The sequence below is a fragment of the Cheilinus undulatus genome, linkage group 5 (genome assembly GCF_018320785.1).
Source record: "Cheilinus undulatus linkage group 5, ASM1832078v1, whole genome shotgun sequence".
Classification (NCBI taxonomy): domain Eukaryota; kingdom Metazoa; phylum Chordata; class Actinopteri; order Labriformes; family Labridae; genus Cheilinus; species Cheilinus undulatus.
In genome coordinates this window covers 25,138,938-25,667,788 of record NC_054869.1, presented here as the reverse complement: position 1 = coordinate 25,667,788, position 528,851 = coordinate 25,138,938, and the positions used below count along the sequence as shown (strand labels likewise).

The window sequence follows — 528,851 nt, the reverse complement described above, 5'->3', positions numbered from 1 at the left end:
TATGAGAACAGCACAGCAGCCTTCAGGAGGACCACACTCTTCTCCACAAGTGGCTCACAGGCATGAATTAAAATTTTTCACCATAGAAAATAAGATTTAATTTTTACAAAATTCCTTTCTATTTGATAGGCCTTAGCCTACATTCTGAAAAGAAAGTAAGAAGCTGTACAATGTATGGAGCGTCAGTCCCAAAGTATAACAAGCTTTATGCAACCCATTTGGAACTTGTGGTTTATTCAACTTATTTTAACTAGTTTATTTTGATTTCTTTGTAAAACCTTTTATCCAGTAGCCTAAGTGAACCCCACAGACTTCCTCTTTTTCCCTGGAGATGGATGTTTTAAGACTGATGTTCACGCTTTTGTCACTAATTCAGACATCCAGCTAATTTGCCCTGCTGGAACTCAGTGTCCCGCCTCCCCAGGGAGACTTAAATCAGCGTTTCTGTGACAGGACTTGTGAGTGGCAGAAACGCCCCCAATCAGCACCTAATAATAACCCCACTCAGCAGAGGTCAGCTTCTCCTCCTCCTTCTTCTGCTCCTCAGGCTCAGTAGGGGCCCTGCAGGAAGAGTTCACTCCGCTTATATAAACATGAAATACAAGAAGAGAGATTTTAATGTTGTTTTTAGGGTCTTTGTAACAAATAAGTTGACCTGTGAAAAAAATAGAAGAAATCGGTTTGAAAGATAGAATAAACAGGTGGCATGTTTATGCAATCAAAGAACAGATTTTAAAAATAACTAATTACTATTTATGTTTTTTAAACCACCATCCATGAAGAGTAGCCATATAAAGACAAAGGGTACATTTTTGACAAGATAATTTACAAAGCTAAAATGTTTCTTGGATTTGTTTCCTCATATAAACTCACAGAGCACATGTTTTGTGTTTTGAATTACACAATAACATGCATGAGATGTATATCACAATAGTGGCATTTAAACAACAGCAATGAAAACAGTAAATTGTTTCAGGTCAGGATGCTGATTTCAGTCTGCAGCAGTTTATATTTTAGGAAACATTCTCATATCACTATTAATTTTTTTTAGGACTTTTGGTGCATTTGAAGAAAATAACCTAAACATTAACTGCGGTTAATAAGAAGTAAAATCACTTACAACTGTACATTTCCTGATGAAACAGAGCATGTGTAAACAGAACCCTAGTTTTCTCCCAAAGTATAGTGCAAGTTGAAACCGAATTTTCAGTTGCTACATTGAGAGAAATTGAGATGTTTTTATTTTATTTCAGGGCTGACCATGCCTTTTTCCTTTTGAATATGTTGAAATACGTTTCAATTGACATTATTTTGCCTACATCATCCAAATACAAAAAGCAGTTTAAAAAAATGATTAAATTGTGTTTTACATCCACGTGAGGATTCACAGCCCCAAACAGAAAAGCTGCTTTTTCAGCTCAAATCAACACTAAACTAATATGTCAACAATGCTAACATGCTGATACTTAGTGGGTTTATAATATATCTTCGGTTTCTTTTTTTTTTTTTTTTGGTTAAAAACAGATTTATTGAATTTTCTACATTAAAGCAATAATGCATCTTAGTTTAGCTTGTTTTCTTGCTAACATTTTCTTTTTAGAACAAATCACTGCACAGCTGAGACTGAAGTTATCAGTTGATCATATAAAAAGTTAAATCATATTCTAAAGTTGGCTCTAGAAGGAAATAGGGTTAGGGTTAGGGTTAAAATTGAGCAGTTTAGTCTGGTTTATTTTTTAAACAGAATTACACAGCAAACATCTGTTCCAACCTGTCTTTCCAATATACAGTATTATGGTATAGTTTACTGATGTTAAAGTGGTGATATGGTAGAAAATCTGCAACATTACTTAAAAAATGTTTTAAGAAACGATTTGACTGCATCAAAGGTTAAAACCTGACATTTTAATATACTGTATTCCATATGAATTAAGGAAATTTAATGCTCTGGTAACATTACATAGTTGTTAATTAACATCTGTTTTGTATTTGCTATTAAATGCACACAGGACCTGAGCATAAAAAAAAACCTCTCTTTTCTTTGCAGAGCATCAGAGTGAAAAAAGACATCAGGCCTTATGTAAATGCCACTTCATCCTGCAATATAAACTTTTATTCCAGTTTGTGTTTTACTCTTTATCAACGAACAACATGAATAAATTTATTATGCGTTGTGATGTAGGCGTTCACTCACCGCCTCCCACTCCCACAAATCTACTCGGCCGGTACAAACTGCAGAGCCACTCTAGTCACCTTGAAATTTCCTCTGCTATTTTCCAATTAAAAGCTTAATAGCCCTGGAGACGGGCTTCATGTGGGGAAGTTTACCATGCTCTTATTCTCTGTAAGCCACGCAGCCTCCGATCCCATTATTTGCTTGAATAAACCTTTTTTACGGTCAGAAATGGGCCCCGGCTTTGTCCGGTGTTATGTTTCAATGCCCTCTATTAGTCCAGCAGAAGGGACATATCAGCGTCCTCGACATAGTTCCCAAAGGGCTTTTATACATGCAGAGAGCTAATCATCTAAGTTATGTACGATTGTGTAAGTGGTGCCAAAGGCTGAGTGTTTTGCATAAATTAAGCCTTATGGTGTGAGGAGCTGCACAGAAACAGGGAGCAGAAATGTAAACTAGCATTCAAGCTTATAGAAAGATCATCTTTTAATATTGTATCATTACCTAAAAGTTGATGTGTTTTAAGCATTTATGCCTGCAAAGATCAGAGTTTTGACTGGAGGGTCACAATTGATGGAAGCAGTATGACTTAGACCTAAGAGTGAGAAAGTATTTGTGCTTCTAGTTGCACATTACATTTCTTTTGTGACTTTTTACAAATATCTCAAAATATAGTGATGTTGCATTTAGTGTTTTCTTCATCAATAAATATTTTAATTCTTTATGCAGGGAATTCAACTGCTTCACTTACTGTTAATAGCTAGTATGTCATATTTCCCATACAGTCATATTTGTATAATGCAGATCTGTATGTATTAATGGTTGCTAATGGCATCCTTTATGGTCAAATGGCTTGTAAAAAGGACGGGCCTTCTATTATCAAAGCCTAAAGTGGTGCTAGTAGAAACAACACTAATGCAAATTTTAGTCAGAGGTTGCCTTATAAGGTAGGTTTTGCAACTACAAATGAAATTGTATTTTTTCCTATGCAGGGACTTGTTAAAGGACAGTCTTGGATGGACAATCCAAAGGTTGACAGTTGGGTTAGAACTTAGAACATAAAAGCTGATAAATCTTTTAGGCATTAAAGATATGGGTTTGAACTAAAACATAATTTAGTGCATAAACATGATCAGACTTCTGAGTAGATTTTTGTTTAGCCTAATCTATTGGGTATTCCTGAAAGCTTAAAATGTGTCATGAATGGCCCTTCTCACTGTTTTATTCTTTAAATGTTATCAGTAGAGTGAATGATTTAAGTGTAGACTTGGGATCAAAAGCTTCCACTTATTTTAGGTATTTTTGATGCAACTACAATATTAAACATCCTGCATGCATACTGTATTATGTTATTATGTCTATTCAAATGCCATGTTACAGCCTGTGCCTTAGTTTGTCCTTTTCTTGAAACATTTTTATAACAATGTTGCTTCTATGTACTGATAAAATGACAGTCTTTCCTCGTTTCAGTGACATCATCATAAGATAAACATCTCTGAAGAATAGGACAATTTACAAAAGCACATTTGTTTCAGTTGTGTAATAGGATGTCTCCAGTCGTCTTGCACACTGACACAAGTGCTCGCTACGCATTTTCTATCAGCAGTCTCTCAGAGAAACATGAGGGATTTTCTGATCCTCTCTGGTAGATGGTTTTTGCCCCTCGTGGACATTTTTTGCAGCGTGCAAGCGCGTTGACGTGAGTGACATCGTTTGGTTACTCGTCTCCATAGGCGCGTGTCAGCTTGATGCGTATTTGTGCTGTCAGCCGGAGGTAAGGTGGATCCTCCTCGACAAGCCCACTCCTCTTCTTCTCATCTTTTCATGCGCGAGGCAGAGCAGCTCCATCCTGCTCCATCTCCAGGACAACATCACACCCGCCCCGCAGATGCCCTCGCGCGCCCGGGAAAACGCGCCGCGTCTGTCACAATGAACGGCTACGGGTCACCTTACCTGTACATGGGGGCTCCGGTGTCCCAGCCCCGGGCGCCGCTACAGAGGACCCCGAAGTGCGCGCGCTGCCGGAACCACGGCGTGCTGTCGTGGCTCAAAGGTCACAAGCGCTACTGCCGCTTCAAGGACTGCACGTGCGAGAAGTGCATCCTCATCATCGAACGGCAGCGCGTCATGGCGGCGCAGGTGGCGCTCCGCAGGCAACAGGCCAACGAGAGCCTGGAGAGCCTCATCCCGGAGTCTCTTAGAGTGCTGCCCGGCATAGGCATGCCTGGAGCCGGGGAGGGGAACCAGGGAGCCCCGGCGAGGACGGAGGAGCTGGAGCTGAGGTGGAGCGGCGCGGAGCCGGGGCAGGGCGGAGTACAAACATGCACAGGTAAGTGGAGAGCATGATGAAAAGTTATTTTACACTTGAGTTATAACTTTGACGTAACGGCATGACGATGAAAAAAAATCTAGGGATTTATTTCATTATAAAATAAACGCTCCAACACAGCCTAGCCTATTTCACAAGCTACCACACAATTATTCTTATATAGTTTTTTTTCTTTTCTTTTTTTTCCTTTTTCTTTTTTTTCTTGCTATAATGCAATTTAATCTAAAATGTTTTGATCCCCCCCAAATTGCCCTGAAAATGTAATCTTCATGTTTGTAAAATGATGTTTTACAGTATTTAGAAGCCATTCAAATGATGCATTTTTACAAGTAGGATTTCATATTCACATCAGTAATTGAAGAATGCAACATTTGATGACACTTTTGGTTCTTAATTAATTTTTTTAATGCATGAAATATTTAAAATATTTCATGTACCATTTATGAAAAATCACAAGAAAATATTTTTACAGCAGCAAAGAAAACTGTGAAGAAATAGCTTATAAGCAATTTTAAAAAGTAAAAAATATTGTTGATGTGTTGTTTATGAGGCTGTGTAAAGCAAAAACTACTGATATGTGATAGAAAGTAAATCCCAATATTTAAATAAATATGGCATTTCATTTTTTAAGTGTGATCTCTAATCTGTTTATTTTGTTTTTAGTATAACTTATGAAAACTATACATTTGTTCTGGTATTATTCAAGCCTATGTTTCATTTTTCAGTGGAAGGGAAATTTACACCAGATTTTCATAATTTAAAGCTAAATATCATCCCGATCCTTGTACGGTTATTTTTTCAACATATAAGCCCAACATGATCAAGAAAATAACTTATTTTGAAAGATATCTGAAACTTCCGTCAATGTAAATATGTAAAACCGTTTTTCGACCAAGTTGTCTTTTATGGCCCAACACTTAAACTGATGCAGTATTAGAAATAAAATAAACCATGTCTCCTTTGACTTCAGTTTATAAACTAGCTAAAGAAACCAGACAATTTTGGTTGCATAACAAAATCGTCAGCTCTTCCGGCCTCTACTTCAGTTCGTTTCTGAGTCTTTAGCATTCAGACACAAGCAGCACCGCTCAGCCTCACGTGCAGCTGAGAGCGTGAAAGGTTCACAGTCATCAGCACGCGGACTTCACGATCGAATGTAATCGCCATATTTTTCTGTAGGAGGTCAACTTGGGATGAAAAGTTACTGAGCAACGAGCGATCTGTTTACAAAATGTGGTCAACAGTCATCGACGGCAGATCCCTCACTGACACACAGGCTCAAACACAGTCAGCACTTTGTGTTAACAGCTCTGCAGAGAAGAGAATCAAAAAAATCAACATCCATCTTTGTGTTGGAGACAAGCTGACAAGAGATTAATTGCGTGTTGCTTTTCCTCTTGAGATATCGAGAAAGGGAGAGGATAAGTGTGTCTAACAGATTTGTGATGTGCTTTTCTTGCAGCTGAATGTTTGTTTTGGTGTTTCATGTTCAGACTTGTCTCTGTGGTTTTGCAGATCCTGCAGAGGACCCTCCTGATGACGTTTCAGGAGGTGAAAACGGAGGCAGCAGCTCTAGTGACAAGGAGCAGGACCCTCTCAGTTCACCTGAAGGCTCCAAACCAAACTCCTGCTACACCCCTGAGCCCCCAGAGCCCACCTCACAGTCAGAGGAGAGAAGCTATAACCTCACCAAACCTGGAAGCACAGAGAAAGAGGCAAAAAGCGAGAGTCCTCAGAAATTTCCCGTCAGCCCCTCGGAGCAGAGCGTGGTCATAGAGGGCCTCGCGGGCTCCATCAACCTGCCCTTCAGCCTCCGAGCGAACCGGCCTCCTCTGGAGGTCCTGAAGAAGATCTTCCCCGCACACAAGCCCCCCGTGCTGGAGCTCATCCTCAGAGGATGCGGGGGGGACCTGGTGGGGGCCATCGAGGTGCTTCTGTCCAGCCGGAATCCTGATGGGAGCGCGCACTCACACACAGACCCGCACTCAGACGCGCTCGTGCTGCCTTCAAACGGACACCTGTTCGAGCACGCGCTGGGCTCCTACCACCCAGTGTCGTCTTCCGCTAAGTGGTCCGTGGGCTCTGCTTTTAGGGTCCCCGAGTCCCTCCGATTCACATCCGACTCGGCCTCTAGTCCTTTAGGTGTCCCACTGCAGCACCCGTCCTTCCCTCAGCCCACGCGCTACCCGCTCATGCTGCGTAACTCCCTCACGCGCAGCCAGGCCAGCCCGTTCGTTCATAACGACGTGACCCTGTGGAGCACCATGGCGCTGCAGCAACAGTACCAGCTCCGCTCCGCCGCGCACTACGTGTCTCCTTTCTCCCCTGCAGGCCCTGCATCAGGCCCGGCATCAGGCCCCACAGGCTCTGTCTTCCGCAGCTCCCCCCTCCTCCCCTCCAGAACCTCCGAGGAGCCGCGGATCGGCATCCAGGAGGAGAGCTGCACGCTGGGACCCAAACCGGGTCTCTACTCACCCGAGGAGGAGTACGAGGAGCGCTCTGATTCTTCAGACTCCCGCATCCTCAACTCCTCCTCCTCCTAGACCCTCACAGACTTCTGCAGGGGACACCAAAAATGTCTAACTGTGAAAGGACCTCCGGTGTGTGCATTTTTCTGTCGGTGTCTTGTTTGAAATATGTCTATCAATCACCCTCTGATCAGCTGACGGTAGTCCTCCTAACGTCAAGCTGTCAAGATGTCACGTGACTCTTAACCAAAACGGATGAATGCCGAGGACTCGCTTTGTTTTGAAAACCTGTCATCTGTCTGCATGTTAAAGTACTGTGAACACTGTGATCATCAATGCATGAGCGTATGCCAAATAAATCCCAAAGTTTCCCAAAACAACCAGACTGATGTCCTTACTCTAGCCGAGCCTGATATCAGCTTTCATTAGATTTAATAATAGTAGATCCTCATGCCTCAAACATAGCAGCGCTTTAGTTTGTTTCAAACTAAGAATCCAATATTAAAAAAAGACTTACTATGTAAAAGATGTATCCAGCACATGCATGTCAACGCAGCTCATGTTTACATTCAGACTTTACCATAGAGACCTGAAAATGTTAATTGCACAAATTATACAAATGATTGTGTATAAATCCAAATAAATGTAGAAAATAACAGTTTTTTTTTAAAACTTTTGATCTATAAGTCAGCATAAAGATACTCACTGCTGCTGTAGTTGTTCACATTAGTCATGATTAGCATGCTGTAACATTCACAGAGTTGGAGAGCCTGCATTAAAATATATCGGTAGTAGCTATTATCAGTATATTGGACTGAGAGTGCCCAAGGTAAATATGTACAGAACTGTTACCTCAATATTTTAATATTTGTATTGATAATTGTTTTAATATGAATCTGCATTTTACAGCTGTAGATGTCTCAGGTTATGGCTGGGATAATAGAAGGTATTGTTCTGTTATCTGATCCAATCCTGACATGTATTTGATTGTTTCATGTTTTCTAGTTTGTCTGGCTGCTTATTGTCTGTCTGTAACTTTGTGCTGCAGCTTATTTTGGCCAGAAAGCTTGTGAGGTTTTCAGTGAGGTTTTCCTGGTTAAATGAAGTATTATTGATATATGAATAAATCTAATAATAATAATAATTAATAATCTAAAAAAATAAATATTTTTGTAAATATATCCTATGTCAGTGTGTAATGGACCATTCGATCATCATGTTTTCAGTGTTGCTCATGAGAATCACAGATCCTCAAGAAGTTCAGTCTTAGTAGCCCAGAAAACAATTTTCGAACCTTTGTAAAAAAAATAATGTAAATGTTAATGCACTTTGGATTTTGAAGTATTTCTTGTCAATTCAAAAATATCAAGAGGTAGATTTTTGCTGTTAAAAAAAACAAACAAACACAATTTCCTTTAATTGTTTCACCATGTAAGACTGCTCGTAAGACAGCCAATGCTTTTGGACAAATGAAGTGAAGCTTTAAGTACAAAAAGCTACTGTGACATAAATGACATCAGGCCTATTGACTAAATAAACATTCTACCACTGATGTTTTGAGATTAGTCACAGAAAATCCCCTGTTACATCGAATTAGTACAACAGCAGGGCTCAAAAATGTCTTAACTCCTTACACCACACATGTATGAATGTCCACTCTGTTCTGATTATCTCCTCAGATCTGATATTATAAATATTTTTATGTTTTTCGTTTTTGATCTGCTAAAGAATGGGACATTACACAACAAAGTCACGATTCAACCAACAGCTGTAAAACATGGCAAGCACAGTTAGCTTTTAAAAAATTTATTGTGAAAAGTTAATGCCACAAAGAAACAAATCAAACCATCATGTTCAGTCAGAGCTGCATCTTTCATTGAATATAGCTCAGCTTTGAGTCACAATTTAACTTATGATACATGATTTATCTCATTAATGTCTCTCATTCTTATTGTTTTTAAAAGTGTATGATTTAACTATTGAACGTGGTAGAAGTTTCTCAAATAATTTACTTAAGTGGCATTATGGCAGTGATGATTCATGTATTCAAATTGTAAAAAAAACACAAAGAATAAGCTAGCTGTCAAAAGGACTTTCATTGCAAAATCAACAGAACTCATAATGCAACATAGTAAACATCACCCCAGTCATCCATCAAAGTAAAATGCTTTTATCAGATTTTAATAGATGAATGGCCGTTTGCAACACTTTCAAATTGAAACAGATTTTGCTTGATGTCTGTAACCCTTAATCAATACAGTTGCATTTGTCAATCAGTATATATACATTAATTTTGTTTAATTTATACTGCTTTATTGACCCAAATCTGCAACAATAAAGTAGCCAAATAAATGTACAGAAAATAGTGCAATGTTTCTTTCAGAAAGGCGGTATATCAGAAATGCACTGGTGAAATAAAAGTGGATCAGAATATTTTCAGATTGATGGTCACTTTACTTTTTATAATGTCCACAACAAGAAGACAGACATTTGCTGGCTGTCATGGAGGATTTTGAAAATTGAATCCAACAAGAGTTTATTAATGTATATAATAATAACAATTATAATTTATGTATTCATTTATTGTGGTTGTTTTTATGGTTCTCTAAGGGGGTTTAATGTCTTTACCAAATTGCAAACAAAAACAGATTATTTAACCCTTCATAATTTCTCTCAGTATGTCCTTATCAGTGACCCAAGGCACTAAATCTCCATCCTTCTTGCAGTTTACAGTATATGCTGCCATCTAGTGGTGAAATTTATGTACACGGTTTATTTTTAAGGCCAGATCTTCATTCATCATGGCAAGAGATCTGATTAAATAAATATTTACATAAACAAATCAAAGCCATAGAATAAAGCATAAAATATTTTGTTTTATGATTAAGGATGGTCAAACAGGGTGAAGTTAAACTTTCTTGAGTACAATAATCTGGCATTTTTTCACCTCTGCATTACAAACATTTTATTTTATGTTATCCTCAACTCTAGTTTTCTGTAGGCTAATAAATGTCTTTATATGACTGTATGTGCATAGTTCTACTTTTTTGTATCTATTATATATTTCTTTCCTATTGTTCATAAATATTGGATCCTCAGGACAGAGTTGTCCCACTCACTAGCTCTGTTCTGCCACCCAGTGGATTGTACAATGTATTGCTACTTTAAGATGTCGGGCCCTGACAGTAGTACTTACTCAGTATAGCTATAGTTCACACTCATTTTCATCTTACATTCATTGCACTTACAAGGTTGATTCCTAAAGATTTATTTTTTGGGCTTTTTGCACCTTTATTGATAGAGGAGGACAGTGGATAGAGTCGTAAACAGGGATCAGAGAGCAGGGAGAGACATGTGGGAAAGGGCCACAGGCCGGACTCAAACCCAGCATGCCCGCGTACATCGGGGATGCCTTACACCACTAGGCCATCTGTGACCCACAAGGTTGATTTCTTTGTAAGATCAAAATATATTAAATCAAAAGGAAACAGTTTTGTCCCTGAAGTTTTCTTGAATGAATATTACATTTTGTTCATTTTCTTAACACAACCCTAAAAATGTGAGGCTCTTTTTACTACTCCTTCAGGTCCCAGTCCCAGTCCCAAAATATGACCAGGCCTGTGACCCTTTTGTTGGATCAATTCAGAACTACTAGACATTGTTATTTTAAAAGGGGTACATGTATACTAAAATATATTAGATCTATTTTTCCAAATAAAAAACTGACTGGCTTGAATTCTAAACTTCTGGCGGTGGTACACCCTGAACCCCCTATGGACCTGCAGAAGTAAACATAAATAAACAAAATTAACTCCTTAAGGGCTTCTAAAAGGAGCCAAACTAATATTAAATAAGAGCATGAAAAGCCTATTCACAAAATGCAATTGTGCGTGTTCATACGAGCACGGTGCAAGGACACCATAATGTCCTGGGAAGACCTGGATGGAGGGGAAACGAGACCCATCATTTCCAGGGAAGACCAGGCATGAATGACCTTCCGGCGCATCAGACACCATCATGTACCGGAAGGCCAGACATGAGTGTGTGAGAGACCCTCCTTTGCTGGAGACATCATTATATTCAGGGAAGACCAAGCAGGAGGGGGTGGGAGACCCTCCAGCGCTGGAGACACAAACATGTCTACTGAAGACCAGACTGGAGAGAATGTGATACCCATTTTCCAGGTAAGGCAAGAAGAGGGTATGAGAGACCCTCAAGTGCGGGAGAAACAATCGCATCCCGGGAAAACAGGCAGGAGGGGCTGAGGGACCCTCCAGTACATTATACAACATCATATCCAGTTTCCTCAGAGACTATTCATCGGATAAGGAGGAGGAGAGGCAGGGCAGGAACAGCCGGCTGATGGGGATGATGGGAGATGTGGTCCAGGTGGTGTGGGGTCTAAAAATGTTCAGCCAGCAGCTTGCAGAGACGCTTGGAGACTGAGTCCTTCACTGCATTGCAGAGTCAGATGGTACATCTACCCAAACACAAAGAGACGTCACAAAGAGAGGGGAAAACATCACAGCAGGACTGAGTGGTGTTAGAAATAAAGACTGATCTATACATAGATCATAGATTGATAGATTACTAATCATGATCTGATGATAATAATGATACACATGCACAGAGAAAAGTCATAGGCCAAAGGATTACTAAATTTACTTCTCTATTGACTTAAAGGCTGATTTTCTTATTTTATATATATATATATATATATATATATATACAGTGCTTAACAAATTTAAATATATTTATTACTGTTATCCATGAATTTTCAAATTTACTGATTTACAAAAAAACAGAAAAAATAGAAAAGTACATTAATATTTCTTGATCAATATGTCAAATTATAGTTATTTACTTGCATTCCTGAACAGAAAAATGAGTTTTAGTGGTTGAATGTTATGTTTGACTAATTTCTGACTTCTCAGAGAAGCCCAGTTAGCCGGCTCAAATTTGGGTATAAAAAGGTGAATTCAGTTTGAAATTCCTCATTCCTGTTGAAAAAGGTAAAACGTTGTGAGCTCACTGAAAATGAAAGAGTCCACATTAAAGCACTTCATGATGCTGGATGGTCTTTGAGACAAACAGGGAAAGACATAAAGTGTTCTCACAGTGTGGTCAAGTATGCTTTGGAGTCAATGCTGAGACTGGTACTTACAAAATGCGCAAAGGAAGAGGCAGGAAACCAAAGTTGACTGAAGCAGATGTCAGACACCTCAAAATCTGAAGTACTAGAGACAAAAGGAAGACCACTGCTGATCTTCAGGCAGAGATGAATGCTTCTAGATCAGAGTCTGAGAAAGTCTCCAGAATGACCATAAGCAGACAACTGATGGAACAAGGCTTAAAGGGAAGAATAGCTGCTAAGAAGCCATTATTGAGGCCTGCAAACATCCAGAAATGCCTCAGATTTGCCAGGGAGCACAAACACTGGACTGTTGATGACTGGAAGAAGGTACTCTGGACGGACGAGTCCAAGTTTGAACTCTTCGCTCAGCATCGTCGTGTTTATGTCCGCAGAAAAGCTGGAGAACGTTTTGATGCCAGATGCATTGCACCCACAGTGAAACATGGTGGAGATTCCGTTATGGTATGGGGTTCCATTTGTGGATACGGCGTGGGCAAATGAGTGAAAATTGACAGTATCATGAACAAGAACGTCTACCACAACATCTTGGTGCATCATGGAATCCCTTCTGGACTGAATCTGATTGGTCGTGGGTTCATATACCAACAAGACAATGACCCCCAAGCATACTTCAAAGCTGTGCAGAGACTATTTGACCAAGAAAAAGGACTCTGGAGTACTGGAACTGATGGACTGGCCAAGTCAAAGTCTGGATTTGAATCCTATTTAACAAATTTGGGATTTAGTAGATTCAAAGATTGATGGCACAAAAGTTTCATCTAAAGCAAGTCTGTGGGAACAGCTAGAAACTATTTGGAAGTCAATAACAAAAGAGACTGTGGAAAAGTACATAAAAACAATGCCAGCAAGAATGCAAGCTGTTATCAAGGCCAAAGGAGGCCATACAAAATATGAAGTTTTTTGGTTATTATGTGTGAAAAAGGGATTTTTTTAGTTGTTTCAGTTTGTTATTTGCCAAATAAATAACAATAACATTTTTAGTTTTAAACAAGTTTTTGAAAGATTTCGAAAATATTTATGTTTTCTCGCTTTTATGACAGGTGATCTAATAAATTTGTTAAGCACTGTATATATACATATATATTTATATATCAGGTTTATCCAGACTTGAAAGTAATTTAAACCTCATGCATCTATGACTGAAGTCTTATTTTAACATTGCTAGGCCTAATGTACATTAGTAAAACACTCAAAGCATTGAGCAATTTTTTTTCCTCTGGGTACTTGTGCTTAAGGATCAGAGTACTTCCTCCAGAGCTGAAGAAACTGTCCTGTTTGTTTCACATTAAGAAGGAGAGGTCGAGGTGTCAGAGTTCTTCAGACAGAGACAAATGTCGTCCGCCTGGTTTAGTATTTGAACTGCATGTGTTGTCGCTCCATCAGAGGCTAATTAACATAACAGGATCCCCAGTGATCCCACTCAGCTCTTCTGTCTATACACAGCTCAGGTTACCTTTTACAGCCGCCACAGCGGGACACTTCCAACAAGATGCTGCTGTTTCAATCAGACCCAAAAGTAAACTGGACAACGTGTGAGAAAGTGTCGTAATGTGACAGTTTCTTTCTCCAGACTGCACTCATTAAAATGGCAAACATCTGATCAGGTAAAGCTTTTGTAGTTCCCACACACAACAAATTAAATAATCCTTTATGTAGGCACTATGATATTTTAGAATATCTTTGTTTATGATGGTTTATTGGTTAAAGGCCCATAAAATAAATGAAATTTGGTTCATTAAAATGAATATTTATAAAACAATTTCAACAAAACACTTCAAACTTTCAAAATGTTACCATGATAAGTATATTAAATGCTGTAGAGTTGGTCTAATGCTCTTACATGCATAAACCAAAATAGGAAGCTCTGAGTAGCATTTTTTTAAAGGGACATTTTAATTTTCTTTTTATTCTTGCATCATAATGTCTAAAGTAATGTATATGCAAACCTCTTCCTAGTTGAAAAATCTTAAAATTTATTCAAGCTTCTTGAGTGAGCCCCAAAAAGTGCTTAGATATCCCCTTGCATTACTTGGCAAAGCCAAACACAATTAATAGATTCAAAAACCTCTCAATGACCCATTTAACAACAGCTTTAATCTACCTGGTGATCCATTAAATGACCAAAGGAGCCAACGCATACATGAAGAAACTCTTAAGGTACTTAAAACATGCCTGGAATCCTTTTAAGAATTTCTTACATCTCCTCCAAAAGATCTCCAGGACCTTGAGGAAACCACTGGATTTCCTTCTGTAATACCTGGGAATCCTTAATGATACCTGATCTCCATTTACAAACCATGGATGTTTATTTGATATCCTTTAAAGACCCTCCAAAGAAGAGACTACAGCCCCCATGGGCCCTTTCAAAGACCCTTGAAGTATCCAGTTAACCAAGTCCCCAAATGGCCCTGAAAAGCCTGAAATAGGACTGGGAGATTTTTCAAGGATTTGCAGACTAACACAATTTTTACACCCTGAAAAAAGCCTTCAATATAGTCAAGCATCAATATCAAGCTCTCTTCTGTTTTTAATTGCATTGCCTTCTCTGAATTTCTTCTGTAATTGACTCAGCATCATTGTAAATGAGGGTTGCCCTGAGTATACATAAAGGTTGACTGATTGAGGATCCCTTGATTTACATCATTAAATAACCTGCCCTGGGGCATCTTAAAGGTCTCTACACACTTGGGGCCTTAAACTGAAACCGCCTAAACATTTCCCTTAAAACTCCTTTCAGACCTTGAGACACCTGTAACACCACCTGAAAAATTTCAAGGATGACTGGCATTTATTCAAGGGTCCCCAGATGACTGTAAAAACTGTCATTTCAAGCACCTCTGCACCCTAACAATTAAACAAAGCTCAATCCTGATTTTGCTGGATTTATACGGCCTACTGGTGGATTTCTCAAGGATTTCATGATGTCTACACATTCTAATCACATAGTTAAAACTTAAATCTTCAAAATAATCCCTGCACAAATACCCAAAGCCATTTAATAATACCTGGAATCAGTAGATATAAGACACTACAAACTCATGGTGGGTTTCTCAAGGACTTCAAGACCCCAACATAGAGCCCTACAACCATGTATGTTATTCATTCAAGGAAATTAAAACCTATTCATTGACGTCCGGGACCACCTTGAACACTCTTTAGCCTCTTCTAGATACACAAGACCCACATATATCCCACTGGAAGTCTTTAAAGGATGCTTGGATGCTCCTCAAAGATTCCTGGAAGCACATCCAGGACCTCTGCCCCCCCCCCCCGCTCGGCCATAATGACTCCGCGGACACAGACAACACATTTCACCTGGAGGGTCCAGGTCTGAACGGATCATCCCGTCCCACCGTCCAGCCTGCTCCCCACATCAAAGCATTCCTGACTGGGAAACGGCAGCCCGGGGTGGCCGCTCGTAACCTCCGTAATAAATTAAGACGAAGTGGCAAATAAAGCTGCACCTGCATGCCTGACGTCTTCACCTCCAACACATGGAGGAGCCGTTAGGAGGCACCGTCCTCATCTGGAGAAAAGAGGACAGAAAACAAGGAGGAACGGTGTGAGGCGATCAAAGTTTAAGCCTACATTTATGTTTTCATCTCTTAAAATCCTTATATTTTATATTCTAGACTTAAGATAGCCTATCAATAAGTGAAATCCCCAACGCAGTTTTATCTAAATGCAAATTAACAATACAATGTGAGAAAACGGGATGACGCAGTTTATTTAAGCTAGTTTGGATGGCATATAGCCTAGCTTTTACATAAGTTTAAACTCTTTTACATTAAGGCGTTCAAATAGAAAAAATTTAGCCCGCTTTTAAGTGGATTTGGGGTACATTACCGTTATTAATATTAATATTATTCATCTTAGAGACATTTGGAAGCAACAGACGCATCCCTTTAAGATATTATAGGGCTAGCCAAAACAAGTAGGCTAATACCCTAAAAAAACCGTAACTTGAGTGGCTATGCTAGCCTATTTTTCATCCATACAAAATAAAGCCATTTTACAGAATATTACATTCATTTCCTTTCCCTTAAAATCATATATGAGAGGAAACTTTTTTGTTCAAATAAAAGGTTTGCAACATACTTCAATACAAAAGGCCTGCTATGCTATGACGTGGGTTGTTTTAAAAATTGCACCCGTTTAAAATTAATAATAATAAGCTAACATTACTAAAATTGAGTGATCTATGTGTCTAGGTAACAAAGACTAAACTGCATTGCCAAAGAATATAGATGCCGTCCCGTTTTAGTATATGAAACAAATTTCAAGCCGGACAACAGAACAGCACTGGATGAAACACTGAAACGACCTTGGCAGAGATTAATATCGCCCTCTTAACGCCGCTTTGTTCAACACTTTCACCTCTCAAAGCTTAATAGATAACTGAACAAAGGGTTAAAACAAATAGTCTATTTAAAGCTACAGCATGTGGACAGCAGTGTTGTCCTTTTGTCAGTTCCCATGGACGTCTGTCTGAACTCTACCTAGTCGTCTCCTTTTCTGTCAGGCTAACTTTCACTCAACGAGCTGCAAACACAGAGCCAAACATAGAAAGCTGTCCACATTCCTCTTTCTAATTCAGGTAGTCTGTCTTTCACACCAAGCAGGGAACCTGCGTTATGATCCTTTTTCAATATCGAATTTTAGCCTATCTGACTGTTATTCTAAATAGAGAATTATAAATGATAAGAACTAAGAGGGACATTGAGAAAAAAATGTCATCCACTTGTTAAGCTTATTCAATTTCATGGGTTTATGTGAGAGATTAGAATATACTTTGTCTGTGTTTTTGAGGGGATTTTATTTTATTTTATTTTTCAGTTTAGATTTAATTGTTGTTTCCTTCAATAACAGAAACATTATTAACACTTTTAACTCATTTTAACTTTTTTTGCTCCAAGTAAAACAAAAGAGGGTGATACAACTATACTTGAACACACAGGTCTGTGTCATACACATTGCACTGAAGGTATCAACCCATCATCCTGCAGATTTACAAAGATAAGATAATTAAAGTTTATGAAAACAATGTAAAGACCAAAAAGAGAGGAAAGTTTCCAGGAACATGTACATCATGATGATAATATAATAATGGGAACATAAATTAATAAATGATAAATTCTTAAAAAAAGATAGGGGATTTTAATTTTAAAGTTCCAAGAAATGTAAGAGTATATGTTTACATTTGTTTAATCTTGGATTGTTACAAGGAAGTTGTATTTCATATATGTCCTTGAGCTAGGTCTCACTTGGTTGTTTTTTGTGTTTTGCACATGCTGACATAATGTTTTTTCAAGTGTGATTGTTGTGAAAACATTGTAATCATCCTTCCAAACTGCAACAACCTGCTGGACACATTTGTCACACCTGTTAAACTATTCAGTGACTGGACAGGACTGTTACACTGTGATCTAGACATATCCTTGATATAGAGCACTTTATGAACATAATCAGTGGCTATAATAACTTTAAAATATATGGCACTCACAGGAACTGCTAAGATTACTAATGCCACATATTTTGCAAAAGATTGACACTACTCAGGTTTCTGCTCTGAAATGCAGCAGTTTTAAATCTATGGTAGGTTTATTTTTAAAGTCTAAATCTATTAAATAAGAGAGGGAAATTTAAACTTTGGATGGTAAAATGTTGGGACTAAATACCTACCAAATTGGAAAAAGAGTTACATTCCATTAGAAAGCAAATAATATCAATAGGCCAAATAAAGAGTAAGAGTAAGGATGTTAAAGCTTTGCCTTCAATTAAATATTCTAGTAAACCTAAATGACCATTTAAGATACCCTAACAATGAACCATGACAGTCTATTAGTGATACAATTTAATAATTTTAATTTTGCTTTTTGTGCTCCTTGTATTAATTATTTTGATATTAAAGTTGCATGCAAATTATCAGCGTATGCATAGGCTAGTTTAAAAGATGATTTTTCCCTCAGTTTTGAACATAAAAATCGATTGTTACTCCCATCCTTAAGAATACAATATGTTAGTTATAGCTGAATGGAAGTATGTTGTTTAGGCTACTCGGTGTAACCCTGTGGCAAAATAACAAACTCTAAAAAATAATTAAATGAAGACGTTTCTAAGAAAAGTCTCATTTCTATTGCGTTTTTGAGAGAATCCCATCCGCCCAAATAACTGCTTGTAATCCCATTGGTCGGTGCGAGTTTGGAAGCGGCCAATCAGAGAGCAGACAGCGCAAACTGAGGCAGTTCATAGGAGTGGCGCTCAGCGTGTCTGCTCCAGATGGAACCTGGATCAGTGCGGAGTGTGACACCCATTCATAACTTTGATAAACACAAGTCTACGTGCCTGCTCTGGAGTTTTTACTCTTTTTTTGTGTGAATCATCAAAGAACGTAACGACGTGCTCAACATTTACCAACACTATCTTTGGACAAAGTCCGGGCAACACCGCTGGAACAACTCTGCAGGTAAGAGAAAGTCTTCTCTGTATTTACAAATACATCCTTGAAATTACCAATAGCTTTTACACCAATTCAACCAGAGGCATCATTTGTGGAACACAGACAGTGATATGGTTTATACAGTTAATGCAATGATAAGATAAATCGTTTTGACTATTTGTAGGGTCCCTTCTCATGCTCATGTGGGGCTTTCAGTTATAGATCTTCATATTTCCCCAACTAGGGCCAGATTTGTAGCTTGGTCTAGGCCTTAGACTTGTAAACTTTTGATGCTTAAAAAGTAAACGTGTTACAGTGGGCTATGAGTCATGTGATAACACGTTTTCCCTCTGTGCATCCATATAAAATTATTTTCCTCTTGTTTGATGTTGGCTATTTCATCACCATTCTGAAAAGGCCTAAAGAAATAAATGGTAGTTCTGACCTCTTGTGTTTAGTTTTTTTTTGTGTGTGTGGTTATATTCCCATTTGTGTGAATAAATTCATATAAACCAAAAGAAATATGCCTATACCTCTACCATCGCAAAAGAAGTCAAACTTTAATAGAGAAACGCAACTCATTTATTCCTGATTTATATTTATTTTTCAGAGGATTGATTTTTCAGGCCATTTGCATTTAAATTGTTTGCCATATTGTGAGGTGAAAACTTTGAAGCCTAAATAGTACATTGGAGGGATGCTGCAGCAGCTCCCACAGGTCTGTGGACTGTATTTCTACCTCTTCGTGGTTAATTGTTTATCATTTCCCCACAGACATAAACCAGGTGTAGCCTACCTATAGATAGCCAGAGGAACTGGGCAGCCATGTCAGACATCGCCGGGTGTGAGTTCGAAATCGACGTAGAGAGTTTGGAGACGGAGAGCGACGACCCGGCCGACTCCGCCAGCAGGCCCGGCTCTGTGCCGCTCGGCGCTGCCGCCTCGGAGGACGACGGAGACAGCGGTAAAGGCGACGAGAAGCCGGGCCCCAGCGGCCTATGTGGAGGGGACCAGAGGAAGCTGAGCCGGACGCCAAAGTGCGCACGCTGCAGAAACCACGGCGTGGTGTCCTGTCTGAAAGGACACAAGCGCTTCTGCCGCTGGAGGGACTGCCAGTGCGCCAACTGCCTGCTGGTGGTGGAGAGACAGCGCGTGATGGCTGCACAGGTGGCCCTGAGGAGGCAACAAGCCACGGAGGTGAGACAGAGCTGTATGTGTGATGAATGTGCCTGTACATGTATCTATTCGCTGCTTCTAGTTCATCAAATGTGTTCATTAACCTTTACACAGAGTCACATATAGCGAATGCCTCCACAAATTAATGTTCATTTGAAACAAATGATAAATAAATCAGACCTAAAAGTTAAAAGGGCAAGCTCAGTTAGTGCTGCCTATACAAATGCAGAAAACACACATCTCTTCTGCTGTCAGAGTGGTAATACCATGTTAGACATGTGAAAATGTGTTATAAACATGAAGCAAGTTCATGGTGAAATTAGTTTCATGCTGAATTACACTGAATTATATCTTCATCAATATCAAAAGGCTCATTCTTCAAAGTTTCACTTTAGCATTTTGAATTTTGCTCTTTCATCCAAAGCACATAACATGTTATTGGGAAAAAAAAACTAGTCCTTTTAGGTTGTTTAATAAATGTGTATCTACTAAAACCATGTAGTTGCAGCCTCTCAGTCAGTTAAGTTTAAGTTTATCAAATAAATTGTATTATTATTATTATCATTGTTATTTTTCCACATTTTATTTGATTCACTGTACAATAGATAAAAAGATTGTAGACACATGGTGGGAAAATTATACACAGATTAAGCCAATGCAACAAACTTTCAAACATCCTGAAATCACACATTTAAAGCCTGTTTAAAAAGATGAGTCTTGAGCAGGGATTTGGATGTGGATAATTCAGTGCAGTCTTGACTATGTTTTGGGAGTGACTTGGTGCTTTTAACAACATCACAGGGGGACAGAAGTAGCATAAAAAAAAAAACAACTGTAACAGTGACAGTGGCCTTTGTAACACAGTAGTTTGGGAAAATCATGTTAAACAAATGTTAAATACTAGTTTATGCTTTGTGTAATTTGTATAAAAAGAAGGGGAAAAACTTCTTAAAGAGGCTGAGCCCGTGTTGCAGCTTCTTCATGTCAAGTTCTGTATGAAACATGTGGCATGACTCCTGAAGTAAACAACCCTTATAAAAGTGGTTATATTATAATTTTCTTCTTGTTGTTTAAATACCTTGAAGTCACTGTTGATTTTCAACACTATTAGGCATTTAAAAAAATACAGCCTTCTTTTTTTGACCAAGCTAGAGCACACAGGTTTGGCAGCAGAGTTTGGTTTTGATGTGAAGACGGGGCCTGCGTGTACATGGCAGACTGGATAAAGCGTCAGGGATAAGTAGTTATTGTATTATTAAGCATGTACCGCTGTATTGTTTATCATTAGCGTTCTCAATTCAACATTTCGAAATATTTCATAATTATAAAAATATTTATAAAGTGTTTATTAAAGAACTTTAAAACAAACATTGTGCTTGTTTAATAATCTCAAAGAAAAAGCTATTCATATTCGATGTCTGTGTGAGAGTGTGTGTGTGTGTGTGTGTGTGTGTGTTTTGACTGCGGTGACATTCAAATATGTGAAAGTGTCTGCGGTGAAATAATGAACCGCGTCAGCTGTGCTATTTTAAAGATGATACCAGATGGATGTTTTGTATGTGTGTGTGCATGATTGTGTGTGTGATCCTTGGGAGAACTGAAGCATTTCTTTGATTTAATTTTTTAAGTAGAAAAATCAGTCACTTAAACTTCATTTTCAGAGCAGTGATCCTGCTTGAACAAACTGATGGGATATTTGGTAACCCATATTTAAAGTAGGCTATTATAAAGACATAGGATTAGACAATTCAAACAGTGATTTGACTTAAGCCATGACAAATCAGCCTGTTTCAAAGGGTAATAAATTATCTTTAAAGCATAACTTCTGTATTTTTTTTTCTTTTTTAATTCCTCAGGATAAGAAAGGAATTCCTGGAAAACAAATTCCATCAGAGAGGAGAACGATATATCAGCGACACATTCGACCGTCCACCATGCTCGCCAAAAGCATCCTGGAAGGTAACACGGCAACAGACCTAATACAAAAAACATGTTTTATTTCTACGTTTCTTATCTTTTCCCTCTTTCTTTTGACTCATTCTCTGAGTCTTTCTAACTCTGATCAACTCTGCTGCTCTTGTAGCTTTATTTGGAACTTCATTTTTCATTAACAAACCCAAAAAAGTGTCAAAGAGTTTTTAACAGCTGTAAGAAGAGTTTTAATGCATTTTCAGGCATGCAATAACTTCAGGAATGATTATTTCTAACACAGTTATAGATTATAAATGTTTTTTGATTGCTGAGCATGTTTTAAATTTAGTTTAAGATCTCTCTTTTTTATGCATTTTTGTCAGTGTATTTGTACATTCTCTGTGCATGCTTGACATCAGCTTATGATTTAATCATAAACACATTAATTGAAACAGAGGTTTTTCTACCAACAGGATATCGTCCGGTGCAGTCTGATCCATTCTTAGCAGCTAACCCATCTCTACCGCCACCTTTGAGTGACCGCATGAGAAAGAGGAGGGCTTTTGCCGACAAGGAGCTTGAAACCATCATGCTGGAGAGGGAATACAAAGAGAGAGAGCTGCTAGAGAACAGCCAGGCACCCACAACTTCACTACTCTTCCCAAACAACATGGTCCACCACGCCGCAGAATACAACTCATATAAAACGGCGTACTCGCCTGCTGCTCAGGCTGAGCCACAGCCCAAAGAGCTTTGCAACTTCCTGAATCCAGCCTGCCTGGATCTGTCTATGCAGTACCCTGCTAGCTCTACCAACGTCGAACTCATTGCCTCCAACGTCAGTGTGGCCACCACCTACCGCCACTACCCACTTCAGCCACATCGAGGAGGCTTCATGATGTGGCCCCGTGGTGCAGCTAACCTGGGTGATGCCCTCCTCTACCAGCAGTGTCTGTTCAACGCTACAGCAGTTCAGAACATGAAGCCGGGTGCAGTGTGGGAGCCAAAAGCAATGCCTGCAGAGAGTCAGCTGCCAGAGCAGGAGGCAGCTCTTGCTGCTAAACTAGAGGGATCCCGGGCAGCTGCTCAGCAGGAGTCTTCGGACCCTCGAGGGGCTGATCCTAAACCTCCTGTAGTCACTCAGGGGGGTCAGAGAGAGTGCTCAGCCTTCTCTCCACCTAAGAGAAGCTTTGGACAATCCTTCCCCAACAACTCTCATTCCCACAACTCCAGCCAAGTCCTGAACAAGCTGAGCAAGGACAGCGCTAAGCTCTCCATGAAACTCAACTCCTTTCACTCCCTCATCCAGCATTCGCTGAGTGAAAAAAACATGAGTGGCGCTGGGCAGGAGCTGAGGGCACCATACTGCAAAGAGCTTTTAGAGGAGGCCGCGCGAAAGTTCAGAGAAGGCTCTACGAAAGACATTCAGGCAATCAAAATGAGCGACAGGTATGCCAAAGACTTTCTGTCCAAGCCCGTGGGTACCAAGATGGCATCCAGCGAGTCTTTGTCTTTCTCTGTCGAGGCCATACTGAAGAGACCTGCACCTGCAATGAATCGAGCATTCCATTAACTTCCACTAACACCTTGCACTAAAATTTTTCAGTTTCAGTGCATCCCAACATCCCAACACACCAGCACTGCATTAGAAATTAGACCAGCTAGAAGCCTGTTTGTAATATTTATGTACAGTATATTATATTTCACATGTGCATGTTTGATAACTTTATTTTGTAGAGTATTTAAACATTATCCCAATGTTTTCCTCATGTCAATAAACTTTAAAAGACTGAACTCTTTCCATAAAACATCTTGCGTTTCATTTTATGCTCACATTATGACACATTTAACTGTGAGCAGGTTTTTGTTTAGGTCAGAAGTTAGTCTGCACCCTCCAATAAATCGGCGTGGTTTTTACGTTCACATATAGCAAAACAGTTCCCACCCAGCAGGAATTATAGAACATATGGAAAACATGCAAATACAAGCAGTTAGACACAGTATTGAACTGTAGATTAATTTCACAATTTCACTAACTTTATACATGCAAACTACATCAATCAATTCTGACTTTAATCAGACTGAGTAATACATCATACAGTAGCTCTTTGATTAAAAGCAGTTTAAAACAGTAAAAGGTTTTACTTCTGTTTTACAAGCTAACAATACTGTGACCCAGTCTTAAAACTTGTCTCATCTTATTTTTAGCATTGAGTATAAAATCCTAGATAATCGTGTGGCTGAGTGACTTCTTAACAAGTTGTACAACCTTGAATTATGTTAGATCACATCATATCCATTTGACATTAAATATGGTCATACAACTTTAACAATTCTTCAATAAAACATTTATTTGGCTGAAAATGGACAACAAATAACATTTCCAGTATAAAAGCACATCACTGTCATTAAAGGAACCGCTTCTGTGTTTATGACTTAGTGTTCTCACTTAAGCACAAATCACACAAATAAAACACATAAATGGAGTGTGGATGTGGGTTAACAGTATTCTCTGAAGACCTGAAACATGATATTAGCTCATAAATCTGTGCGCTGCATCATCTCATCTGTTCAACATGAATTTCTACGCTCATTCCTTTTTAGTTACGGGCTCTCAATGTTTGTGTGTGTGAGCGAGAACATGCTGAAAGACAGCTCAAAACATAGGTTTCACATGAGCAGCAGAACACTGATCCATGTTATAATGAACAAGACAAGAGTCTGAAAAGAAAAAAAAAGATCGCTAATCTGTCTGGCACATTCACTTTTCATCGGCAGATTCCTGCAGCCAAACCACCAGGTTTTAGATGTGCGAGGGTTTTAAGTGTTTCAGTTGTTGCTCTGGTTGGATTTAGGCTGATGATGAAGTTTGGTGTGATCAGAGAGAGCTGGTATCATTTAAGACATACACAAGAAAGAATATGAGCAATTTTACCACACTAAAAAACACAAACACATACTGTCAAAAATTAATAAAACTTTTTATCTGAAGTTTTTAAGAGAATATTTTAACACTGGTAAAAGCTGTAACTCTTTTGCTTGCATCAAAGTATGCGCTCAGTTTTGATTTGAAAGTGTGGGCTTATAGACGATTTGTAGTTGTGAGAAACTGCTGGGCAATAGGAACAGGCTCCATTACAGGGAATTATGCCATTTTTACTCCATTTATGTAAAGAGCTCTGGGATTTCAGGTGTTGACTGTCTGTACCAGCAGATGCAACAAGACTGCAATTGCAGCAATGTGCTATGGCAGCAGATCAAAGAACGTTCCCTAAAAATGCTTTTTTGCTTTTTAGCTGACACTACGGGGAAAACCCTACCTCCAGCTTATCTCTGTCCATGGAAACTTACCTTAAAGTATGTCACATAACCAGCACAGTGGGCATCCATTCACTATAAGGCAGCTTTCCATGAGGGCTGATTGTTGGTATAAATTTTCTTATAAAATGCAGGATTTTACCTCACAGCAGCAGGCAGCATTGAAAACAAAGTCAGTAGCATGTTGTATTATTTTAAATGAAACCATAAATAGCCCAGTTTTCAGCTAAAAATGGTTCAGCAGGTTTAGAAAAACATCTTAGTTTGGGGGGCTATAAAGTTCTGTTGTTTTAAAATGTAATTAAGTTGATGTATTTTCCTACAACTTGATGGAAAGGATAATCACCTTCAGTCTCCAACAATTGCATGGTTTCTTACAGCAACAAGTGTTTCATAGCAATGGTTAATACAAAAAGCGCTCTTTAAAAAAGACATACTTTTTATACTGCTGGCAGAAACTCTGAGTTTGCTGTGGCAAAATGCGCATACTTTCAGTGGATGCACTTTGATTGAGTTAAGTTGCCCACAGGGATTTTGTTGCAGCCAGTACAGGCTGTTCTTGGCAGCAAGCTGAGTTGATGTAGTTGAGTGACTGTAATCGTTTTTGTACTTAGAAGCTACTGAGATCCTCAAATATACCAGATAAATAGTAGAATTACCTATAAATCATTGCATCAAGAAAGGTTTAGCCAATAACCTGCATAAAACCATGTGATTTTTGCAGTTTGTTTTTCGATTAGATTAAGAATTTCCATCTGTTTCCCCATTTGTACTTTTGAAGTATGAAATCTTGCAATACAGCCAATTCAGCCAGAGCGCAATAAAGACATTGTGTTTATCTCTGACTTGACAGTGTGCTTGTGTGTATGCGTGTATTTGTGTGTGTTGGCTGCTCTGACAGCAGTTGGCAGCTGAGCAGAGGGTGACAATGTTTGTCTGCACTAACTGTCACTGATAAGTATCTGCTGAAGTCCTTACTACTGTCTCATTCCCAAAGTGTGAGATTTAACATGTCAGCAGAGTGAACCGGGTTTGTTGACTCGACCCCCCTCCTACCCCCTCCACCGTCCCTCTTATCAGCAGTTGTAGTTCACACAGTAGCATTTTGTTTGGGGTACGCAGGTGTCGTTTGCCATTTAGAGACTTCAATGACTTTCCTTCATGCTGTGATGTCGGGAGAAGAAAAACACACAAGCAAACAAACGGTCTAGGAATTTTGTCTTTAGCGTCTCTTGTTTCAAGGCTCAAAGAGAAAACAGAACAGAGGACTCGTGTTTGTTGCTTACACAGACTTATGCAGTCGTTTCAAGGTCCACAAAGCTCAACCTGACTTCATTTAAAGCATACTGTCAGTTATTTTCGTACATGTTTAATTTGTTTCCTGCAAATCCAAAAATCAACATCTAAACTTTAACTTTCATTTACGCAGAAAAATAAGTGCAGATATGCAGAGTGATTACAGCAGTAGCAATACAGACAAGAATATGCTACAAAACCAAAAGACCACGTGATACACTGACACTTATGGCTGTGTCTATAACTTATATTATTTTGACACAGGTGCTATATTTAAACAGTGCATTCTGGAAGTGTTCAGACCCCCTTCACTTTTTTTCAATTGTCTTATTTTGCAGCCTGATGCTACAATTAAAAAATGCATTTTGTTTATCTGCTGAAGATACCATTTAATATCTTTGGGTTAGATGTTGATTCCAACAAACCTATAGTCATGACTGATTACTTAACTAATCTTGGGGGCTGACAATCTGTGAATGAATGCATTAACAAGACTGGCAGCCAAACTAAAGGCTCTGCTGTAACCTATCGCACAATTAGCCCAGGAAACAGAAAAATGCTACCTTATTGTTTATTTGCTCTTGTTTTATTTCAGGCCAAGTTTTACTGTTTGTCTAATTTGGGTTGCATTATGAGATTCAAGAATTTGATTATGTAGAGGAGCTCAAATGAGTTTCGGCCATTAAATCCTTAAATACGTACTTAGAAGAATATTTATATAAGTGCTGTCAATTGATTAAAAAAATTAATCAAGTTAATCACATTACTTCTTAAGTTTTAGTAATTTTTAGATTTTTAAATGCTCTTATTATCAAGTGTTTGTTTTCATTATTTTAACTTTATGTACAGCACTTTAAAATCGTTTTTTACTAAAAAATGTACTATTATTATTATTATTATCTGTAAATTAACATTTAAAATTCTATTTACTTGCATTTTTGTTTGAGATGAATTAGTACAAGTGTGGTGTTTAAATGAAGAAATATTAAACAAACTAGAGTTTTTAAACTTATCTGTGGTTTGTTATTCAGAGTGTCTTAATTCACTGAGCAATAATATTTATAGAAAGAGCACAGAAGACAAAAACATCAGGTACAAAATAACTTCTGCTGTAAAGTGAATGATCAGGTGTGCTGTTACCCTGAGGTAGCTGTTGTTACTGACTGATGTCCAGTGATCTTTCGTCAGTGTAATAAACGTAGCTCAGGCCAGCTGCTCCACTTTAGTTGCCTTTTTAGCTGTCATACAGTTCACAGATTCTTGTGACAGTGGTTCTCCGGTACGGGTCATCTGAGGCGACCCGGATGATGTCTTGAAGCCCCTTGTCGTCAATGATGCTGATGGTCTGCAGTCTCTGGCGACCCATTACCGATTGCATCAGCTAAAATGTTGTCGTTCTGGGGACAAATCCAGGTCTGCTGGACTGCGATGGTGTAGCTTGGCGTTATGGCTTAGTCCCGTGTTGTTGTTAGCGACTTTGCTAACATTAGCAAAGATGCGTTATGCCCGGAGATGGCACTTCAGACTCGTTGTGCTTCGGTGTAAAGACAGTTCATCACTGCAGTATGTACACACGACTTTTGTTTCATCCAGACTTCCATTAGGCAGCTTTTTAAAACAAAAAAATTCCATGAAGCAGACTTGGGTCTGTCTCTTCACTCATCACTGCTGGCTGCGTTTGACCTGCCTTTAACCTTTTCACCCCAGGGATGTAAACGTCTGCGCAGGTGGACTACGGGAGGAAGTTGTGGTCAAACTTAGTCATATGATTAAATTGCGTTACTTTTCTTTAAACATGCTAAGCTTTCCGGATTAATCACAAGCGTTAACACGTTCATGTTAACAGGCCTAACATATATATATATTCATGCATTCATTCAGAGATTATCAGCCTCTGAAATTAGTTAAGTAATCAATAAAGGGTTTTCACTGGCGTCGACTTCCAACCCAAAGAAAATTGAATGGTGTCATCAGCAAACAGGTTCATTTCGTAGTATGGATTTCCTCCATGATACACAACAGCTCCATTCTTCTCCTGTCCTCCTGCCCATATAGCATCTTCCTGCCCTGCCAGTGACTATGTGGTTGGTTTATTGCTTTATCACCACCCGAGCCACATCAACCTGTAACACACACACACACACACACACACTCACCCCCTCGCAGACACACTCATGAACCCTCCTCCAGGTGTTGAAGCAAGCCATCCATTCCACTGTTTCCATTGTCACGCCAGTTACTCTGAGCCCATCTGATACGCCACAGTCCTTTTGCACATTAAGAATCTATTAAGCACCACAAACTCAAACACACATCTAACAGTGGGTTATTTTGACTCTAGAAATAAATGGCACATGTTCTATTTTGCATCAGCGGTCAGCGGGCGTGAAGGACAGGGTAGGATCCCTATTCATTTTCCCTCACGTTGTTTCTCTCGGCCTCTACCAGCAGCAGCATGGTGAGGTACATCGGTCTGTTCATGCATTCCTTCCCAGCACCTTGTAATCCAATAAGAAATGTGTAGCACTTCAGCTTTTGACATGTAGCACCCACTTAATTACCGTGTTGTTAGGGCTGACAGGCCTGGGGGCCAATGGGGGCAAAAGGCTTGTGGTTCATGAATGAGCAGGAGGTAAATGGAATGATACAATTCAACACACAGCGGAGCCTTTATGGGTTAAAATATCTCTCTGGCTGACTTTGACTTTATTAGCTGTATTGATTGTTGCTCCTTAAACAGCTTAAAAGCAGTCTGAAACGCTGCTGCTGATAGTAAGGTCTCACATAAAACCATCATCATGTTTTGCACTGGCTGCAACCTAACAGCAGTCATTAGCAATCATTGTCTGTCATCATCATCTGATAAACACAAAGTTCTTAACGCTAGAGTATAACTCTATAAGAGCAGCTTCTCTCTGGCTCATTCAGTAGCATGATCAAAACACAAATTATTTTTCTTGTGAGTTCATGTAATGAACAACGCCACATTGAAGGTATGTAAAGAATAAAATGTCATGTTTTTTTCAGGTCTGTCCCTAAACAGAATAAATATTTTTAAGTGTTTTTTTTCTCAAGGAGAAAAAAGGATCATTTTTTAAATATTTCAAAAATTGCGATTGACTGGCGACCAGTCCAGGGTGTACCCCGCCTCTCGCCCAATGACAGCTGGGATAGGCTCCAGCCCACCCCCGACCCAGAACGGAATAAGGGGTATAGAACATGGATGGATGGAAACATTTCAAGTAATCGAGAATACTAAAATTTTGATTGGTTTTCACATTTCATGGATTTGTTGCTCTGGTTGAAATATTCGATCTGTTGGAGATTTTTAGCCGCAGTTTTATGCTTATCTTGTTGATCTGCCATGAGATTTTAATATTTAATGATGGCAAGCTTTTATTCTTCATGTGGAAGTGTACACAACATCCTTTTGATCATTTCTGATGTTGTAAGAATACTCCATTGAGATTTTGATGTCCTCTGTATATTTCATGTGTGTTCAGTGGCACAATTGACCTATGGATAAGCCACGCCGCCTCCACTCACTCGGACAAACAATGAAAATTCACTGACAGATGCTATTGCAGTTGTCACAGTAGGAGACATTTCACTGGAGGCCATTGATGATTTTTGGAGACAGAAAGATCACATATCATCTAGAAGTCAACAAAAGGGTCTAAACTACGCACTGGAGGGATATATTAACCATTTCATTGTCGAGAAGGTCGATAAAAAGCTTCAGTTACAAGCCCAAATTTACAGGTCTCAGTGCAAACGTGATAAACCACATCTCATTGCCATCACAATCTCAGACCACAAGATAGGGTTCAGCATCAAAGTGCTGAACCCTATCTTGTGGTTTCTGGCTCAGAATATGAGAAAAATATAACAGCCTTTTTACCATCTTTACCAAGAGTGTCTCTCCGTTAGTTTGATGATACAGTATTTACATTGAATCATTAAGCATAACGTTTGCCAACCTCTGTTATCTCTGCTATTACAGATAAGTTAACGAAGCTAAGCTCCAGAAGTTAACGTTAGTTTAACCAAAGCCCCTTTGGACAATAGCTAACAATGATGTACAATCACCAGAGAACAAAAACTAGAACAAAAAATGCCAATGAACTCCCAACAAACAACGTGACACAACGAACACCGCAGCTAGGTGCTAACGTTAGGCTAACTTTAGCTAATATTAGAGATGTTAAAGATAACTTCATATTTCTTTCCAGCAAAGTGACAATATCCTGCCTCAAATACGATGTTGGCTTACCTTAGAACAGATGTTGTTCATTTTATCCACGTTGAGTTGATGTTGTGGTCTACCGCAAAAGTTTTATCCAAGTAAGACACTTTTCTCGGTTGAGGTGTGGCTTAGGAAAGGGTAAAAAATATACTCCGTTGCCCAGACTCTCAGGATACCTTGTGTTGGAGTCGCATGTACTCATGAACACCGTTTGACCATTTTTAAATTAAAAAAAAAAAAAAAAAAAACAACAACTCATAAAACTGGATGAAAACTGACTTTCTCCTATTCATTTCAATGGGCATCCAGGCAGCCGATGTCCGAGTGTATTGGAGTGGTATACGCACTGTGATTGGCTCATCGTGTTTGAGGGAGGGACCGAGCCATAGGTCAATTAAAGAGGGAAGCAAGGCTCTAACAGCTTTGGATTTTTTTATTACCTTTTATTTTTATTTCATTTTCATTTTTTTGTTCCCAATTTCAGTTTAGTTTTTATTAGTTTTTTACTGCTATTATTTTAGTGGAGTTTTTTAAGCAAAAATGCTTGGTTTTAGTTTTATTAGTTTTAGTTTTTTTGGATACTTGTCAGGACCGAGACCCAAAAGCGCCTAAAAAATTAAACCTCATACAATGACCAATCAAATCAGTCCATACTCTTCTCAGGCTTGGGTGTTCATGTCAGCCAGAGTAATGCTGTCAAAGACTAAAAATTAGAGATTTTGTTTCTAATTTTATTTAGTTTTGGAAGCAAAAAAACAAAACAAAACAAAAAAACCCAAAAACATTTTTAGTTAGTTTTTGTTTTGTTGTAAAGCTTAGTTTTTGTATCTAGTTTATTTTTACTAAAGGTATTTTTTACATTTTAGTTTAAGTTAACTATAATTACCTCAAAGGGGAAGTTCAAAGGGCCAGCTGGGTTTCGGTCATTAACTAAAATCCACCTCCCAAAACACAGTGATGAACAGCCATGACACTTTTGGAACCTCTGCACACAATGTAAATGATTAATAGACCAACACACCACATATCCCCTTGTTAGATGCCATACTAATGGTTATTTTCTTTGAGGTAATCTGTAGCTTTTACTCCTGTCCTCTGTGGCACTTCATGGCCTCCATATACTGACTCTAGGGATGGTACTGTTCAGCCTACACAATCAGACTCTGATCATCTGCACCTGTGGGGAGTCTACTTAAGCCAAGGCAGAACTTCTCCCTATTCTCTCTCAGCCTGCAGCCACACCAGCCATGTTCTTCAGCTGCCATCAAAATTTACATTATTACAACTAAGTTTCGTAATAAATCACCTTTGTTAAACTTTGATCGGTTTCTGCTCCATTGTGTTGCTTCCCTAGAGCCAGGGTTGTAACACCCTTTAACAGCACGCTTTGTGCTGTCAAAGTAGGGCCCCATATTCTTCAGAATTGCCCTCTTCAGAGTGTCCATATACAATCCAAAAGATATGGCTACAGGACAGTGCTTTTAGGATGTTGCAATTGTGGTGTATAAGAAGCAAAGTTTACAGTATACACTTGAAGCTAATTTATTTGCTGACTAATTGATTATTTAACCACACATTGCCACATAGATTAAGACCTATTTGTAGTTTACTTTAGCTGGTTACTTAATACTTTGTATTGGTTAAACATATGAAATCACAATCCCTGCTTTACAGGGCCGTGCTTCCTCCTGAGAGATGAGAACAGTATACAGGCACCTGTGTTCTTGTTTTTGTTGTTGCAGGAGCCTGAGGTGTCACCCAGTGCTTCTGCTCACAGTGGGAAGAGAACAGCATCAGAGCTTCACAAAGTGACATTTGTTTCAACAACTAAACGGTCAATCTGTGCCTCAAAATAAACAGTGAAACTGTCAGGGCCATAAAACAATTAAGCCTCTATATTTGTCTTTGATTCAGACTTTGGGTTTCAGAGGGTCTACATCATTTGCAGGATATAGAATAGAATACACTGTTTTTTATTGACATACAAATGCATATAGTGAATATTGCAGTTGTATAATAAAGGGCTTTGAACATATGCATAAAAAATAAGAATAAGACATTTGAACTTCACCAGATTGTACTATAGTTGCCTATGGTTCCCTTGGTGCTGTGCTCTTAATCATAGTGTTCAGTATGATAATTATTTAAGGCAGAAACTCTGCTTGGTTGGCACTCTGATCAATCTTTATCTCTTTCCTAAGAGTATGAGTCAGCAGTTATTATAGGCAGCATGAGATGGATGAAACACTGGAAGCTACTTATAGGAGTGTCTTGTCTTCTCTGGAACAATTTTGAAACATTCAAGCAAGGATCAAGGAGAAAGGCAAATTTGGTCAGTTCAAATCCAGATGATAGCCACATTTGCAAGTTTATGCAAATAGTTGTAAATCTTTGAACAGCCTGAGTTTGGAAAGGTGATCCTTAAGAGAAGAAGAAGACAACAACAACACTCTTTTTTGTGGTTTGAGCCTTAAGTTTTTCATCAGATTTAGATTTTGCTCAAAGTTATTTAGTGTCTTTCCAAAGGGGATTTTCTACAATATATTTGACTTTCCCGTTTTGCAAATCTATCTTTATTTGAGACAAACACAAACATCTCCTTCACCTGCCTAGCTTCTGCAGGGAATTTGCCAGTCTAAACACTCATGTAAATGCTATGGAAAAGTGCTTTGTGTTGCATTGTCGCCCAAAGAAAATATCATGATCCCCTGCCATGGGCTGTCACTACGGGCTGTGCACACTGATTACAAATGTTATTTCTGTCGGGTTTGTTGTCTTTGCTGCTTTCTACAGGCCCTCTGTTTTAAGCCACAGCAGTTTTGTAACTACAGTCCGAATGAATGGATGGAAAAAGAGATCAGTTGCGGCTGTTGCTTCACCGGTGCCCACTGCATGTAGAGGTAGGCACAGATGGTGCAGCTGTAGTTCGACTAACACAGAGATAAATGAGCACCACACCTGGCTTATACTAACAAGAATAAACACCATGATTGCCAAGGTTAACACTTAAAAGCTCTGATTTGCATGAGGCTATTAGAGTGTATTCAAACGTACACTCCTCATATACAGCTTCCCCCCGGGCAAACAGTGGTACTATGTTTAAAAAGAGATGTTCATTTCTCTTTTTATACTGGAAAAAATACACTAACAAGTATTCCTTTTAAAATCTCATTTCTAAGTTCTATTTTTTAGTAATAATCTGTATTTTTACAGTACCGTTCACCTTTTTTCACACAGTTGAAGGTGTTTCTGCTTCCAGGAATTTCTTTCATATTAGAAAAGTGCTGTGATGGAGGAAACAAAACTGGAAAGTCTGTTTACAAGTCACAGAGCTTAAAAGTGAAAGATCAGCAGACAAACAGAGAGGTCAAATTACACTGAGGCCACTAAAGTCTTATCACAGTGTGTTGGACGTTTCTTAAAAGTACTCACAAATTAAAAAGAAGTTTAAAGGCTCTCCAAAAAAAAAGCGTGCTCCTGTTATTGTGTCCTCACTTGGATCTTCACTTTGCAGAGTATGACTTTAGTAAAAAGTTCACATTTTGATTTACTGAAGAAGGAAAGTTTTTCCATGATAACCAAATTTCTCTCTAATCTCTTATTAGGCAAGCTTGATATCTAGATATCACAACAAAATTTGGCTACTTCTCAGTCCGGTATGTTAAACACAAATGGGAAGATAACTCTCTAAAGACTTTAAACAAGTAGCTGCCACCTCAGTTTAGATGTAGGGTTAATTTTAAGTCATTTATAGTTCTTTTTTTTTTTTTTTGTGAAAGAAAACTTATTAGAATGTGTTTAGATGTTTTGAAATTTGTGTGGAAGGTATTGATTACATCTTACGTCTGCACCATTGACACAATTTAGTTTGCCTACAGTGCAGATAAAATTGACCTGTTTTTGTGTTTTCGAGTTTAACAATAATTTATTTTACAAATTTTAATGAAAGAGAAATGTGCAGTGTCTTTTGCGATTTGACTCCGTCATGATGACTTTATGTACTTGAAAGGGTAAGTGAGACAAACAGCAGAAATAGGACATCTCCTATGGAGTCTATAGTCTAGTGGTGGTGGTGCTGATGAGGGATGCAGGATCAGATGAAGAGTAGACTTCTGAGAAGCTGGAACTTAGGACTTGCCTTGCATCACCAATTGATTACTTTAACCTGTATCATATGTTTAGGTTTTATCATCTTTTCTATTTGTCTTTTTATATCTGCTTTTGTCTCCACCTTTTACTTTACCAAAAAGAATAAGAAATGAAGGTTGTGCAAATGTGATCAGTTAAAGAATATATTTTTTTCCTTAATTTCAATTAGATAAAGTGAAAGCTATGCTGTTAAGTATTTTACTTCTTCAGTTTGAAGAATTGTAATGACTCCATTTCAGTGTTAATTTTGTTGACTAAAACTATGACTAAAAATGTTTGGCTACAGCCTTTTTTTCCATGACAAAAACTAGACTAGGACTAACAAAAGTAGATCTGTGATGACTAAAACTGACAAAAACTAAGTTTAGTTTTTGTCAAGATGAGTAAAACTAGACTGAAATGTAATGTAGTTTTCGTCGGACAATTAAAATCCATAGTATTTCTCCACTGTGGGTAAATCTATCAAAAACAATGCATCTGTTTCTCTTCTGCCTCTCAGCTGTAGAAAGCAGGGACCCCAGGTTTGGCAGGGTGCATAGGACACACTACCATGATTTGGTACCAAATTTAGGCAAGAAAATAAATGCTTGGACTAAAAGTAATCATCATCGCCTAAAACTAGACTAAAAATTAAAAGGGTAGAAATGACTAAAATGTGACTAAAACTAAGATGCATTTCATTTAAAGACTTAAACTAAGACTAAAATTAAAAATAGCTGCCAAAATTAACACTGCTCTATTTCCTGTTTCTTTGATTCCCATAGGTTTTTATTTGGAGCATCTCCGTAGCCTGCACTCGTCACCATGCACACAGAGGACTCCCATCACGTCCAGCAGACAGCTGTCTCTGCAGTTAGTGTTTCCACTGTGAAAGATGGATTCAATAATGTGTCCTCAAACCAGCAGTCAGACTCCAGACTGGAACTTCCTGTGTCGGCATGGGTAGAGTGGGACACTTTTACTGGTCCATCAAAAGCGGCTCATCTGGAGGAACTGATGGTGCTCATGTGTGGACGGAGGCTGGACACCAGCAGTGTGGTGCAGGTGGTGTGATCCTTTTAAAATCACAGTTTTTCCCTGTCAGTGAGTTTAGATAAACCTAAAACATCCCAGATTTATGAATCTGGTTCAGAGTGTGATGAACACACTGGAACAACACTTTGGAAGCAGAGTCCAAAATTTAAGAAACAGCTTGGCCCCACTGAATCTGTCCAAGCTGAGGGAGATGGACTGCTGCTCACCTCTGCTTCTTACTTTTCATTCTAAATTGAAAAGTCTTTTAAATAATAACTGGACTCTGTATTGTTTAAAAGCAGAGATGTTTAAAAGTGGAGACACTCCCCTCTAGATCGTGTCACAAACTACTCAGAAAGAGTTATGGGATTCCTTGCAGTGCCAATGTATGCATGTAGCGAAAGACCTGATTCATTGTTTAGTGAATACAGTGTATAGAGTACAGTTTTTATTAACAAGACTTCTCAGTTCATTGTTCATTTTTTAGTCATATCAGAAACTATCTTCTGTATATTTGAATAATGGTTATAATTGCAGTTTTCAGAAACCAACTTGAACGTTCAGTGAGTCACTCATACTTGTGAACTCAAAAAGAGTTTAGACCTGTAATCACTGGCTCATTCTGCTCCACAGCGTAACTGTTTTCAGCTGTAGTCCATGGACTTCTTGGAGAAGAAAGTACTCAAAGCCAGTGAAATTACTTAACAGTAGAGCCAGAAGTGACCATATTCAGACAACAAAGTGGATAGACATAGTTATAACCCTGGCTTGACTGACAGGGGGGTGCAGTAGAGAATAGTCCATCATAAGGTAGCCCTGCCCTAAAGCATACTTATTTGTATCAACTCTAAATGGGCCCATTATTTACAAAATAAACATCATGCTTTATTAGGGAATACCTGGCACTAGAGCTCAAGACCATGAGACACATTAGGAAAATGCTTGATGAGAAAATAGGTCAACTGAGAAGACACTTTTGTAACTAGTTGAGTCGCCTCCTGCTGGTAATCAGAGAAAATGCATGTTCATAACATTCCTCTGCGTACTTTAGTTTTTCAGACCTGATGGATATTTGCATTTGCTTTTATACAGCCTGTTTCGTCCTGCTGACTGTTTGGTTCACCTTCATTACTCTCTCAGTGTTGTTTCTCTAAAATCTACTTTGCAAGTTTCAAACAGACACAGTTAAAGACTACCTGATAAACAATGTGCAGCATTTAGCAGCTATAGAGTCAGATTTCTGGTTTAAGATGTGGTGAAGTCCAAAATCAAAACTAATACTGAGAAGACATTAGTTGGACACAGATACATCTGCAGTATCATAAATGCTTCTCTGTCTTAGTGAATGTAGACACCCTAGACAAAATCAAACAATGGGGAACATCACGGAGATGTATGAACATCCAGATATTTATCACAGTAAGACATTATTTACATACAGTGATTGCCACCAAAGTAAATTATGTCCTTCACTGATTCCTTATTGTTATGTTTTATTCTCTCCTTCCACATAAAACTTAAGCAAAGCTGATATATGACATCAACATTTTTATTACATCCATGTTAGCTTGCAAGCAGTCTTTTCTACTGCAGTTCCCACCTTCCTGCATATTCTCACTCATTAGTGCCACCTGCAGGTCAGCAAGGTAGGTATTTTCATTACCAGGGATGAACACAACCAGGGACAGGGACTTACGCAAACATTTTTATTTTTTCTCAAGGAGCACTTAACATGGACAGTTGTAAAAGTAGAAACTTTGCTACACTCAACCTCAACAGGTTTGCTGTTTCAGTAAGCATATTGTATATCTGATACATGTCATTTCCTCCTAAAATAACAAAAAGCTTAAAAAAAGACTGTGCTGGTCCTCTGCTGTTTTGTAGTTGTGCTCACTGTGGGTTTAAATTAAAACAACAAAAAGCAGTTCTCAGTCAAAACCCAGTTGTGGCCATGTAGTTTTATCCATTTAATTACATCTTTATTAATATATAATTAATATTAGTACATGTTGACCAGCAGCTTTCTCCGTTTTTCCAGGTCATAGTCATAATATTACTGACAACCTTTTAATGTATGCCAGGAGAAACCTGCTGACCCCTGCAGGAGCAGGGTGAGACTTTAACCTTGGAGTTGGTCTGAACAAACCTGTTACCACTGTGACACTTTGGCCTTGTTTAGTCAACACAGCCTGTGCTATTCTCTCTGTTTTCACATCAACACATTTTGTTTCCTGGACAATACAGTGTGAAGAAACTGGTTTCCATTTCTTATCTGCCCACCGTGTTTGAAGAGGCTGTTTACGCTGTAGCTCAGCAGAGAGTATAGTGCTGCTATGCTTAACAGGTCTTAGCACATTCATCTTCTTGTCATTTTCTTGTTGTGCTTTTTGCTTGCCTTACACCTGAAGAAGATAAAATCTGTTTTTCCAAAACTTTGTATAAAGATTACAGGGTAGGGATAGTTTTTGTTTCTTTGTGATGACCTTTAGGAGTATAATTGTGCTTACAATTCTGAAAAATCACAATTCATATACATCTATTTTTGATAGAGAATTGATAATGACCTTTAAGTTAATAGACAAATGATTGAACAACAATCAGAAACATTTTATGGATGAAAGAGACGTGTCTCTCTCTTCTTTATACATGAACACACAGACCAGCTGTAATTCTCATTGTAAAGTTAATTTGAAATGTAAATGTGCGCCAGGCTGGAGCCTCCTGTAGCCTACAGCACTAGAACAAAGAGCAATGGCAAAGGTTTTAAAGAGTCCATCAGTATACACCTTTTTTTTTTTTGGAAATACATTTTTTTTGTTTTGGCTTGTGACTCCCGACAGGCCACAGGCACGTAGCTCTTCATCAAACACATGAAACTGAAATTTCTGATAAAGAAAGAAATTAATGAAAATGGAGGAGCAATTGTGAAGCGAGCTTGCTGTGGACTATTTGTGACTTAACTTGAAAATGATTTGCTATGACACAGGAATTCTTGTGATACCTGTCCTTGAATTTGTCCCAGTAAAAGAAACAGAGCAACACCAACTGTGGGTCATAAATGAAATCCAAAGCCTGCAGATGAAAATGAAACTCCGACTCCACCTTTTTAAAAGGATTTCTTTTTCTTTCAGTTCATGAAAATGCTTTATGGGGATCCACTGTCACACATGGGGATATCACCTCTGAAGTACAGTTTGGACACTTGACTCATCCAACAGGCCTCAATCACCTGTAAGTTTATCTGTAAGAAACACAGACAAGCTGCCTTTGATCAGAGACATCACAAAGCTGTCGTCTATCAGGGGAGAGGGTGTAACTTACTCCATAAACTGTAAAATCCCGCTTGGCGCATACAGTTGGCTGTAATACCCTTACTGTACACCAGGGTTGGAAATTATCTTTTTCATCTACCTGTAATTGTGGCTGGTAGATTCAGAAATTTTCAGCCACTCACATTTTTGCCAGCCACCATATTTTAATGAGCAGTATGAGATTCAAATTATAGTCTTTTTAATAAAGGGAAATGTTCCAACTATTTAAGAAAATACCAGGGCAGGTTTGACCATTGCAGCCAGGTCATAAAAATTCAGATTAACCAGGAATTAAGCCTCAACTAAGAGGCAGTTTGTTGTCACGAGCTCATATTAGGAAACTACGGTAATCACAGTCATTAATGTTATGCTGGAAAGTGTAGGGGGGTTGAAATGCATGCGGCATTCTCCTTCATTACGAGTGCCAGACTTGTGATTACTCAATATTTTGTACAGAATATCTGCAGTCGTATGCCAAAATTGAGGCCTTCTTTAACTATCTTAGCCTTAAGATGAGCAGAACATCGGTTTAAAGATCAGGTAGACCAGCTGCAGCGCTACTCATATAATACTGAGTCAAATCATGGTGGCACACAGCTGACGGTAAACATTTAACAGCAACTCTTACACAGGGATGAGGAGTCAAGGCTCTTTAGTGATTAGTTCTACTTGGTTCTGGTCATAAAGCTGGAAAATCAACCAGAAAACTAGGACTCAGTGTATGCTGTTTACTTTAAATCAGTCTTTTATGTTACTTTTATTTACCTGCCCTGGTGGCCAGTGGATTGAGGTAATTCACCAGACACTGGTGAAAAATTTCCACATTTGTCAGGTGCTAATTTCCCATCTTGCTTTACCCTACCAGTAGATGGCTATGAAGTTTCTAATAGCTCATAAATATTTACTCTGATTCTATATGAACACTGCATTATAAATGTTGAAATTTAAGGAACATGGTTTTTTTCTCAGGATGTTAATCTGCTACTCTAAAGATACAATACTTGAGATGGGGGTTTTGACCCCATCTAAAAAAGGTGATCCCTTCTAAGCACAGTCATTAATGATTTAAAATCCATCCATCCATCCAGTTTTTTTCAAATAACGTTCTAACATGGCTGCCCATATAATAATTGTAATAGTCAGTAGGTAATCATTCCTTGAGTGTTTTTTAGACACAGCTTTGCTATGCTAAGGACCCACACATATTGGATCAGTTTCTGGCAAGCACCCTCTCTAGTGAAATCTCTGAAAGGCCACATCTTGATGGCAAATAATAAAAGCATGAATAAAGCTTCCTCATACAGTTCCTTGTGTTTATCATCAATAATTCAGATATCAACTTAATTCATTCAATGCATATTAGTAAAGAGTCTTTTTGTCATTTTTGTTTCAACTTTGATCCCGTTTCAGAAAACATATTTTCAAAATTTCAGTTATTCATTATTAATAACATAAATCTTTTTTCTTTCCTCCAGTTGAAAGTTTTCTACAGAAAAGGGCACATAGTTTTGATTTACTGTGATTAATAACATAAAAAGACACCTTTATTGCCAAAAACTGGGATTAGTTGATCTTTATTTTTTACATGCCTTTCAAGCTTTTATGTGGCACCCCACTTTGAAAAACACTGTCTTAATGGACAGAAATGGATTATGCTTTCTCAAACATTTACTTATGGCATTTTTAAAGAGCTACCTAGGATAATTACAGGTAATCTTGTTTGAGGGTCTTAAATTATGTTAAGCTTCTCCAGTCATGATATTCAGCTGCCTGCTGTACAGAATTCATCTTTTTAGTTAATTCTCGGATTATTTATCCAATAGCATAAGAAAATATAAATATTTTTGCATTTACATGTGAATAAATGCATCTTGTTTGCATGTTTTCATGTAAGTTGTTGGTTCAAATTCAATATTCCTGATCTGCAAAATTAATTTCAACTTAAAGTGTTAGGTAAATGCAGTGATATATAAAGAGTCTAAAATGAATGATAATAAATGTACTAAATTTACATTTTAATAAAACTAATATACTTAAATAACAGCTACTAGAAATATGTGCTTGAATACTAAAGTAAGTGGAAGACATCCTTTATTTATTCCTTAGGTGAATGCATTAATTCATATTCTTAGCAGGCATTTAATATGAGGGTTTGATCTGTTAAAGATATTAGACAGCTGCTTTAGTGTTTGTGCTGTGAAACTGAAAAGTATCATTTAATATTTCATTTCACTTCTTCTGTGGAATAGATTCAAGCAAAACATCTTTAAAAAAGTCACCTTGCACACTCTCTGCTGCCTGTTTCATACTTAACCTCCCATCATCTGACCGCTGTTTTAAAGAGTCACCACTGCAGAATATTAACACTGAAACAGGATCTCTAGTTTCCTGTCCAGCACAGCCTTTAATGGGGGTCTGATGTTGCATTGGATAGGATTTACACTGCAGAACTCATTATTAAGAACCAATGAGGCTTGAAATGTTCTCACCTGTAGGAAAAAGGTTCAAACCAGAGTCATTTTCCTACAATGCAAGAGACTAAAACTTCTTTTCCGTTGGATCGAAAACTTATATAACCTCTATGTAAAGGAACAACTAATACGAAAAACCTTACACCGGAAAAAAATGACATACAAGCATTGTTGCCCCAAAATACACCTCTGTATCAAACGTGGCTAGGGGTCAGGGTAAACATCAGGTTTATATTTGCTCTCTAAAATACCATATAGTGTACATTTGTGCATCAGAGTGCTCAGTTAACTGCTCCACCTGTATGAAATTTATCAAGAGGGTCTTTGGAAGACAGCAGGAGGTCTTTTAACATGTGCTACTCAGCTGCTCGCCTTATAGCCCGGCTCTGGTTTTCAGAGGAAAACCTGCACGCGTTTCAATAAAGATTTACACCCCTGCTCCAAGACAAAAGAAATTCCCCTTCAAGCCACATCTCCTACGGGGTGATTATTGTTCCTATTCAGGGGGGCGTATCGTATTCAATGAAGTAACAGTATATATATCTGTAATACTAATGATTCCTGTGGTTTGCATGTGGAACAACTTCCCGAAGTCCTAAACTTCTCAGGTAGCCTTTCTCTGAAACCTGCTGCTGTGGCGGAGCACGGCTCTGTTTTGCATGTCCTCCATCATAAGTAATGTGTGTAAAGAATGACCCGAGTGGTCGGACAAACCTCTGCAGGAAAAATATCCACTTCCTCTGGGCCTGAGAGGGAGCCGCCAACAGCTGAAGTCTCCTCGGCCCTCATGTGAACATACGGTTTCACTCCTTTGACTTGTGGAGTGGAAAGGAAACAAAAATGCTAAAAGTAAACACTGTCAGAATTTCCAGGTGACTGCATGTTGATACATTTAATCTCTCATCGTCATTTAGATTGGTTTGGAAAGCTCCTGAATATGAATGAAGACAAGCCTCGAAAAGTGTAGCAACAAAAATTACATTTATATGCAGATACATAAGTCTAGACGTCTTCAAGGTTTATTAATCTTTAACATGACTGTTCTGACTTCTGATGTGGGTCAATAATCACTTTATTAGGTGTTTGAGTGCAGAAAAGTAAACTAATTGATTCTTTTGGCACACACACAGTGAGGTCAGGATAAGTAGTTGTTTGTGCCAAATGCATGATTTACTTTTTGTAAAAGAAACTTTATTAGAGTGTAGGGCTGCACATTAAATTACAGGTCCAACATTACCACTCATTGACACAACTGTAGCATGAGCTAGCAGGCAGCTGGAAAATGGAGAATGCTTTAACACAAGAGAGATGTCTCGTCACAAATGCAGGCTGCTGAACCTGCTGCTGGAGGAGAAACATGTTGCAAACATAAAGAAAAGCAGTTAGACATAGACACTGTATGTTATAAGCTAATATGCACTCTAAACTAGTTGTTTATCATACTCCAGCAACAATATTGCATAATTTCTCCATAATCAGACAGTCCTTGGCATGGTGCCTTCCTAAAGACTTTAAACTGCAGACGTGCTGCAGTCAGCACATCAGTGGGTGAAGTCATGGCTACTTCATCCACTCCTTATATGAGGTCTATTACAGTTATCTCTATAATGGAGGAGACTCCTGCTGCAGCAATGTTTGGTCGTTGTATTTGTATAAGAAGTCTATTATTAAACATGGCTAAGGGAATTAGGGTTGGAGATTTTCTACTTGAATTACTCGAGTACGTTAACTTATACTGTAGGCTGATTTTATACCTTTATTTGTATGCACCTGTTACATTTATTCAGTCTTCCATGTTTCCATGCTACCGGAGACCAGAAATGTTTCATAAAATCACACATAACATGGCTCCATTGGACCAATTTCAGGAGTAGGAGCTCTTATTTCCACTTTCACATTTTTCTCACCAGGTGAGCTGAGCTCAGCTCTACAGCCTCGACCCGCCTCTGCTGCTCTCTCACAACAGCTGCAGGTTTCATACATGCACATTTGATCAGCAAAATCCCCATCAGTGATGTAAAGACTCACAGTGTGGAACCACAAAGATTTACCTGGATTAGGAATGAGCCTTAATGGTATTAATGTAAGTCTACAGTAGCTCGGGCTGTTTGCTGTGTGTGCCTTTGACAGAAGAGTGTACACATGTAGATTAGTTAGATTTGTTTTCTTTAAAAAGACAAAATACGCCCCTTTATTCTAGTGAATTATATCTAATCTTCTCATGTTCTTTATCCAAGTACAGAAAAGAATACAATACAACTGACAGCAGTGATATGTAGATTTATTGGTCCATTTTACTCAAATTTCAAAGCCACCCCATAAAATTAACTGTAATTTTCATATCTGTTTGTTCTAGTTATAGTAAAGCTCACTGCTTTTCACAAATAAATAATTCAAAACTCTTTTACATTCCCTGGCCAGAAAGGAGCAGGAAGAAGAACAATCTTAAAAATCATACTTGCATTTTAAACTTGTATGTGTCTGTTGATACATTGTTATCAAGCTTCATGACTGCATTTGGTTTGCATTACAAATGTTTCTTTTCATTTCTCATGTTTCCCATTAAGATTTTTATAGTTTTATATAGTTTATATTGTACCTTCTTTTACCCCTTCCTACACCATAGAATGTTGCTCAATGTTGTCTGCAGTCAGTTAGAAATAGATTAGATGACTTTAAAGTTAAATGTTTGGTATGTTCAACTTATTGTTTGATTTCCCTGAGCTTAATAGATCCATTGATTACCTTCTGCATGTCTCCCAGTCTGTAAATGCATTTGAATTCTTCTGTTTGTTCATGTACAAAATGTCTTTTTGAACATCATAAAAATGAATATTTAATATTTTTTACCTCAGTTACAGTTTTAAAACAGTTCTTTCACCTGTATTAAACAGGACAGTTATTTCTTCTAGCACACAAGAAAATTGAGCTCTTCTTACAACTACAGGGCTGTAACAATATCAGAATTTTAAACTTTTATATGATAGAAAAAAATGACCAATAAAAATGTCAGTGTGTACTGACATGTCTATAGTCCATGGTTTGTATTAAGCAGTTCGGTATGGAGTCCACTCCATCAACAGGTGCAGCTTGGTAGTGGCTACGTCATGTGTTTTGTCCCTCTGATTGGCCTGCAAAGATGTGACAGACAGAACGTTCATCCAATCACCATCCGAGTTTTTTTCAAATGCTCTGCCCTTTCCCAATCGCTTTCTATGAGTGGTTTTCCAGATGGATGGCATGCCAGGTTACCTTTCTCTAACAAAACATCACAACAAAATGGTGCAATTTTGATCTCAATTTACAGATTCTACATAGAGATGTTCCCCGAGCAGAATGGAGTATGAAGTAAACTTGCAGTCTTTAGCTGTATTGACCAATCAGGCTTTGGCATATGCAGAGGAAATATTGTGTGTTGACAACAATAAACTTGCAGATCTTAGTCCGCCCTGATGAGAAACCAGCTAACTAATGATATTCTTATGATTTGTCTCTGTTAACAAATATCTGCATCAATGTAAGTGCAGCTGTCAATCCATTTTTATCAAACATTTTAACTTGAGCCACAAATCTTCTTCACACTGTGTATGAAGTTAGTCAGAAATTCCTCACTACCTGAAACACATCAGAAAAAAATCCAACTGACCTAAATTAAACAAAATGTGGCATTTTAATGCTACATTATTTTGTGTGCAGCCTACTGTGGAGACTGATCAGTTGAACGCACTACTCTGGGGGAAACAGGTGACTGCCTTTACCATGTAGACAAACACGCTATATTGAATAGATGAGTAGATATATCTAATAATGATGAATGCTTAACAATTCTTAGATTTGTACTTAGACATCATGTTGGACTTAGCCTACAATTTCTGATGTATGAAATCCTTCTTAGTTTCTGTCTTTTGAAATAGAGGCTGTTGTTTTTTTAAATTTCAGTATTTTTGATACTTTTGCTCATAATCCCTCTGAGACCAACATCATTGTTAAAGACAAGAGGACACAAGGGTTATTTCAAGTTAAATAACTTTTGAACCATAAATCATAGCCACTTTATTTCATCTTGTAGTCCGCTGTTCTGCCTTTCTAACGACACTGTCAATGCCTTTGTAGCCCTTATGGAGGCTTTTCTTGCAAGCCTGGAGCTTGGGTGATTTTCTGGAGTCTTTAAAGATCAAATTGACACCAGTAACTCCGATATTGAACATCTTTTTATCCATTTGTAATCCATTTTTGATTCTTTTTTGCTGGTAATGCTATCCACCATATTGTTTTATCACATGGGCTGTGACAGGCAATGGCAGGCTGTTCCGTTGTTGCGTCATGCTTTGCTGTGCTTTACCCTCAGATAATGCAGGAGACGGCCTGAATAGCTCAGAATGGAGAAAAAGAGAGAAAGAGAGCCTGTGATGTGTCCCTCTGTGCCACTGCAGACAGGAACTGCTTTAAATAATGACTCAAAAACAGCCAATTCAAAAAAGGCTCAAGGACTTTTTTTGGAAATATGTGAATATTTTGAAGAACTTTTGTCACAGAATGATTTCTTCACTTTTAGTTCCCTTGTGCAGAAAGTCTTACTCTCCATCATTTACTTTGTGTAATACATACAAATCTTTGAGTTTGAATTTCCGATGTTTTTTTCTTTTGTCTTTAGAGTTCCATAAATTTTCACTTGAGTGTCATTATTGCAGTAGACATATTCTTAAAGTCCATGTTGTCCTGAAAAGAGCCTGAAAAGACAAAAAGTCCAACCAAGAGAGACACAATGGTTGAAATAGCTCAGAGGGTTGATGTAACAGAGAATCAGAAAAAAACATGTTTGATCAAACAGTGTCAAAGTGTTGAAACTTTTTACTCCTCTATTTCCACTTCTGTTTTAAGTGGTTGCTGCACAATCTTTAGAGGTCGTTGCGATGTGAATAAGGGTTGTGGACTGTACAGATCCAGAGCCACCTGAGCCATGTCCAGCCTGTCCTCAGGATTGATGGGAAAGCCAGATAGCCTTTGCTGTGTTTTACTGTGGGCTGCTCTTTTGTTTTGTCCCTGGAAAAAAACCCTCACATTCACGAAACACACGTTTGAGCAGCCTGGCTGTACAGGAAAGGGAGCTATATAGGCTATAGCATGACACGTGTAAGCAGATCTTGCTGCATTTGAAGTTTTAAAAGCTTCTGCCTGAAAGATTTAGTATAAAGAGTAGGGGGAGGACTGTATACGACACCCTTCCAGGACCCCTTATAAATTGGAATCAATTTTTCAAAGGAAATCATAAAACTAGCTCCTTTCCCCCCTCTTGCCATGCCATGCTGATGGCTCCATTTAAAGTGGGCCTATCCACATTCTTTTACCATTACTGCTAAGTATCCACCCTTAGCATTACCTTCAGCTACAGAGGGTTTCAGCTGAGGTTATAGATTTTAATGGTCCAATTTGAGCCATTTTTACATTACATCAGGATATGTTGTGGTATTGTTTGGAAAAAGTCAAAGACTAATACTGGACCGGGGAGAATGACAAAGCCAGCCACTTCCTACAAATTGACTGGGCTGATGAGAATAGCAAAGTGTGTGTAACGGCTCCTAAATGGTCCCATATGTTTGAAGAGGATGCTCGAGCGTTTCTGGTCCCGTCACGCTTCACTTGGGGAGGTTGTAACAAAAGTGAGGACTCTCCGGAGGTTCAAGTGACGCCAAAAGGACGGAAAGGCTCCCGTTCACTCTTCATCCCGGCCATCACTGCTTTCATCAAGATCCACATAGTTCATCCAGTAACAGCCTTATAACCTTTATCGCTTCAGTTTATTGTTTCGCTCATTCCTGGTTGAGAAAATGTCACAGGCTGTGTAAAATCTGAGTTGAAAGAGTTGAAAGGGAGGTTTAAGGAAAAAGGAGGGTCCTTAATGTAATACACTTTTAGTTGGCTGTTTTTTCTCTCAATTTTTTTTTTCAGTGTATAAAACACTTTAAGTCACTGCAGTGCATGCTCTGTTCAGTTTCTTCAACTGTCTCTGTGAGGAAGTGAGATAGCTTGCTAATTAGCTTATGAACTTACATTTCAAAGGGAGGAAGCAAGGTGAAAAATCAAATGCTCATCATAAAATCACAGAAAAAAATTGTATTGGATAACTTGTTGTAACTGATGGCCTTGATGTTGCAGCTTTGTGTCTATACAGACCTATGAATAGAGTGTCAGTGGCCTTTATCAATTTGTAAGTTGAATCAGGGCTAAACCATTGCCTGTTTTGATTATCATCTCCCAAGTTTTCCTTTGCCCTTTCTTCTTTCTCGAATTATAGGCTGGCAAAACTTTCTATATTATGTTTCATTAAGCCCTGCAATGAACTGACAACCAGTCCAGAGTATACCCTGCCTCTTGCCCAATGACAAGTGGGATAGGCTTTGGCCCTGTGCGACCCTGAATGGGATAAGTGGTGCTGAAGATGAAAGGATGGATGGTTTGCATAATATCCAAGTGCAACTTCTTTCCTGACATGATTTCAGGAATTATGAATTGGCCTTTGTCTTTTTATTTATTGCATTAGTACTGTAAAAAACCCCTTTTTAATTCTTCTCTTGTAGGACTGTTATAGGGTGTGCAGTCTAAGTATGAGGTGCATCTTATAGTAACTTGAGGGGAAAAAGGTTCCCTCATGCTCTCCCAGTCTCCTCTGTGCTCCTGCTCCTCCTTTCTTTCCCCACAGGGATGTAGCAGTTAAATGAGGCAGACGATGAGTTTCACCTCCTGTGAAGTGTGTTAGTGAGATGACTTGATAGTGCAATGGCAGGGTGGTCTCTAGAGGGCCGAGTCCTTGTAAAGACGAGGACCTCCCCATTTGTACGCCGCCCTCTTTGGATCTGCAGAGGCCCAGCTCTTTTAGCATGATGACCCGCCCAGCTGGAGCTACTGTGTTAACATTTAGTCCCATGGAAAGTCAAGTGAGAGATTATATTCACTTATACAGCACTGTCCTAGCTTAGAAGCTCAGGTCACTTGAGATTTGGGAACTAACAACAGTAGATTTCAAGATTCTTTGATAGTGATGTTGCATACAAGCAGATATATCATCAATCCAGATGTTAGATGCTGCAGATATCTAAAAAGAAATATTAAAACAGCACCATGTGCCAAGAAATAAAATCAAAGCCTTTGATTTGATAGATAATTGTCAATCTAATCAAAGAACTTTTTCTTAAGTAAGGATTTTAATAGTTTTTCCCTTGAAAGGAAAGCACTGAACAACATTTTACTGACAGAGGTGGGATTTTAGTCTGTATGTGTGTTTTTTACAGTGTGAATAACAAAATATATATACATATATAGGGAAGTCAGACATCTTACACAAAGTATCTGATGTACTCATACATCCCACAGCTGTGATATGGGCCCTCAGCTCTCAGATATTACTCCTTCTCTCCCTCCTTGTGTTTCAGGCTCACATACTTTCCAGTTTGACACCTGAAGGTGCTCAGCAGGGTGTCCTGACAAACCAATGTGAGCTAATGGTAACCAGACTGTCTTGTCTTTCTCATCCTTCAGCCTTTATCTTTAAAGTATTGAACCACTTTAACCTTTTACCTCTACTTTAATGTGCTCTATATAAGTTAGTTTTGCTTCTCAGACTTTATCCATGGTTGAAAGTTCAGTGCTAATAAATAGGAAATTTTTAGAGGATTGCAGCCATCCATTGAATTTCCACTCTCAGCTTCTGTCTTCAGGACACAGATAAATAGTTTCTTGTGCAAAGAAAAACCGTTTGAAGAAATGTAGTGCTGTCAAACAAATAATAAAAAAAGTCATGAATGCAGAATGCAGAGATGCTGTTTAGGCTCTTGACTTAAAGATTTATCATTTACATTAGCACTTCGTTTTCAAACCAGTATGGTCTGAAACCACTTGCCGTTTTCACACTAGATGTGATTGTTTTGTACCATGCCTGAGCTGGAATGCTCCTCCCTTCTCTCTCTCCTTTTGGTCTACTTTTTAAATTTAATTCTTTACCTGATCACACTTGCGTAGGCACATGGTCAGATACAGTAGGTGGTGGAATATGTATAGTTGTTTTACAAATCTGCCAAGAAGAAGAAAGTAGACAAGGCAACCACTTGGGTTGACATTTTTAAATACAATGGAGTTCATCCTGCGGGCTATTGTCATTTTTATTACTTTCGAGACACCAACAACAGCCGTTTTCTTACTTCCACATCTATTGTGCAGTTCTGAGGCTGTGTTGAAACAATGTTTTCAAGAATGGAGACATTTGGAATCGTCTCTGTAACTCATCTTGCTGAGCAGGACCTTGTTTTTTGCATGGTTGTGTTCACATCTCCTGTGTACCATGCCTAAGTCCGCATGAATCATGCCCTCACACTACACCGCGTTCCACATTATTATGCAAATGATATTTTTCTCTGATTTTCCTAAATATTAATGCAAATGACAGTCAGAATATTTTTCAAGTCATCAGCCATTAGAGCATAATTCAAATGTTTTTGAACAAACTTCATAATGACAAAAATTATTTTTAAAAAAATAAAAACCTCAAAATGCACTGTTCCACATTATTAAGCACAACAGCTATTTAAAACATTTTATAGGTTGTAAAGAACTGAAAATGGTCATTTGTAGAAATTGCAGCATCAGGGGGTCATATTTACTGAAATCAAAGCTATTTCAATCAAAAACATCTTAACAGGACAAGTTCCATGTTAACATAGGAGCCCTTCTTTGATATCACCTTCACTATTCTTGCATCCATTGAACTTGTGAGTTTTTGAAGAGTTTCTGCTTGAATTTTTTTTGCAGGATGTCAGGATATCCTCCCAGAGCTGCTGTTTTGATGTGAACTGCCTCCCACCCTCATAGATCTTTAGCTTGAGGATGCTCCAAAGGTTCTCAGTAGGGTTGAGGTCAGGGGAGGATGGGGGCCACACCATGAGTTTCTCTCCTTTTATGCCCATAGCAGCCAATGACACAGAGGGATTCTTTGCATGAGATGGTGTATTGTCATGCATGAAGAAAATTTTGCTACAGAAGGCATGATTCTCTTTTTGTACCATGGAAGAAAGTGGTCAGTCAGAAACTCTATATACTTTGCCGAGGTCATTTTCACACCTTCAGGGACCCTAAAGGGGCCTATCAGCTCTCTCCTCATGACTCTGGCCCAAACATGACTCCGCCCCCTCCTTGTTGACGTCCTGGCCTCATTGGGACATGGTGGCCATCCACCAACCATCCACTATTCCTCCATCTGGACCATCCAGGGTTGCACGGCACTCATCAGTCAACAAGACTGTTTGAAAATGAGTCTTCATGTATTTCTGGCCCACTGCAACCATTTCTGCTTGTGAGCACTGGTTAGGGGGGGCCTGAATAGTAGGTTTATACATGACTGCAAGCCTCTGGAGGATCCTACACCTTGAGGTTGGTGGGACTCCAGAGGCACCAGCAGCTTCAAATACTTGTTTGCTGCTTTGTAATGGCATTTTAACATCTGCTCTCTTAATCTGATGTATTTGTCTGTAAGAAACCTTCCTCATTATGTCTTTATCTGCACAAACCTGTCTGTGCTCTGAATCAGCCACAAATTTCTTCACAGTACAATGATCATGCTTAATTTTTCCTGAAATATCAAATATTTTCATTCCTTGTCCAAGGCATTACACTATTTGACAGTTTTCAGCAGCAGAGATCCTTTTTCTTTCCTGTATTGCTGAAACCTGTTGCCTGCTTAATAATGTGGAACATGTGGAAAAGTGCATTTTGAGGTTTTTATTTTTAAAAAAATAGTAGTTATCATTCTGAAGTTTGTTCAAAAACATTTGAATTATACTCTGGCTGTTGATGACTTGAAAAATATTACGACTGTCATTGGCATTGATATTTAGAAAATCAGAGAAAAACTTCGTTTGCATAATAATGTGGAACGCAGTGTACCTATTCAAGCTGACATGGTACGCTTTTGTGCATACTGATCAAATGAAACTGGACTTTGGGGTAAAGTGTACTTGGATCCTTCCCTGTTCCCCTAATGTGAAAACAGCATTTGGCAGGAGGCAGATTTGAAGTGCCTGTTCTGTAAAATTCAGGTTTAAACATATTCATATGAACAAGTATGCTGGCGGGCATGTACAAAATGACCCACTGATATGACGTCAAGTCATTGACAAAAAGTGCAAATAAGATAGAGAAATGAAGATTTAGAAGAACCAGGAGTGCAAATCAAGCAGCCATGCGTGTTTTTCTGGTGAGGGCATTCCCAGCTCTTGTGTACAACATTTCTCTGCTCTACTGTGCATTTTTGCTGGCTGAGAGAAAACTATACATGCGCACAAAATCATAGTGGGTGTGTGATTGTCTTTCTTGTTCCTAAAATTGAGAAAACTTGTCTCAAAACTTTCCGTATTTACTGTCAGGATAATTTCTCACTCAAAATTTGTATAGCATTACTAAACATATACAGACCAGTAAGGCAAAAATTCTCATAGCTGCCGCATCTCAAGTTTACTCAGGAACATAAGTTGTGCCATCTTAAGTTGACAGAAACAAATGCTTAAATGCTGCCACACCTATTTTAGGACAAATTATTAAAATGTGAACCAACATGTATCTAAAGAAATGAGAAAATAAACCATCTAAATCTAAACTTTAAATCTGATACAACTAACTGAGTGAAACTATAAGATGTAAGTAACAGTGTCCCTGTGTAACCCTTTTGCCTAGTAGTTTTCTTTCACCCACCATCCTCTGCCTCAGTGTGGTGTTGTGTATCACTCACCCCATGAGTCAGTGTGTGTTTGAGTGTTTTTTGTATGTGTTAGCTCTCCTGGTGGGCAGGGACTCTTGGCTCTGTTGGAGAAGTGATCGTCCTCCTCTCACAGACATAAACCTTCCTGCTGCTCTGATGTTACTCTGCAGCTCCTTCATGCTGCGTTCATGAGCTGCTGAGTAAACATGGCTGAGCAGACACAGGCTGGCCTGACAGGTCACTGAATCACTCACAGCATGCTTGGAAAGTGGCTGCATATCACTGGAACTTTGACTTCCTTTTGGGGAGGTTAAGAAAGGTAAAGAAATATAATGTATCATCCTTTACTCTTTGAACTGTTTTTATAAGCACCAAACATGTAAAGGGATTTAATGAGCCAAGATTTGATGAAGTAAGCATTTAGGAGTTTTAAATGCATAAAATGCATTAATTAAAAGAAAAACTATAAATCTAAAAAGACTAAGAATATAAATAAAGATATCATACTGGAGCAAATCATCTCAAACTTAAAGTGCAAATGATCACCCAGGCTAATGACTGGACTACCAAAAATAAAGGTCTCCTTTGTGTTAAAGCCTGCAGATTTAAACTAGTTTTATCTCATCTGTTACATTGCTGTTTGCCTTCGACTGGCTTAAATATTTTTTTCTTTGTTTTGCTTTCTATCAGACTGTGCGTTGTGGTGTGGTGGATGCCAGACATTTATTGATGTTATCAGAATTCATTGCTAAACTAGCATTGGCTAGTTTTGCACTCCTCTGGACAGTGGAGGAGCTAATAGGGAGCCAAGGGAGTGCACATTACAGTCACATTCTCTGGATTTTCCTGGCAAACCAGCACATAAAATCAGTCTGTAGGCTTTTATGAGCAACAGAGAAAGATGAGCAGTAAAAAATTCTAGATTTACAATATGTTGGAGTACCTTAGATACAAAGCAAAGAGCAGTGTGGTTTGCTTCATATTGCTTCTTTAAGTTGCATAAGCTTTATTCGCTTATGCACAACACTCACTCCTGCCAGATCCCTGGGGAAGTTTCTGTGAAATGTGAGAAACCAGCAGGAAATATTCAGGGAAATTTAACACCAGTGACTGAAAGGAGGTGATGGTGTTGATATCCTGTGACTTTTGTCTGTCCATAGACAATATAGAGAATGACCATGCAATCTCCATTAAAGTAATGAAACTGCTCTATTAGGTGTCTGTTAGTCAGTATGAAATGAGTGAATATAGGGAGTTGTCCGCTTAATTCTATAAATTTGCGGAAATAACTCGCTCCACTTGCACATCAAATTGCATGTAGGCTATCCAAGTGCCCAAAAGACGCAAGAGAGGATGGGCTTCCTTTGTCCACATCCAGCATTTTAGTCATTTGTCCATATACATGGCTGACTTTGACTACTTGCTGCTTTGTATCTTCTGTGTCTGGGTCCATCTCATGCCTGACGGGTGTACGCTAGGCAATCCAACCTCTTCACTCACTTTTCTGCAAGTGAACTCCCTTTTATTGATGTGATGTATTTCACATACAACACAGGATGGAGGAGGATCTCCATGCTGATTGGCCTTCATGACTGAAAATGATTTGCTTGAGTTCAGATTTTTCAACTCTCCCGAATGCAGTGAAAATGTGCCTCATTCGTGCAAATTACTTGCTCCATTAACGCCGCACATTCATGGTGTTGGCGCCCCACATTTGTGGCGTTCCCACCGCCTGAGTCAAACTCAGATCTACTTGTGTCTTCAGTATTGACTTTATGTGTGATTTTCTTGCACAAATAATTTTTACAATGTGTCTGGTGTGAACACAGAATTATGGTCGGTATTCCTGCATTCAACTGGAGATTTGCATAGATGGAGTGCATGGATGAAAATAACTATGCAGAGTATTTATTTATATGCAGAGTGTTTCTGAACTCTGGTATTGCTTCCTAAACTTACACACTCAAATGATACAGTCATATTAATCGGTGCAATACAGGAATCTGTACAATATGAATTGGTGCAATATAGGGGTAGATCCATTTGGACTCAGTGCAATACAAGGGTATGTGCAATACAGATAAAGTCTGGCTCATCTAATGTGTTGTTGTTGTTTGTTTGTACTAACATGATCCTGTAGTCACAGTTTTTGTCCTTGTTCATGGTTGTGTCCTGTGTGTAAATAGTATGTGTGTATGTTTTATTTCTTACATCAACCTGCCAGGGGGTCTGCAGATGGAAATTAGCCTTGGGCTACAATCTGGCATATTTACATTTTTTAAAATGTTCATTAATATGTATTGTTCCCCTCTTTAATAAATAAATAAATAAAGAAGAAGAAAGTCATTGTTTACACATTTCTAGCTAGGTGCTCAAAATGGTGACAGAGTGTACTGATGATTTCTTGGTTGAAATTTCCTTAAACAAAAGTTCAAAAACATATTTCAAAACCTGTTGTGTATTGTTAGGAGAGAAAGAGGAAGAACTGCGTGACTGTTTGGCTCAGTAGATAGACTGGGTTGTCTACAAATCTTTAGGCAGTGGGATTCATTGTTTGCCATGCCTTCATGTGTATGGTGTACTTGGAGAACATTCTGACTCCTAACTTTCTCTGCTAGACTTGAGTTACTTTGAGTTGCTGCAAACATTAGATCCTTATAGGAGGTTGGTGATTTACATTGCAATCTCTGCATCAGTGCATGGATTAGTATTGGGGGGGGGGTTGTGACATGACATGCAGTACAAAGTGCTTTCAATAGAAATAACTGCTATTTAACTGCAGCCAGTCCATTAACAAGTGTATAGATTGTTTTTCAATCATAAAGATGACAGCAAAGGTTTTGTTTGAAATAATCTCCATGTCTTGAGAGGAGATCTAGGACTGAAGTTAAACAGATCCAGATGAAGGCCATAGATTTCAGTCCTTGATAAGCTGAGCCAAGTGTATGATTGACAGTGGTCAGGAATGGAAATAGAGTGCTGAGTAGATCAGCTGTCCGCTAGTTCAGGGGGAAAACAGCCCTTTTACAGTGGAAATATTCAGAAAGCAAAGTCAGAAGTGAAACTCTCTTCCTAAATTAGAAAATAAATAAGTAAGACTGGTAAATATTCTAAATAAATCGTGCAACAAGATGAGCAGTGGAGAAAAGCAGACCAGAGGTGACCAAACAGATACATTTCCATCTGACACATGTGTCCTGCACCCCTGCATAAAAGAAAGGTGTAAGTCAATGTGCATGACCTTGCATAAACACTTGCCATAAAAGTTAACACAGAGGATTTGAAGTGCTCCAACTCCTTGATGTGGGCTCGCTGATGACCTGCCCAGATCTGCTCCTTTTGGCAGAGGCCAGCTGCTCCTACGACTCCTTCAAATCATCGGCTGCAGAGAGGAGAGTATGACGCAGCTATTTCCGTGCAAGCAGGTTACAATAGGAACAGGAATGCTTGCAAGACCATAAAAGAGAGAACGGGATCTGGAATCTAGATTGGAACATATAAAGCAGCACATTAATCTCTGCTGGAGGTTTTCCTTTTGTGTGCTGATGTCTTTTTTCTGCACTAAAGGCCAGCAATGACCTCTTCATCTGTCCAACTCCAGGTTTAACAAGCTACCTTGACCCTCGGCCTCCTCTCATTGGCTCTCTGTCTAAATAATCATCCAGGCCAGCTTAAAGAAGCACTTACTTTCTGCAGGTACAAAAGTATCAGCAGCACAATATACGACGAATTAAAAGTTTTTCTGTGGAAAAAACTTTGACTAGTATATATAACCCCACGTAAACGTTCCCAGATGTCATCTTAAGTTCAGTGGTGTAATTGATCAGAAATACTAGGTCAAATTGGTCTGGTTGAAGCAGGGAGGGCGAGGATGAGAATCCCTAAAGGATGATGGGATGATGCGATCTACTGAACTAATCTTGTTCTCGGATACACAAGCCCTGAAACTCTGAATAAATCAGAAAAAGACTCCCCTCTTCCCCTTTCATTAAACTCCCTTTTCCCCCATTCTATCTTTTCATTTCCACATGTGCCCAATATATCACTTAGACGATATCACCTTCTCCCTTTGTTTATCATCTCCTTGGATAACCATGTGGAATCCCCATCTCATCCCCTCTGCCTTGTCTCCAGGTTTTCCAAACGTATTTTACAAGCCACCAGTTACTGAGCCTAATGGTTTGCAGCAGCAGAGCTGGTAGCGCACATGATATCTTGAATGTAACAATCAAAGAGGCATGCAAGATTTTGGTATTTCCGCTGGCTTACAGATGTGCTGTGGCTTCCAGCTCCAGAAGCTGTAACCTAAATTGAAGACATGGAGAGAGAGTGGGAAAAAGTACTTCAAAAAATGAACATCTTATTGCCATGTGTCACAATCTTAGATAAACATAAGACAATGAGAGATTGTAGTTTCTGTTTAATCTCAGTTGCCTCAGCTGGTTGCTATTTGGTGATGAACAAAAATACATCAGTTACAAGATACTGCTGAGGTATGAATAAACAAGACAGCAGAATAAATAATAATTGTTGGCACAAAGGCTGTTACAGGGATTTTTGTGGCCTTGATTGGGACTTGCCCCCCCAACCACCCTGAAAAAAACAGTTCTAAAAAATAAAAGTACTATGAGATGACCTATAAAGATTTTTTTAACCTGAATCTGCAGCCAATTCCAGTTGTATGGACTGTTCCAGTGCCCGCTTGTCTTTTAGCTTGGCTTTCCCAACTATATTCTGTTTCAGACTCATTGCCCTGTTGACATATTCTCCATCTTAAGAATATATTTTAGTTGTATCAAAGAAAAAGCAAAAAAAGCAAAACAAAACAAAAACTGAATGCAGTCTGCTTAATTATCCAGGACACAGGTTGCGGATCATACTTATGTTCAGTATTTATCAGCTAAGGACCTGGCTTATTGGGGAACTGGGCAAGTACTGGACAATTAAAGACCAATGCTCAAACAGTTAGCCATCACTGTTAGTTCTCTGATTTTGTTTGGTAGTAGAAAGTGCTTATTAAATAATTTATCATAGAGAGGATACAAGAAGCCCAAAGACAGTCTCTAAAGGACTTTCTGATTGTCTCTATTGTACCTGGCTTACATATGTCTTTAATCTTCCACATACTGCATCCTCTGTGCTGATGTCTTTCATATGTTTCTGCAGAATCTGAACAATTCAAGAAGTGGCACACGGTTTTCATTATTGTCTACACATCACAGCCAAATGAAAAAATTAATCTTAAGCCAAATTGTGCCATCATACAGTATATATTTTTAGAAAACTACACCTGGATGCACATAAAATAGAGGTTTAAAGTCTCTAATGTCTTTATCCTGATTCAGGCTGATATTTGGGAGGGAAGAAAGGAAATATATTCACAGATTTATCTAGTCCAGTCAGTGAGACGAAAACCAGACCCTTTGCTTGCAACTAAAACATGCATTGCCCTGCAGATACTTTGAATTTGTCACCAATGACACCTTCCTCTGGGTTGATTCATTCTGGCATGGCCTTTTGAACCACTGAAGGAGAACTCATAAGATCTAAAGCAGGGGTTCTCAACTGGTCAAGCCTCAGGACCCGCTAGAATCTTCAATGACAAAAAGAAAGAAAACAAACAAACAAACAAAAAACCCAAATGATTATTTAATGAATAATATTGCAATTTTGATCTTGGATGGAACAAAATATACAAGTGAAAAAAGAGACAGGACATAACCATTTTACACCCCATTTCTCTGTGATTTTATGTCATTATTTTGCCCGTTTCCAGAGATCTTGAGAAATTACCTCATTATCATGAGAAAAACAGAAAAAGAGATAATGAATTGAAATGTTGAGAAAATTTAATTTATTATTTTTTATTTAATTATACTGTACAATTATCATGATTAAAAAAAGTATAAAATTAATTGTATGGATGTATGTCCACAAAAGACTGCAGTACTTCATCAACCTTCAGACACCATTTTTTCCCCAAACGTACATTCGTGACCCACTGAAAACAGCTCCGTGTACCACTTTTGGGCCACAGTCCACTGGTTAAGAATAGGGATGGGGATTGAAACCTGGGTCCATAAGGACCCGGTTCTGTGTTTTTGAAATATGTGAAAATCAAGAACGTTTCAGCTTATTGATACTGCTATCGAGTCTCACAGGCTCTGTGACGTAACGTCATTTTAAGATATAACTGTTGTAAAAACATACATCAGTTCTTTCAAGGGGAAAATAAACTTGAAGCACATCAATATTGTGCATCACCAGGATGTACCTTTAACTGTCAGCTTGAGGAAAAAAGACGCTGCCTGTGGCATGTGTGCAATCATATCCTCCTGCGCTGAGAGTAACAGGCTCTCATATCCCTCTCTTTTGCTGCTTCAGGACCATTTTCTTCTTCAGCTGCTCAGATAAATGCTGAAAAGGGCTCCAAAACTTTGAGCAAGTCCTGTTTGTTGAAGTAGTAATCCAGTGTAGAAATCTGCGGTGGAATCGGCAGAATAAAAGTTAATTAGCAAACTTTACCAGCTAAAGACAGAAAATATGCAATCAGGTAACCTCAGTAAATTAGACGACTGTATACTATATGTTATGATGTGTTCAAATGTCACATAAAAATGGGAAAATTTAGTTTTTGATGAGAAACCTTAATAAATACAGTTGTGAATATCAGAAGAATGTGTTTATATTTGTGGGATATAAAATACATGTTACAGACTTAATCCTTTTTTTTTTACTCAAGCACTACAAAGCTAAGAATTCTCGAGTGTAAGTATTTGTCTCCATTTTCTTTTTCCACCGAACTATAGAAAAGTATCGATAGTGGTATCGATATTTACTCGGATCAATAAGGAGTATCGATAAGGGTATCAATATCAATAAAAATTAATGATCCCCATCCCTAGTTGAGAAACAATGATCTGAATACACACCAGTGGTCAAAGCATAATTGTTAGTGAGGTTTTTATCATGAAACTAGAATGGCCATCTGAGCCACGCCTAAGCAGCGCCACTGAGGAATTACGCTCCCATTGATTACTATGGTGTTCAAAAATTCGAAGTCCGAGAAAAACCGAACGGGTGCGCGGATCATCACCAAAATCTACTTGATTCTTCCCTGTCACTATCCCAATATTCCTTGAAAGTTTGGTGATGATCCGTCCTTTCCGTTCTGGAGTTATCTTGTACAAATACAAACAAACAAACGAATGAACAAAGATACGGAACCCTTCACATAACCCCCTGCCGATTTCATCAGCGTGGGTAATGAAATCGCAGCAGTGTGAGCAGGAGTAGGATTTATGACCTGAAGGCTCGTTTATGCTCTGCACATGGTCAAGGTGAAGGTCAACTTTATTTATAGAGCGCTTTCAAAACAGAGTTTGTACCAAAGTGCTGTACAGGAAAATTTAAACAGAGTATATTTCCTCTGATTGACCGATATTCCAGAGGCTGGCCGGCGTCAGGACTCAATGTTTTGTGCCCGCCCCCTCCAATGTGGCTTATGTTGTTATGCTAGTAGTTGTAAACTTTGAATGAACCGGTCCGACTGAGTAAAATATGGCAAATTTTGATATACGTCCGTATGTGGTAGACCCGGAGTCTGATCCTGATAGTTTGGAGAGAGAGGGGGAAGAAAACCAGCAGCAGTGAAGGATAGAGCAGGACGTATCTGTTTGGTAAGTGTTTAATTACTGTGTTACTAAATGGCTAAATGGCTAAAAAGCCTTGTGGAGGCGGTCTGTTACGCTTTGCCGGCAGCATGGATGAACCACGAACCAGTCAGGAGATCCTATTGCGATGACCTCATCAGTTTGCTCCATCGAAATTTTGTCTCAGGTAAATCTCGGAGAGATTTTCAACGAACCGTTTTCATCAGTTTACAGTCTAATTCCAAGGTTACTGCCGCATACGTTTATCTTGCAGTTGAAAATTTGCATACGTGGAGTATGGACACCCAACATTGTGACTTTATATTTATGTTTTGAAAATCGGAAAAGTATAATACCCCCTCTTTGAAATGTTTCTTGTTTACTGTGTTTGCTTCTCTGGGTTAAACTGCAGGCTGCATTGCTCAACACTGCCCTGTGATTGGCGGCGGTATTGCAACATTTGATCCGTATCCGTAAGCTTCCTTTAGGGGTGCCTTTGCAAAATCCACTTGCTCACTGAACAATATTCTGCCTCTTACACTGCTGCTTAATTAGAAAATCCACAATTTAAAATAAATATCAATTTTGAAATCATCTTATTGCTTTGATTTATCTCTCTTGCTAAATAAATCTTCTTTTGCAACCTACATTCTTGTCAGTGGAAACAGTTTACTCTGTAGTCTTCATAAAATGAGCAGAACTACCTGGAATAACAAACTGAGCTGAACATATAAAAAGATAAACACTGGATCAACACAGCACATCAGAATTGAAGTTTAACACAGTTGAGTAATATGCAGTGTTTACTGTGTTAGCTCCTCGATGAATCTTTGCCTCAGGCTGCTGAAAGTTAAAAAAAACACAGATATTGGTGACTGAGAGACTTGTGGATTTAATGATACAAATCATGTTGATGTTTATTTGTTCAAGCTTTCATAAACAGTGTATGTAAATAGAAGGCTTATATTTAGTGAAATGAGTGCACAATATTCAGAAATACATAAATAGTTGTGGTTGACTGATTAATGGCCTGTTAATTATCAGGGCCAATATCTGGCATTTGGCCAACTGTGATAAACTAATGAGGCATAACCATTCACCTCACAGGAACCTGACATTTCTTACAAGTGGAACAGCCACTGACCTATTTCTAAGACAGTTTCTAATATAGCCTGAAAACATTTGTGTTACAGTTCCTGAAAATCTTTAAAGGAAAGTTGTGTTTTGTTACAAACTGGGTCTTATTTTTTTCGTTGTGACCATCACAAGTTTCTGTTGTGATAACATGTTTAGGGTCATGGTGACTTCATACAGAGTTTCCATGAGGGCAACAAAACACCAGCAGTTAGACAACATAAAACAGGTCACAAACAAACCCAAAGTTTGAGCAGACTATAATTTCTGCTCTTACCTTGTTTGAAGGTACAGCTAAAAACTGTTTTTCATGTTAATTTATTTCACTTAAACTACAGTAAGTTCTACTACTAAACCTACCAGTATATTAAGACCTAGTGAATAAAACAGTTTTAACACAAAGCATAGGCCAACAAACCAAAAATATGCTCATAAAAATGGTATGATACATCATTCTGTTCAAACCATGTCAGAGGAAGTCATCTAACCTTTGTCACGCAGCTGGACAACGATCCAAGCAGAGAGATCCATGCAGTAAAGAATCATCAGCTGCGTCAGTAAATCATGGGGCTCAAAGCAGAGCTGGATCAGAGTTTGGCCCTGATCTCAGATGCTCTGTGGAAACCTGAGGGTCAGTTTGACTCTCCGCCAGCCTCTGACAGATAAATAGGCTTTGTGCTTCCAACATCTCGACATAAAGAGATCTCTCACTGCTCTATGAATCTTTAATGCTCTCCTCAAAACTCTAAGTATGTTACATTCTGCCGGGTGGAAAACAGGTTTAATGTGCATTACAAACCTTCCTGAAAGTAAAATTATGAAGGACTAAGGGTGTGAACACATTTGGCATGATGTTTCATACTGGACCTGAGCACGGATGCTCCCCGCTCTTCTCTCGGTCTGATTTCACATGACAAGCATTTTTCCATGCCAGAACTCATTATCATATGTGTGCAGTCTGATACAGTTGGTGCTGGCTTGCATGTAGTTGGTTGCAACTCCACTGAGAAGAAAAAAGTAGTCACCATGACAACTCTTCCATCATCAACATCAGGGTGACATTTGTTTGACATTTGACACGCTTTGATCAAATAAACCCAACTTTGGGGTCAAGGGTACTGTGATCCAAGCTCAGCTCCCTAGTATGAAACCGGCCTAAAATGGCAATGACAGGAAGGTGTAGAAAAGCTTAATTCATACTAACTTGCAATAAATTTTCACCCTGATAGAAATATGAGCTTCTAGGAATTTTAGCTAATTCCAGAATTTAAGGAAACAAAATAGTAATTTGATACCGGATGAAATACAACAGTAAATTATTTTAAATTTAAAAAAAAAAAAAAAATGTAGTTGCCGTCCTATATAAAACTAGAAAAGCACTCGGAGAGCACAGACCTCCACCATTAGCCCTATCTCCTAATAGTACAGAATCCTTTAGAAAATTCCTAAAACCAGACATTGATCCAGATCACTCCCAAAGATTTCATCAAAATCCGTCCATAACTATGTTGCTAACAAACAAACAAACAAACCCTCCCAATCACATAACCTCCTTGGTGGAGGTAATAATTTAGAATAGACTCTGTCTCAGCTAAGCCTGTGCTGGTGAACTTTAGTGTTACTTTTAGTGTTTACTTTTTTTTGCTTCAAATTCCAGTAACATAGCAATTTTCAATGAGGGGTCATTTTGCTGAAGGCAACAGACTCAGCAGTTGATGTGGAAAATGTGTCGTAAACAACATACCTTGCAGTCCCCTAAATTCTTGCTTGCAGATTGTGGAGCTGACGGTGATTTAAAGTCAAGCCAGGTCTTTTTGGGTGGAGTGGATCTTCCTTGGTCTGCTGAGTAAATATGAACTGCCCCTGGGTCACTGGTGTCTGCAACACCAAGCTCTCTGACAGCTAGTTTAGTAACCCTCTGGCTAGGTGCTTCATTAGATTAGACTTCTTATTCCTGGCAGTGGACCCCGTTTTCCATCCTCTGCTAAAACTGCAACTCACTACTTTATTCTTTCATAACACCAAGTGTCCCTCGAGGAAGGGAAAATAGAGCTGGTGCTACCAAGACAGAATGCTCACACCTGAATTATCGTTAAGCTGTGTGTGGGTTTACTGCATTTGCCATTATTACTCCTTAGATGCTGCCGTCTTTACTGTCACATACAGTAATGCATGCTAATTCCTTTTTTAATGACTGAGACTAACTTTGACACACTTTCAAACTTTGGATGCAAAAACATCCTGGCAAATCATGGCATTTTGAATTGGAACAGAAAGCTGCCACTGTCATCCTTTTGTTGACATATGAAACAGGCTCTGTGGGATCTGTTTAAGAGATGATTCAAAATAAGACCATACCAGCACCACAGGAGGTAAAGAGAGAGTACAAGAAGAAAGAAAGGAGGTCACACACAGTGTCTAGAAAAACTATAGATGTGTGTTAATAGAAGCAGGAAATGCATATTAATTTTAATACTTCACACCCAAATACTTCTGTACTCTCCCAGCAGCTTGTGTTTCTCCACACTCAGAAGACAAAAAGCCAAGCGCTTCTCAAGTTTCTGACCCCAGCGGACCCTTTATGTAAGAGACCAGCTTCTCTCCTTCTCTCCAGGGAGTCAGGTTTAGCTTTGATTGGTTAATACCTCAGCATACCTCTCTGATGGAAAGACTTTCAATTTTTGACTTCATTTGAATAAAGTATTAAACCAGCTCTCTTCTCACAGGAGTGACGCTGGCAGCGTTTGTGCACTTTTTGTTTTTGTTCCCTACAATTGTTTGTATTTTGGGGTAAAACAGAAGCGATGCAGAAACGACCTGTGGAGACTTTCCATGAATTCGACTTTTAGACTTGTTCTGATGGGATAGACAGTTCTTGTTACTGTGGAAAGTTAGACAAGGTTATGTTGATATTTGAAAAACAGCATGTGTCACATTAGATGAAACCAAGATGCTGATTGGTTGTATTGGAGCAGGATGTTTAGGGTTTGTGTTGTGACCTTTATTTCCATATCACTTACCTGTAAGGGTAGAAAAAGGGAAGTTATTCTTAAAAATATTAAGTCTTTACACATTTTTTTAAACTAGAAGAACACCTCTTACTTTTGTTGGTAATCAGGACATGAGAGAGAGTGGGGAAATCCTGCACAAAATCCAGTAACACTTGCAGTGCCATTATATCATGCACAGTAAATGTTTGCACGTTTGTTTGGTCTGCATAGACGATGGATGGCAGCAGCAGTCTGGATCACTCAGACACCATCTCACTCTCTCCTACTCTCCATCACACAGATATCTGGGCAGTTGTGCAGTAAAAAGGTGTAGAGACTACTGTGTTTGGTCAAAACAACAGCATGGTAAATTATCGATCCCAGCAAAGGGTTCTCATGTTACTTTTCCCTTTCAGCAGCCGAGACTGTATTGAGGCAATGCCAAGCAAGCTGAAGCCTCTTGTTTTCAGCAAAGGATGCTCTAGCTTAAGTAATTGTAACAGCAGTGGTGTAGTTTCATTAGTTCCACAAATTAGGAATGTCTTAGCTGTAACAGTGAAAGTGCTGTGAGCTTTTTCAGATGTCTGTTTCTTGAAAGTTTCAGTCTAACGATCCAGACTGAAAAGGAGCTGAACAAGAGGTGTTGTTTTAAGATTTTCCAAGGGCCTGATCCAGTGATAGCCTCATTTAGAATTAAAATATAAACAGGATCTAACACATTAAGATGACACTGTTATGATCCTGTGTGTCAAATGACAGACAGTGAGAGGGTTCAACACAGCCTCTGGTATATGGGAATAACAGCAGAGCATTTTTAAAGGGTCAAATCTTTTCTGTTCCCTGCTCTCCAAGTTGTTTCCCTGCTGTCATTCATTTTTATTGGTCAATAAAGCGCTGCTCACTACAGAAAACAATTTTATAATTCTGAGCTTTTCCCCTCTTCACAAATGTTTCACACAGAAAGACTCAGAGACCCCAGGGCTGCTGGAACAAGAGAGGAAGACAGGACAAAAGAGACAGGTTTTTAAAGTCAGTTTTTAAATATAGACTGAATAAAATAAGAATCCATATTGATAGAAGGTAGCTTTCCGACTTTGCCTGCTGTAACACTTCAGTCCATGTTGAAATAACTCCCGTTGACGTCCACTTTGTCTGGGAGCTGAATCAAAGAGATGTTGACAGTCCTCATATAACTTAATCCTGAACAGACGGGAATAAAAGAGGTCTGTGCTTTAAGCAAAACAGTGACCCAAACCTGGTCAAGTGTAAGTGAGAAGGCCATGTCTACCCCAGGTGCAACAGAGGCGTTAAATGATGTGAGGAAATAAGCAATAACCAGGGAGCTTGTGTGTGTGTGTGAGTTTGTGTGTAGTCTTTCAATAGTGGTGTCAGGGTTGACAAGTGTCCCGTGGTGGCAGCAACCAGCTGGAAACACAGTGGCGCTCCAACTCTTAGAACAGCACAGTAATATCAGTTTCGTGCAATGGATAAAAATTAATCAGCAAAAGTTTTTCTCTTATTATATATTATTTCAGAACATATTTGGGTGCTGGCTGCAGTGATTCTTCCCAACAAAACTATGTGTGCAAAAAAGAGTTTGTTGTGCAGTTGATAATCCCCCTGTCAGAATGCATCCACCACAAAAGTAAATGTGATGTGAATTTATTTTGGACAATTTCAATAAAATTATAATTAATTATATATGGTAGATAAAGATTAGAGGGATTTGCTTGGCATAGTATTGTAAAATTAAATTTTATATTCATCCATGCTAATGCTATTGTTTCATTCAGTGCCGAAACTTTTGATACATTTAACAATATATCTTTTAAATCTTTATTTCTATGGTTTTACAAGATTTCTTTCATGCAGAGAAAGATTTGAAAGAGCACAGTTAACTCTGAGATTGGTGTTATCTTATATAACAAAAAGAGACATCTTATGTAAAGTAGAATAAGTTTTGAACTATAAATCATTGCCACATAACTGTTGTTTCCCTCTGGAGGCCCTTGGCTGTGCCATTCAAATAACATTATCCATTCCTCTTTAGCTCTGAAAGAGGCTTTTTTTGTGAGCCTCGAACTTGGGTGATTTTCCAGGGCATTTAAAGATCAAGTCCACACAAGTAAGTCAAACACTGAACATCTTTTTTTCTCATCTATTTTTTTAATCCATTTTTTGGTGACCTGCCGCTAGCTTTAGCCACCATGTTTCCTACAATGCAGTGTGACATGCTGTTACAACCAATGGCAGGCTGTTCCATCGTCATGTCATGCTTTGCTTAACTGCACATGCTGCTGCAGCTCATACAGATGGGGCAGGCTCAGGGCAGACGCAGTACAGGTGTCATTATGTTGAAGAGGAGCGCTGCTATAATCCCAAGTTTTATTTTTTTTTATGTAAAACTTTACTATATTTCTTAGTTTGACTTGGAATGCACAATATTTGGGGTTTACACAATATAGGGATATTTATAAATTAAATTTAGCTGATATCAATACCAATATATAAATGTAGTTTAGACCTAACATTTTAGTATATAGCATCAACACAGAATTTTCCCTCCAGTACTGGATTAATAAATGAAAAACACTTTTACTTTGAAAAAGTGGAGAAAAAAGTTGGAAGAATTAATGCATGCCATAAATCTTAACAGTAACTTGAGAAGAAACATCGTTGTCATCGAGCTCCTACTCAGGCAGTGAGCATGTTCCCTTGAGAACATGATACAAGTCATAACTTGTTAAAAACACAGAAACACATTGTGTCTGCTCTCATACCCCAGAGATTTTTAAATGATGTTTGATGCTCCCTTTGTTTTCATATACTCACACATTTAATCTCAGTTTGAATGTGGCCACTCCAAACTCATCGGGGAGTGTGTTCCTGCATGCTGAGTAGTGATCTTAGAGCTGGAGTCTCAAAGGCAGCTGTGAAACTGTGCTTCCTGGATCCTCTCTAGATGGAAAAATGAAAACCTCAGGCTCTCTCTTTGATCTGAAAAGCTGCTCTCTGTATTAACAGTAAAATACTCACATTTGTAATGACTGGCTAAGCTCCCCAAAAAGGGGGATGTGAGACTGGAACATGAGCCCCAATTCTGCAAAAATACATTATTATGCTTTTATGAGCCAGTATAATTTAATGACTTCCTAAGTGGTGAAACGATTGAATCAGATTAACTCAGTCTGAAGACACCTTTTATGACCGTTGATGTCATCATGTATAAACTAGTTCTGCAAATTGACAAAGGTTTTTACATTAGAGGTAAAACATGAGATTTTGTTAGATCCAGTCATAGCATGTAAAGAATCTCTGAGTGGTTCCAGTGAGGTTCAGAGGAAATAACATCAGCATTACCCTTACACAGAAATGTCATCTGAACTGACTCCTAAAACCTAAAAATGCTGGTATCTTTATTGCTACAGATAACCATTACACTGAAATTACAGGTTCTGAGGTACTGTATATATATATACAAATTTTTTGATAGCTTAATGATTTTAAAATGATTAAATCTGTCATTTTTATGATTAGTGGTCTTGAGTTGATACCAAGCTTTTAAAAGTTAAAAAAGTGACAAATATTTCTCAAGAAAAGTGGCAATGAGACAAATGAGTCCATGACAAACTGCATGCTTGCATAAATACTTTGGCCTGTATTTGTACAACGCAGATATTGTGAAGCAGTTTTTCTGTGATTTTTCATAATAAAAAAGAGAAAAAAAAAAACAATAAATTGTCCAATATAGTGTCTTAGGAATTCTGTTTTTAGTTATTGCGGAATCAAATCAGATATTATTATTTTGTGAAAGGGTAATTGGATGGGTAAAATGCAAACTCCAGCTGTACTTCAGTCAAAACTATCCTATTCCTGCTGTTTGCCTCACCACCCCTTCAAGCACATAAAGTCATGGAGTCTAATCGCCAAAGACTTTGCACATTTCTCTTTTATTAAATGTGTGAATAACTTATTGTTAAACTTGTATTAAGTCTCTCCTGATTGAAATAGTGCTCTCTGTCTACAGAAACCTATATCTGCTGTGGCTGAAATGTTAAAACAATAAAGTTGTGTCTTCATTTATGAGCAAAAATAATAAAATCTAAAATAAATTTAGTTTAAAAAGCCTTCAAAGAGATTAGGGCTGACTGATATATTGTTTGTCAATATGCGGTAGTCACACTGCAAGACATTTGACTTTAGTAACTTGAGCTGCAGCACACCGTGCTGCCATTTCTATGTTTTTGGATGAAAACCAAAACCTCAAATTTATCTTATTTTCTTGACTAATCTACGTCAAACAGTTCCTGAAATCACAAACATTAGTCAGAGAACTGAGCACTGTGATGGCACAGCCTGTGTGTCACCAGCATGTGAGTTCAGGCTACAGGTGATGCTTCTTCTGTCGCAGATACACCTGCATGACTCTCGAGGCAGACGCTCAGTTACACAAGATTGATCTTTAGCAAGAGTATTCCCACAGTCAGTAACACTTTGTTGTGGTGCGTGTTAATACACAGACGTGCCAGTTGTTTACTTTTGGGATCCAAGTGTTTGCTGCGGTGTGATGGTCAACAGCTTGAAGAAACACTTAGCTCCCTGTGAAAGTTACACTCAGGAGCCTGGTCAGGTTGGCTAAACAAAACTTTGGTTGTCAATAGAAATGACTGATGACATTAAGTAACACTTTCTTTTTTTTTTTAAATGGAGAAAGAAGTCTCTCTGTCCTCCTGTCTTCTTTTCCTCCTTTGTGTTTGTGTGTCAGGGGGCTGCACAGTGAATGATATATTCAATCCAAAACTTAATTTAAGATCTGCACTACTATATTTGGAAAAGAAAGTTGGTTTAAAGTTTTTTGAACTGAAAGACATGCATATTTATTGCGATAACTTGTCATAATTTATAGTGATTACATAGATCTATGCAATGGGCACAGAGACAAACACAAAAAACTCTTTAAAGTTTCAGAAGGTGAGATCAGTTGACTGAACCATGGTATTTATAGACACATAAACATTTTGGCAGTAATATAAAAAAGGGAAAGTGAACTCTCAGCCCCCTGCAGATGGAAAACGCACAGGAAGCAATTAAAAGCTTTAGGTCGTCCATCGCAAAAATGCTTCCCACTCTGCCACCCCTGACACTTGTGTAGCAGGAGGACGCCTGCTAAACAGATAAAGCTTCTCTTTCTCCGGCTTCTGTTACACAGAGAACCCCTCCCCACCCAAACATACCCCACCCTCCTTAACGGCGGCTGTTTATTTGCTTACACAGCTTTCCAATGGCCCATTCAACCTAAAAGGTCAGTAAACAACACCTGTCTCAGTCAACACTAATAACAACAAAGTCTGCTGCTTTAAGAACAATTATTTTAGCTACTACACCGGCTACTACTTCTTCTTTCTGCATTCACACACACACAGCCTGTCTGCTTTGGTGCAGTATTTATGGTGAGATGAGGAGGGTAGACACATGGGAACCTGACACCACATTTACTGCCAATTGCAAGGGAATGATGAAGTGGCCCATTTGGTTCAGATACACTGTTTGTCCTCGGCAGGCTTTGTTCTGCAGGTCGGAAGATCCATCATTTGCAGCAGTCAGCAGGACATCTGTACACCTTCCCTTAATGCAGCAAATATGAAGATATTTTACTGCTCTGAGCACCTGTTACTGTACAAAATCACATCCTATTGTATTCATTTTACTCTGCATTGATTTGTTAGAGTTATGCTCTCTTTTGGATATATTTTCAGTCTGCTTTAGTTATCAAATCCAGCCTTCACTGATAAGATGGAAAGATGGATATAACCTTGATGCAATAACAAGTAACACAGATTAAGTACAAATACATAATGACTATTTTGTCATAGCTAAATCCTGTTGTAAGATGTTTGGAAATGTCCCTAAGTATGTAGTCATACACATAAATCTCAATACTTTAATTATTTTTATAGATGTGCAACTTTTTGTGTTTATTTGTAGGTTTTAACTTATTCTACAAGAAAAGAGTTCTATCGGAGGATGACATGAAATTAAACATCTTTTGGATTAAGATTAATCCCATTTGACAGCCATTTTCCTTTTGACAGTTTTTGTTGTTGTTTGATAGACATGATAAAGCCAAAATGTTACAAAAGGAACAGCCATTTAGGAGCCAAAACACTGGCCCTTGTTGCTAAACTGAGCCAAATGATCTGGATCCCCTAAAAGAGCTTAATTCTTAGATGTAAACAACCATGCTTTTTGCTTAGTGGCAGACTACAACAGGTCACATCAGTTGTTGAGCAGTCTTTATTGATTGGACCCCTCTTCATACTATCTGAGCTGTCAGATATCAAATTATCTTCAGTCCATACTAGGGATGGGAATTGATTAGACTTTATCGATATTGATGCCGTTTTCAGTTCTTCTTATCGGTTCGATTCTTGATCAATTCCCTTATCGATTCCTTTCTGTGGATTTTTTTTTTTTTTTTGATTGCTAAAAATGGCAAACATCATTGGATATGTCTCAGTTAAAACAAACTGCTCTCTGGATCTTTAATCTGTGAACTTGGAATTAGAATACAGTACTACTGCTCCTTTTCTTGAAAGATAAAACCTTAAAATATATATATAAAACTAGTCTCTGGATCCTAGATCCTTGGAGATATCAAAATAGATTGAACTCTTGTGTAAAATTAACAGTTCTTGGGCAAAAAGATGCAGGTAGACATTGCACTGTTTGCCAGACGTTTCACATTGATGTGTGTGCGTCATTTTTGGAGAAATAAAGCAACACTTTTTACCGCTTTAGTCTGTTTGTGACAGTTCACTAGAAATGGGTGGTAATACGGTAATACTGTATCCTGGGGTACTAAAAATAGCCATGCTGTTGCTTTGATTACCATCATGAAGATGGGGCTGTGTGATGAGCACACATTAGTAACCAATATGTGTATTTTTTCACCCACAGCACCACTGCCTGTGTATGACACTTTAAAAGTGATGACTGAAATCCTGTTAATGATCAACAGTCAAACTGTTGGACGTGCACCACTGACTCTGAAATGATAATAAAGTCCAATCTCTATCTGTTTAAAAGCACACTGAACATTACTTCACATTCCCAGATTCTATGATATTAGATCAGGATAATCACTTCTCATCCTACCTCTGGGAGGAGGGAAGGGGAGGAAGGAAAAAGAGCGACGCAGAGACTTCTGTGTCATTGAAAGAGAAAAAAGAGAAACTTCCTTTGATCCCCTGCCCTGATTTAACCTGTTTTACTTAAATAATTCACTTCTCCTGCTCCTGTAAACTTCTCCTTATAAACCTGTTTTATTCTACACTCGAAGCATTTTGATAAAGAGTTAGATGAAGCGCTGCAGAGGCTCCAATTCGTTCTGCGTATACATGCACGCCGACAAGTGCTTGTTTAATGTGTTTTTAAACACCTTGCGGAGATACTGTATAGTCCTGTAAATTATTGTCTATGTCCTCAACTTCTCTGTTCTTGTTTGCTGACTGCCAGATGCAAGGCCTGTATTTTATGGCATGCGTGAGTGAGCATTGGATAAGGGAATGGTTAAGATAAAATGTAAATGATGTTGATGGATCAAGCCAATTGGAACCGGTTCTCAATGGGAACTGGTTCTTGGTTCCCATCCCTAGTCCATACTGAGTTGGGTCAACACAAAGCATTAAGGACTACTACTTGATATCCAAATGCAAGAAAAGGTTGTTTAACCAGGTTGATGGGTGGTGTAAATAGGGTCTAAATGCATATTGCAGAAAAGATCAACAAACAGTATGATGCCCACTATACCTTTAACAACTAGAAAAGCACTCAGAGAGCACATGCCTCCGCCATTAACCCTATCTTCCAATAGTGAAGAATCCTTTAAAAAAATTCCTGGATCCAGACGGTGATCCGGATCAGTCCCAAAATCTAACCAATTCTTCCATATGCCATTTTTGACATTTCCTGAAAATTTCATGAAAATCCATCCATATCTTTTTGAGTTATGTTGCTAACAAACAAACAAAATAACAAACCAACCCTGGCTATCACATAACCTCCTTGGCAGAGGTAATCACAACATTAAAGTGACCTTAACAAATACTACTTTAAATTGTTAACAGATATGTTATTAGCCTTGTGTGATTGATGGTCTGCCTCGAGCATCATGCTGGTGTATCTGTGACAGCAGCAGCATCACCTGCAGCCAGGGACACACAGGCTGTGCCTGCACAGGGCTCAGTTTTCTGACTAATGTTGTGACTTCAGGCAGACTTTGATGTAAATTTGTCAAGAAAATTAGAAAACTCATGGTGTTGGTTTTCATCCAGCATCACAGAATTGGCAGCAAGACAGGACTGACATCCTGCAAAGTCTAAATGTACTCTGCAGAAAGGCCTTCTTTACACTAAGTGATACATTTAACTTTTAAATAGCAGGATAACATTTTTTGTTGAAATATGCATGTTTGGAAAAGATCAGCAAACAGTATGATGCCCACTATACCTTTAAAAAATTACAACATTAAAGTGTCCTTCTATTTAACAGCAAAACTTAAAATTATTAGCATAAATGTTTCTTAAATGGCTTATTTACAGGTAACTATCACCTATGTTTTAAATATGTTCAGTGTAAAAATGAGTCAAATGTTAAACAGTGGTGTTGTTATGCTCTCCTTTTATGTTCGAAATATTGCCCCAAAGAAAATTGTTAGTATCCAGGTTTGCGTTCTAAATTACTTGCTTTTCTACAGCAGAACGTTGCATTGTCCACTAACCAGTGAGTAAAATGACGTCTAAATCAACTGGACTCAGCGCATGCAGTTGTTTAAACTTGTGCCTGCTCCTGGTTTTTACTGCCAGACAGATTTTGGCTCTCATCTTCCCTCTGCTGAGGCCTACAATCCGCACCAAATGTTTCACATTACCCGGTGTGAAAACCCTCCTATTCCTCAGATTCCTTTTTACAAGTCCATACATCCGTGGAAACTTGATATTTCATATTTCATTCTGGTTTGTGGATGTCATTGCAAGTGGACGCCGGTTCACATGCAACCGCCTGACCGCTGCCTTTGATCAGCCTGACCACGACTAATTGTGGACGGAGAACAAATGAAAGAAATATCGGGAGATTTCATGGGAATTGCCACCATGGCCTGAGCTGCCCGGCGCTGCTATTAGCAGTTAAAATAGCCATAGAGCATTTTGAGAATTAGCCTGTTTCCTCTTATGGTTACACAAAGATAATGTTAAAGGAACTACAGCTCAGGAAAAAAAACCCTTCCTGCTGTGATGTTTGTGGCTCAGAGGAACGCTGGGGTTTGAAGTTTCAGCCAAACTCCTGCTTCACATATAAACAGCACATGGAAACATAACATTTACACTGCAGTCCTTTAAAAAAAAAAGCCTTTAACAGAGTGAGCATCAAGCTGAAGTGACCTATTTCAATACCTCCTCTTTGAGACTGTAATAAATTGCATCTAGAAACATAATCCTGCAACCACAAAATCCCCATATGTACTTAAAAGGTATTCACGATAGAGGGCTGAATTGCTCTGGCAAACAAAATTCATTCCACGGACCAAATATCAAGGGGGAGAGATGTTTAAAAAAGAGAGAAATTTAAAGCAGCATAAATGTTCCAAATGTTTAATAGTGGCCAGAGAGTCCCGTGGGGCTCGTTCGGTATCGCTCTTTGTTCCTCATACAGGATGTAACTTTGCAAGCTGGTTTTCATTCAACCTCAAGCCCAAGGAAAAAAAAATCCCAGCAGCTTGCTCCCTCTGAAGAGAGTTAGCTCATATGTGCATGCAACAAACGCATCATTCTTTTTTAGCTCAAGACAAAACAATTTCCTCCCGCTGTTTTGGTGCACAAACATGTCAGAGAGTGGAGGTATGTATCTAAGCAAGGCGGCTGATTTTCCGGTGAGGAGGGCAGGTTAGGCATGGTCCCAGCAGCAGGTGACTGGAATGAGGTCATGATGTGGTCATGGGAGGGGGGACAGCAGGCCTCTGTGTGTGCGTTGAAACCTCTGAACAACTGCTGTGAGAGAGGTGAAACACATCAGAGGCCGAGCAGCGGCGTGTGTTTTTCCCCCCTCGGCTCAAGGTGTCGTTTCACACCGCCGAGCTCCTTCTGCTGTGGAATCCTCCGAGTGACAGCAGCCGATTGATTTGCTGATCCATGAAAGAGATAGAGCACCACAACGAGCCCCAGGAGATAACAGAGGAGAGGACCACAGTACACACAACACGCGGAAAGACTCACAACCACCTGTGTTACATTTAGACTGCTTTATCTCACATCATGCCTTTGTTCTAAATGCTTTAGCAGAGCAGCCTGCCTCCTTAATTCAGTGATGCTTTCCTGACTGAGTGATCCATCTTCCTTAAACTATGTCATAACACTACATCCCCAATCATACCTGTAAGAATTTGCATATTAAACTTGGTCTACATATTGTAAAAACTGAAAAAAAGCATTGACCATGCACTTAAAAAAATATTGTTAGAAAGTTACAGCCTCTTTTGCACCTGTTCCCCGGCCCCACTGTGTTGGTGCTGCTAAGAAACAAGACAAAGCAAGAAAAAAGAGTGCAGATAAAAATAAGACCAGATGTAAATAATAAAACATAAACGAAATATTTTTTTTTTTTTACGTTTTTTTTTCTCTGGAGTGAGGTGGTTATGTCTGTGTGCCCCATATACAGAGGCTGTTGTCCTTGAAGTGGGCAGCCAAGGTTTAAATCTATCCTGTGGCTCCTTCATTTAGGAAAAACTTTGCTTCCCACTCTCTCTACTCATTCCAACTTTATTTACTGTCCTATCTGAATAAAGGTACAAGCCCCCCCAAAAACCTACAAAAAAATAAGGTGCAATTAAAAAGACTATAATGAACTGTTTATTTTTAGTAGTGACTCAAGCCATAAGAACATGAGAAAGTTTTCTTGAATTTTACAAGAGAAGGTTTAAATATAATGAATAAAATTAAACCTTTAGTAATAATACCAGACATAAGATGATTTAATTTTTGATATTCATAATAATTTTTGTTCTTTCAGAGGAAAAATGTTTAGAATCAAACAAAATTACAGTTTTTGTGGCAGGAGTAAGAAAACAGAAAAGCTGAGATATTTTTTTCAATATGTCAAGTTGAAATTTTGATTGAAAGGTTGAAATGCCAAGAAAATAATCAGTTTTTTGGTTTTCAACTGTTACTCCTGTGATATTTCTTTGCACTAGAACTAAACTAGAAACTTAAAACCTAAAACTAGAAACTCAGACTATTTAAGACACATTTTCTTTGCCTTGTGATGCCGAACTGGACAAAAATACCTTTTTTTCTGTCTAGTCCTCTCAGACTACTTCTCTCTGTTACAAAGTCCTGTCAGCCATTCGATATCTTTTTAAAGCAGTTGTTTTTTTAACCTTCTGAGATCTTTAAAGCAAATTCTCCTTAATTTTTAAAAATCAAATTCCCAAAAAAGTTACGAATACATTCCCCAAAATTCTATAAAAATGACACAAAATCCCCCACCCAAATTAATTCCCTAAAACTGTGAATAGAATAAGATTCAACCAGTCAAACTTTAGATACATTCAAAATAACTTAACTATTGACTCTGCAAAATTATACCTAAATGCAATGATAATGCCGCATATGACCTACTGTGTAACAACCTGGGCACTGGCATGCAAGTCTACCCTAAAGCCTATAGAAATTGCATATAAGCAGGCCTTAAAAGTTTAATACAAAAAGCCCAACTCACACCATCATTGTAACACCCTAGAGAAATATGAATTTTTGAGCTGGGAAAATGTAATAACATATGCAGATGCCACCTTAGTCTTCAAAATTCTGCATGGTCTAGCCCCACCACCGCTAAAAGAATTTATAAAGATAAACACAAAAGTGTCTTTGGGCAGTCAGTTTTTTCTTATCGAGTAACTCAATCTTGGAATCGGATACAAAGTAACATACGTGACTTATCAACACTTACTTCTTTTGCTAAGCATTTAAAAATGTGGTTATTGGAGAATCAAAGCTGCAGTCACAATGAATGAATGGATTTACTCTAGTGACCTTATATGCTTACATAAATGTATGTATGCAATTTTTGTGATATAATGCGTACATGATTAAACCTATGTATGCTAACCAGTGCAATAACACCTGCACACACACATCTGTGTGTGCAAAATAAGTGCAATAGGGCAACATGCAATGTACAACAGCACTTTAAAACTCTAGCACTCAAGCACTTTAGCACATAAAGCACTTTAGCACATAAAGCACTTTAGCACATAAAGCACTTTAGCACACAGGCACTTTAACTTAACAATCCAAATCCCCAAGGTTTACTTTTTTTTTTTTTTTATCTGTCATGAGTTAATTGTCTGTCTAGGTTGTTTATTGTACTTTTCATTCTTATTTGCCATCTTTTATTCTCTACCTTTTGTTGCTATTTTACCTCTGTTTTATTGATTGTACATTGTTAACATCAACCTGCCCAGGGTCAAAGGACGGAAATTAGCCACTGGCTACAATTCTACATATTTACATGCAATTGTTTAATAATATGTAATGACCCTGATATTTCAAATAAAATAAATACAAATACAAATACAAAATTTCCATAAAATACATTTAAGCCACATCTCTAAGAAACCCCCCTCCCCAATGTCCCACTTCAATTCCCAAGCATGTTCAGATAAATTCCCCAAGTAGCTTTTGTTGAAATTTCAACAAAAATACCCCAAAACATACCATTAAAAGTCTATATTTCCTTAAAATTCTTAAACATTTTAAAGGACATTCCCCCCAAAACTCCCCAAATTCCAATTAAACCAATATTTCCCAATTTTCCTTGAAAATACCTGAAAAATAACAGCAAACTCCCTAGAATATCCAAATTGCCTGAAAATGTTTTGACAAATTTCCCAAATTTCCATACAAATACCTTGAAATTTCAAAGCAAATCCCTCCAAACATTCAATTTTAATTCCACAAAGATTTAAAGGGCTGTCCAGATACTCCCTATAAAATTCAGAAACATTTACACAAATTTCCCAAATTTCAACAAAAATACCTTAAAATGTCTTATGAAATTCCCCCCAAAATCCCCAAAAATTCCCTTTAATTTCCAAGAAAATTCTTTTAAACAAATCAATCAATTTAAGCAATTATCACAATCCACAAAACCCCAAACAAATTCCCTTTAAAAGAAAACTTAAAAGGATGCCCCCCACCCCGAATTCCCAAGAAAATTAAAGAAATTATAAATACATTACCCAAATTTTCATGAAAATGCCCCTTAAAAAATTCAAAGGAAATTCCCCAAACATCCAAGCAAATTTCTGAACTTCCCATGAAAATGCCAATAAATGTCAATGCAAATTTTCCCAAGACTTCCAATAACTCCAAATTATACGTTGCTGCATTGCCATTATATTCTACTTTGTGCAGAAGTATCAGTCTGTTCATTCACATTTCTTTAGATGGGACACATTTTCCAAGACATGCTTTTTTATTGAATTCATGGTGTATTGATTATCAGTATTGATTATCAAGCAGGTGCAGGGCAGTGAGGGAGAATGGGAAGTTATTAACCTTTGAAAATTAAAGAGTGGACCAAAAATGCAACATTTTCTCCATTAGGTGCTAATTCTAAGTAGTCACAAAGTCTGTTATAAAACTGACTGCAAGATTTAAAACTCCAAAGCAGACTGGACTTTTGATCCCTTCCTGACATTGCATGTGTATCTCTGGTCACTTGTTCAGAGTTTGTCTCTTTTGCCCACAGACACGTTTTACACCAAACAGCAGCAGCAGCAGTGGCAGGCCGTGCCATTCAGAGACTTTGCTGGGTATCTAGACAGCTTGGCATGTTTTGGCAAGTTTTCTGCAACATATTGTCCTCAGAGAGGTATCAACTTTCACTCTTTTCCTTCCCTTTCTTTTTTGCTTTATGGTTAGAGTGACAAAGACAATAACTCTCCTGAAATACCTGTTCTATTATCAGACACAGGCATCCAGTCAAAGGGGCTGAATCTCAGTTTGGCTCAAACTGAGTATTAAACCAAATACATTTCCCATTTAAAATGTAAAAAATAAAGGAGTATTATTTTCAGGATGTTCCGTTTAAGGCTTCAAAATGCATCCTGTTATCTGATATGATTCATAGTGTGTTGGGAAAGACGAGAGAGTGAGTGTGAAATCTCTGCTGCTTGGCGTTCTTGGCCTTCACATCTGACAAGATGAATGAGCTTGATGAGTTCTTCAGTTTCCATCCCAGCCTCCTCGCGTTTGGCCTTCACGCTTTCTTTCTCTCCCTCAATGCTGAACAGCTTTCCTCTAATGGGAGTCATGAGAAATGCTGCCATCAAGGAATGACTTTGTTAGGATGTTATGAGATGATGTGAAGTAAGAGAAGGGAAGAAAAGGCGAGAAACACTGGTAATGGGTCATAAATTACACTTTTTATGGAACAATGCGATTTGATCTGGGTGTCAGCCTCTCCGAAGCGATACGAGCCTGCAGAGCCAGCAGGTTTCTTCAGGCTGTTTGTGCTCCAGATGATGGTAAAAGGAGGACAGTTAGGCCAAAACAATTAGCCTCTGTAGACCAATATGTTGCACTGTGCCAAAGCCCTGCAGAAATGTTCAACTCAGATGTTCACCCTGAACAAATGTCAAACCAGATTGACTCATTTGTGGATAGAGTTCAAATGTTTCTGCATCTCTGTCTGAGAAGAGCTTGGCTTCTATAAAATTTGTCTCTCATGTGTCCTAATACCGAACAATGAGACAATCTTCTGCAAACCTTAAGAGAGAGAACAAGTCGATCAAAATGAGAAACTGTAAAACAAGGGCAGTAGCACTTCGGGCGCATTCACACTTGGGACACTTGCTTGGTACCATGCTGAAGCACATTTAAGCACCACATGACTCAGCACCATACCACACCACACCATACAAAATGATACAATATAAATTGATATTTGGCTCAACATGATAATGTACACCTTAATGCCCCCCCAATCTCACAGGTCTGTGCTGATGCTGCTCCAAGCCCACCTGTGCCTGAGCATGGAGATGTCATTAAGCTGTAATGTGACATAGGCAGTTCACAAGAGACACATTCTCACAGAATCAGCACTGTGAAGAAATACAGGAAAAACGTGAAAACAACTTTACTTACTTTTTGGCTTATTTTGAACTGTTTTTGTCTAATATGGCTCTATAAAAATCCACCATTGTTTAAAGTCATCATCAGGAAGTTGAACCATTTATACCTCACATCCACGCTGTCCATCCGTGCTTGTGCATGTGCGTGAGCAGTCATACCTTGCCAAAGTTCACTTTTTTCATCTGTGCCAAAGTGTACAGTGCCTGAGCATAGTATAGCACACTCATACTGGTCAAACAAAGTAGACTTTGGGGTTCAAGCATGCTAAGGCACAGTACAGATTTCCTTATGTGAGTGTGTCCTGTGATTAAATGTTTGTTTCCTCTAAAATAAAAAGAATAATATTTAGGAAAAATATGAAATTCACACCTTGCAAAGCGGATGGATTTGACAGACTGTGTTTGTCATCAGGCAGATTCATCTTGCAAAGCCCCAATCTAAAACTACTGTGCCAGGTCAGTTAGCGTCATTTCACTTTCAAGGGGTGAGGTATACTACACCCAGAAGTGGAGGCACTTATTGTCCTATCTACATGCCAGTCCCTGCATGTACTGCCCTTCTCCCAAATGGGAATATAATTGGAATATGAAGGTGTGCAAATGTGCAAGAAAAGCAACCTGATTATTGGCATAAAGACTAGAAAATGTCCTACAAACTGGCTAAATAAACTGCCTCTGGTGAACTGAAACCCTGAGGAAAAAGCTCCAACTCCCTTAGAAATGAAAGATTCTGGCTATGGAAGATGGAAAGATTGGGCAGATGTTACAGTGTGAACATCTGCAACAACTGGACGCAACATAGATCAAAGAAGACCAAACCTAAAATCTGTAACAAGAGAGTATTTATATAGCCATTGATATACTTTTGTTATGTCTCAAACATAACCACATCCTTGTCTGATGGTTATGTTTGTGAACCTTGAGACTTTAGAGTTTATACTGACCATCTTTACTCCAAGGATTTTGCTAGCATTTTGTGTGACAAACATGCTAACAAGCTATCCATGTAACCTGATATGTTGTAGGTTACAGTAGGAGAAATAATTTGTGTCCATATTAAGTCATCTTTATGTTCATTTTTCATAATGTTTTGACATGATTGTATTCAAACCCGCTGTGAGGAGAGTATCGTGTCCCCCTAAAGTGAAGAACAAAACATTAGTCAGCTCAAGAAGAGTCTCAGCAAGTGCAGCCATCGCATACCACATTTTAACAAGTATCTCACCACACTCATGCTGTAACCAAGTCAAACCATATGGACAGTAGAGGGACGGGTCTGAGAAAGAGAGGGGGGTCAAGTATCAGGATGGAGTCATAAGTCATTTTGAAAACAGCTCAGAGAACAACAACATGTGGACAGATACCAACCTGAAGGTAGAAAACAAAAAAGCAGACAGCGGTTAACAGAGAGATAGATGTTTTTGACTCTCTTTACACAGCTCAGAAAAGATGAAGCAAATTCTACAGAATAAGACCACAAAGTGCTTCAAAATAATAAAAATAAGATAATAATAATAATAATAATAATAATAATAATAAAAACAGCAAAAAATCATTATTAAAATGATTGACACAGAAGAACTGTAAAAGTACAGATTACTGTTTGGGGTGTTCAATAGCCAAAATAAATGGAGCTTGTTTTTAAAAGCATCTGATGATGCTGCTGGGTGTAATTACAGTGGAGAAACGTCCACTTTGTGCCACAACCCCAAATTCAAAAGCATGATAACATTTAGTTTTCAAATGTATGAAAGGACAAGAATGAGAGAAAAATCTTTACACAAAATTAGTTTGATTAGAAGATTTTTTTGTTGACTTTGTCATGACTGTTTGTTGAGCTTCTAGGTTGTTTCCACTGATTGAAATGCTTGTTTTTTTTATTGCTGCACCTTTTTATCAAACAAATACTGAAATTTCATTCCATCTCTTTTACAAACTTTGATATCTTTTATACTATGGCTTTAAAGAGTTTTATGTAGATTTAGAGTGCTTCTCTTCTGGTTATGCAAACTTCCTTTCTCCCCTGTACAAAAATTTTTCATTAAAAAACACAACAACAACAAAAAATCAAAATCCTGCAACAGGCTCATTTTCTGCATTAATATCATATAGAGAGCTTTATCAAAGATCAGTTGACTAACCTACACTGTAAAACTGAAAAGTTAAAACTGCTCGAATTTTTTGTGTAAACCAATAACCGAAAATTCAATATAATGGAAATGCATTTTATGATAATCGAACATTTATGTTGGGTTAACTTGACTTTTTAAAATTAAACTGCAATGTAGGAACTTTCCTACACTTACAAACGATATTTAAATTCAACTCATAAAAATGTGTTGAAGTTTTTTTTGTAGAGATGCCTGCTCTTCATCCACTGCAACTTTCCCTTGTTTCTATCACTGTCTTAAATCTTGAATATCTGTGCTTCTCAAGGAAGGCCTACTTAAAGGACCACAAGTGACAATAAAGTGCACACTGGACCAGGAAGTCCTCTTCCATCATCTTGAGTATACCATCTATTGAATGGTATTCTTACTGTCCACAGGCGGTACTAGTCTAACCGAGTCAGTAACTTCACCCATGGTGCAGAAGTAGCTAATGTCCCAAGGGATTCTGGGAGAACTATGCAGATCAAGGGATGATTGTCAAACAGTTTGAGTACAATGACAAAAAATAATAAGAATGATTTAGTACTTTTCACTTAAAACTAAAAATGACTTCAATCAACTCAGAAAAAAGTGCTGATAAAGCTATTTTGAAATTTTAAGTTAACACATCTAAAACTAGAAAAGCACTCAGAGAGTGCAGACCTCCACCATCAGCCCTATCTCCCAATAGTGAAGAATCCTTTAAAAACATTCCTGGATCCAGACGGTGATCCAGATGACTCCCAAAATCTAATTCGCTGATTACTCCCTCCCCACTGGGGTGGAGACATAATGAGGTAAAGCATTGACTCGCTACGTGTGAACTGTTGTGGCGGAAGCACTCATGGTCTCACTGGATGACTGAAAGTCATGGCAGAGGATGAATATTCCTCCATTCCTCCCAGCATTGTGAGTATTCTTGCTACAATTTGCTGTCTTTCTCTCTGTTACGCTGCGACTCGTCTCCTTGACCGGGCGTGCGTCTTTCAAACTCTATAAACTCCAAAACTTTGAATAAGTTACTCAGTCTGCCATCGCCTGGTGTAAAGTGGTAACAGCGCAGACCTCTGCCATTAGCCCTATCTCCTAATAGTACAGAATCCTTAAAAAAAATTCCTGGATCCAGACGGTGATCCGGATCAGTCCCAAAATCTAATCAGTTCTTCCTTATGCAATTTCTGACATTTCCTGAAAATTTCATGAAAATCTGTCCATGACTTTTTGACTTATGTTGCTAACAAACGAACAAACTAACTAACGAACAAACGAACAAACCCACCTGATCACATAACCTCCTTGGCGGAGGTAAAAATTTAACAACCATCAACTGTCTGGTCTTACAGTGTACTATTCCTTCCTTTTAACTTGAACCGCAGAAAACTTAATTGACATTTTGTTTTCCAACATCTTTGAAATTCAGTTACATCAGGGCTGTCCAATTTGGGGCCTGCGGGCCAACTTTGGCCCACGAGCTATTATTTTAGGCCTGCTGCCCATGTTCGAATTTTTTTTTTTTTTAATTATTATTTTCCCACCGCCAGCAGTCTAAATGTTTCTTTCAATAATTATTTATTGTTGTACTTCCTCTCCTGACCACAAATTAACATTGTGTTACATCGGGGGTAGGATGGCGCTGTTGAGCTCCCATCAGCTCAGATCTGGAAGCCCATGACCAGAGAGTGAGTCAGTGAGAAGATGCTGGGGTCATGGCAGACATGGAGCGTGTGAGGCAGTGGCACACTGATAAGAGAAAGTTTAAAAATAGTTGGGAACATGAGTACTTTTTTACTGAAATTGATTTCAAGGTGGTATGCCCAATTAGTATTTGTGCCACATGGATGTTAAGTAATTTCATGCTGTGAAACACAGTAAAGAATAGTGTTATTCATTTTCAAAATTACTTTATATACCTTATATGAGTTATTATTTTGCGCAGTTATGCTATAGGCACATTTAATTTCATGCACTGCAACATGAATGTTTAGTTTTGGCCCGCGACCCTCCACCCCGATTCATTTTTGGCCCTTCACTGAAAAGAATTTGAGCAGCCGCGTTCTATATCAATAAATGCTTACTCAATAAATAAACAGATAAAGAGGATTTTTGTGCCTAAAGGAGTGAAGACAGAAGCAAATCTTAAAACTTGAACGTTTTATGATTTATGGTGCATTTATCATAAGTTACACTGATCATTGTTAAACATTTTCTATGAGTAAACAAAACTAATATAGCAGTAACGAAAATTAAATAAAATTTATTTGAAGGTCTTATAAAATAGTTTTCACTTGACTTTAGAAATAAAATTCTTCAGTTAATTTTCCCAGCCTTAAATTCAAGCAAATTTTACCCATGAAATTTTAGACCATGTGGGATCGATCACAGCATGTCATTGCTTGTTTGTGCAGGTGTAAGTTTTGAACTTTCTTAAGCATTAACATTACCCTATTATTGCTGCTGATCACAGACTGATTAGCTTTAGGCTAATTCACCAGACAACAATCAGAGTTTATATTATACCATGATTTATTCTGAAAATGTCTTGTCTACTGAGAGTTGCATAACAAGGCATAATAAAAGGTATAATATCTTTGCTTCACAGGTTGTTTTTTCCATCCAGACTTTCCCAATTGCAGCATGCACAGATTTTTTTTTTTTATCATTATTTATACATGGGAGAAGCTTTTCTTAAGCAACTTTTTGTGGTGATAAATATACAGCCATGGAACGAAAATACTGGCACCCTTGGAATTTTTCCAGAAAATACAGCCTTTCTCCCGGAAATTGTTACAATTACAAATGTTTTTGTTATACATTTGTTTATTGCCTTTATGTGCATTGGAACAACACAAAAAAGCAGAAGAAAAAAGTCAAAACTGATATAATTTTACACAAAACTCAAAAAATGGGCCGGACAAAATTATTGGCACCCTCAACTTAATATTTGGTTGCACACCCTTGGGAAAAAAAATAACTGAAACCAATCACTCCCTATAACCATCAATAAGCTTCTTACACCCCTCAACTGGACTACTCTACTTTTGCAAACTGCTCCAGGTCTCTCAGATTTGAAGGGTGCCCTCTTGCAACAGCAATGCACATAAGGGAAATAAACATGTGGATACCAAAACATTTGTAATGGCAACAATTTCTGGGAGAAATGGTGTATTTTCTGGAAGAATTCCAAGGGTGCCAATACTTTCGTCCATGACTGTATTTTAGTTGTGTTTTAAAATAATAGCTACATAAGAACAACAAGCAGATGATGTCAGCTCTAATACAATTCAGATAGATCATGTTGAATGGAAAGTGTAGATGGTTAATATATATATAGACAGTATTTCTTAAACCTTTTTCCAATATATAGATCATTTCTAAAAAAAAAAAGAATCACATGAATCTGGACGAAGTAAGAATGGAGAATAATCTTTACAGTTACATGCATCATTTCATATGTTAAAGGAACACCATCTGACTTTTATCTTCTAAAAGTTGCGTTAACTTCACTGTGACCCTTCCTCATGTAATGTAAAAAAATTGCTCTCATGTTGCTTATAAAGAATTGTATTTGTGTGACAACCAGCGGGTTTGTGAAAAATTGCTCATCTGCTGACAGTCTCCAGTTAAAAGTATCTGTGGCAGAGAATAAAGAATGGCCTTGCTTTAAAATTGAGCAAACATTCCTCCAACAGAGACACGCTAAACCTTTTAGTTCTACACAGCGTGAGCACGTAACGCTTCGCCACCTGGCTCTGCTTGATTTTTCTTTTTTTATATGGGAATTTCAGACTAATTCAGGCAGGAATGTCAGATGTGTTCTCAAGATGATGCACCTGATACTAAAAAGCACTTCACAAGAGCTCCAGTACAAGACTGATGGCTCCCCAGGGAGGGCTGCTCCTCTTTCCATCCAGATACAATCCTATTCCTTTCTTTTTTTTTTCCACCCAGAGAGACGCCTGCTGGTGAGCACTTGACAGCCTCATATCATGTCATTTAAGTTTCAAAGATATTCCTCAAAACTGGAGACATCATCCGGGAGGATCCTGCATTATCTGCACACATGTATGTGCTCTTTTTTTGGTGCAAACTTTTCTTTTTCAGACCCTGAAGATGATGAGCAGACCTGAGCTCAGTGGGAGAGCGGGAGAGAATAAGGGGGGTCTGGAGGGGAGGAGGAGTTTTTGGCAGCAACTTCAGAGAGGACGGGACACCTCAGGATCAGATCGATTAGGGATTGCGTGCCCGTGTCCAGGTTTATGGTGGCTTTTCACTGGAACATAACCTCTTTGTTGGACAGAGGGGTGAGGCAGGTGTTTTCTTCCCCTTTCACCTCCTCTCATTCCTTCATCACAAGGTCGTGTAACTCAATGAGGCCCTGAGATAGACACATACACAGCAGAGGATGAGCGCAGGGCCTTAGAGCGTCATCTCTTTGAGCTTTCAACCAGAGGAAATAGAACATTGGACTTTGATCCAGGAGGGTGGAGGATTTTCTAACAAATAATGGATGCTTGTAGGATGTACAACATATGCTAACAAGGCCAAAACAACTATTAATTTTTAAAAATGTTTTAAATGTGCAACTAAACTAAGTGAAGGATTATTTGAACTCACTGATTTTACTCCTTTTGACTGCCAAATCCTTTAAATTGACTGCAGCATGTTCAGTTACCATGAAATCTGGTGTATAACCCCCACTTAAATACCTTTTTTTTTCACCCCAACTTACCTTGTATTGCCTGTTGCAACTTCAGCTTCACTGCTCAGAATATGCTGGGATACATACAACACAGATTTCAAAAGCAGAGTGCTGCTCATCTACCAGGGCAACTTAGGTTCCAGATTTTATGGTGCATGCTAATACAGAAATACAGGTTAGTTTGTGTCAACTCACCTATGGAATTGCATTTTTTAACAGATTTAGCAGTAACAGCAGGGATCAGAGGTGTCCTTGGCTACCTCTGAAATGTGACTGACCAAAAATCCTTAAATGATTGGCAGATTGCCTTGTCAGATGTGAGGTAGTGTTAAAAGTAACTCTTCGGCTGTGTTGCAAACTGAAATTTTCTTTGCACTGCATTGTAACAAAGTGCCTTTTGTTAGAAATTTGCATTTTTTGCGTGAGAGCAACTTTTTTGATCCTTAGGGAATAAAATAAAAATGGGCCAGAGCGATAAATCAAAGTTATTGTCTCTCTGGTTAAGGATGATTTAAAAATGAAAATACTAGACGTTAGTAGTTTGCTTTTATTTAAGTCTGATGGGTGTGAATGGTAATAACCTGGATTGAGCTTTTGACCGAAGATTTTTTTTGAAAAGTTTAGTGTTTTTTAGCAAAGTTTTCCTGAATCTTTAAAACTTTACTTTTCTCTTAGACGTTCACCACTGTTCCCCGCGACCCCCCCCCCCCCCCACACACACACTCACTCACACTCACACTCAGCAATGAGAGAGAAATGCGCTTAAAAGGGCACTTATGGTTTTGCCCTTAAAGCATTCCGTTAAGGAACAATACATTTATACACAGGGAAGAAAACATGTTTTAAATTCCTTAATACAGTTAAAGTTGTCTTTCTTTGTGAGGATAGAAAATGGTTAAATGATTACTAATTATTCAAATATGTGTGGGTAACTGGCAAACTTAATGCCACCCCCACATAAGTAAATGCTTTAGTGGTCCCTCCAGAATCAAAAAAGTCTGGGTCCATCCCTTTAAATTTTTATAAACATCATTTTTTAAAGAGGGTTTAACTGTTTTCCCTTAAAAGACAAATCACTGTCCCCTATAAAATAACAGCAGCAGAGTTTGACATCTAAAACACAAATGAGTGGCTTAAATATGATTTTCTGTATAGTGCACAAACAGCACTTCCATTAAGCAGTGTGAATGAGAGAAAGATGGCACACATTTTGAACACACATGTTCAGAGATGATGAGTGTGTGGAGCGGGCTCTGCTGCCCACTGTGTGACTGATAGTTTGGTATTTCTTCATGTGAAAGACGTACACTTTATTGATGTGCTGAGCCTGTTTGACTCTCTTCTAGGAGGGGTGTGATGGGAGTGACTGTGCCATGTGTAAGACTGCTCACACTTCACTTTCCCTATGACCACCCAAATGGAGTTGAAAGGAAACTTTTTGTACCATTTTTACATGACCAACTCTCTCTGCAGTGTGGTAGTGAAGGGCAGTGAGGATAAAAGTTAGTTAGTTGGATTCAATCTTTGGCTTTTTCCAGTGTAGCCTTATGTGTAATATGTTTCAATCAAGAGTAGAGAAAAGTACGATATATTAACTGTCATTAAAAAACTACCAAACTTTGTGAAAGTAAGAAGTAAAAAAGGGCTTTGCGGACTGTAGTTGAAACTATTTTTAAGCTTTAAGTGATAGATGTGAAATAAGTTGTCATGCCAGAAAATGCTTTTTTTAATAATCTTCCACCCACACACATAAATTAACTGTTATTCTCCCCCCTTTTAAACTAAAATATTTTTTTGCAAACTTACTGGTGTATTAATACTTTGTGTTTAAGTTATTATATTAATGGGAAATCTTCTCTTAGCACAAAAATGACCAGAAGACTAAACAGATGAACAGACTGTGAGTGTTGCCCATTTTATCTTTACATAAAGGCTCAACTGTATTTATGTTTGGATGATTCAAAGTTGAAGGCAGCAGCTTTTATTATATGTGTGTTTTGTGTTCATGTGTTTGTGTTTCTCCAGTATACCAGTCATTAAAGAAAAACTGACTAGAGCTAAAGAATGGTCAGGTTCATTAAGAGGCAGACTGACAGACGTTTATACAGTTGATTTTTTGCATGGGAGATCAGTGCAGGAGAAGATAAGCTCCTCTTTGTTCTCTTCAAGAATTTGCATAAATGCAGTTGTCAATTTTCTCCTCTGACAGTTTGACGTTTTGAAGATCTTATGACTCCCTTTTTGTTAACTCAAATGTAAACCAACTGGTTGCAGTTTATAAAGTGGTACAAAGAAATATAAGAAAATAGAGAGGGCCATCATTTAATCCTCAGTTAATTGATAACCTAGACATTCCATTAAGCATTATACAGCATCATGACTCTTGTTTAATAAGATATAGTTCCATTAAAAGTAAGGCAGATAATAGTGCAGGATATATTTAAAAGACTCACTACTGCTACCGTTACACCATGAAAAACAAAAGAACACTCAAAAAAGGTTATTAAAAAGTATAAGTTAGGGGTTGGATACAAAAAAATGCTTTTCTTAATTACTTACAAGTTGATAAAATTCAGGATAAACAAATGAAACCATACACATTCACTGCCTAGTCCAAGCTGAATTGCTGTAAAAGTTTACAGGCTATAAATAATGTGTCCGTAAAGACGTGTTGTTTGCATTAAGATGGATAGAGAAATGTCTCACTGAGCATGATCAAAGTTTGGTCCAAAACACCTGAGATAACTGTTCATCATCGGTGGCACCACAGAAACCAAAAAGACATCTTTGCACTACTCTTATTACTGATATGTAGCTTTTTTGTGTCTTTTAAAGAATTGTTTAATGATGACATCTTTGTTTTGGGTGTCATGCCACAAAAGTTGCATCCACAGATAATCTCTCTTTGTGAACTTGACGACCTAAACAAAAAAGTGAAAACTTTAGTCATCTGTGTGCTATTGTGCTCCGCACTACGGGCATGCAGGTATTTTGGATTGTACATGATAAACGATCACCATAAACCACCACCAAAGCAGATATGACTGAGGTGACAAGAACAAATGGTTGACTGTGGCAGAGCAGATAACAGGTCCAAAACAAACGCTCTGTCTGAGATAGAGGAGATAGCAGCGATGCGGCCATCTTTAGTGGGAGACAAAGCGCTTTATTTTACATGCTTACATGATGATGACAACATTTTGATGGACCACTGTGATTCTTATCTAACTCACAAACTACACAAATGCCGTCACCCTATCAGTTATAGCATGAACGATAAACTGGACCGTTGATTTGAAGTTGGTCAGGGTCTCAGCTTTGATCACGACCTCACAAAGATGGCCTCTGAGATCTCAGAAGAACAGCACCAACACCTGTGTCCATGATGTTTGACTTTGCTTCAGTGACTTTCTGTCGACACCGGTGCTGATAGACTGAAGAAAATGACCAACAAAGCTGAGGGAGAAAAACATACAGAGATGACACAGTTCATGTTTATAAAACATAACTTTATAGTGAGCTGAAAGATGAGTATGATATTTTTTAAACTGATAATATATCAAGGATGTAAAAGTTTTTTTAAAAGATAGAATTTTTGGGATAATTTTTCTAAATTAAAGGCACTTTAAAGTAAAACCAGAAATTAATCTCTAAACCCAGCTGACAAACTATGTGTGACTGAATTTTGGATTTAGACCATTAGAATTCGTGTCCCCACTTTCAGGCTCTTTTTTATGCTCAGTGACGCACAAGAGCAGCAAATAGATTGCTAATGCTACATCGATATTAAAAACACTGAGCACTTTATCTTAATACAGTCGTTTGCCTATTTCTGTGCCTTTTGTTTGAAATCAGTGGTAAAATGACATGTTTTGTCTGGTGTGAGGTGAATTAGCCCAACCTACCAGCCATGGTGGTGGACAGACTTTAGAAATAACTTAATAGAGTGATTTGTTGCTGAAAATAACATAAATTGAACTCCAAACTTCTACCTCTTCTGCTCTGAAACAGAGACAAACAGATGTGCTCTGAGGCCACTGGTGCAGGCTATTTGCTGGAGTGGTTGTCTTGGTGTCACTTAAACCCAGCAGAGCAGGGACTAACATCCCTACCTAATGAAATTGAGTGATAACTGATATCTCGCTTTTCTTTGGTCCTGCATGATCAGAAGTGGGCTGGGGCTTTGTCTCTCTCAAAGCAGCGGCTTGGAGAAAAAAAAAAAACACATTTTTTTTAGATTATAAAGTTGCAAATTTACAGGAAACCAAACTCAGAATTTTTTAAGTTAATTCTGCCATAAATTAATTGGAAAATAAAATAAAATTGAGATTAAAAAGCCGTAAATTTATATTTAAAAAATCTCAGATTCTAAACAGAGGAAGCTGTTTGCCTTGTACAAGTCCAGCATCTGAGATCTTTATCAAATTCCGCTTTTCATATAACCTTGCAAAGGAGATGGATTCGCCCGTTTCCATGTTTCTCACTGGCAAATCCATCTTGCAAAGCTCCCATCTGACAGAGACTTGAGCAGTTACTTGGAACTACAGGAGAAGCATTAAGCTGGTCAAATCCTATCTCTTAGATTGATCTCTACATGTTAATGCTTTTCTGCTTTGGCTCCTTATAAAATCTAGAACATAATTTAAAATTCTTCTTCTCACTTACAAAGCTCTTAATGGTCAGGCACCAACCTATGACAAGAGCTCATAGTGCTGTATTATCCCTCTAGAAATTTTACAATGAAAGATATGTAGATTTGAATGAATCTTAAAAATCAACATTAAAAACTAAAAAAAAATCATTCAGATCTATTTTGCTGTGAAAATCTTATATATAAATTTTAGAAAAATAGTCTGTACACGGGGATGAAGCAAAATTCGTAAAGGTAAAAATTATTCTTATTCTGAATAAAAGTCTGTCTTGCGGTAGTTGGGAAAGTTAAGTTATTAAGAGGTACTTTGTAAACATGTTTATGAAATAGTACTGTTAGGCGATAAGTTGATCTGACAAAGTTCTTTTCAAAACTAGACTTTAAACATTCATATTTCTTATGTAAAAAGGAGTTGTTTTAGAATGGTGGTGTATGTGAGCTCAAGGGCTTTCGCAGCCAGCCTCAAGTGGACACTCAAGGAACTGCAGTTTTTTGCACTTGTGCACTGGTTTCATTTTCCAATGGCAGATTAGTGGAATAGTGGAAACAGGAAAAAAAAAAGTGAAAAAGCTTATGCTAACCCTGGCATTAAAATCATTGAAATTTTGAGCATGAAATTTAGGATTAGCTGAAATTAAGATTTAAAAGGAACCCTGCATGATTAGACAAGTTCATCTTGTTGGATAGATATTTTTATCTCTCATATATTGAACTAAAAAATTCACTAGGTATCTGCATTTTGAGTAAATTTGAGCTTGTGAACTCACCAGGAGGCTGCCATGTTTTGGTCCACCCTGGCGGTGTGATTTTGCCGCTTGCAGCTGTTAACAGCTTTCATACCAGACACGAGTTTGCTGTGTGTTGGTTTTGTCTCCCTGCTGTCAAAGCTCTGTCATTCCTCCTACGTTTTACCTCAATACAACCCCCTGCAAGTGACTGGATTCAGTGTTAGTGGAAGCATGCCGGGAGCTTTTCAAAATTAAAGCACTATGCACAGGGGAGTTTCTCTAAAGAAATGCTAGAGTGGACTTTTACTTTGAAAGCGCGAACCGGGAGTGCTTTCGTACCAGGTTTAGTTTTACCTGAACTGTGTGGAAACAGAAAGCTTCATAAAGAGTAGACGTTTTGGGGACAACTTTATTAAATGGACGCATTTTAGCTTGAGGCTTTCATCTGGTTCATCAAGAAAAAGATTTCAAACATTCTACCGATGTAGATGTAAATATTTGCTACAAGAAGGTAAATGTGGCTCTGTATTTAGCATTTTCCTGTCTAGATGGACAGATAACTGCTCATGGTGCAAAAAAAAAAAAAAAAGAAGAGACCTCAAATTTTAAAATTCTCCATGTGTGAGACGTGCAGCCTCTGTGAGATGCAGACCTAACACTGGCTGCAAGTCTGAAACAGTTTACTGCAGAGGAATGGCGAGAAGCGCTGCAGAACTGTGATGTCACACCGCCAGCGTGGACCAAAACATGACGGCCTCCTGGTGAGTTTATTAACTCAAATTACTCAAAATGCAGATATCTAGTGAGTTTTTTAGTTCAATATACATACATGAGATACAAAAACCTATTCAACAAGATGAACTTGTCTGATCATACAGGGTTCCTTTAAGGGGAAAAAAGGGTCCTGTAAAGACTTTATTGATACAAAACCTTAGATTCTTTGAGAAGTCATTAAAACTATTATTTTCTTTGTGTATGTGAAAGCTTTTTTTTTTCCTACTGAAATGACGACTTCAAAACTGCAACAGCCACAACAAAACGATGACTGAGAGCTTAGGGAGCATCTTGGGAGCATTTATCATCAGAGTGCTACAGCTGCTAAGACACTTTAAATACTCTAGAGTTTATGTACCCTCATTCACCAGAGTACTTCCCTCCCCAGGGGGTCATTACTGAGCTCCTGACTTAATATTCACACTTAACATCACCAATAAAGAAGAGTCCAGGGCCAATAAACCATACAGCTGATTCTTAACTGTGTCCAAACAGAGGAAGCTGCTGACTGACTGGAATCAGAGGAGGTTAATCCAGGATTCACAGGCTGCATTTTTCCAGATACACCCTCTCCATATACTTCAGTTTATAGTGGATTAATGTGTAAGAAGATAAAGATTTGAAAGGGAAGGGGTAGATGTGTTTTTGCCCTCAAGAAACATTTTCTACAACCCCTCACAAAGGTTCAGCCTTTCAACATGTATCACTTTAGCTTGATTTGCATCGCTTTTAAAACAACACCTGATCATATTTGCCTTCTGGCTTCATGAGCGTGACTGATTGCTGTTGTCTCTGGCTGTTGTTATGTTACATCTGACAGTCAGTTGGCTAAAGCAACTGCCAAAATGTAATCTCTCTGCATGGCCCACGTCTGAGAATACTCAGCACAAAAGTCCAAATATTCTGCATAATTTAGGCATCACTTAACATCTGTATTGGTTTTATCATTACTAAACTCAGCCCATCATATCTTTTTAATAACATTACAGTGTATCACACATTTTCTCTCCCCTGATCAAATTCTTGGCTTATTCCTGACTTCTTGTTGCCAAAATATTTCTTGTACTTTTTATTCTTCCTTTATTGTTTAAATAATATATACACTTGTTTGTTCATTAAATAAAATCCACCAGGCGCATGCCTCATTTATATTTATACAACAGTGTTTTTATAAAGGTTACAGTTTCTTTCATCAGATTCTCCTATTTGGCATCAAACACAGAGGCCGAGGAGGCTGCTGCCTCTGTGTTTTATGTAAATATGTATTTAAGCTTTCCAGGAATATGTGTGATGGTTTCTCTGCTGCACTGAAAAACAGTTACAGCAGAATTAAAGCTTCATAGTCACGGCACATGCAGTAGTACACTGTAGATAAGTGAAAGGGAATAGTAGACACAAAATCAGATGACAAGGTAGTTCTTGTACTTTAAAGAGGTATGAGTTTTTTTGTTAATTTGGAAAATCTACAATATTTATGAAAAGAAAACTTCAGGAAACTGTTTTCACTGTAAATAGAGCGACTTCATGCAAATGAAAGAGACAAATACAGAGGCACCCTTCAAATCTGAGAGACCTGGAGGAGTTTGCAAAAGAAGAGTGGTCCAAAATTCCAGCTGAGAGGTGTAAGAAGCTTGTTGATGGGAAGCGACTGGTTTTAGTTATTTTTTCCCAAGGGTGTGCAAATATTAATTTGAGAGTGCCAACAGTTTTGTCTGGCCCATTTTTTGAGTTTTGTGTAAAATTATGTCAATTTTGGCTTTTTTCTTCTGCTTCTTTGTGTTGTTCCAATGCATATTAAGGAAATAAACATGTGTATAAAAAACATTTGTATATAAAAACATTTGAAATTGCAACAATTTCTGGGAGAAATGCTGTATTTAATGGAAAAATTCCCGGGGTGCCAATACTTTCGTCCATGACGTGGTAACTATGTTTTCAATCCACTGAAGAAACCATTCAGATTTCTGAATTGGGCCCCTTCAAAGGAAAATATGGTTATCTGAGGTTTTTTAACCAAACAATCTGCGTCAGTTCACTGGCACAGTATCCACGACTGTCAGAGAAAACACAGCACATATCCATGTAATTTCTAGTTGTCCACAGATCCACAGTCAAGGCCTGACTGACTCCTTTTTGTGCAGTGTAAAAGCTAATGTGTGATCTTATGGCTTTGTGCTTGATTGCCCTGTAGCAAAATGTTGAGCGGGCTGGCACATGCTCAAAAATAAGATACACTTTATCAAAGAGGGAAATATTTTTAAAACTTGTCTGAAGGACCTCGCCCCATAAAGCAACAAGAAATAAAACAGCTCAAGTGTTCCCATTCAGTATGGATGTTGACATGACAGCTTATTCTATTGGCAGGTTAGTGAAAGGGCCTGCTTCGTGCTTCTCTGACACTTTTCATTATCACCTGCACAAAAGCAAGAGTGAAAGACGAGAGGAGGAGGAGGAGGGCTGAGCCTGACAGTATCCCCATGCTCATTCATCATAGCTTGAGGTATCTGCATCATGCATTAGAGTCAATAAAAGCTGCTGAAACTGGAGCTGATTTCTTGCTAAATTCCACCATTAGTCACAGGCCCATATTTCAGGATTAGCCAATCCTAAAAGGGGTAATTGTTGCACCAGGAAGAAAGGGGGGGGGGGGACTTTTGAGGCTGTTTGAGCCAAGTGAGCTCAACTTTTTAAGAGTGTTTGTTTAGGTTTGATTGCTTTAAAAAGTGGTGTCATTCTTGGGGCTGAGATTGTGTCCCCTTTGAGGTTTGGAGAGCACAAAGGCGGGGTATCACAGAAAGGTTACTGTATGTTTAAGAAAGTCTAATGGTTACCTTCTATAGTCAATTGTTGCACTTACACTTTTGCTCTCTTTTTTTCTCCCAGTAGCGCTTAATGTGGCATGATCACGTTTCTCTGTCGAGGTGAGCTGTTCAGGACAATGCGACGCCGCAGAGCCTCACAAGATCCCTGCTGATATTTGATAGAAGCCTTAATCGTTATTTTGGGGCAAAGCAGGACAATGGCGCCTGCAGGAGCTTGCCCCTTTTTTCTCCATTAAAACTAAATATGTGTCATGCATGTTATGTTGCCTGCAATTGAGGGAAATTTTCAGCACTGAGCCATTATTTGCAACTCAATCCTGTTTGATTTCTCCCTCTGCAGTGAAAGGAAAGCGTTCCTGTTGAGCTCTGTGAAACGGGGAAACCATAACATTTGGTCAGCTTCTCTCGTGTGGTTTCAGGGGAAACCAAAATATCCCATTCAGAACAGGCTTCCACAGGCTCACGGTGCACGCTGAACTCCTGCTGAACTGCTTGTTAATGATTATAACCCTGATATATGCTGGTATATACGGTAAATGAGGGCACACTTAGGAAACCACAGGGGCCTTGTTATGCTTTTGCTATTTTCTTACAGCTTAAGGAGGTCCACCTGTTCCCTGTTAAGTCACACCATGTTACAGTTAACTCGAAATATTTTAAAGGAACATGAAGAAACAACAAAATTAGGGCTGTCAGCAGGTCTGCTACCAACACTTTGATCAACAGTTTCTTTAAAGAGAAGAATAAACGTTTACCTCCTCCTTCAAATTAAAGATATTTAAGACAACAGATTCCAAAGGCTGATGTCACGTAAAAAATTTCAACACATTTAATAGGTTTTGATTTATGCATGTGCAGATCTGCTCCACAGAAGCTCCAATAAGAGACTGAACATGAAAACACTTCTCAGTGCTTTGACTGTGTGTCTGATATGAGGGGGTTCAGTACTAGCTATGTTGTTGCAGTAAAGAGAAAACCTTTCAACACTGCTGAAAGGAGAAAATATGAAAACTAAGAACACCGCGGTCACGCTCACTTAGAGTTGTATTGAGCATCTGGTGAGAACTTCCCTGCTCCACAGCCTGTGTTTGCTCGTTATGATAACAGAAAAACTCAAGTTTTCAATTCTTAAACTTAACTCTCTGAAACATCTCTGCAGTTTTCTTCCTAAAAAAGGCAAGAAAATTTATCAAGTTTGGAATTGGACATGGAGATCTAATGTATAGCAGGACTCTTCTGTTTTCCAGGCAAAAGAGCAATATTTAAAACAAATTAATTTACTTCAGTAAACCCAAGATTTCCACAGCTGTCAACAGCCGACAAATCACTTAATGGGCTCTCCCAGTTCATTGATCTGCTTGGCTCTACTTGTTTTGTCTCTGTACGGCAGTCCAGCGTGGCAGGGGTTTGTTCTTCCACCACAACTGAGCTCCTAGTCTGAGGGCGCGTCTAGAGCTGATGATGCTGCATTTTGAGCTGATAACAATAAACTAACATAAAATTTAGTAAACGTTGTTTGACATTTTAGATTCAAAAGTGTATCAACCTAAAATGAAGATTAGAAATGTTTCTTTGCAACATAATTGTAAAATAAATCTCCTTACTGTGGCAAAAATCAGTCATTATATAATTCATTATTTAATTTTTGTTTAGTTTAGCTGTTGGTTTTTGGTTCTGAAATTTCTCATTTGACTGTTTATAGCTGTAACAATTCTGTTGTGACTTTGTTGTTAAGTAACAGATCAAATCCACACAGATAAAAATTTTCAGCCAGATGTACTTAAAAAAAAGCCAGGCATCTTTTTGTATATTTTTTAAATGTAGATTAACCAGATTATCATTGTATAAAGCACTATTTTTTTTCGAGAACAAAAACCTGAAGTAACCTTAATTTATATTTTTGAGTAAATTGAACAACACACACCCTCAAGCAACCCCAACTTTTTAGATCAACTTAGCTTTACTATGTAGGTCAGCCAAATGACTTCCCTCAAATGATTTTTGCTCCCCTCACAATGTAGGAGTGATTTGAAGTTTATTCTATTGCACTCAGTGGGAAATACGCTTAAATGCACTTGTTACATGTTCTTGATCTGATTTCATAGGTGAGGTTATTAAGTTAACTTTGAGTGGTTAGTTTCATAATTATTACAAAGAGTCAAAGTTATTGTCAGGAAGTTCTCTTCACTCATGGTGCAGAAGTGTTAAACATCAATAACAACAACAATCCATCAGAAACATGAACAAAGGAATCCCAGCAGTGATCTCTGTACAACAGTTAACATCTAAACTCACCTGATTAAATTCAAAAACATCTAAACACTCTGCCCTGTTGCATCATGGGAAAATTCTGCCTACATATCCCCAGATTTGAATTCCACCAATCCTATCCACCATGTCCACAGTTAGCAGTTCAGCTCTTCCTGATTGTTTGAATAGCTCTTTATCACTTTTTAAAAATGCCCACAATGCACCACAGGGGACATTGATTCATAGGTAATGTAGTATTCTGTGTTTTTATATAGAAAATGGAACTGAGTAAAGATAACAAGATCAGATTTGTTATGTAGATGAATTTAGGAAGATTGGCTTACATTATGTAAACTATTCTTGTTCAGGAAAAAAAAGCAGTGTCTTGGGTCTTTAAATAAAATAAATTAACTTCAAAAATGATGAATTTATTAAAAGCTAGTAACCTAGATTGCTACTGTTGGATATCACAGATTAAATTAAGTTAATTTACTTTTGCTCAGATTTAATTTTTCTCAGTTCAATATGAGCTTTATAGAAGCTGTTTCTTTTGTTAATAATTAGTTACAAACTGAGGATTATTATTGTTTATTAAAAAAAAAAAAGAAATAATAATGAAAGTATTGTCAGAAAGGGCAAATTTCCATTGAGTTGAAATATCCAAACTTTACTTTTCACCAGTTGTTATTGATAGTAAATAAATCTTTCTGATGACACTTTATAAAATGACCCTTGATATCTCTGTAAATCATCAAATATGCATTAAAGAGATATTGTTCATCTCACTGTAAGGTGGCAGATTGGTCATGGCAAAATGCCTCTAATCAACCTTTGATTTCTTTCTTTTTTTTACTATTTATTTTATTACTATATTTTTCAAATATTTATTTTTCAAAATTATTGCCTTTATTCAGGAAACTGATTGTTTGAACTCTGAACCTGAAGGGGCTACAGGACAGTTTTGAACCCAGACCACCCTCTGCTATGGCCTCAGTACATGGGGCGCACCGACAAAACCACAGGGCTACAACTTCAAATATAAATGTGTTTTTGACAGGCCTGTGCATTGGATTAAACCTACTTTTGTTAATACAGTATATGAAATTATTTAGATTAAACATGAATCTTAATATATTTGTTCAGGGAAGCAGATGATACACAGGCGAAGTTCGATTTTACATCTTCATATCAGGGTTTTGTTTCTCATTCTAACTGGATACACACGGGGTTTAAATTTTCTTTGGTCTGCAGGAAAAAAACAAACACACAGACCAGACTGAAGATCTCTATTGTGAGTATCATACACTTTTATTTAAGCTGACTGTTTTAAGAAACAATGTTGACTCCATTTTGCATAAGGAGGCCTTGTAAATCTTTTTCTTAACAGGTGGTGATAATATCTAATTACAAGGTCTATAAATGATTCTAAAATGCTGCTGCATTGACACATTTTTGTCATTATTGAATAAAACTGAATTGATCACTTCTTCTGTGGTGCTTAACTTTCGCCAGGCTGCTGTTTTTGCACTGACAGTGTTCATCAGCAGGTTTCCACTCCCTCCCCACTGCTGTGATTGCAGAGTGACTTTCTCCTGAAGTTTTTTTTTTTGCTCTGGCTCTAAGCCAGCGCTGTCTTCATTTCCCTGATGGACTCTTGCAGCAATTTGCCCGAACAAACTTCTCCCAGCTGTACAGTACACTTCTGGAAAACGCATCACGGTGGCAATTTCAGGCATGTTCGGCTTTTCAAACAGATATTTAGAGATGTTCCTTCCTGTAACTTGTGTTATATGAGTCGGAATAAAAATAGAATCAAAGGGACTTCATGTTGGTATAACTCTTAGAGACCGTGTTTGTTTCAGGTGTCAGCATTTTCTTTTCATACAAGTGACACTGAGCTTAGCAGAAACCTGTCAGGAGATGAATAGCAGTGTAATGGAGGATTTGAATGTATTACAAATGACACCATCATAAATAACTTTTCCATAAGGTGGAACAGACACTTCTGCTTTTGAAGCTTTCTTTTTTTTTTTTTTTTTTTTTTAATCTTTGGTTGTGTTGAACTCTTAGTACTTGTTAAGTTTGCGCTCAACATTCCTCCATTGACCTGATAATAAGGTTGAAGAAGCTGCAAGGAGCTGGTCAGAGCTGTTGGTCAGGGTGTTACATCTGCTCTCTTTCACATCAAATAACCAATTTAAACATAAATACTGAATAAGCACCATTGACTGTACCCAGTGAAAGAAGCCATGTTTGAGAGGAATGTATGCACTGTGTATTTTAAGTTTAAAGTTTGCTGTACATCAGCTTAGCTCAGCTGCTAGAGCAGGTGCCCACATGAAGAGGTTGTAGTCCTCGACACACTGGTTGCTAACCTTGCAAAGCAGATGGATACACCCATTTCCTTGTTTTTCACTGGCGAATCCATCTTGCAAAGCTCCCATCTGAACCGTTTTGGCCCGGTTAGAAAGTAACAGGACGCTTTCCCAGAGGGATGTGTGAAACAAATCCATCTGGCATGTCAGGTTAACTGGTTGCTTGATTGAATCCTAATCCTGGTGGTGTTGGGTGCATGTCCTCCCCAAATCTCTCTCTGTCAATATTCGCTGTCTCTCTTCAGCTGTCCTAGCAAAATAAGATCAAAAAGACCCAGTAACAGGGGGGAACCCTAACTCAGTGGATAACTTCACACATGTTGCAAATGTGTCTCACATCAAAAACAACAGTCCACTGGAAAATGACCAAAAGAACCACAGCAAAGGTTACTGAACCACAAGCAATATCCAAACTCAACTTAACACTCTACAGAGTTGAATTAACACTGGTGAAACAAAACACTGACAGATAACTCCAACACTGAAGACCATTTCACTCAGACTGGAGTTTAAATTGCAGCTGATCAGTTGATCACCAGAGCTTGAAGAGAGAATGAATGGAAGATGGCAGAGATATGAAGGAGTGGTGAATAATGAATGAGTAGAAACGGTCTTGTTGAACTTCAACTGAACTCCATCCACTATTTGGAGATGAAATTTGTTTTCTTGGACATTAAAACAACTGCATCATCAGTTGTATAATGCAATGAAATAAATGTTCAAAGACTTACCTTTGATTCATTAGACTATTTGCAGTGTTTAGACTGTCAAATAAGCTAAGCATTTCTTTTCAGTCTGTTAATTATGCTTTAATCAAGAACACTCATCATACATTCGACCATTTTATTGCACAATGGGAAGGCTCTGTTCAAAAGATGCTCTCCAGGTTAGACAAGCAGCATGCTTTGACTTTTCAGGCTGTTAGATATTTCTCACATTGCAGAAGTTTTTGTGTTGAATAAAGTTAGTAAAATCATCTTGTTTACTGAATAAGGATGACTTTTGTTCTCCTTTTGTTGGGTTTAGCTGCTACCTGTGTGAAGAAGCGCGATTCGTCACTCCAGAGAACGCATTTCTGCTGCTATAGAATCCAGTGGCGGCGTGCTTTACACCACTGCAGCCGACGCTTTGCATTGAACTTGGCGATATATGGTTGGATGCAGCTGCTCGGCCATGGAAACCCCTTCCATGAAGCTCTTTATGCACTGTTCTTGAGCTAATCTGAAATTTCACCACTGGACTTGTTGCACAGGTGGCATCCTATCACAGCACCACGCTGGAATTCACTGAGCTCCTAAGAGCGACCCATTCTTTCACGAATGTTTGTAGAAACAGTCTGCATGCTTAGGTGCTTAATTTTATACACCTGTGGCCATGGAAGTGATTGAAACACCTGATTTCAATGATTTGGATGGGTAAGTGAATACTTTTGGCAATATAGTGTACCAACCATTAAACCAGCTGCCAAATCAACACACAAAATATAATCAGTGTGTAGTGGATTAAAGGTAATGATCAGTATCATAATGGGCAGCAAAACAATGTGATTGGGGCATCCCTAATGTTATGCATGTTAAACAGTATTTTTTCTATGGTTTTTAAATGTAAAATACATATTGAAGTAAAAGGAAGAGTACTTCTCTGAAAAAAGAAACACAAGGACGACATCTCCAGTAAGTGCACCAAGTCATTGTAGACCAGAGCAATTCTTTACATGCCTGATGTGTAAATAAGGATTTAACAATAACACAGATACTTGCAGAAACAGCTTTTCTCCGCAGTCAGTCAGTCATTTAAAGCTGAATGTATCAGCGCATACTTTGACAGGTTACACAGAAAAAGAAGTTTGGATATGAACCAATCAGTGAACATTTCTGGCTCCTGTGAATGTTCTTCCCTCTTAATGCCACAACAAAACCTGACTCTGACAAATATGACAGCTCGATCTGTAAGTGGACTACAACAAGTCATCACAGGATTCCTTCTCAGGGTGAAAAAGTTACACACACATCTGCTCTGAGAGAGAGAGCCATCAAAGTGCAGCCGGAGAATAGAGGGGGGATTTGTATTGTGAAAGGCCTGAGAGGAGAGAGGTGGGGCACTTTGACAGGCTCTTTGTTAGACGGGGAATCACTTATTAATTGCATTACAGGGCGGTTGCCATCACTGTCAATAGGCCTCGGTCTGCAGTTCCAGGTGAAATACCACAGGCTTGAATTTAACAACTAAATACTTATCTCTGGTATTGTTCCCTTAAAGTGAGCGCTGAGTCCCCAGAGAAAAGATGAAGGCTGACAGAGGCTGATCCCGTTTGTCAAAAACACGTCTGTCGTTACCTCAGTAATGGGGATAAGCCTGCTAACCTGTCACATAGCACCAGGTTGACAAAACATACATCATCTACTTAAACCCAATAAGAATAGTGTGCATTACAGCAAGTGATAACCTGTGTAATGCTAATTCACAGTGTAATCTAAGTATAGGTTAAAGAGTCATGAAAAGATCATTTAATGATCCACATGGAACATTCTGCTTTCACTACATAGAAAATACACAAATATAAAACAGATACAAATGAAATGCTGTCTTAAATCATGACAATGAGCAAATTCTGCATCCTGGCAACAAATAGTACAATTAGCTGAATAATGGATAAATCACAATGCTATCAGGTATACTCTATTTGAATGGTAATTTTCCTGTTAAATTCCACATTATTGCCTAATATACTGGTACAAACGTGTTTTTAATTCTCTAAATGTCCTACAAGCTCATTACTTTCCTTAAATATATTTGAAGGGACATATGGGTGGCTTTTATTTTGTAAGAAGGCTGCCAGGGCTGGAGCCAAATTGCTTATAGCTGAAACTTAGGAGGGTCCAAACATATGAAGTACCGTGCCATCTTGAATATGAATGTAGATTTCAAATGCCAACAAATCAAAGCAAACATCTGGGTAAAAATGACACAGTTTCACAAAACATCCCTGAGAGCCTACATTATTCTCAACCAATGGCCTTGTGGTTAGGTTGTGCCCCATGGCCCAGGTTCAAGTCTGGCCTGTGACCCTTTAGCCACATGTCAAAGACAGAAAAACAAAAGCAAATAAGCCCAAATTAAATAATAATAATAATAATAATAATAATAATAATAATAATAATAATAATAATAAGAAGAAGAAGAAGAAGAAGAAGAAGAAGAATAAATCAGGGTTTAAGCTCTGCAAGCCATGCCATGGCTCTGCCTACCTATGCTGCCTTTAGAAAAAGATGTAAGCAAAGACTGGCTGACTAATGATATAATCAGAAGCAGGTGTGTAATCATGTGACACATGATGTCATCAGTTTTTACAGCGCTTGTACGTCTTCTTCAGTAAAAAAAATTCACAGACATCCTTTGCTACATGTAAACAGCATACGCTCATTAAACAAGCCCAAGTCCAGACAGAGCTGACGGACTATTCAACACACAGACAGACAAAGAGACCAGAGTTTGCTTTGGGGTCAAAATCCATGTGAAAATATTACACACAATACCGCAATATATCATTCTGTCAAGAAGGTCCAACAGAGGATGCCACATGCTTTGCCACAAGAGGAAAAAGTCTGTGGTTCTGTTAAAAGGCTTTTCTCTTTGTCTGTTCTACAAAACTGCTCGTATGATTTTTATATCATAAGTTTACAACAAAGCAGACAAGTAATTGAGATCATAAATATTTAGTTTTTTGTACTTTTTTACTTTACTTGGTGACCATCTTTAAGAATGTGTAGTTTAATGTTGGCTGACAGAAATAATGTGTATTTTCCTGCTGAGAATAGAGGCCTGTTTCAGCAGCTAATCCTTGTTTTTTTTTCTGAGCTACCTCAGTTTCAGAGCACTTCTCCCCTGCCTTTAGGCTGCAAAGGCTGACTTATAGCCTCCCTAGTGAGTATACATACAGTCTGTTTTAAATAGCTCCATGAGCTTAATATTTCCCTTTACTCAAGAAAAATATGGAAACAATGTGAATGAATCCATTAGCGACATTAGAGGCAGTTTTGGACCTGGAAATTGTGCACTGATAAAACAACAAAGCATATTGGTTTTTCTTTCACCAATTCTGATATCGTGAGTCCTTTTTCTTCTTGGCACATTTGGCCACATTAGCTGCTAAAGTTTTAAGTTTTTAATCTAGCTTATCAGCACGGCATCTTCTTCTTTCATGGTCTACTTTTTCTGTCTGTGATGATCTAGAGTTTCTTTGTGTGGAGGGATTAATTGTTTTCAAGGAACAAAAGTTATCAGGGGACCAAATAAGTTTGTGTTTCCAGTCAGATGGATGCAGAGGGACCTCCCAGACTAAGCGTACTGATTGGCTGATGGATGCAGAGCGTTACTGCTGGGAGATACAGAAAGGGGTTTGAAGGGTAACACTACTCAAACAATGAGTGCTTGTGCTCACTCTATGACTGCAGCCTGTATGATCTATTTACTGTCAGTGAGCTGAAATTCAGCCAGTTTTGCTCTGTGACTCAAAAATTGGACCAGAAACAGTGTCAATCCACACTGCCAAGGCACACTTATGAAAAATAGGAAAATGTGGGGGATAAGACTAAATGTCTTGGCAGGTCGACAAAAAATCCAGCCGACTAGTTGATCTTTGGCCTCTGACATGTTAATTCCAACCAGCACAGGTCAAAGAGCAGAAAAAACATTTTGACCTCATAAGTGTTTGTATTTTAACTGCACGGAAGCAGCTTTCTGTTAGGAATGTAAAACCGTCTGTTCAAAGGTTCATATCAAATTTATCATTAATTCAGTATGCTGGGGCATTTTGGTGAGTTTAAATGATATTCAAATGACTTTTCCATAGATGAGCACAGTCCATTGTTGGATTGTCAGACATGATTTTATGAGTGGAAACAAATAATTAGTCCCAGCATGCCACACATACCAAAGCGTAGCATCCTTGAGCTTCTTGTATCTTTTTTCTGCATCAGTTCAGACATAGTACAAGCCAAAACACATTCACACGTTTCATCCTTTAACTCTGGATATTCACCAACATTCCTTTACAAATACAGGTAGACACATTGTTCTCTTCTTTACATCTTAACACCTTTAACCTCTCTCCTGTGCATGTGGTAGAGATGAAGTGGTCTTAACAGGTCACAGATGCTCACCATGCGCTGATGGTGGGCAGGCAGGTATTCATGGCTGACTTCATTCCCCCCTCTGAGCTGCAGAGATTCACTGTGACAAGTTTAAAACACATGCCGGCGTTTGATTTTCAGCCGAGCGTCTGCTACAAACTGAAAGGGGTGGAAACACATTTGGTTAAAAGAAGCCAAATGAACTACTTGGCCTGTTTCGTCTGTTTCATCCAGTTCTTAACAGCGTTGAAGGAAGACACAACTCAATTACACATGTCATCGACAGATATGGTTCAGTCTGAGCTACTTTGTTATTAGTTGGTTTATGCAATTTACTTAACAGTCAAACTGTTCTGGGATGGACTCAGCTCAAATTATAGCTTATATAAAAACAAAGAAGGTTTGTGTTAAGGACAATTATTATCCTCAGAGCTGTTAAGGCAACACTATTGTGTGCAGAGATATTCCACATAATATCAAGAACACTTCAAATAAAAATCAAACTAAATTTGAAATTGATTAATATTTTATATGAAAAAATTTATAGTGGAGAATTGGCTCCAATTATTATACACCTTACATTGTAATCATTTCAATAAATAAAAACATTGACCCAAACCCAAATCCTTTTTGTAATAATAATAATAATAGTAGTAGTAATAATAATAAAAGTAATAAGAATAAGAATATAAAGAATGATAATAATAGATGATTATGATAATAATGATGATGATCATGACTATAAGAATAATAATAAGAAGAAAAATGTTAATAATAGATGAAGATAGTAATCATGATGATGATAATAATAATGAGTTAAAAAATAATGACAGCAAAAAATTATGATAATAATTATTATAATAATAATGTCAAAAATTAAAATAATGGATGATGATAATAACAATGATAATCATAGTTATAATCATCATCAGAAAAATATTAACAAAAATGATAAAAGTATATAAAAACAATAATTAGAAAAATAACAACAACAAATAACAACAATAATAATTATTATAATTATAATAATAATAATATCAAGAATTTGAATAACGGATGATGATAATGACAATGATAATCATAATTATAATCATCATCAGAATAATATTAACAAAAAATTATATTAAAACAATAATAAGAAAAATAACAATAAATAAATAGTAATATAATCATCATCATCATCATCATTTAATCACTGAAATATTTTTATAAAAAACAAAATTAGCCCCCAAAGTAGGCAACTTTTTCTGAAAAATTTTAATATCATGCACAGAAGATTATTGTTTTTTTTTCAGTGATGCTCCAGAGAGCACAGTGCAGAGTTGTTTTTTGTTTAGAACTGAGTGTTGATGATCACTGCAGCAGATATTTCCTGAATTTATCCTGCTGTTCATACATTAGATAATTCCAGCTTCTCAGAGAAAGTTCAGGGGGAAAATGTTAAAGTTTGTGTAACAATTTTGGCTGTTTGCATGCACACATGTTGTTCTACCTGAAGACTTTCTGAGATTTTTGTGGATGTGTGAAGGCACCATTAGAGTACATTTTGTCTATCTTGCACCTTTATAGTGTAAGTTCCCCAAACAGATAATATTGTGAAAGGCAGTCAGGTGGGCGAAGATGTAAAAATATCATGAAATATGTAACAGTATAGGGATTCTAACTCCAGCTTGATGCCAACAATATGATAGCAAACAGCTGCCAACCAAGAAACACAAGCTTAGTCTTAGATTTAGTCAACTCAGCAGTACAACTAATGCTTAAGGGCACCCTGACTCTTCAGCATTTGGGCCGAATGTGAAAAAGTGCAACGTTGTTATGTTTCCTGGATTGCATTTAACAACCCTGAAACAAAGATTCATTAACCTTAACTCAAACCTTGCTGAATGGCGGGCCATGTTGTCCTTTCCTTTGGGACATCAGCTCTTTCATTGCTTCTATGTGTGTTCTGCACAGCAGATCTTCTTGTATGTGAATTAGTTTTGAGGATTGATTCTGCACTGAGATTTAACTACATTGCTTCAGATATTTTTCAGACTGCTGACCAGTAGCCTACATACAGAATGTCATGTGCTGACAATAAACATGGGTGCTTATTTGTAATCTGTCAGAAGCTATTATCATGTCGGGTTATTCCTGATCATCATCAGACTTTAGCTCTGGTCGGTCTGGGCCACCAGATGTCAGGCAGGTCGTAATATTAAACAGCATGCTTTAACAATGAATGGCAGAACACCTGCAACAAAAGCAACTACAAAGAGACTTCCTCTGACAGCATTTCCTCTCCGCTCAGCCTCCTTCATGACCCCAGCACCATCTTGGAAAAAGATCTCAGCAACGTTGTTCTGGACCAGACACCAGTCCCTGGAGAGAGCTCAAAAGCAGCTCTCACAAATTGAGCAGCAGCAGGCAGAAATTGAGGGAGGAGTGATGGAGGAGGGCATAGTGCACCTGCCCGTAAATCTTCCACGAGTTTTCCTTTCACAAGAGGCACTTGAAGAGAAATGATAAACACTGGTCAAGATGTTTAGGAAATCCTCTTCTTGGAAAAAACAACAGCTGGAGGTCAAAGTGGACAAACAGAACCAAATGAATGTGGATTTCTCCTCTTGTATTATTCCTCTAAAGAAAACATCATTGGAACATTTTTGACCTGAGAATGTGAATAAAAAACATGTCATACCTTATCCTTGCCTGAAAAATTGATAAACAGCATTACTTTTACAAATGTAGCTAATAATTACTGACAGACAGTAAAGTGAAATATTTAAAAGAGTATATGGATAAACATCAGTCAGCATAAAGTCTCCATCTGTGTTCTCTGTATTTGTGTCAGTGACATGATGTGCATATTTTTGTGTCTGAAACTTTTATTTCCTTCTGAAAAAGATTAATCAATTCATGGCATATATCAAATTGTTCTTTGAAACCTACTACTTGAATAATACAATTAATTTCATATTTTGGCATCTCAAATCTCAAAAATGCCAGGTGGCGTGACCATTCGAGAAAATGAACAAATTATTGACACTATTAAAAATAACATTGTTTTTGTGAGAATTTCAAATTTGAACGCTTTGGCATGATTTTATGGTTAAAATCTTTGAAATAAACAAATGTTATTAAAATGTATTATTTAAACTTAGTAAGGTCATCCTAAAAAATGTGTCCCAGAATATGCAGGTTCTTAAATGTTTAGGCGGTGCAATCACGGGACTTTTATTTTAAAATGAAGCAATAAAAACAGATTTTAGTATAATTTATCATTCATTTGACTCCAGTTGACCCTCATGGTCAAGTGAAATGGTTTGTAGATCTCTAACAAAGATAAAACCACTTCTTTTCAGTCACAGTCAGGAGGGTACACTTTCCATGTGAGGTGGTACAACCAATATAAAACTGCTGAAAATGTAGATATCATTAAACTCGTGCTTTTATTTTACAAATATATATTTGTATCCACTTTCTAACAATAGAAAAAGTAACACCATGTGTCTAAGCCTTTTTTTAACTTGATTAATTACAGCTTTGCTTAAGTGAGAGAGTATGCTTTCCATGTCAGGTGATACATCCAAGGTAAAACAAAGTTTATTGTACCGTAATTTTATTTTCTATTTTCAAGATATATGTGTCCACTTTCTAACTAGAACAAAAATAACAGCACGTGTCAGGGTATTTACCTGTTTAATTGAAGTTATTTGTTATATGTCATTGACCATTCACAGATTTCCTGTTTTTAATGCTGCAGTGTTGTAACATGGTTTTTGAGCTGCATGTAATTAATTAGAGTTAATGATCCCTTAGTTGTGGTTACTTATTTTATTTGTAGGTAAAAGGCTGCTAATACTTTCCTAAAACAAGTTAGCAATAAAGTAGGTCTTTAGCAAGTCATCTTGTTTTGCACTATAAAAAAACTTGTGATGGAGGGAGCTAGCCACTTGTGTTTCCCTGTTAGCTTTTATTCCAGCAAAACTTATTTTTACGAAGAACAATTACCTGCCAGCCATGAGAAAAAAGTTCGTAGTAGGCCAAAAAGCACATTTAGAATAATTTAATCTTTGAGAACATACATGAGCACACATGTTCGAGTGCTATCTGGTTGTTAGCCTACCAAGCTAGCTAGCGAACGTCTTCTGTAAGCTGCGACCAAATAACAATTCCCTCCTTTTGTTTTGTGACTTTTCCTTGAAAATAGAAATTACATATATTAGAATGATGTTCAAGTGACTAAATATCTGGCTGTTAAAGAAACATTCAAAAAAGTTTGATGATTTTTTTTGACTAACATTTGGTAGTTGGCTGTTTGTAGTTAGCATAAATGGTTTTTAATGGGGTTTAATCAAAGTACAGAGGAATTCAGAGAAAAATAAAGCAAAGAAAAGCATAAAAATGGACTTGTAAAACAGAAGTTCTTAAGACAAAATGTGAAACATAAACAGATTTATAGTGGAAAAATGGTGTGTGTGAGTGTGTGTATGGGGCGGGGTTACAGAAAAGGCAAAAAAGAAGAAGAGCTAAAAGCTATTAAAAATGGCAATATTTAGAAGAGGCTTAAAATAAATGTAGCCTCATTGTTTACTTATACTGTTCTACTCTGTTTAAACAACTCTCCATCATTTGACTCATCAAATACAGCACACCACATGTAGAATGTATTATTCAAATAGTAGTCTGAAGTAGCCTTACTCAGAATAAAGCAAACAGGTTGCACCACTAAATATGGTTCATATAAAATTAAACACAAATTTTAGTTTGCACATGCACAACCCATTGCATTGACATTAATTTAGATTTCAGTGTCTGCGCGCAATGCATGACTGTAAAAGCAAGAGAGGAAAAAAATGATTCATTAGTCCCCCATAATATTTCTGAATATCGTCTACCTCCCGTTTGTTGAAGATAGAGGACTTTGTTCCAGTAGTTTGCTGTTCATGGCGAAAGAAAGGGACTCTTAAAACTCAAGGAAAGTAAACAATAGAAGTTAAAGTTGTGCCGCAATGACATTTTTCATGATAATGTTCTTAAAGGTTTCTTATTTGTGTTTAAGTTATGCTACAATTGATTATATGTTAAACCTGGTAACTCATTTATAAAAAAGATATTCTGTTTTTACTAAAGGGATTTAATGTGATGTTTTTTCATGAATGGATGTGTACTATTATATTATGCATGCCTTTTTGATACTATGCTGTTATTTTGCCAAAATGAAAATGTGATCTGCACTTTAAAATTAGATGTCTGTGATATTTGAGGTGTTTATATTGCTATGGAAAATTCATTTGCATTTTAAAATGTACACTTGTTTAAAAAATCATGGTTATAATTTTTAGATCTAAGTAAAGAGCCTGTTGTAGTCTACCAGTATTTGTTCATCGCTTCTGAAGATGTCAAATTATGTTAAATCAATTCAGTAGTAATTTTTTTTTACTAACTGCTCTGCTGAGAGGCATTTAAAATGTTAAAATAACAGAATACACAGTAGTTGCTCATTAAAATGACAAAGATTTCACACAGTATTATCTCTTTTTGCAGACATCCTGTTGGGGCGTCTTGAGTTATTTGAATTCATTTTTGTGTCCATTTCTAAAGATAAAGAAAGCACAGGGGGATTCATCAAAGAAAAGAAGGAAAAACGATGAGTTCAAGAGACCTTCTTTGCATTTGTTAAAGAGAGTTCCATTGTTCAGCACATCCATTTAAAAACCTGTACACTTTGAATAAAATGTCACGCCACTGATTCACCGAAGCCTTTTACGGAGGGTTTCAAGGTGAATGGAAGCCACAACCACTATAGTCCTTTCACTGCCAAATGACTGCGGCCGAGCCTTTCCTGGCTCGCTGCATCTGATGGGGGACAGTGGCTTTGACCGCAGAGTTAATTATGTTTGTTTATTTGAGTAAAATTTACATCCAGGAACCCTGCACACATCCTTTATGGAGACATGTAAGAAAGGACAGGATTGTTGAGGAGGGGAAGTTAAGATCAAAGTTAAAATGCATGGCTTTGTTTATTATTATGTGAGGTATTCAAATGATGAGCTGACAGGCTGCAGTGCTTTGAATGTCTTATAAGGTCATCCAAGTGTCATCAGCTACTGATAGATGGATGGATAGATAGACCGGTAGATGACAAAGTATGATAATTCTTTGAATTATTCTCCTGCCATACTTTTAATATAAAATTCAATTTGATTTAGCAATAAAATTTGTTTAAATTTCCTTGTGTGATTTTTAAGGATCTCAAACACCAGATTGAAAAATAAACATGGGTTAAGGAAAGGCAACAGTGAAATGTTAAAATATTGCCCAAAATTTTCCAAATAGGCAGTAGTTCAAATATTTATTTTAATTGGATAGGAAGCACTGGTGTGTACAAATGAGTAAGAAAGAGGACAGAATTAGGGATGCGGGGTATTGGATGTTCTGGTGAAATTTGATATACCGATATTTACAGATTCATTTTAGCCAATACTGATATCGATACTGATATTTAAATATGTTTAACATAACTAAAAATTCTGTCCTTTGAACACAATTTAAAGTTTGAGGATGAAAAAAGAAACAAACTTTTTTCTTAAAACACACTTATTGATTTTTTAAAAATTTATTAGTATCTATGGCCAAATATTACAGTCGATATATGCTGATATTCACGGCCAAAATATTGGGTGTAAATATTGGCAGAGATATCTGCCGTTGACCATATTTGCCTTTTTTAGCTAATCCGATACCGATGTCAGGCTGATAAAATCATGCATACCTAGACAGAATAATACTTTTTTCTTTGTCATGTTTGTACACACAGATCACAATAACAGTCTACTTTTTTAATAATGAAAACAAAACAAAGCAAACTGACATTTAGTTATTTGAAATATGTGTTACCTTGTCTGATATTTTGGATTTTAAAGAACCAGGTTGTACAAAAACTTGCAGAACATTTTTTAATGTGACACATTTCAGTCTTTAAACCCATTCCAGTTATGATATTTATGTAACTCTATTTGGATAAGTAACACCTGATGTAAAGACAAATTATGAACTGGACTGAAAACAGGCCAGAAATAATTATAACTATGTCATTTTTGAACAAACAAATTATGTTGTAGAAACAGCTTTATCTTTTCATGATGAAAACAAAACAAAGTTTCTGATATCAGAGGAATGCAAATGGAGCCTGACTAAACCTGTGTGAGATTTGCATGCTTTGCCTTTGAAACTCTGCACTGCTATCATCAGACTCACAAAGTTAGTGTATGTAAATGAGCACTAACACTCAATCACTCTGCATTTGGCATGTTTGTTTAGAGCTCAGATGTGTGTGGTAATTCATTACCTGTCTGCCAGGTGTTTCTGTGCTACTTCACAGAGCTGCAGAGGCCTGCTCACTGAAGCATCAGCTGGCCACTGCTGCCATCTAGTGTTCACTATAAGGAGCTCAAGGATTATTTAGAAGGTTTTGCCCTCTGAGTTTCATAAATGCTGTTCCTCCACAGACAACACATCCACGCTGTTGTATCCTTTTCCTTTATGTAGCTTCATTTTAACTCCTGAATGGTATCTGGTTTAATTGACAAAGCATAGCTATTTTTTATATGCTCGCTATTTCATATAAAGTAACATTACCTAACTTTAACACTACACGATGCCCTGAAACATAGTATGAATCACATACTATATATGTGAACTATTAAATATAAGGCTCTCCTGCATGAGTTTAAGACTTTGCTGACAGAAAGTTTCCTCTAAATATATACAGAAATCTTCAAAGCTATTTATATTTAATCTTTTTCTTCATTTTAGACAATTTCCTGATTACATCTTACTAATTGGATGGTTTGTTTACAGGATATAAATTACTTCTTCCTTTTATTTTGTCATAGACTATGAAATCCTGTAAAATAAAAACCTAGACCTGATAATAGTCCTGTATTCAGACTTTTTGTTGGGAAAATTTGCCGAGTATTTTAACCTATTAAAATCAACACATCAAAAAAAAAAAAAAGAAAAAAAAAATGCTTATAATGCTCCTGAAGGGTCACACCCAGAGTATTACTGGATGCTACTAATTCTACCTGTATATTTATGTATCATCAATACAAGCAGGGCCTAACATTATCTTTTTGGTTCATTAGCCACTGTGGCAAGTAGTTTTTGAAAGTTACTAGTCACTCTAAATTTTCACTAGCCACATTTTTTTTTTTATTGGAAATAAAGTTACATATGACTAAGATTTCTTATGACATGCTAAAAGATACTTGGAGCAGATCTGCAATCCTTTGAAATGTAAATGAAGACTGTACTTCCAACTTTGAACTATTTTTCCTCATCCACTCTGAAGGAAACACAAATTGACCAACAATGTTTGTGGTCTATTATGCAACACATGTAGCACTTTGCCTTTATTTTAAGGAGAAATCTACCCCCTTTATGTGCAAAACAACCTCACTGCAAGAAGTTTCAATAAGCATCTACTACTGTAACAGTGTTCACATACACAGGTGCTGACAGATGAGCCCAGTTAGAATGAAACACAGACTGTGTCACTGATAAACTCTGCCTGCCAATATGGCTAATGGGAGTCTGCCACAGCTGAAATCCACCTGCATTTTACTGGTTGGCAGATGCCAAACCCTGTAGACAAGTGCACAATTTATGGAACTAATGTGTTTTTGAATATACTTGTAAAAAGATCACTAAGTGGTTGTTAGAATTGCTCTCTAAAAGTGATACTAGTGCAGTAGAAACATGGAGTAGGCTATGGCTACACAGGCATTCTCCACTAAAGTATTTACCCCCTCAGAAAATTTAAGAGTCATCTATTTAATATGTATGTTACAAAGTGAAATGGCTACAACCTAAGGGGAAACTCCTTTTCTATGTCAACAAACAAAATGAGACTAGTTTATTGTTAGAAACAGGAAGACTGTTGAGCTATTTTAACCAATAAAACCTCCTTTATAACTGCAGCGGAGCTAAAACATATAATGTAACATGAATCACAAGAATGTTACTTTAATTTCGACACGACAGAGGCCTCTAACACCATTAAATTATTAGAAAAGTATCGTTTCGTTTTCAGCTATGGCCACTCAACTACAAAGTTACAGTAGAGCAGCGAACACGCCCAAGAAACATCATAAGATGATTGGCAAGTAACACAGCCAATCACTGAGAAGGTAGGTGGGATATCCGGTGACATTGACAAATCAGTAATGGCGACACAGGAGAAAGTTTAATATGTCAGCAAAACAACACCAAGGGGGAGTGAACTTATGGACAGCAGTCATATTTTGAAGAAACAATATTTTTACCTGGTTGTGTGCGGTTACAGTACAGCCTAAAGGTAAACTGACCAACAGTGTTTTGTTTGGATAAATAAAGACATATTTTTACTCGGTGTAGCGCTAACTGTCCAAACTTTCTGACGTGGACTCGGTTCGCTAGCAGATTTTGTAACCAAATCCAGTGCCTCCTGGACCAGCTAGCTGGCTAGTAGCTATGCTAACGAACGTAAGCTAACTGTTAGCGGAGTTCCTCAACGGTCGAGAAATGCATGCAGTCTTAAACGTCCCAATTGTTTGTTCCTTTGGGGTCTATGCATCTTATTATCACATTTAAGTTTATATATGCCCATTTACAGTGTCTTCAAGGTCATGTCAGTCTGACTTTCTCTTAAACTTTGATTATGTCTGCACATCCGTGATGGCCACCAGTTTTGGGGGAAGCCATGATCCAATCAGAGTTAGTTCTACGGAGTGACAGGAATCAAGCTAGCGTTACTGTAACTGGACGGGAACAGTGTCTATACAACAATACATCGATAACGCCAGACGTATAATATATATTTTGCACGTTTTATCAACTGTTTTTTTAAGTTAATTTCTTAAAACATCTGTAGAAACAGACACCGTATATGGAATGCATTTTGACGGCCGTCATAAATACATTATTGTCTGTACTACTGGTAAACACGAGTCATTCCTTAGTTGTTTAATGTTAAACTGATGAGTATTTTGTAGGTAAAACAAATAGCATCAGCTGTATATGGGAACCAGTCCCAAACCTGGATTCAGTTGACGCTATTCATCAAAAGAAAGGGTTTTAACCGACAGTCAGGAAGAATAAGTTACTCTTGAATTGTATACAATTCACATTTGTTGTTAAAATTAAATAATGCAGACTTGTTTACCTGATTTACTGCGTACTGCCTTCTTGTTTTGCATATTTCCCCTAAACAAGACATTTTCAAAATTTACACTGAAATGATACAGGTTCTGTGAGTATGTTTGCTTCACAATATCTCTTCAATGACAGAACATTACATCTACCTTTGTGTAAATATGTTGATAATCAACATGATTTAATGCATTTTGTATAAAAAATGTAACTAAAGAATATGCATACAATACGGAAAATAAATCAAAATGTATTATGTTTAATTGTGATTTTATAGCTTCATTGTTGATTTGGTTTTTAAAAATTGTCCCTCTTTTTTCTGGAAGCTGTCTGGAGTCCTTCCAGCAGTTTAGTAGATGTCCACCCCCTCAGACCCTGCAGGAGGTATGTCCCATCCTGGCCCTTCTCCTGGGGCAGGCCTGTCCCCAGGGCCCATCTTGGGCCCCAGCCCTGGACCGGACCCCTCACCAGGCTCTGTCCATAGTATGATGGGACCAAGTCCTGGACCTGGAACCCCCAATGCACATCACAGCATGCAGGGCCAGGGGCAAAGTGATTATTCTCAGGACGCGATGTATCCTATGCACAAGGTACTATGTTCTTGATGTTACTTAATGTTTTTTGATAGAAAATCTGCACAAGGGCAATGCTGTAAGAGCTGTTTTATAACTCTTTGATTTTGTCGATAGTATTAGTTGTTAGATTTTATTTTTAGAATCAAGAGGCTTGTGATAAGAGCATAAAAATCTCTCCGTACGATTCATTAACTCATTGGCTTGTTGCAAATACCTTCCATCGGTGCATATACTGTGTGATACACTACAACAAAAACCCTAATTATTACAGTTACTGCCACTTTTAAATCATTTGACCATAATATTTTTAACACACATTTTGTGATCATCTGTGAAGAGTTATTGTAATAGCATATCATAGTCATTTGCCTGTTGACTGCATGGATAAATTGATAAAATAAAATACTATTTAAGAAAAAACATCTAAGATTTTACACTCAGTGTGCCTGTGAAATCCAACCAATCACTTTTGCCAGAGTTTGACCTACTCTAAGTAGGGATAGAGTTCTGTTTTGTGTATATTTGTGTGTGTGTGTGTGTGTGTGTGTGTGTGTGTATGCATGTGTTTTTTTAATAAATTGAAAATACCTCACTAACACAATCAGTTAATCACAATATTATATCTTTTCCATTACTTTGGCAGACGATGGAAGGTATGAATGACAAAACCATGGCAGATGCAATGCACTTTGGTCACATGAAAGGTGTGGGGATGAGATCTCTACATAGTGGAATGGGGCCTCCACAGAGCCCCATGGACCAGCACAGCCAAGGTATCATGCCAGTTTGTTCTTGAACCTGAGAGCTTCCTATACTTTATTGTATAGTACAACAGACTTAATTTTATAGAAAATTATTGAAATCAGAAACCTTCTCAGTATGGAAAGGCAGTGACTCCCTTCCTTGTTGATTTTTTCCGCTTGGAAATAACTTCTTCTAAAATTCTTACTACTACAAATAAAATTTCTCCCCTAATGTTCTTTTAGTTTGATGCTTCTGTTTTATGAAGTGAAATAATCAAGGGACATATGAAAACAAATAAAAAAGCTTTAGCTGGCTACATAGATTGTCATTTTATGGACATACATTTTCCTATTTTATGTATGCTACCCCTAAGATTTGATTCACAACAGTTTAGGTAAGCTCTGATATCCAGGTTGAGAAACACTGCCTCAAAAACACTTTTTTGAATTGAGTGAATATATAAAAAAAACCTTCCTGTCTCTTGTAGGATACATGTCCCCCCATCCTTCCCCTATGAGTGTTCATGAGCACAGTTCCAGTCCCATGTCAGGAGGTGGAGGTGGTGGGGGACCCACACCACCCCACATGCCCTCCTCCCAGTCAGGCCCTATTATGTCCATGGATCCGCAGGGTGGCATGCCCAACATGAGCCAGCAAGGCCGAGGGCATTCTGCTTTCAGTCCAGTCCAGCTTCAGCAGCTCAGGGCTCAGATCCTGGCCTACAAGATCCTAGGGCGGGGCCAGCCTCTGCCTGAAAACCTTCAACTGGCTGTTCAAGGCAAGAGGAGTCTGCCCACAATGCAACAGCAGCAACATCAGCATCAGCAACAGCAGCAGCAGCAGCAGCAACAGACACCTGGTGCCAGCCCTTATAACAGGCCTCCAGGTAAGAAGACACAACTGTACAGTGATATTGAGGAGCTGAGTATTTGAAGTTATGTGCCGTAATTTTTGAGATAAAGCAGAATAAGGATTGTATTTTTGTTGAACCTCTTGATCTAACGCAACTGATCTGAACTCCCTTGGCACTTGAATATGAGCGCTGTGTCCTCCATAAAGTGTGAGCCAGGCCACCTGTAGCCACAGATGCTTCATATCTCACTGCTGCCAGGAATTTGACCTGAGAGTGTCCACATCTGTAATGCCACCTGGCAGTTGATATAAACAGGCATGGACAGCGTGTCAGCTTGCATTGTGACGATGAATGTAATTAGATTTTGAATTTGAATTCTTTCAGAAATGTCAAATCAATTTGGCATGGTAATAGTATCTAACTTATAATGATACATATTCATACCTTTAAGTACCCCATACATGAGATATGAAATCTGTATAACATCTGCATAATTACTTAGACTAGTATTATGTAACAGTGCACATAAATAGTATTAGAGAAATTACTGCACACCAACTAAAAACAAACAGACAAAAAATCTGAGTAGAGATTTCTCAGATCATTGGGTATGAAGACCATTGATTGAATGTGTTTAAGGGATAAAGTTAAGGCTAAGACTGTGTGATTAACTGATATGGAAGTCTGTTTTGTCCAGACATGTTTCTGCATCCTTAATTTAATCATCTCCCAGGTGGAAAAATGGGAACTTTGTTAAAATCATTTCAGTGTTGCAGTTTTCTTAAAAGTTGACCGGTGGTAGAGCAGTCTATGGGTCAGTCGCAACTATAACCTGACATGCCAGATGGATTTGTTTTACGTATCCATCTGGAAAACCTTCGGTATACAGCATTGGGAGAGGGCAGAGCCTTTGAAAACAAAACCTTGGAGAGTGATTGGATGAACGTTCGGTTGGTCACATCTTTACGGGCCAATCAGAGCAACAAAACACGTGACGTCGTAGCCGCTACCGAGGTGTGTGTGCGAGGAATAAACTCCATATAGAACTGCATAACATGAACCATGGTGACTGTAGACATATCAGTACATGACTTTTGTCATTTTTTTAAAAGAAAACAACTCACTGCTGCTCTTTGTTCTTCTTTTAATGAAGAAATGTTGTCAAGTTCTGATAAAACTGGCGCTTTAGCAGCATTCATGCTAATGTCTTCCTCCATAATGGCAGCCTCTTGTTGCTGCTTGCTTATGTCAGGACTCCGCCATGCCCGAAAGTACTGCTCCTCGTCGCTGATTGGTCCTGTCACTTTCTAACCGGGCCCTAACGGTTCAGACGGGAGCTTTGCAAGATGGATTCTCCAGTGAAAAACAAGGAAACAGGCGTATCCATCTGCTTTGCAAGGTTCCTTATCTTAGCCCTTCCCCTTGGTTTTGCACGTTCACGTCAGGTGAAGAGATGTCTCAGTTCTCTTTTGAATCGAGGGCTATTGCTAAGGGCCAAGAGCTACATAGCCCTTGAAACAAAGATTTTTCAGGACCACACTTGAAACCAAGGGGTATGATAAATTTCTCACCATGCACTGAATTCACTTGCAAAATGGCACAATAGACTATGAAAGAGGTGCATAAATATAAATATTTTCTTCATTGATTGTCGAAAAAAAAAAAAAACAGTTGTGTTTTTCTCATATATTCAATCTTTAGCAACTGGAGGTGGGAATTTATTGTATTTTTGGTATGCACATGTGTAAATGAGGGCTACCAGCTGTTTAAATATATAGTATGAACGAGATGGTTGAAGCTTTATTTTCACCTCTGATGGCATGCTGTTTATTGACAATGTGTGGCATCTTGTTTCTTAAGGGAAGGTTTTCACCTCTACCCCTACCACTCCGTTTTGAGGGGCAAGGCATAGATAAAGGGGAAGGGTGTAGATGAAGGGGATGGGTTAAGGGGTAGAAATGGGATTTGCCCTAAACTGCGGTAAGAAAACAAAGCAGACAGCAAAATGACTTAAAAACCACAAGTAATGTACGATCACCTTCACAGATCGGCTTCATCAGTTTTGTTTTGTTAACAAAACAGGCTCAGAGAATTTTGTATCAAGATGTACAAATTCAGCCCATAACTGTTTCTAATATGATTTTCTTCTGTTTTGAAAGGTATGCCAATGGCACCCATAGGTGGTCCTCAGTCAAGTCCCTGCCCTACACCAGCCATGCAAGGACACAGTCAGAGCACAGGACCCAAGCCATGGCCTGATGGTAAGTCAGCACTAAAGAGGGATTGTGTGGCAGAGCTGCAGACTAAAAAGTCTAGTGTGAGGAAGATTTAGCAGATTTCTTGTTGGAAAATGAATAAAACATCCATAATGTATTTTGATATTTAATAAATCAATTGATATTAAGAATTGTATTGTATTTGATAGAAATAGTTGTTTGCAGTTTTTTTTCTGTATATATTTAAAAAATATCCTTTGATTGATAGAACCTAAAAGAATAGAGGTGGTTAAATTGTTAAACTGTAGAATCTAGTTTATTAACTTCTAAAATGTTCACAAAGTTGCCTCTTAATTTCCATTTCTTTTTAAATATTAAAATATAAAAAAAATTATAAGTGTAAAATGTATTCTTAAAGCATGCACCTTACAGTAGAAATGGTGCATGATTAAATGCAAAGAATATAGAAAGAAACAATTCCAAAAATTTTTGAATCAATATACAGTGCCGTGAAAAAGTATTTGCCCCCTTTCTGATTCCTGAGTTTTTTGCGTATTTATCACAGTTAAATGTTTTGGATCATCAAACCAATTTTTATATTTTATGAAGACAACCCACGTAAATAGAAAGTGCAGTGTTTGAATGATTATTTAATTTTTTAAGGGGGGAAAAAATCCAAACCTATCTGACCCTGTGTGAAAAAGTAATTGCCCCCCTAGACCTAATAACTGGTTGTGCCACCCTTGGCAGCAATAACTGAAATCAAGCGTTTGTGATAACTGGTGATGAGTCATTCGCATTGCTGTGTAGGAATTCTGACCCCCTCTTCTTCACTTGTTTTAACTCAGCCATATTGGAGGGTTTTCTAGCATGAACTGCCGTTTAGGGTCACACCACAGCATCTCAATTGGATTTAAGTCTGGACCCTTACTGGGCCACTCCAAAACCTTAATTTTGTTGTTTTTGAGCCATTCAGAGGTGGATTTGCTGGTGTATTTCGGGTCGTTATCCTGCTTCATAACCCAAGAGTGCTTGAGCTTGAGGGCATGATCGATGGCTGGACTTTCACCTTCAGGATTTTCTGGTAAACAGCAGATTGTTCCATCAATCACAGCAAGTCATCCAGGTCCTGAAGCAGCAAAGCAGCAAAGCAGCCCCATTACATCACACTGCAGCCACCATGTTTGACTGTTGGCATGATGTTCTTTTTATCAAATGCTTTGTTATTTTTACACCAGATGTAACGGGCCGCACACCTTACAAAAAGCTCAACTTTTGTCTCGTCAGTCCAGAGAATATTTCTCAAAAAAGTCTTGGGGATCATCAAGATGTTTGTTGGCAAATGGGAGATGAGCCTTTGTGTTCTTTTTTTTGTCAGCAGTGGTTTTGGCCTTGGAACTCTCCCATGGATGCCATTTTTGCCCAGTGTCTTTCTTATGGTTGAGTCATGACTTCTGATCTTAACTGAGGCTAGTGAGGCCTGCAGGTCTTCAGATGTTGTTCTAGGTTCCTTTTGTGACCTCCTGAATGAGTCGTTGTTGCAATCTTGGAGTAATTTTGGCTGGTCAAACACTCCTGGGAAGGTTCACCACTGTTCCCAGTTTTCTCCATTTGTGGATAATGGCTCTGACTGGGGTTTGCTGGAGTCCCAAAGCCTTGGAAATGGCTTTGTAACCTTTTCAAGACTGGTAGATTTCAATCACTATGTTTTTTCATTTGTTCTTGAATTTCTTTGGTTTGTGGCATGATGCGTTTCTTTCTGAGATCTTGTAGCGTACTTCATTTTGTCTGACAGTTTCTATTTAAGTGATTTCTTGATTCAACAAACCTGGCAGTAATCAGGCCTGGGTGAGGCCAGTGAAATTGAACTCAGCTTTCCAAGAACTGTGGTTAATCACAGTTAACTCTTGATTTAACAAGGGGGAGCAATAATTTTTTCACATATGGCCAGATAGGTTTGGATTTTTCCTCCCTTAAAAAATTAAATAATCATTCAGACACTGCATTTTCTATTTACTTCGGTTGTCTTTGTGAAATATAAAAATTGGTTTGATGATCTGAAGCATTTAAGTGTGATAAATATACAAAAAACTCATGAATCAGAAAGAGGGCAAATACTTTTTCATGGCACTGTAAGCTTGCCAAAAAACTGGATTTTTATAAAGGATTTAAGTGAATAAGTTAGGGTAAGAAAGTTTTTAAAACCACTGAACACACTGGTTTGTTGCTAAAATCCATTTCCCTTGTCCAGAGAGGGACAGGAGCTTATGGGGGGGTTGCTAGCTACGGTGCAGCTAACAATTGCTCAGCTTGTTTTGTGTTATCCCCAGATGTAGTTTTCTGTTACGACAAATGTATCTGTCATTTGAAACCAAACATAAAAACATAAAACATGTTTTACCACCAGTTCATTATAGTAACATGTAGAAGGTCTTCTACATGTCTGAAAGAGGAGTGTAAATGAAACACCTGTCAACCTCACTGATGCCACTGAATCCAACACTCCTTTACATGCACTTGAAGTCTAAAGTCACAGTGGGCTTCAGTAGTTGAAATTTACATTACACAATCTCATTCAACACATCATTTTTAAGACTAACCAAGCTGTTTGATGTGTAGTCTTACATCCGGGGATCTTTGAAAGGAGACCAAAGTGAATTCCCTTAAGCTACACAAGATTAGTGAAGAAAGATGCTGCAATCAGAGGTTGAGATAAAATATGTAGAGCCCGACCGATATGGGATTTTTGGGGCCGATGCTGATAACGATATTGGGGGCTAAAAAAGCCAATATTCGATATATCGGCCAATAACCGATATTTTGGCCAATATATGAAATAAGAACATTGATATACACAGGATATATACTGTACATAAACACAAATATGGACATGTGAATACCCAGTTGCATTTATCTTTTTTTATTTCACAAAGATGCAACTTAGCCGTTAAAACGCTGTATAATAGTCTTATACTGTGGCTGTGGACCATATTAGACAGGAAAATGATAAATGGAGAGCCATATTTACATCGCTGTGGCAAATATGCACATAGAATATGTTTACAGTGTGTTTCTTGATAACCCTGAGGAAGGCCACAAGCTTAAATGTGGCTGTTTTATAAAGTTGTTCTCTAAAGATCTACTATTAGTGAAACTTTCTGTCTCCACACTGGTAGAATATGTCACAGGAAAGATAAACACTGTATGAATGCTTTTCTGGTTTGTGCTTTTCAAAGTAAAAGCCCGGTTTAGCTTTTCTGTAGAGAAACTCTGTTCACCTGTACAGAATGCTTTTATTTTGACACACTTCCTCTGTACACTAAATGAAGTCGCTTTGAGAACAGGGCTTTGAGAGCAGGGAGATGCGGCTGACAGGCAGAAAACTCGTGCCCTGTGTGAAAGCCGCACCGGCAGGAACTGGAGCTAACATGCGCGGCACATGCAAGCAGCAAAACACGATCCCAGTCTGAAACGGGCGTTAGTCCTTACTCTGCACGAGGACAGAGCTGCCTGTGAGTGCTAAGGGACGGAGAGGGGCCCATGGCAGCAGAGCTGCTCAGTGAGAATAGCAACAATGTTACATGCTTTTACTTCAAAGTCTCCAAAACTCTCCAGTAACACCAGAAAAAGTCGCTATATTTGTCACTAGTTGCTTTTTTGAAAAAGAGTCGCCAGAGGGGTCTGAAAACTCGCTAAATATAGCGACAAAGTCACTAAGTTGACAACACTGAGTGAGGGAAAGCTGCTACTGAACTCTGCGTCTGAGGGGGGAGGGGACAGGCACTCGGGCTGAATTCAGCATGGAGACACAACACAGAGTGACAGGAGCAGAGACAATCCCTGCAAAAAAACAGTTAATATATCGGCTACATTTTGGCGGATGTTGATTAATCTGTGAAACGCTATAATTGGCCCAATTAATCGGCCCACCGATAAATTGATCGGGCTCTAAAAATATGTTAGAACAGCTCAGGCTTTGAAAATGCCCAAATAACTTTCTGCTCTGAATACTGACCCAATCACAAAGACATGATTTGCATATGATGCTGATCACCTGGACAGGTCCTTGTTGATGATAAAAGAGAGGCATGATTGATGAAGTCAAAAAACAAAGAAAATGCCTGATGTAAATATCTAAAAATCTACACAGTAAGTTAATGGAATTTTGAGCAAAAATAGTCTTTTATAAATATTATTATGAAATTGATTCCCAATAGGATAAAAGCTTAAAGTCTATTATTCCCAAAGTCTCAATTTTCTTGTACTTTGAACAGTTTTGTTTATCTTTAGGGCATAAATTTACTCTTTGGTTTACAAGCTTTTGAAGTTATATTTAAATGTTGCCCATGTCTAACCTGCAGACCTGCAAGCTTTGTCTAAGAAAATCACATAAATTATTTTCAATATAGGATTAAACATTATATTTTCATTATAATAGATACAAAAATATAGGCAATCATATATTTCTGCCACACTACTTTTGGTATCAGATTCAAGAAGTATTTCCTCCATTGCTGGGAGGTACAGCCATAAGTGCGTAGAACATCAGTGTGAAAGCAGTTTTGTGAATTTGACCCAATAACAAACAGAGCCCTTTGTCTCCAGGTCAGGGTGGTGAAAATCAAGCCAACATTCAGAAGCACCTCACCTCTGTTGCCAGTGGACGCCCATCCCCTGCTCCTCCTCAGGCCTCTGCTGTCCCACCTGCACCCATGCCAGGCAGTTCAGTGACCCCCCAGCCTCCTGGGCAGCAGGTGTCCCCCATGCTTCAGATACAGCAGAAACAGAACCGCTTTACACCAATCCAGAAGCCCCAGGGCTTGGACCCTGTGGGGATCCTGCAGGAGAGGGAGTACAGGTATTTATCTGTGTAACCTATTTTAACACTTTGTATCCATTATAAATACTGCTTGGGAACACTTTCTGATCAATAATCATAAATAATCATGCCTAAACAGGCTCTCTTGGCAACTTCAAATGAATCTAAAGTATTAAACCTGCCTTTGAATGACATACAGTCATGGACGAAAGTATTGGCACCCCTAGAATTTTTCCAGAAAATACACCATTTCTCCCAGAAGTGTTGCTATTACAAATGTTTTTGGTATACATGTTTATTTCATGTATGTGCATTGGAACAACACAAAAAAACATAGGAAAAAAGCCCTAATCAAGAAGTTTATAACCCATGGGACTGTGGTTAATCTCCCTGGATGTGGACGGAAGAGAAAAATTGCCAAAAGAATGCAACACAGGATAGTTGGAATGGTGGATGAACATCCTCAGTCAACTTCCACACAAATTCAGGCTGTCTTGCAGACTCAGGGTGCAAAAGTGTCAGCTCGGACCATACATTGTCATCTGAATGAGATGAAGCACTATGGCAGGAGACCGAGGAGACCCCCCACTGCTGACAAAGAGACATAAAAAAGCCAGACTAGAGTTTGCAAAAATGTACCTGAGTAAGCCTCAATCCTTCTGGGAGAACATTTTGTGGCCAGATGAGACTAAGGTAGAGCTTTTTGGAAAAGCACATTATTCTACTGTTTACAGAAAATGGAATGAGGCCTACAAAGAAAAGAACATAGTACCCACAGTCAAACATGGTGGAGGTTCAAAGACGTTTTGGGGTTGTTTTGTTGCCTCTGGCACTGGGTGCCTTGACTGTGTGCAAGGAATCATGAAATCTGGAGACTATCTAAAAATTTCCAGCAGGAAAATGACCTGAAACGTTGCTCAAAAAGCACAAAGAAATGGTTGGAGACAAAGTGCTAGAAAGATCTGAAGTGGCCAGCAGTGAGTCCAGATCTAAATCCCATTGAACATCTATGAAGAGATCTCAAAATTGCTGTTGCAAGAAGGCCCCCTTCAAATCTGAGTAACCTGGAGCGGTTCGCAAAAGAAGAGTGGTCCAAAATTCCAGTTGAGAGGTGTAAGAAGCTTGTTGATGGTTATAGGAGGCAATTGGTTTCATTTTTTCCCAAGGGTGTGCAACCAAATAGTAAGTTGAGAGTACCAACAATTTTGTCTGTCCCTTTTTTTAAGTTTTGTGTACAATTATGTCAATTTTGACTTTTTTTTTCTTCAGCTTTTTTGTGTTGTTCCAACGTACATAAAGGAAATAAACGTGTGTATACCAAAAACATTTGTAATTGCAACAATTACTTGTTGCAAAACCTAGTGGAATGATTTTAGTGTGATGCGTCAGTGCTTAAACTGTTTCAGCACATTTAACAACTGATACTGATATAACAGTGATCATTTTGGTCACTGTAATTAAGATGTGAAAGTTTTATATTGTTACATCTAGAGTTAGATACATCAGACTTATATAGAATTATAATAAAACCCATATTCAGAGTTCCCTAAAACTGGGAAGACTATCTGCTTTATAACCAAGATGGTCATTGGTAAAAGTTCTGTGTCCACAATCACAACCTGCCATGATTGTCTGTGATCTGAGCCTACCGGTTTCAACATTTTGTGAACATAGAGACCACTAATTGTGTTGGCCCTCAGGCTTGTTTATTTCTGCATGAGAATTTGAGCCTCATGCGTTGTTGATCTCTTCCTTGTACTCACAGATGACCCTTTACAAGAAAAGCTCTGAGGCAAGAGAGCTGCCCACCCTTCACCTATCAAGCTCAATAAGAAGAGTACAAAATAGTTACCATTTAAATATGTAAAGACAAATACGTTTGGCCGAGAGTTAGGCCTTACAGGCTGTTAGTGTGTCTCACCATGTATTCGTTTTCCCTTTAATAGTGTAAATGTTTAACTCACTCACGTTTGGCTCACTATCCTTATGTTCCCTAGACTGCAGGCTCGGATTGCCCATCGAATCCAGGAACTGGAGAGTTTGCCAGGATCTCTGCCTCCTGACTTGAGGACTAAAGCCACAGTGGAGCTCAAGGCACTGCGTCTGCTAAATTTCCAGCGTCAGGTAAACAGCAGGGTTATGTTTAATGTCACTGAGCTGAACAAGTTTTGTCTTTAAACTAAATTTTAATTCCTTGGGATACAAAATGACTCAAAAAGTTGTTTGAAACTGGAACTCTTTATTTTCTATGAAATGAAAAAGAAAATACTGTATGGTACCCCACTCTCTGTTATTTTTACAATAACAGAGATGTGGTAGTTCGCCTCCTAACTTCAAATTGCTAAAAAATCTTAATACTAAATAAGTTATTGCATATTATTAAACACAATAATTTATTCCTCTTTGATTGCAGTTTTTGATCCCTGCCTCAGCAATATCCCTACATTTGTATGTTAATAGTTTTGAGATTTAAACAAAATAAACCATATTTCATAGGCTACCTTCTTAGTTTATCATTAACTTTTCAGCAAACTGAAAATCTAGAGACTAGCATTCAGTTTGTAAGAATCAAATACCTGGCAATAAGATCTGATGTCAAAATTATTGTATTTGTAGTTGAGACAGGATGTGGTGGCGTGTATGAGGAGAGACACAACCCTGGAGACAGCCCTCAACTCAAAGGCTTACAGGCGCAGCAAGCGGCAGACATTGAGGGAAGCCCGTATGACCGAGAAGCTGGAGAAACAGCAGAAGCTTGAGCAGGAGAAGAAGCGCAGACAGAAACATCAGGTGAGGCACAAACGAGTTTGCAAGATAGAAATCTCAATCATCCACCCTTCTTTCATTTTTTAATGTAGAAATGAACATTGTAGGTTATATGTTGAATTGGATTTTGGAGTCTTCCCTCACTGGCAATTAGAAGTAATGCAGGTTTAAGGGTTCTCAGCTCTTGCTTCACTTTCAAACCTGCAGGCTTGTCAACTTAGACATACAGTCTTTGTATGAACCAGTACACTAGCAGCACTTGTTTCAAACATGTAATATGCTGGCTTTTGCATCAGTTTTTGTCAAACTCTAGTAGTGAATCTGGTGCTGTTATGATACAAACACAAGCTGAACTGATGTTTTATTCAAGCTTCAGTTAACAAAGTGAAACTGAAGAGACAGTAAAAACTAGAAAACAGACATCAGTTGTCTGTTGACAGTGGGTATCCACAATCAAACTATACAATGTCAGAAAGCTGAAGATTTCAGAGCTGCAGCATCAAATGCTCAGTCCTTGCTAAAATGAATCAGTTTAAAGTGGAGTCTGACAACATAGTGCTTTGTATTTCTTACTTGTTTTCCTAGCTGTCAAAATAGTGTTTTACCTCAACTAGTTTTCTGACTTGTTTTTCAGGAATATCTCAACAGCATCCTTCAGCATGCAAAAGACTTCAAAGAGTACCACCGCTCAGTGTCAGGTAAAATACAGAAACTCACCAGAGCTATTGCCGCCTGGCACACCAACACTGAGCGAGAACAGAAGAAGGAGACTGAGAGGATCGAGAAGGAAAGGATGAGGAGACTGATGGTGAGGACCTTGAAGTCAACATGTAATGTTTATTTAACCTTTTTAAAGGATTATTTTGCAGTCAGAATACTCAAGTTTTTTTACCGTGTCCCCAGTAATAAGTTTGATCTTTTACACAATCAAATACAACTTAGAGAAAACAAGCTAAATATGGCTAGCTGTTAGCCTCATTCTTCATCCACAACTCCTTTTCAGTTCAATTGTGGTATGTTTTACAAGACATGTTGTTAAAACATTTCTGACAGTCCATCCGTTGGTCAGCTTGTGCATTGTTACTTTGTGACATTCCACAGAGTGTGTGCTTGGCTGTCCTCATAGTCCTCCCCACACAGTGCGATTTCTGGGAAAGATAATTCTAAACAAACGACAGGAAAATCTGTCTAGATAATCTGAAGAACCATTTGATAGTCTGACCTTTACTGAATTTTGTAATATCCAGTTGATGTATTTGTCAGTAGACTTGAAAGCAATATAGATGTAAGGAGAAAAGAGAAAAAGGAGCTGCACTCAGTTCTTAGTGGCAGTTTCCACTGGGTATTTTATGGAGTTTAGTGTGTTTAATATCCTTTTCAACTTACAGTATTTGAACGTTTGCACTGACACATACAGCTACTCTGAGTAATTTCTTGACAACATTACAACTTTAGGATTGCAGTTAGAGGTTCTGGCAACAGCCTTGACTGTACTCGTTATTTGGGAATATATTCCAAGTATGTTCTATGATTCGATACTTTATATTGATGTTGTAGCACCAAGAGCTGCCTTTACGATATAGTGTAAAGGCAGTGACCCACTGACTTTGAGATATTAACAAGCTAGGGATCTGGTTGGCCTTATTTTTTGAGGCAGTTGCCCTCCAAGCTGACAGCCCAGATTTGAAATAGACTAATGGCTTCTTTTTGGCTTGTCTTTCCCCTCTCTCCCCCGTTTCTTACGCTGTCCAATGTCCTGTCAAATACAGGCATAAGGAATTTTAAAAGGCAATTTAAATGTTGATTTTATCCTAAAGTCACTTCAACCATTAAGCTCCTATCACAATTCTCCACTCAGGCAGAAGATGAGGAAGGCTACCGTAAACTGATTGACCAAAAGAAAGACAAGCGTCTGGCCTACTTGCTGCAGCAGACAGATGAATATGTGGCCAACCTTACAGCCCTGGTTTATGAACACAAAGCTGCCCAGGCAGCCAAGGAGAAGAAGCGGAGGAAGAAGAAAAAGAAGGTAGGACATGAAATTCAAGTGGCTCCTCATAGGATGTGCTTTAAGATCAATGAATTTCACCCTTTTATTCCAGTGGTTTCTGAAAAGCAAAGTTTGTCTCCAAGGTCAAAGGGATTTTTTTTTTTCTATTTTTCCTTGTGAGTGAAATAAAGAGAAAAATGCCAGAAAAGCACTGTTATTAGTCCTTCCCTCAATGCTGTCTGCCTTCTTTCGTCCCGTGTTTAGCATCCAGTTTCGGAACCTTTTTACCTCATAATTCTGAGATGTTTATTAAACTGGTCAAAAATGAACAGTTTTCTAACCGCCAAAATGTTTGCTCAGAAACAATAAAAGAAACAACCAGAAAAGCATTCGGAGAGCGCAGACCTCCGCCATTAGCCCCATCTCCCAATAGTACAGAATCCTTTAAAAAAATTCCTGGATTCAGACGGTGATCCGGATAACTCCCAAAATCTAATCAGTTCTTCCTTATGCCATTTCTGACATTTCCTGAAAATTTCATCAAAATCCGTCCATAACTTTTTGAGTTATGTTGTTAACAAACAAACTAACTAACAAACCAACAAACCAACAAACCCTGCCAATCACATAACCTCCTAGGCGGAGGTGAAAATAACAAAAACAACATTGGCAAAAATATGATAACAAGAGGTGTGCATTCTTAAATAAACTCAAACCAGCCCTGATGTGAAGAACAAACCACAATGACACGAGTCATACCTCATAAAACTATTATATATAATCTCACAGTTCATTATTTCATTCAATTCAAGCATTTTCTGAAATGAAAATGTGGTTATTGTGGAGCTTCACAGAACCTCCTCCATGTGATTTTATGCTCCATATGGATTTAAATCCCAGTGACAGGATGGGCACTCCTCTTCACCTAATTTCCCACCTCATTCAGAGATGCAGAACTAATCAGTAATCCAACACCTGTGGAGTCTTCACAGAGATCCCTGACACTTACATCAGCTAGTTGAAAAGCCTCCTCCCATGATGCCAAGTTAAGCACATGATCATGATTCTGGAAAAAGCACCTTGTTAAAAGAATAGTCTCAGTAGCAGCATAAAGGAAAAAGGTACCTCACATAAGCCCTAATGATCTTGTTTAACAGATCTGACATTGTCAGTTTTAGGGGAAATGATCAGAAACAACTGAAATCAGTATGGCGGCACCACTTCTAATAGACACGGTTGTTGTCTTTACTTAAGAAATGCCTAATTAACAGTTGTATGTGACTGTGTTGAAAAATTGCTTATTAGGATCGTGTGTGTGTTTGATGTCTAGAAGGTGGATGGAGATGGAGAAGGCACCAGTGCGATTGGACCTGATGGAGAGGTGAGTTTCTGATGTTATTGTTTCCTTTTTGTTGTTAAATTTGGCCAGTTTATGAAGAAAAGCAGGGCTTCCCAAAATTTGTTTACTGAGTGAGTGAAAAATAAAGTGACACCTTGGCTCTATTGTGTAACGAAACTTACAGACTGGCTGTTAACCTTTTATATTTAAAAGATCCTGAATCAAATCTTGAAAGTGGGGCTAGCAAATTAAACTGGTATTGAAACAATACACAAACTTTGGCTTTTTCAGTCAGTCTAGATAGATGTACATACAGTATTTATCACTGCTCAAAAAGCTGTAACAGTTTGTGAGCATGGATGTTTTAAATCACTGACAAGTGAAGTTTCACCACTAATGTGTCTAAGGTATGATTTTCCACATTTTCTGTTGCTCTTTTAATGTAGTAGGTCCTAAAAAGTGTCCTTGGAGGGCTTTAAGATTGTTTATAGTCACATGAGACACCAGTGCAGCAGAATCAGGGGCTTTCAAACTAAAGTCAGGAGAGGCATCAATGCTCAATGTTTTATTCTTTGCTTTAATCGCCAAAATAAACATAACATTCTTTGAAGATCTGTAAAATTAATGAGCTGCTCAGAGTAAGGAATGATATGGACTTGTTGTAAACTTCAGCTATTCATGTTCATACTAACATCGTAGAGTCAGTTTGAAAATTATAAAATCAAAACCAAATGTGCTGTGTTGGAACGATTGTTGTATTTAGACTTTCTATGTTCAACCAAACTCAAGTGAAAATGGATTTTCAGTCCATCAAAATTTGATAGTTTTTGAGCCTTAGAAAGAAAGACCTGAAACTAATAGTCATTTCCTGATGTCTATGACAAACACATAACTTGAAAATAAATCAAGTAATTGCTGTAAACATGCTACTACTGTTGTGGTTTGGTTCAGACATAACTATATGTAACTGACTTTGTTCTACCGAGAGTTTTTCGTTACTTTGAATAGATTATTCAATTTTTTTCTAGTTTTTTAAGTATTCAAAAATAAATTGGACATGTCAGAATAATTTTTTGGGGAAAAAATTTTCAAGAAATTCAGTTGAACTTATAAACTTCTTTTAATTGTTTGTATTTGTGTCATTATGTCAGTTGAACTGATTAAAATCAGGTAAAGAGGAGCTCATTGTGATGCTGCTACAGAGAAATGCGCACAAAATCTGAAGCCTAATTTATCTTAATTGATCTTTAGAGTGGGTTCTACACTCCTAAGTACTTTTTGTTTGTTTCTGGTGCCTTCATAACATTTTTAACAAATGGGCACTACCGTACATCAACATCCCAGAGCCAAATTAGGGATAGTCAGTAGTAGCTTTTAGACCATTTAACAGCTAATTATAAACAAGTGTACTTCAGGCTTTTGTGAAGTGTAAATATTGCACTTCGGCAGGTGGCCTGGAACATGACTGCATAATGGATTTTTAAATTTTAGTTGGTAACTTCTGAGTTTTTATATTGGAAACTGTCAGCTAACCCAGCCCTAAATTGCTGTAGAAGGTGATGTTCACAACTTGTTCCTGTGACCCCCAGGTGGCCAAAATTAGTGACATCTCTTGTTTGAACATTTTAAATGATGGGTCTCAGGCTTCAATTGCTCTCCCATTTGAATCTATTTAACTACTCGGGGAATTATATTGTGTGGGTAGTTATTTCTCTGCTGTTATGAGACCAAACCTGTACTTTACCCCAGTCTAAATGTGCTCCAGCAGAGTGTTAAAAACATTTATAGAATTAGACAGCAATTATCCTGTGACCCACAGACTGTGAGCTGGGTGACAGTATATCCAAAGCTTATCAAACCTCTTTAAAGCAATTTATCAGAAACTTGTAGGAAGTCTAGTGTATAAACTGACATTTCACTGTCCCTTTAATTATTCGTCATAAAAGTGTAAGTGAACCCCCAGCTCAGAGCTAACTCCGTAATTCAAAAATGCTCAGAAAGTGAGCACTTCAATACTGAGAGGAGGGAGGGAAAAGGACGGGGTTTTCCAGATGAGGTGAGAGTGACAGTGACGTCCCCTTGTCAGAGAGAGACACAGACAGAGTCCCACAGCCCTTCTGCCTCACAGCGATCTTTTGAGGTGGAGGATTTTCCCCCTCCAGAGTTCCCTGACTCCATAGTGTGGTGATGGACCGTGGTGGTTCTGAGCACCTGAGGACCTGTTCAGTCCATTTGCTCAAGCAGCGGTGTTACTATAGCCGGAGCTCTCAGAGCTGAAATAGTGCAGGTGCAGGGGAGGATTAACCTGGCACGCCAGATGGATTTGTTTCACACATCCATCTAAGAAAGCTTCAATAGGAAACGTTTGAGAAAAAGTAGAGGCTTTGAAAAATCCTCGGAGTAGATTGGGTGAACGTTCTGTCTGCCACATCTCTACGGGCCAATCAGAGCAACAAAACACGTGACATAGCTGCTAGAAAGCTGTGCGTGCGCAGCTACTGAGGAATAATGCGAAACATGGCGCCTATAGACATGTAAGTACTCGACTTTTGTCATTTTTGAAAAGAACTTTGTTAAAATCATTTCAGTGTTGCAGTTTTCTTAAAAGTTGACCGGTGGTAGAGCAGTCTATGGGTCAGTCGCAACTATAACCTGACATGCCAGATGGATTTGTTTTACGTATCCATCTGGAAAACCTTCGGTATACAGCATTGGGAGAGGGCAGAGCCTTTGAAAACAAAACCTTGGAGAGTGATTGGATGAACGTTCGGTCGGTCACATCTTTACGGGCCAATCAGAGCAACAAAACACGTGACGTCGTAGCCGCTACCGAGGTGTGTGTGCGAGGAATAAACTCCATATAGAACTGCATAACATGAACCATGGTGACTGTAGACATATCAATACATGACTTTTGTCATTTTTTTAAAAGAAAACAGCTCACTGTTGTTCTTTGTTCTTCTTTTAACGAAGAAATGTTGTCAAGTTCTGATAAAACTGGCACTTTAGCAGCATCCACGCTAATCTCTTCCTCCATAACTGCACCAGCTCTTGCTGCTGCTTGTTTATGTCACGACTCTGCTGATCCTGAAAGTACTGCCCCTTGTAGCTGATTGGTCCTGTCACTTTCTAACCGGGCCCAAACGGTTCAGATGGGAGCTTTGCAAGATGGATTTGCCGGTGAAAAACAAGGAAACGGGCGTATCCATCTGCTTTGCAAGGTTTGGGGAGGATGGGAGTGGTCTCTGAATGAGAAAGTCAGTTAGGGGTGGTAACCTTTAACGGTTATATAGAGTTTGTGATGTAGAAACCTACCGATGGTAGGATTCTAAGTCACATAAGCCCCACCTTTTCAGAAAAGATTTTTCAAAGCAGATGTCTGTTTGAGCTAATTAAAAGCCATAAAATCCAGATTTTTATCAGTTTGGTGCAAATTTCAGCTATAACACCAACATTGATGTGTTTTTATCAGTCAGATACCTCAGTGTACAGATGAAAAAAAAATTTAGTGCTCACTACTGCTTTAAAAGTTAAATCAATCTCTTATCAGTTTTTATCAACAGAATATCAATAGATTTGACCATAAAATAAAATATTTGCATACATTAGCTGTAGTTGCAGTTACAAAATCAATTAATCTTCCTTTGATTATTAACATGAAAAACATAGGTGTTTTTGTTTTGACAGAGAAAAATCAAATACAAAGCTATTCATTCATTTTATAGTTATTACATAGATTTTCTTATTTCTAAGACCAGAGCTAGTCTGATGTAAATTAGAGCTAGTGTGTGAAGGTGAAAAGGAAACATTTATGATGAAATATGCAAAGTAGAGATTCAGGGTTTTGTTTAATTGATTAGTTGACTTGTCAATTGAGATACACCAGTTGTGAAAATCAGTGCTGATACTGTTGTTAAAAATAACAATTTTGCTAATTGCTGATACTGATGTGTATAAGCCTGTCGACCATATGCAGCCATCGTCAACAAAGAAATCAGCAGCTTCTAATGCTCATTTAAATTTGAGGGGATGTTGGAGTTACGTATTCTTGTTTTGGAAAGAGTAATACAATAGGTTCTTAAATTATAGATTTTTACATTGTTTTTACACAGCCTAAGTTGTCATAGCACAAATGTTTCAATATTAAAAGGAGGTTAAATTAAAAATGCATTTATCTAAACCATACCAACAAGAGTTCAGTTTAATCTGTCTGCATGTTTTTCCTAATGTTGTGTTTTGACCTGCAGCCCATGGATGAGAGCAGCCAAATGAGTGAGCTTCCAGTCAAAGTGATCCAGACAGAGACTGGGAAAGTCCTGCAGGGAACGGATGCTCCTAAATCCAGCCAGCTTGAGGCTTGGCTTGAGATGAACCCTGGGTGAGGAGGCTGCTGTCTGCATAAACTATCATCAAACTCTTAGATCCCTTAGTGGTTTAGATTTTTTTTTTTTTTTTTTTTTTTTTTTTTTTACTTACTTACTAAAGTATTGAAAGGTTATATATCCTTAGTTTGTTGCTGTCATAGTTTTTCCACACTGATTAAGGGGGTAAGAAAGACTTTTAAAAGATAAACCCAGAAGTACTGTTTATTTTCAATTCCAAGAGGGAAAACAAGACTGCAGTGCTTAATTTGCCTTCACTTATGCAAACACACCAGCATTTGGACAACTTCATTCGATTAAGAGTAAAAAAAAAAAAAAAAAAAAAAACAAGTCCAAGGAAGATAAAGTCAGCTTGAATACCTTCTGTGCATAACCAAAGCTGAAGCTGCTCTCACATTCTGCTTTCATGCTGAACAAAATTGCACAATTTTTATTCACTTAAACATTGTTGCATCATTTTTTGATTTGGAGGCATATTGTGAACTCTTTAATACTTTATGGCTCTGTCCTTTTCATTCATTGTAAAACTATTTAGAAGCAAAGATTCAAAAACAACATACAAGCAAACATTTTTCATTCTCTATCATTCTCTACAGTGAAAAGAACACAGGGAATTATTTTAGATCAAAGGTTCTTTTGAGTCCACAATGTAGTAGCGATGAAATGGTTACCAGTATTAATGATCACCCTGATAAAATTCCCCTGCAGTTATCATATTATTGATTTATTAATTACCACAAAACCACAAGTGATAACTGCACTATCATGGTAGGCTGTGTCCACTCTGGTGCTACTAGGTTTGTTTATTGAGTTGATAGAGGAAATAAATGTCCACAGATTGACCAGCAATGTAAAGAAACATTTTATTAAGGAGGGGGTGTTCCTGTGTCCCTCTTCTGCTCTCCTACCTGTACCACTCACTGTGACTGTTCGAGTACAGAGACACTGACAGACAAGTAGGTCTAAGAAGCACTTTAATAGTGGGCCAATCAATTCATAAGCTCAGAACACATCGAATCAAAACCTTAGACTGTTGGCTTGACAAAAAACCCCCAAAAAAACCACACACAATAAAAAAACAAAAAAACAATGATTGTGGGAGTAGTATGCACTCACTGGCTTTAGCTGCTCCTCCACGACTTAGAAAGTGGATGAAAAGCATTCTTGAACTTTGAGGCAGCTCCTGTTAGTTAAGAATTATCTGGTGCTGAAATCCTCATTGAAATCACTAGGGCTGTAGTCAACCAAAGAAGGACTTGGTCGACCAAATTTGCACCCAGGCATCAACCAATCGATTGGTCTTTCAGGTAAAAAACAAAAATTAGTTAATTAATTAATTAAAAAAATAAATTTAAAAAAATTACCTTGTTGGGGACCAGTTTAATCCATTCAGGTTCCTCAATGCACCTGCTTGGTGCTCTAAATGATCCTTAAGTTAACATAACAAGCCTTTGGAAGCATTAATACATTTTTTAGGCTCGTCACACCGGACTGAAAAAATAGTTAATTGAGAGACGATCAGAACACGCCTGCCTTTGATCTCCGTGATCCCCGCATGGTTACTCTTTAAACTCATACAGCCTACAAAAAAACCTATGATCACTGTTTTTTATTCATTTATACTGGTAAATATTAACAGGATCACTTGATCCATAAAAAGATTATAAGAAGAGATGATACTACGCAGCCTATTTGCCGACAGGTGAAATAAACTGACCTCGGGAGTTGTCTCATACCACTTCTGTTAAAAACAGATTGTCCTTGTCTTTCCACAAAACAGCAGAGAAGTATTAGTAGTGGTATTGATAAGGACTCAGATTGATAAGGAGCTTTGGATTGAAAATATGACTCGCATATTTGGTTTTCTTTGGTCACTTTGGTACTCTTTTGTCCTGTCAAAAGTAATTAATAGATACTATGTTGTTTAAAGCATCTGGTATTAAAGCAGTATCAAACATTTAGACAACCTTAATAAAAAAAGTACTTTTGTTAATGCACATTTGATAAGCTTTGCATGTTTACCTTTATTATTTATACAGACAAAACATATATAGTTCTTGTGCTGCTAATTTGATTTGTAGTGTTTTTAATATCAAACTTGATGAAATGATGAATCAGAATTTTTTGTAGATTTTCAGTAAATTGTAACAATACTGTGATAGTATTGGTAGCTGTGATACTTTTAGTGATTTTTATTGTAATATGAAATTTTACATTAAAAAAACGAAATACAAATGTCTTCAAGATAAAGCACATATTTGAAATATTTTCATCAGCTGATTACAAATGTGTAAACATGGAGGAAAACATAGCAGAAATGAAGTTTATTCATGCTTAAACTGCAGAATACTTTAATGTTAATACAGTTCTTGTGATAAAGCAGAGTATCTAAGCAATTAATAGAAATGGACTCCCTTGCAGGATTTTCATTATCACAGGGGTTCAAATCCTTGCCTGTATTGGTGCCTACTGTTTGGATTTCTGCTGAGGTTCTGTAACTGTGCTTTGTTTTTGCTTTGTTTCTCTGTTTTTAATAACCAGGTATGAGGTTGCCCCACGGTCAGACAGTGAAGAGAGTGGCTCAGAGTACGAGGAAGAGGTCAGTGACTTTCTCACTAATAAACTCTGACGCAGGAGGCTTTTCTGTCCTGCAATTCTTCAAATAATGCAAATGTTATTAAATATGATTTTGGCCACATCTCAGCCTCACTCATCTAAAAAATGCACCCACAGGAACATTAAAATCCACCAGGGGGCTGTAGCTGTATTTACTTCTGTACAGCTGCGTCTGAAAATTTCATTTACTTTCCATCAGAGCCATTGATGTGACCTCTTGGTACTTTTATTACTTAAATCCTGCTCTGAGTCATGTTTTATCAACTTTGTCTTAAAGGAGGAAGAGGACGTTCCAAAGGCAGAGTCAGAGGAAAAGAAGTTAATCGATCCCAACGGAGACGAAGGGACTGTGATGGCTGCCAAGCACATCATCGAGTATTATGTTCCTCCTCACTATCACTGTTTCCCAGAGATTAAGTTGACAAGGCTTGAAGTTGTCTTGTCCTGGAATTGCATCACTTAGAAGCAAAGATAAAATTGTTGTTTAAGCCTACTGGAAATGTAGTGTTTTTGCTACAGAACTTAATATTATTTAACTTGTGTAGAAAGAAATACATATTTAAACTTAAAAACCTTTTTTGCTTGGAACAATATCAAAGATTTTCCCTTCAGGGCTTTCAGATGGAGGTTATTCCTAGACACTGAGATTAAAGAAGAAAATACTAATAAATCCAGATCCCAATTCTATCCATATAGACTCATGGTGAGCGACTCCAGGTATACTCCAGCTGTGCTCTGGCTGTGCTCCTGGCTCTGACTAAGCCTTGAAACTGATCAATACAACATAAAGAGTTTAGTCATTAATACTGAAGTTTGGGTTTTTTTGGTCTTCTTCTGTACCACGTGCAGGTCAGCCAAGCAGGATGTGGATGATGAGTACAGCGTTCCTACTGGACAGACAAGCTCCCAGTCTTACTATGGTGTAGCCCATGCTGTCATCGAACGGGTGGAGAAGCAGTCATCACTGCTGGTCAATGGCACGCTCAAACACTACCAGGTACACACATGCACATCTGAATTCCTCTTATTTTCTAGATATTGTGGCAACTGTTGATAATGTTTTCATTTTTTTGCTCTCTTCTGAGCAGGTCTTTTTGTTGTGTTAGATTATATGTCATTCTTGTCTTCAATATGTTTCTTTTTTTTTTTTTTTTTTTAACTGAGTGTTTTTTGTTTGCCCAACAGAATTTTGATAAAAGGAAGCAGCAAAATTGAATGATATTCACATCCTTTTCTTTTTCAAAATAATGAGTCATGAATGCAGAAAAGCACAAACCTTCTGTCAGATATTAGATGATTGCTTCTCCTCAAACTAATCAGCAGAAAAGGTCTTTTTAACACTGCATCTGATGACAGTTATTAAAAAAGAAAAAAATAACCCATTGTGATAAAAAAATGCTAAAATAAAAAGAAACATATTTGTGCCCAAACATTAATTTGTTGGTATTTAGCTACAAAAGCACAAAAAGGAATAAAAATAGAGATTTTTATGTTTAACAGTCATTTACAGCGTACAGCCAACAATTTTGTAATGAAATTTGGATATATTTGTGCTCATGCTTTATTGTGGAGCAGCTTACAAACACCAACAAGTTTGTACATATTTACTCCAGTAAATTCTTCAGTGTTGATCAGGTATACCTTTAAATCACATAAATTAGGTTGACATATGCATCATTAGCATAAGAAAGGGATTTGTTCATAAGGAATTTATTGCAGAATGCAGAACAGTGTTCTTCATTGTAGACTGAACATTTCCTATTTTATGGCCACCATAGTTGTTAAAGTTGAGTTTGTCAGCTGGAGTAGTTCTTTCATAAATCTTAACCTTTTGTTGCTATTGTTCTTAAAGGTTGTTGCCTAGGTTTTTTTTAATCATTCATTATGTAATGTCTGTGGAAAGTTTGTTTTTGTTTGTTCTATTTAGAGCTGAAACGATTCCTTGAATTATTCGGGTGATTCGATTAAAAAATTCTTCAAGGCAAATTATCTGCCTCGAAGCTTCGCTTAAATCAGTCCTGTATCCATTTATGCCCATGCCGTAAGCCTGGACATAGTGGCATGTGTTGCACGCTGTGTTTCGCACGGACGGCTATTTATGTGGCACAATGCACTTGTTTTCGCTGTTACTATAACGTAACATGCATAATTTGAGGCGTGAAAATCACGAGGGAAGAGAAGTTGATGCAGTGATGTTTACAGGCACGTGTCCTGTGTCACGCAGCCAGTGCCCGTGGCTTCATGGAAAATATGGCACTATGCTTGCACCGGTGGACCTACCCAGATCTCAGAGTTTACGTGCTGCCTGCATGACTCGCTGGTGTGAGACAGTGCTCAGTTTGTGTCTGAAGACTTTAGGGAATTTCATGAACTTCTCTGATTGACCCGACAGTTTTACAGAAAACCTTCAGGCGTCATGATTCAAGTCCTGTTTTGGTGCTTTCCCTCTCTCTCGTGCACGTTATTAATTTAATCATGAATTATTTAAACTCAACGCACTGATGTCTTGATTACAGCATATTTTTAAAAAATTTCAGCATCCTGAATAATTTGATAAGACATATTGATAATGAAGGATTACCGTCTGGATCCAGGAATTTTTAAAGGATTTTTTACTATTGGGAGACAGGGCTAATGGCAGAGGTCTGCGCTCTCCAAGTGCTTTTCTAGTTCTTATTAGAACACTCGATAAATCGCCAGAAGAATTGATAGAGTACTTGATTACAAGATAGATCGATTACTGCAGCCCTAGTTCTATTGCTGTTTAACTTTCCAGGTGTGACTGTACCTCTTTTGTACCTCTCTTGGACTTCAACACACTTGAAGCTGGGCTGGTGAAACAGAAACAAGAACACTGTCGTCATTGTGCATCATCTTACATTACATCATGACTAAATATTCCAGTGCAGAAGGAAAGAGCTTCTGCTCCAGGTTTGCCCAATGGCCGAACTTTGGCTAATAATATCTGCTGCTTGGCAACAGAACGCTCAGTCATTTCAAGTTTAAAGGCAGCTATCTGCTTGTAGCAATACTGCCTCATTATTTTTCTGTGCGATGCTATGGTTGTATCTCTCTAAGTGGTGATGGCAGTGAAAGATGGTATAGTACTAAAGATAGGGGACTTCCAACTGGATGTTACTGACATTTTTTACTCTAACAACCAGGCTGAGATTGTGTGCTTCTCTGATTTATGGTGTGCCAGGCTATAAATGAGATAAAGTGGCAGCACCCAGAGGAAACCGCAGAGATATATGCTTTACAATAATTGGATCAGTTGTCTGTCATAAGAACAACAGTCTCTGTAAAAATAAACTGGATTATGCTTGAGAATAGCTTGAAGGCTTCACATGTATACATTACTATTTCAGTTTGTTATGAATTATTAATTCAAACCTCTAACCGGTCTGTATTCACTGAAATTGCCTCTGCTGTGAGGCAAAACATGCAGTTGGTAATTGGTGAAATTTTCCCTTTCTGCTTCCTGTGCCCACATACCCTTTCCTGTTTCTCTGTACTGTCATAAGATGATTGTTTCCTCCAGCCAAAGACAACTAACACAGCTGATATTTGCTGCTACACTTAAATCCCACAAGTTGAAATGAAATCAAAGGACCTTTGGAGACTCAATTGGAATTGTATTCAGTTTCCTCTTTATAATGAAAGTAAAAGGTTTCTATCATTACCTCCCCTACCTGGGAGAAGAAACACATTTAAAGTCAGTTTGTGAAGTTATTTCTGATGGCATATGTGCCCCCCAATTTATTTTCTTGCTGGTACTTAGTCTTTATGAATTATATACTTTACTGAATAACCAGTTATCCCCCTAGCATAAGAAGGACAGAAAAAAAAGGGCGCAGGACAAACTTTGCTGAAAAATTATTCAGAAAAATCAGGGATTGACATTCAGTTCAATTTGCAACTCTTACAGATGTGACAGTACTGAACCTGTTGGAGGCAACTTATGAAATGTTGATGCTTTAACCTTACAATAATCACTGATGGACTACCAGTATCATAGAAAAACAATGTGAAATAAGGAATTATGTGTTAATGCTTTTAAATGTCCAGCAGAATGTGCAGTCACTTGGCCTGGAATCTTTAAAGTTTGAACTTTATATTTTATTATTGTGTTGTACATACAGTTACAGGTGCATCTCAAAAAATTAGAATATCATGAAAAGTTCAGTATTTTTTGTCACTCTTTTCTGAAAGTGAAACCCATATATTGTATAGACTTGTTACACATAGAGTGAAACATTTCAAGCCTTTATTTCTTGAAATGTTGATGATTTTGGCTTACAGATAAGAAAAAAACAAAATTCAGTGTCTCAAAAAATTAGAATGTTACATAAGATCAATTTAAAAAGGATGTTTTAAACAGAAATGTCAGGCTTATGAAAAGTATGTTGATTTCTATGCACTCAATACTCGGTTGGGCCTCTTTTTGCATGAATTACTGCATCAATGCAGCGTGGCATGGAGGCGATTAGCCTGTGGCACTGCTCAGGTGCGGAAACTTTACACTGGACTTCAAGCAGCGTGGATTCTGTGCCTCTCCACTCTTCTAGGTGCTTGAAGTCCAGAGTGAAGTTTCCACAGTTAGTGATGATTTGGGCTGCCATGGCATCTGCTGGTGTTGGTCCACTGTGTTTTCTGAAGTCCACAGTCAACGCAGCCATCTACCAGGACATTTTAGAGCACTTCATGATTCCTTCTGCTGACAAGCTTTATGGAGATGCTGATTTCATTTTCCAGCAGGACTTGGCACCTGCCCACACTGCCAAAGGTACCAAAAGCTGGTTCAATGACCATGGTGTTACTGTGCTTGATTGGCCAGCAAACTGGCTTGACCTGAACCCACAGAGAATCTATGAGGTATTGTCAAGATGAAGATGAGAGACACCAGACCCAACAACCTTTTCAGAAGCCTGACATTTCTGTTTAAAACATCCTTTTTAAATTGATCTTATGTAATGTTCTAATTTTTTGAGATACTGAATTTTGGGTTTTCTTATCTGTAAGTCATAATCATCAACATTTCAAGAAAAAAAGGCCTAAAATATTTCACTCTATGTGTAACAAGTCTATGTAATATATGGGTTTCACTTTCAGAAAAGAGTGACAAAAAAATATTGAACTTTTTCATGGTATTCTAATTTTTTGAGATGCACAAGTATGTGCCCTGCCCACATGGGCTTACATGACACCAAGAATTTAAACAAACCAGGATCAGAGTGCATAGTTGTTCTTTCATTATCATAGAGCAGAAAAGGAGGATGGAGACAAAGATGGATTAATTAAATAAATAAACTATCTTCTCTTCTTTTCCAGGCTTTTTAGACAAAATTAGAAAACATCAAATTTAAACAGATGGTCCAGTTTTTGCTTAATAGGCAACTGCAGAGTTTCAGGATTTTGACAAGCCATTTCATGAAGCAATATTTCTCTTAGATCATCATAGTTGGTAACCTGACCTGCCAGCTAGATTTGTTTCACACAGCCATCTGGAAAACCTTCAAAACTAAGCATTTGGGAAAGGGAAGAGGATTTGAAAAAAACTCAGAGTGTAGTTGGATGAGCGTTCTGTCTGTCACATCTTTACGGGCCAATCAGAGCAACAAAACACGTGACGTTGCCGTGACCGAGCTGCAGGTGTGCAGCTACCGAGGAAAAACGTGAACCATGGCAACTATAGACAAGTCAGTACATGACTTTTGTCTTTTTTGAAAAGAAAACAACTCATTGCTGTTCTTTGTTCATCTCTTAACAAAGAAATGTCCTCAAGTTCTGATAAAACTGGTGCTTTAGCAGCATCCACGCTAATCTCTTCCGCCATAATTGCAGCAGCTTCTTGTTGCTGCTTGCTTACGTCACAACTCTGCTGTGCCTGAAAGTACTGCCCCTCGTCGCTGATTGGTCCGGTCACTTTCTAACCGGGCCCAAATGGTTTAGACGGGAGCTTTGCAAGATGGATTCTCCAGTGAGAAACATGGAAACGGGCGTATCCATCTGCTTTGCAAGGTTACATAGTTGGTACAGTGCAAAAGAAAATGGAACTCACTTTCTACTTCTGCTAGATATCACACAACTCACAGAGTCTGTTTTCTCTGGGAATCAACCAATCTCAATGGCTAAAGGAAGAATACGAGTCATGAATCTCGGCCAGTGGGTTGGCTATAATGTAGAGCAGGTGCCCATATACAGAGGCTGAAGTCCTCAGTGCACTGGTCATGGGATTGGTCCCATTGACAGCGCTGTTTGGTGCATATTTTTCCCTACTCTCTCTCTCTCTCTCTCTCCGTAATTCCTGTCTCTCTTCAGATGTCCTATCACATGAAAGGTAAAAAGCCCCAAAATAATATTTATTTAAAAGAAAAATCAATAATCAAGTAATCTTAATCGATAGTTTTATTAGTGATTGTAACATCAGAAGGGTTGGTACCACAAGCCAGCAGGTTGCTAGAAAGGAATATCCTTCCTGCATGCTTTCTTTACTTTGATTTTTTTGATGGAAACAATAAATGTGTGTCTACGTCCAACTATCACTTCACATTTAGTTAGAAGGTGATTACTGTGGCTTGAACCACAGTGAGGTGTCCAAGTTTTTTTGTTTTTTTTACATCCACTTGTTTTGCTGCTTCTTCATTTGTACAAAACAGAGCCCGGGTACTTGTAGTTGACAGTGGTAATTCCACTGAAAGTGAGCATTTTCATCAGCAAAAACAAATAAAAATAATTTAAAAAAACATCGAACAGATGTTATTTGAAAGAATAATATGAGCATCTGGAGCTGAAGATTAGAAGGCTCAGTTTTATGAATTTCTGACAACAAACAGTTCCCACAACTCTGGCAAAACTTTCATGAATTTACTTTGAAACTGATAGAAATCACTTGAAAAGTTGTTAGGTATAAGGCTATCATTATGTGATAGTAAACTGAATATCTCTTGGCAGATAAAATAAGCTATTTGACAATGTCTTACTGATATGTTTCATTATTTTCTGACGTATCAAAAATTATTTAGGGAAATGATTTGCAGTTTAATCAGTGACCGCCATTATTTATCTCGCAATTTTGTCTTACAACCACAGCCAGAAATGACAGGATATATTTAGCGAGAAAGACAATGTGAACATGAGCAGCTCATGTGGGATTTAGTTACATATTTTAAATATTAGTCACTTGAGCCCTCAGGAGAGTTTTTTCTTCTTTAAGTATTTAGATTGCCTTGCCTGGCCCTTACAAAAGCAACATTTTGCTTCTGAAATTTTTGATTCATTATTGACATAAACTAAGATGCAGTGTGTCATTTTTAAGGGCTGATTGATATTGTTTTTTCAGGGCAGATTTTATTACTTATTATAAGTAGTGCATGAAACAGATTACCAACATTTGAAATGGATTTGTGTTTTATATGATGAACAAAATGCAATTAATGTGACAAAGGAAAACAGCATCTTAAAAAATGAAGTAAAATGAACAATTAAGTACTAGCTCTGTCAACATGAGAAACAGCACAGAGCAACACAGTTGCAGCAGGAAACAGGGAGTGATGCTCTACACTCCCTTTGTCAGTGTAACCCAGGCCTTGGGGATGCTTGGCTGTTAGTTGTGTGGCACCAGTCAGACAGATAGGTAGATAGTTTTGTGGGCAAAGACATTAGGTGAGACTGTAAAAAGTGATTAATTGATTTTATCAATTAACAGCAAAATACAATGTCCATACCAATAATTGTCTAAATGCCAGATCTTGGCCTTAATAATCTTCCAGGCTGATAATCGGTCTACCCTAAGTAATTTTACTTAATAATTTCCTACACCACCTGCCAAAGGGCCCTCCGTTTTCATCTAGGAGTAGTTGTTTTCTGTCTTTTATGTCCTCCAGGAGAATAACTAATGGATTGTAAATGTGAAGAAACACTGACTCTCTATAAAAGCTATTTCTGCAAACATTTTCTAAGGCATGTTTTTATGTTTCTATGTTATCCAGATCCAGGGGTTGGAGTGGATGGTGTCCTTGTACAACAACAACCTAAATGGAATCCTGGCTGATGAAATGGGCCTTGGCAAAACAATCCAAACTATCGCCCTTATCACCTATCTGATGGAGTACAAGAGGGTCAACGGCCCCTTCCTCATCATTGTTCCTCTCTCGTCAGTAATCCTCTGCTTGCATCTATCATGGCTCTTATCACACTGTGTTATGAAATCCTGAAATATTTTTAGAAAGGGAGCTGTGAACACAGAGCTCAGAGTCCCTATTGGATATTATTTTAGATTGAAAAACACTCACCTTATTAGTCTAAGTCACAATATGGAGCAGTAATAGAGACCAGAGGAGTCCGAGTCCCATCCTTGATTGAGACAGTGATGCTAGTGGCGAGCAATTTAAATCAAATTATATTCAAGTGTCATGGGTGAGAAACTCATCTGCCTGCAGGAAGTGATGAGTCAGAATTGACTGCAAAAACTGACCATCCCTAAACAGCGGTGAGCTATTACTCAGATAATACCTCAGCAAGGCTATATTTAAGCATTGGATATGCACACTTGGAAACCCCTTTTTTATGTAAGTTCCCAAAAAGTTTTCTAAAGGTCAGTCATTAATCTTGGAGCAATTTTCTAGCATAAAAATGTCGTAGTTCTTTGTATGATTGCATAAAATTTCTAATTGTCCATTCATTGGCCCTTTTAACCTAAAAAAGGACAATGGTTGGGTTTTGAATTTGCAAGTCTGTCATATACAGCAGGAAGTGAGCTGCTTAAAGAGGACAAATGCTAACAGACCGTTAAGAGTCGCACTGGCACTAGCCAGCCATTATTCTAGATGGACACATCTAGCTTAGTATATTTCTGTGCAAAGTGTGAGTGATTACTTGTCTGTAGGAGAATGGTGGTAGAATAAATATCTCTAAATGTTAATCTTTTTATGTAATATAATCTCTTTTAAAAAATGTAATTTTACAGTAATAGAATAGCTTTTTATGTGATGAAGTTGTATGTGTTTCCATTGTAAGTACACAAAAATATACTCTTGTAGTCAAGGATTGGCACCTAAATCATTCATTCAGCTTAAGAAAACAAAACAACAGGATGGTTTTCCTACCCTTAATCCCTTTATGTTCTTCAAACAAAAACATCTCTGACCTTGCTTGAAGAAACTTTAGTTGTTTGAAATCCACTCCCTCCAAAAACATCAAAAGTGGAAAATGCCCCTGGGCCCTTTTCAACCCCTTTAAATATAGCAGATGGAATCACCCTCACTGCTCAAAATTTTACCTGCTTTAATTTAAATTGCAGAGATAGCTGTGTGATGTAATGCTTAAAGTCACATTTCACACAACCCATTTCTGGATATTTGATCATTTATGCCCAAAATCAGTTTAACATTTTTTCTATTTATGAGGGGTGCACTGTTTTTTGTAGTCAGACCAAGCATAGTTAATGGCCTGAATCAGAGTTCTCAGCCACTGTCCACTGATCTGAAGCCTCATCATGTAACACTAGGAGTGGTGTGTTGGGAAATCTGAGTTAATGGGCAGCTAGATTGATTCTGATGGGAGCTGAGTTTTTAACAAAGCTCTTTGTAAGAAAGCCCCTGTAGCTGCAACCAGTTTAACTCATTGGAAAGCTATCACACTGACATTAAAATGGATTCTTTTCTTCTTATTTAAATTAAAAAAAAAAAAATTCCCCTAACTTTTATGCTGGACTTGCCCAGCAGATCTCTCTGTGTCATGGTACTTTAAGCATCTATTGCTTCTTCATGTGTCAGCTAATTTTGTCAGCAAGTTTTTTTTAAATTCAAGCTACTTTCTTCCATGTTATTCCAGTGTGTTATGATAGTCACTTTCTTTATTTCCAGGACTTTGTCTAACTGGGTCTATGAACTTGACAAGTGGGCACCCTCTGTGGTGAAAATAGCTTACAAGGTAGGAACAATCTTGCTTTCTGTGTCTGTTCTGATTTCATTTAGCTCACTTGTAACAGCAGGTTGTTTTTTTTCCATTTTCTCCTTCCACATGAAAGGGTACCCCTGCTTTGCGCCGGGGGCTGGTACCTCAACTTCGCAGTGGGAAGTTCAATGTCTTGCTGACCACCTATGAATACATCATCAAAGACAAGCACATACTGGCCAAGGTAAGAGAGATTAAAGCAATTTACTCATTTTGTAATCCACATTTTCTCTCTTCCTCTTTGTACCCATATATTTCTTTTTTTTTTTTTTTTTTTTTTTTTTCTTTTCAGATAGAAGCCTTGACCCATAACAAAAAAATTCTATAATAAAGGGCTTGGGTCCTATTTAATTGTCATATAAAAAAAATTAAAATCTAAATTAAAGACCTTTTATTTTTTTTCATTTCAAGAAATAGATCATCACACCTTTTATATGTATAAACTATATAAAATTCTCTAGAGTTAAGAGTTTTTCAGGGTCGCTTAAATTTCTAAAGTATTTGTTAGTGCATTGCAGAATGTTTTTTCTGTTGTTGTAATTTTAATAAAAAATTATCCATTAGAATATGTTCAAAATAACTTTACTGAATTAAGTGCGTAAACATTATGTAGTTAAAGGTAACAGAAATGGCTACTTTTGAATATGCTTTGGGTAAGCATGGTCAGATTCAGTAGCAGCAGTGAAAATTTATTGAATCCTGCTAAGATTTCATGGCATGGCTGAATGTTTTTAAGCAAGAGAGATCTTTTAAGTTTCTAAGGACCAAACATTTGATGTATTAAGTTGGTCTGCGATTTTATTTTGTGTTTTTGCTGTTACACCTTTGACATTAGAAGTTGTAACTCCTGCCCCTTTGCTGGACTAAAAAGTATTTTATACTATAGATTTTGGGTTTATTTAACTTGACACGCCAGTTGGATTTGTTTCACACATCCATCTGGGAAAGCTTCAATAGGAAACATTTGAGAAAAGGCAGAGGATTTGAAAAAAACTTGGAGTGTGATTGGGTTAACGTTCTGTCTGTCACATCTCTACGGGCCAATCAGAGCAACAAAACATGACGTAGCCGCTATCAGGCTGTGCGTATGCAGCTACTGAGGAATAACGCAAAACATGGCGACTGTAGACATGTATGTACTCGACTTTTGTCGTTTTTAAAAGAAAACAACTCACTGCTGTTCTTTGTTCTTCTTTTAACAAAGAAATGTCAAGTTCTGATAAAACTGGTGCTTTAGCAGCATCCACGCTAATCTCTTCCTCCATAACTGCACCAGCTCTTGCTACTGTTTGTTTATGTCATGACTCTGCTGCGCCCGAAAGTACTGCCCCTCATCACTGATTGGTCCTGTCACTTTCTAACCGGGCCCAAACGGTTCAGATGGGAGCTTTGCAAGATGGATTTGCCGGTGAAAAACAAGGAAACGGGCGTATCCATCTGCTTTGCAAGGTTAGGGTTTTGTGTCTTCACTGGTAAATAGGGATATGATGACATCTCGTCCCACGAGCTCTTGCGAAATCTAAACGTCACAAGATTTCTCGTAGAGGTGAAAACCATCTCATGAAATAAATATTGCTCAGACACCAGGGGCATCAGCTCTCCTGACAGAAAACAATACCAAACTGGAAACAATAAAAGTTCACAAAGATGCCCAGGGCACTTTAAAAATGTTGTTGTGACAGCTAATGAAGAAATGGAGCTGACCCGTGATCCATTCCGATCATTGCTCACCCCCACCCCCTCCTCTGCGTGCGCTACTTGGGGCCGAACACGATCCGCAAATGCATAATGAGTTCATCATAACGGTGCAAAATGATTAAATGATGCTGCTGGAAAAATGTGCAGTCTCCATGAGGGGAATACAATGTTTATTTAGGTTGTGTATGCATGCAGACTTGCTCATCATGTCGCTATTTGTGGCTTAGTAACTTTGATTTAGTTGCTGCTTCGTCATGTCTACTTCTTGTCTCACTGTCTGTCAGTCACAAATCCATCAGCTGTCGGCTGTGTGTAACATCAATCAGAAGCTTCACGTGTGTAGCGCAGTGGTTCGTCGTATACTGCAGCGGTAAACTTAGCAAAATAAACTTTGTTTGAGTGCCATAGAGTCCACTGTTAGCTCCAAAAACCAAGGTTATAGCCACAGTTAAACAGTTCCTGTTTGTTGTCTGACAGCAGACAGAGAAGAGACACACACTCACTCACCAACCCACACACATTAACACATGCGCTCATCTGTCCGTCCTGTTCAACGCTGTCAAAACTCATGTTAGAAAAAAGACCCCAAAATGACAAAATAATCTATTTCTCTGAATTAATGTCCAAAAAAAGCAAACATCTTCTTGACAGAAAGAAGTATTTTGAGTGTTTTAAATATGGATGTACTTAAAGAGGATGAGAAATATATCTAAATTTTACTGATGCAGCTCTTTATGTTTCTGTCTTTTGTAAGCAGTTTTTAAAGTACTTTCGAAATCATCTGAATGCTTTAATTATTATTATTCTAAATGTGGCAATGAATGCGTAGTTTAGTAAATTAAAGATGTGGTGGACTAATAAAATGAAAGGTTTGATTTGAAGAGCATTAAAAAGTACAGTTTGAGTCAGAGTTAGACAAGACAAACTGTGCGTAAGCATTGATAGCCTATTCAGTACAAGAGGAGTTGGTTTAAAGCTTTCTGAATAGACCTGAATGCTTTGCAGTAGGCTGTTTTCATGGCAGGGTATGATGTATTCCCGGGGCAATAGGAGGCAGCTTTACAAATTCCACCCAATAATATGTGCTAAGCCAAAATGGAATCTAAACTGTGCTACACTGCATTTATTCATCTGTTCTTTTGTTTGTTTCAATTGTTGATTGTGTTAACATTTTATCAGAATGGCATCCAAACGTGCTAAAATTATCTTTTCAGAAAGGGGTTAATAGCACTTCTGGACATCATTGCTGTGTGCCGCAACGTACATCAGCTAAATTTAACTCATTATTGATAGTCAGCTTGACAGTCTGCCATCATACGCTGTTCTCTTCTGTGTTGAATCTCCCGACCGGAAGTTTGTGAGCCGTCTTATGCCAAATGCAGAAGCGATGAGTCCATGTGTATACCTCAGTGAACGTTCCTCGCCCATTTATAGAAACCTCTGCCTTGATTTACTAAAATTTGAAAAAAAAAAAAAAAAAGTCACAACTTTACCATCATGCAAGTGCCAGATATTGAAAATCTTTTTTCTGTCAGTTCTGTGGTGAGCTGTAAATGATATACGGTTGATTGAATTTTAGGAGACCTGGCAAAATGAATGCACACCCTAGGACAGGTCTGCACAGTCTAGTGTTTGTTGGTCTCTTAGTATGTGTTAGTGTTACTAAGTGTCTTGTATTTGCCTTGAATTTTATACATCCGTTCATCCATTTTCTATACTGCTTGTCCCATGCGGGGTCGCAGGGGACTGGAGCTAATCCCAGCTGTCATTGAGCGAGAGGCAGGGTACACCCTGGACTGGTTGCTAGTCAATCGCAGGACTGGCATATAGAGACAAACAACCAGGCACTCTCACACACACTTACAGCCAATTTAGAATCACCAGTTAACCCAACAAGCACGCCCTTGGTAGTGGGAGGAAGCTGGAGTACCTGGAGAGAACCCACGCATGCTTGAGGAGAACATGCAAACTCCACATAGAAAGGCCCTGACCAGGGAGTGAACCACAAACCTTCTTTCTGTGAGGCAACAGCGCTAATCCCTGCCGCTTTGCAGTCTGCCTTGAATTTTAAATGAAGTATATTTATGCAAAAGCTCAGTGCATAGACAAAACTTGAGCCTCAGTTTTCTCCCTCTTTAGTCAGAGGCCGTCTTTGCTTGTCTCTGCTTCAGTGTCAGTTTCAAGAGGAGATCAGATTTTATGTGTTAAATGGATCCAACTGATACACCTGACAGCAGGGTCACCTGTTTGTTTTAACAAAATAATAAATGTCTGCTGCACAATTGCTTCTAATTCTAATAGAATTGGGCTATTAAAAAAGCTGTAATCCTGTGTTTGTATGGTGGTGAAAAGGTTAAGGTTTGCAGCATGAATGCATCCAGCACCTCGTTTTTGGTTTACTAATGTGTTTTACTGTGCTGTTAAAAAGTAAGCTTTATCAGTTTTGTCCAAGCTGCAGAGTCTATTGAACGTTCAGCAGGCTGAAAAATTCATGAAGCAGTAGTTGTGCTATTTTATTGACGAAGGGGTTAATGTTAATTGGTTCACATATTTAAAAAAAAGGCATGCACAAACAGGTGTTATCAGAATGTGAAAGAAGAGAGGGAATAAAAACCTCTTGTTTGTATGCAGAAGTGTTACTTACCCTGAAGGTACTCACAGTAGGAAAATTTAATGGTCTAAACTGCAGCCACTCCTGAGCTCTGTTGTGATCAATATTTTAAACTCAAAGCTGAGCATGGTTCTCTCTATGTTTTTCCTCTACTTCAGTGGAGGAGAAAAGTTTTTAAAGGTTTTCTTATATTTTTTCGCAGATTCGCTGGAAATACATGATCGTGGATGAAGGCCACCGCATGAAGAACCACCACTGTAAGCTGACCCAGGTGTTGAACACCCACTACGTAGCTCCTCGCCGCCTCCTCCTCACTGGTACTCCACTGCAGAACAAACTGCCTGAGTTGTGGGCTCTGCTCAACTTCCTGCTGCCCACCATCTTCAAGAGCTGCAGCACCTTTGAGCAGTGGTTCAACGCTCCATTTGCCATGACAGGAGAGAGGGTAAACATTACGGTCTGGTTATAAACTCTGCTTTCCAGTTTAGAAGTGGACAGGAATCGTACATTTGGTTGAAACAGTACAGTATCGACATCCTTATTTACAAGCAGTGTTGGGCAAGTTACTGAAAAATAGTAACTAGTTACAGTTACTACTTACTGCTTGCAAAAAGTTAGTAACTGAGTTACTGCTTTGTAAAAGTAACTAGTTACTTTGAAAAGTAACTAAGACATTACTTTTTTGCTTTAATCCTTATTATTGTACACATCACATTGATTTGTGTTGTGGCGGTGTGAAAAAACTCTGTCATACAACATTGTAGTCATTTTCATTATGTTGAAAAGTGGTGAAACAATAGAACACAGTAGAAATGTTTCTCAACTTTAGACACTGTTAAAACATTTTTGCACTGTTTAAGGCAGGCCACACACTAGACGATTTTTTTTATCTGAAACGATTTTAAAACTGTGGGAGACCACAGACTTCAGGACAATTTCCAAAGATTTTTCATTTTTAATCCTGTGAACGAACACACTACCAGACTGTCAGATCACTGGAGACCACACACTTGCCAACCTGCCTACGACCTCTCATGATCACGTGAGTTCCGAAAAAACAACATGGATGTCTGTTGGTACCATCTTGCTGTCTCTCCACAACAGAGTGCCCTGGCATGCGTTACAGGTGCAGCAAAATAATAAAACATGGGAAGGACTTGAGATGAAATCCTGGCTGGAATTACGTTAAAGTCGTGGACTCTACAGCTTATATCAGAATTGTGTCTTAATTAGGATACCTTGGTATCACGCTGACGCACTGTGCAGCTAGCAGTGATTTAAAATCAAGCCATGGTTGTGTACATGAAGTGGCTCCCCCTTGGTCAGCTGGGCTAACGTGAGCTGCACCTGGGTTAGCTGTGTTTGTAGCGTCCGGCTCTCTGGAAACTCGTTTAGCTGAAGCGTGTTGTTAAACTCGTCACTTCGTGAGGTTGGAATAACTGTTCTTGGTGGTGGACAAGTTTACTTCCCTGTTCTTTTTCGTCATTTATACTGAGGAGGGAAAAGTAATGCCGGTGTTTCCAAGACAGAGCTCACGCTTGGGTGCTTCAGTGCCTCTGTTTGTTTGTGTGTTTCTGCAAAGGCTATTTTCTGTCACAGGATGCTGATTTGCTTATGGTCCTGTCACGTCGTCCGCCGAACCGGATATTTTCTAACCTTCATCAATGAGTTGTCAGCTGTACCCCCCATAACAAACAAACAGTGCAAAAAAAAAGTAGCCTTTGGCGAGTAGGACTCAGTCAATATAACTGTTGGTGTGGAATACATACTGTACATGCATGTTATTTATACATACACATTCTCGCTGTGGTCGTCTCTGTTCTGTGGTACATATCATCTGGTTGCCTTGTTTAGGTCGACCTAAATGAGGAGGAGACAATCCTGATTATCAGACGTTTGCACAAGGTGCTTCGGCCCTTCCTCCTGCGCAGACTGAAGAAAGAGGTGGAGTCTCAGCTGCCAGAGAAGGTGAGCTTTAAGCTTCGTGTTTTTGGTCTGGTTTGGTGAAGAACAATTGTAGTTGATGCATTATGGTACAAAATGCAAAAATAATACACTGAAATTTTTGTAGTGTTTTGATTAAAGTGTATTCTAAGTTAACACTGTATGCAGGATGATTATGAGCTACAATTACAATGATATTGAGCAGACGAGCTACAGAACCATAATCTCTTACCATGATAGTTCCAGTAAAGCTAATCTAAAAACAATCATGTTTATCCCTGCTAAAGTTCAGTACATTATTAAATTAAAACTGTGTTGGCATTCCTTATTACAACCTTGAAATAAACCCCACAATGTTTATCTTGCATTTACTGAAAGTTGTAATGGTAAAACTGCTGAAACTGTCTTTTTCCAGCCTAAATATTAATTAAAAAACACTGATGAGACCAGTGTGACAGAGCTGTGAACCTACATGAAAATCAGTGTGTTTAGTTTTATAGTATATTTATTATTATTTCAACGTGCCATACACCAAAAGAGGTGTCCAGCCCTCACAGCCTCACTAGTTACTGAAATTCAAAACAAATAAGGTCAAACAAGCAATGACAAGAGCAACTCATCACAGTACATATCAAACAGAAACAGATCAAATGTTAACATAATGTTTTTCATTGGGTTTAAGACCTTTGACTTCTTTTTAGACGTTAGACAATGTGAATCAGCTTCTGATAAGAGTTTATTTCTCACTGTGTCCCTGGGCCCTGCCAGAGCACTAATAATGTTTATAGTTTGATTGTTTTCAACTGAACTCCTTGGTCTAACTGCAGTCTTATTTTGTAAAGCTGAAACTGAAATTAAAGCAGCTTTGATAAGTGTATCGATTCAACAAAGTGCTGAAGCTGAAATTAATGAAATTAGGTTCAAAAAACATCAGCTCTCTGTTCTCCCAAAGCATCTCGGGGCTATGGTGATCAGTGACTCATCTTGTTGTGATGTATCCCGAAAGCATTGTAATTGTAGATGTTTTACAGCGAGCACAATAGTAGGATACTTAAAAAATCATGAGAAATACAGGAAAAGAGGGAGATTTATTTTTTTAATTATTGTTCCTACATTTTGAACCATATCACTGGTTTTGCTTTTAAGCATCTTTAGATTTAAAATGAAGGAAAAGGTTTATTGAATACAGAAGAACATAAACAGATTTTTTTCAACAGTTGATCTGCCAGTAACTGTTGGATGTTTTGTTTTTTTTGAATGCTTTCATTGTCACCTGTATGCATGAATATTGCAAAATAATTATACAAAATCCTTGTGGTACTTGAGCATTTTAAAATTCCTGAAAAACATAAATTGTTATATTTGTTGCATCTTAGATATTTGTTTCATTAACCAAAATTGAGTTTTATTTGTCCCTCCACTGTGACTTTAAATTCCCAGGGCTGCAGGGAGCAGTGCACGTCAGTGCTTTTGGCAATAAAAGTCAACTGAAATCTGCTGCTATGACTTTACAGCTGTTAAATTGTATTTCCAAGCACTTAATATGTTAAATCAGGTGTTTTCTCTGGGCTTTTCTCTTGCTCTTTAAATTATTATTTTGCTCTATCTTTAGCAGTCGAACCAATCATAATCAGGGATCTCTTGAGGGCTTCTTTGGAAAATGTTGTGAAATTTAAAAGCATTTGTTGGACACACTCAGATTTTTGAAACATATGTTAGAAACATGACATTTATGAGTATAATGATTTGAAAAGATGGGACCTTTCTGTAATTCTTCTTTTTTCATAGAATATTTTTAAGGTGACATCATTATATGCTTCTCTTTCAATTGCTTTTTGTTTTCCTGCCCCTAAACTTTTTCTTTAGTATGAAAAATGTGGTGACATTCTCATGACAGCTCTTAAAGGATTTCCATTGAAATGACAGTGCTGTCTCCCTAATGCATTAATTTTGTTTTCTTTCACTCAGGTGGAGTATGTCATTAAATGTGACATGTCTGCCATCCAGAAGGTTCTGTACCGCCACATGCAGAAGGGCATTCTTCTCACTGATGGCTCAGAGAAAGACAAGAAGGTAAAGACACTGAGACTCCTGTGGCTCCACTGACAGGCTGTGCTATGTTTGATCATCATGTCATGCTGAGAAAAAAAAGTTGTTAGACTAGATACAACAGTGATATTCACAGATTCCTGCTGTTTGAAACTGGGAGATCTCTGAGTTTTGCTAATGAACAGATATGTATTTCCAAAGATGTAATTGAAATTTTTATCGAACTTCAGAAGCTGAATCTATACCTTTGCCTATGCAATCTGTGGATCCAAACTGCAAAAGTTTCCAAACAAATTTGAATACAGGACTTAAAGTCTTTTTAAGTTCAATCTTGCAATACCTGACTAGAGAAAGTAATGAAATCAGACTCTGATGTTTCCAGTGCACATAAAAAGATAAAAGCAATATTTTTTGTAACATCCTTCAAATAAAATCATCAGAAGTTATAGAGATCACTTGTGATGGCACAGATAATCATTTTCTAAATCTGTCCCTTGGAGCAGTAGAGCAGGTCTCAGGTCATTAATTAGCTGTCCACCTCTATCTGTACTTGTTTGGTTCACTTTAACTGCTCTCTTCATGCTGTTTTGGTTACAGCAGGCAGCTGCTTGAATGCAAAAGGCTCTAAAACCATTTAACAGTACCTGCTTAGCACCATACTGCACCCATACACCACATATTTCTGTCAGGAGACTTAAAGCAGAACTACACTAGCAAATGCTGAACTTAAATGACTGACTCTAGGGATAATGTATGTTACTGTTTAGATTTGTAAATGAGTTAACTAGTTTGTCTTTATCTTCTTAAAAAGAAAATGCATGCTATAATAAATCTGTTTTTTGTTTTTTGTTTTTTTTTTTTAGTTTACACGCACACCAAGAAAAGAGTCATTGTTATAATCTTGCATTTAAGTTCTCACATGATTGCCCAAACTGTTCTCAGGGGAAAGGTGGAGCAAAGACCCTGATGAACACCATCATGCAGCTGAAGAAAATCTGCAACCACCCATACATGTTCCAGCACATTGAAGTGAGTGCAGCTAACATCACTGATGCTTACTTTTAAAGTGTCTTGATTACGGATTCTTAAATATGAGACTTAATTCATGCTTAAATCAGATGTAACAATCAGATTTTTATTGATATTAATTACTTAAATGCAGATTTTGTGTTTTTAAACACTTACTATGTCCTTTAAAGTTCTCATACAACATCAGATGGTGATCAGTTTATACCCTTTTAAATATGTTTGCTTCAAAGTAACTTTTGGGCTCATATCTCCTTTTGGTTTGATGTCCCTTGGATAAAGTCAGTGAACTGTTTTGATTTCAGAAGAAACTGATTAGCAGTCTGTCTAGAGAAACGCAAAGTTCATGTCTTTGACTTTGAAAGACAGTTTAGAGAATTGTTCTTGACGTTTATCCCCCGAACAGCCTCCTTGAAATGCAGGAGAAAGTTTGGCAGTCACTTCCTTTTTAAATCAGTTGATGTTCTCTGTCACAGGAATCTTTTGCTGAGCACTTGGGCTATCCGAATGGCATCATCAGTGGGTAAGCTCGACTAACAGGTCACATACATCTTTACACACCCAGCTTCAGTTCCACACATTTTTATAATTCAAGCTAAAAAGTGACTTGATTTTATTGTGTGAATTTATCACTCAGTTCATATTATAGGCTGTATCTTTCAAAATGCCTTTAAATAATGAAAGATAAACACAGCTTCTGAAGAACCGTAAGTTCCAGAACAAGAGGGGGCCATGTGATTTGAACAGAAAAAGTCTTTCTAATGAGTATTTTTAGTTTTTCAAGTGTTGTGAAAATCCCGTATTCAAGAGCTTGTTTGCAGAAGATTTACTTTCCTCTCATATCTATTAATTAGATTGTCTTCTCTTAAGATATAAGACAGTCTGAAACAACAGTGGATAATGTAATTACCATAATTCCTCTGACTTTGTTAAAAGCTCATTAAAACAGAGAAATAATTTAAAAACCCGACACCCCAAAGATAATCACTCTTTTCCAGAAAGATATACAGATGTGCAAACTCAGCCCCCTGTGATACCTGAAGAGGTCTATCTTTGATAAAGGCCCATTATCCTCCACAAATACATGCCATTGACATCAACTAGAAAACCCGCCTTCTAAAATATGACAATGAAACTTCACTTTCTTTTCAGTAGCCATACAGATAGAAACTGTTTTAAAGCAGTTATAAACTCTGTGGGCTTCTTAAAAATCTGCTAGTTTCAGATGTTGTAGCAATTCACATTAAACTTCGTATTTCCATTGAAATGGGAGATTTACCCCAGTATCTCTTCAAGTGAAATAGATTTTATTCCTCATCTAATAACGTGTTTACATGTGGAGTTTCCTGTGCTTTCACAATGCTGAAAAGCAATGAAATGTACAAGTACACCATTATTACGCTGCTGTTGAATCAATGCAAACCAACAAAGGCATAGTGATAAAGAAGTCATCATAGCTTTACCAGGTGGGTCATACTGGATCAAATGTATCATTTCAAACAGTTAGCAGGTGCCAAATTTAAATAATTACTTTACAAATTGTTTAATGGCCTAATTCTATTAGAACTCAGCTATTTCATGGTGAGCTTTGTTTGCTGGTGTTAGCATTCATTTTAAAGCACTGCTGTGCCAAAGTCCAGCCTTGCAGCATTGCTGTAAACTTTTATTATTATTAATTACTTTTTAGGTAATTAAGGCTTATTTGTTATGTTTGTCTGTTTCCTTCACCAAGACATGATCTGTATCGAGCCTCTGGAAAGTTTGAGCTCCTGGACCGCATCCTGCCAAAACTTCAGGCTACAAATCACAGAGTCCTCCTTTTCTGCCAAATGACCTCTCTTATGACAATCATGGAGGACTACTTCAGCTTCCGCAACTTCCAGTACTTGCGTCTTGATGGTGAGCTTGCACCGCCAACTGTGTTTGAAATTGACATTATCAACAAATCTTCATGTGCAATGATGTTACATGTATTTAAATCTTAATACCTCAGAGATAAAGTAAATTATTAATGATTATTATTGGGTTTTCTTTGTTTCTCAAGGTATTGGCTACACTTCCATCCTCTAGTTATTACCTCTGCCTAGGAGGTTATGTGATTGGCAGGGTTTGTTTGTTAGTTAGTTTGTTAGCAACATAACTCAAAAAGTTATGGACAAATTTTGATGAAACTTTAAAGAAATGTCAGAAATGGCATAAGGAAGAACTGATTAGATTTTGGGACTGATCCGGATGAACATCTGGATCCAGGAATTTTTAAAAGGATTCTGTACTATTTGGAGATAGGGCTAATGGCGGTGGTTTACGTTCTCTGATTGCTTTTCTAGTTTGATTATCAAAATCTTTTATTTTATAGCTGATTCTGCTCTGACACCAGGGTTAACATTATACTGATTTTCTTAAATAAAGGAAATATATTATTGGTGTTGGCAGGGGCAAGAGCATGAGATGAACATTTTTGAACAGCCCATGCAAGTTTATCATTCTTCCTTCAGTGTCTATTTGCTGCTCTGAAAAGTATAACTTCCCTCAACACATTAACATAACACCTTTTGTGTATAGGGTCTGGCAGAGAAAAACTAAAAAAAAATTAAAAGAGAAGAAATACATTAGTTAAATAGTCTTCTGCAACAAGACTGATGATAAAAATCCTACATGGAGTGGGGTGTTGATCACTTGATCCTTTGGTGAATGTGGTGTAATCCAAAATATCATTGTCATGTTTATAATTTAAGCAGGGTCAGACATTAGAAAAAGACAATAGTTCTGGAAAACTGGAGATACCTGAGTAGATGTTAAAATTGATCTTTGGGGACAATGGCTTAGCTCCTTTGGTAGAGTACATGCTACAGTCTTTGACCCCTGGTTGCGGGGTCAAATTTTGATCCTGGCACTGTTTGGTGCATGTCGTCACCCACTCTCTCACCCCAAATTTTCTGACTTTCTACAGCTGTCCTATCAAATAAAGACTAAAAGACCAAAAAAAAATCTTAGAATAAATCAACACTTAAGCCTGGGTACCACTGACATAGTAAGCATATGGAATCACTTTCTGTTTTCCTGCTGCTACTGTGTTGCTCTGTGCTGTTCCTCATGCTGATAGAGATTAGGGGTGGGAGAAGAATTTGATACAGCATAGATATATCATATCATATCTTTTGGCAAGTATTAATTTTTTAAGAATTAATTGCTAATATAAACTGAAGTCTTTGATTCTGGATAAATAGCATCAGCTGCTTTTCTGTCCACCTGATGATGCTGTTGCACCCTTTGTCCAGTGAGGTCAGCAGAGGTGATGGTCATACAGCAGTAGAAAGTTAGTACAACCGATATGGCACCACCAGGGAAAGGACATTAGGAATGCAACCAGGGCACTGACAACATGGACATGACATATGAGGTTTGCAAAAGTTTAAAATCACAATAATATGGAATCGTGGAATAAGTAATGCAGTATCGTATTGTGGGGCCAGTAGTGATTCCCACCCCCAATAGACATGGAGCCAAACTGTACATTTTTTGATTGTGCAGTTTCACCTTTGCCAAATTAAGTACATTTTGTAAAACATAATAAATACACATCTGTTCCTAAAGTGGTTATTGGTTTCATGAACTATGAATAAGTGGTATCAGTATCAGCCCTGAAGAACCAGTATCTGTCGACCCCTACTTTGGATCAGTAGACCAAAACAAATTTCAAGCTAACTTTATCAAAGCTATCCTCTAAGACATTATCAAAGTTAACTTCACTGTCTCAAAATGACCCTGCTTGTTGTTACAGGAACAACTAAGTCTGAAGACAGAGCAGCTTTGCTGAAGAAATTTAATGAGGAAGGATCTCAGATTTTCATCTTCCTGCTCAGTACCAGAGCCGGTGGGCTCGGTCTCAACCTGCAGGCAGCTGACACTGTCATCATCTTTGACAGTGACTGGAATCCTCACCAGGTACATCTGTCTTTTATTTGTATTATTATAACATGCAAAGATGATACTTGTCTGTGTGATGTAAGTGCATGACCATAGTGTGTTGATCATATTAATAGTTTTTGGTCAGAGCCACTGATAGAGTAATCTTGAGGCAGTCTGATTTATTGAAGGGATATTTACTAAGAATGTGTCCCTTTTTGGCTACGTAACACTTGAGTAATATTGTTCTTTACGAACCGAAGCTTGCAGAGAAAGTACCTCTGAAATCTGTAGTACAAAACATATAAATGAAGGTAGATAAAAAAATGATACCTCTTAGTCCTCAGACTGCCCACTGTGACATAGAAAATTACAAACAACTAGGTGCAAAATCTGCTGCTACACTTGGGGGATCACACAGTAGAAGTGAGAAACTTAAATCAAATCAGAACTTTGAGGTATGGAGTGGGGGAGAGACTGAGTCACAACTTAAAAGATGGCATTTGATCTCACCTAATCAGAAGTCTTTTCTTAACACAAAACACTTTGCAAACCTGTTCTGACAAGTTTGGAAAGTACTTAAATGTTTGTCATTTCACTCAAGGATCTATTACTTTTTAGATTTGTGCAGCATCTATCAACAACGCTCAGTGCCATAAAGTCATTAGAGGTGTAAAATGCAAATGAGATACAGAAAACAGAAATACAATGGGCCACAGTGTTTTGGTAAATCATCATCATATCATATCATCAGTAATCCTCATATATTGTGTCACATGCTGATTATTTTAAAATGTGTTATTTATTTTTTTTGTTTGGCATTATTTGTGTCTTTTTTGTGTTTGCCTTTTTTAATGCATAATCAGTACTTTAAACAGATACCTGTAACCCTCAGAAATAGCACGTTAACAACAAGGGATAAGAACAGCATTAAATATTCTGTTATTGATGCAGCTAAAGTGACTTTGTATATTATTTTGCTTACTCCAGGACCTTCAGGCTCAGGATCGGGCTCATCGCATTGGCCAGCAGAACGAGGTGCGTGTGCTCCGTCTCTGCACTGTCAACAGCGTGGAGGAGAAAATCTTGGCAGCTGCCAAGTACAAACTGAACGTGGATCAGAAGGTCATCCAGGCAGGCATGTTCGACCAGAAGTCCTCCAGCCATGAGCGTCGTGCCTTCCTGCAGGCCATTTTAGAGCATGAGGAGCAGAATGAGGTATTAGCAGTGTTTATGCTTAATTAAACAATTTCACTTGATAAATATAAAAGTCCATAAATAGCTTTTGTTCCTCTGGATGAACTAAGTATGCTGATTTTGATTAAATTGCGAGGAGGCAGCTCTTTGGATATGATCAGAGAGCACTTGTAATATTACAATGTTTTTGAAGGAAATGTCAGATATTTTTGTTGGTATTTAATAAAATTTGTATACTTACTGATTTGTTTTGAATGCAAAATTACTGGTTCTTTTATGATAAAACATTAAAAATTCTGACTGATGTTTTTAGAAGTCTTTTGATGTGTTTGCTAATGTTACTGTAGGAAGAAGATGAAGTCCCAGATGATGAGACCCTGAACCAGATGATTGCCCGCAACGAAGATGAATTTGAGCTTTTCATGGTAAGAAATTACACATTTGGGAGATCAAATAGACTTCTACATTACTGATCAAAACTCGTCAGATATTCATGTACCATAAGGCAAAGGCTACAGATGATCCTCTTACTTTTTCTTAAGATGTGTCAAATATCAATTCTTTGGAAGCTGGCAGGCTTGGCAACAACTCTCCCACACAGAGACTTCTTTCCATAGCTATTGAGGCAGTTACCATGGATACATGACTCAGAGACATCACGTCATTCACAGCTTAACACTTAACATACTTACACCATACATACTCTGTGCTTGAAAAGGGTTTTCTTGATTTGTCATGCTCATATTGGCTAGTTCCATGGTCACCAGTTGCAAGACATCAAATAATCATTGCCAAAGATTTAATTTACAACATGTGAGAAGTTTCTAAAGATTTTTGCCTGAAGGGGCAATTAATATTAAAGCATCTGAAGCTGGATGTTTAGTCATGCTTTAATTCAGGATTTTCTTTCCCTACATTCAGTCAAGAGGATGATGACAGTTGAAGAGATGACTTAATGATTTAACATGCAGATTTTTAATACTTAGTTGGTTCCTTAAACTCAGATTTGATCATTTCTTTCTCAAACAGTAAACTCAGATAACTTGTTGCTACACAAACATCCTATAATTTTGCTTCAGCCTGTGTATCTGCACTCATTCTGTGTATTTGTGAAATGTTGCAGCAAGATATCTCCTCTTCTTTTAAATCCTTTTGCACAATAATATTACATTAAATTCTACTGGGTTAAGATGACAAAAGATGTCAAAGAAAAGATGAGTTATTGTGGAAACTACAGGGACCTTTAGTTAAATTGCTATATCCCTGAAAATAAAAGGACTTGAGTTGTATGGTGATAGTTATCTTGATAAAAATGAGACAACAGTCACCAGGATGGTGACTCCATTTAAAAGGGTGTGTGTGACAGAAATAGTGGCTCTTTTTAACAAAGGGAATAAAGGATGTAAACACAAATCTGTGGACTCGAATATAGATATAATAATAAATGTAGGAAATAATAAATGACAAACATTTTCAGTCTTATTATTGTATGTTTTTTTCACTTTGGAACTGTTGTTAACCCCTCATGCCTAGTGTAACTTTAAATGTGTCCTTTCTTTGTGATTTAACATAAAGAAATCCATAATCTTACCCCAATCTACTGTTTCATGTTCCCTTCCTGATTTTCTCCATATTAGCGTATGGATATGGACCGCCGTCGAGAGCACGCAAGGAACCCAAAGCGAAAGCCTCGTCTCATGGAGGAGGATGAGTTGCCCTCTTGGATCATTAAAGATGATGCAGAGGTGGAAAGGCTCACATATGAAGAGGAGGAGGAGAAGATGTTTGGGAGAGGATCACGCTGCCGTCGGGATGTGGACTACAGTGATGCGTTAACTGAAAAACAGTGGCTACGGGTAAACCATAGAGTGATTTATTTTCCAGCTTTATAGCCCCTAAAAACTACCTATGCAGCAAGCTGCACCGTGATGCCAGTGTAGTTCAATACAGCCTTTGTTGGAGACATTATTTGCCCCATAAATGAAGTTTCAGTGTCAAAAGAATTAGAGGAAAATGAACCACTCAGGCATCAATCCAGAATATTCTGTTTCTGAGGAATAAAGGAGCATTTAGAGCATAATTAGTGTAGAGTGGTTTCTGTAGTTTCAAAAATGTATTTTCTTCATGCGCCGCTCTCTTCACTCTCCTTTGCAGTTAATTACAGCAATCTTGGGTAATTTACCATCTGATTTGATTCACACAAACTCATTGACTGTAATTAAAGATATAAAACTTTTCCTGTACTAAAGGGGAACACAAAACTTTGTTTAGTCATTTAGTCTGCTAATGTAGTCTTTTTCACGGTATAATCTTGCATTGTTTGAGACCATCATTAACCTGGAGTATAATTCATTTTTTTTTGTGTATGTTAATTTCCACACTCAGAAATTAGAAAGGAAGTTTTTTTAGCCCTCCAAAGAACAAGTAACACTCAAGAAACTTGATCATTTTTGATTCTGTCTTTCAGTATTGATACTTTCCAGACTCCTTACATATCCATAGACACTTTTTTATGTAATTTTTAACACAGCTGGCCACTATGATATAGTGCAAATGTTTTTCAAATTGGAGTTAATCAGTCAACAACAGCTCCACAACTGTGACTAGATTTAATGCCAGAGTTGATGTGACACTGATGCTATTGGCAGCCAAGTCACCCACAATGAACACACTGTGACACACAGGAGAGACATGTCGCCCTGGTAGATCCGTTTTATTGACCCGGGCTCAGGTGTTACCATGAAACAAGAATAGAACAACGCTTTAGGACCAAGGTGACTCAAGGTTCGACGTGTTAGCTATAGATTGGAGAGGCTCTAGTTAAAGTAGATAATTATAATAGAGAGCCAAAATTAAAAGAAGGTCAAGGATAATATCTATAGATGGTTTGAAGCCTAAGCTACAGGACTTGCTGCTGGTGTTTAATCTCTGTTTTCCATGAAAAACAGACGAAAAAAGATTTCTTAAAAATCACCCACATTGTGATTCAACTTTTTCTTTTCTTTTTTTCTTAAATTAATTTTTTTATTTTTTGACTCCAGGCCATTGAAGATGGAAATCTAGAGGAGATGGAGGAGGAGATCCGTCTGAAAAAGCGCAAACGCAAAAGGCGTCAGGACAAGGACTCATCGAGCAGAGACGATGGGAGCTCAAAGGCCAAGAAGAGACGAGGACGTCCACCAGCTGAGAAGCTGTCCCCTAACCCCCCAAAACTCACCAAGCAAATGAACACAATCATTGACACGGTCATCAACTACAGAGATGGGTAAGGAAAAGCCAGGGCCACCTGCAATTTCATCCACACCTGATATACTCTTTAGAGATATAATTAAGGGTTTTTTTTCCTTCTCTTCATTGATGTCAACACTGCTCTGGTCAAGGATGAGGAAAAAACATGTTTTCTATTAATCCAGTGCATAGTGCTGTAATTCACCAGATTATATTCCCACCTATTCAACCAGGACCTGGCAATTGGCCTTACACCTACACCACACCCTCTTTACATGTGTTTTAGGGCTGTCAGCAGTTGTGCATTAATCTCGATTAAAAGTACAGAAATATTTCTTCAGCATGATTAATCACAGGCTTATTGTCCCTTTCAGCACATTTTGGCGAAGTCACTGCAACGTCTCTCTGCAGCCACATAGATGTAAACTAAGTACATCACTGCTTCACTGCTTTTTAATGTCTCATTTCAATTAAAAAAAACCTCACAGACAGCTCAGAGGGCAAGTCTAAAGTCATCTGCTATCAAATATTTGCGTTTTACTGTTTCCTTATTTCCTTTTCAGTCCGTACGGTAATTTTATGTGGTTAAATTTATATCAGCTTCAATGTACCTAAAGTTCCTTATTTTCTTTCAAAGTAACAGCAGGTCTGTATCTAAACAGAAAGTCAATTACCCTTTGATTAAGACAGTGAAAGGATCCAAAATGAAACGAAAGCAGTTTAAATGCTAAACAATGGCATTTAAAAGTGTGACATACAGGTGAAGTTAATTGCAATTATTCCAGAAATTCTGAGATTAATCACAATTAAAGATTTTAATTTGACAGCCCTCATTTTATTGAATGATAAAATTCTTTTATATACAATGCACTGGCCATTAAGTTTGATGAGTCACCTACTTCCTCCTCCCATGTTAATATTTGCTACTTGGCAAGGTACTGAGGAACAGCCCCTGTCAGACTTCCAAAGTCTCAAGTTGTTTCACTACAGACACATAACCTTGCCAGGTCCTGACTGGAAAAACTACACATTTACAGACTACCCTCAGCGGTGGCAATCTTATAACATAAAGGACAGAACATATTTCTGTCATCCAGGACAAAGTGCTATAATCCTTCAGATTATATTTCCTGGTAGTTAGACCTGTGTCTGCTGCACGAGGTCTGTTGAAACAGGTTACATTTATTTAAAACACTATTTTATAAGATTCCATATAGCTGAGGGTACTGTATGTTATTCTGTTTATTTTTTGCCTTGTTTTTAAAAGAGGCACAGAAAATTTCATTGTACAATGTGCAATGATAGTTGAGGTATTCTATAAAGCCCACTTCAGAAACATGGTAATTCAAAGTGGTTTATATCAGACAGAGTGAGAATGAAGCAAAAAGTCAAATAGGTGCTATCATGGGTTTGTGCAGTAAGGGAAAAGTGTATCCCAGTGGCTCAGATGCACATCAGTGAGTATAAAAGAAGAATTTTGGAAACTTTAGTAAAGTTGGCACACTTTGTACCAGAAGCAAAATCTACTTAGGCTGCCTAGTCTTCACTCTCATTAGGGCCTGTTCTGTTCTTCTTTTTTTGATCAGCTTAAAAACATTTTTGAGGGTTATGGTAGTTAATGTGCATGTCAGGTTGTGCTCTTATTGTCCAGCTGACATCTTGTTTCAAAAAGAAATAGTGTTAGAACATCCTCTCTTTCTTAAAGTTTAACAGCCTCTGGAGTAAGTTGTCGGTGTATTTTTGTGTGTGGTTGATTCTGTTGTGTCTGCTTTTTTTCTCTTTTACCTATGTGCAAAATCCTGAGTACATGTGTGAGTGTTTGTCTCTGTAATATGCACCGTGCATGAAGGAATGTGCTTTTGTGTTCCCGCTTTTAAACTATGCACTGAATCAATACTTTGTTGGAGATTTTCCAGGAAACTGCAACCTGCCTATCTCAAGTCAAAATCTTTCCCCTACCAGTTGATGGTTGTTCATCCTTGAGAATCTCAATCAAAGCACTTGCTCTTCTCCTCTCACTTAAATTGACTGAGACAGAATCCTGAATTTCTACTCAAAAGGATTCATAACTTTCCCCATAAAAGAAGCTTGACTTCAAAACTCCATAGAGTCAGACATGAATCAAGCATCCACTTTCCTCAGAAGCCAGTGTAAGGTGTTAAGCACAGACCTGATCCCTTTGATGATCAAGCACAGATGCATTGATGTTGAAGCTATTTAAAATATTTTTTTCTATCTTACCACCAGAAGCTTTCAAGAATTTGAATGCTTGTTTGAAGCTTTTGTGATATTTGGTTTCATTCCTGTGGTTTTTACCAAAGTCAACAGTTTAGTCTACTTCCAGAGGTCCTAACAACCAAAATGCTGTACTTGCATTTTTTGCATTTTCATCACACTTAAGTCAAATCCTATTTTGAACATACAAACAACCTCCGTAGGTCTAAGCTCACGGCATGGGCATGGTAGTTTAAAATTTTATTAGTAAAATCCTGAAATTTATTTTTCTTTTATGAAAACAGAAGATATGTAAGAATAAGAATCATCTTTCAACTGCTAATCTGTATCATTTTCTTTTCTGATGGATGATATATATATATATATATATATATATATATATATATATATATATATATATATATATATATATACGTGTATATATGTATATATGTGTATATATGTATATATGTATATATGTATGTATATATGTATATATGTATATATATATGTATATGTATATATATATATGTATATATGTATATATATATGTATATGTGTATATATATATATACATATATATATGTATATATATGTATATATGGCTGATTAATGGCTGGTTATGTCTGGTACATTCATTTCTCTATGATGTAACTTAACTGAGTGCAGGGAAATCTAAATGGTTGACATCAGCAAGCCTCTCTCTAAATTATGTCCATCATAAACTTCATGAACTGAATAAGCTGATGATGATTAAGTCTGAAAATGCAGCAGTGAGACTTCTATGTTTGGAGATGTAAAGTTCTGATAAAGTCTTTGTGACTTTTGAAACAGATAGTTTTAAAAAAGAGGAAGCAAAGGAAGCAATGCATATTTGCAGCAATTAGTATCACTGACATGAGTGTTAAACTCTTTACAAGATTACTTTAAAAACTTGTTTTTTCCTTTGCTTTTTTAGTCTTAACCTTTTTTTAACCCTGGGGAATTTAATTAGGTGGAAAATACACTTGAAGTCAGTTCTGCAGTATTCCTCTCTATGTTTATACCTGTTGGAGGAAGGAACAATCAAGGGCACTGTGATTTTTTGTCTCTTTTTTTGCCTGTGTGTAGAACTGTCAACTGCATACTGGCTTTAAAGAACCTTGGGGATCGATGTAGCATTGAACATGCTTACTTAACAAATAAAGTCAGAAAAGACTGTTTCTCTACTTCTTGTACCTGAAGTGACCCTTGATTAGCAGAAAGCTTTTTCAAAGTACACTGTCAGTAAAAACTGAACACTTGTATTATTAACTAATAGCTCATGTCACAGCTCAGCTCTGACCCAGTGTATTTCATTCAACATCCTTTCCGTAAAAACTTCTACACCGCCCCTTTTTTCACTCATGTTGCTCCAAAGCAATTCTTTCCAAGTACTTTTTTTTTTTTGTTTACCTTATTCACACAGCAACACTGACAGCACGGTATTATTCATAATAATAACAACAGATACCAAGACATGTTTAAAACACGCAATTTATGCAACCAAGGAGGAAAAACTCAAGTTACTGGTTGAGTATCATTTTTTTATGTTAATGTTTTATTTATTAATCTAAGTGCTGAGGTTTTATTGGTCCCATTTGAAATATGATTACCTCACAGGGCACATTGCTTTTTTTTTTTTTTTAAGATTTATTTTTGGGCCTTTTCATGCCTTTATTTGATAGAGGAAGGACAGTGGATAGACTTGGAAATGGGGAAGAGAATGGGGAGAGACATGGGGTAAAGGGCCACAGGCCGGATTTGAACCTGGGCCGCCTGCGTACATGGGTAGCACCTTAAACCACTTGACCATCTGTGCTCCCCGGCACGTTGCTCTTTTTTAAAGAATCCTATGTCAATAGTGCAAAAGTTCTTTTTGTTATAATTGTAGCATCGCAAATATTTTTAGAATATGATGAAATTATGTTATTTCACACTTCTTTTAGATTTTTTGAGGCAGTTATTCATTATTTGTTCATTTCTTTTTGCTAAATTGGCTGAGAATTAGATGTGGAAACTTTCAACTTAGATTGTTATGTGGTGGATTTTTCTTTTTTGATGTATGTAAGTTACATTTTAAAAACATTACATTTGCAAATCTAATAAGCAAAGTTTAAGGGCTAGCAGTTTAGCATGTCAACTTTCATTTTTAAGTACTTTGATAATTTGCTCATCGTAATGTTTGAGAGCACCAGTTTTAACAGTGATATGAAATTACTTTTGTTACAGGTCAGGAAGACAACTAAGTGAAGTCTTTGTGCAGTTACCATCCAGGAAGGAGCTCCCAGAATATTATGAACTCATCAGAAAACCTGTGGACTTCAAAAAGATCAAGGTGTGTTATCAGTTCTGGCCCAGGAATTAATGAGAAGGATGGATAAGATGATAAAAAAAATGCCTCCTATTAAAATGTAATTCTTGGACAATCTTCAGCATGCTTTTTGTTAGGGAGGCCCTTTTCCAAATTTTTAATTTCTGATACAAATCCATCGCATAGGCTGTGGGTTTTTGCAGATTTGATGCTGATCTGATATCACTGTTAAATGTAAAGCCTGTATCCCTCACTATGCACATGAGACTAGGATAAATTTATGTATCACCATGTTTTTTGGACTTTGTAACAAAAAGAACTCATAAATATACATAAACTGACTAAACTATTTAAAAGCAGTTTTCCCCACTTGTAGTATCATTACCCTGAGCCACAGTGAAGCCTCGTTGACTATAAATCACAAAGTATATCTAAAGCAAACTAGGCTGTGCACTCCTTTGTTGTCAATGGCTTTTTTATACTTCTAGCTGTTACAGCCTCCATAAAACTAAATAGCCAAGACTCAAAACACAAGAGACCAGAAACAACAGAAACATTGAAGATGCCAAACCAAGTTGAAGTTTATTGAAAATATCCAATCATTAGTGATGAAAATTTTCAGTTAAAATACACAAAAATACAAAAAAACACCAAACCCTGAAAGAACCAGCAGTCATTCAGTGTACGTTAGGATTTGACTGTCATCTGATATCAGTGCATCTCTATTTGTAGTCTTCGTACACTGTTCTTACATGTGATTAATGAAAAATCTTCTGTTACTCCAGCTCTCAAATGTTAGTGTCTGTTTTTTATTATTGAAATTGATATTTATTTTCAATAAAATTTTAGTAAAGTTGAAAGCACTTTCAAACACATTAATTGGCCTTCTGAAAAAAAATGTAACACTAGCTTTCATTATTTCTGACGTTTGAATTGATTTTTATGATCTATCAGTTAATCCATTAATTACAAAAATGAGAATCTATTAAAAAATAATCTAAATCAACGCAGTATATGGATCAGTCAATTTAAGGTTTATAAAAATCGATCTTAAGAAACATTCCTTACTGACCTAGTGTCTTTTATGTCTGATAACCCAGTTTCAGTCTAGGAAAGCACATTAACGTAGAGAGATTAGGTTCAGTTATGGAATCATGATAGAACATTTCGGAGCTTTAATTTTTTTCTAGGTAAAGGTGCACAGGCCAGATGAGTGTGACACAGTCTGTTTCTACATGCTGCTGTTTTTCTGTCAACAGGAGCGTGTGAGGAACCACAAATACAGGAATGTTGGAGACCTGGAAAAGGACGTGATGCTTCTTTGCCACAACGCGCAGACCTTCAACCTGGAGGGATCCCAGGTCTGAAACTGCTCCATGTGAAATTCAAGTCTCACATCATCTCATTTGTATTTTTTTGTGACACTCCTGGTGATGTTTAACCTTCAAGTAACCAGCTTTGATTGAATTCATGGAATAATGCCCAACATCCCAATGTTTTGTTTTTTTCCATTTATATTAAGTTGTGCCTTTTTTATTAATACAACTGTGAATTTTAATTTATTTTCATTTTGGACATTGTTTAGAGAGAACAAAACAAGTGTCACATCTGACCCGTGGAATTTAGGCTGGTGGAGTTAAACCATGCTTCAAAGACTAATCCATAGTTATGTGTCTGACCTTATACTGCAGATCAGTGTATGTAACCACTATTGCATCATTCATTGGTGGATTTCTGTTTTTAAGCCTTCTGTTTAGCTGCAGAAACAGCTCATCAATTATGGGTAATTTAGCCCTATTTTACCTTGAAGTGGATAAAATGAAGATCCTGCTGCATTTAATAAAGTTTGATCATAGTAACACAAACCACAAACACATTGGAAAATTCTTGTGAAGATTTCATCTATCATACTATTCTGCAGCAGCTGAAATCGTCCCCTTCTAGTTGTAATAAAGAATTTAGGCTTGCACATGTCTGTGAAGGTCTCACTTGTGAAAGCATGCAACTAAATCTTCTTTGTATGAACAGTTCATTTTTGAACTGCCAGTTTTTACTGGTTTTTCTCTTATTATGAACAAAGGAAAGTGAGTAGAAAAGGCTAATTGTTTATCAAACACCTAATCACAAGGTTCCTCACATGCTAATTTATTGACTTGATGCACATGGTTCACTCTCCCTGCTTTATTCATTTGGATTATTTTGGGGAGTTTGCCTTTGTCCTCAGCTAAATCTTCAGTGTTTGATGATTATACTAATAACTGAAAAGGCACATCCCAGATTCTCTGTACATAGTCTTGTTATTACTGTTTAAGGAAGAACTCTGAATTTCACTCTGTGTGAAACCCCCCCTACCCAACAGATTTACTCTTTTACGATTCCTTTCTCCATTAAGGCTTAATCCTTTCTCTATTATTAACCTTGCCCACATACTCAGTTTGCATCTCTTTCATACCCCCTCCTCTGTGTGTGTTGTTCAGGAAATTTGAAGAACTGTTGATCGCCTTTGTTTCCCCCCCAGATATATGAGGACTCCATCGTCCTTCAATCTGTATTCAAGAGTGCCAGGCAGAAGATCGCCAAGGACGAAGAGAGTGAAGACGACAGCGATGAGGAGGATGATGACGAGGATGAGTCTGAGTCAGAAGGTACAGCTCACCACCTCCAGGACATGCATACAAATACACAACAAACATGCACCCACTGATTCAGTTGAATTTTAAACACTTTCTATGTTGAGATGCATGGCAGAGTGTAGCCTTGAATTAATATATAATTCATAAGACAGCAAAAAAAAAACATAAAAAATGCATGTGGGGTTCACTCAGGGTCATCATCTTAACCTATTTTGATCCCTTTGGAGCTTTCAGCTTGTTTCAAACCAGAGGAATACTCTTACAAGACTGAGATAAAAGCACTGGGGAGTGTTGTCAACTTGAAAAAGCCAAAGAGAATTTATGAAAAGGGTAAAAAGTTCAATTAAGTGATTGGTAAAATTTTGTCTAATTTTGGGAACATATAGAGATTGTTTTTTTTTTTTTTTTCAGATTTTGCTAAATTATACAAAACATCCTAATCTTGGTGTTTGAATTATCTTCTGAAACTGAAATTTATTTTTTATGATTTATTTCCTTCCATCTCTCCTTTCAATATCCATACCTCTCAGAGCATGAGCCTATCCCAGCTGACATTGAGCAATACGCAGGGTACACCCTGGCCTGGTTGCCAGTCAATCACAGGACATTATTTTTTTATTTTGTTAATTTAACATTTCAAATGCAAGTTGCTGTTTCTAAAAAAAAAAAAAAAAAAAAAATCATTTTTAAAACAAGATTTACAAAGCCAGTGATAATCAGTTTGAAGTGTAATGACATTAAAGCGCAGATTTTTTTCTATCTTTATGTTTCCCACAAATAAAATCATCAGTGCAAACAATATGGTAACCAGTTACATAAGATTTGTGTAGTAGAAGATTAAATCACTTCTTCGTCTCTTCTTTCTTCTTTCAGCCAAGTCAGTGTGGGTTAAGATCAAGCTGAGTAAGGAGGGACGCAGCAGTGACAAAGGGAAGAGGAGGCAGAGCCGAGGGAAAGCCAAGCCGGTGGTCAGCGATGATGACAGCGACGATGACCAGGATGACAATGTAGGTCATTTCACTTCACCGGATCATCAGCATATCATTCAACCAAAATAACTTTACTCAGGAAAAGAAACTCTCTTCTTTCTGTGTGTTTTAAACCCAGCGGGTCAGATTATGAATATGGAGGAAACAAATTAAGAAGAAAAATACCTAAGCAAGTTGTAAAATAATATAATTTAAAAAATGTCAACACTGTTGCTTACTGTGTAACTAATTCTATCCTCATCTTCATATATCAGTTCTGGTCCTCTAGATCCAAAGTGAAGCCGATTTTCCTCCAGGTGTCTCATCTACAGCTGTTTCACACTTTAGACAACAGGCATAGGCTGTTAATTGCTGAGTCATCATAACATCTAGGGTGACCAATAGTTATGCTTTCTACTGTAGTGCTGTGCATACTAGAGCTTATTGCATTTGTTGAATACTGTTTTAACTTATGAAGTTTGTTTGGAACATAAGAAAAAGATCCAGGGAAATAAATCCCAAACCTGATTATTCTGTGTAAGAGTGACTACAGGTAGCTTGTGTTTTTGCCTCTTTGTTTATCTAAACGTTTGCACCTTCTGAAACAACTCCATCTCAAAGACTCCCAACGTCATTTTAATGAGGGCTGCTATAAGTAGACATTACATCACCACTTATTAAGCCAATAATGTCTTCTGTTTATCAGTTATTCCACACAACTGTTTTTCTAGGCTTTAAAATGTCCAATTCTAATGTGAATTTGAAAGATGTAGAGGAGTTTTGTCTAATTAGCAATCATATGAAGAAGAGATAAATTGCATTGACTTTGTTAGACTATTCAGTTATAGTATATTGAATTTCTGGGCCTTAACTCTTTTAAAGTTAGAAATGTGGCCCATGTCTATCTTTGTCCCTTCCCACCTTCTACTTTCAAAAAGCACAATATGTCAACTACAGGTACAAGCTATCAAATAAGCTTTTTATTGAGCTTGAAAACTTCTAATCTCTAAATCAAAGGGAATGAACTTCATTACATGGAGCTTCTTGGGAATGATACAGCCCAAACTATAGCAACACTTTACATGTAGCATTAACATACATATGATTTGAACACAGTGTGATCTAAACATGAAGATAAGTTCAAATGGCTTAAATTACACAGAGAACATCAAAGCAGTCAAATTACCAAATTAATAAAGAAATTGGTTTGCCATTCATCAAATATTCTTTCATGTAGCCATTTCTCAGTCATTACTGTATTTTATTTTCCCCATTTACTGGGCTTTTTAAGAGACTTCTAAAGACGGTCCAACATCATCTCATTTTCTGCCTCCGCACAATGTAACCAGCTTTTTTAAAGCTGTGGTAGCAACCTCCATTGTCCGTATGTTTTAAAATCACCTCCTACTATTCTTTTCATCTTGTGAATGGCAGAGGAATAATACAAGGGTTCATACATTACCATGAATTAAGGGTGACATCCTCTGAAGGCTTACATCTCTGTCCTGATAAGTGGTAAAAAAAAAAGACTGTAAAGCTTCTTGAATCAGATAGTTTATTACATGCACACCATCTTCACAGCTGGATGAAGTTGGAGAGCTGAGAAAGATGTGGGCAATCTCATATTGTACATTATTCAGAGATATAATGTTCTCACTTTTTTCTTTATAAACTGGATAAAAAATGGCCATGTTTTGAGGAAGAGACTGTTGAAAAATATGTGTTATTCTCAACATGACACTTTACTCATCGCTGTAAATGCTGATTTTTCACCTGGTAAACTAGGACCTTTAGGATCTTTTTTTGTGTGAAATTATGTGTGGTTATCTGATAGATTTCTTATAACTGAGAAAAGACTGCTTTTTTGTCAATGAAAAAGAGAATAACAATTTGAAAGTCAGTAACCACACTTTATTCTGATACAGCTATAGAAATAGCAATAAAATGTTTCAAATAAGAATTTAAAAGTAGGTTAGATCGTTGGTAACAATGGGTCATTCTTTTCTTGTCCTGTTCTGTGTGAACAATAAAAGTAACCATTCCTTGTAACATATTTATGTATAGCTGACAGAATATTGTACATTTTTGTGCTGAGCCTCTAGTGATGCTTAAGACATTGCATCTTTATTACCTCCGCTAAGGAGGTTATGTGATCAGGTGGGTTTGTTCTTTTGTTAGTTTGTTAGCAGCATAACTCAAAAAGTCATGGACGGATTTTCATTAAATTTTCAGGAAATGTCAGAAATGGCATAAGAAAGAACTGTTTAGATTTTGGGAGTGATGCGGATCACCGTCTGGATCCAGGAATTTTTTAAAGGATTCTGTACTATTGGGAGATAGGGCTAATGGCGGAGGTCTGTGCCGTTACCACTTTACACCAGGAGATGGCGGACGTGAGTAACATCAATCCCAGCAGCATTTTTGGGTGTGTTTCTATTCAAAGTTTTGGAGTTTATAGAGTTTGAAAGATGCACGCCTGGTCAAGGAGACGAGTTGGAGCATAACAGAGAAAGACAGCAAATTGTAACGAGAATACTCACAATGCTGGGAGGAATAGAGGAATATTCACCCTCTGCCATGACTTCCAGTCGTCCAGTGAGACCATGGGTGAGACCGTCAGTGCATCTGTTGGCGTCGGCAGGCAATGCTTCTGCCATGACGGTCTACCCATAGCAAAGCCAATGCTTTGCCTCACTGTGTTTCCACCCCACCGGGTAAGGAGTAATCAGCGAATGCTGTGGTGGGGGGCACATGGGGATGGATCCAGGAATTTTTTTAAAGGATTCTTTACTATTGGGAGATAGGGCTAATGGCAGCGGTCTGCGCTCTCCGAGTGCTTTTCTAGTTTAATTTACTCTGAAATTTTCAACGTTTCATTACCTCAAGTCAGCTTTTAGATGCCTGCTCTTTGAAAGAGTACTGGCCTTTGTCACACAGTCCTGTAGTAGATTTCCTTTTTTCTGTGATGGGATGTTATATGCTGTGTTCAACAAATGCTGTGTGTTCCATATAAGACACTGAACCTCCTGAGAATATATTGATTTGCAAGTTCTTCAGTTAAAAAATTGATTCTGAATGGGTGCTTCATTTCAAGTACTGCATGTGTGAGTATAAGGCCAACAAATGACATGTAATAAAACACAGAGAGGGCACCAGACTGGCTCAGTGAGTTGGCTAGGTGCCCGTACACAGAGGCTGTGATCCTCAACAAGATGAATTCTCGATCCCTGTGCTGTTTGGTGCATATCTTCCCCTGCTCTCTTTCCCTGTGTTTACTGTTTCTCTTCAGCTGTCGTATTCAAATAAAGGCAAAAGCCCCAAAAATAATCTCAATAAATGATTATAACTAAAACAGAGAGTGAGAGATAAATACAGTGCAATGCCTCCATTATAAAGAAAAATGTTATCCTCTCTCAACTTGGTAGTTAAAATTTCTAATATAATGCTATTTACAAAACATAAGACCTTGTGTATTCAACAAAAACAGCTGATATAAAGATCATTGGGATTGAAAATGCACTTACTTATGTAGCTTGAATGACCCAATGATTTTTTGTTCTAACAAGAACTAAACATAATTGTTATGCACTGGTTGTGCTCTGGCCTTGTACAGATACAAATATGCAATGGCTCTCTGTAGGCTTCCTCATAAAATGAAACAATTCAGGAAACATTTAGTTTGTATCGTAGCTGTAGGTTGTCTAACAACCCTAATGCAGACCACCATCTACTCAGCAACAATAATCTGCAACCAGAGACAAAGCTGAGGAACCCAGGAAGCTTTAATAAATTTCCATTTCACTCAAATTTTGTCCTACATGGGTTGCTCCAAGAAACATCTTCTGAAGCACTTAAAGCAACTATTTTCATGTGTCAGAGTTGCTACTTGGCATCTCGGTAGCCCTGGTCTACCTCTACCATGTGGTTACATTTGGAGGTTATTGCAGTCTTTGTTAGTAAGCATGCTGCCTGGAAGCTCCTGTGAGGGGTTTATTTGGTCATGAAACAGCCTGAAATGAATGTTGATGCCTTTTCATAACCTACTAAGAAAATCGGATGTTGTCAAAAAAGTTTTTCTTAATGTGTGAAATGGCTACTAGACACAGCGATTTACACCAGGGTACTTAAAATGCATTTTTTTCCTGTTTCACACAGCAGAGGTTGTCCAGAAGTGATACATTTCACTCCAGTGACAAACCTTTGAGGTATATACTTCCACAGGGTAAACAATTCCCAGACAGTGAAAGCAAAGAACCTGTTCAAAAAGAAGTGTTAGTGTTTCACATCCAGTATATATTCAGCTTATCCTTGAGTCAGAGTGGAGATTTGTTTAAATTTTGAAGAAAATACCTTACAGCATTCCTGAGAATCCCATTAAGAGAATGGCCTGGATGGATGTACATACTGTCATTATGTAGCTACAGATGGAGGAACAACCTCTGGCCCTGGCATCTTTTGGCATAAAACCATTATTACAGGAAAAAACTGTCAAAAAAATATGAGGCACAGCTTTGTCCAGAAGTGTTACCAAAACTGACACAGAGAATTCCTAGCTTTCAACAAATATGACGTACTTCCAGAGGCTACATGTTGAACTAGAATCTTGTGTGAAATACACAGTGGTTTCTCCAATGAAAGTTTAACTTGCCATTACTTTGACCTCTTTCCGGAGACATAAATTCTGAAATTGGTATGGGCAGTGTTTCAGCCTTCAGCTTTTTAACATTTAATCTTTGACTTAAGGTTGATTTCCTAATCGTAATAATTTGTCTCAGTGGTATCTTAACAACAAGACCCTTCAAATGCAGCTTCAGACAGCATTTTAAAGCTGGGCTGATACTGCTAGCTTTATTCCACATTGAACAGAAAAGAGTAGCTGAAGTTTGAGCTTTAACTGAAGTGAAGGATCAGAGTTTTATTCATGCCAGCAGTGATCCTGATTCGTAAGGTGCTTGAGGTTAATATAAACAGCTCAGCCAAAATCAGACCTTCACCTGGGCAAGGCTACAAGCCAGGTTACTCTGTGAATACAAATATAGTGAGTGATTTGGTCTGCTGTCAGTCAGTCTTTGTGGTAATGTAACCTGCCTCTGTGCTGTTTGCTCAAGAAAAGTCCTTCTGTTGCTCTTCATATCTCCCTCTGCCTGTAATTCAGTTCTCCCCCCTGAATTTGAAAACATGAGTCTTTAAGCCCAGTTCTTGTACCCCCCACCTCCAGAAAATGGATGAGGAAAGGGCCCTGGACCCCCTTAGACACCTTTCATCTAAAGAACTCTCTCTATTTCAGATTAATAATCTTATGCTAACCTCACGCCTCCTCTTGTTGGTGTTTTCTAAGGAAAATAAACCTTCATCACACATCCCTCTCTCCTGTGTTTGCCTTTAAATCTCTTCGTCTCATCATGCACTTAATCTCTCTCTCTCTTTCTCTCTTTCTCCCTGCAGGATCAGTCAGACAAGAGCGATGACGAGTGAGGATGTGAGGATATAGTTTATAGCACTTCTGAACAAAAGGATATCTTCCATCACTGTCTCTTCAGGTTATATTCTGTATTTTTCATTTGTCCTCTGTGTGTCAGTCAGTGTTGTGTTTTGTTGCACCTTCACCTACCAGCTTGGAAATGTATTACTAATAATCAATAAGCTACAGCAATATATCAATCAGCTTATATTCCCGTTTTTAAGACAATTTTGTAGTATATTTTTTAACTCTGTGCTTTAAAGATTTTAATTGTGTATGGAAAAACAGAAGAAAAAAAAAGATTTGGTTTGGTCATAAGCGCTTTTGCTCTATTTGTACTTGCTTGCTTGCACTTATGAAAAATTACATATACATAGCCAGATTTTTAGAAACAAATATATAAATATAAATAGCCAAGGACATCTCAGTTAATTTTAAGAGACACTGATGATAAAAGAAATGATGGCAATCAATCAAGACGTTCATTTCTGGAGCAGCTGTTTGATCTTGTGTAGTACCAAATGCTGGACTATAGAAGAATTGTTTGCTAAAGCCCGCCCTACCCAGTAACTGTTCTGTTAGTATAGCAGCTGTTACAAAACCTGTCACATCTCAGATTTCCCCATGTCAATTTAAAAAAGAAGAAGAGCAGAAAGTGTAAGAAATGAAATATAATTGTGTGTAATCTGCTTCAATGTGTGGTCATATGGGCCGAGTTTAAAGTGCTTTACAAGTTAAATCAACCTTTAATATCAACGTAAACTTCTCAGGCTGGAGATATGCCTGCTGTTTCACCTTATGTTCACATTATGCATCTGAATGAGTGAAATTGAAAATATACGTGCCAACATCTAACACGCGTTACTGGAGGAAACCATTAGAGGGCAACCCAGAGAGCTTTGACCATATTCAAGTACCTGATTTGTGGTATGTAAACTACAAACATGGAGACACTCAAGGAGGTTACTATAATGTTACTTCTGAGATTAGAAGGACCAAAATATTAACATGAATTATCAGTAACATCAGATCAGCTCAGACTGATGATCTGGGGTCAGAATGCATTTCATGCAGCCGGTTCTACATTAAAATCCACCACATGTTTTTACTGCATTTCGTGTCAATGTTGCATTTATTTTTGAGAAGTTGATGCGTTAAACCAACACAGGGGACATGTGGCAGCTGTGATGCGTTTGTGCAAGCAAATGTGAATGCCTGTCAGCATTCGCTGAAACTCTCAGCATTTTGTCTACTCAAAAAGAGATCTGCAGAAGTTAGCATACCTTCTAAAAGATAGATCTTATACAGCTAAGGAACCTAATAGCATCTTTGGGGTTACACTATGTTGCAGGGATCTTGTTAAGCCTTTACAAAGCTGATTGAGAAAGTGGAACATTAAACTATTTAGTTTAGAACCTGGTCATAGATGATGACAGCAGCTCTGTCCTGATCGACCGTTAATAATTGAGAAATATACAAAATTGGAAGTCATTTCCTGCATTTCTAAACATTTTTCATTTACATTGTTAAAGTTGAAAACTGTTGTTTGTAAATATGAAAATCTGTTAGATAAAATATGTTTTAATATAAACCCAGTAACAGTCCAGATCTTACATTCAGGTTTAACATGCTGAAGACAGTAAACCTGTCTGATATTGTGGTGTTCAGGATTCCTTTTGACACATTAAGCACAAAATGAAACATCTCCCTGAGTGCTAACGACTGTAACAATTGAGGATGCTACTTTTTGGACACACAACTTTATCTTTTGACTATTACCTGCTGGATTTATGACATATGTAGACATTAGATGTATATATCAGACAACTTTTGCAAAATTTAGGGAGGGCTTAGGATAAATCAGCTGAAAACTGCCTTTTTTAAACAGTATGCTAAACTGAGGTTGATTTATAACCTTGCTACAAGGATTCCAATGACCCAAGTTAATCAGCAGTAAATCTTTCTACATTTTTCTTAAAAACTAGAGGGGAAAATACAAAGTAGGCTTAAAAGACACAGCAAACAAACTATTGGGGGGCGTGGCTTTGCAAACAGTCAAAAATGAGACAACACAATTTTGATAGAATTAACTATTTCTAAACTCAGTATGTTTTATAGCCAGCACAACAAAACGTGAGTTTTGCCCAAAGACATGGTTTTCATGCTGAGGGCTTTTCTTTTTTTCTTCTTCTTTTTTTTTTTTTTTTAAGAGTTTTTATTGGAAAAAAATGTAACCTTGCATTACGTAGGCGGCACATCATTTAGATAAGTCCCTGTGTTTCATGTGTCTTTCTTGTTCTGCTCTCCAGTTGTTGTTTATCAGAGCAAAAGCTCTGGACTTTGTTTTAATGATTTTCTTCTCTCAGAATGAAGTGTTTGGGTTATACAGATTGACAGGCTGACCTTCAGGAGAATCACTCTCTTTTAGGTTTCAGATTAATGGGGAAACAACTTGTCTTGTTAAAACAAACCAACTTCTTCAGTAGCAGTAAATGTAGCTTTTTAAAGCATCTGAAAGCATGTTGTACCGAGCAACATGAATGTAAAGAACAAATGTTCTTGAATGCTGTTGATGTTACAGACTAGTACAGATGGTAAACAATAACAAAAAAACAACAGTATTATGGGATTACAATCCTTGATTTGAATATAACAGTATATTTTAAACTTTGTATTGATTTAAACATTTGGATTGAGGTGTTTGTGTTTCTATATTAGCCCTCATTTTATTGATTTGAATGTTGTTCGTAGCATGAACTCTTGGCAATATACTGTGTACATGCTGATATATCATTTTTGTTTGTGTAACGTGCTTGCCGACTCTCCATAAGTGTGACTTAATCTTTGCTTTCTTTGCACAGTGTCTTTGTGGTTGTATTTCATAGCCAAGGGCAAATAAAATCTCACAGATTTTCAACACATAAATGTCTCTTCTATTATTTGCTCTTTGAAACATACCTATCGTCTGCTGCCATCTGTTTGTTATGTGCTTACATAAGTTTACAGATGTATCTCAAGGATGAATGCAAAAGTTGAGTTTAGAAACAGGAGGTCTAAAGTTCCAAACAAGTCCTTGTCATGGCAGATTGTATAAACCTCTTGCACTTCAAGGTTCTGCTCTTAAAACAGAATAGGCATCTGACCTCTGATGCAGCTGTTTATTTCATTTCTGTCATTTTTCAATGGTAGGCTTTATGTTAGTGTCCTTTATTTCTGCAAATGTCCTTGAAACATCTTAAATCAAGTCCAGTTGCAACACAAAAAAAAAACGACTCCTGGTATCTATCGCCCTATTTTCTTCATGTCTGTATAAACATTTGTTCATTATTACTACATTCTTTACAAATTTTTTTAGCCATCAACCAGAAGAGCATAGCTTCTGTACTAGTAATCTGGCAGGTCTACATCTAAAAGGGTTCACCTTTAACGGCATCTCTTACTAATACATTCATTATTCAAAAATACAGGCTAACAATTTAAGTTGCAACAAATGTGAAACAGACAAATTACTGTAAATTAAATGCTTTTATAATTGCTAGAAATCCAGAATCAAGATTGTAACTAAGTGTTACGACCTTTTTACAATCTAGAGGTAACTAAAAGGAGTAACATAAGTTTTAAAATTAAACAAATATAACCAACAAAAACTCCCAAACTAGAATTGCAAGAATTTCAAAGATTTATTTACAATGAAATTAGGTACTAACAAAATCAAACATTAGCTGATCAAGTTGTGGCCAAAGGAAAAAGTCTGCTAACAAAGAATTGACTAAGGAAGACCTCAAATGGAAGTACTGACTTTAGGGAATTCAAAGGCCAAATTAACAAACAAAAACCCCAAATCTAACTACAAAAGAACAAACCTTAACTATCTTTACCAAAATTAAAATACAATTCTAAACTCCCTGACTAAGCACAAAACAGGAGAAAACCAAAATCTAACAAAAATGGCAGAGATTCCCCTACCCTTCCTTTGTCTTAAACTAAAATGGTTTTACCTTTCTCAGATACACCAAGAGAAGCAAGGTTACAACATACAGGCACACACATCATCATGGCTCAGGAGTGGAGTGAGAGAGACTGACGCTTTGGCTTGGGTGTCCTTTGTAACATCTCAGATGAGCCAGATCAGCCTCAGCTGCACCACACTCCTGAGGTGTGGCAGAATGGAGTGGGGGATGTGTGGCAGACCTGCAACACAATCAGGGTGAGAGAAGGCCCCAACAATAACAGGAGATTCATCCAAACAACAGACTGCCTTATCAGAGGCCTTTTTCTGTAGTTCTCCTCAGGTCCAGTGTTACTCTTTAGGATGTATCTCAATCATCAAAAAAAGCAAGCATCTCCATCTGAAGTGTTGGTGAGTACTACAGCCTAACAGAACTGCTAGCATGACTGCAAAAGATTTTCAAGCCTTTCCTTTTTTTTGTGACCCAAGGCCATTGAGTTTTAACTCCCCACAATCTGTGTGTTTACCGTACATCTCACTATAAACTGATTCCCGAGGAAGAGGCTGGAACAGAGACATGAGAAAGAAGGAATCAAACAAGTCATTTTATCAGGGACTCTTCATGTTGTTTCTCTCTTTTAGGCAAACTTTGTGTGGAAAAATAGATCAGAAACTTGCTCTACTTCCTGATTTTCCTTGAACACTTTACCACAACTTCCAACAGCAAATCAGTTTTTAAAGAGCTGCAGAGTCCCATTTCTCTACTACATAAGCTGGAAATTTTCTCCTACCCAAAACATGGCATTATCATGTCCAATTTTAAGATTTTAAAATTGGTCCAAAATTTTAAAAATAAAATTGAATTTGATCAATATCATTAATTTTTCAGTGTCAAAGTCAAACATATATGACCCTTTGATACTGAGTTATTTTAAGACCTGTTGCAGTGTTTAGGACTAGAGTCTATTCAAAGCACAGGTAACATTACAGGAGCTTTTTCAACTTTAAAATCTGTAATCCCAAATTGGGATATATAGTTTGCTTGAGTATCTCATAAATTTTGCTCTTGCAGACTAAATGACGCCCTTCCAACTCAAGATAAGATAGATATATTTTTCCACTGCACAATTACTATAAAAATGCTGATGGAACAAACTTCTAAGTGCCTATAATTCTTTGAAAAATGACCAATACTTCCAGGGACTTTAGGGCCAGGGGAGGTGGAGGAGGGGTTCTTTGTAACATTAATTAGCAACTTATCAGGCTTATTTCTCCAATTATGCTGTTGAAAGCTAGATAGGCTGACACTAGGGACAAATTAAAGGCAGGGTTCACCTGTGCTTCTGTTCAAATGAACCTGATTTGAAGTGTGCCTCTTACCCAGTTGACAGTGAAGATTCAGACTAATCACAGAAAGAGTACTTTTAACAGGAAAGCATACATTTTTTCAAGATATATGTACAGTTTAATTATTTTTAAAGTAGCAACATGACATCACAACCAGTGCTAAAATGTTAACTAAGGTCAAGGTAACCCTCAGAACTCTTCAGAAGCACAGCATAAGAAACTGGTTTAACAAGAATTAAGACTATCACTTGTAAAATCTCAGTTTTAAAAATACAGACCCCACACATGATGACAATGACAGGTTTTACAGTTTTGTTCTTCGTGTGTGGCGAAAAGTTGGCCAACACAGCAGACTACACACTAGAGCATGGTACACACTACAAGATAATCATGCTGATTTTGGATCAGATTGACTTCTGATCAAAGTCAGCAAAACCCCCGTATTAGATGGCTCCAAAGATTATCCGACCAGAGTTCACTGTGGTGTTAAGATTGCTCGGAAGATGCTCTGAGTTGTTCTAAATATCTGTTTAATTAGACAGCATGTTAACTGGTGACCTTCACACAACTGTTTGTAGATGTTGTCATAGCAGCTGATGAAAAGGAGTCTTTGGGATTTCCTCTTCTACCCTGTGTTTAGTTTTTTGAATTATTATAATTATAATTTGAAAATATATTTTTCAGCTAGTAATTGAAGAATAAACTTAACTAATACAGAACAGTCACAAGTGCACTTTTCTACAAGTCACCAGTTTACATGGTCACTTTTTGAACTTTAACACTGATCTTATTTTCTTTTTCTCCTTTAATTTTACAGGCTAAACATTGACTTCTATTGTTTTCTGTATTCTATGTGGACTTGGTTTATCAGTTTTTCTTTAAAACTTTCTGCCAGTGCAGATCTTTGTTTTAGCTTGGATTAGGTCTTATTATCCCTGCAGAAGCCCAAAGACCCACACAGCTGATCAGAGGATCACTGCGCAGAGGTGGAAGGAGACAAAATGCCAAAAGCTGACACAGAGGGGTTTTTCTGGGGAAAAATGAAGTGCTTTGTACGTTTGGACACAGCATACAGGCGAGCCAACATATTTTATTGCCCAATTTTTATGTAAAACTCGGTGAACGTGGGTAAAACCTTCCAATCTACAGCCATTATGCCGCAGATCTTTCTGAGCTCGTAATAACCACAGGATCAATTTCACACAAATCACTGGAGGCTATAGCCACTACTATAACAAAGTACCTCATACAACCCAACTTCAAAAATCCCGACATATCCCTTTAACTTAAAAATCCAAAACAGCTTTTTAAGCTCTATTTCTCTGAGTTAAAAGAACTAATTTTCAGTTTGTAAGCAGTACTAAACCCCTTTGAGAATTTTTGAAATTGCTCTCAAATTAACAATCATTCCTTAACTTGCATTTCCCAGAATACCATTGGGCATTAAACACTTTTGCACCATGAGTGAAGGTATTGACTCAGTCACAGAACTCCTGCATGTGGAGAGCAACCACCATACACTACTGGGAAAAGTAAGAAAGCAGTAGAGAGACCTTGGAGTTGGAAATAGTTGATGAGTCAGAAATTTCAGGCCTTGTTTACACAGCAACGTTTTGCTTTGTTTTCCGTTTTCGTTTCCAAAAAGTTTCATGCTTACACGACAACGTTTCGAAAACAATCTCCATCTATACGAGAACACAGGAAACAGAAAAACGCCGTAGTAAGGTGATTTACTGCACACTAAAATGGTCTCTTCAACAAGGACAGTGTTTTTCATGTGTTTTTGAGAATATGTAACATTTTTGTCGTACACATCTGCATGAGAGTAAGTCATCACTAAATCCTCCTCCTCATCACCATCATAGTGTGGCAGCAAAATTTTACGGCACATATAAACACAAAAATGCATTGCAAGACCTGTCTTATTTTAATGAAATCCTGTTAAGACTGTTTGATTTTCCAGGGACAAATTTCTCTCCTAAAGCCTTTGATTTCTCGTGGATTTTCTCAGAAAGTGCAGCGCTTCCTGCTTTTAGCGCAGCAAATGAATGATAGCCTTTTCAGAACAATATTTCTACTTCCCCTTTTTCAATTTTATCTGCTTCTTGGAAGTAATTAACTACCTTTTTCACCTTAACAGGAAGCTTTAATCCTGTGTCCTCCATCAGCTGCGCATTATATGTAGCCGGCGGAGGAGGAGACAGCTGAGTCTACGGGCTGAACTTAGTTATTAAAACTTAAAGAAAAAGATAAAGTCTAAATCATTTCCGAGAAGCAGATATATAGGAAAATAGAAATATCATTCTGAAAAAAAAGGCTCCAGCTGCACTCATGTGTACCGCTGCACTTTATGAGAAAATCCACGAGAAATAAGGCTGTAGGAGCTGAATTTGTCTGTGGGGAATTAATTATTCTCAGTGGGTATCTACGTTATAACAAGACTGATCTAGCAAAGCATTTTTGTGTTAATATTAGCCGTGCAATTTCTCTGCCCCACTACGATGATGATGACGATGATGATTATCATGATGATTGATAAAAAAGGTAAAAGTAATCATTTCTAAAATTAATAGCATGACTTTATCTAAAGAAACTGGCACTTATAGCCCTCTAAACGAGAATAATGTGTCCCCTTTTCTAAATCCAGCTGGCTGTGACTTGACTAGCTGAATCACAGTAAACTACAACAGACTCGAGCTTCAGAGTGCTGCGACACTTATGCTTGACAGCTGACTGCGTAGTGTGCATGTACGTTTTCAGAAAGTGTTGTTTTCCCTGTTTACACAGAGACAGAGACTGGGGCCTTTTGAACATCTTCCACTCTGGAGCCCGTTTCCAAATTGTTCCATTTTCAGGTGCCAAAACACCATTCTCATGTAAACGGACAGCCAAAACGCTACAAAAGTCTTGCGTTTTTACCTGAAAACATTGTCCTGTAAACAGGACATGTGTGGGAATTTGAAAATGAAGAAACAAAAAGATACACAAAGAAAAGGAAAAAGAATAGTCTCTGAAGTAACAGAAGCCAAGTAATGATGATTGAGAAGCCCTTTGTTTTTGATATAACAACGCAAACACTAATGGACGGTATCGTCAAAGACCCACACGAGGTTGGGAAGTTTATCGAATATAAGCTTGGTAAAGTAAAGTCTGTTCGAATTACCAGAGGAGAACTTATCATTATTGAATGCCATTCAAAACTAACTTTGCAAAGCAGATGGATACGCCCATTTCCTTGTTTTTCACTGGCGAATCCATCTTGTTAAGCTCCCATCTGAACCGTTTGGGCCCGGTTAGAAAGGGACAGGACCAATCAGCGACGAGGGGCAGTATTTTCAGGCACAGCAGAGTGGTGATGTAAACAAGCAGCAACAAGAGGCCTGTGCAATTATGGCAGAAGAGCTTAGCGTGGATGCTGCTAAAGCGCCAGTTTTATCAGAACTTGGCAACATTTCTTTGTTAAAAGAAGAAGAAAGAACAGCAGTCCAGTACTTACATGTCTATAGTCGCCATGTTTTGCGTTGTTCCTCGGTAGCTGCACACGCACAGCTCGATAGCTGCTACGTACTGTGTTTTGTTGCTCTGATGGCCCGTAGAGATGTGACAGACAGAACGTTCATCCAATCACACTCCGAATTTTTTTTTCAAAGCCGCTGCCTTTTCTCAAATGTTTCCTATTGAAGCTTTCCCAAATAAATGTGTGAAACAAATCCATCTGGCATGTCAAGTTAATTCAAAACAGCAAAGAGACAGAGCATTGAGGATCAAAACATTTAAAGACGGCTTCAGCTGTGTTATTTGTTTTCCCTTAGAAGACAAGGAAGGAAGAAAGGAGTTGTAGGTGGAGTGCCACTGTCAGTGGATGCAGACTCTCTTCTTGATGTCAAAGGAGTGTGTGAGTCCCGGAGATAGAGTCTTCCTAGACAATGTATGCTACAGAGTTAGACAGTTTGAGACAGCTGTTTCTGCTGTCAAGAATATGGACATGTTGCGGCAGTATGCAGAGGAGTTAGAAGATGTGTGAAGTGTGGGGAGAACAGTTGTTATGATACATGTGATATTGACAGCAAAGAAGTAAAGTGTTTGCACTGCAATGGAAATCATTTTGTAGGATCTGCAAAATGTCCCAACAGAATCAGGGAAGCAAGACTGCTGAGGCAGTGAAGAGTATTGAAGTAGCTGAAGAAGGGCCTGTGCAGGAGAAGTAGCAGGAGCAGCAAAGACAGAGAGGAACAGACAACATATGTGTGGATAAAAAACATTTCCTGGCATTCATTTCAATGGTCATTAATGGACATACGAGGAAAATCTGAGAGAATTAAAATGGTGTTGGAGGCAGCAACTCAAGAGCAAAATTTAAAGGTCAAGTTAAATTGCCAACCTTAAAATTTTGTCGAGTTTTTGCCTTAAATTTTGAGTTCTCCCAACTTTTTTATTGTTTCTTCCTTTTTTTTTTTTTTTTTTTTGCAGTGTATGGCTGTGTTTGTTGTGCTTCCTTCCTCAGTCAGCTTGCTTCCTGATTGGCTATTGCCCAAATCAATGTTTTAATCCACAGAGAACAGAGAAATAAATACAGCATTGCTCACAAAACAATAATGATGATTATTCTTCAGGTCCTTCAGGTCTAATGATTTTGACCAAATGTTTAAGTAAAGCACACTTTGAGGATGTAGTATGTACAAATGAAATAACAACTTGCCCTTCACTTTGTCCTGATGAGCTTTTAGCAGCTTTATCTTATGAATGATTTCCACACAGCTGTATAAACCAGTGCAGTGATGTGTTCACTGCCAGGCTCCTACTGTATTTCCTGGCTTCTGTGCTGTATTATGCCGTTGAGACACTGGAGGGCACAAGTCTGGCTGTCTTACTGTACAGCTGGCCCTGACGCTCCACAGCACATCAAAACAGCTTTCCTTTTAGTATTCCTGCCATTTTAAACAGAGCCTCACTAAGCCAATTCTCCCTGACGAATGACCATCCATCCCCCTTTCTTTATCTCCCCCTTTGAAGTGCCGAGCTGTTGGTTTAGACTTGAGCCCAGGAAGAGAGGAGCAAAGTGGAAGTTAATCCTTGTCTGAGTGCCAGCGATGTCAGCTGGAAAAAGTCAGGTGCCAGTGCGATTTCTGCCATTCCTCTGTAGCTTTTGTCCCAAATCATCGCATTAAACCAGCAGATGCAGGTCCTTCCAATCGAGAACGCTCTCAGGGAATTTTCCTTCCTGATGAATCCTGAATGGTGATCTGAAAAGGCCAGGTGCCCTTTATTATTAGAGAGTCAAGTTTTATGTGCCTTTCAGGGCGGGAAACAGGCGCTATCATCACTAACGCTTGCACAACTTAAAAGGAAGAGCGGGAAAAGGCTTTGTCTCCCTGCGGATTCCGGGGTTCACTATCAGTTTAACGCATGATCGAGGAAAAGGCTCATTTTTCTTTGGAGAGCGCGGTCCTGTGAGCTGACAGGCTGCATCAAACATACCAGCACGATGAGAGGTTTCAAGGACAAAAGGACTTCTTTCATGATCAGTAATTAGGTCTGTTTTTTAAGACTGAACCAGTCATTTCAAAATGCCATAAAAATTAGGTTACATTAAAACAAATCAGGGGACATCTTGTGGCATATTGAGGCTTTGTTGCCAAAGCTACAGTCCAATCATCAAGGTGAAATAATGTCAGACCAGAGGTCGAATGTTTTAATAATGAATCTATCTCTACTTATATAATGCTATTTATATAATGCTATTTATTATGCATCAGTTTTGACGTCCAACAAGCCAAACTAAATCAAGGTGTGCCCATTTTCCTTAATAACCAGCATGTTTCTCTGCTGTTTTCCATATGAAGGGTTTTCTTTAATTAGTTGACTGATTGGAAATCAAAAGTCAAGGAACAGTACAATATTTTGTATCAATGTGACGACCCAAAAGTATCAAACTTTCACATTTATGAAGCTCAGATCAGAAACTATGTGGCATTGCTTTCAAATTAAGTAGAATGAATAAAACTCTTCTCAGTTGTTTGAAAAGTTACTTTTCCTTTAAGGCTGAAGTTTAATTGGGATGATGTTATTCTCAGGACTGTCTTTAACCTTTTTTTGTTTGATCTTTGGATGCCTCTTCTTAATTGATCTCTTCTATTTTTTATGTATCCTTTTTGCCTGTTATCCCTCCGGGTTTCATGTGGGTCTAGTCCAAGTTAGAGGTCTTGTTTTTTTCCTTCACTTTCTGATGTTTTCCAAGATTAAAACCATAAAATATATGATAGCATTCAGTTCCTTTTGATTAAACACTGCTTATGTTTTATATCAACACACAGATAATCTGTTTATTTTTACAAATTATTTTGTCAGTCAAACTTATCATTCAAGCTTAAAATCTACATATGCTGTTGAATGAAATATCTGTAGTGTGCCGGTAGTCAAGTGGTTAAGGCACATGCCAAATACACAGGCGACCTGGGTTCAAATCTGGCCCGTGGCACTATTTCTTGCATGTCTCTGCCTGCTCTCTCCCCTGTTTCCGACCCTATCAAATAAAGGCAAAAAGGCCAAAAATAAATCTAAAAAAAAATATCCCTCTGTCAATTTTTAGTCAGATGTCAGGAAGTTATCATCTACAATAAATCTGTTGGTTTGATTAATCCTTTTATGTTTTTGTTTGTGTTAGAAAAAGAAACTGATGGCAAAAACACAAAATTGGAGTCGTTACCATCTTCATAAGAAGAAGTCAATTACTTATTGTTTCCTTTGTTGTTTGTTTCCAGCTCTTTCTGTGTTACTTTTCTGTTATGTCTAGTTTTAATGAGTTTGAATTACCTTATATTTCTCCTCTTGATGTATTTTTTTTATAAAAACCATTTGTAGTCATCTACTACTCCCACAACTGTGCTTTTATTTCCCTTTTTTATGTGCTGTTGTGTGTCTAACTCTAAATTTGCAGAAATCTGATATCTAGTTACAGCAGATTTGACCTTTCTGACACAGAACATGAATTTAAAGGTTCAGTGTATAATATTTAAGAGGATTTATGGGAAAAAAAATGGTTAAAATGGAACATAAAATTTATAAGCGTGTTTGAATTAGTGTTGGATTACCTGATATTATCATTTTACTTTTATTACCTTATAATAAGCTTTGAACACTGTCATGGTTACCACCAGAGGTGAGCACTGCTAGCTCAAACTGTTAGATGTCACTAATAATCCCTGTTTAACACCTTTTGTGCAGTTGGAGCTCAGTGGGGTTGAGGTCAGGGCTCTGTGCAGGCCAGTCAAGTTCTTCCGCACTGAATTCATCATACCATGATTTTATACACCTGTGGCAGCAGGTCTGAAATGCTTAATAGGTGTGGCCAAATACTTTTGTCCTTATGGTGTATCTTCATAGGCCCATATTTTTTACTTGTTTTTTGTCTTTTTAAAGCTCTCTCCTCAGTTACTCTTCCTCCTCTTTCCCTCATTAATCGTCCCAGTCTTTGTCCAGAAGCTCGCAGTCTGCAGCGAGGTGAGATGAAAGAGCTTGAGATGTCATGCCAGAGCAGGCAGGTTTCCTTCCTGTGCAGGCTAACTAAATATGTCACTCATAATTAGATGATGAGTTCACGGGAACAGAGGGTGGCATGTCTCCTGAGGTGTGTCGTCTTTTTTGGCACATAACATCACACCTGAAGTGATATCATGCAGCAGCATGGATCTGCTCTCCTCTTGACCGGTTCCTAATTAGGTGGAATAGATATCCTTGCTTTAATATGTTCTCTTTAATGCTTTTTAACTGATAAAGTATAAATCATTACTGAATGGTTAATGGTCTATAGTTATGAGGACATTTGTCTGCTGAATTTTAACACCATGAGTAATGGAGGGTAATAATCCTGACTGCTTAAAGTTGATGATTTGACTCATCATTCATGAAAAACCAGGGTTGACACTTAAATCTCTGTGCCTCTATATTGAACTGCTTCTTTGTGCACAGGAGCAACAGCAAATTGTGGTTTAATCTTTACAAAAAGAGTCTCAAATTGACCCTTTTATCCATGTTCAGGAGGTATTAAGTATCCACAGAGGGCCTCTCCTCTCCAAAAACGGCTCCAGGGGCAGACAAAATCTCTCCCTGGGTTAAATGATAGATTAAAAAGTTGATGATGGAACTCAAAATATAAAAAGGAGTTTCTGGAAATGTTTAATGACAAGTCAATGGCCACTTATTAGAAAACTTTTAAAGATGACCTTAACAGGAGACTCAAATTTAACATACAAAGAAAATGTCAGACCCATCCTGTCTTCAGTGTGCAACAGTTCAAACACACTCAGAAGAAACTGAAATGAATTTTGCCATTACCACTAGCAGAAAGGTTACTTTGCTCATCTATTTCTCAGGACAGGTGCATCAGAGGGCAAGGTATCCAGCAAACATTTCAGGACAAACACCCGCACACTGTCCAACTTGCAAAGAAAAGGAGTATTTATTTGCAACGCTTCGGTACTAGACCTTCATCAGGCAAACAGTTTGTTCAAAAGGGCAGGACTTATTAAATAGGAGGTGGCCTCACACCTGCAGCCACCTTCTCAGCCCTATCTCCCAATAGTACAGAATCCTTAAAAAAATTCCTGGATCCAGACAGTGATCCGGATCAGTCCCAAAATCTAATCAGTTTTTCCTTATGCCATTTCTGACATTTCCTGAAAATTTCATGAAAATCCATCCACAACTTTTTGAGCTATGTTGCTAACAAACGAACAAACAAACAAACCCCCTCAATCACATAACTTACTTGGTGGAGGTAATAAACTACGACCCCATCATCCCCTTTCAAAAGGACATTTTCTCTCACCTTGAGGATGCCAAAAAAAGAGAATGGATTTCCGAATCTGAATTTAAGTTTGTATATTGCAAAAATCCTAGGCTATACGACGTGTGATTTATACTTATCCTACGATACATAAATCACTTACTGACCCCCCAGATCATCCAATAGTGGCACAGACAGACTCCCTCTGGTCTCCCTTGTCTAAGTTTGTTGATTTTTCTCATTAAGCCCTATGTTCAAACGCTACCAGCCTACATAAAAGATTCTACTGACTTTATTGAGAAAATCTCTAACTTGAGTGATTTGCCAGATAATGTCCTATTAACTCTCGACATTGCATGCCTCTATACTAACATACCACATCAGGGTGGCCTAGAGGCTCTAGAATTCTACTTACAAAACCGTGATAGGACATCCAATCCAAATTTGTCATGAAATACAACTATTTTAGTTTTGTATAAGATTTCTATTTGCAAATTTCAGGCACAAGCGTGGAGGCCATTTGTGCACATAACTATGCATTATTTGTTGGTCTCATTGAAGAAAAATTTATCTTCAACCCACAAAGAAATACACATTTATCTAAAATCATTAAATGATACTGTTACATAAGATATTTTTGTTTTTATAGTGGCAGTACTGAAGAACTAACTAAATTTGTCTCTCTGCATTTGGATGAGATGATATACCTGCTCCATGATCCCTGATCGAGGTAAGCTTTCTTTAAAGCACTTCTCCTTGCTCATATTAAATAAGTTAGGAGATGTGTCACACGCTGCTGTAGGAAACACATTGGTAAGAAACACTGGTTTAGTTGCTGTTTTGTCAGCTGTAGTCGCTGATGCTGCCTAAACCTGTTTGAACATGGGTCCTTCTCCGAGTAGCCAGCATCACACAGCAGGTGGGCCGTGTGATTCTTGGGTAAAGCGCCACAAAAAAGTGCATGGACTAAAATGTAAATAAGTTGAAAAACACAGCTTTAATGCTCCCCTTGTCATGTTGTCTGCCTACCAGTGCACATATGCACAGCATGCAAAGATGCTGAGCCATTGTGCAGCTATTTGGGGAAAAACACCCTTTTCCAAGCAAATTGGCCTTATTGCATTAAGCATTTAATGATGAGGTTGGTAACAGCATGGCATAAATAAAGATCAGCCTGCTGTCTGTGAGAACTGACAGAAGTGTGCTGCAGTTTTTATGACGCTCAAACTTTCCCTCTCTGTATGACTTTAAAATAAATGATGATAAATGATGTGTAAATACTGTCAGTAAATATGACTTTGACATTCCTATCTAAGCCATTACCAGGAGTTAAATCAGTCTGAGCCTCCCAGCTGCTTTTCGTTTATCCATGTTTGGCACCATTACACATGACAAGGATGTGGTTGTTTTCTTGGGGTTTCCTTCATTCAGAGAGGAAACTTTATCAGGGTGGTGTTTAAGTAAGCATGTCAATATTGCCTTCAATTAAATGAACTGTCTGTTATTCTGAATATTTAACATGGATTGTCAGAATGCGGGCGAGATTTGACACATCTGTTGCGGGTATGGGTAGGAGTGGATGGCATGCTCTATGGGAGCGGCCCTACATGGTCGGAAATCCAGCTGGGGTGGGGTGAAGGAAGAGTACTGTTCAGGGCTCTAGTCTAAGATAAACATCAGCGATTACTGTGAATGTGACATGAAAAACCTTTGTTTGCATCTGAAGTAAAACAAGACACATACCATGACTTTATAATGAGTGACAGCATCAGCCTGCTACAGCATCAGTCTAGTGCTACAACAGCTCCTCATGCTGGTTTCCTTGCAGAAGCATCAGTCCTGTGGGATGAAGGGAAGCAGCAGAAGACTGATGTGGTTTTGCATATGATGGTAAAGGAGAGGAAGGAAAGTTTTAGGTTCCTTTAAAGAGAGGAAATCCTATGCTGAAAGGAATTTCACAAATGTGGAAAAGCAGCAGGAAACAACACACTGCCAAACTAAAAGAGTGTCCCAATAAAACAAACAAAAAGGACAACAAATATTCATCAAGGTTTATGAATCTTTCAAAAAGACAATTCTACTCATTTAAAGCATGTGAAATCTATTCAGCAAAACACAAACAAACAAACGAACAAACAAACAGACAAAAAAAACACAGCCTAACAGTCGATTGCATTTGATGAAGTAAGGCTAGACTTTCAAAGAATTATTCCAAGAAATCAACCTTACAATATTTGGAGCATTAAGTACAAGTGGGTGAGAGAAAGCAAAGCTCTTGACCTTATTCACCTCTCTCACATGTATCAGCACACTTTGCCTTAGCTCATGAAAATCAATAAATCACTGAATTAGTACCAGCTCACATTAAAGAATTTAACCTCATTGCTTGTGAAATGGTTCATTCAGTTTCACTGTTTTGAATGATCTGCAGCTAAATTATATAAAAGAAGAATTACTGGGTGAAGAGAGCAATTCCGCAAGGATTTTTTTTTTTAAATAAAGCAAAAAAACACACCAAAGCAGTGGGTACCAGTGTTTGTTGTTTACCACTAGGAGACAAAATTAAGAGGTTTTTGTCTCTGAAAAAACATTGATCTGTCTTTTTACTGGCACAAGCCCCTTTTTAATCTCATTTTAAGGCAATTGACATCCATCAGTTTGGTGCAATTATGTCACCTTCTGTTGCAGAGTTTTGGCTCTGACAATAGATGGAACTACATTCTCCCCCAGAAAGAATAATGATAATGATCAAACTACGATAATGATAATGAAAATAAACATTACCTACTGTTCTTCATCCTCCTCTACCCTCCCTATTTACTACTATTGGCTGCAACTACCTATGCCAACCTAATCCCTCAACCTGACATGACAGATAGATTAGTAAACATTGCTCTGTTTTCACAGGTAGTCAGTAAGCCAGTAAACACTGACTACCTGCACAAGAGAGGACAGAGCAGGATCTACTTCCTGAAGAGGCTGGATTCCTCTGCCTGTGGTAGCCAGCGTCCTGCTCTACGCTATGGTGTTCTGGGGAGGCAGAATCAGAAAGAGGGACATTCTGAGGCTGGACAAGCTGATCAGGCATGCCAGCCCTGTGGTTGGAATGGAGCAGGACGAAAACTGCTGGCTATGATGGACAATAGCACCACCCTCTGCACACTGCCATCACCGCCTGGAGCATGTTAGGCAGCAGGCTGCTCCCACTGAGCTGCTCCACAGACAAACTGAGGAGATCCTTTCTCCCTAGAGCCATCAGACTTTATAACACCACACTAGGGAGGACATTAATACTGTGTAATTACATATTACTAATAGTCATAACTAAGAGTACCACATGCCATCCACTGTGCCTTAGTAACGTCTGATCTGAATCTAATCTAGACTGTTTCATATATCCATTGCATGTGACATGTCTCACATCCATCTAGGAAACCACCCAAGTGTGTATGGGAAGGGCAGAACGTTTGAAAATTAGTCTTGGAGGATGATTGGATGAACCTCGTCTCTGTCTCATTCATTATAGGCCAATTACAGTGGCGAATATCATGATGCGATGGGCAAAGGCAAAAAAAGTCAACAAATGTAGTTAAATGTGGTTTAAAAGTGGCAAAAAGGAGTAGAAAAAATCTGCAGAAAACTGGTGAAAAGAGGCTAAAAAGTAGCAAGAATAAATAATTCCAATATCAAAACCAAGCAATAGTTTGATACACTTTTCAGGTCCAAAATGAGGTACCTGCTAGCACCAATGTTACTGATGCTACTCATCCAACACACATGCACTGACATAATCAGTAAATTGCAACTGTGAAGGGCACATTCTCTAGGTTTTTCAGGTGCCCTGCCAATTCTGTGGGCAGCCCTGACTCTACCTACTGAGACACATTAACCCAGCTACTGCCTTGTTCTCCTCAAATGGCCCTGATTGGTCTGTTCATTCTCAGACTGGGCACAATTGTTTCAGATTGGAGCTTCATTTCTGCCTGATGACAGACATGGATTCTGGCCAATCCATCTGCTTTGTAATACCACACCTTTTATTATATCCTGTGAAAACTTTCTCATTTACTCTTACTGTACCTTTTTCCTGTGTCCTCTCACCTATGTTCAGCAACAGCTTTAGTGCAACTCCCTTCATCTCTACTTCCCTCAGCTTGTTTCTCATCACCAGAATTTCCCCTCTGTGGAATCAAGTATGAATAACCAAAGCATTATCTTATCTTGCCTCCCTTTGTGCCTCCACTGCAGAGTAACATGCTCCACAGCCTCATCTTCCTGACATCCCTCACACGAACCAGTCTCATGCTTCCCTACCAAATCTAATGTTGTTTTATTTAATAAACAGTGCCCTAAACTTTAACTTTACATCCCTATTTCTTCTTTCCTGCTTCTAACGCCTACCACATACAGTCTTCTCTTGAGATGTAATTTCCACCCATTTTAGTTCTACCAGCGCTGCAACCATCTACACTGTATTAACCCTTAACCCATCACATGTTCCTCTATTTATACCCATCCCTTTTTCTGGAATGCAACACCAAATCCTGTCACTCCTTACTCTGTTTTTTTTTTTCTTAGCTCAGTCTATATAAACTTCCACAAAGTCACTGTACTCTTTTGTTATGGGTTGCTAAAAGCACTCTGCAAGGCCGCTTTTCTTCTAAACTCAAGTAACAAATCTGCCTTTGGACACATGGGCCTCCATGGAGCTGTGGCCGGATAACAATTATTGGGCTCATTTGTAGTCCTTCCACTGACAAACCCTTTGCAGTTTTATTCCCTGCCTTGTCAGAAAGATCCCCTGTTACACATCCCGATGTTCCAGCAACCTTGTAATGCTTATCTTGTTGGATAATAACTTATCCAACCTTATGTCCTTGCAAATTCACACAGAGGTTTTCCATTAGTTGTATCTGTTGAGCTTGAGGGGCATTTCTTCCATCTCTGCTGTACTTCAGGTATTAGTGTTGATTTAAATCCTCCTTTTTTTTCCTCAGGGTGTGCTGATATGGCCTGTGCATGTTAAATGTAAGTCAAACACAACACCTTATATTTTAACTTCTGCAACCCTTTCCAGGTCTGTCCCATACTTTATTAACTTAACTTCTTCCTTCGGGTGCAGATGGCAGTGGCCCGGGTTAGAGTCTTGCCTATGGCCTGTCAGTATTCACTATTTTACACACACATTCATACATAGACCTAATACTGATAAGAAAAACCAAAATGAACTTCATGTTCTTTGAATTACTTCACACATCTCGTGAGCAACCACAGTCTCAGTCATGTTTTTCACATGACTACCTGTCAATGACTGTGTTCTTGTTAAAACATCAGCTGATAGCACTCTGAGTTAGTGTTGAAAGGAAACCTTAAGCTGTGAAATCAAATGTTTTTTTTTACAGATATGATGAAACAAAACCTCCTAAGAAGAAAAATGAAATAAAAGTTCAAAGACCAAAATGACATCAGGCATCTGCTGACAATCATGTGAAATATTACATAAATGCCAACTTTGTGATGAAAACACAGTAGCAGACAGAAACCGAGTTTAACATTACAGAATTCAAAGAACATTTCTTACTGGTTCTACACCAAAGTTTTAGAATTATTGGACGACAGCTGTAAAAATCAGCAGCAGTGTCAGCATTAAAAATCTGTTTTCTTTTTGACACATCTTCATTAAGCTTTAGCAGTCCATTAAAACTAACATCATCTGAATACTGTCCACTTGCTTTGCAATATCAAATGTGCCTATTAGAAACAGAAACTAAAGTGTATGTTGTAAAGCCATACAGATGTTCAGCCAGCAAATAATGATTTTAACTCCTAAACTGTATTACAGATTAACTCTATCTCTACTCAATTTCAATAGTCTTTAAACCATTGACACTTGAATTACTTTCTTTAAACCTTATTAAATTGATTGACTAGTAAGCTTTGCTAAGTTTTCAGGGGCAAACTGTAGTAGGGATGTTCTGATACCATTTTTTTCCCTCCCGATACGATACCAATACCAAGTTGTTGGGTATTGGCCGATACCGAGTACTGATCCGATATCAGCATGAACCTTCTGGACTGACTGTTCAGACTAGCAAATTATTTTACACCTATATTTGACTCAACATGGCTCAACAAATCGAATCATAATGTAAATCATCTCTATGACCCTAAAGTTGTTTTTCTACTGATTATTGAGTTTTACTGCTAAACATTAAAATAATAATACAGGGGGCTGCATCACAGGCTCTCTCTATCTCTTATGCTCTACTCAGGCACCATGACGTGATTACTGAACAGCCTGCAACTGGCTGACGGACCCAAACAAATATGGCGGTTAGCATTTGAGTGAGCATTCGGGCTAGCGATAATAAATGATAGTAATTCAATTAAAGTGGATAAAAAGACATTCAATATCAGGTTACTGGTGTGGATTTAATCATTAAAGTCCCCAAAAGTCACACAAGTTCCAGGCTTGCTGAAAATGCTGCTGCAAGGGATTCAAAAGCATCAATAGTGTCAATGGGATGACACAATGGCTAGCTTCAGGAGGAAAAACAAGTAAGAGGCAGTGATGTATGGTTCAAAAGTTATTTAGCTTTTGATAAACTGTGTCACTTTTTGTCGTGTATGACAGCGCCGGTCTGGAAGGCATTTTAACGATCACATTCAGAGAAAAACTGTCACGCAGCCACCACTCTTTTCTGCTGCAGTGTATCCTCTGGTTCTTCTATGCTGCTCTGAAAACAGTAGCCCATGCATGACGTGCTTTTCCGGCAGTGAAGAAGAACTGATTTCCAGTTTATAGCGCTAACATTTAGCATGGCTAAACAAAGCAAAATATCAAGCTAAACCAAATGGTATCGGAATGGTGCATAAACTTGTGTACTCGCCAATACCAATTCCTGCATTTTAAGCAGTATTGCTTATTATTATTTCCTGATACTGGTATCAGAATCGGAACAACCCTAAACTGTAGCTACACACCCCTCCAAAAGTACTGGAACAGTGAGGCCAATTCCTTTATTTTTTGCTGTAGGCTAAAAACATTTAGATTTGACATTAAAACATGAATATGAGACAAAAGATCAATATTTCGGCTTTTATTTCCTGGTATTTACATCTGGATCTGATGCACAACTTTAAGGATAGCACTCTTTGTCTGAACTCACCTATTTTTCAAGTGAGCAAAATTATTGGACCATGTGACCGACAGGTGTGTTTTGTTGCCCAGGTGAGCTATACATTGATCGCTCACACAATGGATAGTGTTGAATCTCTACACTCAGTTTCAGATTTGGGTTTTGCCCGTGCAGACCACATAACTTGTTAGAGGTGTAACCAACATGAAAACCAGAGAGCTGTCTATGGGTGAAAAACAAGCAACTGTGAAGCTGAGGGAAGATGGAAAATCAATCAAAGCCATTGCACAAACATTGGCCATAGCTCATACAGCCATTTGGACAGTCCTGAAGAAGAAAGAACCACTGGTGTATGCAGACATGAACTCAGAAGTCTACAGAAACATTTTGTCTGCTAATTTAAAGAAAGATGCAACCAAACTGATTGGGAGGTCCTTCATCATGCTGCGAGATAATGACCCAAAACACAATCCCAACACAACAAAAGAGTTCATCAGGGGCAAGAAGTGGAAGGTTTTAGACTTGACAAGTCAATCTCCAGTCTTAAACCCTATAGAGCATGCATTTTACCTGCTAAAGAGGAAACTGAAGGGAGGAAACACCCCAAAACAAACAACAACTAAAAGAGGCTGCAGTGAAAGCCTGGAAAAGCATCACAAAAGAAGAAGGCAAAAGTTTATTGATGTCAGTGAGTCACAGACTTGATGCTGTTACTGCAAGAAAAGGATTTGCAACTAAATATTACATCTTATTCACTTTAATCTGTTTTAAGTCTATCTGCTCCAATACTTTTGCTCACCTAAAAGTTTGGTGTTCCAATACAAATAATACTATTATATAACATAAATATAATACTGTCTCCTAAGTTGTGTATCAGATCCAGATGTAAATACCTGGAAATGAAAGCGGAAATGTTGATCTCTTGTCTCATATTCATCTTTTGATGTCAAAGCCAAATGTTTTCAGTCAACAACAAAATATAAAAGGAATTGGTCTCACTGTTCCAATACTTTTATAGGGGAGTGTACATTGTCTAATTACAATAAGTCACTTTCAAAGATTAAACATGACAGTAAATTCAGCCATCTAGCCCTTTACATAGGTTTACTATATACATTTTATTGTGTAATGTTAGAAACTGTGATGTCAATGATAATGCTTTATCGTCAATGAGTTAAGTATTTTTCCAAAACTATACTGATGCTTTATTGATCATTCATCAATCATTTATCAAACTTGTGTAAAAACCAGCGCAGATTTGGGTGTAGAAATCATTTCACGACAAGCTGCATGTGTGATTTATGAAACATGTGTATCTGACCCACAATAGCGTACAAATAACATAAAAAGGCAATACACACTTGTTCCCTTTATCATGGTTTCAGTCTCCAGGTCAGAGAAGTGAAGGAAAATTAAATATTTGTTTTTCTTTTAGCCTGAAAACTTGCATAAGAGGGAATCAGAAGCACCATGCATGGAAGGAAGTCACTACTGTAGTTAACAGTGTTGTTGAAACATCTGAACTCCAGCTGATAGAAGTATATTTAATTTATAAGCTTACATCCTTGATATATGACCTGCTCTCTCTGTAGATTATAGTACAATCAGTATTCTGGGTATTAAAAAAAGGATGCAAGTTATGGGGAGGAGGCCATCCTAAAACTTCCTAGACTGAGAGGAGAAAGTCTGTGATACAGTGCAGTGATATTCCTGTTTACGGCAGAGATAAACAGCTCTCTTCTTACTGTTCATGAGACTTAAGAGATCTAGGAAAGCCTGAAATATCCGGTAGCTGATAAAAAAAAAAAATCAAGCATTTATTTACTTAATATCAATAATCTGAATAGCTCTCATTCCAAACATATCAATTGTAATTCTTATATTTTAGAGCACATGATGAGGTCCTGTCTCTTTCAGCCCCCACCTGTTCGTCCATGGACAGCCTGAGGCAAAGTGGACTGGAGTGAATATTTGAATCTCCAGTCATGCTGACTGATTATGAGCCAATAAAAATATATGCTTTGTGTCCTTTATTGTCAGCTCTTAACAGCACTCCTCAGGTTTACAGCTAAATTATTTGGAGTAAATCGCTTTGCTTCTATTGAATCCTTAACTCAAGCACAGCAGTCTAAAATATTTCCAGTGTAGAAGTTTTATCTTTTTATTTTCAGCTGAAATCTCCCACGATATTGTGATATTACGGTGCAGAACTAAAATGATTACTGAATGCACCTGTACATTTTATTTTTTAAAATCAATTGATAAGCAAATGTTTGTTCATCAAATATAACAAACAAGGTGGAAATCAGCTGAAAGCTAGCACTGCTCAATGTAATTTAAAAAGCAATTTTGAGGTGTGGTGGGATGTTAAATAAATATTTGAAGCCATATCTAATCTAACACCACCAATTTCATGCTGCACAGCGAGTCCACACTGAGTTGAAAACCTGCACACACAAGCTCAGATTTCAGTGTATTTTACATTCATATCCAGGTTGATAAATGCAGATCTGTGTGTGGAAATGACCATGCTCCCAAATTTCTGCCTTACCCATGTTTGATAAATGAGGTCATCTGTCAGGATGGATGGATCTTGTGTGTTTTTTCAAGGAGTGAATTAACCAGATTCATCTTTACTGCTTTTTATCTCTGCATTACCAAAACATCAAATCTTAGCAGCTATTACAAACAAAAATACATCAGACTCAATGTACAAGGTTAAGGTGTGTGAGGGCTTTAAAAAAAAATTAAATCAGATTATGCACCTGAAAATGTACCTAAAAATAACGGACTTTGTGTGCAAAGACACACTAATGTCAGAGGTCATTCAAGGTTAAGTTTTCTTTCTTTTCTTTAAGTCTCAATAAACTACCACTTTTATCACATAAAGGGAAAGTTATTCAGATAGACTGTTTCACATATCCATTGCATGGATATCTTACATTCATCTGGGAAAGCCCCAATAGAAAGTGTTTGGGAAGGGCAGGACTTTCAAAAATTTCTCAGAAGGTGATTGGACGAACGTTCTGTCTGTCACATTCATCACCGGCCAATCAGAGCAACAAAACGTGATGTAGCAGCATGCATGCATGTGCAGCTCTGCAGCAAACCTACCGGTAGACATCTCTGTCAGAGATGCATATTACAAATGAAGAAGAAATGTGGTCCAGTTGTGATAAAACTGCTGCTATACTCCACCGATCCCTGCCTGCAGAAACCGCCTCATTCTCCTCCAATGACACTGATTGGTCCAAACAGCGTCTGGTTCGACACAAACATTGCAGCTGACTGCTTTGCAATATGGATTTACCTGACAACAGACATGGAGTCTGGCCAATCCATTGGCTTTACAAGGTAACTGGATTTCAACATGTGGTTAAAGTAGGCCTGCAGCAGAAAGTTTTTTTCCAGTGAAGCAGCATTTAGAGTTTGTGATTTATTCAGCAAAGTTTGTAAAAACACATTCTAAATTCCTTATCAAAGATCTCACAGCTGCTTGCAAAATACAATCCTACTGAAGAATACTCTCCCCAATAACAAGGTGCTCTACTTTCCTCCCTGGTTTATTTATACAGACCAAAATTGCAGTTCAAAAGTCCATTCCTTTCTTTGCAGCAGCAGACAAGTCGATAAAGCAAAGTTGAAAAAGTATACTTTGTACCTCACATTTTAGCACAAAAGCAGCACAGTATGCTTGCACAGAATAAGAATATCAGAAGGAGTCTGAGTCATTTCCCAGAGCTGTATAAAGAGAGACAAAGCCTCCTCTTACACTATAAATGTAGTCAAAAGAAACATCAATAATTTTCCCAGGGTGGAAAATTGATGTAGATAAATGCATTCATGTTCAAAAGATTTGTACCAGCTTGAACGTACACACATTTAAAAAGTGTGCTGCACAAAGCGAGAAAACAAATTATTTCTCTGTTCCCTGATGTGGAAGATTTGTACAATGAAAGTGGTTGTGTGAACAATAATGTAGAAAGTGTAGCTGTAACCTCAGGCACTGTTTGGCCTGTTCAGTGATTGCAACAATTAAAGTGGTGGCTGTTGAGCACTAGTATGCAAGCTTATATGAAAGCTAATATGCATCACGAGAAGAGCAGATCTCAGCATCTTCAAATTTCTGCTTAATTAGAGTTGTTGAATAAAACCTCTGCTGTAGGGCATTTACACTTTTTGCACCATGTTGATTTAAAGACCCTGTAGAGTGAAATCCAAAGTTTTTGTCTTAACACACTAGATATGTTGGAATATGGTTGCTGTAAACATGTGAAAACACTGAGATCTACATGTGACTAAATTCTGGATTTGGACTGTTAAAAGTTTTTCACCTCTTCTCGGCTTGGTTTCATCTGGGCAGGGGCAATATATGGGCTCATGATGTCATGAGCTGATGTCACTGCCTTTATTGAAAGAAAACAGTCAGTTAAATGCTATTTTTTGTTCATTGTGAGGTAAATTTGCCAAATCTATCAGCCACAGTGGTCCATGGATCATTTAAAGCATCATAACAGAGATTTGAGCCAGAAAATAAACTTTGTCCCTTCTCTGGCACAGAGCCAGGCCGCTGCACTCCGCTTATAAGGTCAACATTCAGATTGTAGCATTCTTTAAATCTGAGAGGACTGTACACTATATTGCCAAAAGTATTCTCTCACCCATCCAAACAATTGAAATCAGGTGTTCCAATCACTTACATTGCCACAGGTGTATAAAATCAAGCACCTAGGCATGCAGACGGTTTCTACAAACATTTGTGAAAGAATGACTCACTCTCAGGAGCTCACTGAATTCCAGCGTGGTACTGTGATAGGATGCCACCTGAGCAACAAGTCCAGTGGTGAAATTTCCTCACTCCTAAATATTCCACAGTCAGCTGTCAGTGGTATTATAACAAAGTGGAAATGATTGGGAATTACAGCAACTCAGCCATGAAGTGGTAGGCCACATAAAATGACGGAGCAGGGTCAGTGGATGCTGAGGCGCAAACTGGCTTTTGTATTCTCTTGGGTTATATTTGTCGAACATTAAAATTTGTGTGATGATCTGAAATATTTAAGTGTGATAAATATGCAGAAAATAGTGGGTTAATTCCACTTGGTGTTTCTATGGTTTAAGACATTGATTTTTTTATTGAGGTAAAAGGAGAGAAGACTCCGGCCTCCTGAAGAGACATCACTTGCATGTGGGTAAGTGGTGACTCCTATATTTGCAGAGCGGACTCTGAATGTTTAATTTATTCTGACCCTGAATTACTCACCCTAAACTAAATCAAGACTCTGTTCTTAATTTTCCCAGATCACCAGTCATGTAAGGGCCACTGACGCCTGAGTAGCTTCCTGAATAATCAACAATCTGGAAGTCAGTCAAGGTCAGATATTTTGTTTTGCAAACATGGTGGATGACGGGACAAACACTAAGAAATCTTGAAGGAAACATGCGTGCATGCATGCCTTTGAAGGAATAAAAGTCTACTTTATGACATACTAGGACCCATAAAGCTGGATCATGTTGCAGCATTAAAAACAAATTTAGTTTAACCATTTCAAGATGGGACTAAAATATCTCATCACTGTTAGACCAAACAGTAAAAATGTGTTAAAGAATCTGTTTTGTTAACTTGGAAATTCAAAATAGCTATTTAAGTTCGACTTTTAGTTTTAAGTCATATTTACTTTGTGTTGCAGAGCTGCAGCAGCTCTGCAGCTATTGTGATTAAATTTGGTTGACGGTGCTTTTCTCAACCATTTTCCAATTTTTACTCCAGGGGATGAACAAATCTGTTTTTTCTTGCTTGAGGATTTTTAACTTTTGTTGGATAACTTTGGTTTTGGTCTGGGACTGCAACTCAACCACATGTCCTTGAAAACCAGCAATTCCGTTCTACACCAAACTATTTCTATGAGAATCTTGTATGATATACATTATATTGCCAAAAGTATTCATTCACTCACCCATCCAAATAATTGAAATCAGGTGTTCCAATCACTTCCATGGCCACAGGTGTATAAAATTAAGCACCTAGGCATGCAGACTGTTTCTACAAACATTTGTGAAAGAATGGGTCGCTCTCAGGAGCTCAGTGAATTCCAGCGTGGTACTGTGATAGGATGCCACCTGAGCAAAAAGTCCAGTGGTGAAATTTCCTCACTCCTAAATATTCCACAGTCAACTGTTGGTGGTATTATAACAAAGTGGAAGTGATTGGGAACGACAGCAACTCAGCCATGAAGTGGTAGGCCACATAAAATGACGGAGCAGAGTCAATGGATGCTGAGGCGCATAGTGCGCAGAGGTCGCCAACTTTCTGAAGAGTCAATCACTACAGACATCCAAACTTCATGTGGCCTTCAGATCAGCTCAAGAACAGTGCGTAGAGAGCTTCATGAATGGGTTTCCATGGCCGAGCAGCTGCATCCAAGCCATACATCACCAAGTGCAATGCAAAGCGTTGGATACAGTGGTGTAAAGCGCGTCACCACTGGACTCTAGAGCAGTGGAGACGCGTTCTCTGGAGTGACAAATCGTGCTTCTCCATCTGGCAATCTGATGGGTGAGTCTGGGTTTGGCGGTTGCCAGGAGAACGGTACTTGTCTGACTGCATTTGCCAAGTGTAAAGTTTGGTGGAGGGGGGATTATGGTGTGGGGTTGTTTTTCAGGAGCTGGGCTTGGCCCCTCAGTTCCAGTGAAAGGACCTCTGAATGCTCCAGCATACCAAGAGATTTTGGACAATTCTATACTCCCAACTTTGTGGGAACAGTTTGGGAATGGCCCCTTCCTGTTCCAACATGACTGTGCACCAGTGCACAAAGCAAGGTCCATAAAGACATGGATGAGGGAGTTTGGTGTGGATGAACTTGACTGGCCTGCACAGAGTCCTGACCTCAACCCGGTAGGACACCTTTGGGATGAATTAGAGCGGAGACTGAGAGCCAGGCCTTCTCGTCCAGCATCAGTATGTGACTTCAAAAATGTGTGTCAGGAAGAATGGTCAAAAATTCCCATAAACACACTCCTAAACCTTGTAGAAAGCCTTCCCAAAAGAGTTGAAGCTGTTATAGTTGCAAAGGGTGGACCAACGTCATATTAGACCCTATGGATTAAGACTGGGATGCCACTTAAGTTCATATGCGAGTAAAGGCATGTGAGCGAACACTTTTGTTAATATAGTGTATGTCTCCTGATTTGGTGTGGCTTCAGCTCATTCAACAGATTACACCCACACCATCCTGGAACAGATTTTACGGTCACATTTTTCATGGTTTTGAAGCTTAAGTTCATAAACTTAGAGATGTTTTAGTTGACTGAAATTTGATTTAGGGGTTCATAACACAGTGACCTGTCATACAACAAACCTAAATACAGATTCATTTTCACTTTCCAAGTGAAAATTTAATCTTCTGGGATGAACAGAAATGCATAGTTACTGTTAGCTTAATAAACAAATAAATAAACTATTATTTTAAGAATTTGATCAATTCTAGTATGATGTTTGAATTTCTTACATCTTTCTGAGTTGTGTTGAGTTAGTATCTGCAGTATCTTTACATGTACCTTCTCTTTCAGAGATGCATATCACAAAGCTGCTAATCTTAACAACGGGTATTTCGCACTGATTTGATCTGCACATGATAATTTAAATGCAAACCAAGGTTACAAATCCAATTTACACCACAGCGTGTCAGTTTATCTGTTATCAACCTTTTTTCTTTAATCCCAGAAATGTTTTCCCTCCACATAGAGTCCTATAGACCCATGCATCAATCACCTCACAACTTATACTCTGTTTTCAACATTTCATCACCACAAGCAAAAAGTCTGTATTTGTCCATAGAGGACACATGTTAAGATACCTTTAGAGGGCACATGACAAAGCTTAGGCTACCTGATTAGTAGGATGTAAACTACAAACATGGTTACTCTATGGTAAGGTTATTATAATATTAACTCTGAGATGAAAACACATCATAAACAGTAACATCAGATCAGCTCAGACTGATGAGTGATCATTAGTTTTTTCAGCAACAGACTTAACAGGCATGTTTTGGGGGCCTCTGAGGACAATATAAACTTGTCTTAAAAAGGTAAAATATGTCCACTTTGGGTAACTGAATGCTCCATGGCACAAAGGATGCCATACCTCTTACAGTCCACATCCTAGTCATCCTAGTCCAAAGAATTAATACTTAGACCAAATAGGGGGCTGTGGCTCTGCTATAATCGTGGTCTGTAGTGTGCAGTGTGTCAGGTAAAAAATGCTGTACTTTTGTTACCAAGTTATCTTGGTACATAGTTTGTCCTTGTGAAAACACATCTGTGCTGGGGCTGATCACCAAAGGTGATGAGTCTGCCAACAGCGAGGATGTGAGGAGGCTGACAGAGTGGTGCACAAACAATAATCTGACTCATAGCATCAAACAAACAAAAGAACTCAGATCAATTTCAGGAAGAACAGGAGGTCCAATTCCCATTGTGTATCAATGAAGAAAGGCTGGAGAGAGTGCACACACATCTAAGAAGACGTTGCATGGATGACAGATACCACAGCGTGGTTGAAGAGGGCACAACAGCAACTACTCTCTAAATCAGTGGTTCTCGAATGGTGTGCCGTGGCACACTGGTGTGCCTTGAGACAAGTCTAGGTGTGCCTTTAAAAATTCGTCTGACTTTACATAAGTACTACAACTATGCAACAACTAAAGAGACTATAACCAGTGTCCTTACTGCATGCAAGCGTTACATGTTGCATTGCATCATATAGCATTGCATGCTCACTGTCCATCTGTTAAATATGCAAATGTAAATTTACATCTAAAAATATGACATCTCATGCTTTTACTTAGAAAATCGGAGGTATGGTGCCTCTAACAGCTGTGAGCCACATAGTTTTGTCTCCATGTTAGCACAAATCAGACAATAAAAATTCATAAATGGGTATGGAGAATAACCATGCAACACACTCCTCTTTATAAAACAAGCTAACAAGTTTCGGGAGTGAGAAAAGTGGAAGAAAATTAAGAATATCCTCTGGTGGGGCACTCCTGTTGTCTTGTCATCCCTTGTGCAACCTCTTCCCTTGTTACTTGTCCATCTTAATAGGAGCGACAGAGAGAAAAATAGGAACAGGGTGACTGGGGATAAACCTGGGGAGCTGCAGTGCATCACTTTGTCAGGATGCTACAAAAGGAAACTCTGTAATCAAACTGATGTAGCTGGCACTTGCTCACATTGCATGCAGTTGGGACTGGGACATGTTGCTACTTGCTAAAGAAGCTATTTTGCAAGGACATTAATATGATGTGCCTCGAGACGTCAGCTTGCTTTTTGGTGTGCCTTGGGCAAAAAAAAGTTTGAAAACCATTGCTCTAAATAAACCTGTCACAACAGCTGTTTATATTATATTTAGAAATTGAGACTGCTACTGGAGGGCACCTGAATTTCATTGAATGCTTTTGTACAAATTAGTTTACATTTTGTAAGCCCCCCTCCCAGTTTAAGATTAATGTCACCCTACTTTCTATTCACAGTTGTTCTTAAGTTTGATCTTTGCTGTGTTCTGAAAAAAATATTCAAAAAGCCACTTCAGAGTGTTGAGTCAAAAATTGACAGGCTTTAAAAAATAATTGAAATTTCAGTCTTCTTTAAGATGGGTTGGTTTGCTTTAAAGGTCAGAAAGGTGGATCCGTTTTCATATCATTCTGTTTAATTCATAAAAAAAACACAAAAACAAACAGAAAAAATGCCTTCCAGAAACTTTCATTTGTATATTTTTGGAGCAAAACGAACTGTGTGAGAGAAGGCTTTTTTATTAAGTCTTCAGCTATACTCTCTATTGTGTGTGCATTGTTTGCATTCTTTACTGCTTGACATCCTCCACAGCGACTTCTGTATTCTTACTTTTCCTTCTTCAGCTGAACATTTAAATCAACACCAACTGACCAGCTTCACCCTGACTACAAATCCTCTTTTCTGTCTTGAACTTTGATAGCCTTCCAATTAAGTGGACTTTGTCCAGGAGGAGATCAATTGATCTGGATCTCTTGTGTCCAGGAACTGATGAAAGCTTAAGCTGGGGCTGAAAGGTCCTCTGCTGGTTTTTAAAGGTCTGTGGAGCAAATCATGTCACCTGCCACTGTGGGATGTCACCAAGTAGAGGCTTTATAGGGTTTGAAAGACCACATAGACCTGAAAATGAAATGCTCAAACAGGCTGGAATTCTGTCCTAGGAATTTCAAACTGCAGTAATGAAAAAAATCCTGTGGGATCTGTTCCTGTCCCTGAGCACAGTCTAACAGGAAGAAGCATTTCAATGGTAGTCCTGGATTTTACAACATAAATTATCATATCATGCTAAAACCTTCTTGCTGCAATAATGAATTAGTTTCCAACAATCACTAACTGTAGGTAATGAATTGACCCGTGATGACATTTCAACCTTTGGATTCATAACACACACAGCTGCATTATTAAATCAGACAGTTAATCAGTCATGGTGTATTTTTGCTTGACATTTAATTGAGGCATTTAACAAAACTCAAGGACAGCCTAAGACATCTGAGCTGGAGGTCATCCTCATTAAACACCCAGACACCCATTCTTAATATGAATGGTAGAGATAAACTGAGGCTGTGTCAAAAAATGAAAACCCTCCAGTTCATCTAAATTTCGAAACACAACTACAGAACTGATCTGCATCAGACTGGTGTTCTGTTTAAGGTATTATTTTTCTGTCAGACTTATCTAAACTGTAATTTTTCAGATGAGGTGCTTTGTGATCCAATTTTTATTTGAAATTAGAGAAACAAAAAATATGCTAGAAAACAGTCTACTGATATAGAGCTGGTGCAATTTCATATGTTCGCAGATTCATCTTATATTAAATGAAATATTTCATTACTTTTTTTGTTTTAATCTTGATTATTATGGCTTACAGCTCACAAAAATAATAATCCACTATCTCAAAATATTAGAATGTCACAAAACATCAGTCCATATAAAAAGGCTTTATACAGAAATGCTGACTTACTCAAAAATCATACTCATTTATCCACTCAGTACTTGGTTGGGGCTTGTTTCACACTAATTACTGCATCTATGCTACATGGTATTGAGCCAATCAGTCTGTGGCACTGCTGAGGAGTTATGAAGCCCAGCTTGCTCTGATAGCTGCCTTTAGCTCATCTCTTTTGTTGAGTCTGGTGTCTCATCTTCCACTTGATATTTCCCCAGAGAGTCTCTATGGCAGGCCTATTTCATTAGTAGCCCGGTGGCCACACGCGGCCCAGAACTAACCCCTGAGTGGCCCAGCCTGTGGTCATGCCAGAGATGCAGAGGGCGACCTGTTGACAAGTTTATATAGATTCCCACAGTATGTCAGACTGTGAATGCAACACTCCGCGTAGCCTAACAACAGTTTATCTACAATGTACTGTGTTGATTTGAAGCGTGGCTAGCGATGATGACAGAAGTAGCCCTCAGGTTATGTTCAAATACAGCTATGTTGTTGTGTTTTTATGCACTTGTTGATGTGCTTTTGTCATGTTGCCAAATTTAAAATGTAGACTGTGACTAAAAAGTGCATAGTTTTCATCGAATTGGTCTGTATTGGTTTCGAAATTTCACATTACCAGCTGCTTACTGGGTGCCGAACACATTCGGCACGGCTACATTTCTTGATTTAAAAATTTGGTCCAGCTAAATTTGTAATTGAATAGCCCTGCCCTCTGCTCCTTGCACTACCAGTCTCAGACTTACGTCACGTGCACCTTACGTGTGCCTAGTTGGAACATTCTTTGTACCATTTCCAGCTTCAGTTATCTGAGAATCTCTTAAATGTAGAAGCAACATAGGATTTTTTTTTACTAAAATATCTCTACGTGAATCGATATTGAATAAAATCGAATCGAGAATCGAATCAAACCAGGGCCTTGAGAATCAGAATCGAATCGATGCAGGAAATCAGTGGCAATACCCAGCCCTATCTGAGAGACCTTAATTTCCAATTGAAATTCAAAATTTACTTTAATCAAAACAGGACTTTGGATCACTGAGCAACAGTCCAGTTCTTTTTCTCTTTAGCCCAGGTGAGACGCTGATGATGCTGTCTGTGGTTCAGGATTGGCTTGACACTAAGAACACACTTGTAGTCCAATTCCTGGACGCGTATGTGCGGTGGTTCTCAATACACTGACTCCAGCCTCTGTCCATTCCTTGTGAAGCTCTCCTTAGTTCTTGAATCTGCTTTGTTTGACAATCCTCTGAAGGTTATGTTCATCCTTGTTACTTGTGCACCTTTTTGTTTTTACCACATTTTCCCCTTCCAGTCAACTTCCCAATGCTTTGATACAACACTCTAAGAGCCTGCCCTTTCAGCAATGACCTTCTGTGGCTTACCCTCCTAATGGAGGGTGTCCATGCTTACCCTCTGGACATTTATTTCAAATCAGCAGTCTTTGCCATGATTGCAGTTGTGTAACAAAAACCAAGAATAACCTAGATGAATCCAGGCAACACAGGAACCCAGCTCCATAAAAAAGAGACCTAAGGACCAGAAATGTAAAAACATAAAAGATCATTTAGAAGTGATGGAACAGAATAAAAGTTAAAACTGTAAGAACAAATAAAAACATATTAAGATGGGTAGCCAATACTAGATCAGAGTACAACAATTAAAAGGTAGAAACTGTAAGGTAATAATAATAGTAAATAAAACTCAATTAAGAAAACTAAAAGCACAATAAGAATCAAATCAAAGCATACAATACAGAACAGAATGGACATAAAAGGTTTAAGATAAAGTTAGAAAACCAGGGAATATTAGAGGCAGAAAAATTAAAAGAGAAAAAAATGGCCAAAGATGGAGGAGATGGTAAAGACAAAAGACGACATCACATAAATGAAAGTTTGTAAAAACAAGTCTTAGGAAGTGATTTAAAGGAGGTGATTGAATCTGCATGCCTTAACTCCTCAGGCAGGTTGTTTTAAAGTAGAGGGGCCCTGATGGAAAAGGCCCTGTCACCTTTAGCCTTAAGTCCCAACTTTGGAACTTTGGAAGGATCTAAGGCTGTGGCCTGCCTCATAAGGGGTTAAAAGTTCTGTTAAGTAGCTCAGAGCCAAGCCCTTCAGTGCTTTAAAAATGATAAGTAAAATCTTTAATGTCAGTTCTAAAACTTACAGGGAGCCAGTGTAAGAATGTTAAAATGAGGGTGATGTGATGCTGTCTGTTAAAACCAGTTAGAAGTCTAGCTGCTGCGTTCTGGACTAGCTGTAATCGAGAGAGGGATTTTTGAGTGATGCCAGAGAGTAGAGAGTTACAGTAAACAGGTCTGTAGAAAATGAGGGCATGTATGACTTTTTCCAAGTCTGACTGGTGAGTATTGTTTTTATTTTTGGGATGATCAACATAGACACATACTAACAGACTGTTCACTGACAACCAGAATCTCCTCCCAGATCTCAGATTTTATTCAATCAAATCGGCTTTAGCATAAACAAGCTAAATATGGCAATCTGCTGGCTGACTTTGGTTGGAGGGTGAAGATCTGACCCAAGATCAGCACAATTATATTGTAATATGCCAGGCTTTAGGTGTGAACTAAAAAACACGCTCTTTAACTTTTTAGAGCAAGCTTCAACATAGTGCTTGTGTCCCACCAGTAAGAAACTTAACCTGACACACCAGATGGATGTGTTTTCACACATCCATCTGGAGAACCTTGCATTGACAATGTTTGGGAAAGGGCAGAGACTTTGAAAAACACTCAGGGGATGATTGGATCAATGTTCTGTCCGTCACATCTTTACAGTTCAGTCAGTGCAACAAAACATGTGACATAGTGCTACCAAGGTGTAAACTCCATAGAGAACTGCATAACGCGAACCATGGCGACTGCAGACTTTTGTCATTTTTGAAAAGAAAACAACTCAGTGCTGTTCTTTGTTCTTTTTTTAACCAAGAAATGTTGTCAAGTACCGACAAAACTGACGCTAAAGAGGCAGCCACGCTAATCTCTTCCGCCATAATTGCACCAGCCTCTTGTCGCTGCTTGCATACGTCACGATTCTGCTGTGCCCAGCAGTATTGCCTCTTGATGCTGGTTGGTCCTGTCCCTTTCTTACGCGGCCCAAACTTACTTTGCATTGTGTTTGATTCTCTGGTTCTGTAGATCTGAGCTTCATCTTATTTTTTAGGTTGTGCTTAGGCTAGATGCTGATGCTCACACAATACAAAGTAGCACTTGAGTACTGAACTTGACACTAAGTACAGGCCAACAAAAAGTTATACAATGAAATAAAAATAGAAAATTGTTGGCGGAATCAGTCACAACAAAGGAAGATCACAAAACTAGAGCTTTATCTCTGCAGATTACAAACGTTTGTGGTGGCTTCAAGGCAATCCGACAATAGGATTTCACGACTCTCTCTGGATGAAGGTGTTGGATAGAAAGATGGACACTTTTCCCGCCTGGCTGCTAATCAGCTGCAGTTGTCATCACCAGGGACAAGGACTTTATTGCAGCTTACAATAACAAGCTTTTCTTGTCTTTTATCATTGCACCTTAAACAACCTCAGACTGCTGTTAGCAGCACATTGTTGCTGATGTGCTCTCTCACAGCTTTTGGCTGTGTGTTTTTATTAGATGCAGCAAGATGCTTCTCTATCTCAGTAAACTATCTGAGGTAATTATTCTGAGGATTAAGTTTGTCCTGTCCTAGTCAGAGGGGTGATTGTGTGGATGATTTGTTATAAAATGAGTTAACTCTCTGTAGTAATAAAATATTACTGCAATATAATGCAGACATAAAAAGGTGGAAATAACAACGAGCTTGAAAATCAGTGTTAGACTTTACACTAACTTGCTGGTTTTGACATTTTACAGTAACAGTGTTCATACAATTTTCTGAAGTGTGAAGAGGCTGCATATGGGTTCTTAATTGGATTTAAATGAGGAAAAAACTAAGATGGCAGGAAATTCAGAATTCAAAACTCTAGAAAGATAGGATACATTCAGTTCTTTCAGTTAATGCCAGGGAAGGGGAAAATGGGACCCAATTGTGGACCCGGGTTTCTTAAAGTTACCCAACAAGGATAACCACTAAAATCATGAATGATTAATAGGGAGAGGGGGAAAACCAAAACAAAAGCTCCTTTCTTATAAACTGATAAAAAGGGTGAAGTGAACCACTGCTGCCTTGCAGCTGACTAGAAACTGAACTCAAAGGAGACTGGGATTACTATATTCTTAAAGAACTGAAATGGCAACCAGGCTGATGTTATTAAACAAACTAAAAGGCTGGGTAATGGCTTCCAGCTTAACCAAATGCACTTTTTTCAATGACTGGAAATTTTGAAAAACACACAAACAAAGGAAGATCCCTTAAACGCTAAAAAACACTCTTGTGTTTATAGTTTTCACTAGAGAACCCCAGAAGACCCAAAGAAATGCTCTCCTTATCTCTGATGGTGAGATAATGAGTCAGCACAGAGTGCTGCAGCCCAGGTGCTTATATCAGTTTGCCACACCTGGCCCTCATCAGCGGCAATCAGCCCTCACACACCTGACACTGCACTGATTGGCTCACACTCAGTGAGAGGCCATGCTGAATTCCCTCATAGTTAAGGGCACTTGTAGTTCATAAAGCTCATAACGGTTCCATTTAAGGCTCAATGTCAGCTTGTTTGAGGGTTTCAGCAAGACAAACAGCAGAGGCAAGGCAAGGCAAGTTTGTTGATAGAGCACGTACACAGAGAAATTCTGTGATTCACAGGAAGCCAGTGCAGAGAGTTGAGGACCGGTGTGTTACTTTCTTGGTGTTGGTGAAGACTCTGGCTACTGCTGTTTGATGGATTTTTGAGTCAGACCTGTGAAGTTGTAATCTAGCCTGCTAAATATAAAAGCATGAACAAGTTTCTCTGTGTCATCATAGGCTAGAAATCCTTTTATTCTTGCTATATTCTTAAGATGGTAAAATGCAGATTTTAAGTTTGTTTGGCTGTTAAAGTGTAGGTTTTGGGCTTGATTTGTACATTTTGATATCATAAAGTCAAGGAAAGCACTGACTTTTAACCCCTCTTTCTTAAGACAGATAGACCCTGACTTAAAAGTATGTTTTGAACCAATTCAGTGCCAGAAAGGCTCATCCACCACTCCAGTCTGTCTAGCAGTATGCCATAGTCAAACGGTCAAAAGAAGCCCTGAGATCAACTAAAACTGTGACTTCTGACCTGGATGGATGTCATTTAAAGGGGACATATTATGCAAAAATCACTTTTTCAGGCTTCTCTAAGAAAAATATGTGCCCCTGGCCTGTCCACAATCCTGGGCTTAACAGAGAAGTTTTTAGACATATAAAAATCCTATACTGGAGTGTTTTTTCAGCTACAGATTTCACAGGCATGTTTTGGGACCTCTGGGAGCACTATAAACTTGTCTTAAAAGGCTAAAATATGTCCCCTTTAACATCTCAAAATATGCAGTCTCAGTCTCAGTTCTGTGGTGTGGATGAAAACTAGACTGAAAGGTGCTGAAATGACTGTTTTGGCACTAGAAAGTGTGCAAAGCGGTGAGTTTGATAAAGGCCTTTAGGTGTTTATCACATTTAGATTTGACCTCTTTGAAGTGACTGACAGATGGTGAGAGAAGGGGACATGATGAAGCAGTGACTGAATCAAAGTTACAAAGTCACAGATACCAGCACTATGAGTCGTGCGCATACACGCACTCACGGAGCCAGCACAGGTTTCTAGCAGCAGCATTTAATCATTTCACACCGTTATGATGAACTTATTATGCATTTGCGGATTATGTACGGCCTCGAGTAGCACATGCGGAGGAGAGGGTGGGGATGGAGTGGTGATCATGGATCAGCTCCATTTCTTCATTAGCTGTCAAACCAACAATTTCAAAGTGTCCAGGCATCTTTGTGATCTTTTATAATTTCCAGTTAGGTATTGTTTTCTATCAGGAGAGCTGCTGCTCCTGGTGTCTGGGCAATATTGATCTCGTGAGATGATTTTCACCTTGATGAGGTACCTCGTGATGTTTTGATCTCGTCACACCCCTATATATAAGTAATTAGAAGATTTGAAACTGAAGTGCATGTAAGCCCTTTTTACCTTTAAATGTTATGGATGAAACAATCTATCAAGGTTTTGGTTCAGAGAGTAAACAAAAACTTATTATATACTCACATGGGTTCAATTTATGTTTTCAAGTCTGTAACTACTCTCTGTAGCAACTTCTCTCTCACATGTCTGGAAAAGTTTCCTGTAAAACTTTCTTTTCAAAGTCATTTGTTTCACAGTCCCTGAAATAGTATTTCCACAGAAACATGTTTAACTTTTAATGCTTGGAGTTGTTCCCAGGAGAAATGTATTCAAATAAAACTCACATTAAGACACAAGCACACAAAGAGATGTTAAACACTGGTAAAGAGTTCTTTGTCTTTGTCCTTGAAACAGGACAAAAAGGGCCCAAAGCTGTAGAAAAAAATATTTGGAATAGAAGTTTTATTTCAATTTGAGATAGAGACTTTATGATTGCATGGATACATGCAGTTTGTGGATGCACAGAGCTCTGACAGCAATGCTAACGTGATCTCTCACCAGACCTCACAGAGAGAGCTGGTGTGAGATGAAGAGCAGAAAAAGGCTTTTCAAGTCCTCTGAACATCCCCCCGTTCAACCATGATGTGCTCAGGAGGAATTCATCGTCTGAAAGAGCAGTAGGATTTAAAACCATTGCAGAAGCAGGTGGCTGGATTGTCAGACGAGAGACGATGGCAGCCTGTTGGCTCAGCAGTTTAGCCCTCTGATAACAATTTCCCTGCAGCTGCACCATCTGGGATTAGACTAAATGAAGTTGAGTTTTTTTGTCTTTTTATAGAAACTTAACAGTGCCGCTACAGAAGTTCAGGTCACATAAGACACCACATGCCAATGTCAGACCGCAATCACAAAGTGAGTGCATGCTGTGACAGAGATTTTGGGGCTGGGATTAAATGAGTAAAGCTTTGGGTGCCAATGCCATCACAACAAGATCATCTTTTTCTATGCCTCTCATTTCTTCTTGTTTCATGCCTACATTACCTACAACCCAATACAATGGTGGACCATTTGGGTGAAAATTCAGGGGATATCATTGCTAGTAAAAGTACATGATTTTGATGCTGCTGAGGGTGAGTACAGCTCATGAGTAGCTGTAAAGGTTTGATAAGCTCATGCCCTTCCAACTCTACATCCCTAAATTTGTAGTGCGTTTCAGATCTCAATCTTTGAACTCCAAAAACACTAACTCAGGCATTGCGATTAGTGATCCTTGCTTCAACTTACCCCTCCCTGAAACAACATTAATTCTTACTTAGTTAAAAAAAAACTACCTCCCTGGAGATCTGACTAGTCTTGATCTCTATTACAGGTTGACCCTTTCCTTAACACTTGAATTCTAAAAGTGTTTCAAGCTGAAAAGAAACAACTACACTTGCTGTCAAATAACACTGGGTACAAATGGAGGATGCAGAGGGATTGCACAGCATTCCTTTGTTCATCTTATATCTTCATGTTCCATCTCCATGGTCCCCTCCTTATGACCTCTACCATCTTGGGTTGGAGGGATTAATCATTGACAAGGGATACCTGGAAAGATGTTATGGTAGTGTTTCCAGTCCGATAGACACAGGCAGTCCTCAGTGACAAAGAGCACAGTTTGGCCACTGGACTGATATGGGAGAGGTAGGAAGATAAAGTGAGAGAGGGAGATGCAGTGGAGTGATGGGAGTTGTGAGGAGACACACAACTTGAACAATGAGTGCAGCCTGATGCCTATCCATTTACTGGACCATCGATACACTGCTGAACAGGCCTGGGAGTGACTGATTATAATGAATTAGAATTTTAGGGTTGTTAGGAAAAAAAGAGTGCATTAATATAATAATTGTGACTGTACATATTTCAACTTAATGCACCAGACAAAACTGTGAAAGTACATTTTTGTTAGATAAAATGTTCTTCTTGACCCTACAATTTGATAACAGTGCAGAGCTTTGATGGGGGTATTCTAACAATCCAGCAACATAAAGCGTTGAAAATATTTCAAATCATTGGGAAAAATATGAAAAATAAATCAGCAAAACATACTGCTGATTTCATCAATAATTGTTTGTAAAGTGAGGCCTCTTATATTGTTTTGCTCTCCTCAGACTAATTTGGAGCAAGCTGGGAATACCTGACACTCCAAACTAACTTGCGAATAAGTAGGACAACCTAAGAGGAAGTATTAGGTAGGCCTATCTCAACTCACACACACTGTGTGTGTGTGTGTGTGTGTGCTGCCAATGAGGCAAGTAAAATTTAACAAAGTTTCATAAATTAACCTAAATTTATTCCTGACAAACTTGAAATGGTATTTTTACCATCACAAGCAATCCAGACGTTCTGTTTCACTAGTAATGTTTTGAAAGGATCTGGCCTAAATCAGGTGTTATGAGATTGCTTTGGAGAGTTTTGACTAGTTAGTTGAGAAATGAACCATGAAAAGCTTGTGTGGTGAGCCTAGTTAGTCTTTATGAGAAATAAAATTAAATGCATTTAAATGCAGTCAGATTATAATACTTGGACATTATTTTAGAATAAATGAAAATCTACATTTCATTGAGATGCTGGGAGGTGATTGAGAAACATTCTGGCAGAGGATAAAGTGTTATTTTAGCTGGACAGCAAACTCCTGCTTTTGTTCAGATGATAAAGGTGAATCAAATCTGTAGAGGCTGAACTTTGAAATGAACTGTAAAAAAGGTGACCTTCCCTTCAACTCCCCATCTATCTCCGGTTGAAAATGACCTCCGTCAACATAAGAGCTCTTTCAGCAGAAATCTCACTGCTCCTCTTAGCAACTAATGTAAAAACAAGTGTACATGGAGGCCTGGTTAAAAATGAACTGAGTCACCATGAGAGCCTGGCTCTTTCAGCAGAAATCTCATTGTTCCTCTTGTGCAAAAAAGAGCAAACTAAGCCCACCTGAAAAACTGAAGTAATAATTTTCTACCATGGGCAAAAAGCTGGCACAGGGTTAAGAAGTGGTCAGTGATTCACAAATTGTATTGAAATGAGTCCATTTAAAAAAAATTAAAGCCTTTGGACTACGTCATCTCTCTGTTTTTATGTCTTTGAGAAGTTGAGGCAAAACAAAGCTAAATACCATATATAATATACAGATAATTCACATAAACCCAAGGAGACTGACAGCTGAAGAAAGGCCATCATACATCACCCCCAGTGACTCTATTTCATATAAAATCTGTCTTTGCATTTATTCTGACCACAATTCTCTCAGAAGGAGAAGAGAAGAAGTTATTAGGGAACAGAGGACTTTTCTCTGATCTCAATCCTTGAATAGAGAAGGGCTGTAGAAATAGAGTCAGTTACAGCACATTGTAACTTGAAACAGAAAAAAGTAGAGAGCATTGATTCACAAATAAAGACCTAGGGGGTCAAAACAAATTAAAGAGTGATGGAGCAGAAATGCGCTCTACTGTGAGAGTAAGTGTGGGTCAGAAAGTAAGTTTTGAGAAACTTTTTTGAGAAATCAAATGATTTCAATAACCTTTCAGACTGAAAAAGTACAAAAGAGTAAATAAAAATGAACTTTTCCTCTCCAAAGTTTGAAAAGATTTTTTAAATTCCTGTAATTGTTGTCCTTGTTGGAATTCACATTAAAAAAAAAAAAAGTCTCTCTTTCAGAAAGGCAGCTCTCTAGGGGAACAGAATGGTCCGATAGCTTTGTATACCTTATCTCAAAACCAGTAGAGTGATGACAGGTCTGTGACAGTATTTAACTGGTCTACCTCTCTCCACTAATAAGAACTAAGCACTGAACCTGGGGGGACGGAGCCTTCTCCATAGCTAACCCCTCCCTCTGGAACTCACTCCCTAAACATATCCAATGTAATGTATTTTATTATTATTGTACAGTGTCCTTGAGTTTTTGAAAAGTGCTTTATAAATAAAATGTACTATTATTTATCATTATTATTATTACCAGGAGCTAGTTCCAGGAGCTATGAGTGGTTTTCCAGATGGATGTGTAAAATACCAATTATCACTTATAAAAGGAAGACTCTTCCAGGCGAGCCAAACATAACATCCAGTCTGATGGCTAAAAAGTCCCATTCTGGTCTCATCAGACTTAAGAACTTTCTTCCACTTGACCATGGAGTCTCCCACATGCCTTTTGGTGAATGCTAATCCAGTTTTAATCTGAGTTTTCTTCAACAGTGGCTTTCTCTTTGCCACTCTCCCATAAAGCTTTGACTGGTGAAGAACCCAGGCAACAGATGCTGTATGCAGAGTCTCCCATCTCAGCTGCTACAGCTTGAAACTCCATCAGAGTAGTCATAGGTGTCTTGGTGGCCCCTGCCACTAGTCTCCTTCTTGCACGGTCACTCAGTTTGTGAGAATGGCCTGATCCAGGCAGAGTTACACATGTGCCGTATTCCTTCCATTTTTGGTGATGGATTTAACTGAACTCCTGATGTTCAGTACACTGGACATTTTTTGTATCAATCCTCAAACATACTTTTCAGTAACCTTTTCTCTGAGTTGTTTGGAGTGTGCTTTTGTCTTCATGGTGTAATGGTAGCCAGGAATACTGATAACCAGTGACTTGACCTTCCAGACACAGACACAGTCACTTTAAGGGGGGTAAAATATGCACTTACTTTTCATTACATTTTTAGTGTTAAATTGAACTCATACTGCAAAGCCATGTGTGCTTCTCACACCTGCTGCCAAAGCTGAAAGAAGGCCACAAATTCACTCTTTAGAAATGAGATAGACATCATTCACCCTGATAAAAGTTACTAAAGGATCAACTGTGAAACTACAATTTAAGGTTGAAGAGTTGCATAATGTTGCTTCATGTCCATGACTATTACTTGCCATAATTAAGAGGAGACATGCAGTGGTATGTTAAAGGGGACAGAGTTAGTGCTGAAAAAAGAGGCGGTGGGCATTGTCTAGGATGCATAGTGCTTTATCCAAGGCCCCTGCCACTGTCACCAGGGAATTAATCTTTGTTCCCAATACATCAATCTGTCGATGCATCAAATGAAATAGTGTTTCCCCCCCAGCCCTTAATTTACCTTTTCATTAAGTTTTATGAAAAAAGGGCACATAATTTTTCAGTTAACTGCCTGGACAGTAACTATGGGCGCTTTCACATTAGGCCCAGTTGTTTTGAACCGCGCAGTGGTGTGGGGCAGATACAGCATTTTTTGAGGTGAAAGGAAACTTTTATTGCCTTTGCCTTCTCTCACTGACTCCAACTTGTGTTCATCTGTAAGGTGAGTCACAACAGACCATTTATTGACTGGATTCTGATAATTTTTGCCATTTATTGCGGAAAAATGTGAATAAATTGCCACGCTGTGGGAAGAAGTTTAGTTAACGATGACGTCATATTGCTGAAACTATGCTCCGTCCCGTATCCAGGTGCGATTGCATTCAAATCTAATCCAAACCATTCCAGGGTCCACTTGAATCACGCCGAGACTACCTCCCCAAGTGGGAGGTGTCTCTGTGGTCACTGCTCAGTAAGAAGGTAGATATGAGGTATGCCAAGGTCATGCTTTATCAAAACACCAATCTTTGCAATGAGTCACCAGGCAAAGGCAGGTGTATGTAGTGAATATGCTGTTACTGTGCATGCACTTGATTTAGCACTGAACTTCAAAAGGAAAAGTTATTTCAGGTGAAACTAGTCCTGTCTGAAAGCCTGTGATGTTTTTGATGTTTTTTCTGTCATATTTCACCCTAATTAAAGTCTTTCGCTGTGGCTAAATTGCCATACTTTTTTTATCAGAGTGACACAGAGGAACAATTTTTGTAAAAAAGAGTTATCAAAGAAGCTGCAAAATGGGCTCCTGAATGGCACACAGGAGATGAACTGCCTGTGAAAAGGAGACAGAAGCTCATTCTGCAGCCTGCCCACACATACCCTCTTGACCAAATATTCAGCAGGCATGTAGGGAAACCATCTATCGGCATTCCAGCAATCCTCTGGGGTATGCAGAAAAAAGAGACTCATGCAGATCATATAAGGACAGTGAAAGAACACTTTCTAAAGGCTGAAAAAAATCAAATAGGTTGACTTGAATACCCTGTAAAGTGAAAATGAATCTGTATATATGTTTGTTGTATGACAGGCCACTGTGTTATGAACCCCAAAATCAAATTTCAGTCAAATAAAAAATCTCTAAGTTTATAAAATCAAGCTTCAAAATAATGAAAAATGAGGCAGTAAAATCTGCTCCAGGATGGTGTGGGTGTGTTGAACTTAGAATCAGAGTGCAGCTGTCTGGCTCTGTGCCAGAGAAGGGACAAAGTCAGTTTCCTGGCTCTAATCCCTGTGATGATACTTTTAATGATCCAGGCCACTGTAGCTGATAGATTTGGCAAATTTACCTCACAATGAACAAAAAACAGCATTTAACTGACTTTTAACTTTAAATGATATCAGTGACATCAGCTAACAACAGACTGTACAGAGATGAACTGCTCTGTGGTTTTATATTGTAGCGTTAGAGGGGCGGGTTATACCCCACTGTGGGCTCATGACATCACGAACCCACATATTGGCCCCCGCCCAAATGAAACCCAGCCTGGAAAGAGGTGAAAACCTTTTTGACAGTCTTAATCCAGAATTCAGGTACATATAGATCTCTGTGTTTTCACATGTTTGAAAAACAATCCAGGTAAACATTAGCTGAAAACAAGCAGTAAACAGTATTTTATCTTTTTTTTTAAATAAATTAACTTAATGTTAAACACAAAATATCATGACTATTCAGACAGTGAATCCAAAAAATGTTAATTTTGACATTATGGGTTTTTTAAATTTAGGACTTCTTAAATTTATTCTCTTATGTACTCGTTGTCACACGGGCCTGTCATACATTGGCTTGACCTAAAGATATCTGTTGGCTTTTTCCTGAGACAAAGACATCAACTCCTTTCAAGAAACTAACACCCTTCCACCAACCAATCAACCAACTGACAAACCAACTAGCCAACCAACCAACTGACCCAGCCAACCAACCAACCAATCAAATGCAGACAACCCATCCATCCAACCAATCAATCCACCGACCTACCCAACCAACCAGCCAACCAACCCATCAGCTGACCCAACCAACCAACCGAATGACCCAATCAACAAACCAACCATCCAACCCACAAACTAACCAACTGACCAATCCACATCCAACAAACAAAATGCAGATAAACCAACCAACCAACCAACCAACCAACCAACCAAAACAATGAACTCCTCTCAAGAAACCAACATACCAGCCAGCAACCAATCCACCAACTGACCAACAAACCAACCAATCAACAAAACAATCCAACTGACCAAACAACCAACCAAATGACCAACCCAGCCAACCAACCAGCCAATCAACCAGCCAACCCACCAACTAACCAACCAACCGAATTCAGCAAACAAGCATCCAACCAACAAAATAAAGTAAACTGAACAACCAAGAAAAACAAATTAACAATAAAATATGGAAAACTGGGGAGCAGGTGGCCTAGTGGTTAAAGGCGCTCCCCACATACGAGGGCGGCTTGGGTTCGAATCTGGCCTGAGGCCCTTAGCCGCATGTCTCTCCCCCAGTCTTGACCCTGTTTCTGACTCTATCCACTGTCCTCCTCTATCTAATAAAGGCACAAAAATGCCCAAAAAATAAATCTGAAAAAAAAAAAATAAATAAATAAATACAGAAAACTAACCAACAAACAAACAATTAAATAATGAAAACCAGCCAGCTAACCAAATCTAACCAACCAAGCCAACAGCCAAATAAATAAATAAATAAATAAATAAATAAATAAAACAACCAACCACCCAACTTACTAAGGACCAACCAACCAACAAACAAACCAAATTAACCAACAAAATACAGACAACCAACCAGCCAACTAAATCATTTGAACCAACCAGCGAACAAAATACAGACAGCCAACCAACCAACCAACCAACCAACCAACCAACCCATCAACTAACTAACCAACTGACCAACCATCAGCCAACCAACCAACCCAAAATATGACCAACCAACCAGTCAGCCAGTCGGCCAATATAACAAAAGCAGACAAAAATTTGATCTAGTGTGTAAAATATAGTAAATAATGCTGCAATGTCTGACAGAAGAGAGACTTTAAGTTACCAGACTTTTGGATTGACACTATCTCAACACATAGGAAACATCTCATAGTTTGACCCATCCATCACCCATGTCAGCCATCACAAATTGACTCTTTTACCATGCATACTTGAAGATTAAATGAGACTCAAGGAGCATTTGCACCTACCTTTAAGGTTTTATTTTCAGCCTGGAAAAGTCAAACCAAGTCAGCTCCCCCACATATTTATTGATGTTGAGATAAAGTGACCTCTGGCCTTCAGGTGTCTACCGAATAAAGTGAGTAAATCCTGACATCAGACCAAAGTGGTGGAAAACAGACCAGAAAGTTAACATTGTTATTCATAATCTAATGTTGCTTAGCCTAGAGTGAAATCCTCATTGTAAATCTAATACTTATTCTGGTGTTAATATTTTCATACGCTTGGAAGGGAAGCGCATTATCTTTCAAATTTTAATAATTATTTGAGGTTCATAATAAAAGTCCTCAAATGACTCGCATTGAATGCAAAGCACAGCATAGAGGCCTCTGAGCCAATTTAAATGCATGGATTCAATTCTACATTTAATTATGCATGCCATATCGTACAATAATGTATCCTGAGTGTGCAGAAGGAGCAGATGCCTTTGAACTTTTTCACCTAGTGCCCCTTCTCTAAATTGAGGAGGTATTTCCAAAGGGGGTTCAATGCTTAGTGATCTGAACTGAATTCTCTTGACTCCTACTGTCAGTATTCATGTGGAAATGTATGATGGAGGTGTCATTAATGTTTTAAAGAAAAAAGTAAGTTGAAGCTAAAATATATCAGTATTATAGCTGTCAAGGAAATGTCTTAGTAAGCACTGTAGGGAGGTGGCTCTCTCTCAGAATATGCAAGTCCTCATCATACAAAAAAGTATGTGATTTTATAAAGAGTACAGATTTTTTTCCCTGAGAAATGAAGCCTTTTTGGTGAACTACAAGTCACTTAAGGAAAACTCTGTTATAGACTGCATAATTTAAAGCTTTAAAGGGCACACAGATCATAACATCCAACACGATGAATACATTTTCAAGAATTTCTCAGATTTTGGATATAAAGGAAAAAAGAGGAGTTAAAAACTTTAGATATGCAGGAACGAAACAGTGCCAAGACAGCCCCAGACATGACATCACAACTGTGTAGTCACATGAAAGAGGGAGGTCGAGTAGATCAAGTGGACGGAGAATGAGTGCAAAATTAAATGCATGGTAACTAAATGAAATATGAAACACATTCAGTAATTTTTCAGCACCTTTACAATTGAAGTTTCTGGGACTCTAAGAAGCCTTTAAATTAGCCCAGCATGATAACATATTAACCTGACTGGGACAATTTTTTTACACATATGTCATGCTAAGCAACTCACATGCTACCATTGTTGTTTACACTGCAATGCACTTTGGTATAGTGGCGCCAAAGGTTTCCTTATAATAAGACAGTGCAGTTATGGTGTTCCATAATCTAAGCATAAAAACATTTTTGCATTTAAATAAACATCATGAAACATCAGTATGCATATTGTGCTGCATTGTTATAAACCAACCAAAGTCTACTCATGATCATACGTCATGCCATTCACAGCATGTGTCTCTATACAGCCTAGTTTATATCGGCAACATGCACATATAGCCTAACAGCCATCTGTCTGTATTTAAAAAGCCATGTTTCTCATAAATGGCATGGTGTGTGCTGTATTTCTGCACTCACCAACTGAATGCATGCAGTATATTGATGTTTCACCACATGAATCTCTGTGTCAATCCCACATATCTTCAGCCTAACAGTAATTCTGTTGAAAAGAGACTCCAGTCTGACCATTTAAAGATCAGGATGTACGTTGTATTTGCATGAAGGTCTTGATATAGTGTATGAATAATGTCACAACATGCTGTGAATAACATGATCTGGAGCTATGACCTTCAAACATTCATGTTTTTTAAGGCATTTGAAAGTGAACAGGGCTCTCTTTATTTGCAAATGAATTGGGGAGAGTAGGCTTCTAAGTGATTATTGGAGACTTGCTTGTAGATGCATTAACCTGCAGGTGTCAACAGATGTGCTTCGAACTATACAATTAAAATCAGGAAGGTGACATCACTTATACCAGGTATTAGCTTCCCTCTCACCTGCCCCCCTCTCTGATTATGTTTACATCAATCTGCAATGTTAGGAACCTCTTCATCGTTGTCTTTTTTTCACAAACACTCCAATTGGGTTCACATTAAAGAGGATTAAGAAATAAGATGAGCGACAGAGTAAGGTAAGAGGAACAAAGACACAAAATATATCACTCCCTAGAGTGTATTACAATGAAAAACGACAATGGCAGCCTACATGTTATACTATATTTTCAAACCTCTTCAAAATGTTGAAATCTTGTGTATTTTCTACAACACACATCTAAATGACACTGGTGTTGATCCAGTGTCAGTGTTGAAAAGGTAGAGGTTAAAATGAACGTGGCAAAATATATTAAAATCCTGGAAGATCATTTTATTCAGTCCACAAGAGAACTACTGCTTGGGAGAAGATTTATTTTCCAGCAAGACAAAGACTCGAAGCAAAAGGCAAATGTTCTGAAGTGGTCGAGTCAAAGCCCAGACCTCAGTCCAAAAGAGACTTTGTGGCTGGACTTGAAAAAGGCTTTTCATGACTGAAACCAGTGCAACCTGGGTTGCTTGAGCAGTTATGCAAAGAAAAAGAATTGCAGTGTCCAGATGGGCAAGCCTGTTTGAGACATGTTTACACAAACTGTCAAAAAGCTTAATTATATTGACCATGATTGATGTATGAAATAAATGGGCACAATATCCAAGGGTGGTGAATACCTTTTATAGGCACTGTAAGTAAAGAAACATTTTAAAGTAGCAAAACGTATTCCAAATCAAGGAAACGGTTGATATGAATGGCTACACTTCTCCAAATGCAGTTGCATGAGCAAACTTTATACCTGTATAAAAGGCCACTTACTGTTTAAGGTGGGATATTTAGGTTACCCCAAACTGACCATTCAAAAACAGCATTAATTATTATAATGTTCTTAATCATTGTTAATAGTGGGTGGGGTTGGTTTGAATGCTTTCGTCTAAGATCACTTTGAAAGTTGTCACTATGTCTCACTGCTGCTGATCTCAGTCTCCATCTCCTAGCAAGCATTGAGCACATTCAGATTTTCAAGCAACATTTTTTCTTCGATATACATCCCATTCTCCTCTCATCTCAGTCTCAGCGATCTTTTTTTTTTTTTTTTAATTTCAGTTCTCATATTATTTTTCTGCCAGCTCTCATAACATGGATTTGATGGACAACTGCTGTATGTAGACAGAGGCAAAGGGTCAGGGTCAACCTGAAAACAGAAATCTCACTGATAGTATATCACTGCAGGCAGAAGAATGCAGAGTACACAATAAACAGCTGCTGTCATACAAATCCTGTTTGTTTGCATCTACAGTATGGAGTATAGTGACAAAGTCCTTTATTGGTTTCACTCTCACTTGGATGAGTGTCATATCTATTCAAGGACTTTATATGTAATGTGTGAAAAATCTGTCAAACAACATAGAAATATAGGTGTAATTTTTTTCCCTCATAATGTTAAGATCAAGATAATTGACCCATTCTGGCTTCTAGGTGAATATGGCAAAGTTTGGAACAACTGTATAACAACTATTTTTATACAAATTGATAAATAAAAATGATAAACTAATTGTGTGAGTGATTATTTTCCTGCATTCTCTTCAGAAAGCACCATGGATTGAGCATCAGTTACACCCACCATCTGCTCCACCTCAAAGTCCAATTCACAACACATACAGGCTTATGAAATCACAGCACAAACACACACATAAAGGTGTCTTGCTTCATGTTTGCTCTTGTTTTGTATTTGATTGTGAAGATCAACCATCCATATCTCTTCTCTATGCTGCACAGGCTGGTGCTCCAATCCTGTTGGAGAATATTTTGTTACACATATAGATGAGAAGTAGGGAGCGGAGGGGACACTTCTTATCAGTTCATTATGAGTCCAGGCCAGATAGATGTGATTTCAGTCGGCCTGTACCTCAAATTCCTCCCTGGATTAAGCTAGGAAGGCCATCTTATACAGATAAGAAATAATCACCACCATGGGTAATGAATCTATAATCTTTATGTGGAGAGATTGTGTCCTTATGTGCCAGTGTAGAACCACAGACAGGTAATACGTTATGCATCAGAATATTATTTACTAACTTTATTTACATTTAATGTATGTTTAAGTCATCCAGAGATGACATTTTTCTTTCATCATTAAAGGTTTGCACTTAGCTTCTCTTATTAAGACTCCAGCAAGGTTCAAGCCTAATCTCAAAAGTTGTTTTTTACTTAACGTAATTGCTTGTGGCTGTTAGCATGTATGCTTGTGAATAATTCATGTTTTGCAGTGGAGGCTAATATGGATAGAGAGGGGCCAATCTCCTTCTAGATGACTGCTGGCTCACTGAGATAGGCACACAGCACAGGGTCACTGCTTGCTCTGCAATGCATATAGGGAAGCATGCTAACATTTGAGAGTATCTTCAATAATGTGACAATGTCTTTTCTTTATTGCATCTGTACCTCTGGGATTTTTAAGTTGTAGACCCCAACCTTAAAGTCCACTGATATGAACCATAGGCCAAATCTCTGTCATGAAAAACATCTCGAGTTTAGAAAATTAAATTTCAAAATCATGAGTGATGAGGCAGTAATATCTGCTCTAGGATTGTGTGGGTAAGAAATATGATCCTCTCAGATTAAAAAAATGCTACAACCTGAATGGCTAAATGGCCGCACTTGCCTGATAATTTTAAGGATAGGGGATGTATGCACCGCTTGCGTGCCTGGATTTGCCCACTGCAGCGCAATGGTACAATACGCATCTGAAATTATACAAAGTAACCAATTACAGCTCTGCCTGCTTGGCACAGTCTGCCTCCTGTAAACACAATGAGTAGCTGATAGATATGTCAAACACTCAGCACTTCCGTTGCCCTTATGTGTGAGTGTGCCTGGTTGGTCTGTGTTTGATCCTGTGACTGATAGAGAATAACTGATGAGAGACTAAGGCCCTGTCCACCCAGAGACAAATTCAGGAGTGTACGTTTTTTTGTCGGACCAGTGTTTCATCCACACTGAAACGGCATTTTGGGAGGCTCTAAATGCAACTTTTTGAAACTGGATCCCAGAGTGAACAAATCTGTAAACACCTATCGTTTCATCTCCATGTGAACAGCCCATCACATCTTTTTTGGAATGATTACTTCATACATAGCATAGCCCACGTAAGTCGCATGCTCGGGTCAAGTGAAAACAACAATGGCAGATTATAGGGTTGTGCTCGTACTGCAGAAGCTATACTGAGCTTATTATGGCGTTTATGCTTGTAAGCTTTATAAGCATGCGCCGTAGTCTTCTTCTCTCTTTTTGGTGCATATCCATGGCAGCGTTACAGCGCCACTTACAAGCTTGGCATATATATTACAGCGTAGTATATATGCTAACTAAATGACCCTGTGTTTACGGAAAATGTTTTTAACACAAAACAGAAATACTATATATAATTTTTCTTCTCTGTATGGACAAGGCCTTGAAATCAGAAGCAGTAGAAAACAAATCTTGTGTAAGTTCTCCTTATTAGAAGAAGGATTTGTGCTAATTGTAGTGTTTTGTAATATTATCACGAGGCAGCGACTGTCACACTTTCCCCCTTAAGGTCCTTTTTGGCCAATGGATATATTTAAAAACATTAAACATAGAAAACATATTTTTTGGTCATCACCTCTTTTTCTCCGAATGACAAATTTAGAGAGGAATTAAGAGTATTTCATATTTCTGTATTGCAATGGCAGTAGAATGAAAATCAGTGGTTAAAATGATTACGAATGGGGCCAAAAAGAGCTCGTGGAGGAAAATTTTGTCACCACAGTGGGGATGCTGAAATTCAACAGTTCATTAAAAAATCAACATTTTTGTCAGACATCCTTATCCAAGCATAATTGCCAAAATGAGAGCAAAAAATAAATTGAAAAGCCTTAGAAGGGTTATAGGGGGCCTGAGGGTTAAAGTCCCTGTAAAATAATTTTTAAAAGTCTGTGTTTTAGGTTTGTTGTATGTCAGGCCACTGTGTTATGAAGCACCAGACCAAATTTCAGTCATGAAAAGCATTTCTAAGTTAATAAAATTAAGCTTCAACAATATGCAAAATGAAGTAGTAAATCTGCGCTAGGATGGTGTGGGTTGGTTGAATGAGCTGAAGGAAGCCGCACCCACTCGCGAGAAATACAACCCTCTCTGATTTTTAAAAAATGCTTCTCATTGTAGCGTCAGGCTGGTAAGGTAATTCCCCATCATGTCATGGGCTCAAACACTTTCCCTGTTTAAATGAGACCAAGCTAGGAAAGAGGTGAACAACTTCTAAGCGTCTAAATAAAAAAATTCAGCCACACATAGATCTCAGAGTGTTCATATGTTTACAGCAACCTTATTCCAACATATCTAATGTGTTAAGACACAAAGTTTGGTTTTCACTTTACAGGGACTTTAATATAATACATTAGATGTACGCCACTGCCAACTAACTTCTCATATACATGTATACTAGGTCCCATATCTTGAAACATCACTTCTTGTGTTGATATCATGTATCCTTACGCCTTATATTGCATGAAATAGTGCCCTTACATTATAATACACTAATGTGGGAATATTAGTGTAATATTTTTCATTGTCAATGAAGTGACAGGATCTCAGCTCACAAAGTTTGTTCCATTTGAAGTTAAAGCGCTCAGACAATAACAAATACATATTCTCAATGTAGTAGCCTTGTTTTCTTAATTACTTACAATAAAGGGGGCGGGACTTCTTATCTCATTGTAATGAAATAATATCCTCCACTACAGTGCTTGGGAGTAATTTAACTTAATTTAATTTGTGCCATTAAAAGGACATACACTTGAACCCAGTTTGTATAGCCTACCTGACCTTGGTTGATTCAGATGCTCTCATTGTGATCATGATGAATGTCTGTATTAGTTTCTTTAGTTCAAAGGACTCCTCAGGATTTAAGTGAGGCATTCACGCATTCAGGCACATGGGGAGGAAATGTTTGCCACAAGGACATCCCAAACAACTAGATGAGAAAAAGGATGAGGAAACAATTCAGCAATTACATTCATGGTTATTACAAATACCTTGATAAATGGATAAGACATCAAGCTGAAGTATTCCCTGTAATTGGTTGCATGAATTATAGAAGATTGTATTCTTTTCAAGTTCAGTCTATTCGAAGGTGTCTCTAAATGTTGAAAATCTGATGAACTCTGTATTTTCAGATTTAATATTTCTTATAATGGCTACGCCGACGATGCACAGATTTACCTTCCTGTGAGACAACTTATCTGTAGACTGTTTCAGTGATGTTAAGTGTTTGTAAGCACTCTGATTCGCCCTCTCAAAATCAGAAATATTTTTGTTTCCCCCTTACTTCATCAGTCCCACAGACAGTGGCCTGGGTTTCTTGCTGTAAACTTTGAAAATCTTTGAAGCTGTTTCATGAAAAGAAGAAGCCATATCACCCCCACGATCCAAAAACACTGCAGTCTTCTCTGGGCCAAAGCTCATTTAAAATGGACTGAAGCGAAATGGAAAACTGTTCTGTGGTCAGATGAATCACTGTTAAAATTTTTTTGGAAAACACTGACGCCGTGCCACATATCTGTTAAGGCACTATCAATGCTAAAAAGTATATAGAGCAACATATGTTCCCGTCCAGATGTTTCTTTCAGGGAAAGCCTTGCATAATTGAGCAAGACAATGCTAAACCACATACCGCATCCATTGCAGCAGACTGACTTCACAGTGGGGGTGTCCTGGTGCTGAACTGACCTGCCTGCAGTCCAGACCTTTCTCCAATAGAGAACATTTGCTTCATAATAGAAAAAAATCAGGCAAAGAAGACCCAGGACTATTGAACAGCTAGAATCCTACATCAGACAAGAGTGGGACAGCATTCCTCTCCCAGAACTCCAGCAACTGGTCTCTTCACTTCCCAGACGTTTACAGACTGTTGTAAAAGAAAAGGAGATGATACACAATGAAAAACATGGCCCTGTCCCTACCTTTTTGAGATGTGTTGCTGCTATTAAATTCAAACTGAGCTAGTAATTTCTATAAAATGGTAAAATGTCTCAATTTCAACATTTGATGTGTTGTTAATCTTCTATTAAGAATAAAATATGGGTTTATGAGATCATTACCTTCTGTTTTTAACATTTGAGACAGTGGCCCAACTTTTTATAACTGTAGTCATAAATGGTTAAACAGTTGATAATTTCTTGTCTTGTTTTTCACAGGGGCGTAGTAGATATAACTGCAGCTTAAAAAAAAACATTTTATCTTAGCTTGGGTTTCTAACAATTTCGCTGTAAATATATGACAACTTTTTGTGCATTGGTGCCCCACCGCATACAACAGATGCCTCTTTTAGGCCCCCGTCCACACGGAAATGAATTCAGGTGTATACGCAAAAGTTTTATGTCGGATTGGCGTTTCATCCACACGGAAACAGCGTTTCGGGTGACTGTAAACGATACTTTTTGAAAATGGGTCCCAGAGTGCATAAATCCGTAAACGACTACCTTTTCATCTCCGGGTGGACGGCTATCCGCATCTTTCTTGAAACGATTATGTCACACATAGCATATCTCCCTTAAGGCGCCTCTGTGTGTCCAACCAAAACATTAATGGCTGACTACAGGGTTGTGTTCGTGCTGCAGAAGCTACTGAACTTGTTATGGCTTTTACAGCAAAATCTGATACTCCTTTACCATCACCCCGAAACGCATAAACCATATGTTCTTAAATCCAACGCAAAGATAAACAAGAAGGACAACTAGAAGAAAGTTTGTGCCAGTTTTCTGTGATGTTCTTCTTCTCCTTTGGTGCATTTCTGTGGCAGCGTTACAGCGCCAAGTACAGGCTTGTCATTTGCACTACAGCGTTTTCAGTCGTTTCAGTGGTTCCTGAAATGACTCCGTCTTTGTGGAAAACTTTTTCAAAACAAAACGGCAATATATCGTTTTCATCTCTGTGTGGACGGAGCCTTACTATTACCACCCCTGCCCTTCAAATGTTAGCCACTGGTCCAGACAGGATAATAAAAGATCTTGACATTAAATCTGCAACAAAGTAATAAGGCATGAGAACTATATTGACGCTAACCACTCATTAAGATGTTAGAAAATCATGGCTTTCTTGTGAAATGTTGTATCTCCCACTCTACAAATATTTAAAATAAACTCCCTTTCTGTACCCAAAACAGTCCAGAAAACAGCACTTCAACATCCAACTTCCATTTTGTCCTCAACATTAGTTTGCTTCCTCTTTCAGAGAAAATTTAGAACAGTTTTAAGGTTCTCCAGACTAAAATATTGATTTGAACTCTGGTATGGCCTTTGCAGGAGGCCTCACAAGTGGAAAATGTTAAATGCTGTGCTTTCAGGGTGGCACAGCCCCTTTTCAAAAGTCTGTTGCAGGCTGAATACATAGTAAATTCACAAACATCATCCAAAATTGGCTAAAAGAGAGCACATGACACTAAAATCCACAGCACTATGGCAGGAGTAAGAGAGCTGGTTGTACACCTATCTCCTAAGAATTCAGTGGTGGATAACAGCTGATCATTATTTAATCAAAATGGATTTGTCAGTAGTAAGCCGCTCCAGGCAGGGATTAGTCTGAAATGACAAGATGTGCACTTGTGTCAGGGCTCCCAAAAGGAAATGTTCTTGGGGTTAGAATGAAAATTCAAGTGTAAAAATTCAAGCATTAAAAAATTTAAAGGCATTTTCATTTTGTTATAGGTGTTTTCTCATACAAATGGTTCTTAGGCCCCATCCACCCAGAGACAAAGTCAGGAGTATATCATATTGTATATTCATATCAGTGTTTTATCCACACTGAACTTATACTGATTTTTCACAATGACACCAGTCAAATGTTATCTTCCATTACACACAGGCCTGAGTGCTTTCACTTGCAAGGAGAACTGAAGGCTGGCCGTGTTAATGCTGTTAACAGTAGATTACACAATTTCACACATTTTTAAACAAAACTGTTTTCAAATATGATGGTGCTCTGTACGTATGGTGCCCTATATTTAGACTCACTGGTTAATCTGAATTTGAATTTCCTGCAAGAATCCCTACAGCAATACCTGAGAAGGAAATTAGTTACCAAGGAACCATACCTCCCAACCCTATCATGATTTTTCCTTCTATTTTTAGAACATCTTCTGTTTTGTTAATTCTCAAGGGAAGCTCCCATAATTTTCATTCATATGTTTGTCAAAAGCTGCTAGATCATCTATGAGTCACAGTACACATAGAGTATCCACAACTAATGTACATAGAATACCAACCCCCATCTCTGTGACCTGAAACTGAATGGACAGGTGTGTGCATTGTTGTGCTCTGTGTGAGCAGGGAAATAAGAGGTGCGTGATGAAGCATATAAAACACCAGTGTCAGGAAAGGACCGTGCTCTTGCTTATCACTAGCCATACTTCATTCTTGGTCTCTGTTCTGCATTATCATTTACTAATAAAATATTCAGCACCTTTATGTCTTGGTTACAGCACACTCATGTGTTTAAACACCTCTGACATAACATGGTATTGTGGAGAAAGACAGGTTAAGTTTGCTTAGGTTTTCTGTGGATGTATGATGGAAGCCTCAATGATGAATAAAACAGGAGTCTTTTAAACCACTTACTGCTCATATACAAAGATAATTACACAGGGACCCCCCTTATTGGAAATAGATTGCCTTCCTTGTCTGTGGGTACCATTTTTGGAATGTCTGCACCTTCAGATGCTAGGTTTGCAAACAAATGTCTTTCTCTTTATCAGTGAGCTTCTCTGGCCATAATCATGGCTCTACTGGAAAAAATTCTGTCACGTTGTCCTTACTTTCTCTCTGGTCCATCCTTTTGCTCTCTATCCCTGCTTTATTCTCCTCCACCATCCTCATCTTGCTCTCTGTCCTTTCTTTTTCTTCTTCTTCTTTTTTTTTTTTTTAAAGTTAATTCCTTAAGATTTACAATGTCTAGATAGAATTATATGACAGGCTTCTGTAAGTGACCGTCAAATATTGTATTGAACATGTTTCAAGTTATTTTTATTGCCTTGGGTTAAGGCTTTACTTTGGATAATTTCTTCCTTGCAATTATTGTTTATTAGGATTATTGTTGACCTGGGCGACTCAATCTGCAGTAATCTCATGTTGGCACCTTTACCCTGGCTTTGTCAATCTACCTCGCCCAGGTATTTTTATGACCTGCGTTACGGCATGCTTTACGGCAAACGATCTATTGTCCCCGCAGCATGGCGAGCACGAGAGACGAGATATGGCCTGACAAACGCTAAAAGAGAATAAGGAGAACATGACCCCTCTTCGTTGCTTGACTTGAGAGAGAGAGGGAGAGCGATAACGGCATGTTGAGCTTCACACTCTGTCATGTATTTAGCTAAAATGACTCCTCGCTTCTAAATGTTGTTATCCTGGTAAGCCAGATGGATTTGTTTCCCACATCCATCTGGAAAACCACTCAAACACAGCGTTTGGGACAGGGCATAGCCTTTGAAACAAAACTCGGGGGATGATTGGATGAACATTGTCTGTCACATCTTTACGGGCCAATCAGAGCAACAAAACATATGACGTAGCCGCCAGCGAGCTGTGCCCCTACTGAAGGGGTAAATTTCATTCGCTGCATAACATGAATCATGGCGACTGTAGACATGTCAGTACACAACTTTTGTCGTTTTTGAAAAGAAAACAACTCGTTGTTGGCGTGTGTTGAAAAAGTTTCTGTATTTTCCTTTTGCACGTATTTATTTGTTGCATAGACTGTTCATTGACTAATTGAAATGCAATGATGGGTCGTGAAGAAGTGTTTTCACATGTAGCTTGTTCACCTTCAGTGAATTTGTGGTGCTTCCATTACTTCAGTAAAAACCCATCAAGCATCAGTTGAGACTTTCTGCTTTTCATCACAAGTTGGTCCGCTTTGCATTTACACCTCAAATGAACCGCACCAGGATTCCTTTGGAAGCGAACTGAGATCCCCTGTTTTGAAGTGGACCAGAGTCCACTTGTTTGGTCCGCACCAGAGTTCGTGTGAGCTCTCACACATATCCAAACGAACTGGCTATCCAGGAAAACTGACCAAAGTTTGTTTAAAGCGAAGCAAACAGCTTTGGTGGGAATGTGCCCTAAATGATGAGTAGACTGCTGTAGCTGATAGATTTGGAAAATTTACCCCACAATGAACAAAAAAACAGCATTTGAATGACTGTTAACTTTCAGTAAAGACAGCAACATCAGTTTACAACAGACTGTACTGAGATTAACTGCTTGGTGATTTTATATCGTAGTGTTAAAGGGGCGGGGTCATTCCCCACTCTAGGCTTTTGACGCCATGAGCCCACATATTAACCTGCCCAAATTGAACCAAGCCAGGAAAGAGGTGAAAAACTTTCTAATGGTCTTAAAACAAAATTCATTCTTATGTAGATCTTTTTTTTTTCACATGTTCACAGCAACCATATTCCAACATAGCTAGCGTGTTGAGACAAAAATTTTGGGTTTCACTTTACAGGTCTTTAAAGGAAGAACTGAATGGACTCTCATCGCTTCCTCATACAGAAATACTTTCAAGGGATTTCAGTATTTTTTAATTTGTGTTGTGAACACGGTTTAAAAGTACTGTATATTGAATGCACTTCTAATACAATTAATACACGTCACTTTGTTCAAAGTGCACAGTGGCTGAAAATCCTCACAGAAAAGGCAGAATTCTGAGTAGGTCGAGGTGTTGTAAAAAATATTTTTAGTCTGCACATGATTTAATGCAGGTAAACACAGTTGATGGTTGTGTGTGATGGCAAGGCACAGCGTGTGCTTGACAGTTTTAAAAATAAAACTATACTGATAAACCAAGGAAGACATTTTTTGTGCCAAGAGCAGTTGAAAAAGATGCTAAAGAACAGCTCCTAATAAACTGAAGAAAAAAATACTTTATGAATCTAGGGATTTCAAAGTTGTTTAGTAAATCCAAAATAATCTTAATTTACTATTCTAAACATGTAGACTTGGGGCAGGGTGGTGGGGGTTGCGGTATTTGCTCAAGTGCCTACTTTAGTGTCCTCAAAGAGGGAAAAATTTGACCAAGTACCGTCTTCGGTGCCCTCTTGAGCCTTGTTCACGTGGAGATGAAAATGATGTTTCTTTTTCGTTTTAAAAAGTTTATCGTAAACACGGCATCATTTCAAAAAATGTCTGTGTAAGCACGAAACCACTGAGAATGACTGGATACGCTGTTGGATAAATGCCAGGCATGCACGAAAAAGTGCTGTAACGCTGCCATAGAAACACATCAAACACCAACAGAGAAGAAGATTGTGGAGCAAGTGCACCTAAAACTTTCTACTGTTTGCCCTTATGATTGCACTCTGAGGTGATTTGATAACGTGTGGCATATGCTGTCCTCCATGACCATTTGTTGCTCCTGGTAGTAGTAGAGGAGCAGAACATTTTGTTGTAATAGCCATAAGCTCGGTAGCTTCTACTGCATGAACACAATCATGTAATCTGCCATTACTGTTTTGTAGTTAATAATTAGCGCATGCAGGTGAAGCGGGCTATGGCATGATCGTTTTGAAGAAAATATGTGTTTGGTTGTATACAAAGAAACTCAAGGAGTGGCATGTAAGTATTTGTTCGCTCTGGGACCTGCTTTCAAAAAGTAGCGTTTTTTGGCTTTTTTACTCTTTGTGAAATAAATGGTTGAATAATTAATAATTTCTTATCTGTTGAATCAAGGAGGTGTAGTAGGTATTTTGTTCTGTTGTACCCAGCAAAAACTGGAGTGTTGATATTTCAGGATTAAACATTTTTGAGTTGATGTTAACTCCCAAAGACAAATTTTGACTCTAGTGAAATGGTCTTCAGTGTTGGAATTATTTGACAGTGTTGATCCACAGAGTTAGTTCAACTCTGTAGGGTCAATTAATGTAAGCTCTGGCCACTGTGATTTCAGATCTGGGGTGATGTTTGAGCAGAGTGTCCCATCATTACCTTGGGCAGAGTGTTTAGATTTATTGTATACAAATGTTGTGGTGTTTGGGTGTTGTCTGTTGTACAGTGATCTCTGCTGGGGTTCTTTGGTCATGCTGATAGTGGATTGTTGATGTTTTTGTTGTTAGAAACATCTGCACCATGAGTGGAGTAATCCACTGGGTAAGAGTTCCCGCCTGTGTCTGCAAAAGTTACTGCAGCTCTTTCAATTTGTAAATCATTTAGCACTTTAAAAATGTAGTTTAACTATATGTAGTGTGGGCCCACATTAACACTTTTGAAGTGTTAATTTTTTAACTCTATATGAGTTAAATTAAAACTGTAAATTTTGCTGTGCTTTTAACTTTATTCCAGTGGTGTGACTTTACCTGAAAAAGAGATCTGTTCTGTTGTTGCTCTTGCCAGTAAGGAAAGATCATATTTACTGCACAACTCCTCAGTAGCTATTAAGTACTCAGTAAACTTTAAATAAGATACTTTTTGTCATTAATTAAATTCATTTGTAGGCAAGTAATTTTACTTGTACTTCAGCAAATTGTAACCAGAGTAATTGTACTTTCACTTGAGTACAATCATTGTGTACTTTTTCCACCTCTGATAGCAGGTGCCCTTTTTTCATTATTTCTGCCCCTGCCCCTCAAACATCCTGACTCCACCACTGCTTTTCTGGTATCTTCTGTACTCTGTGGGTAATGTTTATGCAGTTCCCTCCTGTGGATAGCTTCTCCCCAGTGGCAGCGAGGCTAAGTCAACCGAAATATCAACAACTCCCCTTTCGCTGCTTCATTGCATTAAACCTCCCACCTGTTTGCACCTCTTTTCTCTTCTGTGCACCACACAATGAAATACCACACGGCCTGGCAAAGCTAGTATAAGGTCAGTCAAATACCAAACAGTGGAGCCCATGAGAACACTGGTCCAAATGACTTAGGGCTTCTTATGTGTTTTTTCAGTGCCACATGAAATAAATCATCTCAAAACTCTGAGTTTTCTCTGAGAATGTTTTAGCAGTATATAACAAATGTTGGACCTATTTTCCTCAGATTTTCGTCTTTAATTATCCTGAAATTCCACAGTCTTATAGCTCAAATATATTTGTGCTATCAAATTAAGATGCTTAACACGTACTGTAAGTATTGCTGTGTTAAGTCATCCCCCTCCATTTTATTTCTCCATGCCAAAATACATTATTGACAGAAATTCTGCAGAGTTTTGATACCAGTGACTTGAGAAAAAATTGTTTCTGACTTTTATTGGCTGTTTTAGAACTTTAAACTTGTGTTTTTGCAGAGCCATACAGGGAGTTTACATGTCTCTTCTCTGTAATTCTTCTTTCTGGCACACAGGCTGACTTTCAGCCAATCTGCACTGCAGTGGAAAGTTCAAATATTGGACTTTCTTGTGAAGTCTGTTTGGCAACAATTGCTTTGTGCCAACAACAGCTCAGAGGGATGAGGACAGAGATGAGCTCTGCCCAGTCTGAGCTGAGCTCTGTTTAACATGTACGAGCAGAGAGAGGCTGTAATCTTTGCACAGCCTCGTAAATGGCAATTTTTCATTCCCTGTCAGTGTAACTGTTGTAATACTAAGATGATTTTTACAGGTCTAATATTGTTGTTTGGTGACTTAACATAGGATTTGTTTAAAACAGCACAGCGTGTGAGAATTTAACCCAAGAGAGCTGCTGATTCACTTACAGCTGGACAACTTTTTAACTTCTATGTAAAACTGTTGATTCCAATTAACAGCTTGTTTTCCAGAGGTGTAACTGTTAGTCCCTGCTGATGATTGATGATTGATGTTGATGAAGAGAGAGAAAGGTGTTAATTTAGGGACAAATCACATCAACAGTAATCTTACTCAGGAGAATACTTGTCTTAAATCAGTAGAAATAACGGGGATTTCTGTATTTGTCTTTGCTGCATCAAGAGATCCAGAGGCAAAACTAAGCTTTTCAAAGCCATTACGAGTACTTCAGAGAGAAGGATTAATGCATGTGCAACATTAATTCTTTGCCTTTATGATGTTAAAACTCAAAGATACTTTCTGATACTCAAGCATATTATGCAAAAAATAGACCTTTTTTGTATGTTCAAGTTGTTTATGAGCCAAATGTTGTTTTGTTAAAATGAAATAATGGTTACAGTGTTTTCTTATCATGGTGAGAATAACAAGTAAACATAGAAGCTCTTAGTTTTGGCATCAGTCCCTGCATAACGTATTCTGTGGAGACATTCAAACAACAGCCGGGGAATCTACCCATTATACTCAAACTCTGGCAAAACTAACCTGGTGCATTTGATAAAATGTGCAAGAGACACTCAATTTTAGCTGCAAAATTGTCACTGGACACAAATAAGGGGCCTGTAATCTACATAACCCTGTCTCAAATAAATTAATTCAACCAATAAGTTTTGATGAGGGTACATTTGCTATTGTTCCTATGAACAGGTTGACCATCAGAATCCATTCAGTTATATGGTTCATTCATGTTTTCTCACCGTCCTCAGGTCAAATTTACCCTAGGCTGTTCTTTGGTTGTTTTTAACTTTGTATTGATAAACCTTTCAAGTCTGTCTGTGATGTCAACTTTCTAACTTAACCAAGGAGCAACACACAGACGTAGGTGTTATTAGTAGACAAGGCCGCTCATAAGGTGGGATAAAGGGGGAGCTTTCTGGACAGCAAAATCATAGTCCATTGTTAAGCTGTGATAACCATATTTCATTTTAACCTGAATAATAACCACTCTAATCAGACAACAAGACATGAATTTCTTTTATTTATGCTGTAGTACGATAAAACCTTCTTCAAAATGTAAACTTTTTTGAAACAGAATTTCTTTTTATTGGTAATGTTAACAATGTAGAACAGCATTGAACTATAAGGAAAGCAATGTCAGACTTTATAGCAAGGCTATGATGTGCACAAATACCAGGATGCCAGAAAAAAGTAGAAGAAACTGAGACTACTTTTTTGGATATATACACTTGATGACAAAATTATTAGCCCCCCTATGGCAATTTCAGTTTTTCTGTCAGGTTCAGGCAAAACTCAAAATGGAGGACCCAAATTGCAGATAACTCAAAGAAACTGATTTCATTAAACAAACAAAAGAACTTACTTAAACTAATCCACAAAACCAAAAGTCCATGAAACAAAGCAAAAGGTGCAGGTGGCATGAGGAGTAACACTGGGAGTAACAACGAGGAATGACATCTGCAATGAACCGACACAGACACAGGGAGACAGAGAGCTTAAATGCACAGGGAGTGATTAACAACGGAGGGCAGGTGTGGACAATCAGACACAGGTGGAACTGGTGAAGATAATCACAGTGGAGGGAAACTCAGGCAGGAAGCAAAACTGGAATCACACACAAGGGAAGGCAAACTACAAAGTAAAACAGGAAACATGGAACCTAACACAAGAAGCACACAAGGACTGAATGACAAAACTAAACACTAGAAGCTGAACAAAGGAAACACAGGGAGTAAAACTAAACATGAGACACAGGAACAAACTAAATGTGAAACACAGGGAATGTAAAACTAACATGAAGCAGGGAATTACTAAACATGAAACACGAGGAGTAAAACTAGACATGAAACAAGGAATAAACTAGACATGAAATACAAGGAGTAACTAAACATGAACATGAACCAACATAAGGCACAAAATACACAGAAACACAAGGACTGCAAGAAAAACCTAAGAACTAAACACCAGAATATACAAACTAGAAAACCTAAGTACAATGTAAAACTAAAAACATGGAAATCACAGAACAAGGAAAACACGAGGGATCAAAACTAAACACAGGAAATACACTAGAAAAACTCATAACCTAACAAATTAGAACCTGGATCATGACATTTTCTCGAATATTTCCCTAGAGCTGTTAAACAGAGTGGAGAGTTTTTAACACAGCTTTTCCAAACATCCTAGTTTTATTTTGGATGTTGGCATACTGAGTGCCTCTAAGCCACTCCCACAAGCCTGCAACAAAGAAGGAAAAAGGAACACAAAACCAGCATGCACAAATAAACTCCAGAGTGTTGATCTGACTCTTTTCAGAGATTCTGTACCTTAACACTAAATAAGTGTCATTATTGACTTTTTGTGGAATTAAAAATGGACTCTTCATGGACTCACTGACCAGTGTTACTTAGCTCAACACTTCTTTGTAGAGTTAGAAATTTACTGTCAGTGAGAATATTGCTAAAATAAACATTGTAAAACAACAATGTGTTACTTACTTTCACTTTGGATTTAGATTTGAAGTTTCTACAGATTAATTTATTGAAAAACTCCAATGTACTTTTCATAATTATTAAATAGGGACATTTTCTATTGGAGACCTGTGCCAACGTCAGGTGTTTTCTGTTAAGGATGGAGCAAAGAGACAAATGCAGAGCTGGAAAGCACCCTTTGATGAGAATTTGTACACCACTTTTTCCCTGTGATCTCCCCCTTGCCACAGACAGGAAGTGACTAACACAGCAGATAACTTCACTCATGTTGCAAAATTGTCTAACATCAAGATACAACAATAATCAAATCAAATCAGCAAAAACACAGCATATTAAATGTTGAAACCAATAAATTTTAGTTTCTGGAAAATGATCAACCAATTCTGAATTTCATACTGAAAACATGTTTTAGAAAGTTGTGGTACTATCAACATGAGTTTGGATAGTTGAAGTATGCTTGAAACATGATGAAACATCTCAGCGTTAACAAGGCTAACTAGAAATGAAGTTCAGCGTAAGTTCAAGCAAGAAGACTTTTACTTCTGTTCATCCTTTCATTCATTAATAATCACTCACATATCTCCCTTTTCTCGCTCTGTTTCCTGCTCAAGTAAGTAACTCACTTTCATTCTGAGCCAATCCCTTTCTTACACAACCTCTCTCAATCCAATCATCCTTTAGCTATCATATTTTTGAAATTTGTTCTTTTTCTTCTACAGTCTGTTGTTTCAGTGTGAATGCTACAACCCTCCTCCACCCAAGCCAGGTTCAGCTCCACAATGCCATCCTAAATCCCTTCATCGCCACCTAGCAGCCATCTTCTTGGCGTCAGGGTCAAGCTTCTTCATGCATCCTGCATTTCCATATCGCTACTTCCAAGTCATCACCACACTCTGCATCACGTATTACAGCAGCATGACTCTGGAGTAAAAGTCTAGGTGATAAAGTGACCTTGCCTGGAGACAAGATTTGAAAATGTTTGAAGTATTATCAAGTGTTAACAAGAGAAATGACACCCTGAACTATGGACGCAAGAGTGGTAAAACATTTCACTTTCAAAATGACAGACATTGGTCAGCTCAATTCACATGTGATTTTAGAGTGGTTAGGCATGGCACTGTCACAACTTTGTGTCACTGGCTTCAAACTCTAAATTACTATGTTATTATGCAAAACAAATAAAATTTTGGCAGTTTCAGCATGTTGTCTTTGTGCTGTTTTCAACTTGATATGGCATTTAATTACTATGCAAACCACCATAATCTGTTTTTTGGTTTCTATTTAACCTTTGAATTCAATAAAAAGTCACACCGGTTTATCTTTAAAAGGTCTTCCACCTGTCATTTAAGCTCTCCTCATTCCTGTTTACAAAGAAAGCCTCTATAACCTTTTAAACTTTTATTATTCAACATAATACGCATGTTTTTTGTGTCTTTTGAATGAAGAATTATTCTTTTAAATCTGTACCCCTCCTCATCAGTCAGAAGTGTGTGAGTGTGCATGTGTGACTGTTTCAGTTTTCTTTTTTCTTTATTTATTTTTTGTTGGAAGGTGGAGGTATGGGGTACATGATTAATAAATTTGTTATCATAAATATGTTGATTAAAAATAATATATATTAAAAACATTTATTATTCATGAAAGAGTGTCCTTGGATTGTCCTTATTTGGCCGTTATTTAGTTTATGTTAGAGTGAGAGACAGTCTGTTAATGGCTGTCTAACACCAAAGTACAAGGACTTGACACCTTTAGGTGTTTGTCCCTGTCTCAGCTTGTCAAGGCTTTAGGCATTAATACTGTCAGTAGATGGCTAGATAAGATATGCACCGGATTGATTTCATCTTTTTAGCAGTGGTGGACAAATAACACAACTTCATAGCCTAAGTCAAAGTGTATTTACTCCTGGTCAAATCTCACTTCTATACATGTAAAAAGTTAAAAAGATATTCAAAGTTCTTTTTAGAAGAATCTGAAACCATTGTTGCATTTCACAATGAAAAAGTGCAGTCAAGAATCTATAGGTAAACACTCAAAAACAGAATCTACAAATCATTCATTTAAAAAATCTCAGACATGGGCTAAAGATATGGTCATTGTTATACAGGTATAGAACCTCATCCATCTCTGTTCAAGTGAGCTTTTCACCATGAAATAGACTGCCTGATCTGAGTGGCATGTGCTGCACTTTGAAACGTAACGTTGATTTAACAGTGAGAAGTCATAAAGCACTAGCCTCTTATTTCAGTGACATCAGGAGAACATGAACTTACAAAAAAGGCTCCATGTGATAGCCAAGCAGGCTTTTATCTGTTTTACACTGAGGAAATGGTTCCCACCAGCCACTCTGCCATAAAGCCCAGATCAGTGGAGGGCTGCAGTGATGGTTGTCCTTCTGGAACTTTGTCCCATCTCCACACAGGATCTCTGTAGCTTTGTCAGAATGACCATGGGGTTCTTGGTCACCTCTCTTACTAAGGCCCTAGCCCCCTGTTTGCTCAGTTTGGCTGGTTGACCAGGCCTTGAAAGAGTCCTGGTTGTGCCAAACTTCTTCCATTTGAGAATTATGGAGGCCACTGTGCTCTTGGGAACTTTTAGTGCAACAGCCTCCCAGGTCTGTGCCTTGCAACAGTCCTGTCTCTGGGCTCTGCAGGCAGTTCCTTGGAGCTTGTGGCTTAGTTTTTACTCCGATACACATTGTCAGCTGTGAGGTCAAATCATGTCATCAATCAATCAATTTAATATTACACAGGTGGACTCCAATCAAAGTGTAGACACCGTAAACGTCTCAGCAAAGATCAAGAGAAATGGGAGGCACCTGAGCTTAATTTCAAGTGTCTTTGAAAAGGGTTTGAATACTTGTTATGGGGTACAGAGTGTAGATTAATAAGAATTAAAAAAAAAAATAAATAAAATCAATTAGCATCAGGCTACCACATAAGAAAGTTTAAAAAAGGCCTTAATACTTTCTAAATACTTTTATATTTTACTTTATTATTTTCTTTTATTTTATAGAGAGAGATACAGTTGAAACCAGAAGTTTACATACACTATATAAAAAAGCACATAAACTTTTTTTTCTCACCGTCTAACATTAAATCAGATTAAACTTTTCCTGTTTTTGGTCGATTAGGATTACCAAAATTATTTCTATTTGCTAAATTCCAGAGTAATGAGAAAAGGATTTTTTAAAGACAATTTTTATTACTTTCTTCAAAGTCAGAAGTTTACATACACTAAGATTACTATGCCTTTAAACAATTTGGGAAAGCCCAGATGATGATGTCATGTCTTTGGAAGCCTCTGATAGGTTTATTGACAACATTTGAGTTAATTAGAGGCACACCTGTGGATGTATTTTAAGGCACACCTGAAATATCACTTTTTGTTATCAGAAGTGTTGATTAATTTTGCAATTTGCCACAGGAGTTGTCTGGTGCTTCTTTTGTAATGACGCCAGAGGTGACCATGGTCTAACTATTCCTCTGCTTATATGTTTGTTATTCCAAATTAATACAATTAAACATGTATGCTCTTGATCACCAGTGGTTTGGTTCATTCAAGCTTCATGGGTGATTTTGCGTCTTTGCTCATTTGCTGTTCAGAAAAGGACACCTGAAGAGAACAAGCTGATTCCCGTTATTTGTTTTACTGATTTCTGTGTTTAAGGTGTGACTCATCTACTGCTTGTTTCCTAACAAGGTTTCCTTGAAAACTTCCAGGGGTAGTCAAAGGGTTCACATCAGGTCTGCTGTTCTAGTGTGTTGTGATGCACATTAATTACTAATCTTATTCAGAGGAGAATGACTCAATTTAAAACATAATGCCTTGTCAGTAACCTATACCGCAGGAGTCATTAATGCTCGGAAGGAAGTGTGCTCACAGAAATGTTTATAAGATATTACATTTAATGGGAAGATGGAGGGAGTGGTGCAAGAGGTCATGAGCACTGTACTGTATAATGTTTTTGGTTGCTGCTAACAAATTACTATCCTATTTATTTGACTCTGCAATATGGCACTGTATGAGCGACAGCCTTTTTCAGCAGCTCTGTAGACTCTTAGGAGTTTTTCTTATTTTATTTATGTTTATTTTGCGTCTTTTTTCTCTATTTTGTTTTGTTATGTATGTGAAACTCTAGTGCACCACAGACATCAAGCACAGAGCCTCTGGCGCTACTTTTCAACACTTTTTAAAAACTCCTGCATGTTTTTCTCTGCCTGTTGGTCTGTGAGCAGCCATGGCTCCCACTGTTTACAGTAGGGACCAGCTGCTGGCCTTATGTAACATAGGAGTGTGGCCAGAGGAGCGACCTGATGTCCCCCATGAGTTAAGGAGGAGGATGTGGGGGTGCCGCGCTGGGATTCAATGCCACAACCAGTGTTGGGAGTAACACATTACTAGGTAACGCTTTACAGTTACTCCATTACTTACAGTAACTAGTGGTGTAATGCATTTCTTTTAACATCATTAACATTGTTACACTTACTGAGAATTTGAATCACTCATTACTTGTTGTTGTTGATAAGCTTAGTTAACATCCGGTTTGGTGGATGATGTGATGGGACCATAAGCACATCAGCATGCTGGGAGAAAGAATAGAAAAACAAAAACAAACATAGGCACTGAAGTGCACACACATCATGGCTGAGCACTTGAGCGTGAGCTCCCTGTCTTGGAAATATGAGTATTACTTTTTCCTCCTAGGGATAAAGGATGAAAAAGAACAGGGAGGTAAACCTTTCCACCACCAAGAACAATTATTCTCACTTCACGACATACCGAGTTAAACAACACGCTTCAGCTAAACTAGTTTCCAGAGAGCCAGGCGCTACAAACACCGCTAACCCAGGTACAGATCATGTTAGCCTGACAGACCAAGAAGGAGCCACTCCATGCAAACAACCAAGACTTGATTTTAAATAACTGCCAGCTGCAGTTCACTAAGGAAGCACTAAACAGACTGATAGCAAGGTATGTTATTAAAGAAGTAATTTTGATATAAGCTGTAGAGTTCTCTGCCTTCAGAGAAAGAATGAGAAAAAAATCAGATAAGACGAGGTAGGACTGACATGCAGAAAGACATTTAGAGAGCATCTGGGATTTAATCTGTACACTGTCAATAGAGTACAGTTATTTTAGACCTCTTAAACAGTGTACAAATGCTTTAACACTGTCAGAAGTTGAGAAACATTTCTACTGAGTTCTATTTTTTCACCACTTTACAATATAATGATATGGCTGCAATGTTATATGATATTAGAGTTATTTCCTCTGACACTTCCACAACAACACAAATTAAAGTGATGAGTATAATAATGTGGATTGAAGCAAAAAAAGTAACTCCTAAGTTACTTTTCAAATTAACTAGTTACTTTTACAAGGCAGTAACTCAGTTACTAACTCAGTTACTTTTTGCAAGCCTGGAATGAGTTGACAAGGCACACAAACACACAGGTGCAGAGATCTGACTGCAGCTCTGAGCAGAAAAGTCCTGAGTATTGAGTATTGAGTCCTGCGTGGACATTCAGCGGCTCTAGATTGATCTACGCTCATGTTCATATTTTTAAGAATGAAGTGAATTAATGTGCTCATGCACAACACCTGCTCCCATTGGTTGTGGACGACGACCAGACTTAGAACTTACGACAATAATCAAACTCGTTTGATATTATTGTTACGCCTAGACTTCCTTAAAACTGCCCAATTTGAGTGTTTTGACTACCTTACACCTAACAACTGAGACAAAGGCAAAAACAAAGACAAGAGCTCCTATCCATTTCATCTACACTTCCGTTTAAACCCAGTGAGCATGTCAGAAACCTTGGTGTTATAACTGATAATAATCTAAACTTCCAAGATCATATAACCTCCATCACCAAAACAGCCTTTTACCACCTAAAAACATTTCTAAAATCAGGTCATTCATGTCTCAATCTGATTCTGAAAAACTGGTTCACGCATTCATATCCAACAGACTTGATTACTGTAACGCCCTCTATACTGGACTGCCTTGGCTTCCAGTCCAATACAGGATTGACTATAAACTTGTTTACAAATCTTTGAACTGTATGGCACCTCAATGCCTTTCTGACCTGCTCACAGGCTATATCCAGTCAGATCACTCAGATCTTCAGATATGGGCCTCCTTAATGTACCTAAAGTTAGAGGTAAATCTGGTGAAGGAGCATTTAGTTATTACGGTGCTGTCCTATGGAACAAGCTGCCAGCTGACCTGAGAGCTGTAGACATTTTAAGCTCGTTTAAGAGTGCTCTAAAAACTCTGCTTTTCTCTCGTGCCTTTAACTGTTAGACTTGCAGTATTTTTGCATTTTTGGATATGTTGTCCAGAAAGAAAGAACAACATAAGCTGTATTGTATATGTGTATTCTGTGTTTATGTGTGTGTATGGGGGTGGGTGGTGGGGTGTGTGTGTGTGTGTATGGGGGGGGGGGGGGGGGTCAAGTTTTTATTGCTTTTATTGTTTGTTTTTATCTTGTGTAAAGCACATTGAGTCTACATTTGTATGAAATGTGCTATATAAATAAAGTTGTATTGAAAATTTAATTAGCTGAGACAGTTGTGTCATCTGGTGGAAAGGATAGGATATACCTTAAAAAAAAAACTTCCTCCATTTCCTGATTCATATTGTATTTTGACCAAAGCATAACCTAAACATTTCATTTAGACTCCAGGGGACTGTCTTCAATGGTAGAAAAGGGTTATGCTATGTCAGCTTTAAAGATGCATCATGAAATTTTAAAGAAAATAGAAAGAGTATGTTTATTGTTTAAGCTAAAGTGTAGGGTTAGCTCTTGGAGGTCCATGCTATAACTCGATGATACTTGGTCTAATGCTGATGTAGGGTGACAAGACTTACTCCTGCTTGTTAAAAAGACAGAAAATGTACCTAAATAGTTTATACATTCTTTTGTTTATTGTTGTTTTAGTCAAGATTTTTCTAATGCCAATCCATTATGGGTGTATGCTGAAAAAATCTCTTATTGTTTTAGACTGCAAGTCAGGAGATCCTGGCCATTCTCACAGGAGTTGGAGAAGAAGAGGGCCAGTTTTCCTCTTGGCTAGGCTTGACATCATTAGGTAACTCATCTGTTCTCCTTCATTCTTCATTTTATGTGGTGAGGTTTAGTAATATTGTTTTCCAATTTGTTGGCCACTTTATTTTAGACTGCTTCAGTGGACTTGATGGTTCAGTCCTACAAACAATAGCTTCATGGCATTTTCCTGCTGAAAACAACACCGTCAGAGCAATGAGAGTGAAATAAAATGGTAACTTTAGGAGCCAGGAAACAATGGAAAAAAATATTGTACAGCTGAGAGGGGCTGCAGAGTCAGATAATAGGAATGGATTTGGCACAAAGTTGTGTTTTAATCTTCTTGTTCTTTCTCTCTCCATCATGCTTCATATGTCATTTTCCAGCAGAGTATTATCATTCCTCAGGAGCTACAGAAACAACCACAGGACTTTGTACCAAACCAGATCTGCACATCTTGAGCCTTATCCAAATGGGAAACTCTTCCAGGAGGAGGCTGGTAATAAAATACTTTCCCTGTTCTGTTATAACTTAACGTAATTCAGCCACATCCGAGCCAAATTACATAATGTGATTCATAGTAGACACGGATCTTCCACAGGAAAATGACTTCACCTTTGTCAGCAGCATGCTCCTGCACTCAAATCTGGATTGTCACTATTATATGTAGTGTCATTAAATGTTCAGTCCCTCTTCAGTCATTTTTAGGCCAATTTGTTCAGTTTTTGTCTACTAGACTTAACTTCTGTTGATCCTTGTAATATGCCTAGTTATTATGTCTGAGTTTATACAGTTTTGGAAATTTAGGAAGAAAATGAGGAAAATGAAAATCTTTACTGAAAGTTTTTTGTTTTTATGTGCCTCACTGCTTGGTCCTCATTATCCTGGGAGTCATCAGCAATTGTTGAATGGAAAAATGGACTTTGGGAGAAATACGCCGGTTTTTAGGGGGATTTTCCAGTGCTCATTTTCTCTCTGCTGATATCGTTAACAGTCTAACTGGTACTGAGAAGAAAGAATGGACTAAAGAAACCACTAGTCTGATCTTAGCCTGGAGCGTCTTGGGGCATGCTGATTCATCTTTCCTATTTTCCACCTGATGTAGTTCCCCCTTTTAACATCCAGCACTCATGTTGTTTAAGTTGCAGATTAACTTGTGCCCTTTTAGGACAAGGGATATCTTTGTCCTAAAATCTGTCCTTTCTTCTTTCTTTTACTGTTTGCTTCTGATAATTAGAGAACACTTAAGAAAGTTAGATATACTTGAACAAGTTTATAACACAGTTCTGTTGAGCTTGTTCCACACACTGGATGTACAACACAATATCTATAGTTCAATATCAAAGCATTTCCTATTCATTCAAATGGTGTCATTGGTGGAAAAGATGGCTACACAACAATTAACCCCACAGATAATAAATAAACTACCTAGTGTTCATCGAGGGAAACTTCCATAAGAGGGTAAACTGCGCAGTACATTTTGGGGCAGTTTTGGCCAAAAGTGACCCCAAATGAAATGGGAGGCCTCATTTTGGGGCACTTTTTCCATTTTGTTAAAAAGTGCCCCTCTTTGAAGGGCACTTCACTTCTCAATATGGCACTTTGTTGTGACGACCTTTGGTCTCCTGTAGGGGGAACTGTAATCATAGACTTCAGTTGGCCACACCCCCTTCATATAGTTGCAATGTTTTTTAGGGTACTTTAGCCCCAAATGCTCCCATTTGACTGACACACCTGTGGTGCACCTCCCTGACGCTCATCTCAGCCTACGAGAATGATTTAGAACCAACTGCCTCATAATTAGAAAAAAAAAAACCCTAAATGAAGTGGGTGAAGCTATGATCACACCTAGGGTCAAAGGGGAGCATTTGGAGCTAGAGGGCCCAAATAAGAAGAAAACGTTCCCCAAAGGGAAGTAGGGAAAGTGCCCCAAAATTAAATTCCACCTTCTGGAGAAATCCCTATCTGGCCCCATGGAGACATTCACTGCTCCCTTTTGAATCTGAGAAGGCACTGACTTTCTGATGTTAAGTAAAGTAGTCCCAAAGTATGTTAGAAATCTTCCATCAGCATATACATTACATACCTGTGTGTTCTGTCAGTTTTGAAGGGAAATGAGATCAAGAGAGTTTGGTCTATTTAAGAATAAAGACAATAAACTGTATAAATACCAACCTGCCAGATTGCATGTGCACCTGGCTCTAAAAGGGAGTGAGAGCAGACACTCTGATTGGTCTGATTCATGTAACTCTCAAAACACACTTTTGTCTAACCCAGGGACTTTATTAATTTCTTTGCACCCTGTGGCTTACTTAATGCCAAAGGTAACAAAAAGGGTTACGACACCCAAATTTGTGTTGTCTTCCTTCTAATTCTGCATTTTTTTTTTTGCTTTATCTGTAAATATAGATCAGGTTTTTAACAACCATAAACACTCTGAACAAGCTTGTTTTAACTTTAAATACAATATTTTTTAATTGTGTAAGCTGTACTTTGAAAACTAAAGACTCCATGACTCAAATGATTGCACCCTTTATCAAATGCACTTTTCAGTGCTGCCAGGAAAAGAAAGCCAGGACTGAATCGTCATCTTGCTGACACAAAGGGAAAGTCATTTTTGATGAAAGAAGCGTGCTGTACTGGATTGCATCAAAATGTAAAGGTTTTCTTTTATCATGTACATCCTTAAAGCTTTTAAGTCAAATAAAACAAGATGTCCATAATAAAATAGATATTGACCTGCAATAAAATGTGAAAACTCAGCAAAATTTACTGTAACTCTTAAATTAAAGATAGGTTGGCAACTCCTGCTTGCTTTTCCTCACACTACTACTGTGCATGTTTTAGTGAAATATTTATGTATTGAATCTGTGACCTTTAGGTGTTCATTACAGGAGTCCTTTTTTTTTTGCATTTTAGCTGTCTTCTAGCTAGTGAATGAATAATAGCCTTGTTTCTTTGACATTCCTAATATATGCATAAGCATGGGTCTCAACACACTGCCCTGGGCTGCTTATATGTAAAAATGTTCCTCACTTCTTGTAAATATGCTGTAGGGCTGGACAGTGAGTAGATCTGCTGCAGGTAGTTCTTTCCAAAAGGTTAACTGTGTGGGAAGTAAAACTGACCAAGGAGAAAGAAGAACATCTGAATTATGCAGTGGACTTTATTAGAGAGAACCTGATAGTAAAGATGGTCAGAAATTTTGGACAAAAACAAGAGACATTAAAGTCCTTTCTTTTTTTTTATTTAATTTTTTTTTTAATTTCTCTTTATTGAGGTTCTGGCAGTCCATAATACAGTCAATAAATTAATAAAAATAATAAAGGAAAAACGCAGACAAAAAAATGACAAAACCTAAGCAAGACAGAACACATACACCACCAGGCTGTCGTAATGATATCCAGGATTCCACTACTGTTGTTTCCATGATGTTAACTGGGTAGAACAAAAGTCCATCCATCAGGGTCTTCCTTCTTCAAGACTGTTTGCCAAATCTTGCCAAATCCCTTAGCATTGTCATGAAGAGTGTAAGTCAGTTTTTCCAGGGGAAGTACTCTCAGTATTTCCTTATACCAATCATCCAGTGTAGGGGTGTCCTTTGAGATCCAAAAGTTAAGAATAGTCTTTCTAGCTATGTACAGAAGTATTCCAATCAGTTTAGCATTTTGAGTGCTCCTTGCATTGGCTGGTTTAGCTGCTAGAATATATTGCAGGGGTGACAGTTCCAAATCGTACCCGATCAAGGGGACCACCTCCTCCTTCACCTCTGCCCAAAGCTTTTGTATCTTTACACATTTCCAAAACATATGTACATACGTTCCTGCTTCTGTATCACATTTATGGCAGTTAGAAGAGCCCAGACCAAGCCTTCCCCTCAATAGCGGTGTAAAATGAAGTCTATGTAGTATTTTAAATTGTCTCTCTCTATCATTGTTACAACTCAGAATTTTAAGTGTATTTTCTAGAATCATTGCCCAGACATCTTCATCTATCTGATAATCTAAATCATTCTGCCATTGCTTACGAATATGGTCAGTTAGAGTTTTGGCCTAAAGTCTCATAAACTCGGGAGATGAATCTTTTCGGTATGGGTTGTTTAAGGATGTTCTCCAAAAAAAGACTCATTTGGGGCCTGAATGTTTTTTTGGTATATAATGTCTTATTTGCAGGTATCGATAAAAATGAGATTGATGTAAAGAGTATTTATTTTTCAAGCCCTCAAATGACTCCATTGTTCCCCCTTCATAAAGTTTAGCAAGCTGATCCAAGCCGCTTTCCTGCCAGAGCTTAAACACTGAATCCTGACATGACGGGGGAAATCCGGGTTCCTCCATATGGGGGCTAGGAGTGAAAAATGTTTTTGAAGTTTAAAGCAAACCTTAATCTTATTCCCAGTGCTTAACGTGTTCCATACAATAAAGTTATTTTGTACCTCCAGCCTTGCCTTCTTATAATTTACAAAGGGGCAGTCCTTCAGTGCCAGTAAGCCACAGTTTCTAGACTCTATATCAATCCACGTATTTGTAATGTCTTGATTCACCCATTCATATATGTACTTAAGTTGTGCCGCCCAGTAGTATGACCGCATACAAGGAACCCCCAGTCCACCCTGTTCTTTACTTCTCTGTAATTTGCCTATTTTTACTCTTATCTTTTTACCTTGCCAGATGAAATGTGTAAAAATTTTGTCCAAATCTGCAAACAAACTGCTGGGAATTGAATTTGGCAACATTTGTAATGGGTACAATAGTCTGGGTAATATATTCATTTTAAGGACACTTATTCTGCCAAGCCAGGATACAGGTAGGGTTCCCCATCTGTGTAAGTCCTCTTTAATGCGTGTTATAATTGGCTTGAGATTAAGCTTGACCAACTTTTTCAGGGAGGGACTAAATTTTATTCCCAGGTATGTTATCTCCTTGGGCGACCACTGAAAGGAGAAGCCACTAGGTGGGGCACAGCCTGACATGGCTCCAACAGGCATGGCCTCTGTCTTTAGTAAATTAACCCTAAAGCCTGATATATGTCCAAATTGTTGCAAACATTCGAGGAGACATTGTATGGTGGTATCTATGTCAACTAAGTATAGCAGGATGTCATCCGCATATAAAGAAATTTTATGTACTGTGCCTTTGACATCGAAGCCTCTTATCAATGAAGTGGATCTGATTAGCTCTGCTAGAGGCTCAATGGCAAGTGAAAACAGAAGGGGGCTCAATGGGCACCCTTGGCAGGTACTGCGCTCCAGTGCAAACAGCTCAGAGCAATAAGAGTTGGTTATCACTGACGCTTTAGGGGAACAATACAACAGCTTCACCCAATCAATAAATCCTGTGCCTGCTTCAAATTTTCCCATAGTGTAGAACAAGAAGGGCCATTTGACCCTGTCGAATGCCTTTAATGAGTCCAAAGATACTACTAGGCCCTGCACATCATTATCGCTGGCCAGTTGTATTATATTCAGAAGTCTCCTAATGTTGTTAGAGGAACTCCTTCCTTTGATAAAGCCTGTTTGATCAGTCTTCACCAAAGTAGGTATTAGTGGTTTAAGCCTCAAAGTCAAGATTAAAGTCCTTTCTGAAGCAGGTCTGTCCTCAGTAAGTGGGCATATTTCCAACATCACTGTGACAAAATAAAATTGCTTTATTTAGCAGCCACTTGTGACCTGATGTCTCAAACATATAACACTTAAAAGCTTTCTTCCATAGGTTTAATTTACTTTTACCTCTGCCAAGGCTTCTTCTGTTTCTTTGTTAATCAGATAGATGGCAACATTTTTCAAGTTTTCCAAGAATTTGAATTAAATGTTAGATTCACAAATATTGAATTTTGATAAATGATTTCTTGAAGTAGTCAAAGCTTTTACTAAACACAGATTATTTGCCAAGGCTGTGACCTTTGTTAAGTGAAATGTTTGACAAGCAATTTTTTATTTTCTGATCTCTTTTCAGTTGTAGTTCTTTAAACCTTAGACAGAACACCTAGTTTACAGGGGTTTTTATGTTACAAGAGACATCAGCTATTGAAAAGCATGTACCAATCCTCACATTTGTTTTGTGGGTTTGTTTATTTCACAAAACAATGAACTCTGACTATTTTAACAACATATGAATGATTAATTGGAACAAAAAAATGATCATGCATTGGTAATCCAAAGAAATATGAGACCGGCACTTCTGTTATGTGGAGTTCAAATATTTTGATACAGTTTTGCATGCAAAGGTAGGGTAAGACAACATGGAGAAACGGCCTCAGAAAAAAAAAACCAGCGTATGATCTTTGCTGATGACATCGCGCAGCTGTGGAGAAGTCCAGATAGGGGACAAGAAATGATTTCCTGTTCATCATAAGCATTTAAAGTACAAAATAAAAACATTCTTAAGATGCTTTTGTGTCCTGAAAGGAGTGAGACACTCCAGCAAAAAAGGTTTTTTCTCAAAAGGAAAAATGGAAGACAGAAAAATGGTACTCAAACGGGAGCTCACTGTCATGGCTCACATTAATGAACACTACTGATCGCCTCCATGCCAGGTAATTTGGTTAAACTATGGAAAAACTCACTTTTTATAATATGTAAGGATAATACTCAATGTATGTAGAAATTTTCTGTTGATAACTGCAGCGCACAGGGCCATTAAGTGCTGTAATATACTAACTTTCCTCTTTCCCCATTCATTCCTTATGGCTGTCCCCTACTTCCTGACCCCCAATGGACATTCATGTGTCAACAGAATCACATGACTGCAAAGAAACCATTTAACTAATTTACATAGTGCTGCATCAGTTTTACATAGAAGACCTTGACTTTTGTCCTTACCTTGAGATAAATGTTTTTCCTGTAAAAATGTTTTAATTTCTCAAGATCTCTAAAAACAACAAAAATGAATGCTACACAACAAAAACTGAAGTTTTGAACTCTGTGTTAAACATTTCAGAGTTGATTTTAACTCCCAAAGTGTTATTTTTACTCTATTCTGAGTTAAATGGCTTTCAGTGTTGGAGTTGCTTAACGGTGTTCATCATCAGTGTTTGTCCAACTCTGTAGTTTTTCCATCATGCCCTTGGACAGAATGTTTTAGATGTGTTTAAATGTTGCTTGTTGTACAGTGATCACTGTATATTGTTTTAAAATGTTTTTTTAATGACACTTATGCACAATGAGTGAAGGTATCCACTGAATGAGTCACTTCCCACCTACAGTAAAGGGTGGTTTTCAGATGCTCAGGCATGTGACTTTTCCCTAGGTGTTCAAAAAAGGTGACAATCTTTATATATCAAAAGTACATTGCAGTGTGTTAATACTTGAAATAGCAAAAACTTACCCATAGTGAAAGGAAATACAATGTTGTGTAAAAAAAACCCTGAGTGTTCAAAATTAACACTACAAAAGAGTTAAAATACAAACACTTTCCAAAGTGTAAATTTAATTTGAAACCTGTCAGAATTGTATAAATTCAGAAAAAATTAAATTCAACACTAGGGTAGCTGAATTGACACAGATGATTTTTCAGTGTACCACAGAAAAATAGAATGCATAAATGCATGTCATTCCAGGCTTCTGAAAAAATTTGCTTTGCAAACTTTTGTTTTTTATTAGTCTTTTTCTTTGTCTGATCATGTTTTGTTACATCCAAGCTCAAACCACAACTATTTTGATTACATAAATTTGAGGGGTTGAAAGTTTGTAGGACTTTGGGTTGCCATTTTTAAGGACGTGACCATGGGTCTTGTGGTTGTTCTGCCCTCTAGTGGCAGAAATGTAATTAATGCAGCTTTAATAGAAGTCAAGAAAACAAGTATCAATTACTTGTTTTTTTTTTATTAACTAAAAGATGCCGATGTAAAATACAGAAAATTAGATTATACAACTTTTTAAAGCCTAATTCTGTCTTTGTCAACCAGATGGACATTCTTTAAACAAATTTGATTAATGATGGATAATTTGATAACATTTATAGGATGTTTTTCTTCATCATTAGGGCATGAACTCTTGTCAGAATACATTTTCCTGATGATGTTTTAGTTTGTGAACACCCACCTTCACAATCTACCGCCCGCAGCCTTCGGCGGCTGTTCTTTTGCTGAGTACAGTCATCTCCTACTTCCTGTTCTGTGTTACACAAACCACTGAAACAATGGTGGATAATGAGAGTGGAGCGCTGCACTCTCACCCCCTGTCTCCCTTTGGCTTTCACCGGTCTTTGCTGAACAGAAGAAGCCCAGCAGAAACGGCCATAAACCAAGCCCAAACTGTGAAGGAGGTTAGTTAGTGGCCCCCATATGGAGTTAGAACTGGGTCATGTTGGCCTGTCTGATCGTTTTACACATCACCTTGTGAACACAAGATGAAACAGACTGCCACACAATCATTAGTCACATCCTAAAGATGCTGTGTTGTACACTCTCTCTCCCGCTGCTAAACACGTACACAGATGATGTCGACAAGTTGTGGTAGAAGTCTTAGTGAGGCTGTGTGTGTGATGTGGTTGAGTCAGTGGTTTTCTCCTAAAGTCCCTCAACAATAGGCTTCCTTGAAGTGATTCTGCAGACGTGGACTGTGGGGTAACGCAGCAAAGGGAGCACAGTAAACCAAAGTGAGACTTTTTCATGATGTTTCTATCTGCACACTCAGATTATCAGGTAGGACTTCCTTAAAAGAAGAGAGTTGTGAATGCTGCTGTAAAAAGTGAAAGCTGCAGATTTTTTTTTTCCAACTAAAATTAAGTCAGAAAATAGTGGAATGTATCTGCTCAGGAAAAGTATTGTCTTCAAGTTTCTCATTTTGTCTTCAAACAGCCCCACAAAATGTGAGTCACATCTTTTTTCAATATCAAACATTTCAGTGATGAAATGTTACATCTTTTGAGGTCTTAAATACAATACAGAGGCATTTAAAAAGCTGAATCCATCTTTTTACTGGCAGTACTGCTTGCCTTTTCAAGGGGAAGAACTGTTGGACTGTGAAAGTACAGTGGTAGATGTTACAAAAGAGATGTGTTGCTCAGAAATAACCCTCCCATAAAAATCTCTAAAAGCTTAAAGTTGTGATGTGTAAATATATAAGGTATTAATTCTGAGACACATCTGACCCAAGCATGGCACCACACGTACCATGTCCTGAATTAACAGTGTTGTGAAATGCTGCTTTTTGCCTCTTCAAGCTGTTTTGGTTTAAGCGTTGAAGCCTGGGTATAATCTCCTCCAGCTATAGAAAGTGTGTGTAAAGTTACAAACATAAATAGTGGCAGGAGAAAATTATTAATGCTAAAGTGGCACGCAAATTGTGTTTAAAAGGATGATTATGCAAAATAAGTCTGACTTCACATATATATTTCCTCTGCTACAAACAAACTACAGAGCCCTTGACCTTTCTGAAGACTGGACTCCATCTGTTTGACTACTTCCTGCTGTAAACATGTTTACGAGCCTCGACATGATGAAATATTTATCAAGGTTCCCCATGTCCTTACTTCTACACATAAACAACACATACCAAGAAAAAAATTGCAAAAAATATTTTTATTTCTCCCCGTAAATTTAGGGCATTGTGCTGAAAGGGGTACATTTCAGCCCGCTGTGTTTGCCTTCATTAGTGACAGTATGAAAATGCACATGGTAGTGGCCCTGAGGCTGCTTGTGAAAACCAGAGCACATCATTAAAGCCCATTACTTGGGGAAGGGAAAACAGGAAAATCAATGTAAAATAAACATTTTTAAAGAGAGTTTTAAAACTGATTCCAATCCAGTGACCGAACAGCGTGAGGCAATGCAAATTTGAGCATAAATTAACATGTAAAATGCAGATTTAATGACAATGATGGAGCACTCCACTGGCTTATAGAGTTTGTTAGGAAAATAGTCCAAAGTGTCCATGCAGTTCCTCCACTGATAAACACCATTAATATTATCTGAACCACTTTCCTCAGAGTATTAATTTACAGGAGTCATATTAGTCAGGAGACAGACACCAATTGTTTCAAAATAAAAGTTAACATTACACAACATGCCAGCAAAGGCAATGTGGGCAAAAGAGCCATCATAATCAACAACTATAATCTGAAAAATTACTCTTTTTATGTTTAGTTGTCCACACAGACAGTGCCTATGAAACCCCCTTAGATGTTTTACCCTTCCATTGATTCAATAATTCAGTGATGGTCAACATAATGTGGCTTTTTCTGACAAAACAACCCTCTTTAATGTCAAAGTGGAAACAGATCTCTACAAAGTAATGTCAATTAAATTAAAATATGTAAGGTAAAATATGTGACTGCATAAATATTCACCCCGTTCAAAGTGTCTGAGCTAATTCAACAGAGGTCCAGCCAATTGGTGCTAGCCTCACAATAATTGAAATCGGGGTCACCTGAGTGCAGTGAATGTGTCTCAAGTGGTTGCAGTATAAAGACACCTGTGTCTGGAAGATCCAGTCACTGGTTAATCAGTATCCCTGGCTACCATTACACCATGAAGACAAAAGATCACTCCAAGCAACTCAGAGAAATGGTTATCTAGAAGTGCAAGTCAGCAGATGGTTAAAAAAAAATTCCAAGGCACTGAACATCACCCAGAGTTCAGTTAAATTCATCATCAAGAAATTGAAGGGAAAATAGCACATGTATAAATCTGCCTGTATAAGGCCGTCCTCACAAACTGAGTGACTCCGCCAGAAGGAGACTAGTGAGAGAGGCCACCAAGACACCCATGACTACTCTGAAGGAGTTACAAGCTTCAGCAGCTGAGATGGGAGAGAGTCTGCATACAACAACTGTTGCCTGGATTCTTCACCAGTGAAACCTTTACGGGAGAGTGGCAAAGAGAAAGCCACTGTTAAAGAAAACTAATATTAAAACTGGACTAGAGTTCAACAAAAGGCACATGGGAGACTCCATGGTCAAGTGGAAGACAGTTCTTTGGTCTGATGAGACCAAAATGGGGCTTTTTGGCCATCAGACAAGATGCTATGTTTGGTGGACACTTCAAATCACCACAAACACACCATCCCCACAGTGAAGTATGGTAGTGGCAGCATCATACCGTGGGGATGCTTTTTAGCAGCTGGCCCTGGAAGGTTTGTTAAGGTAGAGGTACATTCTTGTAGAATGTGATGACATCTGAAGAATGCTCTAAAGTATCATCTTCAAAATTAGCAAGGAAGTGCCCTTTAATAAAGAGTGAACTGGTTTGATTTTGGAGGTCATGTTCATCGAATGCTTTGCAGGATTTTTTTTAATCAAAATTTGCATAGATTTCCACTATGACTCCTTGATGAAATGATTAGATTTTGGAGGTACGAGGTCAAGGTCATTGGGCCAGTCCTTGCCCATAACAGTTCTATGAATCACTCCCAAAGAAAAACACCACAGTCCTTCATGGTGACCCACAACTCTACTTTCACTGACACACAAGTTTTTACTTCACAGAGGCATAGAACTGTCAGGTGGTGGTTCTAGTTCCAAAATGTTCCACAAGAATTAAAATTTTGATTCAAGGCATGTTTTTGGTGCAGTCATTTTAGAACGTGTTTTCTCCGTCTTTAAACTGTTTTTAAGCTGTTGATTTTGAAACGTAACAGCCAATAATCAGTACACAAGATAAATATAATCACATAGATGTAAGATCAGCCATCCCGTCTCTCCCATCACCACCAATGCCTTCAAGTTGGGCCACCAATTTGTTCATAGTATGCATCATTATGGAGCCACTGTGTGTTTTCTACAGTTCTATCAAAATTTAAAAGTAATAAACACAGCAGGACTGGAAGATGCTAATGTAAGCCCATCAATCTTACTTTGTTGAAAAGTTTGAACTAAAGAAATTCAACATTATGTCGATTTTTTTGTACTAAAATGTCAAAATAATTTGAAAACACACTCATTCTGTATTATTGCTATACATTTAGCTGAGTACTTTAACTTAAATATTTCCAGCAGCTTTCAAAGACAGAGAAATCCTTAATCTTTATAGATGTTCTGGTCGTTTTGTGGCAGCCACCATGACAAAACTGGCTAGAGAGATCCGTCATGATTCTACACAAGATGTTTATCATTGCCATGGAAACTATGTTGTGTGAATGACTGCAAGGGAGCAAGTTTTGCTACTGGAGGTTGCTGTATTTCATTCATGTTTTGAGCTCCTTACTTGTGATGGACTGCAATTATTCTCTGCTATTAGCTGTTCATTCTGTTACCCTGTAACATGCAATTTCATCCCCCCACCCTCTTAAAGCCCATTTCAGACTGGTTGCATGTTTTATTGCTCACTTGTTCCATGCGTGTCAGAGGGTGTGAGTTTGCTGCGTGTTGGCTGCATACCCCTGCTGTCACAGCCCTTCTTAACTCATTGAGTGCCAGCCCTTTTATAAAATGGAAAGTGCCTTGTGCCAGCGTTTTTGGCCATTTTGAGTCATCTTTCAAGACCCACAGAATATTTTGTACTCTGATTCTGAAAACACCAAATAGCTCAAATGAAAGAAGAATCTCTCTATTTCATCATGGAAAAAAACGTTTGTTTGTAGTTTGTTCCATTCTTGATTTATCTGAAGTTGAATAGAGGTTAGTTTCACCAAGAAGACCACTTTTTTCTAGAAAGCTGAGAAAAAGGCATTTTTGTGAAAGAGAGTCTGTCAAGCAGAAAAGTGATTTGAATGTTATAATTTTGCCTTCAATGACATAAAAGACATCTGAAATTTGTATTACAAATGTTATTTTATTGTATAATAAAATAACAATGCTTCCAGTCACTGTCATGCCATTCACACTCTGAAACTGGACAGCCTCCACAGGACCCCTGATATGCCCACGTCCTCTCCTGCTTGTCGCTGTATGCATCCAGCTGGCGAGAGGCTGCCTTAAGCTTGCAGCATTCTTTAGCCCCTTTGCCAGCCGAGGCAGATCAATAAAAGCGCCGATCTCTGGATTCCCTGTTGTTGAGTTTGGTGTCGGTTTCAGTAAGTAAGCGATTTCTCAGGCAAAAGTTTAAAGTTTCTTCCAGCGTCTAAGTTGAAACTTTTAGCTTAGATTACCTCCATAAAGATCGCTCTGCTCTTTGACCCCAGGGTCTCCACTTCTGACATTTGATCTACCATCACTTCCGACTGTAGTGTTCCAACTACATATCTCAGAAGCCCCAGAATTACTCACAGGGAGCATGAGAGCGCCCCCTTGTGCCAGCCGCCCAAAAAACACTTTGACATATATATACGTCTATGGCACTCAAGCATTGGTTTTTAAATGACATACATGTATGTCAGTGGCACTCAGTGAGTTAATAAGTTTTACCTCCTCAAGCCCCCCTACAAGTGACTTGACTGAGAATATAGTGGAAGCGTGTCGGGAATCATTCAAAATAAAATCATTTTTTAGAAATGATTGGAGCTTCTTTAAAGAAATGCTAAATCAGGCCTTTACCTTGAAAAGCACAAACCAGAAGTGTGCTCATACTATACTTATCTTTCCTGTGACGTATTCTGCCATTGTGGAAACAGAAATCTTCACTAATAGTAAAGAGAAGGACTAAATTAAACAACACAACAAGTACTACAACAAGGCAAATATGGCTCTCCATTTATCATTTTCCTGTCTGTTATGGTCCATAACTGTGCACGGAAAAAATACGTGACACGTCAATTCTCTAAATTTGTGTAGTGGTGCACAAAAGACAGTCTAAAAGCCCTGACTTGTTAACATGCAAACAAACTGATAATCAAGCCTTGTTGGGATGGGTGTCTCCAGTCTGAGTGTGGCCCCTTTTAAATTGGGTCAAGTATATTTACCAATCAGTAAACCACTGTTTTTGTGTCACGGAGGAATTTTACATAATAATGGTGACAAGCTGTTAAAAATCACCTTCCTTTGCACTGCACGTGATCTCAGAAATTGCCATCTTCTGTTACTGATTTCATTCAGAAGATTAGTAAAGTAAAAAAAAAAACAAAAACAAAAACAAAACAACCCTACCATATGCCTGGTAGGGTTGTCCAATAACAACAGAATGACATTAATGACATTGACAGAATGACACTGACATTGCTTCCGTCAGAAGCAGAATGAAGAGGAGCTGGGGTGGAGGAGGGTTGGAAGAGCAGCCTGCAGAGACAGCAGCAGAGCGTAGCCCAAAATGAGCAGTTTCCATTCTCAAATAGATCCTACTGCAGACGGCAGCAGTTTGAAAACAACCTTCGTTCACACAAGACCGCAGGAAACACCATAAATGATGTGGTTTTGAAAACTTTTCACTCTGGAGCCTATTTCCAAATTCCTTAGTTGAAATGCCGTAGTTGTGTGAACAGGCAAAAGTTTTGTGTTTTCTACTGAAAACATTTATAAAGGTCCTAAATATCATTTAGCAAGTAAAATGAGTTGTTACTAACCCAACAAAAGAGATCTACATTTATCTTAAATAAAATACCGATTTGAAAAATATAATAAACTGGATGTCAAGTCTTCCTCTGTTATCATGACCTCGCCACACAGAGCAAATGTACCAAGTGCCACAGCCTCTGACTTTCTTCAAATCTGGATCTGTAGTTGAAGGCACATGGACAACACTCTGGTGTTAATTTGGTAGAAATGTCTTCAGTTCCAAAACTTCACAAAGGCCTCACTCAACCCTGAACTTAACCAAGAAAACAATGAGTATTGGTTTTGTTTTTGAACTAAATTCGGCCACATCTGAGGATGTTCCTGGTCAGCATGTCTGTGCAGGGGCTGCTGCCTCTGCCAGGGTTTCATCAAATCCTCTGCTGCTGAGAGTCGTTGACATTCACAGACCGTCAGAGGCTCTGCTGGGTCTGTTTCCCTAGAAACAGCAGAGGGATGGTAGGAATCAAGGAATGCGGGGCACCAGGGATTGCACTCCATGTGCTGAGAGATCCATTTATCTTTCTCTTTAATGGAAAATAAATGGCTAAATAATGTTGACAATCATCAACTACTGCGGGTCTGACTCAGTTAAATACCAGTTTCAGCAGGTGTAGACAAGCAGAGAGAAACAAGTCAAAAAGAAAACAGTGAGAATGGTACAATTCAGAAATGTAGTCTTTCTTGCAGTTCTACACTTAAGATGTCAAAAGAACAAATATATTAAAAACACTGCAAGAATCAAAATGCCAAACTACATCAACACAACAGATCTTTGACACATAAAGAGGGAAATGAAATGAGAAATAAAAAACAGAGAGTACTGTATTAATGAAATATCTGCGATTCCTCAACCTGTTGCTTGTATTGTTGTGAATGTGGGCTCTGTTAGATATGGCCTTCTATCACAGATTTTCTCCATTGCTCTCACACAGTCATGCACACTGATAATGGTCAATTAATGTAATGCCACACAGTTTTGGGCTTTAAGCGGGTTTAAACTGCACATCAAATGAACGTGGATGAACTGAAATGAGAACTAAATTAACCTCACCTGAAATGTTTCTCCATTGTCGTGACACCTCTTATTTTGACAGAATTTTGGAGGTCTTTCTTGTTTAGTAATTAACCTGATATTAAAAACAATTAGGTCAGTTTGGATCACCATGTTCATGACAACAAACAAGCAAGTATATCTCAAAGATTTTCATGATTGTGTTTCTTGATTTTCTTATGTTCCTTTCTCTCAAAATGATCCTGAGTCAATTCTCCTTGTAATGAGTATGTTTGATGCATGTAGATGTCATGTTAGTGTGAGTTCTGCTTGATACAAATGTAGCTTTTTGGACAATAAAATCACTGATGATAAACTAACCTGACAGTAGAATCCATCTGATGACTGATCTAATGCTACTGGTTTTATTCCAGGTCTTTCTTAGCAGGAGTCTGGTTGTAGTGATTTGTTTCTTGGACTGCTATAAGGAAGCGTTTCAAATTAATGGTGTGAATGTGAAGGTGAAATCTTTGGCCCAAGTGTCGGGGATCAGAGGTAAGACACAGTCAAGATAACAACAAATAATTCTGTTATACTTCATTCAGACTTGAATTAAGGACCACTGTATGGGGGTTCTAAATCAACAAAGTAGATAGGTGGGGGTGGCAGTGGGTGTGATGTCTTAATGTGGGAAAAAGAGCACAAAGATAATGAAGAGCAGAGTGCTGGACCTGAGAGATATGTGGATCAAGCAAGTCTCATACAGTAAATTAACCAGTCCAGCCAGACAGCATTGACTGACCACGGACAGAGTGAGGAGACGTCTGTTTGTATAAAAAATTATTTTCTTCCCTTATCCCCTTGTGCTTATCTCACTACTATAATTGGTGGCATGACTGTCTGCCTGTCTCAATTTGCACACTACCGTTGCTCCGACTATCCTTGATACCCCTCAGAAGATTTCTTGAGAGTACTGGTGTCCTGAAAAAATCATAAATTTGTACCAATTTTTTTTGCAACGAGTCATCATTCAGTTACTTCTGCTGCGCTCCATTTACCTCAGAAGTCGGAGCTGGGAATGATGTCACACCCAGGTTGAATGTGTTGCATTTGCTACGAGCTTGTAAGACTAAGGCTACGTTCACACTGTAGTAAAAAGTGACCTGAATCTGATTTTTTTGCTCACATGTGACTCATATCAGATTTTTTTCTGACAGTATGAACAGCGCAAGTCACATTGAATCTGACCTTTTCGAATCACATTCAGGCCACTTCGGGATGGGGTTCTAAATCAGATACATATTCAATCTTTTGGAAGTTGACTGCAGTGTGAACAGGCAAACAACAACAACAACAACAAAAAAACAGATCTGAGAAAAGATCAGAATTGAGCATTCAGGCCTGCAAGTGTGAATGTAGCCCAAGAGCCAGAAACAACTGGACTTTGTCCAGACTTTGAAACACGCCCAAAAGGAAACTTATTTGGATGAGAAGTAAGCTTTCTTAAAAGCACTACTCCGTGCTCATATTAAAAAAAGATAATACAGGAGGTGTGTCACATGTTACTGTTAGAATCATTCACCAAGAAATCATGGTTTAATTGATGGATGCAGTTGGGATCTGACACACCTGTTGCGGGTGTGGGTGGGAGTGGATGGCATGCACAGGGAGAGCGGTTGGTAATGGTTGGAAATCCAACAGTAGTGGGCGGGAACAGGATTTAGAAAAGTCTCCCGTAGGGCTGTAGTTTAAAAGTCAAGCTGATTTGATGAGGATTCCTCCTTTGAAATCTTCTGAGTTTGTGGAATTTTAACTCCTGCTGCTATCATTTGTGGAAGGTGCATCAATAACTAGAAAAGCACTCAGAGAGCACAGACCTCCGCCATTAGCCCTATTTCCCAATAGTGAAGAATCCTGTAATAAATTCCTGGATCCGTCCCCACGTGCCCCCCACCACAGCATTTGTTGATTACTCCCTTCCTGGTGGGGTGGAAACACAGTGAGGCAAAGCATTGGCTTCGCTACAGGAGGACTGTCATGGTGGAAGCATTGCCTGCTGGGCCAACAGATGCACTGACAGTCTCACCCATGGTCTCACTGGACGACTGGAAGTCATGGCAGAGGGTGAATATTCCTCTCTTCCTCCCAGCATTGTGAGTATTCTCGCTACAACTCGCTGTCTTTCTCTCTGTTACGCTCCAACTCGTCCCCTCGACCGGGCGTGTGTCTTTCAAACTCTATAAATGCCAAAGTTCTGAATGGAAACACAGCCAAAATGATGCTGGGATTGAAGCTACTCATGTCCACCATCTCCTGGCGTAAAGTGGAAACAGCGCAGACCTCCGCCATTAACCCTATCTCCCAACAGTACAGAATCCTTTAAGAAATTCCTGGATCCAGACGTGGGGACGGTGAATCTAATTAGTTCTTCCTTATCCCATTTCTGACATTTCCTGAAAATTTCATCAAAGTCCGTCCACAATTTTTTCAGTTATGTTGCTAACAAACTAAGAAACTAACCAACTAACAAACTAACTCACAAACCAACCCGATCACATAACCTCCTTGGCGGAGGTAACAACAGTCATAATCCCCACTACAGTATCCAGAAGACTCTAAGTGCCTGTCAGTATCCTGAATGTGTCTTATGTGCATGTTTTGTTCTTGTAGATAGGATTAGAGATGGTGATTAACTTCAGCCAGAAGCTATGTGACCCCAAAACACTGTGAGAGTCCCACAGGTTCAAAATCACTCCAACCAACTGCCTGAAGAATGGTTCGAAGACAGATGTTCATGACAGATCAATTCCTAAGACCATCTCAGCGGGAGACAGATAAGAAAATAACCCCACCACAAGTTCATTTATTGGAGCTGTTGGAGCTTTTGATAATTTCATATGACTGGTTTTGCTGGTGTTTAATAAAAAAAGTTGCCCTTTTTACTTTAAATCCAATTTGAAAAGTGACAAGCACAGTGTGAACACAGTGGGAGATACAGACCTTTACAAGACCAAAAGCTAACTTTTAAATAGAAAATTTATGGCTACAGAAACAAAGCTTAAGAGAAACTTTCTGTGAGAAACTTTCACTTTTGGTACCCTGCATGTAGACAAAGTTGTACCTCTTGTATCTTTACTGTTCCTTTCCTGTTCGTGTATCTTTTTTAAGCAACAAAAAGTGTCATTAAAATTCTCCTTGATAATTAGGGCTATGGGCATTGAATTGAATTTAGTATGAATCTTTATACCAATGGTTCCTTTGCTTTTGAAAGTCTTAAAAAGTTACTGATTGGTTTCAATCTGTTTCATAACCACAAAGGTCCCTAAAGTTACTTCAATAGTAATTTTAAAGTGTTTTAAAAGCAAACCTGATTAGTCTATTTAGAAACCATGCATACTGGTTGACAGATGTGAAAAAAGCAAAAAAACTTAGTGAGCTAAGACTATTTCACCTAAAACCTTACACCCAAAAAACTATTTGACTGTCATAATGTCATAACAACAAGTTTACTTAATTTTTCTCAATTCCACAATTTTTTTAAACTTTATTCATAACAAATAAATAAAATTAGTGTGATTTATTCTATGTTAGGATGAATCCAAATGAAATACAACAAACAAATGAGATTGGGTTTCAGAAGATTTAGTCAGTAGGTGGCAGTATGTTTCCTTTCCTGGTCACTATGTATAACCAATGAAGAAGAGTATTTGTGTTTTAATGCGGCCTTTATGCCTAGTTTCTGTATGTGACGTATGCTTGTGTATCCGTTAACATATGGATGATGCCTCCTAGTGTCCAACACAAGGAACTGCCCTTTTCTACTTAAATGTTTGTATATATATCTCACACTACCAAAACGTTGTTACAGTACTTCATATTGGCTGATGAATCCTATTATATTTCATATCAAAGTGGTAAATATACTTTGATAGTTGGCAGCTTGGTCAGCTAGCACGCTGCCACACAGTCTCTCCAAAATCTTTCACAGTAGTTGAATTTTTCAACGTACTTGTTGCACACTCCAGATGAAAATATTAAAGAAGGGAAGAGTTTCACAGGTATGTTGGAAATCCCAGAGGTTTCCACAGGATTGAATGGACTTCCTGTTGACTTACCTCTGTAACCATACGTATGTGCAACCGAGGCATTACTCACGTAGTCCCCTTTCGTCTACTTGGTGGCTGAACAGCTCAGTGGTTTACATCTCTTTCTTGGGTACAGAATATTGGGGTTCAAATCCTGGTAAGGGCAGTATTTAGTATGGACCCTTTAATGACATGATCACCTGTTTATCTTTCAGATGTATATCGCTTTGGACATTTGGCATCTGCTAAATGACACTTTAACACTGTAAAGCCACAACCTTGAATTTTGGAAGGCAGATGTTGGAGCTGGGAATGATGATGCCCCCTGAGTTGAATGCCTTCCATTTGCTACAAACTTTGTAAGTCAGGGTACTGAAATTGCCTCAACTTTCCAAATCAGAATTCTGAGTTCAGGGTGCATTTTTAATGATGTATTCTTGGAATTTCTGGGTTCCAAGTTTAATGAAATGCACCATTAAGTACACCTTTAAACAGTTGTTTTACCTGTTATAAGATTAATTGTTGCAGCGCTGGGCTCAGTGAGCACACTTGCTGTATGTTACTGTTATTACAGACATTAAACTTTGAGAGGAGAGACCACATGTTTACCCGTTTACTGTGATTAATTACAACAGCAAGAATAGGTGATTTCAGTTAGGCCGACCACACACTCGAGGATTTTAAGACCAATTTGAGGCAAGATTTGCCTCCCCTGATTGTGGGGGCGTATCCTGAGTGGCACCTGTCCAAACAATTATTTGTCTTAATAATCTGCATGTGTTTGGTGTTAACACGATTATTTTACTGCTCTGGATTGCGTCGTATCCTTCCAGACCCAAATCTTGAGTATCAATCACGTTTGATACGTTTGATTCTGGGTCGTAGTGCCTCTGACGGGTACCCACAACAACCAATGACAGTGAGCAGACAGGGTAGCGTCACCAGCCAGATCATACGTAACTTCCCTGTTTACAACCATAAACACAACTGTAGCTTCATTCCAGCCAGGATTTCATCCTGAGTCTTTCCCTTGTTTTATGACTTTTGCTGCACCTGTAATGCATGCCAGGACAGCCTGTTTTGGAGGGACAGCAAGAGGGTATATCAACAGACATCCGTGTTAGTTTTTTTCTGAAGTCACGTGATCACACGAGGTTGCTTGCAGGTCGGCAGGTGTGTGGTCTTCAGGGATCTGACAGTATGGCTGAGTTGTCTAGTGTGCGTTCAGAGGATTAAAGTTGAAAAATCATTTCAAATTGTCCCTATGCCTGTGGTCTCCCACATTTTTAAAATTGTTTCATATTAAAAAATTGTCTTATATGTGGCTTGGCTTACCCAGCTGCTGGTAATGTCAGAGCACAACATACTGATGACTGGGTTCACAGGCTGAGCTGTTGTCTGTCACAATTCACTCTGCTACAACAACCGTAGCATGTGTTGTGTGCACTACAACCCAATGCCTGCATTTAAATTGGTGATGGTGCAGCAAAATCCATTCTGTGCCAGTGACAGTATAGATTCCACTTTACTTCCCACCACCACTGACAATGCCAACTGTGGCTCAGCAGGTAGAGGCAGTTGTCATGCAACCAGAAGGTCTTGGGTTCAAACCCTGCCTACTACTGTCAAGTCAATGCGTCTTTCAGAGAAACATTTGACTCCTGCGTCGGTGATGGTTAAGTGTGTATGGATATGGAGGTTATTTTCTCACTGTAACCCAGATGCTCTGTAAGGGTTCTTTTGCTGCCTACAGAATTAAATATAGAGAGATCTGTCTTTATGGCCTACAAAAGCACACAAGAGCATCGCCGAGCTGGTCAAAAAGAGGTTCCCCTCTTTAAGAAGGGGGACCAGAGGGTGTGTTCCAACTATAGGGGGATCACACTTCTCAGCCTCCCTGGTAAGATCTATTCAGGGGTCCGTCAGATAGTCGAACCTCTGATTCAGGAGGAGCAACGTGGTTTTCATCCTGGTTGTGGAACAGTGGACCAGCTCTGCACTGTCGGTAGGGTCCTGGAGGGTGCATGGGAGTTTTCCCCAAACAGTCTACATGTATTTTGTGGACCTGCAGAATGCATTTGACCCTGTCGTTCGGGGAATCCTGTGGAGGGTGCTCCAGGAGTATGGGGTACTGAAGCCCCTGATAAGGGCTGTTCAATCCCTGTATGACCAGTGTCAGAGCTTGGTCTGCATTGCCGGAAGTAAGTCGGACTTATTTCGGGTTGGACTCTGCTAGGGCTGCCCTTTATCACGGGTTCTGTTCGTAACGTTCATGGTCAGAATTTCTAGGCACAGCCAGGGCGTTGAGGGGTCTGGTTTGGTGGCTCCAGGATTAGGTCTCTGCTATTGCAGATGATGTGGTTCTGTTGGCAGGCCGCGACCTTCAGCTCTCACTGGAACAGTTCACAACCGAATGTGAAGCAGCTGGGATGAGGGCACCTCCAAATCTGAGGCCATAATCCTCAGTAGGAAAAGGGTGGAATGCCCTCTACAGGTTGGGAATGAGATCCTACCCCAAGTGGTGGAGTTTAAGTATCTCTGGGTCTTGTTTACGAGTTAGGGAAGAATGGAGCGGGAGACTGACAGGAGGATCGGTGTGGTGTCGGCAGTTTAGTTTAGTTTAGTTTGGTTTATTAAAATCCCCATTAGCTGCAGCAAAGCTGCAGCTATTCTTCCTGGGGTCCAGCAGAAATTATACATACAAAAGCATCGGAAGAAAAATTATCCAGCACATTAAAAACAAAAACAAAAAAAACAAAAAAAAAGAAAAACATTATGAGGCAAATTTAAAAAACATAAAAACAGAACAACAACTCAGTTGTTACTTTGATCATACATCTGACATCACACACACATATTGAGCATTTCATGTCTTAATTGCTTTTTAAATGTAGCCTACAACAACAGTCCGTGTCTTTAACCCAAAGATACATTCATAACATACATATACGACATCATACATCTGATATCATATACATACATAGTATTTTGTATCTCAATTTCTAATTTAGAAATACAACAAACAGCCGCATGTCTCACTTTTCAATATGCGCATACATGTGAATGCATAAACAGATTCATATTATCAAAAAAAAACCCTATACCACGTTACACACTCGCAACACGCTATAAATATCTCTAATCTTACATCAATAAGCATACAAATACATACCTATACACAAGCAAATTCTCCCAGAAGCTTTCCAAATTTGTCATCGTTGTGATAGATGTTATTTAACTAATATTTTGAAGTGATTTACGTTAGTGGTGAGTTTGATATGTCTGGGCAGAGAATTCCATTCTTTCATACCTCTATAAGCAACAATATTTTTGATGGCGTTAGTTCTTGCTCTTGGCATTGTAAAGTTTCCCACCGCTGCATGTCTGGTGATGTATTTATGATTTTCAGTGCTGAAAGACAGATTCTTAAACAAAATAAATAGTGATTTCAAGATAGAAACATTTCTAGTGAATATAATGAGTGAGTATAATAATCTGTCTTTGACCAAAAGCCAGTACAGATGTTTATGCATTGAAATTATATTTGTTCTATAGTTGTACCTAAGTACTGTACGTGCAGCTCTGTTTTGCATAATTTGTAGTTTGTTAAGCGTTTCTCCAGAGGCATTCGACCAAACTGCTGGGCAATAGTCAAGATACGTTAATAATAGTGCTTGTATTGCCTTACTCATGATATTTGGAGACAGAAATGTAGCATGTCTTCTCAAAAAAGATATTCCTCTACCCATTTTTGCAATTACATTATTGATGTGTATTTTCCATGATAATTTATTATCCAGCGTTACACCCAGAAGTTTGGTCTCTAGCACTTTATTTACAGTGATGTCATCAATTTTAATGTTAAACACTGGATTATTGTCAATAATGTGATTGACCCAAGAATCATGCAGTTGGTTTTTGCTATATTCAGCACTAGCTTATTCGTCTTCACCCACTGAACTACAGCTTGCAGTTACTTATTTAAAACGATTTGTAAGTCATCGTGTGTTGCCACTGATGTGTAAATGGTGGAATCATCAGCCTGATGGAATCATCAGGCTTGCACATCTGGAAACTGCAGTTTTACTCCATTCTTTCAAGCTCTGTCAGGTTGCATGAGGATCAGGCTTGAACAGCCTTTTTCAAGTCCAGCCACAATTTCTCTATTGGATTGAATTCTTTGCTTTGACTTGGCCACTCCAGAACATTCACCTTGCTTTCTTTAAACTATTTCTATGTAGCTTTCGCAGTAAGCTGTGAGTCATTGTCCTGTTGGAAAATAAATCTTCTCCCAAGCTGTAGTTCTCTTGCAGACTGAATAAGATTGTCCTCCAGGATTTCCCTATATTTGCTGCATTTTTATTACCCTCTACCTTTACAAGCCTTCCAGACCCGGCTGCCAAGAAGCATCCCCACAACATGATGCTGCCACCAGCATGCTTCACAGTGGAGAGGGTGTGTTTGTGGTGACGTGCAGTGTTTTGGTGTCTGCCAAACAAAGTGCCTTGTCTAATGGCCAAAAAGCACCATTTCGGTCTCATCAGAACAAAGAACTTTCTTCCACTTGACCATGGAGTCTCCCACATGCCTTGACAAAATTTAGTCAAGATTTAATCTGAGTTTTCTTCAACAGTGGCTTTCTCTTTGCCACTCTCTTATAAAGCTTTGACTGGTGAAGAACCCAGGCAACAGTTGTATGCAGTCTCTCCCATCTCAGCTGTTTAAGCTTACTCCTTCAGATTAGTCACAGGTGTTTTGGTGGCCTCTCTCACTAGTCTCCTTCTTACATGGTCACCCAGGTTGTGGGGATGGCCTGATCAAGACATGTTTACATATATGCTATATTCCTTCCATTTCTTGATGAGCGATTTAACCGAGGCTGGACCTCCCAGACACAGGTGTTGTAATACCACAATCACCTGAGACTTATTTACTGCACTCGAGTGATCCCATTTTACTAATTGTGAGACTACTAGTGCCAATTGGCTGGACCCCTGTTGAATTAGGTCAGTCACTTTAAAGGGGGTGAATATGCATTAACTCATTTTAACTTACATATTTTTATTAATTGACATTACTTAGATGAAATCTGACATTTTTTGTCAGAAAAAGCAAAATCATATTGCCTGTGACTGCTTTATAGAATCAATAAAAGGATAAAGCTTCCAGGGGGTGAATACTTTTCATAGCCACTATCAAACACTGCAAAGAAATCAAGCATTTGAACTCCTTATATTTTCTGCTCCTAAACATTTTCAAACCCCTATTGACAGTGGAATGTTGGAGCCAGTGTAACTGTCTGTGATTGTATAATTGGTGCTAAACTCTCTTTATCAATATAGTTAGTCTTCCGAGTGCCTTTGGTGCAAATCTTGCACTAATCACTGCTCTCCCATCCCAAACACATTGGAACACCAAATTCCCCTATTAGCCTCTTTTTAATTGTTTTGCTCTTTTTCCCAGACAAACCTGTTTAGCAGCATGGCACTTACGTAAGAGGAGCAGAAAATAAATGGTTTCCACTCAGGAGGAGGGGGCTTCGGGGGGGCTCCCATTCAGAATATGACAACCATGTTTTAAATTATGTCAAATCCCAGTGCTCCCCTCCCTCTCCTCTCTCTGCTGGAATGTCTCCTTTAGGACCAAGGAATTTTATGGCCCTACCTTCCCCTTGTTGTAGGGGACACTGAGGGACAAAAACCAGCATTGACCCCATGGGGGCATCTGCTCAGCTCACCACCTAGCTACACATTGTGACTGCAGCATAACTTCGCTGTTAGACGTCACGAGTCATTGTGTCGGGCCATTTTTGTGTCTCAGAACAAAGCGTGAAAGAGAGAAAAGAAAACAATCCAGATGCCTCCCCTGAAACAGCTCAGCATGCCCCCTTTTATAATGTGAGCAGGGTCAGCTTTGTTCAGACGCGCCAATAGTTGTCGTTTCAGAGAAAGCAACTTTTAAAGCACATACCTACATCTTGTAATTAGCTTAGCTGTTCCCCTCGCTGATGGTGCTGTCCTCTGAGAATGGCCTGGAAAAATGATCCAAATCAGACTCACATGTTTGAGCTGTAGATTCATTTTCTGTGACTGAGGGCCAGTCATCCTGACCTCAAGCACGCATAGACTGTAATTAAAGACTTCTCAAAACAATGGGTTGTCACCACGAGTATAATTGTTGTTTTTATTTTCTGCCTTTTTGTAAATATCTGCCAGAACAATTTGTCTCTATGAATTATAATCCCTCCAAGACAGGCACCAAAGTCTTGAAAGAAACTTCCAGATGTAGGTCATTGGGAAAGAAAAGGTTAGCTACTAACTTTGATTGCCTCTGTTTTTCTGTCCTGTCACATGTGGACAAGTTGTGGGATTAACTGAAACACTTTGCCTTCAGATTTCACGTATAAAAAGAAAAATGTAGAGGAAACACACTCCTGTGACCATCTTCTAAGTTTGTTCAATATATGTTGTGACCAAAATTCTCTCAATTCAAATGCTTTTGTTTTGTATTGAGCCTCAAAAACTCGATGTCCTGAGTGAGAGGTCAGCCACAATTATACCTGCATGTTCCAGTGTCCAGGAAGTGTACAGGTTGTGTAGGGATAGTAGATTGCAGCTGATCACCCTCTCTGCTGCGTAGATGAAATGCTGTAGCCTGTTCCTGTCCCTCTCCATGGCTGCAGCGTACCAGAAGCTAATCAAGGAAGTGAGGATGGACTTGATGATGCTGCTCAAGCTGGAGCTCAAGTGGGAGCTTTTTTTTTTCTGTCAAACTTTATTGAAATTACACTTCTTCATCTCTTTGGTAGGAGTGAGACTTATTTTCATCTTCTATCAAATGAACTGATTTCTGTTTTACAGCAATACACTTGAACAAAAAATATTTACACATCTATACACATGCATTAATATGTACATAAGATACTAAAACAATTTTCATGAATAGACCCAATAGTAAGGCTTTATTTTTCACAAGAAAGTGAATAGGGAAACTAAAAACAAGAACTTACAAACCTATTTGGTCAGATCAAAGCCTGGCAGAAACTTTAGTAACAAATATCAAATGTGACATCTCCTTTTCACCGTATTATTCACTAAATTATGTTTTTTTATGCCTCCATACCAGCAATAGTGTAGGCCAGAGGCATTACATTTCAAGGTTGTCCATCTGGCCTCACATTTGTCCATCTGGCTCTCTTGTGAACATGATAGCGCCTGAATGCTGTCTCCAAACATCGATCAAATTCCACTGTATTTCAAGAAGGATCTGATAAGATTTTAGGGTCATAGGTTAAAGGTCAAGATCATTAGCCCTCATGTTTATCCCATTCCTTTGAACCCATGACTTGAGTATGCTTTGAGGGTTTTTTTTTTTCAAACCTTGCACAAATGTCCACTCTGACTCAAAGATGAACTGATTAAAATGTTAAGGTCAAAGGTCAAGGTCCTAGGGTCTTATGCTTATTCCTTGCATAGGGTTAGAGTAGGAATCACACTACTGCAGAAACCAACCAAAAGGTTTTTGGACACTGAGTCCATCATTTTTGATGCATTTTTCCAATTTAAAAAAACATTGCTCACTCAAGCATTGTCTGAAATTTTTTTTTATCCATTCATCTGTAAAATTCACAGCACAAGGCATGACGTCTCATACTGCAAAGAAAAGAAGCTTTGAACCTGTGAGGTTTCTGTGTGAAGGAAAGAGAGAGAGTTAAGAGAGGAAGGAGCTGCTCTGAACAGTCAGTCGCACATAGCTTAGACAGATGTAAAAAAAAAAAAACATGATGGACAAAAGTTTTGAACATGAGATTGTATTCCTCTTTTAGGTGCACAAGTTTTGGACGGAAAATAACTGGACTCAGTGTGCATAAGCCCTGTCCTTCTACTCAACCTACCACTGAAATGCCACTGTCCAGTAATTATATGCCTTGTGGAGAAATATAATTGCCAGGCCGTACCACCAGGTGGCAGAACTAGTTTATCAATAAAGCAACTTTTTCACCTAAGACAGTCTTATCCTTAACATTGCAGAGTAGTCTGTCATCAGGCAAATCCATCTTGAAAATCGCCAGTCTACACATGGTTTACACCAATCAGCGTCATTTGAGGGGAACGAGGCAGTTGTTAAGGGTGGGCTTTAATTGTACTTAAAGCTGATAGCAATGGCTAATGCTAGTGTGTAGCAATTAGCTTGGGTGTAGCAGGCAGTTTCATTGGAATTGGGCCACATTTCTTCATGAGTTAGAGCAAAGAGCGAAGCTTTTTAAGAAGGAAAAGGTGTTTTCACTCTTCTGCTGACCTGCTTCAGCATGAGTTTGCAAGAGTTACGGAGGGGGGGGTTGTAGTGTGAGTCAGTATGACTGTCAGTGGAGCAGTTAGCTTGGATGTAGCCCAGCAGCAGTTGTATCAGAGTTCGACCACATTTCTTCATAAAAACAAGCGCATAGAACCACACCAGAAGCTTTACAAGATGTAAAAGATGTTTTTCATGCCTTTCCTTACCTGCTTCAGCTTTGGTTTGTGATTGTTTCATAGGAGGTTGAGTTCTACTGTAAGCCAGTATTTACAATAGCTGCCACTGCTGAAGGGAGTAGCAGTAGAAAAGCAGAAGTTTGATCAGAATTGTGCCCCATTTCTTTATTGAAACAAGAGCAAAGAGCAACACCGTACACTTTTTTGGTGGAGAAGACATTTTCGCTGTTCTCCCGACCAGCCTCAGCTTTTAGTTTGAGCCACAACATGCTCCACTGTTCATGCGCTCTGGCCAAGCAGCGACCTCCAGTCCTGAAAAATGAAGCCAGTGTAGAAGTGCAAAAAATGCAATACACAAGTGTCCACTTGAGGCTTGCTGAATTCTCAACTATTATAGGCACCAACCGAATTCCGTCGGCACTCCCAAGTACTGATTCACATAAAATCAAATGGTACCATGTTTCGGTACCTAAATGCATCCTTGTGGCTAGTTGAGGATTAGTCAATTTTCCATGCTGGACACAAGTGATGACGTAGGTAGCAGCTAACTGAATCAGCAAAACGAGCATGGCTGATAGGAAGCGGTCAAAGGTAGTGCTTCACTTTTCAAAATACGGTACAGGTTACGGCGTGACTATTGCAGCGTAACTGTTACACTGCAATATTTGTGACATGAAGTTCAAGGCTTACCACTGCAAAACTTCTAATCGGAGGAAGCAGTGTGATGATTGATGATTCAGATCAGCTCTCGCTGTTTCCTGCTCGTTTGCCCCCTCCCTCTCTCTCTCCCTCTCATACCGAATCCTGACTTTAAACAATATGATTTGCGTGTTTATCATGTGGATACCAACCATGGAAATAAACTAGATAAAGGGATACGTTTATTCGCTCAGTCACCTAACAGACACTGGATTAAGGCACGGTACAGACTGCCTAGTGTGAGTGTGTTCTAAAAGTTGCTCTCTACCTCTCTAACTTGGCACAGCTGATGCCATATCGAAGCACTCTGTCTGTCTGGATGGATTCAGAGTGATTTTGAAGGAATGACAGAGCCACAGGCTCATCCTCACTGCTTATTTTCATTGCAGAATGAAACAATTTGCCACTTTCTATTACTATTTTGCAGTAAATACAAATAGAAAGTAACGGACTCAGTGTGCATGGTTAAGGTGTTTGATGTTTTTTTGTATTAAGGCTCAGTTATGCTTCTGCATAGACGGATGCATGATTGATTGATAAGTGAGGAGCAGACTCTGCTCTTACCAGGGAAAGATGACATCTTAGTTTTGTTTGAAAAAAGAACTGCATGAGGACAGAAGATATGTAGAACATGTAGTTCATGGTAGAGGAAGTAGTTTGTTTAATTTCATTTGTGATACTTTAATTGTTAAAATTTTATAGCTTTATTTATTTATTTATTTATTTAGTTATTTTGACTCCATCCTCTATTGTTCATGTGTTTTAAAATTATTCTCCCTCCATGGACCCAACACACATTTTTCCAAGAAGGGAAATTAGAGGAATAGGGGGCAGTGGGGCTAGGTTTTAATTTGTGCAATATAAAGAAAAACCAGTGGGTAGTTATAGTAGTTTAGGTTTTCCATGTTGGATTAATTTGTAAAAAACCTTGTGATGTTACATTGCAAATGGTGTTTGATGTTGTTTTGATATATTTGTTAATGTTTTAATATTGAGAAATAAATATCTAAAATTCCAAAGTTTTAAGGTTATATAACATTTAGTATTGCATATTAATCACACATAAAAGTACCGAAAACGGGCACCATTCATGTTGCTGCTTGCTTATGTCCCGACTCCGCGGTGCCCGAAGTACTGCCTCTCATTGCTGATTGGTCCTGTCACTTTCTAACCGGGCCCAAACAGTTCAGATGGGAGCTTTTCAGGATGGAGAAGTGAGAAACAAGGAAATGGGTGTATCCATCTGCTTTGCAAAGCTTCAAAAGCAGTTTGAGTCCACCTATTGTAATCAAACGGCTGACATAACACAGGCTTGTCTAATTCTTTTACAGTCTATGGCTACAGCAGAGTTTGCCTGTTAAGCTGATGTTACTTCTGGAACTGTGCTTGTGTCCAACCTAATTCTGTCTTTTTGTCTGAAGGGCCCGTTATGAATATGACAGACTAAACTTTTGTCCAATTAACTTATTTGAATTTTTTTTAAGTCCTGCCTTTCCCAAAGGCAGGACTTAAAGGCCTTTCCCCTCTGAGAGCTCTCCTAGATGAATGTAAAATATATCCATGTATTGGATATATAAAAAAGTGTATAAGGCATGTCAAGTTAATACTGAAGAGTTGATATCAAGCAGTATTATGGCAGTCATCATGTTGGAAATGTCTCAGTAACTTTCAATCAGTTTAGTAACAGGTAGAGTTGCAGTTGCCATTTAGACAAACTGTGATATTGCACCCATCTGTCAGTCAACTCAGCCACACCTATGATAATGCCTGATGAAGACTTGTAGCCTCAATGTCAACAAAATCACAAGTTATATATAAAAAAATCAGCATCTAACAAAGAACTAATGAGATCTAAAGATCAATATATTTTTGTGTAATATCAACATGTTCATTTCCCATTGTAAAAATGGGTATTTTAACATGAGGCTTGATGGGTATTCATTTGCTTTTAGAGCAAGCCTCAAGTTGACACTTGAGGAACTGCAGTTTTGCACTGGCTAAAATTTTCCGAACTGGAGGTTTATGCATGGGGCTAGTGAAACAAAGGCCCTGTCACAGCCAAAAATACTTTAAATTTCTTTATTTTATCTTTAACATAGCATAGAGTTATAACAAGCTCTTGGTTTTTTCATTCTAGTATTTTAATTTAAAAGAACTATCCAGTAACCGTAGTGGTGAAATAAATGTGATTTAGGAAAAGGTCCAAAGATTTGTTTGCAATGCAAGTTGCAGAAGTGTCAAACAGCTGCATCGGTAAAACCCAAGATCCTAATTTCAGCATAGGATAAATGTTCTTATTGACTTTTCACAGTATATAAGAAACAAATGATCAGGTTAGTGGGCAGAGGAAGGGAGTTTTATAGGAACAGCATAAAGAGCAGGAAATAGAGGGGGTCCTGCTGTTTGCCTGAGGCCACATAAAACATTAAGACAGAATCTAATTATACTTCTCCTTTACAGTACAATAACAGGGGAGAAACTGTATTTTTAACAATTTCCCTCCTAGTAGAGGATCCTTAAAGTGAGTGTTTAGCTAGAGTGATGTACAAGAAGTGAAAGGCACACCTGTGAAAGCATTAAACATCTGTTCTCTCAAATCCTCCAGAAAGACATCTTGCACTTGAAAAAGAAACCAAAAATGTCTCTACTTAACCTCTTGGGGGATATTTTTCATCACAGTATCTGCATAGAAATCTAATTTGGCAACAGCAGCCTGGTTTCAATCTACTTTTTGTGATTTTCTGCCAATTGTAACAGGGACTTATTTGGCTGGACCTACACTCGGAGAAGCACCAGATGTTGAACCCAGAGGCTACATGAAGGAAGTCAGAGGGTCTGTGTATGAGCAGCAGGTCAAGGATGGACAGGATGTTGATAAACTAGCAAACCAGGAAACCTTGACTCCACAAGAAAATTCTGACAAAACTCTCTCTTCTCCCAGCTGTCCTCATCTCCTCCTCTTAGTCTAGACCTCCACAGGCCCCTCATTGTTTGTTTTCTCCAAAACAGAGCCTCATCACCTAGTTTCTCTCACCTTTCTCTGCCTGTACATCTCTCTCTTCTTCTCCCACGCCGGGGGAGCCATGAGGCATGCAGATGTGCTGCGTAATTAGAGTTTCCGTATCTGCAGGAGGCTCACCTAGAGTCCAGCCGAGCCAGGTTTGCAAACGAGCATGCAACAACAAAGATGACAACAACGGCAGCCGTGGTATTTTCTGAGTCAAGCAGAGTGAGCAGGCAGCCCCATGTCATCACAGAGCAGACAGAAGAAGAGAGAAAAGGAGGAGGAGAAAGGGGGAGGAAAATGAACAAAGCCTCTGTCTGCGCTTTCGTTGTGCCCAATAAAAGCAGTGATATATGTTCATGTGTCGTCCATGTGTTATGCAGACATAGCCTCACACGGTGTCTAGAGGATTCATCAGATAGCTGGATCATTCTCACAGTATGACACAAGGGAGAGGCCCAAACTTGGGCATGGACTCATTGCTTTTTCTTGTTTTGGTTTGTTTGGAGTGAACAGGTGAGTCTTAACCTTGCAAAGCAGATGGATACGCCCGTTTCCTTGTTTTGCACTGGCAAATCCATCTTACAAAGCTCCCATCTGAACTGTTTGGGCCCGGTTAGAAAGTGACAGGACCAATCAGCAACGAGGGGCAGTACTTTCAGGCGGAGCAGAGTCATGATGTAAACAAGCAGCAGCAAGAGCTGGTGCAGTTATAGAGAAAGAGATTAGCGTGGATGCTGCTAAAGCGCCAGTTTTATCAGAACTTGACAACATGTCTTCATTAAAAGAAGAACAAAGAACAGCAGTGAGTTGTTTTCTTTTCAAAAACGACAAAAGTCGAGTCCCAGGTGGAGCTACACACAACAACAGGGGTTTGCACTGGGGTCGTGTCAAAAAAAATGAAGAGAGTACTTACCATGTCATGCCACAAATCAAGTTTCCTATTGCCTGATTTTAAGTACACAAAGCACAGCCTGAAGGATCACATCAGCCTGGTCTATTCACGATGGATGTGAAACTAAATTAATCCTGAAGTTTTGTGAATCTGAAGATTTAGATCAGTTGATTCTCTGTATTGTAGATAGTTTTTCATCTACCTCTTACCTTAGGTAATTTGTGAAAACATCGCTCTGTGGCTGTTAAACGTTATTGTAAAACTCCGGGCTGCAGCCTATTTTAAAACGAGATCAGCACACCCAGGATTTCTGACTTAATCTAGTTTGATTTTAACACCAGTAAAACCTTTAGTTTCTTTTTAATGTGACAAATTCCCATTGTAAAGCTTTAAGCTTTTGTATGATGTCATATAAAATGTTAACATGCTGTCCATGGTCTGAATGCATCGGGGTTGTTGATCTTCATAAATTAAACAAAATTTCAGATTTATCAATCTGAAGAGGTGACCACATGAATTATGGAAATTAAACAAAGAATTTCAGAAAATCCACAAGTTAAAGAGAGTAATGTTTAAGCTCTGACTGGGCATAACTTCTTCTTTAAAGTATAAACAATTGTGTCCCACCTCCTTTAACATAACACGGCTTTCCCTATTACTATGTATACTGCTACAGAGCTAACAGAGTTATCTGAATATGCCAGGGAACTTTATCTGTGGCTGTTTCTTTATAGTGTCATCTCATTCCTCGACAGTAGAAGGGAGATAAATAATCATACATCCTGTTTGAGGTGTAATAGATGATTTCATTTAGTACATGTTTTATCTCTGCATTGCTCTAATAATATCTAATATATCTAATTTTCATGGACAACGGTGGTTTGACGGAGGGCATCGGTGGTAACACACAGAATTCAACTTTAGTATTAAAGCATATATGAACTAGAAAAGCACTCAGAGAGTGCAGACCTCTGCCATTAGACCTATCTCCCAATAGTGAAGAATCCTTTAAAAATATTCCTGGATCCAGACGGTGAGGCAATGCAATGGCTTCGCTACGTGTGGAAGTCATGGCAGAATGTGAATATTCCTCTATTCCTCCCAGCATTGTGAGTATTCTCGCTACAATTTGCTGTCTTTCTCTCTGTTACGCTCTGACTCGTCTCCTCGACTATGCGTGCGTCTTTCAAACTCTATAAACTCCAAAACTTTGAATAAGTTACTGATGTCTGCCATCTCCTGGTGTAAAGTGGTAACAGCGCAGACCGCCGCCATTAGCCCTATCTCCCAAAAGTACAGAATCCTTTAAAAAATTCCTGAAACCAGACGGTGATCCGGATCACTCCTAAATTTTAATCAGTTCTTCCTTTTGCCATTTTTGACATTTCCTGAAAATTTCCTGAAAATCCGTCCATGACGTGATGTTGCTAACAAGTGAAGAAACAAAACGAACAAACCCGATCTGATCACATAACCTCCTTGGTGAAGGTAATAAGATGGATAGATAAGTTATATTATCAGTTTCCCTTGAAAATAACAGAATTGTGTTCATCCTGTGCATCAGGTCCCCCCTGCAGGTTGCAAGATAGCTCTCAGTAGTCATGTCACGATTTACAGTTGATTACTGTGTGATCAAAGATAAGAGACGGCATAGCTTCCAGAACATTTTATTTAAACAGTGGGGGTCATACTGTATAGAATTGAACATGCTGGAAAAGTGCCTGTGATTATGGTGAAGGGGGAACAAAACGGCTCACTTTTTGGCACAAGAATGTGAGCGTGGCTTTGGCATGCTTGCTCGTGGTCTCCCTCTAGTTCCCTGCCGTTTTGTAGCACTTGTATTCAAATTAATAACTTTTTTTTATGTAGGCTGCTTTCTTAAAACACCAAAACCTGTTAGACAATGTAAACCACCTGAATGCTTTGCATAATTTGATGTGCATTAATTGTAATTTACAGCTGAGCACACCTGTTTGCTCTTTCCTTCACATGAACGACTTAAAATAAGGGAAGAGTAGTTCAGTTGTAATTGCTACACAAAGGAATCATTGACATTGCTATATTAAAGTTTCACAGACCTGTACAGAGGTTTCTCTATTAACACTTGCTGAGATTTATTAACATTTAAATGAACCATTGGATCTTGAAGTCCTGGCATGTTTGCCTGAAAGAGAGCACTGACATGGAAGAAGACGAAGAGGGAGAGAGGACAGTAATGAGGCAGACTACAGTTCATGTTACTGCAAATGATCGCTGCCTCCCCCTAACCTGATTTTTCATGCAGCTCATGCCCTTTGGATCCTTTCAGTCAGCTGAGAAAAGAACTGTGCAGATCACTCAAATGGTTCATGTGAAATATATTCAGAAGTTGGAATATTTTTAGACTTACTCCAAAATTGTAGTCTGAGAAATGTGGTTGAAAAGAGGAATGGTTCATAACAGGAGCAATGTAAGTCTAAGAAACCTCAAATTTTCTCCAAAGTGGAATAAATATTTATTTTAGTAAGTAAAGAAATGCTTGATTCATATTTTATAGTGTAAAGTATTCTTATAAATGCAGCATTTGTTCCTCTGACTTCATCAGTTTGGGTTGTTGGAGCTGGGTGACTTCTGATTCTCCTGTCCCACCAAGTGTTCAAATGAGGAAGGGTAGGCAAAATAATTGTTATTAACGGAAGCACTACTGCAGTGATTTGGTCCTCATGTAGAAGAAATCAGAGACTCAGAGAAATACAGTATGGAAAAAAAGATTGCCCAAAATAGTTATTTATTATTCATTAAAACATGAAAAATGCATTCTTTGGATAAACTGCAGTTCCTAGATATTTTTTTTCTACCCAGAGTGTGTGTATAGGTAGGCAATTGCCTGGTGCCATGTGCTCCAAGGACCCTCAAGATATAATAAATATAGATATGCATCGAAAATGAAGTACATGTCTATTCTATAATGTATTCTGTAATGTAATGTATTCTATAATACATGTCCAAAATTATTTTTGATGATTTTTACTTTTAATGTAAATAAATTACCCTAGACAAACTGAAGCAATGAATGAATGCATTGCTATGTGGCTAAGTGGCATGAAATTAATACAAATTTACAGCAGATATTGCACCAAGAGTGAGCACATATTTCTTTAATTTGATAAGGAAAACCTGAGAATATACTGTTGGGTATTTAGTTTTTCATATTTTAGAATTTAGTTTGTCCAGTAGTTCTCTGACTTTGTTTCCTGATGTGAGATGAAATATTTTCTTGACTCACTATGACTGCTTTTAGCTAAATAGGGAAGAACCTAATATTGGTCTTTGCCTTTGGCCTCCGGTTTTGTACCTTATTAATACTTTATTAAGTTAAATTAAAAGTATTGATTATTGCAGGATGGAGGAAAACCATGATTTTATCATGTTATATATCCATACTGGTCTAACAACAGCTTGTAGAAGATAATAATCTGGAAAATAATATAGGTTAAGGTTTGATGTATCAGTCAGCACTAACTTGATAGTGTTTAATTTAAATAGAATGACCACATTGTATCAGTCAGCACAAATGCTCTAATAACAGACTCAAATTATGTTCTCTTCAGCTTTTATGCTGCAGAAGTCTGCTTCTTGTGCCACTCATGAAACCAGAGGTCAGTGTATTGTATTAAATTATGAACTTTACCTTTGAAATAAGTCTCAAATAACTGTTGATGTTGCTTTTTTATTTGCAAGAAAGGGTGACTGAATTAATCCCAAAATTTATATTTCTTTGTTTTTTTTCCCAAGATGATACTGAAGTTTTGATGATCACATCAAGTATCTGTTTCTATTTTTGGTTTTCATTATGCACATCATGGGAAATTTTGTTTATCTTCTTCTTACAACCAGTGTTTTTAATATTGTTACACTTTTTTATAGACTTCAGGCCATACTAAATTAACTTCCTTGCGTTAGTTCATGCAGGACACGGTAGTCAAATGCCCAGCCATGACAAGCTGACAGCCAGCTGATCCTAATGATTGACCCCCAGCTCCCACAGCCAACCACACCTCTTTCTCTCAGCACATTGGTGAATAAATATGACGTACTTCTCACTTATCTCTGCATGCATTAATGCTGATGCACCACACTGCTGCTGCTGCTGCTGGCAAAGGTTAACCTCCTCCACCTCAGCCTCCTCCTTTATAGCATAAAGTCTGTTGCACCGTCACATTCAGATTTATGCTACTGTGGATTATGTGCTTTTGAACTAATTTTATCGTATTCAATATGTGACGTCATAAATGAATTTATCCAAACGGGGCCTTCTCTGCCAAGTAAAACTGTATCCATTTTGCAATAAAATGGTTAAATGTATGACTAGAGTGTTTCTGACAGAATCCATATTTTCTATTGGCTCCTAAAACTCTCAATGGCGGCAACTTTCAGTCACATTATTCTAGTTTATATTGAGTTTAGAATTATTTCTTGAACTTTCTCCATCTTTGATAGAATTGCTTTTAAAGTCTTTGCTTTTTGGTCCTGGTCTGGGCTACACAGTCACCTTAAAACAGATAATCCATTTGAATCCATCTTTAAAAAAAAAAAAGTTAAAATATTACTAGACCAGACTGGTCTTTTTTTTTTTTTTTTTTGCTTTATACCAGTGACTGGGGGTCTCATATTTGATGTTCCTTCCTGGTAAAATATGGTCAAAGAAAAATCCCACAAGGCTTCGTTTTTCAATCAAGACACATACTTCCTAATCAGATACATGTGTATAAAACGCATGCTAAATGAATTTCGCCTATGTGGACAAATAGTAGCTTAGAATTTCTCCAATTATGCTATAGCTATTAAAAAGATTCATTGTGTGTTGATAAGTTTTAAACATCTAAATCAACATCTAAACATCTAAATCAAATATAGTGGAGAAGAAAGAAGAATTTTCTCTTTTACATGTAGAGAAAGAGCAGATACCCAAAAATTGCGCCCCAACAATGTGCCTGATAAGTTTTCACGACTGCTTGTAAATGAAATGAGGTTAAAATTAAGTTACAAAGCATCTAACATCAGTGTCTCAGCCCGTCCTATCCTGGGATAATTTTGGGGAGGGGAGTTGTCTCCTCCTCCTCCTCTCTCCCTCCATGTGTTCAGGCTGGAGGAGGAAAAAGGCGCAGTGACGTCACACGAGGCTGGTCTTGCCGTTTATTAGCCAGGGGAGCCAAGTGCCAGGTCGCACGAGCTCCACACTGCAGCTCTGTCCGGCCAGCGGCAGAGGGGATGTCCTGCTAACTCCTCCAAAACTTTCTAGAAACTCAGTCAACAGACAAACACTGAGACTGACTGACAAAGTGTCGCAACTCGCCTCACTCCTCTTTAAATGAAACTTTAAACTTCTTTAAAGTGTGTTTTCTTTTGAAGCTAAAGTCCGCACATCCACTTTGATAACCTTTTTGAATTAGCCGGGTCACGCTTGCGTAGAGTTTTCTCGATTTTCCCCCTATTTTTTATTTCTTTTTAAAAATTTGGATTAAGTTTTATCCCTTTTAAACTCGTGATGGCTGTCCTGTCACTAGCGATACTACTTGTAGGATTTGTGTTGACTTCAGCTGACAAGGTAAGTGTTTGAAACGCTTCTCAGTATCATCACTTTCCTCCAATATTAGCTTTTTCTGTTAGCTTCTTAAATAAAGCGACGTAATTTCAAAACAAATCCAGTTGTTAACGCGGAAAAGTGAAGTTTGTCGTCACAGAAACAGGCTTAAGCTTCTCTAAAGTCTCAGTAAATGTGCACACTGCTTCCTCTGTGAAGTCCATGTTGACACTGCACACGCATGTTACATAAGACATGTAAAATAGAGGCATTTTTGTTAATTTTTACGAGCAGCTCAGCCTGCTGTAAACTGCTGCTGGACATCTCAAGCTATTCTGATTTCCTCTTGGCTTGTACACGCATTTAACGAGCTCTTTCTCCCCTCCCTCTGACAGGCTGGTGAAGTAGATAGAGAGGGTAAGTACTCTCTTCATTTTTTTTATTCATATACTCTCTAGATGCTAAGAAGGTTTTGAGAAAGTAGAAGCGTTTTTCCTCCTCAAACTGATAAAGGCTCAACCTTCATGCTCTAAGATCAAAGTAGGAGGGGAGTGTATGTGAGAGGAGCTCTGTAATACACCTCCCACCCCCTTTTACCCAACCCACCACCTCACCCACCCTACCCCTCACACACACTGAAGCACACACACACTGACTTTACATGAGCTTCAAGGGCTTTGTTATACAGGAAAGAAAATTCCTCTTGTGAATCCTGCACATCTGTTATCCATTGTGAGGTTAAGAAACAAGTGAGCTGCAACAGTGTCCACGTAGGATCCCTTAATAGCCACCGTTATCCTCTGAACACCTTTAAAAGCTAAGTGACAGCTGTCACACAGGGCTTGGATGATGTTTTGTGGCCTGTGGTCTGCCGCTGTTTTCTGTAGTTGTCCATTATCAGGCTTGTAAAGCTGTTATTTTCTCCTGTTGAGTTTGGTTTCGCTTAGATTCTCACCTCCCTGTCTGATTGCACAAGCCAGATTTAATATCTCTTATGCAAGGAGTGCTTGCATGAACAGGTTTTTTTTTGTCTGCTTGATTTGTGATTTCCGTTTGAGTCAGAGGCGTTATACTAATTAGAGTTTAATATCCCCACATCATTACAATGACTCTGGGATGACAGTGTACCATTTTTCACATTAATATGAAGATTTTGAGTTAGAACTTAACTAGGGCTGTCAAGATTAATTGCAATTAATAAAGGTCCGTAATTAGTGCTCTACTTTTTTTTTTTTAATCGCATTTAAACACATGCTGTTTTCCCTTTCAGCCCACATCAGTTCAGCTCCATCAACATCTCCTTGCAGTCACAGTGATGCAAAATACGTCTACCACTGCTCCTTCAAAACTTTCAGGCAGCTCAGTGGAGAAGCCAAAAGTCATGATCGATGTCTTATGAAACATTTACCTATTTACTGTCCCCTTATTTCCTTTACAATCAACAAGTTCCTTTTTACATGGTTAAGTTCATGCTAAAACCCCCAATCAAAAGCAGGTCTGTATCCAAACAGGAAGTCAGTTACCTTCAGATAAAGACAGTTGGAAGTGACACAAAAAAAATTTTAATACAAAAAAGCGATCTTTTAAAAATTGCAGTAAAAAAGGTTAAGGATTAATCACAGGAATGCTGAGATTAATCTTAATTAAAAATGTTAATTTTTTGACAGTGCTCAACATAATAGTGTCATATATTGATGGTGAACGTTGCTCCCTCATGTGATTTTATGTGTAGCTGTTTTATCTCTATGACAGTTCTAAGCAGCTGAAATATTTTCTTTGATCAGAGTAAACAAATACTTTGCATAAGGCAAATAAGTTTGAATAAATATCAAACTGAACAAATAATTTTTATTGCCTTTTTACCTTAATTGGACAGGCAGAGCCGAAGAGAGGGAGGAACTATGGGGAGAGAGTGGGTGATGAAATTCACCAAATAGTCGCAGGAGTCAAAGCAGTGAAGCTGCATCTGCATGCCTGTTGTTACCAAATGAGCTTAACCAACGCCCCAAACAAGTTTAATGGCAGCATTTCTGCTTCAAAATCATTCAGTCAATCCTTGAAACTTTCTGCATTTGAGTGTAGCTTAGCTGAGCTGATATTGGTCTAGAGCAGTGGTTCCCAACTGGTGGTCAGGACCCACAAGTGGGTCACTGAGATATTTTTAGAGGGTCATGAATGTGTAACCTTGCAATGCTGATGGCTTGGCCAGATTCCATGTGTGTCATCAAGCAGATCCATCTTGCAAATTGACAGACCAGTCAGCGTCATTTGAGGAGAGTAAGGTGGTAGCTATGGGTGTGGTTTAGTGTACTGCAAGCTGGTAAACAATGGCTGCCAGTGAAGCCACTAGCTTGGGTGTAGCTATAGTGACAGGTTTTCCTGAACATAACAGCATTTTATATTGAAAGAAGAGCAAAGGTCCACACTGAAGCTTTTCTTGGCAGAAAAAATGGTTTTCGCTCTTCTCCTGGCTGGCATCAGCATGAGTTTGATCCAACGACTGCCCCAAATGGCTAGTCAAACACATTAGTGTCTGCTTCTCCAGCCAATGCTATGTAGTTTACTCACCAGGGTTGTGCATGCCCTGTACGTCATATATTGTGCAGCTCTGATTGGCAGACAGAACATTCGTCCAGTCACTCTCACAAGACATGTTTTGAAAAGATTGTGCCCTTCATAAACACAGGTGGCTACCCGAATTGATAGGAAATATATCCCACACAATATATATATGAAATAGTTTATCTGACGTGTCAGGTTGATAATATTGTGCCTTAACAAATATTGTGTCAGAAAGTCTTTGATGTACAGAGGTCCTGAGGTGGGAAAAAGTGGTTTTTCCATAATAACATTTTGATATTTGGGGGGGGGGGGGGGGGGTTAGTAAAGCAGCATGCCTTGACTTTCCAGGGGGTGCATAGCTAGAGACCCCCATATGGATAGATACATTTATGACAATTCGTATTAAGTACGGTAAAATTAGTTTTAAAGCAACTAATCTATAGTAGCATGAATCTGAATATGAGGGTGCAACGAGCTTTATGCTATAAAGGAGGAGGCTGGGGTGGAGGAGGTTAAGCTTTGCCAGCAGCAGCAGCAGCAGCAGTGTGGTGCATCAGCATTAATGCAAGCAGAGATAAGTGAGAAGTACGTCATATCTAAATACTCTGCAGTGTTGATAAAAAGAGGTGTGGTTGGCTGTGCTGAGAGGCGATGATTAGGATCAGCTAGCCATGTTGGGATCATGGCTGGGCGTATGACTATCACGTCCTGCACTAACTAACCCTGAGCTTCATTAGATGTGTGTCCTCTCAGGGCTTCTCTAAGGATGTGCTTTTAAAATACATTTAGTCCTTTGTCTTAATTCAGTCTTGTTTTGTTCCATCTAAGGTCCAAACTGCAGCATTTTTCTTTAGATAAATTTGATCTGTTGAAAATGTCAGAAACATAGGTTGTGATTTCTTATTGAGGAGATGGTGATGGGCCCTAAGGCCAGGCCAGTTGTGAGCCACTGCTATAGAGCATAGACTTCACAGTATCTTACAGTGACCTGTGCTTTTCTGTCTCCTTCTGTGTTGAAGTAAAGCCAGAGTCTCCTTGTGATAGGTGCTGGCATATTGAGCTGGTGACATAATTTGGAGCCAAGAGTGATGCAGAAGATTGCTGCCTGGTTTAACTGTGCGTCTGACTCCACACTTGTTTTGTCAAATGTAGCACACATTAAAGTTTCTGATTAGACCTGAAAGATCTCCATAGGTTTTCAGCAGACACTCATGGTTATGAATAATCGTGACTATAGATTTGGTCTTTTTTATATCAAATAACAAATCAAAACAATACAATTCTAAAAATGAATGTTAAACATGAATCAACTTAACAATAATTAACCACCACAACATGATTTATGTTGATGTGTATTTTTAGCTTAAGATTTTGACCTATATCCCATCTGTTATCATTGAGGAGGTGGGGTTTATGATATATACTACAGCCAGTCAGCATGGGGAGCTCATGATATTCTGGTTTTGTTGCTTTCTTATGCTTTTATTTGACGGACACAACTTTGCATAGAGTAGGAAACATGGAAGAGAGGATGACATGCCAGAAAGACGCTGTGCTTGGAGTCCTCAATGTAGGCTTCCCTGTTTCGACTATACCCTCAGTACACTGGAGATCTAACTTAATAACTGCTAACCACCCCCAGTATTTAATTCTTTATTCTTTATTCTTTTGTCTTTATTCATCCAATACAAGCAGGCTTTTGCCTGGAAATGTTATCCCTTATATGGCCTAAAGTAGTGGTAATTCAAAAAATGCAGATATGTGGTGAAAATGTTGAAGTGGGCGAGCTGTTCAGGATCCAAAAGCTGAAAAAATTAAAGCACAGTCCTGATCAGAAATTAAAGGGAATGATGCAGACTCTGTCATGTAACTGCTGCAGGTGAAGACAGAAAAATGACTAAGTCCACAGTTATGTTTCATTATTAATAAAGCAAAAGGCAGCCAGCTTTATGAGCCAAAATATACTCTGATTGTGCTGATTAGGCAGCAACACAAAATACATTCTATTAAAAGGTAGTCAAAACAAACAAACTGATAGTTACAAACCACAAAGCATTTTTGTTAGGCTTTTTATACAGAATAAAGGGAAGCTGATGCACATGCACAAACAGCTTTGATACAAAGGTCTTTCTTACTGAGATGTTGAATTACTACACGTTTTTTTCAGTGATGTGAAACACTCACACACCTAAAAAAAACAGCTGGTCCTTAAAAAGTTACTTCAGTCAGTAACAAGCAGTTGATTTGTTTTTTTGATACAAGTAAACGACTTACATGAAGTTAACTTCAGTTGAAAAAAAGGGGTTTCATTGCTTCTTATGCAAAGAAGCATTTTTTAAAGTTGGTCCACAGTTTCTTTTTTCAGTGCAGTAAATGTCTGTATTCCCTGAGAGATCACTAAATTTAAGTGAAAAAAAGTGTCTGAAAGGCTTCTATTTGCCTGTAATTATTCAGATAATATAGACATCCCTAAAAGCAGAGGCACAAAAACGAATTTCTCTACAAAAACACTTCATTAAAAAAACAGGGGGTGGTGTTGTGAGGGATGGCAATCCATCTGCATTAACAATAAAATCAATTTACTACTGCAATTCCCTTCATTTTAGACCTTGAAGTCTATATTTATTATATTCTCATGATGCAGCTAGTGTTTAAAATGGATGAGAGCAGACAACATTTGACTGGGATTAACACTACACTCAGTTGTTTTATAACCACTGGTTTGGTGATTAAAAAATGGAAGTAGTATGTTTTAACTGTAGCAGTATAAAGAATGTCAGTAGCACTCATTGATAATGATTGGCAGCAGGGAGTGTGACATCTGTAAAAACTGACATCAGTTGAGATTCTGTTGAGATGTTTGTGAGTGAAAATAGAAGCAGGATTCTCCCACCTGGCAGGTGGTTCAGCCCCCTTACTTTGTTTTTTTAAACAGTAACAACCGTCTCCACTCCCATCCCCAACTGACACCAACCCTTATATCTTCTCTATTAACAGTCTGTGATAGTTTCAGTGTGTTTTTCATGATGAATCACACTGATTTCCTGGCGGTAAAGTAAGCTTCCCCAGAAAGACAATAAAATTTGTGGCGAGTCCAACCTCAATTTTATCTTGATTTTGAACACATTTTTCGTATTTTTAGATATCTGATATCTTTGTCTTAAATATGTGTTTTTAACATGGTTGTTTTGTTTTCTTTGTTCAGTCTAATGCTTTCTATTATCAACATTTTAAATGTTGGCACCTGAAATTAATCCTAAATGTGTAACAGACTGAAACTTGACAAACTAAAATCTGACACTGTAAGATCTATTCCGCTCGGTTCTGATCATGAAGTTGGCAAAAACAGCAAGAAAATCGAGACTCAATTTAAGCCATCTACCATCAGTATTATTTCACTTTTATATATCTGCCTCATTTGACAGTAGGTTGAGCAAATTCATCAGACACTGCTGAAAAATACCCACATTCGGCTGGTGGCTGGTGCTAATTTCCCACCCTGATGCGAATATGTCAGCTACTTAAAAATATCTCTAAATCTGCCATCTGCATCTAAAAATGCTGTGATAGTGGAGTGAACTGCAGATAAAAGATTAGAACTGCCCTAAAAAACAACCTATCTGGAAAGAATAGAATAATTTCTAGCTTTAGCTAATGAAATGGGAATTCAGATATACAGAATATTAGTGGTAAGGATTTGTTTGCAGACTTACTTTGTGTCATCCTTCTGTGCAGTCAGGGGGAATAAGCAGCAGGTTTGCCTTCATGGTAGAATTGGTTATAGATCAATTTGCTTAAAAAATCTTTAAATGCACACATTTGTGATTACATTATGCTGTACAGAATCAACATTTAGAACCTTTACAGGTAAAATACTGATGAAGTACAGACTTTAATTATAGTGGTAGTCCCCCCCCCATATTTTTCAATTTCTCTTTATTTCACTCCCACTCTCTACTTCCTCCTCAAAATGACTGAGGCCATTATGTGTAACACTTTTGATTGACTTCTTTGTATATTGACCACAATGGAGAAATTATCTCCCAGCCTTTCTGTTCTAGCTTCACTCTGATAGAACGCCTCATTCAGCTAAGGGAGAATAAAAGGTTCTGTTCGAGAAAATACGTATCTATATTGTAGGTGACAATAAAGGAGAAGTTCAGCTGGCCATGGAGTGAATGACCTTTATTAATAATCTGAAAGTGTAACTTCTGTCTTCATCTCTTATTTGAAAAATGTTGGCAATTATTTCTGAGAACAGCCTCACAGTTAGAGTGTGACCTTATAAACCTCATTACTATTTATTTTTCTAGTTTGTCATTTTGATATAAATCTGCAGAGATCTATTATACTCTGGCTTTTTACTAGATAAATTGAAATCAGCCTCTTGTTTAATATCTGCAGCACAACATGGCCAATCTTACACAGACCCAGGAGTATAAGTCCCTGAAGATCAAGCAGTGGGAGGTTTTTGATAGAAAAGTGTGCAGTCTAACATTTTGAAACTCAAGCTTTAAAGGAACAATATGTAGAATTTTCACACTGAAAGTCCAGATTAGTTAAAAATGACTACTAGGTTCTGTATGTTTTTTAATTGAGTTATTACATTACCAAATATTTCCAGCAGTTTTCAAAGCAGATACATCTTTTTTCTTAGTTGTAATGGTCCATGTCCTGTAACTACAGTGGCCAGTAAGGGCAAACAGTCTGCAAAAGCCAGACGCACTCTAAATGAAACAAAACGGCTTCAATAAGAGAAACACTTCAACTTTAGAGACGCAATCAAAAGTCCAAATGAACTTCAAAAGGGAAACCGCGATGCAACTGACAAAACGCTCTCCAAGAATCAAAAACAAATTCATGACCGACAAACGCTCTTTTATTACAGAAACGATTCCAAACTCAGAACGATCCTTATCCAAAATGTGTTTCAAAGCCAGAAACGTCAAAAAGCACCCGGCCTCCAGGGGGCGTTCTAGCAGGAAGAGAGAAAACCTGAAACATGAGCGTTTATTATAAAAAAACCGTACACCCACTTGTAAACAAAAGGAAATGTATATATGAATATAGAAAACGCTTCGTTACCCTATGACTTTCCTGTCATTAATGCTGTACCTACTGAGAGTCACGTGATTTAACAACTGGATTAACATTTATTCATGTCACGAAAAAACCTGGCATTTGGGAAGACAGGAGTTAGAGTTGAATGTTCCTGTCTGCTCTGATTGTCTTCATATTGTCTTAAAATTAAACTGATCTACTCTCAGACTAACAGTGCAGAGCTCCACTCTATTCCCATCGACTCTCTCTCTCTATTTATGCGCTCAATAAACAAATAATAATTCACGCTTATTATCGAAAAGAGAAAATTTTCTTACATAGAAGTTAAAGAATAGTCTTCTAATGGTTTATTTATTGGTCTTTGGGATAGCAGAAAATGAACATGATTATGTTTAGGGATTGGGCGGTAAGAACTATTGTTTACTAGCGCCAATAAATTAATTAATATGACTCAACAAAAGAGCGTCTCTATCATAGGTAAAATGTTTTAAACATCTCCCGCATTTTTTTACAGTAAGAAGAGAAATTTGTTTGAACTTCTGATGTTATTAGGCTCAATCAAAGTTTCACTCGCCAGTGAGAGATCTCAGGCCATTTGTGACAATCGGACTGCAGTATAAGGACATAAATCTTGAATTTTGATCATGTGTCATGAAAATTCAATCAGATAGTGAATGCTGACAACAGAGGACCAGAGTGGGAGGCATTCAGTTTGAGCAGAGGCAGGGATTAAATGTACACCCCCCCAGAGATGAAAATGTGTCATCAGAGGGGGTATCAGAGCTGGAAGGAGGGAAAACTCACACCTTGATGTAACTATATACTGATAATGAGTATTATTACCTCGTAATAACTTTCAAAACACAATCATAGTCCGTCCTCGACTTGTTCTCTCTTCCAGCTGTCTGTCTCTCCCTCTCTCTCTTCCTGCTAGAACGCCCCCTGGAGGCCAGTTGTTTTTTGACATTTCTGGTTTTGAAGTGTATTTTGGATTAGGATCGTTTTGAGTGTGGAATCGTTCTGTAATAGAAGCGCGTCTGTCGGTCATGAATTTGTTTTTTAATATTTGGAGAGCTTTTTTTGTCAGTTGCATCGCGTTTTCCTTTTTGAAGTTCATTTGGACTTTTGATTGCGTCTCTAAAGTTGAAGTGTTTCTCTTATTGAACCAAAAATCAAGTCCCCACACCAGAAGCTGCTCCAAGCCTGTTTAATGAAGATTATCACCACTAATGTGACGTTTCAGGCCCCCAGCCCTTCATCATGTCTGATGAAGAGCCCCCTGGTGGCAGAATTGACATACTGGGCATTTAAGTTCGTTTCCCTGCAAATATGTCTTCAATAGTCATGCTTTATGAAACCTAAAATGCTCAACGATTTGCTCATAAAATAAAAAGGCACTGTGTTGAGTTTCTATTGGCAAAGTCTTTCTTTCAGTTCTAATCCCATCTCATTTCTGAGTTCAGGCTTAACTGACTCTTCACATACAGTATCTCCATTCAAAAATGACTGACCTAAATATCATATCAGTTTTATGAATGCATTTTGCGTCCTGGGTTCACTGAATTATTCTTTGTGCTTGCCTGTTGAACATGAAGTGAAGCAGCAGCTATTGGAAGTTCAGATAGTGTTGGTGCTTGCATTTAATAACCTCTTGCATGATGCAAGAGAAGGTTAAGGCTATAATTTTTAGTGAAAAAAGAGTATCTTACATGCTTGGAATACTTAATAGTAAATATTTCATGCCTGATTGCTGAAATTAGTAAAGAAATTTTAGAATCCAACACTGCTGACAACTTAAATATAAGGAGATAACTGATCTAAATGCATTCTCTGTCATCTTAAAATGCCTTAAAGGCAAAAACCCCCCAAACAAAACAGGGCTACATTATTTGAAAATCTTGTCTTATAGTCATACTTGCAATGTTGGTTGGTTTTACAATTAACTTAGAAACATAGGATTCAAAGCTTGTGTTGCCTTTGAAAGGATCAAAAGTAGGAGAACTCAAAAGATTTGTTTCCCTTTTTCTAGCTAGAAGTAATGACTCTTGAGATCAGACCTGGGCCTCTTGAGGATTAAGCAAAGCAAACCCAGTTTTCTAGTACTCACTAATGAAAGGGGCTATGCCTTAACTCTTCTTCAACACAAGTCTTCTATAACTTTTTATCCCTCAAAGTTTTAACATGACTGCTGACTTTGGGGAAATACTTTCTTAAAGATTTCATCAGCTGCTTAAACATGTTTCAACATAGTCTTTTACATATCAGTATCAAAAGTCTATCTATCTATCTGATTAATGTTTGCTTAAGAGTAAATTCAACTGGATGTATGCTTTGTGAATTTTGATGTTTATCCTACAAAAGATGTTTTTTATATTTTATACTTTTATATTTAAAATGTTCACAGCCAATGTGAACTGCAGGCATATGTCTGAGAATAAGGATATGATAGGATTATTCTTACATAAGGCTATGTAAGGACAATGATTTGTGCTTTCCTGTTGATGTAAGCCTTATAAATTTAGTGCGACTGAACAACCTTTATTGGCTTTGATCCTTCCAAAGTTAATATGCCACTATCTTTATAACGTACATTATCTGTGTTTTTCTTCAAAGCTTCTACAATGCATGTTTTCTACATTATATCTGTCTAGCAGCTGCGCAGTATCTTTATGATTGCTAAAGCATGTCATTTCCTCAGGCATGTAATTTCAGTTTCACCATAGACACCTGTTAGAATGGCTATTTGTCAAATCATACAAGATAATTGCAAGGTTTCAGGATTCACATAGCAATTTTTTTTCCAACCAAAACCATCCAGAGTTGTTTGAATGTGCCTGCCATCGAGCACATTTGGAACTAAAAGGCCTGCCTGGCTGGAAATGTCCTTTAAAAGTTTGTGTTTAAAGGCTCACAGCTTTCCTGGTATGAATGAGCAGACCACAAATTAGCAAATGGCAGAGAGCTTGAGTGGAAATGAAACAGCATGCGAAAATTGTTCTGGTAAACACTTCCATGCATGTCCCTCAGTCTTACTTTCTGTTCAAATCAATATATTGGGACTTATGTTTATGGCATTTCAGTGTCATGCCATCTTTGTTGGTACTTAATTCTGGAGATAAGTCTCAATTTCTGAATATTCAAATAGTCTTTTTCAAATGAAAAAAAAAAAAACACACAGATATATATATATATATATATATATATATATATATATATATATATATATATACACAGTGCTTAACAAATGTATTAGACCACCTGTCATATTTGTCTCAAAGACCATCCAGCATCATGAAGTGCTTTTATGCGCACTCTTTTGTTTTCAGTGAGCTCTCCACGTTTTACCATTTTGAACAGGAATGAGGGATTTCAAACTGAATTCACTCAAATTTGAGCTGGTTCACTGGGCTTCTCTGAGAAGTCAGAAATTCATCAAGCATAACATTCAACCACTAAAACTTATTTTTCTGTTCAGGAATGCAAGTAAATAACTATAATTTGACATATTAATCAAGAAATAATAATGTGCTTTACTATTTTTTCAGTTTTTTTAATAAATCAGTAAATTTGAAAATTCATGGATAACAACAGTAATTATATTTTAGCATTAAAAATATTATTTGTGTTAAAGAGCTTCTACATATTGGTGTATTAACCATTGCAGAAACATAAAAAATGATTTTGGTAATTACCAATGCTGTTAATTTAGGGCAGCGGTGGCATAAACCTTCCTTTGGGTGGTAGTCTAATAAATTTGTTAAGCACTGTATTATATATGTAAGAACAAGCTTTTTACTCCATATCCAGTCAAAGACAGCTTGTAGTTCCTTATCCAAAGCACTCGACAATTCCTTAACTGATCCTGATGGTAGACAAAGAGTTGTATCATCTGTGTACAAAACCGATCTAACTTGATTTAAAACAAGAGGAACGTCATAAGTAAATATACAAACAGCTTCCTAATGGTACACAACATTGCAACTCTTTCACATTTGAAAAACTACCACTTTGAAATACAAACTGCTTCCCATTAAACAAAAAACTTTTAAACCAGCACACTGTATTTAATGTAAATTTGTAAAATTTCAGTTCATGTAGTAACAGCTGATGATTATTCCTGACAATATTTTACTTAATATTGCTGAGTAGAATAAAATGTTTTAAATTAAAGTTTATGTGATCATGGAGCTACATCTGATAGACCTTTAACGGTAATTTCCATTAAGTGCTAGCTTTAAAGATGTATAACACTGCACATCCAGGTCCGTCTGTGAGAAAATTAGTCAGTAGTTGTGATTCAAATTTTATTCACATTATCCCTAATGACTTTTAAATAACAACTTCAGTTGAAATTCACACCACTTTGTATACTGTTGGGGATGAATTTCCCTTTAATTAAGCCTAGAAGATTGGTAAGTTGCTGTGTTAGGTTATTTTCAATAAGGATAAAGAACAGCCAAATAAGAATTAAACATCTGTATGATACTTAAGCATAAAAGCAGTTTGAGCTGATAAGATAGTGAACAGACATAATGGTGAGGTTGTGTAACTTCTCCAGGTGGGCCATCACAATCAAGTGTGGACATTACCCTTGTTAGAGGCAGCAGTAATCTAAATCTTCTGACAGGAAGCTTTTTCCTCTTCTGTCTTCATCCTGAGTCAAATTTTTAAGTCTATCAGTCTTTGCCTTGTATTGAAAGAAGTTATTTTGAAGTGAACAATACTTAAAATATAAGGTTGATAGCACAGATAAATACAGTTTCTTAATTCCTTTGAACAGATGGATAAATGGATTGATATATATATTTTTTTTGGTTAGAATATTTTTGGGCATTATTTTTGTCGTTGTTTGATGGGATAGCTGCAGCCTTTGCTGCACTTTTCTGCTTTCCATCATCAACTGACAGCCAGTCAGATACATGCAAGCTCGGATTCTAAACTCTTTTAATTTTTTAGCATCAACTGTAAAGTAAGTTTTGAGATTACTGAGCACACTGTAGCTGTTACACATTATTTGCTTGGTACTATTCTAAATCTGCCTTAAATAAGTACAGGGTCTAAATAGTAGCAGTCTGACTTGCTTTTTGTATTTTTGACACCTCTATCCTTAAAATTACTTCCACTTAAACTCTTGTATGATAAAAAGGCTCAACCTGATTCAGCACTTGACAGTCAAATCTGTTCTGGCTATTCAGTAAAAACTCCTATCTAGTGCTTTATCAACTCAAAGCCAGCCTGTTCCCTAATACATTATTCTACATAAGTTTTGTGTTTGAAATTTGAGACTGCAGTTCCTCAGAGTGTCCCGTGCACATATGCTGCTAGCAGGACATTAAAACATTTCCAGCCCACTACTCTTTTACTCTTTCAAGCCACATCATCTTTATTTTTAACTACAGCATTTACCAGAAGGATTTTAGTCTTGAGCTGACGTTAGCAGCTGTATTGCTCACAGCACCCAAAGTTCTCTGAAGAGTGTCAGAGAAACACTGAATCAGGAAGTTTCAGGTTAACAACCTGTGTTTTAACTTTTTATATGGTCTATTTATTTTGAAGAGGAAACAAGCTAGTAGCCGCTTATCTTGTGTTCTCTGACATACTGTGCCTGCTGAAGAGCAGAGGAGAGACACCAATTTTGAATGTGAAACTGCTTTTTAAGTGTTTTTAATAAACTGGTCTGTTTGTTTTTAGAGGAGGAAACCTTTAGGGATAAACCCAGCATTAGAATTAGTGGCTTGTAAATCTGGAAATAAAACAGAAAACAGAGAACTTGTTGTGTTTATATGTCAAACCGGCATTAATATGCTGTTAATTGTTCTTCTTTCTATTTAACAGGCCATCTAAGGAGCAGGCTGAGGGAGTACGGCCTTGTCACTCCCTTCAGCACTGACTCCCATGGACACTACCTGTCACACCTGCTCTCTGCCACTCATAAGCAGCGAGTCAAGAGGGACATTCTTTCCTCTGGTGACAATGAGCAGAAACTCTTCTTCAACATCACTGCCTTCGGGAAGGAGTTCCACCTCCGCCTGCGCCCAAACAATCGATTGGTGGCCCCTGGTGCTATGGTTGAGTGGCACGATGAGGTCCAAGGCTTCATGAACATCAGTGACAGTGCAGAGAATAATTCAAGTACAGGCGCCAACCAAACAGGATCCACCACTGGGGATGAAAGGATACTGCGCCGTGAGCTGCTAAAGACTGACTGCACCTTTATCGGTGACATCACAGACGTCCCCGGGGCAGCGGTTGCCATTAACAACTGTGACGGACTGGTAAGTCCTCCGCCATAAAGATCGTTCCTCCCCCTCCCCCTTAAACTCTGTCTTTATATTACCAAAGTGCCATGACCTTATCAACTGACGCTAATGGATTTAAGATGTCTGTAACTCCTGAGTTTAGCCTTTCTTTGCGTCAATGCTCGGCATTTTTACAGCACATTGTTCTTGGAGATATTCTTCAAGCGAACAGAGGGAATAGCAGCTTTTTGTACAGAAGTTTGTCACGGGTGAGTGGCCATGCATTGCACCCACAAACCCGACGGATTTCCCCCCCAACTTCTTCCCAACATAAAACACAAGTTTCTTTTGTGCTCCACAAAAGTCTGCAGTCCTATCCTCCCCATCACCCCTCATAAAACACTTGAGCAGTAATTGGGAAATGACCTAGGCCAAAATCTTCTTAAGTAGGTCGAGGACACATCTTTGCATGCAAGGAAAACACTCTCAAATTTGCTTTACACATGTTTTAACAAAAAAATCTAGGCAATGTTTTATTGCTAAGTTTCTGAGAATTATAGACATGACACTACTAAATATCACCATGCTAGTTTTGTTATTCTGAGCATGTTATCTTTAACATACCCTGTTATTGGTGGAATACAGTAAAGGTTTATTCTTTAACATGATGACATGAGCTCTGTCAGGGTCTGGATAGACAATACTTATTATCGGGATAAATTCACAGCTCAGTTTCTTCTGGATTTGATTTTTTTTTTTTTTTATCATACAAACAATAAGAACATTATTACCATTTTCTCATCTGCATCTGTGGTCACCAGATGCTACCTTGTTTGATAATGTCATTTGATTCTTTTCACTTTGCTGTCTGCTTAAGAATTTTTAGATATTTAGATACTCCAACATCAACTGCAGCATATCAAAGACTTCAAACCAAAAGGCAGCACTTTTAGGCTGTCTCTTAAGGACCTGTTTAATAAATGACACATGGATATGATGAAAGTGAGAGAACCACAGGGACTTAAATCATGGTGAAGCATGAATGCATACTCCAGCAGTCTGTATTTTCTCAGAAATCTGTGGATATGTGCATTTTATGTGTCCTCAGGAGTCGATTCTCAGAGGGTTATAAAAAGGTGCTCTGCAGGGGTTCACTTTAGTCTGTCTATATCACAGCATGTGGAACAAGGCAATACAAGTACAAACTGAGTTTGTGCGGCAGGCGTAGGAGTGTGACGTTTTGATAGTGCAGCAGCCCGGCCAGAACTGAAGTGTGTGTGTGATATTTACCTGCATTATGATGAGGTCGTGGGAGGAGAGTGTCAGGAAAATATTGGCTGACTTCGTTGGAAAATGTAAGAAGCTTGATTCTCAAGAAGAGAGCTGACAGATCATGTTTTATGATTAAAATGAAACTTGAGTCAGCACTTATATGATGTCAGACAAACAACATACAGCATTCGTTCCCAGGCAGCCAATTCTTACAGTAAGTAGACTGAAACAGGACCTCAAACAATGCAGGAAATCTTGTTTATGTGGCATTGCAAATCACTGTATCAGTGATAACACAGGAATTTGACAAAATATATTTTATTTTGTATGTAACAAAATCTGAAATTGAAACACAGAGTATTGTGTTAAACAGAACGTATAAGAGCTGTTTTTGAAAGTAGTATTTATGTCCCAAGAGCTGAATTTTTTCTGTGCTTTGTTAAGTCCGTCGCTTCAACTTAAAGGCACTGAAGGTCAGTGTGAACACAGAGCTGAAAACAACAAACCCAGAGGAAATTTTACTTTTTAAGGAAATCATAACTGAATGAAACATTTAGTACCATTAAATGTACTTGCTATGGAGCTATGGTCCTGTATGTGAGTCTTCATAATGCAGCCTTTTATTTATTATGCTGCAATAATTGAAAGTGAAGTCCACAGAGGGGAACTGACAGAGCTGACAACATGAAAAGAGCAGTCCAAACACGTCAATTTTCTGAACTGAACAAACTGCAGCATCTCTATGTGAACTTCTGAATATGATTCTAAAAACATCACAATGACCATGTCAAGCACACATCCCAAAGATAATGCCACTGTGACCTTTAAGTCACTCCTCTGCTCTGAAGGGTTCGGCCGTTTCCTTTGATAGAAGGGGGAGGAAGCTGTTCATCACTTGGGCAGACCCCATCCCTCTAAGACATTAATAGTTCAACCTTGTTGGAGATTCAGGGCTGAGAGGGGGCCACACAGGATGTGAGAGTTTGGCTTTGTGAATGCTGTTGTGGCAGGATGTCACTTTGAAGATGCCAGCAGTCATCAAAAGTCATCGTTCTGCTCAGTGCATGGATGATTTGAAAAGAATGCTGCAGCGTGCTGCTCGGCATGATGTCACACTGATGTGAATCTAAGAATGTGCTTTTTTTGTTACTGGAGTGATGAGGTTCTTGCACTTTCATTTTCAGAATCTGTTTTTAACTTTTGCACATTTTTCTCTACTGGAAATCTAAGACAGGAAGCAACTTCTCAGAAGACATCATCACAGTAGGATGTCCTTTACTGTAAAAACATGCTCTATGCAACAGGAAACAGCTATCTTTAGATATATTTAGATGTAAAAATAGAACACTGTCTGTGTGAAAATAGTTTGACCTGACCTGCTTTAAAAAATGTTTTTGTACATGAGTCAGCGAAACAAAAATAGTTAAACCATGCCAGACTTAAACTACCAAAAAACTGAATGATTACAAGACCACTTGTTTTGATTGTTGTCCAGTTATCAACGTATGAAATGAACAAATATGATCTGAAATAAGGAGAGCAGTTTAGTTTAGTCATGTCTGTATGAATTGAGGGCCCTCATTTAGCAGCTGATGTCACTTTACCCCCATCTTTTCATGTTACTTGTGATTGGAAACAGACCTGCAAGATGATACATGGAAACTGAACTTTGCTAAAATCAGCGCTCTGTTGTAACAAGAACCAATATGTTTTAAATGTATTTGGATGTGCAATCAGAAAGTGATCTTTTAAAAGTAATTTCTATTTTATGATATAGTAAAAACACAAAACATCAGATTTCCACTATTAAACCCTCTGAGGCCTGCGTTGTCGTAAACTACTGTATAAGTAGAGACAAGTGTTACTCAAAGTTAAATAAGTTAAATCTGAACCAAAAATTGTTGCTACTTATTTTTTTCCCCTGAAAGCCCTCTGCTTTGCCATTCTAATGACACTGTTCATGCCATCATAGGTCTTAGAAATCTTTTCTTGCAGGCCTGGGACTTGGCTGACTTTCCAGGGTTTAAGTTCTAGTTCTTTAAGTTCTAAATCCTTACTGGTAACTCTGATATTGAATGTCTTTAATCCATTTTTTCGATCATTCCTGCAGCTAATGCTGTCATAATGTTGTCTGTTTGTATCCCAGAATGCATTGTGACTGGGTTGTGACAGCCAATGGCAGACTTTTCTGTCGTCCTGTCATGCTTTCCAAAACACTGCATGTGCAATTTGAAAACTGGAGAAGAGAGCCTGAATGACTCATAATGTAGAGAAACAGACACAGAGAGGCCGTGATGTGTCTCTCTCTGTCTCTCTAGACAGGAACTGCTTTGAATAATGACTGAAATTCCCAAAAGCGCAAGGACTTTTTTTGTAAAAATTTGAATATTTTTTAAGACTTTTTGTCACAAAGTGATTATTTTGTAACTTTATGGTCCCCAAGAGATGGGAGAACAAGTGTGTGCAAAAAAAAAAGCATAGTCATTAGTTTAGTCATTAGTTTACTGTGTGTAATTCATAAAAATCTTTGAGTTTTTATTTCCATTTAGATATTTTCATAACTTTGTTTAGATTCAAGTGAGATTTCTGCAGCACAAATATTATTATAGCCTAGGTTGTGCTGAAGGAAAGGATGTTTTGACTGTACACCACAGAGTTGATATTTTACAAGCTTTTTAAAACAAGAAGTCCTGGCAAGACACTGGTTAAAAACAGCAGAGGGTAAAAGTACTTTCTTTTTCTTTTAATTTAGTAAAAACACAGGCAAATTTGCATGTTTTGTACTTGCAGGGCCTCTAGATGTTGATACCACTTACATTACTTTAGGTTGTAGAAAGTGACAGAAAAACTTCCTAAGGGGACTTTTGTTACTGTAAAATATGTCCTGTTACAGCAGCTGAAAACTTTCAAGTAAAGAGGGTGTAAAAATCTGGGTAAGGAATAGTTAAAAAGGATCTGACTATCAGAAAAGCCATACTGCTGTATTTGACACTGTGATGTTAAAACAGGCTCAAATAAATGCTGCTTTTAACACCTCAAACAGCAGAATCATTTCATGGACACACAGATAATGATTCAATTGTGTTTTTCTCCATTTTTCTGTTTTGGAGTATAACAGGGTCTGAATAAGTGAAGCCAGGTACAAAGTGATTAGTTTGTGTAGAGATCTGTGTAGCATCCGGAGCTGGAGCAATGGAAGACTCTCGAACTGATGGTTTAAGACATCGTTGGTTTTCCTTTAAAGCAGTGCAAATAGTCATTAACACACCATAAGATCAAGAGGACAATGGCAGAAGTTTAACATTTTAAATATGAATACCTTTAAACAGTGAAAATTCTTTTTTACTGTCTAATTTCCTTCCTGTAGTTAGCCTCTTCTTTTTGACATAGATGTTACATTTATATTCACAGTCACTGAAGGCTTCATTCAGAAGTTCATTAAGATGAGACGATCCTTTTCAATTACGTTTTCTTGTCTGAAACAATACTGACAAAGTTACTCACAGCTGCCACTCTTGATCATCATATTTGTCTTTGTCTATTGGACTTAATCCTTTTAACCTCTGCCTGAAGACAACTAGAGACCCAGCATGGCCACTTAGGAAAGAACATAAAGGTTACCCAAACCAGTTCCAGTGAGCACCAAACGATTTGAAGTGTTGAGTTGAAGAGACCAGTCAGCATGGATTCCAGTCTTGAAGGCAGGGGGACAACAGGATCAAGGAGTGGTGGAGGCCCTTACTTTGGGAGATGAAGCCTTTCCATAGGTGATGAGGCATCTACCTTGGGTGTAAAGCTCTTCCTTTGAAGACATGGCTTCTCCCTTTGGTGTAAGGCTTACTTTTGGAGATGAAGCTTCTTCCTTCAGTCTGAAGCTCTTACTTTGGAGACGTAGCATACTTGGTGTAAAGCTCTTACTGTAGCATCCCCAGCTAGAGCAATGGAAGACTCTCTATCTGATGGTGTAAGACACCTTTTTATATTCCTTTAAAGCTGTGCAAATAGTCATAAACACACCGTAAGAGCTGTGGGAAACAGAAAATTAAAAAAGGACGTTAGAAAGTCATATTTCCAATCAGTTAAATGATTACAAAACATTAAAAGGCCTAATTACTTGTGTTCAATAAATTGACAAACAAATCAAAATGCACAGGCAAACCTACAGGCCTAGAAACAATAGGCAATGCTACAACAACTATACATGGATATACATGAGGAAAGTAATCACAGAATGCCACACAGTTAAAAGATTATACAGCATACCTTGTTCACCTTCCCGCTGGTTGCCAAAGTGGCATGAGTTTTCATTCAGTCAGTTCACTCTGACCACCTGCTGGTCTCTTTATATCCTGTTTGACCATGACCCACCTTCAAAATAAAAGCCCTCACAAAAAAACAAACAAATTGAACACCAACCCTAGACCTTATTAAAACTTGTACATTTTTTCCCTCTTAAGTGATCCTTTACAATCTGTGATTCATAAATAATAGATACATTCCACATTGTGTTGTCTGATTACTTGGTCTTTTAATGCAGCTATATCAGAGAACATAATTCATATAATTTCTCCTCTGAATGTTTGCTGCTTGATGCAGAGTGTACTGGGCTGTAGAGCTGCACATCAAACACCAAAGCAGTTGTTGTTGATGAAAAAGCCTGTCGTTGAGGGCCAGTGCTCTTTGATCTCAAGTGGTAGCCTGAGCACTCACTAGGTGTGTGTTTTACTGTTTCTTAATTATAGCCAGGCTGCTGTCTGGAAGTCTTTACTGGAGCAGGCAGGCTGGCAGGCAGGCGGCCTGCCTGCTAAATGCTTATGAGGCAGATACTTCCTCTGCCTCAGCAGCAGCAGCAGCAGTGTGGGGTTGAGGGTGAGGGTGATCTGTGCTGGCCTGTGTGGGAGACAGCCTTCAAACTGCCTGCTTGTCAAAATAAAAACATGGAGAAGGGGCTCCTTGATAAAAGTAGATGGAGCATGTCAGTGCTGATCTTGCCTCTTGGAGGTTAATGTTTGGAGCAAAAACAGCAACAACAGTGGGAAGATTCAATTATGATACAAAGCAGTGTCTGTCAGCAATACGGTATTTATTTCACAAGTTGTCCTCTGTGATTTATCTCAAGAGATTTGCCTCAAAACCAGAATTATTTTTTGTTGTTATAAATCTAACCTGTTAAATAATGACTTTGTCTTTGCTTTAGTTCAACAGGACAGAGAAGGGAGATACTGGAGGACTAAGAGATGACATGCACCGAAGGCCAGAAAGTCAGAGCCAAACTGATTGGCTAAACCTGTACCTAGAGAGCAATATGCTTAAAGTATGAGATATTACAGTGTTTCAGTGGTGTACTTTTTTACCCAATCAAAAGTATTGAGGCTGCAAATTATGAATTTTATGTTTGTGGTTTTGGTTCTTTGGTTATCTTCTGAAAAAATTCAAGCACATAAAAGTCAGAGGTTCAAACTAAAACAACCTCAAACAAGTTAATGAAAACATTCTGTCTTTCAGTTCTTTAAAACCCAGGATACCTGTTTGTAACACTTTGCATATTTGCATCTGGATTTTGTCTTTGCATACTGGGTCCATTATTTTCAGATGATTTTTTCCAATCCGTAATCCCGTAATCCTCATGTGTCATAGTGCTGAGTCAAGTTGGAGAGATGGAGGGTAACTTTTTTATTCAGTCTCTGTCAGACCAGTGAGTCTTCTACAAACATATGCCTTTATCTGTAATATTTCCATGGCTGTTATCTATATAATAGACCAGCAAACTATGGTGTTTAAAGTGAGGTTTCGATGCAGGAGAGGGTGAGAGGGCGGAGGGGTCAGACGGGGATAAGTGAGAAAGAGAAAAAGAAGCAGCAGGCGCTAATCTCAATCATCAATCACACATTTAAATTGCTTGAACTGAAATTTTGCATAAAATTGAACCTATTTTGCAGAAAATAAAGATGGACAAAAATTTCGCTGTCAGTGTTCAAACATGAAAAGAACAACATGAGATCGATTTCCTGTTTTAACGTACGGAAAATTTAGACAAAAAAGACAGGCTCAGTGAACAAAGGCCTTTAGAGATAGGGTGAGAAGTTCAGACATCTGGAGCTATCACGGAGTAGAGCTGCTGCTCCTTCAGGTTGAAAGGAGCCAGGTGAGATGGTTCTGGCAGCTGATCAGGATGCCTACCTGTGGAGGTCTTTTGGGCATGTCCAACCCCGGAGGAGACCCCGGGGTAGACCAAGGACATGCTAAAAGGATTATATATATCTCATCTGGCCTGGTAATGCTTTGAAATCAGGAAGAACTGGAAAATGTTGCAGGGGAGAAGGATGTCTGGGTGGACTTGCTTAGTCTGCTGCCACCGTGACCCAGCCCTGGATAAGAGGAATACTCTATACTGTATAAAACATACATGTAGACTGACATCACCTACTGTTTTCTAAAGCCCGGCGATGGCGTTAATCATGTTGGAAATGCCGACTCTGCCTAACTTTTGATCAGTATAGCAACAGCAAAGATGTGGAGCTGAATCTGGCCCACAACTTACTACAAACAGCTACAATGGGCTCACCTGTTGGTCAGCTCAACTAAAAATCATAAAACTTGTGTAACCTGTGATTCCCGCCCCTACTTTTCTGCATGCAAAGATCTGAGCAGATAAAGGTCTGTAGTAGGCTAAAGCCTTTTAAAAAGGGCTAAGCTGGAAGCCTTTGAAAAGTTTGAAAAAAATATTGGCTCCAAGAAGACATTTGTTTCCATTTGTGGGATATAATGACTGTTATTTCCTAGAAACACACCTGGTGTGTATGAAGGGGTTTTTTGTGAAAGGATGGTGGTTTTACAAGTACAGTAGGCCCATCGTAAACAGCCAGGGGAGGGACTTAGCTGAGGGGAACTGTTTATGTGAACATCATTTTTTTTTTCATGTGCATGAAAACATACATCACATGGCTCCTGAAAAAAGCATGCAGGCAAGCAATAAAGAAATGTGAGTGACCTCTGCACAAATACTCTATCTTTCCCCTCCTCCTTCATAACTTCAGGTTCATGTTCAGATCTCCCACATGTTAACTCACAGAGTTCCCCTGTCACTGAGTTGAGGGTTCACATTCTGCAGATATTTTATTGTGGATTTGTTACCCTGAAAGGCAAAAAGGGGGAAGCTTTTCATGTGGGATGTATTTTTGGACTTGAGGACTCAGTAGATAATCTGTGTGTCTGTTTTTTGTCCAGCTATACAGAGCAGTGGAGATGTTGACGAGGGGGATAAATTAATGATCTGTTTTTACAAATGATTTAAAGATTGTCAGACCCAGGCCACAAAAACATTATTTTTTCCTTGGCTTTCAGAAGCGTCTTTATACAGACACCAGTGAGTTTGACTTTAGATGTTAAATTGATGCAGATATGGTGCTTATTTATTATCTAATTATTCTTTAAATAATTCCACCTTTAAATAATGCACATCTGACACCAGCAACTACTCACAGTATTGTTGGCTTTGAACACTTCTTGATTTTGAACCATTACCAGGTGATTAATTGTCCTATCTCTGAATGCTCCCTACATTTTTCTTTTGAGCCATGCAGGAGATATGTTTCAGATCCATCCAGGAACCAGTCTATGAAAAAATATTGGAGGATGATTGGACAAAGGCTCTGTCTGTTTCATTCACTACAGGCACAGTGAACTACTTAATGACTGGTGCTTTATGAATGAACTTACCTTAACTTACCTTTTCTGGATCAAAGACACTGTACCTACAAAGAAGTCATGGCACAACTTAATTATGGAGTGTATTCCTAATGAATATATCACATGTATGCTTCACTAATCCGTGGATTGTTTTTATAAGGTCTGGGATCCTTACTTAGAACATATAGGACCTATTTTTATTATCTTCAATTTTGCATGGATTTTCAATTACACACGTGGACAAAATTGTTGGTACCCCTCTGTTAATGAAAGAAAAACCCACAATGGTCACAGAAATAACTTTAATCTGACAAAAGTGATAATAAATAAAAATTCAATGAAAATTAACCAATGAAAATCAGACATTGCTTTTGAATTGTGGTTCAACAGAATTATTTTAAAAAACAAACTCATGAAACAGGCCTGGACAAAAATGATGGTACCCCCTTTGTTTGCATTTCTTGAGTCCGCTGGTTTCCTTAAATTTCCCAAACTTGAGCTGAACAACAATTTCCGGAGCATCTGGAGTGACTGAGCCATTACTCAAAAACTTGTTGGCCAATAGGGATATGCCCCAGGAAAGCCCGCCCACACATGACATTTGTGTCAGAACAAGCCCAAAAACTCAAGAAACGCAAGCAAAGGATCAGGTAGCGCAAACGAAAAACTGAGAAGCGAGAGCAAAAGTCTGATCACTGAGAGAAAAACAGGAACTGTAAACAAAAAGATAGATGTTCAAAATTCAGAGACTAATAATTTGGTTGCTATTTCAAATTTATTCTCTTGATGTGAACATTTTTTTGCTTGGATCACATTTTTTTGTTCTCAAATGCTAATTTTTGTTTGATACTGAAAAAGTTTTGTTTGAATCTTTTTGACACAAATCTCATTCCATAAAGAAACAATAAAAATATTACAAAAACGCATGGCTGAACACAACTTGAAGAAAACATTTGGTTTGGTTCTCAAACAGAAAAAGAAGTTTCCTTTCATAAATTATTCCCACGCTGGTTGTTTTGAAGCAGCTTAAGGCTTTGTTGTCTTCAAAGCATTCATGTGGTCCTTGTATTTTCTTATAATTGTTTATTGTAAGATGTGGTTGAAGTGTCTGATGTTGACAAAGTTGCTTCTTCATCAACACATTGGAACCAAAGAGAATTTTTGAAACTACCTCTATACCATTCACTTCCTTGCTCACTCTCTTCCATAATGGGTTTTATTGGATTTATAAGTACATCAGTGTGGCTACTCGTACATTTCAGTGATTATTAGTATCAAGTTGCTTCTCCAAATAAAAAGAAAGAGGGAAAACAGAAAATGTTGTTTTTCCTTCCGCTCTTGTTTTTACGTTTCATTTCTCATTTTTCATTCCTTCAAATTTTTTTTGTTTTCCCCAATGTCATAAAAAAATAAAAACTATTTTTCATCTTATCACTTTTTTGTTTGGATAAGAAAAAAAAATGAAAATCACAAAAAACAAACAAAAAAAGATAACAGGCTGATTAAAGGATTTTGTTTCATAATATCTGCTCCAGGCAACACAAATAGAAAATCAAGAATGTTAAAGCTCCATTGATCACATTTTTAAAAACTTTTAAATCATTTCATTTTTTGACCTGAACATAAAGACAATTGATAAGAATAAATTCTAATTTTATTAATGCATTTACTAGTTTTTAAAGATTTTTTCCTAAGACTTCCAAAACTTGCGTAGGTACTAAAGTGGAATGGAAAATAAAGGTAAACTCAGAACAGGCTTAGAATACCTTACACACAAAAATGAAGAGTAAAGTCATGATTCTGATTGTAATAATGAAATACAACTTAAAAATGATAACCAATAATAATAAATTAACAATAAAAGTGATTTATTATAATAAGAAAAAAAAAATACAAAAATAATAAATAAGGATGCAGGTAATTTTTAAATTCTAATCAGTCCTGGTTTCCTAGGCATATACCGTTACCCAAGAGGAGTCCCCAGTCAATAAATCAACAATCAATATATATATATACCTTGAGGACGCCAGAAAATGCCTGCTGCTCAGCAAGAATAAAAATATCATAAAGATTGAAAAAGGGCACAAGAGCTTTGCAAAAGCACCATAAACCAAGTATAGACAACATTACAAAACATCCTAGTAGGAGCTCCTTATTTAGACCTTTTTGATGCTGTGTTTGTAGAGTATATATCCAGAAAGCCTTCCTTGAAAGTAACAGTTTATCCCTGTTACTCTCATAGGGATCTTGACCTCCTCAATACCTTTAAATCTTAAAGTGCATACTTAATGTCGTAAATGTTTAGATACTGAGGATTTTTTTCATCCTTATCTCTGATGATACTTTTATGCTCTGAAATATAGATTTTAAGTTCTCTGGAGGTTTTTCCAATATTGCATAGACCACAAGGGCATTTTAAAAGATGAATAACATATTTAGTTCTGCATGTAGTTGTAGTTTTTTTAGGATGCTTCTTCCCCAAATGCAGGTGAGCAAAAGAGCCTCCTCTTACCATAGCGTTGCACTGTAAACAGCTGGAAGAAGGGATATTTTCAGGGGGTTTATAACAGTCTGCTCTGACAACTCTTTCCTTCATGTTACTTGCTCTTTTATGGGCAACAATGAGGGTTTTTGAAAAGGTGGCCTACCTAAAGATATATACAAAATATTCAAGTTAACCCTAGCTCTGTCAACATGAGAAACAGCCCAGAACAGCACTAGCAGGAAACAGGAAGTAGGGATTGTGTGGCATACACAATCCCTATGTCAGTGCCACCCAATCCTCAGTGTTGATTGGCTAGTATGTGACATCAAGACAATCAGGTGGTGCCGTGGGCAGGACATTAGGTGAGACTATACAGAGTGAGGATGAAACTGGAGGAGGAGACGCATCTTGCAGTAGAGCCAAAGTTTCACAGTTTTAGCCGATTATCTGTAAAATAGAATGCCGGTACCAATAATCGTCTAAATGCCAAATATCTGCATCAATATTCATCCAGGCCGATTATTTGCCTACCCCTTCTAATAATGTACTTGTATTTCTGTCAATGACTGAAGATCCTTATAAGCCAAATTTCAAGCCTTATTGAAACATGCTGGAGTGTACTAGAACCGCTTAAATAGAGCTTCCTGTGCTTAAACAACCTGACACGTAGCTGCCAACTATTTAATTAGATGGATCTGCACTTTCACAGAGGGGTTAAAAATGGCATTGAAAGTTTTTTAAACCTCTTCAACATAACTTTGATCATAATTGCTTGATATTATACCTCTGTAAACTAAGTCAGGCATTACAGGATGAGTTTCACGGCACATAGAACAGTAATTGTAAATCTTCGGGCTGCACTCTCTTTAATTAGAGCTCTTCAAAAGTCACACAATATAGATGTGATTGCCCATGCATTCTCATGTTTGCCTGAATATAGGCATTTAGCACTCATGCTAGAGCTGTATACACTAATCATCATTATAGGGGTTCAGCTGTTTATCGGTAGAGTACACTCAAATCCAAAATGGAACATAAAAATAGAGAACTGTATCCATCCTTGTTGCATGGTGAGCAGATGGTGATTTTGAGCCTCGAAATAGAAATCTGTCTGACTTTTGTGATGTATACCCATGTGACTTAAAGCTGCAGACAGGTTTTTCCAATTTCTGCTGATTACAGAGTATCAGATCTGTGTCTCATGTATGCTGGAAAAAAGATCAGACTCGTGCACTTTTAGCTGAAGTTTATCTCTGATCCACTATGTACCAGCTTTTGTTTCATCTCCACAAACAGCCTGTAAGCTGCCTGGAAATGCCTTAAAGCAGCCATGAAATGCTGCTGCAGCCTCGTTCATTTGTTTCCATGAAGCTTGACAGCTGGGGAAAAAAATCCTCCTCTTACCCTGCGGTGCATGAGGGAGTATTTTTTTTCCCAGCAGACAGACAAGAATCCAGAGCCAGATACAGACAGACAGAGGTAGATCTGACCAGGGAACAGCACCAACACCACGTCTGACTGCTGATATTAACCTTTACTTCGCTGCTGGCTCTGTAAAACTTGGCCACCTCTTAATGTGTGTCAGGTTGCATAATCGACTCTGCCAGCCAACAGGGTGAGGCACTGCTGTGTCTGCGGCGTGTGAGACTCACAAGAGTAAACACTCTGCGGGTCTGATGGGTAATGCATCAGTTAGTGTATCCTTTCAGAGCAACAGCCTGCCTGTTTAAGGACATTTTTACCCTCAAGATCCCAGCAGAATTCAAAAATGTTGCAGCAGTCCACTGAGAACCTCTTAGTGAAGTGAGCACCTCTGGAGCAAAAAAAAAACAAAACAAAACAGCTTGATGTCAAAATCAGAAACAAAATGACTTTTACTATTGTTTTCATTAAAAAAAAACTTTAATTTAATAACAAACTTGCAGAATTTTGTATTTTTAGGCTTTTATGCCCTTTTACATTTAAAAGATATTAGAAAGAAGAGAACATATTGATGACAGAGAAAGGAATGCTGTGCTAGAAAGGAGTCAAATCCAGGCTCACTATAGCCTCTGTACCATAGACACTGTAGATAACAGTTATGCAGCCTAAGCCACCATCAGCAACCATTGTCTATCATTGTCTACTAGATGACAAATTGCTCTGGGAATAAGGGAATTACTCAGAGACTTTGGGGAAGCCAGCAGTTAGCATTAAGGGCTTCCAGAAAACACTTCCTTTTCCAAGCAGTGCTCCTGTTGCAGGTGCCACTATTTTTTTGGTCCATAATCTCCCAGAGTGCTTTTTTATCATTTGAGACTCAGCTCTGCTGCAGATTATAAATTACACTGCGGCATGACTCTGGCTAAATATATGGGCCAAAATGGAAATCAATTTTCCTGTGATTTTTTTTTTTTATAAATATAAATATATATTTAGCTAACATACCATCATGATTCAGATTTTTTTAAGTAAAAAGTCAAGCTTGAGGCCTGTCCTTAAGAGGAGAAGAAAATCATTTTTTAATGGAGGATGGATCACTTCTGATACATTTCAGTCTGGAAATCTAATCTAATTTGTCTGTACAGACTTAGGTTTGTCTTAATAATAACAGCTTTATTTATATGTCACTCTCAATACAAAATGCAGCACAAAGTGTTTAACAACATAAGATTTTAAGAGTTGCAATCAGAAATAAGATAAAAATACAAAAGAATGAATAAAATGCAGTAAAAAACTATAATAAAACCCATCGATCCATTCATCTTCTTCCGCTCATCGGGTCACGGTGGCAGCAGGCAAAGTTAGTCAAACCAGTCATCTCTCTCCCCAGCAACATTTTCCAGTTCCTCCTGAGGGACTCTAAGGCATTCCCAGGTCAGATGGGCTATATATTCCATCCAGCGAGTTCCCGGCTTGCCTCGGGGTCTCCTCCCAGTTGGATGTGCCTGGAAGACCCCCACAGGCAGGCGACCAGCAGGCATCCTGGTCAAATGCCCCAATCCCCTCAACTGTGAGCCGCTACCCTTTTTGATGTGAAGGAGCAGTGGCTTTACTTTGTGAACCCTCCCTATGTCCGAGCTCCTCACCCTCTCACTAAGGCCGAGTCAAGACACCCTCCTTAAGAATCACATTTTGATGGCTTGAACTTGTGATCTCATTCTTTCGGTCATTATCCAGAGCTCATGACCATAGGTGAGGGTTGGAACATAGATCTCCCAGTAAATCGAAAGCTTTGCTTCCTGGCTCAGCTCCCTTCTCACCACAGCGGTATGGTGCAGCACCTGCAAAACTTATGATGCTGCACAAATCTGCCAGTCAGTCTCACAGTCTATTCAACTCTCACTCATGAACAACATCCCGAGATAATTGAACTCCTTCACCTGGAGCAAAGACTCACTTTCCACCTGGAGGGACCAATCCACTGTTTTCCAGCAGAGGACGATGGCCTCAGACTTGGTGGTACAAAAAATCACTGTCATAAATGCAAAAAGTAGGATGGAATTGAAAAAGGAGAATGAAAACCTTATAAAAAGCCAACTTAAAAAGTTATGTCTTGAGTTTCTTTTTTAAAAGTTTAGTTTAAGAGTCTGCTGCCCTAAGGTCAATAGGGAGGTTGTTTCACAGTTTAGGGCCTTAAAAACTAAAAGTAGCCTCATTAGATTTTTTGTGCAACACTTTGTCGACTTTAAAGAGAGGCAGTAGAAAATCAGAGCTGTCGATTTGGTACATAGAACTCAAGGCAGTTGTCGATGTATGATGGGGCCAAAGTTATTTAAGGCTTTGTAGATGGGTAAAAAGATTTCAAAACCAACTCTAAGATTAACAGGCAGCCAGTGCAGCAGTGGTCAGATGACATAGAGTATTAAGTTGTGTATCATCAGCATAACAGTGATTTTTAACGGCTTATTAATGGCCTATCATTTTACCCAGGGGAAGCGTAAAAAGCAAAATAGAACCGGTCCCAAAATGCTTCCCTGTGGAACACCATATTCATATTCAGTATCATATAATGCCAAAACAGAATCACCAAGACTAACAGAAAATTTTCTGTGCCATTTCTTCTTTTTAAAGACAAGTAAATTTGGGTATCATGTGCATACAGATGGTACGATATACCATGTTTTTTAAATCAAACCCAAAGGGAGAAAGAACAGAGAAAACAGGATTGGTCCTAGGATGGAACCCTGTGGGACTCCACATGAAAGGGGGGCAAAAGAAGAAGTGGAGTCTCCAAGTCTGACCTGAAAGGATCTATTAGACAAATAGGACCTGAACCAATTGAGGACGGTACCCTTTAAACCAACACAGTGTTCAAGTCGAGCAATGAGAGTTGTGTGATCAGCTGTGTCAAAAGCAGCTGTTAGATCTAAAAGCATTAAAAGAGCTGAGTCACCAGATTTGGTAGTCAATTAACGATCATTAAAAATCCTTAAAAGTGCAGACTCGGTGCTGTGAAAAGCCTTAAAACCAGACTGAAAAGTGTCGTGAATGCTATGAACATCTAGATAAAACTGCAGTTGTAAGAAAAACAACAAAAAAAGCAACAGGGGTTTTGATTAGATTGGATGGATACTTTATTGATCCTGAGGGAATTCAAGTTCCAGCTGTTCCATCACACTGTAAGGGCAGGAAAAAACTAAGAAATATCAGAGATACTAAAGAGTAAGTATTAAAATGTGCATACGAGTAGGAGTAATATGGAATAAGAGTGATGTGTAACGTATGAAAGCATCTGAATATCAAGAAGAAGGCAGGGTAACTTATCTCAGAAATCACAGTGGTGCAATATAAAGTAAACTAGACTACCATGAGGGAATTGTGAATAACTGAGAAAAACTGACGAATCAAATCAATATAGAAAATATTACCACGGCACAGTGGAATAAATAGGCAGACAACAGTGCCTGTGCAATTACAGAGTTCTTTAAAAATGTGTGGTGCTATGGTTATGACTATTATTCGTATGGGATTGCACAGTATTGCACAGTATTAGTGCCTGTGTTTATTTATTTGTTGTTGGTTCCTTCTCCCTGCCGCACCCCATTATTCCCTGGTGAGTCTGATGGCTCTGGGGAGGAAAGATCGCCTCAGTCTGTCCGTGGAGTAGCTCAGTGAGAGCAGCCTGCTGCTGAACATGCTCCTGGTGGTGATGGCACCGTGCAGAGGATGGCTGCTTTGTCCAGAGTTCACCTCTCTCTCACTGCTACCACAGACTAAGGAATGGATGAACTTTGTAGTTTTCCCCATAGGTAGTAATCTAGCTGTGTGATTTTTCAATACACTCATTATGATTAAATGCAGTGATGTCAAAATGACTACAGGACAAAGCACACCTTTGAACAATCAAACCAACTAAAAATCCCATGTAAGGATGCAGAAAATTAGAAGATCAATGAAGTGACAAAGAACTTGACATTGAAATGACTTTATTTAAACTATCCATATTAATTGCTGAAACTTAATAGTCAGGTGTTTCTGTAGCCTTCTTAAAACTTGTAAAGCTGCTTAATCTCATCTTAAAGACAATAATTCTATGATGTTGAGGTAGGGCGAGTTGAATGGGATTTTTGTCCCTTAACTGCTGTGTTTTTTTCTTTTCCCTTCACCAGACGTCAAACACCGCTCTGTCCCATACCATGTTTTGTTCAGTGTTTACTTCTGTCATGTGTTTCAGTGGAACGTAGCTGCAGACCGAGGGCAGATATGCTGTCAGAAACTGTGAAACAGAGAGGCTGGCAGGGCTGTGGTGAAAGGGTGCTTGACAGGAGTCCAGGCTAGGGTGTGAGGGAGTGATCCAGGCTGAATAAAGCTTTCAGGCAGGTGAGTTTGGTGAAGTGAACTGGAGGACCTAGCCATGAGGATAAAAGGTGTGAGGGAAAGTGACGAGCAGGAAGGTAAACAAACAGAAAAAAAATGAGGCAGGCAAAAGGATGACGTAGAGCTTGATATGAGACACATGAACAAAGCATGTGTGGCATTATGATACAGCAGAGACTGAGCAACTTTTTTATATCATTCATGTGTCTTCTTGCATCTCTCATTTGCATTAGCTCCTTGTGTCTTTATTCCAGTAAGAATTAAAAGAAAATTTAAGGAAGAGAGGAAAGGACAAAAGAGGAAATTTACCAAATGAGAAAGCCTTTACTCGACAACATCAGAAAGAGTACATTTTGGGCACTGATGAGGAGCTGCTCTGCTGAATCAGACTCCTCTACAAACATTCAGAAAATCTTTTGTTAAGAAATAATGTCAAGCTTTTTGATTATTTCACATAATTATGGTTGATATCTCAATCATAAAATGTCCTTTAATAGAAACAATTATTTGGCTGAAATTTAGCCTCAATTATGTAACATAACTGACAGCCAGCGGTATTCCTTTGGTTGTACATTTTCACCAGGAATCCCTGAATCCTTTTTTTTGCTGCCAATGTTGATACCAATCATCGATGAGTGAGATCATCTGATAATGATACTGATCATATTCCCCCAGGTGAATATTAGGATCTGGAAGATCCTTCATCATGACAAAGGGGGAATAAATACTGGGTCAGTGGACACATGGATGCAGGATTCACTAGAATGTCTGAGTCCCTTAACAATCCAGCGAATGGGCCCTCCCCAGATGTGATTTATTACTTGTAATGCATTGATGCTAGCCTCCAGGCTCACTTTCACCTCCTTTTGAAGCTGAAAAGTATCTCAAAAAGTAGTATTGGGTTCAAAAGTTCCCTAGATAGCTGCCTTAGTCTCTTCCTGTTAGTGCAGGTCATTGCATGGCTGTGGAGTCTGCTACCAGCTAATTGTTACTTCAGTTTGTCCGCCCACGTTGTTTACATTCTCAAACAGTAAAAGCAATAAATTGTTATTTTTTGCGTCTATAATTTATAATTTAAGTTTAAATTATGATGTGGTAATTGCAGCTTAACTTTACAGGTGACTCGTCTTATACCCATTTTAATTCCTTGGCTTTCAACCCCACATGAGACTCTGCTCCTCTTTTAGTGTTTTATGGTTTGTTTTTAGTTATTGTTTTATTGTTCTTAAATTGTCTTTTAAAAACAATGAAACGATTATTTTAATGTTTATACCTATTCATTGTTTTAATTGTTTTATCGCTGCATTGTTTTGTCTACTTATGTACAGCACTTTGTTTTGGCTGTGGTTGTTTTAAAGTGCTTTATTAATAAAGTTGAGTTGAGTTGACTTGAGTTGAGTGACCTTGTTTGCACAGACTCCTCATGCAGCTGGGACTTTCTGGGCCCCCAGAAAGTCCCCCCCCCCATGGGCCGTCTTGCATGGTGTGAAAATGACTGTAATGAGAACCACCCTGACTGTCAGTGTACGGTTCTTGTGGGAGGCAGCGAATGCTTGATGCAGGCAGGTGTGTTGATAGCAGGTCCTGGAGGTGTGCAGAGGGTGAAAGAGACAGAACATAAGAAAGGATGGAAGATCACAACACATCACGCATTTTTAGACCACATTATAGCTGTTTTCACACATGCACTCCAGGAAATTTCAAGAACATTTCAACACAAGCTTCCCCTTAGATCTTCACATATTTGGGCATGGAGGCAAGAAGAGGTAAAAAAATGTTGAAATCAAAGATGTTGGATGGAACAACACAGGCTGGCATTGCATTGCCAGTTTTTGCATTTTTTCTTTATCAATGCTATGTTAACTGGAAATCTTCACAGAAGAATGAGTGGAAAAGTGCATACTGTTGAGGAGTAAAGAGTATGAATCAGCTTTTTTTTAGTGCACGAGGATCACACTGGTCGCTCGATATGAATGTCATAAGCCTGCTCGCCTATTTGCTTGCACAAAGTAAATTTTCCTGCTGCCTTCTCACATAGCTTACCCTGACTTAATGCAGAAAAAAATGCATCGGGAGTGCCTGGCAGGAAAATTCTAGGTAGAGCCAGGCACACACTTAAAGATTTTAAAAATCTTTAAAAAGTAATGACAGATTTAACAGTTCTGCACACTACACACTAAAACGGGCGACATACTTTGCGCTAATCATGCCAGTTGTCAGGCTGAATCCCTCTTTCCAACCAAAGTCTGAAAAGGCCCGATAGTCAGATGGTTCTTGAAATTTTCTTGCCAGATTATCCTGTGGTTTTCAGTGTGTTTGCCTTTATTATTTGTATTATTTTCCCCTCTCTGACCTGATCACAGGCGCTATGAATTGAAATTGTAAATAGTAAACATGTTCAATATTTACAACCAAAAATCCTGTGTGGGGTGAGCAATGAGGACAGCTGAGCAGACAGGAGCATCAAATGGGGCTATAGCTCATCAGGAAACAAGCTGACCAAAGGAGGAAGTGAAACAAAAACACAGCCATGGCAGCTATAGTAAACAGAACGCATAAAATCAGATGGACGTCAGACATGGAGGAGCAACTTAGTGGTTTGTGGCTACAAAACGAGTGTTTAACAGTGTGTCCTTTCAAACAGAACACAGACAAACTAACAAGGGAGGGAGCTGGACTTAAATGGCAACCATAATGGACCTAGCATGTAGCATATAGTGTGTGATGTGCTGAGTTGATCGTTCTACATCACACACCACATGTGTAGGGTCTCTCACATTGAAAAAAGTCATTTCTGAATTTTGTGTGGCAGGCTTAACAGATTCATTCAACAACTGCAGTCTTAACTCTTAAAAATTCAAAACTTTGGAGTAAACAAGCTAAATGTGGCTAGCTGTTAGCTTCCTGCTACAGCCATTGCAGTTTCAATTTTGGTCCAACTGCTTTGTTTGTGTAATGTTTGATGGAACATGTGGTTTAAACGCTAGCATTGTTGTCACAAATCAACAAGTTAGTCCTCCATTTCTAGCTTCATGATTCATGTTTACTATTGTTGCATGGCTAATTTTGTTGTGCTTCCTCATTTGGTCAGCTTGCTTGCCTGTTTGTCTGTCCTTGGTGTTTCCCTCGACACAACAGGGTTTCTGATAATATTGAACATGGTTAAATATTCACAATCTTGAGATCATTCATAACACACAACACACCAGGAAATCTGCCAGGAGGATTTTTAGAAGCCTCCCATCAACAGGCCAAGGAGGGAATATGACCCAAAAATACACAGTTATCTTGCAGCATGTTTCAGGTTAAGTTGACGGGAAAAATTGGACTCACACCTGCAGGCTGACCTAAAAAAGTCAGGTTGGGCTGCATCCAATTTAAGGTTTCAGACATTGGAAATTCATAACAGCAGCTAAAAATATACCCTTACATGCAGACAGATGTCAAGGAAGAGGGTCTGATGCCTACATACAGCTCCCTACGTTTTGTAGATTTCTGTAAATCAGCTTTTGGTGTCTTTAAGCCTCAGTTCCTTTTCTGCTTGTAGGGGTCAAATTTACACGACCTCTTTCTGCAGATGGATGTAAGAGTTTGTTCTCCTGAGGCTTAGATCAGAACAGTATCCATAAAGCTATGCAGACCTCAGGATGATGAACTGGCCAATCAGAATGGATTATTCAACACAGCAACATGACAGAATGATGAAATATTGACCACATGCAAGCTAGAGTTAATTGACTTTCAATCCCACATCTTTATACCTACAAATCCTCTGAATTGTCACCTTGAAGGGAACCTTTAAACCTCTGAGGTCCACACAGAGTAGGAAAATGAGGACGTAAGATAGAAGATGTGTTGCCTTTAGCTGCATATGTTTATCAGCCTAAATTCTTAACCTCAAGGACATAAAAGTGCATTCTGGAGGTGCATAACCACTTGCATATCTTTAGGAGGAAAAAAAGCAAAGAAAATATCCTATTTGATTAGAAAAGAAAGTGAGCCAGTTCCTCTTTGCAGTGAGCTGCAGTTGGGCACAAGAGTTTTATTCACTAATAGTTCTTAATGTTCCTTGTTGACTCAGCCAAGGCTTGTTGCAGAGGTTTGACCCCAGAGCTGTTTGGGCATACGGTTTGAGGTGCAGGAGGGGTAAAGATATGCACAGCCAAGCTATTTCTCCCCAGCAGCCAAGGGTTCAGCTCAGTGTGTGCTGCTTTTTATTGATATTTATGTGTTTAAACATTTTTAATCATGACCTATATAAACTTAAGAGGAGCCCACATTTTCTGTTGTCGTTTCAGACAGACATTGAGAGCCATTCAGCAGAGCAATGTTTTATTTAAAGTCCAGTTTGGACTCCTCACCGCCTCCTCAAAGCCGTCTGCAAATGTTTGCTCTGTTTGGTGGAGCAGCACAAAAAGGCAAAACTGAAATAAACTCTTATATTGTTTCTCTATGTTTTAACCCTCTCTATCTCTGACTGTGAGTTTTTAGACAAATCTCCTTAATCTTATGCTGAAATTTAAACACAGATATGCAAGCAAGGATGTGGATAAGAGGATTTATTATGTTAATTTCCCTAAGTTGTAATTTTTTTGTTTATCACAGTATTCCCAGGATAAGTTGCTCTGATAAGGGATTCGAAGACTCTCACCTCTCGCTGCAAATTACAAGAAGTGACCGTGTGTATTTTCTCCCCCTGAAGTTGCTTTAAAGGCCAGCGGATGAAAATGGCAGGTAATGATGACGAAGGTTTGCTCACATTTTGAAAGCAAACACACCTTTGAACAACACCGAGGGTGAAAGGTGGCAGTGTCCTGGCTGCATTCAGACCTTTTTTTTTTCAACTGCTGCAGTACCTCAAAATTTTTTTAAACGAAAGCACGTTCATACCGACCTCCTTAAGAAGTTTAGACTGAAAGAGGCTGTTTTTTAAAAAACTGGAGCCCTTCAGCTGAATCCCATATGTTTTTCTTGGCAGATGAGTGCTGTCTGCTTGGCCGGGGCTGATGTTGGGGATATTAAACTGATGGAACACAGAACTCTTGATCCGTTTTTCTGAGCCTTGTGTTTAGAGGCTCTGTTAGGCACCTGCCATTGTCTCTCTGATATGGGATAATACTTGGTGGCAAAAAAACTACCATCAAACTCTTTTTTTAAAGGGTTTTTTTAGCTGTGATTTATGTGAAAGTGTGCATCTAAAGCCAGATTTCGCTCCTTTTTTTGCATAGATTGTTGGGCTGTTGCCAGATCCATAACACATTTTAACTTGGAGACTTTCCCTCCAAGACACATAATTTCCAGCTGGAGATGCATTTTCTTCATGTTTTTTGTTTGTTAAGAGATTCCTTGATGATAATTTGAAGTGGTGTGTTTAAGGATGATGTGATCTGTGAGTCTCTTCAGATAATCATGAGCATGCTTTGCCTGCAGTAAACCTCCCTGATATTTAGCTGATTAAATTAAATCCTCAGTCAATGTAAAACAGACTGGTTTGAGGTTAAACTGAGTGTCTGCATGTATTTAGTTCTAACTTTTATTACAAGACAGATTTAATTGGGAGTCCATGAGCCTTTCAACATTATTTTAACTAATCTTTTGGGTTTGAACATTGTAACAGCTTAAATCTGATTATACTGGTACTGTTCTTTTTAAGTGTTCATGCTGCTTGAGAAAGGGCAACTTTGGCTCAGCAGGTAGAGACATTTAACCATCGATGAAAGCTTTGTGCTTTGGCTTCTGGCTGTGCATGCAATTCAAGGAAGTGTAGACAAAATATTAAAGGATCTGTACTGCCCTTTTACCTTAAGAGACAACTCGCTGACAATATAGCAGTCAAGTATCTCCTTTTCCATAAATCATACCAAAATATACTCTCTCAAAGGTCTTTTGTGAAGGAAACAGAATATTGACAAGGTTTGTAATATATTTCTGTTGGACCTGTGAAGGGTCATGTGATACCTGGCCAATGTGAAAGGTGTTGTGTTTCTTAGTTTTCTGTTTAAGTAATCAAATGGAAAGTGCAACCATGGTTCTGTTCAGTGTTACAGGAGGAATACTCATACAATTTGTAGCTTCTTCCTTTTTCATTGAGTTAGAAACTAAAAATGCATGGTGTATCCATTAATTTTTAATTCAAGATGACCCTAAGTGCTCTTGGATACTATTCACTGGTTTTATCAAAGCATGCAGTAGTAAGTAGGAATAAGAAGGAGTAGTATAGGCAAAACTCAAACAAACTTGATACTTATTTCAGCAATAATCAGAAGTCTTGGGCAGCCTTTATGGTTAATTTCTTAGTCTAAATTCCCAGAAATGTGCATGCAAGCTCCTGCATATGGTCAGTGTGCAATTTAGACAGTGCCCCTTCCTCTAAACTCTGTCTTTTAAAACAAAAAACACCCTTTATACTTTTGCATTTTTACGACACAATGAGAAACACCAGTATTTGCTCATCTGTGAATTTGAATGAGACTGCTGTTGCTTTCTCTCCTTCTCTTGCTGCAACTCTGGGTTAAAATATGATTAATTTCTCACAGTTTCATTTCACTTTTTGTCCGTATTCTTTTTTTTCCTCTTTTACCTTTAAACTCTGTCAAGCACATTGGAACCTTGGTTGTTTTAAGACACGTCAACTTTGGATCAGCCGTTTTTATTTACTTCAGTCTTTTTTTTTGACACTATCATTCATTAAAGAAATGGACATTTGATAATTTTTTTTAACATGTGATAATAAAAATGTCCAAGCACAGAAACTTTGGCTACCTTACACTGTACTTTGAGGACAACAGCCTCTGTACATGGAACTCACAGTTGTAACCACTAGGCTGCTGGTGCCCCTTCTCTGTTTTTCTTATTCTACAGATTCAGGCTTAGGTATACCTCTCAAAGAAGGAGCTACATACTCTATGCAAAGAAGCCAAGAACAGAAAGACTTTCAGTCAACTTGTTCATGCACTGCTCAGTATGCTTTCTCTTTTCCCCAGCTGTGACTGTAGTCCTTGCATCTTAATGCTACTTTGCCTTATTTACATAGAAACTGCAGCCCCTAGTGCCTTTCTGGTTGTATGTCTTTTCTTTTTTTTTTGTTGGGGTAAACACAACAGCTTTCAGTTTAGATAGTGACACCTTTACAAACAATAATTTTTAATTTGGAGGAGTCTAAAAAGGTAACTTTTTAAAGTGACTTGCTAATCATGAAAGATGATTTTGTAAGTCAGTTTGAAGGTTTTTTTTTTTTTTTTTTTTTTTTAGATTAAGCTACAAAAGAACTGTGTCAGTGCTGCCTGTGCACCTGTGTTGTGGAAATTTTTCTCTGCTGCTGGTGAATGATGAAATAGAGACTTCTTCTGCTGGCCAAAAAGGTTTTTATTTCTTTGTAAAGTAAATAAAAGTGACCTAATTGTATAACCTATAACCTATAATGTATAACCTAACCACGACATGTTCAGTAGGGAGGCCAAAACCCTATCAATACAAACGTCTTTAATAAGATAAGACATTGCTTAAGCCCAAGAAATAATGGTCAGATCTCATAAACAATCAGTAAAATCCAATAAATAATACTAAAAAGTGCAAAGGTCAGTTATTGAGCTGTGCCTTCACAGCCCTGGGGAGAAAGCTGTTTTTTAGGTGGTTTGTTTGTGCATTTATGACCCTTAATCTGCCTGAGGGAAGGCTGTCAAAAGGGCAGGGCCAAGGTGTGTGGAGTCATACTGATGTTTTCTGATTGGTTGTTTGATTCAGATTGAGTGATTAAAATAAATCATAAGGACAATGTCTCACAGCCATATGGAAGGTTTTCAGTTAGGCTGATATGTTTAAATGTTAGTCTAACTGAAAGTCTAGTTTTGGTTCAGACTAAAAACATACCGTTAGCCTAAACATCATGTAAATATTCTATGTTGATTATGTAGAAAAGGAATAAATGACAAATATATGGACACAATGCATGCTACAACAACAACCACACTTTGTGGACATATGAGGAAACAGTTTGTGTTTTGTTAGCTGAAGTTGTTAAACATGGGGATGCAGTAGCGCTGGTTAAACATTGGTATCAGCTGATATCAGTCCTACTGGCAAACATCAGCCATCAGCAAATAATGTGGCATCAACAGATATCAGTAGCCGATGTACAGATAAACATAGACAGATATACTCAAATCAATGTCAAAAATTCAAATGTCCCTCGGGGCTTGTTAAAAAAAGGCAGTGGTTCAGTTAAATCGTCCATCCGTAGCTCAGCACAACTGTACATGTAAACATACTGTCTTGGACACACATTTACTTTAAGTAATGTCTTAATTAAGTAATGCAGGAATGGTGATCAGGACTTCGGGTTCGTAAATACCCAGGTATATATTTTTCAAAACCCCCCAAGAATCAACAATGTTTTGGCTTATCAAGACTGCTGTCCCGTCTCAGTATTTCTGTGGTCTGCATCAGTTCTACGAGGGGAAACATAAGCTCAAAAGACATCAGCATTAAATTTCACCAAAGTGCACTACCTTCAACTGCTGGCTTGAAGAAAAAAATGTCCCATGCTCTAAAACATTGGACTTAATCTACTACAGGACAATTTTGTCTTCATCATCACAGATCAGCACTGAAAAGTGCTCCCAAACTTTGATTTCTGAAATATTGATCCAGCTTTAAAATTTGTGTTAAAATCTCTAGAATTAATGCTAATTAGTGGACAGAAGCTGACAGACAGATATATCATAATGCATTTAAGGTCAGCTCAGTAAAATAACTATTTTAAAATTTAAAATAAAATGTAATCATGTCTTCAAATTAGGGCTGTCAAGCTTAATTGAGTTAATTGTGGTTAATCAAGGTCTAAAATTGGTGAACTTATTTTTCCTCTACCTGACAGTAAAAAAATCCCAAATGACAAAAACTGTTCTGAATGCAAAATATTGACAACATGCAATTAAAGCTTGGAAATTAATTGCAATTAATTACAGATTTTCTGGGTTTAATTGTGATTAACACTTTTAATCTTTTGGGCGGCCCTAGTTCAAATGTCACATTAAAATGAAAATTGAGTTTTTGACAGGAACCTTGAATTAATACAGTTGTGAAGACGGGGAATATGTTCTTTATTTTATCATTATAAAATAGAGATTACAGATGGAATCATGACCTGTTTAACTTTTAAACTCAAGTTCTTCTCAGCATGTCTCACTTCTGTTTGATTGATAATGGTATCTAAAAGGACTTGGATTGATTAGGAGTATTGATAAGGGGATCAATTTGAATAAAAATGAACATTTTCCATCCCTTCTTGTCATTGGCATGCAATGGCCAAAATGTGTTATCCAAGGTAAATTTTAATAAAAGAAACATTGTCTACTAAGGCTTTAAGATAGAAGTAATAATCCAAACGAACCACTCGTGCACTTAAGAATATTCTCTGTGCAACAAGAGCTCATGAGAAAGAACAGAAGACAAATGACGAACACAAAACACCACCTGTGACATCACTTGACAAAGAAAAACATCTTTAACACAACATTTCAAAAATGTTCCAGGTAAATCACATCTTAAAATAACAGAACAAGATTTAGGTTAAAGTTTTAGAATTAGACCAACTAAAGGATCTAGCACAGAGATTTGTATTTGTCAGATTATTTTCAGGTGAATGAAAATCTTTGACCTCTGATCTCAGAAGTTCTGGTACTGGATTTAATAGTATAACAGCCACAGCTGGATGCCAACAGATGCATCTCTGACTTTCTTCCTGATTCAGCAGATTCTGTTGACTTGGCTGAGTAGTTAAGTGAGCCAGAGAACTGTGAGTAAATCTGAGTGATTTATTTTTCCCCGGACTGCAGTATAATGTTCTGACTGATGACATAAGCTCCAGAAATTTTCTCTAAGGGGACTCTGACTGAACGGCAGGCACTGTTTAAACAGATACAGTGTTTGTAGTAGGTGTCTCATAATACTGCTCATCATTAAGGCAGCTGACAAAACAGATTTCAAACATCTTGGAGTGATTTAGAAACATAAATGGCTTTCTATAGTAAAAGCTTTAAAACACCACAATACTTTTGTCCTTTTTCCAGCGATTTCACTCTTGCCTGTTTTGAATATTTCCTCCTCAGTTCTTCTTAATTTCTGCTGGTGTGGTCATGGTTCATCATGCTTTTTTGGACATGTTGCTTATTTGATTTGACACTTTCTCTGAGCCATGTCGTCCTCCTGTCTGTGAGGCTAAAGCACCAAACAGCAAACCTCGAACAGTCACTGTGCACAGCCAGGGGGCAGTTTTGGTCATTTGGAAGCCTGAGGCGTAGACCAGCATGATGCCCTCCCCCATTACGCTCAGAGATATTATTGCAAGTGAACCAATTATTTTGCAGCATCTCTTTTCAGGAAACAAGCCAGAGAAATACAAATGCCAAACAACAATGCCCATCAGCTCTTATAGGAGCACCATGACTCAAACTCTCCTCATCTGAATGTTGTGACATGTCTTTATGGTGCAATATGCATCTTCTTCCACAGGTCTATTCATTGTTTAATTTTACCTTCAAGGGTCTACTTCACTATAACTTGCTTTGCATGAGGACATTTTGGGGCTCTTTTAGGGCCTTGGTACTTGCCTTTGGGGCCTGCTGTCTTTCAGGTTTTGAGAAATAAACATTTGTTTTGATGTTATTTTATTCACCCTGTCAGCCTCTCATTAAAAATAGACCAATCTTAATCATTGAAAGTAAGATTAGACACATACCTCACATATGATGCATAACTCTTCCATAATGACTCTATCTTGAAGCCCCTTAGAGCATTAGGCTCCAGGCAATTGCCTACATTTGCTTAATTGTGAATCCAACTATTTGCACAGCTCTCTCACTCACGGATAATTGCTCCAGTCAGCTGCTGCAAAATAACCACTCAAGTACGTCCTTCAGTGATTCATCCAGCAGTCATCCAATTTGATTTTTTTATTTCTGCCTTAATTTGTCCTTTCTTTTTCTTTTTTTTTTTTTTGTTTTTGATCCATTTCTGCAGCTTCTGTAGTACAGAGAGGATGAGTCATGCTGAGATAAGGGCTTATCTGGACTGCGTTGATTTTACCCTTGACCTATGAAGAGCAATAATATCACAACACTGACCTGTTGGATTTTTCTGCGTCATGGTCACTCTTACAAAGAGGAAAAGAGCCTGTAGACAGTAGATGACATTTCTGATGTGACATTTCAAATCGTTTGTAAGGACTAGGGTTAATTTTTGTCCTTAGATCTCTTGTGTTATGGATCAATTTTTAATTCAGTAGCCCTGAGGAGAGGTTTGAATTATGAATCATACAACAAATAACTAAAATCAGGTACAGTTTCACTGAGCTAAAACTGAAATCTTTAACCTGCCTGTCTCTTGCCTTTTCTCTGCCTTATTAGTGGGTGCGAAAAGTTTCTAAAATGTTTTCTATCTGCTACTTTAATTGTTTCCTGTTAAAGTGATACGTCTGACTGAAGCCAAGCCTTTGCAATCACATGCTCCCGCTTTAGAGATTTGTCACTTGAAATGCAAATTCTACCGGAACCCTCAGTAATTTAGACATTTAGGTAGCCTGCACGGGCACGAGAGAGACACAGCTGGAGTGCACAATTCCATATGGATATGCAGATCCTACATGGATATGAGTTGGAGAGGAATAAGCGTTTCACCTGAAATGTTTCAAGGTTCATCTCCTAACATTGACGGAGCAAAATAGACTATGGCAACAAAAATTAGACTATGGTGGAGTGTCATGGTCTATATGACTGACTGAATTATTAGATCAATCAGTTTCAGAAGAAACTTAAGCTCACTCTGGTTGCTGCAACGGCACAAGCTCTACTCTTAACCAACAATTCAGACCTTATTCTAAGCTTTTGTTTATAAAATTCAGATGCAGTCTAGACAAAGTGGGTAAAAATGTCTTATATGTCACTGACTATCCATTGGCAGATGTCATAGTGTTTACTATGTAAGTTTTCTTTCTTCATTTTAAATTCTAAGTTTATATTATGTTGTCTAAATCAGCATTTTCTTTTTTTTTTTTTTTAAGTAAGTTTACCTTTATTTCCAGTCAGGAAATGTTGCAGAATGAACTAGGGATGAGATTGATACAATTTTATTGATACTAATGCCATTATCGATTCTTCTTCTTCCTTCAATTCTTTATTTGTTCTCTTATTGTTCTCTTCCTGTGAATTTTCTTTTTGGAAAACGTAGACTACACAGGTTTTTTACTGTAAACAACTCAAATTTGATTGAGCCTCTTTCTCTCTGAACACTGAACAAGACATATAACACCTTCAGTGAGAGTCAGTGACATGCATGCTGTAGTTGCTGGCTATAATTTGCTAACTAAAAATGTTAAACATTAAAAGGAGGGGAGGAGAGGGAAGAGAAAGTGCTGAAATACATATAAAAAAAACTCTTTTTGTTAGAAATGTCTTTGTTAATTGCTCCCTGGATCATCAATGTCTGAAATTGAATTAGAATACAAAACTACTGCTCATTTTCTTTAAAAAAAAAAAACGACAACCTTAAACTAAAAACAAAACTAGTCTCTGGATCCTAGATCTCTGGGTGTATAAAAAGAGATTGAAATCTTGTACAAAATTAACAGTTCTTGTGCAAAAAGATGCATTGTTCAAATGATACTTAAGGTCGCGCTGTTTGTGATGCTCCGCCATGTTTGTTTGGCATTGATAAGAGAATTGTAAAGATTAAATGTAAATGATGTCGATAGATAGTTTTCGATTCCCATCCTTAGAATGAGCCCTGACAGGTGAGCAGGACCCTTATTTGAAGCAGTTTTCTCTCAGCTATAAACACCCTCTGTTATCCTTTCACATCATTATTTTCTTCATTTAAAAATGTTCTTTAGGTTTTGTGAATAACACTGTGTCCATAGAAAAGAAAGCTGTAGTTTCTTAAAAAATTGCCTCCTCAGCTGTTTGAAAGTTAGCTTTCAGATAGATGGATTAGTGAGACAAAAAGAAGACAGCTAACTGAGGTTGTCTGTCTTTAGAAAAGTTTTACCATTCCCCAGTTCTTAGACACTGCCAGACCCCATACTATGTTCATCTGTTCTGTCTTATTCCATTAAGCAGACTTCTCTGTTGTTTAGCTCTGTCTTTTTACCTCTCTAACTCTTAGGTTTTTTTCCCATTAATTACAGATCTAAGATCTAGCAGACCTAAGTATTTGACAAAGCCTTGTAAAGGCATAGCGGTTGGATATTTAGATATTTTACTGCTGCACACCATGAAATATAAATGATCAATCTGTTGTCTCCTTATAGGAGAGACTTCAAATGTGCCTGGACATCTTAGTTACATGATAACACTCGCTTTGGTTAAACACTCAGTTAAACACTAATAGTTGGATTATAATAAAACTAGCAGGTTGAGCTGGACTCAGTATTGTATTTATTCCCTGAAGCTTCATTCTCAGATCCCTCCATTTTCTGCAGCCAAGCTTCAGCTGAATCACAAAGAAAAACAAAACAAAAATTAAACAACAAAATTGATCTGAAAAATTAGGCCACACTGATCCAAATGCCTTCTGCATGAAATGATGAAACCGTTTTTTTATTGCAATGACTGCATGACTAAAGAGATGACGTATAATTGTGGACTATTTGTGTGTCCAGCTGTTTGATCCAGGCTGAAATAATTTCCTCTTAGCCCGTTGTAGGTTATAGAGAGTTCAGGATGAGAACAGTGTGAGCTTAGCGTTTTTAGAGGTGTGTTGCATCAGATACTCTTTCAGTAGCTTATCACACTCCAGCACAAACCTCTAACATTTTATCGTCTGTCCTTACTGGTCCATATTTGCAGTAAAACTGTCCCATAATGCAAAGAAGTCTAAGATGAATACCTGCTTTATCTGAACATCCTGCTGATGTTGCAGTTTGCTGAGAAAAAAATCCAGCTATATGGTGTTTTCTTGAAAGGGTATGTGTGCCTGAACTGTCATTATCCACACAGAGGTCTTGTTGCAATGAATGGATGCATGAATACCATCGTAAATGGCCTCAATTTCTGCATTTGATTGGTTGACCTGCTTTTTTAATATGCAAGACAATTCAGCTCAAATGCCTGTTTCTGAAATAACATTGCACCTTACTGTGGTAATTGCTTATTCCTGCAGGTTAACTGCCCCTGGGGTGCCATGTTTAGGCCAAGTTTCATCTTTTTACCCAGCAGGTACATTTTTCTAAGACGTATACTTGCTGCTGGCTGACCTTTTATTTTTTTGCATGGAAGTAATCTTCCTGGGTTTAGTGACCAGCTGCTTCACGAGTCAACAGGTGTTGCTTCACGGGAGTTGTTGCCTGTACTTGGCTTTCAGATCAGTTTCATGTTACCTGCATATAGTCAATGAATGTATATTAGCCCATCTGCTAATTCCAGCATGTTTATATTCTCGATTTTGAACTGATGTTTCTGAACGTGCATAAAACCAAAGCTGTTCCTTATCTTTTTAGTCGCAGTGTGGACAGTTACACATCAGAAATGTCATGTCGTTTTATGAAACCCCTCAACTTCTTTACGGCTGTTTTTGGTATTTGGGATTATTTTCAGACTGTTTACTGAAATGCAACATTCCTAATAATGGCTTATTGGTGGTTTGATCCATTGCTTCTGCTGTCTACGTGTAAAGGTGAGCAGCCATAGTAATGATACAATACAAGGAAGGACTGGAACAGGAAAAGGATTTTCTTCACTATTGCTTGCAAAGACAGTAATTTGTTTTTGACTTGCATGTCCATATAAAGCACAAGGTAGCATATTTGAAAGTATTTCAGTCAGGAACACTCTCATCATGGATTTAACCAGTTTTTGCAAAACAGAAATACAGTTAAACTTGGCAATGTTGTGTATACGCTCAAGATGCTGCCTGGGTTTGCCAAGCAGGGTGCTGCAGCTTTCCAAAAAAAGCAATGCTAAACCCATGTAAGAAGGTGAACCAAAGGCTTTTAAGCTAGAAAGAAGGGGGGTGTGGAGGAGGCCAAGCTTTGCCAACAGCAGCAGCAGCACAATGTAAGCAGCAGTGGTGTAGCTGCGATCATTATGGTTAGGGTCACACAATATAGAAAACATAAATAGCACAATAGAGCAGCACATGAAAGTTGCACCTGTGCCAACTGTGATCTGCTGGATATGTAGCAGGTAGGTCTGTTTGAATACCATATTGGGCCCCACCCCAAGAGCCCAACTCCACCTTCAGCCAAAACTACAGGTGCATCTCAATGATTTAGAGTATGTGAGACACCTGACCCAACAACGTAGAAGAGCTGAAGGCCACTATCAGAACAATCTGGGCTTCTATAACACCTCAGCAGGGCCACAGACTGACTGCCTTCATGCCATGCTGCATTGCATCAATTTATGCAAAAGGAGCACCGACCAAGTATTGAGTGCTGTCTTTGTTCATACTTTTTAGTCATCCATTTCACACATTTCTGTGTTAAAAAAAATATTTTTTATTAGTTTTTTGTCATATTCTAATTTTCTGAGAAACTCAGTTTTGGGTTTTCATGAGCTGTAAGCCATAATCATCAACACTGAAAGAAATAAACACTTGACATATATCAATCTGTGTGTAATGAAGCTATATGAGTTTAACTTTTTGAACTGAATGACTGAAATAAATACATTTTTGAAAGATATTCCAATTTATTGAGATCAGCTGTATAGCTAAACATTAGGGTTGTGACGAGATCAAAACGGCATGAGATTTCTCGTTGCGGAAAAATCAATCTTGCGAGATTAATATTGCACAGACACTTGGAGCAGCAGCTCTCCTTACAGAAAATAATACCAAACTGGAAGTTATAAAAGACCACAAACATGCTGTGGACACTATAAAACTGTTGGTGAGAGAGCAAATGAGGAAACGGAGCTGATCCGGTATCCATTAAGATGACCGCTCCAACCCCCACCCCCCCTCACGTGCACTACTTGGGCCACATATGATCCGCCTATGCATCATCATAACGGTGTGAATTGATGAAATGCTGCTGGTGAAAGCCTGTGTGGTCTCCATGAGGAGAATACAGCATTTATTTAGTTCGTGTATGCTCGTAGTGTCGCTATTTGTGACTTTGTAACTTTGAGTCGCTGCTTCGTCATGTCTCCTTCTCGTCTCACCGTCTGTCAGTCACACATCCATCAGCTGTTGGCTGTGCTATCAGCAGTCAGAAGCTTAACATGTGTGGTGCAACGGATCTGCATACTGCAGTGGTAAACTTGGCAAAACAAACTCTGTTTGAGCGCCATAGAGTCCACTGTTAGCTCCAAAAAGCGAAGTTAAAGCTTCAGTTAAATGTGCCCTGTTTGTCGAATGACAGCAGACAGAGACACACACTCACTCACCAACGCACACACATTAACACACACGCTCATCTGTGAGTTGTGTCCAACACTGTTAAAGCTCATATGAGAAAAAAGACCACAAAAATGATACAATAATCTATCTCTTTAAATTACAGCGTGTTATTTGCTTAAAGATGTATTTTGAGTGTTTTAAATATGGATGTCCTTAAAGAGGATGAAAAACAGTTTAATTTTACTGATGCAGCTCTTTATATTTCAGTCTATGCTTAAAGTGCTTAAAGTACTTTTAAATAATCTAAATGCTTTTATTATACATAATTAAGTATAATATTAAAAATAGTTATTGTAATTGTAGCGATGAGTGCGTAGTGTAGTAAATTAAAGATTTTGTAGACTGTTAAAATGAAAGGTTTGATTTGAAGAGCATTAAATTCTACAGTTTCAGTCAAAGTTAGACAAAACACTTTTTGGAAGCATTGATAGCCTATTCAGTACTTAATTCAAACATTTTTGAATAGACCTGAATGTGTTGCAATTATGACTTTCAGTTGTATAAAGGACATATTATCCACCCATGTATTTTTTTCCAAAAAAAAGTGTAAAATCTCGTCTCATGTCTCATGGGCCCAAATCTTGTCTTGTCTCGTGAGATAAGTGTCTCGTCACACCCCTACTAAACATACCCCCACAAAGGGGTGGGTGATATATCGAGTATACTCGATGTATCGAGGCTTTTGTCACGCACAATGTATAAAATGACTATATCGCAAACATCAAGTATAAGTATAAGTATGTGTGTATGTGGAAGTTTTGAGCCATCAGCGTGCATTTCTTGCTGGAGTTTCGCTTCTCCCATTATCCCTGAACGCATTTCTCACGGCAGAGAGCTCACTCCCCCGCCCATCCAGAAAACTCTCCTCCACACATGCGCGCTTTTGTATCAGCGGAGGCTAGAGAAGCATGGGAGAGAGACAGAGGTAAACACTATCGGGCAAAAAGAGCAGCGTTACAAGTTGGTGGCTAGTTAGCAGTGTTCAGAGGCGGACAGTGAGAAACAGCCCCAGGTTTGTCATCCAGCAGTCATCCAACTTTAAAAAGGAAGAGGTCGAACTCACACGGTAATCTTTAAAATAAGCCACAGAATGACTCAGAGATAACAGCGGCAGTAACACAACACGTCACTAAAGACATGAGCCCAGTGTTGTTGAAAAGCCAGGTTTTAAAAATCTCATTCACCCAGAATACGTGATTTGCCTGGGTGCAAACATTTTGCTGTTAACTCCCTGCCAAAGTTATACATGTCAGAGAGAAGACGGCCCAGCAGCAGACAGATGTGATCCACTTCTCCTCAACTACGGAGACTTATCTCAGGCTCACAGTTCAAAACACCGACAACGAGGAGTTAAAATGTCCCTGCCTCCAAACAAGCCTGCAGGGTTTTGGCCTGAATGGTGGACTAGACTATGGGGTTTAGCTTCACTGAATGTGACAAAATATTTCAATTTAAAAGTCACAAAATACTTGCAAGCTGAAATTTACTGTCTGGTAAAAAAAAAAATCCATTGTTAGACCCACCAACTTAAATATTAACATTTCATTCTGGACCACTTTGTTATGAAACACACAATTTGGGACTGCTATTTATGACCTGCTATAAAGTCATTGCTGGCTGATTTGTCTGGTGTGTATTTAATGTTAGAAAATCTATTGTAACTGTATTTTTATCTGCGGTCCCCCTGGGGATAATCGTCTAGTGTAGCCAGCCTTATAAATGAGGAAGAAAAGCCATTCATTGTTTCAGTTTTGTAGAAGCGATCAGTTTGTATTCATCGTACATTAAAAGCTAAACTAGTTTCTGCTCATCCTGCCCAAAAGGAAGATAACCATGCAATAAGCTGAAATGTGGTTTTCCCCTCTCAGTGTAATCTTAAAAGAACAAGGCAGAGTGTTTGGGCCGTTTCATGCTCACTACAAGGATTCATGAACAAATTAACTTCAGGACAGCTGTATCTAATTCCGTCTGTTTCTCTTCTTTCAAGATGAGAGAAGGTGAGAGCTCTGCCCTTCCTTGGGTCTACACACATAAGAGGAAGGAGCATTTTTCCTTTGTTACTGCTCCATATTCACACAACACATTGATCTCCTTTTCTTTGTTTACACAAAAAAGTTTAGACTTACTGAGTTGTTTCTTGTTCTATTTGCCACAATCCACCCTCTGAAAAAAGGTTGAAAAAGATTAAAAAACACCAGTATTAACTGAATTGATCAAACTTTGCTCTGTCAGCCCAATTTTTATCCCTGAGAGCTGCATAAAAATCTCGCCCCTATTTTTTTTTTCAAATTGCCTCATTCAGTGGAAGTACAGATCGAGTTAGTTACTCTGTATGTGAAATACAGAGAGATCTTTGATTGCACACCCTGCTGTGAAGTGGCTTTGATCAATATTAAAATGCCAGCTCTCAGTCTCATTATAAACACCCTTACATCTTGTTTGCTAAAAAGTTGGATCTTGACTCCTGTTTTGGCCTTTTAACAAGAAAGCTGCATTTACAGCTGGCTTTAGATACTTTGTGAAATGTTCAGAATGAAACAACGGCTCTGAATCACAACACTAATCCAGTGGTACATCAGGTAGTTTGTTTGCAGAGCCTGAGAATCCCACTGCATCTGAAGCAGCATTTTAATAGCTCTGCACCCTGATTTATGTATGCGGGAGGAAGTGGACATCAGCGTTGCATTGTATCTGAAAAAGTCCTACAGCTTAACTTAAGCTATGTTAGTAAGCCCCAATTTGTCATGATGTGGCTCAAAAGACATAACAAAACAAGGGAGAGGTACGATGTAACTAAAAAGGTGAAACATTTTATCATAAAATATCAAAGAAATGATTAACAATATAAATGGTGTAGAATGGAACTACCATAACTAAATGAAAGCGTGGTGTGACATAAAGTATGCCTATAGATCAGTGTGTCTTAACCTTCTTTCTGTCAAGGCGCCCTTTAAAAATGTGAAAAATCTCAAGTCAACCCAGCCAGAAGGCACTGAATTTTGAAGGAAAAAAAAACAAACATTCAGCATCCTCATGACTGCCGAGGGATATGAAATTATATAATTAACAAGACAAATCTCTGAAGCATTCTCTTAAAACAATTAACATGTCTATAATTCAGTGGAATGCAGCCTCAAACTCACACTTACGTGGTTATAAACACCTTTGCCAAACTAAGAAAAAAAGAAACGAAAAACAAGATTCTTGTGCAGTGTGTACTGATGTAAGTTATCCATTCACTGACCAATGCTGACATGATTTCAGGAAGAGGGCATATGAGACCATTTTCATTATTTATGCCAGCTAGCTAATGGTCTTCATATTCATGGTAATTCTTGGTTGAGTTTAAAGTATTTTGAAGATACTCCTTATGATGCCAGAAGGCACCCCAAGGTGCCACAGCACCCCGGCTGAGAAAGGCTGACCTAGATGTTTGAAGGCTGACAGCAGAAGAGCAGAGCCCAACTTACCAGAACTGAGCTGACGAGCAGAGAGAGTGTGGACAGGTGGACTGCCGCGTCTTGTACACCATGGTCCGCCCAGGTGTGGCAAACACCTGCAGGAACAGACAAACACAGACACCAGGCCAACACAAAACAGCAGGCCCTGCTGGCAGGAGGCCGTCACACCGGGAATACTGAGAGCAGATTTTTGGAAGATTTTAACAGTTTCAACCAAGCAGTTTTCTAGAGGAGCTTCTTTCAGCCATACTATACACACAAAAAAGGTCATCATATTTCTTGCCCTTTTTAAGGGCAAGCTTATTTTAACTCCTTATACAGGTGGCCCTTAAAAAATATATCATGTAATACTACATTTTTTTCCGGGGATTTAATTCAAGAAGTGAAACTGTGGGCAGATGCCAAGTCCTGCTGGAAAATGAGATCAGTATTTCCATAAATGTTCTCAGCAGATGGAAGCAAGGGCTCTAAAATCTCTTGGTAGTCGGCTGACAGTGTTGACTCTGGACTTGATAAAGCACAGTAGACCAACAGCTACAGATGGCATGGTACCTCGAACCCTCACTGACTGTGAAAACTGAAAACACTGGACTTCAAGCACCTCAGATTCTGTGCCTCTCTGAGGTTCCTCCAGACTCTAGGATCTTGATTTCCAAATGAAATTCAAAATTACTTCCATCTGAAAACAGGACTTTGGAGCACTGAGGAAGCCACTCTAGCCCTGGTGAGATGCTATGATGTTGTCTGTGTTTGAAGAATGACTTGACACTAACAACACAACACTCGTTGTCCATTTCCTGGACACTTCTCTGTGGATGGTGGCTCTTTATCCACTGACTCCAGCCTTGTGAAGTTCCCTTACATTCTTGAATCTACTTTGTTTGTCAATCCTCTGAAGGCTGAGTCTATCCCTGTTGCTTGTGCCCTTTTTTTCCCCAACACTTTTCCCAACTTTCCATGAATATGCTTTGATACAGCCTCTGAGAATACCGTTCAGCCATGGCCTATCGTGGCTTACCCTCCTTGTGAAGGGTGCTAATGATTGTCTTCTGGACAAATGTCAAGTCAGCAGTCTTCCTCATGATTGCAGTTGTGTGTACTGAGCCAGAGTGAGAGAATGAAGGCTTGGGAAACCTTTGCAAATTGGACTTTTCCACAATATTCTAGGTGAATCATCAAGAAAAGTCTTGAAATATTTCACTGTGTATGAGAGGAAATTTCCCTTTTTAAATTAAATCACAGGAAAAAAAAACCTTTCACATGATATTCATTTTTTTCAGATGCACCTGTGTACTTTTGTTAATAAAGTTGAACTGGACTGTGCCAGGTCAGCTCAGGTTTGTAGAGGCAAGGCAAGGCAAGTTTATTTGTATAGCACATTTCAGCAACAAGGCAATTCAAAGTGCTTCACACAGGTCATTAAAATACATTGAAAAAGGGAAAAAGAAACACAATGAAAACATTTTAAACAAAGCATGTAAAAGGTGATTAAAAACAGAGCAGGCATGTCATTCACAAGGGCTACAGTCCCTGATTTACTGTCATGTTTACCCCACTCTCTCTTACGTCTCTCTTCAGCTGTCTGACCCCCATTTAAAAGTTAAATGCCAATATATAAAAACCTGGACTTTATGAAATAGCTCAAAACTTTATTTTTCATTTGAATTGACATTAGGTTAAATCTGATGTTTTGCTTGAAACAGCAAGTTATTGTAACGCAAACATAATCTGTCTGTTCAGTCTAATCTTTACCAAAGTCCTAAACAGGTAAAACATGATGTCAAAAGAATGACATAGAAGTGGTGAGCAAAAGCAACAGACTCAGCTCTGTTGTGGTGTAATAACAGTATTTGCAGTCATATCCATATTTAGTTCAGCTTATCCTGAACATTTTGGGAAGTTTTCAGGAGTTTAGTGCATATATGAGTGCATGTAGATTTCCCTTTTTCCTCTTTGTTTTATGGAGATGATGACTTGTGTTGAGTGACAATCAGTGCACTTGACTTTGCATATACAGGAACTCACTGCATAATTACACATTCTCTTGCATCCTGTTATTAAACAGGTAGTGACATTTTACTCCCTCTGTGATGTTTCAACCATTTTTTCCACTATTATGAAACAATGCGTCTGTGCCATAATGTGACATGATGAAAAGGGAGAGCTTTAAAATAAATTTTATCTGAATCCATCAACATCTCAGACATGCTGACTTTCCTACTCCTTGGCTTTGCATCTTTGACACTCTGTAAGTAAAATTAATTTCAGTTTGCCTCCAATGTCTTTCAAGTGAATATGTTTAGCTGCCAGACATGAGTCAATCAAGATGTAAGATGAGTAAATAAAAGAAAGAAAATGAAGTGACGGGATCAGGATGTGGGCGTCATAGCAGGAATAACTGTAAGCCTGACAGTCTGTTGGTCTCGCCTCTGAATGCTTTAACTATCGAAGTGTTGTAATTAGTACAAGGCTGGGCGTCATATCCCAATGATGTATGCTGACATACACTATTTATAATGTGTTTGTGAGCAATGCCTGCAGAAATGAGATAAATCAATACACAGAGAGACAAGGAGCAAATTCCTGTTGCAAATTCATCCAAGTTAACAAGTTTGAATGTTTCTGCATGTGAACATTTTGAACTGGATTTTACTTTTTCTCTGCTTAATATTTAATCATGCTGTGAGGAATTTAAGTAATACATTTAAATCAGAGGTGTTATTCAGCACCTTTAAAATCAGACAGCACGTCTGTGTTCATGTCGCTCTGCAGGAGATGCTGTCCTCTTTGATAAATGTTGATGTGTCAAGCATCACTGAATGCCTCTTATTCTGTATTCTTCTTTATAACCACATCCATTCACAGTGTGATAACCTTTAACTTTTATCATAGCTGTCAAATCCAGAATTTCTTTAAATATGAAAAGAAAGGCTTGCTGTAGATCTGTCAGATCTTTCTGTCAGAATGTATTTTCTTCCTGACACATATTGCAAAAAAAAAATGAAGGATTTATAGCTCTTTCATTCCCAAATAGAAATGTTTGCTGTAGACCTCACTGTCAGGAGAGAGTTTTTACATGGCACTTTCTTGAGATCTGCATTAAAGGATTAATAATGTAAAATCAGCTTGAACTCCTAGATGAAAATCCAGTGATCTTTTATGTTCTACGTGAGCTGTGAAATTACAAGTTGTCATACTAACGAAACACAGTATGTGTGGTGCATGCATCTGCATTGATTTTCTACATACAGATAACAAAAATCTTACTGACTTTCCCCAAAATTTTCATCTTTTTAATGTGTGACATTAGAATCTAACGAGGCTTTTAAGTGCATTTTCCACACACGTCAGATTTGAACATGCTTAATGGGAGAAAAAAAGATCATAAAGCTGTCCTTATGGGTTCCCTGTAGAGTTACTGGCAGTGCAAAGCTATGCTTGCAAAAGGCAACATGTTTGCTTTAATAAATGTGCTTTAATAGAGCATGCTGGAGGATATATACACTGTTTGACAACGTATGTGCACATTCCTTCAAACTGTAGTGGGTGTTAGAGCAAAACTGTAAAGCATTCAAGCTACATTACACTACAGGAGATGACAGGGTGAGACGTGATGTCTAAATAGCTTGTACAGCTTGAATTTCAGATTGAGGAAAGGAACTCAAGCTATGAACAAACTGTGAATTCAGCAAAATGTGAAACTGCAAAACAAAGGACTGCTGTTTGTTTTCCATTTCATATGAACAGTCCAACAGCCATTGCTGCAGCCCTCCACTGATCTGGCCTTATGGCAGAGTTGCTAAGCCTCTTCTAAGAGCAAAACACATAAAAACCTGCTGGGCTTTCACATGGAATTTTTGCAGACTCCAAGCAGGCCCTTGTGTGTTTTTCACTAAGAAAAGACTTCCTTCTAGCCACTGTGCCATAAAGTCCAGGTCAGTGGAGGGCTGCAGTGATGGTCCTCCTGGAGTTTTTTCCCATCCACACACACATTGAAGCTCAGTCAGAGTGACCGTCAGGTTCTTGGTCAGCCCTCTTAAAGCCCTTCTCCCCCCGATTGCTCAGTTTGGCAGGGCGGCAAGCTCTCGGAAGACCCCTGGTTGGGCAAAACTTCTTCCATTCAAGAATTATGAAGACCTTTGTGCTCCTGGGAACCTTTTGTGCTGCAGAAATGTTTTTGCAGCCTTCCCCAGATGTTTGCCAGGGCCGTTTCTAGCTCTGTGGGGGCCCTATGCAAGATGCTGTTTGGGGCCCCCTACTGGAGGTATTACTAATCCATTAGATGATCCATGAACACGCCACAGTCTATTAGACTTCACAAGCAAAACATGCCACAGCCATGATAACCTCTCATATTAAATTATGTATGGTCTGAACCTGTATCTTTTTCTGTGGGCGGAGTTTACAGTCATATATAGAAGATTACACTTCAGTTTGTTATATTATGCTTCTTTTGAATAAAACAAAATACTACATCAAAAACTTAACTCAGCTGTAGGAATGGAGGCAGGATTGTTCTTATTAGCAAACTGTATTGTCACTATAAATATTCTAAAAAATGTGCCAATGGAGACTGCAGCTTACTCAGAGTTAGCAAAAATCCACTGTATATAGTCCAAAATAATCAAATAATTCATAAAGAAGTAGCACAATTCTAATCAGAGACCTATAAAATACACACAAAACTAAATAAATTGATCATAACTAACCCTAGAGTACCGTTATTTCCGGACTATAAAGCGCACCTGAATATAAGCCGTACCAGCTAAATTTAGGGAAAAAACCAAATGTGTACATATACAAGCCGCACTGGACTATAAGCCGCAGGTGGAACGGTGGCACGGTGGAAACACCTTGGCCGTCTGCTCTCTGTGTGTTCAGCCAATTTTCAAGAAAGTCTTCAAGTTCGGGCCATCTGCTTTTATTACCTCTGAAAGCTTTTTTCGTCTTTTTGCATTGAGCCAGTTCTTCACGCTGGCGTCTCCAACGTCTCACCATTGATTCACTGATGCCAAGGGTACGTGCAGCAGCTCTGTTTCCTTCTTTGACAGCCAGATCGACCGCTTTTAACTTAAAAGCTGCATCATATGCATTTCTTCGTTTGTTTTCCATAATGAGGGTTTGTGCATGAAAACTTCCTTTGTGCAAACTGTCTCGCTCTCATAATGTCTGTCTTGCTCTCGTTCTGTCTCTCGTACTGCATTTGGTTCCACTTTTGCTTTAGTTGTTCGCGCGAACTGCCTGTCTCACTCTTTTCCGGCCTCCAGCATTTCCTGCTGGAGCCCGCCTCTTAAAGGTGGGGGATGTGGACCGGCCATAGAGCCCACAGAGTTTAAAGGTGGGGGACCGTAACCTGTAAAATCCATAGATTTAGAAGGTCCCCTAGTGGCCGTTAGCTGTAATTAATCTCTGTAAAAATCCATAGATTAGCCGCATCGTTGTATAGGCCGCAGGGTTCAAAGCATGGGAAAAAAGTAGCGGCTTATAGTCCGGAAATTACGGTAATGTTAAGTGGCAAATCTTAGAAACAACTTCCACTGGACGATGACAGCAGACATCTGCACAACAACAACAATGCAGCTTATCACTGCAGCTTATTTTATTCTCATGTCCTACATTGATTTTTTAAGCATAAAAGGCTGGCACTCAACCTTATTCTACCAAAGAGCCGCCAAACCGGGGATGTAAGGTAGATTATCAGTTAATCCTGGTTGAAATGAAATAAAGCAGTGAATTGGTGGGTATTTATGAGGTTAAGTGGGATGCAATAGTCTTCATCAAAATGTCACATATGTAGTGTCAGAAGAAACCATGTGTCACTGATAATGACCATATATTTATTTTATTTGCTGACATCTGACCAAAACCTTGTAACTCAGTTTTTCATGATTTTTAAGTCAGTTAAATTGGTGCTATTGGTCACCCTTTACATCTGTCAGTGGGTTTTAACCAATTTTAAAGCAATAAAACATGTTTAAAGATGTGTTTTTTAGTCCCTGAAAAGTGGGGATTAGTCTTTGGCCCAGTGTTATGTGAGTTCCACCTGGCCTAAAGATTTTTTAAGATAGTAGAATGTGCTGAGTTTGAGCTCTGAGATGGTTTTCAAAGAGCTGATGAATGATGGTTGGATGTCTGGGTATTCATATCTCACATTGGGGCCTTTACTGTAGTTCTGTGACTTTATTAACATTAAAGAGATGCTTTCTATTTTTTTCCACTCATTATTAATCCTTTATCTAAAGAAGGAGGGGCCTCATTGGTCTTTGCCCTGGGTCCCCAAATGACTAAAACCGGCCCTGCCTCACTCCTGCAGTTCTCCCAGACACATCGTTCTGCCCTGCCTCATTCTGTATCTTTGGTTTCGGGTGTACTCGACGGTACAGATAAAAAAAAACATAGAAGTTTTTATTTGGTAGTGAAAGCCCGTCTTTTTTATGTGGGTAACAGAATAATTGATGTGACCTATAATTAATCTTCACTCATGACGGTGTTTACCTAAAGGTTTTTAGGAGATTTTTTTCAAGGAAGCCTTAAAAGAGCCGCAACTGGTTACAAAAGAGCCACATGCGGCTCAAGAGCTGTGAGATGAGTTTCACTGATATCAGGGTTAAAGACAGGTAATTTAATTCTTCTCAGAAGAGGCTGAACATTCAGCTTTGGGGCCCCCATTGACTTATGGGGCCTTATGCATTTTCATAGTCCGCTTATAGCAAGAAACGGCTCTGATGTCTGTCTTGCAACAATCCTGTCTCTGAGCTCTGCAGGCGTCTTCTTTGTCCTCATGGCTTTGGTTTTTGCTCTGATACGCATTGTCATCTGTGAGGTCTTCTATAGAGAGGTGTGCGCTTTTCCAAATCATATCCAATCAATTTTATTTACCACCACCTCCAATCAAGGTGTAGAAACATCTTAGCAAAGATCTAGAGAAATTGGAGGCACCTGAGCTACTGAGGGGTACAGAGTGTAGATTAATGAGAGAAAAAATGAGTTTAATCGACTGTAGCATCAGGCTGAAACATAACAAAAGTGAAAAAGTGAAGGGGGTCTGAACACTTTCTGATGCATTGTAAATCCATAGCCATTGAACCTTATCTATCAATGATATATGTTTACCTAACCTAAATGAGTCATTTTTGTGTTTGAGCTCAGTCAGACCTTTTAAAGATGCTACCATTTCATTTAACTGATGTCTATTTTCACAATGATTTTTAACTTTACTAGAACACAGAAACACATTGCCTTAGGGCATCAGAGTGGATACACTGTCATGATTTTCTATGACTGTTGTTTATCGTGGAGGTTTTGTTGAAGAAAAGGCAGCTGTTAGGCTCACTCTCTTCAAACACTTTGAGGCAATTCTATAAACCTTCATATGTTGACAGTACAGCCTCTTGGAGCAGCGTCCAACTTTTTGAGGAGTCCAGTGTAGCCATGGTTATGCTACCAAGGCCCTTCAACCTAGACTCCTTTTTTCATACGTGGCTTCTTTGCCATTTCACCCCGTCTCTCCACGCCGACTGTGTACCTTTTATTGTGAACGCTGGTTGGAAAGCTATTTTGCTGGACAGTGTAACTTGGTCTCCAAACATACATCAGAAATCAGTCTTTCTGATACCAAAAATCCAGTCTTGCACCTTCAAATGACTAAGATTAAATGCATAGTCTGTTAAGGGAGATTACCTCTGATGTTGGAGATATTTAGTTGCAATGCAGCAATGAAGCTTGCAGACTGTGCTGCTGCAGATTTCAAAGAGGCTGAAAAAGAATCTTCTTTGCAGTGCTGTATGAGGAAGTTAAAAGTTTTTTGGCTAAGGACGCAGATGTTCACTCAGTGAAAAACAGAGTGTGACATGAACAAAATGTGTTTGCTTTCATGAAACCCTGGCGGATATAGCAGGGCTCCACTTTGCATATGTTGATGCAGAGGTTTGGGAACTCGTTCATTCTTTTTTGAATCTCCTAGACTAGAAGACTAGAAGAAGATGAATGATGATTCAAAGATTTTAGTTCCTTACATATATTCCAATGAAAAGTGACGAATGCCACATTCCTGGCAGCTCTAACAATCCAGTTTTGACATGACGTGTCAGAATTATAACTCTCTTAGAATACTTTGAAAGCAGGTAACCAGGCTGTTTCCAGAGATAAATTAGATGTGCCTACAGTGTATCCAGTTGTATGGCTCCATCGTGAATCCAAGCAAGTCAAGGCAGCTCTGAATTGTTGGATGAACATGTTTTCTCCCTTGCAGCACAGGTGGGTGGTCATTCAGATGCAAAACTTCAGCTCATTTTAACAGGCAGACTGTTCACCTCTGTGCAGAAATATCTCAGGATATGAGAGTCCTCACAATTTTTATTACATTCAGTAAGGAGCCTTATCCGCTCACAATCGAAGCTACATGTAAACAGGAACATAAATCAGTGGAGGCAGTGTGTGTGGAGAAGAGGCAGAGTGTTACGTTGACCTGGGACTATGGGAGTTAGAAATGAGTTCAGTGTACGTGTTGGCTGCAGAACACCATATGTGCACAGTCCAGCAGAGTGTTGCTGAGGAGGCCAGGGAGAGGTAAAGGCTGAGAGGAGCAGCAGAGAGTGACCTTGTGGATGACTGAAAGCTGTGGAGCTGTGAGAGAGCTAGCCCTAGCTGCACAGCAAATATTTATTTATATGTATAGTGCTGACCACAGAAATGGCTATCTAGTGAACCTGTTAATTAATCAGTACGACAAGTCAGGGCGAATAATCAATTTTTATTGGCTAGGAGGTGTCAGTTAATTTTCAAGCAGTTTGTGCAGTTTTTTTTTTTTTGTTTGTTTTTTTTGGAGGGGGTGGGGGGTATTACGGATCCAGACATCTAAGTTATGACAGTTTCATGAATACAGCTGAAGTAAGAAACTGAAAGTTGGAATCTTTTGTATGTTTTGACTTTAGGCACTGTTGCTTACCCTTCATCTTGTTAGAATGCTTCTAGCTTTCTGTGAGTCTCAGTGCAGAGACTACAAATCTCTCATATTCCCAAGTCTTAGCAAAGCACTGTTTCATTTAGTGACCAACATTTTGATGGGACTGGAATGTCACTGGAGAGTTATTATTTTCCAGGTTTCAGTCAAACCTTGAGACATTTCTGATATAGTAGCACAGAGTTAAGGCCTCCAAAACACTTTTGTTTGCCTTTCATACGAAATTGTTTTTGCTTTAGCAAGTGCCCACGGAAAAGAGGAATAATTTTGTTTCTTGCTTCTCTAGTCTCCTTAACTACCTTATAATGGACACTGGAGAAGACAGTAGGCATTATTGATACAATTTGTCAATACAGTTATTTTTGAAACAAGGAATAAATGAGCAGATTTTGCTGATATTTCCTGCTGATACACAGCAGACTGTCAGAGTGTATCAGAACGCTCCATATGACAAGGTGAAACATAATGATTGTGGGGTTTTAAGCAGAACCAACAGACCTCAGCTGAAGGTTATTTTTTCTTTTCTTCTTCTTACTCTTTAAAACATGATGGCTTTTCTTTTTCAATGTTACACACTTTGTCAGGGTTGTCTAAAGGAATGACCCTGTGTTTGTTGTTTCATTATGAGAATGAATTTTATTTTGAAAATTCAAATACAGGTCATTTAAAAGGGGTCACATTGATGTTTAGTGCTCTGCAGAGCTCGGTGTCTGTCAGCAGGTTGTAACAGGGTTGTTTGTAGCTCTCAGACAGGCAGGTGAAGCTTGGTATTACTGTTACTATTAAAAATTGATCATGCTAACAATGTTGATGTAATCCAAAGAAATGAGCTGTCATTACTTAGTATGTGCTAATATTTGAAAAAGGTGGTGTCTATCTTTTGTGTTTAAATCAAATGTTTGGCTTTTGTGGGAGGTAAACAGGTGTACAGAACAAACACGATTTCCTTTACAATAACAGCAGTTTATGCGCTGGTATCAATATCAGCATCAGATAAATTGAATGGAATCAGTATCAGATATATTGAATGGTTTCAGCCACATATTTCTTCTGAAGAATGGTTGCTGATTGAGGCCCCTAATCTATCTTTGAAGCTTTAGTGTTCCTCTTGTCTTGATAGCTGCTGTGAGGTGGCAGCAAACTGAGACATGAAAAGCACTCTGTATATATTAGACTCTAACAGTACATAACTGATGAACTTCAGCCTTTTTAATGTGCAATGTTGATGTTTTTGAGAAAATGCTGCCTCAAAAATGCTCAGTGATTAGGAAAATTACAAGATCTCATGCTCATTAGGTATCAGCTCTTCATTTTGGTCATCCTCAACGTCTGTGACTCCTGCTTCAGTTTCTCTCTTGGATTTAATGAGTGTCCTATTCTGTTTGTCCTGTACCCAAAATAAACAATGAACCCTTCCTATCCCTCTAAACTATGGACATGACTTGACTCTTATTACGGAAAATCTTAAAAGGGCAGGAAGTGATTGCAAAGCAATTTTGTTCTAATGTATCACAAACGTTTTGATTACCGCCTGCAGCTTTCTGGTAACCTGCTGATGATTGCAGACGGATTGAAAGTTGCAGGAAAGAGGAAAAAAAACATTTAACAGTGTCATACAGAAAGACCAAAGTGCATTTAAGCAGGCAATCAGAACGATAACTCTCTTTGATAAATTCTTATCATTACAGCTCTCTTTGTATTGTTTTTGTCACATTGGTGGTAGGATGTGATGCTGTCATTTTGTTGTTGTCTGGATAAGTTGAGAAAAATACAGAATTAACTTTGATCAGACCTTCCCCTATTCCCCACGTTAAAGCTTTTTAAGACCTTTAAGAACCATGCTGCATTAAAATGTTAATTTATGCAGTAAGAAAGGATTTTCTTGAAAATCCTGTTACACCTTAACGCAATAAGGATCTTGATTTTTGGCCTCATAAGCATAATTGCTGCTGCTTTAAAAATCACAGCTGATTAAGGCACAGCATTAGGAGGTCTAGGGCCTCATTTTGGTAATTTAAGATTTAAATGCCTTTTTAACAAGTCACTCTCAGTGCAGAAAGGATCATTGGCTGTATGATTTTTATGTCTCTATACTCTCACTGACCTTGTCTTGTGTTCCAGGCTGGAATGATCCGCACTGACTCGGATGAGTACTTTATTGAGCCTCTGGAGAGAGGAGCTCAGGAGCTGGAGGACCAGGGCCGGGTCCATGTGGTTTACCGCAGGTCGGCTCTGCTTCAAACTACTTCTGAAATCCAAGAGGACTACCAGCTTCAAGGTAGGATGCACAAACATGATATTAACTGCTGCTTGGAGGTATAGCTGTCCACAGGGTGTTGGAGAGTACTTTTGCTAATGCTGCTCTTTCTTTGTCTGTTGTGGTGATAGTTTTTCATGAGAAAATCCTAAATGCTTCTCTCTAACTGTTCTCAGAGGAAGGAACCTCAACAACCACAGAGCTTGTTCGCCATCATATATCATCACTAAATTATAGATTTCTTCTAAAAATTGCTACCCTGTTCTCCTATCACAAAAAGGACTTAAATTTCATTATAAAATCCCTGGATGGTGAGTGGTCGAACCAAATATGCTTGCTGATAGCCTCTATGAACAACATTAAACATCAATAAGAAAGAATCAAACAAAGCATGGCATAAGCTGAAATGACATGCTTCACTTGATGTAAAGACATGCAATTAATGCATTCTGATTTTAAAAATAAAATGCATGACTCAACCTGGAATGACAAATTGCAGCCTGCAGTATGAGTCATGGAGACATCATCCTCTTTTGTCTTCACCTGAAAAGTGTCTACATTTCAGAAATAGGAGAAATAGTTTGCATGAAGGGTTTCATGTAGTTATAGAAAATAATAATAATGATTAATTGTCTCCACATCAGTAGGGCCTACAGATGAGGATGAAATTATTAACCCCCAGGGCTTTGTGCAGGCCAGCCAATGATGTTCACTTTTGTCTTCTGGAAGTAGTTCTTCACCAGGAGCCACGTATGTTTTGGGTTGTTTTAGTACTGGAAGACAAAGTGCCGACCCAGACCTAGTTTTGCTGCAGACTGCTTGAGGCTTTCTCTCACAGTCTTTACATACCCTTCTTTCTTCATGATTCCCTCCACTTTTACAAGATTCTCACTATCAGAAGCATCCCAATAGCATTATACTCCCACCGCCATGTTTTACTGTGGGGACGGTGTTCTTTGGGTGATACACCTCTACCTTCTTTCTCCAAACATCACCAAGCTCTCTGTGGCCAAAGAGCTCTAGTTTGGTCTCATCTTACCAAAGGCCATGCTTCCAGTATGTATAATCTTTCTCCAGGTTGATCTTTGGCATACTTCAGTCTGGCTTGAAGAACTTGAGTTTTTCTTGGTCCATTCCTGTGCAGGGCTTTAGTGATGGTCTTCTTTGAGACTACAAGTCCTCCACTAGTGTCTTGGCAGCTGTTCTGGGGTCTTCAGACACATCTCTCACTATTTTTCTTTCCAGGGTCTTTTAGATCTTTGTCTTCCTTTCTCTGCCAGGCTTATTCTGTGTGTGGCTGTCTTTAGATTTCTTGATTATACTTCTCACTCCAGTTCTTGACACTTGGAAATGCTGTGGGAACTTTGTACAACCTTCTCCTGCTTTGTGAGCATCAACTATTCTTTTTCTGCAGTCTAAATGGATTTTTTTTGTTTTTGCAGTGATGCTTTCTCCTGCTCAAATCCTAGCTGAAGTTTTTGTACTGTGTGTAAATTGGAAGGTAACCCTCAGTTTAAACTTGATTTTACAACCTTTGAGCATTACAAAGTTAAAGCACATCATTGCACAACAGTGGTTTCAGCACTTCAGCATTTTGTTTCTGTGTACAAGGTAAAATAACGAAGCATCCCAAATAAAGCTGTGTTAAAAACTCCTTGCTCTGTTTAACAGCACTTGGTCATCAACAGCACATCTCCTTCTATCCCATTTAAAACTGAGCTAAACCTTTTTCTCCACATATCTCTTGAGTGTCTTTGCCAAATTTCAGTCCACTGTTTGCTTGTTTGTAATCTTGCCATCTTGACAGTGTGTAAAAAAGCATCTGCTACTGTCACAGTTTAAGTGCCTGAGCAGTTTTTATGCTTCTCCAACTTTCATCAAAGATTGTCTGTTACAGACGCCGTAAAATTTACACCAATCATGTGAAAAGATAAACAGTTCCTGCACTTTTCTTTTTCAGCTTTAAACTAAGTAAAATCTTAACAATAATCACTTTAAAGCACGTGTCACAGTCGAAGTTTATAATTCTGTCCATCTAGTTGGACAGAGGCACTGGCTGCACTAACAATTTCCTACCAACAGAGAGATGGCAGTTCTGCTCCCCAGCTTGCAAAGGAAAGGCATCAGTTTTGCCAGATGGGGGGGGGGGGGGTGCTGTCTGCTGTCAGGTTGTTAAAATTAGAGTCATTCAGACTGCCTAAAATCATGATAAAACACATGGATGGCTCATGAAAAAGTCTTTTGGTAGTAATGCTTGTGTTTTGGGCTATTTTGTTAGGCTTTAAATGATGAAAACAATTTAACTTGTGCGTTTTTTGACAGCAATAAGCCACTTTTTGTGTGTGTATCGTGGGGGGCACAGCTCTTCTTAGATATGTGAAGGGGGGGCTCAGTGGAAAAAAGCTTGAAAACCACTAGCCTAAAGGGTTGGGGCTTCGTCAAAACCCATCTTATCAGGAAGTGACTACCATCCACTTTCTGTATTCTCTGCTTTTACACAACACTACAGCTTAATGACTACTTATTCTAGTCAGGCTTATTAATCAAGACACATTCATACAAAAGCAGTTTAAAGACTTTAATAGAGTCTTAAAGAGACATTAAAAGTAGTAAAAGAAATATGAAATGTGAAATATGACTTCAAGCAAAAAGACATTAAAATGTTAAGTATGCTACAAACAATATGTGTAGGATTCTCAGCTCAAAGGTTAACTCCTAAACTTTCTCTGTGCCTCCCCCCACATCGCTTGGAGTTTGTCAGCTTATAAAACCCTGGCAACCTTCATATCACATTTGATGGAAGGCTACCCTCCTTCTATTCTCAAACTCAGACAGTGAGGTGTATTTAAAAGCCCCCAAAAGCAGAACTTCTCCTTATTGAACAAATTACTGCTTTTACTGCTGCTTCCTCTGTGACTAATGTGATTATTAATACAAACAGCTGTCACTGCCTGCTCTAAAAACCTGTTTCTGCTCCATTTACCAAACAAATGTCACTGCATTCACTGTGAAGGCGATCTATGCTGGGGAAAGAGCTTTTCCTGAGGGTAACTTTATGTTGTAGGAACAACAAAGGTTCAGGCTCCTATGAGTCATCGCTTTTTTGTTTTTACCATATAATGCCTTACGGGACACAAAAACAGAAAATTAATTATATAATAAAACAAATTTTAATCACAAAACCCCCATGTAGCTTTGTTTCCAGTCTCTGAATAAATCTCGCTGTAGTGTAAATAGAGCATAAATGCTCGTACTTAGCCAGTCAGGGTCTATTTTATCACAAATTATATGCGTATGTGTGCTGTCAAAATGAATGTCAGCCAGTATGTATCTTAGCTTGTCATAGCAGAGTCCCACTGATACACTTGGGCTATATTAACACTGCAAGCCATAGCATGAAGGTAAATCTGATTCAAAATAATCCATACAATGACTACAGATGTTCAAACTATCATAAAAATCTGAGTCACAAAGTAGCAGAAAAATGTTTAAAAATCATGATCAGGTCACTTTTTGCATGCAGTGTGAGTGCAAACTCAGGGTTGTTTATCACCTCCACTTAAAATCAGTAACCATCGGAGGTATTGACCCTGATTGCTGTTGAGGAAGGCAGTTTTTCTCTGAATGGATGTGATGACACACTCAAAGTTATAGGAAAAAACAGAAAAAGACACAAAAATGGGGAAAAAGTGCTCAAGCAATCAGCTGCCCAATTTTTGAACTCAAAACTAGATTCACACCACATTTTCCTTTTTTTAGACCAACTGGCACACAAGCCGTGAAAATTACTCCATGTATACACCGCGTTCCAAATTATTTTGCAAATTGGATTTTAGTGTCATAAACATTCAAATTTTTGTTTTTCAATCAAACTTATGGATGATATTGTGTCTCAGAGCTCTTTGGATCACTGAAATCAATCTCAGACACCTGTGATAAATATTTTGCCAGGTTAGCCCAATTAAAGGAAAACTACTTAAGAAGGATTCTTCACATTATGAAGCAGGCCACAGGTTTCAAGCAATATGGGAAAGGAAAGGAGAGCAGATGCTAAAATGCCATTACAAATCAGCAAACATGTATTTGAAGCTGCTGGTGCCTATGGAGTCACAAGAACCTCAAGGTGTAGGATTCTCCAGGGCTTGCAGTCGTGTATAAACCTACTATTCGGCTGCCCTAACCAATGCTTACAAGCAGAAACAGTTGCAGTGGGCCCAGAAATACATGAAGACTCATTTTCAAACAGTCTTGTTTACTGATGAGTGCCATGCAACCCTGGATGGTCCAGATGGAGGAGTAGTGGATGGTTGGTGGATGGCCACCATGTCCCGACAAGGCTGTGATGTCAGCAAGGAGGTGGTGGAGTCATGTTCTGGGCCGGAATCATGAGGAGAGAGCTGTGGCCTCTTTAGGGTCCCTAAAGGTGTGAAAATGACCTCAGCAAAGTGTATAGAGTTTCTGACTGATCATTTTCTTCCATGAAACAAAAAGAAGAACCATGCCTTTTGTAGCAAAATATCTTCATGCATGACAATACACCATCTCATGCTGCAAAGAATCCCTCTGTGTCATTGGCTGCTATGGGCATAAAAGGAGAGAAACTCATGGTGTGACCCCCATCCTCCCCTGACCTCAACCTTTGGAGCATCTTCAAGCTAAAGATTTAGATCTAGGGAGGCGGTTTACATCAAAACTGCAGCTCTGGGAGGATATTCTGACATCCTGCAAAGAAATTCAAGCAGAAACTCTTCAAAAATAAACAAGTTCAATGGATGTAAGAATAGTGAAGGTGATATCAAAGAAGGGCTCCTATGTTAACATGCAACTTGGCCTAATAAGATATTTTTGGTTGAAATAGCTTTTGATTTCAGTAACATGACCTCCTAATGCTGCAAATTCAACAAATGAACATTTTCAGTTCTTTACAACCAATAAAATCTTTTGAACTCTGTTGTGCATTATAATGTGGAACAGTGCATTTTGAGATTTTTATTTAAAAAGAATTATTGTTATCATTATGAAGTTTGTTCTTAAACATTTGAATTATGCTCTAACGGCTGATGACTTGAAACATATTCTGACTGTCATTTGCATTAATATCTAGAAAATCAGAGAAAAATATCATTTGCATAATAATTTGGAACGTGGTGTATTTTTCCTAGAAAATTCAAAAGACCCACAGAGATTTTTTTGGATGATGCTGGCAGAAGTAGTAATCACATCACATGTTAGTAATTTTAATCATGTAAAAGTGCATGTACTCAAGAAAGAGCAGGATTAAACAAACAAACAAACAAACAAACAAACAAACAAACAAACAAACAGTTGGACTCCAGCTTAGCTCATTTGAAGGGGCAGGCACCCATATGCAGAGGCTGCAGTCAGATGCACTGGTCATGGGACTGATTCCTGGTCTCCTCCACTTTCTTTCCCCATATATCCTGTTCCTCTTCAACTGTCATACCTAGATAAAGCCCCCCCCCCCCCCAAAAAAAAAACAATAAAAAAAAATAAAAATGAAAAATGAAAATACCATGCAGTTGTATGGTTCAAGGCACCACAGCATGATGATATCACTGCAAATTCTTCATATGGTAAATTGTCTCAATATATAAATGAACCTAAAATTTGAAGCAATTAAAGAGAATACTTTCATTTAACTTTGATGTATAATAATTATTGCTTTTCATCAAAAAAGAATAGTATTATCAAGTTTTATTTAAAAGTTATTTCACGATGGATTTTTTTATCCATGACTTTTATGTCAAGGAGTATTACTTGCCTTACTTCTTTTGACGTTGCAAAAACTACTCTAAAATATTACAGCTTTGGACACTTTTATGATTTTTGGGTCAGCTGGTCCCTCTGTGACCAGTTAGATAGTGTCTCTTACTGTCTGGACTGAGCCCTGGATCTTTAGGTAATGTGTAGAATTACTTGCTGTGGCAGCTGGTGCATTTTTCTTCAGCAGGGGTATGATAAGATCTTAATTCTATATGTTAGTGAATTTACGGTATATCAACAGACATCACTGCACTGTGAGTTAAAATAAATTAATAGGCCTTTTTTCAACATCTGCATTTGTTTAATTTGTGCACAAATTAAACACAAAAATGGTTGAAGTCAAACTACACCACTCCAGCTCAGCTCAGCTGTCCTCCTCCTGTTCCTGCCTTCCCTTGTATCAGCTTTAGTGGTTGTATTTGCAGCGTCTTTTATGAAATTACCAAGTTGTTATAGTTGTTTTTGTTCTATTCACCTGCTATCTGATTTTATAACAGCTGATCAGCACAAAGAAGACTTTTATGTCCCATATCAAAATAGTCAGAACTAGCGCAGACATTTTACAGAGTTATAATATAAATTTACTGACCAAACAATGGCAAAAGTTTACATTTGATGATCAAATCAGTAGGAGTGCTATATTAATAAATGTAGTATTTATTTATCGCCCAAACACCAGTGTGTCAAGTAGGACTCCTTGGTGAGGCTTCCCACAGGTGATTGACATACAGAGTGCCTGGCTATAGTTTGCTGCTTAGCTTTCTCCAGAAAGTGCTTTAAATCAGTCAAATTTGTCTAGGTCTAATCCAGATGTTTGAAAAGGTGTCAGGGAAATTATGTTTGTACCTTGATGATAGACCAGCAAAGAGCGAGTGTAATTTCTCTCCCCTGTCACAGGTGTGATGAATAATGTTGATGCCTGGTTGATCAGGTCTGAGCTGTGTGCTTTTTTCTGATGTTCATCCTAGCATTAATCTCCCTTAAGTTTAACAATTTATGCGATTTATGTAGGGAATGTTTTTAATTTACTTTTTTGTTGCACGTTACATACTTTTATCCTTAAATATGTCACGGTTTTGTAGTATATTGGAGTTTATTTATGAATTTCAATATTTGTATTTCAAACATCATTTTTCAAATTTCAATCAGTAACTTCTTCTTTCTGGTAAGAGTGATAGGGGTGACCAGCCACCACTGCTTGATAGATAAGAAGGCACAAAGCTCTGATTTATAAGCATTGTCTTTCCTTGGTTGACTACAGATCAACTAATGGTGAATTATAATGGCATTTGCATTATGTTCAGTGCATTATGTGTGTAAGTCACAATTTGACTGAGAAATAACTGAGAGTTGAAACAATATTTCAAAGTGTCACTTCTTTTTAATGCCACTTTAAGACCAGCCCTAACCCCATCTTCTTCTTTCAAGTTCAATCAGCGCTTCCTGAGTTGACCAGATCAGATGTATTTATTTAAAAGATAGCCAACTGATTCTATTAAAAGTTTTCCAAATTGCACTTGGAAAAATCCAGTTTCTGGTTGCGGTGTTGTCATTCATGTGCAGACAGTTGGATAACATAAAGTGACGAAGAAATAAAAGATCTGATTTTTTTTTGATAGGTTAAATTTGTCATTTTGGATATGTATCATAATTATTAATTCACTTATTTTACTTATCTTGCTCTGCAGGACTCCACTAGAAAGTTGTACACATTGTCTTGGTAGGGGAAAAAAAAAAATAAAAAAATAACATGAAGCCACCATATTCTACTACTTTTGTATTTTTTATTTGTGATGGACACAATACGGTTTGAAGTGATTACAGTGATCATAGGAGATTTTGGTAAATACTTTTCTTATGTGAATGTATCTTGGATTTAAGAAATGTCTGTTAGTCTGGCTGTTCATTTTACTCCGTCTTGAGTTTATTCCATGTAGAGAAAACTAGACTTCCTGCTGTTTTTTTTTCTTCTTTTCCTTTGAGCAGCACAGAACAGACGGGTGTGATAAAGTATGCAGTTGTTAACACCATGCTCATGTAATGATGTAATTGCTAAATGGATTGCACTTACATACTGTCTCTTCTGTCAGTTTTTAGCCAATCAAAGTGCATTAGACTGTATGCTTTTTCCACATACTCATTCTGTTTTGTGGGGGCACTTTGCTTAAAGTGGGGGTATTATGTCTTTTTTTCAAGGCTTTACACCATCTCTCTGATACCCACGTAGTAGCTTTACATGGTTTACAGCTCAAAAAACTCCTCATGTTTCTCACACTGGTGTCATGAAAACCCTTATTTTAACCTCCGTCCTAAACGCTTCATTTTCACTGCTGTCTCTTTAACCCAGGGACTATCTATCCCACTTTTCTCAACAGGAGTATGTTAGATAGAAAGTGTGGAACACCTAAGGCAATATCTTCCACCTTTCCAAAGTACATTCTGACACATGGATTGAAGGATCCTGGGATCGAACTGCTGATCTTCCTGTTAGTAAATGACAGCTCTATCTCCTGAGCTGCAGCTGCCCTCATGATGTTTCAGGAGCCATTGCAATCACTTCCTCAGTCTGTTGAAGCCTAAAACACAATGTGTCATCAGGAAAAATCAATTTCACTCAGCACCTCGGCATACATGTTTACAGCTAGAACATGGTAAGCTTTAGGGTGGTGTACCAGGCTCAGGGTTTTGTCTGTCAAACAGGATTTGGAGGCCAATACTAAACAGTCAGCCAGACATTTTGACGTGTGATTTGAAGGTCACGACACCGACATTCTAAAAGGAAGTCTTACATCAAAGTTCAGGGATTTCAATAACAAAATGATTGCCCCCTTTCAGTCATTTAAACTTCAAATTACTGAGCAGATACTCAAATGCAGTATTACTGGCTGTATGTCTCAAAGCAAAAAAAGGAAACAAAAAATAACTGTAAATTTCCTGTGTGTTATTATATTCTTATCAAATGGGACGACAAATCCCATGAAGCAGAAACCTGCCTCAGGTTTCTGGGAAGTTTTGAAAAGCCTCCTAAATGATGGTGGGAGGATGGAGTAAAAACAGCAACAGCTAAGAAAGATTTCATGACACAGTGGCTGAACTCTATTTGATCACAATGGCATTGCTCCTGTTATAGAGCTGCAAGGACCAGAAGACTGTTGCAATATTGAGTAAGGGTGGCATATGTCATGACAAGTGTGACATTTATGAAGCAGCGGTAGGCAGAGGTGACACTGTGTTACCAGAAACGGTGCAGCAGCTTTAGAATAAGAATTCAGCCTCTAAGAATGTGATGAAATATCCTCTTATATAATATTTTTGTTATTATGGATTATCTTATGGAAACATCTGGAGATGAAGTCCAGGTCACTGTAAATTGATGTGTTATGAAACTTGAATTGTAAAGTTTTGGTTTGAGTTCTTTTCATGGATCATAAGAGAAAAATGTGATTGTGTAGAAAAAGAAGGCATGTTTAGTACTGTAATGTGTTACAGATGACTGAGGTATAGGCAAAGAGTCACATGATTGTAACTCCATCCTCTTCAGATATCTATATCTCACTTTCTTTTTTTGTTACTTATAGCAAATTTACATGTAATCAGGAAATCAGGGGATCGAAGCAAAACTTATAAATGTTTTGTTATACCTCAGAATGGTTTGTTTTCCCTGTTGTGTCAAGCGTATTTGCATTTGCTTTCCAGTTGAATCCAAATGAATGGATTAGAGGAAGCACATTACTATATATAAAAAATATATATCAACAAGACAAAACAAGAGCATCAAAGAGAAATGGAATAAAGTGCAGTGATTGTTCATCTGAAGGAGCTATTATTGTCATAATCCTTGGAAGAAAAAACTGCAATACAAAACAAATTTTGATAATTGGCTCTAGTGAGACCATAAAACATTGGACAAACTTTAGCTTCCAGGAGGCATTGCTTGATGCATTTTTGAGCCCTTTCAACACATGGATGATGAACAATTTATAAGCAGTCTAATTCAGATTTTAGGTCCCTGTGGATAAATATGGATTCACTGGCACGGTGCTTTATTTTGCTATTTAACCAAATCTGATCTATCTAATCTGCTGAGACTTGATAAACTCTAGTCAGAAAACTTCATGCCAAACTGAGGGGAGAAATGAAATACCTCTGAAATAGTCAGGGAGAGTCTTCCTTTTCAGTTACTGGCAGGGTTAAAACATCCACCTTTTACATGTTAAAGAAATGTTTAATAATAGAGGGATGTTCTTTTTTTTCAGAAACCAAATTAATTATTATTTTAATATACCATTATCACCATGTAGGCCTACTCTGATGAGGACACCCCTTCAGGTAATTTACCCCCACAAGTAGTCCAGTAAACAGAAGCACAATGAAAGACTCTGTGAAGTTCACGGCCTGCCACGCTGTTGCCCTACATTAATATTTACTAGACGGGTTTCTGAGCCTTTCACTAGCACTACAACTAAAATCTTGGTGATGGCTTCACATTCAACTGTTACTTTAGCTGTTCTTTGGACTGGTACTATATGGCCACCGTATGTTCAGAGCTTTATCCTGTTGTAAAATAACTTGTAAAACAGCCTGTGTCAACTCAAATGTTACATTTTTCCCTTTTACTTTGAGCTCTTTTCTGATTGGTTCTCTTTTCTTGCTGTAGGAATGACTATCTCCTTATCCAGACTGTACATTGTCAACCATAGTATTTAACAGATAAAGGCAGAAGTTTGCACTCACAGCCACGTAACAGAGAGTGAGTTGAAAAATTGCTCTCCATCTCTACAGCTTGCCACAGTGCTATGACGCATGAGCGTGTGCTGTGTGAAGCTCTCTGTCAGGTTGGTTGGATACAGTGTGATTTTAAAGGAGTGACAAAGCCACAGACACATAGTATGAAACAATAGCCACATTCTATGAATTCCTTTATTTTAATACAAATAAAACGATAGACTCAGTGTGAAAAGTTCAGGGTTGTTTTTTTCAGATAATGGATTTGAAAGAAGAAACAAAAAAAAAAATGCATCCGGAAATAACAGACCAAGTGTGTGAAGACCTTGATGGGATACATAGTGAAAACTTCCTCATTCTCACTATCTCGCCCTTCCTCATTTATGCTTTCTCCCACCTAAACTGTGTAGTATTGTCTTTACCCTCTCTTTTGTTTCTGCAGGCTCTTTTTATGTGTCCCACTTGGTGGTTTTCTCCACATCTGTAGCGTTTTCTAATGTCCTGCTTGGGCTTTGGTCGTTCTATTTACCAGGTTCTTTTATGCCATGTAAATCCACAATGTCTCTATATCCCGCATCCACTGCTTATACAAACTGGAGTGCTTTTTCAAAAGTCAGTCTGTCCTCTTAAAACAGCCCCTGCTGTATCCTGTCTTCATTTATGACACGAATCAAACAATCTCTCAACATCATTGTCAGTGAATCACCAAAGTTACAGTCCTGCACCAGCTTTCTCAGTTCTCCCGTACTATGAGCCACACTTTCCATATTACTCTGGTGCCCTCTGTTGACATGCAGTAACATGACACAGTCCCTTGATAACACAGAGGTAGTCCCTGAATTATGAAATTTTAAGATTTTATTAAAAATCTGTATTATGATTTTTTTTACAGCACCAATTTCAAACCTATACACCCAAGAAGTCTTCTGGGAGGTATCGGGGACAATTGGAGCAACAGTGCGGTGTGCAAATCAACACAGACAGACAGACACACTGCCAGTTATAGTAGTAATAATATAGTAACAGAGCCAACTGGGCAGAAATTTACCTTAAAAATGCAAACTGACTTGTGATTTTCAACTACACTGATCCAATGGGAAACCCCATAGGCATCACATGACAAAGAAACACCATGATGAGAGATTTTCATTAGTGTACCAAGATTTAAAGATAATCTGTTTCCTACAATGATAAGTGACCAGCCTTATACTTCAGCCAGGAAATAATCTCTATGAATTCTAGAGTTGTAGAATTTTTCTGCAGGGTTTTTAATTTTCACTATATTGAGTCTTCTGGTTTCTGATTTGAAGTCAGAGCTGTATTGACCAATCACATATTAGCAAATTTCATGGAAATGGGCAAAACATTATGTGCTGACACCACTGAAGTTGCTGAACTTTGTCCCCACTAACAAATCATATCCCAGTACCTCCCACTGATGATTTATTTGTCTCAGTGAGCAGATATCTGCATTAAAGCACAGCTAACAACCCATTATCTGTCAAACATATGAAGCCGGTAAGTGGTTAGTTTCCTTCACAACCTGAAATGCATCAAAAAGGACCAAACCATCTCCACTAAAGAAAACATTCCATTCAAAAGTAGTTTCTTCCATTATTCAAGGAGGAACATGAAGAGGCTGACTTTTTACTTTTCACATCTCTGCGTGACATTGATCTTTAGTAATCAGCCTTAATTATGAGAAAATTACTTTCAGTTTATTTTCCGGCTTACTTCTGAGATGAGTGTTGAGTTAAGCTGCCATATCTTACTGTCTACCTTGACCTGTGATTCAGAGATGAATAGGCGTGGCACTACTCCGGGGAAAAGGAAAATGAAGGCCTTTACATTTTAGACATGAACACCACACGGAAGAGAAACATCGCTTGGAAGTGGTTTAACCCTGACTGCTGGCTTCTCCTGAGCTAAAGAAAAATGAATCTCTGTTCACAGAAAAAGAATTCAGACAATGATAGTTAACAATTGGCAAGGATATTAAACTGGGCAATATAAATGAAATGAGTGAAGACATAGTTGCATCTTCTTCTCTGGCAAATAGCTGGTTCATATTGATTTTGGTGCTGCTGTTAAAGATTTTTGACAATGGACAGCACAGCCATTGCTGCTCTTTGTTGCATGCTCCACTCTATTTTTTATCGTTGATTGGATTTCACACCGTGAACTGTTTTAGTTGGAGAACGTGATGGAAGCTGGTTTTCAGATTGATTTTCTGGACTCATGATGGATGATGGCACCATCCTCCTTTTTCTTCACGAGCACTGCTGTGATATCCACGAGCACGGCACAAGTAACACATGTGAGACACTGCTCAGCAGGAGACATAGCCTGAGCAGCAGTGTGCAAGGTGCTTTCCTTAAGCTAAACACCTTTGTCACAAACTTTCTTTCCATTCAACATTTTCATGTTTTATTTTTCAAGTCAATAGAAACACTTGAACACTTCACACCTTAAAGGTTTAATCAAGACATTTGCTCAGATGTCATCTTTATGTATATCCTTTTTGACGATACAGAGCCGTTTGCATCTGTTACACAGAGAGCTGAGGAGCTGAAGCTGTCAGACAAGCTTATAATTGTTGCTGTTGTTTCTTTGAACTTCTAAGTTGAATCATTTTTCTCCAGGCATTGTTGGATAAGTCAACCCTGACAGTAAATAGGCTTCACAGGAGTTCTGCGAGAGGTGGAGACTGTGAAAGCGTTGCCTCATACAATGCTGCTGATCTTAGCCGTGTGTGCAGTCATGAAGATGTGTTTGTTTCAGCGCCTCTTATTTCCTCTTGAGGCCTGAGAGTCAGGTTTGGTGCAGCAGGGGGTAAGAAAACAAAAAGCTGAGGAAGGTGCTTTTCAGAAGCAATCAACTTCATGGTGTAAAGGAACAATAGATTTTTATGAACACAACCTGTGATCAAAAGCCTCTTAAGGCAAATAGTTTTTCTTTGATCGATTACTTAAAAAGTCAAGGTTTTAATTCAGACAGAGAGTGAGTCTGTACTCTTTTCTGCTACCTTTAAAGCAAATGAACTTGTTCTGCTTTTATCTTGTATTTATGTGAGCAGCCTTTCTGGTCTGGTCTGCACCAACAGTGTCAGAAATGGCTCATATACAGTGTCAAATAAGGGATCTACATGTTATAGGGCTGAACAATATTGGAAAAAAAAAAAACAGATGTCGCGATAATCTCTCTGTGATATATATATAGTGATTTTTTTAATCAAATGAGGAAATAAAGCCAGATACATGAAGTGCCTTTTATGTATATTCATTAAACTTAAGTAAAAATAAATATCCTACTTGGTCTTTGTGCCATACTCAGATTTCAAACCTCACACTGTGCGGCCACAGCAGCTCTGACAAACAGTCACAGGGGAAGGAGGAGACAGGGCACGCAGACTGAAGCTCCTCATCAGCTTTACTAAAAAACTCGCCATCATCATCAGCCATTTCTAATGGCATACAAAGTCAAGTTTGACTGCATGATCCGAGTGTAACTGATGGTTAAATGAATGCCTACAGGGTTGATCTGTTGTGACTTTCAAGCCACACAGCACACACACTGAGGCTCAGCAAGTCTGTGCCGTGGCTGCTCAATTTATTTGCGAGCAACAGGACAAGGTGCCATTTATAGTTGAAATCAACTCACCTAGGATCGGCATCGTGTAACTTACATCTGACTGAAGGTTCATAGTGGTGCAGTGATGGATGCAGCATCACCTGCTTGATGTAAGGAGACTCAGAAACTCCCCTGCACAGAATTCACTTCTCTGACTCCTGATGAGGAATCCAGGCCAACTTTGATGCATGTTTGAAACAATACAATATACAATTTTGGCTAAAATTAAAAAACAGGTAATGTGCCCTACGTCACCTGAATATCCCACGATGTGCATCACTATCGCAATAGAAATACAATATATTGTTCAGCCCTGCTGCTAATGTGAGTCACACTCAGCAAACCGAAACTACTTTTCTAATTTGAATTAAATCGTGCTCCATTTTGACTGTTTTTGAGTGTGTTCTTTACTTAAGACTAGTCAGTCTGAATGCAATTTCCCTTAAAATGACCAAGAAAATGTCTCTAGCAACATCTACATCTCAAATATGGGCTCACTGTTTGCCAGTACATCTGTATAAGCGCCTAATATGCTTGATATAACTTTCTATTTCATTATTAACTAATGTCCCATTCAGCTTTGTTGTCTCTTTTATTGATTCACTTTCTCTCGTTGTTTCTGCTGCCTGTGTGTCTCCCAGTCGGTTTACAAGTTTGAGGATGTCTTTTTTTAATCTCTTACAGAGTTGTGTTACCCAGCAGATAGACCGATGGCTTTATAACAATAATAACTTTTATGTAATTATATATCACTTCTAAAACAAGGGTTTACAAAGTGCTTTGACATGCAGAAAACAAAGCAGCAGAACCCAACAAGAGATAAAGACAGTAAAACAACAAGAGAACACTCAAGGGAAGAGAACCTAAACAAGATCAAATCCCAGACTACATGTTCAGCCCAAATAACATTATTCCTGAGAAATTATTAGAACTAAAACTCCAAAGAAGTCATACGAGCTTTGATATCCCATAACATCACCAGAGCTGAGACAACCTAAGATGTCATTACAACAAAGAAATCCTAAGACATCACAAGAACTAAGATATCACGAGATATTTGAAGAACCCACGAGTACCCGGACAACACAAGAACCCAGCCACAAAAACCTGAGACCAAGGGGACTGATGTTTTAAAAGACAAGTAAAAGAGAAGCAATAAGAACTAAAAACATTAAGAGAGGTAAAATTGTAAAGGAAAAATAAATGTAAAAGAGTAAGCCTGAAGAAGGAAAACACTAAAATGATACACGCATCATGAGGGTAAAAGCAAAAACCAGTAAGAACAGCCTAAATAAAAACTCAAGATCATGGATATAGGAAATCAAAACAATTACAACAAATTAAAACATGAATAAGAAGAGTAAAAGGTATTAAAACAAGCTAAAAATCAGAAATAGTAATGAGAATGATAGTAACAACAATAATAATAACAGTAAAATAGCAATAGTAGCAGTAATGGTAATTATAAAAGTGGAGATAAAAGAGGTAGGATGATGATTAAAGGAATAAGAAAGGAGTAAGAAGATGACATCACATTATAGCAAGTGTTTAAAAAATGAGTTTTAAGAAGTGATTTAAAAGCAGTGACTGTTTCAGCATGCCTTACCTCCTCAGGTAGGTCGTTCCAAAGTCAAGGGGCCCTGATGGAAAAGGCCCTGTCACCTTTAGTTATCAATCTCAACTTTGGAATGACCAGGAGGCCCTCACCTGAAGATCTCAGGTTGTGGGCTGGCTCAGAGGGGGTTAAAAGTTCTGTTACATATATTGAAGTACTATGCTATTGTACTTTCTACCTATGAGTCCTATACTGCTTAAGTTTGGCACCTTTTAAAGGAAATACCCCTTTTTTATTCTTTGTTATGGATGTGACCGTCTCTTGTCAACATGGTTATCACTGCTGTTGTGTTGCTTTCTGTATATCTGCCTGGTTTTCTCTCTGCCTCTTTCTTTCTGTAGCAGTATCTTACTGAGCAGATTGAAGCAGATGGCTGTGCTGACAGAAATAGTAATAAGCTGAGACTGTGTATATCAGAAAAAGTTTACTCTAAACCTGTTATATATGAATAGTATCATGAGTAATGTGAGGTTTGTGTTGTTGGTGTTTGTATGATTAAGCTCCTTGTAGTAACTGATTAGGGTATGACTGAGTTTTATGTCAAGATGTATTTTACTGATTTTTACTGATGCTCCAACCTGACCAAACTTTTTTTTGGAGAAAATAAATATCTTCATCCTTAACAGGCAGCGGTTCATTTAACATGACTAACTACTGACTGATATGAATGACCTTTTCGTCTGTAGTACCAAAAAATGCTGCAACTGACTAAACAAAAGAGATTTTAGTTACAAGAAAATGCATGGTAGAATTGGTTAGCAGAATACAACAAACTGCTTAAGATTACATTAAGCTAAATAAGAAAAGAAAACTAAAAAAAAAAAAAAAAAAATCTTGCTGAACATTTTATTGAAATGACAGCTTGTACTCTGGATCTCTGAACAGAATTGCTGTTGACCTCCATCCTTCCTCCTTTGTAGGTTTGCTGTACATCACGCATTGGGTGGCCTTCTTCAGATTTTGTTGTCAGTACACTGTCTTCTTGTCTATGACCTTTGAACCCCCCTCAGTCAGCACTGTGACTGGTCTAGGTCTGACAAACAAAAGGCTGATGAAGTTTGCTATTTACAAGTAAACTTTGAGTTTCAAATTCCATATATCAGGTGGAGGTTTCCTAAGTCAAGAGTAAATCTAGTTTCCAAAATAGGTTGTTTGAAATCACATGATCCCAAATGTCCACTGGAGATCAGGAAGTGGGGGACTGCCATTAGGAATGAATGGGAATGGAGGAAAGTTTGAACTTTACAGTTCTAAATGGACCTCTATGCTGCAATTGTCAGAAATTTCTATATACATTGAATATGATCCCTAAATTTAACAAAAACGTGATTTCTACTACAGTTTTACCTAATGTGGAAGCAATAAATATCACAAAATACTCAGTCTTGCAGACCTTCTAGTGTTGTCTATTCAGATGAAGGGAGACAAGAGTCTAGAGGAGTCTTGTACTGAGCTAAGAGGCTAGCTGAGCCCCTTTAACATATAAAAAATCCTCATTTTGTCACCAGCATGCTTTTCATTGAAACAGTGGTAAACTAACTACCGAATTAACCTTGTGAGGCAAGTGACTAAGGAATGATGTGCCATGTCATGTCACCAACAAACCTGCCCAGCAAAACGGCTCTTCTATGTTAGCCATGGTAGCTAGCTATTGTTTGAGTGCAAGTTTCCTTTCCTCCATTCTTTTTTGTTATTTAATCCACAATCAAAACCAAACTATTACCAAATGAGGAACCATTTGGGAGCCAAACAACTAGCTCTACTGAACTGAGTCAAATGATCTGGATCATTTTAAACAGACAGATTTACCATCACAAGTGAGGCTGGACAGACATCAGCTAAAGCCGGGTGTACACTGCGATTTCAAGCCAACCATACGACAGTCGTGGCAGAATGTCATCTCACACTGTGCGACTTAAGTCGGGACAGACTGTGACAGAAACCCGCTGAGTTTCCTTTTAAAAAAGTCTCACATGCTAAGAGGGAAGTGTTTCCAGTCATATTTTCTATCTCTCCCGCTTTCTCTCTCTCTCACTCTCTCTCCCTCTCCCACTATCTCTCTCTGTCTCACACACACAAAACCAGCATCACCTCTGTGTCAGCTGGAGGTCCGCGGGTATTCTAGCCATTGTCATGGTAATTCAGGACATAGCCTGACAGTTTACAAAGGAAAAGAATGCCTCAAAGTTGTTTATTCTGCTCGTGTTTCTGCTCTCACTGTGAAGTGACTAGAGTATGACCAAAATATCAAACATGCCAGAAATCCTCCTGACTAGTTGGGAGCAGGTTGTGGGGTTGTAGTTGGGCTTTGGTTGGCCGTACCCACCCTGTACACAGCACGACAAACGATGTCCGATCCGACTGAAAGTTGGCCCGACTTCAGGGTGAGTTGTAGAGCTCAAAATTTGTGGCTGAATCAGAAGAAAATAGCACAGTGTACACCCGGCTTTAGGAAACATGAGTAACATCAGAGTTTAATGAGCTAGACCAGAGCAAAACTCTACTGAACCAAGCCGAGCCACTTGGAAACGGGCCTTACGCAAGCATTGTGTGACACTGCTCGCCCAGGCTTTAGACAGAGGCTTTTTCGTTCCCTGCCAGCTGCTTTATCAGTTTTTTCACTTTTCAATTTTTTTTCCTGAATGTTTACTAATTTTTGGACACAAAATTAGTTTGAGAATTAAGAAAAGAAACTGTACTGAACTGTAATGTAGTGAGAATAGATTAGCACTGTGTGGAAAAAAAATCTATACTGCTGTGCAGTGTGTCTTAAGGTAATGGGCCTACGAACTCTTGTTCCCAGAAAACTGGTCTTACTGGGATTTATTATCTTACCAATGCCCAACATTTTAAGCACATAGACAGTTGGTAGTCCACTTTTTCCATTAACATTGGACTGGGTTGAAATCAAGTTGTTTCATTCTAGACTGTGAAAATCAACTCAATAACCTTGCCTTGTCCAGCATTTATTCTAAAACAAGGAACAGCCTAAAGTCTTAGGGAATCTGAAAATACCAGCCTCACTCCATCAGGCTCAGAAAGAATTCACCAGCACAGTTTTTGATAAGAGCCCACTGGAGCTTTCATCTGACAGTGAGAGGCTGTTCTCAACTACTGTCGAGGTCACCTGGACTGTGGGAACTCCGTCTCTTGCAGCCCCACCTATAACAAAAGATTATCCTGCCGTTTGTGGAACAAGATTCTGAATAAATAATTTTGATATCTTTGCTTGATTTCTCAGTTTTATTAATTCTGAACGTAGAAACGACTTTCTTCTGGCACTCCTGCAAGTCAAACAGCTGTGAGCATTTTTTTGTTTTTCTATCAAACACATTTCTGTGGCATGAGATGCCAAAGAAAGCAAACAGGAGCCAGAGGATTACACAGAGAAAGGTGCTAATAATCATCCAGATTCGTGTTTCTTTACCTAGCTCCACTGGATCAACAGTTTGAATCTTGGGAGAGATTTCTTATCTGCTAAAGTCTCACCGACACAGGGCTGTCCACCTTGGAAAGTTCAGAAATTTGTAGCAGGACTTTCTCATCAGTTATTGTTTCGAAGAAGTCAACAATCAAGGCAGTTTGATTAAATACGTCTCACTTTAGACTGTGTTGCATTACAGAGACTGCAACACATGGCACATAAGTATAAATCAAATATTTGCAGATTTACAGTTAATTCAAGGGAGGGTGTCAGTGGTCCTGAATAATTTTAGAGGAGTAAACTCAGCCTTATCATGGAGTAATGTACTTTAGAAAGATGGAGATGTGAACAGATTTTGTGCGTCCATTTATTGTTTGACAGTTTTTGTTGATGTTGGCAGTTAGAACACAATTTCTGTGCCTCTGTATCTGAAGGTGTAATTGTTCCTTCTGTGATTTTCCTTCACATATTTTTAAATGTGAGGGAATATCATCATACTTTTTGGCTTGAATACCAACTTGGCCTTAATGTTGAAGTCCTTTTTTTGTTAAACATGACAAATGAAAAGATTCTCTTCAAGGGTTAATCTTAGCAGGGGTGTCGTTTTTATGTGAGTTGATTCTGGGGTTTATAATCACAGTGGAGATGTGAAATATAAGAGTCATAACAGAATCAAAGTTTTCCTGGTGCTAAATCTAATTGCACTGTGTCTGAATGTGTTGTTATGACTCATAAGAGACTGTATTTGACATTCAGTGACTCCAATTATTTTCCTTGCATGCCAAGATACGAGTGCAAAAACAAAATATTAAAGTAGAGAACTTAGAATGGTTTAAAACTGGGAACTCTGGGACTTTTCAAACAGGTCATGTAATATGATCAAAAGCTCCAGAGCAGGTACTTAAATTCAGATTCGCATTCTTACGATGCTTACTGTCTCGCCTAAGGGGAAATAGTTTTGCAGCAAGAGCACACAAAAGGTAGCATACACAACAATAACAGAAAAATAAGACATAGTTAAAAAGGATCTAACTTAAATGAAATATAAGTAGAACAATATGAAGAAGTCAGTCCATAGCTCATGACAAATGAGCAAAGTAGTGCAAGGAGAGCAACCTAAAAGATAGCTGTCATTCAGTGGACAAATTGCACTGGGGATAAATGAGACATGCTGTCTTTTTCTTCTCACAGAAACCCAAAAATAACGACCCCAGGACAAGAACTCAAATTCACTCTGAAACGAATGACTTGGACCATCCAGGATAGGAACTGCCTGTTGTAATTGGCCATTGATCCGTCCTGCAAACTCCCAAGGAGATTTTTATCGGCCAGGTTAAGGGTTTACAATCCATGCAACAGTAGAAAAGCTTTAGAAGAAGCTTGTAAAGTTTCATTTTCCTTTAAAAGAACAGTAATATCAGCTGCTTTGTTAACAGTTGTGAGTGGACTAGAAGGAGACTTTCTGAAATCAACAATCCTGTCTTTGCACATTTAACTGAAGAAAAGACACACTAGGCAGGCTCAGGCTCATCCACGACTGGCTCATGACCTTTATCTTTCACCTCAAGAAGACTGTCATTGTCTGTATCATCAACAGTGCTACATTTCTCATTAGTGTAAAGACGTAGAGAAGGGGTGACAGGCAGAAACCGTGGGGAGAGGCGATGGAATAGGAGAACACATTCGAAAAAAAACCTTGACTCTCATGCAGCACAACCTTTTAGTTAAAAAGTCCATATAAATTGATATTTGTGTTGCATGTGAATTTCCGACTGAAATGGTGTTGTCGACATCCTCTCAGTAATGATTCTGAGATACCACAAATCCCAGACTGATACCACCTCAGTCTTTTATCCATCCATGACAAAACAAGAGGTTCCTATCTTGTCAACACTCTTCTCTGTGTGTAAAAACCCCCTTGGTTCCCCGAGGGCTCAGCAACACGCAAACAATAGAGCAGAGATGCTCACTTTGACCAGAATAGATCTCTGGAGCCAATTTGACACTGGAAAAAAAGAAATTACAACCGTGACTGGAATCACAAAATAAATGAGACTTGCTGGGGATAAATTGGAACATTCACCTTGTCTGGACTTGAGGATGCCCCTGGGGTCAGGTTTTCATGTTTCCTCCACATGTTCTTATTTTTGCCCAGGAGGCTCCAGTAATGTCCGCAGTGTGGAATAGCATAGATCAGACTGTCTCAGGTTGCTGAAGGACAGAGAAGGGAGATTTTAAGGTCTCATCCAGCTGAGACTTCCAACCAGGGGTGTAACAGTTCACTGCCATCACAGCTCATTTCCTACAGTCAGACATCCATGACTGTTTTTCTCTTTCTTATTTTGAACGTCAACATTGCAGTTTGTTTATTCGTAGGTCTTTTATTAAGAAGTACCTGTGATAGTTATAACCACCTCTATAGTGCATTTAACATTTAAAAAGAGAGGAAATAAAACAAAATTATGCAAAATAAAAAGCAGCAAAGAAAAGAATATCTTCTGACTGGTATGTGTCATATTTATGACTCACTTGGAGATAAGCGATAAAGCTATCTACTGTAATCAAATCTGACTAGGCTTATTTGGGTTATTCTATGATTAAAAATGCAGTCCACATCAAACCTGTGTGGATGTGTTTTTGATCTCTTAAATACCTACATGCATCCCCACGCAGACACACACAGAGCCAATCACACTGACAGATGGGTGTGTTCTCTGGGAAATGGGAATTATGGTGAGAGCAAACGTCTGGCCTCCTCGCTGTGCCCCTGATATGTGATCTGCTGTTATCTGGCCTGACGCCCAGGTGAGGGATTCACCCTCTACAGCACTTGGATATTAGGTTTTATTTTCACATGGTAGTGAAAATACAGCAAGAAACAGGTGAAAGGCCTCCTGTCTGAGGGTGGACCATTTGCTTTTGGGAAAATAGGCTGATCTCTGAGAGAGAAGGACTAAGAAAAAGACTCGGAGACAAGTAGGAGATTCTTCCAGCAAAGGAGAATGGTGATTATACATTTGTCACATGGATGTGTAGAACAGAGTGGGTGCTGTCAGAGGTTGGAGGGATTTGGTTAGCTGGCAGGAATAAAAAAATATTTGAGAGAAGAAGAGGCAGAAAAGCAAAGGAGAAATAATCTTTCAGGTATAAGCCTGGAAATTTGATCCAGAAGGGAAGAGAGTAGGAAAACTGGAGGCTCTGTGAATGAAACTGGCAATTGAAGACAGGTTAAATGAGAAATTTTTACTGCTGCCAAGCTGCTTACTGCTGTGATTATTAAGCTGTTCACCACTGCAGCAGAAGCAGAGGCAATTCTCTACTCTTAAACCCGTAGGGCTGCTTCTACACCAGCATGGTAATTTTTATACAATAGAGCTCTGAATACATAGGCTATTCTTCCACTACATTTTACCAGTCAGTTAAAAAAAGAGAAAAGCAGGAAAATTAGTGGAAGTTATTCTGCCTAGAAGTCACAGAAATGGTGCAAAATGCAACAGAATTCAACTAGGTGCTGTCACCTTTTTTCTTTACATCAGGGCTGGATCCTCCTGAGACCTGAGCTTTGATCTGGAATACATTTTTAATTTCTCTCAGTTATGAAGGATAAGTGTAACCAACATGGTACTAACACATTCAGTACCTACCGGACTGAATTACAACACAGGTAATGAAGGTAGCTTCATTTCACTATCCTGTGGGATTTATGTGTTAAGTAACACTAGTTTCCTTTTTCTTTTCCCTTATTCAACAGGCATCTTTTAAAGATATGTCTGCTAATCATTAACAGCACCTGGACAGATTCTATTGTCCTGCCAACATTCAACCTACTTTTTTTTCTGGCTCAGGCACCGTTTACCAGCACCGTATAAAAAGTATCCCTTTAGCTCCGGTTTCAGAAAAAAAACAGATGATACCGAACCCTTAACCTAAGCCCTGTCTTTGAACAGGAAGTAGATTTTTTTACCAAGAAGAATGATGTCTGCACATGAGGACAAGAGACTTATCTTACTGTACAACATACAACATTATTTGTTTTATTTTTTATTTTTAAATACATTTTCAGTGTTTCAGCTAGTTGGTAGGCGATCATTCAGTCACCAAGTCCAGGTATGAACTTTCCACTAAAAGTTCTGGAGGTCTTGGAAAATTCCCATGAAAGTTATCAAAGATTTCCAAAACATAAATACATTCCTGCAAATGTCCAAGACATAACCTAAATGTTTTATTAAATTCCAAAAACCCCTTTCAAAAGACCCAAAATGTCCTCATATATTCCCCAAAACATTTCAGTATTTTTTTCCTATACAGAAAAAAAGCCTATACAGAAAAATTTCACCCGAAATACCATGAAAGTTCCTGAAAATGTCAAAGTTAAGTCCACGCAGAATTTCTAATCAAATTCCCCAAAATTTTCAAATAAATTTCACCCAAACTCCATTGAAACCTTCCAAGAAAAAAAATCATCACCCAAATTTCAAATAAAATTCCCTGAATTCCTTGGAGAGTACCTAAAAAAAAAAAATTACACAGCCCCCAAAAAAAAACAAAACAAAACAAGAAAGTTCCTGAAAATTTCAAAGTGAATTCTCCTGATATCTCAGGCAAATTTCTTAAACTTTTATGGAAATTCTGAACAATTACCTCATATGCTGTAGGTAAGCCGAAATGTAATGGTGTCCTATTTGTACCTGCAGGGTCTCAGGAGGTTAAGTAAGTCAACATACTTGCAAAAAAAAAAAAAGCATTGAAAAACAGAAAACATAATGAAACAGCTTTATTTAGAGTACAACGATTGAACCAGTCACGCTGGCACAAGACATAAATGTCATCACCCCCTCATTCCTGCTGATTTTTTCTTAAATACTCCCTGCTTTCTTCACACATTCAATCACTCTGACTCATAGAAAATTTACCAGGCAGCTGGCAGGAAAAACTCTTGCTATGGTAAAAATTTGCAAAAAGCATCTACGCTTAATTCTGGGAAACTTTAAGTTGAGAAACCTCCAAAAAGTCACACCAAAGAGCAGAGAGAGGGAATATTTCCCTCACTTAAATGTTTATTTATTGGATCTTGACATCACAGTACAGAAAAAGTTTATCACACATTCCAGCATCTTTCACATCAAACTTGCTTAATCCACATATAACTGCATAGACTAGATACATGTTTTGTGCAGAACATATTTCAGTGGCCTGCCGCAGCTGTTAAGAAATTGATTTTTTAGGTTGCGTGTGGTTATTATTTTGAATATAATATTTAGTTTCCTTGTGTATTGTGCTCAGCCTCGTTAGAGTGAAACGAATGCAGACCAATGGAGAGCAGCGCTGAATGTGAGCATCTGCTCAGCAAACCTCTCCTGGAGGAAAAAGGTTTCTACACGGTTCATGTGTGCTTGGCTCTTTCTCTGTTCTTTTGTGTGGAGATTGAATGCCTGGTCCTTTTATTTTCCTTGCCTTGAATGCACACACAGTATTGAGTTCTTAAAAGATCAACAGTCATTGCATTCTGCTACGTTCCGGGATTTCTTTGATTCCTCTGAGAAAAAGGCCCTATGAAGGCATTTTAGACTGGTGCTGTGGGTGGATGAATGGATGGGTTCTGTGTGACCATCTGTTTCCAGGTTAAGCAGAAGGAGGTTGTTCTTCTTTCTCTGAAGGGTTGTATGTGTGCCAGAAGAGCTGGGCCAGAGGGAGAATTGGAGCGTCCTGGTCCTGGCAGGTTTTTGTCAAATGTTAGTGTTCTGTTAAGATGAGATAAAAGATGAAAGCCAAGTAGTTAAGAGAACTTGTGAGGGTCAGCAGGTACATTCAAGAGACAACTTCAGCTTCTCAGGTTAAGGCTGCTCAGTGGTGTGGATTGACGTTAGCAGGTTGCCCTATTTATGCTGGGCACACAAGATCTTAATGTGTGTTGATTTCTCTCAATCATTATTTGCATTAAGCTAAATGTGTACAGTAGAGAAGAGCTTTCAGAGTGTTCTGGTTTCCCAGTTGTAGTCTTAGGCCGGCCACACACTAGACGAATTTTTAATCTGAAACACACACACTAGACAACTCAGCCAGACTGTCAGATCACTGGAGACCACACACCTGCCGACCTGCCTACGACCTTATGTGATCACGTGACTTCAGGAAAAATAAACAAAACATGGATGTCTATCGATACCATCTTGCTCCACAACAGGCTGTCTTGGCAGGTGCAGCAAAAATCATAAAACATGGGAAAGACTCGGGATGAAATCATGGCTTAAATTAAGGTACAGTTGTGTTTATGGTTGTGAGCGGTGAAAGCGCATATGATCCGGCTGTGACGCTACCCCGTCTGCTCTCATTGGTTGCTGTGGGTACTTCATCAGAGGCACTATGACCTAGAATCGTAAATATCAAACTAAATCTATTAACTTAAAAACTTGTGAATGCACCACTAAAGAGAATATCTCTCATCAGTGAGTCAAGGATCAAATCAAATATATACAAATCAAAAGCTGAGATCGAAATGCACATGCTTTTACTGATATGTGCCTGTGTTTACGGATGTCTGATGCCTGCAGCCAGGTTCTCTTGAAATTTGTAGCCAGTTTGACACAGCCTATAGTCTTATCTCTAGAGATGTTAATCTTGAAATATCTCATGGTTTGATTCCAATCCTTGGGGTCACAATTCGACTCAGAATCAATTTTAGATTCAAACCTATTCAATTCACATCACACCCCCTATTTCCTATAAGAGGGTGATCATTTCAACATCTACATAAGTCTGCTGTGCTCTAAGGAGCTGTAAATCATTATTTGACATTAAAAAGCTTCATATAATGTGCACAAGGTAATGCTTTAAATTGCGTATTTTTAGTGTTTTAAGCAGCTAAATACAATAATGAATGATACAGAAATTTTACTCAAGCAGAAAACGTGTTTATCAGAAACTCACAAGTGGAAACAGATCATGAATCTAAAATCTCGCTGTTTACAATGCTGTAGGATAGCAGGTGTTATGGTTTAATTAGTGGCTGTGTTTACTGGTGACTTTAAGCTGTGTCGTATTTCGTCATTGTTAAAACTGATCATTTTCTGTTATGTCTAATATAAACTTAAAGATATAAATTAAAGTGACTCTTAAAGTTTTCAGTTTTGGTTATTAACTCCAACACATTTTGATGTGTAGTCACCAGTTAACAAGATCACTCATCAAGCTGTAACACCGGTCTTTCACAGAAAAAGATGATAAATCCTCTCAGCAATTGTTTGCTGTTATTCTGATTATTTTTACTCAGGGTTAGCTTTTATGATATGAGCTCAGACATAAACTGTTCCTGAAGATGCTACATTAGATTTGCACACTCTGTAAACACACATCGGGTGAGAGAGACAGCTGCAGATTGTCTGCTTGAATGAGATCTGATAATATGCTGCAGTTTTAAAGATGGGATTACACTTCTAAAATGGATTTCTCAGTGAAGTGCTTAACCTAAAATATGGGCACCATTCTCCAAGAATATGAAAATTCAAGTGAGGAAAAGCTCTTACATTATGCATTTTTATTTTACTCACATTAAAGCAGTGAAAGCTCTTCTTCAGGGTGATGTTGCTGGTCTAATAAGGTAAGAAGTGTGTGTTTATAAACCACCATTTATACATAGGGCAATCCAAAGTGTAGGTGTTTAATTTGTGGTTGCCAGCTGTTTCCTGTTGTTTTCTAGGTTGCCTTATGTGTGTCCTGATGAGCTCGAGCTCCATGTTACATTGTCTGTTGCTGTTGTATTTTTGGTGCAAACTTTTATCTGTGTTATCTTCAATTCAAATTCAAAGATGTATGACTGCCGTTTGGGCAATTACACAGTGTGCATGTGACAGAGCTGTGATCTAATTTATGTTGTCCTCATTTCAGAGCAGCTCTGCACAAAGCTCCCTGCTGCAAGCCAAATAAAGAGCTTGTGCTGTAATTATCTGCTGGGATGAGCTTTCCTTAATGGCTCGCTTGTGTTTCTGACGTCTTGTGATATCAACAAACGAATCCTTAAAAGAAGATAACAGCCACTTTAATATATCATACCCTGTAGTTTTTCAAGTCAACGTCCTCACACAGGTACCTGCTTCTATAAAAACACATCTGCACTTTTCTCCTCCCTCCTCTTCAAACACAACTGAGCTTAAAGAGCTCATAAAAATGGTACATCGCCATCTGATTTCTATTGTCGACCAGGAAACATGTTTTAAATCACAGCCTGTGGATGGTAAGAGGTGTGTTTAGTGATACGGAAAGCAATTTTCCTCTTGTAATTCAAAAGCCTTCAGGTTATCGAGGTGGGCTTCGTGTGGTCCGGGAAGATGCTTCTTCTAATGAGCTCTAAACAAAAGTAATTTTAGAGATGTCACAGGTGAGAGGGAACTCTCAGCATCCTCTCCCTGCAAGAGGAGGCGTAAGACGAAATCAAGACCAAAGTCACCTTGAAGTTTCCTATAGATTTACAAAATCAGTGCAACAAAAGAAGTTGTTGGTGTCAACAGCAAATGTCTGTGGAATTCAGTAAAATTATTTGAAAATGTGTAAATTATAAGTCCCTTTAAGCATCCACCAAAATCAAATAACTGCAGACATTCGTAGCCTTGAATATACCCTGTTTTCAGAAAATAAACTCTGCTATGGAAATGATGCGTCGTCTACTTAAGTCGCAGCAGTGTGAACCAGCAGGAGTTTAGAACGTCTCAAAGTGGAACTTTTCAAGCAGTTGTGTGTTTCAACTCATCATCTTGTGAATCTTTGGTCTGAACTGGGCTTAAGAGTCTTGCATTCATTGGTGCATTTCAAGACATATACCACATTACTCTGTTTGTGTCTGGATGTTTTGTCCTTTGGGTGAGCAATCCTCTTTCTCAGTGTGTTGGAATACCAGGATGTTGTATTTCTGGACAATCCTTTTGAGCTTCTCCCGTAATCCGGACAAGTGGGGAATAACAATGCTGTTGCACCTTCAATTCTCTTTTTTTCTGTTGGTATCCATTTTTATGGAGGATCTGATGAAGGCCCCCTTGGGGAATCCACATGTTCTAAGGGAAGCCCTTAGCCCTGGACCTACAGAGGAGAGTCAACTCATCTGGTTTGGACTCGGCTGTTCACTTAGATCTGAAAGATAGAGGATATTACACTGAGGACAGCAACTTTAGTCAGGAGAGATGATCACTGAGAGGTGTCAGTGAGGCCTTCTTAGTTGAGCTTGAATAAACATCCTAAACAACTGAGGAGGCTGACTGAGACACTTCTTATCCCCTACATATAATACAGCTGTGTATTCCTTTTGACAGCAATCTAAACAACACTTTCACGCTGGATGACAGGCACAAACATCGTGCAGGCATGGCTAACTGGAAGAGGCCCAGGAGGATACGCCTTCAATTGAAATCAGGTCAACGACTTTGCTAACAACTGTCAAGTGACCCAGGCGACTCAGCTGTGAACGACTCTTAGGTGACCACCCAGATCATTAACATGTGGATGGTCAACAGAGGCTACGACTTCAGCCACTATGACATTAGATGTGAAGATGGATATAATTAGATATAACAGCTATTTCTCAGTAAAACCAGCATTGACATAAACTGCAAGAAACAACATATCAAACAAAATAAATGTTAAAGTTGAAGAATGGGAAAGGATAGTGAATGGGCTAAAATGAAAGCTGTCAGAACAAGTCAAACTAGAAAAGCACTTCGAGAGTGCAGACCTCCACCATTAGCCCTAACTCCCAATAGTAAAGAATCCTTCAAAAAATTCCTGGATCCAGATGGTGATCCGGATCACTCCCAAAATCTAATCAGTTCTTCCTTATGCCATTTCTGACATTTCCTGAAAATTTCATGAAAATCCGTCCATAACTTTTTGAGTTATGTTTCTAACAAACAAACTAATAAACTAACAAACTAACAAACCCAGCCCATCACATAACCTCTCTGGCCGAGGTAATAAAACCTATAGCTAGGTAACTAGAGCCCTAAATACAAATGTCTCACTCACAATGAGATGCTTCCATTCGTTATGAAAGCTGTAATTATAGGTTTGTGCCAAGCCTTTGTTACAAACGTTTGTTATATATACTTGCAGACTGAACTCTCTGCCTACACTCAGTACCCACTGCTGAAAAATAACATAAATGGCCTTCACCACCTCAGTCAAGAACAAACAACTTCAGCCACAGCACTTGACTAGCACAGTCTTTTCACACAGGCAGCCCATGACACTTGGCCTGCACACTACTGTGAGCTGCAAACAGCTAATAACTGCTGTATTAGTTTGGCTGTTAGTATAAGGAATTTATTTAGCAAATTATGATACATGTCTAAGACAAGCCAATCATAAAACACACCTAATAGTGGAAACCTTAAATCAACTTAAGATGCAATATTTTGAATATGTATCAAGAGTTTTTTTCCCAATAGTTTTTAGAAAATTAAGTATGTTATTGTAGATTTTGGTGATGTTTACTCAGATCATGCCTCAGTTTATACGTCAGACGTCCCCCCTTTGTGTGATAAACTAGCAAAGATGGAGAAATGATTATCCAAACTGCCTCACATCTTCAGGAGTTTGAACCTTGCATTAGGAGTTCTTTCCATTTGAAACCTGGTGATAATTAGCAACTCTGGCCCATGCCAGGATCTGAAGGAAGGGTGGAAAAGACCCTGGAAGCATTGAGCAATATTTTGAATTGAGAAGTGCTTGCTTGTGTTCTTGTTCTGATTCATGGCGTTTGCTTTCCAAAAGTCACATGGCAGCTGGAAGGGGATCATGAGCGTCTCTGTCTTCTTTCCATCCAGTCTGCTGCGAAGTCAGGCCAAATACTTTGAATTCTTGTTGCCTGTTGTGATGCGACATCCACAGTGTCCTCTGCAGACAAACTCTCATCCACAGAGGCAGGATTACAGCTGTTTGTGAACACAAAAAGAAGATTTGTGTGTTTAGCATTCCTAAGAATTGCAACACTTTGGTTTTCATTGCCTGACTCCAGTGTTTTCATATTGTGTAAGAGTCTGAGAGCCACAATAACACTGCCCATGTGTGTGGAAATTACACCATGCATCATCAAAGACTGAGTGTCTTGTGATTAAATGCTGTTATTGTAAGCACTGCTTTCTCCTCTTGGTTATCATCACTAACAGAAACTGAGGGCCCCTGTCACTGATTCTGTTTGTGGTTTTCATGGATAGGATCTCAAGGTGTCGTTAGCCAGCTGTTTCTGTTGGTAACCTCTGGAAGGCACTAGGGCTATAGTCGAGTGTGAAACAGTCTGGATGAGGGTCTGCAACTCCAAGTGTGAGGCCGTGGTTCTCTGCCAAAAGGAGTGGATTGCTCCTTCCTGGATGGGAATGAATCATTGCCTCAAGTGAGGGAGTGTGAGCATCTCTGGCTCTTCTTCACAGATTAGAGTAGAATGGACCATTAGATTGACAGACAGATAGGAGTAGCATCAGCAGCGCTACAGGCAGTGCTATTACCAGATCATTAAAGTGAAGAGTTGATCTTTTCTCCAACCCTCACCTAACCTTGAAGAACAGATGGATTGGTCAGATTCCACAACTGTCATCAGATGGATCCTTCTTGCAAAGCTTTAAGCTGACACACTTGTTCCCAGTCAGAGACTGATCAGATCAGTCACATTTGAGGAGAGAGAGGCAATAGGAATTGGAAAAGCTGCTCATTGACACTTTTCCCATTTGCTGCCTTAATTGACTCAAATACATTTTTGTTATTCTGGATGGTGCCTTTTGTGCACAAATGTTCTTTTTAAAATTGCAATCGTGTTTTGTTTTGACAACAGCTGGCTGCCAAGCTCATGCCATGTAGTTTACGCCTTGTGTCTTTTATATATGTTTCGTTGCTCTGATTGGCCCTTAATGAACGTTGCAGATAGAACATTTGTCCAATCCCCCTCCAGGGTTTTTTTAAGAGGTGTTGGAAAGTTTCCATCCAGTCGGGGCCCCCTCCTAGGACCCAAGAGAGAAGAAAAAGTGACATATACTGCTGCCAAAAATCCACATAGATTTTAATTGTTTCACTGATAAAACCCTAAAAAAGGCCTATGCATGCTTTTCTTGTCTAAAGACCTTTGTATAAATTACTTAGTAACTGCTTTATCAGGGTTTTAGTCAAAATTTTTCAAATCTCATTTTGGCAGGCTCAAAGCAGACAAAGCCTTGCGTGCCCCCTAAGATCTTTAGCGCCCCCCTGGGGGGTCCCGGACCCCAGGTTGGGAACCAGTGACCTAGGTCATGAGCTTTAGAAAAGGATGAAAAGAATTAATCGTTGGATACAAACAGCTGAAATGAATTTCCTCAGGAGGGTGGCTGTGCTTAGATTAAGAGATAGGTTGAGGGACTAGGATATCCTGAGAAGCTCAGAGGAGAGCCAGTGCTCCCATCAAAAGCCTGTTAAGGTCATTTAGGCATCTGATTAGGATGCCTCCTGGCCGTATCTCTGTGGAGGTGTTCTGAACTGAAAAGAGACCCCAAGGCAGACACAAAAACTCACTAGAGAGGTTACATCTCTTGCCTGGGAACACCTCTGAGGAGGAGGAGTTGGAAAATGTTGCTGGAGAGGGAGGTGTCTAGGTTTACTCACCTCACCTGCTGCCGCTGTGACCTGACCCTAGATGAGTGAAAGAAGATGGCTAGATAAAACTAAAGAGTTTGTTCCTCCATAAAAAGTATCAGATATGATTATTTTGAATTATCATAAAGCTGTGGCTAAGACAATATTGTGCATAGTTTTGCCAGGTCAAAATAAATTAGGAAAACACTATCTAAGCTCTGAAAATCTAACTTTTACAGTGGATCAGTTGTACTATTTTAACACTGTTACACTTCTTGTGTAAAGCCAGGCATTAACTTTGTCAGTTTCATCCCATTCAGCCATTAATTTTTAGTCGTCCAATTCGCTTGGAAGTCTAACCGACTTTGAGTCGGTTCTCTTGTTGTTTGAATTGTGCAATGTATCCCTGAATTTAAAGGTTAAGTTATGAATAGACATACTGTGATTTTGAAAAATCTAATTTCAGGCTGTAGTGTGTGATTGTGTACATCATAATCACCAATCTGACATCAAGATTTCTGTAATTTAAGCACAGCTTTTTTGGTTAATTTCTTTAGCTACTGATGGATTCATTAAGAGACAAATGATTTTGGATGTATAAACTCATATTATCATTGGGTCATTTGACTTGTTTTTAACATCTTTCAAACTCAATTAATTAATTTCTTTTTCATCGCATTCCTCTGTTAAAATACTTTTTGGGTGTCCTCAAAGCAGGCAGCTTGGTTTTGACCTTGACCTGCAGCACTTACCTGGATGTCATTCCCCATTTATCCCAGTTTTCTTCTATCTCTACTGTTCTATCCTCTGCAAATCATAGCATGAAGGTCAATAATATAATATGAGGAAATTGGTACCTGGAAATAGAGTTTTAGAGTTTACTTAATTCTGTCAATCTACACTTCCAAAGATGAAAAAATCCATTTGTTGTTTTTCATCACTTCATTTATTTAATATAGAGTAAAACAATCCCGCTAACTACTTATAAGATTGACTGTAAGTCAAAACTATATGCTACCCATGTTTCTACTTTACAATGTGTTGAAATAATAACTTCTGCTCAAAGCATTTAAGTGGTATAAGCAGAGTTTTTAGACTTTTTTACCCATGACATGTTTCCTCTGAGCAAAAACACTTGACTGATTAACTTGAAGTCTGAAGATTTTTCATTTTGAATGTTTAGATCAAATACTTGAATAAAGTGGTTCTTAAATTATGAAGGTCAGATATAATATTCAACTACATTATGAGATGAAATATGCAGAGCTAAGATTCTATTCAGAGAATAGCGGTGCAGTGTCTGCAAGTTCTAAACTCAGGAACAGCTCACAGGGGTAGAAAATATTTGGATTGACCACACGAGGCTTTGTGATGTCTGGCTGCCTTGTTACGTTAGGTCTGGTTGGACCATCGCCTCGTACATCGTCCAGAGAAACTCATCAGGAGAATCAGCTGCAGCCATGATGTGCTGGAAGACTCTCAATCCTCTCTGTGCCAGAATGATACAGTTTAGCTCACCATTTAGGAGGTTGGAGACAAATTCAGTAGACATAGTTTAGGATTATAACATTATTTTCTGCAAACTACAATGACATCAAGATAAAAGTAGAGGAAGGAAAAATGTCAATAAAACCATTGCCATAAATCCTTACTCTTTTAAGTGTAGTAACTTTTCTTGTTCCAGGCTCTGTAAGAAGCCCATGACCCAGTATACTGTTTTTTGAGAGGCTTTCAGGATTTTCTGCCAGATAAAATGAACACAAACAGGAAAAACATTCATGGCAGAAGTAAAAATAGGCTTCATTCACAATCTCCAGGATCTCCTGTATTTATCAGTCTTGTTGGGCTTAGAGAAGGTGGAAACAGTTTGTCACTTGACCTTTTCGACGATGACATTGGGTTGTTTGTTCTTGGAGAGAAAGAGAGAAAAAAAACGGATGCAGGTCACTAAAATATATTGAACTCTCTGAAAGGAAATACAGTGAGGGTTTCTTCCAAAAAAGCAGTTCGCACCCTTCCATGAATGAAGCCTAAGTTTTCTGCATGTTGTAACTGACCGACCCCAACAAGGCCAGTCGTTGTCTGCTCTAAGACTCTCTCTCTCTCTGCCTCTCTCTCCCTGCCTCTCTATGCTCACACACAAACACCCTCCACTCAAGATTGATATTCTGATTCTTAAGAAGTAGTTACTATAACAACAACCACAACAGAGCAGCAGGGGCAGGAAGAAACCCATAATTTCATAGTCATTTTTTGTCAGCAGGTTTGGTGTCAAATAATAGCTGAATTTGTGTGACCAGACTTTTGTATGTGCAAACTGACACAAGATGAACAAGTTGGCATCTGAGTCAGAAGCCGTCCTACAGCTCCTGGTCCACTTATCACTTCTGTTCAATATTACTGACTTACTCTGACGTGTTAGAAACATGATACTCATGCTTTTAACCTGCAGGATATTTAGGCTGAATCAGGATCAGTCTACAGGATAAGGTGGTCAAATGTTGTGCACCACTAAAGAAGGAAATAGAGGTGGAAAAGCTGAGGAAAAAAGAAAACCATCTTCATTAGCCAAAGTTACAGTGCTGGAATTTCATTAAACAGGCACTCTTGTCCAGCGTGACCTATGTCTGAGTTATTACAAGACCAGCAAGGCCAAGATAGAGGGAACAACATAATGAAGAAGCAGGAAAAAAATGTCTATATATCAGGGATAAGTACAAATATTCAAGTGCCTGAATGCTTGAGATGCTGCTGTCATTTATCAATGTAGCGTTTGATTTGCACTGCACATATGCTATTTTTAGCTACAATATTTTGACTAATTTAGTGTTAGATTTGTAGTCTGACTTTTCTTGGTTTGTCTAACTGGATATACTTGGTAAGAAATTATAAGAATTCTAAAAAAATAAACAACAGTACAACTATGACTTTACTATAAGGTATGGGTTTGGCTTTGTTAGCAGAGCTAACACAGCGGATTACAGCAACAACTGCTCAATGAAGGTAACTTCCAAAGGACAAGTGACTCAGATGTGGCCTGTTAGCACTGCTAATAATGACACCGGTGACTGGTGATATGCTCACATAAGTTTTAAGGAAGGAGAAGGCTTTAGTGTGCCATTTGGGTTTGTCGAGCCAGAGACAAAGCCATCATTACAGCTAAACCATTTGATTGCAAAATGAATATATAGTTTTACTTATTGGAGAAGACTGCTGAAATGATGCTCCCTGGCGTAGTCAAGCAGCATGATTTGACATTCCATGGAGCACATGGCTAGAAATCCCCCAGATACATTTATGACAATGCTTATTGAAAACAATAAAACTACTTCAAAAGCAGTTAATCCATAGTAGCATGAATTAATGAGGGTGCAGCAGGCTTTATGCTATAGTGGAGGAGGCTGAGGTGGAGGAGGTAAAGCTTTGCCAGCAATAGCAGTGTGGTGCATCAGCATTGATACAAGCGGGGATTAGTGAGAAGTACGTCACATTCAAATACACTGATGTGTTGAGAGACAGAGCTGTGATTGGCTTTGAAAGCTGAGAAGCAATAATTGGGATCAGCTGGCAAACTTTGTGTGGGAAGTGGCTTATACCAGACACAGTTCATGCTTTGTGCTTATGCAGCCTTTATAAATGAGACCCCTAAAACTTCCTGAGCAGGTTCAGGTTGCTTTATTTGTTCCTGAAGGTGGATTTGTTTTGCAGGCAGCAAGATTGTAACATCCTTTAAGACACACTTGTCATACAACAGAAGCAACATTAAATAAATGCTCAAAAGATAAAGATGACAGTGCTCAAGGTTACACCAGTCAAGGGATACAAAGAGAGCAAAGTGGCAACCAAAAAAAAAAAAATCATTTAAAAAATTCACAAATAAATCCATCTTAATCAAGCCAGGGTTAAAACAAGTTTAAGACTCAAATGTAACAATAAAAACAGAAATAAATGCATGAATGCAAAATATGCATACAGTTTGCTCAGCTCAGTGATAGCAGCAGGAACAAACTTGTTTTATACCGGTTTGTTCTGCACCTCAGGACTAAAAACCATCTTTTTAAGATAGAGTTAGCTATCCACTGTTAACAGTCTCGTAGACAGGCATGCTGGATAGAGCTGTGGCCCACGAATCAGCCAACTTGACCATTTCATTACCTGGTTCAAGGATTTTTTTATATCGAACAATGACATTAAATGACATTAAAGAAAAAGACAAGACTGATTCAATAAAAGCAAGCTGGACCATGGTCATTATTTTTCGATCAATGTTAAAGTACGACCGTTTCCTTAGACAATACAGGTGCTGGCAAGCCTTTTTAAATATCACTTCACAGTTAGCTTCAAAGTTCAGTATTGAATCAATGATGTCCCAAGATATTTAACCCTCGCTCCCTTGTAATTTTTTGCTCCATCTGTACTTGTTTGTCCAGAAAACAAACTTGCAGAAAGGTGTTAATAAAATAATCATTTTTCAACATTTTTTTTTTTTTTACTTTCACTGCTTCAAATCTCTTCAACAACTTCAACCCTGACCACTAAAAATTCAATGTTACACCCTTTTTTGCCAGTTATTGTACACCATGTCACTGGTATTTTTTATGGTAAAAAACACAAAAACACCATAATTCCCATATAAAATGATCTAGAAAAAAAAAAAAAACTTTTTTTCAATATATAGAGTCTGGGCCACTTTAATGATGAGTAGTAAAAGTGATTTTGATGCATTGAAATTTTTTTGTTGTGCCAAATTTCATATTTTAGCTCCACCTGTCCTTGTTTGTCCAGAAAACAGACATGCAGAAAGGTGTTAATAAAATAATATTTTTTTCAGCTCTCTTCAACAACTTCAACCCTGACTACTAAAAAAAAAAAAAAAAAAAAAATCAATGTTACACCATTTTTATACCACTTATTGTACACTATGCCTATGGCTTGGATTTAGTGAGGTAGCGCCTATGCTGAACGGATGAGTCTATCGGTGCGTAAAACACGCCAGTTTTACCATCCTTTTCTCGATCCTTGTCCTTTTCCAAATCAGACTCTTACAGAGTCTGACTGTCATGCTCTCATATATCAAAATGAGCCAAGCCAATTCCATTCCCATTTTATCACAACCTCTCCAAATAATCAAAATGTCAATGCACCCTTACATTATTGTCACACTGACCCTTCAGCATCTGACCAGCACTGTCTGGCAATCGATTACCCAGCACTGTGTCAAAAGCTGTAGCATGCAGTAGCGGTATTATGAGATTTTTTTCCTTTGATCTTATGAGTTTCTTTTCCTTCTGTCTCAGGTCCTGCAGAACCTTTCAACTGCTCCTGTGACACATTTCCTACAAAGTGTTTTTTAGCAGCTAAGGCGAATAGCTCTGACATTGGCGACAACCATTGACTTTGAAGTTGGATCACTCAGCAGGTGGTGAAGTGAAATCTAATGAAGAATTGAAATTTTATTTTAATGAGTTCCCATTACTGTTTTATATGCACTCCCACTTAAATGTACAAATATGTTCTGATGTTGAATTGCCTGTTCCTCTGGCTCAATCTACTCAGCTAGTGCAGGCAAGTTAAAAGCAGGGCCAAGCTTTTATCATGCATGTCCTCTATAACACAGCATGGAGCTACACCTTGAAAAGGGGGTGTTTCTGTTGATCTTGTGATAGTGGGTTTTTGACTCTGTATCAAATATACTGCCACAAGGACTGTTAGCAGGCTTAGGCTTGCCTTGACCATGATGGATGATGGTAGTTCAGATTAGATTGCAGAGTTTCAAAGTTTTGTGCTAAATTAAAAATGTCACACAGTTAAAAACATTTCTTACCCTAACAGCCCTGCATGCCATAAACATACCAACATTACTCTCCTGAATGCTCTCCTCTGACTGGCTTATGAATCTGTGAATTCAGTGTTTACATAACCCATTATTCTACAAAATGGATCAAGCATCAAGTGTGTCTATGAGCACAGAAGTTGACAAGTCTACAAGTAAGCTATTACACAAGGTTTTGCTGTTTTCACAAGTAAAAGCGGTTTAGATAAATGCATACAAAGTAGACATAACAGGCAGATTTCCCAGGCCAGAAACTGACCAGCTAGTTTAAATGGTCATCTAGGCATTGCTATGACTTTTTTTTTTTTTTAAGATTTATTTTTGGCCTTTATTGGATAGGACAGTGGATAGAGTCGGAAACAGGGAAGAGAGCGGGGAGAGACACGCAGGAAATAGTGCCACGGGCCAGACTCGAATCCGGGTCGCCCGCGCACATGGCGCGCGCCCCATCCACCCGACCACTGGCGCGCCTGCTATGACTAGTTTAAACATTTCTATCAGTGTTAAACACAGAGAGTAAGTGGTGCAAGTCTTATTTTTTTTGTTTTAATTATGTCTCTCAGCATTAACAAATTAATCACAACTGATTAAGTGGGTAAATCATTTCAACAGAGCAGTTTTTTTAACTTTAAGTACTTAATAAAAGCTTTAGAAGTAGTTGCCAGTGGTGTAAGAGCAACTCAGGCTTTCTAAGGGGGACAAGAAGTTTGTATTCTGATCTTCTGAAATTTATGTAGGTGTAAATCTAACTTTCCTCTGAAGTTTGAACCATTTTCCAAGGGAAATATCAGAGATATTAAAGAGATAGTAAATAAAGCTGGGCAAAGCCATGGGCTTAAAATGAGCTCGTTTACCCTTAAAAGCATCATAGAGGTTAAGGCAATATAATGAATTTCATGTGGCATTTCATGACTGATTTGTTCAGAGATGAAGCAGCATTGAGTGCTTTTCACATCAGACATGTTCTGTATCATGTGCAATCTGAGTATATTTTCAAAAATGCAAATGACACAAAATGACACTGCTACATTTGCATAAATTAGGTTGGGACAAGGTGCAGCTTTGGCTTGTTTCCTAATAAAAAGTGGTCACACACATAGTTTTTTTAATCTCTGAAATGAATGACCCAGAGCTTTGTTTTCTTTTGCAAAGCAGCCAAGACAAAGAAATCATTAGCAATGTTTTAATATAAAACCCAGTAGGAGCAGGAGTGTTGGCTTCAATTTTATGCCCAGAGCTCCCCACAAGCCTCATAATAGTGTTTCAGAAGCTGCGGGTGGGCCTCAGAGAATGCACATAGACATGAACGCACTTTTAAAAACCGGCACAACATGCCGATGCAGAACCACAAACCTGCACAGTGTCTCCATCACATGAAATGCCTGAGCCAGCATCTTTTCTCCTGTTGTGGTTCACTGCTGGTAATTAGACTGCTGTTGTTGCTGCTGTCACCGCTCATTTTCAGCTCTATTGAGGCAGAGGGAAGAAAAGAAAAAAAGGCTAAAACAATATCGCCTTGGTTGTAAACTCCAGTGTAATTATCCTTGCTTTTATGTGCCCCGGGGAGTCAAAATACCCTTACATGACAGGAAGAACATTGCCAACACTAAATCAGCAGCAGCTTCAGCTCTCCATGGTGCTGGAACCAACGCCCTGCCAAAATGATAAAACTATTGAGGTAATTTTGTTTTCTATTCAATGTCGGCCACCTGGCTCAGGCAGCCAAGCCACATTACTGTGAAACCATTATTGAACCAACAACACAGCAAACATTATTCAAGGCTGCTGCAATATAAGATGTCAACCGAGAAAGATCTGTGGTGATAATGGCTTTGGACACACATTGCTTTCTTGGCAGGGAACAATAGAGAATATGCATGAGACTATTTGTGGTTTCACATGAAGACATATGGAACAAAAAGAAAGACATAATCAGCAGCATATCCAGCCTTGTGAACAGCTTCACACACCGCTGTAATAGGACTGTTTGTCCCAGTGTTGACGCTGATCAAGCTCACATTCATGTCATTCACATTCATGTGCCTGTGGTTGATTGGTGGATGATTTCTACTGATAGTGTCCTTAGGTGGTTGTGATGAGGCTGCTTACATTCTTTATCTCAATGTTTTCTACACTAGATCCTGGCATTTCTTGGAAACATTATAACAGCCATCAAGGCCCCTGTGAGCAGAGATAGATAGGCAGGTAGGCAGATAGACAGACAAATAGATCAGTAGTGACACCATGGTACAATATTATCAGGATATTTGGCTCATGATTCAATATTATTGTGATTTTTTAACATTTTGCAATACAGTGAGTATTGCCATACCATATATTTTGATAATATTGCAATCTATACCATTTTTCAACTGTTTAGCTGATTTAGCATTAGTCTTGCCACAATGTTTGTCGTATTTCCACAGTATTTTATTTTTATGTAGCACTTCTTGCAAAGCTCGTGTCATGTCCATCTCGTTCATGCTCTGCTTGCATTCCTAATGTCCTTCCCCTGGTGCTGCCATGTTTGTTATACTAACTTTCTCCTGCTCTATGACCGTCGCCTCTGCCAACTTCAAAGAACAAACAGTTGATTTTATTTTTCCATCATCATAGACTTCAGTTCATATTAGCAATTCATTTGGAAAGAAAAAGATACTTGGTGGACAAGACAGATAAGCGGTATAGAAAATGGATGGATCTCTTTATAGCCCTTTTGAAACTGGAGTATGCTGAAATTGCTTGAGCGTATAGCTAGACTGTTCCACAAACAGAAAAACAAAAACTTCTCAGTGTTTGCACACAAACAGTTCTGAAATGAAATAATTCTCTAAATAACATCCTCCTCCTTCAAACAACAGTTTTGGAATATCTGAACATTGATTTTTTTTTTTTTTCAGACAGTTCTGATCAAAAACTTTTGTGCTTTTTTAAAACTACAGTACTTCTGGCACTTTTGATAGTATAGTATATGTTTTATGTGTGATTTCCATCTTATTTTTTGATACAGTAACCTAAAGATAATTATTTTATTCATATTTTTTTAGTGTCTGTAACCTTAACCACTAAATAGACAGTGCCAGACAACAGTGTAAAGCTTGTTTTACATTTTCCACAGTAGAGATTCAAAGTGAGTTACAACTGTGATTTAAAAGAAAGCTGGATATGATTTGTACAGAACATTAGCAGCAAACACATAAAACACACAACTTTGTCCATAGGGATGTGCCAAACTACACACAAAAAAAGTTATTCTTTTGATCATTAAGTTATCAGGTACTTTGAAGAAGCATCAATAAAACTGAAAAGGTGTTTAAGTTATTTCTCAGATAACTTTAAAGGGGACATATTTTACCCTTTGAAGACAAATTTATATTGTTCTCAGAGGTCCCCAAAACATGCCTGTGAATTTTATTGCTGAAAGAACACTCAAGTATTGGATTTTTGCATGTCTGAAACCCCTCCTGTTTCAGCCCTTCCCAGAACGAGCCGTTTCTGTCTGTGGCTTTAAATGGTAATTAGCTGTCTGACTCCGCCCCTGACCACATCCCTCTCAGGAAATGAATGCAGCATTCATGATATCATAGACAAGTTTTTTTTCCAAAGTTTAGAGTGAGATTTGAACCATCAATCTTCCAGACTGTAGTCTGCAGGGTAACCCACGGAGCTATCCAGCATCTTCAGCATCGAGGGGATCAGTAGAGGAGGGCGGAACTTTCCTCCAAGTGGGGGAGGGCAAACCAAACCTGGGGCGGGTGCTTAGGCCCCTGGTGAGGTCACTAAATGTAAAATCTGTGAACAGCTTGTTTCAGCACACATTTTCTAAAGGAAAGAGAGGGGGAAAGGGAATGGATTTTTCTGTTACTTGAGGGGATTGTGGACAGGCCAGGGACACATATTTGTGTTAGAAAAGCCTGAAAAAGAGATTTTTGCATAATATGTCCCCTTAAAGATGGATATAAAAGCTACACTTGGTACAAAAGAAAGCTTTGAATATCATGCTTTGAAAAGTTAAGATGTTTTTTTGTCTTTGATTTCTAAGCGACCTTATTTCATTCTGATTGATGTTGAAAATATAGTTTTTCACAGAAAAAGACCCATCTGTGCCCATCTGTTTGGATATAACTCAAGTATGACTTTGAACATCAGCTTTCAAGTCAAATTATAGCCACCAGAGTTGTAAAGTACCTAAATTACCTCTGGGAGCTGTGTGTCACAGACACTGCTTTGACTCCAACTGTGGACCTTCTTGTTAAAAGGGTATAATCAGCTTCCTTTCAGGCCCAAAGACACCTATTGTGCTGCCTCTGGCACCCCCTACCCTTTTTAGTTTTTCTGCTGTGTTGGGCACTTCATAGTACAAAAATTTTTGTTTTCTTTGCTTTAAGAAAACTTTGCTGTTACCATCCAGTCGGCAATAATTTGTGAATGTCTGCATAGTGATTTAAACTTTGCTGTAAGGTGAAGGACCAAAACAGGCTTAAAAGACTAGACAGAAATGTTTAAAATAATGTTAACTGAATGAAGGACTGACAAAAATTGAATCTGTAGCCATTGTGAGAATCCTGTAAGTCATCAGTAAACTCATCATGCTGAAATATTTCATGTTCTGTACCTTGCTTTTGTCTGTATTTGCTGTTTTCTTGAATTATGTGATAGGACTTCATACTGCTGCATTGTGGACTGTTGTGAGTTGCACTGACTCTTTGGTAGCATCACCTAGCGCTGAGCATTTTCCATCACTCAACAAATGAATACAAAATGAAACAACCATGTACTGTAGCCCTGCAGTGAGAGATAAACTGTGTGTTCTACAGGTCAGAAAAAATAGTGAGGCAGACAAATTTAGAAACTGTATCCTTTTTATTTAACCTAAAACATATTTTTCATAAGCAATCGTAATTTAACAGGCTCAGTCCAACTTTTTGTTTAACTTTAAACATTTTAAAGAAGTATTTTATTGTTGCAATTATAGTTTAAGAAATCAAAACAGTAGTAATTAAAAAAAAAAGATTAAAGTATACAAATTGCGTGCTTTCAGGGCATGCTCCGTGTCACAATAGAAGGTTTTAATTACTATAAACAGTATGACATGGACGTGGTCTCAGTGGTGTCATCTATTTGTTTCTGCTGTGCGCTTTTAAAGCCGAACAATGGCAGTGGCCATGCCTGAAATGCTGTCCTAAATGAACAGTTTGTCCCTAGTCCTTATAGGCAAAGTGGAGTGGATAAATAAAAACAGCCTCTGCTTGGTTTACTCAGGGGTGTCAGTCAGAACACCATAAGGTCAGTATATTCCACAGTAGACAATAATGAGCGTTGAGAGTTGGTTGAGAGGCTGTTTTCCCTTTATCTGACAGTAACATACATTTCTGCCAGTGATCATGCATTACAGCGTTATATTTGGGCCTTGCTGTTCTTGTGGTTTCTACAGGGATAGAATAACAGAATAAACATGAATTCAGTGTAAGCATACATTATCTCCCTCCTATGATATAGAATGTACGTAGAGTTACAAAATAAAGAAGCTATCAAGGAACTTAAAACACAAATTCACATCTCTCTTTTTGCAGTAACATCAAACAAACTGATGTTGCTATATCAAATTATTATCTATCTGTCTAAATATGGTGCTCCTTAACCTCCCTGAGGTGGGTCTTAAGCCTCATTGCTAACAGCTTCAACACACTGCACATCAGTCAGATCCGCCACACCCCAAATTATGTGTAACTCTTATCCTTCATAGATAAGCTGAAAAATATTTAATCCCTCATGCTGTTTGTGCCAATCAAGAAATTAGTTATTCAAACCATTTTCTTTACCAGGTTGTGAACTTTTTTATTTCTGCTGTGAAACGAGCCTTTAGAATGGCTGCGTGCATTATGTGTCTTCCAGGACTTTTGCAGCCAGCCTGAAGTGTACACTAAAATAATAGCAGTCTTTTGCACTCCTGCAATGCTGTGTTTTGTTTGATGGTTGCTGTAGGTTGTTCACTACAGAGGGCTCCACTTTTTTGCACAAGAATCTTTTTTTTTATTGGCAGATATTTGTGTATATTTACGATGGCCTTCATTGCAGCAGAAACGTACTTGTTCGTCCTAAGCACTAGCTTTTAAGCTACAATTATAAAAGCAATGCATCGTATATAAAAAAATAGTATTTAGACCTTCTTAGTAATCAGTACTGTGGTTATCCTTTATTGAGCAGGAATGTTTACGTGTTTTGAGTGTTCACCAGGACATAACAGATGATGAAAAACAGGTGTTCATGTATGATGTTAAATGATTTTATAGGGTGTCTTTTTCTGTGCTTTGTTTACGCTGCTCCTTTGAGATCTCTTCTTCTCAGCAGCCGCTGTAGAGGCAATATTCTAATAGGGTCTCCTGACACCCTTTTTTCACAGTTTGTTTGGTCACACTTTAGACCTTCTTGAAGTTACCGGTTTCCATGGGAAGCCAGTGTAAGAGTGACAAGAGTGGCTTGCACTTGTTGCACAACATGTAGATGTATGTGCATTAAAAAATATCTGTTCTTCTCTAGTATGTCAGATGTCTTTCTAGAGCTAATACAGAGGGATGATCACATTGACTTAAGCCCAACTAACCTCTCTGACTTAAATTCAAAGCTTCTTCTATGATCAGTTCAGGTTTCTGAACGTTGGACAGTTAGCTAGTCAGGCTTACTCACACTTAAGATCTGTAGAATTATATTATAATTGTATAATTAAGGAAAATGTCTGCAATAATAGTTTCAAACCCAGGGTGGAGGTCAAGCTCAATGGCATCTCTTTTGTCTGGGCCTCTTCACCCCTGGTTAAATGCCCAGAGACTGCCGGCAGTCTTCTGGGACATGGGACATCCACATCATAACCAGGGGCTTGTGGCAACCTTACTACCTGCCTACAAAGTACCCATGGCCATGTGTACTGGCCACATCCACCCATTTCTCTACCCTGAAGGTGTGGATTTTGCTATTTTTTAACAGATTATTTTCCAATGGCCCTGGTAATCAATAATCTATATCTAATCTATATCAAGGAAAACCGGAGCATGACCAGGATTGTTTCAGTCCTCCTTCCTGCCCAATGGTGCCCTCACGTGCTTGCTCGCCACAAACAGAGCTCATTTTGGACTAATTTTTTTGGCCCAAATACTCCTAAAAGTTCTGCACAGTACTGTATATGAATGAAAAACATCCTAGCTCCTTCTGCTGTACCATTTGTTCCACTTTGTTTCAACCCTGTCTGATTTTGCCCCATGAGACAAATTAGATTCAGCTCACAGAGTAGATTTCATGCAAATTCATATCTCAACTTAGGATGTGTTTTTGTATAATTTCATGGGTAGCAGCACAGAATGTAGGCCAAATCCTGCTGCTCAAATACAGAACACAAAGAAAAATAAAGGGATTACTGCTTATATTTCAATGCAAAATGCTGCTTATTGTCACTGTCATATGGTGATACATTTTCCATGAATAAATCTTTCATTCCCTTTAAATATATCGACATTTCTGGTGGGAAATGTTTTTTTTTTTTTTTTTTTTTTGCATATCTGTCACACTTATTTTTTTTAAAAATCTTCAAACAAATTTTAATAATTGACAAAGATAACACACTTCAATACAACAATGTATTTAAATGATGATTTCATTTATTAAGGGAAAAAGGCAGTCTAAATATAACTGGCCCTGTGTGAAAAAGTAATAACCTCCTAACTGGTTTGACCACCTTTGGCGACAATTGGCCGGATCTGCTTAAGGATTGCGTGTATAAAAACGAGTGCAAACTCATTGTACACACAAAAAAATGTACAAACTGATTTACTAACAGTGTGCGCTAAGGGTTGCGTCCTTCAAAGGTGCAAAACAGCGCAGCTGCATCCAGTTAGTATGTTCGCTGCAATGAATATGCAATATGGGGCGTTTACACACAGTTGTGCGTGTGCTGGGAGGAAAAAATGTAAATATATTATTTTAGCGCACGCAAAGCGATTTATCAAACCTGAAAGCAATTTTGCTCGTAGAAACTGCTTCCATATTTAACATGTCTTGAAGGAAGACGAAAACTGTTTGTGCAACTGTTGTATGCGTAATCCCGCACACATGGCTGCGGTTATTGTGGCAAGAAGGAGAAATGAAATGATGAAAGAAGACACAGAGAACACATTTTTCACTCTTGTGTGAACACTTTTGGAAAGAATGAGGAAACAGTCATTAAAACATATCGCCTATCCAGCCTTGCCATTTTGGAGCTGTTGGAGGAACTCAGAGTGGATTTGGAGCCAGCCACGACGAGGAGTCACGCTATATCTGCAATGACAAATCTCTTTGCAAGTTTACTTTTTTTTGCATCTGGGTCATTCCAGTGTATGGTAGCTTTCACAGCTGGGATCTCCCAGTCCCGTTTTTCTGATGTTCTGTGTGAAGTTGTAACACTTAACTTTTCTCAAGCTAGCATTAAACTCCCACAAGGGGGAACTTTTAAGGAAAAAAGAAAACCTTTTAAAGTAAAGAATATATCAAAATGCAATAAACAACAATTCTGAACAAATACAATCAATTAATCTCTCAAGAGAACATAATAACTTTAAAGTGCTTCCCATTTAACTTACACCTCCCAGAACATAAGCGCACATCGTGCGTAAACTCAAATGAAAAGTAGGTCACAACAAAGTTAAAGATTTTATCTAAGTCTTTATAATTTCATAATAAACTAAAAGTCCAAATCTAACGAAAACAGCAACCCCGTCCTTATCCGAGCACTTTTAAGTGTCTTTTAATTCTTTTTAAAATGTCTATGATGCATGTAAACACAAACACGAAAGTATAATCCACCAATCTCCTCCAAAAAAAACCCCACAATAAATCCACACAGCAAAAAAAAAAAAAACAAAACACCCAAATCCAGGAAGCATAATCTAACAGGGAAAACTATTTTTCTTCTCCCCGACTCCCCGAGGGCTTCTTTGCTGTAGCTCATTTAAGTGTTTGGCCTCATCCATCAACTCCTCTAATTCTGTAAGGTTGAATTTCATTTTGCGTGTTCGGCTCTCATGCTGCAAATCATGAAACACGCAAAATCCTCATTTAAATAGGCGTGTCTCCAACATGTTTGTACCTCTTGTCTTTTGCGCATTCACTCTTAGTAAATCACCCGCGAACCGTGATCCAACCCAAAGTGCAAAATTCTAGATTGCGCACTCAAATTAGTACACGCAAATTGAGATTTTAGTAGATCTGGCCCAATAACTGCAAGTAAGCGTTTGCAATAACTGGCAATGACTCTTCCCCATCGCTGTGGAGGAATTTTAGTCCGCTGCTCTGTGCAGAACTGTTTTATTCTGTCAGACTGGGGGGGTTTAATCATGAATGGTCTGTTTAAGGTCATGCCAATGCTTGTCAGTTGGATTTGAGTCTAGACTTTGACTAGGCCTCTCCAAAACTTTCTGTTTTTTTAAGTCAGATTGAGGTTGTCTTGCTGGTGTCTTTCAGATAATTGTCCAGCTGCATAACCCGAGTGCTCTTGAGATCATAGACTGATAGCCAAAAGTTCTCCTTTAGAAATTTTGTGGTAGAGAGCAGAACTTCCGTCAGCTATGGCAAGTCGTCCAGGTCCTGAAGCATCAAAGCAACCCCAGACCATCACACTACCAGCACCATTGATTGATTGTTGGCATGATGTTCTTTAGATGAAATGCTGTGCTAGTTTTATGCCAGATGTGCTGCACACCTTCTAAAAAGTTCAACTTCTGTTTGTCAGTCCACAGAATATTTTCCCAAACGTCTTGGGGATTATCAAGATGTTTCTGGCAAATGTGAGATGAGCCTTTCTGTTTATTACTCTACCAAGTTTTCTCCTTTTGTGGATAATGGCTCTTGCAGTAGTTCGCTGGAATCCCAAAGACCTTTTCTGTTTCAGACTGCATATGAGACGCACATCTAGGCTGTGACATAGCTGGATATGCATGTTGACAAGTCAAGGCTTTCAGGCTGTCTTCATTAGCATCACATGTCACGTACCTTGGGCGCATGTCTAATGAGCAGCGATTCCAAAGGAATAGAGCGGGCACCTATTTTCTTGGCTATTGGCCAAAATGGACAGGAAAATGATAAAAACATGGCCATTTTTACTTTGTTGTAGCAAATTTGCACATCCACATTGGAAGAGTATATTTGCAGTCTTTTTCTTGATGATGCTGATGAAGATCACAAGCTGAAAAGCTCCAGTTTGATAAAGTGGTTCTCTAAACTTCCACTATTAGTGAAAAATTTTATTTCACATGTATAATATGTCACAGGAAAGATAGACACAGTACAAGTACACTTCCAGTTAATGCTTTCTAAAGTGAAATCTCAGTTAAGCACTTCTTCAAAGAAACTACTGTTGTTTGCACAGACTGCTTTTATCTTGAATTCTTTAGTGGTGATAATAGTAAAGTCACTTTGAGGTAGAGCTTTTGAAGAGTGTCAGGGCTTTGGCAGTAGGGAGACAAGGCCAACACGCAGCACAAAAGCGCTTGCCAGTCTGAACGGTCCAATAGTAATGGCTTTGTAACCCAGACTGATAGATGTCAGAGGCTTGGTTTCCCATCTGTTTTTGAATTTCTTCAGATGAGGAATGACAAATGGTCTTGTAGTACGGCAAGACCATTTGTGACATAAGTAACAACACATCCAAGCATCCACAATTCAACAAGACTTGCATGTCAGGAATTTTCATGCATCGTCATCTAGTTTGACACACTGACCTGACGTCATCCCAAGGCCTACCAACAAGAGAACATTTGTTCCTTATCTTTGCATCATCATTTATCAGAATCCTTACTTTATCTCCCTCTGGTAAACTAATGTGTATATTTTATTTAATTTTCTATACTTTATCACATATAAACCTAAAATTCTATCTAAAGGAGAGCCAGTCCATATTGTCCTCCTCTTGACGCATCCATAATTGTTATCCATCATCCAAAAAACAATCCCTAATTGTTTTTTTTTATTGTTGTTTTTTCCTTTTTTGAGAAAAAGACCACTACAATCACACAGAGCACTTCTGTTATAGAGTGATTGACACTCCTTGACCCGCATCCCCCTGACAACCTGTGAACGCGCACTCTCGTGGAGACACGTCAGCATATGATGAGTGGTCGGGATACTGTCGGCCATAATGGGACAAGATTTTGTTCTGTAGTCTGACATGGTGCAGTCATGAACAACCGAAAAAATCATGTAGTAAGAACCTGTCTGACAAAGTGAAGTAGGCTAAAGGCTGCCGCAAGTAATTTAAGGGTCAGTAACCAGGCCTGGGTTTGGCTTGTGACATAGCATTCAGGTTTCAAAAACTGTGGTTCATCAGTTAATTAATAATTTAACAAAATCATAAAATTAGTTTGATCTGAAAAATGTAAGTGTAACAAATATTAAAAAAAAATAAGAAATCATGAAGGGATCAATATGTTTTCACAGCACTGTAAATGATGGTAATCTCTGTTTACAGTTATGGATGTTTGACTTCTAACCCAACCAATCTACCAGCACATGTATTCTACCCAAAAGCAGGTGAAAGAAACCTCAGCTAGACAGAAATAGCTGTTTATTTTGAATTACTGAAAAGCATTTTATTCTGCATACAGCTTCTTTTTGCTTTTCTTTTTAATCTGGGCTCTGACATGGATGTCTTAAAAATTTTTCAGTGGGACACAGTTTTAATAAGTGGGGCTCTTTGTGGAGACATGCAGTCAGATGGTGTACCTCAAGGTTCTGTGTTGGGTTCCTGTTGTTCAGTGTCTCAGTTCATTTTTGGCCAAAACTACTTTATTGAAAACATCTGCAAATGTATGCTGAACACACTATGAAAACATACAAAAACAATGGAAAATATTGCAAAAATCAACTGAAAAAGCCATGTCTTTTTAACAAAACCTATGTACACTCCCTGCTGTGTACCTTCTCATTAATCATTTAAATGTTGGAAATGTTGAAAATGTAAGTTTGGGTAGTACGCAGCATGACAACGGATCAAAATCTTCATAAAAAAGATGAAAATTCTGAAAACCTTTGAATACCAAATGGCTAATTAGAGAGCTTTGTTTCTACCAAGCTGTACAGATATTTATGCGAATTATTTCCCACAAGTATGACATTCTGGAAGCATGTTAATCAACTACTAGTGTGATTAGATAAATAAGCCTCATAATTCTGAATATAAATAATGCATTGCTTTGTTTTGGTTAAAAAAAAAAAAAATCTTTCTCCCAGGCCTAACAATATGTCAGCCTGGCTCTGCATCTCTGTCCTTTCCTCTAATGAGGTTGCTGAAGAGAGTGTGTGTTAACAGTGCAGCATGGATCGTAATGGCGTCACAGCAGACCAAGTAGATTTCCACTCCAGGCTGATGGCAAGTTGCCTGTCGCCTACCTGTATGCCATTTTTAGCCTGAGCGCAGCTCTGGCTGGCCTCGTTGCCACCTTGCCGCTCAGTGCCACGTGTGGGCAGGAGCTGGCTGGGGGCCTCTCCCATCTCAAACTGCTACTGCCGCACCACGGTGGGGCTCCCATGGGACTGGGTTGTGGGCCAGGGTGGGGTAGGATGGGGCGAGGCAGAGGAGGAGGAGGCAGCTGACTGAAGCACACTAGTGGTCTTAAGGAGCACTGCTGAGGGGAAGTCCTGTGCGTTTGAAGTAGGGACCTCAGAGAGCCTGTTTACTCAGGAGGGGGAGGGAGTAGGCTGGGCTGCCGCACAAGAATGCCTGTGTCATGACGGGAGAGGCGGAGAGGAGGAATGCACTTCACAATCCCAACACTGTAGGAGTCGGGCCAGGGCTGAGGTGGCAGCCATGTCTTCGTATTTATTTTAGCTCCCACTCCACTCAATCACTGGCCCTGTCTGTGGCCCTAAGCATCCCTGGAAAAATGAAAAATGGCCTGTGCTTTTATTTATGGCTTGAGATTTCCAAGTATGGGCCCAAGCCCAGTATCTTCACCCAGAGTGGATGAAATATAAAAAATGGGACTTTTTCCTCTTAGTTAAACATTTATTTATTCTGGGGAAGTTCACAGAGCATCAGGAGCTCTTTGCAATGCACTAAGACATCTGAAAATTTCTATCTGCACACCAGGCCAGTCCTGACAAGTGATCAAACAGTTTCATTGATTCTCACTCTGATTTACTTCTCAATTGATTCTCTCTCCTAGGATGGTTATTCCAGACACATTTTTAACTCAACTTACAGACACTCACACCAGATTTGTTTGGATTCCTCCCACTGCCTGACTTTTTGAAACAGCAGCATGAGAACTCACCAAAACTTCTTAATACACAGGCTGCTTGTGAGTCCATGTGAGTTTTGTTTACCAACCCTGGTTTGTTTGCAAATGGGTTGCTTGAACCTACGCGAACTCAGATTTTACTTCAAGGCAAGCAGTGTGCAAGCAGAATACAGGAAGAGGTTCATGGGTATTACCAGATGGAAGATTGTGTCTCTCAAGTTACGATTACCTTCTGTTAGAGGATCATGAATTGAACTGTGAAGGACTTAAATCATAGACTGCATGAGGGAAGTGGATGGAGCAATAGTGACATCACATATTAGTTTGTGAACCCTTCATTGAAGCCTATAGTGCTGCCTGTTATTTTGAATAGGAGTACCATACCTCTGGTTGAAAGGCCTTGCACTAATGCATATCCAGCTTAATAACTGAACACAATTATGAAGGCCATGTAATCTTTCAACCTTCTAATGACCAATCTGATGACTATTAGCAAAACAACAAACAAGTTAAATGTACTTTCACACTAGACTTTCTTTTAAACTTATTTGATGTTGTGATGATGTATGATATATATATATATATATATATATATATATATATATATATATATATATATATGATGTTTGATATTATAAATGATGATACATGATAATATTTTATGTGATATGACATGATATAGATAATAGATTACTGTACAATGTGATACAGTACAATATGGGACTGTACAGTACAACACAATACCTACAATACCATACCATTCCATACCATCATATAACATGCCATCCCATACCATCCCATACCATACCATTCCATCCCATGCCATCCCATATCAGATCATACCATACCATCCCATACCATACCATATCATACCATACCATACCATCCCATACCATACCATACCATACCATCCCATACCATACCATACCATCCCATACCATCCCATACCATACCATCCCATACCATCCCATACCATACCATACCATCCCATACCATACCATCCCATCCCATACCATCCCATCCCATACCATACCATACCATACCATACCATACCATACCATCCCATACCATACCATACCATACCATACCATACCATCCCATACCATACCATACCATACCATACCATACCATATCATCCCATACCATCCCATACCATACCATATCATACCATACCATACCATACCATACCATCCCATACCATACCATACCATACCATACCATACCATACCATCCCATACCATCCCATATCATACCATACCAGCCCATACCATACCATATCATACCATACCATACCATACCATCCCATACCATCCCATACCATACCATACCATATCATACCATACCATCCCATACCATATCATACCATACCAGCCCATACCATACCATATCATCCCATACCATACCATACCATCCCATACCATCCCATATCATACCATACCATCCCATACCATCCCATATCATACCATACCAGCCCATACCATACCATATCATCCCATACCATACCATACCATACCATACCATACCATCCCATACCATCCCATACCATACCATACCATATCATACCATACCATCCCATACCATATCATATCATACCATACCATACCATACCAGTCCATACCATTCCATACCATACCATACATGCCATGCCATGTCATGCCATACCATACCATTCCATACCATACCATTCCATCCCATGCCATCCCATATCAGATCATACCATACCATCCCATCCCATCCCATCCCATGCCATGCCATGCCATGCCATGCCATGCCATGCCATCCTATCCCATCCCATGCCATGCCATGCCATGCCATGCCATATCATACCTTACCATACCATGCCACGCCATACCATATCATACCTTACCTTACCATACCATACCATACCATATCATACCATTCCATACCATCCTGTAGCATACCAAACCATGCCATGCCGTGCTGTGCCATGCCATGCCATGCCATACCATACCATACCATACCATTCCCACCCATCCCATCCCATGCCATCCTGTACCATACCATATATTACCAACATAGATAGACGACAGATACATAGATATGCCATTGTTTCCAAAGGAAATTCATTGATACATTGCAATAGATAGAATATAATGGTAGAATCAAGTTAAATGGAATGTGATACCATACAAGCATACATTTTGGTTTTCTTAGTGTTCTTTTCCCTTTGACTCAAAGTCTGCATTCATTTAGTTTTAAATCTTTAAATTTTGAAAAAGGACAGTTGTTACGTACATGTTTTAAATGTAGAGAATTTCCAAAAATTTATATTTTTGAAAACTGTTATGCCCTGAAAGTTCACTTTGTTTATATTCTAATTATGTAAGACAAGACTAAAGATGAATCAAAATAAACCTTACAGCAAAAGTGCAATTTTCCATGGTTCAAACCAAACAAATTATAGGTGTAATCACAGCTTGTCTGTTTACTAGGGGAAGACAGTCTTGCTCAAAGACACCCTGATGAACTTCTCTGCCAAAATAATTCTCCTTTGGGTTTCAACCTGAAACTTTCCTACCGGCTACTTCTAAGAACAACCAAGCTGCTCATTTATTGAAGGAAACTGAATTTCCAGCACTTCCTTTGGTGAGGAAGTCTAGCTTAAAGCAAAGAATGTCTGCTTCCTCTTGATCAACAGGTATCATTTACTCCTGTCAGGATTGCTGTAGGGGACTAGATGAAGGATTCTGTATCATCACTCCCTGAGAGGCTTGACGGGCATGGCCCCAGCCTTCAGCAGCAGCAGTATTAGGGCGATGATAAATACATCATAAAAGGAGAGCATTAGCAACTTCATGGTCTGATTCGGAAGGTTCAGAGGAGAAGAACTCCAATCTGATTTGCCTGTTATGTAATCATGGTGTATAGGCTGTGATTTTTCCTGGATTATCCGACATCTGTTCTCCTTTCACTCCTGACAGGTATCAAGTTTTGATGTTTTCTCTCTCAGCATTATCAGTTCAGGAGTCAATAGCATGGGTTTACCTGAGTGGGCCAACAGTCTAAGCCTTCATTATGAACGATGATCAAAATGCAACCTTGACCATTTGCCTCAGGAAATGGATGTTATTGGTTATATAATTGGTTTCCTTCAATTCAGGCTGAATGAAACAATACAACAATGGAGTTTTACAGATGTAATATTGGCATTTTTGATAGGGTTCATTGATAATCATGTATTATGATGCTCTTGAGTTTATCCCAGTTGGATTTAATGATTACAAGGTTAATAGAATGAAATGATAAAATCAAAACAAACATTTTTGAGAGGCAGTGTTGTTGAAATTACATCTAACTTTTCATCCATTATCTACACTGTTTATCCCATTCTGGGTTACAGCTGTCAGTGGAATTATGGCAGGGTACACCCTGGACTGGTCATCATTCAATCACTGGGCTAACATATGGAGACAAAGTACCAGGGAAAGTATGCACAGGGGGAACATGTATCTCCACACAGAGACGCCCTGTCTGATCGAGATTCAAACCAGAAATCTGCTTGCTGTGAGTCAAACCTCTGTATCTAACTAGCCAGCAATAAATGAAATACTCTGTCAGAATAAAATTAAAAAAGGAATCAGGTGTCTGTCAGTCTAAGAGCCATCAGCTGTCTCCTAACAAGGGAAAAGCCTTTGACAGCAGTTTTCAGGAGCTATAAATGATATTAGGGCAAAGCCTTAATTTTTACACTGCAAAACTGAGACTGCATCTAAAGCTGGATTGTTAGATGCATCAACATCATCATAACAGTATGTATCTAATATGCAACAACAGGCATTAAGGGGTTAAAACCAAGTCATGATAAAGTCCAGCCCAGACTCCAGGCACACAAAAGACCTAATAAAGCACAGAGAGGTACAGTTCACAACTAAGAAAGAGAGAGAGAAAGCGGGATAAAGAGACACACCAAGAGAAGACCATCAACTGCCTGTACATGTAAAGATCATTATCAGCATAGAGATAAGAGATACATGTTGACCCCAGGGGGAGGCATGAAATAAAATCTTCCTCACAGGAGCTTTGAGCTGAAACTCTTGGTCAATTCTACTCTTTCTATATACTGACACCAGAATACTACCAACATGAAAGATCTTGTTTTATTGCAGAGAGATTGTTTATTCATGTTCAAATATAAGTTTCTAAAGATCTGACTTGATAAACCTGGTATACTTAGCAGCATGCCTTCATGCTCTGTTCCTGCACAGCCACAGTTCTTGAGAAAGCTTGCTAAGACACCGGATTTTCAGTCAGTTGGTAGAGCAGGCACCCAGAGGCTACAGCCCCCGACACACTGGTTGAGATCAAATCCTGACCCTGGCGATGTTTGGTGCAAGTCTTACCCCGCTCTCTCTGTCTTTATTTTGTGTATCTCTTCAGCTGAACTGTCCAGAGAAGGCAAAAACCTAAAAAAAAACAAAAAACAAAAAACAAAAAAAAACTAGCAGGTTGCTCAAGAATGGCATGGAGAGTTGAATCTCCTCCTAAACTGTACACAAGGCATACCAGTGTCAGGCAACTTGCCTCAGTGAAAAATCAAATTTGAAAGTGCTCTTTTCTTTTCCTTTACTGTTACACTTCAGGTTTGATTTCTGACATTTTTTGGGCTGCAAAGGAAACGACTGTTGATGAATATTTCTCTCTTAAACGACAAGAATAAAAATCAGCAGTAAATGAGTTTTACAAATTACACACTGACATTGTTTGATTTGTTAAATCAAAACTACAAAATCCTTGCATGTTCTTATTGAAGCAGTTTTAAAATAAAGAATTCTCTCCAAGAACCAGAGGCAACTAAATGAAACAACCAGGGTACATTACTCTTACTCTAAAAGCACATTGTGACATCAAGTATCTAACACGTTTAAATTTTTATGCTCAGAAGTCCTGCGACAGCTTTTAACAGTTACAAATAATAATTCATCCCTCAGACAGTGGCAGTACTGCCTTTTTAAGATGAGTCTTTATATAATGGAACAGTTGATCAAAGTGAAACAAAAGACACTGTTTTTGATAAAGATATCAGTGGTAATGACTCGTCTCCAGTAGGTTTGTATTTGCCTTTTATTATGGATACACATCACTGATCTCAACATTTCTATCTCCTTGCACAGAGCCGGAGCTGGATGTACCTGGTACCCTGGACTCTGTAACCCGTCAGGTCAATGAGACTGTCCACCGCCGCCGTTACCGTAGAGACGTTGGGGAGGATGACTATAACATTGAGATTCTGTTGGGCGTCGATGACTCAGTGGTTCGGTTTCATGGCAAGGAGCATGTGCAGAATTACCTCCTCACGCTTATGAATATTGTAAGTGACTGCCAGCTTCATCTTTCCACAATTTTTGTGTTTGAATTGCTATTTGTGCTAAATTAGATTTAACAAGAATTGGTATTTTAGTCGTCTGAGTTGACTGATTTTACACTGTGAGATAAAGTCTGTGGAAACAGAGAGCCAAATTGTCTGGAATCTGCTATATCCATTGAAGTGGTTCCTCCATGAGGCTTTGTTATTAGTTAGGATCAACCGTATTTAATCCTTAATTTTCTTAACATTTGTAAATTCTTTGAGAAAAAACAAAAACAGTCCATGTGAAAGTCCCTGCTTTGGTCTTGAATCCACAGGGACAGAACGTACCTAGAATTTGTAGATACTGGCTGCCTGTAGCCTTTTCACTGTCATATCTACAATAAAGGCATAAAAGCCTAAACTGATGTCTGTGCATGAGGTGTAGGTGCACCTCAGCTGGGCCGCATGAAGTGATCCTAGCGTTCATTTTCCTCTGGAAACTCATTATAGTTGTAGTGTTTGCTCATTAGACACTTCACAGAAAAGGGTCTCTGGTGGAGGAGAAAACTGACCAGCATTCGGCAACTGCATGGCAAGGCATTCCTTTAATGAGACATATGAATGCAGGCAGAGACTAAGGGACTGTGTCCTGATCAAATGGTTGCACGCATGCTTTTTGTGTAGAGACTAGCTTCACTCTGGAGGCTGCTGCTGCTGTTCCTCAGCAACAACTCAGCTGATGTTCAAAGCCTCCCTGAAGTACACAGGCATGGATAAGAGAGGATTGTTTGCCACACATGAACACATAAATCCTGATAGGTTACAAATGAACAATGTCTCCTGCTGTTGATGACTTGTCAAAACAAGAAGCGGAATCAAAACAGATTCATAGACACAAATCTAATCATTGACAAGCAGGTTGTGGTTTTGGATGGGATGTATAGCTTCATTCGATCATCAGGAACCAAATGAGTATGACATGAGCCTAACAGTCCTTCCTTAGATGTTATCGGAGGGATATTGAGTATGTCAATTGTTAAAACTGCTATCTGTCGACTGCAGAAAGCACCAGCTGGATCCCTGATCATTTGTCATGCATAATTTATGTCACTTCAACCTGGCTGCTATTTATTTATCCGTTCAAGTGTGTCTAATCTGTTCTTATTCTGCAAAATTGTGAAAACTTCCTAATTTTATGCCCCAATATTAATAACTGAATAATTAAAACTTCCCAAACTCTGTTTTTACTGAATACTTAAGGTACTGCAGTGAGACGTCAACAGTACACTTGGCTGTAAATCTAACCCAATCTGCAAGAAAAATGATGATCTTTGTCTATTCATCTAATGCTGTAATAGTTATATAAATATGGTTATATCAGAGTTCTGCGTCATCATCTCAGTATGGCATTTATTTTTTGTGTCAACATAATACACATCTAAGAAATAGATAACAATTACATCATAAAATACATGAAAATGCCCGCACTGTAATGATATTAACATTAGAGCTTGGCGTTAACAGTTATCTAAACTATATAGCAGCAGTAAACATATACGTATGTTAGCTACACTGTGATGCAGGACTTATGGCTACTGATGTCACTTCAGGGTTTAGTCTTACTTAATGACCGGGACTACTTTGTGTCCGTAGATAACTTCACATCAAAGCAGACAATAATCTCATGTGGAATTTTTCAAGGCTTCGTCTTGGAGCCTCTTCTTTTTAAACATTTTAACATTATAAAAAATAAAAAGAGTCACCATGACTACGCAGATGATACACAGATCTACATTTGATATCTACGGGTGACCATGCGTCCTGTACAATAACTAAAAAATGAGGAACTTCAGTAGTGATTTTAGCTTTCTTCATTGATATTGAAAACCACTGACTAAGCCAGAACTCTGGTTGTAACCATGGACTATAACCAGAGGTGGAAAAGTACAGGACTATTGTACTCAAGTAAAATTACAGCTACTCTGGTTAAAATATACTTAGGTAAAACTACTGGTCTATAAATCTACTAAAATAAGCGGTATTTAATTTAAAGTCAACTTTAAGTACTCAGTAACTACTGAGGAGTTGTACACTGAAATATGATCTTTCCCTATTAGCAATAACAACAAGAGAATAGATCACCAACCAAGTTGCTGAGGTGAAGTCACACCTCTGTAATAAAGTAACATACACAGGAAGATTAACAGTGTTAATTAAACTCATAAAGACTTAAATTTAACACTTCACACATGTTTATAATGGTCCACAAAAACATAAACTGCACCTTTGAAAGTATTAAATATTTTACAGTATATCAGAGTTGCAGTAACTCTTTAAAATTTGTGGCAAGTTGGGTTTCCACTGCCAAGAACAAATCAGAGTCAGCCTCACAGCAAGGCAGTGAATACTTATAGAAATGTGTATTATGCATGTTTTAGAGCACCCAAAGGCACAGTCAATAACTCTTAGTGGATAACTTCACTCGTGCTGCAAATGCCTCACATAAAAGAGTAGAGTTGAATTAACACTTTAGGAGTTAAAATCAACTCTGAAATCTTAAAGCATGAGATATCAACACTTCAATTTGTATACAACAGCTGTTTTGGGGTGTGGTGAGATTTGATTCTCTCTGTGTGTTACTGTGTAGTCAGCAGAGGTGGAAAAAGTACAAGAGTAGTACCCAAGTATAATTACAGTTATTTTGCTTAATACTTAAGTAGAAGTAAAAGTACTGATTTGAAAATGTACTAAAAAAAAATACAAGTATCCCTAAAAACTACTTTTTTGGTTTACTGATGATCCGTTAGAAAATAGTTGATATTGCCTAATGTAAGTTCTGGTGAATGGCATTATGACCTGCAAAACACAAAATACTCCACAGTGCCATTTGTATGGAATTTCAAAGTTCAAAATATGCTTTAAATTGAATTGAATAAGAGCAATATAGAATGTGTTCTTTATTTTTTCTGACATGAAGCATCTTGATGTTTTCAGTCAGAAATATCAGTAAATTAGAATGCATTATACATTTGACTGATTCAGTGTGCTTCGCCAAACGCAGAACCACTGTGAGCAATTGGGAAACTAAAATATTCAAAAGTACAGCTGAGATACCACTGCTCAAATGCCATAAAACAGCATAGTCTACCGTAAATTACTGTGCTGATTTATTTAAACACACTAGAGATGTATTAAAGTTACATACGTTTTTTTTTCAGAATTGCATTCAAAAGTATTTTTAAGTTAATATTGATACCAAGATGGACGATGAGTCATGATTTATTTAGAGAAACAGACATCCATGTAAAATTAGACATTTAACACCTCCATATAGCATGAATGATTCTTGTTTCATACGCAGGTGTTCCACTCAGATATTCTCAGTCAGCTGAGGCTTTTTGGAATAAATCATCCTGACACTTGTTCTCCCTGTGTTTGCCTCTGCAGCTGTGGGGATTGTGATAATGTTGAGGACATGATCGTGGCGATGTGGTCATTAAAATTGTTGGTGGGTTGGATCCAGTTTAAAAATGAAATAGTCCTTCCTTGTTTTTTGATTAACCCTTCCAGAGTTAGCAAACGAATGACACAACCAACCAACATTACATTATACCATAGACATAAACCAATTTGAACATACAAATAATAAATATTAAAGCAAAAAAACAAAAATATAATCAATAGATTTGATCCATTTGCCTTGTTTTTTGATGTGTCCAGGGCATAATAGGACCAGTTCTAACTGAATAACAAAGCTTTTCTCCCTTTCTAGTCCATTTAGGTCAGATCTGATATGATAGAACTTCAAATTCTAGTTTGCTTTCTTAGAAAGAACTTCAACGGACAAAAATTTTTGAAAGTATTGCATTTTTCTGATTGGTTGAAAACATTATATGCTGAAATTATTTATACATTTGCTGTTTTAAAATCATCCTGTTCCTGGCACCAACAGGCTCTTGTTGTATGAAATTGCAGTGACCTTCACAAAGCATAAACATATTATTCACTTTAATTCTGGCATGGTTCAGTACCTTGCTTCAACATTCTGAAATCATGTTTTCCATCTTATCAGTCTTGTCAGTTTCTCATTGGCACAAAGCGGAACAAGATTTTTTTTTTTTCTTTTGGCAAATTCATAGAAAAAATCAGAAATATCACACTGATGCAAGATTGCACAAACTCAGTTAAAGCACCTCAGGCAGTATTTACTGCCTCAGTTCTTCCTGTGAAATGATGCAACAAGCTTAACACTGCAGTTTAAGATTTTTTTTCCACTCACCTCTGCACATCCTCTTGAGTTCTGTCAGGTTCACTTGCAGAGGTGGCATGCAGCAGAAACAGCTGTCCTGGGTTTCCATGATGGATAAAACATTAGAAAGTGCCCTTTGTGATGGTCCAAGGGGCAGGAAAATGTGATGAATTGCCCTTTAAGATGCCCCTCCAGGCCGGGAATTGCATTTGGTGTCATTGTTTTAATGAAAGGTAAACCTTTAACCTTTCATATAGGTCCTTGGTGATCTTAGCTCAGGCTTTTATTGAGGATGTCTCTGCTTTGCCCCGTTGAGCTTTCCCTTTTCTCCCCTTTACCCTAATAAACACTAAAAAGCCCCTCACAGCACAATCCTGCCTCCACCAGGCTTCCCCTTGAAAAGATTTACTACAAGTAGTGAGAAGTTACATGTTTGCTCCATACATGATGCAATCAAAATCAGTCTGTTTTCTAACAGTCCTTCAGGGGCTTTAGATATGCAAACTGCAAGCAAGTTTTTGTGTCTTTCACTATGAAGTGGCTTCCATAAAACATCTTAGTGATACTTCTGAGATTGGACAAAAGCTTTAAACATGATTGCCCTGCCTGATTGTGTCTTGTATTCTTGGTCACTGTCCTGAGGTGCTTCTTGTCTGATTGCAACATTTCCCAGTAAAAGTTCTTCTGTTTCCTTCTTTTGTAAAGTATGGATTCCACTGAGCTCTTAGGAAGCTTGAACGTAGCCCAGCCAATCTTTTTCTCTGATGTGACTTTTGGGCTGTGAGACCTTTTGTGGACAGATGTGTTTTTTGTGCCACAGCAGAGGTCCTTAAAACTACAATATGTAGAATATTTACAATGAAATGTCTATATCAAGGTTTTCTTTTACAATGACTACTCCTGTGTTATATATACAGTCATGTGCTTAAGTGTTAGGAACAAAGGGCACTAAGGATTCATCACAGGGCCTGATGTGCCAAAACCTGGGGTGGGGTGGGGGGGTGGGGGTGGTAGAAAGGTGGGGAAGGGACGAGACAAGCTTACCACAAGATGAAACACATGTGTCACTCAGAAGCCAAGGCCAAGCTTGATAGCGTCTCTCTCAGCTGGGCCTTTTTACCTCCTTTGCTAAGAGACCAAGGGCTCGTGGCAACCCTACTATTCCTCCTAGTACCCTAGTTATGTGCTTGCTCGCCCCATCCTTTTACTGCACCCTTAAGGTGTAGACTTTATTTTTTCAACAGATTATTTTTTCATGCACATGGTCATATCTGAGGACATGCAGAGCAGGGCTTGGGTTGTGTCAATCCTTCCTCCAGCCCAACTGTACCCTCAGGTGACTTACTCACCACATGTACGCCTCAATTTTTAGCTGAAACATGCATAAAAGGTCTGCACAGTACAGTTTAAAATTTAGCTAAGTGCTTACATTACCTCAAATTAATCCAAAAGTCTTCAAGACCAGGGATATTCTTAATTTTTTATCATCATGGGACGTGTCTCTTTATTGTGTGAGTTCAATCACCCAACCTGCCCACCATCCTGATGTGCCTGACAAGGCATTTTCAGGTTAAGTGGAGACCAGGCCCCCTGCACAGTGCCCCAACATCCACAGCTTACTTCTTGTTTTGAATTAAAGACTGTTCATTAAAAACTGCACCTCTTAAAGTGCATCTACTGAACAATGAGCCATATATGTTGCCAACAACTAATGTAGATGGTGCAGGAGTTCTTCAGTATTACTGATAAGAGACTGCATCATTTTAAAACAAGTAGAATCCTAAAGTATCAAAGTGTGCTCAAAGTTTTGACATCCTTAATAAAGTGCTTCCACTAAACAATAAACCAATGTTTCAGTTGTGTTGTTAAATTTCTCTTAATTTGGAAGGAAAACTGTTAAAAGTGTTTTCCAGGGTTAACTCATCATACTGTGCTGTTGTATTAACTGAGAGTCCCCTGATGGCAGAATTTACTCTCTGTGTGTTTAATATGCATGTCATTGCAGCATCAATACTACCAACATTTGAAACCTTTATGGGGCGCTGTAGTATCCTTGATAGCGGGTTTGTATTTATTATGCAAGTCTCCATCATATAATTGTAAATAAGATATCTTGGAACAAAAATGTGTTATCTTTATGCATCATTTATGGGTGAGCCAACATCATCTGTGCATCAGTGGATATCCTCTCCTTAACTCCTCATTTGGCTGCAAAGAAAAATAGCTTAATAAAATAAAATGAAAAAATAAAGAATAAAAATTTGTGACTTGCTCACTCGGACAGATGAATTCTATTTCTCTAACAATAGCAAAACTTTAGAAAACGCTGTTTTTTCTGAGTTCATCTTTTCTATTATAATGAGTTAATTTATGACAGAAGATATGAATTTAAATCATGTAAGATCAACTAAACATGAAAAAGGTAGGTGTTGGAAGATATCACTAATGCAGACTAAAAATAGACTCTGGTGATGCCACATGTTATTTCTGAAAAGGTCAACAGAAGTACCTCCTGAATCTCTAATTATACAAATTTATGTGTACCCCTTAGCCTTGAAATCATCATGATGAGTTGTTTTAAAAATGACCTACCCTACAGATGAAAATAGAAATGATCTATATGATCTGATTAACGTGTTTATTTCTGTTTTGCGAATATAGGGGCTTAGGTGTTTTTGTGATATTAGACCTTTCTGGATACCACAATGACAAAAATAGAAATCCAAGGCACCCAATATTACCAAAAATGCAGGCAAACACCTGCACACTGTCTACATTATAAGCTGCCAACAACTGATGTAGAAAGTGTGCAGGAGTTCTTCAGTATTACTGATAAGAGATTGCATAATTTTAAACAAGTAAAAGTATCAAAGTGTACTTAAAGTTTTGACATCCTTAATGGAATCTTTCGGCTCTCCAGTAGACACTCAAGGAACTTCAGTTTTTTCACACTTCTGCATTGGCTTTCAACATCAGAGGCTGCTGCTTGATAAAAAGACCATTTTCTCTAGAGTGCTTGTGTGTTCTGTTGTTTCAGATGAAAAGCACTTGAAAGGTTTTTGTCAGTTGAATGTTCTGAATGACCTCCCCCATTATTTCCTTGATTCATTCTTCATTCCTGTCTGAAGTGGCACATTTCACTCCCTACAATTCTCTTTTTTCAATGTGAGAAGTAACTCAGTGAACAGCTATTAAGGGTGAATTATGATGTCATATGTTGAGGCTTTGCATGAGTGTATTCTCTCCCTCCTTGTTACTAGGGTTGCCACCTTTTGAGCATAAAAATAAAGGACGCCCCACAATCCTCAGGGCCACAGCTATCACGGGCCGGAGGAATGGGGTGCCTGTACCATGACCACTATTACCACTCTTTGAGGTTTTTTGTGGAAGCCATTGTTTACTTTTTGGAGTGTTTTTAATAGGGCTGAACGATTTGAGAAAATAATCTAATTGCAATTTTTTTCATCCAATATTGTGATTCCAATTTAACGTGCAATTATTCTTCAGGTTCCTCATCTTATAAAACATTCTGTATTATAACACACAGAGCTATTTCCCCAGAAATTTATATTGAACAACCCAAAATCTACAAATAAATGTTCCAAATTTCTAAGAAAATAACTAAGATTTATAAAATTGCCCCCTACCCAAAATAAATCAAATCAACATCCCAAAAATCTACAAATTAATTCCTCAAATTTTAATAAGAATTTTAAAAAAAAATAAAACCACAGCAAACCCCACCCCCCAAAAAATCAAGTCAACTTCTTAAAAATTTACAGACATTTCCCAAGTTTTCAAGAAATTACCTAGTTTCAAACCTTATTCTCCCAGAAATTTCAATCAAATTTTCCAAAATTTACAAATAAATGTTAAAAATTTCCCTAAAATACCTACAATTTTTGAAACAAATTTCCAAAGAAATTCAAATTAAAATTCCTAAAAATGCCAAAATACATTTCTCAAATTTCTGCAAAAATATCTACAAATTTCTTAGCTAATTTTCCCCCAAAATTCAAATGGATCTAACAAAAATGTCTCATTGCAAATATGTTGTCCTATATTGCAAATTTGATATGAATTGTAATGAAGGGAGTGATGATTTTATGTATCAACAAGTCAGTGATAAAGTAGTACATGAGGGATGAAAATACAGAACAAATGGTGTCCTGTATAGACTCAAAACAGGATGCTGCATTTAACTGTCAAATACAGGACGATACTGTATTTTAAAGGACGGGTAGCAACCCTACTTGTTACTATGGTGATATGATATGACAGCAAGCGGCAACCTCCGGTCCTGAAAAATGAAGCCAATGCGGAAGTGCAAAAAATTGCAATACCGCGAGTGTCCACTTGAGGCTGGCTGCAGGAACCCCAGAAGTCCTGTCTGGACACATGTTAAACAGCCTGTTTTTACCCTAAAATAAACCAGTTTACAGCCTGGTTCAAAAAACCAAACGTGTCTCATTAGCTAATGTCTTCATATGCTCTCACTGTACAGTGGGTGAGTTTTTTGGTACCACAATGGTTTAGATTATATTCAGGAAAAACCTCACTGCGGACTGATTTGCGCGTCTCATTTGATTGACAGATCGCTTGATAGGCAGAGGCTACGTTTCTGTCAACCAGAATGCTAGCTAGCTAGCTGACAGGAAGTCGCGCTTAGTGGGCGGGCCGTTTGATTGATCCAAAGTTCGATTTCAATATGGAAGCCACTGCGGATTGGCTTCAAGAGCTGTTTGAGTCCACCTATTGTAAGCAGACGTCTGACGTCACACAGGGTTTGTTCAGTTCTTTCTGCAGTCTATATATGACAGGCTTTTTGGTGACTTGCAGCTTTTCCTGTCTGGATCAAACCTGAGGCATCTTGGTTTCTTAACTCTTTAACACTGATCACTGTGATTGACAGCATGTCTATTTTTTTCTGCCCACCAGCTCCACAGATCAGCCTGCTCCTCTTTTTCTTGCTCTTTTTTTGTCACATGTCTTTAACCCATCTCTGATTTTCCACCCTCTGTAACTACAGCATCTGCTTTATATATAACCATTCTTTTCTTTCTTTGTTATCTATCATCCTCTCATTTCATCACTCTTTTCTCCTTTGTCTCCACCCATCTCTTCCCTTTTCCCATTTTTCCCCTGTTGTCTCATTTCACACGTCTCCTTTCTCTTCTTTTGTCTCTTATCCTTCCCCTTCACACTGTCTTTTCTCTCCTTCCTCTTTCTTCCTCTCTCCCATTTACCTTCACATTTTCTTCTCCTCTTCTCACTTCTCCTTTTCCCCTCCTTCTAACCTGCCTTGTCAGTTCTCCGTTTTTCTCACCTGTTTTTATCTTTCTTCCTTCTCTCACATCCTCTATACAGTGTCCTGTCTTCTCTCCCTTCTCTCCTCTAATCTTACCCTGTTTTCTTCATTCTCAGCTCTCGTTTTTCATACTTTCCTCCAGATCCTCCTCTCTTCTCCATCTTTTCCCTCTTTTTCTCTGCCTCTTTTCTCTTCTCTGTTGCCTTTTCTTCCCCCCATCTTTTCTATTCTTGTACCATTTGCTCTTCTTACTGCTCCTTTTCTTTCCCATCCTTATATTCTTACTTGCCTTCTTCATCCATGTCCTCTTTCCTTCCATCCCTCTCTCCCCTTCCTCCCTTCCCTCTGATCCTCTTACCTTCTCAACCCTTTGGTTCTTCTCCCTTCTAAGGTTACCTTATTCCCTCCTCTCTCCTTTTCTTTTGTTTTCTACCTGTCAATTCTGCCTCCCCTCTCTTTTTTGCCTTTTCTCCTCCTTAGTTTCCCTCCCTCTCTTTTCCATTTAACTGTTTTGTCTTCTTTGTTTTTGACCCTTTAACTCCTTGCTCCCTTTAAACCTTGCATCTCTTCACCTCTGTCTTCCCATCTTTCTATCTTTCTCTCTCCTTTTTTCCAATCTCTTCTATCATTTTCTCCTTCCTCTGCAGCCCCCCTACTTCTCAGTACTCCCCTGTCTTGTTCTCATCAATCCTCATCATTTCTCCTCTCCATTTCAGACCTCATTCTCCACTCCATTCCATTTTTACCTCTTATCTCTTCTCTTTTCTCATTTTTTCCTTTATTGAACTGTATCTAAACTTAGCACAAAAACAAAGGAGAATTGTGTTTGGTAGATCATACCTTTGTTGTAACAATGCTTCTTGGCATAAAATTTTACAGTATACTGTTGGAAAGCCTGTTGTTTCCCTTTTAAAGTATGCCACATTTGTTAGGAACATGCATTTCTGGGGTGAGCAGCAGAGCTGAGTATGTGGTTTGCGCCCATTAAGAATTTGCCAAATCTTCTCTGCCAGTAAGAAACAACTTATTCTGCTGTCACTACGGAGTCTTGTTTTGAGCCTCTGGTACCCCCAGGTGCTGAAAAATCAGGTGCCTGATTGGCACCTGGCTGTCACCTGTGAGCAAGGGTCCTGCTACACTGATCAGTAGGTGTCTGCTCCAAGAATCAGCATCCTACGTTTGATCTGGAAAGGGCTTGTGCGATAGGGCAACTTCAAAACCAAGTTGTGGTGTTATTGGGAGTGAACCCTGGTACCATCTCCAAACTAAAGGCCAGGTTCCATTTAACGGGGTTGTCAGAGACAGGCAGAAGACAACAACCCAAGAAGACTGTTTTCTCACCGTCTGAACTTAAGGAACTGTAGGCTGACTTCTACAGATTCACAGTCAAGGTTGACAGGACAATATGGCCAACAGCTCTCTGCCCAGACAATCCAGAACAGACTGAACACAATAAATCTACAGTCTCACAGGGTTGCCAGGAGGCCTTCCGTGACTGCCCTTCACCGTCAGGCCTGTTTGTATTGGTGTTGGCAACAAGTGTACTGGAACCTGAACATGTGGAGGAACCTTATGTTGAGAGATGAGTCCAGATTGTCCTATAGCAGTTGTATTGTAGGGTCAAATTGTGGAGAAGAAACAGAGACTGATTTGCTGATTGCAGGTGTGGGGCGGCATCTCCCTCACTGGAAAACAGAGCGAGCTTTATCAGAGACTACCTCCAGAATTTGGGAGTGGAGAGGATGGAATAGCCTGCCAGCAGTACTGATCTCAACCCCCTAGAACACTTGTGAGATCAGCTTAGGTGTTCCTGCCGAGTGACCAGCACAACCACATTGGCTGTTTTACAACAAATGTTGGTTGAAGAATGGGATGCCATCCTACAGCAGTGTGTGACAAGGCTGGTGTGGAGGAGGTGCCAGGCTGTTTATGGTTCTTCCACCCGCTTCTGAGGCTCCCTTTTGTTAAACTGATAAATTCTTACATTGCAATATGTATTGTTACTTCAGACTTCAATCTTCCGATCCACCAAACAAGAGCCAGTGGCAGAATAAGCAAATCAGAGAAGATTTGGCAATTTTTTCATGAGCACAAGCCACTTACTCAGCTCTACTGCTTATCCCACAAATGCATGTTCCTTACAAATGTGGCTCCATTTTAAAGGGAAATAAACAGGCTTTGCATTGGTATAAGATAAATTGTCAAGACGCATTGCTGCAAATAAATAATACAAATTTCCACAAACTTTTTGTGCCAAGTTTATTTGCTTCCCTGTCCACAACACTGTCTGGAGAATAGTGGTGTTTCATAAACCTAAATGAGCTTGAATGTTTTATGTAAACCTTTGCAAACAAACTAAATTTGCACACAGAGTGCTGCTTGAGCTTAAAAATGAGGGATATGAAGTGCCTTTTTTCTATTGCCACATCCTTTACTTAATTGAGGCTCTATTAGTGATTCATAGCAATCACAACAGTCTAAAAGAGCCAGGCAGCTCCACATTTTCAAGTCAATTTTCCTAGTAATATCTGTGTGTCTTTTTTTGTCATTATTTATATCTACCTGCAACTTATACAGCATACTTCCTGCTCTGGATATCTGCTCTGTCCAATCCATTTTTTTCTTCATAAAGTATTTGCTAGATTTTACTTTTTTACATGGTTGTACACACTATTTTGTCCTTCCTGTGTGTTTCAGTGAAGGGTATTTGTGCCTTAAAGGTCTGACATTAGCTCCGTTGTCTATTTTTTCACTGTAGTCCACAATCAAAATTGCTCTCAGTGCTGATGGACATGTTTCTGTCTTAATACACACATGAAAAGATGCATGAGGATGAAATTGCCTCCCCTGGTACTATCAGCTTTTCCTCTCAGGCTGTCAAAAATCAATAAATAACGTTTCTCATCATGTGTTTCACAGAAGCCATTATACACGGACTCATTCATCTTAGAGGGCCTCAAATGAAAAGTGATGTCTTGTCCACAGAAGAAAAATAATAGGAACCACCAGACACATAAAAACTGGAATCATTGGTTCCGTTTTATCAAGATGCACCAATAAGCCCCCTTATGTGGCATTAAGTTGTATGGACCTCTGTTGGTGACATTTAGGTACTGCAACAGCATTTGAATAAGTAACTAGTTAAAGGGGCATGGAAATCCTTCTTATAGAACAGCTTTGTTTTAGAGAGGGTCTAAGGATGGTCTCAGTTATCACTTTAATACAACAAATGTAAACAGGGCTGAATTATTGCTTTTTAGGTCTTTAAGCATCCTATACTTTTACTCTCCCACAGCTTCTCATGCACACCATGTTATTGTTCTTTTTTAACATCACCACAGTGCACAACAAGTTAATGGTCCTGTCCAAATAAAAAGAAATGAATAGCTTAGTGTTTTACAGGTTAAAACTAGCAAGGTAAGGATGTGAAAAAGATTTGATGAATTGACAATGAAAATGGTTTTGGCCTTTTTCTGTCTAAAAATTTGTGTTACACCTGCAGGTTGTTCAAGAGTTGTCTGTCCCATCTTTAAGCAGAAAACCATGCATCCATTAAGACACTCAAGAAATAAGCCCATCAACATTTTTCACAGAAGGAAAGCAGTGAAGTGTCCTTTTTTTTAGCAGATAACACTCATATATGTTTTTTTTAGTAATCACATTAGTTTTACTGGAACTGTTTAGTCCGATGAGGATGTTTTGCAACTGAGCACTAGAAGGAAGAAGTGTAAATACGGAAGAAGCTTTTAGTAATGGATGCTTTGAGCATCATTTTGGCAAACCTATTGAAAAACAGATCAATGTATGGGAGAAAAAGCCCTTTAAGAGATACTCTGACACCCACCAGTGTAATTAGAGGATTGTCAAACAAAGCAGATTCAAGAACTTAGGGGAACTTCACAAGGCGTGGACTGAGGCTGGAGTCAGTGGATAAAGGACCACCACACACAGATAGGTCCAGAAAATGGGACCCATTAAGTGTCATGTTATAGTGTTGAGCTAATCCTGATTCACAGACAATGTTATGGGTGTCTGACCTTGACTAAGGAGAAAAAGAACTTGACCACTGAATAGAGGTCCAATGACCTGTTTCAGATGAAATTGCATTGGGAAATCAAGGTCCCAGAAAGATCAGAGAGGCACAGAAAAGCAAAAGAAGCACCAACCAATTTCTGAGTGCATAAATAAGCATAGGGTCAACGTTTCTGTCTGTAGTTGATTTTTTAATTGTGTGAGACAATCTTCCATAACTTGTTCACATTGAAGACAGTTGCATACACACTTCATTTGTATTTGGCAAACCATTTTTAAAATTGTATGCTGATCTTTTCATCTTCACAAGTATGCGCAAGTCACTAAAGATGTGTGCATGAAACACAGTTGCTTGAAATACAAATAATGGATGCTTGCATTTGACTAGCATTTGCGCCTGGTTTATAAAACAAGTATGCCATTTTTTTTAAAACAGATGTGAAACATAGAAAGCATATAGTACATTTGACTTTCCTGTCCCCAAAAAATTCCATGTATAAACTCTGACATTTGCAGGAAGTCATGTAGTCCATTTGTGGTAGGCAACTGCCATGCATTAGTGAAAAATCACTTGTGTTTGAGGGATTATTATATCCTAAGCTGCTGATCTGTATGCATGTATATGTATGTTATTGGTACAATGGTGCATATATGGATACTGAGACTCTCAGTGAAGCACAGTTATAAAGAGAGCTACTTTCACACAATAAAGCATGGTTTTCCTGTCTTTTTTATACAGAAAGTCATATCACAGTCCACAGAGCTGTGAAAAGGAATCTATTTGACTTTCTATACCCCCTTCCTTGCCCTTCTGCATTTATTTTTTCCACCTCCTCTCCCCCTGTGTGGAGAAGAGTGATATATTGTTCAATGAGGCAGATAAACTCAGAGATGAATCACTGGCCCAAAGAAAATGAGCCCCGCTGTGATGCCGGCACAGTCCTCACACTCTCAGCTAATAATGAGTTCTTCTCCTATTCCTCTGTCTGAAAGCATGTTGAGATGTTGATCTGCTCACTCAGTTGTTTGGTAGCTACTTTACGGTCAATCACTTAGCAGTAACACAACATTAATAATGTTTGACCTCCCTGCACATCATGCTGAGCCTTTGGAAGGTCAGATGTCAATTAATGTATATCCCATCATTGATCCTTCCACACACGCAAATACCTCCCTGCAAAATGTTAGATAAGATCACAGGAAATGTTATCAAAATAATGATTTCCATAGTGTTTCCATAGTTGTACCATTTTCCGCCTTTTACATTTTTTTACTCAGATTATTGTAAACCAAATATTTTGAGTCAAAAAACCTGCATGTGCTTAATGAAAGCAGGTCATATGCAGTTAAAGTGGATGTGGATGCTGTCTGGTGTGACAATTAAAGGACATCACAGTCTCAATTTTTACAGTAAAATGCTTAAAGCAAATTTATTTTTCATTTTACATTTGTCACCTTTTTAATAGGATTGAATATTTATATTTCAGAGCTTCACTGACGATCGTGTATCAGCATTGGCATACAGATCAAACGCTCCGTGTTAACTACAAGGAACTGGCAGAGCTTTGTTCATACTCATGACAAACAGGCTCTCATTAATGATAGTATTTTGATGATTTATTCATCCCTTTATCTGCAAAGGACAGCTTACAATTAATTATGGATCAAACACTAAGCTGCCGCTGCCACAATGATGTAATAAGTCCACCATGCTATGTGGCCTAGCTTTCTGGCCAGTAGAACCAGCAAATCCTTCTCAAAGTAGCAATGCTCACTGAAATCACTGAAGGCTAATGACGCTTCTACTGCTTGATACCTCATACAGCCCAACTTCAAAAATACTGAAATATCCCTTTAAGAATTCCATTATTTTGCATTCAAACTGTTTTTGTGCATTTTGGATTTTTTTCTACTTTAGTAAAATATGGTACTTGACTTCCTGTTTGGATTCAGACCCGCTAGGTAGTTTATTTTATCATGGACTTGACCATGGACATAGACACTTGTAGTGGATTGAGAAGGGAATAAGGGGGCAGTCACAAGGTAAATGTTTTTATAACACAGGATGCAGATGATTTTAAATAATGAGATTAATTGCATTAATCTCATCTCATTAATAATAAGATAATATAGGGCATCAGTGCCAATAAACATTCACAATTTCCATTCCTAACCTTGACACACCTATAGTATATACCCATTAATTACACACCTATAGTATATACCCATTAATTACACACCTATAGTATATACCCATTAATTACACACCTATAGTATATACCCATTAATTACATTGCAATACATCCATGCCTGTTTTGGCTGTTTTTTGTGAGAGACTTACATGATCAAGTTTTCATTATTTCAACTCACACATTTCCTTAAATACCAATCTTTTACCATCCTACATATCTATTTAAATCTGTTTTTTTTTCTTTTTCTGTACATATTTTGAAAACATAGATACTTATCCAAATTACTTTTACTGAGTATTAAAATCCAATCAAATGAATGCTTTGGATGTTTGACTTCCTTCTCCTTATCATGCTGCTGAAATGTGTGTTCATAGTGCTTCTTTTCCCAGCTGAATACTTGCAATGTATAATTCATATTTCCTATTAAATCAATGTATTATGATAAAATATTTGGATATTTTGTGGCATACTTGTAGTACCAAGGTTTAGTGTCTCATATTCTGCCTCTTCATGCTGATGTGTGAACGTGCACATGGGGTAATTTAATTGACAAATCTATCATGTCCCAGAAACCTGCAGTTATAATGCACCACGCTGATCCCTGACGGGAAATTTGATCCCTCTGCTGATTAAAAACACACACAGGTTCTGTGAATGATAACAATGTTGAGAAAACAAGGTGTGAAACAGCATGAGGAGTGGAGAAAGTGGGCCACAGCTGGGGCTCATGTGCTCAACAAAAAACGTCACAGATAGAAGCAGATGGAAAATGTTGGTCAGGCTATCTGAGGAGAGTCCTTCTTTGGCCATGCAGCTCCCTGACTTCACCAACATCTCTTTACAGTACTTCACAGCCTACAGGGAGCTATAAGGGTCTGCATACTAAACATGCTTCTCTCTTATTTTGTCAGTCTCAGCATCTCTTTCACCGCAGTTCTATCTGTGAAGTTCACTTTAGATTTGGACCATTTGAATGAAGAGCACCACTTTTGGTACCCAAGTCAAGACAGGCTATTTTAATGGCTTTCCATGTATAACAAAAGAAAAATATCCCTCCAATAAGCTTTGTAATCAACTTACAACACCCTTGAGCAAACCCAGCCCAGGAAGTAAAAAAAAAAAAGATGGAATAGTAAATGGCTAAACTGAAATCAACTGCTGATTTAAACAAATGAAACTAACAGCTGCTCAAAAGATGCTCCCTGGGTTAGCCAAGCAGCACGCTTTGACTTTCCACATAGCTAAAACCCTCTTCGAGGGTGCGACAAAAGTTTAGCCCTAGAAAGGAAGAGGCTCTGGAGGTGTGTGCAAAAGCTTTTCCAGCAGCAATGCAGTGTTGGAGGGATTGTCGAGAAGGAGCTCATATTCAGGTGGACTGTCTTGTGGGCAGAATGAGCTGTGATTGGTTAAGAGTGGTCAGAGATAATTGTTCAATCAGCTGCCAGTCAGCTGATTGCAGCAGGGTGTGTGATTTCTCTGTTCTGCAATGCATCATTTCAATCAATCAAAAGAAGATGGAGAAGCACTGTCCATTTGAAAAAATGGTTCGTACTTCAGACAACCTGCTGGTTCAGACAATATAAAACTAAATCAGGGGAACAAGGGATTCCCAAACAGCAAGGACAATAGAGGTTATAATGATTGGTGAAGGCACACATGAACAGCAGAACATGAACACATGCATATCAAAGCATTTATTTTTCTTAATGTACATGAAGACTACTTGTAGTAGTTTTTCACTTTTTTTCCCCTGGTGTTAAATAAAACTATGATGACAGGATGCTCCTCTTGTTTCTTTGGCTCTCTCATCAGGCTGCTAAACAGCATTTGGAAAGAAATGTCTGCTTTTCTCTCTCATGTCCTAATGAGGGGCAAAGGAGAAGCACAGAGTTAACAAGAAAAGGGGAAAATGTTTCTTACGTCTTAAAGATTTGTTCATTATGTGAGCCACTGAAAGTCATCTGCTCATTCAGGTCTTTCCCCTCTTCTCAGGTCAATGAGATCTACCATGATGAGTCTCTGGGAGTCCACATCAATGTGGTCCTGGTGAGGATGATCATGTTGGGGTATGCCAAGGTGAGTTTCACTCTATGCATTTTAGGGCTGATAGCTTCCAATCAGTTGGTCTGTTGGCTAGTCCATGACCTCTCAACCTGCTAACTTTTTTCCCAATTAAAATCGGTAAGCATGTGCTGCATGCTTTCGGGTATTTGCTAATGAATTACTTACTCAATTAAGACAAAAATAATGAACCTAAGTTATTTTATATCTAATTCTAAATAGTTATAGTGTTGTGATCATGGAAAACTTATAAATACAGGCAGGTGCATGCTGGTTGGCTCTGAGTTCAACATAATGAGATAAAAAAAAAGTTTATCCTGCTCCTTAAAAGCTTGTTATGTTCATTTTTAAGTTCATTTAGATTACCAGGAGGATGCAATGAGGAACCTGTCACTGATTAAACTTTGGTTTCACAACAGCACCTTAATGAAGTTCTGCTACCACAACAGCATGACAATTGAAAGTAAAGATATTAGTGTACAAACACATCTTAAAACAACACAACCATCAGGGACACAAGTCAAACAGAGTTGGCTGAATTCTAATCAAGAGAGCCATTCATTAATTTAGATACTAAATTAATGAATGGTATTGAAGCCAGGTTAATGTAGTATTGTCATCATTTCATTATTCCTTCATGTAATAAAATGGAGTAAAAGTGTAGAGAAGGCAGTTAACCAAACACTGAACTTATATCCAGTACTTAAATAGAATAATATTTTGCTACTTTTTATTGAGACGCAGGCTCATGGTTGGGCCCCTGGCAAACCCAGAGAATAGGCCCTCTCCAAATGGGATTTTTTTAAAGTATCTGTGTCTGTGTTTTGGTGCTTAGTGTCCTGGCCAACAGCTACATTATCCTGGAACTGAAAAGTGTAACAGGCAGTTATTGAGTTCTGATAGAAATTATTATTTTGGGATACTTTTTAACCCCTTTTGACCTCTTCTACCACCAGTTTTGTCCAATTTTATTTGCCGTTTTTCATCAGTTTTTTTTTAACCCACCAATTTTTGCTGAATTGACACCCACCCCCTCAAATTTGTGCTACTTTAGTCATTTTTGCCTCTTTTAAGCAATTATCACCATTATTTAATCATATTTCACCACATTTTTTGCTCATTTTGCCCCATTTAAGCCATTTTGCAACTCTCTGAGCCCTTTTCACCTCATTCGCCACCTTTTCTACCATTTTTGTCACTTTGGACCCATTTTTACCATTTTCTGCCTGTATTTTGCCTCTGTTAATCCATTGTCCACTTTCAACCCATTTTGTCTTTTCAAACATTTTTGGCACAATACCATAATTCACATGATAAAACCATTTTTGCAGATTTGAAATCCTGTTTCCCCACCTTTTACCTCCTTTAAACATCCATTCATGGCACTTTTTAAAAATCATATTTAAGCTTATTTTCTACCATTTTTGTTTTTTCCAAGTCATTTTTACTCCTTTTTAAACCCTTCGGACACTTTACTGCCTCTTTATGCCACATTCTGGCGATTTTTGCATCTTTAAACCAATTTTTGCATCTTTTAACCTTTTCTTGCAACTTTTTAATCATTTTCACCACCTTTTCTATACAATATTTGCCTCTTTTAAGCCCCTTTCTGACACTTTTCTGCCTGTTTATGCCACTTTTAACCAATTTTGCTTTTGTCTCTGTTTACCAGTTTTCCCACTTTAACCCACATTTACCACACATGTTGGCACTGTTAACCCATCTTTGCTGCTTTTAAATCCTAATTCACAAAATTTTCTGCCTAATTTTCTCCTCTTTAAACCCATCGTCAGCTTTAAAGGATAATTTTTTGCCCCTTTTAAATGATTTTCACCACCTTTTCAGTTCATTTTTGCACCTTATAGCCAATTCTTGCCATTTTTATCATTTTCTACCACTTCTGCCCTTTTCAAGCCAGTTTGCCCCTTTTGAAACCCTGTCTTACATTTTGTCTTCTTGTTTATGCCACTTTTAACCCATTTTTACCACCTTTGCCCTTTTTTATAATCTCTGTTAAACCATTTTGCCACTTTAACCCATTTTTGCCACTTTGAACACACACTGACACTGTTAACCCACCTCTACCACCTTTTCTGTCCATTTTCCCCCTTTTAAGCCATTTTGTGACTGTATAAACCCTCTCCAACACTTTCCTGTCTGCCTCTGTTAAACCAATTTTGCCACCTTAAACTCATTTTTAGCACTATTTACCCATTTGAACTGTTTTAATGAACTGTGTTTACCTTTTTAAGACGGTTATATATTGATAAATAGACAAAAATATTTGTTTCTTTGATAAGTGTGGTTATTATTCAGGTAAAAAAAACATCATATATGGTTATCACAGCTTAACTTTACAATAGTCCATGATTCAACTGGGCTCCATTGGCTTCCAATTGGGCTGGCCCCAGAAAGCTCTCCCCTTTATCCCTCTTAATGATGGCCTTGTTGAAAAGTAAACATGTTTTTTTCCTTTCAGCCCAGATAACAGAGCAAACGTCGGACTATGTCAGCGTAACTCACCTTAAACATTTCTCAGAATGTTCCGGAAGCTCTGGCAAAGTGAAATCATAAATAAAATAGAACCATTTAGTGGTAACATGTTGGAGGTTTTTCTGCAGTGGGTCAGCACTAGTCCTTCTATCTATCCTCCTCACTCTGAAAGTAGCACACCAATCTGTTTCATTTTCTGTGGTGAAAGAAAGACTGAGTCAGACATGAGACAGAAAACATCATAGACTCACACAGAAAAAGAAACTCACAAACATTTCTACTTTAGTTGGATTCAAGTCAAATTTGTCAGAGTAAACATACAGAAAACTATTGAGACCTGAGACATCTCTGTAACTGTTTAATAAGCTGCTGTAATGATGCTTACTTTTAAACACTGTTATCATAATAACTCAGAATCAAAATAATATATTTCAGACAATATTGCCTTATCTAAAGGCTATTACAGCCCTTCTCATGCTTTTATATTCATTAGAAAGATGTACATTTAGTACCTGGAATGAATAGTTATTTCAGCCTCGTGGAGCATGTTTGTGACACATTCACAGCCATTAATAATGCATCAGAGATGCTAAATAGGGAAGAAAATGTATGCAGATTGCAGGGGTCAGCCACTCAAACAACCTTTCACATACTCTTTAAAAGCCACGCATGGGTGCTCATGCAGTGTGCAGAAAAATCTCTGTCTGGGTGCTGCAAATGAAAGTTTGTCTGGAAATTCAATACATCTGTCCTTTTATTATCATACCAGAGAACCTGTGTTGTGTCAGTGTCAGTGCTTGCATTTTAATTTACACAGTCAAAACTGAGTCTGCCTCTCTCTTTCTCCCTCTGTCAGTCCATTAGCCTCATTGAAAGAGGGAACCCATCCCGGAGCCTGGAGAATGTTTGCCGGTGGGCATTTGTGCAACAGAAAGGAGACCCTGAGCACGCTGAGCACCACGACCATGCAATATTCCTCACTCGCCAAGGCTTCGGCCCCACAGGGATGCAGGGTAAGGCCAGGAGGACACAGAGACATGGTTCAAATGAGAACATGCACCACTTCCACCTGCCTTGTCTGCTTAGTTATAGAAGGCTATCAGTTATAATGCACAAAAGCTAAAAACATCCTTACTTCAAAATATGCAGTTCTTTAGGCAGCACTGATCCTTGACTCTGTATTTGACATTTCTTTGAGACTCAGTCTGCCCCTGATTAGTTTCGATGGGTTTCACATCTTGTCTGATTTTAAAAGATGGGCTATTATGCAAATGTGATGCTGAACATTTAAAGAGCCTTGAAAAAGAGAGCTGAACAATCAAAAGCCTGTCTCCTAGTCAATCAGCAAATACAAGTAAAAAAAAAATCCACCAAGGGTAACACCCTGAGGCCCTGTTGTGAGTCTTATTTGTTACCTTTCTTTACTTCCTGCTCTTTTGAATACAGACCTTCAAATTGGAGACGTAGGGCATTTTATACCATCTGCCAGATATCATCTGCATGCTTGCTTCCTTTTCTCTAAACAGAAACAATGAAAGAAACTTACTGAAAGCAACTCACTGAAAACCCATAGGCAGCACCGTTCAATGCCCAATTAACTTTTGTCATACCTTCACAATGTCTCTGTGAACAGCAGTTATATATTTTTTTTAACTGTATGAAAATAGCTTCCTTTAAACCACTAAATTCTCTCTTTCTTTATTTGGGTCTTCATTAGCACTAGCATAAACAACAGCTATTCTACTGGGGTCCTACACACATGCTCCCTTACACACATACAACAAAACAAAGCCAAAAACAAGAGACTAAAAGAGAGAGTTTTAGAATCTGCTGAATACAGACATGTATGTGACTTGACTGGACAAAAGCATTTGCAAACTTGCCTGAACCTGTGAGATATTGAAGTGTTTTAGTGTATTTTGTATAATTCCAAAAGTTTGTATTAAACTTGGAAAATGACTGCTTCGACATCTTCTCCAGTAAATGCTTTGCCAATAGTCATAACAATGCAGTTCTTGTATCTCAGGCCTGCAACACTGGAGTTTGATTAAGTTGTATCCAAACAAGAATATAAGGAGGCCAATTACCACATACACTACTGATGAGTTTGTTATGATGAGCTGAATGTTGGTTGCATTGATTAGAGTCAGATTTTTTTTACTATAGGTAAGTTCAAAGCCGTTAAGCAGAGGAATTCAGCTGTAAGATAAAATCCTATATTCCCCTGTTTTTGTTTAATGTTGTGATGGTGCTTATGAATGTGTTATCAATATCTCACCAACTGCCTAGTAAATCATTTTTGCTTTATTGCAGGAAACTAAAGAGGACACACTGACTGATTTAAGATTTAAAAAACTGCAATCAATTAAAGATAGCAGAAATGGAGGAAATTAAAGGGGACATATTATGCAAAAATCACTTTTCAGGCTTTTCTAACACAAATATGTGCCCCTGGCCTGTCCACAATCCCCTCAAATACCAGAAAAATCCATTACCTTTCCCCTCCCCTCTGTTTCTCCACCTTTCAGAAAATGTGTGCTGAAACAAGACGTTCTCAGATTTTACACCTGGTGACCTCACCAGGGCCTTAAGCACCTGCCCCCAGGTTTGGTTGGCCTGCCCCCACTTGGAGGAAAGTTCTGCCCTCTTCTATGCATTGTCCTCTCAGTTACCAGCTGAGATGCTGGATAGCTCAGTGGGTTACCCTGCTGCCTATGGTCTGGGAGATTTATGGTTCAAATCCCAGTCAGGTCCCAAACTTCGGATAAAAGTGTCTGTAGCATCAGGAGTGCTGCATCCATTTCCTGAGAGGAGTGTGGTCAGGGGTGGAGTTAGACAGCTAATTACCTTTTAAAGACACAGAAACGGCTCGTTCTGAGAAGGGCTGAAATAGAGGTGGTTTTAGACATGCAAAAATCCAATACTTGAGTGTTTTTTCAGCAACAAACTTCACAGGCATGTTTTGGGGACCTCTGAGACCAACATAAACTTGTCTTAAAAGGGTAAAATATGTCTCCTTTAAACAAAGCCATACACCAAGATGGCCCAAACCAAAGCCTGCACTCATAGTGTTTGCATGTCTTGGCACTATGCTAATGACTGACTGTCACTTAAATAGCTTGCAAAAGTCCTATACAGACACAGTGCAAGAGTTTGTTTGCATAATGCATTTTGAACCTTGTTTTGTGAACAAATATGGCAGTGTTTGCATCTCCACATTGATTATAAAGTATCCTTTAGGTCACTTGTGTAAAGGATCGTGTACAGTGCTTTAAGTGTAAGAAAAAATAAGTGCAAGTACTCTGAATCACCATTTGTCAGTGTGTCACACAATCACAGAACTACTTAGAACTACTTAGCAGTATGGAACAGAAATCATATCTCAGTATTTCTTAGCTCAACTGCATTACATGATATTTATTTGGATATCCACATCTACAAAGAAATAATTAAAAACATAGTCTATTCTAAGTTAAATCCATGGGGATCAAAGGCCAGTATGAAATATAAAGAAAAATGAAATGTTATTTAACCTTTAGATTCAACATTTGAAGTAGACTATTTTGTGATTAATAATTGTTGCTGTAAGAGGTTCATACTCCTAGTATTTTTGACCTTTTCTCTCTGATTTCCTGTGCTATCCACTGCCCTGTCCTCCAAATAAAGACAAAAAGCCCAAAAATAAAATTTCAAAAATAAACAGTAACATTAAAACAACAAAATCAATATGAAACAATAACACAAAATATCTAGCAAAAAAAAATTATATTTATATTTCTTGTGCAATTAATTAACACCCAGGCTTTTCTCTTTGTCAATGGACCAGTTTTTCTTTGAGCAAAAGTACTGCCTTTGACCCCTGACCAATAGTCTTACCGTTCATTCTTAGTGAAATTATTGTTATTGAATATTGTTATTGTTGGTGTCCCAGTTGATGGCAGTAGCCTGTCATCAGAAACAGGTGTTAGTAGCATTAGGCTCCCAGGTGGAGGCGCTACCACTCACGTGCTGCGTTCATTCTGAATTAAACGTATTTTCTCCAGGTTTCCTCAAACACAGTTCATTCGTACGTTAATTCACATACAAAGACGAACATCACTGCACACTATGGGAAGTGCGCATTGCCGCATGGCAATGCATCTATTTTTATGCTATCATGAATCATCCATAAAAGCTGTAAGCTGAGAGGACAAGAGAGAGTCCTGGTAACTGGAGAGAAGTCCCAGTATGCTGGAAAAAATCCTGGTACAGCAAGGGGCAAGATTTAGAAGAGGTGGTACTGCGCTGACCTAGTGTTTAGGGTGCATAGCCGTATGTCTTCCATGCAGGAAGCACGAGTTTGAATCTATCTTGTTGCTCCTTTCTTGCATCTCATTACCCGCACGTTCTCCCTGGATTTGAACACTTTCTACTTTCCTGTCCCCTCCAAATAATGACAAAAATCTCAGCATATTAACAACTAAATAAAGGGCCCTTGAGTTGTTTTCTCTCCCTTTGAGCCCTGGCACAGGTCTACTTGAGTATTTTAATGACTAAGAAATGCGTCAGTAATGCATGATGCACTGGGTCAACATCACCTGATGGTCCTGCACCTTTTGAACTCCAGATGTTTCTCTGTGATCTGACCTTTGCCCAGATAAATCTATGATAAAAGTGAGTTCAAAGTTGCATTAAAGATAGTTCTCTGACCTCTAGTCATTCACAGTTCATGAGGTTATTTTTTAATCCCAGCATCTGTGATTTCTGTCTCTCTTTGCTCTGTCGTTCACAGTTTCTTTTGAGAACCAGAAGTTTGTTGTACTTCTCATACTACATCATCAACATGATTTTGTTCTAGCAACAAGCAACATGCTTACTTTTTGAATTATGAATTCAGACAGTGAGATGAAGATTCTGACTAGAACTATTAACAATGTATTCTATTTCTTGGTTTGCATTATTCCTTTAAAACAGTGTATGCACCATTGAAGGAAATAATTGATCAATTACACAAAAATATGATATTATTATTATGTAGATAAAAGCAGACAAAGTATGAGAAATACTTTTATTTCATTTTATTCGCTTAAAAACAGATAACCAATAAGGGAAATTAGTACTTGTAAACTGGTAAAGGAAAGGTTTTGGGGACAAAACTTATAAGCAGCTGTAATAACATACAGATGAACTATAAAGGACAGAAAATGATAATAGATTTAGTTTATAATTTAAATTCTTTCCATGACATCATTTTTTTCTTATTTAATTAATGTGGTTGTTTATTTTATAACTTATTTAAAGATGAACTGTTTGGCTCTGCATGAATGCAAAAGTGGCCATATCTTCACCACTTTATCTATAATCCATTAAAGCTTCAGTGGAGAGCCAAATGAATTACCCTAACACAGGACACTGCCCATCAAAGACAGACTTCATGTCGTATTCTCTGAGGTACTGGTAGCCTAGTGGTTATGTCAGCGTGCCCATGTATGCCTCCCTCACTCCACACCTAATTTCTGATTCTATCCACTGTGCTGTCAACTATAAAGATATATAAGTAAAAAATCAATCTTTAAAAGTAGTTTGTATTTGTATTGGCTCTTGGAATCCATGCTGAATGTTTGACAGTGTCACATGCTGTTTTTCTTTAAATCTTTCCAATTCAATGGCTAGGATCTGAGCTTTGACCAGAAGTAGCGATGTTTGGAACCATAATATAAATTTTTTAAATGAAGAAAGCTGTTTCAGTTTAAGACTTTAAGCTCAAAATGGGCTTTGCTGGAGCAAATATAAAACTGCTTTTGCAAAAGAAACGTTATTTATTTATTTATTTATTTTTGTTCAGAAATAAAACCTTTTGAAACATATTTTTATATCTTCCAGACACAGGAGACATGATAAGTGCCTCTTCCCTAGTCATTAGCTGTCTCTCAGTAGTAAAGGGGAAAAAGAGTTGTTACTGTTTATTGGCACATTACTCTCCGCCCATTTATATTAAAGATATTTTATTGATATATATCCTGGAGAACTGGGTTTTGTTTTGTTTTTAGCTTTCAGCCTAAAGTCTGTAGGGAAGAATAATCCAATAGCTGCTGTCTTTTTGTTGTATATCTATCATTACTGATTATTCTCCTGCCAAGCAGACTCGGCTTTCTTTGATGCCATCAAAATATTAAGACATAATTGACTTCATGGCTTCCTGTAGGACTCTGCTTGTCAAAGGCAGAAAGACTGTGTTGCTGTCTGGGGGAAACATCAAACAATCACTTCTCTGCATTCCTTCCCTCATCCATTGTTAGTCTTTGATGGACCAGAAGCACGCTGTACGGCACAACAGCATTAATCTTCTCTGTTTGAGTATGACATGTTTCAGAATTGATAGATTTTCTCAAGATGAAGCAAACAAAGCAATTGACCAAATTTCACCCAACAGACTGTGAGCTGAAAATAATAGGTCTATAGAAACAAGTAATGGTGAAGGTGGAAGAAACGCCAGATTTGTTTTCAGTGAAAAGCACATCCAATCCATCAAACACAACAGCAACAAATGAAACATTTCCTGCTAAATTACCTGGGATGTTTTTGTTGTTTGGGATCCTGTATTTTCTAAAATGTTATTTAATCTTTTAAATTTTTTTTTTTTTTTTTTTTTTTGCTTTCTTTCCAATAAACAAGCTATGCAATTATGATGCAATACATGTAAACCATGTAGCAGGCAATTAAACAACCATTGATGTAGGTGTTTATCAGCTATTTGAATGGACTCATTGGCTATTGTCACTCTGACTTGGCAGAAGAAGTAAAGCTGGTGTTTTGATGATCCCCATTTCATTTCTCAAAGTTTGTGAATAGAATAGAATTTCTTTGTTGTCATTTTATAATTACAGTGAAATTGGAATACAGTCCTTAAAGATGCAGGAAAGAATATCGATAACTAAAAAACACAAAACAACTATAACTAAGCTACATAAATATTCTAAAGGAAGTAAATAAATCCACACTCATATTTGATAAAAAAAATTTACATTTTGCGCATATTGCACAATTCTGTCATACTGCACGTTAATGATGTTCAGGTTTTTTGTGTTTAGTGCAGTTTCGGCTCCGGCATAAAACTGTTTCTCAAAATGTTCCTTATATGAAGCTTAGCGTTAGTTCATAGAGGATACTGTAGTCATGCGCCCAGCTGACGGCCAGCTGATCCTAATTATAGCCTCCCAGCTCCATCAGCCAATCACAGCTTTTCTCTCAACACAGTGGTGTATTTAAATATGACATACTTCTCACTAATCCCTGCTTGCATTAATGCTGATGCACCACATTGCTGTTGCTGGCAAAGCTTAACCTCCTCCATCCCAGCTGCCTCCTTTATAGCTTAAAGCTTGTTGCGCCCTCATATTCAGATTCATGCTACTATGGATTACTTGCTTTTGAATGAATTTTATTGTATCCAATACACATTGTAATAAGTGTATCTCAGTGTATTGCTCAAGTCAAAATTTAGGCTTTGTCCTCTCTGTCCGGTTTTCTTTCATAAAGCCATGGCGGCTGGCAGGTGCTAATTTCCCATCCTGCAATATCACTCTCTTTCTGAAATTCCCTTTCTTGAATCGGGGCAGATGGCTTTCCAACAATGATTTTACCACCTAAAATAAGTTTTTCTTCTTTCTTCACTCTAGCCTAGTGCTTGCTTGTGGAGGATTTTTGTCATCTCATTTTGCCAAGTTGGGAAAAGAGACAGAATCTTAACCATAGGTTTTCTTTATTAGATGCATATTCACATATATATTAGCCTACTTAGCCATGGAGTTTTTAATAAACATGCAGGCATTTTGGATAAGAAATGGTTTCACAAGTCAGGTCACATTTATTTTCTGCACAGATGACTGTAGATGAAAGGCATTTGGAGCGTATGCAAGGCTTGGAAAGACATTAAACGACTCTGGCTGAATCATCAAGACAAAAGATGAGCGACTGTGTGAGAAAAAAATGTGGCTCTTTGATTTAAAGTCAAAAGTCAGTCAGAAGAGTCAGAAGAATGAGAGCAGAGAACTTTCACTGCCAAGCAGCCTTTAATGTGACTGTGGAATATCTAATCGATCAGCAGTTTTATACAAACGACAGCAAGCAGAAGCTCCACTTTCTAGAAATTCAGTTGAGGCCTGTTGTGGGCATCAGAGTCTTGTTTTTCTTTTCTGAGATGCATTCATATGGTAATATTTAAACCAATTTACCGTATCACACTAAAGGAAAATTTGGTTTCTTTGAAGTTAAAAAGATTATAATTGGTTGTCATAAGATATCTTGAACATAGCTGAATAATAAGAGTGAGTTGTTTTGCTCTCTTGTACAGTAGATTAAGGATGTCATTATAAAGATTTAAACCTTTTCTGTGATAGTATGTTCTTCATGTGAAAGGTATAGATTTAGATATAGTTTATCATATGTATCTTGGCTTAGGCTTAGTTTAAAGTCAGCCACGGCCAAATCTGCACCAAGGCGCTTTTTTTCTACCGTATGCAATAGCAAATGTTAGCTGTTCAAGCTAGCTACCTCCTTTTTATAAGACTTATCACGTCACTAATAAAGGATCAGGTCGCTCAGATTTCTTTGGTGTCGGAGCAAAGGAATGAAATACTGACTAACTTTTTGAAAAGGTTTAGCAATAGAGTTTTCTTATGTTTCCACCATTTTCAGTTGTGTTCAGCCAATACTGCAGCTAATTATTGCTATATACATACGTAGATCCTACTGGGCCACTTTTGTTCATAGGAGCAAAGTGTCTACAGATTTACAGACAAATATTGTTTATCATGCAGCTTCAGTCTGGAAACATAGCATGACTGAGAGTTACACCGTCACTTATGTTTATAACGTTTGTTTGGTCTTATTCTAATTAAAGCAAGAAGGCAGGGACTTGTTATGAAAGGCAGTCTGCAGATGTTTAAATGATCCCAGGTTGGCTTCTGTTGTTGCACGTACATAGTAACAATGAAGTGGGTCATCAGGTGAAATTAGGGCAACTGGACCAGACCTATGAAAGCAAGGGGGACAACACTTAAATCTCCCTGAAATCCCTGAACTAATTACACCTGCATGAGGTCTCAATGCATTTTGAGGAGCATTTCTGTGATTTTTTTTTAATTGGGCTTTATATTCCTTGATTTAAAAAGAAGGACAGTGGATAGAGTTAGAAACAGGGATGACAGAGTGGGGAATGACACATGGGTAAGGAGATACAGGCCGGGCTTGAGCAGAGTCAGTGCAGTTTTTGTAGATACATGTATTCATAGTCTACTTTACATTTTGTTTTGGCTTTGTCTTTCACTCCTCTGTGGATGAAATATGTTTAAAATAAGTTTTTGCTGATAAGGGTATACTTTTTATTTTTGGCACACTGGAATAATAAACTAGTGTTGATAATCATGGATTTCTATATGAGTTATTCTACATGACTTATTTCACGGGCTGCGTGTAGGGCCTTCTCATTTGTGGGGGGTATCACTTTGAGTGTTTGTACAGAGGAGGACTAAACAATTAGCCCCCCATGAAACTCCTTTTTTTTTTTTTTTTTAAGTGTTTCCCAGGTGCTGTTAAACAAAACAAGGATTTTTTAGCACAAAGCTTTTGAAAACATCCCAGTTTTATTTTGGATACCTAAATTATTTCACTTTCAACACGGAAACAAATTTACTTCACAAGAAAAGAAAACTATTAGGGTCAAAATTATTAGCCCCTTTGATGCTAATAGTCAGTCGTGTCTCTTTTTAGCTGGATAACAATCTGCAGTTGTTTGTCTTAGTTTTCTTGGACATGTCTCCTGAGAAATCCCAGCCCATTATTCTTTGGCTAATCTCTCAAGCTCCTCCAGAGTTAATGGTCTTCTGACATGGATGTTGGTCTCAGTTCACCCCCACAGATTTTCAGTGGGAATAAAGTCAGGGCTTTGTGCATGCCAGTCAATAAAATTCACTTTGGTTTTGCTGCCGACTGCTTGAGTTTTTCTTTCAGAATCTTCACATATCCTATTTTGTTCATAATTCCTTCCACCTTAGCAAGATTTCCAGTTCCAGATGCACTGAAGCCTCCCCACAGCAAAGTCTCAGACTGTGTTTCACTGTGGGCACGGTGTTCTTAGGGTGATACGCCTCTCCCTTCCTTGTCCAGACATAATCAGTGTCATCATGGCCGAAGAGCTCTAGTGTGGTCTCATCTGACCAAAGAACAGGCTCCCAGTATGCATAATATTTCTTGGTCTACAACCTCTCATTTTGTTTTTATGCAAGGCTCTAGTGATTTTCTGCTTTGATACTACAATCCCGAACTTGGCTGTCATTCACTTGTGTCTTGGCAGTTGTTCTGGGGTCTTTAGACACATCTCTCACTAGTTTTCTTTCCAAAGTTGTTGAAATCTTTCTCTTCCTACCTCTGCCAGACGTTGTCATGTACTAGTCCCTTTTGATCCTCTTAATGATACTTCTCGCTCCAGCTCTTGACATTTTGAGATGCTATGATAACTCTGTATATCCTTCTCATGCTTTGTGAGCATCAACAATTCTTTTTCACAGGTCTAAACTGATTTCTTTTAACATGATGCTTTCTCATGTGACATCTCAAACCCTTACTAAAGTTTTTATACTGTGTGTACAGATAACCCTCAGTTTAACTTGATTTTACAAGCTTTGAGCATTACAAAGTTGAATGTGGTGAATGTGCAGGTCACAACTTTTCCACGAGACCGTTTTGGAGTTGCTGGGTTGTGTATTTGATGGGTTTGATGAGGGAAAGCCAGAATACCATATGTCTCCATAGCGTTGGCAGAGCAGCTCGCATCTTAGCCCTGCCAATCTAAAAATAGCTTGCACTGACAACTAGGGGTAACGAACCTATTACTAAGACTATAGGGATTAGGGCAATGGGCAAATTTGTTAAAATGTTGAAGTATCCCTTTAAAGCACATTATTGCACAGCAGTGGTTTGTACTCGGACTCAACGAAAAGGTCACTTCTAAAGAGGACTAATAGTTTTGACTGTGGTAGTTTTTTTTTTTTTTTGTGAAATAATGTTTCTGTGAGCAAAATAAAATAAAAATATTTGGAAAAGTTTCGTTCAAAATGCCTTGCTGGCTTACTATCTGTATGGTCATGGTATTGGGCATACAGCACTGACCAAACATGAATTGTCCTTCGGTGTCACATTTCAGTAAATTATCACTCCAGCTGTCTCTCTACTGTCTCTTTATGTGTGGCAGTGTGCTGTTCCCTTCTTTTAAAACATCATTTGCTGATGTGATGCCAAACAAGGTTAATCTTTGCTGCACTGCAACAGCAAGAGGTTTGTTCCTGTCTGTGTAGTTAAAAAACAACAGCACTGAGCATTGGTTAAATGAAGAGACATATGTTTGATCTTGGCATCATTAAAGTTCTTCAGCGCTGCCATCTGTAGCCTCAATATCAGTGTCGACAATATTGTGCCGGATATGATGAAACCAAAACAGATGGAGGTGTAGCAGGAATCCAGGAACTATCAGCAAACAGTAGAATTATGATTTTCTGCCATTATTGATAATTATCAGGCTGATATTGCTTCCTTCCTGCCTGGTTGAAAGAGTTGTAACGACTTTATTTATTTATACTCCTCCTCCTGTCGTATTGCATAGCAGTAATTCACATAATCAAATATGATGTAACTGTGTATCATGTAGAAGCACAGTATGAAGATTGTGTATGAAAATGTCAGGCAAAAGCAAAGACTGTAGAAAGTATAGAATGAAGTAAAGACTGGCGTCACCCAGCTGGTTAGTGCAGCTGTCCTTTGAAGTCAATCCACAGCAGTCACTCTGCTGAAAACGCTGTCTCTAATAAACTTTCAGCCAACCTAGAAACAAAGAGGTGCAGCTGAGGCAGACATTAAGGCTCCCAACAAAGAGCTACAGTGTGCCGGATGGTTGTCATATCAGCCATGCCCCTAATTATGTGCAACCTCTTAAAGTAATAAATGTCAGGTTATTGGAAAACATCTCCCTGTTCAGTGCGTGCTCTTTAAATGATGCACAGTTCCTAATCCTTAATCTTTTTCTTAGTCTGACTGTAACAGGCATGTTACCATGCGGCTGCACCAGGGAATACAATTAACTTCGAGAGGACATTTGATAATTTTTTTTTGTGTTTCAGATGAGTTGCACATCCCACATTTAAATGAGAGACTATTTGTTCAACAAGTGGAAACAATATGAAAGTGATCAGTTCTTGACAACATTAAGACGTTTTTCCATTTTGTAAAGATTTCAATTTTATTCAATTTGATGTAAGGCCTCATCATTTCTTGTTTTCTCTTCAGGTTATGCTCCAGTCACAGGAATGTGCCACCCAGTCCGGAGCTGCACCCTCAACCATGAAGATGGATTCTCTTCAGCCTTCGTTGTGGCTCATGAGACCGGACATGTGTAAGTTTTTTTTGCTTCGGTCTCTTCTGTCTGTGTAGGATTTAAACCCTGAACGCACACATTTATCTCATCAAGCTGACACACCTCTGGGTCAGGAAATTGTTTTCTACTCAGTAGTCCAGTTACACATGCTGTGAAAGTATTCACCTTGGGCTTTCTCCTGTGATCTCTATGGAAAGTGGCATGAAGAACCTTGAAGCAGTTTGCCCTTTTGCTCTCTCTTTTTCTAAACGTGTTAGCTTTTATTGAATTTGTTTGACTCTTTATTGAACAAATGTCTAAAAGCACAGGTACACAATTGTTCCCAATATCTCTCCTGGAATGCATTTACCACACTGTCAAAATATATCTTATATTTGCTTAAATAGAGTCTTGAAGTCAAATAAAAGCCAGGCTTTTATGTTTACATACACATATAAAAGCCCGTCCCAAATACAGGCCAAGCTAAAGCACAGAGGAAGAAACTCATGGTGGTTTTAATGCCATGTGCATTCATTTATTGACCAAAAGATATCTTCATTTCATATCTCTTAATAGAATAAAATCAGAAGAATAACTAAACAAGAAAAGCAGAAATATGAAATGTAACCCCAAACATCATCAGCTTCAAAGAAAACAGTTTGAAAAGAAGTAGGATGTTCACTTTCATTTTCACATTTCATTTTTTATTTCCTTTTCAACAAGTATAGTGTAAATGTCAAGTCAGTGTCACAACTTTTAGACAATTTAGGAGACTCATCAGAAAAAGCATTTCATTAGCCAATTTGAAATTGTTTATGAAACTTTATTTTGTAGTACCAAGCAATATCCACAAGATTTCAGTAGCTACACTGTAAGTGTAATACAAGATTCAAGACAATCCCAAAATTTCCAGTTGTCTCACTTTAAAAATGTTGGTAATAAAAGGAGAGATTCTGTGACTGAATAGCCAGAAGACTACACATTAAACAAGACATTGCTCTTGGTCCTCTTGTTCATGGGTGGAGCATGAGAGGGGGGGTTGTACTGATTACCTTGGCCCACATAAAGGGGGTTCTTTGAGAAGCCTGGGAATCAAAAGCGCCGACATGAATCGGTAAACAGACTGAAGTTTGTTTCAAGCAGAGTAAAATCACTACACAGGAGAGCAAAGCCTGGAGGACAGGAAAACGGTGGCTGTAAACTGGAGGAGTGTTGCCGCCAAAACACTTAAAATCAGATGCCAGGAAGAAAAAAAAGGGGGAAAAAAGAGGGAGGTAGAATAAGGGGAAACAGCTCCTCGCAGATGATGGTTGAGGAGAAGAAAGCAGGGACAGAGAGCAAGATGAAGATGATAGAGGAGAAAAATCAGGGACAGAGAGCCAGATGAGGATGATGGAGGAGAAGAAAGCAGGGACAGAGAGTAAGTTTTATGACTGACTTGTTATTTTTTCTCTCTTTTTTTCTCTTCACTTTCCTCTTGTACACTGACAATCAGGTTGACAGTGTTCTAAGGAGCAAAAAGGGAAATGGTTGTGAATAGAAAAAATAAACCGTCCTTTAGCTGCTGCAGCAGCTGCTGTTTGAAAGAGTCAATCAGCTGATACAGCGAGCATCCATCCTGCTGAATTGTCCCTGAGCAGTAAACTGAATCCTCCAACTTCATGGTGGTTGCTCTGCAGCTGACCCTGGGGGCTGATGAACAGACTTTTATCTTAAGGGAAACAAAGGTTTTCCAAGTAAAATATTACAAATCCAATGTGGAAGCCAGGGGCTGTAGCAGACATACAACCACTAATACATAAGCACAGAAAAAAAAATGCACATATGCACGCATTTTTATGCTTTATCCGAGAGGGGATAGTGTGAAACAATTCATGGAATTCAATTTCAAGATTTTGTCTTGTTAAAGTAAGAAAAGGCCTATTCTCAAATCCTAAGATAGCAGCCAAGTCTCTGAGCTAAAGCCCAGCTGAGAAATCCTTTGGTTCTTCCTAATCTGGGGAGATAAATGGATGCTTAAGGCAGAGAATGCAAAAAAGAAAAAGAATGATACACGCTGCATTGAAATATTGTTTTTGAATTGTGTAATGGCTGTTTTTCCCCTCATATGTCTGCATAAGCTCAATTTGATCAGTTCTTACTGGGTATATGAGTTGGTTTGAACTGAATATGTTTTGTTCCTGTTTCATGGACATCTAAGATAACAGACTCAACTAGAGATGACCCAGTCTTATTCTTTGTTGCCATTGCAAGTTTTAAAATCTAGATGCATGGGGCATACTGCAGCTAATGTTTAGAGAAACTTGTCAGAGCTTTTTCTTGTTTGTTTAAATGCCTCTTCCTGCAACCTTTATTACTATTTATATCTATTTATAATATTACATGGCTTACTCTTACCTTTATCTGTGAATGAAGATTATTTACTCATCAGTTTGGCCCATAAAGCTGTAACTGGTTGACTTTTTTTCCCAGCAAGAAGAACCCTAACCCTACCCATCAATTGTTTTAATGCAACATATCACGTTATGTCATTAATAGGGGTGACCTGGAATAGTCTGCGATTCAAGGATTTAGTTCGGAGGATTCTGATTCAACTATGAACCTCATAGTCGAATGTTGTTATGTAACCAAGATCGTACCATTCTGACTACTTGGGGCTGCTAAGCCTGTTTCAGTTAGCCGGCATTTGCCGGTCATTGGCCGGTAAAAGGGCGGAAGTCTGGCAGATAAAAATATAATCAGTCAAAATGCCTGGCAGAAAACATGCAAATAACCAGATAAGTAAATACTGAATACTTGCATATTATATTTTGTGTAACCTAGAAGATATGTTGCAAAAATGCATTAATATAAACTGAAAGTTGCCTAATCTTACAACATCTACTGTCCTGTGGTGCTGGGGTTGTTTATCTCCTCAGACGGCAAGCACATGGCTAATTATGTATGCACGATGATGTCAAAGCAAATCTATCTCTCTGCGCATGTTCAGTGTTGCTGGGGACTATGCAGGGAAAGTGGGAAAGTTTGACCCGAGCTTTCTCATAAAGCAGAATTTTAATCTAAGTGAGGTTTTCCTCGTTAACCAAAGGCTTAATATGATCAACGGTATGGAGGGATTTTTTCTCATCGCTGCAAAGTAATGAAGAGGCTGAAACAAAGGGAATTGTATAGCTGAGCGCCGTAAACACTGATGCAGCAGCAGAGAGAGAGGCCTACGCTGAGCAGAATTGTAGAGGACTTCGATAAACTACCTATGACCAATCCTCAGATAAAGTTGGATTGTAGTCAACACAGAATCACATCGTGCAGAACAGCATGGACCGCTTGGAGCTCATAACGAAGGCTCTGTCTCTCTTCAGAGAGGTTACAGTTATATCATCATGAGGACTGATTTAAGCAGCTGAGGGTAGACTTGTTTTTCATTTGAAATGAGGGTTCTAATGCAGTGTCCAGTTAAGAGAGCACTTTTGTTATGTGTTTGGATGCTTCGTTGTTGTCGCTGGAGGATGGTATTTGGCTGTTGTAAGCTGCAAAGTTATGATAGTGGCCAATGTGCTAACAGGTTAACAGTGCTGATGTGAAGCTAACTGTTGTTGATGAGTTTAACGTGGGCGGGTATTATGTAACTGACTGCGTGTGTAAGGAAAAGTACGCAGCTTTCATTTTGATACTTTAAACCACTTACACAAAAAAATAAGAGAGGGATTTATGTATTTTGCTGCTGTTAATGCAGCAAAATAATGTTAAAGCAAATGTCCAGTAGTTGTTCTAAATGGCCGGAATTCTTGAGTACTGCTGGTTATTTTGACCGGGGACAAGAAAGTCTAGTGAAAACGCAGTTTGACTATTAGTCGACTAAAGGCAAAATCTGATGAATCGGATTCGACTATGAAAAACCTTAGTCGTGGACACCCCTAGTCATTTAGCATAACGAAGACACAAAGCAGCTTACACATTTATGAATTTAAAACCTAACAAGTCAATATATATTTTTTCTTGTAATTGGGATTTTCTGCATAATAAACCCAATAACTTTTCACATATTTAGTCTTATTTTTAACAGTTCACTTTATTGTATTATTAACCTTCTTTAAGCTGGGTTTCGTGAATAACAGTGGGTTTAGTTGTCTTCATCTAGTGTAACAATCTTGCTCAAAGGCAACCTCTATCGGATGTTTGTGACAATTTTGATTTATTTATTTATTTATTTTTCCCCAGGTACATGTTGGGATTTGTCCTACAACCTTCCGTTAATATAGCTAGTTTCCACCTTCCCTTAAAACAGAGTTGTTAATTTTTTTTTATTTATTTCACCTTTATTTAACCAGATAAAGACCCACTGAGATCGAGATCTCTTTTACAAGGGTGGCCTGGCCAAGAGGTCAGCAGCACATGTCATAATAAATACATTTCAGTGATAGATTACAAAAATAAGTTAAAAAAGACAATAGACAATAAAGGGTAAAGTCTGGAGAAATCTCTGTAGGTCTAGATTTTTCTATCAGTTTTTAGTCCCAGTGGTCCACTGACATTATAGAGGGTATTTTCTCTACTCATGGAAAACAGCCAGTGTAATTTAAACCCTGTATTAACTGTCTTTTTTTTTTTTTTTTTTTTTTTAATCTCTATAGACTTTTGCACACGTACCCTACTATGATGTAAGTCAAGCTGTCCTCTTGGCAAGTTTACTTCCCTGAAGTTATGTTTATTGCTAATGCCAGCTGTATTAGCTGAAAACTTGCCTCAGGTAACTGAGATGGTGCCACTGATCCGAAAACATCCATATCATCCTGGATGACATGCTTTTGTGTTGAAAACAGTTCCACTTCATCTGAGAATTGGTGAGGTAGATTTTCCCAGTCCATAAGGGTCCACTGGAACTTTATGCTAGCTCAGTGGTACTCAACCTTATTCTACCAAAGAGCCCTCATTGTCTAGAAAATGGTTCTTTAGCGAGAACCACAATCCAAACTGGGAATGTAAGGTAGATAGTATATCAGTTAATCTGTAGTTGAAATGAAATCAAACAGTGAAGTGGTGGATAATTATGAGGTTAAGTAGGATGCAAATGTCTGTATAGAGTCAGTAGAAGTAATATGTCACTGATATTGAGCATATATTTATTTTATTTATCACTGACATCAGGCTAAAACCTTGTATCTCAAATTTTCATGATTTAAATTTGTTTTTATAAATCAGTGCTATTGGTTACCCTGTCAGTGCGTTTTAACCAATTTTAAAGCAATAGAGTATGTCAAAAGATACATTTTTTTCATTCCCTGAAAAGTGATCATTTTGGAGATACCAGTCTTTGGCCCAACACCAGTGTTATGAAAGTTCCACCCGGCCTAAAGATTTTTTAAGATATTAGAATGTGCTGAGTTTGAACTATGAGATGGTTTTCAAAGAGCTGATGATTTATGGTTGGCTATTTGGGTATTTATATCTCACATTGGGGCATTTACTGGATTTATTAACGTAAAAGAGATGCTTTCTAATTTTTTACACTTATTATTAATGCTGTTAGCTAAAGGTGGATGGGCCCCTGGGCCTCCAAATGTCTAAGACCAGTCGTGCCTCACACCTGCAGCTCTCCAGACACATTGTTTCACCCTGCTTTGGTTTTATATTTCTGCTCTTTTGAGAACATTTATGATCATTCGTACAGTAAAGATCAAATAAAACATCCACGTTTGGACAACTTTCACTAGATGTTAGACATTACATTATCTCCACATGTGATCCATGTGTGTTATGCTCATTGATGATGATGCACATTTGAATAGTTGTTGTAAGATATGGGTGTGAGAGAGCATCAGCAGGAAGTAGCTGGAGAAAAAGTTAAAAAAGAGGAAATGAGAAGCTTCAGTTTAAACACAGGCAGCATACCTCAGTGAATGAGCTTACTGAAGAGATGCAACACCTGCGGACTTCCTCTACTCTCTTCTCTTATACGCTCCTCCATTGAGCGCATCCGACGGTAATAATAAAAGGATTTAAAATAATAAACATTTAAATTTGGAAGTTAAACCCTGTCTTGTTTGTGTGGGTAACAGATTTATTGATGTGACCTACCATGAATCTTTACTGATGACGGTGTTTACCTTTATCAAGATTTTTAGTTAAGGGTTTGGGTTTTTTTTCAAGTAAGCCTTAAAAGAGCCGCAACTGGTCACTAAAGAGCCACGTGGCTGGAGAGCCTCGGATTGAGTATCACTGCGCTAGCTAGTCTCAAACCCCCCACTAGCCTAGGCTAATGTCTCTTCAGTCTTAATGTAAAATTACCATGTGCTGTTGCGCCACATGAACAAAGCTTACAGTAGCACAGCCACTTTATTAAGCTCTCTGGCAATACATCTTACCCACAATTTTTTTTTTTAATTCATTTTGTAATTAGCATATTTTACTTCCCGATATTTTGGCCATCACCGTCTTGAGGCTAGACAGAATGAACTGTGTGACGTCACGTGCAAGAGGTCTATTAAGACCCATGCATGCAGATACGATTACCTGCATTAAAGGTTTATTTCCCAGCTTTATCTTATCTCAAGTAGTCTGTCAGACTGTCAACAATTTGCAGAGCAAGAAAAAGAAAGTTTAGACTCAAGTCCTTCTTCACTAAAGGCTGAAGCACTGAAAAGTTTGCCATTACTCCCAGAGGTCTATAACATCATCAGACAGCAGTTGATGGTTCTCGAGCAACCAAAAAGTAGCTCTCCACGCTACAATCCTGTGGATTTGATAATCAGATTACTCACAAAGTTAAATTAGATACAGTTGATCACAAGTGCACTATTTACATTGTAGCATTCACAGACGTGCACACAATTTAAATGATCAACTTTTAAATCAGGGTTTAATAACATGATACGGATGAGCTATGTGAGCATCTCTTCACTTTATCCCCACTAATTGAGAGTAAAATTTCCAGAAGCAGATGCCTACTCTCCTTAGTTTTAATTAACCCAATAGGACCGTCGATCAGGCGTGACATGTTGACCTGTGTCATGAAGTGGTCACACCACTGTTTCCTCAGGCATTCAATGTTAATCCAATAGGAAGAACGGGATGACATCAGTCAAGGCAGGGTACCCCTTGTTTCCAGGCAACCATAAGTTTAATTGATCACATTATACTATAGAAGCAGGAACAGCACATTCCTAAAATAACACTGTAAAGGCTTGATAACTTTTGATTAAATTATACTATCTTCATTTGAATTTCCAAAGAAGATTTGAAACCAGTTTCTGTAATCTCAGTGTACGTTTAAGGCGAATTATTATTCAAACAGGGAAGCTACAGCTTCCTCAGATGATCTTTGTAGCAGGCACTGAGTAGTCCAAGGGGAAGCTGGTTTAATCAATAGTGAGACAATAGAAGGCCGATAGGCACAAGATATGTCAGGCACACTTTACCTGTGCACACTGAGATGACAACCAGATGAGTCTAGGGTCCTTCTCTGAATGATTGAAATAGAAAATCTGCCATCTCCAGGAAGTAATAACACACACGAGTCCCCTGGTGTATGGTACAGAATTTAATTTGAAGCATCAGAAATGGATACACTGGAGGTGTTCCTGTGTTCATATTGAGCCATTTACAAAAGCCAAAACAAGAAATCAAAGTGTTTACATTTTTTTAACCTTGGTTTTAGACAGCGTTTTGGCATCAATTTGCCTTAAAGCAGGCACTTTTCAGTTCTGATGGCAGCAAAACCACCTTCCACAACAACTGTCTTATTGTGACTTTTCAAAAATGTGACAGTCAAACTCTCAGTTATTTCTTAAGCTCCTTTTTATTCTTTGTCCAGGAAAAATGCAAATTTGCAGGTCTGGCTGGTACATGGTACTCATCATATCAATAAGGAGGACTCATTCATTCACAGCGAACAAGTACTCACTTCCCTCTTAAACAGGCAGAAACCTAGAGCAGATCCAGTCTCCTTGGTGAAGTGTGGTCATGGAGTGAGCCGAGTGACACAAAGACAGACTGTAACACAGTCAGAGGGGGATACAAAACTACCACAAATTACAAATACCTATCAAAGTGCCAATAAAGAGGGTATAACATTACTTTTCATCTTTTACTTTTATATGAGTAGGTAGGTTGCATTAATACATCATACTATAAGTGTCATAATGAAATTGAAGACTTCTCAGCTCAGGGAGTTCAACTAGCAGACACCACAGCTGAAGAAAAGCTTCAATATTCCATGGACTTCTAAAAATAACTGAACATTAACTTGTGTTGATGACAGTGGAGTGTACAATATTGACACCTTATGTGCTAGCAGGCATGTTGGTGCTTGCTTAGTACATGACCTGTTGTTCAGAACAAGGACGGCACAGGCTGTACAGCACAAAAGGCATATAGGTATCGACTTAAATCAAAGCTTTAACTCCCTTATCATGTTTGACATGCTCTGTGAATGGTTTCAGTGATTATCTACACAACAATACTGGTTTATTGAAACATAATGACTAGAAAATGTGTGCCATGAGAAACTTTAAAAGAACACAACACAGACAGTTGATGCATAATGATAGTTAATGAGCAGAAAAATAAGAGGATATGAACCCAGCATTTGTCCTCTTCATGAACCAGTCATTTGTTACTATTTCAGTCAGTGTATTGTTTTCTTTCCATGTTCTTGTGAGTTATGATAACAAGCCTAAATGTTTTCACACAAGCAGTCAGTTGACCTAACATAACATGGTTCCTCTCTCACTAACCTCCCAGCAGCAGAAATCTGACTGTTTGCGATACAATCAAGATGAGCTTTGATTTTTTTTGGGGGGGAGGGGGTCATTATTTTCTGGCAGTACATTATTGTCAAACATGCTTTGATGCATGCTCTCTACACTGTCACTTTTATTGCTGCCCAAAGGCTGTTATTAAAAGAATCTATGTTAAGCACCTCATAACATTAAGTCATCTTGATTGATTTCTATTTTGGCAGTCTTTGTTGTGTAGTCACCACTCTTCCCTTTACTCATTTCCTGTCATTGGAAAGATAATGTGATTCACAAAACTATTTTTTGATACTGTGATAACTGGATGTGTGATTCAGCTTATTAGCTCCAACTGTAGCTGTTTGCTTCTTTTAAATCTAAAATAAATCAGGTATCTTTTAGAGATATCATTTCAGTGGTTACTCTGAGAAAAGCTGATATCTTTATCTTTGTGTAACTGCATGACAATGACGTGAGAGTGTAAAATAATCACATCTGGGTAAGAAAGCATTTCATGTTTGTATAACTTTATTTCAATTATGAGAGATTTTATTAAGAGTTTAACAATGATTTACTTTACAAGTGTGGAAATGATTGTGATTGTAAAATATCCTTGGTGATTAGAGATGTCTTTACTGAACTTTAAGGGGTAGTGAGGCTGACAGCAGTCACCACCACCGGTGTCAGGAACTTGACCCAGACACTGATAAAGTGACCTGACTTGAAAGTAGAGAAAAAGGGATGCAGGATGCACAGAGGAGATTGACCCAGGCACCAATGAGATGGCTCAGAGGTGGCAATAAAGGCATGTAGGATGGCATTATGGAGCTGAAGCTGGACACAGATGAGATATAATGGAGGTAGCTGGGGAGGAGGAGGGTTGACTGCCAAGGAGAGAGAACAGATTTTAAAATATGACAGCAGCAGAGTGACTGGATTGAGAGAGGATGGAGCTGAAAGGAACTGGCTCAAAACTTAAGTGAGTAGACACCAGAGCAGGAGACGGAGTGGGACAAGTGAGACACTTGAATGATTGATTATAATTGAATGAAAGGATGAATGGAAATAATACAGTCTTCCTGATGGAACTTATGCTAGGCTTGATGTATCTTACATATCATGATGAATTTAGACCTTTATATGGAGCTATATAAGGGCAACTGTTAAAACAAAAATAGAGGATCTGTTAATTTTCAAGAAAAAAAATGTGTATTATTTTTGGATTTTAAAGTAATTAATTTCCATAATGTCAAGTTGTAAATTTACAAGATTTTTGTGTTTAAAGTCATGAATTTACATAAAAAAATTTAAATATTCTTGAGATATTCAAGGTTTTATTTCTAAGGGGAAAAAATAAGTTTTCAAGTTTAAAAAGTTATACATTCATGAGAACCAAAACTTTATTTTTTTAGGATATAAAGTCAGAAATAGCCTATCTTATGGCCACAAATCAGACCAGATGAAATCTTTTCACCTTGCACCAGCACCACAATTGAGAGCCTAATTTAGTTATACTTTTTATTGCAATGATGACATACTTTTGATGTTAGCCCAGAATCATCATATTATCATTAGTATCTGTACTTTGAAGATACATTGCTATTAACTTGAGCCATTCAGAAGAAAACAAATCACTGACAGAATCAAGGAGATGACCCTGATCCAACCAGTATTTTTATTCATTTCTTATAAATCTACAACTTTAGTATATTGTAGTTTTATGACTAATGAACTCAAATTTTTTTTAGTTTACAAAGTTAACATTTATGGCTTTTAAAACAAGATTTCTTTCCTCATAAATTTACTGCCTTTAAGGGGACATTTTTTGCAAAAATCTCTTTTTCAGGCTTTTTTGACGAAATTATGTGCCCCTGGCCTGTCCACAATCCCCTCAAGTACCAGAATAATTCACCCTCCCCAGCACTGAGACCAGGTCTGGTTGGCTCCCCCCACTTGGAAGAAAGTTCTGCCCTCCTCTCTTGTTCCTCCTCCCATCTGCCAGCTGAGAGGAGGATCAGTAGAGCCACATCCATCAAGCCACATCCATTTCCTGAGAGGGGCGGAGTCAGACAGCTCAGTAACATTCAAAGCCACAGACACAGAAACAGCTCATTCTGAGAAGAGCTGAAAAAGAGGGTATTTAGACATGAAAAGTCCTATATTGAGTGGTTTTTTGTCAGTAACAGGCTTCTCAGGCAAGTTTTGGGGACCTCTGAGACCAATATAAACTTGTCTTAAAAGGGTAAAATATGTCCCCTTTAAACATAAAAAATTTGGAGCTAGGTTTCTCGTGAATTTACAGCGTCATTGCTGAAAAAATTTGATTTGCTTTTCAAGAAAATTAACAGATCCTTTAGATTTTTTTTTGTTTTCAGACCGGTCCTATTATGCTTTCTTTATGTTCAGATTGTGACAACAAGAGAACTGTGCTATATCGTGCTGCCATACTGTCAAACTGAGGCAACATAATAAAATATACATAAAAGAATCGTGATAAATGTTTTTTTGTTTTCATTGTCATGCAGTTACGCACACTCCTTAATGCCATCTTCTTAATGAGGCCACAGACATCCAAGAGCTTTAGTGTTGTTAGGGACATTTTTTAACAGACAATATGCAGATGTTTTCCTACAATTTGTGTTATCACATTGTGTTGTAATAATGAAATACTTGATCAGCTATTCTTAACATCATTGTCATAAAAGAAATATGAAGGTGCATTTTATTCTTGATGTTTCAGAGCAAAATGTGTTCTGTGAGCTTTTCTGGTTTATTTTTATAGTTAATGATAAATCTTAATTTGGTTCTGTTTTTTGTTGAGTGCCCTTCATTTGTTTCGAAAACATAAAAGCAGACCACAAACTGCTGAGGAAGCATTCAAAGTTAAGCTATTAATTTAATTTGTTATTCTTCCGAGGTGTTTCTGAGTCTGGTAATTGATCAGTCTGTGAGATCTGTTTGATGAAGCAGGATGTAGGCTGTTTCACCACTCAGTTAATTTACTTTCAAATACTAGTCTTTTTTAAGTAGAATTGTGATAAAGTATCAAAAGGAAGGATATGGCAGGTTAGAGAAAATAAATGTAAATAAAATGATGACAAGGATAAAGAAAGTGATAATCACCTTCATCCAAAACTAAAGCTGCTTGTCTGTCCCCATGTGAGCAGGTTGGGAATGGAACATGATGGCCAGGGGAACCGCTGCGGGGACGAGACAGCGATGGGAAGTGTCATGGCTCCTCTGGTGCAGGCAGCCTTCCATCGGTACCACTGGTCCATGTGCAGCGGACAGGAGCTCAAGAGATACATTCAGTAAGTTCTTAGCAGAGTGGGTGGACTGTTTCTGTTGCAGTCTTTTAAAAGAGTTGGATGATGTTCTGTTGTTGATCATATTATCTTTACAGCTATCTTGTTATGGCAAAGTTGGAAAACTACAAGAGATTTGGCTGCAGCTAAGGCTATGCAAATTGGGTTATAATGTCTCAAACCCATAGGCAAGTCAAAGCATCAAAGGTCACAGACATCAATGATGAACACAGAGCTTTCTTTCAGAAAGCAGAGGACTCTCTCAGACTCTCTCTGTCAGACTCTCTCTCTTAGAATACTCGTCCGGCTGAATGAGGCCACTTAAATCAGCAAATTACTCATGTAAATGCAGAAAAGGTTTAGAAAAGATGCACCTGATTGAAAATCTCGATTAATGGCAGGCTCAGTTTTAAGTCTCAAGTAAGGATTTGCCAAAAAAGAAAACTTTTTTTTTTGCATACTGCATGGGATGAAACTTTAGGTTTTTTTTTTGCATATTGTGTTATACAAATTATAGTGCATTTCATTTGTACAGATCTAATTCCAAATTAGACAATTTGTTAGAGGCCCAGCACACACATTCATGGTGTGTCCTCACTTCACAGAGAGTATGTTTTCCCTCAGCTGAATCAATTCCTGACCTGTAAAGCCCACTAGAGCATGAGCACCAAACTATTGATGACGTATTAAAGATGACAACAGCACTGTGCAATCAATCGCAATATAGCATCCCTTTCTGAAAGCAGCCCCAGGCTATACAGGTGGTTCTAATCATTACATAGCCTGGGGAGTATAACCGAAGGATGAAGGTGTGCTGAGCAGAGCTGCTGCAACTGCTGCTGTCTTCATTTTCGTATAAAGTCCTTTTACACTTTTAAAAGCCAACTGATCTTTACTACTACAACAAATATGAATGCAAAACTACTGTTGCACAATACCAGAAAGCTTTTAGCACCATTTTGTGAAAGTGGTTGTTTGAGCAAGTAAGCAATTAAGAGCTTCATAACATCAAAACACTCCATTGTGTGGTGTTCGGCTGCTCATTTAGTACTGAAACTATATAGTATATCTGTCTGCTGTAAATCTGATATATGAGTTGGCATTGATAAAGCATACACATAAATATGTATTATCTATCATCACTGTTTGTAATCATTCTGTTTTTTATGCATAATCTGTCAGTGTTACAAATCCCAGTGCACATCTTCACTTAATGTTCGAACAATCTGCCTCTTGCATATCAAACAATCAGATACATAGCAGTTTTTATTTCAGTACATTTGCTGTGCTAATACCTCCTTTCTACAAGTGTTACAGGGTTTTCTAATATGTAAAATTGTGTCCAAATACCTGTTTATGATGGCATTTATGATAGTTGTTGTCCAACTTGTTTTCCCTTCAAGTGTAGTATGTCAATTTGTTTGACTGTAAAGTGAGATGAATCACAGGAAGATATTACCACCAGTCTGAGATCATTGATCATACAGCTCTCCACAGCAGCTTTCAAAACTAAAGAAACACATATCGAAAATGTATGGGCTTTTCATTTTTTATTATTTTATCTGTCAGAAAAATCCACACCATCAATTGATGTGACATTTTACTCCCCATCTCCCCTAATCCTAGTCCTGTCAGTCTCCACAGAGAAACACACGCTCTCTTTTACACATACACTTAAGCTACAGAGATGTGCTGAGCTCCATCCAAACTATAAATACCATACTTGTGTTATGGACAATCTTTCCCATATTATATAATATGATATAATGATTATGTTTTACAAGCTAGTAGAAAGTTCTGATATTTTTCAGTTTGATGGTTTTTTTTTTAGTTTATTTTGTTTCTTCATTGGCAAATTGCTTCAGAAGGAATACAGTTCAAATGTATAGATGTACAAAAATAGATTAATGAAGAAGGCAGGGGGTGAGCATCCCTGTGCAGAGAAAAGGGTTGCAGTGTGATGGGGGGTGGGGATGATTGAAGAGAAGCATCATGATCAGATTGCAGCAGTAAGAGTATGAACTATCATACAGAAATAAGTGAAAGAACAGTTAACCTTATGCATTAAGTCCAACTGTAATTACAAACCCTGTTATTAATTTCACTTTATTTTTCTAATTGATTGATAGCACTACTTAGGATCTCTATCTGCATTATTGTCCGAAATATTATATTAATATTTTAATATAAATAGCTTTCTTTTGATTTTCCATAAGGGGGAGACTCCTGTTTCTCAGTTGCTGTTTAATATACAATACAACACAATATAATACAATAACTTTATTTATCCCCGCAGGGAAATTCAATTGTCTGGGGTCTCTCTCATCTGTTTACAGTAGAATTATAAAGAGTAATTGCTGATGGAATGAAAGATTTTCCAAATCTTTGTGTTTATAAAATATATTATAATATAATATCAGAAACATAATAAGTTTATGGTATCAATGTATAGTTGTAAGGCAAGGCAAGTTAATTTATAGAGCACCCTTTATATACAGAGCAATTTCAAGTGCTTTACTGAATTCAAACTCAGGATGACTCATCCCCAGATGGCTCTTAGTCTTTATACAAACACACATGCACTGTTAAAATGCATGAAGATGCTTTTGGATTTGAAGTGGTGTTAAAATGTAGTTTGAGTCATGATTAGATGAGAAATAAACCTCATGCAAGCAGTGATATTCATCACAGGGCTATCAACTGATTTCACAGCATTCCTGCACTGTTGTTAATTTTGTGATTTTCAGTTGAATGAAAGTCGAGATGCACCAATTGCGAAATTTAGGGCTGATGTCAGTTTCCATCCATCCATCATGTACACCACTTAACCATGGTCACATGGGGCTTGAGCCTATCCCAGCTGTCATTGGGCGAGATACGGGGTACACCCTGACTGACATACAGAGAAAAAAAAAAAACCCAGTCATACCAACTCTTAAACCTACAGCCAATTTAGAGTCACCACTTAACCTAACAAGCATGTCTTTGGTGGTGCTAGAAAGCCAGAGTACCTGGAGAGAACCCATGCATGCTTGGGGAGAACATGCAATCTCTGCACAGAAAGGCCCAGGCCAGGAAGGGAAGCAGGAACCTTCCCTCTGTGAGGCAACCCCTGTGACACTTTGCAGACCCCAGTACCAATAAGGATGTTTAAATAACAGTAAAAATTTTTTTTTAATTGCTTCTTCAGCTTAAGACTCCCACTATGCCAGCATGAAGGGCGTGGCTATCTGTGGTTGAAACTTCCTCACCAGCACCATTGAGAGAGAGAGTTCTGTCATCTCAGTCACATGATCAGGACAGTTTTTATTGACAGCATAGCAGACCATGAAGACCTCAAATTGTTCCAAACAACGGGCCATAGAGAAATGTTATTCAGGTAGTTCTCTACTCAGGAAAGAACTTAGAAATCAAAAATACAGCTGATGCATAAACTGTCAGCACATTATAACCCATTTATTGATTGTTTTAGAGCATTTTAACAAATTTATACATTACCATTTTTATAGAATTATGCTGATTAATTAATTTTTGGGGAAAACTAAAAAACGTGAACACTAAATGGTAAAGCCAGGGCTTTTGAAAACATTAACTTTATAACAATAATTACACTTGATACCTGTATTACTATAGCATTTTATTAGATGTAATGATATATTTGAGAATGTTTTAGTATAATTTCACTTCATTAAATTGTAGAATTAAGTTAATACGCAGCTGGCTAACATAAACAACTGATGCAGCTGCTATGGTAAGTTAGTTTGAAAATGGCTACTATAGTAATCGACTTAAAGCAAGCAACTTTTATTACTGTCATATCACAGTCTGTTTAGCAATATATTGAGACAGTTTAAGCATAATTTTATAGCAAAAAATGTAGATCTAATGCAATAAAAAGCATTACCAGTAACCACTAAGCCTGGTTTTAGCTGACATTAGATGTATTGCATAAACATGAAACAAAAAAAAGACTGAAAACATGTTTATGGGTATGAAAATATATTTATTTTTGAACCACCACTGTGGTGTGCATATTATTGATGGTCACATGGGGATATCCAAATGTGCAATATAGGCCATGATGTTGGTGTTCACAGCAATGTATCTGTAATTGACAATCCATATTTTTTTTATCCTTATCTTGCAATGCAGTGGTGTTTTAATGTATGGGTCAATCTGAGTATGAAGCCTATACAATCATCTAATTTAGTGATTGAATAGTTGCCAAAATAGCTAAAGAATAGCAGTAGACGAATATCTGGTAGTACTAATATTTGGTTCATATCTTCTGGTGACTTTATCTGAAAGATGACAAACACAGGGTAATGTTTGAGATGATTAACCAAACCCTTATATCAGGATACGATACAGTGAAAGCTAGCCAAAGCAGTACATTGATGACTAGTGATCACCTTCCTAGCCTCAGTATCAGGTCATTTTTAACATTATATTGTTTTATTCAATATTACCGACATCTAGCTTGTCAATTTATTATACTTCAAACAGCTTGTACATTACAGATCATACCCAAAATTGCTGTTATTAAAGTGACTTTCATAGCAATGAATTGATTCAAATTGTCCACTCTGAACTGTTGTGAGCTCCATGAAACATGTGACCATACCACACTTCTGTATACTTTTAGACCCTCCATGGACACTACTCTTATAATCTCTACAGCTCTGTTCTCCACCGTTGCACCACAATCAGGAGAGAGGTTATGCAATATATTTTATCCCTCTCTTCCAATATGGTCACTTTTTTTAGAGACAGTCTATAGCAATTTTGTCATCATTGTAAGCAGGCTTTAAATTAGGGCCGCCAAAAATTTCCTCAGAAGAGGAAAAAATGTGATTTAAAAAATGTGTGCTAATTTATCCCCGTCTGATGTTTTCACACAACTGTCCAAAGGAGCTTTGTTAATTTGATGTGCCCGTGAGCCAACATTTTTATTTGAGCATAATTTTTGTTTTTTATTTATCAAAAAAAAGTCGATATAGTCTGACGTTGATTTGTCAGTTGGCAATGTGCCATCTGTCTGCCTGCCTCTAACAAGATGTGCAATCTTTTCATTTGATATAAATGCTGCTGTTTCAAAGGCTTGTAAAAAGTTCCAGTGCCATTCAGAAGCACATTGTCTCAAATTGTCTCATTACTGTTATTAATACATCTCTCTCTAATGCAGTTCCTCTCATATTATTAATGCAATCAATTGTGATTTGTTAACTACAAAGCCTGTAGTTAATTAGACCAATTGTTGTATTACATTAAAAGCAGTACCTTTGATACTGATTTTTCTTTCCTCTCGTGGCAGAACATATGACTGCCTTTTGGATGACCCCTTCAAACATGATTGGCCGCAGCTTCCTGAACTCCCAGGCATCAACTACTCCATGGACGAGCAGTGTCGCTTTGATTTTGGAGTAGGATATAAAATCTGCACATCAGTGAGTACAGTCTTCAAGCTTTGCTTCACTTGCTAGGTGTTACCTGCACAGTATGCGCTATACCCCACCAAAAATACACCACTCAGAGAAAATGAGGAGAGAAAAGTTGAAAAAGAGAGAAAAATCAAAGAGAATTAATTCTATCTAAAAGTGCAGAGAAAAAGTTGTCATCCAACTTGATGCTTGGGCTGAGTTCCACAGAGTTTTTTTTGGAAGAATGAGATGATGAAAGCAGACCTCCCTAAAAATGCCTCTTCAAGCTGCAGACTCAAACGTGCAGAATGACGTGTTGGACTAGTTCAGCATCTCTAAGAGACATCTGCTTACTTCACAGCACTCACATCTGATCTATGGGTTGTTTTCTGCAGATGCCAGGGTAATAAATATTCTGTGTTTTATGCAACTAATCTAAGACTTGTCTTTCACACTTTTATCTAGGGAATGAGTAAAGCTGCTTATTAGGTGGCTGATCAAACAGAAATAATTGTTCTGTTATACTGCTGAAGAAGGCTTAAATGTGAGGTTGGGTTTAAAAAATCGCTGTGATACATATTAATAATAGGAAATAGAATCTTCCTGCTCTTTAAACTTTAAGAACAGTGGGGATGGGTCATCTCAAGTGACTTTTTCTGTCTTTCCTAGTCTAGTTTAATTTGAAAAAAAATAAAACCTTCATTTTCTTTTTTTTAATGTGACAAAGTCACATTTTACAGCTCTCAGCTTTTATGTTTTATAAACTGTTAAAGCTTCAGATACGCTCACTTCATGACGCCTTCACAGAAATAACTTCAGTGTTTAACCAACAGACATCATGTTAATTTACCAAGGCTTCTTTTATCTAATCTGTGATAAATACTGATGGACTTGACTGTGTTTTGGTATTTTTCTTTACAAAACCAGCCACGTCAATCGGACATCACAGAAATAAATGCTACAGCTAATACATAATAGGTTATCATTAGATGCCTTTTACCCATAGATATTATTTCATCATATGGATGATTTGCTGAAATTTAAGGCCTTCAGCCTTCTTTAAGGTAAGAAGAAGGGGAATGGAGTGGAGTTTATATTATATTAATCACTTCCTGAATGCTTGTGGTAGCTACATACTTTAATAGCCCAGTTTACTCTTTTAGCTTTATGAATGTACTGCTATGGCTCTAAACATATTTCATCAGCCAGTGATCTGTCCTGATCACACTGAACATCATCAAGCTGTAGTTATTTAAAAAGATGGTCATTTCAATCAATCAATCAATCAATCAATCAATCAATCAGTCTTTGTTTGTATAGCACCATAACCAAGGTTTTTGCAAGACACTTAACAAAGAGCAGGTCTAGACCGTAATCTCTGTTGTGGCCTTTTTATAATAAAGACCATTGTTAATCACCATGAGAACAGCACTAGTAGTATTTAGCCCTGTTACAGTGGTGACATAAACCTTCTCTAACTATAGGGCAGGACTGTCAAGCAGACCAGACTCATGCGACAGCTCTCTACTGAAGCTGCGCTGGGGTTAGGAAGGGCTTAAAGGAGGGGCAGGGGTGGAGAAAAGCAAGAAGAGGAGAGGGACAAGAGAAACAACAAAAGACCAAAGGAAAGACAAATTTATGGTAGTTTTGACCATAACCTTACCTCCCATTTTGTAGGAAATTGCTATAACTTTATTGATAATGCTGTTTGCTGCTTATTCCCTACTGATTTTTGTCACCATCATCCATTCTGCCACCTGGCAGCTGGAACAGTTGAGACTCACGTCACTGTGGCATCATAGGCTGCATAACCTCTGTAGTGTTGGATCAATACCTTACAAAGATGTCAGCTTTTCCCTATAAATGCCCTTTTCACTGATGGTGCTGCATCTATGCTAAGGAGCCTTGCCTGACTAATGAACATGATGTTTAATTGTAGCATGTTTACTCTGGGCTCATCCTCTGTTGAGGTGAAGGACAGTGAATGGATTCGCATCATGTTTTAAATTAATTCACCTCTTAGGGGAAAATATGGTTTATGGATTGATTAGATTTGTCCTTATGAAAGCATCAGTAAGTTGCTTTGAATTGTGTATGAAGAATAATAAGGAAAGCAGTACAAGGTTACACCAGTAAGTTTAAACACAATGCAAGTTCTAAGGTATGACGGAGTTCACACACTACTTACTTTGGGTATGATTACACCAGCTGAGATAGATGAAGTAGGTTTAGGAATGAGGAGGAAGCAACACTTTCTGCCGTTGTTTGGTGTCTGAAGTGCATTCTCCTTGATAGATTACATCACTCTAAAATGCATAATGACTTTGTTTTGTTCTCCCCTTTCCCCCTTTGAGTGGAGATAATTTTATACATGAAGCTACAAGGTAATGTTATATTATCATTAGGGTTGTCCCGATCAGCATTTTCGGCCTCCGATCCCGATCCAATTTTTAAAAATTTGAATATCTACCGATGCTGAGTCCCAATCCAATACTCATATTTACCTAGATTAGAGTTTAAATTGTTTTTGTTTGCAAAAATAACTGAAGTAAACTGACTAAATATATCAAAATTATTCTATTTAACTCAGTACAGCCAACATTGTTGTAAAAAACATAAAATCACATTTCTGCTCAGAATGGTGTAAAAGCTCTGTTTCGCTTTAATTATTTGTCAAAAAAATATTTTCACTTAGTGCAGTATCTGAATTGAATCAGACAATCAAAAATCCACTTAAAACTGGTCAAAACAGCTGACACACCTGAGCAGCCAAAAAAGTGAACTCAAATAACCTCAGTTCTTCTTAGACGTGGTGACAGCAGTGTCAATAGTCACAATAACAAATTGATCCAATAAATGAATTTGAAATATAATAATTCTACTTAGAAGTGGTAATTAACTTGACTATTTGTCACAACAAAAACTGAGCTAAAAAAATAAATTTAAAAACATCCCAACTCCACATTAAAGTGGTGTAAACAGTTTAACTTGAATAGGATCAAAAACATATAAATCATACAGATTCAAAACAACAATCCCTATTAAAATGTAGCAGGTTAATCTGAGACATGAACCAAAACATTAACACTCCAATAAAACCCAAATATCAAATACAAGGCACTCTTATTTTCACAGTGCGATTTCTAAAGTGCACCTGGAGCTGCTACACCACTTTTTCCTCCTTCAATCTGATGTCTTTACCCACTGTTACTTTAAAATGAAGTGTAGCTTACTGTTTAGGAAAACCAGCATGGCCTGCTTTACTTTCTCTGCTGTGTGAGACCCACGAAACCGGCGTGCATGAAATACTGCACACTTTAACTCAAAGGTGGAGGACTGTGTAGTGAGTCTCAGCAGTGACATGGGGCAAACATCAGAGCTCTAAATGTCTGTAAGGAAGCTAAGGGAAGTGACGTTGCGTTTAAAATTCTCTAGTATGCTGTCACATACTTTGTTGTACAGCTCCGGTAAGGCAGTGTCAGTAATGTAATGTTGAGACGGGATTGCATAGCGTGGGACCAAAAGCTCAAGAAGACGACAAAAACCCAAATTCTCCACCCCGGAGACGGGATGGTTGTCCAAAGTGATGAATTCGACCACTTTTTCTGTTATCTTTTTTGCCTTATCACTCCCTCTTTAAGTCCAGAGGTTGTTGTGTCGGTGTAGTTGCCAGTCAACGTGTTCCGCTGCATATTTAGCTTGGAGATGACAGATCAAATTTGTAGAGTTAGACGCAGCTCTGCTGCTACCACCTTGTGAAACGGCCATGTTACAAATGCTGCAATTAGCCACTGGACTGTTTTCACTCTCACGGTTAAAGTTTTTCCACACCACTGACATTTTAAACACAGGAATGCTAATGTTGCTACTGCTACTGGTGTGTTTATCAAATTGCCGATCTCCGATCAATTAAAAGTGCTTATGGCTCCAAGTGACTCCAATCTGATGCATATGATCGGGATCGGGACAACCCTGATAATCATTCATTTTAGTTGAAGATTTTTACCTCTCAGTATCACCGTTGTTATTTTGCACTGTTTTTTTTTTGTTTGTTTGTTTGTTTTTTTGGCCACATTTGACTTTTTTTTGTTTGTTTGTTTGTTTTTTTTTTGCTGTTTTTTGTGAATATAGGGTTAACTTCGGCCATTAGGCTTTTCAAAGACAATAAGGCCCTTGTGGCAGCACTGTAATAAACACTACACTATAACAAATGCCTATCACTGATTGGTCACATGATGGTAAAACACCATTTCAGTCATGATTGTTTTGCAGCTTTGCTACAGTCAAACAAAAACACAACTTAAGTTACCAGCTAACTTGTTTAGATTTAGGGTTTATTGTTCCATTTATGCACAAATTCAAGACAGAAATTGCTTATAGCTGATGCAACAGGCCACAGAAGATTATCCGTAATAAGAAATATTTGCAATGTGTGGCTAAATTTAACCTAAATAATTTACTGCCATTGTTTACCAGCAAACTAAACCACCATGCTTGTGAACAAACAATCAGGCACAGTGTACTGCTCCGCTGAAAAAAACTTAATATTGCACACTGAAAAACACCTTGCATATTAAATGTAATGCTTATAAAAGCATGTAATTTAACAACAGGTAACATTTGAAATACCATCACAAACTTACCATAGAACGTGACAACCTCTTTCCTGGCAATGTTTCACATGTGTACATGGAAGTCTCAGCTCCCTGTTTTTCATCATCTAAATACATTTAGGTCTGAGATATGGCAGTGGCAGGCAGGCTGGAAATATCAGCCAATGGAGGGTGGAATATTGAGTGTCAGCAACAGCCTCAGATTATTATTTCTGCAGATTTCTGCAGGCTGGTGAGATAACAGTTTAATAATGATGATATTCACTGTGTACTCTGATACAGCAGATGCTGAATTTGCTCTCTAAAATGTGTCTTAAAAAAATATTGTGTATTGAAGGTTTTTTACCCCAGTTTTACCCAGTGAATGAATAAGTCATGGGAGTTATTTCCACTACTGGTAATGGTTCTGAAATTAGATGGGTAAATTAGTCTATATTTCAGTAACATAGGTTGCATCTGCAAAAATCAGTGGAAAATATTGACATATCTGTTTCAGATGAAAATACATCTTGGTGCTTCACATATACCATATCTATACTGTATAAAGACAAAGCTGATTTTACTATTATTTTTGTAACAAAAACTTTGACAATTCATAGTTTTTGTTAACATTTGTGCTGTATTTCCTGTCTTATTTTGGCAAATGTGTAACTTTTCTGTTTTGCTTTTACATACACATTTAGGACACTGGTTGGTGTTTACAGTTTTTTCAACAATTACACACATTTGACTTTGGCACCATTTTTCTTCATGTGACCATCTCTAGCATTTCCAAAAACTGGTTGAAACCTTCATTCAGGCTGTAGCTAAAACCCACAATCTCCCTGAGAGTGGTGAAAATAATAAGAGCTGATAGTGAACACATATAAAAATAGCATTTAACTGAGGTGCCAATGGAGGAAATTAAACTGCTGACAGCAGTCTGTGGTTTATCAGTGTCTCTGCAGAACTTAGAGTTTGTGCATCGAGCTGGAGTAAGCCAATTAATTGGCAGAGATAACACATACACATTTATGATGCGTATATAATTGTGTAATGTACAAAATATAGGACTATGAAATGACTTTTTTGTCAGCCTTAACTCTAAGCCTACAGTATGATCAGATAGAGAAATAGAAACGCTGGCAAAAAAAGTGCACTGCATGTAAATTTTGGGTGATAAGAGATGCATAATGTCTTGATAGTACATACAGTATAGTTAAATGTAATTTATTTACAGTTCAACAAGTATCATAAATCATTCCAATCATTCAGTTTGTGGAGATCCCAGTATCACAGCATTGATCTCTTCTCTATTATGGAATAAATAAGTAAAACCGCTGGCGGTCACTCAGTTCAATTGGTTTCTTTTTCATATTTACAAATTTCCTGATTTAACACATCATGGACAATGTACTACTGCTGTTACCTCTGTGCTAAGGAGCTCCATCTTTTTAATATTTACAAGTGTTCTTTTCAGGAATGAATTGCAGATACACCAGTGCAACCCAGTGTCACTGCAGTTCCTGAAGTCATTGTGAGAATCTCATATTTAGCATGACATACATGGACATGAATAACCCATTTATTACTCTGCAAATTTATTGAAGTTACAGTCAACTCTAATTTTACTGATTTTAATAATTAATGGAACATGATTTAACTTTCTCTCTTTTAGATTCAGATTCCATTTGAACTTAAACCACACATATTTTTTAAACTCTAATTGATCTTCATGCTGAGTCATTCATATTAACACAGTGCCTCTGTTAAAACACCTTAACTTCGTGAAGTTATGGAAAGATTAAAGCTTGGACAGCAGTGGTTCTCAGCTTTGTATTCTGTTTTAGAATGGGAAACAAACAGCAGATCTTGGGTGAAAAACAAAAGGAGTCCCTATGGGATGGATGCACCAGAAGTTTATTCAGTTACACCTGTTGTGAGACTGACCTGTAGCATCAGGCCCACATTGATATTAAAAATACAAACCTTCCTTTTTTGTTTGTCTTTGGAGCTTGTTGACCTTACTTGGCAAACAACACCACAGTTTATTTTTTGCATATGTTGGGCAAATCAGGGCAGAAAGTTAGGTTTGAGGGAGTCTTTGTTTTTGTTGTTAGACCTTTTGACCTTTAAAGGTAAGCATTTTGTTAAAAGGAGGCTTTAACTTAAGTATGCATTTATCTGAATTCTTAAATGTTTAAAACCAAACCAGACTGCTTTTATAAGTTGTTTTTCTGCTGTAGCCAAACAGAATATCAGCTTTGCTCACATCTGAGAGCACCAGGATGTCAAGCAACTGTTGAAAAATATTTTCACTCTCATATACAGTCCATCAAAAAAGAATTACAAAAAAATGTTTGCTGTCTAGTGTCAGTCTTTCAGTTTTGAGGTCAGCCTGTGGACATAGCCTTAAGTGACTGACAGATTTCAGCTGTTTGAGCTGCTTCCTAGAATCCTCTGTTTGAACCCCATGAAAATAAAACAGAGAGCTGGAGCTTCAGCCTGAGTCATGGACTGATGGATTAGTCTGACTGATTTATTTTGGTGTCCTGACTCGAAAGGGTTTTTGTTTATTTGTAATTTAAGCTGTCTGATCCATTTGTTTTGTTTGCTTCTGCTAACACAGAACCGCTTGACTGAGCAAACAAAATAGGAGAATTAACATCTTTAAGGTTCAAACATTTTGATAGTCAAATGTTTTAGTCACTTTATGAAGTCCTAATGAATGAAGTGGAAAGAGGTGGGTTTATTATAAGATAAACTGTACAATCAATTGCAGTCCGTCTTAATTCTGCTATTTCAACTTACAACAGTATTTGAGTGGGTAAGCATGAGTTTAAACGTTTTTGTCAGCTAATCTTTTTTACTGGGTTTCTAAGAAAAGAAAACTAATTAGGAAAACATAACAAAAATACAGTGGTCGCCAAAAATCAAACGTTCACAAGTCAATAAAGTATTAGTGTTCACTCTTCCATATGATGCCTGCCCTATATTGTGGTACAGAGAGAGCTGTAAAGTGTGGTGGCTCCACCTCTGACTTCTTCCTAGTAAATTCAGGGGTGAGGCAGGGCTGTGTCAGCCCCTACACTCTTCAGTACGTGTATTGACTGGATAATAAGGCGGGTAACATGGGAAGCGAACTGTTGAGTATTATTTGGCGATATCCATATCACTGATCTGGACTGATGATGCTGTGATCCTTGTGGAGACTGTAGGTGTTCTTAAAGGGGCTCTTAATTTGCTGAATGAGGAGACTGAAGGGTTGGCAGACCTGCCAACCTTGGCAAAATATTTTGAGGACCATTTGTGTTGTGTGGCTTTTTTCACAGATTTTTGCAACTCCTTTGCTTCACACACAGTAATTCTCATATTCACTGGCTGGAAATTGGTTGATAAAAAATCGGAGAGAAGAAAATTTCATTGACTGGAATGTGTGGGTGTGAATATGTATATAGTGCTTAACAAATTTATTAGACCACCCTAACCCTAACCAAAGTACGGTTTATGCCACAGCTGCCCTAAATTAACAGCATTGTAATTACCAAAAATCATTTTTTATGTTTCTGCAATGGTTAATACACCAATATGTAGAAGCTCTTTAACCCAAATTATATTTTTAATGCTAAAATGTAATTATTATTGTTATCCATGAATTTTCAAATTGACTGATTTACAAAAAAACTGAAAAAATGATAAAGAACATTAATATTTCTTGATTAATATGTCAAATTATAGATATTTACTTGCGTTCCTGAACAGAAAAATGAGTTTTAGTGGTTGAATGTTATGCTTGATTAATTTCTGACTTCTCAGAGAAGCCCAGTGAGTCGGCTGAAATTTGGGTGATTTCAGTTTGAAATTCCTCATTCCTGTTCAAAATGGTAAAACATGGAGAGCTCACTGAAAATGAAAGAGTCTGCATTAAAGCACTTCATGATGCTGGATGGACTTTGAGACAAATATAAAAGGTGGTTTAATAAATTTGTTAAGCACTGTATATATGCACACACACACACATATACATATATCAGGGCTGTATGTTTACTTTTTTGCCCATAGCACTGGTGCTACAGAGGTTGACTATCTTTTAGCACAGAATAAAAACTGGTAATATAGAAAATGTGTTACATCTCTAAAACCAACATGTAACCAAAATATATGCTTAGTAAGTGAAAGTAGTTAAAAAACAAAACAGCCTAAATTTCAGCTCTGAGTTAATGTCTAACAAAGCAAACAGCCAACCATTGTTAAGAATTTTGGGATGCAGCAGAGAAGAGAGACGCTGATGGTTCATCTCCACATTCAGACACAAAATGAGCAAACTGCTAAAAGCTGACTAACTTCATAGAAGTGTTGGTGCTTGGAGATTGATTGGAGCAGTATGATTTGGAAATCAGACCTTGAGACAGCTCTGACAGAGGGGCTAATGAGCTCCATTCATGCTGCTACTTACTGCTTTAATCCTTTTATCATTCATTTTTTTAACTTTAGGCAGGACCAACAGACAACTGAAGTCTTTTCTGTGTTCATCCTTATTACTTATACCTTAATGTGTTCTAGAGACTGAAGTATGTTTCTTAGTTCATCCTAAAACTGTATTTCAAGGATTGAAGTGGTAGGTCTTGGCATTTATATATTAGTATCGATATTGGCTAAATTTAATTTGTAAATATTGCCATTTTGTATAAACCCAACATTGTTCATCCTAGTCAAACTAAGAAATAGAGTAAAGTGCAAGTTTTATGTTCTTATGTGGGCCTTTTCATGGATTTCTTGCAGGCCAATTCAAAAGCACCAAGGGCCACAGTTGGCCCATGGTCCATAGTTTGGACATCCCTTAAATTATTAGCATTTTTATTCTTTTTACAGCACATTTTTATTATTTGTTTATTTCTTACTTCATTTCAATTTATTTTTTATTATTTTTAATGATATTTTTTGTTTTAGACTAAACTCCAGTGTTTACTCATTTTAAACCTTCAAGATGGCGTTTCCTCGGTGTGTACTGGGTACAAAAATCTCCCCGTTCTACTAGTGTCTTTTACTTATGATGCATTTTGCCAGTACTGTGTATGGATGAGGGTGGGTCAGGGGGCTGGGTGGAGTGGGTTTGGGTCATACTTCCTGTTAACTTCTTTTAATTCAACTGTCTGTTTGTAAAGCGCTTTATGTTACATTTTATTGTATGAAAACTGCTATATAAATAGCATTGATAATAGCACAGATTTGATTTGATTTGATTACTGATACTCAGAGTAATAGGAAACTATTTGTAATATTATTAGAAATTCATTAGACACTATTAGAGTTTGGTCCATATTGTACTATCACACTGGGGTCTGATGTTTATAGACCAACGTAAATGAACAGATCCCTCTTTTCTCTCTAACAGTGTAATGATAACATTAGAATTATTGGAGTTAAATGGTAAATAAAACAAAAACTCTTTCACCAAATCATGTCTTTACCCTAACAATACACACACAGTTTATGCAGTGTTGTATGTATTGATCTACTCCTCCGTGCTCCTGTCTCTCTTCCTCATCTCTCCCTCATACTCTGCTGGCTGTCTGTCCGTGCCATATCTGACCTGTATGCTAAATTCAGACGCGTATTGGCTTGTTAACCAAAAAAGCAGCAACTACAATATTAGTGAAGGGAAAATGCATCGTTTTATACATTGATTTCTAATCAGAAGTTTGCGCAGACTGAGCGCTCTTAGTCCATCTGTATGAGCTGCTACAGGTCACTTTCTCACCATTGTGTCAGCTGCGGAGCATGGCTGCCCATACTCCAGACGCAGAGGATTACACATTACGAGAGGAAATAACTTTTCGCATGAATTGAAAATGTGCCAAAAATATAAATAAATGGACTGGGCATGAATTTCAAATCTTAAATCAAAGTGGAGAGGAGTTTTTGTGGCAACAAGTAAAGCTGTGTGCCTAGCATGCACGCGCCTCTCCTACCTTGTCATCACAAAGATTACCCTTTTAACCGCCAGCTGCAGCAAGTAGGGGAAGGGAAGGGAGGCAGAGGGCAGGAGGCATGAAGGAGGGGGAGTGGGGATATAGTGCTATAGGTTCGGCAGACTTGTTATTCTCCGCTACTCTGCATAATTGGTTGAAGCTGCTCCATCACGCTGCTGCATCATGCTGTCAGACATGAGTACAACAGTGCACATTTTCCACAGAACTTACATGTCTGCAGCTTTTTGCATAGTTTAAAAAGGGGAGTTGTACCAGCATATTTACATGTCAAATTGCGTACCTGCTATGCAAAATGCGTTAGGGTTGGCAGTTCTGGGTTGGGAATGCAAAGAGCTAGGCATTTGGGGATGCCTTGGATGCTGCTATTGAATCTGTGAATGTGAGATTATAGAAGTTGTAGAGCAGTTCGCTGACCTTGGCAGTGTAATGCATCGATCCACTGACTACAAGGCTGAGATCATCTGCAGACTTGGACTCATGCTTGCGGCCATGGTTTTGATGAGCAAGACGGTGTGGCGTTCCCAGTATCTGAGCATGTGGACTAAAGTCAGAGTCTTTCGCTTCTTGGTCCCTCCAGTCATACTATACTCTTGTGAGGCCTGGACGCTGACTGATGGCCAGAGGCGCTGACTGGACTCCTTTGTGACAACTTCTCTTTGGCACATCTTTGGGTAAGTCGGCAAGACCGTGTGTGTAATGCTGCCGTGTTCAGAGAGCGAGGCTGGGAAGAGTCAGCTGCCGGAATCGGTAACAGCAGCTGCGCTTTTATGGGCACCTGGGCTTTTGCAGTTACCTGGTGTGCTTTCCTGGGCCTGATCCAGCCCGCCACATACTGGGTGCCCAGGACCCGGTGGGTTGGTCCAGACGCCAAGGAGCAGCCACATGCATCATGGAGGGGCAGCTGTGAGAGTACCTGGAGAGATAGGGTTATGGGCCTGGCACAATCTTAGAGGATGGCCATCAGGAGGCCAGAGCAGTACAGGACCAAGGTTGACATGGTAAAGGGCCAAAACTGCATATGCTCCCATATTTGACCTGACCTGAGGTCACATCAGTGGTTCCTAGCTTTCTCTCTGATGCCCTTCTAATAAAAAAGCTGAAAGATTTCAATAGCTATAAATACTCAAAACAGAAATTAAGTGTATCACTGAACTGAAATCTTTCACGCCATGTCGCTACGTCACCATGATGGAAACAATTTGTACAGATGCCTCTTTGAAGTGGAAACTAATTTTAGGGTTTTTGCATATACCAAATTTGTTTTATGAACTTTGGACAATAAATATTCCACTTAGAACGAGAAGTTTTTCTCTGTGTGTCTCCTCCGTTTGCTTTGTTTTGAACAGGCACCTGCACAGTCACCTGTATTTTCTTTCCCATTTCTACGGCTTAAAACTTAGTCTTTGACTACAAAAACACTTTCCTCACTGCCTTTATGCATCTACGGACAGCAATAAAGTCTTATATTGGAGCAGCAAGCAACGTCATTGTATTTTAATGCCATTGAGAAGAAAAACCAGAACCGTTGGAAGCCACGCCTCCCTGAACATCTGCTCCGACTGTCCCCAGTTAATTTGTCACCAGTTAATATGGCACACTGTCCGTCAAGTTTCCCTCTACTCCCTGTGTTAACGAACAGCTAATCCAGTCCTCAAACTTTTCAAAACTTTGAATAAAGTTCTGTTACAAGACTGGTCGTCTTGCAGATTATCTGGCAAATAATCTTAAACACAATCTGATACACAAACCTCATGCTCAACTTCTGGAAAACTCTGCTTAGACGAAGATTCCTGTGTGGTCTGATAAGTTTCACTTTTTCCTCTCTCTCTTCTTACATGAGATCACTGCATGCACATCACGTGAGCCAATCAACACTCACTACTCTACGTCTGTGACCAGGTATATTTCTCCAGAAGATCTCTCTTAAAAAAAAATATGCATTTTTACATTTTCAACAAAATAGATTAAATAAAATACACCAAAGCATTGTTAAACTCCTTATGAACTTTACCAGTTTAACACATATTAAACATTCTAATCCCTGTTCTTAAAGCTAACACTTTTTAAAGTCTATTTATTTGGTTACCTATTTATCAGAAACAAATATGTATCCATATTTTATACTTGGCTACATAATCATAGCAGTTGAAGTGCAGCAGCTCTTTGATTTTCATTCACATTTGAAATAATTAGTAGGTCAAATGTGTGGACTTAATCAGTGCTGCTTACATTAACTAAATCTTGAGCTAACTGACCCATTTTTCTTGGTGCTGTGAATGCTTTCTGATAGAGCCACATCTTCACCACAGTCAGAGCAATAACGGCCATGCAGTAGAGAGATCATCGACCATCATCATTTCAGAAATACATCTTGGCCTATTCAGAGGTAAAGAAATGGTTCTTAAAAGCAATTTTGGGGGCTCATGTTGTTCACAAAGCTTCTTACTGAGGCAGTGCAGGCTGCTGTAAGTCCCATTTCTGAGTTTACTCAAATCAATCTGATGGTTTGTTCTTATCCTTGAAAAGAACGTTTACCCGCCTTCTCTGGAGAGGAGGCTAACGATAAGCTTCCCCCCCAACAAAAAACTTCTTCATAATCCTCTGAGCTTTAGTAACTGATAGTGGAGCCCACAACACTTGTAAACAACAGCTGGCTCTGCAGGCTGCCATCTGTCTGTGAGATATGAAGGATTGAGACAGCAAAATTCTCTGCCACCTCTTTTTGAGTGAAACTGCCTCCTCTCCATTTTTCTTTTTTTTAATATTTTTTGCCCACATCAGCTGTGGCTGATGAATTTTTTTCTTGTAGGTCATTTTCTTTCAGTACTTTTTCTTATGCATACATCTCAGGAACATGACAAGGGATGTGCTCTTGATTATGTACACTAGTTTTCAAATAGATTTCTATGTTTGCATCTTTATCTTTTTTATTATATTTATAATTTTATAAGAGGAGTTTGTGCAATATGGTCAACATGCAAAGTGATGTATGTTGTTTGTTTGACAAGTGATTAGATGTCTGTTGTTTTTTATGTTTATTCATTGATCTCACTGTGGAAACAGCTGAATGTATACAGCAATGGAGTCCCAGACTAACTTCAGCAAAGGGGATAATAAAATTTATTGTGTCATATCATGTTATATTGTATCGTATCTTGGAATTGCCACTTACCCATTAGCTAGAATTGTGGAAGGCTGCAGTGACAGTTGTTCTTCTGTAACTTTGTCCCATCTCCACACAGGATCTCTGGATCTCAGTCAGAGTGACCATCAGGTTCTTGGAGGCCACTGTGCCCTTGGGAACCTTCAGTGCAGCAGAGTTTTTTTTTTGCCTTCCCCAGATCTATGCCTTGCAAACAGTCCTGTCTCTGAGCTCAGATCTCATGGCTTGGTTTTTCCTCTGATATGCATTGCTACTATAGCTGTGAGGTCTTCTACATATATAGAGGTGTTTGCCTTTCCAAATCATGTCCAATCAATTTAATTCAAAACAAGTGGACTCCAATCAAGGTGTAGAAACATCTCAGCAAAGACCCACAGAAATAGGAGGAACCTGAGGAAAATGTCAAGTGTTGCTGCAAATGCTCTAAATACTTATGGAATTGTGATAATTCAGTTTTTATTATTTTTAACAAATTTGGATTTTAAAATTCTGTTTTTACATGTCATGATGGGGTACTGAGTGTAGATCAGCAGCAGGAGAGATGCACTCTTGAGTTATATCTTTGAATTGTAGTGTTATTTCACAATTAAGTTGACAATGTTGAAATCTGTGACAACAAGAAGATGGATAGTCCAGGCCACCTTTGAGAGAAAGAACAGGAAATTTCCATTGGAAAAACACAAAAAGGATGAAAAAGAAAACCTCAGTCTCATCTACAACTCCTGGCTAGCTTAAAAGCTGACAATACCTGCCAGTAACTGCCATGGAACACTGCCTGATCAACAGGAGACTGCTGAATGCTACCTGTTGAGATAGCATGAGATGGCGTGTATGAACGCAGCGGCCCGGCACACCATCACTAAAGCCAAAACAAATCCCTACACTTACACTAGAACTGACATTCTGTGTGCAGGAGACTGCCTGTTTGACTACTGCAAAGAAAGTGTGCCCTCAGAATTTACGTCTTTCCCGACGGAGATTATCTGGAGAATGGGGAAACTGGAGACTGAGTGGAATAGGACGCAGAGCAGCACGACACCTACAGCCAGATGGGGAGGAGGCAGAGACAGCTTTGTGCAAGAAGGCGGGGCAAACAAGCTGGGCTGCAGGCTAGGCTAAGAGCAACCCCACACAATCTTTTTTAATTGCAGGTGCCTGCTCCCTCGCCAGCAGGATGGACAACATGAGGCTGTGTATTTCTAACCACCGCTTGGACGACTGTTTGCTACTACAGAGGAGACTGCCAAACATAATTTCGTTGTGTTTTTACAATGCTTTGACAATAAACGACTATCTATCTATCTATCTATCTATCTATCTATCTATCTATCTATCTATCTATCTATCTATCTATCTCAGATTTAATGATGCAGTTGCAGACATTTTCTGTCTTTTGGATTGGAGTGATAAAACCACTGCTAGACCAGAGAGCCCTGGCCACACTGCTCCCTTTTGCAACATCCTACTAGTGTGAGACCAATCGAAGCTGGACATTGAGTACGAGCTGAGTGGCAGTCTAACAGCTTCAGCCAAGACTATAGAAGATCTGTAGCACCAAATAAGCCCACATTAGTTGCTAACTTTTTTGCAGGACTGGGAGTATAAATCTTAAAGATGTTCATTAAGTTTTTATTATCAGGGAATTTTCATCTTCAGAGTGTCAGACTTTCAAAACTGTTTTTGGCAATGGTTGTTGTTATTTCTACAAAAGCTTGAGGTTCTATGTTGTGATAAATCCTAAGAAAAAAAAGACATTTGTTGTCAAAGATCATGACAGTGTTTTTGTCATACGTTCACATATTTTAATATGCTGATATGCACAGTGAGGGGCAGGGGTGGCCTGAAAGTATTTTCATCTGCCAAAGGGGGGCCTGAGAGAAAAAGTTTTGGAACCACTGGTCTAGATTAATGAGAATATTTATTTACTGTAACTTCAGACTTAAAAATAATAAAATGAAAAAAGTGAAGGGGGTCAGAATACTTTCTGAATGCACTGTATATTTTAGGAGTAGCTGAGGAACCAATTTGTGAGGCACAATCATGAAAGCACTACCACAGATATATTTCCATCCCTTTTGAACTTTTTGCAAAGTTTGGTAAGTTTTGGGGTACAAATTGGTTCCTTGAATTCCAGAAGACAAATAAAGAGGACAGATGGAAAGTAATGATGATGGCAGGAGAGAGCTAGAAAATGAATCATCACAATAATCATGCCTCTATTGTGTGGGTATACAGCACAAATAATTAGTAGCTTTTGAGAATTTTTGTATGCCATAAATGAATTTTATTTCTAAATCAGTGTTGTTTATACAATGCTCCAGGAAATATATTTTTTAGAAAGAAAATGAGTCTATTTCTGCATCTGATTATTTTATTTTGCACGTCAGTATGAGCAGTAAGTTTTAAGATATACTGTCAGCTCACTTATCAATCCTGTTTTTCTGTGTTTCAGTTTCGTACTTTTGACCCTTGTAAACAGCTGTGGTGCAGTCACCCGGACAACCCTTACTTCTGCAAAACCAAGAAGGGGCCACCTCTGGACGGAACCGAGTGTGCTCCTGGAAAAGTATGTTTGACCAGTGCATTATAGGCAAAAATATGCAGATGCCCATAACAAGCCAGTAAAAGAGAAGAACCAGTCATTAACACAAATGCATACATATTTTCCTCTTTTGCTTAAAAAATTCTTAAATGAAAATAAAGGGAGGATCAATTGCCTAAGATGTGATTTGTCACAAATACTGCTTCAGCTGCTTTTGCTGAGCATCTCTTTTCAAAACCACTCTGGGGAGTGGGGAGTTTATTTTCCATAATATCTTAATTTGTAGGTGCAGCACTTCCTCTCTTCAGCCACAAAAGCATAAAGCGAGTGTTCAACACTAATGTTTGGTGGTAAAGTTTGGGTAACTGTCCAGGTTCCAATACCAAAATATGCTGGATTGGTCTAGGATGTTGGTCATTCCTGTTCTCCCATGCCAATCTGGAAAAATCCCTTTCTTTTTTCTTTCCTGGAAAGCTGACTCATATTTTTTGGCACTGTTGTCTAACTTGCATGGTGTTTCATAATATTACAATTTCCCTCCACTGGAACTATGGAGCTGAACTTGAGGATTCATAATGAACTCAGACCTAAAGAACTGATCCATTCCTGACCATGTACTGTATATTTGACATGAAACATGTTCACATATTTCCCTGTATTAACAGTTAACCAATGTAAAAAGAGACTTTTTATGTTTGGCTGACTTTTCCTCTCATCATCACTGTGCTCCTGTGCAGTGGTGCTACAAAGGTCACTGCATGTGGAAAAACCCTAATCAGGTCAAGCAGGATGGTGCTTGGGGCTCCTGGAGTAAATACGGGTCATGCTCACGCTCATGTGGAACTGGAGTTCGCTTCCGGACACGTCAGTGCAACAACCCAGCGTAAGTACAAAAAGCACTGAAAGTCTTAGCTGATTATATGTTTTAGATGATTGACTTGTTTGTTGTTTTAATGCCTAGTAAATGTACCGATTTATCATAAGTATCTCAGCTTTAAACATCAAAAGGCAAAGTCCAAAGGCTTGATTAAATCCATTAATACACACATACACTTTAGATAAGGCATGAGATGTTGGCCTATTCTGTTTTGTTGTTGTTGTTTTTCTTTTTTGTTTTTTCTCCTCAGAGTGAAACCATAAGTATAGATTATTTCTGAATATTAGTACAACTATCAGCCTGAACACAAGGAAGGAATGTTGAGAATTTAAATAGTCAAAATCTTATTGCTAATTTCTTTCTTATACAAGCACAGCTTGACATTCTAGTGGAAGCATACTGCTTACAGCATAAAACTGCTGAAGGAATAGCCTCCAAAGAGCTCAGAGACAAAACAGGTTTTGCTGCACAAAGCAGATGTGCAAAGTTAAAGACCCTGTAAAGTGCAATTTAAAGTTCTTGTCTTAACACACTATATATGTTGGAATATGATTACTGTAAACATGTGAAAACACTGAGATCTACATGTGACTGAATTCTGGATTTGGACTGTTAAAAAGTTTTTCAACTCTTCCCTGTTTTGGTTTCATGTGGGCGGGGTTTTTCAACTCTTCCTTGTTTTGGTTTCATGTGGGCGGGGTCAATATGTTGGCTCATGATGTTACGAGCCCACAGTAGGGAATGACCCCGCCCCTCTAACACTGCATTATAAATCACAGAGCAGTTCATCTCAGTACAGTCTGTTGTTAGCTGATGTCACCGCCTTTATTGAAAGTAAACAATCAGTTAAATGCTGGTCTATGGATCATTTAAAGTAGCCTATAATAGAGTTTTGAGCCAGAAAACTTTGACTTTGTCTCTTCTCTGGCACAAAGCCAGGCAGCTGCTCTCTAAACATAAGGTTAACATTCAGATTGTAACATTTTTTAAATCAGAGAGGATCGTACACCTTCTGAGTGGATGTGGCTTCAGCTCATTCAACAGTCACGCCCACACCATCCTGCAGCAGATATTACTGCCTCATTTTTCATGATTTTGAGGCTTGATTTCAAAAACAGAGATGTTTTGGGTGAATGAAATTTGATTTAGGGGTTCATAACACAGTGACCTGCCATACAACAAACCTAAATACAGATTCATTTTCACTTTACAGGGTCTTTAAAAACAAACCCAATCTTTCAAGTTAACTTTTCAATTTTCTCACATTTTTTTTGAAGTAGTTTACATTTTCTTACTCTCAAAGATTTACTCTCAAAGATTTACTCACTATCAGGTCAGCACCCTTAACTTATTCTGTTCCATTTCCTCAGGCCCTCAAATGGTGGTCAAGACTGCCCGGGTGTGAACTATGAATATCAGCTCTGCAACACTGATGATTGCCCCAAGCACTTCGAAGACTTTCGAGCCCAGCAGTGTCAGCTCCGCAACTCCCACTTTGAGTTCCAAAATGCCAAACATCACTGGCTACCCTATGAGCATCCCGACGGTAGGCCAAAAAGAGCCACTAAATTGTTTTTAAATGAGAGGCTGTTTTGTTATTTTAAGACAAAAAAAAGCAATGAAAGGTCTCACTGCAAGAGCTGGACAGGGATGATCCCTGTCCTTAGTGTTAGTCGTAGTCATAATAACAACCACACTTTCTGTGCAACAAGAACATTTCATGTCTTTTTTTTATATTCCATTATTACATAATGTAAAGTGCTTTTCTACTTTCTGTAGACAGCAGTTTGGTTTGATAGTAAGGTTATCAATTAAGGCCCAAGGTAAACAAAATAACACAGGGTTTTATAAAAGATAATTGCTGGATGTGAACTTGGACTTAATGTCATGATTTCTTAGTTATATTTTATATTTATGTTTATACCATTATAGATGTGAGTACACAATCATATGTAAAATCTCCTTTTATCATATTGTGATTTATGAGTTTGCACTCTCAGATACATAAGAAAAACAGCATGTTCTAGTTTAATGCAAAAAAAAAGTCCCATTTCCCATTGCATACATGTTTGTACTCTTGATTTCTCTTAACTCTGAGAGGAGTAAAGACAACTGTGTTGCAGGATAAGAAAAGATTAACTGAATTTGTCCAGAGGGGTTAATTCAAGATAACTGTGCTAAATTTTGCCTGGTTAAGTGAAGAGCATGTTTTGTTCATATTACATAAATCTGAATTTCAAAAGTGTGCAGAAACAACTTTTTTCTTGTGGTGAACTACTATTCATTGGTGTTTTTTTGTGCAAGTTTTCTCAGTTGGCTTCAGAATCTGTCAACTAATGATCTAAATTTTGGATGGTTGCTCTACCTTCACTTTAAAACTCATTATTTTAATCCTTGCAGCAATAACAAGTAAAAGTTGTCCGGGTGTTTTTGGGATGGGGGTTACAAAGAGATGAATTCAGGTTAATCTAACAGATGCCAATTAAGAGAGTCTGGTACAATCTGATATGAGATGTTGTTGGCAATAAATCCTTCTGTTACTTTATTAACCCTCTGTGATATCCTTGATTTTCAGTTTATAATTACAGTCCTTCAACAATCTAATGATCTGTGGTCTTGTAGCCAACAGGAGATGCCACTTGTACTGCCAGTCAAGAGAAACCAGTGATGTGGCTTACATGAAGCAGCTGGTGCATGATGGGACACGATGCTCCTACAAAGATGCCTACAGTATCTGTGTGCGAGGGGAGTGTGTGGTAAGGGCATGTTTACAGAACATGTGTAAAGGCTGCTTGGATAATTAAGGACATAGGCAGCCTCAGGCTGTTTAAAGGATCCTGGGCACTCACTTGCTGCTCTTAAAGAGGAAACATTCATGTACAGAAAAGGCCTCTGATGTTTTCATCCATAATTACAGGATTTCTGAGGAAATCAGTTAAAGCACAGATATGTTGTTTATTTAGACTAAGATCATAATTAGGTCAAATCAGTCCTTTGGAAGCCCTGTATGCCAGTGCAACAATAACTAAGAGCTGAAGTACAGCAGTGAATGCTTTTTGCAAGGCCAATGAAAAGGAATGCAATTCTATCCAAAAGAGTTTCATCTCATGTTTATCTGCATCTCGTGTTATTGTTGTCTTCAGAAAGTTGGCTGTGACAGAGTGATCGGTTCAGTCAAAGTTGAGGACAAATGCGGAGTCTGTGGTGGAGACAACTCCCACTGCCGCACTGTTAAAGGAACCTTTACCCGGACACCAAAGAAACCTGGTAAGTTAAATTTATTTCATCATTCACAAAATTGGTTTAAAGACCTTATGCACTGTGTCATGGGTGATAATGCTTCATGATAATAGATGTTTGAATGAAAGCATCTCTTGCTCACATTATGTTTCTATATGTTGTTTAAAAAAATCAAGACATTATTTCTTTAGTCATTTCTAAAAGGCCTAAGTAAAATTTAATAGTAATTTGCTGTTAGAAATTTTAAAGGTCTTTGGCACAGTTAATGCTGCATTAATAGTTTATGGTACATTGCCTATAAAAAGTATTCACCCCCTTGGATGTTTTAACTAAACTCTGGAGGATGTTCAGTGCCTTGGAATTTTTTTTTTGGTCCATCCTGTGACTTATAGATTTCAATAACATTTTCTCTGAGTTGCTTGGAGTGTTCTTTTATCTTCATGGTGTAATGGCAGCCAGGAATACTGATTAATCAGTGACTGGATCTTCCAGACACAGGTGCTTTTATTCTACAATCACTTGAGACACATTCACTGCACTCAGGTGACCCCCTTTTCACTAATTGTGAGCCTAGTACCAATTGGCTGGACCTCTGTTGAATTAGGTCAGACACTTTAAAGGGAGTGAATATTTATGCAATTACTCATTTGACCTTACATATTTTTGTTTAATTGGCATTACTTTGTAGAAATCTGTTTTCACCCTGACATTAAAGAGTTTTTTTGTTTGTTTGTTTGTTTTTGTTTTTTTGGTCAAAAAGCAAAATTATATTGACCATGATTGATTCATTAAATCAATAAAAGGGTAAAACACACAAGGGGCTGAATACTTTTTATAGGCACTGTATTTGGGAGAAAACAGCTCTGTCATCCATAGTGTAAAAATTCAGGTTAAGGAGATAGGCCAAGCTGGACTCAAGCATGGTCTGCTGGATATTTGGCATTTTAGCAGGTTTAGATATTAAAAATACTGCAGATCGTTTTCATTTTTGAATTCCATACTTTTTTCACTCACGACCAGCCCGTACATTTTTTATTTTAACCTGTACTCATGACCACAGATTTATATATTTCAGATTTTTTTAATCCATTACAGAACATTTTTGCAGGTTACACATCAGATGCTTGGATGAAGGGTAGCATTTTCTCTCAGAGAGAGAGAGTGACAAAGACAGATGTCAGGCTATAGGGCAGTGACCACTGGAGCAGCTGTTTCCAAGCAAAATAATCATTGCAGCTTAGATAAATACTGCTCCTGGTGGATAGATAAACAGCTGGAACTAGTTTCCAGACTAGCTGCTTAGGGGCATGGCTGTATGATGACTACTTGTCATGGGGTTTTATATTAATCAAGGAATATGTGGAGGTCATGGCAGGAGCCTGCCATGGATCTGTCAGTGTCCCATCACTGAAGAAAGGGAAATTTGAGCTGGCTACATCTGCAGTTAAGACTTGATCTATTGCTCTTAAAACATAGAAAAGATGGTTGACCAGAAATGTTTATAGAACTCAGCAGGGAGGCTTTCTAGACCAGGTGCCTTGTATTTTAGTATTTTATTGAGTGTAATCCCAGGGTCTATCTAGGGTGCTGACTTCTTCCTGTGGATGTGGTGGATTCAGGCAGATTAAGAATTTATGGATGTCTTCAGTATTTGGGTTATTGTTGGGTCAGTACAGGTCATGTGGAAATACATTATTTATATCTTAAGAGTTGTGATGTGGCTTTCCTCCTGGTTCCTTCATTACTGCAGTGGTTGATTTTTCTTTTATTTGCTTGAATACGTTTGCCAAGTATTTACTTTGTTTTGGTTTTTTTTTCTTTTGCTTGTTAATTGTTGTAATTGTTATCGGGAGAGTCATTTATCTCCATGAAGGATGATCAGTCTTTCTTTAGACCACTGTCAAATTATCTGTCCTTCAACAGAATGTGTTTAACCTTCATATGGTTGTGGTCATTGGAAGGGAGTCAGTGTTAGGTTTAAATGAAACTGCTGTGTAATTGTTATGGTCCTTGAGTGGATTTGTGTTTAAAAATATCAGAGTGTAGGGAGTTATTAGTGTAGAAGAAATCCGTGTTGTTATACAGTGGCAAGAAAAGTGTATGAACTCTTTGAAATGATCTAGTTTTCAGCATTAATTGGTCATCAAATGTAATCTGATTCACAAATATAGGTCACAAATATGGACGAACACAATGTGCTTAGCCTAATACACCACAAATAATTATAATATTTAAAGTTTATTGAACACAGCCATTAAACATTCACAGTGTTGCTGAACCTCCTTTATGGCAATAACCTTAACCAAGCGTTTCCAGTAGCTGCTGATCAGACCTCCACAATGTTCATGAGAAATTTTGGATCATTCTTCCTCACAGAACTGCTTCAGTTCACCCATATTTTTAGACTGGTGTGGAAAGCTCTTTTGAGGTCAGTCTTCTGCATCTCTGTTGGATTCAGGTCTGGGCTCTGACTGGACCACTCCGTAAGGTGGATTTTCCTATTTTTTTGAAGCTATGCTGTAGTAGATTTACTTAAGTGTTTAAGGTCATTGTCCTGCTGCATCACCCAAATTCTTCTGAGCTTCAGCTTGCAGACAGCCACCCTGACATTATCCCTTAGAAGATACAATTTGATAAAATTGGACATTCATTTTCCCTTTGATGATGACAAGTTGCCCAGGTCCCGAGGCAGAAAAGCAGCCCCAAATCATGATGCTCCCTGACTTAGATGCAGATCAGATCACATTTGATAGCCAATAAGTGCAATAATGCCACTGTATGTATAATGAGCTCTTGAAAGGTTGGTGTGTTCTCTGTCAATAAGGTAGTTTAACCTCTAACTATCGCTAAGATCACAATCCCAAATTGTTTTAATCATTAGTAGATTCTAAGTTCCCATACTTCCTGTTGTGTTTGCTTTGTCTGTTGAAAGGTAGAGCGCTGTACTGACGTCTGCTACTGTAATTAAAACAACTGAGTCTGCTGTTGAGAAAGGAAAGTTATGGAAGAAAAAGTGTCCACATTATAAGGGTCATAGGGTTTAACTATTCTAGAGCTCATTATCATTGGAGATATTGATAATGATATATTCTCCTTGCATATCCAAGATAGCAGTATGATTGAATTAAATTTTCTTATTAACCAGAATTGCTAATCCCTTTCTTTTAGTTGTAATTAGAAGTAAAAATGTGTTGGAACTGTGACGCTTTTACAAAAGGGGTTCTTGAATTAATCAGATCAGTTTCTTGCAATAGAAACCCTCCCATGCTCCAGCCTTTTCTTAAACACTGAATCATCCCTGTCTGATATTGATAAGTAAAATTCATAATTATTTCCTAGGAAAATGTCATTCAAATAATCTTCAAACAACATCCAGACTATTTTAGGTATATTTTTACAGTAAGTCAGGTGTACACTGTGTGATTCTGAGCCAATTCAGACATGAATTTTGAGTCGAAGTCAGCACAACCATGCACCATTTGTTGTGGAGTGAACAGGGGCAGAGGGATTGATGAGCAGAGGGATTTCATTCTGATATTTGGTCATAAGACTGCACATGCTACCACAGTTAGAGCAAAACCGCTCGCAGAATTCACAACTTTAGGGCATTTTGACCTTTGTAAACTGCCAGACAGCATCTTAAATCCCCATCAAACAGCAGGAATGCCTTTTTGATTTGCCTTCACAGGCTATGATAAAAGAAATGAACGAGCAGAAAATAGGCCTGCCTGCAGACCTCCGGTAGACACAGAATATTTATTATTTTGCTGCTAGTGTTTGCTGGCGATGCTGTTTATGTGTGAAAGACAGATGGCAATAGTGTTTTTAACAATGCTTGGAGCTATTTAAGTGCAAAAGTTAGACAATTAAGTTGACTGATATCTCTGTATGAGACTCTTTAAAGGAGAGCTTCTCTACTTTCTATTTGAGGCTGGGTCCAAAAGTCCTGGAAATCACATTCACACCCCACGTTAAAATGCCTGCAGGAATAAAACATTTTTAAAACCTTTCTCAAAAAGAAGTTTGCATCCATATAGTATGCCATTATAGAGGGTATGCACTGATGCCAGCGAGGCGGAGTTTGCTTAGCCAGGCTCAGTGGAAAAACAGCCTGAAACACGGCTTTCTGCTCAATGGGAAAGGATGAATGGGGTAAAACCAACTAATACCTGCTTAAATTAGGGATATTTTGACTCTACAGAGATCCATACCTTTTTCTTAAGACATAGTGGACTGTTAACATTGTTATGTAGCCATAAATCAAGTTTCCTGAGATCATATTGACGTGTCCAATTAATGTAGTTCAATTCTAACACTAGTTAAACCTTTATTTTATCTTTAATGTGACAAAGAGAGCTATAAAATATAATCCATTGTCAGTAAGTGCTGGTCACCTTAGATAATTTTTACTGTATGGTTGATCTGCTGAAATTTTCTTAATTTTCCTTTACGGTAAGAGGATGGAGAATGGAGTGGGGTTTAGCTTTTCTTCATCACTAACTGAATGCTTGTTGTAGCTTCATCTTGTGGCTTTATTAACGTATGGCTCCAAACCTTTATGTAAAAGTATTCCAGCAGCTGAGGATTTGTACAGACCACGATGAACACCATCAAGATAGTTTTTAAAATGACAGCAATTTTCAGCTGAAATAATTGCTGCTCAGTGCTTACTCTCTACTGATTCCTGCCACTAGGCTGAACTTTCTGCCACTCAGTGCCTGTTACATCACATGCATACCCTATACTGGCACACTGTTCAGGATTTGATTTTATTTATGACTTATCTGGTTTGCTCATATGGGGGATATGAATTTTGCATTAGTGTGGCTCTGATTGAGACAACTGAAATAGGGCACATTGGGGATGTTTGTCAGGAAGATTACAGCCCATCTCACCTCCGTGTTTTTTTCCTTTCTTGTGTACAAAAGTTAGGATGAGACAGGATTTCCAATGGTGACCACCAATTGTTGGACTTCAGAGTTCCCCTTCTATAACCAATGGCTGACCTGACCAAGGCTATGTCTGTATTTTTTAGAAGCTGTGGTTGTGTAAGGGAAAATAAACATACAAAGTCATGCAGTGATGTGACATGAAGGCATACAGAGTGAGATTTTAACTGGGTCATTAGACAAAAAGTTTACTTCCCAGAGTACAGGGAGCTTTGTCAGTGTTTGTTTTCCAGGAAAAAAAAACATTCAAAATATCAGAATAACAAGAAGTAAGAACTAGTGATGGAAATCTCTGAGTAATAGAAAAGGTCTCCATTTGTGCTGATTTTCAGAGAAATTTATTTAAGTATGCCAACCTCCCGTTGAGCTCCATTTCATTTAAAGCTGATGATGCCAAGAATTTGCATTTACAGCCACAAATGAGTCTGCTGGGAAGGTTCAGCATGACAGGGAGGTGTGCTGAGATCCTGACAGTTTTCACAGCCATTCACCCCTCAGCAACAGTGTTCATTTGGATTTAAAACCCCTATTAATTATCTGAGAAATAATTAAGTCCTCTTTTTCATTTATATACTAATAGAGTTAGGATTTATCAAACATAAAAGTTCATTAAGAAAGGGTGCTCTCATTTTCAACTTTCATTTTCAACTTTTCCAATTCAAGCCACCTCCTCCAGGTAATCTCTGCTCTGCAGTCACACAGCAACACTCGCACATGCCTACGCACACACATTGTAAACAGGCTGATGTCAAAAAGCCATTACTAACGTTCACAGAGAAATTGAAATAGATTTGTTTGAGGACTTTCTTTGTTGGAATTGTCATCATTATTTTCTTTTTCCTTTTTTCAAACCATCTAACCCTCATGTAACCACCCACATTTCTTAACAGGGAAACAGTTAAGCAAGAGAGCCCAAAAAGAAACCCCTATGTTGGAAAGCACAATATGCAAGTATCCAGTGTTACCATCACATCCTCTCTCATAGTTTGTCTGTCCAGCTTGTAGTTCAGTTGGAATTCTAACACTTTAGAGACGTAGAAATGTGAGATTTAGGCTGCTGTGTCTTCTATTACTAATTAAGTCTTTATAGGTCTGTCTCCACTGTTGCTATTTTGCAGGTTCAAATTAAGTCGAGTTTCTACAGCTGATTATGAGAAGAAGATATTTAAGATTCTAATTTGAAAACTTGATTTTGATATGTTTGGGATTTCATGTAAATGTTTCTTGAGCTTCAACAGCCTTAGTAAAGCAACTTTAAGTAGTTGTTGCACAAGCCTTTGATTGCCATTTGGTACATTTTTAGTGATGAAATGACTGATTGAACCTGAACTGGCATGATAAGCCAGGAGCATCCCACCTGAATATGTCTTGTTTTTTTTTTGTTGTTTTTTTTTTTTGTTTGTTTTATTTTTGATTTTTTTTTTTTTTTTTTTACAATAAGCTCTTGTAAAAGAATTCCTACCCTTTTTAAAGTGTTAAATGTCATGCTTAGGATGGGACGCTCAGATGCTGTTATCTGAACTATAATGTCATACTGCTGTGCTCCAGGTAAACAGCTGAGTGATAATGGAGAGAATCTGACATTTCATTACCACCTGACTAATCAGCAACTGAAATTATAGTAAGAGAAACGAGAGGCACACCTAGATATAATTTAAAAATTGACTTTGGGGCAAACTACCTTTTTCTCTACAATCAGCATCTATATTTTCATCATTCAAAAAGCATTAAGAAGAGGCCATAGATACGACAGAAAAATGTAACACTTCTTGGAAGTATCTAAAGAATATGAAGTTGTAAATAGGCTACCAATAAGCTCACTATAATCTGAGCAATTTCATTTTCAGACACAATGTAGTTTACTGTAAATTTGAAGTGAAATTGAATTTTTTTTTTAAACTTGAGAGCTAGTAACTTAGTGTCTTAGCATCTCTACAGTCTGTATTGCCACTGTTGTATCATTTGCCAAAAATGTGCAGCCTATGTGCTGATTGAAAGTGGCTATGTGCACGACCTATATTCAAAAAAAGTTGGGGTGCTGTGTAATTAAATAGAAACAGAAGGCAATGATTTGAAAATCTCATAAACTGAAATTGTATTTATAATAGAACAGAAACAACATATCAGATGTTGAAACTGAGACATTTTAGCATTCATGAAAAGTTCAGCTTATTTTGAATCTGATGACAGCAGCATGTTTTTTAAAAAGTAGGGACAAGGCCATGTTTACCATTTTATAGCATCCCTTTTTCTTTTTACACTCTGTAAATGTCTGGGTAGTGAAGAGGCCAGTTGCTTGAGTTATGGGATGGGAAGGTTGTCCCATTCTTGTCTAATGTAGGATTCTGGCTGCTCAACAGACCTGGCTCTTCTTAGCTGATTTTTTTGTTTTATGATATGCCAACTGTTTTCTGGACTGAAGGCAGGCCAGTTTGGCACGGGGACCCCTCTACTGTGAAGACATGCTGTTGTGATAGAAAGGGTTTGTGGTTTAGCACTGTCTTTCAGATGTGTAAGCTGTCCACACCATAGGCACTAATGCATCCCCATACTATCAGAGATGCAGGCTTTTGAACTATGTGCAGATAACAAGCTAGATGGTCCCTCTCCTCTTTAGTCCACAGCATCAGTGGTTTCCAAAAAGTATTTCAAGTTTTGAAAAATCAGACCACACAACAGTTTTCCATTTTGCCTCAGTCCCTTTTTAAATAAGCATGGGCCCATCAGAAGACAGCAGCGTTTCTGGGTTGTGTTCACATATGGCTTTTACTGTGCATTTTACAGCTTTAACTTGCATTTGTGGATGGCACCGCAAACTGTGTTGACAGACAATGATTTCTGGAAGTGTTCCTGAGCCCATGCAGTGATTTCAGTACAGCATCAAGCCTGTTTTCAAAGCAGTGCCACCTGAGGGCCCGAAGATCAGAAGCATTAAATATTGACCTTTGACCATATCACTTACACACAGAAATTTCTCTAGATTCTCTGAACCTTTTGATGATATTAAGAACTGAAGATGGTGGTATATTGAAAGTTCTATTTAAAAAACCTCTGCCCATCTTTATTTCTGGGAGACTTTGCCTCTCTAAAATGCTCTTTCTATACCCAGTATGTTGCCAGTCAACCTAGTTAGTTGCAAAATGCACCAGCAGCAGTTTTTTCATCAGTACCACTCAGCTCCCCAAACTTTTGTTGCCCTATCCCTACTTTTTAAGATGTGCTGCTGCCATCAGATTCAAATTAAACTAATATTTTTCATGAAATAGTAAAATGTCTCACTTTCAACATCTGATATGTTGTTTATGTTCTTTTCTGAATAAGATATGGGTTTATGAGATTTTAACATCATTGCCTTTTCCTGTGGTGTCTTAACTCTTTTGGAATTGGGGTTATAACGATAATGTTCAGTTGCTCCTCTGGGTCCCTCCAAAGATTAAACATTTTAAGTAAGTTTTGTGAGAAGTTACTGTCTCATGTTTATTGTATGAGAAAGAGAGGCCTTAGCACTGCCAGCACATTTATATCTGTCTGTTGGTAAATAATAAAGTGCTTTGTATATGAAAAGTTGGTTTTACTGGTCTGGCCACAATTTTGTTTGTGGCCAGACCAGTGTTGTCCACCAGTATTCTGTAGGCTTTGGTTGAATGCAGGAGGAAAATCCATATGGACATCAAAGAAGCAGAATAAATGACTGTATTAAAAAAACTGCACACATTGGCCTTCATCTGACTGCATTAGATCTTAAATTTATATCTTCCAGTAAAAAAAAAAGATTAATATGAATAATAACTGGTAACAGCAGTAGTTTGAAAAACTCCTAAGGGCTGAAAAGTTTTGTAATATGATTTCAGATTGGGTAGTAAGTAAATGACATTTTTAAAATATATTAATTAACCCTAAAATATTGTCACGTAACCACTAGATTTAAACTGTCAGTTGACTTTTCAGTTTCAGTTGCTGATCTAAAAGTAAATCAAGTCAGAATAATTTGTCAGATTTCTTGCATTTGCTATATTAAAAAAGCATTTGAGCTGCACCTGTTGTCACCTGTTTTGAGCCCTGTGTCAGCATGCCAGTCATAATCACCTCAATGACACTGCTGTGTCGGTAGACCCCCACTGTTGGCCTGCCTGTCAAATGCAAAGGCAAGTAATTACCAGGCTGCAGTTCAGGTGATTGACACGAGCCGCCATGCAAGACAAAAGAAAAACTGTCTCATCCTCATCCTGGGTGAATTCCTGTGTTCCCTGCTTTGCTAATTAAATGTGCCTCATGTGTAGGTGATGTTGTCGCAGAGAAAGTGAAGACTAACTAATTCATTCATTTCCTTTTCAAGGGAAGACAAGAGGAGCCTTCTCTTTGCCTAAAGGAGCAAGAAATGTTTTTTTAAATGAAACGGAAGACTCTAGACATGTACTTGGTGAGTCATGATAGGTTTGTAAGTGGTGGACATCACAAACAGAAGTCTTTGCTGCCCTATACTCTGTAATAACCTGCTCTTCATTCCTTATTGAAACATGGCTGATAGCTTTTTTTTAATACTTACCCCTCTTTATTGTACAAAACATGAATGTACAGTAAAGATGGGTACACTTAAGGGGCACAATGTTGAGTTCTGTAAAAGCAGTACAGCCCATGCAGAATACCTAAGAATTCTTTAGCCCACAGCAGATGGATGTGAATCAAAGGCATGGTTCAATAAGAGCTCTTCTTCCTGTCTTCAAAAGTAAGAGGGAGAGCCAACATAGTTTCTGTTTTCCCCCTTAAACTTCTTCAAACATCTTTGATCAATCTACAGCACAGTAAACAAAACCTTCTGTAACATACGTGATGTCCAACACTGCAAACAAGTAGACTGATTTCTTATCCGCCTTACTCATCAGTCTCTTTTTCTTATCTTTCCTAACCCTCCTCTTCTGCTTCTGCTGCTGCTGCTCCTCGACAAACATGGCAAAAGGTTACCTTAAGATGTTTCACATTCCTCCTGGAGCGAGACATGTGATCATCCAAGAACACGAGGCCTCCCCTCAAATTCTTGGTAAGTGTGACTTCCAAACACAACTACATGAATTAAATTAAAACTATGGCATAAAAACATTCTCATTGCCATCTCCTTCATGTTTCCTTGGAAGAATAATGGGAGCATACAGCATACTGTACAATTGTGGGTTACAGAATATGCATAATTTATTCTGTTTCACCTCTCAGGCTGAGAAAATTAGTCTTTATATTTCTCATTAGTTATTCATTAGTTCAGCATAGAAAGGCTTCTAGATAAATGGGTCCCCTCTCTATTATAAAAATGAGACTTCATCTCATCTCTGGCATTAAATTTTCTATTCAACATTAAGGGAGAATTTACTCCAAGGCAGCTATAACCAGCAACAATATCTTTTTTTTTTTTTTTTTAAAGATTTATTTTTGGCCTTTTTGCCTTTATTTGATAGGACAGTGGATAGAGTCGGAAACAGGGGAGAGAGCGGGGAGAGACATGCAGGAAATAGTGCCACGGGCCAGATTCGAACCTGGGTTGCCTGCGTATATGGCATGCGCCTTAACCACTCGACTACCAGTGTGCCCAGCAACAATATCTTGATTAGAGAGAAATAATAACTGCATGAAAAACTACTAAAAACACCTTTGTTCAAAAATAAGATTGAGAAGTAACAATTGTCCCTCTAAAACTAAGTAAGGAAGAAATACTGATGTCACTTGAGCTGCAAAAGCAAACATGACCACCAGCTACCAGTGAAAATAATAACTGTAACCAGTAATAAGTGGTGGGTAGTATTACTTTAAAACAGACTTTTTACTTTACAAGATTACTGCCAATAAAATGCAGCTCATTGCATTACTGTGTAACATTAGGAAACGGATTTTTAACATATTAAAGTTTTTTATTTACCAAAAGTTACAACTTTTTTGCTAATTATTAGATATCTGTCATAATAACCAGGGCTGTAAAAGCTAATAATATGACTGATTTTTCTTCTAATACTGCTGTTGTTTTTTAAAATGCAATTATTTTGAAGTTCCTCATCTATGTATTATGTATCTATGTATCTATGTATTATTCAGCAAACACAAGCAACAAAATCCTTCTGCATTATAACCAGCACAATATTAAATAAATGACACTAGGGATGAACAATTTTGAAATATATCTATAAAAATCATACATAAACAAGAAGAGTACAATTTTTGTAAACCACTTTGAATAGACACAAATGTTTGCATGATGTATAGAGCATTAAACCTCTGCTGCCAAAAAAGTATGTATTAAACTGGCATTTTGACACATTTCAGGTTAAGGAAATGTTGCACTGTCTGTGACTTGAAAATTGCTAAATAACTTCAAATATTTTCCCAGCCCTATTATTAACCAAACAGCACTTTGCCAACTGTATGTCCATCTTTGATGGTAAGAATGATGTCTTTATGTGAAGTTTTGAGTCTATCTTTGTTCTTGGGCACTGATTTGATTTGTATTGCCCACTGAGTAGAGGTTGTGTAAACTCGAAGCACAAATGCATAACAACAACTCAACTGGGTATCTCCTCCAGTTAAAATAGAAAAACAGATGGCTTATTTTCCCATTAAGAAACCTTCATTTATGAACAACTTCTTCCAGAGAGACTGTTGGGCTATGGTGTTTAGTTTTATTTATAACCTTGAATACCTGGGGCTTTTTAGAAAACAAGGCATTAAGTGCAGTTTAAATGTACTGGCTGCTCTTGGCTCACATAATCTTTTTTCTTAAAAACAGATGTGTTGTCACAAATATTAATTCAACGGGAAAAAATAAATTGTCAAAGATATAAACCCTGATACCTAGTGAACTATTTCCCTCTCATTAAGCTTATAACTCTGGATTATACCAACAATATGATCAGTGCTAATGCATAAGCCCACGTCGTATTCAACTCTGCTTACCAGACATTCAAAGTTAACCTAAAGCACAGAGATGAAGGTTTCAAAAAGTGTGTTAGCACTGATGGATCTCCATACAGACTTTCTCTGACATGATTTATTTATTATGAACAAGGAGAAACAGGTCAGCATTCACCTCAGTGAGAGGCAGCATGCTTTTCAAGGAGCTCTAGAAGATAACCATTTAGTCCTTTCTTTTTTATTCGACGCTCTTTGTTCTTAGATACATAACTTAAGCCAAAGAAAGTGATTGAAGCTTCTGAATGTTTTTAAAGATGGAATGATATAATGTTTAGACAGCATGACCTTGCTAGAAAGCTTTTATAATGATGAAGAGACTTTAATACAGCTACTTTGGAAAACACTGAACAGATTCTGGATGAAAACATGCATTTACATCCATATATAAATATACGGTATTTTATATCAAACTTTAACATGTTCTCTTTGTAATGTTCCTTTATCCCTGCATGCTGGCACTGCGCTGTCTTTCCCTACAGGGGCAACGCTGTCGGCATCTCTGGTGGCCAGTACACTTACTATTTATAAGTACCTGAGGCACCCCCATTTAAAAAGTACCAGACTATTTCCTCTGAAATACTTATTTCAAATTACTAAAATAAACATAAAAACTTGTAATCAGCAAGAGACGGAAGCATTTTGTTCAGAATAATCAAAATCAGAAACAGTATAGCTATGGAGAAACCTGAACAAGAGTTCTATCAAAGAGATTAAAGATGGGGAGGATTTACAAAAAATAATTTCAAACTAAGAAAGAAATACTAGTGTTGTACTTCTTTGCACAGAGAGCTATTATTGAAAAGCCTTTTTTATATGAGCAAAAAGAAATGCCTCAGTTATAGTTGTATAGTTTATTATGCAAAGTTCAGCTGTTTAAACATAGGCAGATCGCTTTGTTTCAAGAGGATTTTCATTCTCTGTATTTAATAAACCAAGTCAGCATCTCCAATGCAGAGTCAATTAGAATAGAAGCAATAGTTTTAAGATATATTATTTGAAAAAGCCTGAGTTACTGGGAAATATATATATATATATATATATATATATATATAGGGGTTTGATATCTTATTACAAAGTGCAGAGCCCTGCTGATTAGGGTTAAAATTATCCATCCTTCCAGAGGCTCTGTGTGATTGGCCATTGTCCCTAATCTGTCTCCCTCTGGTTTCCTAATAAATGATAATAGTAATGGAAAGTTTTCCACCAATATCCCAAGACTCAGTCATGAGTACCTAGAAGGTAATTCCAGAGTTGATGAGCATGGAAGTCCAGACTTAATTTAAATTTATGTTTATTAGGCAGATGATTTTTTAAACATCTTAATGTATTTATGGTCTGATAGTCTGAAATCAAATGGTATCTTTTTTTAATTCCTTGAAGGTTGTTATTTTGAAGATAAGAGGTAAAAATGTTTATAGACAGCTCTTAGGGAGCTGACATGGATAGGTATCTTTCTATGAAAAAACTGTGTTACATGGTTTTAGCCTACAGTACAAAACTTTCAATTTCATTAAAAATACACACAACAGGGCAAACTTTATTTCTCTCAAAGTGAACATCTTGGTCTTGTACACAGTTTCCTTCTTATTGAAATTCTTCTCTTTTTATCCCGAGAAATATTCTTCTTCTGCAGCTTTAGCAACAGCATCCATTCTGTCATTATCTTTAAAATGACTTGCTGATGGATGACTGCGAAGATGTTTCCGACTTGCTAACATTATAAGATTTAAAAATGTAATGGATGTGAACAATTGAACAAATGTCTGATCACCCTACACTATTGAGATAATTTGCATGAAACAGCTTTAGTTGATTGATGCTCATTTATATTTCTGTTATCAGGAGACCATTACAGATACTTTTTCAATGCTTCAATGCTTTGGTTAGTAGCCAACACACAAAGACAATGCTTTCGTTAAAGGCTTTTTAGGTCAAACGAGGGATTGTAAAGTGTGAAAAAAGACCCAGACCCATCTTATGTTATATACGTATATTACATCATTATTTAATTTGTCATACAGTTAGAAAAAAGAAAGAAAAAAGAAGAATCCATGAAAAATTCAGCCAGCATTGTAATCCTAACACCATAATAACCCAGTAGACATATTATAAAACCTGAGAACATATCACCTTACAAAGACATCATAAAAACCCAGATATATAAAAATCCAGAATAAAAATAAAGAGTAATAAGTGTCATTAGAGTCATGGTCTCCTATATTTGCCCTGCTCAAATAAAACCAAGCCAGGAAAGAGGTGATAAACTTTCTTATGGTCTAAATCCAAAATTCAGTCACACATAGACTTCAATGTTTACAGCAACCTTATTCCAACATGTCTTGTGAGTTCAGACACAAGTTTTGGATTCCACATTACAGGTACTTCAATGTCTTTACTTTTTGAAAAAATGAAACCTTGCACAGTATATACCATTTAGGTCCATTGAAAGTTGGTAATGCAAACAAACATTCCAACAAGAATAAAGAGTAATTAATGACTTAGACAAAATAGAGACCAAGTATGCATGAAGGAATGGTTTGGTGATTTATTTCTTAAAAAAGGAAACAATTACAGTTGTAAATAATGAAATTCAGAGCACTCTAGATAATGAGAATATATAAAACACTCTATTTTGGGGTATTTAGTCAACTTTGCATCAAGAGGCTCAGAGATTGTATACCTGAGCTTACTCAGGCATAATACATCTTGCCTCTACCTTGTACTGCAGGTAATCTAACTCAAAGACAAAATTTTTTCTGCTAAGAAAAAATTTGGATCTTCCATCCTTCAGAATAATTATTCAGGAGTCATTGTTAGACTAGAGCTACAGATGACAGGATTTGAAACAGTGGCATGGGTTGTTGGCAGCTAGTTTTATCCCTTGGGTCACATTTGAATTTAATTTCAGCCTCTCATATCAGCAAAGAATAGTTTGGCAGCTTGTTAAACATGAATTAGGGTGATTTATTCATTGTAATTAAAGTTCAGGCATCATCATCCAGCAATTGTCAGGGGTTAAAGTATTTTCATGAATCAGCCTTTTGAAAGCATAATTTGATTTTATTTTCCCACAGTGAATAATCAAAGCCTTCAAAGGCTTCAGATACTCATACATTGTGACTGGTTACAGCAATCAAGAACCAGGCGACAGGACATTACATCCTAAACGGAAAAGGAGAGGACGTCAAGTCCAGAAGCTTCATCGACTTGGGAGTGGAGTGGCACTACATCATCGAGGATGACGTTGAGACGCTGCACACTGACGGGCCTCTACATGACCCTGTGGTGGTTCTGGTAATAAGTTTCCCCTTTGTTCAAATCTTCTGTTCAAACCAATCTAAAGGGCTTTATTTTCCTGGAGCTCTGTGTAAAGGATGTAGGTTGGCCATCTCTCCCCAGTCTCATCTAAAAGTCACTGTCTGTTTGATTTTACTGAACAAAACTTGTGGTTTAGCAGTGACATAGTGACTAGCTTTTACCCTACAAGGAAAAACACACTCTGTACAGGAGAGGAGAGAGCAGACACATCTCTGCTCACAGCGTCTGAAAAGTTCCATGATGTGTTCAAGTGAGCTCGGTAATCTGAAGTTTCCGACCTCTGACGTAAATATGTGCGCTGTGACACCACTCAAAGTCAGACCTCCAACTCAGAAACAAGGAGGACAAAAGTCCAATTGTTTTAATCGATCAAAATGAATGTTCATGTTTTTTTTTTTCCATTTCATTTCATGTTCTTATTTAATTTAGAAAATACAAAGTTTGATTATGGGACACTGGGGTGTGTTTGTAAGCTCGGGCATGCGCGGCTCTGTTACACCTTTGTGTGAATTGCTCATTGCGGAACAGAGACGGGCATTCCTTCTCGCCTTTATTGCGAAATTTCTGTGTAAAAACGGCTTTAATCAGGAATGAAAAGTTATTGTACCACACAAGTTACTTAAGCATCTAATGGATTGTCTGAATCAAAGGCTGCACCAAGCTTGCATACCTCTTTCCTCACATTAATCAATTTACAGCTCAGTCAAAATAAATGATTATGCCTGAAAAAAAGGTGGCATTTTTTTCCAAGAATTGAAAAATGACTTTTTTTTTTTTTTTTATCAGAATGGTGAATACTTTACTAAATTTGATAGCAGGCAGCTCAGGATACTTTCGGATCACATTTGACCCCATTTTTTTATTAAAGCTCTAAAATAAACTTCTAATCAGTGAATTATTTGATATGTTAAAAAAAAAAAAGACGCGATTATAGGTTGACTTAATTTGGTATAAAAATGTTTTTTAAAAAAATCCAGAGACCTCCATGAATTTTTTCAGTAAAAATCAAATATCTAATTTTTCAAATCTATATTGGTACTTATGTAACTGAAAAAAGTGTGTTTTAAGTCTGAAAACCTACACTCACACAAACACGTTTCCACGTTTTCCCAGTTGTGTCTTTCCCATAGTTTTCCCCCTTTTAATCTAAAACTAAGCTTTCTAATACATCCTACAACTGCTCTGACTTCTCCAGAGAGGAAACTACAGACAGCAGTAGAGAACCAGAGAAGCACAAATTGTGTAGACCCAACCTGAATGGGTTCAGTCTTATCTCTTTAACTGGTAATTACCAGGGTAATGTTCATGGAAAAGGTTTGAGTGATTGTTCTCTTTTGGATTATTTATTCAGACTGAATTACAGTTGTGAAATGCCCTATAATAAGAATGTGTTGTGTTGTATTGTCCTCTTCATATGCAGATTGTGCCCAGGGACAATGAAACACGGTCTACTTTAATGTACAAGTACATCATCCATGAAGATTCAGTGCCTGTCAACAACAATAATGTTATCCAGGAGGACACATACGAGTGGGCTCTGAAGAGCTGGTCTCCATGTTCCAAACCTTGTGCTGGAGGTAATGACCAATTTGAAAATCTAATGAGAAAAGAACACATAGGATGATGAGTTTCTGTTTATATAAGTAGGTTATGATTAGTTTGCTTGTTATTCCTCTTGTAAGTTAACAGCCTAAATGTATAGCTCAATTCAACTCAAGGAAATAAAACTGAGATGGATTATAATAGATGAGACTTAAAAAAAAACTAGACAGTGATAAATGAAAAATGATTCAAATATTTAAGCAAAATAAAGCCAACAGTAAAAGAAGATCAAGATGTAGATCTCAAACAAATAAATCAGAATCTTTGAAAGTTGAGTGAGACTTAATATATTATGTAAAGAAACTATGGAAAAATGTTGGATAAGGCAGTAAAATCACTTCAAATTACACCTGGTGGCAGTGAGTTTCACAGTCTTGAGTGGGTGATAGGAAAAACATTTAAAAGGGGAGTATACAAGGATCTGGCTGGATCATAAAATAAAAGTTGGTCTATAATAAGTGAAGAGCAATGCACTGTAAAGCTCAAGAAACAAAATAAATTTGCACAGTTTTTAGTAGTGGAGTTACATGTTCAGTTCTCTTTTTTCTTGTAGACTCTGGCAGCAGCTTTCAGAATAAGTTATAACTTGTTGAGGGACTTTTGTGACTATCAGGGAGAGTTAAGATTTTGAATGAAAAATGATATGCCTATAACGGTGTTAAAATTATGATAAAGCTGAAGCTACAGTGTAGAAATATTCTGAAGTTTTAAAGGTTTGATCTATCCTTTTCTTGTGACCCCCTACTTTAGTCACATTTTTTCTATGTTCTTTTCCTCCTACTAGAATAATTTGTTTTATCTTCATTCTGTGTTTAAAAATCTTGCTCATCCAAAAATGTAGGCCAGAAAGGAAGGGCAGTGAGACTGATGTTCACTGGTGCTATATGGTCAGACATAGGGATGTAACGATAACCGGTATCACTATAAACCGTGGTAAAATTCGAGACGGTTAGTATTACCGTTTCAAATTTTAATTACCATTAAAACCGTGTTTGAGAAGCCACAGTGCTCTGTGGCAGTAATGCAACTTCATGGATGCCAGCTGCCGTTAAACATCATAGAAGAAGAAGGAGCAGTGCTCTCTGAGACTTTGGTGTGCGTGCGCAGTTTGAAAACATGGCGAGAGAGAGCACGAGAGAGAGCGAGCGAGCGAGAGAGCAAGCGAGCGAGAGAGCGAGCAAGAGAGAGAGAGAGCGAAAGAGCGAGAGAGCGAGCACCAGAGAGAGCGAGCAAGAGAGAGAGAGAGCGAAAGAGCGAGAGAGCGAGCGCCAGAGAGAGAGCGAAAGAGTGAGTGAGAGAGAGAGCGAAAGAGCGAGAGAGCGAAAGAGTGAGTGAGAGAGAGCGAAAGAGCGAGAGAGCGAAAGAGTGAGTGAGTGAGAGAGAGAGCGAAAGAGCGAGAGAGAGAGCGAAAAAGTGAGTGAGAGAGAGAGCGAAAGAGTGAGAGAGAGAGAGCGAAAGAGCGAGCGAGAGAGAGAGAGCGAAAGAGCAAGAGAGCGAGAGAGAGAGTGAGATTGTACACAAAGGTACATGAAACAGTGAAAGTGTTCTTTCTGTACCAGTTTTTCTTCGATCTGTAAGACTAGATCTAGTCTTGAGCACTGAATGTAAAGAAAAGTATTCTTGGATCTTATCTACAATTTGTGTAGCTACCTCGTATGGCCATAAGGTGCTATCTTTAATGCACATTTGTATGTTTGATGTTAATATTTTAATGTTCTGCCGACAAAGTACATTGTGTTTGTTATTTTATTTTATTAAAAAAAAAAGACTTGGTTAAATGAGTTCAGTGTGTGTATAAGTACTATTTGAACATTTTGAGCACATTTCAACAATACTGTTATAATAATGATAACCATGATAATTTTGGTCACAATAACCATTATATGAAATTTTCATATTGTTACATCCCTAGTCAGACAGAAATCAACGTTATCATGTTGTTGTGAGATAAAATTATAAGGTGGAGGCAGGTAACACCTAAACAGTACAGGTCCTTGAATGCTACCCTGTGGGTTTCTATTATTTAAACATGAGACTTTCATCCACCAGAACCAATGCTGACATAAAACTCTGTTAAAACAGGAGCTGAACCAGACTAACATAGTCAGAGGGACAATTCTGTTGATAAAAATGTCATGGTACATGGTGTTGAATACTGAGCTGAGGTTACAAAGACATTTTCTGATGTTACTGATATCATCCTGATGTAATAATAGTAGGGCAGTCTTAAAACTGTGGTTTATTCTGTAGCAGCATTGGAATTTTCTAAAATGCTGCAGACAAATAAGTGAACATGTAGTTAATTAGAAGCAATTTTCTCTGAAAAAATCCCAAATACAGATAGATTAGGATGTACCCATTGTTGTTTCTTTAGCTCCCATGAGTCTAGATTAGACTTTCTGAGTGTTTATAAAAAGGGATCCATGGTATTGAAAATAAATAATGTCCAAATCTGGTTAAGTCCAAGATAAAGAAAAAAAAAAACAAAAATGAGGCATGGAAAAATTTTTGATGTTAAAAGACTACAGCCCCTAATACGACCTGTTAAACATCTCTGCTACAAGTGTTTTAGGACTGAACCAAATCTACTCTATAACCAAATTAGTTTAAGAAGAAAACACCACAGCACATTTGAACAAAGAATCACAAGCTGTAATATTAACCAATAACCAAGTGTTGGCAAGGGTTCAGTGCCTGTTTAACAAAAAAAAGTTTTATTTTATTTTATTTTAGTCCCCAAATGTCTTTTTTTGTGGAGTATACAAACTTTTCACATAAAACCCTCCATCTGGCTTCTCTCCTAGGGTTCCAGTACACCAAGTACGGCTGTCGGAAGAAAGGAGACACAAAGATGATCCACAGAGGCTACTGCGACGCCAACAAGAAACCAAAACCCATCCGCAGAATGTGTAATCTCCAGGACTGCACACAGCCTCAGTGAGTAAAGACTTCTTCACCCATCCCAAGAGGAGATACCAAACTCTTTTTATAAATGTTGATCAGCTTCAGTATATTCAAGATGAAATGGTTAAGTGTTTTCAGCCTGAGAGGAATTTTAATGAGGTCTTTTTTGATGAATGAATGAATGAAGGAAGGAAACCTTTATTGCCCTTGGGGAAATTGTCTTGCACTGAGAACATAAAAACATAAATGACAAAAGACAAGAGACAGTAAAATTTATAGGGGACCGCCCATAATAAAATGTTACAAAATTAATTTAAATGCATCATGAAAGCATCACATAAATAAATGTGAGAAATGTCAAGGGGCATATTCATATTTAAATGAAAAATGCTGGAATTTGTTAAGCAACTGATGCTACGTGGTAAAAAAGATGAGATGCCTCTTTTTATCCTCACTGTTATACAGGTGATGAAGTTTTCTCTGCAGTATTTTGTCCTTATTTTTCTTCTTGGGAGAACAACTTCTTATCTCACTTGCTCTCTGGCAGTCAGTAATCTAGTTTTGTGTATATTAATTTCTACCTTTTCTTTGTTTTTCCCTCTTCAGATAACAAAAATGTTTAGTTGTGGATTTCCTTGCTCTTTAAAGGTCAAGCAGGGCAACATAAATGTATGAGAAGTAGTGATGCATGATAACTATTTTTTTGAACCGATAACCGATAATTTCCTACTCCTGATGACCGATTACCAATAATAACTGATTTTTTTCAATTGTTGATTTAACAGAAGAAGTTTATTTGATGTTTATGCACATCTGGGGGTAAGAAGGGGTTAATATGTAGTGAGCAAAGATATTTATAACTACTTTTAACTAATATTACTCGTGTTTTTCAAAAAACAAAGAACTATTCTGACTTTATAACTGTTATTATAGTTAATCTTTTTTAGTTAAACATTTGTGTATCAAGTACAACATACACAAACAACTGACAGATGGTTTTCCCCCATAAAACCAAACGATAACAGGCTGTTATGCCTAACAAATCGAGATAATTAGGGGTCTGTTCTTTTTTGTTTGTTTGTTTTGCTTAAGCCAGAATTAAAGCACGCTGATGTTTTACATAAAGATTAAAAATTTGCACTGACATAAGTCATATCAGCGATAGGTTAAGAATGTAAAGTACACCGTGGTCTGTGGCTAACTTCTATTCATAACGTCGATCAGACTAAATGAAACCACGTCAAACAGAGCAGGCAGGTACATGTCTATGAAAGTAGCGATGGATCAGGAAACTGTCAGACCGATTTTGTTATAACGTTGCGCCTTTTGGCTCTGGCAAGCTTTCTGCAGTTTTCAATGCCTGCTAATGCCCACGGCTGAGGCTAGTGGCTGCTGCCACTTCGTTTTAACGTCGTTAGGATGATAACTCTTAAGTGACTTAAAAGATCTGTTGAGGACTTCTTTCTACTCTTTGCGACCTTTGCAGGGTAAATTCTACACACACGGTTGTGTTAACCTCCCCATAAATACTGAATAACGCCACTGTGTTGACACAGAATTGAATACTTATACAGAATAAACATTTGCGTAATCATCTATAATGGGATTATATACCCAGCCACGTGAAAGGAAATGATCCCAGTCAAATATCTGACGTTAGCAAGTTGCCTGTTTCTCGCAAAACTGTCATGCTGAATTTTGATAAATGTTTTAAATTCATGTAAGTGACAAGTGGAGCAATGGCGTAATACACAAGTGGAGACAGATTCACAGACAGAGATGCTGCCATTTATAGTAAGACTACTCTCATTCAGTTTAGCAATTTTAGACAATTTGTCCATCACCAAAAAGCCTTTAAAGTCCCAGCATTCATCCTACAGGAAAAGCTGATTGATTTTCTCTGTATAAAATATGACAATTGCAGCTGAAAAATGTCAAAAATAGAGAGATAACACAGCAGAAGCCTATGTACCCATGAGTTTTACACCCTGTTCACACATCAGCTCCCAAAGCAGCAGGCTTTCTGGTGTTAAGCAGGTCATTTTTACACTCCACTCTGAGAGGACAGTTGTTCTCTCCCAGTAAATGAACCAAAGCACAATCAGTGTTGTATATTTCTAGGGAGATAAATTTCCACTTATCAGACATGATCAGATTAAACAGTGAAGATGTTGACAATACAACCAAAGTAGACACTGTTTTGAAGTGCTCTTACACCCGAGAGTTGCTGTTTATAACTTTTGTCTGTGCTCAGCTTTTGTAGAAGGGCATCAAAGTAAAATGATTGATTTTCTCAGAGTTAGCTGTGGTACATGCCAAAATGAATTTACACAAAGTTCAAGCTTGCTGAACCTCTTCTCTTTCAAAAACTTCACTTTACTCCTAAATACTCTTGTCTTTTAAAATAGCCTTTTCATTCATACCAGGAGTCTTTTATTGTTGATCAAAAACACTTCTATTTTTACTTTAATTGGAGACTAGACTCATGATGAAACATGGGACATTTCTCTACAGTTCAAATTAACATATTATTAAGTCAATGACATCCAAAAGACAATGCAGAGCCCCCTTACCATATTTATTTTAAAACATCAAATGAGTTGTGTGCGCATATGTTTCATTTATCCACTAGTGAGACTGAACGCTGATATTTTAGTCCTTAAGAGCTGTTCACTCTTTCCTGTTTCATAAGTTTGTATGTTAATTGAGGCTTTCAGCATGCCGTGATCCAATAAGTGCTGCTGGAGAGGGCGTTTTTTTGGCCCAGCATAGACTTGTCTGTGCTGGATTTTAATTTAGCAGTAACGTGGACATAATGAAAAGAATTTACCAGTCATACTGTGTGAAGAAAGTTTTGTTTTAACTGAAAACCGGCTCATTTCAAATGTGAAACTTATAGATGACAAAGAAAAAAACACATTTTGTTCCTTCTGATATGAATACTTTGTGTAGACAATATGGCTTCTTATGAACCCTTTTAAAAAAATGTTTAAAGAAGCAATTCTACCACAGGATGTTTTAGAACATTTTTACTGATATAATGTGGAGTGCTGAACAAAAGCCTAGGGAGATCACTGTTGTTGTTGCTTTAGCAAAGATTTAAGAAATCCATATTTATCTTTTAGTCACTTCTTATGTTGTAACAACAAAATACAGGAAGTTTGTACACTTAAAAATCTAGAACAGGGGAATTTATGAAAAACAAGTCATGATCTAATATGATTTTTTTATATCGGATTATTTCTTAATTGATTTTGGTAAACTGTCTGAGTCTTTTCATGCGGAACAAAGTCACTCTCAATCAGGCATGATGAATAAAGTTTGCTAAAACAACACAGATCTTTGCTGATGTAGTGCTTTGGCTCTAATGTAAGTAATCAGAACAATAGCAATTTAATAAAGTAAGCAGAGAAGATGGTTTTTAGAGGATTTTTTGCACAGTAATCTTTAGATCAGTTTTTGTGAATAAGGTAGTTAAATGCTTGTCACAAGAGTAGTTTTATATTAGATTTGCATGGGATAAATTAAATTCAAATAATGTTTCAGAAACGTAAGAATTAGCAAAAATTTGTAATGCATTACATTCAAGCAGAGTTTGAATTTGGAGTTAAACTTGTCTGTCATTATTTGCCCACAAACTTCATTTATTTCCAAAATGGGTTTAAACCTTCAGAGGCCAGGCCTTGGTCAATAAACCTCCAGAAAGCTCATGCAGGAATGATTTCAAACCATATTGTCCTCAATCATTTGTGCCATGTGGCTGTTCAAATCAGCTTTTTCATCAATATATCCTCTCAGTGTGACTTGTTTGAGAGAGTAATGAGTTGTGTTGCAAACAATCCATCATTTTAGTCAGCTATAAATTCTATCAAATTATTTAAAAAGTTCAGTAGGAGATAGGGAAAGTTTCCTTCACTTTCCTTCCAACACTTTATCATTCACAGAGGTGTGAGAGCAAGAGAAGCAAAATAGAGAGAGAGAGCTGAGCTGAGTCTAAATGTAGGGGCATGACAGAGAAACACCTGCGGGTGAAATACATGGCTAGAAAAGAGAAGGATGCATATGTGTTAGTGGTGAGGGCTGAAAACCACCAACATGACTATGCTATTTCTTTAAGCCAACATCAGAGCTGAAATGATGCAAAGCAAAAGGACCACACAGAGAGCTCGTACACTATATTGCCAAAAGTATTCGCTCATCTGCCTTGACTCACATATGAACTTATGTGACATCCCATTCTTAATCCATAGGGTTTAATAAGATGTGGGTCCGCAGCTATACCAGCTTCAACTCTTCTGGGAAGGCTTTCCACAAGGTTTAGGAGTGTGTTTATGGCAATTTTTGACCATTCTTCCAGAAGCACATTTGTGAGGTCACACACTGACGTTGGACGAGAAGGCCTGGCTCTCAGTCTCTGCTCTAATTCATCCCAAAGGTGTTCTATCGGGTTGAGGTCAGGACTCTGTGCAGGCCAGTCAAGTTCATCCACACCAAACTCTCTCATCCATGTCTTTATGGATCTTGCTTTGTGCACTTGTGCACAGTCATGTTGGAACAGGAAGGGGCCATCCCCAAACTGTTCCCACAAAGTTGGGAGCATGTAATTGTCTCTTGGTACACTGGAGCATTCAGAGTTCCTTTCACTGGAACTAAGGGGCCAAGTCCAGCTCCTGAAAAACAACCCCACACCATAATCCCCCCTCCACCAAACTTTACACTTGGCACAATGCAGTCAGACAAGTACCGTTCTCCTGGCAACCGCCAAACCAGACTCACCCATCAGATTGACAGATGGAGATGTGTGATTCCTCACTCCAGAGAACACGTCTCCACTGCTCTAGAGTCCAGTGGCGGTGTACCTTACATCACTGCATCCAACACTTTACATTGCACTTGGTGATGTATGGCTTGGATGCAGCTGCTCGGCCATGGAAACCCATTCCATGAAGCTCTCTACGCACTGTTCAGAGCTAATCTGAAGGTCACATGAAATTTGGAGGTCTGTAGCGATTGACTCTGCGGAATGTTGGCGGCCTCTGCGTACTATGCGCCACAGCATCTGCTGACCCCGCTCCGTCATTTTACGTGGCCTACCACTTTGTGGCTGAGTTGCTGTCGTTCCCAATCACTTCCACTTTTTTATAATACTGCTGACAGTTGACTGTGGAATATTTAGGACTGAAGAAATTTCCCGACTGGACTTGTTGCACAGGTGGCGTCCTATCACAGTACCACGCTGGAATTCACTGAGCTCCTAAGAGCGACCCATTCTTTCACAAATGTTTGCAGAAACAGTCTGCATGCCTAGGTGCTTGATTTTATACACCTGTGGCCATGGAAGTGATTGGAACTCCTGATTTCAATCGTTTGGATGGGTGAGTGAATACTTTTGGCAGTATAGTGTATTTACTCACCCCTGTTCAGTTCAGCTTTTAAACAAAGGAGGAAGAGAGGAGGGAGATAAAAGCTGCTGTGATCTGAAGATGGATAAAAACTTGCAGTATCTTAGACAACTGTAGTTCTTTTTCAAGTACTGATAGACATAAGATATCAAAAATCTCAGGAGTTTTGGCCTTTTTAATATAAACTGGCTTACAAATAAAAAAAATGATAACATTTTAATATAGACTATTGTAACTTTTCTCATGAGACTATTCTGACTTAACCAGTGTTGGCATCATGTCTCTAGGGATGAACAAACCAGTCCCTTGAGAAAGGCTAAGTATGTTGGATTGCTTGAGAAGTTAAGATCCCCTTTTGATGAATCAGATATTTTGATGTAATTTTATTCAAAGAGGTTAGTCCAGATGATGTGCCATACCATCCATTTCACAATAAAATATCTCAGCATCTGCTGTTAGAAGTTCACAGTCATGGTTTGAAGGTGGTCTGACTTTCTTTGTGTTGCAGTCATTAGTTTTTAATTTTTGTTTGTTGTGATTACATGTCTCAACAACTTTGAGATAAAATGCCTTTAATTTTATTGACATTCAGTCCTCATACAAGGAAAACAAATCTGGTTATCTCCTTTATCTACCACCAATTTAAAGTAGAATGTTCTTAATGTGTTAAATACTTTGCAGGCAAATTAACGGCCTAATTGAACGTACTTTGAATAGTTTATTAACATAATTGTGTAAAACACTGTAAACTATAGTGATAAATATGTTGAAGATGCCTACTAACTAACTATCTGCATCTTAAAGTTGTCACTGTAGCAATATAAGCATGCTTCACCTGGGTTTATCTCTCTCCTTCCTTGTTTTTTTTTTTTGTTTGTTTTGTTTTGTTTTATTTTTTTTGTTTTGTTTTGTTTTGTTTTGTTTTGTTTTTTTGTTTTTGTTTTTGTTTTTGTCATTTGCATGTAACTCAGTTCTGCTGTTAACCAGTCTTTTGCCCAGCAATTAAAATTGTCTGCGGTACAAGATTTAGATTTCTCTTCCCCTATCGAGACAAGGATTAGGGATTTGGAAATGTGTATCTGCACCACGGTGGATAAAAAAGCATCAGCTGCTGTAGCAAGCCAGTCTATTACATCTTAGCTAACCATTTGTGTCTGCATCCCCCAGGGAGCTATGGCTCAACACTGAGAGGACAGGGTAGCTGTGTCTGATTTGAAGGAGGTGTTGTATAAAGCAAATGGAGCTCATAGTTCACCAGCCAGGATTTCTAATAGTTGCTCCATTTGTAATCTGCAAAAGTGCAGGTGCAGGTCCTTCTTTTGGAGCACATATTTGACATACAATCATGGACGAAAGTATTTGCACTCGATTTTACACAAAACTCAAAAAAAGGGGCTGGAAAAAAATTATTGCCACCCTTTTAAAACTGTGGGTAAATCATTTTATTTCACACGTGATTCTCATTTAAACTCATCTGTGGCAATTAACAGGTGCTGTCAGTATAGAAATCACACCTGAAGCCAGTTAGAATGTGTAAAAGTTGACTCAACCTTTGTGTTGTGTGCCCGTGTGTGTCACACCAAGCATGGAGGTGAGAAAAAAAGAGCTGAGAATTCTCTGAGGACTTAAGAAGCAACATTGTGGGAAAATATGAACAATCTCAAGGTTACAAGGCCATCTCCAGAGATCTTGAAATTCCTTTGTCCACTGTACGTAATATAATCAAGAAGTTTATAACCCATGGAACTGTGGCTAATCTCCCTGGATGTGAATGAAAGAGAAAAATTGACAAAAGAATGCAACGCAGGGTAGTTGGAATGTTGGATAAACATCCTCAGTCAACTTCCACACAAATTCAGGCTGTCCTGCAGACTCAGGGTGAAAAAGTGTCAGCTCGGACCATACGTCGTCATCTGAATGAGATGAAGCGTTATGGCAGGAGACCGAGGAGAACCCCACTGCTGACAAAGAGACATAAAAAAGCCAGACTGGAGTTTGCAAAAATGTACCTGAGTAAGCCTCAATCCTTCTGGGAGAACAATTTTTGGACAGATGAGACTAAGGCCAGCCACACACTAGACAATTTTTACATCTTAAATGATTTTAAAACCGTTAAAGACCACAGACATGAGGACATTTTCAAAAAATTTTTCATCTTTAATCCTCTGAATGCACTCACTAGACGACTCAGCCAGACTGTCAGATCACTGGAGACCACACACCTGCCCGCCTGCCTACGACCTAACGTGATCATGTGACTTCAGAAAAAAACAAGCAAACATGGATGTCTGTCGATACCCTCTTGCTGTCCCTCCACAACAGGCTGCCCTGGCATGTGTTATAGGTGCAGAAAAAATCATAAAAGAAGGGAAAGACCCTGGATGAAATCATGGCTTGAATTAAGGTACAGATGTGTTTATTGTTGTGAGCAGTGAAAGCACGTATGATCCATCTGGTGACACTACCCTGTCTGCTCCCTCTCGTTGGTTGTTGTGGGTACTCCATCAGTCGCACTACGACCTAGAGTTGTAAATATCAAACACGTTTGATATTTACAATTCGGGATTTTGGATGTTACGACACAATTTGGAGCAGTAAATAAATCGTGTTGACACCACACACATTCGGGACATGCCCCACAACCACTGGGGAGTCAAATCTTACCTAAAATCAGGCTTAAAACACTGTAGCGTGTGGCCGGCCTAAGGTAGAGCTTTTTGGAAAAGCACGTCATTCTACTGTTTACAGAAAAGGGAATGAGGCCTTCAAAGAAAAGAACACAGTACCTACAGTCAAACATGGTGGAGGTTCAAAGATGTTTTGGGGTTATTTTGTTGCCTCTGGCACTGGGTGCCCTGACTGTGTGCAAGGAATCCTGTAATCTGGAGACTATCTAAAGATTTTGGGCCACAATGTAGGGCCTAGTATCACTAAGCTGGGTCTGCGTCAGAGGTCATGGGTGTTCCAGCAGGACAATGACCCGAAACATACCTCAAAAAGCACCAAGAAATGGTTGGAGACAAAGCGCTGGAGAGTTCTGAAGTGGCCAGCAATGAGTCTGGGTCTAAATCCCATTGAACACCTATGGAGAGATCTCAAAATTGCTGTTGCAAGAAGGCACCCTTCAAATCTGAGAGACCTGGAGCAGTTTGCAAAAGAAGAGTGGTCTAAAATTCCAGCTGAGAGGTGTAAGAAGCTTGTTGATGGTTATAGGAAGCGATTGGTTTCAGTTATTTTTTCCCAAGGGTGTGCAACCAAATAGTAAGTTGAGGGTGCCAAAAATTTTGTCCGGCCCATTTTTTTGAGTTTTGTGTAAAAGTATGTCAATTTTGGCTTTTTTCTTCTGCTTTTGTGTTGTTCCAATGCACATAAAGAAAATAAACATGTGTATACCAAAAACATTCGTAATTGCATCAATTTCTGGGAGAAATGCTGTATTTTCTGGAAAATTCCAGGGGTGACAGCACTTTCCTCCATGACTGTAGATTCAACAAATTAAAATTTTGTGATGCTATGGAGCAGGAGCATGAGGTCACATAGGGCTTGGCCTCAAAACAAATTGGTAATCAGCATTTGGCCACAGCTGTTTCTCTAAGTACAGCCTTACAGCCCTGCTAGGATAACCTTAGACTTTTAAAAGAACTTGCATGAAAACAACTGATTGTCAGACTTTGTACAACCAAAACATCTGCCCGCACCATTAATTATGGATGCATATGATTCAGTCCATCAGCCAGCATATCACTGTCAAGCATATCTTTCATACACTTTATAATTATGTAAGTTTTTGATAATTGTTCCATGTCTTCTCACTCTGATACTCAAGCCCACCTTTTTTACATCCAGATTGCATAGTAAACACTTCAGGTATTGGTGTTGTCAGTCTGTTGAAAAGTAATCTAGGAAGCAGTTTTACTGTTCATCATGATGTCAGCAATCTGTCTGAGATTTAAAGGATTTATCATGCAACTATCTAGTTCTCATTTATTTGTCTATGCAGATTTATTACACAGGATGTTAGATGTCTTGGTTGTTGTGCAGTTGCAACTATGTTTGAGTCCATTTGTTTTGTGATATTTTTTAAGCAACAGGCCGACAGCCAAGTTAAAGCTGGTATGCCAAGCAGGTTGTCCTCGTCTTTGTGCCCATGATGAACCTTGGATCTTTTTTTTAATAAATAATCCAAAAGGTAATTTGGATTATACAGCCTGGTGGGGGTATGAGCTCTCTAAGAATTTTCTCTTCTTTTCTTTTCCTTTTTCTTTCGACTGACTTTGTAATTAGGGACCTTATTGGAGTGATGGAGACAAACCTTTGTAAAGAAAGGCGAATTCCCTCAATAGCTGGCCTGATTTTTCTCCACATCAGTTCTAGGCATCCTACCTTGCTCCATGACTTGAAATGTCTGTCCTTACTGTAGTTTAAGAGAGGGCCAAGATTTTAGACACGTAAGACTTTGCCAGACAAGATAAGAAGTGCCAAAGAGGAAATTTTCGATGGTGTGTCTGCAAAAGATAAGGGAACAGCCCTAATGATGTAGAATACTATAACATTTTCAGTGTAATAAAGTTATTATTCAGTGATTTTAAATCAAAGTCACAGAAAATAAATTAGCATTAGTCAGGTTTGAGAAATATATTTTACTGGCACACCAGATAGGCTGCTTTTCCAACTGTCATTGGGTGAGAGACGGGGTACTCCCTGGACTGGTCGCCAGTCAATTACAGAGCTGACATACAGAGACAAAAAACCAGGCACGCTGTCACTCACTGTGAATTGGTGAGAGTGTGGAAGTTGTAGAGCAGTTCTGCTGCCTTGGCAGCATAATCCATTGATCCACTCGCTGCAAGGCTGAGATCAACCGCAGACTTGGACTCATGCATGGGGTGATTGGTGCGCTGAGCAGGACAATGTGGCATTTTCTGTATCTGAGCATGCAGATGAAAGGCAGTCTTTTAATCTTTGGTCCTTCCGGTCTTGTTACTCTTGTGAGGCCTGGACATTGACTGATGGCCAAGGTGCCGACTGGTCTCCTTTGTGTCAACTTCTCTACATCACATCTTTGGGTATCATCGGCAAGACCATCTGTCTAATGCTGACATGCTAAGGAGGGTCAAGATTGGAAGGGTCAGCTGCCTAATAGGGGAACAGCAGCAGCACTTTCAAGGGCACCCAATGCAATTTCCCTTGCCTGATCCAACTCACCACATACTGGGTGCCCAGGACCCGGTCTAGATGCTGGTCTAGATGCTGGTCTAGATGCGGGGAGTGACCGGGTGTGTGTTGTGGAGGGAGCATCTGGGAGGGAACCTGGAGGGATAGGGTATGTGCCTAGTGCAGGCCTTGACGATGGCCATTAGAAGGCCAGCGCATTAATTTCCAAGTCTAATTATAGTTTTACTGTATTTGTAATTTTGTAGAAGTACCTTTTCAATAAATGGACTTTTTGAGCCTTGGAAGAGTCTTACAGGTCATTTTTGAACTTTCCCAAATCTACACCAAGTGAAGAATATGAAACAACCTGCTCATCTTAAAATAATATGTAAACATCTGTGTCCACTATTAAAACTTTCCAACAAAATTGTGGTTACTTACTGTCAGTTTAACAACTACTGACAAGAAAATAAAGAAAAACTTTTGACAAAATAATTTTAGAGTCTCAATCATGATGCATTATTGCCCTCTAACTGAGGAACCTTTTAACATTTTATACTGATTTGTTGCTGTATGTGGAAGAAGCATCAACCCATTTCTGCCCTCTATCTTTGCTTTTGTTGTCTTAACTTTGTGTTAGAAGTTTTGACAGAGTGATTCCTCATTCACTGCACTCAGGCTTTGTGTTCAGAAAACACTTCAGCCCAGCATGCCAATTCTCTGTAATTTCTATCCAAAATCAATGAAAAGGCATTTCAGATCTGCTCCCCAATTCCATATTTGAATCTGGCCTTCAGAGAAGCCTGAAATGCATCAATGCCTATTGTGCCTGTTTCTTTTCCTCTATACATGCATCCTGTGCTATTTGTCGTCTCAGCAGGCTGTATGTGATGGCGGTTTTTGTAGTATGAAAGGGGCTTTTATCTCCGACTTATGAGTTTGTCGTCTATCAAAGAAAATGTCATTGAATTCAACAAAGGTAAGGGAAAAAACAAAAAGAATCCTAAAGGAGCAGGGAGTCCAAGTGCACTTCTGTGCACAGTGAAATATATCTTCAATTAGCCTCTTAGGAAGGGTACACTCACAAAAAGATGTGGACCAATTTGGACTCAATTCCCCCTTTTGACCAAAGTCCTTAGAAGCCTGTTTATCTAAAGGTTGTATAGATTATCTGGCCACATTCTCCTGTGGTGCAAGGTATGGTATGAGAAATTTACCCTTCACAATCTGCTTAGAGGACAATTGGGACAGCCTGATTTGAAATAAACATTTAATGCAGTATTGTGCTGCATTTATGATCAGAAATCCTGTTGAAACTGAAGAGAGTCAAACACTCACTCTGTGGCCAATCAGGAAGGAAGCTGATTAAAGTAAGAAGCACAACAAACACAGACTAGGTGACGATAGTCAACGGAAGCATAAAGTTAGTTAAACCAGGAGAGACTTGATACGAGTTTAACAATTATTTATTTTACAAGTTTGGAAATGTTTGAGATCGTGAAATGTCTTTGCCAATTAAACTCCATCATGATGTCTTTATGAACTTGAAGGGGCAGTGAGGCCGACAGCAGTTTAGGGGTCTAGACTCTGGTTTTTGGGATGGAAGAGGTAGGATAAGATGAGTGACTTCTGTGGAGACACTGATGAGATGACTTGGAGGTAGCTGGGGAGGAGGAGGGTTGCAGCAGTTGCACTGAACAACTGACTTTGAATGAGAGGAGACAGATTTTTAAATTATGACAGCTGCAGGATGATTGGATTAAGAGAGGTTGTGGCAGAAAAGGATTGGCTTAGTATTTAAGTGAGTAGATGCCCGTACCAGCTGATTACCAAAGCTGGAAACAGAGCAGGAACAGGGGAACACGTAAGTGAGTGAAAGGATGATTGGGAATGAAACCGTCTTCCTGCTTAAACTTACGCTAAGCTTCATATGATGATAGAAATAAAGGACCAACTAGTTAAAAGTGTCCTGTAAAACCTCCTACAATCAAACTGACAGGGAAAGATGCTGGGCCAAAACTGCTACTGCAATGGATGTAAGGGGTAGCTAGCTAACCACATGTAGCTTGTCAACTCTAGATTTTCATTTGACAATGTGAGATTTTGAGCTTTGAGAGTCGAGATTCTTGTTGTCAGTGAACAAAATCTGTCAGTCTGTGGCGTGCTGTGTTGGTCATCTCATTGCACCCGCACTATATGCAACAAAACAGTTAAATCACTCATTATGTGTCAATATGTGTGGGTCTCTTTTAAATTTGTAAAGATTGTGGAAATTTTATAGTATGTATCAGGCTCTATCCAACCCACATTGTTAGAGTTGTTTCCTCCTGCTAGGTCAGTCAGATCTTTATAAAAATGATAGATGAGCAAGATAGGATCAGAAAATCTTAGGTGGCTGCATGGATCTTTTTGATCCAGTTTGTTCAGAAACCTAAGTGTAATTCAACAAACGTTTATAGATTGAGACCTTGACGGTTCAGTTTACGGACTCAGTTGTGTGATGTAAATTGATTTTTTTGGCAGGTTTGTGCTCTCATGTGGCTGTAAAGTTTCTATCAGATGCAGCCAGGTGGCATTGTTCTCTAAACCTTCAAATATGTTGTTAATCTATAAAGTGAAATTGTCAAGCAGCAGTCTAAGACCTATAATGAATGTGCTTGTTTTTCCTCACTCTCTGAGAGTGAGTTTTCTTTTCATTCCACTGCCTGAAAAATAAACTCTTCTTTTACTTGTTTGTTTTGGCAAACGATACTCTGTATCACCTACCAGAGGAAAGACCATTGAACAGTCCGTGTCTGGGTGTGAGCTGTCTGCCTGTTTCTGACCCAGTTAAAGTCCTGAGAGGAGGGCAAGACTATCCAAACTCTCTTCGTAGATTTTTCTAGCATTTCAGACTTGGTGATAGAAAGTTCTGAAGTGAGCACAAAAATATATAATGTCATCTGAGATTAACATTTTCAATGGCTTTTTTGAACTCATAATAACCTCATGTTTTTGATATTTTCAAAGCTGATGGGTAAAATATATGTTTCTCACTGAATGTTTTATTTTGGCTGCAGCGATCCTCTCTCTCATCGATTTGCACTACCATAAGAGTTAGCATATGGCTTTGAATGTGTCTTAACAAGTATTGGCTGGTTTGCCTTCAAATTTGAACCATGATCATACATCCTTCATTATGAATTTGGATTTAATTTGCAGAAGTTTATGATTATACATACCTGCCAAATTTCCCATCAGCCTCCTGTGTATTTGGGGTTAATGCTAATTAGAAAAAGTAAGGATGCCAATACTAGATTTGCAAACACATGCAAATGCATGTTTACCATTCAAGCTGGAGCCAAAATGTCCTGTTTCATGTGAAATAATGGAAAGCACTCAACCCTCATCCCCAACTCTCAAGGCATTTTTTCAGTTTGCTTTCAAATGAGAGGTGAAAAATCTTTTGGAAATTCAACCAAGTCCACTTGCCTTTAGGATAAGCTCTGAAGCACCATGTCATGGATGAGTGAAACCTTTCCTGACACCTCAGGGTTTAGGTTGATATTGGGACTAAAGTACTTTTGGAGAAGAAATACTGAACTCTCTGCTTTGGACTCAAACCACACTTTAACACACCCATGACTTTCTCCTTTTTTTTTTCCTCTAAGCCTGACTAGCTTTGGGTTTTCAGACCAGATTTCCATTAAATTTCTCATCCCTGTAAACATGTGCACAGCCTTTTAATAAAAAAAAGGCTTTTTATTGCCATAAGCTCATCACCACTAAGTCTATGCTGTCACCAGTTATTTAAAACTGCATGTAATAGGAGTGATGCTGAATAATTTACAGGGAGATAAGTTAAATCATTACTTAGGGCATTAAAGTCTGTTTTTGGCAGTAGTTATGCATCATAAATTCAAACACATATCTGTGATTAATAAGGATAAAGTTTTTTTTATAATCCTTTTCTTTTTCATGAGTCATTATTTTCTTCAATCATATTATAATGTTAAGCCATTTATCTGTCTCTGATGAATACTAAGAGCTTAAGGTTTAAATATTGGGAAATAATCTCATTAAGCAGCAAGATGATGTCGGCTATAAAATCCATGGTACTATTTAAAGTTCAACATGTACTTCTTAGCAAAGAATTGAGTTATGCCTTTAACTTCTATTTTCTGAACCACACAGTCTCTAATTTAATGTCTTTACTGTATTAATTTCAAATTGGTAATTCCCCATCAAGGCTGGTGATGTCATGTGCTCATATATTAACCCTGCCTAAATTAAACCAAGCCAAGAAAGAGCAGAACAACTTTCAAATGGTCAAAATTAAAAAAAAAATAGGTGTCGGTGTTTTCACATTTACACCAACCTTATTCCAACATATCTAGAATGTTAAGAAACAAAGTTTGGATTTCACTTTACAGGGACTTTAATGACTGTTAAGATCTAAGGTTTTAGTGCTTTACTAAGTATGTAATTTTTCCAAACTGTTGTTCTTTTTATTTCACAGGACTTCATTCAGGTTCATTTAAGATTTGATGTAACAAGTCACAAATATGCAATATAAAATATGAGCAACCAATCTGACTCCACATCCAAAGCTGTCTTGTAGTGTCAACATTACTTATTATTCTGTTTAAATCTCACCTGACATTTGACTAACCTGACACACCAGATACACTGTTTAACACGTCCATTGCATGGGATGTCTCCAAACAAAAATGCAAAAATGTATTTTTCACAAAGAAAAGGTTTTAGTGCAGTTCTTTACTCTACTGGTAATTACAAAATGCCATCCATTTCTGATAATAACTGCTGATATAGCTACATCAGAGCTAATCACTACACTGGTTGCCATTGTTTACTGGTCTGCAGTACAAGTAAACCCTGCCCACAGCTGCAGCCTTGTTATCCTCAAATGACACATCTTTGTCTGTTTTCAGACCTGGCACAAATGTTTAAGGTTGAAGCTTTTCAAGATGGATCTGCCTGGTGACAGACATGGAATCTGGCTACTCCATTGGCTTTTCAACACATTTAATGTGCTGAAGGGGCACATTAAATGTCATTCAGGCTATTTTGATGACCTAAAGCAGTCCTTTTCATTTGTACTTTTCTCACGCTGTTACAGGTCAAGACTTGCCTAAAGTATATCCATAAATAATTCATGCAGTAGACACTCCTCTGCAGGCTCTTTCTTGCATGTCTGTCATGTTGGTTTTCACATCTACTATAACACTAGCCCAGTGGTTTAGGACTCAACTGGCACATCTGAGTTTCTATGATCAATCTCATATGGAAAATACTGGTCCAAAATTTCAAACACCACAATTTTTCCTAACACTCAGGCAGGAATAAATTTATATTTGCTGAGAGGAAGAAAAAATATCTTAGTTTTTCTCATCTGGAGCTCAAATGTTGTCCCTGTCATTGTACAGCACTATTAGTACTGTATCATCTCTTTGGAGACATAGTGACAGAAATTTTAGCTTAAACATTAGAAAATCCAGTGTGTCCTTGTCCAAAATTATTCAGCCATTCACTTGTGAAGTTGCACATCATGTCATTTCCCAGCTACCCACTAAAAGTGGTCATCGATCTTCTGTTCTAATATTAAAAAATGGACAATGATTTATAAGTGATGGCACCAAACAAGAGAGTACCTTGTTGAAAAACTGTTCAGTCCTCTCAGTTAAAAAAGACTCAAAGTGAGAGGAGAAGGCAACTAGGGTGACATTTATGTTTAAGGATAATGCACTTGGCTCATCCTCAGTTCTGTACTATGTTGCAGGCAGAAAAGAGCCTGAAAATGTCATCTGAATGACTCCAGGTCCACTGGACTGACAATTTACCATGACATTTAGTCAAATTTCGAATGCTTCCCCCTACAGTGATAGGAAGAAACAGTCACTGAAACAACAAACATGGATGAGATTTAATGAATGGTAAACAATGAAAGACTTCCCAGACATGCCTCCTAATTCTGACTGATGTGTAAGTGCAGAGTTGAGGCTGCCTCTAACTGTGCCCTCTTCTTTTCCTTTTTTGGTGAAACCAAAAACTGTATAAATATTGGATTTAGCCATTGTAAGCATCAGTTTTGGTTGCTATAATTGTACAATGGTTGCTGCTCCAGAGAAGTTAAGGGTTTTAGTTAGCCATAGGCACAAACAGTTCACGTTTGTTAACATGGAAAAAGTCTCCACAAAAAGGCCTAGATTTGACTCTTATTATCAGACATAGGTAAGTTACTGGCATGTGGTATTAGGCATGATCATGTGACCATGCTTCTGAATGTGCAAAAGTTTAGGGGTGCTTTCACACCTGGACAATCAGGCTCAGTTTGTTTGAGCATAAATTGACACAACAACTGCACTCAGTGCAGTGGTAACACAATCAACATTAACCAGAACAATAAGTAGTTGACTCATCAACCATCAATAGTAGCATTATAAACAGCTGAAGTGGTGGTATTTGACAAGTAGATGCAGTAGAATGGCCATTGGGTAATAACAACTGATTATCAGCATGAAAGCAGACATAAGCAAACACTGTGTCCATCCAAAGCACCATCAGCAGAGCAAAACAGGACTTGACAACAAGCTGGTTTGAAAATGGATTTAGTGTTGAGGGTTTTATCTAGCTTGTCAAGCCTGGCAGTACTCCTCTGTGTTATGGTTAAAGAGTGACTGTGCTAATTGGCGGCCTTTAGCTGCATGTATCTGTGATTGCCTTTGTTACAACAGATGCTCAAGACAGCAAGAGTACTCATGACACAAAACTAAACAAGGAGATATTCACAAAGACTTTTAATGTTAAAGTGCAACTTTAAGAGCGTTGAAAGCCCCACTATTCATGGATGCACATGTTTGTTAACATAAAAGTATTTGTGAACAGTGTCTACCATTTTATGAATATGCTAATCTGCCCAAATGCTGATGAGATATTTCATGTCCTTAATGTTTGTTACAGTGACAAGCTTACATCAGTAAACATCTTGGAACTGCCTCATAATGCAAAGTGTGACCCTTAAAACATGGCATGTGTTTACTTATGCAATGGTAAAAAAAAAAAAAAAAAGGTCAGTGCTGTAATGGTGGGAGAACAGCCCTGACTCAGTGTGTTCAGTGTTGCTTTGCAGTATTGCACTGTGAACACAGAACAGCCCATGGAAAAAGCAACAATACATCACTGTATCATCTGATCTGGAACAAAGTCCAACTCCATTGAGAGCACCCTAAGTCAAAATATAAGTAGTAGCAGTTATTAAACAAAATGAATCAGCTTTCAGTTCTTTGTAAAGAGCAATGAGATATAATGAAAAAGACCTGCTTGTACCAATCAGCATGGCTCCATAGTAAATTTTAGCCTTTAAGTATGAAGTCTAATGGTATAACTTTTTTGGAGCTGCACGGAAATGCAATTTTGGTGCTCTTCATGTTTTAGCCCAAAATGTTGTTGATTGGTTGGAACAGCTGCTTCTCTTAAAAAAATCAAGGTCCTTTGGTTATAATGAACGATTCAATATGCAATGCTAATGGCTCTTATATAAGATGATGCTGCTTATTTTTCTCTGCATTGACCTTTCTGCCTTGAAGGCTCAGAAATAAGGATACTATTATGCACAGAGCTTAATTAATTTTTATATTATGTTTTGAATATATAAGAATACCCAGCCAGCTGCCAGAGACCCCAGAGGCTCCACATGCCTTTTTAGAGGTGATAGAAAAGCTACAAAGGCAAATATGTCTTCACATCATCAAGAGCATGGCAACTGTTAGCCTTCTAAAGTATTTCAAGCCTCTGTTCTTGTATGCACGAGAATAATAAGAATGTCTTCCTTTTTTTTTAAATGGGGCTTTAGAGGTAACAATGCAAGAAGTCAAAAGCCTGCTGGCCTCTTGTCATACTGCATAATGTCACTGACATGCAGTAAATTGAGCTTTAGTGCTGTCTTTTTCTTTTCTTGTTTTTTCATGAGTTGACTAGTTTAGAAGAAGGTACCTTTTGCAGAAGATTAACAATGATCTTGTGGCTCTTCATAAATGGATGACACCCTTTTAAACAGCTTTAGTGGCACAGGTACAAAGAAATGTGAACTGAACCTAGTCCTCATCAACAGAACGTCCCACAAGATAAGTTTAAAAGATAATAAAATCAAAATGTTTCTTCTCCAAAAGAGGACTCAGGAGAGGGACAGCTATGAGTGTGAGCAACAAAGACAAAATGTCCTTCTTCTGTTTCAAAAAAGAAGACTGGTTTGGGATTTATCTTTTTCTTTTTTGATGTAGAATAAATAGTTAATGCTTAGGACGAATGGCTCTTAAAATCATTCTATTAGCAGTAAGGACAGTGTTTGGTTGCTATTATGCGTTAGTGAAAACCTAATTATTGCAGTTTGCTTAATGGCACATTGACTTGCACATTGGCACACTATATCTTTTTTTATAAAGCCATTTTAGCAAACTTTCAAACTGCCTTTCCTCTTTAAATCTTGAGGGATGGGATTCATATTCTTTGGAAATTGCGCAGTTTGTTGTTCTCTGTGTTGGGAAATAAAGCTCATAGGTTGTTTTCATATTTTGCTTGAAACTATCTGCCATTTTTTTTCTGTAACTGCAACACTTAATCAGCCCCGAATTTCTAAGTTTAAAGTCCTTAAAAAAATCTTCCTGTTTGTGACTGAGCAGCACAATTATTGGGTTTTTTATAATCTGTATGTGAATGATTATTTTTCCAGGCCAGACTGAACTTGAAAGAGATTTCTATGATATCAGTGGGCCCATCTGTATATTTAATAGCCCATCTTATTGTGCCATAAACAGTTAAGTGCCTATAACACAATGGTGCATCAGCTTAAATATTCAATAATGTACCCTGATAATATATTTCAACCATAAGAAAAATTGAACTGCAGTCAATTCAATTCTGGTGTATATCGCCATAAAACAGAAACGTCTAATTTCCCCTGAGGGGTACACAACACTGCTAACTGAAGACCCCCAATTTCTGATGCCTTTTAGCTGACTTCCTAGCCTCAGCATTAAGAAAAGATTGTCCTTTTAAAGCAGTTTCTTTTAATGAACTGTGATACAGCTTAAACCCAACACAGGATCATAAATGTAGCACATTTACTCGTGATGCAGTTATTTTTGCATTCTTGCATTGGTTATTTTATTTCTTAATTCTTTTGCCACAGTTTTTGTTAGATCTGTACTTTAATTTGTCATGAAACTACATACCAGACCTGTCAAAGATCCTCAGAATCTCCCTTTTCTGATTTGTCTAGGTGGATCTCAGATGAATGGGAGCACTGCACTAAAACCTGCGGCAGTCTGGGCTTCCAGATCCGAACTGTCCGCTGTGTTCAGTTTCTTCATGACTTCACCAACCGATCCATCCACAGCAAATACTGCAGCGGGGAGAAGCCAGAGAGCCGGAGACCCTGTAACAGAGTCTCATGTCCAGCCCAGTGGAGGACTGGAGCCTGGTCAGAGGTGAGGTATCCATGTGATGTATATGAAGAGGAATTCTCTTTAGCTTTGGTATTTTAGAGTCTGATTGATTTTTTTTGTATCATGTAGCTACAAAGTTTTCTCTTAATAGTCATACATAAATAATGAAACATCTGATACTGAATTCAGAGCAGTTGTTTTCTATCTCATCTGAAAACAACGTTGCTTTTTTGACAGCATTACCATGTATGAACATACTCTATGATATGTATTTGATATGTATACACATGTGAATATTGAAAAAAATCAGTGAGGGCGTTGGTGTGGAAGAAACACGTGGGAAAAATGTGTTTGCAAGTGACCAATATGTAAAAATAATTGCTTCTTGAGCTATAACATTCAGTCAGAGATTTGTTATTTACCTTGAATTAGTCATAAAATTGGCACTTATTTCCTGTAATGTAGCTTAATAGCTTCAGTTTCTGCAGGTAACATCATGGTCACAGCTGTTTTTAATGCTGTCTCAATGTGGAGTAAACAGGTTTCAGGCCTACTGTCATGTTGACATGTTCATTTGATCCCAGTGGGACATTAGCAGGAGATGAGAAACATCTCTCTAAAGACAGACAGCTGGATCACATCAGAGACTCATATTCACCCAAGATTAATGATTTGTTTTCTAGATTGACATCATCCATTAGCTGTTCAGCACAATTGTGACGTGGTAAACACGGCTGAAATGATGCCATATTTAGGTTGAAATAAAAATCCCTTTCAAATGATGCCAAGATTTGATTGTCTCCAACCAATAGAGACTCTACATGCTTTCTTCCACTTTGCCTGTAGGAAGATGATGTCTGTTGAAGTATAAGTTCAAAAACATTAGAAAACAGTAACAATGCTGCTCTGAAACACTGCAACAACTTAACCCTTTTCTGGGGCAGTCAGAGGTAAGACATACAAAACCAAACACACAATATGTCACGTCAGAGATAATCAGGGTTTTTATGCTGTCTATATAGACAAACTTGAGTTAGCGTGCTTTTGGGACTAAACATGGTCAAGAGTTGCTAGTGTTGTCTGTTGGACCCTTATCTTCATCTGATACTACAATTACCAGTTGTTCAGACTTTTGGACTACTATTTGACAGAGAAGGCAGGCAGGCAGCACACTATGTGTTTGATTTGTTCCTGTGTTTCCTCACACAAAAGGGCTAGTTTCCTTTTTTTGTATGTGTGAGCCGTTACTGGTGGACTTTGTAAAAATCTTGAGATTCTCCTTTTTTAACAGTCTATAACGTGGCGAAGTTTACTCAATATTTTGTGCTGTTACTGAGTTTGTTAACTGCTTAAATTATAAATGGCCAGTATATGGGCAGTGCAGGATAGAAGGTTAAGTTAATTATGTCCCCTAATAGTCCAGGGCTCCAGGCAATCGCCTACCATTGCCTAATGGCAAAGTCTAATCAAATAACTAATTTGTTATCCTATTTAGATGAGACAGCAGTGTGTGGTGAAAAGAGAAAGAGAAGTGTAGTAAGGAGAAAGAGAGAAATAAAGCACAGACAATGGCTGTTAGTGGAAAAGGGGTCAGCACTGCTCTGAATAAACTGTAACTAAAATGATTTGAGGTTTTTATCAAATAAATCCTGGAGGAGAAAACCACAGACCCCCTGTTGAGGTCTGTGCTGCGCCATAATGGCCAAATAATGTCCTTATATTTAAGAAATCTTATATCATATTCTCAGGTACCAAATCATTATCTCCCCTAGGGCTGACATGGCTAGAGTTGGCCAGGTGGATTTTATGTCGCTGCCTTTCCTTCACCTGAAGTCTATCTATAAAACTCAGCTAGCTGCAGTAAAAACAGCACCCCAGATAAGTTTAAGAAGATGTTACAACTGAGACATTTTGCTGACAATGACGCTCAGCTGTATTTGTTTGAGTCAGAGTTTACTGCAAAAGAGATGTAGTCAGGTGAATCCCACAGTAAAGAAGGAGTTTGTTGCATAAATTGACAGCATGTCAACATGGATTAATTCTATGCAAAAATCTGCATGAAAAAGTCTGACCTCTTTTCCTCCAGCACTGAGGCACAGTTGTGGCCTAATGTGCTCTTTTGATCATTTCTTACCCATTAGTCTGCAGGATATTTTAAAAAACTGCTGAGGTAGTTCAGTGCAGCATTTGCTTGCCAAGCCCTTAATAATAGGTCAGTCCAACTCAAGTCTTCACACTTTTATCATCTCTGTCAAATGCTGTCCCCAGAGCACTGGACAATTAATAAATGTTAAAGATATTCTTTGTAAATTTGATCATTCTTCCCATGCTAAAATGTGTTTGAATAGTTGAACAGCCTATTTTTTTAAGTGTCATACTGTATGTTTTAACTTTTGGTTGTTATTATCACGATTAAATACAGTTTCTGTACAAAGAGCATATTTACTGTAAATGAGACTGTAATGTGGCTGTACTGTAGGTTATATGAGAGTCAACACTAAAGTTTAAGAAGGAATGTTTTAGATGAAGCAGCCTGAAACACATAGTTTTGTGAAGCTAAAAATTCTTAGTAGGGACTTAGTGTCTCTTCAAAATCAGGGCTGCCAAGCAAGTCTTGATGTGTGTTTTGAGGCTACTAGATTAAATTATAAAAAGACAACTTGTAAGACAATTGCCCTTGGCTTTCTAGTTTTTCTCTTTTTTTGCTACATAAGATTTAATTAGTCCTGATGCTGGATTTCAGCTGTTAAATACATACATATGAGCAGATGCATGGGCTACTCACGGTCAAAGACCTGCTTCCACAAGTATGTTTGAAGGGATTTTAGTCCACATGCATTTTACTATTACAATGTGACGGCATAGGACTTGATGAAATAAGGTTCTATGTCCCCAAAGGCATTATTATCGCTGGACTTAGGCAAGAGTGTATGACACAGACAGTAAATTTAGCGTATCAGTGCTTGACCTGAGGGAGAGAGTGGGTGAGTAGGGGTGGATTAAAACAGTCACATACATATGGAGGAGCCTCACTGTGACATGAGGATTTTAAGTTAAAGGAGCTCCTGGATGCAAAGGGGTGTCAGTGAAGGGATCTTAGGACTGAGGTATGTGAGGCTGTTCTTGACATAGCTGGGAGTGTCATTGCAGCAGTTTGAATGATGTTGCAGGATCAAGGGCGTGTACGTAAAGTGAATGGGAACGTTTTCTTCAATACAAGATGGGATACAAGCATCTGTATTCAAAAGGAGCAGATCTGAGTTCATAAATGTGTCAAAGGGGCAAAAACAGTTGTGTGTTAGCTGTTTAGCAAAAAATCTGTTATTCAGTATTTTATAGTCAAGGAGCCCAAATAAGTCAGAACTCAATAGAATTTGCATTCCCACAGCGTAGGTAGTAGCATGCAGCTTCATGCACCTCTGCATCCTTAACACTGTCTTGCAGAGACAGAATCTGAACGTAGGGAAACCCAGGCCCTGTACGACTGTAGCAATGATAAGTGCCAGGAGAAGTAAGTATAAAATGAACAGCAAAGGCCCCTGAGCTGTGCCCTATGGGATACCACAAGACATTGGTGAGGAACAAAGGTAACAAGGTCTTGTCCATGAGATGAAATACAAGCATGTATACAGGGGTTGATGATGCCTCTGGTTATACCAGCCGATGTAGAAAAAAACCTTCAATTTAAGTCTTCCTAATGGCCAACAGTAGCAGTTTTCATGGTTGTAAAAGAAACTTGGTTAGTATGATGCCACCAAAATTACCCTATTTAACAGTTTGTTTCACAGGGCTGTTAGATGACTTACTCTGTTAATTGTGTTTAATATCAGAATTTCTATAGGTAATTGCAATTTATCGCTCTTTTTGTTTGCAAAATAGAAGTATTTCAAACTGTTTTTGTTTCTTTTAGTATTTTTCACTGTGTTGAACTAAACAGTGGAGATGAAGCAGACAAAAAGTCTCCAATACACTGTAAAACTTCTGTCTTTGGTTAAGAAGCATTAACATTAAACCGTGGTTTAACAAAAAAAAAAGGTTTAGAATGTATGCCTCCAATCCATTTTGTTTTTATAACAGAAACACAACCATTCAGACACTTTAAATCTGGTGCAAACTAAAACAGCCAACAGCAAAGTAATCCCCAAAGTTATCCTGCAGACAAAATGCTTTCAGATAGACTTTGACGGACTTTATCCCCCATGCGCTTTAAAAGTGAAATCCAGTTTAAAAAGGAGGACGGAGGAGAGTTTCCCTGCTGATATCTCTGGCAGGTCAGCTGTGGTGGAAATGTTCTGTGGTTCTAGGCACAGACTGAATTTCAAGTCAGGTTGTTATTCTGCACTGCCCACTGCCTGTGTGACCTGCCCCCACTCCTCTCATCCCTGTCCTCTAAGAAAGTGAGATTTTTTATTCTGTGTGTGATTGAGTGGCTGTTTGTGCCTCTCTTCAGTGCTCTGTGACCTGTGGAGAAGGGATGGAGAGGCGTCAGGTCACCTGCCGGATTGGAGATCAGTGTAACGGAGAAAAACCTGAAAGTGTGAGACCCTGCAGACCAGGACCCTGCCATGGTGAGCATGTTTACTATAACAACCTGATAATACTGATTTTTAAGGGACAGATGTTTTCATTCTCCGCCTCATCTTTTCAGCTTATTTTACACTCTTTAAACTGTGGACCAGTCATTAGTAAGTATATCAACTGTTGTGACAGCTTCTTCAAAATAAATCACTACATTGCTTCTCTGCAATCTTTTCTAACAATTTTTGCAGTTTCATCTCCTAAACTTGTCCCACTGTTTCTTGTGGCAACAAAATCAAAAGCAGAAAGTTTAAACTTGCTTGAGGTTTACAATTCATCAAAACAAATACCAAGTCTGAATACATCTTATCACAAATTATCTTGTGGTATTGTTGTGCACAGAATTACTGTAAAAATCCTCATATGCAAACAATGGCTATATATTGTAAATGAAATTTAAATTGTTGAAAAATAAAATAGTTTATTTGACAAATGTGGTTCCTAAATGTTGACATAATGCCAGCTGCTTTATGGAATTCTTTCGATGAAACTTAAATGTCATGATGATATTGCAGCCAAAGAAGGAAGATAATCTAGGATGAGAATTTAAATAACACAGACTCTCCCTTGTGCAGGAGAGGTCTTTAAAGGACATACTCAATGTCCATACACAATATTTGTCTTCAGTACACTATGCTACTACCTGACTTGTGAATTGCTGTCAAATCAGTATATTCCCCATGTACAGAAGGGATTTAGTCATAGTTAAAGGCACCTTTGGGGGTTAGTAACTCACTGTGTTAAGCATCTAAAATCATTTAACTAATCAAAAATAGTTGTTTGTATATTGTGTGTTTTGCTATTAAAGAAAAATCAACACAAAGGGATAAAACAGTTATGATTGATTGTAGTGAGCAGACAGAAATATTGCTCTCACTTTGAAAACATGCAGACATTCTTTATCTTACCTTCTCTGTCACATGACCATCACAGCCTACTTCTCCTTGGTACCTTCAACAGACCCAGGCTCTACTCATGCAAACTCCAGGTTGTGTCAGTGCCGAAACTATCTACAGTACCTGTAAAAAGTATTTACTCTGTTGATTATTGTACCTTTTTATTAATTTTATAAATCAATCACGCTCAATTTAATTTGGCTTTTTTTGACACAAAAAAATCCTAAAAAAAAAAAAAGAAAAAAACTCTTTAATGTCAAAGTTAAAACAGATTTCTACAAAGTAGTGTCGATTAAATATGAATATGTGATGTAAAATGGGGCATAAATAAATGGCATGAATATTCGCCCCTTTAAGAGAATGACCTGATTCAACAGAGGTCCAGCCAAGTGGTGCTAGTATTCTCACAATTAGTTGAATGGGGATCACCTGAGTGCAGTGAATGTGTCTTAGTTGATTATAGTATAAAGACACATGTACCTGCAAGGTCCAGTCTCTGGTTAATCAGTATTCCTGGCTACCATTATACCATTAAGATAAAAGAACACTCAGTTAAATCCATCATCAAGAAATGGAAGGACTATCGCACATGTGTAAATCTGCCTAGATCAGGCTGAGATCAGGGAGTCTCCATGGTTAAGTGGAAGAAAGTTCTTTGGTCTGATGAGACCAAAATGGTGCTTTTTGGCCATCAGACAAGATGCTATGTTTGGCAGACACCAAACACTTCAAATCACCACCTACACACCATCCCCACTGAGAAGCACGGTGGTGGCAGCATCATGCTGTGAAGTTGCTTCTTGGCATTTAGGCGTGGAAGGCTTGGGAAGGTAGAGGGTAATATGAATGCCCAATACATGCAAATCCTCGAGGACAATCTTATTCAGTCTGCTACGACTACGGCTTGGAAGAAGATATATTTTCCACCAAGGCAATGACCCAAAACAAACAGTAAAAGCTACACAGAAATGGTTTAAAGACAACAAGGTGAATGTTCCAAAAAATGACCCAGTCAAAGCCCAGACCTCAATCCACTAGAAAATCTGTGGCTGGACTTGAAAAGGGCTGTTCATCCCCGATCCCTGTGCAACCTGACAGAGTCTGAGCAGTTTGGGCTACTCAGAAGAATGGAGAAAAATTGCAGTGTCCAGATGTGCAAGCCTCATTGAGACCTATCCAGACTCAGTGCTGTGATTGCAGCCAAAGGTGGATCTACTAAATACTGACATGAAGGTGGTTAATTTTCATGCGGTTACTTATTTTACATGACATATTTTTGCTTAATTGACATTACCTTGTAGAAGTCTGCTTTCACTTTGACACTCAAGAGGTTTCTTCTGTTTTCTTTTTGTCACAAAGCCAAATTATATAGACCATGATTGATTTATAAAACCATTAAAGGAATAAAGCGTCCAAGGGGTTGAATACTTTTTAAAATACACTGTACCCCTAGCCCATGGCCTCTAATAACCCCCTCAAACACTACACATTATCCTTGGTGCCAACATAACTTCTGAAAAGAAAACCCAAGGAAGCACAAGAAAAGATAGAAAAACATATTGAAAAGTCTTAAACGAGAGCTTTGAAAGAGAACGGGGCAAGCAGAGCCTGGGTTAGGTGTCTTAATCAGAGCTGGCACTCACCCCTGCCTGATTGGGTGAATTTTTATGAGTAAAGAAAGGACAGGGAATAGATTAACAGAGAACTTGAATGGTTTCCCCTTACCTATAATTTGATCTTTAACTGGCTGTTATTCCTCCCCATCCAAATCATCTGACAGTTTTTAACTGCTATATCAGATATCTCCTGAAGTGTCTTCTATAACTGCTTATACATTTTTGATCAACAACATGCATTTTGTAGGATTACTTTAAATTTAACGTTGTATTCTCAAATAGTGCACCAATGATGTGCACCCGTCAATCAAGCCTAAGATTAGGTAACACACATTTATGTAAAACTTGTAGTATTTGGGAATAAAATTGATCTTTCTAAGGACTATATAATTTTATTATGCTTAGATCTTCACCAAAGTGTCTAAACAGCTTACTTAATTTTGGGCTGATATGCTGTATTAATATGAAGCATCTGAAGAATGGATCAGTTTATAGTTTCTTCCAAAAAACAAGTAATTCAGTTGGTTAAGAGAGTCTGAGGGATGCCTGAAGCATCTTCAGAGTAGCTGCGAGCCTGATCAGCCTTTATCAAATGTCTTCTGGCACTTATCTATATGAAAACATGGTGCTGGCAAGCTTCACTTGAATGTCATAATAATGTTAATACTTAAGAGGCACAATCAGGAGTCAAGCTGCAAACCCACTTCAAATTCCTATCCACAATCACTGGGGTCCGCTGGTTGGCAGTGGAGGTCTGGCAGTAAAATGAGCAATGTGTTGTTGAATGTGCCGTGGCTGACATGTACCCAAGTATTTTGCAGCACAGATGCTTAGCTGTGTTTTTTTATTAAGATCCTCAGCCTCTGTAATGCATCCACCTCCACACAGCCTCTATTATGTCCATCCAGGGTAACCTTTCACCATTCACAGCAGTGACACTTTGCTGCTCTTTGACTTTCAGATGAGCCATGCAGTGGAGACAAGTCCATCTTCTGCCAAATGGAGGTCCTAGCCCGATACTGCTCTATTCCGGGCTATAACAAACTGTGCTGCGACTCCTGCAGCAGGCGCACTGGGGCGCTATCTTTGTTCGCAGAGGCGGCTGAGACAGAAGAACATGTCCGCTTTGGTTCAGCCTCCCAGTTCCTGGAAACTTTAACAGCCAACATTACACGCAGTGGTAAACAAAGCTCAAGCAAAGGACCAGCAGGCAATGCTGTAAAGTACGTCACAACTCCTTCTCCGCTTAAGAAAACCTCATCACGGATCACTGTGGCACCGAGGCGGGTCCCAAGACACACAGGTCTGTCTGGCAGGAAGCTCCCTGTTATGGCACCACCCCCACTGGCAGACCGCACTGAGAGTCAAAAGCTGAACAGCTTGACGGATAGCCGGAGCCTGACGGCTTATTCTGAAGTGGAGAGATGAAAGTGACGGCTTTCCCCTTCGGGACTCTTATTGTACAGTAGATAGTCCAGCTTCTTCCTGAGTCTTGTCACACCAAAAACAACCACAACATGAGAAAGAGAAAAATAAAGTAAAGTGCTGGTTCACTTTGTTATGAATTAACCTTTTGACTGTGACACTAATCTTAAATATGTTCTACAGAAAGCCCCCAGACTATTTGGATCCAAACAGCCATGTTGCTCACTGCTATACTTTATGCAAAGAGGAGAAAATATACTTGCAAGGTACTGGGGGTGCATGGTCTGTTTCAAATGAAAAGCTTAATGAAACACATCTGCTGTAATTAGTAGTAAATAGAGAGACAGGTCAATGAGGGATTTATGAGATTAAGGAATGCTCTAAATGAAAACGCTGACCACAATGTGAAAGATCATAAGCAGATGTATCAAAGAAGGAACCACCCAGTGTTACAGCTTTCTTCAGTGCCACCTTCAGCATCAGCTGGGGTGACAGGTGCAGCTTTGTGTTTGTTATTTCCCCCTAACCAGTCTTTCTTCTGCTCTTGTCATTTAATGAATCAGGCTCCTGGTGTCTGCAGAGTAATGAGGCAGGTTTTCCAGCAAACACTATTTAGACAGCAAGAAAGAGAATGTCATCAGTGCAGTCAGGGGGGATCCAATTTGTTAAAACTCGAACAGACTGAACCTATCTGAAAACAAAAAGGAACTTTTACTTGGACATCAATAACTGCCACTTTCTTGCCAAAAGTACTATGAAGCTTCAGTCGTAAGGTTCAGTAATTCCAGTTCTTCCTGAGGAATGCATCAAAGAAACATAGATATTAACTGGCTACATATGTGAAGTGGCTGGGGAAACACGAGAACAATAAGGGAAATGGTTTGAATAATGAAGACTGCTTTTTATGTAGCAGTGTCTCAGAATTGGTGCTCTACAATTTCTATTGAAATGGGTATTTATAAAGGTCCTGTAAATACTGTACATGAGCATATCAGTGTTATGGGAAGAAGCAGGGAAACTTTCAAACACCCTCTAATTGAATGACCAAAACAGATGTCTACATGTTGACTCTTTCTGTAGCTTTGTTAAATGGTTGTATACAGGGAGCTCTTTCTGGTCCAGCATAAGATATGATTAGAACGCCTTCACATCAGTGCAGTAAACGAAATAAGATGCTTCAAACAGGAAATGGTTAGTTGGCTTAGTTTCGCTTAACTTAGCTTAACTAACCTTTGTGTAAGGACTAATTACAGATACTCTCTGGTGTAAAATAAAAGTTACCAGCATCTCATATATCTCATCTCAGCTTATAAATGGAATAACTCATATAAAAGGTCAAAACTATTCTATCACTCAGAGCTGAGCTGGCTTACTGAGCTAAACAGGTCTCCAGGCTGTGCTCCATGTTTAACATGCAGACATGATAGAGTTTTATGCTTTCACTTTTGAAAAGAAAACAATAAAGCAAACTTCTGAGAAACTTTCGTTTCAAGGCAGAATGTGTAGGATTTGTTTGATGCGGTATGTCCTCATCTCAATGTCAGTGTAGTACTTTAGGAATGCTAATGTTCTGGCATTTGGTGCCCTACTTTTTTAAAGAACCCTCATACCCTGCATGCAAACTGCTGTTTTGTTTCTTGGAAAATCCAAGAAATTTTGCCCTATACAAAAAACATCTACAGTTATTCTGTGCTTTTTTTAGGCTGATGTTTGAGAAGTGATGCCATCATGGTTGTTGATTTGCACATTCCTCCAAAAGAAAACTGTCCTCAGGATGGTGATTTTTGTTTCTCCAAGAAGGGAACTAAGGCCGGCCACACACTAGACAATTTTTTAATCTAAAACGATTTTAAAACCATGAGAGACCACAGACTTAGGGACAGTTCCCAAAGATTTTTCATCTTTAATCCTCTGAACGCACACACTAGACGACTCAACCAGACTGTCAGATCACTGGAGACCACACACCTGCCGACCTGCCTATGACCTCGTGTGACCACATGACTTCAGAAAAAAAAAAAAAAAAAAATCACGGATGTCTGTCAATACCATCTTGCTGTCCCTCCACAACAGGCCGTCCTGGCACACGTTACAGGTGAAGCAAAAATCATAAAACAAGGGAAAGACTCTGGATGAAATCATGGCTGAAATAAGTTAAAGTTGTGTTCATGGTTGTGAGTGGTGAAAGTACATATGATCTGGCTGTGACGCTACCCGGTCTGCTCACTCTCATTGGTTGTTGTGGGTACTCCGTCAGCGGCACTACGGCCTAGAATCGTAAATATCAAACATGTTTGATAGTTACTATTCGAGATTTTGGAGGCTATGGCACGATTTGGGGCAGTAAAACAACCGTGTTGACACCACACACACAAGGATTATTCAGACAAATAGTTGTTTGCGAAGAGGCTCCTCTTGGGACACGCCCCCACGATCGCCGGGGGAGGCAAATCTTGCCTAAAATCGGGCTTAAAATCCTGTAGTGTGTGGCTGGCCTAAGACTAAATATATATAAGTCATTGTCAGTATTGCTTGCTGTACACAGCTGGCTTTTATTGAACTTGATCAGACATTCAATTGCTAGTTAAAATTTCACTTTAAAGAAGTAGAGCCTCAGACAGACGTAGAAACTTACCGATGGTAGCTTTCTACGTCACAAAAAGGTAGAGTCTTACTCCCAGTACCAGACTGCTTTCTTTCTTTTTTTTTTTTGCTTTTTTTTGCTTTTTTTCAAATTCCTGAACATGGTGGAGTTAGCTCTGAGCTGGGGGTTTTACTTTCACTTAATGTAACCATGAAAGACCTATCAGTCCCTTGAATAGCAGAGAGATGGATTTTTGTTCTCGTAACAAAAACTCCCAAATTCCCACCATTTAAAAGCTTCATTAAGCATTTTTGACCACTAGAGGGCAGAAAGATTCTCACATTGATGCTGTGATACTCAATCGACTTTTAAATACTGCTTAAAAAACAGGGGTAGACTTAAAAACAGAAACAGAGCAACATCTTCAACAGAATCAGTTAATATGACTGTTATTGCTCAATTTTTTTAACAGACCTGTAAAATGTTTGTGCCGGGGGAATTATTCATCTTTCCAGGTGCTAGATATTCCATGTTCTTTGACAGCCTTTTATTTATTCATACCATCTGCTGTTTGGTGCTAGCTAACATACACTCAGTTTTGATGTTTTTCTTTCAAATGGGAGCTGAACAGATCTAAACCAAGGTGCTATAAGCTATGTAGAGCTTCAG

The 528,851-nt window shown here is 38.2% G+C and overlaps 4 protein-coding genes across 5 annotated transcripts; all 4 read left to right on the top strand.

Moving 5' to 3' along the window:
• Positions 1 to 4,105: 4,105 nt before the first annotated feature.
• On the top strand, positions 4,106 to 7,304 carry dmrt3a (doublesex and mab-3 related transcription factor 3a). Its single transcript, XM_041787760.1, has 2 exons — positions 4,106 to 4,505; positions 6,021 to 7,304. The coding sequence occupies exons 1-2, from the start codon at positions 4,106 to 4,108 to the stop codon at positions 7,046 to 7,048; spliced, it is 1,428 nt and encodes a 475-aa protein (XP_041643694.1). The 3' UTR covers positions 7,049 to 7,304.
• Positions 7,305 to 19,392: 12,088 nt separating this feature from the next.
• On the top strand, positions 19,393 to 23,227 carry dmrt2a (doublesex and mab-3 related transcription factor 2a). Its single transcript, XM_041788281.1, has 3 exons — positions 19,393 to 19,764; positions 21,600 to 21,702; positions 22,128 to 23,227. The coding sequence occupies exons 1-3, from the start codon at positions 19,393 to 19,395 to the stop codon at positions 23,225 to 23,227; spliced, it is 1,575 nt and encodes a 524-aa protein (XP_041644215.1).
• Positions 23,228 to 113,967: 90,740 nt separating this feature from the next.
• smarca2 (SWI/SNF related, matrix associated, actin dependent regulator of chromatin, subfamily a, member 2) lies at positions 113,968 to 181,367 on the top strand. The gene is made up of 34 exons (XM_041786794.1): positions 113,968 to 114,096; positions 115,256 to 115,519; positions 116,148 to 116,277; positions 116,736 to 117,134; positions 119,261 to 119,362; positions 123,923 to 124,175; positions 126,134 to 126,260; positions 126,753 to 126,926; positions 127,537 to 127,710; positions 128,761 to 128,931; positions 130,223 to 130,273; positions 134,479 to 134,609; positions 137,155 to 137,212; positions 137,507 to 137,604; positions 138,079 to 138,226; positions 145,221 to 145,384; positions 147,096 to 147,162; positions 147,260 to 147,370; positions 151,698 to 151,940; positions 153,350 to 153,463; positions 155,408 to 155,512; positions 156,431 to 156,517; positions 156,991 to 157,037; positions 158,247 to 158,413; positions 160,296 to 160,459; positions 161,411 to 161,638; positions 161,965 to 162,042; positions 163,255 to 163,473; positions 164,659 to 164,882; positions 169,310 to 169,415; positions 170,651 to 170,752; positions 171,910 to 172,036; positions 172,898 to 173,031; positions 178,438 to 181,367. Exons 2-34 carry the CDS (start codon positions 115,286 to 115,288, stop codon positions 178,465 to 178,467), a joined length of 4,767 nt encoding a protein of 1,588 aa, XP_041642728.1. The 5' UTR covers positions 113,968 to 114,096; positions 115,256 to 115,285; the 3' UTR covers positions 178,468 to 181,367.
• Positions 181,368 to 288,126: 106,759 nt separating this feature from the next.
• On the top strand, positions 288,127 to 527,522 carry adamts3 (ADAM metallopeptidase with thrombospondin type 1 motif, 3). Of its 2 annotated transcripts, XM_041788543.1 has the most exons (23): positions 288,127 to 288,455; positions 288,827 to 288,848; positions 301,890 to 302,329; positions 350,478 to 350,634; positions 406,601 to 406,797; positions 424,550 to 424,633; positions 427,968 to 428,124; positions 439,430 to 439,535; positions 451,396 to 451,539; positions 456,848 to 456,980; positions 473,154 to 473,267; positions 473,981 to 474,126; positions 475,491 to 475,666; positions 476,743 to 476,876; positions 477,264 to 477,387; positions 486,646 to 486,729; positions 487,267 to 487,347; positions 492,391 to 492,554; positions 493,999 to 494,155; positions 496,985 to 497,117; positions 516,918 to 517,125; positions 521,534 to 521,651; positions 525,135 to 527,522. In XM_041788543.1, the coding sequence occupies exons 1-23, from the start codon at positions 288,396 to 288,398 to the stop codon at positions 525,599 to 525,601; spliced, it is 3,606 nt and encodes a 1,201-aa protein (XP_041644477.1). In that variant the 5' UTR covers positions 288,127 to 288,395; the 3' UTR covers positions 525,602 to 527,522. The 2 variants fall into 2 exon arrangements, with proteins under 2 accessions (XP_041644477.1, XP_041644478.1); XM_041788544.1 differs by lacking the exon at positions 486,646 to 486,729.
• The last annotated feature ends 1,329 nt before the right edge of the window (positions 527,523 to 528,851 follow it).

What these genes read in the sequence shown, in the direction of transcription:
- dmrt3a (XM_041787760.1), top strand. Translation starts at nt 4,106, where the DNA reads ATGAACGGCTACGGGTCACCTTACCTGTACATGGGGGCTCCGGTGTCC. An exon ending in CGGAGTACAAACATGCACAG is followed by an intron (nt 4,506 to 6,020) that starts GTAAGTGGAGAG and finishes GTGGTTTTGCAG; the next exon opens with ATCCTGCAGAGGACCCTCCT.
- dmrt2a (XM_041788281.1), top strand. Translation starts at nt 19,393, where the DNA reads ATGTCAGACATCGCCGGGTGTGAGTTCGAAATCGACGTAGAGAGTTTG. An exon ending in GGAGGCAACAAGCCACGGAG is followed by an intron (nt 19,765 to 21,599) that starts GTGAGACAGAGC and finishes TTAATTCCTCAG; the next exon opens with GATAAGAAAGGAATTCCTGG. An exon ending in CGCCAAAAGCATCCTGGAAG is followed by an intron (nt 21,703 to 22,127) that starts GTAACACGGCAA and finishes TTCTACCAACAG; the next exon opens with GATATCGTCCGGTGCAGTCT.
- smarca2 (XM_041786794.1), top strand. Translation starts at nt 115,286, where the DNA reads ATGTCCACCCCCTCAGACCCTGCAGGAGGTATGTCCCATCCTGGCCCT. An exon ending in TGGCTTGAGATGAACCCTGG is followed by an intron (nt 134,610 to 137,154) that starts GTGAGGAGGCTG and finishes TTTAATAACCAG; the next exon opens with GTATGAGGTTGCCCCACGGT. An exon ending in ACAAGCACATACTGGCCAAG is followed by an intron (nt 147,371 to 151,697) that starts GTAAGAGAGATT and finishes ATTTTTTCGCAG; the next exon opens with ATTCGCTGGAAATACATGAT.
- adamts3 (XM_041788543.1), top strand. Translation starts at nt 288,396, where the DNA reads ATGGCTGTCCTGTCACTAGCGATACTACTTGTAGGATTTGTGTTGACT. An exon ending in TGTTGACTTCAGCTGACAAG is followed by an intron (nt 288,456 to 288,826) that starts GTAAGTGTTTGA and finishes TCCCTCTGACAG; the next exon opens with GCTGGTGAAGTAGATAGAGA. An exon ending in ACCCTATGAGCATCCCGACG is followed by an intron (nt 475,667 to 476,742) that starts GTAGGCCAAAAA and finishes GTGGTCTTGTAG; the next exon opens with CCAACAGGAGATGCCACTTG.